The sequence below is a fragment of the Littorina saxatilis genome, linkage group LG4, assembly GCF_037325665.1.
Source record: "Littorina saxatilis isolate snail1 linkage group LG4, US_GU_Lsax_2.0, whole genome shotgun sequence".
Taxonomy (NCBI): Eukaryota; Metazoa; Mollusca; class Gastropoda; order Littorinimorpha; family Littorinidae; genus Littorina; species Littorina saxatilis.
Window position 1 is genome coordinate 53653477 of NC_090248.1, and position 474915 is coordinate 54128391.

The 474915-nt window shown below is 41.8% G+C and overlaps 20 protein-coding genes and 1 non-coding gene across 44 annotated transcripts in view; 16 read left to right on the forward strand and 5 right to left on the reverse strand.

The window, feature by feature from the left end:
• The window catches only part of LOC138965630 (E3 ubiquitin-protein ligase PDZRN3-like), a gene marked incomplete in the record, with an annotated part of 190687 nt that extends 168205 nt beyond the window's left edge, over positions 1–22482 (forward strand). The window contains 2 exon segments of the mRNA XM_070337805.1: positions 6974–7102; positions 19195–22482. Of these exon segments, the coding sequence (XP_070193906.1) occupies positions 6974–7102; positions 19195–20922 (1857 nt within the window).
• Positions 22483–41145: 18663 nt separating this feature from the next.
• Positions 41146–48777, forward strand: LOC138963597 (gastrula zinc finger protein XlCGF57.1-like). Its single transcript, XM_070335448.1, has 2 exons — positions 41146–41567; positions 46126–48777. The coding sequence occupies exons 1-2, from the start codon at positions 41456–41458 to the stop codon at positions 47382–47384; spliced, it is 1371 nt and encodes a 456-aa protein (XP_070191549.1). The 5' UTR covers positions 41146–41455; the 3' UTR covers positions 47385–48777.
• A 14285-nt stretch (positions 48778–63062) lies between these two features.
• LOC138965088 (gastrula zinc finger protein XlCGF57.1-like) lies at positions 63063–77038 on the forward strand. The gene is made up of 3 exons (XM_070337221.1): positions 63063–63316; positions 67541–67745; positions 70756–77038. The coding sequence occupies exons 2-3, from the start codon at positions 67634–67636 to the stop codon at positions 71850–71852; spliced, it is 1209 nt and encodes a 402-aa protein (XP_070193322.1). The 5' UTR covers positions 63063–63316; positions 67541–67633; the 3' UTR covers positions 71853–77038.
• An 8137-nt stretch (positions 77039–85175) lies between these two features.
• LOC138965080 (piggyBac transposable element-derived protein 4-like) lies at positions 85176–110410 on the forward strand. 2 transcript variants are annotated; one of them, XM_070337203.1, is made up of 6 exons: positions 85176–85705; positions 96984–97103; positions 98284–98608; positions 106520–107123; positions 107816–108874; positions 108917–110410. In XM_070337203.1, exons 2-6 carry the CDS (start codon positions 96992–96994, stop codon positions 109256–109258), a joined length of 2442 nt encoding a protein of 813 aa, XP_070193304.1. In that variant the 5' UTR covers positions 85176–85705; positions 96984–96991; the 3' UTR covers positions 109259–110410. The 2 variants fall into 2 exon arrangements, with proteins under 2 accessions (XP_070193304.1, XP_070193303.1); XM_070337202.1 differs by having other exon boundaries at positions 107816–110410.
• Positions 110411–110733: 323 nt separating this feature from the next.
• LOC138965631 (gastrula zinc finger protein XlCGF57.1-like) lies at positions 110734–111306 on the forward strand. The gene has a single exon (XM_070337806.1). It carries the CDS (start codon positions 110734–110736, stop codon positions 111304–111306), a length of 573 nt encoding a protein of 190 aa, XP_070193907.1.
• Positions 111307–133646: 22340 nt separating this feature from the next.
• LOC138965079 (uncharacterized) lies at positions 133647–137865 on the forward strand. The gene is made up of 4 exons (XM_070337201.1): positions 133647–136402; positions 136721–137054; positions 137393–137474; positions 137670–137865. The coding sequence occupies exons 1-4, from the start codon at positions 134269–134271 to the stop codon at positions 137835–137837; spliced, it is 2718 nt and encodes a 905-aa protein (XP_070193302.1). The 5' UTR covers positions 133647–134268; the 3' UTR covers positions 137838–137865.
• Positions 137866–151757: 13892 nt separating this feature from the next.
• LOC138965089 (zinc finger protein 501-like) lies at positions 151758–161472 on the forward strand. 2 transcript variants are annotated; one of them, XM_070337223.1, is made up of 3 exons: positions 151758–152042; positions 158539–158655; positions 160448–161472. In XM_070337223.1, the coding sequence occupies exons 2-3, from the start codon at positions 158544–158546 to the stop codon at positions 161470–161472; spliced, it is 1137 nt and encodes a 378-aa protein (XP_070193324.1). In that variant the 5' UTR covers positions 151758–152042; positions 158539–158543. The 2 variants fall into 2 exon arrangements, with proteins under 2 accessions (XP_070193324.1, XP_070193323.1); XM_070337222.1 differs by having other exon boundaries at positions 151763–152042; positions 158536–158655.
• Positions 153734–269223, forward strand: LOC138965086 (gastrula zinc finger protein XlCGF57.1-like). 8 transcript variants are annotated; one of them, XM_070337218.1, is made up of 5 exons: positions 193549–193674; positions 208366–208616; positions 226823–232583; positions 237899–238127; positions 243202–245288. In XM_070337218.1, exons 4-5 carry the CDS (start codon positions 238016–238018, stop codon positions 244236–244238), a joined length of 1149 nt encoding a protein of 382 aa, XP_070193319.1. In that variant the 5' UTR covers positions 193549–193674; positions 208366–208616; positions 226823–232583; positions 237899–238015; the 3' UTR covers positions 244239–245288. The 8 variants fall into 8 exon arrangements, 3 of the variants coding, with proteins under 3 accessions (XP_070193320.1, XP_070193319.1, XP_070193317.1); XM_070337219.1 differs by lacking the exons at positions 193549–193674; positions 208366–208616 and adding an exon at positions 153734–154471 and having other exon boundaries at positions 223611–232583; XR_011455294.1 differs by lacking the exons at positions 226823–232583; positions 237899–238127; positions 243202–245288 and adding exons at positions 221047–223569; positions 268919–269223 and having other exon boundaries at positions 193471–193674.
• Positions 160635–169080, forward strand: LOC138965082 (piggyBac transposable element-derived protein 4-like). 2 transcript variants are annotated; one of them, XM_070337210.1, is made up of 2 exons: positions 160635–160772; positions 164861–169080. In XM_070337210.1, exon 2 carries the CDS (start codon positions 164864–164866, stop codon positions 166259–166261), a length of 1398 nt encoding a protein of 465 aa, XP_070193311.1. In that variant the 5' UTR covers positions 160635–160772; positions 164861–164863; the 3' UTR covers positions 166262–169080. The 2 variants fall into 2 exon arrangements, with proteins under 2 accessions (XP_070193311.1, XP_070193310.1); XM_070337209.1 differs by lacking the exon at positions 160635–160772 and adding an exon at positions 162415–163050.
• LOC138965083 (gastrula zinc finger protein XlCGF57.1-like) lies at positions 174885–185796 on the forward strand. The gene is made up of 3 exons (XM_070337211.1): positions 174885–175529; positions 177673–177877; positions 182996–185796. The coding sequence occupies exons 2-3, from the start codon at positions 177766–177768 to the stop codon at positions 184687–184689; spliced, it is 1806 nt and encodes a 601-aa protein (XP_070193312.1). The 5' UTR covers positions 174885–175529; positions 177673–177765; the 3' UTR covers positions 184690–185796.
• Positions 250886–260161, forward strand: LOC138965084 (gastrula zinc finger protein XlCGF57.1-like). Of its 4 annotated transcripts, none has more exons than XM_070337213.1 (3): positions 250886–251801; positions 254952–255202; positions 257772–260161. In XM_070337213.1, the coding sequence occupies exons 2-3, from the start codon at positions 255091–255093 to the stop codon at positions 259061–259063; spliced, it is 1404 nt and encodes a 467-aa protein (XP_070193314.1). In that variant the 5' UTR covers positions 250886–251801; positions 254952–255090; the 3' UTR covers positions 259064–260161. The 4 variants fall into 4 exon arrangements, with proteins under 4 accessions (XP_070193314.1, XP_070193315.1, XP_070193316.1 ...); XM_070337214.1 differs by having other exon boundaries at positions 250886–251324; XM_070337215.1 differs by having other exon boundaries at positions 250886–251303.
• A 4860-nt stretch (positions 269224–274083) lies between the features above and the next one.
• On the forward strand, positions 274084–290362 carry LOC138965632 (uncharacterized). Its single transcript, XM_070337808.1, has 4 exons — positions 274084–274621; positions 278429–278596; positions 279633–279701; positions 290319–290362. Exons 1-4 carry the CDS (start codon positions 274510–274512, stop codon positions 290360–290362), a joined length of 393 nt encoding a protein of 130 aa, XP_070193909.1. The 5' UTR covers positions 274084–274509.
• A 1296-nt stretch (positions 290363–291658) lies between these two features.
• On the forward strand, positions 291659–389618 carry LOC138965081 (uncharacterized). 4 transcript variants are annotated; one of them, XM_070337206.1, is made up of 2 exons: positions 291659–299075; positions 389205–389618. In XM_070337206.1, the coding sequence occupies exon 1, from the start codon at positions 291797–291799 to the stop codon at positions 294008–294010; it is 2214 nt and encodes a 737-aa protein (XP_070193307.1). In that variant the 5' UTR covers positions 291659–291796; the 3' UTR covers positions 294011–299075; positions 389205–389618. The 4 variants fall into 4 exon arrangements, with proteins under 4 accessions (XP_070193307.1, XP_070193308.1, XP_070193306.1 ...); XM_070337207.1 differs by having other exon boundaries at positions 389361–389618; XM_070337205.1 differs by lacking the exon at positions 389205–389618 and adding an exon at positions 299076–299322 and having other exon boundaries at positions 291659–298589.
• Positions 304782–414761, reverse strand: LOC138965076 (uncharacterized). Of its 5 annotated transcripts, XM_070337195.1 has the most exons (22): positions 414634–414761; positions 412187–412273; positions 398971–399165; positions 398465–398494; positions 395381–395710; positions 394330–394921; positions 334963–335145; positions 333212–333723; positions 331950–331994; positions 330671–330814; positions 329118–329210; positions 328673–328813; positions 325921–325981; positions 323320–323468; positions 320636–320650; positions 315986–316066; positions 315386–315578; positions 314648–314790; positions 313526–313641; positions 311939–312085; positions 311538–311637; positions 304782–310966 (listed from the first exon to the last, which is right to left on the reverse strand). In XM_070337195.1, the coding sequence occupies exons 2-22, from the start codon at positions 412271–412273 to the stop codon at positions 310814–310816; spliced, it is 3510 nt and encodes a 1169-aa protein (XP_070193296.1). In that variant the 5' UTR covers positions 414634–414761; the 3' UTR covers positions 304782–310813. The 5 variants fall into 5 exon arrangements, with proteins under 5 accessions (XP_070193296.1, XP_070193293.1, XP_070193297.1 ...); XM_070337192.1 differs by having other exon boundaries at positions 394330–395710; XM_070337196.1 differs by lacking the exons at positions 395381–395710; positions 398465–398494.
• Positions 339080–339155, reverse strand: Trnat-cgu (transfer RNA threonine (anticodon CGU)). Its single transcript has one exon. It is a non-coding gene; the product is annotated as a tRNA-Thr (tRNA).
• LOC138965074 (serine-rich adhesin for platelets-like) lies at positions 340643–371271 on the reverse strand. The gene is made up of 2 exons (XM_070337191.1): positions 370641–371271; positions 340643–355701 (listed from the first exon to the last, which is right to left on the reverse strand). The coding sequence occupies exon 2, from the start codon at positions 352748–352750 to the stop codon at positions 346901–346903; it is 5850 nt and encodes a 1949-aa protein (XP_070193292.1). The 5' UTR covers positions 352751–355701; positions 370641–371271; the 3' UTR covers positions 340643–346900.
• LOC138965087 (tubulin alpha-2/alpha-4 chain-like) lies at positions 379343–381998 on the forward strand. Its single transcript, XM_070337220.1, has one exon. It carries the CDS (start codon positions 379992–379994, stop codon positions 381348–381350), a length of 1359 nt encoding a protein of 452 aa, XP_070193321.1. The 5' UTR covers positions 379343–379991; the 3' UTR covers positions 381351–381998.
• Positions 414762–414982: 221 nt separating the features above from the next.
• Positions 414983–429927, forward strand: LOC138965100 (serine/threonine-protein phosphatase 4 regulatory subunit 2-B-like). Its single transcript, XM_070337228.1, has 7 exons — positions 414983–415118; positions 415204–415285; positions 416293–416463; positions 421353–421446; positions 422568–422605; positions 423886–424643; positions 427879–429927. Exons 1-7 carry the CDS (start codon positions 415016–415018, stop codon positions 428634–428636), a joined length of 2004 nt encoding a protein of 667 aa, XP_070193329.1. The 5' UTR covers positions 414983–415015; the 3' UTR covers positions 428637–429927.
• A 2982-nt stretch (positions 429928–432909) lies between these two features.
• Positions 432910–453121, reverse strand: LOC138965101 (cysteine-rich with EGF-like domain protein 2). Of its 4 annotated transcripts, none has more exons than XM_070337231.1 (11): positions 452494–453119; positions 448430–448512; positions 446738–446792; positions 446236–446362; positions 444476–444564; positions 443580–443706; positions 443140–443241; positions 442255–442332; positions 441251–441346; positions 440843–440986; positions 432910–433388 (listed from the first exon to the last, which is right to left on the reverse strand). In XM_070337231.1, exons 1-11 carry the CDS (start codon positions 452623–452625, stop codon positions 433228–433230), a joined length of 1194 nt encoding a protein of 397 aa, XP_070193332.1. In that variant the 5' UTR covers positions 452626–453119; the 3' UTR covers positions 432910–433227. The 4 variants fall into 4 exon arrangements, with proteins under 4 accessions (XP_070193332.1, XP_070193331.1, XP_070193330.1 ...); XM_070337230.1 differs by lacking the exon at positions 432910–433388 and adding an exon at positions 437662–438196 and having other exon boundaries at positions 446236–446350; positions 452494–453121; XM_070337229.1 differs by lacking the exon at positions 432910–433388 and adding an exon at positions 437662–438196 and having other exon boundaries at positions 452494–453121.
• A 230-nt stretch (positions 453122–453351) lies between these two features.
• On the forward strand, positions 453352–463486 carry LOC138965103 (RPII140-upstream gene protein-like). The gene is made up of 7 exons (XM_070337233.1): positions 453352–453827; positions 455943–456108; positions 459567–459655; positions 460587–460654; positions 461610–461688; positions 462212–462313; positions 463098–463486. Exons 1-7 carry the CDS (start codon positions 453448–453450, stop codon positions 463141–463143), a joined length of 930 nt encoding a protein of 309 aa, XP_070193334.1. The 5' UTR covers positions 453352–453447; the 3' UTR covers positions 463144–463486.
• A 3819-nt stretch (positions 463487–467305) lies between these two features.
• LOC138965105 (leucine-rich repeats and immunoglobulin-like domains protein 2) overlaps positions 467306–474915 on the reverse strand; it is a gene marked incomplete at its 5' end in the record, with an annotated part of 44096 nt that continues 36486 nt past the window's right edge. Inside the window, 7 exon segments of the mRNA XM_070337235.1 lie at positions 467306–468292; positions 468812–468904; positions 469832–470662; positions 471659–471766; positions 472240–472402; positions 473116–473405; positions 473815–474096. Of these exon segments, the coding sequence (XP_070193336.1) occupies positions 468051–468292; positions 468812–468904; positions 469832–470662; positions 471659–471766; positions 472240–472402; positions 473116–473405; positions 473815–474096 (2009 nt within the window).

Consider the following 474915-nt stretch of genomic DNA (forward strand, 5'->3'; position numbering starts at 1 on the left):
ACCTTTTCATATTTAAAACAAACGACACATTTTCACGCCCGGATCAATGGAGTTATTGTGGGAAAGAGAGAAATTCTGGCCGGGTGGGATGCCCGTTAGTGCGGTTAGCTTCTGCTTTGAAGCCGTGTTTGATCTGCTGATAAGCAAAGGCAGGATACCCAGGCACACTTTCTCGGTGAGTCAGAGAAAAACGGCTGACACAGAGTTTCAATTAGAACAGCAAAGAGATCGACGGACAGACAGAAGCATGCATTATATGCATTCATACTTCTTCTTCTTGTTCGGCGTTCCAGGATTTTTGGCCTCAGGTCAGACTTCAAAAACAAGATATGTTCCATACGAGAAATTAGTGTTAACAGATATTGATCGACGTAATACATAAGTGCTCTATGCAATGACAGATATGGTCCACAAAAGGCGTAGGAGAAAATGAGTGCGAAACGATGCTTCGTTCGGGCTTCGAGAGAGAGAGGGAGGGAGAAGAAATGACAAAATCTTTGTTCTACGAGGGAAGTAACTTGAGCACTGATACGGTGTGTTTTATTTCCACCCAGTCCTCGCCCAACGAGGGACCACTCTAAGTAAGAGAGAGAGAGAGAGAGAGAGAGAGAGAGAGAGGAGGGAGGGAGAGAGAGAGAGAGAGTGCGAGAGAGAGATAGATAGAGAGACAGTTACACTGAGACAGAGACACACAGAGCTTCTGGTTTCAAATGTACGAATCTCATTATTTTGTTCCGGGTCACATTTCCAGCTTCGATTTCTGATAGATGTGCACTAGGTTGACTCAGGATGTCCTGTGTCACGACCTTACCGGCAACAGGCCGCTGATGATCTATCGCCATACGACACGAAACACAAAGACAGGATTATGGGGGGTGGGGGAGGGGGTGGATTAGAGGAGCGATCGTCTCCTCTTTTTCCAAACGCTTGAGCTTCGTGCGCGAGCCGAAAGCCGCTTGTTTGCGGCGAGAAGGCGAGGACTTAGCGTACCTTGAAAAATCTTGTGGATTATCCACCGATTGCTCTCTTGATGTCCACCACTCGTAGTTTAAAATCTCGTTTAATTAATACAAAATCGTTGTGAAATTGACCTTGTCACATGCCCTCTTGATGTCAACCAGTCATATTTAACTCTCGCCCAGCCAGCACAAAAGCGTTGAATGAAGACACTGTTGTATGCTGTCCTCCCGTCTCAGCAAGCAGCCTCACTGTGCTAGCCTGTAAGAAACGTGTGACTGGTCTCGGTGTGCAGTGTCGTCCCCAACACCTGTGACGGAGGGATTAGGGTTTGGTGCTACCAGGACACAGCTGATACTCTAACAAAAAGAGAGAGAGATAAATAGAGAGAGAGAGGGAGAGAGAGCGAGAGAGTGCAGGGGGGGAGGGGGAGGGGAGGACGGGGTGTGGAGGGTGCATCCATCACAGGACAGACTCGTGCCGGGGATGGCTATCACAGGATTCTCCCCCAAACAACTCTCAAGCCATGTCAACCTCCCATTTTTCATCTCTCTCTAAGCCCCTGAGGGCTCGCGAGGCCAAAACACCGGTTTTCAATACGCTCCATTGAGGCCCTCACAATCGCCAGATTCGCAAAGTGAGAGCTGTAAAAAGGTCTGCCTTCGTTCACCGATGGGCAGCGCTTTTTCACCGGGTTCTTTGATCTTCTGTTATCAATATCACTTTTAGCCGACACGAGGGTTTTTAGCCATGCCTGGGAGGGTCCATGGGAGGTGTAAGGAGGGGGAGATTAGAGGTCTCTCCCTCCCAGGTCTTTGCTCTGCCGATTCGAGCCCTTGGTCTTCCTGAAGGAACGGCAAAGGGATGTAATTGACATGGCTTTTCGTCCCTCTTTGCCCCCACGGAACTCTTTTGGAAAGAAGGAAGCTGAGGTCTTTTCCATGACCTATTTTGTTCCTTTTTGTCTTTAAAATCTTTTGATGATGAGGAAGCTGAGCTCTGTTCTTTGACCTACTTTGTCCTTTTCATCGCCTCGATTTTGACCCCAAAGCCGGTGATTTTCTGTCCTGTGACTGAGACCCCTTTTCATATTTACAGTATTTCGGGGCAACACTTGGTGGAGGGTTTGACAACGTTCTTGTACCACACAGGTTCAATGATGAAGTAGTCTGTTTTACAAAGTGTTACAATGCTGTGTAGCCAACCGTATCCCACAGGGTTGTATCTCTTCATGTCTTTTGTTTTTTGCCCTCGTGGAAAATGCGATTACATGTCGGTAAAATAATACAAAAGATAACCTTCGTACATCGATCTTGAAATAAAGGCGCCAGAAAAAATATAAATGAGTGTCTTAGTTTACCCTCAAGTTTGCCAATCGTGAAAGCTCTTCAGTACCCCCCCCCCCCCCCCCCCCCCCCCCCCTACGGAGAGCTCCAAATAACCTAGAACTCACTGCGACAATTCTACATTTACATGCTTTTCGCCATTTGACCCAGTTGTATGCCTTACGCGACATGGCGGTCCGTGTGATGTGCATTGGACAAGTAGCTGTGGACTAGTCACCTACATATTAAACACATACACTGAGAGCTAAACGAAACATCCCGTCCTCTTGACCCAGAACACGCTGAAAGACCATTTTGTGCTCAACTCAAAGAGCGGCACCCACCCTTTCGCTTTTAATCCCTGGTCCGGGCAGACTGCCTTCTGCGGTGTTGACACAAGGGGTGAAGGGGAGGGGGTAGAGGGTCTCGACGGGGATGTTTGAGGATGATAGCACAAGGCATTATTCTCACCTGTTGAGACATGGGGATTGTATTGGGTTGGAGGGAATGAGAGGTAAGGGGGTGGGGGGGGGGAGGGGGACATGGTGAGAGCTTTCGGCTTTCTCCCCACCTGTCGGAAAAACTAGGGCTGCTGTTCGAGGTGTGAACCCCACCCGGTTAAAACGGGGTGGATGTTGATCGCTGCCACAGTTGTTGCTCGGGACAGAGACGGGTGAGGGTCTGTGTCGAATACTGACATATTGTGCGCTGTGAAATAAGATGGTTCATCTCTTGGATTATCTGCTCCTTCCTCGGGATAGCGTGAGGACTGCTCTGTGCAATGGAATACTTCATCCCCATGTATGGACAGTGAGTTTTATGCTTGAGTGAAATACTTTGAATACCAATGCGGAACCCTTCTTTTCTCTATCTGCACCGTATCTAAAACTCCGTGTCTGTTTCTGTTGCAAATTTGTTCACACGATCATGAGATTTTATTCAAAGCAGTGTGCTAAAACACAAGGAATATGACAAGCATACAACCGATGTATTTCAAACTTTTCCGACAATCTTTCTTTAAGCAGCCAGTTAATTTAAGGCTAACCTGAATCGAAGGGGAAATCAGATATTTTCCAGACAGTTTCTGTCAAACACACAATTTAACTACACACTCACGCACAAACATACACACACGCACAGACATACACGCACGCACGCACACACTAACACACACACACATGCACACACGCACGCACACACTAACAGACAAGCACACACACACACACACACACACACGCGCGCGCGCACGCACGCACGCACACACACACTCACACATTCACACACAAACACATACACACATACACACAGCAAGACTCTCTGCCTGGAGTAGAAAGGAGCCAGATAAAAAGCCGATTTGAATTTCCGGTACTCTTTGAAGTCGCGCCCCGGTTTGGGGCGACACGGGTGGGAGAATAACAGTGGCTTGGACATGAAAGGGTGAAAGGGTAGCTGGCAGCAAAACAGTCCCCTGGACATGAAACAGTTAGAGGACTCTGTTAGGGTGCAAGTTGAAAGAAGTGAAGGCTAATGTAGCCGTGATGTCCCTGGTGATTTAGGCTGAAAGTAGGTATCGCTTGTGGACCAAGTAGAAAGAGGGGAATACAGTAGACTCCCCTTTCAAGCCCCCCCCCCCTCCCATTTAACGTATAAGAACGAACACACACACACACACATACACACATATATACACACACACACACACACACACACACACACGACTGCTTTTTCAGATGTTCTGTTCATTAAGCTTCTGCAAATTTGCGTCCCTCATTTTAAGGCCTGTTTGTCTCCAATAGTTTTTATGTCTTGAAAGGGGTGATTCCCTGAATAGTAGACACATTACCTCCGGTTTCAGACTTCCTTCTGTTTAAGGCCAGCTTTTTTCAGTGTTTTTGTATGTCTTAAAAGAGGTGTTTCGCTGTAAAGTTGGCCGACGACTGAATGTGTGTAAGCAGATCATTTTGCCTGCATTGACGATAAGTAATGTTTAACGCCCTCACGGTAAACCCATTCGGGGCATGTTCCCGGGTTTGACCCCGACTTTAGATGGGAGAAAAAAAATGGACAGAAAAAAAGAAAGAAAACAAAATAAAAAGGGCCACCGCAAGGGAGAGATGGTTGTCGCGCTCTAGCTCCCGGTCAACGAGGCACCCGAGCCCGAGGTGGTTTCAAGTAGCGTCATGGAGTTAGTTTGGAGATCCAGCTGGATCATTCTGTGTCAATGCTGGCAGTCAACGCTGCCGTTGTGGGTCTCTTTTCACTTTGAGTGGAGATGTGGTGTAACAGTGCCAGGGGGCAAGTGCCTTGCCGTCTGGTGGTTTGTCTGGAGGCGGTTTGGTTGAAAAGAGTCTTAGATGCCACAGCCTCGGCAGTCTAAGGTCCAATGTACGAGGGACGACTGAGGCACCTGTGGCACAATGGACAGCTCGAAGTAAAGACAGGGAAACGCACACGGCGTGTATTTGCAATGAAGCTATTTTGATAACAATTCCAATCAGACACTGCAAGTACACTTTTATTTAAATGCTAAAATGCAAATTACTATTAACGAAGATAATTCACTGTCTTCACGACTGGAGGCTCTGTTTGCCTGTCTGTAAGTCCTTCCGTCCATGTGTCAATCTGTCCGAATGCGGTATTAGTTTGGAATTCTGTGCTATTTTGTCAGTTACGAATGTAACAAGAATCGTTGAACTGATTACAGAACAGTTTTAGCTCACACACCCCTCCCTTTTCCCTCTGTACACAAGAAACTTTGAACTGATTACAGAACAGTTTTAGCTCACACACCCCTCCCTTTTCCCTCTGTACACAAGAAACTTTGAACTGATTACTGAACAGTTTAGCTCATATTTTCCCTCTTTTCTGCTCTGCAGTTCGGTGCAGTTCACTTACCATCAACTTTCTCTAACGTTATGGCCTAGGTTTCTTTCTTCTGCTTTCTCGCTGCACAAGTATGTTTAATGGAGGGGGCAGGTAGGTAGCAGATGGTATCAAGACTGATAAGTCACAGGTGCTGCCGAGACCCCCCCCCCCCCAATCCCCCTCCAACATTACTTCACCATCATTAGCAGAAAGGGATGATGCTCCTCTTAGTTTCAAATATATGCCTGCAAGAAAGGCGTATGTTGTGCATGAAGAAAATAAGGAGATTCAGCCTTCTGGCATGATATGTCCGGTCCTGAACATTTCTTGGTATATCTGCTGAAAGATTGTATCTGAGGCATAAGTTGTGAAGTAAGATAATGCCTTCTGCCAGGAGGGGTCTCTGTTCTGCACATATCTAGTAAACGTGCGCTGAAAGGTCGTATCTGAGGTATGAATTGTGAAGGGAGATACCCCCCTCTGGCCCTCAATTCGCTGCTAACTCCACTCCCACCGCTAACAACCCCCATTACTTACCTGTCCCTGCAGTCTGTGATCGTATCTCTTATCTTATTTCCTGATAAAAGCTTTATCTCTTCGTCCGCGCAGTGCACAAGTGCATGCAGTGCTCTCTTATTTTCAGACGAAGGCTTCACGTCTTTGTCTGTGTAGCCTACAGTAAAGCTCATATTATTTACATGTAAACGCTCCATGCAGTCGTGTCTGTCGGGCTTATCCAATTTTCAGAAAAACAGTCTGTCTAATGTGCGGCTTATTCTATCTGTCGAAAAAGGGTTTAGCTCTTTGTTAATATTCTGTAAGCATTCAGATTATTCTATCTATATTATCTATCGCTGATCATGATTAGCTTGAGATGTATGTGCTTCTAGGTAAAGACAATATTCTTCTGAGAAAACGCAGTCCCTGGGTTTAGTGGACCGATTATCGAACGTCAGGTAGATTCCCCTTCTTTTGATGTTATTTGCTTTGCGCCTCAAACTTGTTGCTACGAGTCCTGAGGCGCTGAGCGGCGGCGACTGACCCTCAGGTCAGTGCAATCAAGCACCCAGGTGATCGTACATCATTCCGCTGGGAAACGCTTCATCAGTGTGTATTGCAAGAATTGCACAGGTAGCAAAGTGCATGCGGAAGTGCACTGATGCGCTTTCCTAAAACATGTGATTAGATTATTCTTTTGATGTCAGTAGCGGGCTGACAAGGTTTCAGATTCATTGCCTGACTTGCAGGCCCTCGTGGTTGTGGTTTGTGTTTACAGTCTGATGTTGTCGTCTCAGACTGGATTTTAAAAATAAACATCTCTCCCCCAAGATTGTGCTGACTAGTGTGACGAAGAAAGAAAATACTGTTGTTGGTGTTCGTGATGGTTGTGATGTTGCTGCTGCAGATGTTGCTACTACTGATGCTGCTAGTACTCACAAAAAACTTGAATAGTTCCGAGACGGGAGGGGGTTTCAGATTTGTCAACTATTTAAATAGCTCATATCTATCATGCATATTATTCCACTCAGTCTTTCTTTATATAAGTGTATCGTGCATTACTTCCAAAATAAAACATTCAATGCTCCCAGTACTGCTGCACAATGAATTTACTTGGAGATGTTTTGTACATCGTACCTATAGCTTTTTTTCAGACAGTCTTTGTTTAACAACTTTTTTGGTCCTTCCTCCATGCCTCCAGCCTTGTGCTATCCATGATGTTTCGTGTGTATAATTGTGCTGCACTCGACAATGTTTTGTATTGCGCTCCAGTGGATGATATTTTGTGTTGCGCTCTACATGACGATGTTTTGTATTGTCTGTTACAGACGCAGCTAGACGAGGAGGGAGGCACGACGGACACTGCCACCACAGAGAACTCCTCCCACAAACACGAGAAGGACAGCGGGGTGGGCAGGACTGACGAAAGCACCCGTAATGACGAAAGTTCAGAACAGGTAAGAACGATGTTTGTAAAGACACATGCGCACGCACACACACGTGCGCACGTACGCATAAACGCACAGACACACACACGCACGCACACACACACACACACACAAACACACACACACACACACACACACACACACACACACACAGACACACACACACACACACACACAGACACACACACGCACACACACACAGACACACACATTCACACACACACAGACACACACATATCCATACACTCACGTACACACACACAAACACACTCACATACACATTCACACACACACACACACACACACACACACACACACACTGAAATTAAACACCAAACAAACAAAAAACAAAAACAGAAAGTCGGCCCCAATCCATTCCCTCCTACTCCTCCAAAATGATGAATCACAGAAGAAAACTAAATGAACGAGATTACCCAAGCTGCAATCATTATTGTGTAGGATGAACGGAGATACGAACCACCCACCCACACCACCACCACCATCACCACACACCCCTCCCCGACCCCCGTTTATTTTACTTCTTAATCCAAATCAATGGCGGAGCTTGTATATGTCTATGTCCTAGCTGTGTGAGCTGTTGGATGAAGGCAGATCACGGTGGCGTGCGGATGCATTGTAAAAGCAAGACCTGGATACATGTGGTTTCGTGTGAAAGGCCCATTAAATAACATATTCTTACTCCGAATCACATTAGCATTGAGTCACCTGAGATGCTTATCACTGAAAAACGCTTACCCGGCTAAAATTTTTAAAGGGAAGCAACCCATCACCAAAACGAAAGTGAAAGTAGCTTTGGTAATGGGCCAGCACACTGGGAGTTACCTCCCATACGGGAGTGTGCCACGTCACTTCCTCTAGGAACACGTGCCTATCTCATACGTTCTTTTCACCTCGGAGAGGACGGTTCACTTTTTGACGCTCTGTGGCCGACCTTGTGTGTTTGAGTGACACCCGCCGGCCACGTTACCCAGCTTTTCTGCTCGCCTTGCCTACAGTTTGGTGAGCTCGTTCCCGTTTGTTGTTGGTTGTTTGCGCTGTTTTCGTTACTGTACGTTGTCCGTTTTTTGCGGACTTGTGTGTCAGTGACTTGCGTGTTTAGCCATTTTGTTGTGTGAGTTAGTTAGCTAGCTCGTATGACTTTGCTCGTAGCTCTGCGTGCCCCTTTCTGTGTTGGGCAAGTGTAGCTATAGTATTTTGTTGACGCGAAAGAGTGTGTGTTTACTGTGTTCAGTCGTTTAGACTTACGTGTCAGTAAATTTTTTCGCGTTGTCACGCGTCGTTGACTTGTGTCAGTTACTTGCGTGTTTCGCCATTTTGTGGTGTGAGTTAGTTTTCTAGCTCGTGTGACTTTGTTTGTAGCTTTACGTGCCTCTGTTTTTGTTGGGCAAGTGTAGCTATCGTATTTTGTTGACGCGAAAGTGTGTGTTTTTTACTGAGTTTTCAGTCGTTTAGACTTACGTTCAGTAAAATGTTTTCGTGTTGTTTACATGGATTTGACAGCATGTCTGATTCAGACAACCGCTGTGGCAAGTCAGACCCCATGGGGAAATTTTAAGCCTTAGGCTTCTTCTTTAGCAGTTTTACTTGTACAGACCAAGAACGTAACTATTTGTTGTCTGTACCTTTTTCGGCGCCTAGCGCTGTTACTACTTCTGCTATCTTTTGTGGCGCCTAGCGCTATGGTTACGTCTGCTCCGGTTCTCTACTACGGAGACTTCGTCCTCGTTGTTAGCACCTGTGCAGGGTGCGTTGGTTCCTTTCTGTTTTAGACACTGGTTCCGGGAATCCGCAGCTTGGTGCAAGCAGAGTTCCAGCGTTCCGTCGCCAGTTGTTTGGCGTTTCCGGCATCTGGCAGTGACGTCCGGGAGTTGGCTTCCGTGTCTTTGCCGTCCATTTCCGGTTTGGAGCAGCGTCCTCCCTCTTCAGCTGCGGCTGGTAAGCAGAGCTGGTCCGATAGCCCTCGTGAGGCGCCTGGACGTTCTCTCTCGGGAGACAGCTCTTTCGCATCGGGTCACGACCGATACCATGCTGATCTTTCATTTCCGGCGATAACCTACGAGGCCCCGGATTTGATCGAACAGCTGCGGCAGTCGGTTTCGGCTGCCGCATTTCCGGCACTTGCCGGAAGTGATGATCCGTCCGCTCCGGCACGCTAAGGCGGTCGCGGCAGGATGGAGTATTCACTGACTTCCGGTCCTTCCGGATCGCGAAGTCAACCAGTGCAGCCTTCGCTTCCGCATTGCGCGGTTTCGTCGGCTACACTACCGGCACTTGCCGGAAGTGATGATCCGTCCGCTCCGGCACGCTAAGGCGGTCGCGGCAGGATGGAGTATTCACTGACTTCCGGTCCTTCCGGATCACGAAGTCAACCAGTGCAGCCTTCACTTCCGCATTGCGCGGTTTCGACGGCTACACTTCCGGTTTCGGCCGGACACGCTGCTTCCTCTTCTGGTGCTTCCTTCCGGATACCAGTGGGTGGATTCCAGCGTACGCCTTCCGGCCAGTTAGTGCCTAGGCTTGAGCAGGCATCACTCCACTCTGATGGGGGAGTGACGTCAGCTCATCCAGCTCCGGTTTTTGCGGATGGTCGTCCTGCCTACCCTTTACCTTCACAAGGTTCTGGGCTGCAGGATGATGTTCGTGTACAGGCGTTTCCGGTTTGCCAGGGCATGCTTCTGCTTCCGGAACTGGTGTTTTTGGTTTCAGTGCAGCCTTCGCTTCCGCATTGCGCGGTTCTGTCGGCTACACTACCGGCACTCGCCAGAAGTGATGATCCGTCCACGCAGGCACGCTACGGCGGCTGCGTCAGTATGGAGTATTCACTGATTTTCCGGTCCTTCCGGATCTCGAAGTCAACCAGGGCAGTCTTCAATTCCGCATTCCGCGGTTTCGTCGGCTACACTTCCGGTTTCGGCCGGACATGCTGCTTCCTCTTCTGGTGCTTCCTTCCGGATACCAGAGGGTGGATTCCAGCGTACGCCTTCCGGCCTTTTAGTGCCTAGGCTTGAGCAGGCATCACTCCACTCGGATGAGGGAGTGACGTCAGCTCATCCAGCTCCGGGTTTTTTACGGATGGTCGTCCTGCCTACCCTTACCTTCACAAGGTTCTGGGTTGCAGGATGATGTTCGTGCACAGGCATTTCCGGTTTCCGGTTTGCCAGGGCATGCTTCTGCTTCCGGAACTGTGGTTTTGGTCATGGCTCCATGTGTGACTATTCTGATGCTCCATCAGGGGTCAACGAGGAGTCTCGGGGCGTGTTTCCGTCGAAGCTCAAGTCTGTTCTTGACATCGCGGTGGAAGTAGCGTCTCGTTTTTTCCCCGAAGGGGTGGTGGCTGCGGACTCTTCCGCTCCGTTCGTTCCTTCGGCCATGGCGGACTTCCGGCCGGCACAGGAGGATGTTTCTTCCTTCCGGTTCGCCGAGTCTCCGTCAGTGGCTTACCAACTTTTGCATTCGCTGGTTCGTCCAGCACATGCGGGGAGTGGTATTCGGCCAGTGCCTGTTCCGTTACTGCTTCCTTTTGGTCCAGTTCCGGTATCAGCTCAGCAGTGGGTGGCGTCGGCTTCTCAAGCCTCTTCCTTTGTGCCTACGGGCAATAGGAAGCTTAGCTTGTCCACTCAGAGCCAGAGCTGGCTGGTGTCTTTTGCACTCCCTAGGGCTACCCTTCCGGTTCTCCGGGAATTGCTGCCTCTTCTGGCTAAACCGATCAAGTATGATCCGGTTCTGCCGGTTTCTGAGGCTTCCTCCTCTCTGCTGAGGAGGTTGGACGTCGGCAGATCGAACTGTCCTCCGTTGCAGAGACTCTTGTTCGAACTCTGTCTCGGTCATCGATCGATTCGCTGGTTCCTTTCACTCTCAGTGAAGAACAATATGCGGACGATGTCTCTGCCCTTTGACCACCTTGGCCAAGGTCAAGGAGGAGCAATTGCGTCTTTCCTCCCTACAGTTCTCCCAAGCGGTCCTCTGTAGGAGGGATCTCTTCCTCTCGCAGTCCCAGTTCACGGAGCTGGCTACTAGGGAGACCTGGAGAGTCTCCCCTGTCTCAGAGGAATCTCGCTTCTGTTCTCTGGCAATGGTTGCCAGACAGAAGGAGATTCAGTCGAACAAGGACAGTCAGTTCCTCGACTTCACTCTGCAGGGGGTGAAACAGTCTAAGCCTTCTAAACAAAAGCAGGCTCAGACATTGTCGAATCTCAAGCCAGCTCAGAAGCGGCAGGCTCTGCCGGTCGCTCGTGGCGGGAAGAAGAGGACGGCATCGGGGAGGGGGTGTGGCAGCTCTGGGAGTAAGCCACACCCCCAATGATGCGCTCACGATCTCACCCACCTCCCGCCTTCCACCTTGGTGATGGCGGGAGGCCCCTCCCGTGCGCTTTCTCGTTGGATGTCGGTAGTTGACAGCCAATGGATTGTGGGAGTGGTGAGATCGGGCTTCCGCCTGCTCTGGCGGGAGGAAAAGGCGCCTCTTACCCGAGTGCCGCCGCGGTTCAAGCCCCTCTTCTTGCAGGAAGCACGTTCCGCCTTGCAGTCGGAAATTGCCTCTCTGCAGCAGAAGGGCGCGGTGGAGAGAGTTCGGGTCCATAGCTCCCTGGGATTTAAGGGCGTCTTTTCGCCGTTCCCTAAGCGTCAGGAGGATGGCGTCCCGTTTTGGATTTATCTCTCCTCAACACTTTCTTGAGTGAGATAAAAGTCAAGATGGAGACGCCAGCCTCGGTCCGAGACTCTCTCTGCCCAGGAGACTGGGTGACCTTGATCGATCTCAAGGACGCATACTTTCATTCTTATGCATCCGGCCGACCGGAATTGGCTTTGTTTCCGGTGGGGAGATCAGATCTACCAGTTTTGCGCACTCCCTTTCGGGCTGTCCCTCGCACCATGGATTTTCACCATGGTGGTGAGACAGTTCTGTGCACTGGTGAGGTCCTAGGGTATCCGCCTGCGGGCTTATCTGGACGACTGATTCATCATGATCCAGTCCCAGAGCGGCTGTTCGCAGGATACCCTAATGGTTCTTTGAGAATCCAACTTGTTGGGGTTCTCGATCAACCGGGCAAATCCGGAGCTGACCCCGTCACAGACATTCACTTATCTGGGGATGTCTTTCGACACGGTCGCGTGGACTGTCCAGCCTTCTCAGAGAAGGGTGGACAAGCTCCAAGCTCAGATTCGCTCCACTTTGCCTCTCCTGATGGTTTCCATCCGTCTGGACTTGGTGGCTCGCTCGCATAGAGCGTCCACCTCGTCATTAAAGGGGCTGCTCTTAGGGAAGCTAAAGCTCGTTTGCCCGCTCCCAAGTGGGACTTGTTTTTAATCCTGGAATTCCTATGTTCTGCGGATTTTGAGCCTTTGAGCGAGGCCATTCTGTTCAATGTCACTCGCTAAGCGCTGGTTCTTCTTTTGTTGGCAACGGCCCAACGGGGTGGCGAGGTTCACGCCCTGTTGGGTCAGCCTGGAGATATCTCCTTTGAGTCGGACGGTTTCGCATCTTTGCGTTTCCGGCCCGATTTCCTGGCCAAGATTCAGTCTCCGGGGCAGGCCTCTCCGCTGGTTAGAGTCAAGGCTCTGATCAGCGCGTTTGGCCCCGGATGACCTTGATTTGGTCAATTGCCCTGTGAGGGCTCTTTGTCTGTACTTAGCCCGGACTCAGCTGTTTCGGTCTAGTTCTCAGAAGTTGCTGTTTATCTCGCCCTTTTCTAGGCGCGAGTAAGGTTTGTCGAAGGTATCGTTGGCCTGGTGGGTGTCCTCGCTCATTAAGCAAGCTTATGAGTGGAGTCGCACAAAGAGGGGGGGGGTCATGCCCTCCTTGCCACTTGACTCGGCCCGAGCCCATGATATGAGGGCGTGGGCATCCTCTCTGGCAGTACTGCGCTCCAGATGTCTAGAGGAGGTGCTGACAACTACGTTTTGGGCGTTCTGAAGATGTTTTCTTAAACTTTTATCTTCGGGACGTCTCGGCTCTTCGACAGGTTGGCTTCAGAGGCCTTCCAGTGCTCATAGCAGCAGGCCAGTTCCTGTCCAGAACTTGATGGTGAGTTTTGATTCATTTCTAGCCCACCGCCTTGTTGATGTTATCTGCTAATGTGATTCGGAGTAAGAATATGTTATTTAATGGAAAATTTCCTAGATAAATTTTCATTTAATTAATATACTTACCCGAATCACATACTGTATTCCCTCCCACCTGCCCCGCGTATGGTTTTAAGTTTTTCTAAGACCGTATGAGATAGGCACGTGTTCCTAGAGGAAGTGACGTGGCACACTCCCGTATGGGAGGTAACTCCCAGTGTGCTGGCCCATTACCAAAGCTACTTTCACTTTCGTTTTGGTGATGGGTTGCTTCCCTTTAAAAATTTTAGCCGGGTAAGCGTTTTTCAGTGATAAGCATCTCAGGTGACTCAATGCTAATGTGATTCGGGTAAGTATATTAATTAAATGAAAATTTATCTAGGAAATTTTCCATAAAACCCCAAGACAGCGGTACACCGCGGAATGCCGTGATTTCCCTGGACAGGGCTTCTCTCCCACTCCCAGCTTGTGCAGCAGCAATTACTTCTCTCATTAATACCTGCTTGCGGAAGAAAGGGGGCGGTGTTTCAAGGGGTGGGGGGGGGGGGGGGGGGGGCAAGAGATGAGAATTGACAGATTGAGATTGAGAGCTGTGCGGGTTTAGCTGATTTTTGCGAAGTTTGGTTTAAACAAGTTTATTCAATAAATTCCATTGGTACTATTACCGCATACATGAAATAAGGAACATGGAGCACAACAAGCTAGGCTTATGAGCGTACTCTTAAAAGCAAATGAAATTTGGCGGACGATTTTAATATATAACAAATTTGAAATAATGTCAAAATGATAATGGTAAATTATGGTAGACAAGCATGTAACAATAAAAAGAAAAAAAAACCAAAGGAAAAAAAAAAAAGAAAAAAAAACCCAATGATAAACTAGCAACAGTACTCACACGCGCTCGCACACTCACTCGCACACACACGCATACAATGACTTCCACATGGTTGAAAATAGAATACTACCAGAACAAGTAAATGTAAACAGTACTGCACATGGTCGTTTCGAACATGGATGAGGTAAATGCATTCATTATTCAAAACGTTTGCTTAATAAGATAAACCTGACTAACTGGTCAAATATCAATGCATTTTCGCTGTCTGACTTGTCTCTATTGCCATACAGAAAATCATCAGCGGTTAGCAAATCATAGTTGGGCAGTGTTGACAAGGTGACTTCACGTATTTGAAGAGATAAGGGGCAATGAAAAATATAGTGCTCCGCATTTTCAACAGGATAACCACAAGTGCATGACGGGTCGGGAATTAAATGTCTGTCAAATAGATCACTATTTAGATTGCTGATCCTCAATCTCAATCTGCAATGGATAATTTCTGATTTTCGATCAGATGTGTATCTATACGAGGGAACAACAGAATCATCAGAACTAATACCTTTTTTAAATAACCCAATAGAATTTGCGAAGTTTGAAGAATGCCAGTCCTTTAGAGCAATACTTGTTAACGTATCCAGCTGGTCTTACAAGGGTGGCATACAAAGTTTGATTAAAAGGTAATTATGATTCAGGACACTTCCAGATAGATGCCTGTCAATAAACCCCACCCCAAACCGCCTTCCCCCTGCCTTGACACACACCCAACCTCTTCCACCCCAATCGCTATATACCCACCCACATTTATGTTTGTTCGTTTAAGGTTCTTTTCTTTTTACATTTAGTCAAGTTTTGACTAAATGTTTTAACGTAGAGGGGGGAATCGAGACGAGGGTGTGGTGTATGTGTGTGTGTGTGTGTGTGTGTGTGTCTGTCTGTCTGTCTGTCTGTCTGTCTGTCTGTCTGTCTGTCTGTGCGTGTGTGTGTGTGTGTAGAGCGATTCAGACTAAACTACTGGACCAATCTTTATGAAATTTTACATGAGAGTTCCTGGGTATGATATCCCCGGACGTTTTTTTCATTTTTTCGATAACTGTCTTTGTAAAAGTTGAGGCGGTACTGTCACACCCTCATTTTTCAATCAAATTGATTGAAATTTTGGCCAAGCAATCTTCAACAAAGGCCGGACTTCGGTATTGCATTTCAGCTTGGTGGCTTAAAAATTAATTAATGACTTTGGTCATTAAAAATCTGAAAACTGTAAAAAAAAAATTAAAAAAGTTTATAAAACGATCCAAATTTACGTTCATCTTATTCTTTATCATGTTCTGATTCCAAAAACATATAAATATGTTATATTTGGATTAAAAACAAGCTCTGAAAATTAAAAATATAAAAATTATGATCAAAATTAAATTTCCTAAATCGATTTAAAAACAATTTCATCTTATTCCTTGTCGGTTCCTGATTCCAAAAACCTATAGATATGTTTGGATTAAAAACACGCTCATAAAGTTAAAACGAAGTAAAGCGTGCTATGAAGCACAGCGCAACCGCTACCGCGCCAAACAGGCTCGTCACTTTCACTGCCTTTTGCACTAGCGGCGGACTACGTTCAGTTTCATTCTGTGAGTTCCACAGCTTGACTAAATGTAGTAATTTCGCCTTACGCGACGTGTTAATTGTTAAAGCAGGTTTTGGCCTAGTTTAGAGGGAACTGTTCACAAACTGCGCAGAAATTCTACTGAGAGCATAGAATCAATTTCTATTTGCTTTTTACGCATGTTGCTATTTAGTTTGCCCTTGGGAATTGTCAGCTTTCCTTGCCATCTTACAACGCAGAAGACAGAAATAAACTATCTGACGCAATGCAGTCTATTACCGGAATAGCCGAGAAGACATTTTTACCACGCGTTGAATTGGAATGGAAAATAAAAAATTAAGTGTAGGGTTACCGTTACAGTCGTCGGTCATTGCCAGAGTTACTGCCCCTTCTGAGGTACCGGAAGAGTCCGCCAGGTGGCGCCATGCTATTTATGTCGTCTGCTCTCTTCTAATTCAACACTCTATCAATGGACAGTAAAACCAGGGGAATTTAAAGAAAACCTATTGATTTAACAGAAGTGGGAATGTAGAACGTTGACGATGGCAACATTAAAATTCCAAGAGAGTACTCTCAAAGTCTTATATATATGTACACGGACCACGCTTAGTCGTCTACTGGCTCTTAAAATGTTCCTGCTTTTTTAAGTTCGTCTGGGAATTATTAGACGACGAGACCACCTGCTAATGTTAAACATCATTCCAGATTAAGACAGTGAGCAGCCGAATAAACCAGAGATAAACTGCTACCAAAACGGTGCAAACTTTGGCAAGAATATCGTAGGATTTTGTCAAGCCCTTGGCCCTGTTTTCAACTGTCAAGAGGATATCTAAATAACACAGTCAGATTGTTGGGCAAAATGTAGTGCACTCACCATTGAAAGTGCACTTTAGCTTGTGCCGAATCTGCAGAAAATTTGAAGTTTTAACTATACTCTTGACTTTATCTCCTACATTCAAGAGGGATTTATTAACCAAAAAAATTGACAAATAAGATAAAGCGTAATGCACTTCAAACCTATCTGCTTGTTATATCGTTTGCGGAGTTTGTTTAGGTAAATCATCGGGAAAACCTACAGTAGTTTTATTTTAGGATAACAGCCAGAGAGAATTTAAAGTCACTCAATTACCAACGCAGCAAGCGTACACCGACTTCAGACCTTATGCACTCAGGTAACATCGGCGATACGCTGCGAATGCGAACTTCTCGTGATAGGTGGGATCTGATAAGCAAGCAATATTTCTTCTTTTTCTGCGTTCAACAACTCCCACTCGCACTCGTTTAATTTTTTTCTCGCACGAGTGGACTTTTACGTGTACAGACATTTTTTTTACCCTTCTAGGCAATCATGCTCAGTTTTCAGGAGGATGCATGCTGGGTATTTTCTTTTTTCTAAAACCCTAACCCATCGATCTCAGACGTGGATTGGAGAATTTTTTTCGTGCGTATTAGGTCTTGTGCTTTGAGTCCACAAGAAAAGGGATAAGACACAAGCGGGTCTATAGGTCTTGTGGCATAGTATGTACACACGAAGGAGGATCAGGCCTGCACATAATTTGACCAGGGAGGTCGGACAAAACCCCCTCTTAACCCACCAGGCGGGAATCGAACCACGAACCTTGAATTAAGGCCGACGTCTTGGTCACTAAGCAATTGCGTCCGTCAAACGAGACTCGATCTGATAAGCAAGGGCAATACTCAACCTGCTGAAGCAGCAAGACACGAAACAGGCACGGGAATAAGACGCATCCTTGGCGCGCTCCCCCCAGGCTGGAACCTTGAGGTGTTGATAGAGCTTCCCCGCCTACCTGACAGCGACTAAAGACCCGCTTCATGCAAGCTGGCACCACTTCCGCCACAGGTTCGCAATTACCTGTGCACCAATTACGCATCATTGCGGCACCCCCCTCGCGCGCCGGTAAATGCCAGGTGATAGGCCTGAGCCATTAGCTCTGACAGGCCAAGGGGGAGCAGGTAGGCAACACACACAGTATGGGGCCGGCCATCACACCTTGCTTAGCTTTGACGCAGCCAGCTGTCCAGGGGTGGGGGTGATAGGAGGGCGGGCCGGGGAGAGTTGAGGGGAGGGGGGAGTGCGAACTATGATCGTGGTTAAAATCTTGATTTGACGTATCGGTGGTCCTCAATTGAGCCCGAAGTCGACTTCTCAAAGACTTGGCGAAGTCTTTTTACAAAAAAAACTCATTGCTAAAGCTCCGTGCGGGCCATCTTCGCGAAGTATACTTCGCGTAGTCGACTTCGCCCAGTTAAAGGTCAGGCTTTAACACGAGGACAGACCAAGGGGGGGGGGGGGGTGTCTCATAGACAATACACAAAGCATGGGGCCGATCACACATCACACACAAAGGGATATTTTGTTTTGTCTCTGGGCAGGCTATCACACCTTGCTTAGCTTTGAAGAAGGGTGCAGAGGGATACGGGGGAGGCTCAGGTGGGAGAGGGTTACGGTTGGTTGGTTTTGCATGTCCCTTCAACCTAGTTGGCTATTCGGGACCGTTTCAATTTTTGTTTCTCTTCTTCATTTATCCGGTGTTTGAAACCATTTACATAAATGTAGGTCTATTTCAGTCAAGTGAAAGAGAGTCTAAAGAAAAATAATCATATCTTTTCAGACTTGTTACTTCAAGTCATGTTAACAAAATCTTGATTTCTTTTGAAAGGTAATGTTAAAGAGTGTAAAATGTCCAATGGAAGCTCTGGCCGGGTATATGAGAGGGTGGTACAAACAGAGTCTCAACTGGTCAAGCATCAGACTATCTTTTTGCAACCCAACACGCACCGCAGTGACACAATTCTATATGGGAAGGGGCGGTAGTTATACGACTCAGTCCACTTGCCTGTCTGTTGTGTTTTCCTCCGAAAACGGCGTATGGCTACCTAAATGGCGGGGGTAAAAAACGGTCGTACACGTAAAATTCTACTCGTGCAAAAAACACGAGTGTACATGGGAGTTTCAGCCCACGAACGCAGAAGAAGAAGAAGAAGAAGTCTGTTGTGTTTGCGAACTTTTAATTAAAACCCTTGCAACTTTTGTTGCTTCTCTCTTAGTCGTGCTTTACAATTTGTTTCTACCCACACATGCTTTTAGTACTAATTCTTCCCATCCTGCAGATCTTATTCTCCATCCTTGTTTTCAAGGCTGATTTATGATTTCCTGGGTTTTCAACTCCATCTTTTCCTAATGGGGTGGGTTTCCTGGGCGGATTCATTATTTCCTCATTCGAATCTTGGTCTACCTGACACTTTCTGTCTGGTCGTTATCTGGATAAGTTCGCATTTTCAGGGGATGCAGCAGTTTATTACCCCGATATACTTAGCTACGAGATTTAGAATTCTTCCGGTTTGACAAGAAACTGTGCGACGTATATCAGCATTTGTCAAACCAACACGGACGTTGTTTTGCAAACATTTTCTCCTCTCATCTCTGTACTCAGTTTCAAAACTTCCCGTCTCTATTTCCGTCGCTCTCAAAATTCTATACCTTGAACTCTCTGCGTTGCCAGAAGATAGTTATGCCTTCTACTCAGTTCTAAAGCGTCCCTTCTTTCTCTCTGTTTGCAGGAGATGTTTGATGCCGACAGCCTGCCAGCTCCAAGCTCCAAGCTGCGCACCAACATGGGTCTCATCCGTGGCGTGAACAACCGCAGCCCTCATCACTATAGCAACGAGTCTGTGACCTCCAACGACCCTGACCTTGGTCCCCGGCACGTGCCGCACGACATGCCGACCACCGAGGAGTGTGACAAGTTCCGCCACCTGTTGGAGGACCGCTGCAGCGTAACGGCCAGGCTGCAGCAACGGCAACTGCAACAGGAGGGACTTGGGGGCCCGCTTGCCCGCAAGGACTCTGAGGGCAGCCTGGAGAGAGAGCTTGCGCAGCTCAACAAGGAGATGGAGGACATCCAGGTGGAGTGCCAGGAGATCGTAGAGGCTCACCTCCTCAAAGAACAGCACCGGCTCATACAGGGCCTGCAGCCACAACCCTTCTCGCCTCAACAGCTACACAACGACAACGCCGGTGCTAGTAACGGCCATGCCGGTCTGAAACCTGGTGGCGGTGGTGACACTCAGCGCAGTCCGCGCATCGTGCCGCGTATGGGGACACGCCTGGACTGCATCAAGCACATGCAGGCCCTGGATCAGTTCGACTTCTGGTCACAGCAGCGCCGTATGGCTCTGGCCGCTGCTGCTGCCGCAAGCGGCAGTCACGCCACACCCAGCATGTCGTCCGGCACTGGGACGTCGAGCAGCCGGTCCGAGCGTGACAAGGACCAGAGCACCACCAGTGCCTACAACACGGGGGGCGAGAGTTGTCGCTCCACCCCCCTCACCCTGGAGCTGAACGTGGCCAGCGACGAGAGCGAGAAGGGATTCAAGAACTCCATGCTGTGTCTCGCGCCCTCCGCCGTCCCGCCCCATTCCTCCTCCGACACGGAGAAACAGACTCAGACCCCGACGGGCAAGACCCGGGGCAGCTCCAGCGAGGACTCCGGTCAGGGGGTGAGGGTGGCGGTGCCTGGCATGACCGGTCAAACCGTGGCGGACAACCTGAGGGCCGGACTGTCCAACCAGGCCGAGTCCCTGCAGGACCTGTACATGCGCTCCGCGGACGTCATGTACACCAACCACGCTAACCTGCAGCACACCATCGCCGTGCAGCAGAAGATCTTCCAGCAACAGATGGACAGCCAGAAGCCGCGACATCGCCACAGCAAGAACGCCAACGCTCCCTCTTCGCCGAACTCTGGCGGCAGTGGTAGCCCCAGCTTGCCCTACAGCGCCACAACGCTGTCCATGGAGGAAGCAGCCAAGCAGCAGAACCCCAACGTCACGACGCCTTCGGACAGCGGTCAGATGGAGTGGGTGGTCAAGCGACGACCGGACGGGACCCGCTACATCACCAGGAGACCCGTACGCAGCAAGATCCTGAAAGAACGCGCCAAGAAGATCACAGAGGAGAGGAGCGGCATGACGACAGATGACGACGCCATGAGCGAGCTGAAGACGGGGCGCTACTGGTCCAAGGAGGAACGCAAGCGCCACCTGGAGAAGGCCAAGGACTACAAGCGCCGCAAGGAAATCGTCATGAAGCAGCGCATGGAGACGCTGAAGGAGGGCGAGGAGAAGAAGGAGGTGAACATTGTGGAACTCAGCCACCGCAAGATGAACAAACACAAAAACAAGAAAGTGTTGGACAACTTTGTGACGGTGCAGGAGATGCTGGCTCACGGCAGCCGCATTCCTGAAGGAAAGACCTACAACCCGTTGCTGTCAGTCACCACTGTATGACCACGCCCCTAGCTCCTGGCCCCGCCCACTTCCTGCCCAATCCCCGCCTCTTTTTGTCAAGCCACTGTGTTCTGTTTGGAAGTGGAATGTGTACAAAGATTTGGAGACGGTATCCACCAGGATGAGGTGACGTTTTCGGTGATGTGTGCGTACTATTCACGATCACAAAGAGACGGAGATGTTCCCAAACTGAAAGCTTTCAGATTCAGTGAATATTTGCAACAGTGTTGCTTCAGCCACTCGGTGGTTTGCTTTTTTGGTGTTTGAGAGAAGTGTGTAATGTGTCACAAACACTGTGTAGACTGTCCTGCCAAAACAAACCAGGCTCACGTTCGTCTCTCACCCTGTGCTTTAAAAAAAACTAAAACATCATTCGCTTCACGTGCCTACTGCACGTGATCCTGTGCCCTGTATGTTCCCAATGACCTGTGTTTTATGTGTGCGCATAAAATGACTCGCGCTTTGACCTGCTTTGCCTTTAAAGCTGACAGTGGATATTTCGTAGCAGGCTGAGTGTAGAAAGTGACGTCAGTGTACCGCCAGTGTACTGTGACAGGTTTGATGACTTCACATCGCTGCCCATCGCATACTTCTGTGCACAGGATTTTGTTCAACCCGTTGACTTGAACAGCTTGCTGTGGATTGTTATGCTGAAGAACGACTGCTGTGAACAGTGTTTCAGAAAAGACAGACCGATTTCGAAGTGTGTTCTTGCAGTCTTACTCTTTTTAAGAGACGCACAGATTTTGTGGAGAATTCTTTGATTAAGATGCCGCTTTTGTTAAAAGATGGAAAACAAAAGTCTGGATTATGATTTCTGTCGGCGAGCAAGTCCCTGGAATATGTTCAGTCCCACACACTACCTCTGAAGAAAGGGGTGTGATGTCGGCGAGCAAGTCCCTGGAATATGTTCAGTCCCACACACTACCTCTGAAGAAAGGGGTGTGATTTCTACCCGTGTTGAACACACTATGATACAAACACAGACACAGTCGTGTATTGGTATGGCGTGTTGGGTTACCCCATTCTGCCAGGAACTGAGTTTCTTCGTTTGCTGATATGGACATACTCCGTTGCATCTGGTCACTGAAGTATTTAATCCAATCTTTGGTGTTACATGTATTTTCCATCCATATACGTATGTTATGCTGGTGGGTGTTCATTGGCTACGAATAACTATGTTTGTAAACGGATGTTAGCGTGTGCGTGGACAATGAACAATTATCCAAGTTGCAAGATATATGACGTATACTCAGTGCGTAATGACGAAAACGGTGACAACATTTCTTAATGGAGAGGCGTCTTTTGATTGAATATATTTGTTTATGAATGCCGTGTAGGAATAAGAGTTTCGAGGAATGAGCCAGATCAAGACTTTAATGGTTTGGAACTAAGTTATAAACTCTTCGCTTGTTTTTGGTTGTATTAAACTGTATTTTAAAGATCAGGTGGGTGTCTTTATTGTAAGCATACGTTTGATCTTACGTGGTGGTCCCTTAATACTCGGGATATGTAACAAGTACATTCTGGTCCGTCAGTTTTGAACAGAAAATGAAACGTAAGAAACATCGAAGGGGCCACAGATACGTGCTTCAGTGGAAAGACACATGTATACAAGCCATCTATCATGGTGTTTTGGTCCCTCAGCTATCCCTCAAGCAAAGGAATAATGTCATTTTTGGCAGACTCTCAGTTTCGAATTTCTTAGAGTATAGAGCAAAAGGCCAAATACCCGGATTTGTGTCCAATAGGAAGACATTGCCAACTGTGGCTGTTAAAGTCTAAGCAGTCATACAGTGCCCACTCCAGATTGCGTACTTTTCATATCGCTAGCTCCTTCTTGCCTTCGATTTCAATGTTTTAGACTGATACTGAAGAATACTGCGAAGAGTTTATTTGTATTCCCTTTTGAATTTGAACCTATTTCGACGCGCAGGGGGTCGTGATTTCCTTTCGCTGCAATTCACGAATCAGCAGAATGACTCATGTCTTTAATGGTACCTGTCGTATGTTCAGTAGTGTAACAAATGTTTGTTTTGTTTGTGGAAACGGACGAGCACATCAAGTTTTGTCGACAATTAAATTCGCAGGAGTACACAAAATTCGTGTGTAGTTGTACGAATGAAACACGAAAACAGCAACGCGGCAAATTTTTCGTCGATCTATAGTTATTTCGTTTGCACAAAGTCTGCGACGCAGGAAGAATTTCTCAGATCTCTGCAGTATGATAAAGACTATTTGAGATAGTTCGTTTTGCGGTATTGAAAAGTGTTTTTAGTTTGAACATACTTTTTGTTGAACAGTAGACAGGCATACCCAAGAGGTAGTGTACATGGTTTTCTTTGACCTCTGTACAGACAGGTACCCTGTCTTGTGTCCCCAATCCAAATTGTATAGGTGTACATATTATTACTCATCGCTACCTTTTATGCCTGTTTGTACATGTAGTGAACGAGCAGAGTGAGTGACTGAGCCCTACTTACCATAATATATGTGCAATATGTGTGCGTGAGAAAAGTAGGTATTGCTGTGATTGAGAAAGAAAGTTTCACGGACGAAGGAAGGACAGCGTTTGTAAACGTGGTGAATTTTGGTTTCCTTTGTTTTGCTTTTCGAAGAATGTTTTTTTTTGCCAGGAGTAGAACTAAATCATGATTTTGCCCGGATTTGGTAAAAGATACGATAGCCATAATGGGGGCGCGCTTGACATACTATTCAGTTTCGTACAGATGTGGACGTCGCTGTATATATATACGAAGGGTAACATAGATTATTTATTTGTACACAGTCTGTATGTAAAGCTACATGAATGTACATGATTTGTCCAAAAGGTGTGTCATTTGTATTGTCGATTATCCATACTTGTAAGTATGCAAGATATTTTGCGAGTGTGTACATTGTCGTTTTCTTTGAGGTCTTGCGTTAATTTGCAGCGGTGAAAGCTGCTAACAAGTTTTGTTGAAATGACCGGTAGATTACGTTCAGTAATGCAGTACTCGTTTTCGCTTAGAAAGCCACGCATACTAGGTCAGAATAAATGTGGCTTTTCAAAGTGACCCACGCTTACTAAGGAACAATACGTGATGCGTCATGAATGACTTATTCTTCTTTTTCAAAACAAGACGAGTTGAGTTAGTATTCGCACGTATTTTCTTTTGTGATTGATTTCAGAAATGGTTCTGGTTTGAGTTTCTGACCCTTTTTTGTTTAGGTGAGTTGTTTGCAGAAATATTTTTTTTTAAATTACCAGATCAGTTACCAGAGAAATCCAATTCAAAACGGTCGAAATTCATCGGTTCAGGAAATACAAGTTGAAATATTAGCAAAGGTTTTGGTGTCCACTAATTTTTGAAAGATAAATCATTTGCCATCGTTGAGTACATCAGTGAATAATGTTTGAGAACTAAGGGCTTTTTGTGTTGACGACCTTGACAGAACACAAGATATTTGAGTGTTTAATGACAAGACTGCATGTGTGTGTACAAAACATCGTTTTGATCAAAATGGCGGATTGTTTCTTTAGAAACTTGAACACTCAACTGTCCGGCCTACATGCAGGAAACGGACAAAGAAGCATACATGAAATATTTGCTGGGTGAGGTTTCACACAGGTTTCGCGAGTGTCATGACTGATGTATGCTATGGTTTTCGTTTCATAGCGCAAAGACCTCAGAGAGGTTTCTGTTTTCATTTCAAAGAAAACTTTATTTTGACCCTGAAGCTCTGGGTTCCCCCGAGTACAGGGGCTTCGTGAAAAATGACCACCACTGACCTTTTAACCTCTGCAAAGCTCTCCAAGAACTGACCCTATCCGTATTTGCTCTTCAAATCTCCCTTCAAATAGTTGCTCCACGCAACGTTTTCTCTGCTCCAAAGTAAAACCAGCTTTCCACATTCGGCTCTTGAGGCGGTTTCTTCGGCTTTGTGACTTTAACACGTTGTTGGAACGATCAAGCAGATATAGTGTGTGTTTGTCAGACTACTTTGAACCCGGAAGGTGTAACGATTCAAACCTGAAGATTGTTCGAGGAGAACTCACATCGCGGAGTCTTTCATTTATAAACACTAAGAAATGAGAGGCGCGAAAATTAAATAAACACATGCCACAAATTGCACGTTTTTCGTTTCAACACTGAGGAAAGAAACTTAAGGCGCAAAATTTAAACACACGCCTAAATTGCATGGTTTCCTACACGATACAGTAACCATTATTTTAACCATCAGAGCGAGATGGCACTAAAGTTCTCACAAACAAAAACACGCCTGTTACTATGGTGGGCAGTGTAACTTAGAGATGCTCTATTTTTACCTAAAGTGTGGAGGCAGAAATTTCCGTGGTGGTTGTTGTGTAAAAGAGTGGAGTATGCTTGTTGTGCTGTCACCAGTCTGCTTGTCCGTCTGTCCGGCGGACGGTTTGTGAGGTGATATGAAGAGATTTCAATAAATTATTGTTTTGTAATTGAATCATTGCTTTGTTCAGCTTGAAGTTTTCTGTGGGGGGAGGGGTAAGTGTGTGTGTGTGTGTGTGTGTGTGTGTGTGTGTGTGTGTGTGTGTGTGTGTGTGTGTGTGTGTGTGTGTGTGTGCACGGAGATTGCATACCTACAACGTACATAGACAAGCACACATTATAAATTTGAAAATGAACCTGCAACACACACACACACACACACACACACACACTCACATACGCACACACACACGTACACACACACGTACACACAAACACACACACACACAAACACACACACAAACACACACATACACACGTACACACATACACACACACACACAAATAACGTGCCTGCAGTGTCACTAACGCAGACCATCAAGTTCAGTTTCAGCTCAAGTAGAATGGGCTAAAAATGCACCTTCCTGTGAAGGTCTGCCTTGTCCCTGTCGGCTCTCGTTCATATCAGTAGCACCTCTAGCTGGAAAAATACCACTCCTCGCAAAAAGCTTGTACAAAACAAAGACAACAAAGACAAAAATACTAAGTCACTGCTTGAATCTAAGTGATCATTCATTCCCGTATCATATTCTTTAATCTTCTCAGTTATGCCCACAAATGCACTTAACTTGCCTATCTGGAACATTTCGGATTGAAGATGCACGTGACAGTCGCTAAAATGGGGGTCCTGGTACCCGCCAAAAATCGACCCGACACAAACGTTACATTCCAATAAAAACAAAAGCGAAATTGTCAAACATTCAGCAACGTTCACGTTCGGAAAAAAGTCCAAACAGTTTATTGTGTTTGGCTATTTAGTGGACTTCTTATTATGTTATACTATTCCAACTTTCTTTTTTTTTTTGGTGGGGGGAGGGGGGGTCAATGTATGCGGAAATACACGACAATAAGCGCTTTTTTTTAACAATGTCACGGGGTTTTGCTGTCAAACTTTCAGGACGATATTCTAACAAATAAGATGCAGAATGTCCAACTGTTACAAGCATTTTTTCAGATGTCATTCAACTTTCCGGGAAAAAAATGTGTGCTTGTTTCGTGACTTGCATCTTCAAGATTTACAACAGCAGTCGAAGTGTCTGCTTCAGAGAGAGAGAAGTGCAGTGGTATGCAAAAGTTCCTCCTTGGCCCCCCAAAATCTCACAGAAATCACAATCTTCATCCGCTCAGCCCAAACACTAAGCAGATTCCACAGTAAATCCTGATGAATGGCTGCGCCAGGTGAATTACAGGTAAATAGCGAGGAAATTGCAGGTGCTCCCTGTCTGACCTGACCACACTGGGGATAAAGAGATCAGGCGCGAGACAGAGACAGATCGGGCGAGACAGAGACAGATGCCGGGAGGGGATGTGACAGAGAAAAGGTGACAAAGTTGAGGTGAGTGACGCAGGTAAAGGGAGAGAGGTCAGGTAAGGGAATAATGACGAAATAGTGGAGTTGTTGTCCTTGGTGTAATTTTCTTGTCAGTGGTTTTACCAAGGGCTTTGGGGATACTACATGATCGGAACATAATGCTGTCAGTATTCAGAGTGGTGACTTGCGGTTGGACACACGCACACATACATGCACTCACGCACTCACTCACGTACGCACGCACGCACGCACGCACGCACGCACGCACGCACACACACACACACACACACACACACACACTTACCTCTGTCTGTCAGTCTCTGGGTTTTTTTTCTGTCTCTGTATATCTCTGTTGCTGTCTAGGTCTTCTACTCCTCTCTCTCTCTCTCTCTCTCTCTCTCTCTCTCTCTCTCTCTCTCCGGCTTTCTCCACGCGCACACCTCGTTTACCTTGCTCGACCCCGCCCTCCCTCGTTGCTTGCATGTCATTGGCTTAATTGTGGTGTAACTCTCTTTGTTTTGTTTCCTTCCGTCAGTCAAAGGTCAGGCGCATTTCCTGCATGTTTCCACTAATGCCGGTGCCAGCCTAACATTTTCAATGTCTTGAATGCGTTAGCAAATCCATTGTTTTGCGACTGGGGAAATGTCAAAGTTTCGAAAAACTGCAAGATTTAAAAGGTTTGAAATGCCAACTGTTTTAGAGCGTGGCAGTATTCTGCAGCCGCGCTGTGTATTTTGAATCAGCATAGGCTTGCCCTTTTCCACTTCGCAAAAAGCGAAAGGTTTTTGATGCATCAGTTTAGAACTTGTTGTTCTTGTTTTCTTATTCTGAATGTACGAAATATCAGAGGGCAGTTTCATAACGGCTCTAAAGTAAACAAAATAGCTTTGTTTTGCAACTTGACATCTTTAAAATCACTACTACATTGAAGCGTATGACGATGAATAATTCTGTTTTCCGCGCGCGCGTGTGTGTCTGTTTCTCTGTGTGTCTGTCTGTGTGTATGTCTGCGTGTCTGTGTTTGTCTGTTTGTTTGCACGTCTGTCTGCCTGGAGATTGCTGACGCACCTGCCACTAAGACATCTCCGTGTCTGTATAAACACAGCACACACTTTTTTGCCACCCTTCAGGCCCATGTGTTCAGCGCCAGACCAGGACGGTGTAGGCTAATGTTAGAGCGCGGAGCTGTAATATCTCAACACTGACCCTGCCTTACCTGTGTCTGTGAGCCTGTATGTCTGCCTAGCTGCGCCGCGCGCACGATTGTGTGTGTGTGTGTGTGTGTGTGTGTGTGCGTTCGTGTGAGTGTGTGTGAGAGTATGCGCGCGCGCGCACGAGTGTGTGTGTGTGTGTGTGTGCGTGTGTGTATGCGCGCGCGTGTTAATTGTAAAAGTTTGTGTGTGCGCGTGCGTGTTTGTAAAAGTTTTATAGTACGTATGCCTTTGTCTGTGTTTGTCTGTTTGCCTGTATGTATGTCTGTGTTCACGACACGGAATGCTCACGCAACACCCATTATAAAAAGCAACTCTGCAGACTTTCCTCAGGCCCATACGCTGCACGCCAAAGCAGGTGTGGGATAATATTTGGGCGGAGCAGCGATATCTCAACACCTACCCTTACTGGCCTGTCTTCGGGATATTACCTGATCTTGCTTTCGCCAAAGGTAAAGCCCCCTTCCCCCCAACTCCCTGTTACTGCTCCTCTGGTGTGCGCATACGTCTGTGCCGGGTTTTTATCTTGTTCTTTCTTTCTTTCTTTCTTTCCTTTTCCTTGCGCTATTCCAACTTCTTCTTCTTCTTCTTCTGCGTTCGTGGGCTGAAACTCCCTCGTACACTCGTGTTTTTTGCACGAGTGGAATTTTACGTGTATGACCGTTTTTACCCCGCCATTAAGGCAGCCATACGCCGTTTTCGGAGGAAGCATGCTGGGTATTTTCGTGTTTCTATAACCCACCGAACTCTGACATGGATTACAGGATCTTTTCCGTGCGCACTTGGTCTTGTGCTTGCGTGAACACACGAAGGGGGATAAGCCACTAGCAGGTCTGCACATAAGTTGACCTGGGAGATCGGAAAAATCTCCACACTTAACCCACCAGGCGGCCGCGGCCGGGATTCGAACCCTCGACCTTCCGATTAAGAGGCCGACGTCTTACCACCCCGCCACAGCGCCCGTCGCTATTCCAACTGATGATCTTCTTCTTCCTTGTCGTCGATCTCTGGATACATAGAACGTTTTCCTGCGTTTCAGGGGTCCCCAAGCAGCGTCTGCTTTGGTGTTGTGGGTTCCCACCACGTGATTTGCCTGATGGCAGCGTGGACTGGGCAATCTCTTCTTCTCCTTCTCCTTCTTCTTCTTCTTCTTCTTCTTCTTCTTCTTCTTCTTCTTCTTCTTCTTCTTCTTCTTCTTCTTCTTCTTCTTCTTCTTTTTATATTTAGTCAAGTTTTGACTAAATATTTTAACATCGAGGGGGAATCGAAACGAGGGTCGTGGTGTATGTGCGTGTGTGCGTGTGTGTGTGTGTCTGTGTGTGTGTGTGTGTAGAGCGATTCAGACTAAACTACTGGACCGATCTTTATGAAATTTGACATGAGAGTTCCTGGGTATGAAATCCCCGAACGTTTTTTTCATTTTTTTGATAAATGTCTTTGATGACGTCATATCCGGCTTTTCGTGAAAGTTGAGGCGGCACTGTCACGCCCTCATTTTTCAACCAAATTGGTTGAAATTTTGGTCAAGTACTCTTCGACGAAGCCCGGGGTTTGGTATTGCATTTCAGCTTGGTGGCTTAAAAATTAATTAATGACTTTGGTCATTAAAAATCTGAAAATTGTAAAAAAAATTAAAAATTTATAAAACGATCCAAATTTACGTTTATCTTATTCTCCATCATTTGCTGATTCCAAAAACATATCAATATGTTATATTTGGATTAAAAACAAGCTCTGAAAATTAAATATATAAAAATTATTATCAAATTTTTTTTTCGAAATCAATTTAAAAACACTTTCATCGTATTCCTTGTCGGTTCCTGATTCCAAAAATATATAGATATGATATGTTTGGATTAAAAACACGCTCAGAAAGTTAAAACGAAGAGAGGTACAGAAAAGCGTGCTATCCTTCTTAGCGCAACGAATACCCCGCTCTTCTTGTCAATTCCACGGGCACTGCCTTTGCCACGGGCGGTGAAGTGACGATGCTACGAGTATACGGTCTTGCTGCGTTCAGTTTCATTCTGTGAGTTCGACAGCTACTTGACTAAATATTGTATTTTCGCCTTACGCGACTTGTTCTTCTTCTTCTTCTTCGTTCACTCATGTTTTGAGCACGAGTGGAATTTTACGTGCATGGCCGTTTTTACCCCGCCATTCAGGCAGCATACGCCGATTTCGGGGGAGGCATGCTGGGTATTTTCGTGTTTCTATAACCCACCGAACTCTGACATGGATTACAGGATCTTTTCCGTGCGCACTTGGTCTTGTGCTTGCGTGTACACACGAAGGGGGTTAAGTCACTAGCAGGTCTGCACATAAGTTGACCTGGGAGATCGGAAAAATCTCCACTCTTAACCCACCAGGCGGCAGCGACCGGGATTCGAACTCACGACCTCTCGATTAGGAGGCCGACGTCTTACCACCACGCCACTGTGCGCGTCTGAACTGGGCAGTCAGACTTAGAGAAGGTCATTGGCTAAAAAAAATAAAATAAAAAATAAAAAGGTCAATGCATCAAAATCTGTCCACTGTACACAGAGCTCCCATGCGGTTGATGTTGGTATGTGACCAAGTGGAGGGATGGTCATATCTCATGTCAAAGCCTGACCAGATCTGAGAGGATGAGGCCAACTGATCTAGGCCAGAGACTATAGAGTATGGAGACTGTATACTCTATAGTCTCTGTCTAGGCTCCCCACAGTGCGCGTCCCTGCGTCCTATACACACTAGAAGCCGAAAACACGTACTAAAAATGTATGGAGGGGGTCCCGGGACGCACTAAACTTTAAAAGAGCGGGTCCTGGGACGCTGTAAATTTCTGATATCGTGCGTACCGTAATTACAGGGACCCTCTATGAGGGCTGTCCGTGGGGAGCCCTGCTGATCAGTTTACGAGGAATGTGCCTTAAATTATAATTATAGTACTGGGCACGTTTCATGTAGTCTTCTTCGTGACAAATTTGCCCACAAACATTTCCTAAAGGATGTCGCAGGAATAAAAGCTTGAAAGTTGTATCATCAGCCTGTACAAGAAATGATCATAAGGCCAAAAAAAAAATAGGTGTGGTTAAGGTAACATAGCCAAAAAAAATAGGGTAGGAAGGTAGGCAATCACTTCTTTTTTTTTAAACTTTTTTTTCTAATGTGTACAAATTAAACCTACTTGACAGGAAAATAAGTGTGCGACTCGAGCGCTTTCGCTTTCATTGCGTTTTCTGCACTCGTTTTTTGTGTGTGTTTTTTGACAAATGTAATAAAAAGTTATAGGGTCGGCCCCTAAAAATAGGGTAGGTCGGGTTACCGTAACCACACCTAATTTTTTTTTTAGGCCTAATGATTGTGCAGGTTTGGTCATAGCGGCCCCGCAGAACATTAGCGAGACGGTGTTGTCAGTTCTGCATTGTTCTTGCTTTGACCTTGCCTCTGATCGCACTGGATAGTCTATGACTCTTGGACCCATCAAAGGAATTCCCACGGGGATGGGAAGAGAAGGAGAAGTTTCGGTGAAGCGAGAATTAGCCGTTTAGGGTCACATCTCTTGCAACTTGACCTTCCCGTGTCCGTTATTGTCAACAGGTGTACTTGGTTTGAACACGGCAATGGAAATACACATTCTTTCTCGCGTAAACGATTATACAAACCCCTACATATCTGTTAATGCTTTTGCGAAGATTACGAGGATCTACCACAACAACAAAATTCAACAGCCACGCTGATTCCCAGGCTTCGCGGCATGGGATCGATTACTGCACCTCATATTGTCAGCTTTTGATTCTGTGTCTTGAGTTCTTCGTTGTTACAGCTATGGCCTTGGATCTGATTGTTCTTGCTAGTCTATGACCTTTCAGCAGATCAAACAAATTCCCACGGGGATGGGAGGAGAGGTTTGGGGGAAGAAGAATAAGCCGTTAGGATCTTATCCTACTCGCAACTGGACCCTTTGTGTCCGTTATCATGAGCAGGTGCACTTGGTCAGAAAACAGCGGTAGAAAGGTACTATCTTTCAACAGTTCCACGGCCTCTTAGTTTTTGCCCACTTCTCAGGACTATGTCGCGCTTTTCTTCTTTTTACTACTTTGTTCAGTGTATACATTTCATCTCGTGTAAACGATCATGTGAACTGTTACAGATCTGTCCAAGCTTCTACGTTGGTAATGACCATGCTTTTCAACATGTGACATTGTTACATTCCGGCCAAACATCAATGGGATAGCCTCCCTGATTTCTGTACAGAGTGGGTCATTTTTGCTGTACTAATTTATGGGATTGACAATGTTATCAGCTTTGAAATAACCGCATTTCCATTCTGCACCGCGTTTGTGGTATTTGTCCAAGAATATCATTGCTCTTCCGCATCTCATGTAAAATCCTGAACAGCATTTCTGTGGTGATAATATTATACATAATCCCGTTCTGCACAGAAAGCAGCCAGGTTGTTAAGTTTTGGTAGGTCTCTAAGTGGAATGGTGAGCCAGTTCATGCCATGGGAAAGTCTGGAAACGATCCGTGTAGAATCTGTAGTGATGCACATGATAATTTACCCGCGAAGCCGAAAGAACTTCAGTCTGTCTCTTACAGCTCACTGTGGTTGTAATACTGTCCCGAAACACTGAAAGAATAGCTCAGAGCTACTCAAAACAAAGACTCAACCTCGTCAGTGTACTGCCAGTACTTATATTCTCCGTACAGGTAAATCCGGGGGGTGAGGAGCCGAAGACAAATAGCGGCCGACAACTGCTGCAGCCGATCACACAGGCCGTGGGAACACCGCTACGGAGTGCACGTGCTGGCTTCAATGAAGGTCAGGTGCCTTCTGGAGGCAGCGCCGGTTGTGCACCTTGCGAGGTGGTGAAACAATTAATCATGGGACCAATTAAGGATAGAAGGGGCGAAATAGGCCTTGAATGGAGCTGATGGATAGTTATGAGAGAAATAACACACACACACACACACACACACACCGGCACACACACACACACACACACACACACCGGCACACACACACACACACACACACACACACACACACACCGAGCAGGCACACACACACGAACACACACACACACACACACACACACACACACACACACACACACACACACACACACACACACACACACAAACTCACACGCTTGTTGTAACACACTTTTTTGGCAATCGGTGTTAACCTCTAAAACTTAAACTGTGTTGAATTCAAACTACTCGTATTTTATCAAGTCTTTTTGAGGACCTGAAGTGATGACTGTATATCGTTACGTTTGTGATGTGGGAGTGTGTTTAAATGTATTGCATGTTAATTGTGTTGAATTGTTTTTCATGTAATCAGCCACATGTTGCACAAATTCGTTATTGAGATTATTAAATATAATGTCTCTGTTCTTGTCTTGTATTGTAGTGTATTGTATTGTATCATATTGGATTCTATTGTATTGTATCATATTGTATCGGAACAGTAGAGATGAAAGACTGAGTATGGGAGAAATAGTAGCAAATGGTGTATGCTTATCTTCGTCTTCTTTTTAATCTCTTGTCATTCGAGGGGTCAGTTCGTTAGTCAGAGTGACCGTTGCGTCAAAGATAGTACCCGTTCCGATTTGTGCAGTGTACCAGACTCAGGGGAAATAGGTACTTTAGAACACAGTTGACTGCAAATATGTATAGGCTGTCTTCGTGTCCTGGCGGCCACAAAAACATCATGAGTTATTCTGTCAGCCGGTGTAACACGAGAAAATTACTCCCACGAGATTTTTACTCCGGAGTAAACATTTCGTACGAAAAAGTTACTCCCTTTACGAAAAAAGAACTCCCCCATTGCACGAGAAAATTACTCCCCAAGACAGGTGAGTTCCGAGTAAACATTTCGTACAAAAATGTTACTCCCCTGACGAATAAATAACGAATAAATTACTTCACCCCAACTGTGACACGAGCAATTTAACTTCCCATGCCAGGTGTACGACATTTTTACTCCCTTGTCCCCTGTTAGTCTTGGTGGTGGAAGGGGTGGAGGGAGGGTAGCGCGACATTCGTTTGCCCGATATCACTTATTGGCATTATCCCTTCGCCCGCATCCCATTTTTGCGTACGAGATTTTGACTGGAAGTAAAAAATAAATGGGGAGTAAAAATTTCGTGGAGGGAGTAATTTTTTCGTGCCTTGGGGAGTTCTTTTCTCGTACGAAAAGTGTACTCGGAGTAAGAATTTCGTAAGAAATATTTACTCCGGAGTAAATTTTTCGTGGAGTAAAAATGTCGTATTACACCGGAACCTCCGACATCATGCCAAAAGCCGGCCAGTGACTCTGGGACGGTCGACAAGCCAGGGGTCAGATGCAAATGCGTCAGATCAGAAACTTGAAGTATGTGTAGGTGACCGGGGGCCCGGGGAGCTCAGGTGGTTAGTAGAACCTAAACACGCATGTATACACTTCATCTCATCTGTATCTCATCTTTGTCGGGCTAAAACCCGGGAATATGCCCCTAATGGGCGTCAGATTTGAATAATCTTATCCTCCTCGTCGGTGACCGAAAACCGAGGCATGAGAACAACACCGTTTGCGTTTTATGATTAATTATCTAGTTTGTTATAATCCGCTGGTTTTATTTCGACGATGTAGACAAAGCCGCCGGAGCTCAGCCCAGCTGAATCATAATCGTGTACGCTGTCGGGGATCGGCGGTATAATTATGAGGATACGCCCTTGAGTTCGGTAACAAAGGTAACTGCCGGCTTTGGATTGCGTATTTTGGCGTTCTGCCTTTAAAAAAAGGATTACACAATTACGATCGGTTGTCTGCTTGGCGCCAGATCAGTGAGTGTAGACGTCGTAAGGGAAACTACTCTCGTCGTAAAATAAACTACTCTGGGCGTGCAGCCGCCATGTTTTTCAAGAGCACTGTCGCCTGAAAAACGATACAACTGGCTGACCACGAGCAAGTGGAAGCAGAGCAAGTGAATCATATGTGCAGTTACAGTGGGCGCATTACAGTGTGATCAATAAGCAAGGTAACTTGAAATGTGTGCAGGAATCAAATCGACAGTTTTGTCTGACTGTTCGTTGGCTTTGAAGTTACTGTTTCGGTGTTTGTTGAGGGGCGGGGGTGTAGCTCAGTCGGTAGCGCGCTGGATTTGTATCCAGTTGGCCGCTGTCAGCGTGAGTTCGTCCCCACGTTCGGCGAGAAATATATTTCAAGGAGTCAACTTTGTGTGCAGACTCTCCTCGGTGTCCGAACACCCCCCGTGTGTACACGCAAGCACAAGATGCTGAAGGAATTTTATTTTTTTAGGTCAATCGGAGGCCTCTCGTGGAAGATAACAAGGTAAAAAAACAAACAGATGGGGGGTGGGGGGGGGGTTCCTGGCACCCAGGAACCCCCCCCCCCCCCTAGGTCCGCCCCTGGTAATCCATGTCAGAGTTCGGTGGGTTATAGAAACACGAAAATACCCAGCATGCTTCCTCCGAAAACGGCGTATGGCTGCCCAAATGGCGGGGTAAAAAACGGTCATACACGTGCAAAAAACACGAGTGTACGTGAGAGTTTCAGCCCACGAACGCAGAAGAAGAAGAAGAAGAAGGTGTTTGTTGCCACGTGGGCTCGGCACTGATAAAAATGACTTACGAAATGTAAAAGGAGTCTCACTCAGAAGGATATTGCTGCTGCTGTTGCTATGCTGTTTATGGTTGTTGTTTTTTTTATCACTGCTACAAATTTCGTAGCTGTCGGAAGTATCGCTTCATTCACATTTTTAAACAACTCAACTGGTTGTGATAATGCCGCAGACTGATCTCTTGACGCCTAGTTTTAAAATGTACCAAAGAAAACAAAACTAGAATGCTCATTCCATAAAAATGCTTCTTTCTTTAAAAGACTGTCTCATATTTTGTCTTTGTCTGTTAAATCTAGCAATTGCAAGGTTGTATAATTATATTAAGGCGAACGACTTCAAACGTGTACTGATTGCCTCAAGACAGACACAGTACAATGTTTCAACGGTCTCTACAATATTCACATAAATTTTAAAAAATGTCTTCACTTCTTTCTCAGCTCGTGAGCTGTTTCAAAAATCTTAGATCTGCAACTAAATTAACAAGCACGCTGTCTAGATCTAAAGAAAAAGAAGTAAACAAGCAGCCATTTGGCCTGCAGATTGAGAAGTCAACTTATGCTGCGGATTTGCATGGTTAGTCAGGATCAAACATCATTTTATTTAAAGAATGATTATACTAAACAATGCATTTATAGGGCTAATATGGATACTTTCTGGATGTACCAGAAACGGTCTACGACATGGTGACAAAAGTATTACATGGTTTCGAGCAACAGTTAGTCTGACTCGCAGTAACTCAGATCTTGCACTGTTACCTTTGAATATAATTATGTTTCACTCACTTAGACTATCAACAAGTCGCGTAAGGCGAAATGACAACATTTATTCAAGCTGTCGAACTCACAGAATGAAACTGAACGCACTGCTTTTTTCACCAAGACCACATACTCGTAGTTTCGTCAGTCCACCGCTCGTGGCAAAGGGCAGTGAAATCGACAAGCCATGCAAAATAGTGCGGTTGTGGTCGCGCTAAGCAGGATAACACGCTTTTTTGTATGTCTATTCTTTTTAGTTGAGTTTGTTTTTAATCCAAACATATCATAGCTATATGTTTTATGAATCAGGGACCGACAAGGAACAAGATGAAATTGTTTTTAAATCGAGTTCGGACAATTAATTTTTATCATGATTTTTATATTTTTAATTTTCAGAGCTTGTTTGTAATTCAAATATAACATATGTATATATGCTTTTGGAATCAGAAAATGACGAAGAATAAGATGAAATTGTTTTTGGATCGTTTAATAAAAATTAGTTTTTAAGGGACCAAGCTGAAATGCAATACCAAAGTCCGGCCTTCGTCGAAGATTGCTTTGCCAAAATGTCAATCAATTTGATTGAAAAATGAGAGTGTGACAGTGCCGCCTCAAATTTTACAAAAAGCCGGATATGACGTCATCAAAGGTATTTATCGAAAAAATGAAACAAATGTACGGGGATATCATTCCCAGGAACTCTCATGTCAAATTTCATAAAGATCGGTCCAGTAGTTTAGTCTGAATCGCTCTACACACGCACAGACACACACACACACACACACACACACACACACACACACACACACACACACACACACACACACCACGACACTCGTCTCGATTCCCCCTTAAGTTAAAACATTTAGTCAAAACTTGACTAAATGTAAAAAGGATCTAACATAGATCAACATGCGACTCGTTTTGCTTTTAATAAAAATTATTACCAATTCAGTGCCCCATATGGATTTTTGACCAATCAGGACGGATTCTAGGTGACCCTCTAAATGTTATAACGTTCAGGCAAGGACCCTTTTTGTTTATCAAGCTAAAAATGAACAAGACAAAGTAAAAATTTTAATCAGCAATATCAGTGTGATTTATTCTAAAGAATGACACTTCAAATGCTGTCAGATAATACTCTCTTTATCTAAAGAATACCGAAAAGCGAGTTTTGTCGGTGGGTGCTTTACGGAACAGCGAGGCACCGCCCATCCTCTGAGTGTGCAATGCCGACTCGCTCACTTGAAATCTAAATTATCAAAGTTCGGAAAATCAAGTGAAATTGGGTCACTCGCTTTACGTCAAATCATAGACCAAATAGCCTGGACCGCCAACTTGTCACGTGACCCTTCGAGGTTACGACGCTCGACTTTCAGGGGCGCTTAGCGTCCGGTTTGAAAGGCCAGCGATTCGAAGACAGTGAAAAGAAAGCACGCTCCAGTTATTTGTGACAATGGGAGGTGACAATGAACTGGATTTTCCAAAACTCCAAACTAAACTTAACAAAACTCATCGAAAAACATGTTCCATATGCACTTTAGCTGAGTTTATTTTAGCATTTTCAGAACTTACCTCGGCAACTTCGTCCATGTTTACAATCGACACCGGATATGACATCCCCCTGATTTCTGAAAGGCCATGTAAGCGTAGGTTTCTAAATGCGAGAGGCCGCTACCTCGTAATAGAGAGAAAGAGCGGAGAGAGAGTTAGTTGGCGGTCCAGGATAAATGGTCTATGGTCATAGCGTTCTCTACTGTTGTTAAGATCGCCATGTCTATGGTCAAATGTATCTTTACGTCATTTCCCATCCGTCTGGAGTCGGTTCTAAATCTGTCGCTCTCTGTTCAACAAGAAAAAGCGAAGCAACCGAAACGCATGTTCAACATGGATTGTTGTGTGTCAAACGCATTTGACCTGTGAATATTCATCACGTAAGGTGTGTTACTCTGATAGGCTTACCCAGGTCACGAGAATTCTTTGACTGACAGGCATAATCAGGTAGGAGCGCTCCAGTTCCCATTGCGGCTGTTCTGTCCAATTCGCGGGGTTGCTTCGAAATTTCGTTTGGTCGAATTAAACGGTAATAAAACCGTTATTTCTAATATGCTGACTGTTAGCAAATGATAACAGACATGTCTCACAAACGATATCAGCATTCGCCTAAAAGGCTCATGCTTGATATCTTTTTTTATCGACATGTCTGTTATCATTCGCTAACAGTCAGCATATTAGATGGAAATAACTCATAATAACGTGAGCCATTACTCAGTTTTTGATGGTACGGCTATTATTTACAATGACGCTATTATTCCCGGTCGAAGTTAATTTACCCAAGAAAGCGGGGTTGCCTTCAAAGTCCATGAAAATATTAACCATGGAGATCATAGACTAAATTTGGTAGCAATGAAATCCACCAGGGCAGCCCTACAACTTTGGATGTACTGATTTGTTCCTGACATACGGTAACGTAGACTTCATCCCAAAAGTTTGTTTTTTATCACAAAATAAGAATTCAAGGAAAACAAATTAAACTTTGCAGAAAGAACAGTTGTCGGGGGAAAAATGTTATAAAAGTAGTAACTCGTTTTGAAAATAGAAGTTTTTCAAGAATGTCCGTGATTTCTCAACTGACAACGATATGTCTGAAGCGGCCGAACAATTATTAAAAATAATCGGACCCATGGTAACGTAAAGGGGTGTAAAGGAAGCTCCGTACCGTTTGCGGTATGAGCCGTTGGGTACACCTGTCTGCGCATGGTCAGTATCAGAGTAGTAAAAGGAAAGGAATCTGGAAACACAATCAACTTCTGTCCTTCACAGAACCTATTAACATCATGGCAACATATCATAAACGAACACTGGCAATATAAAGTCGAGCGTTATGTTATTCTCTTTTTCCTTTTTGACTCACATGCGAAGCAAAAGTGAGTCTATGTACTCACCCGAGTCGTCCGTCCGTCCGTCCGTCCCGGCGTCCGTCCGTCCGGAAAACTTTAACGTTGGATATTTCTTGGACACTATTCAGTCTATCAGTACCAAATTTTGCAAGATGGTGTATGATGACAAGGCCCCCAAAAACATACATAGCATCTTGACCTTGCTTCAAGGTCAAGGTCGCAGGGGCCATAAATGTTGTCTAAAACCCAGCTATTTTTGACTCACATGCGAAGCAAAAGTGAGTCTATGTACTCACCCGAGTCGTCCGTCCGTCCGTCCGTCCGTCCGGAAAACTTTAACGTTGGATATTTCTTGGACACTATTCAGTCTATCAGTACCAAATTTGGCAAGATGGTGTATGATGACAAGGCCCTAAAAAACATACATAGCATCTTGACCTTGCTTCAAGGTCAAGGTCGCAGGGGCCATAAATGTTGCGTAAAAAACAGCTATTTTTCACATTTTTCCCATTTTCTCTGAAGTTTTTGAGATTCAATACCTCACCTATATATGATATATAGGGCAAAGTAAGCCCCATCTTTTGATACCAGTTTGGTTTACCTTGCTTCAAGGTCAAGGTCACAGGAGCTCTTCAAAGTTGGATTGTATACATATTTTGAAGTGACCTTGACCCTGAACTATGGAAGATAACTGTTTCAAACTTAAAAATTATGTGGGGCACATGTTATGCTTTCATCATGAGACACATTTGGTCACATATGATCAAGGTCAAGGTCACTTTGACCCTTATGAAATGTGACCAAAATAAGGTAGTGAACCACTAAAAGTGACCATATCTCATGGTAGAAAGAGCCAATAAGCACCATTGTACTTCCTATGTCTTGAATTAACAGCTTTGTGTTGCATGACCTTGGATGACCTTGACCTTGGGTCAAGGTCACATGTATTTTTGTAGGAAAAATGTGTAAAGCATGTGAGTCGTATGGGCTTTGCCCTTCTTGTTCCCATTTTTCCCATTTTCTCTGAGGTTTTTGAGATTTAATACCTCACCTATATATGATATATAGGGCAAAGTAAGCCCCATCTTTTGATACCAGTTTGGTTTACCTTGCTTCAAGGTCAAGGTCACAGGAGCTCTTCAAAGTTGGATTGTATACATATTTTGAAGTGACCTTGACCCTGAACTATGGAAGATAACTGTTTCAAACTTAAAAATTATGTGGGGCACATGTTATGCTTTCATCATGAGACACATTTGGTCACATATGATCAAGGTCAAGGTCACTTTGACCCTTATGAAATGTGACCAAAATAAGGTAGTGAACCACTAAAAGTGACCATATCTCATGGTAGAAAGAGCCAATAAGCACCATTGTACTTCCTATGTCTTGAATTAACAGCTTTGTGTTGCATGACCTTGGATGACCTTGACCTTGGGTCAAGGTCACATGTATTTTGGTAGGAAAAATGTGTAAAGCAGTTCTTAGTGTATGATGTCATTGCTAGGTTTAGCTGAAGGTCAAGGTCATGTCAAGGTCAAGCATGTGAGTCGTATGGGCTTTGCCCTTCTTGTTTGCTCATAAAAGTGAGCCAAACGGTCAAATTCACCCGCCCAAAATTTCCTTCTGTAACGTGACTATTGTGTTGCGTCCCTTATCCGTTCAGTATCAAGGCCAGTTTAGGCCACACACAAAAAATTGTCTGTTTACGGTATCCCGACCGACCCTATTTTTTCGCGCGACCCTAGACTTTTTTTGGCATTAACAAAACAAACAAAAAAAGTCTTTGTTTTTTGGCAAAATAACTTAAAAATGTGTTTTTTGGGAGGAAATTTTGTTAAATAAAAATCGCGACCTACCGACCCTATTTTTTTTGCCTATGTTACCGTAAACAGACCTTTTTTTTTTTTGGGGGGGGGGGGGGGGCCTTACATGGCTTTGATGTATGAGATGACTTGCGTTATTACATATACAGGAACACATACATAGTATAGAGTAACTGGAACAACCAGAGCTTTGTCGTAAGATGTTTCTATTTCGCAGTGGAATCATAACAACCACTGAAAGCCCTTTTGTTTGCTTCTATATAATTGCTGAATCTCTTTTTTCTTTTTTCCCCACAGCATTACCTTGAAGAGTGAGAAGTCATAGGCCGACAGTTCTAGTACCTCAACACCTTGAACAGTGAACAAACAGTCCGGAACTCTCAGCCTCTTGAAGAGTGAACAGGGACCATGGCTTTTCACAACAGCATGGAGGAAGGAGACTCAGCTGTTTTGTCCGATGTCAAAATAGAGATTGATGTGGCTGAAGACTGTTGGCATATGACTGAACCACATCCATATGGTAAGGTTAATGAAATACCTTAGATAAACAATAAAAAATGTAAATTTTTCAAAACTCTTCTGAGTAAACTCACTAGCCTTTCTTGCTGCCTGGGTAACTATGGTTGAACAGAAAATTGGAGGAGGGGTGGACATTTCTGTGTCTCTGTTATTCTAGTGAGTAAATTTAGCCCGATATTGCCTAGTAGGCAATATCCATTGACCTAATAAACAAGCCTACAGAGCAATAAGTAATGTGCATTCGCAGTGACAAGGAAAAGAAAAGAATGAATGAAAACAAAAACAAAGAATTGAAACTTGAATGAAATTAAAAAATATGACACAGTTTCGAATGGTAGCCAGACAAAAATTGACCCAGTGATTCAGAGGTATGTGCGACCATAACCCCTGTCTGTTCACAATCTGGCAGTGATCGAGTGTCGCGCCGATTCATAGGTTCGCCCTGTTAATTGCCACTTAATCTGTGTTCTGATCGTTAAATAATGCATGACAGCTTTTATTTTAAAAGATTATGGTTCGTTTTTGACATACGTTACACTGACGAAATGTCACAAGAATCACTCTGATATCAATTTTTGGTTAGTGAAAGAGTATCATCATAGCATTGAGACACATGTCCAATCTTTTATTACGTTTTAGTAATACTGAAAAAACACTAATACTGTACTGTTTAAACCCTATTTCAATGTCACGCTTGATATGTCACAAGAAACAAGTTTTTAGGCATTTCTATAAGAAAAACAAATACTGGACATGTTGTCAGTTTACAACGGGAGTCCTGTTTATGAATAAGTTAAGAAAATAAAGTAATCTATATTTAAGAAAGTATTGTTATTTTAATAATGAATCAGTTTCACTTTCAGTCGCTAAAATAATATTTCTTGTGACGTGTCATAAGAATCAATGGTGTCTTTTTAGTGTCTAATAGGTGGGATCACATTCCTGTTAGTAATACATGTTCCAACCTATGCTTTACTCTGAGAGTTAGTAGGAAGTATTTAGTCGCGGTTGTGTTTCATGTCACACAAAAAAACAATAAAAGCAATTAACAAACACTTACATTTCTCAGAATGTTGACAGGTTACGTTTTAGGTTGTCTAAATTGTGAATAGCTTATGTTTCTCATCTGCTAAAAACACCTAACAAGCCTGTTTTCTCAAAAAATATATATATTTTCTATTAATAACCTCTGTAAACGTAACCCCATTTTAAGACTGTCTCCCTTTTTGACTCACCTGAGTAATTGGTGAGTATTAGGATTTATATGTCTCCGTCTGTATGGACGTACGGCCGTACGTGGACAACAATCTTAACGTTGAGGTTATCTCGAATGTTTTTCAAGCTAAACCTCTGAAACTCTGCACACTCTTAGGGTTTGATGATCTAAAAATTGGTCGATAGGAAGGTTCTATGGTGTTTGATGAATACATGAAGTCTCAATCAAAAACTCCCACTAGTTTGAGAGATACCGACACTTGTGTGAGGCTTCTTGACATTTTGCAGATGTACATGTCACACCCCTAGTGGGGTACGTTACTTTTGTATGTCTCCAATGACTCAAGAGGATGTACCAGTCCACCAACAGTCTTTCTTATAATAATTACGGTATTAACATCCAGCCTTTCGTTTGAATAATGGTATGACCTTATAGAAAACTTCTAGGAAATGTCTATACAAACTTATTTCCATAAAAGGGTATAAAATCATACCCCCCCCCCTCCACCCCTCAAACACTCACATCCTTTTAATACCTTCACAAAGCTGAGAAAATCAGTCCTTAGAATGGAGGGTATATAAATCTAAGAAAATGCATACGGTCTTGAAATGGCTGGAGCGGAGATCTTAAAGGTACTGAACTTGTCAAATCCAGGTGCACGTAGCCCCTGGGGCTTTTAGTCATACCTCAGGCAGCTATCCGTTAGAAGAACTACCAAGTTTCATTGATTTGCACCCAAAGAGTCAAGAACTGCGATTTTTTACGAATTAATTTCGTACTCGGACCCGGCTGGTCTTGACCTATTTTTGGATCTAAATTTAGATCAGGTAGATCACCACATCATGCACAAAAAGACACGTCACTAGCAAACTATGTCAGACGTCATCATGAGTTTGTGTAAAACAAAATGGAGGCCGGAATCACTCAGTTGAATCGAACTCCGACCAAACACCACGTAATAACTAGGTTAATTTATGCACTCGCGTGAACAAGAAACTGTCGAGCTTCACAGATGTCGTCGTTGGGTAGTTTTGGGTTTGTTTTACTACCATAGGAGTATTTTTGAACTGTAAATGCACTCAGCTGCAACAAAAACGCAAAACGAAGGCTGTGAGCTGCACTGTGCCTTTAAAAGGAGGGTTTCACAATACATAGAGAATACTACATGACTTGCTGTGTCGTACCAGATTTACACGAGTTGTTTTTTTAAATACTGAACTGCGAGCGAAAGCGAGCTGTTCACTATTTGAAAAAGCAACGAGTGTAAACCTGGTACGAACCGGCCCCCGTAGCGCAGTGCTTAGCGCATCGGGCTGTGGGCCGGGAGGTCGTGGGTTCGAATCCCATCAGGGTCATGTGGGTTTTTCGGGCTACGGTCGGCTCCTACCCAGAGTGGAAGTGCTATGGTTCCTATGAGAAGGCTGGGATCACACAGCCGAGTGTCATTCACTTAACGAATGCGACTTTGAGGGTGCTCAGGTTCTGTATACTAACACCGCAGGTGCGGCAGTTCTCGGGCCTGGTTGATGCCAGGATATATTATGACAGTAAGCGTAGAGTGCTGCCCTGTCACGTAGTCTCAAACCAAATTGGAAATCCAAAGCATCATCATTATAATCATCCTCATCTCATTAATCATCCAAAATATAAATTGTCCTTGCTCTTGTGGCCCTTCATGCCCGGAGCTCTCATGGTGACCTTGGTCTCAGTGTTCCTGTTCCTTCCTTCCCTGAATAGTAGTTCTGCTGTCAGTCTTCAACGTGTGACGTTCTGGGGGGTCGACGGAGGGACGTGGTGGCGGTCTGCTCGCTGGAGGGGACGCTCACTCTGTCTGGCTCCGCGACTTAAAAGTCAATGTCGTTAGTAGGGGGTATAGTAGGTAGTGGGCTGCGTCCGTTAGCTCGGGACAGACCCACTACTGAACACCGTCGAAGTGACTCAGCAGAAGTGCAGTGTCATCTTCCGAGGGTAGCCTACCGCAGCGACCCGACATCCCCCCCTGGAGCGTCTGTAAAATCGACAAGTCTGGCAGCGGAACGAAATTCAGAGGTGGTTGGAGCAGTGAGTGCAGGGACGGGGCGGTGTGAGAGCACAACGGGACAAGGAACAGGTGTAAAGACAAACAAAAAAACAACAAAAAAAAAACCCTGGTACGACACAGCAAGCCATGTAGTATTCTGTTTATCCTACATACTGTACTTACGTGTATTTTACTGAAAATATCCTGCATTCGAGGCAGCTGAATTGAAGACGCTTGTTTTGGAACCTCGATCTCTTCTAAAGCCTCGTGCAATCTATTACGTCAAAGCAAAGAAACGTCACTCTGAAAGTGTGGCGAGACGTGTTAGTTCTAAAGATTCATCGAGGGTAATTAGCGAGCGCAATTTGTGTTTCTATAATGACGTTTGTCTCGGTGACTTTGGCATCATAAGCAGTGGAAAAACAGGTTCCTGCCAGACTTGCTTGACATGACCTCATTTACATGATATACACACGTGTGATTTGAACGATTATTATCTCACGGGTGTCTCTCTCACGTATGCAGGATAAAGTAGAATCTCCCATAACGACCCCTCTTAATGATCACCACTCCCCTGTTTACCGACACAAAAATTTGGCATGGATGCTTTTAACACTTTAATCAACCACAGAATTGCCATGCGCCCCCTTTTTTTTCGACGACCGACGTATATCAACAACTGTCTAACTGTAACTGCACTAAAAACATAAAATGCAGTGTAAAATTATCAAATTCAGTCGGTTCAGACTTTTCTGAGTGTTGCCTTCCAAATGGTCTGCTTCAGCTTTTAAAAATGTTTAATCAGCAAGCAAAATATTACTAACCAAAACAGGAAACAGGCGGAGAGAGAATTGATACAGTGAAAGTCTTTGATTAACTGAGACCTCCGAAAATATGAGCAAATCAGGTATTAATTATTAAAACGGAGGGAATCTTAAATTAGGGATAGATTTACAGAGGTTGTGCAGAGCAAATCTGAGAAAACTGAGTCTCAAAATTAGGGGTAGATTTACAGAGGTTGTGCAGAGCAAATCTGAGAAAACTGAGTCTCAAAATTAGGGGTAGATTTACAGAGGTTGTGCAGAGCAAATCTGAGAAAACTGAGTCTCAAAATTAGGGGTAGATTTACAGAGGTTGTGCAGAGCAAATCTGAGAAAACTTGAGTCTCAAAATTAGGGGTAGATTTACAGAGGTTGTGCAGAGCAAATCTGAGAAAACTGAGTCTCAAAATTAGGGGGTCTTAGGATGGGGTTTCCTTTGTACTTATAATGAATTGAATTATATTTAGCATTCAAACATGAATTTCTTGCTTTCGTTTCCCAGTGCCAGGTAGATGGGTTGTGACCACAGAGACCACACCTACCATGCCTACAGTGCCGACATTGGAAGGACAAGCTGCAGAAAGCACTCACAGTGATACCTGGCTGAAACAAGAACAATTTTCAAGTACTGACTGTGATGTGTGGCTGAAACGTGAGAAATATTTGAACACCGAGTTTGATGCGGGACTTACAAAGACTAGCAATCTTAAACAACCCGTGTTAACAACACAACCAGGAGACAAGCAACATTCATGGTTAGAGTGCAATGCTACGTTCAAACAGTCTGGCGTTTTTAAGCAACACATGTTAACACATACAGAAGTAAAAAAGTGTTCATGCACAGAGTGTGATGCTAGGTTCACACGGTCTGGCAATTTGAAGCAACACGTGTTAACACATACAGGAGTGAAACAGTATTCATGCACAGAGTGTGATGCTCGGTTCACATGGTCTGGCAATTTGAAGCAACACTTGTTGACACATACGGGAGTGAAAAAGTATTCATGCATAGAGTGTGGTGCTAGGTTCACATTGTTTGGCAATCTGAAGCAACACATGTTAACACATATGGCAGGGAAAAAGTACTCATGCACAGAGTGTGATGCTAGGTTCACACTGTCTTATACTTTGAAGCAACACATGTTAACACATACAGGGAAGAAAGAACATACATGTACAGAGTGTGATGCTAGGTTCGCACAGGCTGGTAATTTAAAGCGACACATGTACACACATTCAGGGGTAAAAAGGTATGCATGTACAGAATGTGATTCTAGATTCACACAGTCTAGGAGTTTGAAGCAACACGTGTTAATACATTCTGGGGTGAAGAAATATGCATGCACAGAGTGTAATGCAAGATTTACACAGTCTCGTTCTTTGAAGAAACACATTTTAACACATACAGGAGTGAAAAAGTATTCATGCACAGAGTGTGATGCTAGGTTCACACGGTCTGACAATTTGAAGCAACACAAGTTAAGACATACAGGAGTAAAACATTACACATGTACAGAGTGCGTTGCTAGGTTCAAACTGTCCAAGACTTTGAAGCAACACATGTTAACGCATACAGGGAGGAAAGAGCACAAATGCACCGAGTGTGATGCTAGGTTCGCACGGTCTGGTACTTTAAACCGACACATGTCCACACATTCTACAGGAGTGAAAAAGTATGCATGTACAGAATGTGATACTAGATTCACACAGTCTTGGAATTTGAAGAAACACATGCTAACCCATACAGGAGTGAAACAATGATGCATGTACAGAGTGTGATATGCTAGGTTCCAAGAGTCTGGCAGTTTGACGCAACATGTGTTAACACATACAGGAGTGAAAACAAATGCATGCACAGAGTGTTATGCAAGATTCTTACAGTCTCGTACTTTGAAGCAACACATACAGGAGTAAACAAGTGTTTATACAAAACAGGGGTTCCCAGGTCTGTTTTTTTTTAAGTAGGCGGGCTTTTACCCACTTTTCCATCTAAATAATTTCGTGAAGGCATATGTATTAGGTCTTCATAAAGACTACTACATTTCATAGCAAAGCCTTTCCTTTATCAAGCCTCATTCATTACTAGGCCACCATGTAACCACATGAAGTTTTGACACTTTCTTAACCTTCACCAAACTTCCTGGGTCGTGGATTACCCAGAGCCTCACAAAACCGTCTGTATATCTAAAACTAATGGGATTTTTTGAGTGAGACTTCATGTAATCCTCAAACACCATAAAACCTTCCTATCGTCCCATTTTTTAAAGGATTATCTGTGTAATCAAACAAATAAACAATGACGTCATTTGACCTACACAGTCCGGATGGAATCAAAGAAGACATTTGACGGTGTTTATCCCTATTCGGATGGCGTGGGTTGTGTAATAATAATATGGGAGATTTATAGAGCGCTTGACGTTCTCTAAGCGCTTTACAATGAATTGGTGAGAGGTCAAGGCAGGTGAGGTAGCCCGCACGTTGAACATCTCTCATGCTGGGTATTTTCGTGTTTCTATAACCCACCGACCTCTGACATGGATTACAGGATCTGTTTACGTTGAATCCTCCTTTAGAAAGTTTGGGTCGGGTCGTATACTTCTTCTTCTTCTTCGGCGTTCCAGGATTTTTTGGCCTCAGGTCAGACTTCAAGTTTTGTAGCTTGAATAAAGCTAGTGGTCAGGATCAGGGAGTCTTTGGTGCCCCAGAGTTGCTCCTGCAGTGTGGCACCTTGGGGCCAGTGATCTGTTCTGGCTTCCTGGTGGAGCGGGCAGGTCTGCAGGATGTGCTCCGGGGTCTGTGGGCCTGTTTCGCACGGGCAGTTCGGTGTCTGCGACAGACCAAGGCGGTGCATGTGGGCACGCAGTCGACAGTGTCCAGTCCGTAGGCGGAAGAGGATGGTCTGCTGATGGCGCTGTAGGTTGGGCATCTGATCATCAGATGGCAGGCTGTATTGGGCATTCCAGGTGGTTTGGTAGTGTCTTTTCACCAGGGTTTTGGCTTCACTGTGAGAGACTGGCGGGCCGTATACGACCCACATCGTCCGGACTGTGTTGTCCAAAGAGTTCAAGGCCTGCATTGCCAACTTACTAGGTTAACAGTAATTAACTGTGCATGTTTTGTCAGTTTTCTCTTTACAAAGCACTGATGACAAGATTCGCATTGCCGGGGGGGGGGGGGGGGGGGGGTGATTTCTTTTTCCTAAAGTTCGCAGCAAAACAATAAAGGAGAAAGGTTTTAAAAACAAACTTGCGGATTTTCGACAAAGGGATTTTGCTGAGTCAAAAATGAAACAATTCTATTGATTACTAAAGTTCTCTTGTAATTACAGAATGTCTTGGTGATATACTGTTTTGTTTACTTCATTAATAAGAGCCGCTTTTGAAATGTTCACATGATACTTTCTGAAATAGTGTAATGTGTAGTATTTTAGATTTGTTCAAATCTAACAGGGTTCGTACAGGTCATGGAAAACCTGGAAAGTCATGGAATTTGATTTTTAATTTTCCAGGCCTGGAATGTCATGGAATTTCAATTCAAGTCATGGAAAGTCATGGAATTTAACAAAAATAAGAAAAAAAAATGTAACCTTTAGCACACCAGCGGCGATTTTCGTTGCCCAGCCATCCCCCCTTTGCCAGCCAGCAGCGATTTGCGTCGCCAGCACAAGGCTTGTTCGTATGACCAACTTCTCGTTCGTATAATTTGCATACGAGAATAACGGTATTTTTAACGGCACTTGAGCCAAAGCGAGGCTCACTTCCTTCCGTTATCTTGTCGTGTCGTCTGCGCTGCGTTTGAGTCGGTTTCGTCGAAGTTTTCTGGTTTTGTTTTTGCATCGATTACTTTAGCGCTTCGACAAGCAAGATGGAGGATGATGAGTTTTAAACTTTCTTTCGAGTTGTTTCTTGATTTGTTTTGACAACAAAAAGTAGGCGGAATTGAAACGAATTACCGAGGAAGATCTTCGCAATGAACTGTGTATCGCGGTGAAAAAAATGACAGTTCGTCAAGTCACAGCACAGGCGGAAGGTATCGTCCACTGGACTACTACTATCACAGAAAGAGTAGTCTTTCTGTGATAGTAGTAGTCCAGTGGACGATACCTTCCGCCTGTGGTCACAGTAAGTGCAGATGGATACAAACAGTGGCTGGTCCAGTTTAGTGAAATGACAGGACCAGCAAACATTATCAATCAATCAATCAATATGAGGCTTATATCGCGCGTATTCCGTGGGTACAGTTCTAAGCGCAGGAATTTATTTTTTTATTATTTATTCTTATTTTATGCAATTTATATCGCGCACATATTCAAGGCGCAGGGATGTATTTATGCCGTGTGAGATGGATGTTTTTTACACAATACATCACGCATTCACATCGGCCAGCAGATCGCAGCCATTTCGGCGCATATCCTACTTTTCACAGCCTATTATTCCAAGTCACACGGGTATTTTGGTGGACATTTTTATCTATGCCTATACAATTTTGCCAGGAAAGACCCTTTTGTCAATCGTGGGATCTTAAACGTGCACACCCCAATGTAGTGTACACGAAGGGACCTCGGTTTTTCGTCTCATCCGAAAGACTAGCACTTGAACCCACCACCTAGGTTAGGAAAGGGGGGAGAAAATTGCTAACGCCCTGACCCAGGGTCGAACTCGCAACCTCTCGCTTCCAAGCGCAAGTGCGTTACCACTCGGCCACCCAGTCCTCTTGCCGATAATCTGACTGCGTAGCAAATGCTTGACTTGCTTGTCGAAGAGACACTGCGTAGAAACTGACTCAAATTCAGTGCAAAGGAAGCCAGTGTCAAAACTGGCAGTGACAAGACGTAAAAAGTTTGCGTGTTCGGAAATGGCGACCTGTGGATTTAGTCATGGAAAATGTTATTGAGGCTCATGGAAAGTCATGGAAAAGTCATGGAATTTTGTTTCTAAAAACCAGTGGGGACCCTGTCTAATTTCATTATGTTTGTTTAGGTTGTCATTGTATGATTTAATTGTTACCATTGTTCCCGCACGGGGGAGGGCTGATTGTAAAAAAAATCAGCAATTGCTAATGATTTGCTTCGTGAATAAAACATTGTCTTATCTTATCTTATTTTATCTTTTCCTATCTTACCTTTACCTATATTATCTTATCGTATCGTATCGTATCATCTCTCTCTCTCTCTCTCTCTCTCTCTCTCTCTCTCTCTCTCTCTCTCTCTCTCTCTCTCTCTCTCTCTCTCTCTCTCTCTCTCTCTCTCTCTCTCTCTCTCTCTCTCTCTCTCTCGTGTGTGGGTGGGGTGGGTGAGGGAGGAGGTTTGAATGCGCCTGTGGATGCGGCACAGGCGCTGCCACGGTGTGTTACAATTCAATAATCTCATGAGCACCGTTTGAAAGTGGGTCACATGGGTAGATGATAATGTAGATGTAACTGCCCGTCCAGCAAAAGTCTTTCTTGTAATAATCACAGTACTAACACCCAGCCTTTGATTTAAATAACGAAACTGCATGTGCCGCATTCCTCCCTTCTCACACACATACACACCCACACCCTTTCAAATCTGAGGAAAAATCAGGTCTAACAAAGAGAGTATGTATGAATAAAGAAAATTGTGGCCTTAAAAGGGCTGGAGTCTTAAAGCGGCGGTCTTGAAAGTGGGGGTTACACAATACAGTAGCATACTCCCACGACTGAATTGCCACCCCCCACCCTTTTTTTTCTCGACGAACGACCTATGAAGACAACTGTCTACCCGGAGCACTTAAAACATAACCTACAGGCTAAAACTTTCAAATTCAGTCGGTTAACTCTTTACTGAGTGTTGTCTTGAAATGTCCTTCTTCTGCTCTGAAATATGATTAATCAGTAAGCAGAATATCACTACCCAAAACAGGAAACAGGAGAAAACTTTCATGCATTGAAACTCTTTTGAGACCTCCCAAACTGAGAAAATCAGGTCTTATTCAAACAAAAAGGAGTGAGTCTTAAATATGGGTTAAATAACAGAGGGTATGAAGGGCAAATCTGACAAAACAGGGTCAAATGGAAGGGGGTATTAGAATTCATGTTCCTCTGTGCCCGCAATGAATTATAGTTAGCAGTCAAAACGGATATCTTGGTTCTTTTTTCCAGTGCAAGTCAGCCGGGTTGTGGCTATAGAGACCACAGCTACCATGCCCACATGGCCGACATTGGAAGGACAAGCTGCAGACAGCACTCACAGTGATACCTGGCTGAAACAAGAACGACTTTCAAGTACTGACTGTGATGTGTCGCAGAAACGTGAGAACCATTCAAGCACTGAGTGTTACGCTGGTCTCACAAAGACTGGTAATCTGAAACAACCCATGTTATCACATACAGGCGATAAACGACCTTCATGTACAGAGTCTAATGCTAGGTTCACACAGTCTGGCAATTTTAGGAAACACGTGATAACACATACAGGGAAGAAAGAGAATAAATGTGCAGACTTTGATGCGAGGTTTGCACAGTCTGGTACTTTAAAGCGACAAATGTTAACACACACAGTAGACAATAAACAACATTCATGCACAGATTGTGATGCTAGGTTCGCATGGTCTGGCAATTTGAAGCAACACATGTTCACACATACAGGAGTGGAAAAGTATGCATGTACAGAATGTGATGCTAGATTCACACAGGCTTTTACTTTAAACCGACACATGTACACACATACAGACCTGAAAAGGTATGCATGTACAGAATGTGATGCTAGATTCACACAGGCTGGCGGTTTGAAGCAACACATGTTCACACATACGGGAGTGAAAAATTATGCATGTACAGAATGTGATGCTAGATTCACAACGTCTTGTACTTTAAACCGACACATGTTCACACATACAGGCGTGAAAAAGTATGCATGTACAGAATGTGATGCTAGATTCACACAGTCTTGTACTTTAAACCGACACATGTTCACACATACAGGCGTGAAAAAGTATGCATGTACAGAATGTGATGCTAGATTCACACAGTCTTGGAATCTAAAGCAACACATGTTAACGCATACAGGTGTGAAAAAGTGTTCATGCACAGAGTGTGATGCTAAGTTCACAAGGTCTTACAGTTTGAAGCAACACATGTTAACACATACGGGCGTGAACAAGTATTCATGCACAGAGTGTGATGCTAGGTTCACAAGGTCTGGCAATTTGAAGCAACACGTGTTATCACATACAGGAGTGAAAAAATTTTCATGCACAGAGTGTGATGCTAAGTTCACAAGGTCTTACAGTTTGAAGCAACACATGTTAAAACATACGGGAGTGAACAAGTATTCATGCATAGAGTGTGGTACTAGGTTCACACTGTCTAGTACTTTAAAGCAACACATGTTAACACATACAGGGAAGAAAAAACATACATGTAAACTGACAATGTGATGCTAGGTTCACAAGGTCTGGCAGTTTGAAGCAACACGAGTTATCACATACAGGAGTGAAAAAGTTTTCATGCACAGAGTGTGATGCTAAGTTCACATAAACCGGCACGGTTGGCCTAGTGGTAAGGCGTCCGCCCCGAGATTGGAGAGGTCGTGGGTTCGAACACCGGCCGGGTCATACCTAAGACTTTAAAATTGGCAATCTAGTGGCTGCTCCGCCTGGCGTCTGGCATTATGGGGTTAGTGCTAGGACTGGTTGGTCCGGTGTCAGAATAATGTGACTGTGTGAGACATGAAGCCTCTGCTGCAACTTCTGTCTTGTGTGTGGCGCACATTATATGTCAAAGCAGCTCCGCCCTGATATGGCCCTTCGTGGTCGGCTGGGCGTTACGCAAACAAACAAACAAACAAACAAAGTTCACATGTCTTACTGTTTGAAGCAACACATGTTAACACATACGGGAGTGAACAAGTATTCATGCACAGAGTGTGATGCTAGGTTCACAAGGTCTGGCAATTTGAAGCAACACGTGTTATCACATACAGGAGTGAAAAAATGTTCATGCACAGAGTGTGATGCTAAGTTCACAAAGTCTTACAGTTTGAAGCAACACATGTTAAAACATACGGGAGTGAACACGTATTCATGCATAGAGTGTGGTACTAGGTTCACACTGTCTAGTAGCACTGTACTTTAAAGCAACACATGTTAACACATACAGGGAAGAAAGAACATACATGTAAACAAAAATAAAACGAACAATTATGTGTAAATTAAAAGATAACGGTGGAATAAATATGATAAATGTTGTGGATATGCACAACTCATTTATGATGTCGTGGGCTATTGGTCTGCAGAACTCTACAGACAATTACTGGTCTGTCATTCCTAAAAAAAAAATTTCAAGTTTGGGTAATGGTTTGTCCTGTTCTGACTCTAATGCATCCTCCAAGAAGCTGGTTGGCGTTGGTAACTGCAGATCGGTCTTTTGGAGACAATATTAGATGTTTGGTGGCTTGTTGACAGACCAGCTTTTTTGTTGGTCCAAGGGGACCATATCGTCTTTTGTTTTATCTTTATCGACCAAGGCCGAAGGCCGCGGTTGATAAATATGAGACAAAAGGCGATATGCTCCCCGAGGACCAACAACAAAATGCTGGTCTGACAACAAGCCACCAAACATCGTTTTTGTCATCATTTTGGTTGTGCAACAAAATGCACAATAACCCACAGGAAGACGAATTTTTAGAATCCAACTCCGGGCCACAAAGCATCGTCACAGTAGCACGAAATAACAAGTCAAACTTGTATGTGACGTCAAACGTAGCTTGTTGACGCTTTTCTTCCAGTCTGAAAATGTACAGAGCTGCGATCATACCTGTGAGTTTTTTAATTTATTTATTATGGGGAGCTTATATAGCGCGAACCACAACTGTGCTCTCCGCGCTTTACATATTAATTTCTGCCGTTTGAAATGGAATTTTTTACAGACAGACAGACAAACAGACATTTTTTACACACAATATATAACGCATTCACATCGACCAGCAAACTTCAAGCCTGTTTATATTAGGCGAACATTCACCTTTCACGGCCTATTATTCCAAGTCAAACGGGTATTTGGTGGACATTTTTATCTATGCCTATACAATTTTGCCAGGAAAGACCCTTTTGTCAATCGTGGGATCTTTAACGTGCACACCCCAATGTAGTGTACACGAAGGGACCTCGGTTTTTCGTCTCATCCGAAAGACTAGCACTTGAACCCACCACCTAGGTTAGGAAAGGGGGGAGAAAATTGCGGCCTGACCCAGGGTCGAACACGCAGCCTCTCGCTTCCGAGCGCACGTGCGTTACCACTCGGCCACCCAGTTCAGTAAGTGTTGAGCATATTTCTTTTCTTTTAAGTGTTTATGACTTTTCGTTGTGGATTTTGCGATTACAGAGATAAGTTGCAAATTGACCATGAGTCGCCGCGGTAATTATCAACATTGATTAGGTCTTTGAGAGTGAATGCTTACAATCGTTGTCCTCGGAAACACAAATCCAAAGCCGCGATGGTTCCACACATCAAACAATCAGCCTGATTGGCTTTTACTTTGACAATCCACGTTTCACCTGAAAGCTCAAACCCATTCACCACCTCGAGTTATTGCATGGGGAACATGAGATTTATTTACCAGGTGTTTGTGAATGAAAACTCGTGAAAATGATGACAAGTATTGTTATTCTGGCTAGACAATAAACACATTTTGTGTGAAAAGAATGATGCCACACCTGTTCCATTGATGAATCAATGTATATGGAACAACATGAATATACAATATAAACATAAATGCCTCTTTTTCGAAGATTTTATTATATGTCATATTCATTATGTAAAGGATGTCATGAATGAAATCGGTGACATGATTTCATTAAAGGTTGGTTATAAACCAGCCAGTCTATTTGAGTATAATGCATTATGTACAGCATTTAAAACAAAACTGATTAACGCATTGCCATACCCATATGTTTTGTTGCAGGGTTTGACTCGTAATATTGGTAATATTACACCAAAGAAAATAAGAACTGTTTTGGTTAATTTCGATGTACAAACTCCGAGCGCCTGTCCTTTTTGGCAAATAAAGCATAATGTTGTGGAATCAAGACACTGGCTGTTAGCTGTTAATTGTACAAAAGAAGAACGATTGCGTCTGCTTCAATGGAAAATTTTACACAGAATTTACCCAACCAATAATTTGTTAAACAAGATGGGTTTATGTAATACGAATAATTGTGAAGTTTGTAATGAACTGGATACACTTGAGCACTACTTTTTTCATTGTCAAGAGGTGAGGAATGTTTGGAAACTATGTAAAGATTTTGTTTATAAGCAAATTTATTTTGATATAATTTTGAGGGAAACGGATATATTGTTTGGTTATTGGAATGAAAATTTAAAAAATGATCAAATTTATTTAATTAATTATTGCACTTTGATAACAAAAATGACCATTGGAAAATTTAAGTATGGAAAGAAGTTAGATTTGGGTATTTTATTGGAATTAGAGTTAAATATTAGAAAGAAGTTTATGTTTTGTATAATATAAAGTTGATTATGTTATAAAGAAAAAGACCAAGGAAGAAGGATGCTCCCCGCCTAAATTAAAAAACAAACAAAACAAAAAAACAATTCAGGCAAAAAATATGGGTTAAAGCATCCTGCATGCTACTGAGGTCCAAAAAAACAAAAACAAAAACAAACATACATGTAAACAATGTGATGCTAGGTTCACACGGTCTGACATTTGAAGCAACACATGTTAACACATACGTACAAGAGTGAAAAAGTATTCATGCACAGCGTGTGATACTAGGTTCAAACGGTCTGGCAATTTGAATCAACACATGTTAACACATGGGAGTGAAAAAATATGCATGCTTGTATTGTTCGGTACATCGTTTTAAAATAGGTGAACAATTTTTCGTGAAGGCATATTAATTCGGTTTTCATAAATGCTACTAGATTTCATAGAAAAGCCTTTCCTCTAACAATCCTCATTCACTACTGCGCCACCAGGTAATCACATGCAGTTCTGACATTTTCTGAAGGTTATGCGACTGTGTTCGCGGCCTTCATTGTCTCATTACTGGGCGACAGTAATGAACTTGTGCATGGTTTGTCAGTGTTGTTTTTACAGCGCGCGGATGACGCGATGGACATTGCGGGGAGATTGATTGGAATCCTTCCAAGAATTCCCCAAAATAAACAGAGAAATTTGAATGTTGTTTCATTCTTTAAAGCTTTCCATTTGTGGACTCTCTCTCTCTCTCTCTCTCTCTCTCTCTCTCTCTCTCTCTCTCTCTCTCTCTCTCTCTCTCTCTCTCTCTCTCTCTCTCTCTCTCTCTCTCTCTCTCTCTATCTATCTCTCTCTCTCTCTCTCTCTCTCTCTCTCTCTCTCTCTCTCTCTCTCTCTCTCTCTCTCTCTCTCTCTCTCTCTAATAATTATTAGACAACCTGTATGTGAACTGCTCCACAATTGACAGTTCTTGTCTATTGACTGTGATTTTCACGCTGTACGTCTTACCATTGTCGTCACTGATCTGCGTTGACCTTGTGACACTGATTGTACCTAAGTTAGTTATTGTGTCCTTTTCATGTATCTAACCCTTATTCAATACAGTCAGTAAAGAATCTTACAACATGAGTTGACCCTTTTCATTGCGACATAGCATAGGACTCGCAATATAGCGATGTTTGTTATGTATAAGACATTGGTCTTCAATATCAGTATAGCCGAGAAATGGTATGGCAATATCATTACCACATCTCATATAGACATTTTTAACAAGCCTCTGCGAATATCAAATGCAACCCAAGAGGCGAACATTGCACGTAACTTTAAGCAGATGACCGATGAATGGAAGACACAGCTGAAAGTAGTTACGTTTTTTTGTCGAGCTTCACCGAGGGGAGAAGATAGGGAGGTGTTGGGTACACACTGCATGAGATGTGCATGCATGCCCCTTGCTGTCAGTGGCATCCTTATGATTCATTATCTCGCTGAAAAGTGCAGCTTGCAGCTTTTTGTTTTCTTTTCTGTTACTTTTTCTTCCGGTTTTTGTTTTTGTGTGTGATCTTTTGTCTAGTTGTTTTGACTTCTTTGGTTTCTTCTGCTTGAATTGTTTGCACCCCTATCTCTTTCTCATACAATCTCCTTACGCGCTTTAAGTGCTGTTCACATGGCCGATTTACAACAAACTTTCAACCAACTTTCTCGAGCGAGTTTCAGTGTCAGAACTAAGTTGGTGGAAAATCGCTGCCCGCCCAAGTAAACAGCGCAACGATCATTCTAATTTTAAGCCAGCAGTTGAAGATTTGTTCGTATTGGGCCTGACATGCATGACAAAGCTAACCAAAGATGAGCATTCACTCAAACAGCTAAATATAACCTCCAACCGTTGAGCGCGTCGGGATAAACTTCTTGTGAGCCACGCCCGAGTCGCTGCTAAATAAGGACTACATATATTTGGGGCCGGTGACATGGCATACTTTTTGCCGATTCGCGGGTCTCAGCGACTTCAAACCAAAAGTTGGTGCAAAGTTGGTTGTAAGTTGGCCCGGTAGTAAGTTGTAAACATCACTTTAGTCGCCCTTCAGCATTGACGCTGTCTTCTTACTGTTGCAGGTACATGTTCGCTCTTTTTTGCTCCCTCTCGTAGGGGCTGTTCACATAGCAGACTTCCAATTTTCAAGCGTTTTTGGTCGGAACGAAGTCAGTTGAAAATCGCTGCCCATAGTGCATGTGAACTGCACAAACGATCAGACTAGTTTTAAGCAACGATTCTCAGCAGTCTTGACCTAAGCGCAAGTAGGAAGAGTCTGCGCCAAGTCGCTTACAAGTCGAGCAGCGCTCAACCGAGTCGCTGCTAAATCAATCAATCAATCAATCAATGAGTCTTATATCGCGCATATTCCGTGGGTACAGTTCTAGGCGCTCTGCAGTGATGCCGTGTGAGATGAAATTTTATACGGCCAGTAGATTGCAGCCATTTCGGCGCATATTTACCTTTCACGGCCTATTATTCCAAGTCACACGGGTATAGGTAGACAATTATTAACTGTGCCTCAGCAATTTTGCCAGGAAAGACCCTTTTGTCAATCGTGGGATCTTTAACGTGCACACCCAATGTAGTGTACACGGGGGGAGGTTCGGACACCGAAGAGAGTCTGCACACAAAGTTGACTCTGTGAAATAAATTTCCGCCGAACCTGGGATCGAACTCACGCTGACAGCGGCCAACTGAATACAAATCCAGCGCGCTACCAACCGAGCTATATCCCCATCCTCTGCATGCAAATGTGAACTTAATCGGAACTAAATCGTCGGGACCGTTCACAGGGCAGACTTTTGGCCGACTTGGCATCAGGGACTCGGTGGTGATTTCAAAGAAACTAAAGTTGGGGGGAAAGTTGTTTGAAAGCTTAAAGTCTACCATGTGAACAGCACTTTACCTGCTCATTTGTGCGCGTCAGTCAACATGGCGGCAACAACCTGGAATCTGCACCTTGCCGTGTTACCTCCCTTGTATTTTTTCTGCTTCCTCCGCAACGTCTTCGCCACACGTCGTCTTTTCAGCTACTCCGGCCTTCCCCCTCGCCACCACGATAGAGCCGAGAAATGCCAAACACACACCCGCACTCTTTTGTTCTGGCGTAACAATCGTAGGGGGTGCTCGTTGAAATAATAAGCAGCGTATCGTTTTTTGACGCGATGGAGACACTGATGTATTTGTGAACAGGTACCTATTCGTCATCTGCGACTTGAGGATTATTTGTGTGGTGTATTATGTTTGTTGTTACCTTTTGGCTCTAACAAATAGCTTTGTGGCGGCTTATTTGTCTGCAGGTGTGTTGAGCGATACCTGTCTGTAGAGTTGTCGGGTGAAAAGGTTATAGTTGTTAGGCTGGAACACGGCTTCTGTCTTCAGAAGAAGTTCATTTCGAAAGATCATAATGTGTTTTTTGAGTCTTGCTACACAACACAATGCAATACAATACAATACAATACAATACAATACAATACGTACAATACAATAAATGCAATACAATAAATAACATACAATGCAATACAATACAATACAATATAATACAATTTTATTCTTGATTTGACACGTTCATTCCATTTAGAAATGGCATGCGTTTATGTATCTCAATCATTTTAGAAGCTTTTTATCTTGGGATGTAATTTTGGCGTCGGCAGTCGTAGAAACCCTGACACTTATTTCAACAGAATCGCCGAAATCTTCGCCGTCACAGAATTGTAAACCTTTTTCACACGTGAGATGGACGTCAAGACAGGAATGCCAACACAATTAGAGAATTGCCGAAACTTTTCTAGGGACCCGTGCATGGACCTGGTCTCTTTCGATCAAGTAGGCTATAAAATTTAAAAGGCTTTTGTGTGATTTGGGATGCATCTCCACAGAAAACAAGACAAATACGCATCACCATACACTAGCCTGATTCTGTGTCAAAAAAATCAGTTCCCATCGCGCAGTTCGTCTGAGACATGAAATGACAGTCTGCAGTGATTTACACTTGGCCACGCGATGGGAACCCCGCTAGCTCAGCGGTAAATCTTCATACTGCCCAGGTCACGCGGAAGGGGAGGAATTGCAGGCCATCAGTGCCATAATTAGGCCATAAACTGCGCGTGCGCCAATTATGTTGATGAAATTGTTCTTGTCCCTTGGTGCCATCTTGACAAACAAGTGTTGAGATTATACCCACTCTGTGTGAGGGGATTCAGCGGCGGGCGTGGGTCAGTTGAACAAATTGCTTGTTTCGTCTGCAAGACCGTGGCGTTCACTTTCTACATTTTAGAATAATGCATTATATTGAATGATGTAAACTTTTATGAAATACATGGAATGTTGTGGCCTTTGGGTACTTGTTGGTGTAACGATAACTATGGCTTTTGTTACCTGCGCAAATGCCAGTGGATCGATAACTCAACAGCAACCGGAGTGACTAGGTTTAACTTCCGATTACACGAGTTGTTGCACATACATGTACAAGACATGTGATAGAATGGGTTTGTAAGTTGTTGAAATTGGAGGTAATGACGATTCTAATCTGGCCCTCGTTGATGACAGCTCTCTTACTGATTTCTACATTAGTATTTATTCAACCGATCTTCGAGCAAAGTTGTACAAGTTTGTTCAGGTCGGGGGAAAAAAACTCTTGTTGGGGCAGGTAGTTAAACTAAACGTGGCTTTTTCTTCGACTTCGAATTTGAAAAAAAAAGGTCCTTTAATTCTCCCTTCTGAACGTTTTGTCTTCTTTACATTGTCACGTAGACACTTCTTCTTCTTCTTCTTCTTCGTACGACGGTTGTGTCAGGCTCGGAATCCGGAGGATGCCATGAACATGGACGTTCTTTCCAGGTCCTCCAGTGCTCCCCACATTTTGGTCCTCAGATCTGTTTGGTCAGGCCATGTCTGGATCCGCAGTAGACACTGACTAAGACAGTTTCTACTTTCTCACATTACTTCAGTCTCCGCTTCTTTCACCGCTACCATGTTTGTGTTGGCGTAAGGATTAAAATCTCAAGAAAACAGCAAAGGTCGAAAAATTCACACGCGAAAGGGCCACGCTCAGGGCGGACAGCTGTCTAAACCTGAATGCAACCTAGCTGCATGTAGTACGGGATTTGTATCACTAAAACTCTTCCAATATTTCCTACAACTTGACACTTGAAGGGGTGTCACGACTGACCAGATTTATTCGAGATCCTTATTTGCAAATCTCAAGTTATCTGCGAACAAGGTGTGGACAACTTGAATTATTGCTCTGTAGTTGTTTGGGAAGGCCGAGGGAGTTTATCGTATCGCTGCGCGCCAGTAGTAGACCGCATCATCACCCTCCTATGCTGATTTACGATTGCGTCCTTGCACCGCAGGGACTTAGGCTGAGTCCCTACGAGAGGACAATGAACTCGTGTGTGTGTGTGTGTGTGTGTGTGTGTGTGTGTGTTGCGTGCGCGCAGATGGGCATACATTATATAACTGAGCGCATCGACTCCGCGGAAAACAGATCTGTGATGACGATACAGACGTAGGCATGCTTTGAGAGTCAGCGATGGCCTATTTTGCCATGTTTGTATGAATTGACATCGCCAATCGATGGTTCATTTTCCCTTACATCTTGTTTATGTCATAGACAGCGATGTTCGATTTTGCCATGTTTGTGGCACAGCCAACAGTGCTCAATTTTGCCATGATTGTACTCTATGAGTCATAGCCAAGAATGTTCGATTTTTTCAAATGTTTGAACAATGGCACAGCCAGCAGTGCCGCATTATAATTCTGCCGTGTTTGTATACAATGGCATAGAAAGCTGTGGGCAACTTTACCATGAGTTGGCAGATAGTGTTTTTGTGTTTCACCGTGCCATGTGTGCGCATATTCTGTCAGCAATGGTCAATAGTAGCCATGTTGGTAAAAATGGAAGTACTCAGGAGTGTTCTATTTTGCCATGTTTGTAAAAAGTGTAATGGCCAGTAATGATCTTGTTTGCTGAAGCCAGCATCGTCTATTTTGACGTGTTTGTGTTTTAATAAGGCTGGTATGGGAAGTAGTGGCGAAAGCAAAGAGGATGCTGGGGAAAGGCCAGACAAATCCGATGGGGATCGAGAGCAGCTCTGGTGACACTCGAGTCGCCAGGAATGCACTTGGAAGAACGCTTAGAAGAAGTCTGGAACTTCCCCCGGGAATCCCAGGCAACACTGCCTGGGGATTCCCATTCCATTTGGGAGTACCCACCTTCATATTGGTAAAAAAAAATAATAATAAAAAAATAAAAATCCTGCACAAACGCATTGACGAAAGACGGTCTCCCCAACACTGAAAGAGGCATGGAAATTGGTTACGCCGAAAGCAAATAAGACAGCTGAAACACAGAGGGTGGGGGGAGGCCTAGGTGTTTCAGTGTTCCGTGTATGATTATTTGATTGCTTGTTGTCTAGTATGAAAATCAAATTTCTTGTGCATTTACTAATTTGGTGATTGTTTTTAGCCTGTGAAAATGCTTTCTTTCTTACAATACCGTTCCGTGAGGAAAGCTGTGTTTGTCACTTCAAGTCCACAAAATGGGACAAGGGAAGGTACTCCTGCAAAATCATTCTCAATCTGCTAGTTCTCGATTGCAGCCCTTGTTTTCGTTAATGCGTGTGTGTCCGTGATCCCGTGTGCGCGTGTGAAGGTGTGTGTGTGGGGAGGGGGGGTGAAGGGGGTTGTGTGTGTGTCTCTGTTGTGTGTGTTCAATGTGTTTGTGTGTGTGTGTGTGTGTGTGTGCGCGCGCGCCGTTCCAGATTACTTGCCTTGAGTTACATTGACATCTACTGCTTTATTGGAATGTCAACATTGGTTCCTTCACTGAGTCACTTCGTCCTGGACTTGTCTATCTCATCAAAGGTAACCATAAAGAGCTAATGTATACCACGCGAAGAAGGGTTTATTTGTACTTTTTGGGCGCCTATTCTTTCTTTCCGGCAGTTTAGGCAAAAAGACGTCGTATAAGGGAAACAACCCTGACTTGGGTGTGCAGCTGCCAAGATTTTCTGCCATGATTTTTCAAGAGCACTGTCAACTGACTGACAAGTCCTACTTGCTGACCACGAGCAAGCAAAGGCAGAGCAAGTGACTTACATGCGCCGTTACAAAGAAATCAAGGTTACTTCAAACGCTTGCCGGAATGAAATCAAAAGTTTGTCTGACTCGATGACAGGACGGTGTCTGCAAGTGTAAACGGTAATGTATCTCACTATCTGTATCTGTGACAATACGTTGAAAACCCACTTCTGGCATTGATCAACGGAAGGGAGGAGCGCATATATATAAGTCCTAGACTGGGTGGAGATCTCCACAGATCCTGCCAGAACTTGATCGTCCTGTAAATGGTTCCAGTCTACGATCGTCCTGGGAAAATAAGACTAATAGTTCCTCAGCTTCCTGTGAATAGTTTAAAAGCAGCGGCTATTGGTCGTAACACTGTTTTCAACAATATTTGTTGACACAAAATCTTTGAAACGCCTTGCTGTCACTTTGTGTTTGTTTCTCGTAGCTTTGAGGTAACAATGAGATGGTATGGCGTAGTTCAAGTTCGCTGGTTGTGAAACCAGTTTGGCAGTTTGTTGCATGCCGGGGCTGTAGGCCTATGTGGATGTCACTGTCAGCCTGGCTTAATTCTCCCCAAATAAACTCCAGACTGAATGCTGCCCCATCAATTTCAAGAGGTGAAATTATTCAGGAGGAAAAAAGCATGTCATGATGTTACAATTGAAGCAGATTTGTGATGGAATTCGATCGATTTTACCAAAAAATTCGATTTATCAATATCAGAAGGCAAAAGCTATATGCACTCCGAGTGTATACAGGATTGATGAGTCTGTATACACTCCGACAATGAAAAGATCTGTTACAAATCTGTAGCCTATGAAATGCCCCCTAACAAGTCGTTAGCAAGTAGCCAATAAAATTCAGTCTGACATTACCTGCTATTCAGACTTGGTCGTGTGACAGACGTTTTCTTCCACACGAGATTACGTTGATTGTCTAACGAAGCCGTCAGGCTGAGTTAGACATCAGCTAATCGAGTGTGGAAGAAAACTCTGTCACACGACCAAGTCGGAATAGCATTTATGTCACTCTCACAGCTTCAACAGAGGAGAGAACAAACATGTTTTGCATACTCAAGCTTGACAAACCTAAACACAGGAGCAGCCATTGTCGAGAGATCTACTTTTTGACGGAAATGACCGAACAACTATGAATGACGTCTCGGTATATGTGAATGACGTCACAGTCATCGTCACAGTCTGTATCTTTTGAAGCATCGCATTCTTCATGACGTCTTTCTGTGTCTGCATCCGCGAAATGTTTGTTCTTTCCGGGATCTTTGTCATCTATGTTCAGAACTCTGTCCTTCCAGTTTCAGACTAACAGGCCTCCTGAGCGAGCCACTTTCCAAGGGCAGCTAAATTCGCGTATGGAAACAGTACTGTCGTCTGGGATGCCGTTTTCAGTATTCTCAGCGTTGAAGAATTTGTAAAGAGAAGAAACGATAACAGCAGGAGAAATAAAAGTCGTGTGTGCATTTTGGAGGGACGATTTCGAGTTTAAATCCGTTCTTGCACATGCTCCAATGCGGCGTGTAACATACAATCTTGCACACGTTTGCTTTAGTAGTGGCAAAGAAGGAAAGCGTGTGACATATATATATTATATGTACTTCGGCTATCTCTTTTTCGGAGTGTCGAGGGTTGGCAAATAATGTACATCCACATAGTATACAACCGTTTCTACAGGTCGATACACGCTCCAAGTGTGTTTCAAACTCTGACAATGAACTGTCGTGAAGCGTCAGTTTTGTGTGTGTGTTTGTTTTTTCTCTGTCACGTTTGTTACTAGCGTACTTTGATACCATGAATCGAAAGTGAAGCGTACCTTCGCAAAATGGCTTTGAATGACGCTCCGAGTGTTGATGCGGTTTAGTGTCTGGTCTTTGAACGCGAAAATGGATGATCTAGGTTACAGCAAAGGCCGTGCAGCCTAAGCTTGTTTTTGTTTCTTTGAACTCATATAATCAACTGCTCTGCGTTCGCCGTTCCTAGACCAGAAGTTAATACACTCCGAGTGCGTATAGCCAGTGCGTTATCAGAAAATGCAACGAGTGGTTACGTCCCTTGCATGAGAAAAGAGAATTTGCCTTGAAGCAAATTTCCAAGTAAAATAAAACTACATCATGTCTTGAAGAATTAGATGACATGTGTGGACTATGAGTCCAAAATACGATCAGCAACATTTTGAAGGGGAGGGGGGATAGTCAGTATATATGGAGTTTATGTGAGATAAATACTAAATAGGCAGCACTGACGTAGGTACTTCCTACAGCCGGATGTCAATTTGTTGCTATGTGGGCTTGAAAGTATATTTATTATTTTTTATTTATTTTGTGCAGACTAACAAAGTTTACAACAATCAAAAGTCACAGATGAGGTTTCGAGGACGTGAATACAAAGCACGTAGATTTAATTGCTTTCTCTAGCAATAGAGCACTCACGAGTCACAATGTTCATGGGGATAACCACACAAGGATATATAGATTGAACAAGATTTAAGTTTGTTGAACTTCGTACTTGAATCATTTATTCATTCAGATGGTCAATTTGTCATTCACTTCATTTATTTGAAATCAAGCTGAGGATAGATTTCAACTGAGTTTGCTGAGTTGTTGAATGTTTATCAGAAGTGCATGAGGCAAGTGCAACTGGTAGTAGTACTCCACTTGACAATAAATATACGTGATCTGACATTCTTTGCACCCTATTTGGGTGCTGACGCAAGCTTTACGTGTGTAGCTCTTATAAGCCCTTCTTGTGGACGCAGCTTTTCCTAATGAAATATCATCAGCTCTTATGAGTTCAGCCAATATCATGTGCCGACATTTAGGGCTGTACCGTATGCATCTATACACATGAGAGTTGAATGTACTCATACAGATTTTGTCGTTGAGTTCTTTGACGTGAAGTATGTGCATGTGTGTGTGTGTGAGAGAGAGACACACACAGACAGTATCACATAAGAAGGAAATGCCACATATACACAACACAAATACTTGTCAATACAAAACTGAACTCGATGTCCATTTGGTGAGTGGTGTGTATGAAAGTTAGCCGAAAATGAACTTTAAGTTAAGATCGTAGACTACAGTAGATGGGGAGATCACAAAAAACAGTGAGCTTGAGCAGTCTACATTCAATTTTCCCCCCTACAAATTTCCTTCTACAGAGTACTTTTCGGTTACATCTGTGACAGGCCGCTTATTGTCACGCTCGTAAGAACAATACCTAACTCAGTGTTAGGCATTTCTAAAGTGAGACTACAGGGAAAGCTACTGGAAGGGTACCTGTCATGTGTTAGAGAGTACAAACTTTTAGACCATCGGAAATCATTGTCACGGTTACGTAAGCAAAACTGCCGTTCTCGTTTCTGAGTTAGGAACTTTTCAGAAGAGGCTGCTGTTTTCATACAGGAAGTCTTGTTTGGTGTGCAAAAGCTTATTTGGGTTGTTATGCAGTTGTGCTGATTGAAAACGTTGCTGCCAGCTCTTTAACTCTTGCTTATCCTGCTGTCAACTGCTCGAGATAGGCCGCGAGTTTGTAACTTATTACTAAAATAAGATAGCTAGATTGTTCAGAAACCAAAAACGTTTTTCTCGAAACACACACAAAATTACATCTGAAATGGCTGGGGCCGGCCCAATTTTGCAGAATTTGCAAGTTGTTTTTGTAAAACCACAAAGGAAACACTGCACACTGCTGTGTGGCATACCTTTTAGCATACAATAACTACATAACTATCCCATCAATTTTGGTGACATCAGTCGAACTAAAGGTTTATCAAAACACCCACACACAACCGATAACAAATGATAACCTGAATGGTGGTTTGCAGTCACACTCTAATGACTCGAGGAATGTTGTGAATTCTGCAATCTTCAGACCACCATTTCCGCAGTCTGTAAGTTCCATTGTTGCAACCAATAATTGAGCAAGTGAATGCCATAAATTATGGCAGTTGCTTGCCTAAAACGTTGATGAAAATGAATCTTCGCGTGAACTCGTTTCATTCCTCGCTGAGCAGACGACACAGAGGTTACTCGACGAAATGTCTCCACCAACCAGAATCGCTTTAGGTATCACGTGAGTTTCCTTCTTCGTTCCATGTAAGCGCCGAATCTGTTAACTGGTGTGTATAGTGTTAAACCGGAAGTCACCATTCTTTTCACGGAAAATTACTCGCTTTTAACACTATATGCCAGATAACTGTTTGAGCTTACATGGAAAAAAAAATTTTTTTAAATTGTGTTATAAGATTAATTGGGTCTTAGGGTTTGAAATCAAAATAATCACTGAATTCCCCTTTTGTCAGCTTCCATACTTTGGTGAATCTTGACTCTTGTTTTTCCAACAGCAACTTCTTGAAGAGTGAGCAGTCATAGACCGTCAACACCTTAAACAGTGAACAGTCAGGAACTCTCTGCGCCTTGAACAGTGAACAGGGACCATGGCTTCTCACAACAGCATGGTTGAGGGAGACACAGCAGTTTTGTCCGATGTCAAGATAGAGATTGATGTGGCTGAAGAGTGTTGGCACATGACTGAACCACATCCTTATGGTAAGGCTAAGGAAACACTTCATATGCAAGGATGGCCAAATATCAAAATGTTAACTCGCCAGCCGGGCGAGTAACTTCAAGAAAGTCGCAAGTTCGCCAGAAATGTTGCTGGCCCTGTGCATACCACAGTTTATTAATGTCTGCGGTGTTTATATGGCTTTAAAACTCGATATGACAGCGGAAAGGTTCGCATTTGACGTGATGTTTCGAAGGGCGTGGTGGTGAGATGCCGGTCGCTGCCGCCAGGTGGGTTAAGAGTGGAGATTTTTCCGATCTCCTAGGTCAACTTATGTGCAAACCTCCTAGTGACTTAACCCCCTTCGTGTGTACACGCAAGCACAAGATCAAGTGTGCACGGAGAAGATCCTGTAATCCATGTCAGAGTTTGGTGGGTTATAGAAACACAAAAATACCCAGCATGCCGATCCCCCAAAATCGGCGTATGCTGCCTGAATGGCGGAGTAAAAACGGTCATACACGTAAAAATCCACTCGTGCTAAAATCATGAGTGAACATGGGAGTCTAAGCCCATGAACGAAGAAACTCCCATGTACACTCATGTTTTTGCACGAGTGGAATTTTACTGGATATTTTCTTGTTTCTATAACCCATCGAACTCTGACATGGATTATAGGATCTTTTCCGTGCGCACTTGGTCTTGTGCTTGCGTGAACACACGGAGGGGGATAAGCCACTAGCAGGTCTGCACATAAGTTGACCTGGGAGATCGAAAAATCTCCACACTTAACCCACCAGGCGGCCGCGGCTGGGATTCGAACCCTCAACCTTCCGATCGGGCAGACGATTTGGCCTTCCCTGCTCATATGAGAAAAATAACAAATTCTGCAACTGAAATCGCATGGCTTTCTTGCTGGCTCTGCTACTGGATTTAAAAATTGGGGGAGGGGGACATTTTCTGAGTTTATTGAGGGGTCGAGGACGACCCCTCTTCTTCAATGGGGTGAGAGTGGTGAACATGATTGTGTCGTTGTTTGCCGTTCTCATGAGATCAGTTACTTTTGTTTTGTTTCGTTTTTCCCTCCTAATTTGTGCATTTTCACAACAGGCTTTTCTGTTTCATCTGTCATACATGGTGTCAATTGGGGAAAAAACGGAACAAAACGGAAGTAACTTATCTCGTGAGAATGGTAGTGCACTAGGTTTGGACCGGCACGGTTGGCCTAGTGGTAAGGCGTCCGCCCCGTGATCGGGAGGTCGTGGGTTCGAACCCCGGCCGGGTCATACCTAAGACTTTAAAATTGGCAATCTAGTGGCTGCTCCGCCTGGCGTCTGGCATTATGGGGTTGGTGCTAGGACTAGTTGGTCCGGTGTCAGAATAATGTGACTGGGTGAGACATGAAGCCTGTGCTGCGACTTCTGTCTTGTGTGTGGCGCACGTTATATGTCAAAGCAGCACTGCCCTGATATGGCCCTACGTGGTCGGCTGGGCGTTAAGCAAACAAACAAAAAATCCTCACAATAGATTTGTTTATTTGTCTCACAAATCCGTCATCAACATCAGTTACATGATAGTGGAAGCAAAGACTTGCCACACAACTAAGACAAAACAGTGATTATGTGTCACAGCTTGAAGGCCATTAAGAACAAAGAAAGTTTTGTGTACTAGACACACTTTTCACAAATCTGCATGCCCACATTTACACTGAAGATCTGCTTATATTTTACCGAAGTGACCAAACAAAATTGACTGGCGCCAAAGTCTCCATCCTTTGCATGTACATACATGTCTTGTTATGTGCGTATGCTGGTAAAATGTTTTCTTTTCCACTTTCTTTGTTCACAACTCTGTCATCATTTTAGACTCATAGACCTACTGGTGACGTTCCCATTCGCCCCGGCCTAACTCGCCGCTTCCGAACTCACCGCTTCCCATCTCGCCCCCAATTATCTTGAGTTTTTGCAAGAGAGGCGATTTGCCCCCTCCCATCTCGCCCCCATTGGTCTTTAGTTTTGCAATAGAGGCGATTCGTCTGTCTTAGGCACGAGAAATCACACCCAGACACACACAAACACGCACACACATACACACTGACACACACATGTACACACACAAAACAGTACATAACGCAGACAGTTTATGACGTCGCCACACACATATACACAGACATAAACTCAGGTAAACGTGTCAGTTTTTTTTTAACCTGTTTTGCACGAGAAACGTCAACTTCATCGCATGGAATACACGGGGGCAAGTTGGAACTGCTTGCGGGGGCAAGATGGCACCCTTGACAGTTTGAAAGCAAGTAGACCGTGAGGTCGGCGACTACAAAGCGGTGGCAGGATGGGCGGGGGCAAGCCGCAGTTAAACCCCTGTCTGAAAACAGCTTAAACAGTCTTCTGGGTTTTCCCATGCAATGTTGACAAATGAGTAAAAAGAAGAAACAAGGAACAATGCCACAATGACGGAGGATTTTGCATTTTTGCTGGTCAATAAAGGGACACACTCTGTTCGTGTCCAGCTTCAGAGCCAGATCCTTTACAGATGGCAAACAAAATCCAGTACCAGTCTTGTGATTACAATTTTGTCCTGATAATTTATGTGTACCTTGTGATGACAATTGTCAAATCAAAAATCCCCTTTTGTGGGTTTCACCTCTGATCATTCATCCAAGGTGAATGAATATATATGATGACGACACTCTCTGCCAAGCCTAGAGTAATGTCATCATATTGATTAACCCTGCTCGACAAGATACCATGGTTGAACAGCTTCCATGTAGTATTTTTACATTCATTTTGAAACTAAAAAATGTCTAAATGTTCAATGTTTGTCACCCTCTTGTTTTGGGTGTATCATTAAGCCTATAACAATGTATAATAAGAGATGGTTTTCTGTTGTCTTTAAAATTGGCTGCTTCTGCTTTGGGTGTGTTGAATCAGAAAGAAGAATGACATTGTCCAAAACAGGAAGCAGCTAGGAGAAACATTTGATACAAATGATAAATTAAATTCTTAAATGGATGTCTTTGGGTGTTGTTGTTTTTTTCAGTGCCATTCAGCGAGGTTGTGGCCACAGAGAACACATCTACCATGCCTACAGTGCTGACATTAGAAGGACAAGCTGCAGACAGCGCTCACAGTGATGCCTGGGTGAAACAAGTGGAGCCTTCAAGTGCTGAGTGTGATACCTTGCTGAAACAAGAGGAACCTTCAAGTGCTGAGTGTGATACCTGGCTGAAACAAGAGGAACCTTCAAGTGCTGAGTGTGATACCTGGGTAAATCCCCCAAAAAATTCAAGTATTGAGTGTGCTGGGTTAACAAAAACTGGTGATGTGAAGCAAGACCTATTAACGCATACAGGCCAGAAAAAGTATGCATGCACAGAGTGTGCTGCTACGTTCACACGGTCTGGTGCTTTGAAGCGACACATGTTAACACATACAGGACAGAAAAAGTATGCATGCACAGAGTGTGCTGCCAGGTTTGCACGGTCTGGTGCTTTGAAGCAACACATGTTAACACATACAGGACAGAAAAAGTATGCATGCACAGAGTGTGCTGCTAGGTTTGCACGGTCTGGTGCTTTGAAGGAACACATGTTAACACATACAGGACAGAAAAAGTATGCATGTACAGAGTGTGCTGCTAGGTTCACACAGTCTTGTACTTTGAAGCAACACATGTTAACACATACAGGACAGAAAAAGTATGCATGCACAGAGTGTGATGTCAGGTTCACACTGTCTGGAACTTTCAAGCGACACATGTTAACACATACAGGTCAGAAAAAGTATGCATGCACAGAGTGTGCTGCCAGATTTGCACGGTCTGGTGGTTTGAAGCAACACATGTTAACACATACAGGACAGAAAAAGTATGCATGCACAGAGTGTGCTGCTAGGTTTGCACGGTCTGGTTCTTTGAAGCGACACATGTTAACGCATACAGGAGTGAAAAAGTATGCATGTACAGAATGTGGTGTTAGATTCAAACAGTCTGGTAGTTTAAACCGACACATGTTCACACATACAGGAGTGAAAAAGTATGCATGTACACAATGTGATACTACGTTCACACAGTCTTGTAATTTGAAGCAACACATGTTAAAGGGCAGCTGTTGGGTTGTGGCTCTCAAAACCTGTTGATTAGAATGAGTTCTCATGTAACTGAAATTATACTTAAAAGTTACTTGGTGATTTTGACAGCTTGATAACACAAGTCCGAAGATTTTAGACATGCTACAATGTCTTTAATCGAAGCATTACTCCCCTTGGACGCGTGACGTCAGCCGCGGAATCGGCCGGTGTAGCGGCCTATTTTGAAGCAGCCCAGTTTGACCGGGAGGTCATTCTGGGCTAGTCAGTTTTGACCCCCCCCCCCCCCTAGTCAATTTTGACCCCCCCCTGCAAACATCAAGAATGAGTACATTAAGGGGGGAGGGGGGGCTAGCCCAGAATGACCTCCCGTCAAAATCAGCTAGCCCAGAATGACCCCCCCGTCAAAACTGACTAGGCCAGTCAATTTTGACCTCCACTTCAAACTTCAAGAATAAGTACTTTAGGACCTTTTAAAACAAAATACATGTATATGTGCAAACTATTTGTTGGATAAATGGGGTTTTTTTAAATGGAAAAAAAATCAAAAATAAACTTACTTTAAAAAAATAAAAAATAAAAAGTTTCGACGCTCCCCTTCAAACTTCAAAAATAAGTACACTAGGTCCTTTTAAAACGAAATGTACGCATATATATGTATGCATCCCCACAAGTTTGGGGGAGGGGCAGTCATTAGTTTGGGGGAGGGGCTAGCCCAGAATGACCCAGTCAGTCAGTTTTGACCTCCCCTTCAAACTTCAAGAATAAGTACTTTAGGACCTTTTAAAACAAAATATATGTATCTGTACACACTATTTGTTGGATAAATGATTTTTTTTTTAATAAAAAATAAAATTAAAATAAACTTTAAAAAAAATAAAAAATAAAGTTTCGACGCTTCCCTTCAAACTTCAAGAATAAGTACACTAGGTCCTTTTAAAACAAAATTTACGCATATATGTATGCATCTATGCATCCCCACAAGTTTGGGGGGGGGGGGGGAGGGGGCAGTCACTCTGGGCTAGCGCAGAAAGACCTCCCGTCAAAATCAGCTAGCCCAGAATGACCCCCCGGTCAAAACTGACTAGGCTAGTCCAGAATGACCTCCGGTCAAAACTTATGGGGATGCATACAATTATGCGTACATTTCGTTTTAAAAGGAGATATTGTACTTACCGTATTTGTATCAGGATCTCGCGCGCGCGAGATTTCGGTTTTTTGTGTCTCGCGATAGTTGGAGGAGCAAGAGCCGCCATGTGTTTTCGTCTGCTCGAAATGTGCGCAAAAGTCGTAAATCATTACAAAAAAGTTTATTCTGGGCGGGACTACATGTGTTTGTTGGTTACAAATTGTGTGTGTGTGTGATATTTTTCTTCAAACTTTTTCACTTTTCTTCTTTGTTTTACTTGTTTATTCTCGGAGCCGATTTCGCCAAATTGAGGTCTAACGAATGACGTATCACAACGTGCGCGGTCGTCCTTGGCGGTCAAGAAAGCCGCGGGCGCCGCCGCGATCATTGCATAGACGACACTTCTAGACAGCCAATATTTTTGTGCGCATCACGTGCTCCACATAAATCGGCCGGAAACGAAGCAATTGGGAAACCTGGATACCGTACTTTTGTTTGCCTGGTTGTTTTGATTGATTGACACGATCTGATTATATTTTTTTCGACGGCGGCTAATATAGTGACGCGGCCTATACGTGGCTCGTCCCAATTTTTTTGTACAAAGTCGGGGGTGCGGCTTATAAATTGGTGCGTCTTGTAATCCGTCAAATACGGTATTCTTGAAGTTTAAAGGGAAGTGTCAAAAAAATGTTTTTTAAATTTAAGTTGTTTTTTGATTTTGTTTTTTAAATAATTTATTAAACAAATAGTGTGCACAAATACATATATTTTGTTTTCAAAGGTCCTAAAGTACTTATTCTTGAAGTTTGAAGTGGAGGTCAAAATTGACGGGGGTCATTCTGGGCTAGCTGATTTTGACAGGAGGTCATTCTGGGCTAGCCCTGTACTTATTCTTGACTTTTAAAGGGAAGCGTCAACACTTTTTAAATCCCGCAGTGGGGCACTGCGGTTATGAAATTAAAGGCCCCTCCTGTTTTTGGAACCGCAGGAGCTTTCTAGTTTGCTGTTAGGTAGATTTTTGGTTCCTCTTTCCTGTCATGCTCTCTTTTTCTTCATGAATTCTTTTCTTTTTTCTGCCTTCTTGCTCATTCACCTGTATTTTTTCCAAAAATCTCTTCTCTTGCCGCTTGTCTCGCGATTCATGTATAGTTTAATCTGTTAGTGTTCTGATGTAAGTCCAGCAGTAGATAGGTTAAGCCTATTTTAACATACTGGAAACTGGTAATCTTCCAGTAGGTACAGTCGACTCTGGATATTACGTCACCCCTCGGGGGATGTTTTTGAGCGACGTTATACGCGGTGACGCTGTATCCGGTTCATCGGTTATAACGTCACTTTTACGCGCGGGTGATGTTATATCCGGAGTCCAAGAGTTATGTCCCTTTCTAAAGTACTGACTGTTTTAATAAAACTGTGCAGAAATGGAAAGTGCATGCATTAGTGTTGTTTAAAAATTACAACAACATATTGTTGTAAGTTTTAAACTAACGTATTACAATAATCTTTAATTCACTTTCTCATATATAGAATTGTGGACTATTCTCTTCTTTGCGTATTTCCAAAACCTGGCTATACCATGAATATAAAATTGTATACACAACATTTTCCCCAAAATTTGGTAACAGTATCAACGTACAGTGTTGTTGGCTGCATGCTAATTCTGAGACAGGATGCTAGTGTTGGAGTGTCAAGCTCCGTCTGGTTCCATCGACAATCTCAGTCTTTAATTATAGAGTCCGACGTTATTAGCTTTAAGGACACACACACACACACACACACATGGCTGTCGTTTATTCATATTCTGCTAGATCTGGACCTGCCCGAAGAAATAACAAGTCGCGTAAGGCGAAAATACAACATTTAGTCGAGTAGCTGTCGAACTCACAGAATGAAACTGAACGCAATGCAATTTTTCAGCAAGACTCGTAGCATCGTCAGTCCACCGCTCATGGCAAAGGCAGTGAAATTGACAAGAAGAGCGGGGTAGTAGTTGCGCTGAGAAGGATAGCACGCTTTTCTGTACCTCTCTTCGTTTTAACTTTCTGAGCGTGTTTTTAATCCAAACATATCATATCTATGTTTTTGGAATCAGGAACCGACAAAGAATAAGATGAAAGTGTTTTTAAATTGATTTCGAAAATTTAATTTTGATAATAATTTTTATATTTTTAATTTTTAGAGCTTGTTTTTAATCCAAATATAACATATTTATATGTTTTTTGAATCAGAAAATGATGGAGAATAAGATGAATGTAAATTTGGATCGTTTTATAATTTGTTTTTTTTAATTTTTTTACAATTTTCAGATTTTTAATGACCAAGGTCATTAATTAATTTTTAAGCCACCAAGCGGAAATGCAATACCGAAGTCTGGGCTTTGTCGAAGATTATTTGACCAAAATTTCAACCAATTTGGTTGAAAAATGAGAGCGTGACAGTGCTGCCTCAACTTTCACGAAAAACCGGATGACGTCATCAAAGACATTTATCAAAAAAATCGAAAAAAAACGTCTGGGGATATCATACCCAGAAACTCTCATGTCAAATTTCATAAAGATCAGTCCAGTAGTTTAGTCTGAATCGCTCTACTCACACACACACACACACACACACACAGACACACACACACACACACACACACACACAGACACACATACACCACGACCCTCGTCTCGATTCCCCCCTCTACGTTAAAACATTTAGTCAAAACTTGACTAAATGTAAAAATGACGAGAACTTCATGGGTCCTTATACGTAATCAATGTCTATTTGACTTATATTATTATTATTAACGAAGAAGTTTCTCGTCAACAGCAAAGTGGCTGCCCACCTTTACGCACAATCATCGTTCTGGTAGTAACAACTTTGGGTTCATAGTTACCCCCTTTCCCCATCCACCGTCTCCACCACATCTAGTGAGCGGGACGTTATACTCGTTAGACTACTACTGTATTATTATTATCATTATAACGTCACTTGATATAACGTCCATGGCTTTCCAAGTTGAGTCAAAATAGTGCTTTAAGAGTGCAGTATCACTTTTCTAAATTTGTCGGTTCACTGCACTTAAATGTTTACCTTTACAATTTAGCCTGAGCGACCTACTCAGCCTGTCGATAACGCCCAATTGAAAGTGACGCTCAGCCTCCTCGTCGAGGGCAGTTGTAGTCTGTATTCTACGGACCAAAAAAACAAACAAACGTCGTAGTCTGTTCTCATCCTCTCGACCTTCTCCTACCGTCATTTCAATAATCGAGTTTTTTGTATATGCGTGATTGAAGGACAGAAGTAGACAGATCCATTCGCACGCGCTCGCGCAGGAGTAACCATGTATGCTCGATATGAAACTTTTTAAAACAATTTTTTTTTAGTTAAAAACAAAGACAGGAACTCACAACACGAATGAAATGGAACATTTTTCTTTTAATTAAAAACCTAGAACACTGAGGAACCTAAGTAAGGAACTCACAAAGCGAAATGAAATGAAACATTTTTCATTACTGACTAAAAACATAGAACAGGAACTCACACAACGAAATGAAATAAAACATGTTTCTTTTCATTAGAAACCTCGAACAGGAACTCACAAAACGCATGCAGCAAAAATGATTATGCCTTAAACCTAGTTTTCCTTGGGTCTCTAACAACGGGAAAACGGAAAAACTTGAATACCGTTAACACACAAAACTTGTGACACGTGTAGCGTAAATGAACATGCCTTGACAGTCGTTCACCATGCAAACTGCTGCATATGGGGATTGATATGACGTTATAACCGACATGGATGAGTGACGTTATAACTGGGTGACGTTATATCCGGTGACGTTATATCCGAGGTTAAAATAGTCTTGGAAAGAAGGAATTGAGCCGGGACCGGTGTTTGGGTGACGATATAACGGGGTGACGTTATATCCGGCGACGTTATAAACGAAGTAGACTGTATTAATTTAGTTTTACTAAATCCTGCTGGGACACAAGTAATGGGTTAGTGCATTTGTAAACAGGAATCGCTTGACAAGTGGCCCCCTTCATCCCCCCTTCCTCGTCCTGATATGGCTCTGCGTAGTCGGCTGGACGTTAAGCAACAAATAAACAAACAAACAAACACTTTTTTTAAAAAAAATTTAAGTAAGTTTATTTTCGTGGGTTTTTTTTCGATTTTATCTAACAAATAGTGTGCACATATACATATATTTCGTTTTTAAAGGTCCTAAAGTACTTATTCTTGAAGTTTGAAGCAGAGGTCAAAACTGACTGGCCTAGTCAGTTTTCACCGGGGGATCATTCTGGGCTAGCTGATTTTGAGGGTAGGTCATTCTAGGCTTGCCCAGAATGACTGCCCCGCCAAAAAAAAAAAACTTGTGGAGATGCATAGATGCATACATATTATATGCGTAAATTTCGTTTTAAAAGGTCCTAGTGTATCTATTCTTGAAGTTTGAAGGGGAGGTCAAAACTGACTGGATTAGTCAGTTTTGACGGGGGATCATTCTGGGCTAGCTGATTTTGACGGTAGGTCATTCTAGGCTTGCCCAGAATGACTGCCCCGCCAAAAAAACAAAACTTGTGGAGATGCATAGATGCATACATATTATATGCGTAAATTTTGTTTTAAAAGGTCCTAGTGTATCTATTACAATACAATACAATACAATACAATACAATAACTTTATTAATCTCTAAAAGAGAAATTGCATTGCTGAGCTTTTGTGTCCGTAATAAAACATACAGTACATAAAACATTCAAAAATAAACATTTGTTCTTTGTCATTCATACATTCTTGTGTTCTTATACATTTCTTCAATTCATACATCAAAATACATATGTTCTGCGCGAACTTAGAATCCGGTTTCATTCTAGAATGGACCGGGTCCAGGTTGGAATTCTAACCCTGCGCAAGTACAGGGGTGCCATTCTAGAATGAAACCCTTGTTGCTGGTCCATTCTAGAATCGGCCGTGCGCAAGGTTGGAATTTGGGTCCAAGTTGGAATAGTCATTTCAGTTAGACTATCACACAGCCAAAGCCACAAATGTGGATTTTCTGTTTGTTTTTGTTTTTTGTGTGTTTGGTTGGGTTTTTTTTCTCGGGTTTTTTACACTTTACTCAAAGACATCGTGAATTGGGATTGTGATGTTCTGAAAGTGATTACGATTTTAAGAGACACTCAGCACTGATCGCTACGAACGGAAATTTCCGGACTGACAGTGTTTTGCCGATCTCGCTTGTAACTTTTAATCTTATTCATATACATGAAGTTGGTCTTCTGAATTGTGAAGATAAAATGTCAACTTTTTTTTAAACCTGTGACAACAGCTCTATAACTCACTCTGTCCTTCTGTTGGTCTGTCTGTCGGTTAGTCGGTCTGACCGTCTGTCTGTCTGTCTGTCAAAAATATTGTCAAAAAACCGGACATTTCCGAGAGGGAGACAGCGCTGACATTGCAAGCGGCCGCAACCGGCTCTCATCACAAAAACAACTGCCCTGCAAACAATACCGCCCTGGTAGTCCCCCTTGCTATGGTCTGCCTTTGTTTATTGCGTACTCAGGAGTGTCAACTTTCTTGACATGACATGACATCGCAAGATCGCCAAAGGATTTTTTCAGGGGTAGACAAATCAGCCCCATTTTATCAAAGGGAAGGTGCAGGTGGAGATAATTCAAGGGAAGAAAACTCTGTCTTACCTACAAACATTACGGCCCCCTTTATTCAAGGGTTTCATTCTAGAATGGCACCCCTGTACTTGCGCAGGGTTAGAATTCCAACCTGGACCCGGTCCATTCTAGAATGAAACCGGATTCTAAGTTCGCGCAGAACACATACATTTATTCTCTTTTAACAGTCTGTCTTCAAACGCATCTCAGAGAGGGAGGCTAGAGATTTGTGTTGTGCCATAGGTAAAATCATGTGCTTAGCTATGAAGTAATGTTATCACGTGTTATTTAAGGAAAATGAGTAAATATATGTACCAAGCGTATAACATCAGCAAAACTGAGAAAATACAGCACATTGGTTATCACATAAGAAAGTATATTAAAAATAAATCAACAATGCACAAACGAAAGTCAGCACCTTGCCGGTTATCACATATTGTCTAAGAGAGTAGAATAAGAGTATATAATCATGCAAAACAAAATCAACAATACTGAAACAATACAGAACACTGACCCCGTGCATCAGAGCGACAACACCAGCATCTACTGCCCCACCTGAGAATTGAAGATGTGAATTGCAGATGGAATGAACGAATTTCTGTAGCGTGTGGATCTTGCGGTTGGTTGTCTGAATCTGTTACGTTGCTCCTGTCTGTCCGTCTACTGTCAAATTCCGGTCTGAGTGGGTGCGAGTCGTCAGCCAAAATCTTCTGTACCTTGTCAGTCAGTCGTCGTTCATGTGTTGATGTGAAATTGTCCTGCTTCCTCCCAACCACCCCACTTGCTTTCCTGATGAATTTATCTAATCTATCCCTGTCTTGCTTGTTGATGTTGCCACCCCAACACACGGAGCCAAAGTACAACACACTATTGCACGTTGAAGTGTAAAACATCTGAAGGATTTCTTGTCTGATGTTAAAAGACCTGAGTTTTCTCAAAAAGTACAGGCGAGAGTGGAGTTTCTTCACAAGGGCATCAGAGTTTGGTTTCCATGTCAACTTATTGTCTATAATCACCCCCAAATACTTATATGAAGTTTGAAGGGGAGGTCAAAACTGACTGGCCTAGTCAGTTTTGACGGGGGATCATTCTGGGCTAGCTGATTATGACGGGAGGTCATTCTAGGCTACCCCAGAATAACCGCCCCCCCCCCCCCCCCCCCCCCAAAAAAAAAAAAAAACTTGTGGGGATGCATATACCGGGTATGCGTAAATTTTGTTTTAAAAGGTTCTGGTGTTCTTTCTTTCTTTCTTTTCTTTATTTGGTGTTTAACCTCGTTTTCAACCGTTCAAGGTTATATCGTGACGGAGGTCCTAGGTCCTAGTGTATTTATTCTTGAAGTTTGAAGGGGAGGTCAAAACTGACTGGCCTAGTCAGTTTTGACGGGAGGTCCCCCCCCCCCCCCCCCCAAACTTGTGGAAATGCATAGATGCATTTATTCATTTGTACATTTCGTTTTAAAAGGTCCTAGTGTACTTATTCTTGAAGTTTCAAAGGAGGTGTCAACATTTTATTTTTTTGATTTAAAAAAAAAATTTTTTACTTTTTAATTTTTTTTTAGATCATTTTTCCAACAAATATTGTGCACATATAAAAATATTTCGTTTTAAAAGGTCCTAGCGTACTTATTCTTGAAGTTTGAAGGTGAGGTCAAAACTGACTGGGGAGGGGTCAAAATTGGCTAGCCCAGAATGACCTCCCAGTCAAAATCAGCTAGTCCAGAATGACCTCCCGGTCAAAACTGACTATGTGTCAAAATGGCCTGTTACAACGGGTTGAACGGTGCTCTCTTTATGCCGTGTAGTGGGCGCAATTGGGTTGTCCAGTCAAGCTCTCAAGCATACTTCACGGGTAGGTGAAGAGAAACTTAGGATGGGGTGACTTCTCCCAGGCCAAAATTTCGCAGTAAAAAACGGAGTTCATAACATGTCTTCCGTCCCCCTCCTGCTTTTGTTCCACTTGAACCCTGTTTTTGTTCAACTTATTGGCAGATATTGTCACGCGTCGAGGAACACACACACAAACACACAAACACACTCACACACAGTCACGCACCCACAAACACACACACACACACACACGCGTGTACTGTAATCACACATATACACACACACATACGTGTTATCACACACACGATAACCATCACAAACACAGTTTGACAAATTCATATTTGATTTTTTGCGGCCGAACCCCCCTCCCCCATTTTCCATACTAGATCCACTGTTTCATCTGTGTCTCCGTCTCTCTTCCCTTTATCTTATCTCGTCTTATCTATTTGAGTGAGTAACTGAAGATGTATTATCATCATCTCTTTCCTACATTTTCCCACCGACAGAGTTGGCTTTTGTCTTAAATTCAGTACGTCCTCACACGTACACGGTAATTGGCCTGACACCTCAAGCGGACCTTCTTCATAAGTGTAATGTGTCTGCTGACCAGGGACACGAGGGTCTGTGGTTGAGCAACTTTATGGTTTAACCGGGTGGACTGGAGGAGTAGCAACAGCATTTGAACCACTTTCGAAATGACTTGTGAAGGTTGCAGTCGGTCAGATCAAAGAAGAGAAAATGGGAACGTGGGTCTTGAGAAGATACAGTCTACTTCGTTTATAACGTCGCCGGATATAACGTCACCCCGTTATATCGTCACCCAAACACCGGTCCCGGCTCAATTCCTTCTTTCCAAGACTATTTTAACCTCGGATATAACGTCACCGGATATAACGTCACCCAGTTATAACGTCACTCATCCATGTCGGTTATAACGTCACATCAATCCCCATATGCAGCAGTTTGCATGGTGAACGACTGTCAAGGCATGTTCATTTACCCTACACGTGTCACAAGTTTTGTGTGTTAACGGTATTCAAGTTTTTCCGTTTTCCCGTTGTTAGAGACCCAAGGAAAACTAGGTTCAAGGCATAATCATTTTTGCTGCATGCGTTTTGTGAGTTCCTGTTCGAGGTTTTTAATCAAAAGAAAAATGTTTTATTTCATTTCGTTTTTTGAGTTCCTGTTCTATGTTTATAGTCAGTAATGAAAAATGTTTCATTTCATTTCGCTTTGTGAGTTCCTTACTTAGGTTCCTCAGTGTTCTAGGTTTTTAATTAAAAGAAAAATGTTCCATTTCATTCGTGTTGTGAGTTCCTGTCTTTGTTTTTAACTAAAAAAAATTGTTTTAAAAAGTTTCATATCGAGCATACATGGTTACTCCTGCGCGAGCGCGTGCGAATGGATCTGTCTACTTCTGTCCTTCAATCACGCATATAAAAAAAAACTCGATTATTGAAATGACGGTAGGAGAAGGTCGAGAGGATGAGAACAGACTACGACGTTTGTTTGTTTTTTGGTCCGTAGAATACAGACTACAACTGCCCTCGACGAGGAGGCTGAGCGTCACTTTCAATTGGGCGTTGTCGACAGGCTGAGTAGGTCGCTCAGGCTAAATTGTAAAGGTAAACATTAAAGGCAGAGTAAGCCTCCCGTAAACCATCACAGATACGGTCAGGCTTTTACACACAGTACAAACACCCTTTCATTTAAACACTCACCAACTGAGAACATCCTAGGTGCCCTCCGTAAAGAGCGAACAATTTTCAAAGAATTTATTTTTGCGTGGTTTATCTTACCCCTGAGCCATCGTGAACCCGTGTGATCCAGTTTTCCCTTTTCACAATGCAGTCGTCATAGTTAGTCATTTGAATGCGACTCGACGTGAGCTTATCTACAATAGCACGTTTTTTTATGCACGAAACAACGGCTGTGGTTCACAAGAACTCTAGCGATGGCTTGTGACTGTTGAGAGGAACGGCGATTTGCACTGATAAACCGGCCGTCGTCTGCTACGACCCTTGCGTGACCCTGCTTCCGGGCTTTTCTTTTTTTAAACTTTCACAACTTCGAATTGTTCTGATCTTGTCTTGACGAAAAACGAATTCTTTTATGATTAAAGAATGTTTGTCTAACAAGCTGTCAATTTATTATTTAGATTTTAAAAGTTAGGTCTAGCGCAAAAACGAGGCGCCGTTGTTGTTAACGGAACAAGTCTACGAAAATAAATTCTTGGAAAATGTCTCACGCTCGACAGAAAGCAGCCAGGATGTTCCCGTTCGGTGAGCGTTCAAATGGAAGTATGCTTGTACTGTATTTAGACGCTCGGGGAGCTCTGTGATGGTTTACGGGAGGCTTACTGTGCCTTTAAGTGCAGTGATCCGACAAATTGAGAAAAGTGATACTGCACTCTTAAAGCACTATTTTGACTCAACTTGGAAAGCCATGGACGTTATATCAAGTGACGTTATAATGATAATAATAATACAGTAGTAGTCTAACGAGTATAACGTCCCGCTCACTAGATGTGGTGGAGACGGTGGATGTTACTACCAGAACGATTGTGCGTAAAGGTAGGCAGCCACTTTGCTGTTGACGAGAAACTTCTTCGTTAATAATAATAATATAAGTCAAATAGACATTAATTGCGTATAAGGACCCATGAAGTTCTCGTCATTTTTACATTTAGTCAAGTTTTGACTAAATGTTTTAACGTAGAGGGGGGAATCGAGACGAGGGTCGTGGTGTATGTGTGTCTGTGTGTGTGTGTGTGTGTGTGTGAGTAGAGCGATTCAGACTAAACTACTGGACTGATCTTTATGAAATTTGACATGAGAGTTTCTGGGTATGATATCCCCAGACGGTTTTTTTCATTTTTTTGATAAATGTCTTTGATGACGTCATCCGGTTTTTCGTGAAAGTTGAGGCGTCACTGTCACGCTCTCATTTTTCAACCAAATTGGTTGAAATTTTGGTCAAATAATCTTCGACAAAGCCCGGACTTCGGTATTGCATTTCAGCTTGGTGGCTTAAAAATTAATTAATGACCTTGGTCATTAAAAATCTGAAAATTGTAAAAACAAAATAAACAAGAAGAGCAAACGCTCGATCGAGTCACTTTCGCAGTTCTGAATATTATGACCTTGAAAAAGGTCAAAGGTCACCAAAGCAGACGTCAAAGTGTAGAGGTCACTGGGAGTCACGTTCACATAAAATTTGAGCCCGGTCACTTTTATAGTTTCCGAGAAAAGCCCAACGTTAAGTTGTGTGTTGCCGAACAGAAAAGGCTAGTTATCTCCCTTGTTTTTCTGATAACGTTCGTAAAAGGCTACAGATGTAAATACTTTGATGTAAAGAATAATCCTACAAAGTTTCAATCACATCCGATGAACTTTGTCAAAGATATAAAATGTCTAATTTTTCCTTTGACGCTGACCTGTGACCTTGAAAAAGGTCAAAGGTCAACGAAACCATCGTTAAAGTGTAGAGGTCATTGGAGGTCACGACTAAACAAAATATGAGCCCGATCGCTTTGATAGTTTCCGAGAAAAGTCCAACGTTAAGGTGGTGTCTACGGACGGCCGGCCGGACGGCCGGCCAGACGGCCGGCCGGACAGACTAACACTGACCGATTACATAGAGTCACATTTTCTCAAGTGACTCAAAAATTTATAAAACGATCCAAATTTACGTTCATCTTATTCTCCATCATTTTCTGATTCAAAACACATATAAATATGTTATATTTGGATTAAAAACAAGCTCTGAAAATTAAAAATATAAAAATTAATATCAAAATTAAATTTTCGAAATCAATTTAAAAACACTTTTGTCTTATTCTTTGTCGGTTCCTGATTCCAAAAACATAGATCTGTTTGGATTAAAAACACGCTCAGAAAGTTAAAACGAAGAGAGGTACAGAAAAGCGTGCTATCCTTCTCAGCGCAACTACTACCCCGCTCTTCTTGTCAATTTCACTGCCTTTGCCATGAGCGGTGGACTGACGATGCTACGAGTCTTGCTGAAACTGAGATTGCATTGCGTTCAGTTTCATTCTGTGAGTTCGACAGCTACTCGACTAAATGTTGTATTTTCGCCTTACGCGACTTGTTATTTCTTCGGACATCAAGGACATGTCAAGATCTAGCATTTTATGAACAAACGACAGCCATGTGTGTGTGTGTGTGTGTGTGTGTCCTTAGCTAATAACGTCGGACACTATTATTAAAGACTGAGATTGTCGATGGAACCAGACGGAGCTTGACACTCCAACACTAGCAACCTGTCTCAGAATCAGCATGCAGCCTACAACACTGTACGTTGATACAGTTGCCGAGTTTCGGGGAAAATGTTGTGTATACAATTTTGTATTCATGGTATAGCCAGGTTTTGGAAATATGCAAAGAAGAGAATAGTCCACAATTCTATATATGAGGAAGTGAATTAAAGATTATTGTAATAAGTTAGTTTAAAACTTAAAACAATATGTTGTTGTAATTTTTAAACAACACTAATGCATGCACTTTCCATTTCTGCACAGTTTTATTAAAACAGTCAGTACTTTAGAAAGGGACATAACTCTTGGACTCCGGATATAACATCACCCGCGCGTAAAAGTGACGTTATAACCGATGAACCGGATACAGCGTCACCGCGTATAACGTCGCTCAAAAACATCCCCCGAGGGGTGACGTAATATCCGGAGTCGACTGTACCACCATTCTAATACTTTACTTTGTGCAAGAATCAATCACGCGTACAGCATTACAGATGTCCAGCTGTAGTCTACATTTACTCCGGTCATATTTAGTTTTAACCTCAACATAATACCTTTTTAATGTTTAATGTAATAATTTAACAGATTATTATATGTTGTTTACACATATCAGGAATATAGAGTTATATAATGGGGGAAACAAGAACTTCTTCGTATTCAAGAAAGTGACTTCTTACTGATTTGCCAGAAAACAACATTTCAGTATAGTAACGAGGGGGACCACGGGGGAAATATGTAATCGTTACACCGGCGTTACCCATGCAGATGCAGATGCAGTAAAAGCCGGTAACCATTCAACGCTAATTTGTTAAAGCATAACACGCGAAGAAGGTTTTGTTGTTCTTCGGGCGCCTATCCGTTTTTTTCCGGCAGTTTAGGCGAAAAGACGTCGTAAGGGAAACTACTCTGTTTGGGTGTACAGCACAGAGATGCAGCTGCCATGATGCCTTTTTCAAGTGCACTGTCAACTGACTGACAAGTCCTACTAGCTGACCACGAGCAAGTGGAAGCAGAGTAAGTGACTAACATGCGCCGTTACAATTTAATGAAGGTTGGCATTAAGGTTATAGTTACTTCAAACGCTTGCGGGAATGAAATAAAAAGTGTGTCTGACTCGATGACAGGACGGTACTGTGACACTGTCGGTAGTTTAACCAGTTCGCTGGCTGGGCTGTGAAACCAGTTACAGTTTGTTACATGTGGATGGCAGCCGGGCTTCTGCCCAAACCAACTCCAGACTGATTGCTGCCCCGTCAATTTCAAGAGGTGAAATTATCCAGGAGGAGAAAAGCATGTCAAGATCTTGCAGATTTGTGATGGAATTTGACAGAGATCACCTAAAATTCGATTTATCAGAAAATGCAACGAGTGGTTTCGTTCCTTGCATGAGAAAAGAAATAATTTGCGTGCAAGCAAATTTGTATGTGAAAAAGAACAACTTGAAGAGTGAGACGACACGAGTGGAATAGGACTGGGTGGCCGAGTGGTAACGCACTTGCTCTCGGAAGCGAGAGGTTGCGTGTTCAGGCCTGGGTCAGGCTGCAATTTTCTCCCCCCTTTCCTAACCTAGGTGGTGGGTTCAAGTGCTAGTCTTTCGGATGAGACGAAAAACCGAGGTCCCTTCGTGTACACTACATTGGGGTGTGCACGTTAAAGATCCCACGATTGACAAAAGGGTCTTTCCAGTTTCCTGGCAAAATTGTATAGGCATAGATAAAAATGTCCATCAAATACCCGTGGGACTTGGAATAAAGTAAAAAAAAAAATTCCATCTCACACGGCATTTAAGTCTCAATGCGCCACTAATAGTCAGAATGTTGACCCTGGGCGTTAAATGGAAGAAGAAGAAGAAGAAGAATACAGGCCCAAACTTTGATCAACAACATTAATTTTTGGATGGGAAGGGGGATAGTCAGTATATGGAGTTTATCATTATGATTATGTGAGATCAGTAAGGCTGGCAGACGTATAGGTACTTCCTACAGCCACCTGTCAGTTTGTTGTTAGGTAGGGGCTACTGTTACGCCTTTTTCAAGTCGTAATTCGACTCAGAAATTCTATAGTTACGGCATGACGTCATTTTACTGTCGTAACCCGCTCACTGCAGGCTTGGGTTACACCTTTTCCACGAGTCGTAGAGTCACTCGGCCAGACTTTGATTACGGCGCGGCGTGATCCTACCCCGGACATTCTCTAGTTACGACATGACGCCTTTTTACTGTCGTAACACGCTCACTATTATTCATGTCCCTTGTTTGGACATACTTGTAAGTACTGGTGGTTGATTTTCCAGATATCCTCTCAGTGATTGAGGCTCAGTGATTATAGATTTCACTGTTCCTTTAACGGGTTTATTCCGTATTTTTGGAATTATCTGTACTAATGGTACAGGTGAATGTGGGGAGTGAAGTAGTTGTTTGTTCAACCCATCCCGTTATTTTGTTTCTCCAAACAAGGATTGAATCATTTGTGTATGATTTGTGGTGGAATTTCCTCCATGGTGTGTAGGCCTACTAGGATGTACTGTACTGAATGTTGGGTTATATTTTCCCCGTATGTGTACTATGCATACAGGTTTATTGGAGGGAAAATGTAGTGGTTGTTTTTTTGCATCAGATGGTTTCGTCCTCCATTGATGCAGGCATATGTCAAACTCGCCAAACTGCAATGCTTCGTTGAAAGTCTTTCTGGGGGCTCGTTTCCGCTGCACCTGCAGGGTTCGCGACGACCGAACGTAGGCTAGAGCTGGACGAACGCGTTCGTTTTAAAGTCCGACATAACTTTTTGCAACCTGTTGAAGTACTCGAACGTACTTCCTACTGTCAAAACTGCTTCGCTGTGAAGTCCGCTATCCATGACTAAAGTAAACCGGCCTGCATACGGGTAGAAACGCACAACCACTACTAATGAACTGTTAACACGTCTGTCCTCACTCGACCCACGCTTTAAAATGGCCGCCCAAACCGGATCAAACCGGAAGTAGAGCGCGGCCCTGGCGGGGAAATGCTTTGTGGCGTAATCAAAGCAAAGAAGGGAAAAGTTACGGGCATCGTAAGTGTAGCCACTGCGTTGTTGCTATGTGGGGCTTGAACCCCCGTTTCGTGAGGTATTTATTTGTTGTCATTTATTTTGTGCAGACTAACATTAACAAAGTTTACATCAATGAAAAGTTGCACGTAAGGCTTCAAGGACATGAGTATACAAAGCACGTAGATTTATTATCTTCAACTGTGTAGCACCATAGTGCACAGTACCTTGCTTTCTCTAGCGATAGACATAGAGCATTGACGAGTCACACTTAGGTTCATAATTATATATAACAAGATTTAACTCTTACCAGTTTGCTCCCTTACCCTTGCTTACGATGCCCCCCCCCCCCCCCTCCCTGACCAATGATCTAATTATCGGGAAAAAATTGGTTATTTTACATTGGATGGGTCGGACAGTGGATAAACTCATATGTTAGACACACTTTATGACAGAAACAAGCTGGGTTTTTGTTATAAGTTAGTTATAGGAATGCATTATTAGGCCCCCAAAAATAAATAGTCTGTTAACGGTAATTAAATCATAGGCCCATAAAATAGGGTCGGTAGGTCGGCACTTTTTTTTTTTTTTTTTTTTTTTTCTCAAAAAACTATATTTTTAAGTTATTTTGTCAAAAAACAAAGACCTTTCTTTTTTTTCTTCTTTTTTTCCTCCAAAAAACTATATTTATAAGTTATTTTGCCAAAAAACAGACTTTTTTTTTTCTTCCCCAAATGCCCAAAAAAAGTCTAGGGTCGCGCGAAAAAAATAGGATCGGTCGGGATACCATAAACAGACTATTTTTTATTTTTTGCCTTAGGCATGCGTATGTCATGAAACCTTCAACTTTGAAATTTGGGTGGGGGTATTCAGGTGAAAATAACTTTTTTGTTTATCAGCAAAACTCAATAAAACTTTGCTATGGTATTTTGAAAAGCATGGGTGTGACTGCTAGTGATGAGTGTAATTTTTGTAAACAAAAGAGAGACACAATATTTCATTATCTCGGGGAATGCGAGTGCGTGCAGACTTTTTGGAATGCATTTATCAATTGCCTAAGGGAGAAATGTGCAAATTGTACCCGACTTGCTTTGAACCCTACTCTTGTACTGTTTGGCAATGACAATAAGACAAACGTCGATGAAGGTTTTTCACACATATTATTAATTACCAAGTTTTTTGTTTATAAGTGTAGACTTGCTAAAGTCCAACCAACTCTCAACATGTACCTCAGAGAACTTGCATATGTTACTTATGTACACAAAATAGACAAACAAGTACATCAGATTACAATGAGTTATGACAAATACATTCATAAGTGGGCTGCGTACACAGAGCTCATACAAGAATAACTGCACACACTTTCGTGCTTTTATATTCAAAAAAACATTTTATTTTCTGCCATTGTATACATAAGGTGTTTTTGTCAATGTCATAATATTCTGAATTGCCTTTCCCATACTGTCAACCTGAATGCATGCATGTAACCTTTTCTGAATAAAAAAATTGTGAAGAAAAAAAAACTTTGCTATGTTATGTAAAATTAATGCCAAAACAGACTAGTTAGCAGCATATCTAAAATAAACTGAACACAAAAAAAATTTCTTCTTTGTGTTTGTCACGTGTTCCAAAAAATGGGCGTACAAATTTCAACAAAAATCATGTCACCCCCATAACCTTTTTGACTCACATGCGAAGCAAAAGTGAGTCTATGTACTCACCCGAGTCGTCCGTCCGTCCGGACGTCCGGACGTCCGGACGTCCGTCCGGAAAACTTTAACGTTGGATATTTCTTGGACACTATTCAGTCTATCAGTATCAAATTTGGCAAGATGGTGTATGATGACAAGGCCCCAAAAAACATACATAGCATCTTGACCTTGCTTCAAGGTCAAGGTCGCAGGGGCCATAAATGTTGCCTAAAAAACAGCTATTTTTCACATTTTTCCCATTTTCTCTGAAGTTTTTGAGATTGAATACCTCACCTATATATGATATATAGGGCAAAGTAAACCCCATCTTTTGATACCAGTTTGGTTTACCTTGCTTCAAGGTCAAGGTCACAGGAGCTCTTCAAAGTTGGATTGTATACATATTTTGAAGTGACCTTGACCCTGAACTATGGAAGATAACTGTTTCAAACTTAAACATTATGTGGGGCACATGTTATGCTTTCATCATGAGACACATTTGGTCACATATGATCAAGGTCAAGGTCACTTTGACCCTTATGAAATGTGACCAAAATAAGGTAGTGAACCACTAAAAGTGACCATATCTCATGGTAGAAAGAGCCAATAAACACCATTGTACTTCCTATGTCTTGAATTAACAGCTTTGTGTTCCATGCTAGGTTTAGTTATTTGACCTTGACCCTGAAGGTCAAGGTCATGTAAAGGTCAAGGTCAAGCATGTGAGTCGTATGGGCTTTGCCCTTCTTGTTTACCTTTAAAGATAGCACAATTATTTTTGCAAATATGAAAAGCTTATTCATTTTCCTTTCATTTGATATATAACTTTCTATATTTCATTTGGAATATGACCCCAGATAGCCACTCGGCAAGTAGGCACCAACAGCACTGTAAAATATGCCCTGAAACCCCCGAACTGGTAAGAGTTAAGTTTGTTGAACTTCGTACTTGATCGAATCATTTATTCATTCAGATTGTCGACTGTCACCCTTATGTTTTTGTCATTCACGTAATTTATATATAATCAAGCTGAGGATAGATTTCAACAGAGTCAGCTGAGTTGTTTCCCGCAGTGGGGCACTGCGGTTATGAAATTAAAGGCCCCTCCTGTTTTTGGAACCGCAGGAGCTTTCTAGTTTGCTGTTAGGTAGATTTTTGGTTCCTCTTTCCTGTCATGCTCTCTTTTTCTTCATGAATTCTTTTCTTTTTTCTGCCTTCTTGCTCATTCACCTGTATTTTTTCCAAAAATCTCTTCTCTTGCCGCTTGTCTCGCGATTCATGTATAGTTTAATCTGTTAGTGTTCTGATGTAAGTCCAGCAGTAGATAGGTTAAGCCTATTTTAACATACTGGAAACTGGTAATCTTCCAGTAGGTATTAATTTAGTTTTACTAAAGCCTGCTGGGACACAAGTAATGGGTTAGTGCATTTGTAAACAGGAATCGCTTGACAAGTGGCCCCCTTCATCCCCCCCTTCCTCGTCCTGATATGGCTCTGCGTAGTCGGCTGGACGTTAAGCAACAAATAAACAAACAAACAAGCTGAGTTGTTGAATGTTTATCAGAAGTGAGGCAAGTGCAAGTGGTAGTAGTACTCCACTTGACGATAAATGTACGTGCTCGAACATTCTTTGCACCCTAATTGGTAGCTGACGCAAGCTTTAAATGTGTACGTAGCTCCCTCATGAGCCCTAGCTTGTAGTGGATGCAGCTTTTTCTAATGAAATATCATCAGCTCTTAATCTTATGAGTTCAGCCAATTCCAATTATCATGTGCCGACCTTTAGTCCTGTAACAATTCTAACATATGCATCTATGCACATTAGAGTCGAATGTACTCGTACAGATTTCGTCGTTGAGTTATTTGATGAAAGTATGTATGTGTGTGTGTCACTGTCAATGTGTGTGTGTGCGAGAGATCGAGACACACAGACAGTACGTATCACATGAGAAGAAAATGTCACATATATACACAACACACATACTTGTCAATAGAAAACTTGACGGGCGCAGTGGCCTAGTGGTAAGACGCCGGCCTCCTAAGCGGGAGGTCGTGGGTTCGAATCCCAGCCGCCTGGTGGGTTAAGGGTAGAGATTTGTTCGATCTCCCAGGTCAACTTATGTGCAGACTTGCCTGTGCCTTATCCCCTTCCCGCACGCACAACACCAAATGCACACAGAAAAGACCCTGTAATCCATGGCAGAGTTCGGTGGGTTATAGAAACACGAAAATACCCAGCATGCTTCCCCCGAAAGCAGCGTATGGCTGCCTAAATGGCGGGGAAAAAAGGGTCATACACGTAAAAATCCACTCGTGCAAAAAACACGAGTGAACGTATGAGTATAAGCCCATGAACGCAGAAGAAGAATAAAAAACTTGACTTGATCTTCAGTTGGTGCATGAGGGGACTAAGAGTTAACCGAAAATGAACTTTTAAGTTCAGATGGTGGACTAGGTGGGGAGAGCACAAAAACCGGTGTGCTTGAGCAGTCTACGCTCAATTTCACCCGCTCCAAAACCTCTTTTCTATTGGGTCACGTCCCTGAACACATCTATGACGGGCCACTTATACAGTTGTTTCAGCCGAGCATCACACACTGCTGGGCTACGCCTGCAGTCGTTTAGCATCTATAGTGGTCTACGGTAGAATACTCGTGTTTAATTCAAATGTACATATATTAGGAGCTACTTCCCATGTTTTGTAATGTATGGTTGATGGTGTATGCTTTTAATTAAGCGTTGTTGACTATGAATGTAAAGGTAAATGCTTGTATAACTGTGTTTTAATTTTAAATGTGTCAAGCGCAAAGAGCATAATTGTAAAGTTATGATGTTGCGCTATATAAATGCTCATTTATTATTATTATTATTATGTTTAGTACTTCCATTTCCCAGAGTCGGATCTGAAATCAAAGCAGTTTTGCGCAATTTTCTAGAAAAATAATGTATCGAAAGCAACCTTTTCCGTATGCTTAACCTTTGCCGTGCTTCCTGGGTTCACCTGTACCCAGAGACACACTAAAATCATTGTAACTCTGGAACCATTAAAGGTATCGTTTTGAAATTTTAAGTATCTCTCACACACCTAATTTGCTCTCTGTCTGCAAATTTTTAGTGTGTACATGACAAAACATTAAAATTAATTGATTATGATAATTTACATAAACACTACCGATGGCGCGGGTTCACACAAACCCATACTTTTAAAGTAGTAGTGATTGTAACTATCCCTCTGCCGACGGCGCGGGTTCTGCTACACCCATAATTACCAAAGCGGCGGAACAGTGTCTGTCTGCCTGTTTGTCTCCAAGAGACTGTCTGTACTGTCTCTCTGTCTGTCTGTCCGTATCTCTCTGTCTGTATGTCTGTTGTCAGTTGCTCTGTCTGTCTGTCTGTCTATCCGTCTATCTGTCTATCCGTCTATCTGACTGTCTGTCTATCTGACTGTCTGTCTCTGTCTCTCTCTCTCTCTGTCTGTCTCTCTCTGTCTCTCTCTCTGTCTCTCTCTCTCTCTCTCTCTCTGTCTCTCTCTCTGTCTCTCTCTCAGTCTCTCTCTCTTAGTCTCTCTCTCTCTTTCTTAGTCTCTCTCTCTCTTTCTTAGTCTCTCTCTCTTTCTTAGTCTCTCTCTCTCTTTCTTAGTCTCTCTCTCTCTTTCTTAGTCTCTCTCTCTCTTTCTTAGTGTCTCTCTCTCTCTCTCTTTCTTAGTCTCTCTCTCTCTCTCTTTCTTAGTCTCTCTCTCTCTCTTTCTCTCTCTCTTTCTTAGTCTCTCTCTCTCTTTCTTAGTCTCTCTCTCTCTCTTTCTTAGTCTCTCTCTCTCTCTTTCTTAGTCTCTCTGTCTCTATTTCTTAGTCTCTCTCTTTCTTAGTCTCTCTCTCTCTCTCTTTCTTAGTCTCTCTCTCTCTCTTTCTTAGTCTCTCTCTCTCTCTTTCTTAGTCTCTCTCTCTCTCTTTCTTAGTCTCTCTCTCTCTTTCTTAGTCTCTCTCTCTCTCTTTCTTAGTCTCTCTCTTTCTCTCTCTCTCTTTCTTAGTTTCTCTCTCTCTCTCTTTCTTAGTCTCTCTCTCTCTCTCTTTCTTAGTCTCTCTCTTTCTTAGTCTCTCTCTTTCTTTGTCTCTCTCTTTCTTAGTCTCTCTCTCTCCTTAGTCTCTCTCTCTCTTTCTTAGTCTCTCTCTCTCTCTTTCTTAGTCTCTCTCTCTCTCTTTCTTAGTTTCTCTCTCTCTCTTTCTTAGTCTCTCTCTCTCTCTCTTTCTCTCTCTTTCTTAGTCTCTCTCTTTCTTAGTCTCTCTCTCTTTCTTAGTCTCTCTCTCTCTCTTTCTTAGTCTCTCTCTCTCTCTTTCTTAGTCTCTCTCTCTCTCTTTCTCTCTCTCAGTTTCTTAGTCTCTCTCTCTCTCTCTTTCTTAGTCTCTCTCTCTCTCTCTTTCTTAGTCTCTCTCTCTCTCTCTTTCTTAGTCTCTCTCTCTCTCTTTCTTAGTCTCTCTCTCTCTCTTTCTTAGTCTCTCTCTCTTTCTTAGTCTCTCTCTTTCTCTCTCTCTCTCTTTCTTAGTTTCTCTCTCTCTCTTTCTTAGTCTCTCTCTCTCTTTCTTAGTCTCTCTCTCTCTCTTTCTTAGTCTCTCTCTCTCTCTTTCTTAGTCTCTCTCTCTCTCTTTCTTAGTCTCTCAGTCTCTCTCAGTCTCTCCCTCCCCCTCTCCCTCCCCTCTCCCTCCTCTGCAAGAAGTCGGTGAAGGGAGAAACTCGATGCACCCACTGAAGTAGCGCTGTGGGTTTCCCTGAACCCACCCCGTCGTTAGAGAAATAAACGGTAAAAACCCTCTTTCAAATGTATGGGTTCAGACAAACCCGCATCGTCGTTAGAGAAATAAACGGTAAAAACCCTCTTTCAAATGTATGGGTTCAGACAAACCCGCATCGTCGGGCGTGTGTAGTCAAAAGCGGCATCCGGCAAAGGTTAAACTTGACGATCCTTCAGATGAGGATTATTTTTTGGCCAGCTTAAAGGAATAGCACTTAGCAGCAATAGTAACAAAGAAAGTGGTGTAAGAACTGTGTGTGGTAGTGGTACCTGGATATAATTTGGTCAGTTTCACTTACTCCTGTGTTTTGTTATGTTTGACAGTTTGTGTTTCGGGATGCTCTAGGTATTCGCATTTTCTGTCTGTGCTCTGTGTTTTGGTTTTTTTTGCAGAATAAAGTTATAAATATAGTTATACACAACATCCTTTGTTCATTAAGTATGGCACATTTGGTGATGATTGAGCTTCATTTAGGTCTGCTAGACAGGGTTGTTAACAACTACTGGCTTCATTTAGGTCTGCTAGACAGGGTTGTTAACAACTACTGGCTTCATTTAACATTGATGACGGCAGGCTCAGGCTGGCAGGAAAATAAGGGAGAGGCTGAGCTAGTCACAATACACCAGTTTACATTTTCGCGGAATTCTGTCATGCATAGAAAGTGTTTTTTTTTAATTCCATCTTCTTCTTCCAGTTCTGGCGCTACATGATCAAGTACATGGAAGAAAGAAGATAAACTCGATACCTAATGCGATTCTGATTAATCGAGCATCTCTGCATCGTCTGCACAGCAAACCATGGCGCTAAAGACGATTGAATGCGACGTTGTATTTTCATGAGTTCTTGCATAAACTTTAAGTTCATTACATTTTGGTGACATATACACTTGCTCAATTGTTGGTTGTAGTTATGCAGGTTATCAAATTCGGTAATGGGGGTCCAAATTGTGCAGAATAAGCAATATCTTTTTGAAAAAACACGTTTCGGGCAACTCGCAAATGCTGTGTACTTCACCGCACACTACTGTGTGGCATACCTTTTTGCATCCATATAACTATCCCATCAATCCCATCCCAATCAGTCGAACTAAAGGTTTATCAAAACTCCCACACACAACCAATAATAAATGCCAACCTGAATGGTGGTTCGCAGTCACATTCTAACGACTCTCGAGGAATGTTGTGAATTCTGCAATCTTCAGACCACCATTTCCGGAGTCTGTAAGTTCCATTGCTGCAACCAATAATTGAGCAAGTGAATGCCATAATATTATGGCTGTTACTTGCATTTTTTGTTTAGCTGTTTATGAAAATGAATCGTCGTGTTAACTTGTTTTCATCCTCGCTGAGCCGACAACGCAGCGCGCGGTTATTCGACAAATCGTCCCGCTTTAGGTATCACATGAGTTTCCTTCTTTGTTCCATAGAAGCACCGGAACTGTTCACTGGCGTGTAGTGTAAAACACAAGTTATTTTCCCAGAAAAGAATGATGACTTCCGGTTTAAAATGGTAGAAAAAACACATGAAATTTGCATTATTTGCGGTACATGAATTTGGTCTTCGGTCCATTAAATTGAGCCAAACGGTCAATTTGCCCGCTACAAATTTCCTTCTGCAATGTACTATTTAGTTGCATACCTTTTATCGTTCAGTATCAAGACCAGTTTACGTGAGTTGACTTGCACTCTTACAGTTACAGGAACACATGCAGATTACCGAATTACTGGAACAACCACAGCCCCCCGCGGGTTAGGGGGAGTCCCATATTGGTTGGGACGAGAAAGAATTTACCCGATGCTCCCCAGCATGTCGTAGGCGACTAACGGATTCTGTTTCTCCTTTTACCCTTGTTAAATGTTTGTAAAGATTTTAGTCAAGCAGTATGTAAGAAATGTTACAGACCTGTTTACCCTTACGATTTTGGCGTAATTTATTACGATTTTCTGCAAAAAATACGCCATTCCGCTATCTGTGTCAAGACTACGATTTTCATAAATAAAAAAAATAAAAAAATAAAATAATTTTTTTTTTTTTTATAATTAATTCACATGTTTGGCATTGTTTTTTTCAATGGCAAAATGGGGTGAAAAAGCACAGGACTGACCAGAGATCATGTCTGTCTGATGAGACGCTGGAGAGCCTTCTAGTGGTGAAGTCTCGCCCTCACTCATTCGGCAAGCGCAAGTACAGTAGAAAAGCGCTTGACACACTGAAAAAGGCCTACTACGATCAAAAGAAAAAGAATCAGTGATGCATGTGCTTTTGATGTGATCTTCTTTGAAATTATGATGACTATAACAACTGACTGATGTGTTTGGTTTGTGAATGATGGATATATGTGCATCATTGCGTTTCGCAGACACAGTTGTCATGTGCGTTGTAATTGGCGACGAATGCTGGATGATTACTATTTTTGTGCCAGGATTACTATTTTTGGGGCTGAGCATTACTCCAAAACACTAATGGGGGTAAACAGGTCTGATGTTAAGTCTTTTGTACTGGAAACTTGCATTCTCCCAGTAAGGTAATATATTGTAGTACGTTGCAAGCCCCTGGAGCAAATGTTTTATTAGTGTTTTTGTGAACAAGAAACAATTGACAAATGGCTCTATCCCATCCTTCCCTCCGTCGCGATATAACCTTGAACGGTTGAAAACGACGTTAAACACCAAATAAAGAAAAGGAACAACCACAGCTCTGCAATAAAATACTTTTATTGGAATCAATATAATCACTGAAAGCCATTTTGTCAGCTTCTATGAATTGCTGAATCTTGTTTTGCTCACAGCAGGGACCATGGCTTCTCACAACAGCATGGAGGAAGGAGACACAGCAGTTTTGTCCGATGTCAAGATAGAGATTGATGTGCCTGAAGAGTGTTGGCACATGACTGAACCACATCCTTATGGTAAGGCTAATGAATCACCTCAGATGTGAAAAATGACAAATTCTGAAAATGTCTTTCTTGCTGGCTGAGCTGGTGATGCAACTGGAGTTGTAAATTGGGGGATGTGGACATTTTCTGAGTTAATTGTGTTTAGAGGGAGTACAAACATGTACATATATGTATAGCTAGTTACAACACGAGTGTTTTTTTTATATGGCTTGTATTTCAGTCAAGACCCAGCGGATGAATATCATAGGGATCCACGAGCCTGTGGGATCACGAGTGTTGTAACCTGTACACCAAAGACAACGTGGAACACAACATAGCAGAGCTATACTCATAGAACTACTGAGCAAGCCACTGAAAAGTGGCAGTTAAACTCGTGCATTAAAACAGCTAGAACAGTCTTCTGAGCTTCCCCTTGCAGTCCCAGAAAACTGTTCTAGCTGTTTTATTGTTGACAAATGAGTAAAAAAACAAAAAAAAACAAGGAACAGTGGCTCAAACACAGTGGATTTTGCATATTTGTTGGTTAATGATGTGGCGATTACAGTCTGTTAGTGTCAAGCTCCAAAGCAGACCACAAACAAAATACAGTCTAATCTTGTAATGACAATTTTGTCCTGATGATTTATCTTAACCTTGTGATGAGATTTCAATACCAAAATCCCCTTTGATAGGTCGTGGGATAAAGATGAAATGTCCTATACAGGGTGACGGAATACAGTTATATATATATATATATATATATGGTGATGTCACTCTCTACAAATCGTCACGATATAACCTTCGTGGTTGAAAACGACGTTAAACACCAAATAAAGAAAGAAAGAACTCTCTACAAAACCTCCAATGATTTCATCATATCAATTGACCCTGTCTTCACAAGATACCATGGATGAGTGAAGGAATAGCTTCCATGTAGTATATTTGGATTCATTTACAAACTTAAAAAAATCTAATTGTTCAAATACTTCAATGTTTGTTATTCTTTTGTTTTGGGTGTAATCATCAAGCCTAACAATGTGTAATAAGAGATGGTTTTCTGTTGTCTTTGAAATTGCCTGCTTCTGCTTTGGGTGTGTTGAATCAGAAAGAAGAATGACATTGTCCAAAACAGGAAGCAGCTAGAAGAAACATTTGATACTAATGATAAATCATATTCTTAAATGGATGTCTTTGGGTTGGGGTTTTTTTCTAGTGCCATTCAGCGAGGTTGTGGCCACAGAGAACACATCTGCCATGCCAACAGTGTCGACATTGGAAGGACAAGCTGTAGACAGCACCCACAGCGATACCTGGGTGAAACAAGAGGAACATTCAAGTACTGAGTGTGATACCTCGGTGAAAGTTCAAGAAGAACCTTCAAGTGCTGAGTGTGATACCTGGGTGAAACTAGAGGAACCTTCAAGTGCAAAGTGTAATACCTGGCTGAAACAAGAGGAACCTTCAAGTATTGAGTGTGCTGGGTTAAAAAAGACTGATGATGTGAAGCAACACCTGTTAACACATACAGGAGTAAAAAAGTATGCATGTACAGAATGTGATGCTAATTTCACACAGTCTGGTAATTTGAAGCAACACATGTTAACACTGTGGGAAGGCGGGTGGAAGGACAAGGATATATAGCACGGGCAGAGGAGCATACAATTAAGACACCGAAGACAGAGGTTGCTTTAACTTATCTTAACTTATCTTTTATTGAAGGAAAATGTAACTAAGAATAACCACTCAGGTAGCTTATCTAAATCATAATTATTCCAAAACAGTTTAGCTAAATTTGGTAGCAACTAGAAACAATGCTATAAGTTATAAATTAGAAACAATAACAGAACTCTAATATAGGAAATAGCAATGCTTACATATTACCAGAAATACCAATTATGAATTCTGACATCTACCAGTACCAGAATCAGCTAGAAACAATAACAGAACCAGAAAACATGTATTTAGTGTAAAACCAGAAACAATATGTATTTCTGGTGCAAACCAGAAATATAAACTATGAATATGAAACCAGAAATAGTGTTATAAGGTAATTATTCTAGTAGCAAAAAATATAACTATGAGTTCTGGTATCAACCAGAAAGCAGTGTAAAGAAGAAGGCACTAGAAAGAAAAGAAAATACAATTATAAACAACATGCCTTCTAAGTCACACATGACATAATACAAAGCATAAATCAATGAATGTAACATTGTACAAAATAATCATGACAAATATAGACAAGTAACAATACAGCCAAAATCCTGCAGACACAGCATTCTCTGAAAGAGAATCCACAGTGAGTTAAACAACTCCACAACAGCTAATGTCAAGGGAAGTAACCAACATCTCCCTTAGGCCTAAACCTTGCAAAGGAAAATGCTTTACATAAATTAACCAACTGCATGAACCGCAACTGCAAAATAATTGTTATTATTAAGCGTGTTCATCGCCATGAAGACACATCTTCATCGAGTTGAATAATAACGACAAGAATAAGAAAGATAACTCAGGCATGGGGTAAGCGCAAGCTCCCATGCTTCAAAATGAAGCGTTAGACAACAGTCTATTACTTTACAGGGAAGCGCGACTAAATCATATCGCTTTAGATTAAAAGTCTGTTATGCACCTATGCGACTGCACAAAATGTTAGGTTTTACCAGTCGCAAAGTTCTTCTGTAGGCAACCGCCTTTAAAGTGCAACATGGAAATTGATAGTTAAAAATATGCATCAGCCTGTAGACAATATCTTCCTATTGTCCGAGATCTTAACTCAGAAGATCACTATCATTATCATGCCTGAATTAGTCAAAGGAATGTTAATCAAAACTCACATGATTATGTACAGGTAAAAAGGTAATACAAATGAAGACTAGCAAAAGTATCAGAGTATGAAAATGCATGTGACAAACAGAGTAGAACCAGTAGAGTGACACAGGAGAGAATACATAACATGACTGGCTCACACAAAGCCAGACAAAAGGCAGGGAGAGAGAATGAGAATCAGACTAACACATCCAGTCTGAATACCAACCAACACACAGGTTGCTTAAGGTCTGAACAAGTAGTAGCCTAAACTAGCCTCAGATGTTATCCGGCAATGGCTGTTGATTGAATACATTCTTAACTTGGAAAATGAGCAGGGATGGTAAGCCATGTACATGTGTACAACTACAAGATGTGTATATGTGTTTTCCCCAAAACAAAGCCCATTGAACTGGCGGGGAAAAGGGACACACCAAACGGAGGGAAAATAGGGGAAGGGGGGACGCTCTTACATTACACGGGGGACGCCGGTCAAAATGGCGGACACTACAATCTTACATCAGCCAGTTAACCGTCAACGACATACGGCTTGAGATGCAGCAACATGATAAAACACATAAAAAGTAATGCATCATGAAACTTCATAAAGCATGTCATGTTGCTGTACACTTCGCCTATACACAGTTACGGTTACAGTGCTGGAAACAAAGAACGATCCTCATTGGAGCGAAAACTGAGCTGAATCTCTTTGTTCCTCAACAAACTGGCTACGAAGCAGAATAATAACTAATAAACAAATTTAAATGTAAACCCAATGTGACTAGCACACACACACAGGGAATAGCTATAGACAGGGGAGGCAACTGGGTCGGGCAGGAGATAACACACACAAAGAGACGGGGTACGCCACTTGGCTACAACACATACAAGAGCGAAAAAGTATGCATGTACAGAATGTGATGCTAGATTCACACAATATGGTAATTTGAAGCAACACATGTTAACACATACAGGAGTGAAAAAGTATGCATGTACAGAATGTGATGCTAGATTCAAACAGTCTGGTAGTTTAAACCGACACATGTTAACACATACAGGTGTGAAAAAGTATGCATGTACAGAATGTGATGCTAGATTCAAACAGTCTGGTAATTTGAAGCAACACATGTTCACACATACAGGAGTGAAAAAGTATGCATGCACAGAGTGTGCTGCCAGGGCCCGTATGCTTATGGGGGAAGTTCGCGACAACTCCCGAAGTTTTGAGTGACATCGGAAGTACTTGCCTCACTTTCGTATGCATGGGCCGGAAAAAGGGTTTACCTCGAAGCAAAGCGAGGAAGTAACTCAGGGTATTTTGCGACTACTTCTAAAGTTTTGAGTGACATCGGAAGTACATCCTCACTTTCGCATGCATGGGTCGAAAAAAGAGTTTACTTTGAAAGCTAACGAGGAAGTAAATGAGGGTAAATGTACTACAGCCAGACCCAGTAGTAAACACGCTACTTCCACAGTTTCTCAGTGCAAAAAGGCAGGGCTTTTCTTCAGTTTTTCATGTCAAACCGAGCTGACGCTCCCAAAGAGAGAAAATAGAGGGAAAAGTCGTATCTTCTGCATGCATTTCGTGCAAATTTCCCTGAATACAAACCCGAGTTGCCAGCTTTGACTTTTGTTTGTTCTGGGTCATTGGCCACCACTCTTTCATTCCCGCTTATACGAGGGGGTTACTGTGTTTCTATGAAAATGGGCGTCGTTGTGTGCATGTGTGAGTGTGTGTGTATGTGTGTGTGTGTGTTTGTGTGCGTGCGTGCGTGTGTTTGTGTGCGTGTGCGTGTGTGTGTGTGTGTGTGCGTGTGTGTTCGAGTGTTGAAGTGTAAGTTTCTGCTATTTTTTTTGTCATTGCTTTATCTGTGTGTGTGTGTGTGTGTGTGTGTGTGTGTGTGTGTGTGTGTGTGTGTGTGTGCGTGTGTATGTATTTGTGCGAGTGCCTGTCTGCCTGTGTGTGCGTGCGTGCGGGTATGGAATTGTGCGTCTGTTCCTTCATACGTTTGTTTGCGTGTTCGCGCGTGCCGTGTGTGTGTGATTGTGTGTGTGTGTGTGTGTGTGTGTGTGTGTGTGTGTTTGTGTGTGTGTTTGTGTGTGTGTGTTTGAGTGTGTGTGTGTGTGTGTTTGTGTGTGTGTGTGTGTGTGTGTGTTTTCGATGTTATGTGTGTGTTCGACGGTGTGTGTGTGTTCGACGGTGTGTGTGTGTGTGTGTGTGTGTGTGTGTGTGTGTGTTCGACGTTATGTGTGTGTTCGACGGTGTGTGTGTGTGTGTGTGTGTGTGTGTGTGTGTGTGTGTACCCACTCCCCACACTATGATGAGCTGACTATATTTGCGCCTTGATATTTTATTCATGTTCTTACGTTTTATGCTGTTTATTGTGATTCACCACACCCGAGTTTATCGTAATTGAGATAATAAAGTGTTCTATGTCTATGTATTATGTCTAATACACATGCACACACGCACGTAGGCTACAAAAATCCAATCTTGACTTTGAACTTTATATAAACATACATTCTCTTCACAATTAACGAGGACAAACGTAATTTACAAATACCTAAGTACAACAATTTTTCTGTTTTAAAAATTCGGACACACATTTTCTCAAATAATATAAAATTCGCTGAACTTATCTTCTTTTCACTACACCTTATATCTTGATTCCCAAAAAATGGAGTTCTGCCTTTTTAAATTTACCAGTAACACAAACATTCGCTCTGACCAAACTATTTTTGTCCAGCAGTTTTACCGATACACAATCATTAAAAAAAACACTACAAAAAGAGTTTTAAGTTAACCGACTTCGCTACCACATAAACAACCTTTTTATATTTAGTCAAGTTTTGACTAAATATTTTAACATCGAGGGGGAATCGAAACGAGGGTCGTGGTGTATGTGTGTGCGTGTGTGCGTGCGTGCGTGCGTGCGTGTAGAGCGATTCAGACCAAACTACTGGACCGATCTTTATGAAATTTGACATGAGAGTTCCTGGGTATGATATCCCCGAACGTTTTTTTCATTTTTTTGATAAATGTCTTTGATGACGTCATATCCGGCTTTTCGTGAAAGTTGAGGCGGCACTGTCACGCCCTCATTTTTCAACCAAATTGGTTGAAATTTTGGTCAAGTAATCTTCGACGAAGCCCGGACTTCGGTATTGCATTTCAGCTTGGTGGCTTAAAAATTAATATGTTATATTCGGATTAAAAACAAGCTCTGAAAATTAAATATATAAAAATTATTATCAAAATTAAATTGTCCAAATCAATTTAAAAACACTTTCATCTTATTCCTTGTCGGTTCCTGATTCCAAAAACATATAGATATGATATGTTTGGATTAAAAACACGCTCAGAAAGTTAAAACAAAGAGAGGTACAGAAAAGCGTGCTATCCTTCTTAGCGCAACTACTACCCCGCTCTTCTTGTCAATTTCACTGCCTTTGCCATGAGCGGTGGATTGACGATGCTACGAGTATACGGTCTTGCTGAAAAATGGTATTGCGTTCAGTTTCATTCTGTGAGTTCGACAGCTACTTGACTAAATATTGTATTTTCGCCTTACGCGACTTGTTTTTATTGTCCCCAACATTCTGGTCAACGAAATCATTATTATAGACAGTCATTCTATTTAAGGACAATTATCACAGCTTTCGTTCAACCAGTTAAAAACAACAATTATAGTAAAAGCTACAGCGCGATCATCGTTTGCCCATTTACGAACTCGCGATGAGATTTGTTTCTTCTGGTCACCAAGCCTACCGTTTACAAACGCATGCGCACTAATTGGGATTCCCCCAATTTTCTCGACCTTGACCTCAGAACTCTCGAAGCCACAACTTCGGCGTTCAATTTAGCTCGTGCATACCGAGTAGCTGGCAACTTTGCTTTCGAAGTTCCCACTTCCAATGTCAAGGGCCTCTCGCTTGACATAATTATACGACGATATCGCATCTCAAGGGTCCTTACCCATCCAAAAGAAACCTCCAGCGCATACTACAATTGCAGGACATTCCGTTTTTAAAGGCAGCTCATTGGGAAATTATCTCAGACACAATATCGAAGACGTGAAATGCGTCAATCGAGCAACTGTCGTAACTTGGCTACAATGAGACGGTCTCCTACCTTGCACCATAGACACGGACTGTGACATTCTTGTTTAATTTAGGTGAAATGCTTAAAACAGAGTGACTCAAAAGCGACAGTTCGATCAGTTACTGACCGAAAAAAACGTGCTCGAGTCATTCGGCGAAGGTGGCGAGCTTTCAAACCAGCACGACTGAATAACTCAGAATGCCTTTTTTCATCATGCCTCTATTCTACACGAGTAACATAGTGCAGTGGTAACGGTTCCGGACTCTCGTTCATTTGCTCCGGGTTCAAGTTCCGCCGGGAGCTATATATTTTTTATTAATCTTTTCCGGCTTTTTAAGCCTCCGCAATTGCATTCCGGCTGCAAAAACCGGGTTTTGCCTCTGTGTTAATTTTATTCATTTGCAAAAGAAACCTTCCTATGCTTTGAAAAAATCATATCATGTCTTGACTTTCAACTGTACGCGCGTGTGTATATGTGTGTCACTACGGTGAGTGTGTGTGTGTGTGTGTGTGTGTGTGTGTGTGTGTGTGTGTGTGTGTGTGGGTGTGTGTGACGTGTCACTTGTGTCATCATATTTTCAGTGTGTGTATGAGTGTAGATTGAGAGAGAATGAGAGAAAGTGAGAGAGAGTGAGTGTGTGGTTATTTGTTTGTGACTGTGTGCGTGCGTGTATGGGTGCGTGTGTGTGTGTATATGTATGCGCGCGAGCGCGCGCGTGTGTGTGGTGTGTGTGTGTTTATGTGTGCCGTCAGTGTCACTTGTGTCATAGTGTCAGTATGTGCATGAGTGTACGTTTGTCTGTGTGTGCGTGTGTCGTAAGAGAGAGAGAGAGAGAGCGACACTTCTTTGGCAATTTTGGACCAGACAGCGTCTTTATGTTTAACAGTTAGACTGTTCTGAAATTTGGACAGAATAACCGTTCTTTCGTAAAACACTTCTGTCAAGAGTACAGCAATTTCACCATCTGAAAAAGGCGCAGAACGCCCCTCTGTGTCTACTTTCTTTTTGAGCGGCACACGTGCCTTGCCATTTTCGTTGACTGCCATGTTGATAGAAACGTGCGCATGCGTATTAGTAGGGATTCCCCCAATTTCCCCGACCTTGACCTTAATACTCTCGCTGTCACTACTTTGGCGTTCAAGTCAGTTCATGCATTGTGAACCGTTAGAAAGTTGACTTCGGGAGTTCCCACTTCGAAAAGAGGCCTCTACTTCCAGTGTTTCTTACTTCTAGTTCATGCATACGGGCCCTGGTTTGCACAGTCTGGTACTCTCAAGCAACACATGTTAACACATACAGGTCAGAGAAAGTATGCATGCACAGAGTGTGCTGCTAGGTTTGCACGGTTTGGTTCTTTGAAGCGACACATGTTAACACATACTGGAGTGAAAAAGTATGCATGTACAGAATGTGATGCCAGGTTTGCACTGTCTAGTACTTTCAAGCAACACATGTTAACACATACAGGAGTGAAAAAGTATGCATGTACAGAATGTGATGCTATATTCAAACGGTCTGGTAGTTTAAACCGACACATGTTCACACATGTATACAGGAGTGAAAAAGTATGCATGTGGGTCATTCCATAAAGCTGTGTACCAAAAGTGTGACATGCATCATGGAAATTTGAAAGTGTCTGAATAGGTTGTTATTACGGTTTATGTGAAAGATATAGACATATGTCACGTTGCCATGCTAAACAAAAGATAAGTTTAATCCTTTTGGATACGAGGGGTGGTCGGAATGTTGTGTAACATCACACAAGTTTAACGTAACATGGGATCTAAACACACAAGACAAATAACAAAAAGCCATAGTATATAGTAACAAGTTTTTTTTGCTTCACATTTAGAGCGTATTCCGAACAAAATGCAGTCAGGGGAAACAAACTGAACAAGTTGTAGGTAACAAAAACGTATTTTTTGGTTGTGTCAAACAACAAACAAACATCGTCTGTGTGAAGTAACAAACAAATCCACTCGTGTGAGTCAATAAATAACATTGAGTCAACATGTAGCAACAAGATGTACACTGAATGCCCAGAATCAGGTTATCATAGAGACAAGTAAGGCTAGGTTAGCTGAAACCCGAAGGTTGAGACGGTGAGCGCATCTCCGCGAATACAGTTTTGCCTAATATTTGTGCAAATTGTTAAAGCAAACATGACATATCTATATCTATTTTATTCGGGAACTGATCAAAAATACAAAAAAATCATGTTTGAATTTGTCATTACAATTTTCTTAGTTGGGAAGAAATTCAGCCTCGATCAAAAATTATTTGCCCAAAATTCATACAAATTTAGTGTTAACACTTTCGCGACGGGAGGTGACTAAATTAGTAACAGCGCTGACACGCCCATGGACGGAAAGTGACTATTTGAGTAACAGACATACAAGGTACACGACTCGTGATTGCTTCCCGGTTTTTGAAGCTTGCAATAAATTGAGTTGTTTCCCTTGATACATGTGACTTGCTCTTCTGCCATGTGCAAATTGTAGAAGATTAGCGTGTTTTTTTCTAACAAAAAAAAATGAATCGAAGGCGAGCCTTGTCACGGGAGCAGATTCTCCGGATGTTGGATCTTGAGGATCCTGTCAATCATGATTCGGACAGCGATATTAGCAGTGAAAGTGAGGAAGAAACAGTGCCAGTGCCTCACCCTGTTGTTGCTAGTAGATCTAGATCTACGAGTCGGCAAATTACACGTGGCAGGGGTGGTACACGCACATCTCGGAATCGTGGAGGTGCTAGGGGGCGTGGCAGCACTGACGACAACAATGGCTGGCTAGAGCCTCCTAATCCTTTTGGGCTCATCAGCGAAGAGGACATACCAACATACACTGGTGTCTCTGGCATGACAGTTCCACTTCCCACTGACAGGACCCCACTGGGATATTTCACATTGTTTGTCGACAATGTTGTCATCGATCGTTTTGTCTTGGAGACAAACAAGTTTGCAAAGCAGGTAAAGGAGCACTTGCCCGACTTCTATTACCTGAAACGATGGGACTGTGATACTGGCACTGATTCAACTGAGATGAGAAAGCTCATAGGAATATTGATGGCCATGGGTGTGGTCAGCAAGCCCACAGAAAGATCATACTGGTCGACGAATTCAATCATGGAGACGCCGTTCTTCAACAAGGTATGTCACCATAATGTTATAATTGTTTTCTTCCTTTTTTTGTGTGTGTGTACTGCTCTTCATATTATATTTATTATTTTTAAATTTATATCACTATTGCAATTATATATTGTCATTTATGAATTATTTATTCCATAGTGCACATTTTATTATTACCTCACATACAAAATCTATATACATACGACTAGTGTCTGTCTGTCTGTCTGTTCGCGATGCACGGCCAAAGTTCTCGGTGGATCTTTTTCAAATTTGGACACCGTATTCAGCTATACCCCGGACACAACCTCATCGATGAGATATTTCAACACGTGCTCTCAGCGCGCAGCGCTGTGCGCGCTGAACCAATTTTTTGTTGTTGTTGTTGTTGGGATCCACTACCAGTAACTCTTCCTTATCTTCTCCAGTGTTTTCAGCCGCGATTATCTCCCTTCCTCCGTGTGGCGTCAATCCATATTCCCGTTACTACGTTACTATTTTTAGAAGGTCACTGCACGTTACTATTTTTAGAAGGTCTCCAGTGTTTTGCACGTTTATCCCCTTTCCTTCGTGCGCCTGCAAAGCCTGCGTACACCCTACACCCGGCAAAGCCGGGTCCCAGGCGCAGCCTGGTATTCGGCTCTACTTCTTCCCTGCGAAGCCGGTACCCAGCGAAGCGGGTAATCATCTAGTATATATATATTGCTGTATTGCAGGTCATGCCACGTGACAGATTCCTCGCCCTCTTCACTTTCTGGCATCTCAATGACAATGAGGAAGCACCCCTGCCAGGCAGTCCAGACTATGACAAGCTCTACAAGATTCAACCGTTCTTCAGTCACCTGCAGGAAAGGTTTTCTTCTGTGTATTACCCGGAAGAAAACATGGCTGTGGATGAGTCCGTTATGCCATGGCGAGGACGTGTGGCCTGGAGACAGTTTATTGCCAACAAACCATGCCGCTACGGAATGAAGCTGTACTGCCTCTGGGAAAGCTCAAGTGGCTACATCGTGAAAATGAAAATGTACACAGGAAAAGATGGCAACAAAAGAGAAGTTGATCATGGCCCAAATGTGGTCAAAGCTCTAACAGAAGATTACCGCAACAAAGGTCACACTATCTTCACCGACTCATTCTTCACCTCATCCGACCTTGTGACTTACATGCAGGAGAACGGCACTTCTTACGTTGGCACTGTCCTAAAACATCGAAGAGGAAATCCTACCGACATTTCAAGCAAGGATATGAAAGTGGCTAAGGGAAAGACCGTTGTTCGGCAAAAAAACAATGTCGTTGCTGTTCGATACAATGATCGAAAAGATTTCATGTTGCTGAGCTCAAAGTTCACGGCGGAGCCTGTGGACACTGGCAAGACAGTACGACTGACAAGGGAGCAGCGCCAGAGAGGAGAAGAAGCCAGGAATGCGGTGAAGCCGATGCTTGTACACGAGTACAACAAAAGCATGAATGGCGTTGATCACTTCGACCAGCACCTCAGCTACTATTCTTTCAACAGAAAGACTGTGAAGTGGTGGAAGAGAGCGGCCACTCACTTACTCCACATGGCCTTGGTCCAAGCCATGATTCTGTTCAACAAATATGAGGATAAACCCAAACCCCAGGCAGATTTTGTCCTTGACCTAGTCATGCAGCTGACAAACTGTGGAGTAGCGGAGCGACAAGATCCCGCTAACCCACACGCGGAGCGACAGGATGGAGAGATTTTGGCTGGTGACGATGAAGGACAAGGTAATGATGAAGCAGCAGCAGGAGAGGTTGAAGCAGCAGCAGGAGATGATGAAGCAGCAGCAGGAGAGGTTGAAGCAGCAGCAGGAGGGGTTGAAGCTGAAGAACCACCAAAGAAAAGGATGCGGGTCAAGCCAATGGACTTCGAGCGACTCAGCCATGCTGACAACCCTCACAGACTAGTCCCTACCCCACCCACCGCAAAGAGCATGCGGGCGTCCAGAAACTGCGAATGCTGCACCATTGCTTCTGGGAAAAGACGAACCTACCTCAGGAGAGTGCAAACCACCTACATGTGCAAGGCCTGCAAAGTCCCTCTGTGTCCAGACCCATGCTTCAGCATCTACCACTCAACGAAGGACTATAAGCGCGAAATGAGACGCTATTATAGCATCAATGGCGAAGGAGAGTAACCATTGTCCTGTGAAACTGAAATGTGCATAGGTGTACAGTTGGTACTTTGTTGTGAACATGTGACATATTCAATGTATGGGGGGTCCTGATTTGGCCTATTATGGTCCGCTGGACCCGAAAAGCAACAGCTAACTAACTAACTTCAATGTATGGATTACCTGGACATCATTTGGTGAGTGTCACAGGTTTGTTTCATTTGAGTCAGGATGCTGTGAGTGAATGCGTGATTTGCTTGTTTTTCTCTTTGTACTGTCTCCTTATTTCTGTGTACAATGTTAACAATATTTCAGCTAATTCATAGGTTTTACACCTTGTTTGGTTATAACATTATTTATAATACTTTCTGTTAAAAAATAACTTTTAAAAAAGCAGTGGAAAAACAAAAAAAACGTTAAAAAACACAAATTATCCCCCTTTGCTAAAACAAATCGCGTGACAAACTTATAAATAGCACAACTGAACTGGGCATCCATTTTTGACTCACATGCGAAGCAAAAGTGAGTCTATGTACTCACCCGAGTCGTCCGTCCATCCGGCCGGCCGGCCGGCCGGAAAACTTTAACGTTGGATATTTCTTGGACACTATTCAGTCTATCAGTGCCAAATTTGGCAAGATGGTGTATGATGACAAGGCCCCCAAAAACATACATAGCATCTTGACCTTGCTTCAAGGTCAAGGTCGCAGGGGCCATAAATGTTGTCTAAAAAACAGGTATTTTTCCCATTTTTCCCATTTTCTCTGAAGTTTTTGAGATTGAATACCTCACCTATATATGATATATAGGGCAAAGTAAGCCCCATCTTTTGATACCAGTTTGGTTTACCTTGCTTCAAGGTCAAGGTCACAGGAGCTCTTCAAAGTTGGATTGTATACATATTTTGAAGTGACCTTGACCCTGAACTATGGAAGATAACTGTTTCAAACTTAAAAATTATGTGGGGCACATGTTATGCTTTCATCATGAGACACATTTGGTCACATATGATCAAGGTCAAGGTCACTTTGACCCTTATGAAATGTGACCAAAATAAGGTAGTGAACCACTAAAAGTGACCATATCTCATGGTAGAAAGGGCCAATAAGCACCATTGTACTTCCTATGTCTTGAATTAACAGCTTTGTGTTGCATGACCTTGGATGACCTTGACCTTGGGTCAAGGTCACATGTATTTTGGTAGGAAAAATGTGTAAAGCAGTTCTTAGTGTATGATGTCATTGCTAGGTTTAGTTATTTGACCTTGACCCTCAAGGTCAAGGTCATGTAAAGGTCAAGGTCAAGCATGTGAGTCGTATGGGCTTTGCCCTTCTTGTTTAATTAGTACACAAAATTTGGTGGTGATTGGACTTAATTCAAGCTTGCTAGACAGATTTCTTTACAGTTACTGTTTTTTGGGAAGTTTCTTGGTGGCAAGCTTGGGCAGGCATGACGTTAACGCTGTGGCAGTGCTAGTCACAATAGTGTTAAAGGGACACATGTTCACACATACAGGAGTGAAAAAGTATGCATGCACAGAGTGTGCTGCCAGGTTTGCACAGTCAGATACTCTCAAGCAACACCTGTTAACACATACAGGTCAGAAAAAGTATGCATGTACAGAGTGTGCTGCCAAGTTTGCACGGCCTGGTACTTTGAAGCAACACTTGTTAACACATACAGGAGAGAAAAAGTATGCATGTACAGAGTGTGATGCTAGGTTCACACTGTCTGTTACTTTGAAGCAACACATGTTAACCCATACAGGTCAGAAAAAGTATGCATGTACAGAGTGTGCTGCCAAGTTTGCACGGTCTGGTACTTTGAAGCAACACATGTCAACACACACAGGACAGAAAAAGTATGCATGCACAGAATGTGATGCCAAGTTTGCACAGTCTGGTCCTTTGAAGCGACACATGTTGACACATACAGGTCTGAAAAAGCATGCATGCACAGAGTGTGATACTATGTTCACACAGTCTGGAACTTTTAAGCGACACATGTTAACACATACAGGACAGAAAAAGTATAAATGTACAGAGTGTGATACAAAGTTCACAGCCTTGTAGTTTGAAGCAACACATGTTTGCACATACAATAGAGAAAAAGGATAGCTGGTTCCTACGGTCTGGTCATTTAAAGCGACATGTTAACCCTTAGGCTGGTTGTCGCGATTACGTATATATGTCGCGCTAGAGAAAGGGAGAATGTACGTTCTGGCTCACCGATTCCGACAGACCCTAAATATTAACGCAAAATAGGCTTCTGGACTAAACTTTTACTAAAATGAAACATGCGACAAAATCAGAAAAATACTGCATAAATCCATACAAAAAAAAATATAGTAAAGTAAGGTTGTTTTGAACCAATGCCGGGTCTGTCGGAATCAGTAACCCAGAACGTACATTCTCCCTTTCTCTCTGTGCAACGCTAAATTTAGTTTCCATTGAAATATTAACTAGTTGCAGCCAGCGTGCGTATTGATCCAATCTGCCCGTTCGTCGGTAAGCCATAACTACCGTATTGATCTGGTAAAAACAAACAGCAAGCCTGTCTTCTATATTCCTCCAATGGCAAGACAAGATTAAATCATGTGTTGGCAACAGTTACGTCACTTCCGCCCACCACTGTCTGTTGATAACAACCCGATCTAGTTTGTGTTGTTAGCAACCAGGCAGACCTGTCTCGCCATTTCGTATTGCGGTGCTGTTCTGTGAGGACGTGTATGTGTTTCAGTGAAAAAAGTGCTTAATTTAACAAGGTGAATGTCGCAGAATTAGAGAAAGAGCTTCTTGAATCGCAAAATGTTCATCAAGAATTGTTAGATTATTCTAGGCGGTCAACAACTTTAATTCTACCTGACATGGAACAAGCTTGTAATGTCCCACTACCAGCGCCAACACCATCAGAATTTTGGACAGAAGAAGAACAGCATGTACTAGAAGAGAATAGAAAATATTTTGAGCAGATGGCCTTAATAGCAGTTAAGGCTAAAACAGAAGGATTAATGAGACTGCCCAAAAAACCAAAAAGGAAGATAGAAGATTTGTTCAAAGAAAAAGACGGAAAGAAAAAGAGAGTAGAACCAACAACGCCAAATGATTTACATCACTATCTCGTTTCAAACCAAGCAGATGTTAGCCATGCTATATCCACAGAAGCTTTCACAAATGCTTATTTTGCTCAAGCAGAAAATGAAAAAGATATTGTGGAAAGACTGCAAAAAGGGATGAGAAATCTCAAAAGACAGGACGCACAACAAATCTTAATTTACATTCAGTTTGGACAGTTTTTGATTATGTGCAAACAATGGCAGGAGAAGCAAAGAAAAGAAGGGAGAATGAAAGAAACGTGGGCTGACTGGTTGAAAGCAAAAACTGGCTATTCCGATGTTCATGCGCGTAGACTACGCGCCGTTGCTAGATCGCTTTATGCATTTCCGCGATTTACCACTGTTGGTTTGCCAATCAGTTTTATCATGGGCAAACTTAAACAAATCGAAGAGATGCTCCAGATCGAAGAGTACAGAGAGTACTGGTCAGAAACGCCGCATATTCCTGTCACATCAGAGCTCCAACAGTCCCAGTCTTAGACTTACAGTGCTTGTTTGTGCGCAACAACAGAAGTATCACACTGCGCCTGCACTGTTAGACAAGTGTTTAAATATAGTAACGATCATGCATGTACGGTTTCAAAAATAGTAATGACGTGATTCTAAATATAGTAACGATCATGCATGTACGGTTTCAAAAATAGTAATGACGTGATTCTAAATATAGTAACGATCATGCATGTACGGTTTCAAAAATAGTAATGACGTGATTCTAAATATAGTAACGATCATGCATGTACGGTTTGCTGCGCCTGCCCTGCTTTGGCTGTCTTCTTAATCATCCTGCTTCAACACCCTGCTTCAGCTGTGTTATTGGTTTTGCTTCACTCTGTTTCAACGCTTCGCTTCACTACGCTTCACTACGCTTCACTACGCTTCAATATTTAGGCTGCCTTCGGGCGGCCGCCGAGTGTTAACTTATTCAATTGACTTGTTTATTTTATTCAAGCTTTTGATAAGTGTACTTGGTGGCTGCTTTGAAACTCAACAAAGCCTACTAACTCCCCTTTCACAAACACTTCCCAAACGCAAGCAACGTCCTCTCCCCCGCTGCAGTCAAAACAAAGCTGTCATAGCGGGTTTTCCCGATTGACAAAAATTCTTATTACACACTCAGACTATTTGAAGCCGCGTTTGTTCTCCAGTGGCCAATTGCATAAGAATATTCTGGTGATGAATAAACGCGCTTTGTGTCATTAGCATCTAAAGATTTCTTGTTTACAATAGTTGTGTTGATCTGATGAAGCGCGGAACTGATCTTAGGGTTGTCATGGTGAAACACTCGCTTCTGAAACAGTGCTTCCTTGTAGTTATCATGCGATATGCTCGACTTTACAACCTGTTTGCTTACACCCTTTGCTTTTTTAACCACCCCTTTCTCACTTGCAACACTGTACATCTTTGCACGCAATCCAACATACTCCTTAATTATCTTCCCATTCATTTCATCTTTCATCTTTCCAATAACCTTCTTGTTAACATTTGAGTGCAATGGTGATTCTTTAGGGTAGTCGCAAGTGTCATAAAAAGAATCTTTTCCTTTTACTGCAGGACTTTCAGCTTCTAGATCTTTGTAAATGTCATCCGCTGGAATGTCAAGTAAGAATGAATCTGTGTCTGTGTAAAGTACTCTCGATTTGGGATATCTTGGTTTCAAATAATCATACAAAAACTCAAGCATCAACAGTTTTGACAACTCTAGCACAGTAAAGCCTATGAATACTGGTTTGTCAAGCTTGACTACAAGTTTTTTCATTAAGATACCATACAGCTGTTCATGAAAGTATTTAAAGTCTTGATACTGTGGTTTGGATGTCAGCTTGATGGCCTCATTTTCTCTTGTAACAAGTCTAACATCCTTTCTCTTGTGTGGGTTTTCCATTGTCTTACCAAAGCAACTGTTGTTCATCAGTTTAAAAAAGTCTTTCTCTGATGCATCAGCGGCTTTGGTTCTCAGTTCTGTGTTTTTCATAATGTAAGGTTTCATAAACTGTTCTTGATCAAATAAAATTATACGATGAACAGCCTTCAAAATTAATCCATGTCTAATGTAAAACTGTAACAGTCTGTAGTGACACACATACTTCTTTTTGTGAAACAGATTGGGCACCAGCTTTGGAGGTTCTCTTGGGTTTACTTTTAACCTCTCAGCCGCTAAAGGATAATCATTATGTAGATCATGAAGTGATAGTGGATAGTCTAAGTCAACTTCCAGTATCCATCCCTTTCGACTGTCTGGGCCTGCTTTTAATATTGTCATCACAACACATTGTGAAAATGGTCCTGAATAGATCTTAAAGTTCCGAAGTGGAAGCGTCTGACACATTGCCCAACCATACAAATTGTTTGCATCTAGATACATGATGTAATTAGAAGGTTTCATAGGATCAAAGTCGTCCAAGTATTTGTTGTTGGCTTTGCAGTAATTGTGTGAAGCCATACTGATTCCTCCACGTAGTCCATTTTCAATCATCTGAAGTGTAGGAAGATCTGATAGCAAGTCAATCTTTACTCCTGTAAATCTAAGAAATGCATCCCAGCTCATGCCTGGTGCAGATATGTAATGTGAAGGATCTAGATTGTAGTGCTTCATACATGTTCTTCTGTAATTCTCAAATATATCTGCAAGTAAACAAACATCAGCCAACAAATATTGATCATGATAATCACCCATTGTATTACATCCTAATTTATTCCATGCAGTCTTAGCGTGTTCATAGTCTTCGTCACTTATACCTTTACCCTTCAGCCGTGAGAAGTAAGCATCCTTTGGTGGTAACTCATCTTCATCAAACCTCTCCCACGAATCCATGTATTCATATATGGATAGACTCCCTTTCTAACTAAGTCACTGTCAAAGTACTTACATGTGATTGGGAAAGCAGTTAGTGATGAAGATAAAGACTCAAGTGTTCCCATCAGATGTTGAGCAGAATCGTAGAAGTGTAAACTATTCAGAGTAAAGGCCATGTACTTTTCTGAAGACTGCGCAATGCATCTTGCTTTGTATTCATCAGTTACTGCCTGCATGATCAGATGTGAATCATAACCGCGCAAGTTATGGAAGAAGATTGGAAGCTTCCAAGTCTTAGGATCAAACTTTAATTGTAGATTACATTTGCTGTGTGCTGCTCCTCGGAACTGCCCACTTACATGATCATGATCTCTTACTATTGGATTGTCTATGTTTGGTGTTAGACTTTGTTCGCATATCCAACACTGTGTGGTAGAGTTAAACTGTTCTTGGTCTTCAGGTTTCATAACAATGTCTGAAAGATTCAGTTGTTTGGAGCAGTCATTTCGCACTTGGTTCATTTGCTGTAAGAAGTTCTTTGCTGCATTAGGTCCTCTGTACAATTGCGGTTTAGAATGTTTACCATCTGAACTAACAACAATAAATGCATATGAACAGACTTGATGATTACTTAGAGTTACTGTTTTAGGTAGGTCTTTTGGTAAAGGTCCTTCATATGGCACAATGATAGATTCAAAGTCAGCATAAACAACATAAGGACTTTTCTGTAGTTTGCATACATTCTTAAAATACACTTTGCTGTCTGGCGGTGGTGTTGTTAACTTCACAACCGCATCATCAACGCTCTTACAATGTTGCTTGTGTATAAGTGCTGCATGAATTGATGGAATACGCAAGAGACATCGCCTACAAAAGTCTTGTTTACTATTGTGATTGCTTGTGCTCGCCATCAGTCTACTCATTGTACGAATCAAAGTGTAATGATATTTTACACCATCAGTCATTAGTAACATGTCAACATGGTTAGTATCACAATCACCAATCGTTGGTGAGTTCTTTGATATTCTGACTGGTTTCAGTTCATCTTCCTCATCCCACGTGTAAACATTTACGGTGATGGGTTTGTTTTGCTGTTCAAATTTGTCAATGCTTGTAATGCTGACAGGAAATTCAATACCAGTAAAGTTTAGTTTATTTCTGTATGCATGATAGTTAGACACTCTTTCTGCATTTTTCTTTACACTGTACAGTCTTGCCAGAACACACCACATAAAACATTTGTCATCATCATTCTTTATGTTCAGCACAGCACGTTTTTTGACAAGAGCAGGAGGTAAAGGTATGTAACTTCTACCTCTGATGGGGGCAAATTTACTTAGCTTCAATTCTATTTTTAGAATTTCACCTTCTGACCATCCGGATCCTTTCATCTTTGCATCCTCTGCAGCTTGCTCAAACCGTTTCATCATTTCATCTGCCCAGTTTCCATTCAATTCTGCCATAGAATTAAGTGCTAGTTGTCTGGTTGAAACATGAACTTCTAGCACCTCATCACTGACTGTTTTGTATTTTATTAAACTGACTATCTGCACTTTTACTGGAGGTTCAATCAACAAATTGTTTGGAATTTGTTCAATGGCGTCTTGCACACTGGACTGCACATTTTGAGGATCCGTTACTTGTAATTCAACGGTGTCAAATACTGTCGATAAAGATTCTAATACAGAGTCTTCCATCGCTGTGAGTTTGATTTTATAACTCAAAATAAAAATATAAATTAAAAAAATGAAGTTGCAATTCTTTCTCAGAGCTTCCATTTTTGTTAACACTATAAAATCTGAAATAAAAAATCATTTAACATTTGTACCACGTGGAACTAATTGTAATTCCTCTTTTACAAAGGCTCTTTGCGGTGCTGGTTCTCTCAAGTAATATATAGGTGGATTTGTCTCTACTACTCTCTTGATTTCATGAATGTCAATACTCCAGATTGGATCCGTTGCACGCTTCCTGCTGTCACCCTCAGCTTCACCGGGTGCATATAAATATCTGACTTTCTGATTGAAAGGTAGTAATGCCACTGGTGTTGTTGACTTTGGAGCAACAGGTATTGTTTTCTGTTTGATTGCATCAACTGGTCTTAACCCTGTAGCTTTAAATACCTCCAGATTCATTGCTCTAAGTACTGATGGTAATCTTTTGACCCATTCAGTGTTACGCAATTTACTTTCTGTGTCCAAAAATTCCTGATGGTACTGATATGAAAACAGTTTTTCTGCCAACTGTTTGTTAAAGCTCTCAACAATAGCCTGTGACCTGTGGTTTCCTGGAATACCTCTCTTCACTGTAACATGATGTTTTAACAGAAGCTGGTTGACAGCTCCTTTAAACTCCTTACCATCATCGCACTGAATCATTCTGGGATACTTTAGTGGTCCACGTCTGTAAATTTCTTGCAGGGCAACAGCTGTAGCTATAGCACTTTTCTCTGTCAACGGTTCAGCATCTTTGTATCTTGTTGCAACATCAACTACAGTCAGTGCATACTTATATTTCTTCCTTCTGACTGTGTCATGCGGTAAATACAGCAGGTCTATTTGATGAGTGTCATTCGGTTTAATGTTAACAAAGTGTGGTCGTGTAATTTTTCTTGGTGCAGGTAAATAGATCTGCCAAACTGCCTGCTTTGACAACCATTTCTTTGCTATATCTTGAGAAACACCTGCTGCGTCACTGAGCTTGTCAATAGCAGTTCTTCCTTTCCAGTATCCTTTTGGGGAATAATATATTTTAGATAACAAAGCATCACTCATGGTTTTTTAAATGACAGAATATTAAGATTTGACAGCACGCGCAATAAAGTAAACAACAGCCATACCAATAACAATGAAAACAATCTCGCCCACCTTCTGCTCTTCTGAAGGCTGATAAAAGTCACCCAGTTTTGGAGGAGCACTTGTCTTCATTTTCTTTCCAGTTACAAGATAGTATTCTTGAATGGCTGCATCAACATTGGCAAAGGTTTTGTTTGCATGTCCTTGCTGCCTGAGTTTATCATTCATAAAGTCTAACTGCGCAATTCGTTTCTTCTCGTATTCATCCTGTGCTTTCGCCAGTTGTTCCATGGCTTTGTTGTGCCTTTCCCTCTCTTCACCATTTTGCAGTTTAGAAAACAAATAGTTGCTGCCAGAAAATGCAAGCGCATTTACAATCGCACCTCCCACCATCATAACCAAGCTAGCCATTTTATTGTCTTACATGTTTATATTTTCTGGAATAATTCCTTGCTTCACCAGGAAGTCTTTTGTTGCAAAGGAAGCTGTCACAACACCAATTAGTTTAGCACCGTCTTCGAAGTCTAACTTTCCCAAGTCGGCTGGTTTCATTCTGAGGAGACTTTTACCCAGCATTGTGTAACCTACACTCAAGCCTCCAATCACTGCAGCGTGATAAACTAGATTAACTATTGTCTTTTCAGAACTCATTTTTATGTTATCAAAATTAAAATATTAAAATTATTCCATATGAAATGAATCCACTGCAGGTACTACTGTGGGCTTTTTTATTGTTTGTACTGCTTTGTTTGTTGGTTTTGGTGTTTCTGATTTTGGTGTTTCTGACACTTTATATTTGCCTTGCCAAAGTTTGTAAAGCAAGTATCCACCTCCTCCAACAACAGCTGCTACAGCTACTTTTCTGTATGATAGAAATGAAGATTTTAATTCTTGATCAGTTTGTGTGACCTTAGTCACTTCAGGAATGTTTGGTGTCTGCTCAACCTCAGACATAATGTTCTGCTTTGCCTTTTGATTTAACTTTTTTTGTCTGTTCCATTCGGCTAGTTTTTTTCCTGCTTCTACTCTACCAGGTTTCTTTGTCACTGTGTTCACTTCTGGTATTTTCGTCTGCTCCACTGTCTGCTTCAACTGATCTGTCATCTTTTTTATTCTGAAAATTAATGTGTTTGAAAGTAATTAATCCAGCAACAAATGGTACTAATAAAGCACCAAATCGATAATACAGGCCACAGGCAAGAGATTCGAGGGACTTGGAAACAACAGGGTCATGAGTTAGATCATGTGTTAAGTCTTCCTCCGAGTCGAGAGGTGTAAAATGTCCAAAAATCTTTGTGTACAAACCTATAACAGTCTGTCCAATACTTCTAACCATCTTAGAACCAAGCACTGATTCATACCGTCCATGATACTTTTCTATATCTTCTGAGGAAAGATGTTGTACTTCTTCCACAGTTAACTGCCGCCCAAGGTAGTGTTTTGTTTTTCCACAAACAGCAAGTGAATACAATCTTTCTTTTTTATCAGGTATAGTCCTACTGTCACAGATTTCAATATCTGTAGAAGTCTGCATCAGCAATTCATCACAGTTCATTTTATTTTGATGCAGAATAAAATAAAAATCTAGTAATTAAACTTGAGTAAGAACTTGGGTAGGAACTTAACAAGAACTTAGGTAGGAACTTGAGTAAGAACTTAGGTAGGAACTTAACAAGAACTTGAGTAAAAACTTAACAAGAACTTAGTAAGAACTTGACAAGAACTTAGGTAGGAACTTGAGTAAGAACTTAGGTAGGAACTTAACAAGAACTTAACAAGAACTTGAGTAAGAACTTAGTAAGAACTTGAGTAAGAACTTGACAAGAACTTGAGTAAGAAATTGACAAGAACTTGGTAAGAACTTGAGTAAGAACTTGACAAGAACTTAGCAAGGATTTCTACAAACATACATACTGAACTGGTTGATCAGTTTTTAAAACCAGTTTCGAGTGCTTAGAAGATTTCAGATTATTCTTTATTCTTTCTCTCTCCTGTTTGTTTTCAATGACATCATTTTCTCGAAGGCACTCTTCAAAACTGTCACGGTCCTTTGAATAGAACAATGTTATTGTTTTGAGTTGCTCTCTAAAGTCTTTCAGAACTGCATTGTATTTTTGTGTTAATATCCAAACTGATATTAATGCATGTCGTCCACTGAATGCAAGCTTTGCTAGTGCACTTTTCTTTCTAACAATGTCACGTTCTGCTGCACAGTCATCAATAATAAACAGTGTTGGCGTGTTCTGAAAAAGATCGAAATAATGCTCCAAGCAAACATTTAGACGATCAGAAGGATTTACAATAAATATATTTTGATCAGACCATATGAATTTTCTCTCCTTGTATGTTCTGTTATGCTTTATGGTTGGACAGAATATGACTATGTGTTCAAAGTGATTTATGTAAACAGTCTGTAATAAATCCAAAACATATCTTGTTTTGCCGCAACCTGTTGCCCCACAAATCAAAGAACAGTGTGGATCTTTTGGAAGAAAATCTAGATACTTCATTTTAACACGTTCAATAAACAATATCCTGTAATCTGCTTTCAGAGATGTTTAACTGCGCATCTGACACAACAAACACGTAGATCTTAACTGATTTACTACTACTCCCTACTTCCTTTTCAATTTGTATTGTGATTCCTTCTGATCCGTTTTCAATTCGCCTTCCACTTCCATGCAGTTTGTTGTCGTCAGTTGTTCTGAGATCCAGCCATAACGCATATTTATTTGTCAAGAAATCTTCTACGCCAACACCGTGTAAATGCAGATCTTTAGCCACAAGATCAGATGTTGGGTCTTTCAATCTTCCTCCAGTAAAGTACTTTCTTGCTTCATCATAGTGTTGGTATGGCAGCATGCCAGATGCAAATATTTGGTTTGGCTGCCCTTCAATTGTGCAATATACTCTATTGATTAGTGGATTGTAAAACTTTTCTATTTGCCTTTCATATGAATCTTTTGGTTCCTCAAACAACATAAGTATTCCCTTCATTGACCTAGCTGGTGTATTCAAGTTAATGTTCCAGATTGGATCAGCCTGGCTTTTTGAAAGTGTACTGTGATTCAACACTCTTTCATAATAGATAGGCAGCTTAGAACTGTACTGATTTTCTATAAGTCTAGCCAGTTCAGGATGGTTTACAACATCAAACTCTAAAGAAATTCCAGACACCTTATACTTTGCTTCCGGGTCTTGTGAAAGCATAACACGATCATAACTATTGAAAGTCAGGTCGTATGACAGCCTGTCACGCAATGCTCCTTGATAGAAGGGAGGATGTGAATTTATGAGTTCAAAGTCAAGTGGAATACAAAATTTGTTTCCAAAAGCAACATTGACAGCGTTATCTTTTTTGTTGTCAGCTTTATCTCCGGCTCCTATTCTAACTTTTATCCCATTGTCTGACTGAATCCCTTGAAACACTCTGTTTTTCTTTTCATTGTCAGTTAACCAATTATCTGCATAAACTAAAAATACATCTGCATTATTCAATGACATCACTTCCCGCCCTTCCAGTTTGACAGTAATCTTCCTCACAATTGCTCTTCCTACATTATAAGCCAAAGTCCTATTTTCATCTGAGCCAGATTCTAATTCTAATTTGAATGATAGTCTTACAGTGCCTGGTACAATAACATCGTTCTTACCTAGATTAGGAAACCTAACAGTAAGTATTTCATTCTGATCAATAGTAGAAGGATTATTTGTGACTATAACTGTTTGCCTTATTCCTTTTACCCCGAGAGGTTCTTTCAGCCTTCTGTAAGGATCAAGAACAGAACCGAACGATTGTGCCATCTTTTTTTATTTTCAAAATAAAAAATAAGTTACAAATGGCAGAAGGTGGATTTGAAGATTTATTTGAGCCAGCGGACGACATGAGCGAAGCAATCCCTTTGGTTCCCTACCATCATTCACTGCATTATGAGGTGGCACGACATGAACTTCTGGAAGGTAAAGTTAGAGATTTCTACAAAAGTTTAGGAGAAGAACCTGATGTTTTAGATCCAAACCAGTTCAAAATGGAAGCAAATCATTTATATACAACTAGCGATAAAGGAGAAAAAGTCCAACTTACATATAAATCTAATCCTGCTAAGTTTCTATCAAAAGTTTCACTAAAACAAAAACTTACTGCTAATCGACTTAGGCAATTAGATATTGTGCCTAGCACACGGTCATCATCTTCCCATGTTGTTTCCTTACTTCAACAAGCAGAACTAGGACTACCAACTGCTACTCAAATAGAATCTGTTCCATTGCAAGATCTTAATAAACTTGCAGAAGAGGCTGATCAACTTATACAAGAGATAGAGACTTCTTTTTCTGAGGAAACTTCACTGAAGACTCCACATGAACTATTACCTATGAGAGAAATAGAAGCCCTTAATCAATCACTACAAACCATCAGAGGTGAAATAGCAAATAATCTGTCAAAACTAGGTCAGCTGGATGAAGATATAAACAAAGAGAAACAAAAACTTGCTGATGCTGATGATTTGAACCTAGAACAAGAAGTAAAAAACAGAATTTCTAAGCGTTTAAAAGATTTGCAGGAGGAGAAAGCCATAAGGTTAGAAGTTCTAAGTAACAATAGAGAACAACTGAGAACACAGGTCAGCAGAATAAAAAATACAATTCAAAGAATCCTTTACGAAGACACAACTCTTGCTGAAAGAATTAGAACGCTTTTCAGAGAGCAGGGAATCACAATAGCTAGTATACTAACTGCGTTAGGATTTGCAATAAGCACATTAGTGTTAACACTCACAGGTGGCACTGTCACACCTCCACCTCCACCTTCACCTTCATCTCCATCTGATCCGGGATGGGTAAAGAAACAACTCAAACACATTGCAGAACTATTAAAGAAACTAGCAGCAAAAGCTTTGGATGCACTTCCAGGAATCATTGGTTCAATTGTTAGCTGGCTGTTATCTTTTGCAGGTAAAGTTGTTGGTTTCATGGCTGAACATCTCTGGACTCTAATAGTTTTAATTGCAGGTGTTCTGCTAACGAGAATAAAGCAAAAGTAAGCCTACACCCACTCCACCAATTACTAGAGCAGTCTTCTGCGATTCATGATCATCACTAATACTAACAGCTTGATCATCACTAGTGACAGAATGATCTTCACCTGCAGCGTGATCTTCACTTGTCACGCTTTGTTTCTGTTCATTGTGATATGGCTGTAACATCGTTCTGATTTCTGAATTCAGTTCTTCACCCTTTCCAAGCGGCTGGGTGTCACTAGCAATAATGATTTCATTGTTATAATTTGTTATTGTTCCAATCTGCAGCTGGAGATCAGAAGGTAACATGTAAAGGCCGTTACCAACAGCAAAGTCAACTTTTGATCTTGCATAACGGAGAGAGTCTTGATACCTTTTGATGCTGGAAGGCAGATCAACTGCAGAGTTTATGACATCTTCTAAATTTGATAACAACTGTTTCTGTGCACCAAACCCTGTGCTTGTTCTCATTATGTTTGATCGTGTCTGTGCCTGCGAGCCTAGCAAGCACCACGCATATGTTCGGATAGATTCATTGATCCTTTCAACACCTGATCCAGTGAAACCTTTGCCGGTGTCTAATATAAAAGTAGTCCATGCATTGTGGTGCTGTTGTTCTATTGATCCTAACTGTACCTGCACATTTGAAGAAAAAGATGTATGACCTGGCCAGTAATCAAAATTATACCTCCTGTGGACACCCCATAAATATAGTGTTCCCATGCCATGGTTTTTGTCTTGCTTTTGCCTAAAGTCGGTCTTAAAATCTATATTGAATTCATTGCAGAGACGCTCATACACTTTCATGTTTATCCTATTGTTGAATGGGTTCCAGCTCTTTTCATGCGGCATTGGTGCCTGAAGTTCAGACAAGATTCTCCTGCACTGATAGTAAACGTGAAATGTGTACACACACTTTGTCAGTAAGTTTGAATTATTCATGTGGTCTGCATAGGACACTCCACATCCCGTGGTTGCACAGAATATTGCAAAGTTTAACTGATTCTGATAGAACTGAATTGGGTGAGAGTTCCACATCTTTGGAACACTATCATTTTTGATTGGGGGATTTAGGTAAGAATGGAATGGGTCAGGCACTTTAACGCGAATGGATTCTGTTTCTGTTACAGCAAAGTCCAACTCATGGAAAGAAATAGTCTTTGGATTGTAATATGGTCCAGTTTTGTATTTAACGTCTTTGTTGAATTTATACTGAATCATTTTTGTTGTTGAATAAAAAATGTTTATCACACTAACAAATGTGAAGACTGGTGTGCCAGTTAAACTTGCAAACCCTATCAACAATCAAAATGGAGGAATGAAAGTTGCACTGCATGAAATTATGTACAAGGTTACTTGGTATAATATCAGTAAAAAAAAGAATAACAACTGGGTAAGAATTAATGGTAAAACACATTCTGTAGAAGATGGTTACTATGACTTCTGCACTTTAGAGAAAGAATTGTTTGCTCCAGTAGGTATTACAGCGAGTTTAAATCATGCAAGTCTCATTGCTACTCTTACTATGCCCAAAACTAGAGAAGTAAACGTTGAGTTTCCAACCAAACTCCTTGATATGCTTGGAATTACAAATTTATACAAGGGAACACGTCCCATTGACATGGATGTTAACAGTGTACTGTTTGTTCACATGAGAGAGCTTAACACATCCTATAATCTGTTTAATGATCAGCGTTCTGATCTGCTTAGGATTCTTCCACCGAGTGATGCCTCTTTTTGTAAAATGCACGTGCCAACATTTAAGACACTTCAGTTCAAGGACTTGGAGGAAGGGTGTCATGAATTCCTACACATTGATCTGAAAAATCAAAGTGGACAACCAGTTGATTGTTTGTTTAACATTACATTGGAAATAGTTCCATAAAATATTGAGTATTAAAATGTCGAGTGGACCTACAATAATTTATCCTGTTGCATGTTCAACTATAGAGTTGAAAGATTTAGCAGACGCTATCGACTTTGAGAGCAATGCTGAAGTTGGTGCAGTGTATGCATTCGAGTTTACAGACACCGGTCATTACAAGAGAAAGGAAATCGACGATGAAAAGAAACCAAGATTTCTCAAACTAGGTCAAATCCGTGATGTTAATGTACCTGATCCAATTGTCGATGACACATTCTACATGTGGAAACATCAGAATAAAAAATGGGTACTTAGTCCTGTTATCAAAAAGATTGACTGGGAAATGAAGTTTGAATTTGTGAGTCCATACACTCTTGTTGGAAAAGACGACACATTCCGTAAGTCAATCAATGCTAAACCACTAATTGTTAGCCTTGTTCCTGCGTTTAACAGCAGGGGAGAAGTTGCAGTTAAACCTTTCCATAAGAACAACTATCTCATTCACAGAAAACAAAGTGTTGAAAAGGACGCTGACACCATTGTCGATTTTATACCCAAGCTTCCAATAGGGCAGAATGCAACTATGATATTTGATATAGTTGTCAGGAAAAGGGAAGAAACCACAAACACTGTTCTAATGAGAGGAATAAATCTCAACTGGAGACCATTAAATGTTGAAGAAGTCAGAGTATTTATTGCTGTTCAAAAGGATTCTAACACAATAAAAAAACAGACGTCAAACCAAAATGTTGTTGTTAACGCAGATATAAATAATTTAACAGAAATAAGAAGTATTAATCTTACTTATCTTGATTTGATTGCTTTCTACTATACAGATAAGGTGTTAAGCAATGAACAGCTTCAAAGCTTAGCAGAAACACTGGCCAGTGAGAATTAAGATAAATATTTTATATTTTGCATTAAAAAGATGACTAGCAGTGTGAAGCTTTATCCTAATATTGATGAAAGTGCAGCAGAAAGTCAACAATTCAGACTGGCACACATTAGTAATATACAAAAACAACTAGAAGATGAATTAGAAAAATATTCTCGCGCTAGACGTAAGTACTCAACAACTTACAACAGCCTTTCTAATGCCAGCACTGGTTCTACTATCCTTGCATCAGCTGCAGGTGTAACGGGAACAATTCTGTTAGCTACCGGAGTAGGGACTCCAGTTTCTCTAATCCTAGGTGGTGTCGCAGCAGCAGTTGGTGGTTTATCATTTATAGCATCAGCTATAATGAAAAAAATTGTGAAAAAGCTTGAAAAACACGAATCCATTTCCACTCTTGCATCATCAAAATTGTCTAGCCTAAAACTGTCTATCAGTAAAGCACTTGAAGATTCAAAAGTTTCTGACGAAGAATTCAAACAGATACAAACAGACTTTGATGACTACAAAAGTAAGAAAGCAAGTATTCAAACAAAAACACGAGCTGAATATAACAAGCCACTCGATATAGAAGATCTGAAAAAGCAGTTTTTAAAAAAGGGGATTCAAATAGGACGGGAAGAAAAAGTAAAAATAGAATCACTTGTAAAGAGTTAACTATTCGTTTAGACAGTCACATTGCATGTATCAGATATAATTCTAACAGTGAAAGAACATATGAAGTAAAGTTTGTAAATGAGAGAGCGTATTGAGCTTAAGAATGTTGTATAAGAGAAAGGGGGAATGTACGTTCTGGGTTACTGATTCCGACAGACCCGGCATTGGTTCAAAACAACCTTACTTTACTGTATTTTTTTTTTGTATGGATTTATGCAGTATTTTTCTGATTTTGTCGCATGTTTCATTTTAGTAAAAGTTTAGTCCAGAAGCCTATTTTGCGTTAATATTTAGGGTCTGTCGGAATCGGTGAGCCAGAACGTACATTCTCCCTTTCTCTCGCGCTACTGGCTCAGTCTGTTTGGTCGGTTCGGATTACCTATACCGGTAATGACCGTTTTTCTTTATTTTTCTCTCTGTTAATTCACCAGTGGCTATGTAACATGTGTTACAGAATTGCACCAGTGTAAGGGTTAAAACACACAGAAGAAAAAGCAAGGTGTCGCACACTCTGGACATTTAAAGCGACATATGTTGAAACACACAGGAGCGGAAAAGTGTTCATGTACAGAGTTTGATGCGACACATTTTCACGCAGAAGGAAGATAAAAGTTCGCATGTACATGTGATAAAATCATCCTTCTGTTTGGAAGTATATGTGAGCCTGCATGGAAAACCCCGGCTAAAGACGCAGCGAGCAATTTTCGGCTACAATGGAAATAAGTCAGAAGGGATAAAATTATCAATCTTCAGATTTACTGCTAAATCGCTTTATTGATCATCCAACTTCATCATCCCAAAAGGATTTCACCTGTGTATTTGAAAACAGCACTGTACAAAAACTATTACAGTTAGATCAATTCTTTTTATTTTTTTATTTTTTTAATATTTGGTCAAGGCTCTGGAGGTGGCTCGAGTGCAGAAATCACCAGCTGACAATTTTTGACTGCCATTCTAAGGTTGAAGATAAAGAATTAATGAAATCAAACTGTTGTCACTTGTTCTTATATAATCAAAGCTTCGTGTGATGACATAAATGAGTTAAACTTGCTTTCTGTCATTAAAAAACAATTTTTTTTTAATGAAAAATCGACGATCGTGGTGGAAGAAAAACGTGACAGACATACCTGTGTGTCACTTCAGACGGCATTTTTCACCATAAAAAGATCGAATCAAGAGTCAATTTATTGATTTCCAATTCTTAAAACGTTATCAGTTCATATTGACGTTACGTGCGTGTCAAATATTTGTTCGTTTCTTGTTTATATAGAGCGTCATCAATCGTGCTCGCATGGTGTCAGGTTTAGGTGATAGCGATCGATGTTAACTTGAAAGAAATATCCGCATCCAACACACGTGATTAACCTCTAATCTGAAAGATTTTATGTTTTAGTTCTTGGATTAATCAGCAAGCGAACATTTTAAACTCTGATGCAGCAAGAAATTTACATTGATTTTGCGGAAGCGATATGGTGTCAACAAACCGTTGCGTTTGGACACGAAAAAAGAACAATTAATGTGTATTTTTCACTCCATTTTTTTTTAGATTAATCCGGCATGGAAGTGAAAACCACTCCAATTTAGAATATTGCGCCATTTGAAGACAAAGCGTGCGATGGACGCCGAAGATAGGCCGAAAACTAAGGTTTTTATTTTGGCGTCATTTAATTGTTGCGTTTTTGCAAATCCAGCGAAATTATAGATAGAATATGAAGTAATGACCACATTAGGCTTTTGAGTGCTGAGTTCTGTTTCTTTGATAAAACTAGAGATCCTGTCTGAATAGTTGTGCTTTCATCAACACTTTCCTACGTTCCTACATTTGTCAATTTTTGCTTTGTCATGTACATTCATGCCGATCATGTGGTGTCACTGTTGCGTTTTTGGTTTGATAGAGCTAAGTACGTTTTCAACCATCAATGATGCATCCCTTCATGATATCACTTCGTGAAGTACCCCTAAAAGTCATTTACTGCGATTTACAAGATACGTGGTTGATATTATGGGATGCGGGAGATCAAACGCAACTTTACACCAAGTCCGAGGTCGTCAGCGTTATGTTTAAACTCGTTCAACAAAATGTCTTCTAACACTGAAACACTAATTTGTGTGGCAGATTGAATAATAGGAATTAACATCATCATTGGGTCTAAATATTGATATTATCTGTTTCAATGCAGCCCAGCACAACAAAAATATAATCTGTAGGAAAAATGCATTATACAATTTCACCATAATCTGTTTGAACATAACTTGACGCATTATACAATTTCACCATAATCTGTTTGAACATAACTTGACGCCGGTTCTGAGACACCCCTCAGTGTAATGTTAAGTTTGGATAGGTTATTTTTGTTATTCTAGATCATCAAAATCTTTTTGCATGTCCGGACCAAGCATGCATAGTTTTTTTGTTTTTTGGCTCACGTAAGTGTAGCCTATGCGATGCTAAACTTTGTCTGTCTGTGCGTGTGTGTGTGTGTGTGTGTGTGTGTGATAGAAACTTTAACATTTCCGAGTCTATGTGTGTGTGGTTATCCAAGACTAAAGCTCGCATAAGAAGATTACGTCACGGTCAAAAGTGTTTGACGTCAATTAATGCGTCATGACGTCATGCCTCCCTGTAGTCTTTCTCTCTCGCGCGGTGTGTGTGTGTGTGTGTGTTCATTTTGTGCACATGTGTTATTGTTACTGTTTGTGTATGTGTACTCGTGTGTGTGTGTGTGTATGTGTGTGTGTGTGTGTGTGTGCGTGTGCGTGTGTGTGTGTGTGTGTGTGTGTGTAAGAAAGAGAGACTGAGAGAGTGTGTGTGTGTGTGTGTGTGTGTGCATGAGTTTGTGTGTATGTTTGTGTGTGTATGTGTGTTTGTAAAGGTGTGTGTGTCCGTCTGTCTATGTGTGTATGAGTTTTGTATATGAGATCTGTGTGAGTCACTGTGTGTGTGTGTGTGTGTGTGTGTGTGTGTGTGTGTGTGTGTGTGTGTGTGTGTGTGTGTGTAAGAAAGAGAGACTGAGAGAGAGACTCAGAGAGTATGTGTGTGTGTGTGTGTGCATGAGTTTGTGTGTTTGTTTGTAAAGGTGTGTGTGTCCGTCTGTCTATGTGTGTATGAGTTTTGTATGAATGAGATCTGTGTGAGTCACTGTGTGTGTGTGTGTGTGTGTGTGTGCGTGTGTGTGTGTGTGTGTGTGTAAGAAAGAGAGACTGAGAGAGAGAATGTGTGTGTGTGTGTGTGTGTGTGTGCATGAGTTTGTGTGTTTGTTTGTAAAGGTGTTTGTGTGTCCGTCTGTCTATGTGTGTATGAGTTTTGTATGTATGAGATATGTGTGAGTCACTGTGTGTGTGTGTGTGTGTGAGCCTGTGTGTGTGTGCGTGCATGCATGCGTGTGTGGGTGTGTGTATGTGTGTGTCTGTTTGTAAGAAAGACTGGCTGAACACCGAAATACTAATTTTACCGGGTTATTATCCAAGCAACAGCTTCAAAGTATTGAAGCAATGATCAACATTTCGTCGGCACGTATGTAGATAAAGTGTGTATCCAAATAAAACGGGTGGTGGTGGGTTTTGGGGGGGTAAAAACAGGTGACTGGTTTGTGTTGTGTGTGGTATGTAGACCAGGTCAGGGGTCAAGGTTGGGTCAGATCGCGTGAAGCATTGTGGTATAGATTCACTTCTCAGTTCTAACCGAGCTGCATTCGCCGATTCGGGGAAGACGATTTCACATTGTTCGGTTTCGTAGCGGCTCCAGAAAAAATAGATAAAGAAGATACCAAAGGAGATTTCCTACAGGTTGATCTGCACAGCGTGTTTTCAGTGTCTGCGCGAGGAAGCGCTGTCGAAAGGGCAGTCGCCGCAGTGTCGATCTCAGTGGCAGTCGTGTCCCCGTCAGTAGGCTAGACAGACAGATCTAGATCTAGCGTCTCCCACTCTTGCACTGTCTGTGTCTATGCTTATTGTGTGCGTGTATGTGTGACGGAGTGATTGAGTTTGTGTTACTGTTTGTCGATTTCTTACGGGAGCCTTGAAGGCTTCGCCTCTTGTTTGTACTTGTGGTTGGGAATTCATGTCCAACATAACATGACACCAACGCATGAATGTCAGGGTATGTCATGTTATGTTTGGGCAACATTTTGTGAATTTTTCCGTTTTTATAGTTTCTTAGTCTATTTTCATCGAGCTTTCCTTTTTATCTAGCATTTTGTACAGGTAAATGTAGACTATACATTTTTTTCCTTTTAATTGGTTTGAACATGGTCTTAAGTTATGTTTGGGCATTTTTTCATGGTACAAACCCTTTTTCTAAGGTTGCCCCTTACCTATTCAGTGAACTTAGCTCTGTAGCAGCCTTATATGTGCACACAATGGCATCTGAATTGGATGGCTTACTTGCACCCAGTTCCAGAAGATGTAATTATATCTTTTGTCATGTTCATGGCGTCATGTTATGCTCAAACAGCAAATTTTCTGTGCAAACATAAAAGATTAAGTTTACACATCAGATTATTTGGTGGCTAATAATTACCTACCATCACTGCATGTAGATAGCTGTCCTCCTGTTCTTTTATTATGTTTGGTTTTGCCACTTTAGCCTGATAAAGACTGTGTCACAGCGTCATGTTATGTTTCATGGCGTCAAGTTATGTTTAAGTGTTTTAATTTCAGAATAACTTTTTCTAAGGTTGTGACTTGGCTATGCAGTTAACTGTGCAATGTAGCTACCAACGCTATGCACACAATGGCTTCTGAATTTGATATTTTATTTGCATCTATAGCTCCAGACGATGTAAGTTTATCTTCTGTCACGGCGTCATGTTATGTTCAAGCATGGCTACTTTTTCTTTTTTCCCTCTCATTTAAAGACAAAGTAACACATCCACTTTTGTTTTGTTTTGCCAAAGGTAATAATGTATGTAACAATGTTTTATTATTATTTAATGCCAAAATTATTGATTTGGGCGTGTTCTTGGTTTAATTTTTGGCATTTTGGGGTATTACGCAGCATCCAGTGAAGGATGGCTCTATTATTGATTTAATTTGATGACTATAATTAGTATTTTCATTATGATATTTTGGAGACACACAAACATTATCTATGTTTTCTGTTTTGGACTTAGTATTGATGGTATTTTGTCTTTGAACTCCATGCTGCATTTTGACTTAGTGTTTTGGTGTCATGTTATGTTTAAGCAATTTCAAGCTCAGGTATTTGACCCAATTAGAGATTATTACCTGCTTATCTTGTTTGTATTGATGGATGTGTGGCCTAGCAATAAAAAAACACCACCAACATTTCTTTTTGTTTGTTCTTGGATCATTAAATTGCCTGAATTTGAAATTGTGATGGCGTCATGTTATGTTTGAACATTGATATTATTTTTGTAAATACATCTAAACGATGGCTCAAGTGTGGAAAACATTTTTCGTACAAGTTTAGCATGACCATGCCTAGTAAATTGTCAAGAAATTGTCAGCTTGTAATAACATTGAAATTTGTTCTTGCATGTCACACTCATTGGAGTCACCTCCAGTCCCGTCGCGATATAACCTTGAATGGTTGAAAACGACGTTAAACACCAAATAAAGAAAGAAAGAAAGAATAAAGAAAGAAAGTCACCTCCAGAGCCTTGACCATTTGTCAAAGTTTGAAGTTGCATATCATTTCAAAAAGTAAAAATGTTCCCATTTAGCCTGGTTTTCTCATACAGGCTCACATATATATATACAGCAAACTCAACCTGAGTCTGTGAAACCAACAAGATGCAAATGAACATATCCTGGAAACGCTGAAGAAGAAATAAAGAAATAGTACAATTAATTTTCATGTTTTACAAGAAGCAGAGAAATCACTTAAGAAATTATACCAGAAATAGTAGTAAACCAAACCAAATAACATACCGTCCAGATTCATTTTCAGTCCTGTGTCATCTGCTCAGTCAGCAACTCAGGGTGGGGGGAGGCAAACAACTGGTTCTATGTTCAAGAACAGAAGAAAAACCACATAAATCCCCTTTAATTATTTGTTTTTTAATAAAATTCAAAGATAAACTAATCACTGATCCTGATTTTTTTAAACTTTGAATTTGCATTTTCTATGTTATTAGAAAAACACCACAGGTACAAATTACAGAAATAAATCAAAGCATTAAAACGCATCTTCACCAGGAAAATTTAAGATAATATTTTGTCAAATTATATTCACTCTGCAACCAGTGCCACCTAAACTTCGCAGAACTATTATCTGTGGTCACCTGCGTACGAATGAAACCATTCGAGAATGGCCGGTCGCTGCATAGCTCCCGATAATTTTGAAGTCCTGTGCTCTAAAATAACTATACTATCAACTTTAACATCAATAATTTTACGAAGTAAGCATTAAGGAAACTTGTGCAACTTACCTGAACTTTCAGTTTTCGCAAAATCAATGCGATACGGTTGATTTTCAGGACGAAACCGGTGGCACAGAGACATTTCGCGCGAAAGTAACCTGCGAACGGAGTTACCTCGCTTCTGTGACACGTCATCAATTTTGCCGTACACAAACTTTTCTATGTAGTACACAAAACTCGGGACATCATCACTATTTCTGTGTTTACCCTGCCGTCTTCCGGACTGAGGCCGCACGAGAACAATCCATGCTCAACTGCGCGAGCGAAGAAATGAAAATCGGGGTAACCTGGCGAACGTTTGTGACGGCAGATACGAAAGTCACCGTTGCGAGGTACACGGATGTATATTCACTCGACCAAATATCTTCATCTATCGATAATGATGCCATGATTTGAAAATAAAAATGTGTGTTTGCCTTCCTGGCGCTCAGGCCGGCAAATTGTCTTTCTTCAGTGGATCGGATTTGTGACGACGCGCGTTCGAAGGTTACCAGTTTTTTATCGGACGCAGCACGCGAGCAGGAGAGGGTCAGTTGTCCAAATAAGATTTTGTGCAGTTTAATCCAAGTATAAGTTATCGTTGAATGATAACAGTTATCCTTTCTAGAGCAGCTGTCGGTTTGAAATGTGTTGTGAACATGGCAGGGGCCGGTCTGTCATTCCCCGTTTTGGCCGCCATTTTGTGAACAAAAAACGAAAACAAGCAGGAATAAGTGCTACTTCTGTCATATTATTTTCCTTCATGGTGATTTTGTTGATACTGCTACATCAGTAGAATGCAGTAATTATCTTATTTTGTCACCATCATTCCCCGTAATTTAAAAAATTGATTTTACTTGATGTCACCCACCGCAGTCACCATTAGCAAAGAACAACTCGTATGTAAATCATTTGCGTAGATGCCAAAAAGCGTTATACTGCTGCACTTGATGATGATTAGCAATACTTAGTTTTATAACCTGCTAAGTTCCAGCGTACAATGTGACTACTGCTTGCGCAGCGCATTATTACTGTACTATTCCTCACCCCTGCAGTTCATGACTTAGTTTTTTTTCCGTCTCATTATAATTTTCTCAGTTGTGTTTATCTTATGTTTGCCTCATTTTGTCCACAGATTCTGCCTCAACTTTGCGAGTCTCTGCAAGATTGTTCAGGAAACACAGTGTTCAACCCTCTTCTGCTCCTCCTGAAGAAATTCTCCCACCACTTCCACTTCCTTCAGAAAATCAGCCAAGCAAAGCTGCCCTGAAGATGCAAAGATATCGTCAGCGTTTGAAGGAAAAGGGACTTTGGTCAGAGTACCGCAAGAAAGAAAACGCAACAATCAAGAAGTGCAAAGCGAACATGGCCGAGGAGAAAAAGGAGCTAGTAAAAGAAAAGAACCGCATTCGGGCTCAGAAAAATAGAGACAAAAGAAAGGCTGAAGGTCTCCCCCTAAATCCACCTGCTAAGAAAATGACTCGTAAAGCTAAGGCATAACGATCGTCAAAGACAGCAACAGTATCGTGCAAGTATGACTCCGCAGAAGCGAACATGGATTAATCGGAGACGGCGTGAGCAACGAGCGGCAAAGAAGGCGTCACAATCTGCTCAGATTGAAGCTTCCTCAACAACCACGTCACAATCTGCTCAGACTGAAGCTTCCTCAACAACCACCATCCCAGTGTCTGATCCCACAACACCCATGTCCAGTTCTCTGGCTACACCCTCCATGTCATGTCCGTCTGGGTATCAAAACAGGAACACCAAATACAAGGCTGTTTCTAAAGTGAGGAACTCCATGCCAGAATCTCCTGCAAAGTATGCTGCAGTTGTTGACAGTTTGGCCAGAATCAAGTCGCCAAGGAAACGGGCTGCACTTACAGATCTTGGTTTTCTTGCTACAAAGAGTAAAAAGCAGTTGCAATTTTCTAACAACATTGAAGAGGAACTTAAGGACATCTGTCAGAACCTGAAGTCAAGCCGCACAAAGAAGAACAGACAAAGAAGAGCTGTCGCTTGCAAGGTTTTGATGAAATCGAGGACAGGGTCTTTGTCCCATTTGAGGAAGAAGTTTGGAGTCAGTTGGCAGTTTCTTGTCAAAAATGTCAGCAAGAATGATGATGATGATGATGATGATGACAGGAAGAAGAGGAAAGATGCTCTCCCACAGGAAACCTGCGAAGCTGTTCAGAAGTTTTTCAGCAGGGGAGACATTTCCAGGGAGGATCCCTCATCATCTTCTGTCAATGCAAAAACACAGGAGCCGTCTCGCTTCATGGAAAAGACTCTGAAAGAAGCTCATGTGCAGTTTCAACAGGAAACGAACAGAAGATTTTCCTTTTCAAAATTTGCCTCTCTTAGGCCCAAGAGAACAAAAACAGTCAAATACAACAGGCTGAAGACTTGTCTATGCGAGTACTGTGCCAATGTCGAAATGAAGAAGGAAGCAGTCAACAAACTCCTGACAAAGCATGGCCACCACGACAAACTGCTGGGCACAAAATATGATGTTGCGGACATGACACTTTGTGATAAGAATCAGTGTCAACACTTCCACAAGAAGAAGTGTATTGATCGATCCTGCACTGAATGTGGAGTGGCTAAACTGAGGCGCCATCTGCAGGACGTTCTTGATAGTCATGCTGATGCACCAGTTTCCTGGACAGCGTGGCAGCTTGAGAACCAAGTGTATCACAACCGTGATGGACAGGAGGCCACCACCAGCAAAAGAGCTCTGGTCAACAGGGAAGGTCCCCTGGATCAGCTAGTTACAGAGCTGGAAGAAAACTTGGCATCTTTCGCTGCGCACTTGGCCAACGCACAATGGCAGCATCAGCAGTTTTCCCACCTCGCCGACAATTTGCCGGAAGGATGGGTGCTGCTATGCATGGATTTTGGTGAAAACTTTTCTTGTTTTTACCAAGATGAAGCACAAGGAGCACACTGGTCAAAACAGCAAGTGACGGTCCACCCAGTCGTCGCCATTTTTCACTGCCCGGAGGATGGTGAGATCATGCGAGAGACATTTTGTTTTGTCTCGCCTGATCTGAAGCATGATAGTCATGCAGTACAGCATTTTAGTGTGGGCGTCATCCACAGTCTACAGGGCTCTGGAGTAGTCTGCAACAAAGTCATCCACTTCTCCGATGGCTGTGCAGGACAGTATAAGGGGAAGACAAACTTTGTTGATGCATCCTTCTCCCTGCAAGACACAGGATGTGAGCTGGAGAAACATTTCTTTGGCAGCCGTCACGGAAAAGGACCATGTGACGCAGAGATTGGCGTCCTGAAGAGGATTGCTGGTCTCGCCGTGCGCAGACGCAAGGCCGTGATTGCTTCAGCCCAGGATCTGTTTGTCTATGCCAGAGACAACTTGACGAAGCCTCAAAACAGACTCCTCCACAGCCATCGGAGACGTTCTTTTGTCTTTGTGCCCTTGGGCACAATAAATAGGGAGCGGGAGGACAGAACATCAGGGGTGAAGACCTTGCCAGGCACCAGGAGTTTACATGGCATCAGGGGACAGCATCCCTACCTAGTCAGCTTCAGAGAGAGGAGCTGTTTCTGCCTTCCCTGTGTGCAAAAGGAAGGAAGATGCCAAAACCTGGACTTCTGTGGAGCATGGAAGGAATTCTCAATGAAGGTCAACAGGCGAAGAGGCAACGGTTAGTCATGTCTTTTTGAACTTCTTAATCTTATACATCACCCAGGGGGGGGGGGGGGGAAGGTACTGAAAGTGGGATGGGGCATGATGGTTATAAATGTTAGTGAATAATAAATCTGTTGGAGATAAAGCGCATAAAACTTATTATCATTTTAAATTGTATTCAGTTTTGGATTTATCAGAGGTTATTTTCTTTATTTATTTTTAAATACCAGTTTCACTCATCCATCCATAGACGTCTCTTTTTAACTACACTTCTTTTTTTCTTTCCTTCTTTCATTTTCCTGTAACAGCGTTTATTCAATATTCTTGTCAACAGGAAACAATCCACCTTGTGCGCAAGTTGCCGCAGATGACCAGCCTGCCCCAGCTCACGCAATGGACCAGCCTGCACCAGCTGACCACCCTGCCCCGGACCAGCCTGCACCAGCTGACCACCCTGCCCCACTTGACCTTCCCGCCCCAGCTGACCTGCCCGCCCTGAACCAGCCTGCTCCAACTGATGCAATGGACCAACATGCCCCAGTTGTCCAGCCCACCCCAGTTGACCAGCCCACCTCAGATGACCAGCCCACCCCAGCTGACCAGCCCACCTCAGATGACCAGCCCACCCCAGCTGATGCAGTGGACCAACCTGCTGGCTCTGCACAAAAGTGAGTACCTCTGATGGTTTTTTTTCAGTTATTGTTGTTATGTTGTGATTTCTGTTGCCATGACTATAAATTATGTTATCAATTCATTTGATCTTCCTTTATTTGCTTGTTTTTCTTAGGTTTCAATTTGAGTTTTCATTTCTGGTAATCGTACAAACGTAACAAAGTTTTGATAGCTGTTTTTTGTTGGGTTTTTTTTTGGGGGGGGGGGGGTTGGGGAGGGGTCGATAAGTTATAATTTTTTAGTCCACAACAATTGTGCTTGTGTAACTGCTTCCATGTGTGCACTTCAAGTATTTCTGCAGCAGATAAACTAAAATGTTGACTGTCTTTTTCAGGCTTCCCGTCAAAGTTGGTGATTTTGTGCTTGTAACGGTATACAACACGTCTGGGGCCCAGAGCAAAGACTTCGTGGCATTTGTAAGTAAACATTTTCAGAGAGAAAACAACAACAACAACAAAACAAAAACAACAACAAAAAAAGACTGAAAGCTATCTGTGCATGAATGTTTGATTTTTGATTTTCTGTGCGAAACTGTAAATATTTGGCATTTGATATGTTCAGACGCGCAGATTTTGTTGTTCAGTACAAACAAAATTGTATCAATTTTTCAGGTCAAGAGTTTGGAGGCCAGCAGGGCTTTTGTCAGCTTCCTCAGAAAGCAGGGGGGGAGCTTCTGCTACCCTGACAACCCAGATGAGTCTTTCGTCTTGCTGAAAGACTTCAAGGAAATCCTGCCCGAGCCCCACTTCGACAGAAGAGGGCACTTTTTTTTTCAGTGAAGTTTGACAATAAAGTTGCAGAACTGTTTGTGTTGGTATTGTCTCCTTTATAACATTCATTTGTAGCATAATTTGATTGATTGCACCAGTACAGCGTAATACATGCACAAGTATTGGCAATTTGGTGTCGCGTGATTTGCAGGTTACCTCTTTCTGTTTTGATACATTTGAGCAGTAGTTTGCATTTGATTCTAATAATCTGTAGGTATTCCAAGTTACACCCTTTTAAACAATAACTGACCAAAATATCCCTGCCCTGCTGTAAGCAGTTGTGTTGCCACAAAAAGATCAAACTACAAGGTAACCTGCAAACGGTGTCACAAAATTACTGAACCTAACAACACTAAACTGTACATCAAAAATTCTTCAATACATGACAAACAAACAGCAAACACTCTGTTTTCATGGAGTTTACTCAAATTGTTTCACAGAATTAGTTTATAGATATGCTGTGTAAATTTGGTGTCACAAAGTACTGCAGGTTACTCCATTGTGACCCCCACCAGTCAGTCTGCTTTTTTGTCCGAACCATAAAAGTTCCTGACATTTTCTTTTTAGACTCAAATAATCCAAGGGCTCCACTTGACAGGAATAGTATTTTCCAGGTTGTAGCTGCATTTTGAAAATTTCAGTAAGTTTCCACTGTTTTGTCACCAATAGCAAAGAACAACTCGTATATATATTAAAAAGAAACAGCCTTCCTTCTTTCTTGCTGTGCAGATTTGGAATTTGTGAATATATGTGCATTACTTTGCCAAGTTAGTGTCATTTACAAAATAAATTTAGCAAGGAATCTCCATTCCACACTAGATGCGGAGTTTTTGCATGCGTGCATGTAAGTCATCTCATTTGTAGTGGTGTAGTTGATGGGAAACAAAAGGAATGTATCTTCAAGAGGCATTGAATTTCAAACCTATTAAATAAAATTTCATACTTGGGGAAATGTCTTATCCTCCTTAGAACTCCTGAAAATAAACTGAAATTTGAATGTTTCTTTCTTTGAAGGTTTCCATTTTGTCAAACTATTCTCTCTCTCTCTCTCTCTCTCTCTCTCTCTCTCTCTCTCTCTCTCTCTCTCTCTCTCTCTCTCTCTCTCTCTCTCTCTCTCTCTCTCTCTCTCTGTGCATGGGACAGCTGACTGTTACTCCTTTGGTCCTCTTGATCAAAAATGGCAGAACAGTGGAACCTCCCTTTTAAGACCTCCACAAATGTGAGAAAATTATGTCTTAACAAGTCGCATAAGGCGAAATTACAACATTTAGTCAATCTGTCGAACCCACAGAATAAAACTGCACGCACTACAGTGTTTTCACGAGGACAAAACAGCTTCGTCAATCAACGCAGCAAGGAAGTCGCTCAATTTTTGCGTGCAACACGAAGTCAGTAAACAGACATGCAAGAATAGCGTACTGCGGTAAGCAGGAAAGCGCGCTTTTCTGTATTCTTTTTAACTTTTTGAGCATGTTTCGAATACAACATAATATATTTATATGTTTTTGGAATCGGGAAATGATAAGGAATAAGATGAAATTATTTTTGGATCGATTTCTTAAATAATAATCGAAGTACTAATTAACCTATTTTCGCTAATTGTGATCACATTTTAAGAGTAAATATGATGAAGAATATGATGCACTCAATTTTAAATCTGTTTGCGAAAAATCGATTTTAATGACAACTTGAATGAGCCAATTTAACTCATTAATTAATTTTTAAGCCTCCACTGAAGCTGAAATGCAATACCAATGTCCGGGGCTTCGTCGAAGATTGCTTGGCCAATATTTCAATCAATTTGATCGAAAAATGAGGGTGTGACAGTGCCGCCTTAACTTTTACAAAAAGCCGGATATGACGTCATCAAAGATATTTATTGAAAAAATGAAAAAAACCTCCGGGGATATCATACCCAGGAACTCTCATGTCAAATTTCATAAAGATCGGTCCAGTAGTTTACTCTTAATCGCTCTACACACTCACACACACACATACACCACGACCCTCGTCTCGATTCCCCGTCTCGATGTAACAAGTCGCGTAAGGCGAAATTACTACATTTAGTCAAGATGTCGAACTCACAGAATGAAACTGAACGTAGTCCGCCGCTAGTGCAAAAGGCAGTGAAAGTGACGAGCCTGTTTGGCGCGGTAGCGGTTGCGCTGTGGCCGTTCATAGCACGCTTTACTGAGGGCCCCAAAGGGGGGGTATCATCACGATCACGGGAAGGGAAATTTTAGCTTTCACGATCACAGTTACCTTGATTTTAGTTTTCACGATCACGAACACCAGTGGCAAATCACGGTCACGGTAAAAGTTGCATGTACATTAAGCACGTGTCAAAGTAGACACAAGCACACAGTAATTCGCTCCTCTGGATCTATTGTTTATTCAACACAAAGTGAGAACTGTTGCACTTCAAGTTTTTATTATTATTTTTTTTAATTCTCTTTCATACACACATAGAAATACATATCATGATTTGTAATCAGTAACAAGAATGTTGTTTTCATTGTTCTCTCTCTCTCTCTCTCTCTCTCTCTCTCTCTCTCTCTCTCTCTCTCTCTCTCTCTCTCTCTCTCTCTCTCTCTCTCTCTCTTTCTTTCTTTCTTTCTTTCTCTCTCTCTCTCTCTCTCTCTCTCTCTCTCTCTCTCGGGGGGTGAGCTGTTTTCAGATTTCTGGTAAGACGTGCTTCTTGATCGTCCGGTGAAATGAGCTTGTTTAACTATTTCTAAACCACTAATTGCTGCAATTTTTGCAATACAAGATGCCTACGTGTCCTGCATTGCACCGTGCAAAAATTGGACAATTTCAACCAACATTGACTCAACTATTGATGAAAAAAGTTCGTCGTCGAAAACAGGGAAAATATTCTCCATTTTGCAAGTGGGACTACTACACGGACTTATCATACAGGCTCGTGCTGACCACGTTCTGTATTCTCGTGTTTTTGACCATCGCTCAGTGCACTGTGCTGTGTTTCAAACACTCGGACTCTATCACGACCACTGTCCACTTCTACGCTGGAGGGTGCGTCAGTCAGAGCTTGTTTTGTGACAGTTTTTCTTCCATCGGCGCGGTGTTAACAAGTGACAGGTATTCTGCTATGGACATGCTACAGTGGAAACACCCGTCTGCTAGACAAGCTGGCAATGCGTGTCACTCACGGTATGTAAACATTTCGACTGCCATGTTTCTAATGTTGTGCGGCGACATCGAACTCAACCCAGGGCCACTGCCAGAAATGGAGGAGCTTATCAACGGGCTGGAAAATAGACTGGAAATGAATCTGGGCAACAAAATTGATTACTTCAGTGCAAAGGTAGATCGGATGTCATGCCAATTAAATAACATATCACAGAAACTGAAAGAGGGTGAACAAGCCATGGATGATATGAAAAAACGCACTGCTGCACTGGAAAACAAGATGTATCAACTTGACGAAGAAATAGAGAAACAACGTATCCATTCTAGGCGTAACCATGTTATTTTTTACGGTGTCACTGAGACGTCTGGTGAAACAGGACAGGATTGTGCCAGAGCAGTGCTATACACCATTAACCTACACGATGACACGGGCAAGGAGTGGCAGCTAGACGACCTTGACCGAGCTTACCGCCTCGGACAGCATAGCGAACAGCGCTCTCGCCCTATCCTGGTGAAGCTGCACAACGCTAACGACAAGCGTGCACTGATCGCCAACCGCAGCACTAGACAGAGCCTGAGGTCAGCTGACGTCTCCATGAACGACGATCTGACACCGAGACAGCGAACCACGCTCAAGGAGCTCCGAGACCAGGGCTTCACGGCCTACTACAGGGGAACGAGGCTGCACAAGAGACCCAGGGAGCACCGAGGTGAGCAGCAGGAACGACAAGCCAGAGACAGCAGTCCAAACACGGAGGCTACCACCTCGTCCCATGACTTCCCATCGCTGCCCTGTCGGCCGCCCCAGTCCCCTGCTGCCCCCACCACCACATCCAGCGTAGACGCCCTTACCTCCCCCCAGCGAGGCGTAGACAACAGGGTCAACCGACAGACCCCGATATACGCGGGCAGGGGGCGGGGTAGAGGCTCACCGACCACCGACATCTCCAGTGACGACAGTAGCGGGTGCGGTGGGGGTCGGGGCGGCGGACGGAGGGCTCAGCTGGACGGCGGAGCAAGCAGTCAACCCGGCGGTGCTGGGTACACGGCCACAGCCGATCACCCGGGCGTGAAGACACGCAGCAGGCTCCAGACGGGTTCCACCGCTGGCACTGCCCGGGGGGCAGGCCATGGCGCCACAGGCCAACGCCAAGGACGTATCGACACGATGCTTGGTGGCAGTAAAATCAGTGACTGACGGTACGGGCACGTCACATCGGCAGTAGAAGGTGGTAAGGGCACGTTAGAATTTCTCACTTGGAACGTCGATGGCTTGGCTTCTAAGCTACCTGATCCTGATTTTCTGGGCTATATCCTGAAGTTCGATATTGTCTGTCTTGTAGAGACATTTTTGGATAAAGCATTCGACCTATCACGGCACTTTAGTGATTTTCAAATCTTCCAGAAATCGGCTAGGAAGCTAACGAGTCATGGTAGGAGGTCAGGGGGCGTCGTTGTTCTCGTAAAGAAAGATATAAGTAAGTTAGTCTATCATGTTGAGACTGAATATGATCATATCTTATGCTTAAAACTTTCCAAAACATTGCTTAATACAGAGGGAGACATTATTTTCATGGCAGCCTATGTCCCTCCAACCACGTCGCCATATTATAACACGAAACAGACTAAATGCCATATCGATGAGTTAGAGTGTTGTCTCCTTGACATGTTTGAAAAACATGGAGATTTGCAGGTCATTCTTTGTGGAGACTTAAACGCAAGAACAGGCCAGTACCAATCTAACGTGTGCCCTGTCGATGAAATGGATAGCGCCGATAAGCGATGTGATCCCTACGCTTGCACCAGGTCATCAGAGGACAAGGTGGCTAACCAATTTGGTTGGGAGCTACTTTCCCTTTGTACATCTTTTAGTATGCATATTTTAAACGGTAACTGCACTCCTGATTTATCAGAACACTTTACATATGTTTCTGTACATGGAAATAGCGTCATTGATTACTTTGTTGTCTCTGATGAATTATCGTCACGTTCTAAACGTCTAGCCGTAGATGAGAGAGTTGAGTCATCGCATATGCCCCTCTGGTTTACGTTTAGCGTCGATTGTGCCCATGTCCGTCCTCCCATCAGTGAAGCAACACAGCCACCTACAAAAAGACTCATATGGGACAGAGAAAAAGAGCAAGAGGTCAAAACTTTGATCCAGTCTGAAAGCTTTGTAAACAAACTGGCCGCTGCTACAGCTATGATCAAAGAGGACGCAGAGGGGTCAGTGGAGTTGTTTACGTGTGCTTTGAAAGACGCTGCTAAACCAATGGAAAGGGTGTTTAAAAATGACTCACCTTTAATCTCCGAAAACAAGTGGTTCGATTCTGAATGCCGAAAATTAAAAAGACAAACACGCAAGGCATTTCGGATGTACAAAAAGGAAAAGACAGGACAAGAGAAAGACAGGTTAAAGATGTTATACCTAACGGAGAGAAAGTCATACTCCAAAGTGCTCAAACAGAAAAAAGACAGTCATAAACAAAATAGAGTGAATAGCCTGCTGTTGAATATTTCTGACTCTCATGCATTTTGGAAGGAGATAAAGAAATTCAGGAGGAAACGTAAACCCGCAGGAACTATTGACAATCAGGCATGGTATGATCATTTTAAGAAAGTACTTAACGAGGATGATGACAGAAGGCATGTTCAAGAACATGACCATACTGACACTGAAGAAGAAAACGAACTTGACTGCGACATTCTCAACAGTGATATTACCGAAGAAGAAGTGAGGACTGCTTTAAGTGGCTTAAAAAAAGGGAAAGCAGCGGGACCAGATGGCGTTTTAAATGATCTCTTAAAAACCACAGGTGACACAATCGTCCCCTATCTTTTGACGTTGTTTAACGACCTTTTTAGGACTGGTGACTACCCTTCAGATTGGGCAAAGGCTATCATTCAACCAATATTTAAGAAAGGTGATGATGAGAACCCTGACAATTATAGAGGCGTCTCTTTGTTAAGTTGTGTGAGCAAGTTGTATACCAGTATTATGAATGCCCGTTTGACAGCGTGGGCTGAGGAAAACAACATTCTCTCTGAGTCACAGGCGGGTTTTAGAAAAAATTACTCCACAATTGACCACATGTTCACTCTTTATGCAGCAGTTACCAAGCAGCTTCAACTAAAAAAGAAGTTATATGTTGCTTTTGTGGACTTTCAAAAGGCGTTTGACACCGTTAAAAGGGATGTTTTGTGGAATGTTTTATTAAAGATTGGTGTAAAAGGAAGAATGTTTAACATGCTTAGGTCAATGTACTCATCTGTTCTCTCTTGCGTCCGATGTAACTCTGGCAATACTGATTATTTTGAATGCCTACAAGGCCTGAAGCAAGGCTGTCTAGCGAGCCCAACGCTTTTTTCGTTTCTTATAAACGAACTTGCCTCGGAAATAATATGTAAGGGCAGACACGGAATTCAAATGCTTCCCGGCGAGATCGAACTGTTTCTTTTGATGTTCGCTGACGACATTGCACTGCTATCATCGTCCATAGTGGGTTTGCAAAACCAACTGAACATCTTACATAACGTTTCAAAGCGTCTTGGGTTAAGGCTAAACATGAATAAAACCAATGTCGTTGTTTTTCGAAACGGTGGTCATTTAGCCAAAAGTGAGAAATGGTTCTACGGAAACGCGCAAGTATCAAGTGCTAGCTCCTACAAGTATCTCGGTCTGACATTCACAACCCAAGCCCGTTTGAATCTCTCTTTCAATGACGCAATCACCAGAGCCAAACAAGGTGTCATTGAGATTTTTAAAGTCTTATGGAATATAGGATGCCACGACATGGACATATTTTTCAAATTATTTGATGCGCAAATTGCTCCCATCTTGCTCTATGGCTCAGAACTATGGGGATGTTTTGACTGTTCACAGATTGAAAAGGTTCACATGTATGCCTGTAAAAGATTACTCGGGATCTCGTCAAACAGTCCAAACCAGATGGTGTATGGGGAACTTGGAAGATGCACTTTGTCAATCCTAGCAAATATCCGAAGCGTAAAGTACTGGTTGAGACTTAACTGTATGCCGGATTCGAGATATGCAAAGATGTCATACATCATGTTAAAAAACGCAGTTGAAAGGGGAAAACAGAATTGGGTCTCACAAGTTAAATGCCTCCTTTGCATGAATGGATTTGGAGATGTGTGGTTGAACGGGTCTGTAGGTAGGGAATGTGCGTTTATTAGAACATTACAGCAACGTCTGCAAGACTGCTTTGAGCAAAACTGGCACTGTAAACTTGATACAAGTGTGAGATTTGATGTATACAGGATGTTTAAAGGAGAACTTGAAAAAGAAAAGTATCTGGGTGTCATTGAAAACCAGTACATACGCAAAATGTACACAAAGTTCAGACTGGGCATTACACCATTGAAGGTAAATAAACTGCGCTATAATCCCGAGTGCGCTGAATCCAGAAATTGTACATTTTGTAAATCAACTGAAGAAAATGAAAACCACTTCCTGTTTAAATGCCCAGCTTACAATGCAATCCGTCAAAAGTACATTGGTGCTTGTTTTGACCTTGACCAGTTCTCCAACTCATCGTTGTGTATTTTACAGACTGACAACAAATTACGACTGATTGCATTGTCAAATTATGTGTTCTACGCGTTTAGACAAAGAGAAAATCAATTGTGAAATAGACCGGTATGATCGTACAACCCAAAATCCTTGTCTTCATCTTACTGTATTTTTTTTTCTTCTCTGTTTTTACTTCTTGTGCTAGGTGTTGATTTTAAGTTGCCTTGCTTCCGGACGGTCAAGTCCACTTTGTTCACATGCTAACTATTTCTCCCCCTTGTACATACACATTGTGTTTGATGCAATAAAAATTCGCCTTCGCCTTCGCCTTCGCCTTCTCTCTCTCTCTCTCTCTCTCTCTCTCTCTCTCCAGGGCCGGACTAGGCTAAGAGGAGGGGGGGTTGCCAGTGGTGGTCCAGGGGGATGTTCTCCCTAGCGGAGGTCTCCCTAGTGGGGGTCAGGGGGCGAAGCCCCCTGAAGCTGATGGGTAGGTCATATTCTGAGATAGGAAAACGGTCGCTCCTTGCCTGAAACGGCATAAAATAAACAATAATAAAACATGTTTTAAATAAGTGAGGTACATGTTTAGGCTGGGGAGGGGTGGTTGCGCAACCCCCATAACCCCCCCGGTAGTCCGGCCCAGCTCTCTCTCTCTATATATATCTCTCTCTCTCTCTCTCTCTCTTTCTCTCTCTCCACTCATACACATTTAACTCCCACACCCTCACTCACACACATGAATATATACTTGCACAATTTCACATTTCCAGAGCTAAATCTTGTAAACCCATTTTCTCAAAAACGATTGGGTGGATTGAAATAAAAGTACATGTATTCTTTATTTTCAACTATGCCATACAATTTGAGGTACACCATCGCCTGGTTTCATGGCCTTGAAAAACAAACAGGAATGCTACAGTCCCAAAACTGGTTTTACCTGAAAGAAGCGCTCAGTGCTAGTGGCGAAGCCACAAGCCTGAGCCTGCGAAGCAGGCGAGCCAATTAGGGGGGTCCGGGGGCATGCCCCCCTCCCCGGAATTTTTTTCAAAAAAAGGTAAAAATCTGTGCAATCTGGTGCATTCTGGGCATCATTTTCAGGGCTGTGATAGTGTTGTGATCTTGTTAAAAATAGAGGATCATAGAGGGGAAAATGTACGTTGAAAATAAAATGCTTTGCAATAATGCCCATCACGATCACGAAAACAAATGACGATCACGATCACGAGACTTGATTTTTTTTGTCATCACGGATCACGGGCAAAGTCCCATCACGATCACAGAAATGGAAATTTCGGCAATCACGGTCACAGAAAGGTCAAAAAACGCCAATCACGATCACGATTTTAAACCCTTTGGGGCCCTCTTTACTGTACCTCTCTTCGTTTTAACTTTCTGAGCGTGTTTTTATTCCAAACATATCATATCTATATCATATATGTTTTTGGAATCAGGAACCCACAAGGAATAAGATGAAATAGTTTTTAAAACGATTTCCGAAATTTAATCATAATTTTTATATTTTTAATTTTCAGAGCTTGTTTTTAATCCGAATATAACATATTTTGATGTTTTTGGAATCAGAACATGATGAAAAATAAAATAAAAGTAATTTTGGATCGTTTTATAAAAAAATTATTTTAATTACAATTTTCAGATTTTTAAAGCCATATGTACTCGATGACTATACACGCTAATTGCTTTACCAACAGCTGGAGACATGCTAAATTAAGTTCCCTGCAAAATATTGTGGTCTAGGACCCCTTCAATGTTGAGATATGTTAATTTTCATTTTGATCTGGATCGTCCTATTTATAGATTTGGCAACACATGCGCTGTTGACGCAAGGGAGAGAACTCCGTGTCGTTGTTGACATCCTCACTTTTTCAGAGGCTAGAACAAGCTGAAATGCACGTATATGGTCCGCGCATGACGACATATCGTCATTATATGGTCTTATGGTGCGTTTGACATCGATTGTGGGCAAACTATACTTTGTAAACACGGGAGTAAGTTAGTAAGCCTTTAATGTCAGATCAAAGTCATTAATTAATTTGTAAGCCTCCATGCTGAAATGCAATACCGAAGTCCGGCCTTCGTCGAAGATTGCTTGGCCAACATTTCAATCAATTTGATTGAAAATTGAGGGTGTGACAGTGCCGCCTCAACTTTTACAAAAAGCCGGATATGACGTCATAAAAGACATTTATCGAAAAAATGAAAAAAACGTCTGGGGATATCATACCCAGGAACTGTCATGTAAAATTTCATAAAGATCGGTCCTGTAGTTTACTCTGAATCGCTCTACACACACACACACACACACACACACACACACACACACACACACACACACACACACACACATACACCACGACCCTCGTCTCGATTCCCCCTCTATGTTAAAACATTTAGTCAAAACTTGACTAAATGTAAAAAGGAGGGAGTCTAAAAATGGAGGTAGATTTTCAAAGGTTATGAACAAACAATTTGAAAAATGAAAGTCTTAAATTGGGGGGTCTTAAAAGGGGGGTTCCACTGTACGAGCTTCATAGAGAATGTATTGCTCTCTCTCTCTCTCTCTCTCTCTCTCTCTCTCTCTCTCTCTCTCTCTCTCTCTCTCTCTCTCTTTCTCTCTCTCTTTCTCTGTTGTGAATATGTATATACGCGTGTGTGTGCCGTTTGCGTGTGCGTGTCACGGTGTGTGTGTGTGTGTATTTACTGCCGGGCTTGCCATTTAATTGAAGTATGTGTCCATTTCCTCGCCCCTACCCCCTCCAAAATACAAAATAAATTATGTTAAAACATGTTTTAGAAATCATACCTCTGGTCTCTAAGCGGTTTTACCCCACAACTGACAAATCCATAAGAGCCACGTACGGGGGCGAAATCAACCTGATTTTCTGCTTCAAAGGATAATCGCTACTGCAGCAAGAGGGCATCCATTATATACTAACCTTAAATGTACCCCAACCCTTCTCCCTATCCTCGCTGTCAACAGTGGTCAGTCAATCCCAGAGACGTGAAGGTGGATGCCCTCTGACAATCTCAGGACTCAAGACCACACAGAAATCAAGCCGGCTGAACAAGGGGATTACCACATTCAGCGCAGAGCTTTTCGACATCCACACTGTGATGGCCTGCAGCAGTGATCAATGACTTGCCCAGTCCCCCTTTTCTGTACGATCTTTCTCACTGATTCAAAGACCTCTATACAAGGCAGGGGTGGGACGTTTCCGCGAATCCGTGGATTTCCGCGGACACAACTTCGTGTTCCGCCGGAGTAATCTATTTTTCCGCGTCCCATTTCATCACAGTATCTATAACTAGTTGACTGAATGATATGGAGAAAAGTGAAGATGGAACAGAACACTGGAAGCTTGAGAGTTAAATTGTGATGACTGAAAACTCCTGATAATACTAATAGTCATTTTGAGCTTCAATGCATTGGGGCGTCACTTGGATCATACTTATTGCCAGTAATGGAGTAAGAATGTACCATTACAATGTTACCATCGTTGTGTGAAAGTGGTTTTTTTGTTTGGGTGGGTGGGTTTTTTTGTGGTTGTTTTTGGTGGGTTTTTTTTTTTTTTTTTTTTTGGGGGGGGGGGGGGTGAGGAGAATGTCTTTTTTACCTGATCCAGACGAGTTGAATTTTAGTCTCAGAATGCACCAGATTGCACAGATTTTAATGTACCATTTAAAAACGTTTCGGGGGAGCATGCCCCCGAGCCCCCCTAGAAAAAGCCTGGGATTTCCTCTTTTTCATCACAAGAGTCCCACCCCTGACAATTATGTTTAAACAGACATCTTTATTTCCAACTCCTGACATACCTGTCTTTCTCCCAGTACATGTATAAGCTGTGTATAAAACTAACCAAGAATCCAGCTCAGTGGCTATGATATGCCGCAGGTCATGGTCAGATTGACTGTAAGTCATGACATATTGTTGCCATGTGGTAGCCATAAGACTGTTGACATATGGTACAACTTGTGGCAACTGGCATCTGCCCCTCAGATAATTTCCAGATCTGTTGCTGCCTGGGAAGCCACCCATTGTCAGTCAGCGTTAAGGTGCAGTTGCTGTCTGCTTGGGCGGGTTTTATTTGAAGACACGAAAACTATTCAGTCACTGTAAACTGAAATTATATTCTCTTGTGGGTGGCGACTTAGTAAAACTTAAATAACCAGCAGTATTCTATTTTGCCATATTTGCAGAAAGTAGTGCAATAGCAAGCAATGTCAATCATAGCTTGTACATTGTTTTCAAACAGTTTAATAGGCAGCAAATATCTATTTCGTTTCAGCCATTAATAATCTACTTTGACATGTTCGTGCTTTGGTAATATATACAGCACTAGAAAGTTCGTTCTGCCGTGTTTGTACACGGTGCTCAAACAGTTCTCATATTTATATATAATAGCGGCCCGGCCTTGCTTTCGTTAATGCATGTTTGTGTCCGTAACCCAGCTGGCACTGGGACGGTGTGTGTGTGTGTGTGTGTGTGTTTGTTTGTTTGTTTGTAAGTGTGTGTGTCAGTGTATGTGTGTGTGCCAGAGTCAGTGTGTCATTGTGAGTGCACATGTGTGTGTGTGTGTGTGTGTGTGTGTGTGTGTGTGTGTGTGTGTGTGTGCAGTGTGTGTGTGTGTGCGCTGTTCCCGCAGATAGCTTTCCTCGATACATAAACATCTGCAGCTTTAGTGGAATGTCAGCATTGGTTATTCCACAGAGTCACTTCATGGCCGACTAGTCTATCCCATCCGCCGGTACAGCCTAAGCCAAAATTTTGGATTCTGCCGGTGTGACGATGACAGTCTTTCCCCGTGGTCATATTTCGATGATTCTCGGGCTCGTTGATCTTGTATAAACTCCACACTGAACAAAAAAAACACTGACCCTTCGATAGTTCTGATGAGCGACCTTAGGTACCTTACATTCATGGGGCCAAATTTGTCAGTCCAACCAATTTTTTGTATTTAACTAAGAAATTTGATTCATCCTAAAATGTTTTTCCCTTCTTATTCAAGGGACGTAACCACTCGGTACACGTTTTCGAAGAAATCGAGTTTTGGGATGAAATCTATTAAAATTGACCACACATTTTCTTCACATTCAAGAAACTGACACGCTTTTCATCCTTAAATAATGTCACTTCTTACTGATTGGCCAGAAAACAACATTTCAGTATAGTAACGAGGGGGACCACGGGGGAAATATGTAATCGTTACACCGGCGTTACCCATGCAGATGCAGATTAAAAGCCGGTAACCATTCAACGCTAATTTGTTAAAGCATCACACGCGAAGAAGGTTTTGTTGTTCTTCGGGCACCTATCCGGTTTTTTCCGGCAGTTTAGGCGAAAAGACGTCGTAAGGGAAACTACTCTGTTTGGGTGTGTTGGGCGCAAAGTAAGAAGGCGGGGCAGAGTTGGAATAATCGGGATTTCCCGAAACCTCATTTGATTTCCAACAAAGCGCCGCATTTCCGGAAACGAGCTGCCTCGTTCTAGAAATGGCAACCCTTCGACTGGCACAAAAGAGTATACCCTTTTCACAGGTCATGAATAAGGTATATGAAAAAGCTAGGTCTTATACAGGGGAAGTCTTGAATTGGGGGTGTGGGGGTACACTGTGTAACAATTCTCTCAGTGAAACTCAGCGCATGCAGCTAGCTATAGTTGCTGCTGTCTCGATCTATTTTGAACACAATTTTTTTTTTTCTCAGAGTATCTAGAGTGTTAGTTTGTTACAACAGGCTGAAATCATCTTTAATTTGAATCAACATTTTGCAACAATCAATCACATCAATATAGCGCACAGACTTGCACATTACGTTTCAAGAGCCTAGATTACCATGCAGTGACAAGAGCCTACTCAGTAAAGGGACGTAATGCTGTCTCTACAGCCCAGAGAGACTGTGTGAGTTTAATATATAATCAGTTAATACAGAGTAAAAAATTATTACAATCGATAGTTACCAGTGAAAAGTTATATCGGAACACTCTTATTGTGTTTTTGTTGTTGTAAAATGTAAGATCTGAAACGTTAAAAAATACGCAAAATTGGTGCGTTTTGGTCGAGTGGGATGGGTCGTTGAACTGTGTTGTTACAGCCCGCCGAAGTTATCAAAAGTGTTTTGGCTTTTTTGTAATTCGCCGTTGGTATAAGATTTGGTGCGTTATACAATGCGGCATCTGCTTTTTCAAGACTAAGCATTGGTCACTTTAAAACACAAGGATCATCATTGACAATCATGACTTGTATCCTTTTACATCGCATTCTAAGAAAGAGCAGATTTCTCACTATGCGCGCGGTACATTTCTAGAATCGCGTAGCGCTAAGTTGGAATTCCTACAATGGCGGCCATTGTTGGAATTCCAACAAAGCGCAGGTCATTTCCGGAAAAGCGCCGATGACGAGATGGGTCGCAACAGGTGTACAGCACAGAGATGCAGCTGCCATGATGCCTTTTTCAAGTGCACTGTCAACTGACTGACAAGTCCTACTAGCTGACCACGAGCAAGTGGAAACAGAGTAAGTGACTAACATGCGCCGTTACAATTTAATGAAGGTTGGCATTAAGGTTATAGTTACTTCAAACGCTTGCGGGAATGAAATAAAAAGTTTGTCTGACTCGATGACAGGGCGGTACTGTGACACTGTCGGTAGTTTAACCAGTTCGCTGGCTGGGCTGTGAAACCAGTTACAGTTTGTTACATGTGGATGGCAGCCGGGCTTCTGCCCAAACCAACTCCAGACTGATTGCTGCCCCGTCAATTTCAAGAGGTGAAATTATCCAGGAGGAGAAAAGCATGTCAAGATCTTGCAGATTTGTGATGGAATTTGACACTGACAGATATCACCTAAAATTCGATTTATCAGAAAATGCAACGATTGGTTTTGTTCCTTGCATGAGAAAAGAAATAATTTGCGTGCAAGCAAATTTGTATGTGAAAGGGGCGGGGATGTAGCTCAGTCGGTAGCGCGCTGGATTTGTATCCAGTTGGCCGCTGTCAGCGTGAGTTCGTCCCCACATTCGGCGAGAGATTTATTTCTCAGAGTCAACTTTGTGTGCAGACTCTCCTCGGTGTCCGAACACCCCCGTGTGTACACGCAAGCACAAGACCAAGTGCGCACGAAAAATCCTGTAATCCATGTCAGAGTTCGGTGGGTTATAGAAACACGAAAATACCCAGCATGCTTTCTCCGAAAACGGCGTATGGCTGCCTAAATGGCGGGGGAAAAACCGGTCATACACGTAAAAATTCCACTCGTGCAAAAAACACGAGTGTACATGGGAGTTTCAGCCCACGAACGCAGAAGAAGAAGAAGAATGTATGTGAAAAAAACCAACTTGAAGAGTGAGACGACACGAGTGGAATACAGGCCCAAACTTTGATCAACAACATTAATTTTTTGATGGGAAGGGAGATAGTCAGTATATATGGAGTTTATCATTATGATTATGTGAGATCAGTAAGGCTGGCAGACGTATAGGTACTTCCTACAGCCACCTGTCAGTTTGTTGCTTCTTCTTCTTCTTCTCGATCGCTCAGGTCAGTTTGTTGAGCACTTTGTGGGCTTGAACCCCCGTTTCGTGAGGTATTTATTTGTTGTCATTTATTTTGTGCAGACTAACATTAACAAAGTTTACATCAATCAGTTTTGCGCAATTTTCTATCTAGAAAAATAATGTATCGAAAGCAACCTTTTCCGTATGCTTAAACTTGACGATCCTTCAGATGAGGAATAGTTTTTGGCCAGCTTGAAGGAATAGCAATTAGCATCAAAAGTAAAAAAGAAAGTGGTGTAAGAACTGTGTGTGGTGGTGGTACCTGGATATAATTTGGTCAGTTTCACTTACTCCTGTGTTTTGTTATGTTTGACAGTTTGTGTTTCGGGATGCTCTAGGTATTCGCATTTTCTGTCTGTGCTCTGTGTTGTTGTTTTTTGCAGAATAAGGTTATAAATATAATAGTTATACACAACATCCTTTGTTCATTAAGTATGGCACATTTGGGGATGATTGAGCTTCATTTAGGTCTGCTAGACAGGGTTGTTGACAACTACTGCCTTCATTAAACATTGATGGCGGCAGGCTCAGGCTGGCAGGAAAATAAGGGAGAGGCTGAGCTAGTCACAATACACCAGTTTACATTTTCGCGGAATTCTGTCATGCGTAGAAAGTGGGTTTTTTTTACTCACATGCGAAGCAAAAGTGAGTCTATGTACTCACCCGAGTCGTCCGTCCGGAAAACTTTAACGTTGGATATTTCTTGAACACTATTCAGTCTATTAGTACCAAATTTGGCAAGATGGTGTATGATGACAAGGCCCCAAAAAACATACATAGCATCTTGACCTTGCTTCAAGGTCAAGGTCGCAGGGGCCATAAATGTTGCCTAAAAAACAGCTATTTTTCCCATTTTCTCTGAAGTTTTTGAGATTGAATACCTCACCTATATATGATATATAGGGCAAAGTAAGCCCCATCTTTTGATACCAGTTTGGTTTACCTTGCTTCAAGGTCAAGGTCACAGGAGCTCTTCAAAGTTGGATTGTATACATATTTTGAAGTGACCTTGACCCTGAACTATGGAAGATAACTGTTTCAAACTTAAAAATTATGTGGGGCACATGTTATGCTTTCATCATGAGACACATTTGGTCACATATGATCAAGGTCAAGGTCACTTTGACCCTTATGAAATGTGACCAAAATAAGGTAGTGAACCACTAAAAGTGACCATATCTCATGGTAGAAAGAGCCAATAAGCACCATTGTACTTCCTATGTCTTGAATTAACAGCTTTGTGTTGCATGACCTTGGATGACCTTGACCTTGGGTCAAGGTCACATGTATTTTGGTAGGAAAAATGTGTAAAGCAGTTCTTAGTGTATGATGTTGCTAGGTTTAGTTATTTGACCTTGACCCTGAAGGTCAAGGTCATGTAAAGGTCAAGGTCAAGCATGTGAGTCGTATGGGCTTTGCCCTTCTTGTTAATTCCTTCTTCTTCTTCCAGTTCTGGCGCTACATGATCAAGTACATGGAAGAAAGAAGATAAACTCGATACCTAATGCGATTCTGATTAGTCGAGCATCTCTGCATCGTCTGCACAGCAAACCATGGCGCTAAAGACGATTGAACGCGACGTTGTATTTTCATAAGAGTTCTTGCATAAACTTTAAGTTCATTACATTTTGGTGACATATACACTTGCTCAATTGTTGGTTGTAGTAATGCAGGTTATCAAATAGGGCCTTTTACAGCTGACCGCGCGCTGAGTAATTTTGAGTTACTCCCCTTGGGTACGGGCAAACTCGCTGTCGATACTGTTACTGGATACAGACGAGATGGTCTGCTGCAACTTGTGAAAACTGCACAGCAGTTGGAACTACCGATTAGTTAGATCGATCCGGATTTTACAAGACAGGACGTGCAAGAAAAACTTTCCGAAAAACTTCGACAGATCGGATTTCCACCACGCGATCCTTTTACATCCGAAGAAAAAAGTGACCTATCAAACGCACCCAGGATCGGTGTTGTTGACATCCTGAACTATCTCAGTATCTGATTGAGAAAAAGAACGATTTCGACCAGAAGAAGGCGAAAGCTTACAAATCCTTTGAAGATATAACGCCTTTTTTATGGCCATGACTTTGTGCTCAACTTGAGATACATGTGCAGAAGTGGAAAAGTTTTTCGTCTACACCGCGGAGGTAAAACCGACACAGAGGCAGACAACCTACCTGCACACTTCCTCATATAAACTGTGCATAATCGTCAGCGAAGATGGGGACATTCTGCTGGGATTTTGCCAGTGGGGGGGGGGGGGGGGGGGGGGGGGGCAAGTACTCTTACATTTCACAACATAGGCATGTTAATATTGTTATTGTTAGTATTGTTACTCCTCACTGAAACCAAGTTAAGCAGGCTGTTCACCCTCAATAATGCTTTTACTGTATTAGTACAGACAGTATGTTTGCATGCATACATGCAAATATTAGTTAGCTTCCATGAAATATTGAATATATCCCCATTTCACAGCACTAGGATGGGATGTATGGCACTTTGAATTACTAACAGTAGCACTGCCTCTTCCATACCCATCTCCTTTTTGAAAAGAGTATACCTATGGACCAGTGGCAGTGAATGGTTAATGATCATATGGGTTGCTCTGATTTCATTCATGATCAGGTACATTTGTTTTTTTAACCACACAAACACTTAGACAACAATTATTAGAGTATGAGTTTTTCCGCGTTATGATTTTCATTTAAATCCAAGTCACAGCTTCTGTTTTATGATGAGTGATGTAGTTTGAAACACTTGGACAACAATTATCAGAGTATGAGTTTTTCCGCGTTTTGATTTTCATTTAAATCCAAGTCACAGCTTCTGTTTTATGATGAGTGATGTAGTTTGAAACACTTGGACAACAATTATCAGAGTATGAGTTTTTCCGCGTTTTGATTTTCATTTAAATCCAAGTCATAGCTTCTGTTTTATGATGAGTGATGTAGTTTGAAACACTTGGAGTATGAGTTTTTCCACTTTTTGATTTTCATTTAAATCCACTCTGGAGTCACAGTTTCTGTTTTATGATGAGTGATATAGTTTGAAGTGTTGGTATTAATTTTTCACTGACAATCATTCTGTGCTGGTATTCCCATTTTCACCTGCAGGGTTATGAAATATATGGGGAGAAACTTGGTCAGTAAAATCATCTTCACGCGTGAACTGAAAATTGTCTCTGTTTAAATTACAATGTATTTCGTGAACACACCTGGAGAATGCCCTTGCGTGATTTAAAACTGCCTGCTGTGAATACTGTTGTGATACTATGAATTTTCTTTTGAGAAAAACAAAAGAATGAAAAGCTTGTAACTAGCTTGTGAATGAGCCTCTTACTTCTATGTGGGGCTAGCTGCTTTGAACTATTTTTAATGCCTGAAAAGGATAGTGATGGAAATTACTAGTTTAATGTCAGGTGTGACATACTATTGATTGAACTATTTTGTTTATTAATCTGCAATTTTGTTACAACCTACTTTGTTTATTTGGTGACAAGCTAGTGGAAGGCACTTTTTAGTGCTTGAATAGTACTGTGATGCACATTATTTATCATTTCAGTCTAGTTGTACTCATGATTACAACCAATAGTTCTTGTGATCTTGTACAGTTATGTGATGTCTCTCAGTCTTTTTCCTTGAGGTAAACCATTTTTCCTTTGAACGACACATACTTCAGTTTGACCATTTGTTTTCATTTTTGTGTTCTTGTTGTATGCAACTGCAAGCACCGAGCTGTCATGCTTTTTGTCTGATTTCAGACCATATTCTTTGGGCCATTTGTATGCTGAAGTAGTTTTGTTTTTCTGCCACTTCTGTCAGATTGTGTTTTTGCAGTGAGATTCATGTTCAAAATTTTAGACAAGATTAAAAGAATGATCCTGTTTCTTAAATGCCTTCGTGTTCATTGGTTTGTAGACTATGTGTCACTTGCTGTCTAGTTTTTCAGTGAAATTGTTTTGCTAACTAGCTGCAGTATCACACTTTGGTTTATGGGGATATGAAAAAGCTACATTAAAACATTTCTTCCTCTCTCAGCACATCCCGCAGTGGGGCACTGCGGTTATGAAATTAAAGGCCCCTCCTGTTTTTGGAACCGCAGGAGCTTTCTAGTTTGCTGTTAGGTAGATTTTTGGTTCCTCTTTCCTGTCATGCTCTCTTTTTCTTCGTGAATTCTTTTCTTTTTTCTGCCTTCTTGCTCATTCACCTGTATTTTTTCCAAAAATCTCTTCTCTTGCCGCTTGTCTCGCGATTCATGTATAGTTTAATCTGTTAGTGTTCTGATGTAAGTCCAGCAGTAGATAGGTTAAGCCTATTTTAACATACTGGAAACTGGTAATCTTCCAGTAGGTATTAATTTAGTTTTACTAAAGCCTGCTGGGACACAAGTAATGGGTTAGTGCATTTGTAAACAGGAATCGCTTGACAAGTGGCCCCCTTCATCCCCCCCTTCCTCGTCCTGATATGGCTCTGCGTAGTCGGCTGGACGTTAAGCAACAAATAAACAAACAAACAAAATCTCTCAGCACATAAAGTCAAAGCATGGTACAATCTTTTTTGTTCCATTTATACTTATGAAGAAAAGCAGCATGTCATTTTCAAGTGCCCCCCGACGAAGTGTTTTGTGCAAATGTAGGTGTCTTTGTTGACTTTTTCGATGTTGAACCTGTCGATCGTTCTTCCACATAGTTTAATCCATTTTCGGCACTTTTCTAAATTTCTAGAGGGTTTGGAAAACGGTACCCATCCAACACCGGCCATGTGTGATCTCTCACGGTCTCTTAAATCACTTCCACACACGCCATAACAGCAATGTTTGTGCACCATCGTACAGCTCCACCATTCAAACAACGCGCAAAAGTGGCTGACTTTGCCCGAGGCACAGCGGGCCAAGGTCAAGGTCGCCTAGAATAGCCTTGGTGTAAAAGGCCCTATTCGGTAATGGGAGTCCAAATTGTGCAGAATTCGCAAGATCTTTTTGAAAAAACACGTTTCGGGCAACTCGCAAATGCTGTGTACTTCACCGCACACTACTGTGTGGCATACCTTTTTGCATCCATATAACTATCCCATCAATCCCATCACAATCAGTCGAACTAAAGGTTTATCAAAACTCACACACACAACCAATAACAAACTACCGGCACGGTTGGCCTAGTGGTAAGGCGTCCGCCCCGTGATCGGGAGGTCGTGGGTTCGAACCCCGGCCGGGTCCTGGAGCAAATTTTTGATAAGTGCTTTTGTGAACAAGAAACAATTGACAAATGGCTCTATCCCATCACCCCCCTTCCCTCCGTCGCGATATAACCTTGAACGGTTGAAAACGACGTTAAACACCAAATAAAGAAAGGAACAACCACAGCTCTGCAATAAAATACTTTTATTGGAATTAATATAATCACTGAAAGCCATTTTGTCAGCTTCTATGAATTGCTGAATCTTGTTTTGCTCACAGCAGGGACCATGGCTTCTCACAACAGCATGGAGGAAGGAGACACAGCAGTTTTGTCCGATGTCAAGATAGAGATTGATGTGGCTGAAGAGTGTTGGCACATGACTGAACCACATCCTTATGGTAAGGCTAGAATCACCTCAGATGTGAAAAATGACAAATTCTGAAAATGTCTTTCTTGCTGGCTGAGCTGGTGATGCAACTGGAGTTGAAAATTGGGGGATGTGGACATTTTCTGAGTTAATTGTGTTTAGAGGGAGTACAAACATGTACATATATGTATAGCTAGTTACAACACGAGTGTTTTTTTATATGTCTTGTATTTCAGTCAAGACCCAGCGGATGAATATCATAGGGATCCACGAGCCTGTGGGATCACGAGTGTTGTAACCTGTACACCAAAGACAACGTGGAACACAACATAGCAGAGCTATACTCATAGAACTACTGAGCAAGCCACTGAAAAGTGGCAGTTAAACTCGTGCATTAAAACAGCTAGAACAGTCTTCTGAGCTTCCCCTTGCAGTCCCAGAAAACTGTTCTAGCTGTTTTATTGTTCACAAATGAGTAAAAAAACAAGGAACAGTGGCTCAAACACAGTGGATTTTGCATATTTGTTGGTTAATGAAGTGGCAATTACAGTCTGTTAGTGTCAAGCTCCAAAGCAGACCACAAACAAAATACAGTCTAATCTTGTAATGACAATTTTGTCCTGATGATTTATTGAGTCACTTGAGAAAAAGTGACTCTATGTAATCGGTCAGTGTTAGTCTGTCCGGCCGGCCGTCCGTAGACACCACCTTAACGTTGGACTTTTCTCGGAAACTATCAAAGCGATCCGGCTCATATTTTGTTTAGTCGTGACCTCCAATGACCTCTACACTTTAACGATGGTTTCGTTGACCTTTGACCTTTTTCAAGGTCACAGGTCAGCGTCAAAGGAAAAATTAGACATTTTATATCTTTGACAAAGTTCATCGGATGTGATTGAAACTTTGTAGGATTATTCTTTACATCAAAGTATTTACATCTGTAGCCTTTTACGAACGTTATCAGAAAAACAAGGGAGATAACTAGCCTTTTCTGTTCGGCAACACACAACTTAACGTTGGGCTTTTCTCGGAAACTATAAAAGTGACCGGGCTCAAATTTTATGTGAACGTGACTCCCAGTGACCTCTACACTTTGACGTCTGCTTTGGTGACCTTTGACCTTTTTCAAGGTCACAGGTATGTCTTGAAGGAAAAAAATTGAAATATCATATCTCTGAAACTATTCATCGGATTTGATTCAAACTTTATAGGATTATTCTTTACATCAAATTATTTACATCTGTATTGTGTTGTGAATAGCAATTTCTTCCTGTCCATCTGATGCCTCATATAATATTCAGAACTGCGAAAGTGACTCGATCGAGCGTTTGCTCTTCTTGTCTTAACCTTGTGATGACATTTCAATACCAAAATCCCCTTTGATAGGTCGTGGGATAAAGATGAAATGTCCTATACAGGGTGACGGAATATAGTTATATATATATGGTGATGTCACTCTCTACAAAACCTCCAATGATTTCATCATATCAATTGACCCTGTCTTCACAAGATACCATGGATGAGTGAAGGAATTGCTTCCATGTTGTATATTTGGATTCATTTAGAAACTTAAAAAAAATCTAATTGTTCAAATACTTCAATGTTTGTTAATCTTTTGTTTTGGGTGTAATCATCAAGCCTAACAATGTGTAATAAGAGATGGTTTTCTGTTGCCTTTGAAATTGGCTGCTTCTGCTTTGGGTGTGTTGAATCAGAAAGAAGAATGACATTGTCCAAAACAGGAAGCAGCTAGGAGAAACATTTGATACTAATGATAAATCATATTCTTAAATGGATGTCTTTGGGTGGGTTTTTTTTTCCAGTGCCATTCAGCGAGGTTGTGGCCACAGAGAACACATCTGCCATGCCAACAGTGTCGACATTGGAAGGACAAGCTGTAGACAGCACCCACAGCGATACCTGGGTGAAAGTTCAAGAGGAACATTCAAGTGCTGAGTGTGATACCTGGGTGAAACTAGAGGAACCTTCAAGTGCAAAGTGTGATACCAGGGTGAAACAAGAGGAACCTGCAAGTGCAAAGTGTGATACCTGGCTGAAACAAGAGGAACCTTCAAGTATTGAGTGTGCTGGGTTAACAAAGACTGATGATGTGAAGCAACACCTGTTAACACATACAGGAGTGAAAAAGTATGCATGTACAGAATGTGATGCTAATTTCACACAGTCTGGTAGTTTAAACCGACACATGTTAACACATACAGGTGTGAAAAAGTATGCATGTACAGAATGTGATGCTAGATTCACACGATATGGTAATTTGAAGCAACACATGTTAACACATACAGGAGTGAAAAAGTATGCATGTACAGAATGTGATGCTAGATTCAAACAGTCTGGTAGTTTAAACCGACACATGTTAACACATACAGGTGTGAAAAAGTATGCATGTACAGAATGTGATGCTAGATTCAAACAGTCTGGTAATTTGAAGCAACACATGTTCACACATACAGGAGTGAAAAAGTATGCATGCACAGAGTGTGCTGCCAGGTTTGCACAGTCTGGTACTCTCAAGCAACACATGTTAACACATACAGGTCAGAGAAAGTATGCATGCACAGAGTGTGCTGCTAGGTTTGCACGGTTTGGTTGTTTGAACCGACACATGTTAACACATACAGGAGTGAAAAAGTATGCATGCACAGAGTGTGCTGCCAGGTTTGCACGATCTAGTACTTTCAAGCAACACATGTTAACACATACAGGAGTGAAAAAGTATGCATGTACAGAATGTGATGCTATATTCAAACGGTCTGGTAGTTTAAACCGACACACGTTCACACATGTATACAGGAGTGAAAAAGTATGCATGTGGGTCATTCCATAAAGCTGTGTACCTAAAGTGTGACATGCATCATGGAAATTGAAAGTGTCTGAATAGGTTGTTATTACGGTTTATGTGAAAGATATAGACATATGTCACGTTGCCATGCTAAACAAAAGATAAGTTTAATCTTTTTGGATACGAGGGGTGGTCGGAATGTTGTGTAACATCACACAAGTTTAACGTAACATGGGATCTAAACACACAAGACAGATAACAAAAAGCCATAGTATATAGTAACAAGTTTTTTTTGCTTCACATTTAGAGCGTATTCCGAACAAAATGCAGTCAGGGGAAACAAACTGAACAAGTTATAGGTAACAAAAACGTATTTTTTGGTTGTGTCAAACAACAAACAAACATCGTCTGTGTGAAGTAACAAACAAATCCACTCGTGTGAGTCAATAAATAACATTGAGTCAACATGTAGCTACAAGATGTACACTGAATGCCCAGAATCAGGTTATCATAGAGACAAGTAAGGCTAGGTTAGCCGAAACCCGAAGGTTGAGACGGTGAGCGCGTCTCCGCGAATACAGTTTTGCCTAATATTTGTGCAAATTGTTAAAGCAAACATGACATATCTATATCTATTTTATTCGGGAACTGATCAAAAATACAAAAAAATCATGTTTGAATTTGTCATTACAATTTTCTTAGTTGGGAAGAAATTCAGCCTCGATCAAAAATTATTTGCCCAAAATTCATACAAATTTAGTGTTAACACTTTCGCGACGGGAGGTGACTAAATTAGTAACAGCGCTGACACGCCCATGGACGGAAAGTGACTATTTGAGTAACAGACATACAAGGTACACGACTCGTGATTGCTTCCCGGTTTTTGAAGCTTGCAATAAATTGAGTTGTTTCCCTTGATACATGTGACTTGCTCTTCTGCCATGTGCAAATTGTAGAAGATTAGCGTGTTTTTTTCTAACAAAAAAAATGAATCGAAGGCGAGCCTTGTCACGGGAGCAGATTCTCCGGATGTTGGATCTTGAGGATCCTGTCAATCATGATTCGGACGTGTCGTTTTCGCCTCAAGAAAGCGATATTAGCAGTGAAAGTGAGGAAGAAACAGTGCCAGTGCCTCACCCTGTTGTTGCTAGTAGATCTAGATCTACGAGTCAGCAAATTACACGTGGCAGGGGTGGTACACGCACATCTCGGAATCGTGGAGGTGCTAGGGGGTGTGGCAGCACTGACGACAACAATGGCTGGCTAGAGCCTCCTAATCCTTTTGGGCTCATCAGCGAAGAGGACATACCAACATACACTGGTGTCTCTGGCATGACAGTTCCACTTCCCACTGACAGGACCCCACTGGGATATTTCACATTGTTTGTCGACAATGTTGTCATCGATCGTTTTGTCTTGGAGACAAACAAGTTTGCAAAGCAGGTAAAGGAGCACTTGCCCGACTTCTATTACCTGAAACGATGGGACTGTGATACTGGCACTGATTCAACTGAGATGAGAAAGCTCATAGGAATATTGATGGCCATGGGTGTTGTCAGCAAGCCCACAGAAAGATCATACTGGTCGACAAATTCAATCATGGAGACGCCGTTCTTCAACAAGGTATGTCACCATAATTGTATAATTACCGGCACGGTTGGCCTAGTGGTAAGGCGTCCGCCCCGTGATCGGGAGGTCGTGGGTTCGAACCCCGGCCGGGTCTTACCTAAGACTTTAAAATTGGCAATCTAGTGGCTGCTCCGCCTGGCGTCTGGCATTATGGGGTTAGTGCTAGGACTGGTTGGTCCGGTGTCAGAATAATGTGACTGGGTGAGGCATGAAGCCTGTGCTGCGACTTCTGTCTTGTGTGTGGCACACGTTAAATGTCAAAGCAGCACCGCCCTGATATGGCTCTTCGTGGTCGGCTGGGCGGCAAACAAAAAAACCACAAAAAAATGTTATAATTGTTTTCTTCCTTTTTTTGTGTGTGTACTGCTCTTCATATTATATTTATTATTTTAAAATTTATATCACTATTGCAATTATATATTGTCATTTATGAATTATTTATTCCATATCCCATGACCTCCCTTCTTTGTCTCTGTTACTTCAGTATGGGTATATATGTTGTATTTTTATAGCTCAATAAATACATCATGGACTCCAAAAAATATATGATAGTGAAGATTCCGATTTGGGCAAAGGACTACTTTCCTCCCGACCTTTGACCTCGCGCCGAACAATGTGACACATTTGTATGAAGTTCTAAAATCGTATTGCACGGCTCAGAAAACCAAATCAGTTGCACGCAAAAATGAATCTCAGAACTGATCTGATGTATGAGATGCAATAAGCAAAAGTTTCTTTCATTATGAAAGCAATGCAGGTCGAAAAAAACGAACATTCAACTTACAAGATAACCAGATGCTAGCGAACCAAAACAAAAACACGAGTACCCTCCCCTTGCATCGTTAGCAGACGACTTTTGAGAATCTGTCGGTAGTGTGTTTTGGTGTGCGCCTTCAGCTATCAAACATCGGCTGTTTTACGTGTTTTGCGAGCAAGTCTACTCTTTTGCCTGGCTCTGCAGTAAGTCCACATATTTTTCCGTAATCCAGTCATATTCCTTCAAAATGCAATCAATCGGCGGTGACAGACGTGTCGGTCGCGTTTTCCTCACACCCATACCAGTTTAAGTTCATCCATGCAAACACACTCCCAAAACAGTTTATCACGTAGATACATTTCAAATAGGGAGCAAATGGTTAAATCTAAACCTACATATTTGTTCCCTAAAATTTGCTTCTCTGTCAATAAGCCTAATCAGTACACACGTTCGAGAAAAACAACGTGGAATCGATTCTGAATCGAGTAAGCCAAATGGGTCCCAAACCCGTTTCGCCCGTTCTGCCGACCTGAAACGCAAAACAAAAGAATTGTGCGCTTCAACTAAATTAATTTCTATTCGACTTCATTACTTTCTTGCAACTTATGAACCTTTACTTAAAGCTTTTAAATGGTCTGAAAGTAGTGTTACCGCGTACTTATCGATGCACTCATTCGTTTTATTTTTTCAGCGACGGTCACTTAGTTTAAGGTTGCAAAAGGGCTAAGTCTCGCTGGCAACAGTTTTACCCTGCACAGATCGCAACAGTGCCGCTAGTAGTCTACACTTTGTGTTTGATGGTAGAATGGGATATACAGATTACAACACTCGTGGTTTTTTATATGGCTTGTATTTCAGTCAAGACCCAGCGGGAATATCAATCGAGAGCCACTCGCCAGAGGCTCGTGTCTCCCGATGATATTCATCCGCTGGGTCTTGACTGAAATACAAGCCATATAAAAAACCACTCGTGTTGTAACCTATACATAGTGCACATTTTATTATTACCTCACATACTATATATTTATATATATTGCTGTATTGCAGGTCATGCCACGTGACAGATTCCTCGCCCTCTTCACTTTCTGGCATCTCAATGACAATGAGGAAGCACCCCTGCCAGGCAGTCCTGACTATGACAAGCTCTACAAGATTCAACCGTTCTTCAGTCACCTGCAGGAAAGGTTTTCTTCTGTGTATTACCCGGAAGAAAACATGGCTGTGGATGAGTCCGTTATGCCATGGCGTGGACGTGTGGCCTGGAGACAGTTTATTGCCAACAAACCATGCCGCTACGGAATGAAGCTGTACTGCCTCTATGAAAGCTCAAGCGGCTACATCGTGAAAATGAAAATGTACACAGGAAAAGATGGCAACAAAAGAGAAGTTGATCATGGCACAAATGTGGTCAAAGCTCTAACAGAAGATTACCGCAACAAAGGTCACACTATCTTCACCGACTCATTCTTCACCTCATCCGACCTTGTGACTTACATGCAGGAGAACGGCACTTCTTACGTTGGCACTGTCCCAAAACATCGAAGAGGAAATCCTACCGACATTTCAAGCAAGGATATGAAATTGGCGAAGGGAAAGACCGTTGTTCGGCAAAAAAACAATGTCATTGCTGTTCGATACAATGATCGAAAAGATTTCATGTTGCTGAGCTCAAAGTTCACGGCGGAGCCTGTGGACACTGGCAAGACAGTACGACTGACAAGGGAGCAGCGCCAGAGAGGAGAAAAAGCCAGGAATGCGGTGAAGCCGATGCTTGTACACGAGTACAACAAAAGCATGAATGGCGTTGATCACTTCGACCAGCACCTCAGCTACTATTCTTTCAACAGAAAGACTGTGAAGTGGTGGAAGAGAGCGGCCACTCACTTACTCCACATGGCCTTGGTCCAAGCCATGATTCTGTTCAACAAATATGAGGATAAACCCAAACCCCAGGCAGATTTTGTCCTTGACCTCGTCATGCAGCTGACAAACTGTGGAGTAGCGGAGCGACAAGATCCCGCTGACCCACACGCGGAGCGACAGGATGGAGAGATTTTGGCTGGTGACGATGAAGGACAAGGTAATGATGAAGCAGCAGCAGGAGAGGTTGAAGCAGCAGCAGGAGGGGTTGAAGCTGAAGAACCACCAAAGAAAAGGATGCGGGTCAAGCCAATGGACTTCGAGCGACTCAGCCATGCTGACAACCCTCACAGACTAGTCCCTAACCCACCCACCGCAAAGCGCATGCGGGCGGTCAGAAACTGCGAGTGCTGTACCATTGCTTCTGGGAAAAGACTGACCTACCTCAGGAGAGTGCAGACCTCCTACATGTGCAATGCCTGCAAAGTCCCTCTGTGTCCAGACCCATGCTTCAGCATCTACCACTCAACGAAGGACTATAAGCGCGAAATGAGACGCTATTATAGCATCAATGGCGAAGGAGAGTAACCATTGTCCTGTGAAACTGAAATGTGCATAGGTGTACAGTTCTTGTATAGAATATAGTCAATGTTTGTAAAGATTTTAGTCAAGCAGTATGTAAGAAATGTTTAGTCCTTTGTACTGGAAACTTGCATTCTCCCAGTAAGGTCATATATTGTACTACGTTGCAAGCCCCTGGAGCAATTTTTTGATTAGTGCTTTTGTGAACAAGAAACACTTAACAAGTGGCTCTATCCCATCTCCCCCCTTTCCCCTATCCCATCTCCCCCCTTTCCCTCGTCGCGATATAACCTTCGTGGTTGAAAGCTACGTTAAACACCAAATAAAGAAAGAAAGAATAGGTGTACAGTTGGTACTTTGTTGTGAACATGTGACATATTCCAGGGGTCGACACTAACTTATTTGGCATGGGGCCACACTGGAAATTGCTGGGGCGGAAAACAAAAATCTGGGGCCCACTCTCAGTATTCAAGTGCGGCAATGCATTGTCTGTTTTTCTTCATCATACTGAAGCCAGGGAAATTCTTTCAACCATTTGACATTGAAATTACGACAGCGTTTCGCGCTTTTGGCTGCATCAGTCTCCTTTTTTCGTTTCTCTCCACCCTGTTCTTCATCTTCATTTCCATGTCTTTTTACACCAGGGATGTGTCGCCACATTTTGCGTTTGGCATTTGAAGGCGATACTTATCTCTCACGCTAAAGAGCGCAATCTAGGAGTTATTTCCCTTGCGGCATTGTCCTTCAACGATTTCAATGTGGTTTTTTTCCTTGACTGCGGCATTGATCGTAACGCAAATTTCAGTGACGACTTTGACTGGCAATTTTTAGTGATTGGCTCTGGCATTAGAATTTTCGGTTTGTCATTGTTGGAATTTATCCTGGGGCGGAGTGGGCCCCAAGCTTCGGCAATGTTTGGGGCGGAACACAAAACTCTGGGGCGTTCTGCCCCCCGCCCCCGTTAGTGTCGATCCCTGTATTCAATGTATGGATTACCTGGACATCATTTGGTGAGTGTCACAGATTTGAGTCAGGATGCTGTGAGTGAATGCGTGATTTGCTTGTTTTTCTCTTTGTACTGTCTCCTTATTTCTGTGTACAATGTTAACAATATTTCAGCTAATTCATAGGTTTTACACCTTGTTTGGTTATTACATTATATATAATACTTTCTGTTAAAAAATAACTTTTAAAAAAGCAGTGGAAAAACAAAAACAAACAAAAAACGTTAAAAAACACAAATTATCCCCCTTTCTTACCCCCTTTGCTAAAACAAATCGCGTGACAAACTTATAAATAGCACGACTGAACTGGAAATCCATTTTTTAATTAGTACACAAAATTTGGTGGTGATTGGACTTAATTCAAGCTTGCTAGACAGATTTCTTTAGTTACTGTTTTTTGGGAAGTTTCTTGGTGGCAAGCTTGGGCAGGCATGACGTTAACGCCGTGGCAGTGCTAGTCACAATAGTGTTAGTCACAATAGTGGTAATGCTTCCGTGCATGATGAAGTGTACAATGATATAATTTTCAGGTAACAAAAAGAGATAATAAAAAAAAAAAGGAAATTCCTTCAGTGACTTTCTTTTACATGGTGTGGAATTGCAATGTACAATCTGCTTGTCCTGGCAAGAGCAAAAAAGTAAAAATTCCACCATTAAATTTATATAACGCGTGAATGCTTTTAGGTGAGTACTTCGTTGTTGAATGTTTTCTTAATTTTTCGGGTGAGGGTTCTTAAAGGTTCTTAAAAAGTCCTTACATTTCAAAGTGAAAATGCCGTGCGAACCAATTTAATGTGATTCTAGGTTCACACAGTCTGGTAATTTGAAGCGACACAGTTCAACACACAGGCGTATAAAAGTTTGCATGTACAGTGCGTGATACAAAGTTCAGTCTTGTAGTTTGAAGCAACACATGTTTACACATACAGGAGAGAAAAAGGATGGCTGGTTCCTAAGGTGGTCATTTGAAGCGACATGTTAAAACATACAGAAGAAAAAGCAAGGTGTCACACACTCCGGACATTTAAAGCGACATATGTTGAAACACACAGGAGCAGAAAAGTGTTCATGTACAGAGTTTGATGCTACGATAACATGATCTGATACATGTACTTTGATGCGACACATTTTCACACAGAAGGTAGATAAAAGTTTGCATGTACATGTGATAAAATCATCCTTCTGTTTGGAAGTATGTGAGCCTGCATGGGAAAACCCGGCTAAAGACGCAGCGAGCAATTTTCGGCTACATGTACAATGGAAATAAGACAGAAGGGATAAAATTATCAATCTTCAGATGTACTGCTAAATCGCTTTATTGATCATCCCACTTCATCATCCCAAAAGGATTTCACTTGTGTATTTGAAAACAGCACTGTACAAAAAATTTACAGTTAGATCAATTCTTTTTTTCTTTTTTTTAAAATATTTGTCAAAGTTTAAAGTTTCATATCATTTCAAAAAGTAAAAATGTTCCCATTTAGCCTGGTTTTCCCATGCAGGCTCAAATATATTAAAAAGAAACAGCCTTGTTTCTTTCTTGCTGTGCAGATTTGGAATTTGTGAATGTATGTGCATTAATTTGCCAAGTTAGTGTCATTTACAAAATAAATTTAGCAAGGAATCTCCATTCCACACTAGATGCAGAGTTTTTGCATGCGTGCATGTAAGTCATCTCATTTGTAGAGGTGTAGTTGATCGGGAACAAAAGGAATGTATCTTCAAGAGGCATTGAATTTCAAACCCATTAAATAAAATTTCATACTTGGTAAAATGTCTTATCCTCCTTAGAACTCCTGAAAATAAACAGTGAAATTTGAATGTTTCTTTCTTTGAAGGTTTCCATTTTGTCAAACCACTCTCTCTCTCTCTCTCTCTCTCTCTCTCTCTCTCTCTCTCTCTCTCTCTCTCTCTCTCTCTCTCTCTCTCTCTCTCTCTCTCTCTCTCTCTCTCTCTCTCTCTCTCTCTCTCTCTCTCTCTGCATGGGACAGCTGACTGTTACTCCTTTGGTCCTCTTGATCATAAATGGCAGAACAGTGGAACCCCCCTTTTAAGACCTTCACAAATGTGAGAAAACTATTTCTTAACAAGTCGCGTAAGACGAAATTACAACATTTAGTCAATCTGTCGAACCCACAGAATAAAACTGCACGCACTGCAGTGTTTTCACGAGGACAAAACAGCTTCGTCAATCAACGCGGCAATTAAGGAAGTCGCTCAATTTTTGCATGCAACACGAAGTAAACAGACATGCAAGAATAGCGTACTGCAGTAAGCAGGAAAGCGCGCTTTTCTGTATTCTTTTTAACTTTTTTAACTTGTTTCGAATAAAACATAATATATTTATATGTTTTTGGAATCAGGAAATGATAAGGAATAAGATGAAATTATTTTTGGATCGATTTCTTAAATAATAATCGAGGTACTAATTAACCTATTTTCGCTAATTGTGATCACATTTTAAGAGTAAACATGATGAAGAATATGATGCACTCAATTTTAAATCTGTTTGCGAAAAATCGATTTTAATGACAACTTTAATGACAACTTTAATGAGCCAACTCATTAATTAATTTTTAAGCCTCCAAGCTGAAATGCAATACCGAAGTCCGGCCTTCGTCGAAGATTGCTTGGCCAAAATTTCAATCAATTTGATAGAAAAATGAGGGTGTGACAGTGCCGCCTCAACTTTTACAAAAAGCCGGATATGACGTCATCAAAGATATTTATCGAAAAAATGAAAAAAGAATCTGGGGATATCATACCCAGGAACTCTCATGTCAAATTTTATAAAGATCGGTCCAGTAGTTTACTCTGAATCGCTCTACACACACACACACACACACACTTTAACGTTGGATATTTCTTGGACACTATTAAGTCTATCAACACCTGATGTGGCCTGATGGTGTATGGTTACAAGATCTCAAAAAACATGTGCGGCAACTTGACCTCACTTCAAGTTCAAGGTCACAGGGGCCGTAATTGTTGTCTTAAAAACGACCATTTTTCACATTTTCGCATTTTTTTCTGAAGTTATCGAGAATGGCAACCTTAGCTATGTATGCTATACAGGGCAATGTAAGCCCTATCTTTGGACACCAGTTTGGTTGACCTTGCTTCAAGGTCAAGGTCGCAAGGGTCCTTTAAAGTTGGATTGTATACATAGTTAGTGACCTTGACCTTGAACTATGGAAGGTAACTCTTCCAAATCTACATATGTGTGAGGGAAATACATTATACTTACAAAAGTGAGTCTATATACGCACCGACATCGTCCGCCTGTCCTTCCGGGCGTCCGGGCGTCCGTCCCCCCCCCCCCCCCCCCCCCCCCCCCCCATCCGTCTGTGAAACCTTTAACATTGTATATTTCTTGGACACTATTAAGTCTATCAACACCAATTGTGGCCTGATGGTGTATGGTTACAAGATCTTCAGAAACATGTTTGGCAACTTGACCTCACTTCAAGGTCAAGGTCACAGGGTCCTTCAAAGTTGAAATGTATATATTTTGAAGTGACCTTGACCTTGAACTATTGAAAATAACTCTTCCAAAACTACATATGTGTGAGGGAAATACATTAGATCTTCAGAAACATGTTTGGCAACTTGACCTCACTTCAAGGTCAAGGTCACAGGGTCCTTCAAAGTTGAAATGTATATATTTTGAAGTGACCTTGACCTTGAACTATTGAAAATAACTCTTCCAAAACTACATATGTGTGAGGGAAATACATTATATTTTCATAATAACTCACATTAGGTTACATATCTTCAAGTTCCAGTTCAGTTTGAGTTAAACTGATATTTGTCAAAAAAGAGAAAACAGGCGCCAGACTAGAGAGAAGTCGGAGAACTGACGTTCCTTGTTCGACTCGATCCCCTAATGACCAGCGATTAGCATTTTAGGATGGAGAACCTTTTGACACAGTATGCACCATAACTTGGATGCAATTACTGAATGTGCAACTCACAATGGCATTAGTTTTCTGTAATTATTTTCTTTACTGAATAAATATTGTTTTTCTCAGTTTTATTGTAAAATTATTCTGAAAGAAAGATCAAGGTCTGTTCAGCATGTGAGTCGTGTGGGCTTTGCCCTTCTTGTTTCACAATGACCGTAGTCCGCCGCTAGTGCAAGCAGCAAAAACAAGTCGCGTAAGGCGAAAATACATGTACAACATTTAGTCAAGTAGCTGTCGAACTCACAGAATGAAACTGAACGCAATGCAATTTTTCAGCAAGACTCGTAGCATCGTCAGTCCACCGCTCATGGCAAACTGCAAAGGCAGTGAAATTGACAAGAAGAGCGGTGTAGTAGATGCGCTGAGAAGGATAGCACGCTTTTCTGTACCTCTCTTCGTTTTAACTTTCTGAGCGTGTTTTTAATCGAAACATATATCTATATGTTTTTGGAATCTGGAACCGACAAGGAATAAGATGAAAGTGTTTTTAAATTGATTTGGAAAATTTAATTTTGATAATAATTTTTGATTTTCAGAGCTTGTTTTTAATCCAAATATAACATATTTATATGTTTTTGGAATCAGAAAACGATGGAGAATAAGATGAACGTAAATTTGGATCGTTTTATAAAAATAAATGTATTTTTACAATTTTCAGATTTTTAATGACCAAAGTCATTAATTATTTTTTAAGCCACCAAGCTGAAATGCAATACAGTCGAGACCGGATGTAAGAAAGTCGTCGGGACCCACTTTTTGTCTTTCATACATCCGGTCTTTACTAAATCCGGTTAACCGGATGTATGAAAATATTGTGGATTGCCTTTCATACATCCGGCCACGCGTCTGTTACTTGATAAAAGTAGAGGTTTTTTCATATCATTTTTGTATTTATTTGTTTTTTTATGTTTAAATGTTTTGATACATATCCTTGTTAGAAGAAAAGGTTTGTGAATAACAAGTGGAAAAGTACATGTACTTACATACACTGACACAGTCAGGACAACCGATAGAAAGAGCAACTGTTTGTGAAAGGAACTGTACGTCTGCTTTGCATAAGGCCGTGCACTCTCCGCCCCCCACCCCCACCCCCCCCCCCCCACCCCCCACCCCCCCCCCCCCCCCGTGTGTGTGTGTGTGCGCGCGTGTGTGCGCGCGTACGTGCGTGCGCTCGCGCGCACGTGTGTGTGTGTGTGTACGTGTGTATTTGTGTGTGTGTTTGTGTGTGGCTCAACTGTATTGTGTGTGTTCCCTCCACAACACTTTTGCGCTTTTGCCAATGTTTTTGGTCGTGGAAGCTTTGTAATGACCGTTGGCGTAGCAAATAACATTTTCTGAGTTCTCTCTCTCTCTCTCTCTCTCTCTCTCTCTCTCTCTCTCTCTCTCTCTCTCTCTCTCTCTCTCTCTCTCTCTCTCTCTCTCTCTCCAAAACGCACACATTTATAACACACACACACACGCGCGCGCACTGAATACAAAAAGATGAGTTAAACTTAAAACCAGTTTAACGGATTAAAACAACAACAACAACATAAAAAAAAACTGAGTCACACCCACGACCAATGCCTCTGGTTTTAATTGTACAAAAAAATGCCTTCCTGGGCTATTATGGCTCTTCAGTCATGACAAATTTATAACAGGCTAAAATGACTGAATAGACAAACAAAACAGATTATTAATGGAGTTAAACATAAAATCAACAACAACAACAACAAGAACATAACAAGTCGCATAAGGCGAAATTACTACATTTAGTCAAGCTGTGGAACTCACAGAATGAAACTGAACGTGGTCCGCCGCTAGTGCAAAAGGCAGTGAAAGTGACGAGCCTGTTTGGCGTGGCAGCGGTTGCGCTGTGCTTCATAGCACGCTTTACTGTACCTCTCTTCGTTTTAACTTTCTGAGCGTGTTTTTAATCCAAACATATCATATCTATATGTTTTTGGAATCAGGAACCGACAAGGAATAAGATGAAATAGTTTTTAAAACGATTTCGGAAATTGAATTTTAATGATAAGTTTTATATTTTTAATTTTCAGAGCTTGTTTTTAATCCAAATATAACATATTTATATGTTTTTGGAATCAGCAAAATGATGAAGAATAAGATGAACGTAAATTTGGATCGTTTTATAAAAAAATGTTTTTTTTACAATTTTCAGATTTTTAATGACCAAAGTCATCAATTAATTTTTAAGCCACCAAGCTGAAATGCAATACCGAACACCGGCCTTCGTCGAAAATTGCTGGGCCAAAATTTCAATCAATCTGATTGAAAAATGAGGGTGTGACAGTGCCGCCTCAACTTTTACAAAAAGCCGGATATGACGTCATCAAAAGTATTTATCGAAAAAAAGAAAAAAAAACGTCCGGGGATATCATTCCCAGAAACTCTCATATCAAATTTCATTAAGATCGGTCCAGTAGTTTGGTCTGAATCGCTCTACACACACACACAGACACACACAGACACACACAGACACACACACCACAACCCTCGTCTCGATTCCCTCCTCTACGTTAAAACATTTAGTCAAAACTTGACTAAATGTAAAAACAACAACAAGAACATAAAAACAACAACATCAAATACAACAAAATAAAATACAACAACATAAAATACAACAACATAAACAGATAACAACTGATTCACATCCATGACCAATGTCTCTGGTTATAAATGTAACACAAATGCCTTCTGGGATTTTATGGGTCTTCGTGACGAATTTGTAACAGGTTAAAAAAATGATTGAATGGAGAAACAAATTAAACAGAACAACTCGTTGACAGCTATAGAATCTGGATAAAAATCAGTTGGTGGGGAAGTTTTCAGGGCATCCTCATTTGGTGACTTGGGTCTACTTTCGTTTTCTTACAACCGGTCTTGCAACAACGCATTTGTGCTGCTCGGGACCAGAGATTTGCTTTTATACAACCGGACTTTTATACATCCGATTTTCATACAACCGGAAAATTCTAAGTAATAACAAAGAGTAGCTTCTGCCGGGACCCTGCCTACCCCTTTCATACATCCAGACTTTCATACATCCGGTGTTTTATACATCCGGTCTATACTGTACCGAAGTCCGGACTTCGTCGAAGATTACTTGACCAAAATTTCAACCAATTTGGTTGAAAAATGAGAGCGTGACAGTGCCGCCTCAACTATCACGAAAAGCTGGATATGACGTCACCAAAGACATTTATCAAAACAATGAAAAAAACGTCTGGGGATATCATACCCAGGAACTCTCATGTCAAATTTCATAAAGATCGGTCCAGTAGTTTAGTCTGAATCGCTCTACACACACACACAGACAGACACACACACGTACATACACCACGACCCTCGTCTCGATTCCCCCCTCTACGTTAAAACATTTAGTCAAAACTTGACTAAATGTAATGACGAGCCTGTTTGGCGCGGTAGCGGTCGCGCTGTGCTGCATAGCACACTTTACTGTGTACCTCTCTTCGTTTTAACTTTTTGAGCGTGTTTTTAATCCAAACATATCATATCTATATGTTTTTGGAATCAGGAACCGACACTGGAATAAGATGAAATTGTTTTTAAAACGATTTCAGACATTTTATTTTAATCATACATTTTATTGTTTTAATTTTCAGAGCTTGTTTTTAATCCGAATATGACATATTTATATGTTTTTGGAATCAGAACATGATGAAGAATAAAATAAAAGTAATTTTGGATCGTTTTATAAAAAAATAATTTTAATTACAATTTTCAGATTTTTTTGAAATTTGATTCATCCTAAAATGGTTCCCTTCTTATTCAAGGGACGTAACCACTCGGTACACGTTTTCAAAGAATTCGAGTTTTGGGATGAAATCTATTAAATTTGACCACCAATGTTCTTCACATTCAAGAAACTGACACGCTTTTCATCCTTAAATAATGTCACTTCTTCATTTCACCAGGAAACAACATTTCAGTATATATAACGAGGGGGACCACGGGGGAAATATGTAATCGTTACATCGGCGTTACCCATGCAGATGCAGATGCAGATTAAAAGCCGGTAACCATTCAACGCTAATTTGTTAAAGCATAACACGCGTAGAAGGTTTTGTTGTTCTTCGGGCGCCTATCCGGTTTTTTTCGGCAGTTTATGCGAAAAGACGTCGTAAGGGAAACTACTCTGTTTGGGTTGTACAGCACAGAGATGCAGCTGCCATGATGCCTTTTTCAAGTGCACTGTCAACTGACTGACAAGTCCTACTTGCTGACCACGAGCAAGTGGAAGCAGAGCAAGTGACTAACATGCGCCGTTACAATTTAATCAAGGTTAGTATTAAAGTTATAGTTACTTCAAACCGGTCCGACTAAACTACGCGCTAGCACGCGCCAGCACGCGCTACCTTGAACCATAGCACTTATATACTTTATTTTTATATGTCTAGTTAGTTCATCGTCCATTCTCACATAATACAAAATTTCAAACTTCAATGATGAAAAATACGGAAGTTATGACGAGTTTAAGGAGAGCTAATGCACTACTCTCAAATCCGACGATTTCTCTATGATTGACTAAACAGCGTGCTACCACTTTGAAGTTGACGCTACCCAGTGATCCATAACACTTACATAATTTATTTTTATAGTCTATATAGTACATTGTCCATTCTTACATAATACAAAATTTCAAGCTTGAGTGTTGAACATTTCAGTAGTTATGACGGGTTTTAGGCAAGCTAATGCGCTACTCTCAAATCCGACAAAATCCGGCAGTGACTAAAACTGCGCGCTACCAATTTTAAGTGGACGCTACTGAGATTCATAGCTGTTATATAATTTATCTGTATGTTTCTAGTCATTCCATCGTCAGTTCTTACATTATACAAAATTTCAAACTTCAGTGATAAAATTTACGATAGCTAAGACGCGTTATAGGAGAGCTATCCTGAGGCCGTGGCTCCATGTCCGACAATCGTCGGATTTGAGAGTAGTGCATTAGCTCTCCTTAAACTCGTCATAACTTCCGTATGTTTCATCATTGAAGTTTGAAATTTTGTATTATGTGGGAATGGACGATGAACTAACTAAAAATATAAAAATAAAATATATAAGTGCTATGGTTCAAGGTAGCGCGTGCTGGCGCGTAGTTTAGGCGGACCCCTTCAAACACTTGCGGGAATGATATTTCGTTGCGATATAACCTTCGTGGTTGAAAACGACGTTAAACACCAAATAAAGAAAGAAAAGGGAATGATATCAAAAGTTTGTCTGACCACAGGCGGAGGTATCGTCCACTGGACTACTACTATCACAGAATTACATGTACAGTCTTTCTGTGATAGTAGCAGTCCAGTGGACGATACCTCCGCCTGTGGTCTGACTCGATGACAGGACGGTACTCGGTCGGTGTCTGTAGTCCATTTGCAGCCAACAAGTTCGCTGGCTGGGCTGTGAAACCAGTTACAGTTTGTTACATGTGGATGGCAGCCGGGCTTCTGCCCAAACCAACTCCAGACTGATTGCTGCCCCGTCAATTTCAAGAGGTGAAATTATCCAGGAGGAGAAAAGCATGTCAAGATCGTGCAATTGAGTGAAGCAGATTTGTGATGGAATTTGACAATATAATAATTTGCGTGGAACGCAAATTTCTATTTATGTGAAAAAGAACAACTTGAAGAGTGAGACAACATGAGTGGAATACGGGTCCAAACTTTGATCAACAACATTAATTTTTGGATGGGAGGGGGGATAGTCAGTATATGGAGTTTATCATTATGATTATGTGAGATCAGTAAGGCTGGCAGACGTGTAGGTACTTCCTACAGCCACATGTCAGTTTGTTGCTATCCCATCAATCCCATTCCAATCAGTCGAACTAAAGGTTTATCATAACTCCCACACAACCAATAACATTTTGTCAACCTGAATGGTGGTTCGCAGTCACATTCTAACAATTCTCGAGGAATGTTGTGAATTCTGCAATCTTTAGACCACCTTTTCTGGAGTCTATAAGTTCCATTGTTGCAACCAATAAATTATTGAGCAAGTGAATGCCATATGGCAGTTGCTTGCAGTTTTTGCTAAAACGTTGATGAAAATGAATCGTCGCGTGAACTTGTTTCATTCCTCGCTGAGCAGACGACACAGAGGTTACTTGACGAAATGTCTCCACCAACCAGAATCGCTTTAGGTATCACGTGAGTTTCCTTCTTCGTTCCATGTAAGCGTCGAATCTGTTAACTGGTGTGTACAGTGTTAAACCGAAAGTCACCATTCTTTTCACGGAAAATTACTCGGTTTTAACACTATATGCCAGATAACTGTTTAAGCTTACATTGAAAAAATTATTTTTTTAAATTGTGTTATAAGATGAATTGGGTCTTAGGGTTTGAAATCAAAATAATCACTGAGTTCCCCTTTTGTCAGCTTCCATACTTTGTTTGGTGAATCTTGACTCTTGTTTTTCCCACAGCAACTTCTTGAAGAGTGAGCAGTCATAGACCGTCAACACCTTAAACAGTGAACAGTCAGGAACTCTCTGCGCCTTGAACAGTGAACAGTGACCATGGCTTCTCACAACAGCATGGTCGAGGGAGACACAGCAGTTTTTTCCGATGTCAAGATAGAGATTGATGTGGCTGAAGAGTGTTGGCACATGACTGAACCACATCCTTATGGTAAGGCTAAGGAAACACTTTATATGCAGGGATGGCTAAATATCAAAATGTTAACTCGCCAGCCGGGCGAGTAACTTCAAGAAAGTCGCAAGTTCGCCAGAAATGTTGCTGGCCCTGTGCATACCACAGTTTATTAATGTCTGCGGTGTTTATATGGCTTTAAAACTTGATATGACAGCGGGAAGGTTCGCATTTGACGTGATGTTTCGAATGGCGTGGTGGTAAGATGCCGGTCGCTGCCGCCTGGTGGGTTAAGAGTGGAGATTTTTCTGATCTCCCAGGTCAACTTATGTGCAAACCTCTACACGCAAGCACAAGATCAAGTGTGCACGGAAAAGATCCTGTAATCCATGTCAGAGTTCGGTGGGTTATAGAAACACAAAAATGCCCAGCATGCCTCCCCAAAAATCGGCGTATGCTGCCTGAATGGCGGAGTAAAAACGGTCATACACGTAAAAATCCACTCGTGCTAAAATCATGAGTGAACGTGGGAGTCTAAGCCCATGAACGAAGAAGAAGAAGACAGGATGTTTCACTGGCCAGCGAGCGAGTTGCCAGGCGGTTTCTAGCTAGCCCGGCGGATTTTTTACTCGCTTGTGGCGATCAGGCAGACGATTTGGCCTTCCCTGCTCATATCTTCTTCTTCTGCGTTCGTGGGCTGAAACTCCCACGTACACTCGTGTTTTTGCACGAGTGGAATTTTACGTGTATGACCATTTTTACCCCGCCATTAAGGCAGCCATACGCCACTTTCGGAGGAAGCATGCTGGGTATTTTCGTATTTCTATAACCCACCGAACTCTGACATGGATTACAGGATCTTTTCCGTGCGCACTTGGTCTTGTGCTTGCAGGTCTGCACATAAGTTGACCTGGGAGATAAAAAAATCTCCACACTTAACCCACCAGGCGGCCGCGGCTGGGATTCGAACCCTCGACCTTCCGATTAAGAGGTCGACGTCTTACCACCCCGCCACAGCGCCCGTCTCCCCGCTTCTGGCGTTCGGTCAGACGATTTGGCCTTCCCTGCTCATATGAGAAAAATAACAAATTCTGCAACTGAAATCGCATGGCTTTCTTGCTGGCTCTGCTACTGGATTTAAAAATTGAGGGAGGGGGACATTTTCTGAGTTTATGGAGGGGTCGAGGACGACCCCTCTTCTTCAATAGGGTGAGAGTTGTGAACATGTGTCGTTGTTTGCCGTTCTCATGAGATCAGTTACTTTTTTTTTGTTTCGTTTTTCCATCCTACAACAGGCTTTTCTGTTTCATCTGTCATACATGGTGTCAATTTGGAAAAAAAACGGAACAAAACAGAAGTAACTTATCTCGTGAGAATGGTAGTGCACTAGGTTTGGATCGGCACGGTTGGCCTAGTGGTATGGCGTCCGCCCCGTGATCGGGAGGTCGTGGGTTCGAACCCCGGCCGGGTCATACCTAAGACTTTAAAATTGGCAATCTAGTGGCTGCTCCGCCTGGCGTCTGGCATTATGGGGTTAGTGCTAGGACTGGTTGGTCCGGTGTCAGAATAATGTGACTGGGTAAGACATGAAGCCTGTGCTGCGACTTCTGTCTTGTGTGTGGCGCACGTTATATGTCAAAGCGGCACCGCCCTGATATGGCCCTTCGTGGTCGGCTGGGTGTTAAGCAAACAAACAAAAAAAACTAGGTTTGGAAAAAACACGACAGTAGCTTATCTCTTTCAACCCGTACAGGGCCCTTCAACATGTGACAGACTGACAAATCCACCGAACCCATTCGTTCTTCGAGAAAAGTTTTCCAGGAAAACCTTTTCAGTGCCTCGGGGTCAGCTCAGGGTCAGTGTCATACATGTATGTATACTGTTTCTGCACCAGTGCCGCATCAACTTTTTAAAAATCTTATTAAGTATCTTTTCCCTTCTCTGTTGTTCGTGTTGTGTTTTTTTCCCTTCTAAATTTGGGTGACATCTTGTGTTAAACTGACTGACTGTTTTTGCACATTGTGTAAGTACTTGACTGTCTGCCATGTTCCTACCTATGATTGTAAGTTTGTGTTGAAGACACTGCCACAAGCTGTGGGCTTGTTGTTGTTTTCACTTCATGTCAATGTAAACTTTAAGAACATATGTAATACATGAATAAAGCATTGCTTTAAACCAACTGCATACGAAGCACATTCTTCGATCATCTATCAAATTCTACCTGCGCTGAGTCAGTCACAGTTCTTCTTACATCTGCCAAACATCTCAAATCGTACCGTACCAAACAGCACATAATAACGTCAATACAACCAATCACAATGTCCAGAATAGAATTGTATCTCATTGGTCAAACGCATCACAATCGCACAGCCAATGGCTGATCCAAATCGTATCCGTTAACCACAGGTACCACTGTATACCGCCGTTTCAAATATTCTGCAACACATGTAAGTTTTGTAACCCCAATACAATATGATGTTTCTTTTATTGTTACACAGCTTCGACCCCTGTTGATTTTAATCAACCAATTTTCTTGTTTGTTTTTACAGGGAGTATGTATTACATGATCTCCTTTAGTTGTCTAAGTTATTCTAGTGGGTAAATCTAGCCCAAAATATCTGTTGCAGTCGCAGTGACAAGGTAACCAAAAATTGACTGAAAACTAAAAAAAATAGATTAAAAAAAGGTTATTTAAAATGATGAAGTATGACCCAGTTTCAAATGGGAGCCAGGTGAAATAGACCCCGTAATTAAGAGGTATTTAGGTATTTGCATGACCCAGTTTCAAATGGGAGCCAGGTGAAATAGACCCCGTAATTAAGGGGTATTTAGGTATTTGCGACCGTAATCCCCCTCTGCTCACAGTCACAATCTGGCAGCTTTTAAAGGTCACACCGGTTCATGGATTCATGCGTTCAGATCATACTGAAAGCTTTTATTTTTAAAGTCCTATGGTTCATTTTGACAAACGTTTAATGGTTAAAATTAATCATGGATAGTTCATTTCTTTAGTGAAGTGCAAACCCATCATTGCATATACCTACTTTTTTTAGTTTTCCAGCTTCCACATAATAGAATTATTGATTTGTCTCACAAAGCCGTCGACAACATCAGCAAAATGAGAGTGGAAGCAAAGTCTAGCCACACAACTAACAGCTTGAATGCCATAGAGAACAAAGAAAGTTTTATGTACTCACACGTTTACAAGCCTGACCACTGTCAATCCACATTTTCACTGAAGATCTGTTGATTATACTAAAGTGACCGAACAAAAATGAATGGCGCCAAAGTCTCCATCCTTTGCGTGTACATTCTTCATGATTTTAAAGGTCACACCGATTTATAGTTTCAACCACCAAACTGCCACTTAAAATCTGTTCCGATCACTGAGAAATGCATGAAAGCTTTTGTTTTAATGCCCAATAGTTTATTTCGACATACTGTTGAAATTAACCATAGATTGTTCATTTCTTTAGTTAACTGTAAACGGGTGCATCATTACCTGATTTTTGATCAGAGTTATCCACACAATAGATTTGTTGATTTGTCTCACAAATCCGTCATCAACATCAGTAACATGATAGTGGAAGCAAAGACTTGCCACACAACTAAGACAAAACAGTGATTATGTTTCACAGCTTGAAGGCCATAAAGAACAAAGAAAGTTTTGTGTACTCACACTTTTCACAAGTCTGCATGCCCACATTTACCCTGAAGATCTGCTTATATTTTACTGCAGTGACCAAACAAAATTGACTGGCGCCAAAGTCTCCATCCTTTGCATGTACATCCTTCATGATGTCTTGTTATGTGTGTATGCTGGTAAAATGTTTTTCTTTTCCACTTTCTTTGTTCACAACTCTGTCATCATTTTAGACTCATAGACCGAGTGGTGACGTCCCCATTCGCCCTCGCCGCTTCCCATCTCGCCCCCAATTATCTTGAGTTTTTGCAAGAGAGGCGACTCGCCCCCTTCCATCTCGCCCCCATTTGTCTTGAGTTTTGCAATAGAGGCGATTTGTCTGTCTTAGGCATGAGAAACCACACACAGACACACACAAACACACACGCACGCACACACTTACACACTGACACACACATGTACGCACACAAAACAGTACATAACGCAGACAGTTTATGGCTTTGCCTGTTTATGACGTCGCCACACACATATACACAGACATAAACTCAGGTAAACGTGTCAGTTTTTTTTAACCTGTTTTGCACGAGTAACGTCAAAAGTAAACTTCATCGCAAAGGGTACGTCAGTAAACTCAGGTAAAACTCAGGTAAACATGTTATTTTTTTATAACCTGTTTTGCACGAGAAACGTCAACTTCATCGCATGGAATACACGGGGGCAAGTTGGAACTGCTTGCGGGGGCGAGATGGCATCCTTGACAGTTTAAAAGCAAGTAGACCGTGAGGTCGGCGACTACAAAGCGGCGGCGGGATGGGCGGGGGCAAGCCGCAGTTAAACCCCTGTCTGAAAACAGCTTAAACAGTCTTCTGGGTTTTCCCATGCAATGTTGACAAATGAGTAAAAAGAAGAAACTAGGAACAATGACGGAGGATTTTGCATTTTTGCTGGTCAATAAAGGGACTAATACACTCTGTTCGTGTCCAGCTTCAGAGCCAGATCCTTTGCAGACGGCAAACAAAATCCAGTACCAGTCTTGTGATTACAATTTTGTCCTGATAATTTATGTGTACCTTGTGATGACAATTGTCAAAGCAAAAATCCCCTTTAATGGGTTTCACCTCTGATTCATCCAAGGTGAATGAATCTATGACGACACTCTCTGCGAAGCCTCGAGTAATGTCATCATATTAATTGACCCTGCTCGACAAGATACCATGGTTGTACAGAGGAACAGCTTCCATGTAGTATTTTTACATTCATTTTGAAACTAAAAAATGTCTAAATGTTCAATGTTTGTCACTCTCTTGTTTTGGGTGTATCATTAAGCCTATAACAATGTATAATAAGAGATGGTTTTCTGTTGCCTTTGAAATTGCCTGCTTCTGCTTTAGGTGTGTTGAATCAGAAAGAAGAATGACATTGTCAAAAACAGGAAGCAGCTAGGAGAAACATTTGATACAAATGATAAATTAAATTCTTAAATGGATGTCTTTGGGTGTTGTTGTTTTTTTCAGTGCCATTCAGCGAGGTTGTGGCCACAGAGAACACATCTACCATGCCTACAGTGCTGACATTAGAAGGACAAGCTGCAGACAGCGCTCACAGTGATACCTGGGTAAAACAAGAGGAACCTTCAAGTGCTGAGTGTGATACCTGGCTGAAACAAGAGGAACCTTCAAGTGCTGAGTGTGATACCTGGCTGAAACAAGAGGAACCTTCAAGTGCTGAGTGTGATACCTGGCTGAAACAAGAGGAACCTTCAAGTGCTGAGTGTGATACCTGGCTGAAACAAGAGGAACCTTTAAGTGCTGAGTGTGATACCTGGGTGAAACAAGTGGAACCTTTAAGTGCTGAGTGTGATACCTGGGTGAAACAAGAGGAACCTTCAAGTGCTGGGTGTGATACCTGGGTGAAACAAGAGGAACATTTAAGTACTGAGTGTGATACCTGGCTGAAACAAGAGGAACCTTCAAGTATTGAGTGTGCTGGGTTAACAAAGACTGGTGATGTGAAGCAAGACCTGTTAACACATACAGGCCAGAAAAAGTATGCATGCACAGAGTGTGCTGCTAGGTTCACACGGCCTGGTGCTTTGAACCAACACATGTTAACACATACAGGACAGAAAAAGTATGCATGCACAGAGTGTGCTGCTAGGTTCACACAGTCTCGTTATTTGAAGCAACACATGTTAACACATACAGGACAGAAAAAGTATGCATGTACAGAATGTGATGCTAGATTCACACAGTCTTGTAATTTGAAGCATCACATGTTAACACATACAGGTCAGAAAAAGTATGCATGCACAGAGTGTGCTGCCAGGTTTGCACGGTCTGGTGCTTTGAAGCAACACATGTTAACACGTACAGGACAGAAAAAGTATGCATGTACAGAATGGGATGCTAGGTGCACACAGTCTGGTAATTTGGAGCAACACTTGTTAACACATACAGGAGAGAAAAAGTATGCAACACATACAGGTCAGAAAAAGTATGCATGTACAGAGTGTGCTGCCAAGTTTGCACGGTCTGGTGCTTTGAAGCAACACATGTTAACACACACAGGACAGAAAAAGTATGCATGCACAGAATGTGATGCCAAGTTTGCACAGTCTGGTAGTTTGAAGCGACACATGTTGACACATACAGGACAGAAAAAGTATGCATGTACAGAATGTGATGCAAGGTTTACACAGTCAGGTACTTTGAAGGGGCACATGTTAACACATACAGGAGAGAAAAAGTATGCATGTACAGAGTGTGATGCTAGGTTCGCACTGTCTGGTACTTTGAAGAAACACATGTTAACACACACAGGACAGAAAAAGTATGCATGCACAGAATGTGATGCCAAGTTTGCACAGTCTGGTAATTTGAAGCGACACATGTTGACACATACAGGACAGAAAAAGTATGCATGTACAGAGTGTGCTGCCAAGTTTGCACGGTCTGGTACTTTGAAGCAACACATGTTAACACACACAGGACAGAAAAAGTATGCATGCACAGAATGTGATGCCAAGTTTGCACAGTCTGGTCATTTGAAGCAACACATGTTGACACATACAGGTCTGAAAAAGCATGCATGCACAGAGTGTGATACTATGTTCACACAGTCTGGAACTTTCAAGCGACACATGTTAACACATACAGGACAGAAAAAGTATACACGTACAGAGTGTGATGCAAAGTTCACAGCCTTGTAGTTTGAAGCAACACATGTTTACACATACAGGAGAGAAAAAGGATAGCTGGTTCCTCCGGTCTGGTCATTTGAAGCGACATGTTAACCCTTAGGCTGGTTGTCGCGATTACGTATACTGTCACCTGGTTGTCACGACATATGTCGCGCTACTGGCTCAGTCTGTTAGGTCGGTTCGGATTACCTCCCATGGATGCGAAAACCTATATGACCGTTGTTCTTTATTTTTCCATCTGTTAATTCACCAGTGGCTATGTAACATGTGTTACAGAATTGCACCAGTGTAAGGGTTAAAACATACAGAAGAAAAAGCAAGGTGTCGCACACTCTGGACATTTAAAGCGACATATGTTGAAACACACAGGAGCGGCAAAGTGTTCATGTACAGAGTTTGATGCGACACATTTTCACACAGAAGGGAGATAAAAGTTTGCATGTACATGTGATAAAATCATCCTTCTGTTTGGAAGTATATGTGAGCCTGCATGGAAAACCCCGGCTAAAGACGCAGCGAGCAATTTTCGGCTACAATGGAAATAAGTCAGAAGGGATAAAATTATCAATCTTCAGATTTACTGCTAAATCGCTTTATTGGTCATCCAACTTCATCATCCCAAAAGGATTTCACCTGTGTATTTGAAAACAGCACTGTACAAAAACTATTACAGTTAGATCAATTCTTTTCTCTTTTTTTGTAAAATATTTGTCAAAGTTTGAAGTTGCATACGGTATCATATCAAAAAGTAAAAAGTAAAAATGTTCCCATTTAGACTGGTTTTCCCATACAGGCTCACATTTATTAAAAAGAAACAGCGTTGCTTCTTTCTTGCTGTGCAGATTTGGAATTTGTGAATATATGTGCATTAATTTGCCAAGTTAGTGTCATTTACAAAATAAATTTAGCAAGGAATCTCCATTCCACACTAGATGCAGAGTTTTTGCATGCGTGCATGTAAGTCATCTCATTTGTAGAGGTGTAGTTGATCGGGAACAAAAGGAATGTATCTTCAAGAGGCATTGAATTTCAAACCTATTAAATAAAATTTCATACTTGGGGAAATGTCTTATCCTCCTTAGAAAGAACTCATGAAAATAAACAGTGAAATTTGAATGTTTCTTTCTTTGAAGGTTTCCATTTTGTCAAACTACTTTCTTTCTCTCTCTTTCTCTTTCTCTCTCTCTCTCTCTCTCTCTCTCTCTCTCTCTCTCTCTCTCTCTCTCTCTCTCTCTCTCTCTCTCTCTCTGCATGGGACAGCTGACTGTTACTCCTTTGGTCCTCTTGATCATAAATGGCAGAACAGTGGAACCCCCCTTTTAAGACCTTCACAAATGTGAGAAAACTATTTCTTAACAAGTCGCGTAAGGCGAAATTACAACATTTAGTCAATCTGTCGAACCCACAGAATAAAACTGCACGCACTGCAGTGTTTTCACGAGGACAAAACAGCTTCGTCAATCAACGCGGCAAGGAAGTCGCTCATTTTTTCAGTGCAACACGAAGTAAACAGACATGCAAGAATAGCGTACTGCGGTAAGCAGGAAAGCGCGCTTTTCTGTATTCTTTTTAACTTTTTGAGCTTGTTTCGAATACAACATAATATATTTATATGTTTTTGGAATCAGGAAATGATAAGGAATAAGATGAAATTATTTTTGGATCGATTCCTTAAATAATAATCGAAGTACTAATTAACCTATTTTCGCTAATTGTGATCACATTTTAAGACTTAAACATGATGTAGAATATGATGCACTCAATTTTAAATCTGTTTGCGAAAAATCGATTTTAATGACAACTTTAATGAGCCAACTCATTAATTAATTTTTAAGCCTCCAAGCTGAAATGCAATACCAAAGTCCGGCCTTCGTCGAAGATTGCTTGGCCAAAATTTCAATCAATTTGATTGAAAAATGAGGGTGTGACAGTGCCGCCTCAACTTTTACAAAAAGCCGGATATGACGTCATCAAAGATATTTATCCAAAAAATGAAAAAAACGTCTGGGGATATCATACCCAGGAACTCTCATGTCAAATTTCATAAAGATCAGTCCAGTAGTTTACTCTGAATTGCTCTACACACACACACACACACATACACCACGACCCTCGTCTCGATTCCCCGTCTCGATGTTAAAACATTTAGTCATTACTTGACTAAATGTAACAAGTCGCGTAAGGCGAAAATACAACATTTAGTCAAGTAGCTGTCGAACTCACAGAATGAAACTGAACGCAGCAAGACCGTATACTCGTAGCATCGTCAGTCCACCGCTCACGGCCCGGCATAGGCAGTGAAATTGACAAGAAGAGCGGGGTAGTAGTTGCGCTGGGAAGGATAGCACGCTTTTCTGTACCTCTCTTCGTTTTAACTTTCTGAGCGTGTTTTTAATCCAAACATATCATATCTATATGTTTTTGGAATCAGGAACCGACAAGGAATAAGATGAAAGTGTTTTTAAATTGATTTGGAAAATTTAATTTTGATAATAATTTTTATATTTAATTTTCAGAGCTTGTTTTTAATCCGAATATAACATATTTATATGTTTTTGGAATCAGCAAATGATGGAGAATAAGATGAACGTAAATTTGGATCGTTTTATAAAAAACATATTTTTTTTTACAATTTTCAGATTTTTAATGACCAAAGTCATTAATTAATTTTTAAGCCACCACGCTGAAATGCAATACCGAAGTCCGGGCTTCGTCGAACATTACCCGACCAAAATTTCAACCAATTTGGTTGAAAAATGAGGGCGTGACAGTGCCGCCTCAACTTTCACGAAAAGCCGGATATGACGTCATCAAAGACATTTATCAAAAAAATGAAAAAAACGTCCGGGGATTTCATCCACAGGAACTCTCATGTCAAATTTCATAAAGATCGGTCCAGTAGTTTAGTCTGAATCGCTCTACACACACACAGACACACACACACGCACATACACCACGACCCTCGTCTCGATTCCCCCCTCTACGTTAAAACATTTAGTCAAAACTTGACTAAATGTAAAAAGGAGGGAGTCTAAAAATGGAGGTAGATTTACAGAGGTTATGAACAAACAATTTGAAAAATGAAAGTCTTAAATTGGGGGGTCTTAAAAGGGGGGTTCCACTGTACGAGCTTCATAGAGAATGTATTGCTCTCTCTCTCTCTCTCTCTCTCTCTCTCTCTCTCTCTCTCTCTCTCTCTCTCTCTCTCTCTCTCTCTCTCTCTCTCTCTCTGTATATGTTAGAGAGAAAGAGATAAAACCGGGTGATTGTCCATAAATACAAACACACGGCATGTATTACTGACCGCCCCCCCCCCCCCCTCCCCGTTGAAACGAACCTTGTCAGTGCCTGTTTAATCAATAAAATGTCTTACGTCTCTCTCTCTCTCTCTCTCTCTCTCTCTCTCTCTCTCTCTCTCTCTCTCTCTCTCTCTCTGTTGTGAATATGTATCATATACGTGTGTGTGTGTTTTGGTGTGTTTACGTGTGCGTGTCACGGTGTGTGTGTGTGTGTGTATTTACCGCCGGGCTTGCCATTTAATTGAAATATGTCACAGTGTCCATTTCCTCGCCCCTACCCCCTCCAAAATACAAAATAAAATATGTAGGACTCAAGACCACACAGAAATCAAGCTGAACAAGGGGATTACCATATTCAGCGCAGAGCTTTTCGACATCCACACTGTGATGGCCTGCAGCAGTGATCAATGACTTGCCCAGTCCCCCTTTTCTGTGCGATCTTTCTCACTGATTCGAAGACCTCTCTACAAGGCAGGGGTGGGACGTTTCCGCGAATCCGTGGATTTCCGCGGACACAACTTACGTATTCCGCTGGAGTAATCCATTTTTCCGCGTCCCATTTCATCACAGTATCTATAACTTGTTGACTGAATGATATGGAGAAAAGTGAAGAACAGAACACTGGAGGCTTGAGAGTTAAATTGTGCTGACTGAAAACTCCTGATAACTGATAGTCATTTTGAGCTTCAATGCATTGGCCGGGCGTCACTTGGATCATACTATATTGCCAGTAATGGAGTAAGTATGCACCATTACAATGTTACCTTCGTTGTGTGAAAGTGGTCTTAAATTAGGGGGTCTTAAAAGGGGAGTTCCACTGTACGAGCTTCATAGAGAATGTATTGCTTGCTCTCTCTCTCTCTCTCTCTCTCTCTCTCTCTCTCTCTCTCTCTCTCTCTCTCTCTCTCTCTCTCTCCTCTCTCTCTCTCTCTCTCTCTCTCTCTCTCTCTCTCTCTCTCTCTCTCTCTCTCTCTCTCTCTCTGTTGTGAATATGTATCTATATATATACGCGTGTGTGTGTATTGGTGTGTGTGCGCGTCACGGTGTGTGTGTGTGTGTGTATTTACCGCCGGGCTTGCCATTTAATTGAAATATGTCACAGTGTCCATTTCCTCGCCCCTACCCCCTCCAAAATAAAAATGTTAAAACATGTTTTAGAAATCATACCTCTGGTCCCTAAGTTTTACCCCACACCTGACAAATCCATGAGAGCCACGGGGGCGAAATCAACCTGATTTTCTGCTTCAAGGATAATCGCTACTGCAGCAAGAGGGCATCGATCACTAACCTTAAATGTACCCCAACCCTTCTCCCTATCCTCGCTGTCAACAGTGGTCAGTCAATCCCAGAGATGTGAAGGTGGATGCCCTCTGACAATCTCAGGACTCAAGACCACACAGAAATCAAGCTGAACGTGACAAGGGGATTACCATATTCAGCGCAGTGCTTAAGTTTCGACATCCAGACCGTGTGATGGCCTGAAGCAGTGATCAATGACTTGCCCAGTCCCCCTTTTCTGTACGATCTTTCTCACTGATTCGAAGACCTCTCTACAAGGCAGGGGTGGGACTTTTCCGAGAATCCGTGGATTTCCGCGGACACAACTTACGTATTCCGCTGGAGTAATCAATTTTTCCGCGTCCCATTACATCACAGTATCTATAACTTGTTGACTGATTGATAATTATGGAGAAAAGTGAAGATGGAACAGAACACTGGAGGCTTGAGAGTTAAATTGTGCTGACTGAAAACTCCTGATAACTAATAGTCATTTTGAGCTTCAATGCATAGTGGGGCGTCACTTGGATCCTACTATTGCCAGTAATGGAGTAAGCATGCACCATTACAATGTTACCATCCGGTTGTGTGAAAGTGGGGTTTTTTTGTGGGCTGGGTGTTTGTTTTTTTGGGGTTTTTTTTTGTTTGGGGGGGGGGGGGGGGAGTGAGGAGAATGTCTTATTTACCTGATCCAAACGAGTTGAATTTTAGTCTCAGAATGCACCAGATTGCACAGATTTTAATGTACCATTTAAAAATATTTCGGGGGAGCATGCCCCCGACTGAGTCCCCCTAGAGAAAAGGGATTTCCTCTTTTTCATCACAAGAGTCCCACCCCTGACAATTACGTTTAAACAGACATCTTTATTTCCAACTCCTGACATACCTGTCTTTCTCCCAGTACATGTATAAGCTGTGTATATAACTAACCAAGAATCCAGCTGGCTATGATATGCCGCAGGTCATGGTCAGATCGTGTAAGTCATGACATATTGTTGCCATGTGGTAGCCATAAGACTGTTGACATATGGTACAACTTGTGGCAACTGGCATCTGCCCCTCAGATAATTTCCAGATCTGTTGCTGCCTGGGAAGCCACCCATTGTCAGTCAGCGTTTAAGGTGCAGTTGCTGTCTGCTTGGGCGGGTTTCACTCTAAACTGAAAATATTTTCTCTGGTGGGTGGCGACTTAGTAAAACTTGAATAACCAGCAGTATTCTATTTTGCCATATTTGCAGAAAGTGCAATAGCAAGCAATGTCATAATGTACATTGTTTTCAAACAGTTTAATAGGCAGCAAATATCTATTTCGTTTCAGCCATTAATACTGAATCTACTTTGACATGTTCGTGCTTTGGTAATATACAGCACTAGTCCGTTCTGCCGTGTTTGTACAAGGTGCTCAAACAGTTCTCATATTTATCCCCGAGTACGCAGTACTAGGGTCCAGCAGACTTTAATTGTGTGTGTGTCTGTCTGTCTGTCTCGACTTAACAGCTTATTGCTGGGAAACTACTGGGCGCAGTTCGTTCAAAAGTTGATACACTAACTTGATAATAGGTCCGATTGATCGTATTAAAACTTCATAATGTTACCTGGGACCTAAATGCCCCAAAAAACACAAAAGCCACTCTTAACGGTGGGAGTTTTTGCGGTGGGAGGCTGGTCGCTTTGCGAACAGCCTGAACTAAAGGGGAGACTTGAGCGGCGAACACGTCACGCAGTGACGAGAAAAGCATGATTTCAGTGCAAGCCAGACAACGGGTGGGGAAATGGTCTCGGCAAAGAAATTACAATGCAGGGTTTGGTCTCGGTGAAAGAGAGACAGAGAGCACGAGAGAGTCTATGGCCAAAGTGATCGGGGATCGATTCCCGGCATGGGCGGTCTATATTTATTTTATTTTTTTTTTAAATTCTCGTTTACTATTGTTTATTATGAACGTTTTAATGTTTTATTTCACTCTGATAATTTTTTTAATTGTGTAAAATAAATAAAAATAAAAAAAATTATTTTTTTTTTTTTTTTTTTAAATCCAAGTGACCCGGGTTCGATTCCCGGCACGGGCGGTCTATTTTTAAAAAAAATAATTTTTTTTTTAATTCTTGTTTACTATTGTTTGTTATGAACGTTTTAATGTTTTATTTTACTCTAATAATTTTTTTAATTGTGAATAAATAAATTTTTTTTTTTTTTTTTTTTTTTAATCCACGTGCACAAGACAAAAACTTTCATATTGGGGGAGCGAGCCAGTCTGAAGAGTACTCGGGTCCAGCGCCAGCGTTTTTTTTTTATATATAATAGCGGCCCGGCCTTGCTTTCGTTAATACATGTTTGTGTCCGTAACCCAGCTGGCACTGGGACGGTGTGTGTGTGTGTGTGTGTGTGTGTGTGTGTGTGTGTGTGTGTGTGCGTGTGTGTGTGTGCGTGTGTGTGTTTGTTTGTTTCTTTGTTTGTAAGTGTGTGTGTCAGTGTATGTGTGTGTGCCAGAGTCAGTGTGTCATTGTGAGTGCACATGTGTGTGTGTGTGTGTGTGTGTGTGCGGTGTCAGTGTGTGCGCTGTTCCCGTATAAACATTTGCAGCTTTAGTGGAATGTCAACATTGGTTATTCCACAGAGTCACTTCATGGACTAGTCTATCCCATCCGCCGGTACAGCCGGCTAAGCCAAAGTTTTGGAGTGCCGGTGTGACGATGACATCTTTCCCCGTGGTCATATTTCGATGATTCTCGGGCTCGTTGATCTTGTATAAACTCCACACTGAATAAAAAAACACTGACCCTTCGATAGATCTGATGAGCGACCTCAGGTACCTTACATTCATGGGGCCAAATTTGTCAGTCCAACCAATTTTTTGTATTTAAATAAGAAATTTGATTCATCCTAAAATGTTTCCCTTCTTATTCAAGGGACGTAACCACTCGGTACACGTTTTCGAAGAAATCGAGTTTTGGGATGAAATCTATTAAAATTGACCACACATTTTCTTCACATTCAAGAAACTGACACGCTTTTCATCCTTAAATAATGTCACTTCTTACTGATTTGCCAGAAAACAACATTTCAGTATAGTAACGAGGGGGACCACGGGGGAAATATGTAATCGTTACACCGGCGTTACCCATGCAGATGCAGATGCAGATTAAAAGCCGGTAACCATTCAACGCTAATTTGTTAAAGCATAACACGCGAAGAAGGTTTTGTTGTTCTTCGGGCACCTATCCGGTTTTTTCCAGCAGTTTAGGCGAAAAGACGTCGTAAGGGAAACTACTCTGTTTGGGTGTGTTGGGCGCAAAGTAAGAATCCGGGGCAGAGTTGGAATAATCGGGATTTCCCGAAACCTCATTTGATTTCCAACAAAGCGCCGCATTTCCGGAAACGAGCTGCCTCGTTCTAGAAATGGAAACCCTTCGATTGGCACAAAAAAAGTATACCCTTTTCACAGGTCATGAATAAGGTATATGAAAAAGCAAGATCTTATACAGGGGAAGTCTTGAATTGGGGGTGTGGGGGTACACTGTGTAACAATTCTCTCAGTGACACTCAGCCGGCGCCGCATGCAGCTAGCTAGTTGCTGCTGTCTCGATCTATTTTGAACACAATTATTTTTTTCTCATAGTAGAGTGTTAGTTTGTTACAACAGGCTTAAATCATCTTTAATTTGAATCAACATTTTGCAACAATCAATCACATCAATATAGCGCACAGCCTACTTGCACATTACGTTTCAAGAGCCTAGATTACCCTGCAGTGACAAGAGCCTACTCAGTAAAGGGACGTAATGCTGTCTCTACAGCCCAGAGAGACTGTGTGAGTTTAATATATAATCAGTTAATACAGAGTAAAAAGTTATTACAATCGATAGTTACCAGTGAAAAGTTATATCGGAACACTCTTATTGTGTTTTTGTTGTTGTAAAATGTAAGATCTGAAACGTTAAAAATTACGTAAAATTGGTGCGTTTTGGTCGAGTGGGATGGGTCGTTGAACTGTGTTGTTACAGTCCGCCGAAGTTATCAAAAGTGTTTTGGCTTTTTGTAATTCGGTTGGTTTGGTGCGTTATACAATGCATCTGCTTTTTCAAGACTAAGCATTGATCCCTTTAAAACAGGCAAGGATCATCATTGGCAATCATGACTTGTATCATTTTACATCGCATTCTAAGAAAGAGCAGATTTCTCACAAGGCGCGCGGTACATTTCTAGAATCGCGTAGCGCAAAGTTGGAATTCCTACAATGGCGGCCATTGTTGGAATTCCAACAAAGCGCAGGTCATTTCCGGAAAAGCGCCGATGACGAGATGGGTCGCAACAGGTGTAGACCACAGCACAGAGATGCAGCTGCCATGATGCCTTTTTCAAGTGCACTGTCAACTGACTGACAAGTCCTACTAGCTGACCACGAGCAAGTGGAAGCAGAGTAAGTGACTAACATGCGCCGTTACAATTTAATCAAGGTTGGCATTAAGGTTATAGTTACTTCAAACGCTTGCGGGAATGAAATAAAAAGTTTGTCTGACTCGATGACAGGACGGTACTGTGACACTGTCGGTAGTTTAACCAGTTCGCTGGCTGGGCTGTGAAACCAGTTACAGTTTGTTACATGTGGATGGCAGCCGGGTTCTGCCTAAACCAACTCCAGACTGATTGCTGCCCCGTCAATTTCAAGAGGTGAAATTATCCAGGAGGAGAAAAGCATGTCAAGATCTTGCAGATTTGTGATGGAATTTGACACTGACAGAATATCACCTAAAATTCGATTTATCAGAAAATGCAACGATTGGTTTTGTTCCTTGCATGAGAAAAGAAATAATTTGCGTGCAAGAAAATTTGTATGTGAAAAAAACCAACTTGAAGAGTGAGACGACACGAGTGGAATACAGGCCCAAACTTTGATCAACAACATTAATTTTTGGATGGGAAGGGAGATAGTCAGTATATGGAGTTTATCATTATGATTATGTGAGATCAGTAAGGCTGGCAGACGTATAGGTACTTCCTACAGCCACCTGTCAGTTTGTTGCTTTGTGGGCTTGAACCCCCGTTTCGTGAGGTATTTATTTGTTGTCATTTATTTTGTGCAGACTAACATTAACAAAGTTTACATCAATCAGTTTTGCGCAATTTTCTATCCAGAAAAATAATGTATCGAAAGCAACCTTTTCCGTATGCTTAAACTTGACGATCCTTCAGATGAGGATTATTTTTTGGCCAGCTTGAAGGAATAGCACTTAGCATCAAAAGTAACAAAGAAAGTGGTGTAATAGTGGTACCTGGATATAATTTGGTCAGTTTCATTTACTCCTGTGTTTTTTTATGTTTGACAGTTTGTGTTTCGGGATGCTCTAGGTATTCGCATTTTCTGTCTGTGCTCTGTGTTGTTGTTTTTTTGCAGAATAAGGTTATAAATATAATAGTTATACACAACATCCTTTGTTCATTAAGTATGGCACATTTGGTGATGATTGAGCTTCATTTAGGTCTGCTAGACAGGGTTGTTAACAACTACTGGCTTCATTTAACATTGATGGCGGCAGGCTCAGGCTGGCAGGAAGATAAGGGAGAGGCTGAGCTAATCACAATACACCAGTTTACATTTTTGTGGATTTCTGTCATGTGCAGAACGTTTTTTTTTTTATTGATATCTGTCTTCTTCTTCCGGTGCTACATGGAAGAAAAAAGGAAAACCTGATACCAAATTCGGATGAGGATTATTTTTTTTGCCAGAATAGAGTCACAATAGCAGCAACTGTAACAAAGAAAGTGGTGTGGGAACTGTGTGTGGTACCTGGACATCATTTGGTCAGTTTCGCTTACTCCTGTGTTGTGTTACGTTTGACAGTTTGTGATTCGGGATGCTCTGAGTATTCGCATTTTCTGCATGTGCTCTGTGTTGTATTTATTTGCAGAATAAAGTTATAAATATAATAGTTATACACAACATCCTTTGTTCATTAAGTATGGCACATTTGGTGATGATTGAGCTTCATTTAGGTCTGCTAGACAGGGTTGTTAACAGCTACTGGCTTCATTTAACATTGATGGCGGCAGGCTCAGGCTGGCAGGAAAATAAGGGAGAGGCTGAGCTAGTCACAATACACCAGTTTACATTTTCGCAGAATTCTGTCACGCGTAGAAAGTGTTTTTTGTTAATTCCATCTTCTTCTTCCAGTTCTGGCGCTACATGATCAAGTACATGGAAGAAAGAAGATAAACTCGATACCTAATGTGATTCTGATTAGTCGAGTATCTCTGCATCGTCTGCACAGCAAACCATGGCGCTAAAGACGATTGAACGCGACGTTGTATTTTCATAAGAGTTCTTGCATAAACTTTAATTAAATTACATATTCTTACTCCGAGTCACATATTTAGCATTGACGCAGTCGAGATGCTAGGTAGACTGAAAAAACGCTATCCCGTCTATAGTATAAGGGAAGCAACCCAAGCAAAAAAGTAGCAAGCTTGCTACCCTGGGTTGCCTCCCGTAGCGTGCATCACGCCACAGCTCTCGTACCCAATACGAGACACCCTCATTCGACATCTTTCAGCCAGAGAGACAGGTCGTGCTTGATTTCGCTCCTAGGCTGTTGTTTGCTGTCTGCTTGACACCCACCAGCCTCGGCTCCCCGTCTGCTCATAGCTGTTTCTAGCGGTGAGATTGTTCCATTTTGTTGTTGTTTGCTTTGCCATTCTGCTGAGAATTTTCTCGTCCGCGGACTTGTGAATTTTGCTCGGTAGTTTGTTGCTGTGGCCGCCATTTTGGTCGCCATTTTTCGCTTACACGTGGTGTATTTTGCTGGTTAGTTTGGGTCCGTGCTCGGACTTTTAGCGTTGACCAGTAGCACTTTTACCTGCTTGTAACTTGTACTTTGTGCTAGTTTATTCTGCTGAAGTTTTAACGTCCTAGAGACTTGTGTATTTTCAGTAGTTTGTTTTCTCGCGTGACAGCATGTCTGATAGTGAGAAAAAAGCGAGCAGCTAAGGCCGAGAGTAAGGGCTAAGGCCCTGGCAAACCTAAGCCCTCGGCTTCTACTTCTTCGGCTAGGAACCCCACGGTTCACGTTTCTGACCCGAAGACTAACTTCGTTTTTTCGGTGCCCATTTCGACGCCGGAGGAAACTTCGTCTGGTTCGCGGGCGGCGGGCATTACCGCTACCACGTCTGTGGCTAGCCTTTTGTCCTCTTTGCTTCCAGAAATTGAGATGGCGTGGACGGACCTTGTTTCCAGCTCTGCCTCCCTCCCGGGGGTGTGCGACTCTCGGTCGTTGGCTTCCTGTGTTCCTGTTGTTTCCGGATCACCTGTCCAGCCTGCTGGCTTCGGCGTTGGTGCTGGAGGCGGTGAACAGGGAGGCGTTTCTCTTCTCGGCCGGCGCTCGGTGGCTACCGCTTGCGGGAGTGCACCTGAGCAGGTCCCTTTTGGGATACGGTCGTCACAAGGTATGTGCTCGCAGCAGCCGTCCGCGGCAGCTGCACTTCCGGCTCCGGCCGGAAGTAGTGGTTCACTGGACAGCGGACAGACCATGGTCCCTGCCGGTTTGAGCTACGAATTACGTAAGCAGCCGTCCGCGGCAGCTTCCCTTCCGGCTCCGGCCGGAAGTAGTGGTTCACTGGACAGCGGACAGACCATGGTCCCTGCCGGTTTGAGCTACGAATTACGTAAGCAGCCGTCCGCGGCAGCTTCCCTTCCGGCTCCGGCCGGAAGTAGTGGTTCACTGGACAGCGGACAGACCATGGTCCCTGCCGGTTTGAGCTACGAATTACGTAAGCAGCCGTCCGCGGCAGCTTCGCTTCCGGCTCCGGCCGGAAGTGTTGGTTCACTGGTTCGCGGACAGCCCATGGTCCCTTCCGGTTCGAGCCTTGCCCTGCTACAGCAGCCGTTTCCGGCAGCTGCTCTTCCTGCCTGGGCAGGAAATGTAGGTCAAACGGGTCGTGCACAGTCATCTGTCACTTCCGGTTCTGGCCTAGGGCTTCCGGGTTGTGGCTTGCAGACTCCTCAGCACCAGCTATGGCATAGTTCTGCTGTTGCGTCTGCACTCCCTGCTCCTCCCGGCTTTTCCGGTTCGGTTCCCGCTGCTTCCGTTGTGTCGCCGGTGAATTTCGAATACGGTGGTTCTCCTGGGCATACAGGCTTTTTGCCTCTGTTGGGACAGCAGCAGCCACCCACTTCGGTGGTGGCCGCTAGCTCCTCTCTTCAGCTGCCTTCGGTCGTTGGTGACTCTCATCTTCCTCTTAGTCAGGGGTGAGAGTTTCATCGATGGCCAGCAGGATGGGCGTTCGGCTTACGGCCTTTCCTCGCAGCGTCATTTGTCGGGTTCTTTTGGCTATGAGCCGTCCCCTTCAGGTGGCGTTTCGGACTTCGGGTCCGGGTACGAGGAGCAGCTGCCTTCGGCGGCTCTGGCCAGCTTCCGAATTTACGTCAGCAGTCGTTCGCGGCAGCCGCTTCCAGCTCCGGCCGGAAGTAGAGGTTCACTTGCTAGTGCACAGACTACTGTCACGTCTGGTTCGAGCCTTGTCCTATGACAGCGGTCGCCCGCGACAGCTGTTCTTCCGGTTCCGACCGGAAGTGTAGGGTCACTGGCTAGTGCACAGGCTACTGTCACGTCCGGTTTGAGCCTTGCCTTACGTCGGCAGTCGTACGCGACAGCCGCACTTCCGATTCACGGAAGTAGTGCCTCGTTGGAACGTGGACAAATAATGATTAGTGGGGCTCGTATGTTGCAGACGCACTCATAAATCATTCACATCTTGCAACAAACATCATACTTTGTGGTATTGTTCCTTATAATTATTTAAGGGATTTCAGATACAGAGCCACTTCAGAAATCGTTTTTTTTGTCTTTGATAGGGAATAAAAGGCTGCATTTACAGCAGACGAAATTCGTACCAAAAGCGCTCAGCAGTAAATATTCCCAACTCAGCAAATGTAAAATTCAATGGTTTACCATGCACCAGAAGTTGTCTGCTGATAACACATGCATGACATAAATACTCTTATGGGTATTTTTGTGTTCTGGTATTTAATTTGATCGTTTTTAGAATTTTATATATCCGCAGCATGAAAATTCAAGATGGCGGCCTCCGCAACATTGCGTGTTTTGATTTGAGCGAAAACAACGTTTCTGAAGGTAAGTTTTCAAGAATACGCATCCATTCACCAATGTCACATCATTTTACTGTTTAATTCTCCCCTGGGGTCTGTTATTCATCGGGTGAAGCGCTGAAATGCAGAGTAATCTTGCAATAGCTCATCAAGCTGGATTGATGCTGATAGATCTAGATCTATCTGTTGATTACAAGTAAGGAAATCATGATCGCCACGCTGGTGATTTTAAACAGATTAAACGAACTTTGAATAAAAGGCGAGGAGAAAGAGATTGTTCATGGTATGATAAATGATTAGTCCTGCCTACGTTAAGGACTTCCATAAGGTGGGGAGGGGTAGAGTCAAAAACGGTGAGGGTAGGCCAGATAGTAGGATGACCAGCTGGAGATAAAAACACTCCACTCCCCAGGCCCATGTCTTTACAGTGTTGTGATCAAACTTTCAAAGACAGTAGGTAACAGACAAAAGCATACAGTGTATGCTAATCAAATGAGATAAGTGGTTTTGAAAAATGAAGAGGTACCGCTCTTTGAGTTTTACAATTTTGGTTTGTTGCTTGTTTCTCATCCTTTTGCTTATTTTAAGTTGACCGTGCATTGGTGTGAATTTTATTTTTACAGGATATATACAAGAGTTACACCACATGCCGGTTCCTGGGAACAAGCGTTCTGCATTTATTCCGGTGCCACAGAAGGGAGCCGATTTCACTAGTACTACTGTATCAAGGTTTGTTACCTAATACATCTTAACAGTAAGATTTTTTTATTTGTATTAATTGGAACATGTTTGCACATCATTTGTAAGCGACCTCTGTGAATTTGATGGGTTTGACGTACGAACCCTCACTATGGTCAACATTCTGTTAGCGACTGTTTGAAGCGAATAAATGTAGCGGTCAGAAAGATTCCAGAATCAGTTGGGTCACTGGAAACTGTGTTTGTTTGTTTTTTAACCTGAAACAGTAAGAATTATACGAATTCATGAAATACAATTTTCTTTCATTTTGGTCTGTTGTGTGAAGACTTGCTAACCCGGCTTTGACCGACTCTCTGAGATAGTAAACATTATTCAAATACATTCAAATAAAAATGTCACTTTTCATCTTTTGTGTGAAGGGTACCACAGGCTGATTTCCTGCACCATGGATGTAGAGGAGGCCAGACAGTCTGCTTCTCATTCCAGCTGTGTTGCGTTTTTTTCTGCTCGTGAAGTGTATCGCCACATTGCCAAAGCCATTGGCCAAGAGAAGTCACCCTGTCTGCCCATTTTGCATAGCCTTACAGGCTGTGACACTATGTCGTTCTTCAATGGTATTGGGGAATCAGAAGGCTTGGGAAGTATGGCAAGCATTTGAAGACGTCACTCAAACTTTCTTCAGGTTGTCTGCTCCTCTTTGTAAGCTGAGTACCACTGACAGGGCAGCACAAGAGCTTTTTGGTGTACATTTGTAGGACAAAACCAGCAACGTACTGGGTGTAAACAGTGCTAGACGGTACCTCTTCAGTAAAAAGAGCTGCCAAATTGACCATAATCCCCTTACAAGTGAGGTGCTGCTGCAGGACATGAGATTGAGAAGAGCCATCTACCTATTAGACTTCCAAACTCTGTGGGCTGGCAGTTCAAGGCTGGAAAGTGGGAGTCATTCTGGACGAGCTTTCAAGAGGTATCCAGCGTGTGCCGAGAACTCATGAGGTGTGCCTGCAAGAAGAGCTGTACAACAAAACGCTGCAAATGCTGCTAAGAAGGACTGCAGAGCACAGCTCTCTGCAAATGTGCTTGCATGCCTGTGAAAACTGTCAGCATCTAAACTGTGCAAAAATATTATTGCACCCATTTTCATACCCCAACTCAAACTTTTATTCCTGTGTCATTTTATTCAAACTGTCTATGCCATTAAAGGCTCGCATCTTCGCTATCTGGCACATTTTTTTTTAACATCATCATTTACGCCGTCAAAATAAGGATACCCTTGACGTGACAAAGAGATGTGACAAAAACTTCGGGTACCTTTTAAAAAGCCGACGACAATTCCTGAGGCACAACTGGGTCACTGTTGTATACGAAGAGAAAGTCAACTTGATTATCCATCCAGAACAGGTTGTTTTATTTCGCCATCTTGCATATTTCTAGTGTTGTGCCATTGTACCTACTGATGTATGTGTCGATCTCACGGATGAGATGTTTATGTGTCAAATTTGAGGGATACCCAAGTCAACTAAAATCCATGTATTTTAGCAATGACCAAGTGGGTTGCGTTGAAACTTTCAGGAATGTGTGTCTACGCACGAGGCGTAGTTCAACCGTTTGAGTACACTTTCAAATCTTCACGAAATAATATTTTAAAAACTGCCACAGGTTTGTTGACTTACATCCCACATATTTTTGACTTCGCATGTATGACAGATGGTTGTTTCAAGTACTGCCAAAGTTTCTTTTGAGTATAGACACTTGCCGGAATGTGCTAGTTGTGTAAACACATGAGAACAAACAACGTTTTCGAAATACAGCGATTATGAATTTTAGTCGACTTTTGAGTTGATACATTACATTTTTATCAGTTTTATTTTGGGGGTACCCTTATTTGGGCGGCGGTCAAATAACCCATGTAAAGGCCACCTTTTATCTTAAAAGTGTTCCAGTTAGCCAAGTTGAGTGCCCTCAATAGCATACATTGAATATAACAGCACAGGAATGAATGTTTTCGTTTTGGTATGAAAATTGGTGCAATATATTTATTTTTGCACAGTTTAGGTAATCCACAAATTCTTCAACCCTGCCACCCACACCGTCCAATCATTCTCTGCACCAACAATACATGTATTGTTTTGTTTAAAAATGTGTTTGTGTTAGTTTCTATTGCAAGAGAATGTCTTGTAGCATCAAAAATGCCTAAATACCCTTTTATTGGCGGCCATTTTGAAAATTGTAAAAAAACTACTGATTTCTTAATTTTTTCACGGTGGCTCTGTATCAGGTTTTGTTAAGCAAAAGCAAATGTCCATTTACGCCAAATTTGCTGTTAATCACATGAAGTGAAATATGCCTAACATACCCAACCGTTTACACTGGCGGCCATTTTGAAAAATTGTTTAAAAACTACCCATTTTTTATTTTTCGCGATGGCTCTGTATCAGGTTTTGTTAAGCACATAAAACTCTTCATATTTGCTTAATTTGGTGTTTGTTGCATGATTTGAATGATTTTGCAACATAGGAGCCCCACTAGATCCCATCCGGCTTAAGCTGCGCTATACGTAAGCAGTCGTCCGCGACAGCTTCTCTTCCGGCTCCGGCCGGAAATGTTAGTTCATCGGTGTGTGGGCAGCCCATGGCCCTTTCCGGTTTGAGCTTTGCCCTTTGCACGGCAGCCATTTCCGGCAGCTTCGCTTCCGGCCTTGGCAGGAGGGTAGGTCAAGCGGGTAGTGCACAGGTTACTGTCACTTCCGGTTCTGGCCTACGGCCTACCTTTGGGTTCCGAGCTTCAGCTCGTAGGTGGCTCAGCACCAGCTCTGGCATAGCGCTGCTGTTGCTGCCGCACTTCCGGCTCCTCCCGGATTTTCCGGTTCAGTTCCCGCTGCTTCCGTTTGGTCGCCGGTGAATTTCGAACAAGGCTTGCCCTATGGGCATACAGGCTTCTTGCCTCTGTTGGGACAGCAGCATCCACACACTCAGGTGGTGGCCGCTAGCTCCTCTCTCCCACTTTCCTTGGTTTTTGGTCCCTCTCATCCTCCTCTCAGTTAGGGAATGAGCACAATCGATTGCCAACAGGAAGGACTTCGGTTGGCAAAGAGGAAGCAGCTACTTCTGGTTTGAAGAATCGCCCTTAGTAGCTTTTCGCCTTTTTGCCTTTTCGCCGAGCCCCCCTCTTCGACAGGGGGTGGCCTCCGGCGTCGGTTTCGTTGCTGGTTCCTCAGGGTTCTGCTTCGGAGCTGGCATCGGAATACCTTGCCGCTCCTGCGCAGGCTTCCTCCTTCGTGCCCTTAGCGGACCAGAGGAAGTTGCCTTGGCCAAGGTCGTCTCGTCGCCGCCTGTTGGCCTTTCCCCGTCCGCGTGCACCGTTTCCGGTCACGCCGGAACTTCTTTCGCTTCTTACGAAGCCGTTGAGGAAGGATTCGGTTCTGCCGTTCTATGGGCAGAATCTCCTATTCTCCGAGGAAGGGGGCTGACAACTTTCGGAACTCAGTTCCATTTCCGAGGCTCTCCTGCGGGCGCTTCCTTGCGCTCTGGCAGATTCCTTGGTGCCCTTTCCCCTTAGTAAAGGGCAGGACGCGGAGGAAGTGTCTCACTCCTCTCCACACTTACAAGGGTGAACGAGGCACAGATGAGGCTGTCCTCTCTGCACTATTCCCATGCGGTCTCGTGCGGAAGGGACTTGTTTCTTGCCCACTCCCGGTTTTCTGAGGAGTCGACAAGGAACAGTCTCAGTTCGTCATCCTTGGTGGACGGTCTCTCTCCGGCAGCCTGGCCTCTCATGCCAGAAGCAGGGGATTGAGACCAACAGAGAACAGCGGTTCCCTTCTTTTGAGCTTCAATTTGAAAGCAGCAAAAGCAGGCCGCTCCTAAGCAGGCTATACCTAAGCGGACTCAGCCTAAGCGGCCTACGTCCTCAGCTCAGGTGAGATTGTTTCTTTCACAGCCGTCATAGGTACGCTGGGTTTTTGAAACAACAGCCGGCCTTAGGGCTTCGGGGTGTTAGCCTCGGCGGGAGCAACAGCCATTTCATCCGTTGGAGGTGGTGATTGTTGCTTTCCTTGTGCTTGTGGCTTCGGGCTTCGACATTCTTTCTCTTTCCCAGCGTATGGGTGCTGAGAGGTCGATTTCCGTTTAAAAGGGGGTTTCTGCCTTTGGGCTTCCCCGTTTTCTCTTGCCATGAGCTTCTGGACTCGGTCCAGGTTTGTCTTTCGCCGAGTCTGACTTTGTCTTTCTCTAGCGATCAGACGCGTTCTGGTGTTTCGTCCAAACTTAAGGTTCACTTGAGTTGGCCTCGGAAGTAACATTCAGATTTTCCTGAGGGTGCATTATCTGGGCATTGCATGTTTGAGAAGTCATTCTTGGCTTGTCACTTTTTCTCAGGTTTTTTGGCTACTCCTCCCCTTTTTGGGCAGAGGTCTAGCTAATGTTCCAGTTTTCTCGGTGCTGGCCTCTAGGCCAGCATCTTTTTCGGCGGCCGAAACTTTTGGTTTCTTACTGTGCCTGTGTACTTTGAGTACTTTGGTGCAATGGCCGGCCTACGGGCAGCAAGGCTCTCGGCCTTAGCCTGTGTTATAGTCTCCTGCCTGTCGTGTTGCGACTTTGGCAATTGGTTCCTGTGACTGCGGATTTCGTCTCTTCCTCTTCTCCATCATGCTTGCATGATGTGAGTTGGGACGATTTCTGCTGGGTTGGGCTTCCGGCCTGGTCACCCCTTTTTCACTTGCAACTATGACTATTACTGAGAACTCTGGTCTCGGGAGGCTGACGGCTGGTTCGCTCTGCGGGTCCGCATTTGCGGTGCTTATGCACTACCTTAGGTCGCTTCGTCCCCTTTTTTACCCCTCTCTCTGCTTTCGCAGGGATGGGCAGGGGACGACCGGTGACCGTCTCCCTTGAGTTTTGCTCATTGAGTTGGACCCTGGTACTTGATACTCAGGCGTCTCTCTCTTTCCGGTTTGGAGTTTGGTCACTCTTCCGGAGCTGACTGTTCTCTCAACGGCCTTTTGGGCCTCACTCCATCCCAAAGTTTTCTTACTTTGGCATGGTTGCCTTATGGTCTCCGTGAGGGTCGGTCCTTTTCAGGGCTTAGCCGGCAACCTTACGCACGGATCTTTTCCAGGCCATTAGCATTTCCTTCCATTTAAGGGGGGGGGGGGGGCAGCTTGTCCTTCCCTCTACTTGGTCGGGTTTATCCAAGACTGGGGTCCTTTTCCGGACTGTTTTACGGTTCAGAAGATTGGAAGAAGTGCTGGGCACAGCTTACTGGCTCTCTGAGGTCGTCTTTCGCATTTCTTGCCTGAGAGACATCTCGGCTGTCAATCAGGGTGGTTCTCGGTCCGTTTCTGTCCTTTGGCAGTGGGCCAGTTCCTGGCAAGGGTTTAGAGTGAGTCAGTGGTTGCTTTCTCACGGGATCCTTTCCTGACTTTTGGCAGTGGGCCAGTTTCTTGGCAAGGGATTTTCTTGCCCTCCGCCTTGTCATAGCTTATGCTATCTTTCCCTCGGCTCGGCCCGAGCCCATTTCCAGGGCCTGGGCCTCCTCCTTGGCCTGTTTGGCCTATGGGGTTTGGATGATGTCCTGCGCACAGCTTCTGGCGCTAGGATTTTGTCTTATCAGGTTCTGCAGACATTGCTGCCCTCTGTCAGGATGGGTCTCGGCCTATTCCTTCCTTGGCGGCAGCTGGCTTTTGTCTCTCCAGAACTTTAGAGTGAGTTTGAACTTTTTGATCTTACCCACCACCTTGTTGGAGTTATCTGCTAAATATGTGACTCGGAGTAAGAATATGTAATTTAATCGAAAATTTTTAATTAAATTTTCATTTGATTAATATACTTACCCGAGTCACATAGGTAATTCCCTCCCACCTTCCCCGCTTTTAGTTTCTTTGTATTCTAGAAGTCGAATGAGGGTGTCTCGTATTGGGTACGAGAGCTGTGGCGTGATGCACGCTACGGGAGGCAACCCAGGGTAGCAAGCTTGCTACTTTTTTGCTTGGGTTGCTTCCCTTATACTATAGACGGGATAGCGTTTTTTCAGTCTACCTAGCATCTCGACTGCGTCAATGCTAAATATGTGACTCGGGTAAGTATATTAATCAAATGAAAATTTAATTAAAAATTTTCGAGTTCATTACATTTTGGTGACATAATTATACACTTGCTCAATTGTTGGTTGTAGTAATGCAGGTTATCAAATTCGGTAATGGGGGTCCAAATTGTGCAGAATTCGCAAGATCTTTTTGAAAAAACACGTTTCGGGCAACAATGCTGTGTACTTCACCGCACACTACTGTGTGGCATACCTTTTTGCATCCATAGAACTATCCCATCAATCCCATCCCAATCAGTCGAACTAAAGGTTTATCAAAACTCCCACACACAACCACTAACAAATGCCAACCTGAATGGTGGTTCGCAGTCACATTCTAACGATTCTCGAGGAATGTTGTGAATTCTGCAATCTTCAGACCACCATTTCCGGAGTCTGTAAGTTCCATTGCTGCAACCAATAATTGAGCAAGTGAATGCCATATGGCAGTTACTTGCATTTTTTGTTTAGCTGTTGATGAAAATGAATCGTCGTGTTAACTTGTTTTCATCCTCGTGAGCCGACAACGCAGCGCGCGGTTATTCGACAAATCGTCCCGCTTTAGGTATCACGTGAGTTTCCTTCTTTGTTCCATAGAAGCGCCGGAACTGTTCACTGGCATGTAGTGTAAAACAAGTTATTTTCCCAGAAAAGAATGATGACTTCCGGTTTAAAATGGTAGAAAAAACATATGAAATTTGCATTATTTGCGGTACATGAATTTGGTCTTCGGTCCATTATATTGAGCCAAACAGTCAATTTGCCCGCTCCAAATTTCATTCTGCAATGTACTATTTAGTTACATACCTTTTATCGTTCAGTATCAAGACCAGTTTACGTGAATTGACTTGCACTCTTACAGTTACAGGAACACATGCAGATTACCGAATGACTGGAACAACCACAGCCCCCCGCGGGTTAGGGGGGAGTCCCATATTGGTTGGGACGAGAAAGAATTTACCCGATGCTCCCCAGCATGTCGTAAGAGGCGACTAACGGATTCTGTTTCTTCTTTTACCCCTGTTAAGTGTTTCTTGTATAGAATATAGTCAATGTTTGTAAAGATTTTAGTCAAGCAGTATGTAAAAAATGTTAAGTCCTTTGTACTGGAAACTTGCATTCTCCCAGTAAGGTAATATATTGTACTTTTTTTAATTTTTAATTTTTTTTATCATATGTCATCATATATTGATCTTTTTGAAAACAATATTCGCATCATAATGTATGGCTGTCTTTACCTTATATCAAAGAAAATAAACAGTAATTTGTTTTTAATTAATAAAACTTCAGACTAACGAAATCTCAAAACAACATGATTTCCACAAATAATTTCCAGTGTTAATAGTGAATCGTTTTTTTTTTTACTTACGTACATCTTTGCGATTACAATAATGTGATTAATTTTCTTCATATTTTTGCTGTTACTTTTTATACCAAAAAGCACATCTGTAACATTCAACCTAATTCTTTCGCCAATGTTTACTAAAATGTACATTTCAATATATTTCCAAAACCTGAGCACTGTTGGGTATTCAAAGAAAAAATGCTCCAATACATCAAGTTCATCCTTACAATATGTACAGTTTTTATCAGCCTTCACTTTCATTTTACACAATGAAATATTTATTATTAGTTGGATAAATGTTTTGCAATATTTTCCAATGCAGTACACGTAATCGAACTTCACTAGTGACAGTGTCTGCTAAGTTCCAATTCTTTTCGTCAATTTCAAATCCTAATTTTCTTCTCCAAAATCCTTCTGAACAGGGTGGGCTGTATTGTTTTCCAACCAGAATCTTTCGAATTTCTTTTACTGATTTAACTTTTTTTCCACAAAAGGTCGGAATGTCGTTTACATCGTTTATATCGACATATCTTAAAAGGAAATGTACAGCTGTTCGAACAACATTGTACTCAAGCAATCTATTTGCAGTGTAGCCAGTTCTTTCACACACTTCTTCATAGGAAGCAAAACGTCCATTCTCACACACATCGCTCACATACATTATACCACTTTTTATCCAATCCGCAAAAAAGAGTGGGTTTCCTTGACGATTTATATCTATCTTTGTTGTTCTACAACAAACCCGAAACAGAATTACCATTATTATCGACTTGATTGTTAGGCCAAAAAAAAAAAATAGGTGTGGTTACGGTAACATAGCCAAAAAAAATAGGGTAGGTAGGTAGGCAATCACTTTTTTTTTTTTTTTAACTTTTTTTTCTAATGTGTACAAATTAAACCTACTTGACAGGGAAATAAGTGTGCGACTCGGGCGCTTTCGCTTTCATTGCGATTTTTGCACTCGTTTTTTTTTTGTTGACAAATGTAATAAAAAGTTATAGGATCGGCCCCTGAAAATAGGGTAGGTCGGGTTACCGTAACCACACCTATTTTTTTTTTAGGCCTTATCAACTCAGCGGACCAAAATTCCGATTTAATACTGTCCAATCCTTTAAATGGTTTGCTATTAATGTTCGCAAAAAAACACTCAAAGCGACTCCTAAAATGGAAAAACAGTGCTTTTGGGAGGAATGACCATTTCTGGTCTTCATTAGACAGAGTTAGGTTCACAACCCAGCTTAACAAAAAGGAACACTGCATCTGACGCAAATCAATCATATTTAATCCACCTTGCTTTACTTTGTTACATAAAACAATTCTTTTCACCTGTTCAAATGCTTTTCTGTTGCAGTCTTTTTTGCGCCACACGAAGCGAAACATTAACCTATTAGAACGTCGTCTGGTACAATCAGCACCTGGATTATATAGACAAAATGTGGCAGAATAAACGTTTTGAATACACAGACTTTACCAATAATGCTCAAATTCCTTTTCTCCCACACGCAGATGAGCCTTTTTGCAACATTCACTCTCTCTTCCCAATTCTCTTTCCCTTTTGACGCACGCATATAATTACAGAAATATACACCAAGAATTTTAATTTTGTCTGTACATGCAATATATTGTACTACGTTGCAAGCCCCTGGAGCAAATTTTTGATTAGTGCTTTTGTGAACAAGAAACAATTGACAAGTGGCTCTATCCCATCACCCCCCTTCCCTTCGTCGCGATATAACCTTGAACGGTTGAAAACAACGTTAAACACCAAATAAAGAAAGGAACAACCACAGCTCTGCAATACAATACTTTTATTGGAATCAATATAATCACTGAAAGCCATTTTGTCAGCTTCTATGAATTGCTGAATCTTGTTTTGCCCACAGCAACGTCTTGAAGAGTGAGCAGTCAGAGACTGTCAGCACCTTGGAAGAGTGAACAGTACGGTCCCTCCCCAATGAACAGTCAGCTCATTATTAATGAACAGTCAGGAAGTGTCAGCTCCTTGAACAGTGAACAGGGACCATGGTTTCTCACAACAGCATGGAGGAAGGAGACACAGCAGTTTTGTCCGATGTCAAGATAGAGATTGATGTGGCTGAAGAGTGTTGGCACATGACTGAACCACATCCTTATGGTAAGGCTTATGAATCACCTCAGATGTGAAAAATGACAAATTCTGAAAATGTCTTTCTTGCTGGCTGAGCTGGTGATGCAACTGGAGTTGAAATTGGGGGATGTGGACATTTTCTGAGTTAATTGTGTTTAGAGGGAGTACAAACATGTACGTATATGATTAGGTTACAACACGAGTGGTTTTTTATATGGCTTGTATTTCAGTCAAGACCCAGCGGATGAATATCATAGGGATCCACGAGCCTGTGGGATCACGAGTGTTGTAACCTGTATATCCCATGCGTACACCAAAGACAACGTGGAACACAACATAGCAGATCTATACTCATAGAACTACTGAGCAAGCCACTGAAAAGTGGCAGTTAAAGATATAGTGTCCACGCTGCCATTTTGGAGAGTTTTTTGTTGAATTCGGCTGATTTGAAGAATTTGGGGAATCTAGTGTACCTTAATTAAGACGCACCTGGCCCGGTTTGCTCAATAAAGCACCACAAGTATGCTAAATAATTAATTCAAAATGAGTAAACTGGCGACTGCTCTCCACCATTTGAAGATTAAAATTGGCCGTCATAGACTGGTTTTCGTCGCGAGCGTGCCGTTTTCATGACGACTCAAAGCAATGGCGGATGGGATGGCCGCTTAGTGAGAACAAGCCCACACGTTTCTGTAAGAAATCGACACAAGGTGGTTCAGAAAGCAGCAGAGTGACTGGGAACGACACAGAATCACGAGAAAGCCATGCTCGACTCACAAAATGCAAAGTTATCAACAGCAAGCAGTCGGAAAGTTGGATTCAACTGCATGAGTGTTACCGTCGTGTGCACTGACTACCCACGACGCGGCTCTCTCCTGCTGCCCGGATTTGTAAGTAAAGCAAGTATTGTCGTGTAGAGTTTGGACAGACCTAGACAAATGTTGCTGCCGTTTTGTCTGTGTGTCTGCTGGTGTGTTGTGCGAATGAAGCATCCATCAAGCGAGCGCACGAACGTGTATTGTGCAGGGCCGATTGTGTCCAGTTTTGGTTTGAACACGGACACGCCACGGTGTGTGTGTGTCTGTGCACTGCACAGGATCTTGTATCAAAGTGCCGGTCGATCATTATTTACTCCTTCATCCCAACAGTCTCCTTACAACTACATACAACGCATTCGCTAGTGAATAGTAGTAGCCTAGTAAGGGTGTACATGCAGGAGTAAATAATGATCAACTGGCGGTTGGGTACAAGCTCCTGTGCTGCACTGTATAGGAGACAGAGACTGACAGACAGACAGAGTAGGTAATCCCCCCAAAATTGTTTTGAGATGGAAAAAGTAGGGTCAGTCAGCACAGTCTTTGGATGTAGTGGCCAGTGCAACAGAAAATGTTATTTATAACTGACATTTTATATTGTCAGCGGTATGAGTTTTTCTGTGCCTAAAGTTTTTAATGTTGTGATTTTGTAGGAAGAACTATGATTGAAGCTTTTTGAAAAGCTTTGTGAAATGGTAACTTTTTAACGAAGAACACCCCAGTAAGGTAATATATTGTACTACGTTGCAAGCCCCTGGAGCAATTTTTTGAGTCACTTGAGAAAAAGTGACTCTATGTAATCGGTCAGTGTTAGTCTGTCCGGCCGGTCATCCGGCCGGCCGGCCGTAGACACCACCTTAACGTTGGACTTTTCTCGGAAACTATCAAAGCGATCGGGCTCATATTTTGTTTAGTCGTGACCTCCAATGACCTCTACACTTTAACGATGGTTTCGTTGACCTTTGACCTTTTTCAAGGTCACAGGTCAGCGTCAAAGGAAAAATTAGACATTTTATATCTTTGACAAAGTTCATCGGATGTGATTGAAACTTTGTAGGATTATTCTTTACATCAAAGTATTTACATCTGTAGCCTTTTACGAACGTTATCAGAAAAACAAGGGAGATAACTAGCCTTTTCTGTTCGGCAACACACAACTTAACGTTGGGCTTTTCTCGGAAACTATAAAAGTGACCGGGCTCAAATTTTATGTGAACGTGACTCATTGTGTTGTGAATAGCAATTTCTTCCTGTCCATCTGATGCCTCATATAATATTCAGAACTGCGAAAGTGACTCGATCGAGCGTTTGCTCTTCTTGTTTATTAGTGCTTTTGTGAACAAGAAACAATTAACAAGTGGCTCTATCCCATCTCCCCCCTTTCCCCGTCGCGATATAACCTTCGTGGTTGAAAACGACGTTAAACACCAAATAAAGAAAGAAAGAAAGAACGAAGAACACATTCTTCCTCGGAAGAATGTGTTCATTGAAGCAAACACTAAATGCGTCAGAATCTCATTCATCCTTTCTTTTTTAACTGCCATTTTTAAGTGTCGCTGTGCATGTTGAAAGCTTCATGTTCAGAACTGATGTTGCAGTAGAACTGTATGTAGGCTAATTGGCCAGCCTTTGGTTTACACTTAGTGGTTTATATGTTGCTATAATTACTAAAACAATGTTTTTTAATTTTCAGGGAAAAAGCACCCGGACATCAAACATTCTTGCAATGTGTGGCAATAATGGTTTAAAATATTTCGGACAAAAAGATCATCAAGGTGAGTTTAAATGTTCATAATTCTGATGTAAGTCAAGCTTATCTTTTATCTTGAGTAACTATCTCTGTCATGTCTGAAGGCTGCGCGACCGACAGAAAAGTTGCCAGGAACCGATTCCTTGAGTGTGGCCAATTGTTCCCCATTTCTGGTTCACTTGAACTGCAGGCAATTTTGTTGAGTGATTAAAAGTTATGGATTCTTTAAAAAAAGGTTTGAGGATAAGACCTTGTCAAAGTTTTCAAACAGTATTTTTCTTCTTCATGGTTATAAAAAAACTGCAGCACCTGTGTTCAATTTCTGAAGATGCATTATTACTACCCTTTTACGACCTCAAACAATCTGAGAAAATCGAGTCTAAAAAAGGAACGAGTCTTAAAATGGGGGTAATTTTACAGACGTTATGAACAGAAAATGTGAGAAAACAAGGTCTTAAAAAGAAGGGAGTTTTAAATTGGGGGGTCATAGAAGGGAGGTTCCACTGCATTAATCATGCCATGGAAATCGTGATGATTTTACAGATAAATACAATGACAATTAAAAGCAATTTGCAGCCCAGTGTCTTATCTGATTATATTCTGTCTATTTTTATCATTGCGTCTTTGCTACAGAAATTCATGGTTACATCTTGACCAAAAGTCAATTATTATCAATAAACCAAACAACATGCGCACACAAAAACATACTCAATTGTCAAGAACAGTGTCTATTTTATTCCATGTAGATCTCAAATCCACAGGCACACATCCTCTCTGCACAGTTCAAATGTGCTACACATGAAACTATTCTTGGAATTCGAGCACTTTTCAACACCTGTATATTTGTTCTGCACAAGTTTTACTAGACCTGTGAATTCAACGCATTAATCAATATACTTTCAGGACTCTTCCCCAGACTTTATTGCTCATGTCAGCTGTTCCATGCACAAATAGTCACCCTGTATGTATCTTTCGCTTGATATGCAAGTGTCTAAACAGAAAGAAACAAGTCGCGTAAGGCGAAAATACAACATTTAGTCAAGTAGCTGTCGAACTCACAGAATGAAACTGAACGCAATGCCATTTTTCAGCAAGACCGTATACTCGTAGCATCGTCAGTCCACCGCTCATGGCAAAGGCAGTGAAATTGACAAGAAGAGCGGGGTAGTAGTTGCGCTAAGAAAGATAGCACGCTTTTCTGTACCTCTCTTTGTTTTAACTTTCTGAGCGTGTTTTTAATCAAAACATATCATATCTATATGTTTTTGGAATCAGGAACCGACAAGGAATAAGATGAAAGTGTTTTTAAATTGATTTCGACAATTTAATTTTGATAATAATTTTTATATATTTAATTTTCAGAGCTTGTTTTTAATCCAAATATAACATATTTATATGTTTTTGGAATCAGCAAATGATGGAGAATAAGATGAACGTAAATTTGGATCGTTTTAGAAAAAAATAAAAAATTTACAATTTTCAGATTTTTAATGACCAAAGTCATTAATTAATTTTTAAGCCACCAAGCTGAAATGCAATACCGAAGTCCGGGCTTTGTCGAAGATTACTTGACCAAAATTTCAACCAATTTGGTTGAAAAATGAGGGCGTGACAGTGCCGCCTCAACTTTCACGAAAAGCCGGATATGACGTCATCAAAGACATTTATCAAAAAAATGAAAAAAACGTTCGGGGATTTCATAGCCAGGAACTCTCATGTCAAATTGCATAAAGATCGGTCCAGTAGTTTAGTCTGAATCGCTCTACACACACACACACACACACGCACATACACCACGACCCTCGTCTCGATTCCCCCCTCTACGTTAAAACATTTAGTCAAAACTTGACTAAATGTAAAAACACTAAAAACCAAACACAAAAATTCATTCAGTAAGAGTGAATGTACACACATCCTAAAAAACACGAAATAAATAGTCATTCTGTCAGTCATTGATACTAATCCAAGCCATTGATGTGACGAAGAAAGGAGTACATTTTTTTTAGAAAGCTAAAATCTTTCAGAGGGAAATGGTGTTATCAAACACTGGTCGTTTCACATGCTCCCTGTAAATCACTGAAAGCAGACCTCTTCAACTTCAGAAGACCCTCCCTCGTCTTCTTTTTGAGGGGCTATCCAGAGATACTCCAGTGCCGAGAGTATAAAATAAATAAATATAGCTGTCTGTCAGCGTTCTCTAGAATGAAAATGTCTCTACAAGGTGCAGAACTGTGCACATAATAAAAAACACACACACACACACACACAACATATTATATATGTTCAAACACTGATCCAAATGTTGGGGGTGGGCGTTTACTAGGTACTAACGGCGCTTACAAGGTAGATTACAGTACATTAAAAAAGCAAAAAACTATATACATTATTTGTATTTTTGACCAAATTATCACATTTTACACAGATTGAGACAGTCAGTGTTCCTCAAGGTGAACAAGGACTGTCAAGGTGTGTGTAAAATGTCATATTTTGGTCAAAAATACAAATAACTTTTATGTATCGATTGGTTCTGGTTAGAATTCCTTTTAATTGTTTTTTTAATGTACAAATATGCACTATTTTGTAGTCTCAGCTGGCCACCTAAAATGGAATGTAACAGAGCATGTGTAAACCAACCCACACAGAAACGCACTTTGTTTAACACCACAATGTACTCTAATACAGGCAACAAGGAAGAAAGTCAGTGTACTGGCCAGTTGGATCTATACTCACGGAATAAAATAACTTAACATGTTTTAAAATTTAATATCTCAAAATCGGAAAAAGTTGCAGGAGAGCGGGGTGGTACGATCATAGAACCATCAATTCCTGAGAAGAGGAAAAAAAACGGAATGTTCTCGGTTGCTTAGTTTTTTCACAATTGGTCCTCAAAGACGCATGGTGTCATTTTGGAGTTTACTAGACTGACGCCTAAGCTTGCCGACGCTGCCGACAGCCAGTGCACGCTGTGTGTGCTGTAAACAGGTAGGCCTGCACTCTTTGACTCTCGGGGCACGTCTACCCGTAGGCCTACTTGAAACCTGCAAAAGGTCTGCTGCTGATCCACGAATATTGCATGAAAGTACTGCCTTTGGTTTGTCCGTTTGTTTGTGAGTGAGAACAACTCACTAAAATGTTTCTTTCTCTTTGCCCAAAACTGTCCACTCTGTCTTTCTCTTTCACCATGCCACGAACGTGTGTGAACGATAGACTCGTCGCAATAGGGATGTTGAGAGGAGGGATGACTTATACTGATGTTGCTAGGAGATTCGGAGTGACCAGGCAATCAGTGCACAGCGCTGTCAAACACACAGTGCTAAGTTTGTAAACTCCAAAATGACACCATGCGTCTTTGAGCACAAATTGCAAAAAAACGGAACAAGCCAGACTATTCCAGTTTTTTGCCCATAATGAGCAATTGAACAAGCTTTACGTTGGTACAAAAATCACTCCTGTAACTTTTTCCGATTTTGAAATATTAAATTTTTAACAATGTTAAGTTATTTTATTCCGTGAGTATATAATGTCATTCCTATGACCCATACACAGCAACTGCACATGGCAACTCTTACACCTTCACCCGAATAGCCAATATCTTTCTTCAATATAACTCTAGTCTGAATGATGCGTATGATATCGTTTGGCTTTATTGATCTTTCCCTCTTCTTCTTCCAGGACCAGGGCATCTTCAATCTCTTCTTTGTGTGTGGGCCAGTAGGAGCCTGCTGTCATCAAGCACCAGTGCCTTGAAGTCCTGGAGCATAAACAGAAAATCACCCATCAGTGAAGACACTTAATTCAAACTTCGAAAAGGGTTGAAAAAATGAACCAAATGCAAGAAAAAGTGCGAAAATAAAGAGTTACAGAAGAGTGTTTGTAATCTATTCATCTATGTAATGGAGTGCAAGTGTGAGTAAAAGGTGGGGGTGGGTGGGAGAGGGGATATGGGATATACCTGTGGGCATTGGCTTTCCAGATTTTTAGCATTCTGACAAGTGTGAAAATGTGTTCTAGTGCTCCTGACGAGCAAAAGTGTCAGTTACACAGCTTTAGCTACTTGGAATGAATGCCCAGTTTACCATTGCATTATACAGTGAAACCCTAACTTTGCCCAGTTTACCATTGCATTATACAGTGAAACCCTAACTTTATACCCCCCCCCCCCCTTTTAAAAAAAAACACAACATTTGTCTTAAAAGACACTACTTTCTCAGATTCCTGTTTATAACCTCTATTCTAAGACATTCTGCTTTTCTTTGATTGAGTTTGCTGTATATACATGTATATCTTAAAAGAAGGGCTCCACTGTATCTCTAATTTTGTTCTCTACAAGAGGTATTGCAGCAGCATCTGTCAAGTGCTAAACCGCAAAAAGGTCAATTTGATATAATTATTCAATACTGATGTTTCAAGTTAAGCAGAACGGCTGTTTGACATGTGGTTGGAAAATGTGCTTCGGGGATTGTTTTGTTTAAAAAAAAATTTGAACAGGAAGGCACACATCTATTTGAACTGCAAAGCAGACACAATTCAAAAACCTACACATCATTATTATGACTTCCTACATAACAGCATGATCATGGAATCTGTTAGCCAATGTGTCAGATCATAAAGATCATTATGGAGGCAGAAATGATCCACTCAATCTGTAAAATATCCTTCTTTACAAACAGCATACAGGTGTAGCTAAAACAGAATTCATATTACAGTGGAACCCCCTTTTACAATCTCCCAAAATCTGATAAAATCAGGTATTAAAAAGCAGGAAGTCTTAAAATGAAGGTGAATTTGCATAGGTTATGACCAGAAAATCTGAAAAGCAAGGTCTAAATATAGGGGAGATCTTGAACTGTAAAGGTTTTTAAAAGGGGGGTTTCACGGTACAGCACCCCAATTGTGAGGACTGTTCATTTATTTCCCTTTATGAGACACTAAAAGGTTGTGGGTACTGAAATTTAACTGCACAAAATATCTTGACAAAATCAGGATGCTGAAGCTTAATTTTCATTCTTTTAACATATTTTTGGAAACCAGGAAATACACACATTCCCTAGAATGAAAAAAAAAATGCACCGGTAATGTAATTTGTGACTGAGACCTGAAAATCTCACCGTTAGTCATTATTTAGTATACCCTGTAACAAAGTCTTTCACCTCACAAATCGAAGGATTGAGTTTGGAGGAGGGGGGGGGGGGGGGGGGTGGGGGAGCAGTGAGAGAAAGTACATGTACTTATAAGTATAGTCCTGATTCACCTTCAAATTGTTTTTTGGGCCACAAAGACAGGCATAAAAATTCTCCGTATTTTCCGTATTTTTGAAAAAAAATAATCTTTTTTTTATTTTCCGTATTTTTCCAATCGAGCGCAACAAAAAAAAAAAAAAATGGTTTTAGAAGTTTTCGGTAATAAAAACATATGGTCTTTTTGCCGAAACAACTTCCGTTGTTCAAATCAAAATGGCGGCTAACGCGGAAAGTAACACCGGTTCTGTGTCATCAAAGAAAAAAAAGAAAAAGGGAAATGACGAAGACTTGCGTAACAAATTCCGTTGGGCATGGCTTGAAGAAATCGTCAATGATGTGCGTTTGGGCGCTGAGATCAAGACAACGACAAAGGAAGGCGTCGTGCTGTGTACCGTTTGCACGAAGGAACTCAGCTTCAGTCAAGGTGGAGTCGCGGCGTTACGAAAACACGTCAGTACTGCAAAGCACAAGGAGAGAAGAAAAGCAATTGATGGAGGGACGACGATTGCAGGTTTGTTCTACTTTTGAGAACTTTAGTTTGTTTGTTTCATTCAATCATTGGGTACCTGTTTCATTATTCCATTGGCAACTCCCTCACCATTCTGAACCAATTGCTTTATTTTGCACCCACTGACATTTTTTTTCCCGGGGCAGCATGCCCCTGGACCACCAACCCCCCCCCCCCCCCCCTAGTAGTCTGAAAGTGATATAAAATTCTATGGGTCATTCTCAGAAATGGTGGTCCAGTGAGAGTGAGTAGGGGTGACACATTTGAAATCATGAAAAAGTAAATTAAAATTATTTCTACCACGACTTTTTTCATCTGAATCTATTCCTGAGACATTAAAGCATTGTTGTATGTCAATAAAAATGGTTTCTATACGTTGGTGTTGTTTTTGTGTGCTTTTCAATTGCGAAGTTCGGCCGTTTCCGGATCGCCGAAGCGTTACAACTTACACAACTTTCGTGATCAACAATATATGTTCACAGTTCAGTCTCATGGCTAAATGCAAACACCAACAAATTACTGCAATCGACAGTCAGGAGTTCAGTCTTGGACGTAGCAACACATCTTTGCAAAAACTCACGCTGAATTTGAAGTTACGGGCTTCGAACAAAAAATTATGAATGTCGTAATGCATCGTATCCAAACTCGACGCGCGAACATCGGACAGCAATGTGCTCCATGACTTTGCCACATCACGGCTATTTTTAGCTCTTTGGCGCACAGGAAGTTCGAACAAGAAAATAGTCCTTTGAATCACAGCCAAATATTCACAGAAAACACCAGAATCATATCATTTGCTGAAACTCATGGCGTCGTTTCCCGACCTACGTTACGACTGCAAAGACCACTAGTTTACCCCCCCCCCCCCCCACACTTACACACAATTGTACTTTTTTCCTGCACATATTATATTCCTAAAACACACACACACCCACACATAACAAATACACAACACGCACTGATTTTCTTGACATTGTTCAGTTGGATGAATGTAATTTCTTCATTTTCTGTGATAGCACTCTATTGGAATTCACAAAATTACCCTTGGCTCTGACATCAGAAGTCTTTCTCTTTTAAGTTATTTAACTCCTGCACACAGAGAAAGTATCTATTAATATTATAAGTATAACTAGTCCTCAATTACCTTGAAATTATTATTTGGATCAGCCTTCTTGCCCAGCAAACCAATTTCAGTTTGAGAAGACTTGGACCAGTCCTTGCCTCTGCATCAGCTCACACCTCTGCTAATTCCTCTCCCTATCCTGCATCGATGTGCACTTTTCTCTTGCACGAGCAGCCTGGCCACTTGTTGTTTTGAACGTAAAACTTCCATAGCCTGAAAATAGACAAATGCTTAAAAAGGGTACACTATATATTAATCAATCTCCCTTACAGTTACAGTTAATGAGTTATTTGTAGCAAACTTCAATCATAATCAGGAAAAGCTCACTTGAGTTTTGACAGCTGGCACACAATGTTCACACACACAACAATTGTACCCTTTTTTTTTTACATGTATAATACAAAAATACAAATATATATATCACAAGCATAATACACACACACACACACACATAATCACACTCATGCACACAGTGACACACACACACACAGTCACATGCATGCACACATTGACACGCACACACACAGCCACACAGTGATACAAGTCGTTCTCTCACACACACACACACGTGTACACACACACAACAAATGCACAAGACACTGATTTCCTCAACATTGTTCAGAGGGATAAGTATAATTTCTTCTCTTTTGGGTATGCGCTTCAGTTGCTTCGAACTCTCGCACGTTTACTGTTCCCTGTGTTTGATCAGTGACATGAATGTAATTTGAAACAAATGCATAAGCGTATAGGTAAAAGCGCAACTTTAGAGACATATAATTATTTGAAATGATCACCAACAGGCAACACGTATGTCCAAGATAATCTAACTGAGTACTGCTTCTAAAGTACGAGCACTGATGATCTTCGTCAAGACGAATCTTTTTGAGTGCTACAGGGCTTTTTGACTCGCATCGATCGATTCATTTGCAGTCCTGCTGAGAGCAACTTGTACACTGATACTGACTGTCCTATTGAAAGCTTTATTTCCTGTCAGACAACGTTAACTAAAGCTGGAACATGTAACACTTACCTTGTCAGATTAAAATGATCGCAGGAAGACGCCATTGTTGACACTTTTGACAAGGGAAATCACCCAACCATTACAAGAGTGCTCTTTTCTTGGATTCTGTTAGCTACCAAAACTGTTGAATTTGCAAAGTTAAGTTATTCCTCATGGATGGTAGCATTTTTTGTAACCTAGAATCTTACGGTGATGCTTTGAAAGCGATCTGACGACCTTTTTCGGTGGATACTATCCCTTTAAACCCGTGCATTAAAACAGCTAGAACAGTCTTCTGAGCTTCCCCTTGCAGTCCCAGAAAACTGTTCTAGCTGTTTTATTGTTGACAAATGAGTAAAAAAACAAAAAAAAACAAGGACCAGTGGCTCAAACACAGTGGATTTTGCATATTAGTTGGTTAATGAAGTGGTAATTACAGTCTGTTAGGCTCCCCCACGGGTTAGGGGGAAGAATTTACCGGATGCTCCCCAGCATGTCGTAAGAGGCGACTAACGGATTCTGTTTCTCCTTTTACCCTTGTTAAAGGTCCTTGTCTACATTTTTATACCGAAATCGCCATTTGACCATTAAAATGCAGAGTCTATTATCTACAAATATCAACAATACACCCCCTTTCGATCAGGAAAGACGAAGCCAGTGTAGCCGTTTGAAAATTCATTGCAGTATTCCAGCGTAGTACTCATAGTAGGATATCCTTATTTGGAAAATGCCAAGCGCAAAACTCCTCTCAAATCCCGTGCATTTCGTGCGTTTAAAAAAAAAGCGTGGACAGCGCTCCAGTGTCAAACTGTTGCTGCACTTGGTTTGGGCGTGGCTATAAGCATAGTGACATGAATTTGATTGGTCACTATTTTTAGGCAAAGCACATGTTCTCAGCAAACAGAAAACAAAATATTGGAAGCGTGAGTCACGCTACCCAAAAATAAAATCTTTTTTACATATATATATTTTTTTTTCCATAACTTTTTTCCCCATGGTTCATTCATCATCTGACATAACTTTTTAGCGAAATCTAACCATAAGATTATTGAAAAAAGGCAAAAATGTAGACGACCACCTTTAAGTGTTTCTTGTACATGTATAGAATATAGTCAATTTTTGTAAAGATTTTAGTCAAGCAGTATGTAAGAAATGTTAAGTCCTTTGTACTGGAAACTTGCATTCTCCCAGTAAGGTAATATATTGTACTACGTTGCATGCCCCTGGAGCAAATTTTTGATTAGTGCTTTTGTGAACAAGAAACAATTGACAAGTGGCTCTATCACATCTCCCCCTTTCCCCGTCGCGATATAACCTTCGTGGTTGAAAACGACGTTCAACACCAAATAAAGAAATAAAGAAATTGACCCTGTCTTCACATGATACCATGGATGAGTGAAGGAATAGCTTCCATGTAGTATTTTTGGGTTCATTTAGAAACTTAAAAAAATCTAATTGTTCAAATACTTCAATGTTTGTTATTCTTTTGTTTTGGGTGTAATCATCAAGCCTAACAATGTGTATTAAGAGATGATTTTCTGTTGTCTTTGAAATTGCCTGCTTCTGCTTTGGGTGTGTTGAATCAGAAAGAAGAATGACATTGTCCAAAACGACCGGCACGGTTGGCCTAGTGGTAAGGCGTCCGCCCCGTGATCGGGAGGTCGTGGGTTCGAACCCCGGCCGGGTCATACCTAAGACTTTTAAATTGGCAATCTAGTGGCTGCTCCGCCTGGCGTCTGGCATTATGGGGTTAGTGCTAGGACTGGCTGGTCCGGTGTCAGAATAATGTGACTGGGTGAGACATGAAGCCTGTGCTGCGACTTCTGTCTTGTGTGTGGCGCACGTTATATGTCAAAGCAGCACCTCCCTGATATGGCCCTTCGTGGTCGGCTGGGCGTTAAGCAAACAAACAAACAAAAAAATTGTCAAAAACAGGAAGCAGCTAGGAGAAACATTTGATACTAATGATAAATCATATTCTTAAATGGATGTCTTTGGGTGTTTTTTTTTTCTTTCTCCAGTGCCATTCAGCGAGGTTGTGGCCACAGAGAACACATCTACCATGCCAACAGTATCGACATTGGAAGGACAAGCTGTAGACAGCACCCACAGCGATACCTGGGTGAAACAAGAGGAACCTTCAAGTGCTGAGTGTGATACCTGGGTGAAACAAGAGGAACGTTTAAGTACTGAGTGTGATACCTGGCTGAAACAAGAGGAACCTTCAAGTATTGAGTGTGCTGGGTTAACAAAGACTGATGATGTGAAGCAACACCTGTTAACCCATACAGGAGTGAAAAAGTATGCATGCACAGAGTGTGCTGACATGTTTGCACGGTCTGGTGCTTTGAAGCAACACATGTTAACACATACAGGACAGAAAAAGTATGCATGTACAGAATGTGATGCTAGGTTCACACAGTCTGGTAATTTAAAGCAACACATGCTCACACATACAGGAGTGAAAAAGTATGCATGCACAGAGTGTGCTGCCAGATTTGCACGGTCTCATGCTCTCAAGCAACACATGTTAACACATACAGGACAGAAAAAGTATGCATGTACAGAATGTGATGCTAGGTTCACACAGTGTGGTACTTTCAAGAAACATTTGTTAACACATACAGGAGAGAAAAAGCATGCATGTACAGAGTGTGATGCTAGGTTCACACTGTCTCGTACTTTGAAGCAACACATGTTAACACATACAGGTCAGAAAAAGTATGCATGTACAGAGTGTGCTGCCAAGTTTGCACGGTCTGGTAGTTTAAACCGACACATGTTCACACATACAGGAGTGAAAAGGTTTGCATGCACAGAGTGTGCTGCCAGGTTTGCACGGTCTTGTACTCTCAAGCAACACATGTTAACACATACAGGACAGAAAAAGTATACATGCACAGAATGTGATGCCAAGTTTGCACAGTCCGGTCATTTGAAGCGACACATGTTGACACATACAGGTCTGAAAAAGCATGCATGCACAGAGTGTGATACTATGTTCACACATGCTTCTACTTTCAAGCGACACATGTTATCACATACAGGACAGAAAAAGTATACATTTACAGAGTGTGATACAAAGTTCACAGCCTTGTAGTCTGAAGCAACACATTTATACACATACAGGAGAGAAAAAGGATAGCTGGTTCCTACGGTCTGGTCATTTGAAGCGACATGTTTACCCTTTGGCTGGTTGTCGCGATTACGTATACTGTCACCTGGTTGTCACGACATATGTCGCGCTACTGGGTCAGTCTGTTTGGTCGGTTCGGATTACCTCCCATGGATGCGAAAACCTATATGACCGTTTTTGACTCGCATGCGAAGCAAAAGTGAGTCTATGTACTCACCCGGTCCGTCCGGAAAACTTTTAACGTTGGATATTTCTTGGACACTATTCAATCTATCAGTACCAAATTTGGCAAGATGGTGTATGATGACAAGGCCCCAAAAAACATACATAGCATCTTGACCTTGCTTCAAGGTCAAGGTCGCAGGGGCCATAAATGTTGTCTTAAAAACAGCTATTTTTGAGTCACTTGAGAAAAAGGACTCTATGTAATCGGTCAGTGTTAGTCTGGCCGGCCGGCCGGGCCGGACTTTTCTCGGAAACTATCAAAGCGATCGGGCTCATATTTTGTTTAGTCGTGACCTCCAATGACCTCTACACTTTAACGATGGTTTCGTTGACCTTTGACCTTTTTCAAGGTCACAGGTCAGCGTCAAAGGAAAAATTAGACATTTTATATCTTTGACAAAGTTCATCGGATGTGATTGAAACTTTGTAGGATTATTCTTTACATCAAAGTATTTACATCTGTAGCCTTTTACGAACGTTATCAGAAAAACAAGGGAGATAACTAGCCTTTTCTGTTCGGCAACACACAACTTAACGTTGGGCTTTTCTCGGAAACTATAAAAGTGACCGGGCTCAAATTTTATGTGAACGTGACTCATTGTGTTGTGAATAGCAATTTCTTCCTGTCCATCTGATGCCTCATATAATATTCAGAACTGCGAAAGTGACTCGATCGAGCGTTTGCTCTTCTTGTTCACATTTTTCCCATTTTCTCTGAAGTTTTTGAGATTGAATACCTCACCTATATATAATATATAGGGCAAAGTAAGCCCCATCTTTTGATACCAGTTTGGTTTACCTTGCTTCAAGGTCAAGGTCACAGCTCTTCAAAGTTGGATTGTATACATATTTTGAAGTGACCTTGACCCTGAACTATGGAAGATGACTGTTTCAAACTTAAAAATTATGTGGGGCGCATGTTATGCTTTCATCATGAGACACATTTGGTCACATATGATCAAGGTCACTTTGACCCTTATGAAATGTGACCAAAATAAGGTAGTGAACCACTAAAAGTGACCATATCTCATGGCAGAAAGAGCCAATAAGCACCATTGTACTTCCTATGTCTTGAATTAACAGCTTTGTGTTGCATGACCTTGGTTGACCTTGGGTCAAGGTCACATGTATTTTGGTAGAAAAAATGTGTAAAGCAGTTCTTAGTGTATGATGTCATTGCTAGGTTTAGTTATTTGACCTTGACCAGGTCAGGGTCATGTGAAGGTCAAGCATGTGAGTCGTATGGGCTTTGCCCTTCTTGTTCTTTATTTTTCTCTCTGTTAATTTACCAGTGGCTATGTAACATGTGTTACAGAATTGCACCAGTGTAAGGGTTAAAACATACAGAAGAAAAAGCAAGGTGTCGCACACTCTGGACATTTAAAGCGACATATGTTGAAACACACAGGAGCGGAAAAGTGTTCATGTACAGAGTTTGATGCGACACATTTTCACACAGAAGGAAGATAAAAGTTTGCATGTACATGTGATAAAATCATCCTTCTGTTTGGAAGTAAATGGTCACGGCTCAGAAATGGCGTCGAACTCCACCCTTACCCCATTCAAACGCCCCACACGATCAGTTGTAGTTTATTCTACCTTTGAAAGTACTGACACGGGGTGCAGATATGAATAAAGTTACTATTCTGGTAGAAACCGAAAGGTTTGGTGACTTTGTTTTCGAGCAAGGCGCAATAGTAGAGTGAATTTACGTCGATTTTCGGGCCGGAAGTTGGGACACTTTTTTACTTGGTGTCGAAATGTCGTATTTGCGCGTCCTACACACACTGCTTGGATAAGAACTTGATGAAGATGGAAAGAGAAGGTGTTAGTTATTGTTTACATACTGTACGATAACCAGTACCTCACCCCAACAGTCGGCTGAGATCAAGTTTAGATCCAACGGCGAGTGTGTTACTTTTCGTGTTAGGAGTCACGTAGGCAGTTTTGGCTTTTGCCGCGCTTTTAGTAATGATGACAGACGTTGAACTAAGCGATAAACTTGGACAAGAAAGAACAATCTACTACCAAAAAAATTTTTTATGCACAAACACAGAAGACAAAGCAATGAAAATAAGTCTTAAGTTCGTTGTTGTGTACTATCGTGTTACCGCAAAAAGTAACAACGTAAATCAAAGTTATTTATCGACATGTTCCTGACTTCCAACGGTGGAAACAACTGTTCTATCGTCTGCTACAAAGTTGCATTCACTGTCTAGAACTGAGAACTCAGTGTGGCATGGAGGACATGGACGATAACGGCCAAGGGAAGAACCACTGGTTTTTCGTTGTCTGTAACACACTCACTTGCAGTTTGAAACACTGTTATTTTCACTAAATAACAACTTACTTCCTTTTTTTTTCATCTGAAAGTTAGAAGTGTTATTGTGATTTGTTTTTATAAAATTTGCATTTTTTAGGACAAAGATTTTTCTTTATTTTGATTTTTAAAGACATCTGTTTGAGATGATTCAACCAATTTCCCAAGTTATTCAGCTTTCATGTCATTGCATGTGTTTTTTCTGGCCTTTTCTATAGTCTTTCCATACAGTTCACCTTGTGCTTTGTTTTCATGCCATTTTAATGAAATAAATGACAAGAAAAAGAAATATATGTTTTTTTACGTTGTGTGTGTTACTCACACCACTCGCACATCGTGAGAGGTAACACACTCCAATAGTTTGTACAGTTATCTTGAAAATTATTTAAATCTTGCTGGAACAAAGTAAGGAATGAATCAAGTAAACAGAAAATGATGTCTGTGTTTATTGTTTTGAATTAGAGTTTTCTTTTTTCAGGAACAGTGTTGAGTGTGTTACTCACACCACTCGCACATCGTGAGAGGTAACACACTCCAATAGTTTGTACAGTTATCTTGAAAATTATTTAAATCTTGCTGGAACAAAGTAAGGAATGAATCAAGTAAACAGAAAATGATGTCTGCGTTTATTGTTTTGAATTAGAGGTTGTTTTTTTTAGGAACAGTGTTGAGTGTTACTCACACCACTCGCACATCGTGAGAGGTAACACACTCCAATAGTTTGTACAGTTATCTTGTTCTGATTTGATTTTTTTTTTGCAGACTGTCCGTATGAAGTGTGTGGAACTAAGAATAGATTGACTGCTGAAACAGTAATCTTTTCAGTTCTTTGAGAACTTGTTTGATCGTTGTTTTGTTTATTGGTGTTCATGTAACACACACACTTTCCTAGGGTACCTAGATATGCACATTATTGCTGTCGGGGAATGTGTCAACAATAGTTTCAATAGTTGTGTAGCAACCATGGACTGTCATTCTTACAATTAATTTCACAATTAACTGAATGCAGTGAATAGGAACAACGTTTTGTTCATGTTATGACAGTGTTTTGTAACACACTCATTGGCGAATAAACAAAATTTTTCTTGATAACTTCAAAATCCGCCTTCAACCTAAGATTTTTTTGTTGGGTTTATCAAGTTTTTTTGTACAGTGTATTCAGACCTGGGAACGCATACGATTTCGCCGTATTTTGTACGCATGAATGTCGAGAATACGATCAGTACGGTCAGTGGACAAAAAATACGACGAGAAAAATTCCTAAACAACTTTTCTTCACACGCCCATCCCGAAGCCGATCCAATATTTTGTCACATGATAACAGTTTTTGTCAGTAAACATTGAAAAAAACATTTGTTTTAAATGTATAGGTAAACTTAATAAACGGTGTGACGGACGCGCATGAGGCATGTTTTAATCATGGATGTTCAAACGCTGTGTGGAGTACGCAAATTTTTCTGAAAATACACCAAGTTTGTTTGAGAATACTCGAAGTGCAAAACAGGGGTTCCCAGGTCTGTGTATTGTTTTCATTACCAAGTGGTTGGATATATGCTTTATACCTTACAAAATAATGTGAAGTAAGACTTTTTTGGTGAAATGTAACACACTCAGTGTTAAAAATGAGAAAATCTTCTCTGTATTGTGAATTAGAGCATGGTAGAAGTCATAAGACATCATTGATAGGTTGTTATGGTTTTGCTCTTTCATTTTTCATTCTTTTGCATGCATTTTTCATGTGAATATCTTGACAGTGTCCTAAAGTTTGATTTTTTTTGGTGAAATGTAACACACTCATTGGAAACTTTTAGGAATGACTTGACAGATAACTGATAATGGGAATAACGGGTCCAGTATCATTGATGCATTTCAACTCTTTACTATTATGTACTTGTTTCTCTTCCCATTGGGGTCCTGATTTGGCCTATTATGGTCCGCTGGACCCGAAAAGCAACAGCTAACTAACTAACTCTTCCCATTACATGTATTTCTAAGGTTTTGTGTGTAAAATAAATAGGAATTTCGCAGTTTTGAATGTCTGTGTTGTGAGACACAGAAAGTTGATTTTTGTTTGAATACATTTTGACATCTTGTTCTGATTTGATTTTTTTTGCAGACTGTCCGCATGAAGTGTGTGGAACTAAGAATAGATTGACTGCTGAAACAGTAATCTTTTCAGTTCTTTGAGTACTTGTTTGATTGTTGTTTTGTTTATTGGTGTTCATGTAACACACACACTTTCCTAGGGTACCTAGATATGCAGATTATTGCTGTCGGAATGTGTCAACAATAGTTTCAATAGTTGTGTAGCAACCATGGTGTCATTCTTCCAATTAATTTCACAATTAACTGAATGCACTGAATATGAACAACGTTTTGTTCATGTTATGACAGTGTTTTGTAACACACTCATTGGTGAATAAACAGTATTTTTCTTGATAACTTCAAAATCCACCTTCAACCTGAAGATTTTTTGTTGGGTTTATCAAGTTTTTTTGTACAGTGTATTGTTTTCATTACCAAGTGGATGGATATGTTCTGCGCGAAGTTAGAATCCGGTTTCATTCTAGAATGGACCGGGTCCAGGTTGGAATTCTAACCCTGCGCAAGTACAGGGGTGCCATTCTAGAATGAAACCACGTCATGTGAGGAAAGTTGACATGCGTGAAGCATCGCGAGAGTGAATAAAGGGGGCCGTAATGTTTGTAGATAAGACAGAGTTGTCTTCCCTTGAATTATCTCCACCTGCACCTTCCCTTTGATAAAATGGGGCTGATTTGTCTACCCCTGAAAAAAATCCTTTGGCGATCTTGCGATGTCATGTCATGTCAAGAAAGTTGACACTCCTGAGTACGCAATAAACAAAGGCAGACCATAGCAAGGGGGACTACCAGGGCGGTAATGTTTGCAGGGCAGTTGTTTTTGTGATGAGAGCCGGTTGCGGCCGCTTGCAATGTCAGCGCTGTCTCCCTCTCGGAAATGTCCGGTTTTTGAGTCACTTGAGAAAAAGTGACTCTATGTAATCGGTCAGTGTTAGTCTGTCCGGCCGGCCAGCCGGCCGTCCGTAGACACCACCTTAACGTTGGACTTTTCTCGGAAACTATCAAAGCGATCGGGCTCATATTTTGTTTAGTCGTGACCTCCAATGACCTCTACACTTTAATGATGGTTTCGTTGACCTTTGACCTTTTTCAAGGTGACAGGTCAGCGTCAAAGGAAAAATTAGACATTTTATATCTTTGACAAAGTTCATCGGATGTGATTGAAACTTTGTAGGATTATTCTTTACATCAAAGTATTTACATCTGTAGCCTTTTACGAACGTTATCAGAAAAACAAGGGAGATAACTAGCCTTTTCTGTTCGGCAACACACAACTTAACGTTGGGCTTTTCTCGGAAACTATAAAAGTGACCGGGCTCAAATTTTATGTGAATGTGACTCATTGTGTTGTGAATAGCAATTTCTTCCTGTCCATCTGATGCCTCATATAATATTCAGAACTGCGAAAGTGACTCGATCGAGCGTTTGCTCTTCTTGTTTGACAATTTTTTTGACAGACAGGCAGACAGACAGACAGACGGTCAGACCGACTAACCGACAGACAGACCAACAGAAGGACAGAATGAGTTATAGAGCTGTTGTCACAGGTTTAAAAAAAAGTTGACATTAACAAAAACAGAAATCAACAACAACTTTTGTCTGGTTTTATAATATTATGGAAAAACATTGAAAGCAATTCATTGTAGTAGTACTACCACAACAAATACTCTCAAAGGGGAATTCCATGCCTAAAAGTTTGACAGTTTTTATTTAATCTATCAGAATCCCTACCTTCCAAACTGTGATATGCCCACGTTTCAAACTCTTCATGTATATGAATAAGATTAAAAGTTACAAGCGAGATCGGCAAAACACTGTCAGTCCGGAAATTTCCGTTCGTAGCGATCAGTGCTGAGTGTCTCTCAAAATCGTAATCACTTTCAGAACATCACAATCCCAATTCACGATGTCTTTGAGTAAAGTGTAAAAAACCCGGGGGAAAAACCCAACCAAACACACAAAAAACAAAAACAAACAGAAAATCCAGTTACAAGCGAGATCGGCAAAACACTGTCAGTCCGGAAATTTCCGTTCGTAGCGATCAGTGCTGAGTGTCTCTCAAAATCGTAATCACTTTCAGAACATCACAATCCCAATTCACGATGTCTTTGAGTAAAGTGTAAAAAAAACCGGGAAAAAAACCCAACCAAACACACAAAAAACAAAAACAAACAAAAAATCCACATTTGTGGCTTTGGCTGTGTGATAGTCTAACTGAAATGACTATTCCAACTTGGACCCAAATTCCAACCTTGCGCACGGCCGATTCTAGAATGGACCAGCAACAAGGGTTTCATTCTAGAATGGCACTCCTGTACTTGCGCAGGGTTAGAATTCCAACCTGGACCCGGTCCATTCTAGAATGAAACCGGATTCTAAGAACGCGCAGAACATATATATGCTTTATACCTTACAAAATAATGTGAAGTAAGACTTTTTGGTGAAATGTAACACACAGTGTCAAAAGTGAGAAAATCTTCTCTGTATTGTGAATTGGAGCATGGTAGAAGTCATAAGACAGCATTGTTAGGTTGTTATGGTTTTGCTCTTTCATTTTTCATTCTTTTGCATGCCTTTTTCATGTGAATATCTTGACAGTGTCCTAAAGTTTGATTTTTTTGGTGAAATGTAACACACTCATTGGAAACTTTTAGGAATGACTTGACAGATAACTGATAATGGGAATAACTGGTCCGGTATCATTGCTGCATTTCAACTCTTTACTATTATGTACTTGTTTCTCTTCCCATTACATGTATTTCTAAGGTTTTGTGTGTAAAATAAATAGGAATTTCGCAGTTTTGAATGTCTGTGTTGTAAGACACAGAAAGTTGATTTTTGTTTGAATACATTTTGACATCTTGTTCTGATTTGATTTTTTTTTTGCAGACTGTCCGTATATGAAGTGTGTGGAACTAAGAATAGATTGACTGCTGAAACAGTAATCTTTTCAGTTCTTTGAGTACTTGTTTGATCGTTGTTTTGTTTATTGGTGTTCATGTAACACACACACATTCCTGGGGTACCTAGATATGCAGATTATTGCTGTCGGGGAATGCCTTTTTTCACAAATGGAGATCAAGGTAGATACTAAATAATGCAGTTAACTTTTATTGTGTAATAGGTTTACTGTTAACTGTATCTTAGAAAACAATGTGTGACACGGTGTTATGTAACACACTCCAGTTAAAATTTAAAATGCAATTCATTCCGCAGTAATTGATGAAAATACATTGTTACTGCCCAGACACAACTAAACACATAAACAGTTTTGCTGGACCCCAAAATGGAAAGTAATCCAAGAGTTTGTATTTGTGACTCAAGTGTCCCACAAATTCGACACCTTTTCTGAGCCATGACCATATGCGAGCCTGCATGGAAAACCCCGGCTAAAGACGCAGCGAGCAATTTTCGGCTACAATGAAAATAAGTCAGAAGGGATAAAATTATCAATCTTCAGATTTACTGCTAAATCGCTTTATTGATCATCCAACTTCATCATCCCAAAAGGATTTCACCTGTGTATTTGAAAACAGCACTGTACAAAAACTATTACAGTTAGATCAATTCTTTCTTTTTTTGTGTAAAATATTTGTCAAAGTTTGAAGTTGCATATCATTTCAAAAAGTAAAAAGTAAAAATGTTCCCATTTAGCCTGGTTTTCCCATACAGGCTCAACTATATTAAAAAGAAACAGCCTTGCTTCTTTTTTGCTGTGCAGATTTGGAATTTGTGATAATATGTGCATTAATTTGCCAAGTTAGTGTCATTTACAAAATAAATTTAGCAAGGAATCTCCATTCCACACTAGATGCAGAGTTTTTGCATGCGTGCATGTAAGTCATCTCATTTGTAGAGGTGTAGTTAATCGGGAACAAAAGGAATGTATCTTCAAGAGGCATTGAATTTCAAACCTATTAAATAACATGTCATACTTGGGGAAATGTCTTATGCTCCTTAGAACTCCTGAAAATAAACAGTGAAATTTGAATGTTTCTTTCTTTGAAGGTTTCCATTTTGTCAAACTACTCTCTCTCTCTCTCTCTCTCTCTCTCTCTCTCTCTCTCTCTCTCTCTCTCTCTCTCTCTCTCTCTCTCTCTCTAAAATCTAAACTTCCATCTTTAACGATTGATAATCACATTGTTGAAGAAGTTAATAAACACAAAGTTCTAGGTGTTCTTCTTGATAACGATTTATCGTGGACTGATCACATTACAGGAGTTTGTAAAATACTCTCCAAGAGGCTTTACTTAATTGTTGTCCAGAATAAAACACTTCTTGAACAGGCATGGCAGGCAACTTTTCTTTATTAACAAGTGGCTCTATCCCATCTCCCCCCCTTTCCCCGTCGCGATATAACCTTTGTGGTTGAAAACGACGTTAAACACCAAATAAAGAAAGAAAGAACTTTTGTTTAACGCTCACATTCAATCGATCATTGATTATGCGTCAACACTTTGGGATTGTGCGAGTGCAAAAACTCTGAAACCTTTATTTAGTATACATAAAAGAGCAATCAAAGTTATTTTATTACAAGTCTCGGTTTCCAACGAAGACTATAAACTTTTAAACATTCTTCCTCCTAAATCAAGACTCATGTACAATAAAGGCGTTTTCAGTGATGCATAAACTCATAATTTGGGTTCAAGTGCTAGTCTTTCGGATGAGACGAAAAACCGAGGTCCCTTCATGTACACTACGTTGGGGTGTGCACGTTAAAGATCCCACAATTGACAAAATTTCCTGGCAAAATTGTATGGGCATAGATAAAAAAAAATGTCCACCAAAATACCCGTGTAACTTGGAATAATAGGCCGTGAAAAGTAGGATATGCGCCGAAATGGCTGCGATCTGCTGGTCGATGTGAATGCGTGATGTATTGTGTAAAAAATTCCATCTCACACGACATAAATAGATCCCTGCGCTTTGAGTCCGAGTCTGGAGATACGCGCGCGATATAAGACTTCATATAATAATAATAATTGGAAGAGCGCCTGCACCTCTTTCTTCTCAATTCACTTCCCACAATTTAAGAGACCCGACAAAAATTTATGCTCCCCGGCCTCGTATAGATCTTTTTAAGTCCAGCCCGTACTCTTTTCGGGGACTAATCTTTGGAATTCACTTCCAAGCGGTCTCAAACATTCTGTCAATGCCAAGACTTTTAAAGACAGATGTTTCTCATTCCTTATACATGGCACATTTCGTTCTCACTTAGCCCGAACATGTTTATATTGTTGTTGCCTTATTTGTACATTTTACACGTTTCAGTAGATGAATGTACCTAACTAATTTCATAACATGACTTATGTAACGATGCTACATTGCTATTACTTGCAACGTAGTTGCTTCATTGACTCCTCAGTTTCACGGATTTTTTCTTCCCTCGAAGTTTCACCCGTTTTTTGTTGCTTGAAACAGTTTTCATTATACCTTTGACAATAATATGTTTTTCATTTCTCTTTTTTTTTCATTTTTCATTACTTTATTGTCCCATCGCTGGGAAATTCGGGTCGCTTCCTCCCAGTGGAAAGCTAGCAGCAACGGAGTCGCGCTACCCAGGTGTTTGCGTGTTTAGGTGTATTCAGCCACCTGCACTTATGGCAGAATGACCAAGGTCTTTTACGTGCCATTGTGATGACACGGGGGTGGGAGATGGCTTCCGTCTCTGGGTCTGCACATAAAGTTGACCCGTGTCCGTCCCGGCCCGAATTCGAACCTGCGACCTCTCGATCACAAGTCCAGTGCTCTACCAACTGAGCTACCGGGCCGTTTGTATGTATATTTTTGTTTGTTTGTTTAGTCTGTTAATCGTTTGCTTGTTTGTCGTTTGTTTTTATTACTTCTTTAATTGATATTCCAACATTTTAAAAACGTATTATCATTAGATTAAACCCTCCCATGGGCGAGGGCTGGATGTAAAAAAGCACCTGTTTGCTTATGTATTGTCATTGTCATTGTCTCTCTCTCTCTCTCTGTATGGGACAAAAGTTATATATTGACCATCTTCCAGGTTTCATACATGACATAGAAGGCTGGCTGGTAGACTAGTAGTAGTACTCCACTTAACGATAAATGTACGTGTTCGAACATTCTTTGCACCCTAAATTGGTAGCTGATGCAAGCTTTAAATGTGTACGTAGCTCCCTCATGAGCCCTAGTTTGTAGTGGACGCAGCTTTTTCTAATGAAATATCATCAGCTCTTGGTCTTAACAGGGACCTATATTATCTAATATAGGTCTATGGTCTTAAGAATACTCTTATGAGTTCAGCCAATTCCAATTATCATGTGCCGACCTTTAGTCCTGTAACAATACTAACATATGCATCTATGCACATTAGAGTTGAATGTACTCGTACAGATTTCGTCGTTGAGTTATTTGATGAAAGTATGTGTGTGTGTGTGTCACTCTCAATGTGTGTGTGTGAGAGAGATCGAGCCACACACAGACTGTACGTATCACATGAGAAGAAAATGTCACATCTATCTATCTATACATATAATAAAAGAGAGTGTCTGTCTGTGTGTCTGTCTGTCTGTCTGTCTGTGGTCGCCATACCTCTGAGATGGCAAGAGGCAGGAACAAGATAGTGTGCATGTACACTCCCTAGGTGCCGCAGATGTGCACCTGGGTTTTAGTTTCTTGATTCACTGTTTCCTTTCTCAGAATATGGACCTCCCATTTATTGAATACAGCCTATATGGTGCAAGACCAGTTCAGTGCCTACTGTTCACCTGTAGCAAGCACATCATGCCAGTGATATTAGAGACTCGCTGTTGCTCCTATGAGGGGAAGAAATGAAGAATGAAAAATTAACTGGACAGTTCCGGAAATTTCTAGAAGGTAAGGGAGATAACTGTTCACCTGTAGCAAGCACATCATGCCAGTGATATTAGAGACTTGCTATTGCTCCTATGAGGGGAAGAAATGAAGAATGAAAAATTAACTGGACAGTTCCGGAAATTTCTAGAAGGTAAGGGAGATAACTCTTTTTGTCTGTGGTCGCCATACCTCTGAGATGGCAAGAGGCAGGAACAAGATAGTGTGCACGTACACTCCCTAGGTGCCGCAGATGTGCACCTGGGTTTTAGTTTCTTGATTCATTGTTTCCTTTCTCAGATTATGGACCTCCCATTTATTGAATACAGCCTATATGGTGCAAGACCAGTTCAGTGCCTACTGTTCACCTGTAGCAAGCACATCATGCCAGTGATATTAGAGACTCGCTGTTGCTCCTATGAGGGGAAGAAATGAAGAATGAAAAATTAACTGGACAGTTCCGGAAATTTCTAGAAGGTAAGGGAGATAACTCTTTTTTGTCTGTGGTCGCCATACCTCTGAGATGGCAAGAGGCAGGAACAAGATAGTGTGCACGTACACTCCCTAGGTGCCGCAGATGTGCACCTGGGTTTTAGTTTCTTGATTCATTGTTTCCTTTCTCAGATTATGGACCTCCCATTTATTGAATACAGCCTATATGGTGCAAGACCAGTTCAGTGCCTACTGTTCACCTGTAGCAAGCACATTATGCCAGTGATATTAGAGACTCGCTATTGCTCCTATGAGGGGAAGAAATGAAGAAAGAAAAATTAACTGGACAGTTCCGGAAATTTCTAGAAGGTAAGGGAGATAACTCTTTTTTTGTATCCAAACAAAGGAGGTAAAGCTAATGATAATGGGATAGCGAGCGTCTTAAATTGCTACAGGGCTCCGCTTACTCCCGGGCGAAGCCGGGCTTAACTGCTAGTATATATATATACACAACACACATACTTGTCAATAGAAAACTTGACGTGCGCAGTGGCCTAGTGGTAAGACGCCGGCCTCACAAGCGGGAGGTCGTGGGTTCGAATCCCGGCCGCCTGGTGGGTTAAGGGTAGAGATTTGTTCGATCTCCCAGGTCAACTTATGTGCAGACTTGCCAGTGCCTTATCCCCCTTCGTGTGTACACGCAAGCACAACACCAAATGCACACAGAAAAGATCCTGAAATCCATGTCGGAGTTCGGTGGGTTATATAAACACGAAAATACCCAGCATGCTTCCCCCGAAAGCAGCGTATGGCTGCCTAAATGGCGGGGAAAAAAGGGTCATACACGTAAAAATCCACTCGTGCAAAAAACACGAGTGAACGTGTGAGTATAAGCCCATGAACGCAAAAGAAGAATAAAAAAACTTGACTTGATCTTCAGTTGGTGCATGAGGGGACTAAGAGTTAGCCGAAAATGAACTTTAAGTTCAGATGGTGGACTAGGTGGGGAGAGCACAAAAACCGGTGTGCTTGAGCAGTCTACAGTTGGAGAGATTCAATTACTGTTCTAGTCATTTTCTTGTATGTTGTAAATAGAGATATCGCAGCTATTTGCATGGCGCGAATGTCGTGTAGCATGACGGTGTAAACATGTACTGCGATTCCGTGAAACATGTTTGCAAATAAAGGCAAATTATAATGTCAATGTTTACGTTTTTGCAACGCATGAATGGTAGTTCAAGCGTAGAATGATATAAAATTATCAATTTTTTTTATCTTTGATAATACTGTTGAAGTGGCCTAGCGGTTAAGACATCGGCCCTGACATTTCGAGGCCCCAAGGCCTTGAGTTCGAATCCCTTCCAAATCGTTTATTTTTTTCTGCTCGATCCTTCTTGACAATTATGCTCAGCTCTGCGAGAGCAAACCAGATATTACCACTGCAAAATTCAAGCGTTGACTGAAGCTCTCAAGGTCATACACGCCGTATAGGTGGGGTTTCGGGTAGTGTTTGCTGTACAGAAATCTGTACATGATTTTGTCACTATTTTTCAACCTCGTAGCCCCGGAAAGTCATGAATAGACCACAGCTTTAATTCAAATGTACATATATTAGGAGCAGCGTACTTCCCATTTTTAGTACTTCCATTTCCCAAAGTCGGATCTGAAATCAAAGCAGTTTTGCGCAATTTTCTAGAAAAATAATGTATCGAAAGCAACCTTTTCCGTATGCTTAAACTTGATGATCCTTCAGATGAGGATTATTTTTTGGCCAGCTTAAAGGAATAGCACTTAGCAGCAATAGTAACAAAGAAAGTGGTGTAAAAACTGTGTGTGGTAGTGGTACCTGGATATGATTTGGTCAGTTTCACTTACTCCTGTATTTTGTTATGTTTAACAGTTTGTGTTTCGGGATGCTCTAGGTATTCGCATTTTCTGCATGTGCTCTGTGGGGTGGGTTTTTTTTGCAGAATAAAGTTATAAATATAATTGTTATACACAACATCCTTTGTTCATTAAGTATGGCACATTTGGTGATGATTGAGCTTCATTTAGGTCTGCTAGACAGGGTTGTTAACAACTACTGGCTTCATTTAACTTTGATGATGGCAGGCTCAGGCTGGCAGGAAAATAAGGGAGAGGCTGAGCTAGTCACAATACACCAGTTTACATTTTCGCGGAATTCTGTCATGCGTAGAAAGTGGGTTTTTTGTTAATTCCATCTTCTTCTTCCAGTTCCGGCGCTACATGATCAAGTACATGGAAGAAAGAAGATAAACTCGATACCTAATGCGATTCTGATTGGTCGAGCATCTCTGCATCGTCTGCACAGAAAACCATGGCGCTAAAGACGATTGAACGCGATGTTGTATTTTCATAAGAGTTCTAGCATAAACTTTAAGTTCATTACATTTTGGTGACATATACACTTGCTCAATTGTTGGTTGTAGTAATGCAGGTTATCAAATTCGGTAATGGGGGTCCAAATTGTGCAGAATTCGCAAGATCTTTTTGAAAAAACTCGCAAATGCTGTGTACATTACCGCACACTACTGTGTGGCATACCTTTTTGCATCGATAGAACTATCCCATCAATCCCATCCCAATCAGTCGAACTAAAGGTTTATCAAAACTCCCACACACAACCACTAACAAATGCCAACCTGAATCAGAATGGTGGTTTGCAGTCACATTCTAACGATTCTCGAGGAATGTTGTGAATTCTGCAATCTTCATACTACCATTTCGGGAGTCTGTAAGTTCCATTGCTGCAACCAATAATTGATCAAGTGAATGCCATATGGCAGTTACTTGCATTTTTTTGTTTAGCTGTTGATGAAAATGAATCGTCGTGTTAACTTGTTTTCATCCTCGCTGAGCCGACAAGGCAGCGTGCGGATATTCGACAAATCGTCCCGCTTTAGGTATCACGTGAGTTTCCTTCTTTGTTCCATAGAAGCGCCGGAACTGTTCACTAGCGTGTAGTGTAAAACACAAGTTATTTTCCCAGAAAAGAATGATGACTTCCGGTTTAAAATGGTAGAAAAAACACATGAAATTTGCATTATTTGCGGTACATGAATTTGGTCTTCGGTCCATTATATTGAGCCAAACAGTCAATTTGCCCGCTCCAAATTTCCTTCTGCAATGTACTATTTAGTTACATACCTATTATCGTTCAGTATCAAGACCACTTTACGTGAGTTGACTTGCACTCTTACAGTTACAGGAACACATGCAGATTACCGAATGACTGGAACAACCACAGCCCCCCGCTGGTTAGGGGGAGTCCCATATTGGTTGGGACGAGAAAGAATTTACCCGATGCTCCACAGCATGTCGTAAAAGGCGACTAACGAATTCTGTTTCTCCTTTTACCCTTAAGTTTTTTCTTGTATAGAAATTAATATGTAAAGCGCGGAGGGCACAGTTAATTGTGGTTCGCGCTATATAAGCTCTCATAATAATAATAATAATAATATAGTCAATGTTTGTAAAGATTTTAGTCAAGCAGTATGAAAGAAATGTTAAGTCCTTTGTACTGGAAACTTGCATTCTCCCAGTAAGGTAATATATTGTACTACGTTGCAAGCCCCTGGAGCAAATTTTTGATTAGTGCTTTTGTGAACAAGAAACAATTGACAAGTGGCTCTATCCCATCACCCCCCTTCCCTCCATCGCGATATAACCTTGAACGGTTGAAAACGACGTTAAACACCAAATAAAGAAAGGAACAACCACAGCTCTGCAATACAATACTTTTATTGGAATCAATATAATCACTGAAAGCCATTTTGTCAGCTTCTATGAATTGCTGAATCTTGTTTTGCCCACAGCAACGTCTTGAAGAGTGAGCAGTCAAAGACTGTCGGCACCTTGGAAGAGTGAACAGTACGGTCCCTCCCCAATGAACAGTCAGGAAGTGTCAACTCCTTGAACAGTGAACAGGGACCATGGCTTCTCACAACAGCATGGAGGAAGGAGACACAGCAGTTTTGTCCGATGTCAAGATAGAGATTGATGTGGCTGAAGAGTGTTGGCACATGACTGAACCACATCCTTATGGTAAGGCTAATGAATCACCTCCGATGTGAAAAATGACAAATTCTGAAAATGTCTTTCTTGCTGGCTGAGCTGGTGATGCAACTGGAGTTGAAAATTGGGGGATGTGGACATTTTCTGTGTTAATCGTGTTTAGAGGGAGTACAAACATGTACATGTATGTTTAGGTTACAACACAGTGGTTTTTTATATGGCTTGTATTTCAGTCAAGACCCAGCGGATGAATATCATAGGGATCCACGAACCTGTGGGATCACGAGTGTTGTAACATGTATATGGCCAAGAATCTGTCAAGGAGTCTAAAAAGTGTTACAATTTTTAGACTTTTTTAAACCTCCTTAAATTTACATGAATAAACATCTCGGTATTCCTGTCCTTCAATTGCAGCATTTTATTTTCCAGTCAAGTGTTCGGTTTATCAAATATTTGCAGATAAAGCACAAATGACTGTATGTTACATTTACACCATAGCATAATTTTAAGGTGCTGTCATTTTCTTAGGTTCAGCTTGATTGCTGATGTAGAGTTGATCTGTACTAAAGCAACATTTAAAAAAAGTTTCTCCTGTCTCAATATAAGCAAAATCATTTATCCATTAGTTACTTTACACCAAAGCCCAGAATCAAAGATACAATTCAACATTTACCTATTTACACTGTTTTTAAAACAATGAAATTCTCCATGGAAGTGCAGAAAAGGTTCCAGTAAATTTTCATGTCATTTGTTTTGGAAACCTTAACCTCAATCATCAGGTTATTACGTAATTTGAAAAAAGCACGGTCAGCGGTGTAGAAATTATTATCAAATCACCCTCTTTAAATATTTTTACACTATTTTGGTCTGCAGTTTTTTTTAGTTACAGTGGTCGCCGGTTAATATGACCACTTTGGGACCGGGATAAAATGGTCACAATAAGCGGCTGGTCATATTAACCGATGTCAGAGAAAACGACTTTAAAAAAATCGCAAAACGAAACTTTTTTTTTGTAATTAATAATTGTAAGAAAATGTAACTTGTTGGCAACAAACACAAAATTAAATATGTGTACTGTACATTGTAGCCATTATAGATGACGTCCGTTGAAAAGAAATTGAAATGGAATGAAAAGTAAATGGAAGAAACGGCATATACACTTTCCATGTCTTAGCAGCATCAAAATCGGCGTCTTGGGCTTCACCGTGAATTTTATGAAATGTCAAGCCGTTGCAAACTTTCCAACGAGAAAACCATCCATCGGTTGGTTTGAATTCAGTGTGTCCGAGAGCCGTTGCCAATTCTTCTGCTTTTGTACACAACAATGGTCCATGAATTGGCGCGTTCTTTGCTCTCATCTTCTGGAACCACTGAAAAAGACCATCTTCCACATCTTTGTCTTTTCCATGTCGTAGGCGCTTTCGTTGCGGTGAATCCTGCGTTGCGCACTCCTTCCTCACGCTGTCTTCATTCTTGAGAATGTTTGTCAAAAATTCTCTGTTGACGCCCAACTGTGCAGCACTCTCACGCATACTACAGGATGGTAGAGCTTTAAATTTGTCAATAAGTTCTAGCTTTTCCTCGGCTGTCCGATCTTGGCGTTTTCGTTTCGACATTGTTTCCTCTTGAATCAGACTGAAAGATTGGTTGGCTCGTGCTCTGTTTGCCAAAAAGAGAGAGAATAATGTTCGTGATCACTTTAGATTTATTCACGGGAAATAATGAAAAGATCGCATGCCTTTTTTATGACGCTCAGTCTCGGGGAAAAAAAGAGAGAATAATGATCGCGACATTAGAGATCACTGAGCACTGATCACTGATCACTTTAGTTTCATTCACGAAAAAGAAAGAAAATATCGCACGCCTTTTTGCCCTTTTCAAAAAATCGTATGTATTTTTTCCCCCCGAGTGATTTCAAACTGAAAAAGATGTGAACTTGTTGCCATTTTCTCGAAACAATGTGGCCATATTAAGCGGCGTTGTGGTCATATTAAGCGGCTTTTTCTAATACATAACAAAGAAGGACAATTCCGGACCGGGTAAAATTGGTCATAACCGCGGTCATATTAACCGGCGACCACTGTACAAACAAGAAATCATAACAAATCCTTTTCACGATAGAATAGTCAGGTTGGTACTCCACTACGGTACCAAATGTTAATTTTACACCAAACAGCAAGTACAAGGTACTGAATTTACATTTAATGGGCTATGCTCACATCAGTTCAACAGTATTTCTAACTTGTTTGTTCTAAGCTACCTATCTCAAGTCAAAATAAAGGGTTGTGCATTTTTGGTTGTGTGTACATCTTTACACAAAAGGATGGTGTACAGAAGGCTCCGAAGATCTGCAGGTCCATTTGAAGGGTAATTTCTCTTTTATTTAGCTCATAAACCTTCAACAGACTGATATGTGCTGTTTTTAGCATTATTATGTGCTGCATATGGTCTCAGTAAAAAAAAACAAGGTGATGTATGTTACTTTACACCAAAATGTGGTCCTTCTGAGGAAAATTTTGTCATTCAGTGTGCTTGTTTTTATGTTGAAACAAAGGTTTGGTCTTGCTGGTTGTTCTTAAGCACTGATAAGTTATCTTCTGTCTCAAAAACAAATTCATTGTCATTTTCAAGTATTCTCAGTATGTACATTACATTTACACTCTTGTCAGAAGGCCTCACTTAAGTCTCTCTACAAGCCAACAGGTGCAAGCACTAGGAATCCTGTGACCATAGTTTAACTACCAGGTGTGTGAGGTATAAGAAAACACACACTTTTGTGTATTATGGCATTATTTAAAGACTGTGACAAAACTTGTTTGGTCAAGTAGGTAACATTTCATTGACACCAAAATCATATTTTCAACTTAGGACAATTAAATTACATCAAACGCAACTTTTTCGCTCAATATCTTTAAAATTACAATCATCCTACCTAATGACCTTCCTCTGCAATGATTTTTAAGTAAGTTTAACCAGGAACATTTTTTTAAGATAGTTTCCCTTTTTTCATGATTATTTACACCAAATGTAACATACCTAGACCAGCTAAAAAAGAACGCTCAAAATCCAAAACCTGTTTTCAGATCAAACTTTTAATAATCTAACATATGTTTTTCCATCCATTTCTGGACCTATTAAAAAAAGGATTGAGATGATACCCTTATCAGTAACTTCGTTATTCAATGCACAATGTACATACATGTACCATGCATTTCGCGTAACGCCTTGTGTGCCCAAAAAGGTGCTTTTTTTCTTGAACAAAGTCAATTTTCTCAGCATCCAGACGACTGACAGACATAAATTTGGTATGGATAGAATCTGCATGAGGAATACTTCATAACTGTATTGTTTATATTGTAGTCATTTAAAAAAAAAATTTTTTTTATTAACGCCCAGCCGACCACGAAGCGCCATATCAGGGCGGTGCTGCTTTGACATATAACGTGTGCCACACAAAAGACAGAAGTCGCAGCACAGGCTTCATGTCTCACCCAGTCACATTATTCTGACACCGGACCAACCAGTCCTAGCACTAACCCCATAATGCCAGACGCCAGGCGAAGCAGCCACTAGATTCCCAATTTTAAAGTCTTAGGTATGACCCCGCCGGGGTTCGAACCCACGACCTCCCGATCACGGGGCGGATGCCTTACCACTATGCCAACCGTGCCGGTTATTGTAGTCATTTAAAAACAGAATAAAATACAAAGTAATAAAAGTATCCAGAACAGGATTTTTGCATTTGGACACAGATTCCTGACCATATCCCATGCGTACACCAAAGACAACGTGGAACACAACATAGCAGATCTATACTCATAGAACTACTGAGCAAGCCACTGAAAAGTAGCAGTTAAACCCGTGCATTAAAACAGCTAGAACAGTCTTCTGAGCTTCCCCTTGCAGTCCCAGAAAACTGTTCTAGCTGCTTTATTGTTGACAAATGAGTAAAAAAATTTTTTTTTACAAAACAAGGAACAGTGGCTCAAACACAGTGGATTTTGCATATTTGTTGGTTAATGAAGTGGCGATTACAGTCTGTTAGCCCCCCCACGGGTTAGGGGGAAGAATTTACCCGATGCTCCCCAGCATAGGGTAAGAGTCGACTAACAGATTTTGTTTCTCCTTTTACCCTTGTTAAAGGCATAGAAAGCTGATGAATATACACGCTAATTGCTTTACCCAGAGCTGGAGACAGACTAAATTAAGTTCCCTGCAAAATATTGTGGTCTAGGAGCCCTTAAATGTTGAGATATTTGAATTTTTATTTTGATCTAGATGGTCCTATTTATAGATTTGGCAACACATGTAACGTTGATGCAAGGGAGCTAACACCGCGGCTTTGTTGACATCCTCACTTTTTCAGAGGCTAGAACAAGCTGTAATGCATGTATTATGGTCCGCGCATGGTGACATATCGTCATTATATGGTCTTATGGTGCGTTTGACATCGATTGTGGGCAAACTACACTTTGTAAACACGGGAGTGCGTTAGTATGCCTTTAAGTGTTTCTTGTATAGAATATAGTCAATTTTTGTAAAGATTTTAGTCAAGCAGTATGTAAGAAATGTTAAGTCCTTTGTACTGGAAACTTGCATTCTCCCAGTAAGGTAATATATTGTACTACGTTGCATGCCCCTGGAGCAAATTTTTGATTAGTGCTTTTGTGAACAAGAAACAATTGACAAGTGGCTCTATCACATCTCCCCCTTTCCCCGTCGCGATATAACCTTCGTGGTTGAAAACGACGTTAAACACCAAATAAAGAAATTGACCCTGTCTTCACAAGATACCATGGATGAGTGAAGGAATAGCTTCCATGTAGTATTTTTGGATTCATTTAGAAACTTTAAAAAATCTAATTGTTCAAATACTTCAATGTTTGTTATTCTTTTGTTTTGGGTGTAATCATCAAGCCTAACAATGTGTAATAAGAGATGGTTTTCTGTTGTCTTTGAAATTGCCTGCTTCTGCTTTGGGTGTGTTGAATCAGAAAGAAGAATGACATTGTCCAAAACAGGAAGCAGCTAGGAGAAACATTTGATACTAATGATAAATCATATTCTTAAATGGATGTCTTTGGGTGGGTTTTTTTTTCTCCAGTGCCATTCATCGAGGTTGTGGCCACAGAGAACACATCTACCATGCCAACAGTGCCGACATTGGAAGGACAAGCTGTAGACAGCACCCACAGCGATACCTGGGTGAAACAAGAGGAACCTTCAAGTGCAAAGTGTGATACCTGGGTGAAACAAGAGGAACCTTCAAGTATTGAGTGTGATACCTGGGTGAAACAAGAGGAACATTTAAGTACTGAGTGTGATACCTGGCTGAAACAAGAGGAACCTTCAAGTATTGAGTGTGCTGGGTTAACAAAGACTGATGATGTGAAGCAACACCTGTTAACACATACAGGAGTGAAAAAGTATGCATGTACAGAATGTGATGCTAGTTTCACACAGTCTGGTAATTTGAAGCAACACATGTTCACACATACAGGAGTAAAAAAGTATGCATGCACAGAGTGTGCTGCCAGGTTTGCACGGTCTGATGCTCTCAAGCAACACATGTTAACACATACAGGACAGAAAAAGTATGCATGTACAGAATGTGATGCTAGGTTCACACAGTCTGGTACTTTGAAGAAACACTTGTTAACACATACAGGAGAGAAAAAGCATGCATGTACAGAGTGTGATGCTAGGTTCACACAGTGTGGTACTTTGAAGCAACACATGTTAACACATACAGGTCAGAAAAAGTATGCATGTACAGAGTGTGCTGCCAAGTTTGCACGGTCTGGTAGTTTAAACCGACACATGTTCACACATACAGGAGTGAAAAGGTTTGCATGCACAGAGTGTGCTGCCAGGTTTGCACGGCCTTGTACTCTCAAGCAACACATGTTAACACATACAGGACAGAAAAAGTATACATGCACAGAATGTGATGCCAAGTTTGCACAGTCTGGTCATTTGAAGCGACACATGTTGACATATACAGGTCTGAAAAAGCATGCACGCACAGATTGTGATACTATGTTCACACAGTCTGGAACTTTCAAGCGACACATGTTAACACATACAGGACAGAAAAAGTATACATGTACAGAGTGTGATGCAAAGTTCACAGCCTTGTAGTTTGAAGCAACACATGTTTTCACATACAGGAGAGAAAAAGGATAGCTGGTTCCTACGGTCTGGTCATTTGAAGCGACATGTTAGCCCTTAGGCTGGTTGTTGCGATTACGTATACTGTCACCTGGTTGTCACGACATATGTCGCGCTACTGGCTCAGTCTGTTTGGTCGGTTCGGATTACCTCCCATGGATGCGAAAACCTACATGACTGTTTTTCTTTATTTTTCTCTCTGTTAATTCACCAGTGGCTATGTAACATGTGTTACAGAATTGCACCAGTGTAAGGGTTAAAACATACAAAAGAAAAAGCAAGGTGTCGCACACTCTGGACATTTAAAGCGACATGTTGAAACACACAGGAGCGGAAAAGTGTTCATGTACAGAGTTTGATGCGACACATTTTCACACAGAAGGGAGATAAAAGTTTGCATGTACATGTGATAAAATCATCCTTCTGTTTGGAAGTATATGTGAGCCTGCATGGAAAACCCCGTCAAAAGACGCAGCGAGCAATTTTCGGCTACAATGGAAATAAGTCAGAAGGGATAAAATTATCAATCTTCAGATTTACTGCTAAATCGCTTTATTGATCATCCAACTTCATCATCCCAAAAGGATTTCACATGTGTCTTTTTTTTGTGTAAAATATTTGTCAAAGTTTAAAGTTGCATATCATTTCAAAAAGTAAAAAGTAAAAATGTTCCCATTTAGCCTGGTTTTCCCATACATGCTCACATTTATTAAAAAGAAACAGCCTTGCTTCTTTCTTGCTGTGCAGATTTGGAATTTGTGAATATATGTGCATTAATTTGCCAAGTTAGTGTCATTTAGAAAATAAATTTAGCAAGGAATCTCCATTCCACACTAGATGCAGAGTTTTTGCATGCGTGCATGTAAGTCATCTCATTTGTAGAGGTGTAGTTGATCGGGAACAAAAGGAATGTATCTTCAAGAGGCATTGAATTTCAAACCTATTAAATAACATATCATACTTGGGGAAATGTCTTATGCTCCTTAGAACTCCTGAAAATAAACTGAAATTTGAATGTTTCTTTCTTTGAAGGTTTTTATTTTGTCAAACTACTCTCTCTCTCTCTCTCTGTGTGCATGGGACAGCTGACTGTTACTCCTTTGGTCCTCTCAGTGATCATAAATGGCAGAACAGTGGAACCCCCCTTTTAAGACCAGCCGGGTGAGTGGCGCACCGTACGCCGGCTTCGCCGGGTGAGTGGCGCACCGTACGCGATTGACGCCACACTGACAAAGGAAAACTTCTAAAAATAGTAACGGGAATATGGATTGAGCGTTGTGGACAGTGACCTTCTAAAATTAGTAACGGGAATATGGATTGACGCCACACGAAGGAAGGGAGATAAACGCAAAACACTGGAGAAGATAAGGAAGAGTTACTGGGAATGGATCTGGGAAGATGAACAGAAAAACCAAAATCGGTTCAGCGCTGCGCGCTGACATCTTGAACACACGGCCAGTACAACTGGCCTTGACACGGAACGATCCAAGGGGGGCAATCTCAGTCATCTGAAAGAGGGAAATCCAAACGCAATCCGCCTTGTTCGATTTTATGGGCTTGGACGATTGAGAAAAATAAGAAAAGCAAAAGCTGGAGTCCAGTCTGGACAAAACTGCTATCAAGAACGCAGAATTGATTTTTTCTGAGTTTTTTTTAGCCGTAAGCGCCATGTTTATCGGAGCAGGAAACTCTTCCAGAGTGAGGCCCCTTTGTTGGTTTCACTGCGGCCGCATTGTGAACAGCAGTTATGAGAAATTTGAAATGAGAAATGGCGCTTACGGCTTAAAAAAAACTCAGAAAAAATCAATTCTGCGTTCTTGATAGCAGTTTCGTCCAGACTGGACTTCAGCTTTTGCTTTTCTTATTTTTCTCTATCGTCCAAGCCCATAAAATCGAACAAGGCGGATTGCGTTTGGATTTCCCTTCAGATGACTGAGATTGCCCCCCTTGGATCGTTCCGTGTCAAGGCCAGTTGTACTGGCCGTGTGTTCAAGATGTGCGCGCTGAGAGCACGTGTTGAAAATTCTCATCCGGGGTCCACCTGAAATTTTGAAGCAGATCCATCGAGAACTTTGGCCGTGCATCGCGAACACACACACACACACACACAGACAGACACAAGTCGTATATATACATATATATAGATACAAAAAAGAGCAATCAAAGTTATTTTATTACAAGTCTTGGTTTCCAACAAAGACTAAACTTTTAAACATTCTTCCTCCTAAATCAAGACTCATGTACAATAAAGGCGTTTTCAGTGACTGATGCATGAACTCATAATTGGAAGAGCGCCTGCACCTCTTTCTTCTCAATTCACTTCCCACAATTTTAAGAGACACGACAAAAATTTATGCTCCTCGGCCTCGTATAGATCTTTTTAAGTCCAGCCCGTACTCTTCTCGGGGACTAATCTTTGGAATTTACTTCCAAGCGGTCTCAAACAATCTGCCAATGCCAAGACTTTTAAAGACAGATGTTTCTCATTACTTATACATGGCACATTTCGTTCTCACTTAGCTTGAACATGTTTATATTGTTGATGCCTTATTTGTACCTTTTACACGTTTCAGTAGATAAATGTACCTAACTAATTTCATAACATGACTTATGTAACGATGCTACATTGCTACATTGGACTGGGTGGCCGAGTGGTAACGCACTTGCGCTCGGAAGCGAGAGGTTGCGAGTTCGACCCTGGGTCAGGGCGTTAGCAATTTTCTCCCCCCTTTACTAACCTAGGTGGTGGGTTCAAGTGCTAGTCTTTCGGATGAGACGAAAAACCGAGGTCCCTTCGTGTACACTACATTGGGGTGTGCACGTTAAAGATCCCACGATTGACAAAAGGGTATTTCCTGGCAAAATTGTATCGGCATAGATAAAAATGTCTACCAATATACCCGTGTGACTTGGAATAATAGGCCGTGAAAAGTGGGATATGCGCCGAAATGGCTGCGATCTGCTGGCCGATGTGAATGCGTGATGTATTGTGTAAAAAAAATTCCATCTCACACGGCATAAATAAATCCCTGCGCCTTGAATATGTGCGCGATATAAATTGCATAAAAAAAAAAAAATAAATCCCTGCGCCTTAGAACTGTACCCACGGAATACGCACGATATAAGCCTCTGATTGATTGATTGATTGATTGCTATTACTTGCAACGTAGTTGCTTCATTGACTCCTCAGTTTCACGGATTTTTTCTTCCCTCGAAGTTTCACCCGTTTTGTGTTGCTTGAAACAGTTTTCATTATACCTTTGACAATAATATGTCATGTTCGTTTGTATGTATATTTTTGTGTGTTTGTTTAGTCTGTTAATAGTTTGCTTGTTTGTCGTTTGTTTTTATTACTTCTTTAATTGATATTCCAACATTTTTAAAACGTATTATCATTAGATTAAACCCTCCCATGGGCGAGGGCTGGATGTAAAAAAGCACCTGTTTGCTTATGCCATTACCCTCGTTAATAAAGAAATTGTCATTGTCTCTCTCTCTCTCTCTGTGCATGGGACAGCTGACTGTTACTCCTTTGGTCCTCTTGATCAAAAATGGCAGAACAGTGGAACCCTCCTTAGTAAGACCTCCACAAATGAGAACATTATGTCTTAACCGTGAAGTCGCGCTAAGGCGAAATTACAACATTTAGTCAATTTGTCGAACCCACAGAATAAAACTGCACGCACTGCACTGTTTTCACGAGGACAAAACAGCTTCGTCAATCAACGCAGCAAGGAAGTCGCTCAATTTTTGCGTGCAACACGAAGTAAACAGACATGCAAGAATAGCGTGCTGCGGTAAGGCCTAAAAAAAAAATAGTTGTGGTTACGGTAACCCGACCTACCCTATTTTTTGGGGGCCGATCCTATAACTTTTTATTACATTTGTCAAAAAAAACCACAAAAAAAACCGAGTGCACAAAACGCAATGAAAGCGAAAGCACCCGTGTCGCACACTTATTTCCCTGTCAAGTAGGTTTAATTTGTACACATTAGAAAAAAAAGTCAAAAAAAAAAAGTGATTGCCTACCTTCCTACCCTATTTTTTTTGGCTATGTTACCGTAACCACACCTATTATTTTTTTTTGCCTAAGCAGGAAAGCGCGCTTTTCTGTATTCTTTTTAACTTTTTGAGCTTGTTTTGAATACATCATAATATATTTATATGTACGAAAATACCCAGCATGCTTCCCCCGAAAGCAGCGTATGGCTGCCTAAATGGTGGGAAAAAAGGGTATTCGAGTATTCTACCGTAGACCACTATAGATGCTAAACGACTGCAAAAAACACGAGTGAACGTGTGAGTATAAGCCCATGAACGCAGAAGAATAAAAAAAACTTGACTTCATCTTCAGTTGGTGCATGAGGGGACTAAGAGTTAGCCGAAAATGAACTTTAAGTTCAGATGGTGGACTAGGTGGGGAGAGCACAAAAACCGGTGTGCTTCAGCAGTCTGCACTTAATTAACCATATCCACATATCGAGGCTCTGGGAGTTACTTCCCTTGTTTTAGGAAGCAAACACACACAAATGCCGCCTAACAAGCGCTGTGCTTGGGGACAATGTAAAACGGATGATAGGTATCCTGAACGCTGTGTTGGCGTGAAATTCATCCCATTTGTGAAACCGGGAAAGCATCTGTACCATCTAGATCGCTGCCTTCGCTGGATAAAAGCCTGCATCGCCCAGCTTACCAGTTGAACGTCAACACAATCAAGTCGTACACGTACATTTGCAGCAAGGTCAGATCTCGCACGACTTTGATTCAAGGCCTATTGCTAATTTTTTTATGGTTTGGTCTCAGTGTCACAAAAATATGACGATCTAATCAATCACTGATTTAAAAAATAAGTATGTTGCCCTATATCCATTGACATTCTTAGTGAAATAGATCTATTTGAAATAGTATTTCACTGCCCCGACCGGCGAACTTGTTGCCGGCTGTATTGAGCTTGTGTGTTCGTGTAGGCTTACCCAAAAAGTCAAAATCACAGTCGTCTCCGAAACAAGCAATAATCAGAGTTGGGGGAAAAACATTTCGTTTGTTCAGTTTTGTTTTGTTCTTGATAGTTTGTTTATCTCACACACACACACACACACACACACACACACACACACACACATACATACACAAACACACGCGCGCACGCACACACATTGCACGTACGCGCACATACACACACCTACTGAGATATGCCTAACATACACGCACGCTTGCAAACACACACATAATACGCAAACGCAGTTTAATTTCCTCAATACAAGGCGAAAGGCACACACACACCACACACAAATAAACACACACACGCAGTCCCACACACACACACAACCCTCACACACACAAATAAACCCACACACGCGGTCAACCCCCCCACACACACACACAACCCTCACACACACAAATAAACACACACACGCAGTCCACCCCCCCCCCCCCCCACACACACACACACACACAACCCTCTCTGACACTGACACACACCCGCCCAACCCCAGCGTCCAACTCAACTTTCACCAACAACCATACCCTAGGCTACTCTCACTATCGCTCTCTCTCTCTCTCTCTCTCTCTCTCTCTCTCTCTCTCACACACACACACACACACACACAAGCTCACGCAAGCACAGCCACACACACACACAGCACGCGCATACACACACACTGACACACATCACACACAGCATGCGCATATACACACACACTGACACACATCACACACACACACCTTTCGCAGTTCGCTCACAGTTCTCTTTTCCATCGTCGCCATCTTCTTCTTCTTCTTCTTCTGCGTTCGTGGGCTGAAACTCCCACGTACACTCGTGTTTTTGCACGAGTGGAATTTTACGTGTATGACCGTTTTTACCCCGCCATTTAGGCAGCCATACGCCGCTTTCGGAGGAAGCATGCTGGGTATTTTCGTGTTTCTATAACCCACCGAACTCTGACATGGATTACAGGATCTTTTTCGTGCGCACTTGGTCTTGTGCTTGCGTGTACACACGAAGGGGGATAAGCCACTAGCAGGTCTGCACATAAGTTGACCTGGGAGATCGGAAAAATCTCCACACTTAACCCACCAGGCGGCCGCGGCCGGGATTCGAACCCTCGACCTTCCGCTTTGGAGGCCGACGTCTTACCACCACGCCACAGCGCCCGTCGTCGCCATCTTCGAAGCTTGCTTCGCTTTTCAGGGGAGATAACCCGTTTATCACATTCGCTGCTGACTCAGTGTGGGTCACAAGGCTATTTTCACCCGCTCCAAAACCTCAGTCTTTCTATTGGGTCACGTCCCTGAACACTCTATGACGGGCCACTTATACAGTTGTTTCAGCCGAGCATCACACACTGCTGGGCTACGCCTGCAGTCGTTTAGCATCTATGGTAGTGGTCTACGGTAGAATACTCGTGTTTAATTCAAATCAGTTGTCGCGGAGAATACGCTCAGTACGGTCAGTGGGAAAAAAATACGACGAGAAAAATTCCTAGACTACTTTTCTTCACAAGCCCATCCTGAAGCCGATCCAGTATTTTGGCACATGATTACGTCACTATATTTGCCGCCGTCGAAAAAAATATAATAAAAAATATAATCGGATCGTGTCAATCAACCAGGCAAACGAAAGTACGGTATTTGGCGAAATCGGCTCCGAGAATAAACAAGTGAAACAGAGAAGAAAAGTGAAAAAGTTTGAAGAAAAATAGCACACACACACAATTTGTAACCAACACACACATGTAGTCCCGCCCGGAATAAGCTTTTTTGGGATGATTTACGACTTTTGCGCACATTTCGAGCAGACGAAAACACAACATGGCGGCTCTCGCTCCTCCAACTATCGCGAGACACAAAAAAACTAAATCTCTCGCGCGCGAGATCCTGATACATCCGGTTTCTCTATACGCTTGTCACGACGACTTGTTGACAAACGAAGATTCGCGAAAGAAAGAGAAAAGCGCCGAGCCTTGAGTAGAGAGCTAATAAAGTACCGGTAATCGCTAATCGAGCGAAATGAAAATCCGCGGCGACTTCCATTAGGTGAATGCTATTCAAGTTTAGGTAACGTTTTAGCCGCATCTTTTTATAAGCCGCAATGCGATTTTTTTTTTCAAGTCGCGGCTTGTAGTCCGTCAAATACGGTACAGTTTTTTGTCAGTAAAAATTGAAAAAAGCATTTGTCTTAAATGTATAGGTAAACTTTAATTAACGGTGTGACGGACGCGCATGAGGCATGTTTTAATCATGGATGTGCAAACGCTGTGTGGAGTACGCTCATTTTTTGAAAATACACCAAGTTTGTTTGAGAATACTCAAAGTGCAAAACAGGGGTTCCCAGGTCTGGAAATCAAAGCAGTTTTGCGCAATTTTCTAGAAAAATAATGTATCGAAAGCAACCTTTTCCGTATGCTTAAACTTGACGATCCTTCAGATGAGGATTATTTTTTGGCCAGCTTAAAGGAATAGCACTTAGCAGCAATAGTAACAAAGAAAGTGGTGTAAGAACTGTGTGTGGTAGTGGTACCTGGATATAATTTGGTCAGTTTCATTTACTCCTGTGTTTTGTTATGTTTGACAGTTTGTGTTTCGGGATGCTCTAGGTATTCGCATTTTCTGTCTGTGCTCTGTGTTTTTGGTTTTTTTGCAGAATAAAGTTATAAATATAATAGTTATACACAACATCCTTTGTTCATTAAGTATGGCACATTTGGTGATGATTGAGCTTCATTTAGGTCTGCTAGACAGGGTTGTTAACAACTACTGGCTTCATTTAACTTTGATGATGGCAGGCTCAGGCTGGCAGGAAAATAAGGGAGAGGCTGAGCTAGTCACAATTACACCAGTTTACATTTTCGCGGAATTCTGTCATGCATAGAAAGTGTTTTTTTTTAATTCCATCTTCTTCTTCCAGTTCTGGCGCTACATGATCAAGTACATGGAAGAAAGAAGATAAACTCGATACCTAATGCGATTCTGATTAATCGAGCATCTCTGCATCGTCTGCACAGCAAACCATGGCGCTAAAGACGATTGAACGCGACGTTGTATTTTCATAAGAGTTCTTGCATAAACTTTAAGTTCATTACATTTTGGTGACATATACACTTGCTCAATTGTTGGTTGTAGTTATGCAGGTTATCAAATTCGGTAATGGGGGTCCAAATTGTGCAGAATTCGCAAGATCTTTTTGAAAAAACATGTTTCGGGCAACAATGCTGTGTACTTCACTGTAATACCTTTTTGCATCCATATAACTATCCCATCAATCCCATCCCAATCAGTCAAACTAAAGATTCATCAAAACTCCCACACACAACCAATAACAAATGCCAACCTGAATGGTGGTTCGCAGTCAGATTCTAAGGACTCTCGAGGAATGTTGTGAATTCTGCAATCTTCAGACCACCGATTTCCGGAGTCTGTAAGTTCCATTGCTGCAACCAATAATTGATCAAGTGAATGCCATATGGCAGTTACTTGCATTTTTTGTTTAGCTGTTGATGAAAATGAATCGTCGTGTTAACTTGTTTTCATCCTCGCTGAGCCGACAACGCAGCGCGCGGTTATTCGACAAATCGTCCCGCTTTAGGTATCACGTGAGTTTCCTTCTTTGTTCCATAGAAGCGCTGGAACTGTTCACTGGCGTGTAGTGTAAAACACAAGTTATTTTCCCAGAAAAGAATGATAACTTCCAGTTTGAAATGGTAGAAAAAACACATGAAATTTGCGGTTCATGAATTTGGTCTTTGGTCCATTATATTGAGCCAAACAGTCATTTGCCCGCTCCAAATTTCCTTCTGCAATGTACTAGTATTTAGTTACACGTATACCTTTTATCGTTCAGTATCAACACAAGTTTACGTGAGTTGACTTGCACACTTACAGTTACAGGAACACATGCAGATTACCGAATGACTGGAACAACCACAGCCCCCCGCGGGTTAGGGGGAGTCCCATATTGGTTGGGACGAGAAAGAATTTACCCGATGCTCCCCAGCATGTCGTAAGAGGCGACTAACGGATTCTGTTTCTTCTTTTACCCTTGTTAAGTGTTTCTTGTATAGAATATAGTCAATGTTTGTAAAGATTTTAGTCAAGCAGTATGTAAGAAATGTTAAGTCCTTTGTACTGGAAACTTGCATTCTCCCAGTAAGGTGCTGTAATATATTGTACTTTTTTTATTTTTAATTTTTTTTATCATATGTCATCATATATTGATCTTTTTAAAAACAATATTCGCATCATAATGTATGGCTGTCTTTACCTTATATCAAAGAAAATAAACAATAATTTGTTTTTAATTAATAAAACTTCAGACTAACGAAATCTCAAAACAACATGATTTCCAAAAATAATTTCCAGTGTTAATCGTGAATCTTTTTTTTAAAAATGCTTACGTACATCTTTGCGATTAAAATAATGTGATTAATCTTCTTCATATTTTTGCTGTTACTTTTTATACCAAAAAGCACATCTGTAACATTCAACCTAATTCTTTCGCCATTGTTTACTAAAATGTACATTTCAATATATTTCCAAAACCTGAGCACTGTTGGGCATTCAAAGAAAAAATGCTCCAATACATCAAGTTCATCCTTACAATATGTACAGTTTTTATCAGCCTTCACTTTCATTTTACACAATAAAATATTTATTATTAGTTGGATAAATGTTTTGCAATATTTTCCAATGCAGTACACGTAATCGAACTTCACTAGTAACTTCTGCTAAGTTCCAATTCTTTTCGTCAATTTCAAATCCTAATTTTCTTCTCCAAAATCCTTCTGAACAGGATGGGCTGTATTGTTTTCCTACCAGAATCTTTCGAATTTCTTTTACTGATTTAACTTTTTTTCCACAAAAGGTCGGAATGTCATAGACTGAACAATTTACATCGACATTTCTTAAAAGAAAATGTACAGCTGTTCGAACAACATTGTACTCAAGCAATTTATTTGCAGTGTAGCCAGTTCTTTCACACACTTCTTCATAGGAAGCAAAACGTCCATTCTCACACACATCGCTCACATACATTATACCACTTTTAATCCAATCCGCAAAAAAGAGTGGGTTTCCTGGACAAATTATATCTTTGTTGTTCCACAACAAACCCGAAACAGAATTACCATTATTATCGACTTGATTGTTATCAAGCCATGCCTTCAACACAGCGAACCAAAATTCCGATTTAACACTGTCCAATCCTTTAAATGGTTTGCTATTAATGTTCGCAAAAAAACACTCAAAGCGACTCCCAAAACGGAAAAACAGTGTTTTGGGAGCCATGATCATTTCTGGTCTTCATTAGACGGAGTTAGGTTCACAACCCAGCTTAACAAAAAGGAACACTGCATCCGATGCTAATCAATCATATTTAATCCACCTTGCTTTACTTCGTTACATAAAACAGTTCTTTTCACCTGTTCAAATGCTTTTCTGTTGCAGTCTTTTTTGCGCAAATTTTTGATTAGTGCTTTTGTGAACAAGAAATTGACAAGTGGCTCTATCCCATCTCCCCCCTTCCCTGCGTCGCGATATAACCTTGAACGGTTGAAAACGACGTTAAACACCAAATAAAGAAAGGAACAACCACAGCTCTGCAATAAAATACTTTTATTGGAATCAATATAATCACTGAAAGCCATTTTGTCAGCTTCTATGAATTGCTGAATCTTGTTTTGCCCACAGCAACTTCTTGAAGAGTGAGCAGTCAAAGACTGTCGGCACCTTGGAAGAGTGAACAGTACGGTCTCTCCCCAATGAACAGTCAGCTCATTATTAATGAACAGTCAGGAAGTGTCAGCTCCTTGAACAGTGAACAGGGACCATGGCTTCTCCCAACAGCATGGAGGAAGGAGACACAGCAGTTTTGTCCGATGTCAAGATAGAGATTGATGTGGCTGAAGAGTGTTGGCACATGACTGAACCACATCCTTATGGTAAGGCTAATGAAACCCTCAGATGTGAAAAATGACAAATTCTGAAAATGTCTTTCTTGCTGGCTGAGCTGGTGATGCAACTGGAGTTGAAAATTGGGGGGTGTGGACATTTTCTGAGTTAATTGTGTTTAGAGGGAGTACCAACATGTACATGTATGTATAGGTTACAATACACGTGGTTTTTTATATGGCTTGTATTTCAGTCAAGACCCAGCGGATTAATATCATTGGGATCCACAAGCCTGTGGGATCACGAGTGTTGTAACCTGTATATCTCATGCGTACACCAAAGACAACGTGGAACACAACATAGCAGAGCTTTACTCCTAGAACTACTGAGCAAGCCACTGAAAAGTGGCAGTAAAACCCGTGCATTAAAACAGCTAGAACAGTCTTCCGAGCTTCCCCTTGCAGTCCCAGAAAACTGTTGTAGCTGTTTTATTGTTGAAAAATGAGTAAAAAAAAACCAAGGAACAGTGGCTCAAACACAGTGGATTTTGCATATTTGTTGGTTAATGAAGTGGCGATTACAGTCGGTTATTGTCAAGCTGCAAAGCAGACCACAAACAAAATACAGTCTAATCTTGTGATGACAATTTTGTCCTGATAATTTATCTTAACCTTGTGATGACATTTCAATGCCAAAATCCCCTTTGATAGGTCGTGGAATAAAGATGAAATGTCCTATACAGGGTGACAGAATATATCTATATATATATACGACTAGTGTCTGTGTGTCTGTCTGTGCGCGATGCACGGCCAAAGTTCTCGATGGATCTGCTTCAAATTTGGTGGGCTTATTCAGAGAGACCCCGGACACAAACTCATCGATGAGATATTTCAACACGTGCTCTCAGCGCGCAGCGCTGAACCGATTTTGGTTCCACCTCAGCTATTTTGGTTCCACCTCAGCTACCCGGGCCCCCATACCGACACACCATAGCCGCTACACCACATCACAACGCCAAAGTTCTCGGTGGATCTTTTTCAAATTTGGACACCGTATTCAGCTACACCCCGGACACAATATCATCGATGAGATATTTCAACACGTGCTCTCAGCGCGCAGCGCTGAACTGATTTGGGTTTTTGTGTTCATTTCACCATTATAAGTAACTCTTCCTTATCTTCTCCAGTGTTTGGCGTTTATCTCCCTTCCTTCGTGTGGCTTTCCCGTTCAGTTGTAAGTTACTACTATTTTTAGAATGTCACTGCGCTGTCCACTGCGCTGAGCGTCTTCGGATATTCCCGGCGTTCTGTTACTGTTACTATTCAGTTTAGAAGGTCAACGCAGTGTACAGAACGTAAATTGGACCCGTAAATTATCCTCACTGTAAAAGTGCAAAGGTCGAATCCATTTATAGCCACGCGAAAAATACACTGTCATCTATCTCTCTATAGATACGGCTTCTCTGTGTTTTTGTGTGTGTGTCTCTATGTGAGCAACACCTGTGCATTGTTCAGTTCTGTTTGTGATGTGGTCTGGCGGCTTTTATGTAATTTTATGTACTGGCCTTCCTTTGAGCTTCCTTTGAGAAGCCATAACTTGCTCAGTCCTGTTTGTGTGGAGTTCGCCTCCAAAGGTGATTAACACGGTTACATTCGTCGACAAGGATGTTACTCGATATGGTCAGGAATGGCATTATGGCCACTGAATCATTTTCGTGCTGTTCCCATTCCACGAATCTGGGAGGGACCTAAGCTTGGCGGGTCCATTGTTCGGACCCGGCGAAGCCGGCGTACGGCTCTAAGTACTTCTTCCCGGCGAAGCTGGCTACCCGGCGAAGCGGGTATTCATTCTAGTATATATATATATTCAGAGAATGGTTTGCTTCTTAGTTGGATACCATGGGTTGACAACTCTCGCCATCAGTACCACCTGACCACTGATGAGACACAATAGTGTCGAAACACGTGTCTGGTCCAGGTACAAATACAATGGTCCTCCTCAGGACTAGATTACCTTGCGATACGTCCCCCACAAAGGGACTTTGCTCTGTAAATCTCGGTCCCCCTTGAGGAGGGTCTGATGCTCCCAATAGGCTGTCTGTGAAGGAATACTTGTTTCTCTCTCTATCTCTGCTAAGAGATTTTAACAAATCTCGGAAGAAAGTCTCTGCTGACTTTCAATTGTTTCTTTCACAATTTCTGATGTTTTATATATATATATATATATATTTATATGGTGATGTCACTCTCTGCAAAACCTCCAATAATTTCATCATATCAATTGACTCTGTCTTCACAAGATACCATGGATGAGTGAAGGAATAGCTTCCATGTAGTATTTTTGGATTCATTTAGAAAGTTTTAAAAATCTAATTGTTCAAATACTTCAATGTTTGTTATTCTTTTGTTTTGGGTGTAATCATCAAGCCTAACAATGTGTAATAAGAGATGGTTTTCTGTTGTCTTTGAAATTGGCTGCTTCTGCTTTAAGTGTGTTGAATCAGAAAGAAGAATGACATTGTCCAAAACAGGAAGCAGCTAGGAGAAACATTTGTTACTAAATCTAATGATAAATCATATTCTTAAATGGATGTCTTTGGGTGTTGTTTTTTTCTTCCAGTGCCATTCAGCGAGGTTGTGGCCACAGAGAACACATCTACCATGCCAACAGTGTCAACATTGGAAGGACAAGCTGTAGACAACACCCACAGCGATACCTGGGTGAAACAAGAGGAACCTTCAAGTGCAAAGTGTGATACCTGGGTGAAACAACAGGAACGTTTAAGTGCAAAGTGTGATACCAGGGTGAAACAAGAGGAACATTTAAGTACTGAGGGTGAGACCTGGCTTAAACAAGAGGAACCTTCAAGTATTGAGTGTGCTGGGTTAACACAGACTGATGATGTGAAGCAACACCTGTTAACACATACAGGAGTGAAAAAGTATGCATGTACAGAATGTGATGCTAATTTCACAAAGTCTTGTAATTTGAAGCAACACATGTTCACACATACAGGAGTGAAAAAGTATGCATGCAAAGAGTGTGCTGCCAGGTTTGCACTGTCTGGTAGTTTAAAGCGACACATGTTGACACATACAGGAGTGAAAAAGTTTGCATGCACAGAGTGTGCTGCCATGTTTGCACGGTCTTGTACTCTCAAGCAACACATGTTAACACATACAGGACAGAAAAAGTATGCATGTACAGAATGTGATGCTAATTTCACACAGTCTGGTAATTTGAACCAACACATGTTAATACATACAGGAGAGAAAAAGTATGCATGTACAGAGTGTGATGCTAGGTTCACACAGTTTGTTACTTTGAAGCAACACATGTTCACACATTATACAGATCAGAAAAAGTATGCATGTACAGAGTGTGCTGCCAAGTTTGCACGGTCTGGTACTTTGAAGCAACACATGTTAACACACACAGGACAGAAAAAGTATGCATGCACAGAATGTGATGCCAAGTTTTCACAGTCTGGTAATTTGAAGCAACACATGTTAACACACACAGGACAGAAAAAGTATGCATGCAGGGAATGTGATGCCAAGTTTGCACTGTCTGGTAATTTGAAGCAACACATGTTAACACACACAGGACAGAAAAAGTATGCATGCACAGAATGTGATGCCAAGTTTGCACAGTCTAGTAATTTGAAGCGACACATGTTGACACATACAGGACAGAAAAAGTATGCATGTACAGAATGTGATGCAAGGTTCACACAGTCTGGTACTTCGAAGCAACACTTGTTAACACATACAGGAGAGAAAAAGTATGCATGTACAGAGTGTGATACTATGTTCACACAGTCTGGAACTTGCAAGCGACACATGTTAACACATACAGCACAGAAAAAATATACATGTACAGAGTGTGATGCAAAGTTCACAGCCTTGTAGTTTGAAGCAACACATGTTTACACATACAGGAGAGAAAAAGGATAGCTGGTTCCTACGGTCTGGTCATTTGAAGCGACATGTTAACCCTTAGGCTGCTTGTCGCGATTACGTATACTGTCACCTGGTTGTCACGACATATGTCGCGCTACTGGCTCAGTCTGTTTGGTCGGTTCGGATTACCTCCCATGGATGCGAAAACCTATATGACCGTTTTTCTTTATTTTTCTCTCTGTTAATTCACCAGTGGCTATGTAACATGTGTTACAGAATTGCACCAGTGTAAGGGTTAAAACATACAGAAGAAATAGCAAGGTGTCGCACACTCTGGACATTTAAAGCGACATGTTGAAACACACAGGAGCGAAAAAGTGTTCATGTACAGAGTTTGATGCGACACATTTTCACACAGAAGGGAGATAAAAGTTTGCATGTACATGTGATAAAATCATCCTTCTGTTTGGAAGTATATGTGAGCCTGCATGGAAAACCCCGGCTAAAGACGCAGCGAACAATTTTCGGCTACAATGAAAATAAGTCAGAAGGGATAAAATTATCAATCTTCAGATTTACTGCTAAATCGCTTTATTGATCATCCAACTTCATCATCCCAAAAGGATTTCACCTGTGTATTTGAAAACAGCACTGTACAAAAACTATTACAGTTAGATCAATTCTTTCTTTTTTTGTGTAAAATATTTGTCAAAGTTTAAAGTTGCATATCATTTCAAAAAGTAAAAAGTAAAAATGTTCCCATTTAGCCTGGTTTTCCCATACAGGCTCAAATATATTAAAAAGAAACAGCCTAATGCTTCTTTCTTGCTGTGCAGATTTGGAATTTGTGAATATATGTTCATTAATTTGCCAAGTTAGTGTCATTTACAAAATAAATTTAGCGAAGAATCTCCATTCTACACTAGATGCAGAGTTTTTTATGCGTGCATGTAAGTCATCTCATTTGTAGAGGTGTAGTTGATCGCGGGAACAAAAGGAATGTATCTTCAAGAGGCATTGAATTTCAAACCTTTTAAATAATATGTCATACTTGGGGAAATGTCTTATGCTCCTTAGAACTCCTGAAAATAAACAGTGAAATTTGAATGTTTCTTTCTTTGAAGGTTTCCATTTTGTCAAACTACTCTCTCTCTCTCTCTCTCTCTCTCTCTCTCTCTCTCTCTCTCTCTCTCTCTCTCTCTCTCTCTCTCTCTCTCTCTCTCTCTAAAATCTAAACTTCCACTTTTAATGATTGATAATCACATTGTTGAAGAAGTTAATAAACACGAAGTTCTAGGTGTTCTTCTTGATAACGATTTGTCGTGGACTGATCACGTTACAGGAGTTTGTAAAATACCCTCCAAGAGGCTTTACTTGTTGTCCAGAATAAAACACTTCTTGAACAGGCATGGCAGGCAACTTTTCTTTAACGCTCACATTCAATCGATCATTGATTATGCGTCAACACTATGGGATTGTGCGAGTGCAAAAACTCTGAAACCTTTATTTAGTATACATAAAAGAGCAATCAAAGTTATTTTATTACAAGTCTCGGTTTCCAACGAAGACTAATGTATAAACTTTTAAACATTCTTCCTACTAAATCAAGACTCATGTACAATAAAGGCGTTTTCAGTAATGCATAAACTCATAATTGGAAGAGCGCCTGCACCTCTTTCTTCTCAATTCACTTCCCACAATTTAAGAGACCCGACAAAAATGTATGCTCCTCGGCCTGGTATAGATCTTTTTAAGTCCAGCCCGTACTCTTTTCGGGGACTAATCTTTGGAATTCATTTCCAAGCGGTCTCAAACATTCTGTCAATATCAAGACTTTTTCAGTAAAGACAGATGTTTCTCATTCCTTATACATGGCACATTACGTTCTCACTTAGCCTGAACATGTTTATATTGTTGATGCCTTATTTGTACCTTTTACACGTTTCAGTAGATAAATGTACCTGACTAATTTCATAACATGACTAATGTGACGATGCTACATTGCAATTACTTGCAACGTAGTTGCTTCATTGACTCCTCAGTTTCACGGATTTTTTCTTCCCTCGAAGTTTCACCCGTTTTGTGTTGCTTGAAACAGTTTTCACACCTTTGACAATAATATGTCATGTTCGTTTGTATGTATATTTTTGTTTGTTTGTTTAGTCTGTTAATCGTTTGCTTGTTTGTCGTTTGGTTTTATTACTTCTGTAATTGATATTCCAACATTTTTAAAACATATTATCATTAGATTAAACCCTCCCATGGGCGAGGGCTGGATGTAAAAAAGCACCGGTTTGCTTATGCCATTACCCTCGTTAATAAAGAATTTGTCATTGTCTCTCTCTCTCTCTCTGTGCATGGGACAGCTGACTGTTACTCCTTAGGTCCTCTTGATCAAAAATGGCAGAACAGTGGAACCCCCCTTTTAAGACCTTCACAAATGTGAGAAAATTATGTCTTAACAAGTCGCGTAAGGCGAAATTACAACATTTAGTCAATTTGTCGAACCCACAGAATAAAACTGCACGCACTGCAGTGTTTTCACGAGGACAAAACAGCTTCGTCAATCAACGCAGCAAGGAAGTCGCTCGATTTTTGCGTGCAACACGAAGTAACCGACAGACATGCAAGAATAGCGTACTGCGGTAAGCAGGAAAGCGCGCTTTTCTGTATTCTTTTTAACTTTTTGAGCTTGTTTTGAATACATCATAATATATTTATATGTTTTTGGAATCAGGAAATGATAAGGAATAAGATGAAATTATTTTTGGATCGATTTCTTAAATAATAAAAAGTACTAATTAACCTATTTTCGCTAAGTGTGATCACATTTTAAGAGTAAACATGATCAGTGAAGAATATGATGCACTCAATTTTAAATCTGTGCGAAAAATCGATTTTAATGACAACTTTAATGAGCCAACTCATTAATTAATTGTTAAGCCTCCAAGCTGAAATGCAATACATGTACCAAAGTCCGGCCTTCGTCGAAGATTGCTTGGCCTAAATGTCAATCAATTTGATCGAAAAATGAGGGTGTGACAGTGCCGCCTCAACTTTTACAAAAAGCCGGATATGACGTCATCAAAGATATTTATCCAAAAAATGAAAAAAACGTCTGGGGATATCATACCCAGGAACTCTCATGTCAAATTTCATAAAGATCGGTCCAGTAGTTTAATCTGAATCGCTCTACACAGATACACCACGACCCTGGTCTCGATTCCCCGTCTCGATGTTAAAACATTTACGGTCATTACTTGACTAAATGTAACAAGTCGCGAAAGGCGAAAATACAATATTTAGTCAAGTAGCTGTCGAACTCACAGAATGAAACTGAACGCAATGCCATTTTTCAGTAAGACCGTATACTCGTAGCATCGTCAGTCCACCGCTCATGGCAAAGGCAGTGAAATTGACAAGAAGAGCGGGGTAGTAGTTGCGCTAAGAAGGATAGCACGCTTTTCTGTACCTCTCTTTGTTTTAACTTTCTGAGCGTGTTTTTAATCCAAACATATCATATCTATATGTTTTTGGAATCAGGAACCGACAAGGAATAAGATGAAAGTGTTTTTAAATTGATTTCGACAATTTAATTTTGATAATAATATTTATATATTTAATTTTCAGAGCTTGTTTTTAATCCGAATATAACATATTTATATGTTTTTGGAATCAGCAAATGATGGAGAATAAGATAAACGTAAATTTGGATCGTTTTATAAATTTTTATTTTTTTTTACAATTTTCAGATTTTTAATGACCAAAGTCATTGATTAATTTTTAAGCCACCAAGCTGAAATGCAATACTGAAGTCCGGGCTTCGTCGAAGATTACTTGACCAAAATTTCAACCAATTTGGTTGAAAAATGAGGGCGTGACAGTGCCGCCTCAACTTTCACGAAAAGCCGGATATGACGTCATCAAAGACATTTATCAAAAAAATGAAAAAAATTTCGGGGATTTCATACCCAGGAACTCTCATGTCAAATTTCATAAAGATCGGTCCAGTAGTTTAGTCTGAATCGCTCTACACACACACACAGACACACACTGACACACACACGCACATACACCACGATCGACCCTCGTTTCGATTCAGTCCCCCTCGATGTTAAAATATTTAGTCAAAACTTGACTAAATATAAAAAGGAGGGAGTCTATAAATGGAGGTAGATTTACAGAGGTTATGAACAAACAATTTGAAAAATGAAAGTCTTAAATTGGGGGGTCTTAAAAGGGGGGTTCCACTGTACGACGGAGCTTCATAGACGGAATGTATTGCTCTCTCTCTCTCTCTCTCTCTCTCTCTCTCTCTCTCTCTCTCTCTCTCTCTCTCTCTCTCTCTCTCTCTTTTGTGAATATGTACATGTATCTATATATACGCATGTGTGTGTGTGTGTCAGTTGGTGTGTTTGCGTGAGCGTGTCACGGTGTGTGTGTGTATTTACCGGGCTTGCCATTTCATTGATATGTGTCCATTTCCTCGCCCCTACCCCCTCCAAAATAAAAAATAAAATATGTTAAAACATGTTTTAGAAAACATACCTCTGGTCCCTAAGTTTTACACCACAACTGACAAATCCATGAGAGCCACGGGGGCGAAATCAACCTGATTTTCTGCTTCTAGGATAATCGCTACTGCAGCAAGAGGGCATCGATTATACTAACCTTAAATGTACCCCAACCCTTCTCCCTATCCTCGCTGTCAACAGTGGTCAGTCAATCCCAGAGACGTGAAGGTGGATGCCCTGAGCCTCTGACAATCTCAGGACTCAAGACCACACAGAAATCAAGCTGAACAAGGGGCCCGGATTACCATATTCAGCGCAGTGCTTTTCGACATCGACTGTGATGGCCTGTAGCAGTGATCAATGACTTGCCGCCAGTCCCCCTTTTCTGTACGATCTTTCTCACTGATTCGAAGACCTCTCAACAAGGCAGGGGTGGGACTTTTCCGCGAATCCGTGGATTTCCGCGGACACACTGACTTACGTATTCCGCTGGAGTAATCTATTTTTCCGCGTCCCATTTCATCAGAGTATCTATAACTTGTTGACTGAATGATATGGAGAAAAGTGAAGATGGAACAGAACACGTGGCTTGAGAGTTAAATTATGCTGACTGAAAACTCCTGATAACTAATAGTCATTTTGAGCTTCAATGCATTGGGGCGTCACTTGGATCATCATTCTATTGCCAGTAATGGAGTAAGTATGCACCATTACAATGTTACCATCGTTGTTTGAAAGTGTTGGTTTTTTTGTTTTTTTTTTGGTTGGTTGTTTGTTTTTTTGGTGGTTTTTTTTTTTGGGGGGGACTGAATGTCTTATTAACCTGATCCAAACGAATTGAATCAGTTTTAGTCTCAGAATGCACCAGATTGCACAGATTTTAATGTACCATTTAAAAACATTTCGGGGGAGCATGCCCCCGAGCTGACCCCCCTAGAGAAAGGGGATTTCCTCTTTTTCATCACAAGAGAGTCCCACCCCTCATCTTTATTTCCAACTCCTGACATACCTGTCTTTCTCCCAGTACATGTATAAGCTGTGTATGAAACTAACCAAGAATCCAGCTGGCTATGATATGCTGCAGGTCATGGTCAGATTGACTGTAAGTCATGACATATTGTTGCCATGTGGTAGCCATAAGACTGTTGACATATGTACAACTTGTGGCAACTGGCATCTGCCCCTCAGATAATTTCCAGATCTGTTGCTGCCTGGGAAGCCACCCATTGTCATTCAGCGTTAAGGTGCAGTTGCTGTCTGCTTGGGCGGGTTTTATTTGAAGACACGAAAACTATTCAGTCACTGTAAACTGAAATCAGTATATTCTCTGGTGGGTGGCGACTTAGTGAAACTTAAATAACCAGCAGTATTCTATTTTGCCATATTTGCAGAAAGTGCAATAAAAATAAGCAAGGTCATAATGTACATTGTTTTCAAACAGTTTAATAGGCAGCAAATATCTATTTCGTTTCAGCCATTAATAATCTACATTGACATGTTCGTGCTTTGGTAATATACAGCACTAGTCCGTTCTGCCGTGTTTGTACACGGTGCTCAAACAGTTCTCATTCGTGTTTATATATAACTAGATGAATACCCGCTTCGCCGGGTAGCCGGCTTCGCCGGGAAGAAGTACTTAGAGCCGTACGCCGGCTTCGCCGGGTCCGAACAATGGACCCGCCAAGCTTGGAATGGGAACAGAACGAAAATGATTCAGTGGCCATAATGCCATTCCTGACCATATCGAGTCCCATCCTTGTCGACGAATGTAACCGTGTTAATCACCTTTGGAGGCGAACTGACTCCACTCAAACAGGATTGAGCAAGTTAGAGCTTATCTGTAAGCCTTTTTGAACTGTTATGGCTTCAAGTTTTCAAAGGAAGGCCGCCAGTACATACAAATACACAAAAGCCGCCAGACCACATCACAAACAGAACTGAACAATCCCCAGGTGTTGCTCACATAGAGAGAGACACACACACACACACACACACACACACACACACAAACACAGAGAAGCCGTATCTATAGAGAGATAGATGACAGTGTATTTTTCGCGTGCCCTATAAATTGATTCGACCTTTGCACTTTTACAGTGAGGATAATTTACGGGTCCAATTTACGTTCTGGACACTGCGGTGACCTTCTAAAAATAGTAACAGAACGCCGGGAATATCCGAAGATGCCCCCTCATACTATAGTGCACCATACGAAGGAAGGGAGGTAAACGCTGAAAACATGGAGAAGATAAGGAAGACGGTTACTGGGAATGGTGAAATGAACACAAAAACCAAAATCGGTTCAGCGCTGCGCGCTGAGAGCACGTGTTGAAATATCTCATCGATGATATTGTGTCCGGGGTGTAGCTGAATACGGTGTCCAAATTTGAAAAAGATCCACCGAGAACTTTGGCTTTGGTGTGTCGGTATGGGGGCCCGGGTAGCTGTATGGGGGCCCGGGTAGCTGAGGTGGAACCAAAATCTGTTCAGCGCTGCGCGCTGAGAGCACGTGTTGAAATATCTCATCGATCAGGTTGTGTCCGGGGTCTCTGTGAATAAGCCCACCAAATTTGAAGCAGATCCATCGAGAACTTTGGCCGTGCATCGCGAAGACACAGACACACGTACACACACAGACACAAGTCGTATATATATATATATTAACAGCTATTGTGTTTTCAGCGTAGCAATAGGGCCCGATATTTAGACGAGACAAGTATAATGCCGACGAGTCGAAGACGAGTCGCATTATACTTGTTCGAGTCTAAATATCGGACCCTATTGCTACGATGAAAACACAATAGCGTTTATATAGCTATTCTGACATTAAATTCTGTGTTAAAATCATGTTTTTGTCAGCAACAAGGACCAGAATGGTCCATGTCGTTGATTGCAGACGACGGTTCCCTTTCTGCATGAAGCCACGGAAATAACCGAACATTGAAAAACCCACGGACATGTATTACGGAGAAAACTCAAGATAACCGGATGCTTAGCATTACGTCAATATCTTAGGAATCATATGACGTTATGACGTATCATGCTTGCCTACGTAGATTGTATGTTCGAAAGTCTGACTTCTGTTGGGAATTCGCGTGGTGAAGACTGCGGTAAATCTGTAGATGATAAGAGAACAAGGATTGTCTAAGAAGAAACGACGAAATGTTTCAGACCGGTAACTTCATTTCAACATTGCACTACACAATGGACGTTCTATGTGACAGGAGAGTTTGCTGATTTTGTGTTAAACATTGGTGATTGGAGAGATCGTCTGCAAAAATCAGAGATAGGTCGCTTCAGATTGCAGCTTCTGGAAATTTGCAAGGTTTGCTGCCAGTTAAAGAACTGGATTTTACACGTAATGTATGTCATGTACAGTAAGCAACAACAAAAAAACACACAAAGCAAATTGCATCGTCTGTCGACTAGCCACAGACACAAGCCTGACGAGGTATGCGTGTACTTTATACACGTGGAAGAAACCGGAACCATGCGTCTTTGTTATTGCCGATATCGTTTGGATATCGGCAAAAATGGCCAACTTTCGTAGCGTTATGCTTTGATGATCGGAAAAGGGATGTGTGAGACCATCCAATCACAGCCCCCGAATCCCCCCACGTGTCCATCAGAATAGCTATATAGATAGATAGCGGCCCTTGCTTTCGTTAATGCATGTTTGTGTCCGTAACCCAGCTGGCACTGTGTGTGTGTGTGTGCAGTGTGTGTGTGTGTGTGTGTGTGTGTGTGTGTGTGTGTGTGTGTGTTTGTTTGTTTGTTTGTTTGTAAGCCGTGTGTGTGTGTGTCAGTGTATGTGTGTGTGCCAGTGTGTGTGTCATCATTCGTGAGTGCACCTGTGTGTGTGTGTGTGTGTGTGTGTGTGTGTGTGTGTATGTGCGCTGTTCCCGCAGATAGCTTTCCTCGATACATAAACATCTGCAGCTTTAGTGGAATGTCAACATTGGTTACTCCACAGAGTCACTTCATGGACTAGTCTATCCCATCCGCCGCGCCGGTACCAAGCCAAAGTTTTGGATTCTGCCGGTGTGACGATGACATCTTTCCCCGTGGTCATACTTCGATTCTCGGGCTCGTTGATCTTGTATAAACTCCACACTGAACAAAAAAACACTGACCCTTCGATAGTACTGATGAGCGACCTTGGGTAACAATTTTTTTTGTATTTAACTTAGAAATTTGATTCATCCTAAAATGTTTCCCTTCTTATTCAAGAAATCGAGTTTTGGGATGAAATCTATTAAATTTGACCACCAATTTTCTTCACATTCAAGAAACTGACACGCTTTTCATCCTTTTAAATAATGTCACTTCTTAATTTCACCAGGAAACAACATTTCAGTAGGGGAGACCGGGGCTAGTCCGCCCCCGGGGCACATCCGTCTTTGTCTGTTTATTCTTACGTTTCGGCCACCTTGTAGTCATTCACACCATGTGAGAGTGGTGTCCCTTCTTCCCGCCATATCCTGCAGAAGTTCAGAGGTTGCGCGCCCACATATCGTGAGTACAGATCATCACAAAAAGTGTTTTTCTTCATTTTTGACTCACATGCGAAGCAAAAGTGAGTCTATGTACTCACCCGAGTCGTCCGTCCGTCCGTCCCCCCCCCCCCTTCCCGTCCGTCCGGACGTCCGCCCCCCCCCCCCCCCCCCCCCCCGTCCGTCCGGAAAACTTTAACGTTGGATATTTCTTGGACACTATTCAGTCTATCAGTACCAAATTTGGCAAGATGGTGTATGATGACAAGGCCCCAAAAAACACACATAGCATCTTGACCTTGCTTCAAGGTCAAGGTCGCAGGGGCCATAAATGTTGTCTAAAAAACAGCTATTTTTCACATTTTTCACATTTTCTCTGAAGTTTTTGAGATTCAATACCTCACCTATATATGATATATAGGGCAAAGTAAGCCCCATCTTTTGATACCAGTTTGGTTTACCTTGCTTCAAGGTCAAGGTCACAGGAGCTCTTCAAAGTTGGATTGTATACATATTTTGAAGTGACCTTCACCCTGAACTATTGAAGATAACTGTTTCAAACTTAAAAATTATGTGGGGCACATGTTATGCTTTCATCATGAGACACATTTGGTCACATATGATCAAGATCAAGGTCACTTTGACCTTTATGAAATTTGACCAAAATAAGGTAGTGAACCACTAAAAGTGACCATATCTCATGGTAGAAAGAGCCAATAAGCACCATTGTACTTCCTATGTCTTGAATTAACAGCTTTGTGTTGCATGACCTTGGATGACCTTGACCTTGGGTCAAGGTCACATGTATTTTGGTAGGAAAAATGTGTAAAGCAGTTCTTAGTGTATGTCATTGCTAGGTTTAGTTATTTGACCTTGACCCTGAAGGTCAAGGTCATGTAAAGGTCAAGGTCAAGCATGTGAGTCGTATGGGCTTTGCCCTTCTTGTTGTAACATGAATGCATAGGAGTTGACTTAGGTTTTGATGCATCACCTCTGAGAACAAATACTTAGTCTTGGTGTCGAGTGAAAGTGCGTTAATTAAGGTCGAGTTCTGACGAAAGTTTTGCTTCTTCCTTCCCATGTTGTGCTCGCTATCTGGCACTAAAGTTGCCTGCCCGTGCGGGGGGAAGTCCGCCTATTTGTCATGGGGCATGTTCGCCGTGAGCAGTATGTACAACAATGTTCATGCGCACATAAAAACTCAGTGTCTGCAGATTGATATCAGCTACACATTTGTCTTGGTGTAAAATAAAACATCAGTCTTCTAGTTCATCAAACTCGCCAGTTATGCGACCAAAAGCACAAAAGTAGGCGGACTAGCCCCGGTCTCCTCGCCAGTTATGCTACCAAAAGCATAAAAGTAGGCGGACTAGCCCCGGTCTCCCCGAACGTAATTTTGTGTTACATTCTTTCGTATTTTGTCATTGGCATTTTTGAACCTAAATATTGAAGGGAATTAAAAAAGCTTTCCCACTAAAGCTTGCCCACTACTAGTCTTGCACCTACTATGGGATGAGAGCGGCCGCCGGACTTGCCCCACCCTGTAGGTGGACTTACCCCGACTTGGGCCGGGCAAGTTTGCCTACGTTAGGGTAGGTCTACTTAAAGCAGTATGACGTACAACAAATGTTCATGCGCACATAAAAACTGTCTGCACATTGATATCAGCAGGGACCTAATATAGGTCTATGATATCAGCTACACATTTGTCTTGATGTAAAATAAAAAATCAGTCTTTTAGTTCATAAAACTCGCCAGTTATGCTACCAAAAGCATAAAAGTAGGCGGACTAGCCCCGGTCTCCCCTATATAACGAGGGGGACCACGGGGGAAATATGTAATCGTTACATCGGCGTTACCCATGCAGATGCAGATGCAGATTAAAAGCCGGTAACCATTCAACGCTAATTTGTTAAAGCATAACACGCGAAGAAGGTTTTGTTGTTCTTCGGGCGCCTATCCGTTTTTTCCCGGCAGTTTAGGAGAAAAGACGTCGTAAGGGAAACTACTCTGTTTGGGTTGTACAGCACAGAGATGCAGCTGCCATGATGCCTTTTTCAAGTGCACTGTCAACAATAAAACAATAAGAACAGGGACCATGGCTTCTCACAACAGCATGGTTGAGGGAGACACAGCAGTTTTGTCCGATGTCAAGATAGAGATTGATGTGGCTGAAGAGTGTTGGCACATGACTGAACCACATCCTAATGATCCTTATGGTAAGGAAACATTTCATATGCAGGGAAGGCCAAATATCAAAATGTTAACTCGCCAGCCGGGCGAGTAACTTAAAGAAAGTCGCAAGTTCGCCAGAAATGTTGCTGGCCCTTTGCATACCACAGTTTATTGATATCTGCGGTGTTTATATGGCTTTAAAACTCGATATGACAGCGGAAAGGTTCGCATTTGACGTGATGTTTCGAAGGGCACGTGGTAAGATGCCGGTCGCTGCCGCCTGGTGGGTTAAGAGTTGAGATTTTTCCGATCTCCCAGGTCAACTTATGTGCAAACCTCCTAGTGACTTAACCCCCTTCGTGTGTACACGCAAGCACAAGATCAAGTGTGCACAGAAAAGATCCTGTAATCCATGTCAGAGTTCGGTGGGTTATAGAAAAACGAAAATACCCAGCATGCCTCCCCCAAAATTGGCGTATGCTGCCTGAATGGCGGAGTAAAAACGGTCATACAGGCAAATCCGGATAAGACGAAATTGAAGGGACCGAATTGTTATTGTGTCCTATCCGAAATTTCGACTTGGTCATAGTACTAAACTTACGTCACATTACTGACGCATGGGTGACGACATGAACAAAAAAGAGCAAAACAAAAGAACAAACGAACAAGAAGCAAGACCGCGTTTCTCAAACCATCAGACACGAGAACGAGAGGGAATAGGATCCATCAAGAACAGGACTACCACCCTTCACTGTCCCACTCCTTTTTTCCGCGGACAACATCAGAGTGGAACAAGCTCCCGATCTCCACCACATCCGCCCCCTCCCTTGAGTCGTTCATGTCACGACTCGGTGGCAGCAGAGCCCTGCAGCCATCCACCTCCCTCCCATAGCCGTTGATGGATTGTACAAAGTTTTAATGACCCCAAAACCTAGCCAAGCTCCTCTCCACTGCCCTCCTCCTCCCATACCCCCCCCCCTCCTCCCCCAGCTTTGGCTTTTTAACCTCCTTACACGACTGGCACAGACCGCAATGGGGGTCAACAGCGTATGGACATCACCGCGGGACCTTCAACATCCAAGAAATTGGATCCGGTCCCCCACGGGAAGAAGAAGAAGAAGGACTGAAACGTCACTCGTGAATTACGTCACTCACCTAAAATTAATGTCAGGCAGAGTGTTTTCTGTCCACTCTTTCACAGTTTCATCACAAACACTAGCAGCTTCTCCACACACCCTGCGAAAGGTGATGCCTTTCCGTTCCTTGAATCTTGACAGCCATCCTGAGTTTGGCACAAATTCGATTCCTAATTCCTCGGCAAGACTGACACCAGGCGGCCGCGGTCGGGATTCGAATCCTCGACCTTCCGATTAAGAGGCCGACGTCTTACCATCCCGCCACAGCGCCCGTCTTCCCGCTTCTGGCAATCGGGCAGACGATTTGGCCTTTCCTGCTCATATGAGAAAAATAACAAATTCTGCAACTGAAATGGCATGGCTTTCTTGCTGGCTCTGCTTCTGGATTTGAAAATTGGGGGAGGGGGACATTTTCTGAGTGTATTGAGGGGTCGAGAACGACCCCTCTTCTTCAATGGGGTGAGAGTGGTGAACATGTGTCGTTAGCCGTTCTTATGAGATCAGTTACTTTTGTTTTGTTTCCTTTTTCCCTCCTAATTTGTGCATTTTCAGAACAGGTTTTTCTGTTTCATCTGTCATACATTGTGTCAATTGGGGAAAAAACGGAACAAAACAGAAGTAACTTATCCCGCAGGTTAGGGGGAGTCCCATATTGGTTGGGACGAGAAAGAATTTACCCGATGCTCCCCAGCATGTTGTAAGAGGCGACTAACGGATTCTGTTTCTTCTTTTACCCTTGTTAGTGTTTCTTGTATAGAATATAGTCAATGTTTGTGAAGATTTTAGTCAAGCAGTATGTAAGAAATGTTAAGTCCTTTGTACTGGAAACTTGCATTCTCCCAGTAAGGTCATATATTGTACTTTAAAAATTTTTTTTTTCATATGTCATCATATATTGATCTTTTTAAAAACAATATTCGCATCATAATGTATGGCTGTCTTTACCTTATATCAAAGAAAATAAACAATAATTTGTTTTTAATTAATAAAACTTCAGACTAACGAAATCTCAAAACAACATGATTTCCAAAAATAATTTCCAGTGTTAATCGTGAATCTTTTTTTTTAAAATGCTTACGTACATCTTTGCGATTAAAATAATGTGATTAATCTTCTTCATATTTTTGCTGTTACTTTTCATACCAAAAAGCACATCTGTAACATTCAACCTAATTCTTTCGCCATTGTTTACTAAAATGTACATTTCAATATATTTCCAAAACCTGAGCACTGTTGGGCATTCAAAGAAAAAATGCTCCAATACATCAAGTTCATCCTTACAATATGTACAGTTTTTATCAACCTTCACTTTCATTTTACACAATAAAATATTTATCCCCGAGTACGCTAGTACTAGGGTCCAGCAGACTTTAATTGTGTGTCTGTCTGTGTGTCTCGACTTAACAGCTTATTGCTGGGAAACTACTGGGCGCAGTTCGTTCAAAAGTTGATACACTAACTTGATAATAGGTCCGATTGATCGTATTAAAACTTCATAATGTTACCTGGGACCTAAATGCGAAATAAATCACAAAAACGACTTAACGGCGGGCAGAATTCGCGGTGGGATAGAACTCAACTGCGGTTCGGCTCATAGAACGGTGCAAGGTCTCGGCCAACCAAGACTATGGCATACTCGTAGCAAAGCCGCCGAATGGTACCGTAAACCAAGAATAGTGACGTAATTACGTCACGGTCGAAAGTCTTTGACGTCAATGCCTCCCTGTAGTCTTTTTCTCTCGCGCGGTGTGTGTGTTCATTTTGTGCACATGTGTTAGTGTTACTGTTTGTGTGTGTGTGTGTGTGTGTGTGTGCGTGCATGAGTCTGTACTCGTGTGTGTGTGTGTAAGAAAGAAAGAGAGAGAGAGAGGGAGGGAGTGAGGGAGAGAGAGTGTGTGTGTGAATGTCTGAAGAGTACTCGGGTCCAGCGCGAGCGTTTTTTATTATTAGTTGGATAAATGTTTTGCAATATTTTCCAATGCAGTACACGTAATCGAACTTCACTAGTAACTTCTGCTAAGTTCCAATTCTTTTCGTCAATTTCAGATCCTAATTTTCTTCTCCAAAATCCTTCTGAACAGGGTGGGCTGTATTGTTTTCCTACCAGAATCTTTCGAATTTCTTTTACTGATTTAACTTTTTTTTCACAAAAGGTCGGAATGTCACAGACTGAACAATTTACATCGTTTATATCGACATATCTTAAAAGGAAATGTACAGCTGTTCGAACAACATTGTACTCAAGCAATCTATTTGCAGTGTAGCCAGTTCTTTCACACACTTCTTCATAGGTAGCAAAACGTCCATTCTCACACACATCGCTCGCATACATTATACCACTTTTAATCCAATCCGCAAAAAAGAGTGGGTTTCCTTGACAAATTATATCTTTGTTGTTCCACAACAAACCCGAAACAGAATTACCATTATTATCGACTTGATTGTTATCAAGCCATGCCTTCAACACAGCGGACCAAAATTCCGATTTAATACTGTCCAATCCTTTAAATGGTTTGCAATTAATGTTCGCAAAAAAACACTCAAAGCGACTGTCACTCCCAAAACGGAAAAACAGTGCTTTTGGGAGCCATGACCATTTCTGGTCTTCATTGGACAGAGTTAGGTTCACAACCCAGCTTAACAAAAAGGAACACTGCATCTGACCATAGACCATTTTGGTCTATGATCTGACGCAAATCAATCATATTTAATCCACCTTGCTTTACTTCGTTACATAAAACAGTTCTTTTCACCTGTTCAAATGCTTTTCTGTTGCAGTCTTTTTTTGCGCAAATTGGAGCAAATTTTTGATTAGTGCTTTTGTGAACAAGAAATTGACAAGTGGCTCTATCCCATCACCCCCCTTCCCTTCGTCGCGATATAACCTTGAACGGTTGAAAACGACGTTAAACACCAAATAAAGAAAGGAACAACCACAGCTCTGCAATAAAATACTTTTATTGGAATCAATATAATCACTGAAAGCCATTTTGTCAGCTTCTATGAATTGCTGAATCTTGTTTTGCCCACAGCAACTTCTTGAAGAGTGAGCAGTACAGTCCCTCCCCAATGAACAGTCAGCTCATTATTAATGAACAGTCAGGAAGTGTCAGCTCCTTGAACAGTGAACAGGGACCATGGCTTCTCACAACAGCATGGAGGAAGGAGACACAGCAGTTTTGTCCGATGTCAAGATAGAGATTGATGTGGCTGAAGAGTGTTGGCACATGACTGAACCACATCCTTATGGTAAGGCTAATGAATCACCTCAGATGTGAAAAATGACAAATTCTGAAAATGTCTTTCTTGCTGGCTGAGCTGGTGATGCAACTGGAGTTGAAAATTGGGGGATGTGGACATTAATTTTCTGACAAACATGTACATGTATGTATAGGTTACAATACACATGTTTTTTTTATAATTTATGGCTTGTATTTCAGTCAAGACCCAGCGGATGAATATCATAGGGATCCATGAGCCTGTGGGATCACGAGTGTTGTAACCTGTATATCCCATGCGTACACCAAAGACAACGTGGAACACAACATAGCAGAGCTATACTCATAGAACTACTGAGCAAGCCACTGAAAAGTGGCAGTTAAACTCGTGCATTAAAACAGCTAGAACAGTCTTCTGAGCTTCCCCTTGCAGTCCCAGAAAACTGTTCTAGCTGCTTTATTGTTGACAAATGAGTAAAAAAAATAGGAACAGTGGCTCAAACACAGTGGATTTTGAATATTTGTTGGTTAATGAAGTGGCGATTACAGTCTGTTAGTGTCAAGCTCCAAAGCAGACCACAAACACAATTGCCCTTTTACACATACCCTACACACGCATGCGCGCAGAAAATAGATTCAATGCGTTTCGTGTCTTTTCTGGTTGAATGCATTCAACAAAGTATCAACCAACGTTTCTGAATCTTTCAATGAAAAAAGATTAACTTATTTTGAACCAAACAGCACATACCAACGAAAGCTAAACACACAAACACACACGCGCACTAACACAGATTGAATGCAAAGCGCAAACGAACACGGAGGATTTTTGTAGGTCAGGTCGTGGGAAAGTCCACCCAAAATGTTCCACAGGGGAACTGGTTGTGTTTGTATTGTTTATTTTCTCACAGTGATGTTGATGGTTTTTACAGTGCCGTTTTGAAAGAATATTTTCCGAATTTGGGGCACACTTTTGACTTTTGGTTTGTTTATCTCGTCGAAGTAACATTCGAGTGTTTCTAAATCAAAACCTTCCAACACCGCTGGTGCAGATTAGACCTGCCTGACTGTCTGCGTGCGTGTTAGAGCTGAAGACGAAGCCTCAATCGCCAAAGCGCCACCTATCTGTAGGTCCTGAGCATCGGATGTACGTTGATACGTGGTGAGATCCGCACGGAACTGTCTATGCAACTTTTCCTAGTCACAGGTGTAAGGTTCGATCTTTTCTTTGAAATTTTGTCCTCTGTGTACGTAGCAAAGCGTTTTGCCATTTTCGGTTTTCGTTGCAGACGATGATAGTGAAAGTAGTACCTATGGTTTTGTTTTGACCTTTCGTATTCAGGGTTCTTAATTGAAGCTTGGTAAAGGGAGCTTGTCGTGTAAGTGGAAAGTTGAAGAAGCTTTTGAAAACAGAAATTGAATGAAGAAGAAAATGTGGCTTTCAGTTATATACAGGAGAACGGGTTTGGTGTTATTCTTTTTCCGTCAAACACGAAGTACACACAGATAAAACGTGGTTGACTGACCAAGGCCTGTTGGCACACTATTCAGAATGCACAACAAAATGTAACAACACTTTGATACCCATTTTTCTACGTTCGTGATCACTTGAAATGAATACTGAAAACATGGGGCGGGGATCTAGCTCAGTCGGTAGCGCGCTGGATTTGTATCCAGTTGGCCGCTGTCAGCGTGAGTTCGTCCCCACGTTCGGCGAGAGATTTATTTCTCAGAGTCAACTTTGTGTGCAGACTCTCCTCGGTGTCCGAACACCCCCGTGTGTACACGCAAGCACAAGACCAAGCGCGCACGAAAAAGATCCTGTAATCCATGTCAGAGTTCGGTGGGTTATAGAAACACGAAAATACCCAGCATGCTTCCTCCGAAAATGGCGTATGGCTGCCTAAATGGCGGGGTAAAAAAACGGTCATACACGTAAAATTCCACTCGTGCAATAAACACGAGTGTACGTGGGAGTTTCAGCCCACGAACGCAGAAGAAGAAGAATACTGAAAACATAAGTGTTTAAGGTAGTGACTGAATGTATGTGAAGGTAAACATTTTCAGAAATAAATGCATGATCAAAATAATTGATTTCGGCATCAAAGCGTGTAACATACAATCTTGCACACGTTTGCTTTAGTAGTGGCAAAGAAGGAATGCGTGTAACATATATATATACTAGAATGAATACCCGCTTCGCCGGGTAGCCGGCTTCGCCGGGAAGAAGTACTTAGAGCCGTACGCCGGCTTTGCCGGGTCCGAACAATGGACCCGCCAAGCTTAGGTCCCTCCCAGATTCGTGGAATGGGAACAGCACGAAAATGATTCAGTGGCCATAATGCCATTCCTGACCATATCGATCAATCAATCAATGAGTCTTATATCGCGCATATTCCGTGGGTACAGTTCTAGGCGCTCTGCAGTGATGCCGTGTGAGATGAAATTTTATACGGCCAGTAGATTGCAGCCATTTCGGCGCATATTTACCTTTCACGGCCTATTATTCCAAGTCACACGGGTATAGGTAGACAATTATTAACTGTGCCTAAGCAATTTTGCCAGGAAAGACCCTTCGAGTCCCATCCTTGTCGACGAATGTAATCACCTTTGGAGGCGAACCCCACTCAAACAGGACTGAGCAAGTTATGGCTTCTCAAAGGAAGGCCAGTACATAAAATGACACAAAAGCCGCCAGACCACATCACAAACAGAACTGAACAATGCACAGGTGTTGCTCACATAGAGACACACACACACACACACACACACACAAAAACACAGAGAAGCCGTATCTATAGAGAGATAGATGACAGTGTATTTTTCGCGTGGCTATAAATTGATTCGACCTTTGCACTTTTACAGTGAGGATAATTTACGGGTCCAATTTACGTTCTGGACACTGCGTTGACCTTCTAAAAATAGTAACAGTAACAGAACGCCGGGAATATCCGAAGACGCTCCACTCACACTATAGTGCACCATACGAAGGAAGGGAGGTAAACGCTGAAAACCTGGAGAATATGAGAAGATAAGGAAGAGTTACTTATAATGGTGAAATGAACACAAAAACCAAAATCGGTTCAGCGCTGCGCGCTGAGAGCACGTGTTGAAATATCTCATCGATGATATTGTGTCCGGGGTGTAGCTGAATACGGTGTCCAAATTTGAAAAAGATCCACCGAGAACTTTGGCTTTGGTGTGTCGGTATGGGGGCCCGGGTAGCTGAGGTGGAACCAAAATAGCTGAGGTGGAACCAAAATCGGTTCAGCGCTGCGCGCTGAGAGCACGTGTTGAAATATCTCATCGATGAGGTTGTGTCCGGGGTCTCTCTGAATAAGCCCACCAAATTTGAAGCAGATCCATCGAGAACTTTGGCCGTGTATGGTGAATACACAGATATACAGATACACAGACACACAGACACACAGACACAAGTCGTATATATATATAGATATATATGGCGATGTCACTCTCTGCAAAACCTCCAATGATTTCATCATATCAATTGACCCTGTCTTCACAAGATACCATGGATGAGTGAAGGAATAGCTTCCATGTAGTATTTTTGGATTCATTTAGAAACTTTAAAAAATCTAATTGTTCAAATACTTCAATGTTTGTTATTCTTTTGTTTTGGGTGTAATCATCAAGCCTAACAATGTGTAATAAGAGATGGTTTTCTGTTGTCTTTGAAATTGCCTGCTTCTGCTTTTGGTGTGTTGAATCAGAAAGAAGAATGACATTGTCCAAACCAGGAAGCAGCTAGGAGAAACATTTGATACTAATGATAAATCATATTCTTAAATGGATGTCTTTGTTTTTCTTGTTTTTTTCCCAGTGCCATTCAGCGAGGTTGTGGCCACAGAGAACACATCTGCCATGCCAACAGTGTCGACATTGGAAGGACAAGCTGTAGACAGCACCCACAGCGATACCTGGGTGAAACGAGAGGAACCTTCAAGTGCAAAGTGTGATACCAGGGTGAAACAAGAGGAACATTTAAGTAGTGAGTGTGAAACCTGGCTAAAACAAGAGGAACCTTGAGTGTGCTGGGTTAACACAGACTGATGATGTGAAGCAAAACCTGTTAACACATACAGGAGTGAAAAAGTATGCATGTACAGAATGTGATGCTAATTTCACACAGTCTGGTAATTTGAAGCAACACATGTTAACACAAACAAGAGCGAAAAAGTATGCATGTACAGAATGTGATGCTAGATTCACACAGTCTGGTAATTTGAAGCAACACATGTTAACACATACAGGCCAGAAAAAGTATGCATGCACAGAGTGTGCTGCTAGGTTCACATGGTCTAGTACTTTGAAGCAACACATGTTAACACATCCAGATCAGAAAAAGTATGCATGTACAGAGTGTGCTGCCAAGTTTGCACGGTCTGGTACTTTGAAGCAACACATGTTAACACACACGGGACAGAAAAAGTATGCATGTACAGAGTGTGATGCTAGGTTCACACTGTCTGGTATTTTGAAGAAACCTCGCGCCCCCTAATTGGCGTAGAGGCGCGTCCCCCGGGTGGTGGATGGGGGAGCCTTCTCTACTAACTTCTGAGAGAAGGTCGCATCACTCTCGATGCCGTGAACCTAATTAGGATCTTTTTCTTGTTTCTTCTCTATTTTTGCCTTCCCAAAGTCCTTTTACTTTCCTTTTCTCACCCATAAAATTCTTCACTTATTACCCTTGTTAAGTGGTTCTTGTATAGAATTTAGTCAATGTTTCTAAAGATTTTAGTCAAGCAGTATGTAAGAAATGTTTAGTCCTTTGTACTGGAAACTTACATTCTCCCAGTAAGGTCATATATTGTACTACGTTGCAAGCCCCTGGAGCAATTTTTTGATTAGTGCTTTTGTGAACAAGAAACACTTAACAAGTGGCTCTATCCCATCTCCCCCTTTCCCCTATCCCATCTCCCCCCTTTCCCTCGTCGCGATATAACCTTCGTGGTTGAAAACGACGTTAAACACCAAATAAAGAAAGATGTTTACTTTTCCATAATCAATTTTCTTTATTTCAATAGGTGATGGTGATTTGGACAGTGAATGTGATGGCGCCTCCATCCAGTCAGGCACACATGCAGAACCGCTTGGTAAGTTTGCACATACTGTAAAACCTGCGACCACCCCTTGTCAGTTGTGCCATATCAAAAGTGATCTTACATTGCAGGTGGTCTTAGGAGGGGGCCGCTAGAAGTTGAACAGTTCGAATAGACACATACATAAGCCAAAGGAAACATTGTCATACCACATGGCCGAGTCCCAATCTGCAAATTTGTTATGTGTGTCACTTGGCCGAGTGTCACTCTGCCGATATGTCCACTTAGTTGAGAGCCAGTCTGCCGACGGGCTTTAAGTCCCAGTTTGCCGAAAGAACACGGATAGTATTGTACATGTTATTATTATAGCAGGTCATTTCGAGTAATATTGTGCATAAGAGACGAAGTTAGGAGACGAAGTTTCGCTCGTAATATTGTGGAGTAATTCTGTAATAGGGTACTAATAATAGGTAGTCACCGTAGTGTATGTCTGTTATTTATGTATATTTATTTTCTAAATGACTTTTTCTCATTGTTTTTGTACTGTTTTTTTAATCTGGATTCGAAAAATAGAGGAAATAACCTCGACGTTTTCAGCGTCTCCTAATTTATAATTTTGTAAACATGGGTTATCCTAGAAGGAATAGCAATCCATGTGTAATGTCTTGTCCATAGTTTAAGATTAAATAGCCATGAGATGGCTCTTCGCAGTCGGCTTGGCTCTAAACAACATGAAATAAAATAAAGTGGCACACATAAAAAGTGGGCACAGTGGGAGTCGGCCAAGAGGACCGTACTTAAAGGTTTCTACCACGCTCGGAAATACATGTTTTCCATGCAAAAAAAGGTTCAAATTGCCTAAGTAGACACGCACGGTCATTGTAAGTGTCACAATTTGTCAAACTACTATTTGATAATGTTGCTTACCACTAGTTGTTAAGTTTTGAATCTCCAACAGCCGATATTGAACCCATTTCTTACCCAAAACGAAGCTATTTCTGTTTGGATCTTGCCGGAAGTTGTCGTCTGCTAGGCGGAAATCGTGACGTAGCTGTAACCACACTCTCTGTCAACCATAGTCTAGTTTCATATGGTAATCACGTCACACGTGAATCACCTTTGGTTATAGGCCTCATATTCTTAGTTACCAAAAAGCACACTTTACTTGGCTTGTTTTTCTGAAAACGGTTTTAGAATTGGTATTGTTTTAGTGTTTACATTATCGATTGAAGGCAACTAACCCGCGTAATACCGTCATCTCTACTGCAGGGGTGGGATTTCTTCCGTCCCTGACGGATTTCCGTCCCAGGAAAAATTTTGGATTTTTTATTTTTATTTATTTATTTTTTTTCTCTACCTTAGAGGGGCACGGGTAGCTCAGGTGGTAGAGCACTGGACTTGTGATCGAAAGGTCGCTGGTTCGAATCCGGGCCGGGATGGACACAGGTCAACCTCATGTGCAGACCCAGAGACGGTATCTATCTCCCGCCCCCTTGTCACCACAGTGGCAGGTCATTCTGCCATAAGTGCAGATGACTGATAACACCTAAACACGCATACACCTGTGTATCTCATCTAAAGTCGGGTTAAAACCCGGGAACATGCCCCTAATGGCTTTGCTGTGAGGGCGTAAAACTTGAATTTCTCTTTTTACCTTTTTTTTTGTTAATCCCTGGCAGCTGTTGTTTACACTCTGTTCTGTGTACAGAAGGTCAACTACCTTTCACCATTACCAAATTGACCAAATTGAGTGACATGTAGGGAGCAGCTATGTCATGTCATCCTGGCAAATGTTATGAGGGCTTACTAGCGCCAAAACTAAAAATTAGTAATTAACCCGTGAAAGTTACTAATTTTCACAAGAAAATTACAATTATGACGTGAAAATTACTAATTTTCACATGTTAATAACTAATTTTCAAGTGTTTATGTCTAATCTTCAGTTTTGGCTCGCTTCCTGACGGCTTACTTGTGCCAAAACTAAAAATTAGTAATTTTCACGCATTAATTACTCATTTTCATGTGCCTTGTGACTGTGGGGGCTCGATGCGCATGTGCGACTGTTACGCCGGCCAGAGCGAAACATCCTTTGATTCGAAACTTTTCTGGTCCATAGTTCTTTAATCCGATGCAAATTAACAATGAGAACTGAGCGCATGTGTAGATAACCGTGACATACAACTGTCTGTCCGACAACTTGTTGAATAACGAATTCTATCGAAAGATATTTGTGAAAGTGTGTGAGTCTCGACCGAAGAGATCCGTCTGCTAGTGGTCGGACCTTTAGCACATGTCCGGCCGGCCGCCATTTTTCCTCTCTCGGTTCGAACATTTTCGGATCGATTTTCCTTCACTAATACACCACAAAGCAAATTTATGAGTGTGGTAATGTAAACAAATATGAGGTACGGCTCTCTGCCCGACAACTTGTCGAATAAGGAATTTTATTGAAAGATATCTGAAAGTGTGAGACCACAGCCGATCAAAAGTCCGTCTGCTACGAACAGCTTCGATTTGAAAGTTTTCGGGGTCGATTATTGTTTTCTAAGATACCCAAAAGAACGTTTAAGAAAAGCGCTATTGCAGAAAACTGTGATATGCATCTTCCCGTCGGATAACTTGCTCGATATAAGGCCTTCTATTAAAAGATATTTCAGAAATTGTGTGAGAGTGATGTTTGCCGCACGTTGACGCCTCTCAGTGCAGACTTTTAAAATCTGACTACAGTAAAACCTGAGTCTAGCGGACCCTTGTTGTAACGGCCACCTGCTACATACGGACAGTTTATCATGGCACGAACACGATTTCAACAATAACTAACCTTTAACGGGCGGACACCTGCCACTTACGGACGCGGACACGATTTTTCGGACTGTAGGAAGTGTAAACACTGTCACAAACGGACACAACGTACATAAAAACGCAACTTCAAAAACTCGACTGTTATGCAGTCAGTGCTCGGCAGCCGTAGCCGTAGCACAAATGGTTGTTGATTGGTTGTCCTGTCCCTTTTCTGACCAATCAGTGGCTTGTTTAGATGGAGACCCACTTTCGCTCACTCACTTTCGCTTTTCCGCATTGTGGATACAGTCACAACCAAAAGCAACAGTAGACTACTGTGTTTGAAAATGGAATCTCCAGCAGGAAAAAGAAAAGCGTTGACTTTAGAGCAGCGTGTCGCTGCCTTGAAAAAACTAGATAGCGGCCAATCATGCCGAGATGTGGCGAAGGAGATGGGATGTGGTAAAACACAGATCGCGAGGATCAAATCGGAAAAAGAAGACGTGATGATCTCTCTCTCTTTGTAAGCAATCGTTCGAAGGAAACAATAGTTAACACAGCTAAATTTTTGTTCCATGCATTTATGCTGAGACTAGAAAAACTGAATGAAACGAGAGCTGACCCAATTTGGTCGAGACACACTGCGGAATTTCCCGTTGAATGACTGATGAAGAGTCAGCTATTTTTAGCTTTGTGACGTCCGACTTGCGTAAGTTTGAATGCACAGTGTGTGTAGGGAACGGGGTAGGTGGGGGGATGGGGGGATGTTGTTGTTGTTGTTGTTGTTGTTGTTGTTGTTGTTTGCTACATGTATCATTTGTTTACTCACATTTTCAGTGAGTCTCATGTTCAATCCAATACATGTAAATACATACTACAGGACTGACAAAAAGTGTCTTGTTCATTTTACGTGCTCTTTGTAAAATATTGCCCCGGCCCCTCCACCTGTGAAGAAGGGACACCTGTCTAATAGGGACACTTACCATTCCCCAAGGGTGTCCGTTAGAGACAGGTTTTACTGTACTGTGACCGAAAATAAGGCAAAAATGAAAATGAGTAATTAACACTGTTAACCCTAGGTTTTGGCACTAGTAAGCCGTCATAGAATGTGGCATCAAGTTTTACGCCCTCACGGCAAAGCCATTAGGGGCATGTTACACGGGAAAACCCGGCTTTGTATGCAAAATCAAAATGCAGGGGGGGGGGGGGGGGGGGGGGGGGGGGGGGGGGGGGGGGAGGGGGGGATGTAGACAGCTGGCTGCCGGCTGCTAGAGGAGAACTGAAATGGGCTAGGGACCGGGTTGGGTCATCTTGGGTCAGTGCTGAAATGGTTACTTTATTGGCTGTTGGCCGAACGGACACCCGGGCTTCATATTTTTGCATGCATGTATTCGTGTTTCCAAGGCCTGAGGCTTTTGCTGTGACCCTGGGATCTTTATCGTGGGCATTAGGGGCATGTTCCCGGGTTTTAACCCGACTTTAGATGAGATACACAAGTGTATGCGTATTGAGGTGGTATCAGCCATCTGCACTTATGGCAGAATGACCGAGGTCTTTTACGTGCCACTGTGGTGACACGGGGGTGGAAGATGGATACCGTCTCTGGGTCTGCACATAAGGTTGACCTGTGCCCGGATTCGAACCAGCGACCTTTCGATCACAAGTCCAGTGCTCTACCACCTGAGCTACCCGGGCCCCCGGGGGGTGTTCTGGGAAAATGTCAGTTTTACGCCCTCACGGCAAAGCCATTAGGGGCATGTTACATGGGAAAACCCGGCTTTGTATGAAAATAAAAAATAAAGGGGGGTGGGGGGGGGATGTAGACAGCTGGCTGCCGGCTGCTAGAGGAGACCTGGAATGGGCTAGGGACCGGGTTGGGTCGTCTTGGGTCAGTGCTGAAATGGTTACTCAGGCATGGGAATTGTCCGCCGATTTTTTTTGTTCCGCCGAAAATGCAAAAGTGTCCGCCGAAAAAATAAAGGGGGGAGGCACACAAAAAAAGCACCGGTTACTTTGGCCTTTGCGCAAAAGCCCGCGAAAACTTTCCGTACTTTGTTCACGCTCTGCTACCGCCCGCCTCAGTTATTGAACCAATATGTTTGAAAGTAAACCAGATTGCACAGATTGTGTTACAAGTTACATTTTCCTGTTTGTCTCAACAGATAAAATTTTTTTACAAATTTAAACCATATATAATACATGTAAGCAAAATTTGGTACATTTTTGTACTAAAAACTCTGATTCTAAAAACAGAATTTAATGGCAAACTTGGAGCTCAGATGACACCAGATTGCACCATCTGGGTTCTTTGGAGAAAAAAAATTTCCGGGGGGGCATGCCCCCGGACCCCCCTAGTAAGGCTAGGCGCTTCGCGCCGTCGACTTGACGCTTCGCGTCTTCAGTTACAAATTTTCCGCCTTTTTTACAATTTTCAATTCCCATGCCTGTTACTTTATTGGCTGTTGGCCGAACGGACACCCGGACTTCATATTTTTGCATGCATGTATTTGTGTTTCCAAGGCCTGAGGCTTTCGCTGTGACCCTGGGATCTTTATCGTGAGCACGGGGGTGTTCGGACACCGAGGAGAGTCTGCACAAAGGTGACTCTGGGACACACATCCCGCGCTGAACTTGGGGGTTGAACCCACGCTGATAGTAACAACCGGTTTTAAAGCCAGCACCTCTACCGACTGGGCAACCCCGCCCCCCCCCCCCCCCCCAATTTGTTGGGGTCAAGAAGTTCCATGGAGGGCGGGGGGTATGGAGTAACACATAGTGTTTTTCTCAGAACATTCCCACCCATGCAGAGCCGCGCTAGGGGTACGCATTACCGTGAAGCTGGCAGTCAGTGCTACCAAATGTCGCCTGTGTCTACCACTCGGTGGTGACTTAATGTGGGTCTATGTAAGCAGATACCAGCGCAAGCAATCTGATGCAGAGTCAGGAGGCGATTTGGTACAAGAGAACCTTAGAGGCCACAGCCTCGGCCGTCTAAGGGATCTGTATGTCTGGAGGCACATTTGGTTTCTGAGGTTCAAGCGGAGCTGTTGCCTCTGCTCCCAAGTTCCCGTGTCTGGAGGCGTTTTTGGTATGGAAGCAAACCTGTAGGTTGGGGCCTCTGCCTTTCAGGATGCCAGGACTACAAAATGTGTGTCTTGGGACACATTTAGCTCAAGATTCCAGAAGTGGATCTGTGCTATGCTGGGTCTGCTGCAAGCACACTAGAACCAGCTCGCAACAGTTGAGGTGAACAGATTGGTGACCAAGACCATCATCGGTTTCTCTCCGAGTGATGGGTGTGGGCGGAGAAAGTCTCCCAGACTGAGAGCATTCTCCCTTCTGTAGCGGATGAGACTAGACATCTCTTCCTTGAGAGTGTCACAACCTTCAAACACGTGTGTGAGGTGTCCAGCAGGGTTCGACACTAGCGGGGGCGGGGGGCGGAACGCCCCAGAGTTTTGTGTTCCGCCCCAAACATTGCCGAAGCCTGGGGCCCACTCCGCCCCAGGATAAATTCCAACAATGACAAACCGAAAATTCCAATGCCGGAGCCAATCACGAAAAATCGCCAGTCAAAGTCGTCACTGAAATTTGCGTTACGATTAATGCCACAGTCAAGAAAAAACAACATTGAAATCGTCGAAGGACAATGCCGCAAGGGAAATAACTCCCAGATTGTGCTCTTTAGCGTGAGAGATAAGTATCGCCTTCAAATGCCAAACGCAAAATGTGGCGACACATCCCTGGTGTAAAAAGACATGGAAATGAAGATGAAGAACAGGGTGGAGAGAAACAAAAAAAGGAGACCGATGCAGCCAAAAGCGCGAAGCGCTGTCGTAATTTCAATGTCAAATGGTGGAAAGAAAAACAGACAATGCATTGCCGCCCGTGTAGATCTTATGGCGGTGAACCACTTGAAAAAAGTGGGGATTCTGAAGGTAATGTTTATATACCTTTTTCATCAATATGATACGTTGATGCCGATCATGGGGTACAGTACTCTACACTCTTTTTCACTTTTCTTGTGTTTTTTATTATTAATTTTTTTTTAATAAGAGTGGGCCCCAGATTTTTGTTTTCCGCCCCAGCAATTTCCATCTCTGGGGCCAGTGTGGCCCCAGGCCACATGAGTTAGTGTCGACCCCTGTCCAGTCTTGCCACACTGACAGACTACCTTGTCCCTGTAGATGCGGCTGCTGACCGTGCGCAAGCGATGCAACAGGGGGGGGGGGGGGGGGGTGTTCTGCTCACCCACAACTTTATATACCCCACTTGCAGGGATTCAGAGACCTTAAGTGGTGTGGTAGAAAAAAAATGGTATTCCTAATCTGTGAACTAGTGGTATTTACATTCTAATACATTCTGAGTCCTTTAGAAAGTTTGCAAGTGAAACACGTTTAATTTAAACATATTTCTCTTTTAATTCAAGCTATGATTCAACGCTAATTTTAGAATATAACTCCTGAAATAATGAATTGAAAAGCACAGGGCCTAGCATTGAAAAAAGTGAGTTCATCTTACAAAGGCGGGGGTCTGGGGGCCGCAGGAGGCCCCCAGTGGGGTCCAGGGGCAAAACCCCCCGAATTTGAAGATTTTTTGGAGATTATTTTACCTAAAATGACCCCCCCAAAGAAGATTGAGCAACTAAATTATGCCTTCACCAACAAGCAAAACACAGACAGAAAACAAGAAAACTGACAATCTTGTGTTATTTGGCCTAAAAGTGCTTACCTTCTTCAAACAAACACAATGTCACTCAATGTCAGCAATGTCACTCTTTGTCTTAAAGTTGTTGAAAACTATACACAGTCTCAGGCATAAATCATGTCCCTCCTTTGCTTAAGTTGAAAATGTTGGAAAACTATACACAGAGAACAAACTGAAGTTGTTAAAAAGTATGCTTTGCCAGAAATAGCAACCTTTCGGAGCCATAGTCCGTATCGGCACATTACTTCTTCTGACTTGCCTTCCGCCTTCGGAACGAAATCCAGCCATTCCCACTTCCAGGAATACCTGGATTCTTTGTCACTGAATGGCTGACCACGTTCAACAATGTCGCTTCGACATTATTTCAAGTCTAAAGCCACAAAACACCGGCACAAAGCATGCTCGCGCGATGCCAGAGGAACAAAAGCTGGGACTGTCTGGGTTTACCGCTTGGGAATAACAGGTTTTTGCATTTCGGCGTACACCAAATCGAGTTCCGCGTTCTGGAGATGTTATTTCGGCGTAAAGTACGCAGAACGACTTACAATGCTAGGCCCTGAAAGCAGCATCAGAAGACTGTGTATAGCATTAGCAAGGGATATAACTCTGGTGGTTTCTATTTTTGTCTAAACCTTCTTCTTTTATAACCTGAGCAGTTAGCCCTTTTGAAGGTGTTGAATTGAAACAAACTGACTTGAAACTTGTTTCTCATTTGGTTCAAGCTATGGTTCAACAATTATTTGAGAATATACCACCTGCAATGATAAAATCATAATAAGCTACAAGTAAAGATGTGTAGTACAAGGGAGGTGACTGTTATTTTCTGTGTTTGCTTTGTTTGCATGGCGATTTTCCTTTAATGCAGTAAACATGTGTTTTAAACAAAGACAAAAGTAGGTGATGAAATCAAATACCTTCAAGTTTACAAGATTTTTTAATTATGTGCATCTCCAATTTTAAGTTTTTGTTTAAGCCGCTTCTAAAGCCCTTCTTGAAATTTGTTTACCACTTGTTTGTGTAGACCCCCTAGCAAGAGTGATGCAACCAAACACCTTCAAGTATAGAGGTTTTTGATTTTGTGCATTCACCCCCCCCCCCCCCCCCCCCAAAAAAAAAGAAAATAAAGTGTGTACTGTTTTCAGTTTTAAAGCCAGGAGAGGCTTAAATAGCAACTCTTGAATTGATAAAAATTCACTTTCAGCTGGTTAGTTACAAAAACCTTCAAGTTTGCAAGATCTTTTACTTTTGTGCATCTCCAATTTTAAGATTTTGTTTAAGCTTATAGAAGCTTCTAAAGGCCCTTCGTAAAATGTGTTTACCACTTGTTTTTGTAGTCCTCCTAGCAAGAGTGATACAACCTGCAAACATCTTCAAGTATAGAGGTTTTTGATTTTGTGCATTCTCTCCTCCCCCATTTGTTTTTTTGTTTTGTTTTGTTGCTGTTATCAGTTTTAAAGCCAGCAGAGGCTCAAATAGCCCCCTCATGAAATGCTAAAATTAATTTTCAGCTGGTCAGTTACAAAAACCTTCAAGTTTACAAGATGTATATATATATTATTGTAGAGGTTCGGAAAAGGATGTGTCCTATTTGTTTCTCTTCTCTGATGTGTTACGGACTCACTGGACTTTCACTCACGTGGACACACACACGTACAAAGACATACACGTCTTTCTCTCCATTTCATCCACAACAGATGACATTGTGACAACGTAGTACTATTGGCATGGCACACTTTATTCCTGTGTCTAGCATCTTCCAAATACATCTTCGCCTACCCGACCGAAGCCGGGTGGCACAACACAATGCGCAATACACTACATCTTCTCAGTTAGTGGAGCACACAACAAAATACGTCCGCTCTCTCCCGTGTCTCGCAGTGTTCTCTTTCATACTCTAGCATGTACACACAAAGTTCAACTTTAGCTAGAGTCACAACATCCAATCAACAGTTAGCTAACAAAACTGACATCGCATGGTATTGGTCAAAGGAAACAAAGGAGGGCGGGGGGGTAAGGGCCCAAAACCTTCCTAGCCACATGGCATCTCCTATGATCTACCCGATCAAAAGGAATGACACCCACTTGACAAAACCCGGCTGGCCCGAGATACCCAGTCTGGCTGGCGGCACATTACATAACGACCGTCTACGGCGAGTATCTGACACGTGCACCGCCCACTTCAAAAAGAGATAAGGAATTTCCTTCACCCAGCAGGAGATTTAATTGTCTGCAGCTGGCTGGACACTGCTGGTGCACACCAGTACTTTTTGTTAACAATGAATAGACACCTAACACAAACTGATGGACAACAAAGACTAAACTGGACAATGACAACAGCTTACTCTACAGTTGGTGACTGGTCACCCTGTCACATTATGCATCTCCAAAAAGCTAAGGTTTGTTCTAAAATTTACAAGTCGGGAGAGGCCACCTAAACCCTCCCTAAAATGCTAAAAATCATTTTCGGCTGCCCCCCTAGACCCCCCAGCAAGGGCGCTGCCCCTGCACCCCGCCAGAGCCTTAGCGGCCCCTGGACCCCGGCCGCCCAAAATGTTCAGTCCTGCGGTAACGACTATGTGTCAAAATTCACTCGCTCGGCACGGGCACACGAAAGCGCGAGTATCTCCACACAAGAATAAACAATGTCACACTTTGAAATATTCTGTTTTAAAAACATTTATGATATTTGACTGTGCTTATCTTTACCCTGATATCTTCTTCTTCTTCTTCTTCTTCTGCGTTCGATGTACCCTGATATCAAATCAGAGTGCATCTGATCGATTAGAAAACATGGTGTAGTGAACCTTTAAGGAACCACGCTTTTTTCTTTTCTTTATCATTGTGAAATCTCATTCTCTATTGATTGACAGCCTATCGACAAACCTGTAACATGATTGACCACCTCTAGTAATACATGTATATTAATACCCCTCTGTTCAAAGTTGGTGTAAGTATTGTTAAAGTAAAGGAAAGGGTAACCCATAATCACTTAAAGATATGTTTACTTTTCCATAATCAATTTTCTTTATTTCAATAGGTGATGGTGATTTGGACAGTGAATGTGATGGCGCCTCCATCCAGTCAGGCACACATGCAGAACCGCTTGGTAAGTTTGCACATACTGTAAAACCTGCGACCACCCCTTGTCAGTTGTGCCATATCAAAAGTGATCTTACATTGCAGGTGGTCTTAGGAGGGGGCCGCTAGAAGTGGAACAGTTCGAATAGACACATACACATTGTTTATTTAAGAAAAAGATTTTTAAACATTAAAATTAAACATCTATCAATTGTCGTTGATTTACCCGAAAATTCAACACGGTTAGACATTTTGATTGACCAGAAAACTCAACACGGATAAGATTTATTGCGATTTATTTGCACTGGGAAGTTTGTTGTGTTTGTTTGTACCAGAAATTGCTTGCACCCGAAGCGATAAAGGAAGCGTTCCATTTACTATTTTCGGTCTTGCACAGAGGAGTGAAATGGTTTGTATCGGTGAAGGCGGCATCATCGGTCAGATGGGGGTTCCATTTTGTTCACGGCCATATATACCAAAGTAATTGGAATAATTGCAATCCAGTTAGCGTGCATATGTCAAAAAGGGTATAGTTTTGTAAACAATCATTAAAAACATGATTCTGTCAATAATTTGTTTTCTTTTTTCTTCTGTTTGCATATTTTCTGAAAAAACGATGTCGCGTAAAAGGAAATCAGGATGTTAGTCGGCACTCTCTACATTCAATACTATGCCATGTACATGGCTCATATTGTGGAAAGATTAAGAAAACAAGTCTATCTATGGCATGAAGCAAGGATTTTTATGTCATCTTAACTGATTTTAAATTTTTGATATTTTTTTAAAATATAATTTTGTTATTAAAAAAAGATCAGGTGACAAAATTTACCACAACAAAACTGAGTCGGTAAGTGTCTTACAGACAATTCTGATGTACATGTCAGAGCTGATGGCATTCAAAACAAGCATGCAAAATTTCTAAGTTGTAGCTTGAATATTTCTCCACGTATTTTTTTCCGAGCGTACAAAAATGGCGAAAATGTCAACATTCCGCAAACTTTTCTACCGTCAAAATGTGTACAAAACTACACATTATCTCTTTGACAGGGTCTAATAAGTAAAAGCCAGATAATATTTGGGTCTTAAAATCTCAATCCGTTTTTGGTGGCAAGAAAATAGCTCTAGTTAAAGGTATGTCTACTGCGGGGGTATCAACTACTTGTTCACCCTTGTAATCAACCCCACTTAAATAAATGTTCTGCTATTTGTCTTTTTCAGTAACAAAGGCTGTATCGAAGAATGGAGCGATTGTCCTAAACAAGCATCAGTTCTGCTACTATTGTCAGAAACCACAACTCAAGCAGGCAAGGCATCTAAAGACACAACACAGTACCGAACTGTTTGTGGCTCGAATTCTGGCTGTGGAAGACACTAATCCAAGCGAGTACCAAAAGGGTTTGAAAAGATTGAAGTGTTTAGGCAACTTTGTTCACAATGTCAAATCTTTGAATGAAAACAAGAATGACATTGTAGTTGTAAAGAGACCCTCCAAGGCACGGAAAGTATCAGAATACCTTCCCTGTATTCACTGCTATGGATTTTATGTTGTGGATGAATTGTGGAAACACACAAAGAATTGTGAAATGACTACTGCAGAAGAAAATTTGGATGTTGACATTGTTGACAAGTCCAAAAGGCTTCTTAATCAAGTTAATGATTCAAATGTTGTCCAGCAATCAAAATTTTTTCTTTCGTCTGCATGTCTTCCTGATTGTTGTGGCCTGTCCATGTCAGATGAGATGCACACCTTGATCAATGCAATGCATAATGATGAACTACCTGGAGTTGTGAGAAAAGATGACCTTCTGGTGCTCTTTGGGGAAACCTTGTTGAGGAAATATGGACCGATAAGAAAAAATGACATAGCACAGAGACTGAGACAACTTTCTCGTCTCTTGGTGAAATGTAGAGAGAGTCTTTCCAACTCTTCTCTCAGCTACAATGATGTGCTATGTGGCAAAAAGTTTGACGCTTGTGTTGAGGCGACCGATGGCGTCTGTGGCTTGAACATCACAGATGATGGAAGAAGAGAGTTCAAACTACCATCACTAGCTTTGAGGCTGGGCCATCTCTTGAGAAAATTGGTTGGAGTAAAACAGGGATTTTGTCTTCGAAATGACGACCTTGATGGATTGAAAGATGCAGAAACATTTGGAAAGTTGCTAGAAGCTGAGTGGACAGATAGCGTTGCTACAATTGCTAACATCACACTGAAGCGAAGGAAAGACCAATCCATCCAACTCCTCCAAGTGACTGAAGATCTACGTACACTGAGAGAGCATCAAATGAAGGAGATGAGACTTGCTATTGATAGTCTTCAAGTCACACCCTCGTTTTCCACTTGGCGGAAACTTGCACAACTGACGATGACCAGAATGACTGTCTTCAACAAAAGGAGAGGCGGGGCAGTTTCCAAATTGCTACTGAAAACGTACGAAACAAGGCCAGACTGGAAAAATCAGACAAATCAAGAAGTTCTGGAAACCCTGCAGCCCATGGAAAAAATGTTGCTGAAAAGAGTCGATCTTGTTCAAATTCCTGGGGAAAAAAGCCGGAAAGTCCCAATGCTGATCACAGATGACGTCAAAAAAGGGATTGAGGTTTTGAATGCACATAGAGAAACGGTGGGCATCCCTTCGACCAATCCGTTTTGCTTTGCAAGTAGATCTGCCTCTGGTCATCTGGACAGCTGGCAAGCTATGAATTTGATTTCACAAGAGGCATCCTTGACCCACCCAGAGCTTATGACTTCAACAAAACTGAGGAAGTACAATGCAACTGTGTCCCAGTTGTTTGACCTGAACCCTGGAGAATTGGAGTGGCTTTCAAACCACATGGGGCATGATCTGAACATTCACAAAGATTTCTATCGTTTACACAATTCCACTATAGAAATAGCTAAAGTGTCACGTCTGTTGATGGCAATAGACTCGGGCAATGCAGCAAAGTTTGTGGGCAAACGGCTTGAGGATATCACTTTGGATGAGTTTCCGAGAGACAAAGAGGATGAAATGGGTGGAAATGATGAAGATAAAGAAGCTGTATCCGTTGTGTTTGCAAGAACATGCACTGCTTCTTCTGATTCTAAGAAAAAAGGCCAAAAGTCATCTCACGAGGGGAACAAAACAGGTACTCGTATAAAAAGGAAGCTTGCCAGCCGTGTCTTACTCTCAGACTCTGAATCTGAGGAAACAAGCCAAAGCAAAACAGGTCCTAGAAAAAGGAAGCTTGCCAGCCGTGTCTTACTCTCAGACTCTGAATCTGAGGAAACAAGCCAAAGCAAAACAGGTCCTAGAAAAAGGAAGCTTGCCAGCCGTGTCTTACTCTCAGACTCTGAATCTGAGGAAACAAGCCAAAGCAAAACAGGTCCTAGAAAAAGGAAGCTTGCCAGCCGTGTCTTACTCTCAGACTCTGAATCTGAGGAAACAAGCCAAAAGCTTTCTCATGAGGAGAGCAAAACACGTCCTAGAAAAAGGAAGCTTGCCAACCATGACTCTGATTCTGAGTACAGTGAGACAAAGCTAAACAGAGAAGAGATGAAAACATGTCGTCCTAAAAAAAGAAAGATTGGCCGCCATTTATCTGATTCTAAGGACAAAGGGACAAAGCTAACAAAGACTGGCTGGTCTAGTGCCGAAATACAAGTTTTGAAAGCTTGTTTTGGACATCTCTTACAAAAAGGCACCTACCCATCTGGAAAACAAATTCAAATTTCAATCAATCAAAATGACCATCTTAAAAATAAAACAACTTTGAATGTGCGATCAAAGCTACAGCACTTGATGAGACAACGGTAATAAGGGCAACCAGTTTGTCATTGCAGTTTTGCACTGTCCGACAGTGACAAACATAGGCAAAAACATTGTCTCCTGACATCTTGTCTCACAACTCCAGGTAGTTCATCATTATGATCGACAGTGACAAACATAGGCGAAAATCTGCTGACTGCAGATGTGTACAATGCGTATAATGTATAATGCGTGTACATATTCCTAATTCCAGTTCCGTTTCCTGAAATAATGATTGAAACTCTAAAAACACCCTCCAGCACTCCAGTATTGTCAGGAAAAGCGAGAAACTAACCACTTTCTGCTACTTTCTGTCTCCATTATTCTGAACATTTCTGGAATAACGGAAATCAAAATATCGAAAATGAAATAACAGAAAACGATGTTCGATGCGCAGTGACTGTCGTCTGCTTCGATCAACTCGACAATGCTTCTACAGTGTACCATCAACACGAACACTGTCCACATTCGCAGTGTTGCTGTTATTTTGTCCTGAATCACCTACCTTGGCGAAGGGTACCAAACGCTGGACATTTATCAATTTAGTTATTTTTCTATTTTGGTTACGACATTATTGATGTTGAAATCCAAACCGAAAACAACTCTGGCAGATATAATTTTTGTCAGTGACTTCCCTTCAAAACATTGATGTTACGTTGTTAGTTTTCGCGAAGAAAATAATCCCTCGTCAGTTGACAAAGTAGACTGTATCGGCAGCAGTTTTAGCAATCAAAGCTTGGCCAATATAAAAACGGACAAACCCTGGCCGATTCAGACGAATACTCTTCGGACATTTGGTCGATAAGGACATCAAAGTTTCGGCCCCAGTAAAAAATAATTGCCAAAGGGCCGATCGAAACGACACCCCTGGGGTGTTGTGTAGTCTCCCCTCTGTTTTAACCTTCACATTACCAACCGGGTCAAAATTACCCCATGCTTGTATTCAAACCGTGGTCACTGTCACACATATGTGTTTATACATTTGGGATTTCTCGACTGTGTTTATATTGCTTCAGCGCAACTTTTCCCAAAACGAATATTGTATACATTGAAAATTTTATTAATTATCGAATTATGAAATTGCACAATCCCACGCATTACCAACCGGGTCGAAATTACCCCATGCTTTCAATGAAGCAAATGTGAAAACATCCCGTGCGGACCCAGTTATGTATTTAAACCGTGGTCACTGCCACACATATTTGTTTACATATTTGGGATTTCTGGACTTTGTTTATTATCAATTATGCTTCAGACAAACTGTTCCCAAAACAAATTTTGTATACATTCAAAAATGAATTAATTATCGAATTATGAAATCGCACAATCCGGGATGTTTTCACATTTGCTTCATTAAAACCATGGGGTAATTTTCACCCGGTTGGTAATGCGAGGGATTATGCGACTTCATAATTTGATAATTCATTCATTTATCAATGTATACAGAAATCATTTTGGGAAAAGTGGAGCCGAAGCATTATAAACAATGTTCATAAATCCCCAAAGTATAAACAAATATGTGTGGCAGTGACCATGGTTTAAATACATCACCAGGTCCCCAGGGGTGTAAGTGAAGGTTACTTAAAAAACATGGGGTAATTTTGACCCAGTTGGTAATGCAAAGTATAAATTTCTGCCTGGTAATTCGAAGGTTAACCTGCAGAGCACCAACAGGTTATCATTTTGTTTATTACTCTTACTCTTTCTGGTCCATTCACCTGTCTTGTTTTCTATGTTTCTTAAATTTCAGATAATAGACGCCATCGTGATGATCCATGTACTTGTAATTAGGAAACAATTTGATCTGCTAATATGTTAGAGTAATTATATAATAGGGTACTTATACCAGGTAATGTATGCCTGTTACATGTTATTTTGTGTTTTTTGTCTAAGATTTTATCTTAATGTTCTTGCACTGATTTTTTTAAATTAGAAAAATAGAGGCCATTACCTCAACGTTTTTAGAGCCTCCTAATTTATGGTTTTGTAAATGTGGGTATTGTATCGTTTTGTTTAGTTTTGTCTTGTCGCGTCCTGTCCTGTCTTTTATTGTCCATAGTTAAGGATAGGTTAGATAGCCATGAGATGGCTCTTCAGTCGACTTGGCTTTAAACAACGTAGACATTTAAAATAATTTTCATGTCATATTTGTTATTTGTGACGTTTTCTGTGGGGGGTGGTTGGTGGGACCCGAAAGAGACTTTGGGTGTCGTTCAGCAGTCTCCCCTTTGTCTAAACCTGCAGAGCACCAACAGGTTTTCTATTTGTTTCTGTGTTCACTTCTGTCTAATAGTCCATTCACCTGCCTGTTTTCTACAAAATTTCTTCAATTTCAGATGATAGGCTTAATAGTATGATCCATGTATTTGCAATTGGGAGACGAAGTTTCGCTGGTAATATTTTGGAGTAATAGGGTACTAATATTAGGTGGTGTACGCCTGTTATTTATGTGTTTTTTTTAAATGACTTTTTCTCATTGTTTTTGAACTGTTTTTTAAATCTGGATTCGAAAAATAGAGGACATTGCCTCAACGTTTTCAGCACCTCCTAATGCATGGCTTTGTAAACATGGGTTATCCAAGAAGGACTATCAATCTGCGTGTAATGTCTTGTCCATTGTTTAAGGTTTACTTTAATATCCATGAGACAATTAATAAGTACGAGAGAGAAAAATAACTAAACAGAGTTTGTTTCTATCTGTGTTTTTCTTCTTGTCTTTGATCAATCAATCAATATGAGGCTTATATCGCGCGTATTCCGTGGGTACAGTTCTAAGCGCAGGGATTTTTTAAAAATTTTTTTATGCAATTTATATTGCGCACATATTCAAGGCGCAGGGATTTATTTATGCCGTGTGAGATGGAATTTCTTTACACAATACATCACGCATTCACATCGGCCAGCAGATCGCAGCCATTTCGGCGCATATCCTACTTTTCACGGCCTATTATTCCAAGTCACACGGGTATTTTGGTGGACATTTTTATCTATGCCTTTACAATTTTGCCAGGAAAGACCCTTTTGTCAATCGTGGGATCTTTAACGTGCACACCCCAATGTAGTGTACACGAAGGGACCTCGGTTTTTCGTCTCATCCGAGAGACTAGCACTTGAACCCACCACCTAGGTTAGGAAAGGGGGGAGAAAATTGCTAACGCCCTGACCCAGGGTCGAACTCGCAACCTCTCGCTTCCGAGCGCAAGTGCGTTACCACTCAGCCGAACAATCGATGTGAAACAGTTGTATTCGTCACTCTCAAAAGGAAGTCATGTCATGGCATGAAAATATCTTGTGTATTACTTTAATCATTTCACGGCAGATACATAACATGTGAAGGACAGGTCTGCAAATGAGCTTTTTATCTTTTCTCAACAACGTAACAGAGTGAAAGAATATATATGTTGAATCTCGTCTTGAGTACAATAAGTCTTCTTGAGCTTAAGACATATATGGTGTTTTATGACCAAGGTTTTGCCATTGTATAATATTTTGTTTGTTTTCGTGGATTTATTTGGGCATGACGTATGTTTATTTGTTTATTTTTTGTGCAATTAGTTAAGTCAATTTAGTACACAGCTCTGAAACGTTTACCGCAAAAGGGACATTGAGTCGCTAGCACTTATTGTTTCATTTGTGGTGAACCGTCACTGTAAAAGGGACAATACGTCATAGACACTTCATGTCTCTTTTGTAGCAGAGGGTCTTATATGTGCCGTTTTCTGATATTTCGGTCAATATAGTTAGCCATCCTTTTGTTTTACAGTACTCAGCGCTTGAAAGTGCTTTCTTTCTTCGGTTTTTTTCCGTGGCTGCTCGCCATTAGTAATGCCAGAATCTGCAACTTGATGAAGCAGGACAGTTACGAAAGAAACCGAAGAAAGAAAGCGCCCTCAACAAAAGACTGGCTACATTTACCAAAATCTCAGAAAATGTCACATTTGACTGTGAAAGTCTCCAAAAAGCTGAGCTGCTTGTTGTGCGTGTTTTTTGCTGTTGCTTTCATCATTCATTGGTAAGTTAAAGAGGGGATCACGAAACATAAACGTTGATTGCCTATGTGAAGAAGACATGGGGTTTGGTCATTCTTCGAGAGGACAAATGTGACCCTCCACGACCAAAAGTGCAGTTAAAGCCACTGCCAATTATTGTGCCTTTTTTAGTGATGGTTCAGTATAAAAGGGACAGTAAGTCACAGCGGCTTATTGTACCTTTTGATTTGGACGGCCATAAGTGATTCCCTCATGTTTTAGTTTTGGCTCAATTGATCACTGTCAGGGCGATTGCGTGGAATGGCCCATGTCTTTGCAACAGACAATGTACATGTATTAACTTTGCGGCTGAAAATGTGGAAACACTGAAACCTTGTTTGATTTATTTTCTTCTGAAAGTTTTTATTGTATTAACGGGACTATTAATATGTCATCGCCGATGTAACATTTTGCGTGGAATTGCCCATGTCTTTGCAACATGTATGTGTATGAACTGGACTGTTAATATGTCATTGCCGAGGTAACATTTTGCGGGGAATTGCCCATGTCTTTGCAACATGTATGTGTATGAACTGGACTGTTAATATGTCATTGCCGAGGTAACATTTTTCCCGCAGTGGGGCACTGCGGTTATGAAATTAAAGGCCCCTCCTGTTTTTGGAACCGCAGGAGCTTTCTAGTTTGCTGTTAGGTAGATTTTTGGTTCCTCTTTCCTGTCATGCTCTCTTTTTCTTCATGAATTCTTTTCTTTTTTCTGCCTTCTTGCTCATTCACCTGTATTTTTTCCAAAAATCTCTTCTCTTGCCGCTTGTCTCGCGATTCATGTATAGTTTAATCTGTTAGTGTTCTGATGTAAGTCCAGCAGTAGATAGGTTAAGCCTATTTTAACATACTGGAAACTGGTAATCTTCCAGTAGGTATTAATTTAGTTTTACTAAAGCCTGCTGGGACACAAGTAATGGGTTAGTGCATTTGTAAACAGGAATCGCTTGACAAGTGGCCCCCTTCATCCCCCCCTTCCTCGTCCTGATATGGCTCTGCGTAGTCGGCTGGACGTTAAGCAACAAATAAACAAACAAACAAAGGTAACATTTTGCGTGGAATTGCCCATGTCTTTTTTGCAACATGTATTTGTATGAACTGGACTGTTAATATGTCATTGCCGAGGTAACATTTTGCATGGAATTTCCCATGTCTTTTTTGCAACATGTATTTGTATGAACTGGACTGTATGTTAATATGTCATCGCCAAGGTAACATTTTGTGTGGAATTGCCCATGTCTTTGCAAAATGTGGAAAAATATCAGATTTGAAATGTTTTATTGTCAGTGTTTGTCATAAAAACGTTAAAAGTGTACTTCCTTGATTTTGGTGTTTCCATCTCTCTTTTATTTCTCCATCCTTTCCATTTTCTTTCTCTAATGTTCATGATGTTCTTGTTCTTTGTTCCTCTGGACCTCCCCATTCTCTTTCCTTTTGTTCTGTCATCATTCTCTGTCTCCCTGTCATTGTTAATCCTCTCTCTCTCTCTCTCTTTGCACCTCCCCCTCTCTCTCTCTCTCTCTTTATTGACTCCCTTTGCATCTCCCTCCCTCTCTGTCTCTTCTCTTCTCTCTCTCTTCTCTCTCTCTCTGTCTCTCTCTCTCTTCTCTCTCTCTCTCAGTCTCTCTCTCTCTCTTCTCTCTCTCTCTCTCTCTGTCTCTCTCCCTCTCTCTACTCCCTTTGCACCTCCCCCCCTCTCTCTCTTTCTCTTTATTGACTCCCTTTGCATCTCCCTCCCTCTTCTCTTCTCTTCTCTCTCTCTTCTCTTCTCTCTCTTCTCTCTCTAAGAAAATTATAGGAAATAGCCAATACGTAGAGGTTACATGCCGAGTCTCAGTGATTATTAAAAATAATGGTCGAAGTTAGTGGATCATGAAAAATGCGATCTTTAGCGAGCTTTTTCATGACCGCGAACTGAGACGGCATTATTTTTTATAATCACTGAGACGAGGTGTGTAACCTCTTTATTCCTCCTTTCTTCAGTTATTCAAAGAAAAGAGGAGTTTTTTGCGAAAGTTTGATCGAATCCTATTCACTCAACCAGTCAACCTGCGCAGGCGATCGATTAATGCGCGGTTGTATAGTTCCGTGCAAATCATTCCATTCTGTTAACACTTCTTGTCAGTTTTCCTATTTTGGACTAAAATCAAGTACACAGATATGCTGTTATTCTGCTGTGGCGGCAAAGGCAGATATTGTGTGTTCTGTATATGTTTTGGTATCGCTTAGGATAATGTTCTTTCGTCAAATGGGACTAGCAGACGAACTTTTGCACCCGTGTTCCAACGTTAAAAACTGTATGAAGTTCAGTTTTCTGGGGAAAATAGTGTATGAAACCGCTTTATGTTGTTTAAATTGATGAGATGTGTGCATTTGGTTGCGTGTGATCTGTTTATTAAATGAAATATTGTTGAAAACTGACCGTCGGATTGCAGTCTGTTGTCGAAGAAACTGAGTGAAAAGAAATTTGAAAGGGGAACTACTCTTGTCGCTAGACAAAGTATGAGAGTTACTTGCCTTGGGAATTTGCTTGTGATGAACGTTTGTGCACAGCAGATCTAGATTCAGAAAACAACCAAACTCATGGATTTTATATGGAGATTCATGTGTTCAAGCCTGTAGTTGTTAATTTAAATGCGGTATGTTTGTATTGTTTGCTCCAGAGATGTATACTTCGTTCATTAGAGCGTTCGGAACTTTTCAGTCGCAAAAGTAGTACCGACGCAGAACAGCTTCTCAACCCATTGCACTATCGAGGATTCAGGCTGTTGCTGGGTCGTTATTTGTTTGGTTGCTGGGTGTTTATCAAAAAATAACTAGCTCTACAAGTTTACAGAGGTAAAGAAGCAGAGGGGGGAATAAAGTTCTAGTTACCAGCATCTAGTTATCCAGACCCAAATTATTCAAATATGAGTCACGCAACACGCTCTTTGTCGTCACTGCTTCGGCTGGCGTTGTTGAGTGGGCTGACGAAACTATGAGTATGTGGTCTTAGTGAAAAAAGCAGTGCGTTCAGTTTCATTCTGTGAGTTCGACAGCTTGACTAAATGTTGTTATTTCACCTTACGCGACTTGTTTTTCACTGGCTTTGATCTCCGCTGAGAGGGAGGGAGTCAGAAAGAGCGACAGAGACAGAGAGACAGACCGAGACAACAAAGGAGAGGTTAAGGACACCCCCTTACCCTTGAGTGACTGACGGACAGACAAAAGAATATACAGACAGACAGACCGTAATTAACACAAACACACACACTCAGCAGATCAAAGCGGTATAACACACAAACTCAGCAGAGCAAGGCAGTATTACACACACACACTCTGCAGAGCAACTAAGTCGGTAAAAAAACTGGGAAATAACGTATTTTAACGGTTTTATTTCAACTGCACAACTCTGAAAATGGAATACAATCAATGGGACCTGAATGCTGGCGATTGTGCAAAATTTCATCTTAATCTACCCAGTGGTTGTCGAGAACAAAGCCGATAAGCGTGGACGGACAGGGCAGATAGATAAAGTCTGTAGGACCTCTCATGTTCTAAACATGGAGGGATAAATTAGTTTACCATCCTTTAAAACATAGAAACCACAATTTTGTTCCCAGAAAATTCATATATATATATTTAGAAAAGTTTTTTGGGATGTGGATATGGGGACCTCATTATGTTTTTTTTTAATATATTTCAAGAACAAAGCCGATAAGCGTGGACGGACAGGGCAGATAGATAAAGTCTGTAGGACCTCTCATGTTCTAAATATGGAGGGATAAGTTAGTATACCATCCTTTAAAACATAGAAACCACAATATTGTTCCCAGAAACGTTTATATATTTAGAGAAGTTTTTGGAGACATAGATATGGGGACCTTATTATGTTTTTTTAAAATATATTTCAAATCTGACATTAATAACTTAAAACATGTCTTTATATATCAGGGCCGGACTAGGCTAAGAGGAGGGGGGGGTTGCCAGTGGTGGTCCAGGGGGATGTTCCCCCTTGTGGGGGTCCGGGGGCGAAGCCCCCTGAAGCTGATGGGTAGGTCATATTCTGAGATAGCAAAATGGTCGCTCCTTAATTGCATGAAACGGCATAAAATAAACAATATTAAAAAATGTTTTAAATAAGTGAGGTACATGTTTAGGCTGGGGGGGGGGGGGGGGGGTTGCGCAACCCCCATAACCCCCCCGGTAGTCCATATATACGCGTGTGTGTGTTTGCGTGTGCGTGTCACGGTGTGTGTGTGTGTGTGTATTTACCGCCGGGCTTGCCATTTAATTGAAATATGTGTCCATTTCCTCGCCCCTACCCCCTCCAAAATAAAAAATAAAATATGTTAAAACATGTTTTAGAAATCATACCTCTGAGTCTGGTCCCTAAGTTTTACTCCACAACTGACAAATCCATGAGAGCCACGGGGGCGAAATCAACCTGATTTTCTGCTTCAAAGGATAATCGCTACTGCAGCAAGAGGGCATCGATTACTAACCTTAAATGTACCCCAACCCTTCTCCCTATCCTCGCTGTCAACAGTGGTCAGTCAATCCCAGAGACGTGAAGGTGGATGCCCTGAGCCTCTGACAATCTCAGGACTCAAGACCACACAGAAATCAAGCTGAACAAGGGGATTACCATATTCAGCGCAGAGCTTTTCGACATCCAGACTGTGATGGCCTGTTGGCTGTAGCAGTGATCAATGACTTGCCCAGTCCCCCTTTTCTGTACGATCTTTCTTACTGATTCGATGACCTCTCTCGGCCATCGTCGAACGGTGAAGATGACCTCTCTAGGCAGGGGTGGGACTTTTCCGCGAATCCGTGGATTTCCGCGGACACAACTTACGAATTCCGCTGGAGTAATCTATTTTTCCGCGTCCCATTTCATCACAGTATCTATAACTTGTTGACTGAATGATATGGAGAAAAGTGAAGATGGAACAGAACACTACCCCCCGCGGGTTAGGGGGAGTCCCATATTGGTTGGGACGAGAAAGAATTTACCCGATGCTCCCCAGCATGTCGTAAGAGGCGACTAACGGATTCTGTTTCTCCTTTTACCCTTGTTAAGTGTTTCTTGTATAGAATATAGTCAATTTTTGTAAAGATTTTAGTCAAACAGTATGTAAGAAATGTTAAGTCTTTTGTACTGGAAACTTGCATTCTCCCAGTAAGGTAATATATTGTACTACGTTGCAAGCCCCTGGAGCAAATTTTTGATTTGTGTTTTTGTGAACAAGAAACAATTAACAAGTGGCTCTATCCCATCTCCCCCCTTCCCCCGTCGCGATATAACCTTCGTGGTTGAAAACTACGTAAAACACCAAATAAAGAAAGAAAGAAAGAACAGAACACTGGAGGCTTGAGAGTTAAATTGTGCTGACTGAAAAACTCCTGATAACTAATAGTCATTTTGAGCTTCAATACATTGGGGCGTCACTTGGATCATACTATTGCCAGTAATGGAGTAAGTATGCACCATTACAATGTTACCATCGTTGTATGAAAGTTTTTTGGTTTTTTTGGTTGGGTAGGGGTTTTTTTTTGGGGGGGGAGGGGGGAGTGAGGAGAATGTCTTATTTACCTGATCCAAACGAGTTGAATTTTAGTCTCAAAATGCACCAGATTGCACAGATTTTAATGTACCATTTAAAAACATTTCCGGGGAGCATGCCCCCGAGCCCCCCTGGAGAAAAGGGATTTTTCATCACAAGAGAGTCCCACCCCTGACAATTACGTTTAAACAGACATCTTTATTTCCAACTCCTGACATACCTGTCTTTCTCCCAGTACATGTATAAGCTGTGTATAAAACTAACCAAGAATCCAGCTGGCTATGATATGCCGCAGGTCATGGTCAGATCGTGTAAGTCATGACATATTGTTGCCATGTGGTAGCCATAAGACTGTTGACATATGTACAACTTGTGGCAACTGGCATCTGCCCCTCAGATAATTTCCAGATCTGTTGCTGCCTGGGAAGCCACCCATTGTCAGTCAGCGTTAAGGTGCAGTTGCTGTCTGCTTGGGCGGGTTTTATTTGAAGACACGAAAACTATTCAGTCACTGTAAACTGAAATTATATTCTCTGGTGGGTGGCGACTTAGTAAAACTTAAATAACCAGCAGTATTCTATTTTGCCATATTTGCAGAAAGTGCAATAAAAATAAGCTATGTCATAATGTACATTGTTTTCAAACAGTTTAATAGGCAGCAAATATCTATTTCGTTTCAGCCATTAATAATCTACTTTGACATGTTCGTGCTTTGGTAATATACAGCACTAGTCCGTTATGCTGTGTTTGTACACGGTGCTCAAACAGTTCTCATTCGTGTTTATATATAATAGCGGCCCTTGCTTTCGTTAATGCATGTTTGTGTCCGTAACCCAGCTGGCACTGTGTGTGTGTGTGTGTGTGTGTGTGTGTTTGTTTGTTTGTTTGTAAGTGTGTGTGTCAGTGTGTTTGTCAGTGTATGTGCCAGTGTGTGTGTGTCATTGTGAGTGCACATGTGTGTGTGTGTGCGCTGTTCCTGCAGATAGCTTTCCTCGATTCATAGACATCTGCAGCTTTAGTGGAATGTCAACACTGGTTACTCCACAGAGTAGTCTGAAGTTTTATTAATTAAAAACAAATTATTGTTTATTTTCTTTGATATAAGGTAAAGACAGCCAAACATTATGATGCGAATATTGTTTTTAAAAAGATCAATATATGATGACATATGATATGAATTTTTTTTTTTTAAAGTACAATAAATTACCTTACTGGGAGAATGCAAGTTTCCAGTACAAAGGACTTAACATTTCTTACATACTGCTTGACTAAAATCTTTACAAACATTGACTATATTCTATACAAGAAACACTTAACAAGGGTAAAAGAAGAAACAGAATCCGTTAGTCGCCTCTTACGACATGCTGGGGAGCATCGGGTAAATTCTTTCTCGTCCCAACCAATATGGGACTCCCCCTAACCCGCGGGATAAGTTACTTCTGTTTTGTTCCGTTTTTTTCCCAATTGACACCATGCATGACAGATGAAACAGAAAAACCTGTTCTGAAAATGCACAAATTAGGAGGGAAAAAGGAAACAAAACAAAAGTAACTGATCTCATGAGAACGGCAAACAACGACACATGTTCACCACTCTCACCCCATTGAAGAAGAGGGGTCGAGGACCTCGACCCCTCAATACACTCAGAAAATGTCCCCCTCCCCCAATTTTCAAATCCAGAAGCAGAGCCAGCAAGAAAGCCATGCCTGGCAGAAAAATAAAGGAGAGGCTGAGCTAGTCACAATACAGTAAAACCTGCATCCAGCGGACCCTTATTTCGGCGGACACCTTTGCATAACGGACAATTCAAGTGAGGACGGATGTATTTTACTCTCAAAAACACCTTAAAAGAGCGAACACCTTAAAGGCGCGGACGCGGACACCCTTTTTTGATCCCGATTGGGTTCGTTACTTGTCAACAACGGACAAACCCTTGAAGCAGACAGCTTTTAGCAGACGCTGGTCCGCCATCTTGGTTCTGCAATTACAATCTCGCTGGCAAGAAGTTGATTGTTGTATGGTGCACGCTCATTGGTCGATGCCGTGAACTCACAAACATTTCGGTTTCTACTTTCTGTACTGTGATGCATCTTCGTCTCATCCTTCGTCTTCGTTTCATCATGCCAAAACGAAAACTTTTGACTTTAGAAGAGAGAGTCGATGTCATAAAGACCGTTCGAAAAGTTGCTGATGAACTGAATTGCGGAAAAACTCAAATTTCCAACATAAAAGCTGATCGAACACAAATTCTCAGTCAGTGGGACTCCGGTGCCAGATCGACGGCAAAATGTGTTAAGAGAAGAAAAACAACCTATGATGAGTTGAACGAAGAACTCTTCGAGTGGTTTTCAACAAGCTCGATCAAAGAATCTTCCAGTGAATGGCCCATTGCTTCAGATAAGAAACCGATTCCCTCTCTCTCCCTCTCTCTCTCCCTCTCCCTCTCTCTCTGAACAAAACCTTGAGGGCTTCAAAACTTTGTTTCAATAATCACTGTGGCAAAAAAGAATCAGTGACTGTTGGATTTTTTTCTCAAAAAAAAATGTTGGCGCATTCATATTCATAAGAAAGGACACCTTGCTACAAAGGACAGTGGCAAGGCTCCCCAAGAGCGTCCTTTGCTCGCAGGTTTTACTGTACACCAGTTTACATTTTCACGGAATTCTGTCATGCGTAGAAAGTTTTATTTCCATCTTCTACTTCCAGTTCCGGCGCTACATGTAGCAATGACACATGAAATTTTGAAATTAAATTGTTGAATGACAAGAAACACCCCATTTTAAAGAGATCAAAATTCTGAGCACATAGCAATTTGTTTTATTTAAATCGGTGCAGTAGTTCTCGAGATATGGTCATTTTAGTTGAGAAATTTTGGGCGTCATTTGAGGACTTCTTCTTCTTCTGCGTTCCCGTGACTATATTCTATACAAAAAACACTGAACAAGGGTAAAAGGAGAAACAGAATCCGTTAGTCGCCTCTTACGACATGCTGGGGAGCATCGGGTAAATTCTTCCCCCTAACCCGCGGGGGGTATAATAACGATTGGCTGTAGCTTTCGAACACAGAAAAAATTATTTCAGTATTGCAAAGTGGTGTTGATAGTGTTGAATGTAAACAGAACAGTCTCAAAGTGAAAGTGGATGTTTTCCGGAAATTGCGAAGTTAACAAGAATACAGAAAAGCGCGCTTTCCTGCTTAGCACAATACGCTACCGCGCTAATCTGGCGTGTCAATATTACTATGTTTTGCACGTGGAAGGTGAGCGATTTCCTTCACGCAGGGATTGACGAAGCTGTACCGTCTGTGTTGACGGTCTAAAAATAGCCCAAGTCCTGGAGAACTGTTGCTAAACATAGCAATAAACTTTATAAAGAATTAATTATTTCTCGTAATTGGTAAGGACTTCAAACCTAAAACTTTGCAGGAAGCTTAATTTATACATGCCCGCAACGATGGGAAGTAATTAAACTAATTAAATAGGACTATGGCAGCCTTTAAAAAGTTTCAATCACAGGAGGAGGTAACAAAAAGTGTAGTATAATAAAACACAAGCTTACAAATACAGTTAATTAATAATATATGTTGATATGTTGATTCTTGAAAGCTCTTTGTTCATCGCAGCAACATCAGAGACAGCAAACAAATGCAAACACTGCGTCCAGTATCCTTCACTAGATATCTACACAGTGCGTAATCGTTAAGATAACTTCTGTACAGCGTAAATCATCCTACTTCAACACTATAAAAAAGGGAAACAACCACATTAATTGCATAAAAAAACAAGCAGCTTTCTCTCAAAAACATAAGATCTTAAGAGTTATGCAACCCAACTCTAACAAATACACATCAAACGCCACAGATATAATGATAAGTGTATCTCAGTTTGTTAGATTCAGCATCACTTGCCAAAACTAAACCCAAGAAAACTCAACTACTCCATGAAGGAAATATGCACCTCCATACAAAACCATTTGGGAGGAGGGGTAGAGAGGCACAAAACATAAGAGTTAAAACAAACAGATATCTGCTACCAAGACTTGAAACAGAGGAGATAAGAAAAACTGCAATGAATGACACTTCTTGACACTTTGACTTGCCAAAAAAAAGTGTGCACGTACTGTATCGTATCCATGGGCAAGAGTTGTCTTCCTTTACCAAGATGCCATAACCAAGTATGACAGCCAAATTGCAGAGAACAGAAGCATTTCCTTCTGACTCTTCATTTTTTATGCTGTGGCATAAACACATTCTAAGCGGTTTACTCAAGCATTGACCTTTTTATAATAATGGCTACACGACACATGTTATCTACACTTATAAACACTGCAAGCCAATTGTAACTTCCTGTACACCGATTTTATACAAACGGTAAATAATAAAGCACACATGTATACTAGCACTGCCACACTAACGTCAGTCTGGTTACCATTATAATACACGTATCACTCATGTGAATATTGCAAGGATAGATCCACTGAGACAGAACCAACAGGGGTTACCAACCAACAGAATGCACGGTAGATGCACCCTCGTGTCCACACAATAAGTTAGTCTAGCCCATCCTCATTTGGTTAATTTTGGCTAAATAAAACTGATTATTGCTATTAATCTGTTTGATACATATCGTCATATGTACACAAAAACCACTGCGTCGCCATAATAAAACAGACATACACATGTCCAGTATCAGGGATGTCGCTCGTCATCAAAAGGCCAGATCTTCTTTCAAATTGCTGAAAACGTTGCCATTATTTCAGAAGATCTGCCAAACTTTTGTCACTGTCGGGGAAAGGATACACTGAGGACTGCCTTAAACTATGAAAAACTGCTGAAAATCTTATCGCAATTTTGGCAAGATTTTAATCTTTGCAATATCCCTGCAAGAATTATATCTAGGACATGCACAAACAAGTTTATGGCCCAGTCGGAAAATGGATGACAGTCGTTCTATAAGCTCCTAAAAACAATTTCCCTTTACATTTTGCATGAATAGTACATGTAGCTGGAATGTACACCAAAACTTAACTTAGTCAAGTTCCACAGATGTATATAAATCGAGAATGTTTGGAAAAAAATTCAAACCCTTTATATGACATGTAGAAAAACAACAATAAGAATGTGCATTTCAAAATGCCGGACCACTTTAACAGCTATATTAAACCGTATTATGTATTATAAAAATAATATATGATGCCGAACAAATGAACAGACGCATAAAAAAATTCTACGTAAATGAAATCGCTCAAACTTGTAGATATCAACACTTAAAGCCTAGTTGCAAAATATTTTTGTCCAAACAGTAAAATGGAATGTTATGAAGATTAATATTGAGATTGATATGTCAAATATCACACGCAGTGTATAAAATGATATGTCTCATCAACAACCTTAATAAAAGAACATTCGATAAAAAAAATAGTAACATTTGCCACTGTACAGGTCAAATTGTGAGTCTAAATTATAATACAGGGATAAATTGAATCGTCAATCAATAAAACATCCAAAGCAGAATTATTACAAACTTTATATGAAACAAAACATTTCTTTTTAACACTTTCTATATCAAGTAAAACAGGTTCAAGCTGGAAAATGTATCTTGAAGGCGCAAGTCATATGTACATCAAAATTAAAGACATATCTGAACCGTTTCTATTTTGATCAAAGACCAACCACTAGTTTCCAGTGAGTAAGAGTGAATGCCCGAAGACAGTCATCATGAGCTCGCATGCAATAAAGCGAAGGATTGCATTATGTGCCCGTTAAAATCTTTTTACTGTAGGTCAATCAAACTGTCTTTTTTCTCGAACTTGTAACCTTCAAAACAGCATAATAACAACAGCAATTTGAAGCTAAGTTCCAAGTTTTTAGTCTACAATATTGCAAAAACAGTGTGTGTATTTATCAACACACAAAGCCCTCTCCAACTCTTTCTACAGTCCAATCAGTGAACACAACAATACACAGAGTGTACAAAAGCTACCACTGTACAATTTACAACTTTCTTTCTTTCTTTCTTTATTTGGTGTTTAACGTTGTTTTCAACCACGAAGGTTATATCGCGACGGGGAAAGGGGGAGATGGGATAGAGCCACTTGTCAATTGTTTCTTGTTCACAAAAGCACTCATCAAAAAATTTGCTCCAGGGGCTTGCAACGTAGTACAATGTATTGTACATTCATACATTGCATCCATGAAGATGTACACTTTACAACAACAACCAAAGATGTACAGTGAAACCCCTCTTTCAAGACTCCCCTGATTTTCAACGGTTGGTTCCACTGTACGCATGAACACTTTACAAAAAAAGATGAAAACCAGATGACACACACAGAGAACTGTTGTCAGATCTGGTCTCATCAAATGCTTCAAAATGAGGTACGTTTGGGACTGCTCAGTCCTGAGCCTTCACACAACATGACAAGGTCTGATCATGTAAGAATGTTTCATGCTACAGAAGCATTACACAGGTAATGTCATCTACTTAAGACTCTGCACTATCATAACAAAATTGTCATCTATTACACAAATTGCACAGTTTATCAATTTTCTAGCACTAAATTAACAAGACAGAAGACAGTCTTTTTCAAATGCAATAAATGTTTATATTGCAAAGAAAAAGTTTTTATTGTTGTTTTTATTCCAACCCGAAAGTCTAGAAAACAAATAAATGAACAGACAGAAATGCTTAGAATGCAATACAAACACAACAAGAGCAAGAACTCTTCTGTGCAAACAGTCTCCGCATGCTAGCTATACCGAAAGACGTACAGCTTTAGTATAATGCATTCTCAAAATCTGACAACATATTCCGTCTTGGGACTCACGTTTCCAACAATTTATGTTAGGAACCTTTCCAGCTTCATTTCTAGAAAGTTAGAAAATGATCCCTTCCACTGTTTAAACATACAGTGGTAGCTGCAATGAAAGAACACCCTTGGGAACGTCCCTACATTGCCGGTGGCCTTTCATTCTATTTTAGTCAAAATGATAGACAAAGGGACTACGGAAGGTGCCCTTTAAAGGAAGGTGTCCTCGCATCGGAGGGGCCTTGTACAGCAGGTAGCACTTGACCTCTCAAATGCATCAACCAAATCTTGAGGTCATCCGGTTTGTGTCGTAAATGCCTACTTGAAGGACTTTTCTCACATTTTCTTTTTCTCACAATCAAAAAGATGAAAGTCTTGAAGTTCTTGTGACAGAAGTTAATGCTCCAATGCTGTTGTTGTTGTCATGATCATGAGGCGACCGTCTGCCATTTTTTGAATGCCCTCGCCCCCTCCCTACGCCACTCGTCACTTGAGATGGCCATGTCCTTAAACTGGGGCATACCAGCCACGGAGCATGCGCCCAGGTACGCAGCATGGTATCGGTTAGACGCTGCATGCACCTGAAACACATCACAGTTAATGTCAATTCTTGTTCAATGCGTTTTAACGCATTAGCATGCTTCCCTGTCTTTCAAGGTGCAGATTTTCCTGGTGCAAATGATTCAGCTAACCCTGTCTTACTTCTGTCCTTCATGGAGCCCAAAGTTAACTTTGCGAAATATTTTCACTAAAAATTCAGTGCCAAAGCTTCGTGGATGGAGTAGACTTGGTCCCATTAACATCAGGCTTTAAGATCAGTCTGGCCAGATCTGACAATATAAGCAAGCCCAACAGTTTTGAGAAGAAGGAGTGTGAGTTTACAGCAACATGTCTAAATTCCTCTATATGCAAGAAGAACTCTTAATAGTTAATTCAGCAAAATTGCATACTATATTCAGAAAGACAGAATTAGAAGGAAAAGTGCATAAATCAAAGACTTATAAATAGAACATTATTTTTTTAATACATTTATTTTGATTATCGATAAATAAATGCAAATTTTGCGAATAGACAAAGATGACTGAACAAGCGACTTCGTTCAGAAACTATTACGGTCGACAAGTAAAAACAATGACTTGTTTTTCAACCTACCTCCACAGTAACAGCAGGTGGGGCGAGTTTCTTCAGCTCATTGAGAAGTCTGTCCTGAAAGCCAGGTAACATCGTCACCCCTCCACTCAGGTACACAGACCTGCAAACAAAATCATGCGTCCACGATAAAGATAATTGGACTACTTGGACAACTCACAGTGCACTAACTGATCTCAGGTCCTCTCTCCCTCCCTCTCTCTCACACACACACACTGAAAAACACACGTACACACATTCACACATACACTGGTGTGGGACTCACCTCGATCTCTCTCTCCCTCCCTCTCTCTGACACACACACATTTGACTCCTCTCCTGTCATCCACCTCTCTCCATCCCTCTCTCTAACACACACACACACACACACACACACACACACACACACACACACACATCCTTACCTGTACATATGTCTGCGGTTGTCCATGGGACACGACTGGATGGCGTGGAAGATCAGTTTATGCAGTGTGGGGTAGTCCATCTCCCATAGGTCAACATTGAAGAATCCCTCAGGGCTGGAGAATCGGCCTTCTTCCACTTCCACAGTTCTGTGACAAACCAAAGTGAAAGTGTACTTCTGTCTTTGGTTGTCAGTAAAGCAGAATTGCATTTCCTTTCATTTCATTTCATTTCATTTCATTTCATTACTTTATTGTCCCATCGCTGCGAAATTCGGGTCGCTTCCTCCCAGTGGAAAGCTAGCAGCAACGGAGTCGCGCTACCCAGGTGTCTGCGTGTTTAGGTGTATTCAGCCACCTGCACTTATGGCAGAATGACCAAGGTCTTTTACGTGCCATTGTGATGACACGGGGGTGGGACATGGCTTCCGTCTCTGGGTCTGCACATAAAGTTGACCCGTGTCCGTCCCGGCCCGAATTGCTACTGAACTAACTGCACTGCTACTGAACTAACTGCACTGCTACTGAACCAAATGCACTGCTACTGAACTAACTGCACTGCTACTGAAATGAGCAGCCTGTGAAATGTGTCCAGGTCCATTGTCCACTGGTCATCGTTACAAAAGACATTTAACTGCAGAACTTCCTGTCCTCTATTTCTGATCTTTTCTGAACATACACACAGACAATGCAAGGCTTTAGGCCAAAACAAATACCGCACCCCCGACTTTAAAAAAAAAAATTGGGACGAGCCACGTATAGGCCGCGTCACTATATTAGCCGCTGTCGAAAAAAATATAATCAGATCGTGTCAATCAATCAAAACAACCAGGCAAACGAAAGTACGGTATTTGGCGAAATCGGCTCCGAGAATAAACAAGTGAAATAAAGAAGAAAAGTTAAAAAGTTTGAAGATAAATATCACACACACAATTTGTAACCAACACACACATGTAGTCCCGCCCGGAATAAGCTTTTTTGAGATGATTTACGACTTTTGCGCACATTTTGAGCAGACGAAAACACAACATGGCGGCTCTCGCTCCTCCCACTATCGCGAGACACAAAGAAACGAAATCTCGCACGCACGTGATCCTGATACATCCGGTGTTTCTCTGTACGCTATCTTGTCACGACGACTTGTTGACAAACGAAGATTCGGGAAAGAAAGAGAAAAGCGCCGAGTCTTGAGTAGAGAGCTAATAAAGTACCGGTAATCGCTAATCGAGCGAAATGAAAATCCGCGGCGACTTCCATTAGGTGAATACTATTCAAGTTTAGGTAACGTTTTAGCCGCATCTTTTTATAAGCCGCAATGGGATTATTTGTGAAAAAAAGTCGCGACTTGTAGTCAGTCAAATACGGTAATAATTTTATTTCCGATGGTTACGGCCACAAAACTTGTCGGTATCTTTTTTTTCTTGAAGAGTAAAAATATATTCCAGCATTCAGGAGGAAAAAATAGGGTCAGTCTGGGAACCGGAAGCACTGGAATTTTGTTTGGCCTTATATTCTAAAGAAATCGCTTCTTCTGTTCGTTACACACATTGAAAGAATGCTTTAATCTTTCAAGCCAGTGGAACAACTTACTTGTACGCCCCTTCAGGCATGCCAAATTTGCTCAGGTTGACGTCTCTCTTCAGTTTCCCTTTCTGTGTTTCGCACATGATGTCTTCATCTCTGTAGTCATGTGCCACGTAACAACTCTGCAAGCCAAATAGATTCAAACATATCATCTCTGTAGTCATGTGCCACGTAACAACTCTGCAAGCCAAATAGATTCAAACATATCATCTCTGTAGTCATGTGCCACGTAACAACTCTGCAAGCCAAATAGATTCAAACATATTCTCACTTCAAACAATCAAACAGGTGGTAAGTGGCCCAAGCAAAGTTTGTTGTAAAAATAACTTTAAAGATAATCTCATTGTACTGTGTCTGTCTGAGGTAAGTAAATAGAATGTCGCTCCTATACTTTTAAAACAACCAACAAAATTTGGGTGGTAGATTTCAATTGTCTATCTACATTTTCAAGCTTTTTTACCTTCAGACAATCAACTACGATTAAAACCTGGGCTTTTTTTTTATGACAAGACTGTTCAACAATCACAGCAGATTATTTGCCCTTGAAGTGAAAATTATTGTGCACCTGTACCCCCCCTCCCCCCCCCCCCCCAACCACTTTAAGAACAACCAAACATCTTGTACAATCAATGGAGAGGGGGTGGTGTTTCCTTGAAATGGAATTCAAGTTACTGATGATAATATTTTTACACACAGAAAATATACACTTGAAAAAGTAGGGTCTTACAAGCACATGACGTCATCTTGAACCTGAGACCCTTAAAGGAGAGCTCCACGGTAAATATATGTTATTTGTATTTTTGACCAAAATATGACATTTTATAAAAGATCGAGACAGCCAGTGTTCCGCTGAGAGCACGCCAGCGGTCGAGGTGAACAATGATTGTCAAGACCTGTGTAAAATGGCATACTTTGATCAAAAATACAAATAACATTTATGTATTGATTGATTTCAGATATAATTCCTTCTCTATTGAACGCACACATACATGCACTTTTTTGTAGTCTCGGATAGCAGCCTGAATAATATACATTTTTGTTGGACTCTGACGTCACATGGCTCAAAGATGGGAAATCCAATGTTCAATGGATACATAAGGAGCTGAACCGCACTAGTCTTCAACTGACCTGCTCCATGATGTAGCGAACCAGTAGATGCTCGACCTCTGAGGCAAACTTGAAGTTAGTTTCCAGGAGCGCTTTCTTCAGCGAGTCGATCACTTTCTGCGAGCCGTAGGGACAGCGTGCCACTCCACCCTCAATCACAAACCCTGCAGCATATACAAAAAACAACAACATGAGAAATGCAGTTTTTTCCTAAAAATATATCTTCACTGGTAAGCCTCTGTATGCCCAATAGTGTTTTTTGTGTGTTCTTCCTTGTGAGATTCATGTTTGCAATAATGGCATATGCAAGTGAATTTCATAAAATGTTTCACTGGTATTTTTGTCCTTGTAAAAAGATCATAATAAGTATGTTTATATCAAATATTCCATGTGTGAATACTTGTGAAGAATTGTGCAATGCAGGACTGAAAATTGTTAGCCAATCTGTGTGCAAACATGTGTGAGTTCATGCATGCTTGCTTGCGCATGAATGCTTTTGTTCACAATAAAAATTAAAAAAAAAAAAGGTATGTCAATTGGAACGATTACAACAAAACAAAATGTAACAGTCACTGATCTTTGACCCAGGGATCTTTTAAGTGAACAGACAGAAGAACACTAATAATACAGAATAATTATTAACTTATCTGACAAATTGTCTAGAAGCTTGCTCGGAAGACATAAGCGAGACAATTTACTGCTTTTGTGCACACATGCTTCCGCAACGTCAGGGCTAAAATGACAAACATACACACTGACCGTCATAGATGGGCAAGATCTCAATGCGATGACCGATGTCCACAATGATGCCGGTAGAAGTGCGATAGGAGTAGAGAGCTAGCAAGGACTGCTGCACCATACACACACCCTGTACGCCCAGGTTCCCAATCAGAGCGTTCATCAGGCCCGCCCTCAACGAGTCGCTCAGCGTCTGGGGAGTACTCAGCATCACCTGCAGCACAAGAAAAGAAAATTAATGCTTATATGACTTGCCTTCACCATGTCCCAAGACCCCCCTCCCCCCTCCCCCCCAGTACTAAGCAAGAAAACAGCAATTCAAATTCCCTCAGAAGAGTGAACCTTCTCAATACATCAATGCATGTGTAGTACGTATCATCTAAACATTTGATCACACATTCAAATTAAGACAAAATGCATACAATGTACATATATCAATCAAATCAGAGCTAGTTACTGTACAAAGCAAGGTAAATCAGAATTATACAGTTTATTTCTATTTGATTTTAGATTTAGTACAAAGAGAGAAGGAGTCTGAAAAGAAGAAGAAGAGAGGCCAAGAGAGTTTGTGATAGAGGAAAGAAGAGTGAGACAAACTAAAAAGAACAAAACATCTCTGACCATGTACTTTGAAGGATCCACTTTGAGTTCGTCGAAGACTTTGCCGAATATTGCTGACATCATGTCCACATCGATGTTGAACTGAAACAACCAGCAACAACACATTATTATTATTTGTTCCTTCTTTCTGCGAAAAAAACCAGCAACAACACATTACATGTATCAATGTTTCATTCTTCCCGTCAAAACCCCCCCAGCAACAACACATTATCAATGTTTCATTCTTCCCGTGAAAAAAAACCCAGCAACAACACATTATTAATGTTTCATTCTTTCCGTGAAAAAACCCAGCAACAACACATTATCAATGTTTCATTCTTTCCGTGAAAAAAACCCAGCAACAACACATTATCAATGTTTCATTCTTTCCGTGAAAAAACCCAGCAACAACACATTATCAATGTTTCATTCTTTCCGTGAAAAACCCCCAGCAACAACACATTATCAATGTTTCATTCTTTCCGTGAAAAAAACCCAGCAACAACACATTATTAATGTTTCATTCTTTCCGTGAAAAACCCAGCAACAACACATTATCAATGTTTCATTCTTTCCGTGAAAAACCCAGCAACAACACATTATCAATGTTTCATTCTTCCCGTGAAAAAAAACCCAGCAACAACACATTATCAATGTTTCATTCTTTCCGTGAAAAACCCCCAGCAACAACACATTATCAATGTTTCATTCTTTCCGTGAAAAAAACCAGCAACAACACATTATCAATGTTTCATTCTTCCCGTGAAAAAACCCCAGCAACAACACATTATCAATGTTTCATTCTTCCCGTGAAAAAACCCCAGCAACAACACATTATCAATGTTTCATTCTTTCCGTGAAAAACCCCCAGCAACAACACATTATCAATGTTTCATTCTTCCCGTGAAAAACCCCCAGCAACAACACATTATCAATGTTTCATTCTTTCCGTGAAAAACCCAGCAACAACACATTATCAATGTTTCATTCTTTCCGTGAAAAAACCCAGCAACAACACAATATCAATGTTTCATTCTTTCCGTGAAAAAACCCAGCAACAACACATTATCAATGTTTCATTCTTTCCGTGAAAAAACCCAGCAACAACACATTATCAATGTTTCATTCTTTCCGTGAAAAACCCCCAGCAACAACACATTATCAATGTTTCATTCTTTCCGTGAAAAAACCCAGCAACAACACAATATTGTTTAACCAAATGAATAAACCAACCATGTTTATTTTGCATCAAAAAGAATTTCCTTCATAAAGCCATTTATTGCTGATACAGAGGAACCCCCCCTTTTAAGACCCCCCGATTTAAGACTGAGTTCTTTTTAAGACCTTGTTTTCTCAGATTTTTAGAGGTCTCAAAAGGGAGGTTAATCCACTGAAAAGAAGTGTCATCAAGAATCAATGCATATCTTTGTGGAAAACAAAGTTATCTAGATAGCTGTGAAGCAGCCGTTACTGATTCAAACCACCTGTGACCAAATCCATAATGTGACTGACTGACTATTAGGGTTTAACATCCTCTTAGACCAACTGGTCTATATTGGGACAGGTATTGGTAATACGTTGAAGATATGGTGTGATACTTTGATTCGAACAAGCCCGCTGTGGCTGTCTTCTTCGACACACCAGCATTGGGTTTGTCTCGTCAAAGTATCGAAATACGATCATGATAATCGGAGACGAGAGATGATGCATGCGTGTCTTCGTGTTTTCCAAGCCCTGAGACTTTCGCTGTGAACGTGGGATCTTTTTCGTGCACATGTGTGCACACGGGGGTGTTCGGACACCGAAGAGAGTCTGCACAAAGTTTTTTTTTCTTTTCTTTTTTTTGTTTTTTTTTGTGCCTCAGTTGCATGCAGTCCGCTTCAAGCTGAAAAATAAATGAAAAGAATGAAACCCTACGGTGGTTTTTTTTCCTTTTTCCTTCTTTCTTTCTTTCTCTCTACAGCTGAGCGTCCTTCTTCATTGGCGTTTTATAAATTTATCAATTGTGTGTGGTTTTCTACAATGGACAAAATCTTGCATCTTTAATGTTGGTTATTGTCTTACATATGTCTGTGCACAAAGTTGACTCCGAGAAATAAATCTCTCGCCGAACGTGGGGATCGAACCCACGCTGATAGCGACCAACTGGCTACAAAGCTTCGGGGCGGGGACGTAGCTCAGTTGGTAGTCCATAATGTCTCACCAAAAACTCAATGCACGACAACTGTACACAAAACTACTGCCTGGAAAAACAGTGAACCTGTCAAGATTCTGACAAGTTATTGTAAGATGGAAACAGCTGATGCATCTCACAAAATGTGTTTCATTGTCTTTTATCACATTCAATTTATTCAAGTAAATTTAATATTAAAACTCAGCTATGTAAGTTTGCTTTAAAAAAAAAAGCAAAAAGAGAAAAAAAGAAGAATTAAAGTCATGAAGAATATGCACTTCGAATCCAACATAATCACAGCTATCTCGGCCACCTTCAGATTTAAACAAAACACATATACAGTATACACAAATTCATATACATGTACTGTACATAAACAAAGAGAACACATAGACGACCTCTGCACAATATTTCGTTGCTTATTATAACATGCAGGATGCCAGTTTTAAATCTGCAGTCCTTCTGCAGCACATGCACATGTTACTGGAACAAGCCCAGATGCCTTTCAGATGAACGATTAATTATTTTGTCATTTGTGTAATAATTGGAGTGCATGAACTGAATATCACCAATGCTTGATTCAGAAGATTAAGTGCACATAGGTAATTAACAGACATTAATGAGTGCATGGATGTGTAAACTATAATGATCAAATTCATGAAGATCCTGCAGAGCTATATAGATATAATGGTTCACAGTACATTGTACTTGAGGAATAATATACCAACATAAACTTAGCATCTCCCACAGTTTCCATCCTTCCCTCAAAAGACAGTGTCTGACATAACGCGCTAGTTCGTGAAGTACAACATCAAAAGCCACACAGGCCTGAAAGTGGCGAGTATTTTACTCGCCATGGCGAGTAGAAACATGTAAATGGCGAGTAGAAATGTAAATCTACTCGCCAAACGTGAGTAAAGTTGCTGAAACAAATTATTGGTTTGGCGAGTAAAAATTAAAAAAATTGCTCTCTGGCTAGTAAATTATGAGAAGTACCAGCCAAAGGCCAGTGCCCCATTTCATGGACTTTCAGTTTCAGCGCTGCCACACAACACACTCATACACAGACAGCCATCCCTCCCCACCTCCCCATATAAAAGAAACTAAAGACAAAATTGACACTGGTTCACATCAAATAACAACTTTCCATGCATATATACATGCAACTTATATATATATATATATGCACTTCTCATGTAACAAAACCACATGCAAATTCTCCCCCATCTGGGCAAATCACATCCCTAGAAGCGCCAAGGAAAATAAAAAGTAAATCCTACTATAGCTCTTGCTTACACAAACTCAAAAGAAATAAAGAAGAAAAACAAATGAAAGGAACATGCCCATTTTAAAACATGTCTGCGTGATTTGAAAAAGTCGAGTTAGATTAATTGGGTAAGATTAAAACCAAACAATTAATGCATCAAAAAAAGAAAAAAACATCATAAAGTTCACCAGCCAATTGAAAAAAAAAAAAAAAAATTTGAATCAAAAACAAAACAAAAAGGGAGAGAATAAAATTCTCATTTGTACCAAAGCTCTATTGGTAAAGAACTGAAAAATTAAGTTTAAAAACAAAAAGCCACCAAATTATAAAGCTTGAAAAAATCTTCTCTTTTCACAAAAACCAAACCACAGCAACAAAATGCACACAAATGGATGCAACATACACAGGCACACAGAAAGAACACATATGCACTGACAATACACATGCAAACGCACAGCCATCAATTTCAGGCATGGGAATTGTTTGTTTTTTTAAATCTCTGAAAACGACGGATATCCGGGGTCCCCCAGATGTTTTTTTAAAAATCTAGATTAGGATCTGTGCAATCTGGAGCATGCTGGGAATATGTTTCATGAATTCTACACAGCAAACAAACTGACCAAATTTAATACATGTTTTGTATTGCCAGTAACCAACGATCATTTTAATCCTTTACCTGAATTAATATTATTTGAACACAATTTCTCTTTCACACACATGTAAACAGCAACATCTGTTCTAATAAATGGACCACGCGCGGAAGGCACTACCCTACTGAACTGCGTTCAACATTACGACCGCCCGCTTGCCCGCTTTGCGTTGGCTGTTTCTAACTAATTTACAAAAGTGACTCACGTGGGCGGAATCTCACTGAATGAAAGGACGGTTTTAACGAGGACATTGGTGATACTGTACTAGGCAGATTGTCTTTTTCGATTCTTTTTTCTCGGAAGAGGAATTTTTTTCTCTCTGAAATGTGTAGCTTTTCTCGGAAATCCTCGGATCCGAGGAGAATTCCCATGCCTGCATCATAGTGATACACACACAGCAACACACATATACACAAACATAGGTGCAACACAAACACAGTAACACACCAAGATAAGTCAGAACTGCTCAGTGGTACACCACTCCCAGCCAGTGACGTACATGTACAAGCAGTTAAACCACGTTCACAAATAAAAACCTGAATTTACAAAACAATTATCTCATGCTCAAGCTTTTCACTTACTTTCTTCATCACACCCTGTTGCGACAATTAAAAAAAAGCAAAAATTGTCCATATGAAAAGATGGTATTCGATCAACTTTCAAGTACCTTTTCATATCCCACTCATTTCTTTGAAGAAATTCAGAATTTTTTTTTCTTCTTCTCTGGCATCCATGGCATCATGGAAAAATGTAATGGAGTAACCCCTGTACTGTACACAAAAACTGTGTTCTTCCACCTGTAGCATTCCTAGTTTAAAGTTTTTCTTCCGAGTTAGAAGAAATAAAAACACATGACTGCAATCAATCTATACTAAAACTATAAAATAACAACAGTCAACTACCCATACAAAAATTAAAATAAACAGAAACACAACTATCAAATACTTTCCTATCCAGCTACAAAAAAAACCCAATGTAACAACAAACAAAATAACTCTGTTGTGGTTTAAATTTTCTGTGGAAGAGCTACATGTAAGCTGACCCTGACAGTGAGACAAACATTGACAAGCGGCTGACCAGCCAAGAGAAGCAATCAAGGCGATTGCAGCGAATAGTTAGCTCTGATATGTGTGTGGTTTAATGTCTGCTAGATATGATGCCTTCTTCTTTTAAAAATATGCACATCGGAACTCACGATTTGCTGCCGATGGCCCACAGTGATCACTGAGCATATTTGTTTTCACAAACTTACATGACCACAAACAAAATACATGGTCAGCGATCACTTATGCAGACCAGCGATACCGGCACGGTTGGCCTAGTGGTAAGGCGTCCGCCCCGTGATCGGGAGGTCGTGGGTTCGAACCCCGGCCGGGTCATACCTAAGACTTTAAAATTGGCATTCTAGTGGCTGCTCCGCCTGGCGTCTGGCATTATGGGGTTAGTGCTAGGACTGGTTGGTCCGGTGTCAGAATAATGTGACTGGGTGAGACATGAAGCCTGTGCTGCGACTTCTGTCTTGTGTGTGGCGCACGTTAAATGTCAAAGCAGCACCGCCCTGATATGGCCCTTCGTGGTCGGCTGGGCGTTAAGCAAACAAACAAACAAAAAGACCAGCGATCATAACCACAACGAATCATAAGCTCTGATGTGCATACTATTTTCAACAACAACAACAACAAGAAGAGCAAACGCTCGATCGAGTCACTTTCGCAGTTCTGAATATTATATGAGGCATCAGATGGACAGGAAGAAATTGCTATTCACAACACAATGAGTCACGTTCACATAAAATTTGAGCCCGGTCACTTTTATAGTTTCCGAGAAAAGCCCAACGTTAAGTTGTGTGTTGCCGAACAGAAAAGGCTAGTTATCTCCCTTGTTTTTCTGATAACGTTCGTAAAAGGCTACAGATGTAAATACTTTGATGTAAAGAATAATCCTACAAAGTTTCAATCACATCCGATGAACTTTGTCAAAGATATAAAATGTCTAATTTTTCCTTTGACGCTGACCTGTGACCTTGAAAAAGGTCAAAGGTCAACGAAACCATCGTTAAAGTGTAGAGGTCATTGGAGGTCACGACTAAACAAAATATGAGCCCGATCGCTTTGATAGTTTCCGAGAAAAGTCCAACGTTAAGGTGGTGTCTACGGACGGCCGGTCGGACGGCCGGCCGGACAGACTAACACTGACCGATTACATAGAGTCACTTTTTCTCAAGTGACTCAAAAATGCATTACTGTGGACCCCCCCCCCCCCCCTTTTAAAATCTCAAAAAATCTTAGTAAATCAGGTCTTAAAAAGGAGGGAGTCTAAACCCCTTCACTGCCAGTGGATAATGAACATACATATCAGAGCTAAGTATTCACTGTGATTGCCCTGATCGCTCCTCTTCTCTGGCAGGGGGTGGAAAAATGTTTGCCTCACTATCGGGGGCAAAAACTCTTACACAGAGCATTCACATCCTGACAGAGTTACTTCCCGGAAACATCTATTAAAATGAAATAATAACAAACAACTGAATGATTTCTGACAACTATATTTTTTGACAACACTTTACATAATGTTGCAATCAAAGCATCTAAACTATCCACGTTACCTGTCTGAAATTTTCCTGAAACATGTTTTTTTCCCATAGATATTTAGCGATCTGTACAATATTCAATATTTTAGAAAGAACAAAATATCTGTTTTATCTGCCAAGGTGCTAGTGTTCGGTATGACTTGTGAAACTGACTAAATAGTGTTTTCTTATCTTTTAATATAAAATGCTTGTAGTTTGCAAGTTATTTAGAAAAGGGCATATTTATAAAGGAACAGTCCTTTTCATGAGAACTCACTATTTTAGATCAGGCAAGAGATAAGAAGATCCCTTTGCATAGACACATACCAGAAATCAACATTCTAGCTGCTTCCTCTGCACAGTGAGAACTATTGACGAAATAGTTTTACAGATTGCGGCCACTACAGTGTCAAAAAACAAATGAATTCAACAAAATATTCCCACTCTGCACGAACAGCACCAAGGCTGTTGTCTTTTGCTATATCTCCAAGGAGAGGGATGGTCTTTAACTCTTACCTCATACAAAAAAACTGGTGAGATCTAAATCGTTATAAAGGAAACAACTGCATGTGTAAATGGCCTAAAACTGAATGATTTCTGACTTGAATAAAAAATAAAAAACGCCCAAGAATGGTAGGTTTTGGGAACATTTAATTATGGACAAAAACGTTGGCAGTCAAATGTTTTTGGATTTCTGACCTGGTCAACTCTGTTGGACGGGCGAATTGGATGCAGAAGCGTAGATCTTTTGCGTACGTCAGGATGGTAGGCCTCGGTTCCCACCACTTTCTTCCCCGTCTCCTTGTCCACTGCCACCACACTGGGGAAAAACACTTGAGGCAGGGTCACTGTAGCGGACAAGAAATATGAGAATATGTGTAAGCAAGGACTACATTCTCCATGAAGTTGCAGAGTGCTCCCCCCTTTTCAGACCACCCAATTTAAGACTTTCTCCTTCTAAGACTTTCATTTTTCAAATTGTTTGTTCATAACCTCTGTAAATCTACCTCCATTTTTAGACTCCCTCCTTGTTAAGACATAATTTTCTCACATTTGTGAAGGTCTTAAAAGGGGGGTTCCACTGTTCTGCCATTTTTGATCAAGAGGACCAAAGGAGTAACAGTCAGCTGTCCCATGCACAGAGAGAGAGAGAGAGAGAGAGAGAGAGAGAGAGAGAGAGAGAGAGAGAGAGAGAGAGAGAGAGAGAGAGAGAGAGAGAGAGAGAGAGAGAGAGAGAGAGAGAGAGAGAGAGAGAGAGAGTCAGAGAGAGAGAGAGAGCGAGAAAGAGACAGAGAGACAAAGACTGACTATTAGGGTTTAACGTCCTCTTAGACCAACTGGTCTATATTGGGACAGGTATTAAAAAAATAAGGCCTTATTTAAAAATAAGGCCTTACGAGAAATTAGGCCTTATTTCTAAAAGGCCTTAATAAAAATAAGGGCATACAAAAATAAGGGCATAAAAAAAATAAGGGCATAAAAAAAATAAGGGCTTAAAAAAATAAGGCCTTATTTTTTTGACCAATCATGAAGCTGAATAGAAGTCGGCTGCGCCGCACATGCGCAGAGATCTCATAACATACATGGCGAATGGGTTCAGTGATCTCATAACAAACATGGCGAATGGGTTCAGTGATCTCATAACAAACATGGCGAATGGGTTCAGTGATCTCATAACAAACATGGCGAATGGGTTCAGTGATCTCATAACAAACATGGCGAATGGGTTCAGTGATCTCATAACAAACATGGCGAATGGGTTCAGTGATCTCATAACATACATGGCGAATGGGTTCAGTGATCTCATAACAAACATGGCGATTGGGTTCAGTGATCTCATAACATACATGGCGAATGGGTTCAGTGATCTCATAACAAACATGGCGATTGGGTTCAGTGATCTCATAACATACATGGCGAATGGGTTCAGTGATCTCATAACATACATGGCGAATGGGTTCAGTGATCTCATAACATACATGGCGATTGGGTTCAGTGATCTCATAACATACATGGCGAATGGGTTCAGTGATCTCATAACATACATGGCGAATGGGTTCAGTGATCTCATAACATACATGGCGAATGGGTTCAGTGATCGTGATGAACTTTTGAGAAGAATTTGTGCTGAATTTGGAAATTGCGAGAGAATTGGGGTTTTCGATGAAGTGTATGCGCGCTCAAGGTAAGCATTGTTTACATGAAATGACCTTTTCATTTATATCAGTGTAACATCTTGATCGCTTTCGAATGTCCGGATGCGCAGTAGCAATGCGCAGAAAAATAAGGGCATATTTTTTAAGGGCTTATTTTTTTATGCCCTTATTTTTTTAAGGTCATAACAGAAATAAGGCCTTATTTCAGAAAGGCTTTACAGAAATAAGGCCTTATTTCATTATGCCCTTATTTCCTTATGGCTGTAAATATTTAAGGGCTTATTTTAGAAAATAAGGCCTTATTTTAGAAATAAGGGCTTATTTTCAAAAATATGGGCATATTTTCAAAAATATGGGCATATTTTCAAAAATAAGGCCTCATTTTTTTAAGGGCTTATTTTTTTGATTTTTGACCCTTTGTGCCAAGGATATGTTGAACCATTACATTTTAAACAAAATAATGCTTCCTTCAACATTAAATGAAAAAAACTGTAATCATTGATCAAATGCAGAGTTACACAGTTATCTCCAATCATTAAAGTGCCCCAGTAAATATACAGCAATGACAATCTATGTGTGACATACCATTGGAGCTGAAAACGGGTGTGTCAAAGTACTGGATCGGCTTGGGGATGAACTTGAGAAAAAAGTAGCCTAGGAATTTTTGTACAGTGGAACCCCCCTTTTAAGACCCCCCAATTTAAGACTCCCTCCTTTTTAAGACCTTGTTGTCTCAGACTTTCTGTTCATAACCTCTGTAAAATTACCCCCATTTTAAGACTCCCTCCTTTTTAAGACCTTGTTGTCTCAGACTTTCTGTTTATAACCTCTGTAAAATTACCCCCATTTTAAGACTCCCTCCTTTTTAAGGCTCTTTTTTCCACAGATTTTGTGTTCATAACCTCAGTAAATGTACCACCATTTTAAGACTCCCTCCTTTTTAAGACCTGATTTTCTCAGATTTTTGGAGGTCTTAAAAGGGGGGTTCCACTGTAGTCGTATGTTTTTCCCACTGACCTTACTGATCGTCTTTTAGTCAATCAAGTGTACACAATACGGCGAAATTATGGGTTCCCAGGTCTGCCTGAGTGTTTTGATTATCTTTCAAACCAGTTGAGAATCATAACGATATAATATACTGTACCTTTTTCTCCCAGCACACCTGCCCGTATTGCACTGCTGCCCATGTCAATTACAACCACATTCTGCAAACAAAAAGAAAAGGATTCCATGAATACTTTGTAACTTCTTAAAATTGTCACATGTAAAATCAAGAGTGTTAGAAGTTAGACTCCCTCTGAGGGACACCATCTGGCCAGAGGAGACAGTGCTACAAAAGAAGCTATACGGCCCCAGAGAGGACTTGGAGAGGACAGCACGTTTCGCCCTGCAGTCCGGACTGACGATCTAACAGCGAACAAGAAGAAGAAGAACAGTCCAACACTGTAATAATTTCAGCCTGCCTGCTTGCCATCTGCAATTCCTCCATGAAAAAAGATGAAAACGCTACAGTGGGACCCCCTTTTAAGACCTTGACAAATCAGGTCTATTGTGACAGGGGAGGCTACCGCTCCCTTCACAGCAGACTCTGCACCCGAGTTGTTGGCCTTTAAGTCAACACCGGTGGATTGTGGAATTCTGTTTGTGATGGGGTCTGGTGGTTTCCGATTGTCTGTACGTTCATGGAAACCTTCGGGTTTGCATAACAGTTTTTATAGGGCTAAGAAATTGGCCCTAACATTTTCAATCCTGTTTGATTGCACTTCGCCTCCCGAGGTGATCGTAGTGTTTCGGCACTCGGTTACATCTGGCGCTTGCGAGCAGGGATGGGACTTGGCATGATATGTTCAGGTAATGGCATAATATGACCACTGAACATTTTCGTGCTGTTCCCATTCTGCGAACTTGGGATGGACAGTGGTCCCCCGGTTCGGAACTTCGGGACGAAGTTAATTCAAACGGGGGCGATTGTGACAGGGGAGGCTACCGCTCCTTTCACAGCAGACTCTGCACCCGAGTTGTTGGCCTTTAAGTCAACACCGGTGGATTGTGCAATTCTGTTTGTGATGGGGTCTGGTGGTTTCCGATTGTCTGTATGTTCATGGAAACCTTCGGGTTTGCATAACAGTTTTTATAGGGCTAAGAAATTGGCCCTAACATTTTCAATCCTGTTTGATTGCACTTCGCCTCCCGAGGTGATCGTTGTGTTTCGGCACTCGGTTACACTATAAAAGGAGGAAGTCTTGAAATGGGGGTACATGTACATTGACAGAGGTTAAGAACAGAACATCTGAGGAAACAGGGTTTGTAAGGGAAGAAGTCTTAAAATAGGGGGTGGGGGGTCTTAACCCTTACACTGGTGCAATTCTGTAACACATGTTACATAGCCACTGGTGAATCAACAGAGAGACAAATACAGTAAAACCTGTCAAATAAGGACACCCTTGGGATCAGACAAAAGTGTCCTTATTCTGCAGGTGTCCTTATTAGACAGGTGCAAGTAAACTCGACAAAGTCAAGTTGAGAGAGAGAGAGAGAGAGTACTGCACATGTACATGTACATTTATAAGAAAAACAGAAGCTGTTTAGATTAAATAGAGAAACATTTAATATTGACTGTTGTAAAACAAGTTTCAGGCATGGTACTCTCAAAAACGAAAATCCGAAAAAAAAAATGAAAAAAAATCTGCTGATTGACTTGAGATTATTATTTTTTCTTACTCAAGCCTTGTTATCTTTCACTTATATCCCTCTCAGCTTCAAGGAGAGGGCACTAAACACATTTGAATTAGTAAAAAGTCGCCTGAGCGGCCCCCTGGACCCCCGGCTTTATTTCAGCTGAAACTGCCATTCCTTCAGTACCATGCCTGAGTTTAAAAACTTGTGATAATGCATGTTTCAGCTACTAGGTACTGCCCTGCCTTTGATCTGGCCGCACACACAGATTTCCACTCTGTTAAACTCGGTCACTGACCGGTCACTGACCCCCATGCAGGAAGTGTTTCCTCTCTCAGATATGACAGGGGAACCACCTCTCATGGCAAAAACTGGGCCATTGACCCCTGGGAAGAAGGTCGTGTCTTTTAACAAGGCCACCCAGCTATCACAATGCCTTTGATCTGGCCGCACACACTTATTATGGACCCAAAATACGTGTCCGCGTCCGTAATGCCGAGGTGGCCGTAACGTACAGGTGTTTTACAGTGTAAAGCAGTCCGTGCCGAGACTGACTGTCCGTATTCTGCGAGTGTCCGCTAAGTCCAGTGACCGTATTTGACAGTTTTCACTGTAAAGAAAAACAGTCATATAGGTTTTCGCATCCATGGGAGGTAATCGGAACCGACCAAACAGACTGAGCCAGTAGCGCGACATATGTCGTGACAACCAGGTGACAGTATACGTAAAGTAGCGCGACATATGTCGCGACAACCAGGTGACAGTATGCGTAAAGTAGCGCGACATATGTCGTGACAACCAGGTGACAGTATACGTAAAGTAGCGCGACATATGTCGTGACAACCAGGTGACAGTATACGTATACGACGTATGTCGCGACAACCAGCCTAAGGGTTAAAAGGGAGGTTCCACTGTATAATCAAGAATGTTAGAACAGTCCCACACTGAGATGATTTGAGATGCTCCCCATTTGCAAAGATTAAAATGCTATCACTCTTATATTTAGTCATGAAGCCCAAGCATGAGCACTTTCTGCATAGTTTGAACAATGTTCAGGTGGATTCAAACAACAGCTACCTTTCAAAAAATCTTTAATACCCATCCCTCCCACCCCCAAATAAAAAGAGGTGTAAAGTTTTATTTTAAAATCTCAGAAACTCCATGAATCTACCTGCCTTATTAAAACATATTTTTACTGACTACATCATCAATGAACTTACCTTCGTTGGATGCGGAGCTGACTTCTGAACGGGTTGAACATAGGTGGCCGTGGCGTTATCTTCCGTTTGTGACTCCAGAGCGATTTTCCACTGGCCGTGTTCTTTGTCTGTTGGAGCTCTCACCATCAAGTAGTGACCTCGCTAGAGACAAACAATGTCACACAATATATAACAACAACCAGTAAAACTCACCTCATATCTGAAGTAAACAACTATTGCTTCAGCTGAATTTTCTGAAGAAGAGACAACAACCAGCAGGAAGAACATTTTGAAGAGAAAAAAAATCGTGATCAATAATCTAATCATCTTCTTTTTGTGGACAATTCCCATGCCTGAAAATGTCTGAAAGACTCTTTTTGTGTGTATGTTTTTTTTAAGTCCTCATAAAACATTACTGGAGCAACAGTAAAGACAAAGAGTGGGAATAGATGAGTCTGAGACTGACCCCATCATCAATGCCCAGGATGCGGTTGCCCATGTCATCAATACGCCCTCCCATCAGCTGTATTGTCTCACTCGGCTTGTCACGATTGCTAGTCTGCACACAACAAACACAAATAATTTAAATAAAATACAACCAAAACCTGGCATAGAAATCTGTCCTGCTGAAACACCAGTGAGGGACAATCTCTTCGGCTCTGTGGAGAACTAGAGTGACTGTCTGAGCGAACAAAAGAAAAAAACAAGAAGGGCAAAGCCCATACGACTCACATGCTTTACACATTTTTCCTACCAAAATACATGTGACCTTGACCCAAGGTCAAGGTCATCCAAGGTCATGCAACACAAAGCTGTTAATTCAAGACATAGGAAGTACAATGGTGCTTATTGGCTCTTTCTACCATGAGATATGGTCACTTTTAGTGGTTCACTACCTTATTTTGGTCACATTTCATAAGGGTCAAAGTGACCTTGACCTTGATCATATGTGACCGAATGTGTCTCATGATGAAAGCATAACATGTGCCCCACATAATTTTTAAGTTTGAAACAGTTATCTTCCATAGTTCAGGGTCAAGGTCACTTCAAAATATGTAAACAATCCAACTTTGAAGAGCTCCTGTGACCTTGACCTTGAAGCAAGGTAAACCAAACTGGTATCAAAAGATGGGGCTTACTTTGCCCTATATATCATAATTATATAGGTGAGGTATTAAATCTCAAAAACTTCAGAGAAAATGGGAAAAATATGAAAAATAGCTGTTTTTTAGGCAACATTTATGGCCCCTGCGACCTTGACCTTGAAGCAAGGTCAAGATGCTATGTATGTTTTTGGGGGCCTTGTCATCATACACCATCTTGCCAAATTTGGTACTGATAGACTGAATAGTGTCCAAGAAATATCCAACGTTAAAGTTTTCCGGATGGACGGACGGACGGACGGACGGACGACTCGGGTGAGTACATAGACTCACTTTTGCTTCGCATGTGAGTCAAAAAGGAAATATCTCCAACATCAAAACAAATAATAGGACAGAGTTCTTCTGCTTCTGCAAAGTAATACTCATTTAATGATAAACTATAACGATACATGCACAGCCTAACATCTTGAGAGTAATAATATGCTGATATGACAAAGTCACAGAGACAAACTTCATTCTCAAAGTTGTTTGTCGGTTTCTGAGAGTCATGAAGGAGAAGCAACAGAAAGTTTACTAGACGCCATTATTCGCATCATCAGGTCTTCTTGAAATTGTTTCGCTTTGGACATTAGAGGTTTCCCTTTGAAAGAGGGAGTCAAGAGACATCTTGGTTTATTTAATCTGTGAGGTTTGTCTTTCAAGGGTAAAGAAAAAGATTAACAATCCAGCCTGCTCCACAAACAAAGCCACACAGGTAGCTATACTTACCTCCCTTTCTCCAAGACTCAATTTTATGTCAAGCATGTAATAGGTCATCAACAATCAAGCTCAGACTTGACCCTCTCTCTCTTATACTCAAATACTGTGTTTAAGCTTGACAAGTGGAAGCTGGTCCACCAAACATTTCATTCATTACCTCATAATATTGAATCCAGCCATCGTGTGCTTTGAAGAATCGGCGTTTCCACGTTTTGAGCAGCGTGGACTTTTTCTTGTTCATGGGCAGCTTCTCCATCAGACCTTCCATGGAGATGAAGTTGTGGGAGATGTCTTCTGCCGTCTGCAACAAAACCATTACCATTCAAAGCACGAAGCTAACCCGTCTAACTGTTCTTTGCGCCAAGATTTTTAAAATTTTTGGCTCACGTAAGTGTAGCCTATGCGATGCTAACTTTTGTCTGTCTGTCTGTGCGTGCGTGCGTGCGTACGTACGTATGTATGTAGGTAGGTAGGTATGTATGTATGTATGTATGTATGTATGTATGTATGTATGTATGTATGTATGTATGTATGTATGTATGTATGTATGTATGTATGTATGTATGTATGTATGTATGTATGTATGTATGTATGTATGTATGTATGTATGTATGTATGTATGTATGTATGTCTGTGGTAGAAACTTTAACATTTGACTGAACACCGAAATACTAATTTTACCTGGTAATTATTTAAGCAACAGCTTCAAAGTATTGAAGCAATGATCAACATTTCGTCGGCACGTATGTAGTTAAAGTGTGTATCCAAAGAAAACGGGTGGTGGGGGGTTTTGGGGGGGGGGGGGGGGGGGGGTAAAAACAGGTGACTGGTTTGTGTCGTGTTTGGTATGTAGACCAGGTCAGGGGTCAAGGTTAGGTCAGATCGCGTGAAGGATTGTGGTATAGATACCGTTATCACCGAGCTGCAGTTCGCCGATTCGGAGAAGACGATTTTACATTGTTCAGTTTCGTAGCTCCAGAAAAATAGATAAAGAAGATACCAAAGGAGATTTCCTACAGGTTAATCTGCACAGCGTGTTTCCAGTGTCTGCCAGAGGAAGCGCAGCGCTGTCGAAAGCGCAGTGTCGATCTGGCCATCTCAGGCAGTCGGCACGGTGTCCCGGTAAGTAGGCTACAGACAGACAGATCTAGATCTAGTGTCTCGCACTCTTGCACCGTGTCACCTATGCTTACTGTGTGTGTGTATGTGTGACGGAGTGATTGAGTTTGTGTTACTGTTTGTTGATTTCTTATGTGAGCCTTGAAGGCTTCGCCTCTTGTTTAACTTGGGTTACTCGGAAAACAGGGGTGTTGTTATTTGGGGGTGTCGTTATGGGAGGATCAAAAGTTCAGTGCTTTACCAACGGAGTTACCGGGCCCCCATTCTGACTACACATATTACATTACATACTCAGATATATTGAGTTCATTACTCACCTCTTCCAGAAAATTCACTTTATACAACTCATCCAGCACTGGTTTCTGCAAAAGAGAAGAGGTTTGTAAAAAAAAATTAGTCGCACTAAAAGAGCCAAATCCCATGCACATTATTATAGAACTCATAGCCAGTAGGGTCCATATGAATATCTAGAAAGATACGTTATGAGAATTGTGTAAAGGAGGATTGAAAAACAGGTGAGCTGTAAGGAAAGAAAATCTACTAGGTTCTAAAACAAGTTACAAACATCAATGGGAGAATTTTTTTTAGTTTTTCAAATAACCCACTTAAAAATAATCACTGTTTATTCATCTTAAACCCAGATTGAAGAATCAACGAGAATAGCAAAAAGCTTAAGTGCCCTCCCTTTTTCTTGTCTTTTCATTAGATAGCACTGGCAAGTGAAGCTCAAGAGTCAAGTTCACTTCTTTCCCTCTAACCATTGTCTTTTCACAAGATAACACAAGAAAGTAAAGCTAAACCAGCTGGCTTATACAATGGAGACACAATGATTGCTATCACACAGAACTCTCCTCAATATCCAGACGAGTTAAAAAGTACTACACTGTAATCTTCTTTGTTCATGGGGTGAAACTCCCACGTTCACTCATGTTTTTGCATGAGTGGATTTTTACGTGTATGACCGCTTTTACCCCGCCATTTTGGCAGCCATACGCCGCTTTTGGGGGAAGCATGCTGGGTGTTTTCGTGTTTCTATAACCCACCGACCTCTGACATGGATTACAAGATCTTTTCCGTGCGCACTTGGTCTTGTGCTTACGTGTACACACGAAGAGGGTTAAGGCACTAACAGGTCTGCACATAAGTTGACCTAAGAGATTGAAAAAATCTCCACCCTTAACCAGGGATGTCGTTAGGCGTCAGACATCGGACATAGACCGATAACAAGGCTCAAATGTCCGGTTCACATAGCCGCATTGCGGTCAGATGTCCTATCGTTTTCAACTGAGCGCGGTCATGGTCCGATAAGAACTCCATTCCTTCGGACAGCGCGATATTTGATATTCTTTTCGTGATAGTGCTGAAGTTTTTGGTTGTAGACGCTGAAGGATTTGTATAATTAACAACAACAAAACCATCACCTCAGACATTACGAATCCGGATTTCCGGCATATACCGGAAGAATCCAACCCATGGATTTGAACTGACGACCTTCCGATTCGGAGGCCCATGTCTTATCCAGTAGGCCACTGCGCCCGTCTCACACTGTAATCTGAAACTACAAAGATGAAATACTCACAGGATCCCAGTTGATGAGGTTCATACGAGGCGTGTTCATATCGTCTAAATCTGTAAACTCCTCTTCTTCATTTCCCGTCGGTCTTGGTGTGACGTTGTTCTGTGTTGAGTCGGCCTGAGATGGTGCTACTGTTTTCACTGCTGCTGATGTTGTCCTAGTTTCTGCTGGTGTGGTCTTTGTTGCTGGTGTTGTCTTTGTCATTGCTGGCATTGTCTTTGCTACTGCTGGCGTTGTCTTTGTCATTGCTGACGTTATCTTTGTTGCTGCTGTTGATGTTTTTGTTGTTGCTGGTGCTACTGGGGCAATTCTTTTTGGTACTGGGGCAGATGTTGTTGCTGTTGTTTCTATTGTTGTTGTTGCTGCTACCTTGTTGCTTGTTTGTTGCTTGTTGCTTGTTTGTTGTGGAGCTGATGATTGGGCTTGTGATGATGGGAATTTGGATGCTGATGCGACAGATGATGATGCTGATGATGTTGCAGATTTGCCTCCCCTGGCTGGCACAGCTGATTGTTCTGAAAGAAAGTCACGCAGAGCTTGTCAATGTATGCATCATGTTCGTTGCTTGAGCTTTTCTGTTTAATACTCAAAACTGTGGGATGGGACGAACATAGAGAATCTGCGGGTTGATTGAAGCGCCAGCAATTATTCTTTATTTGATCACAGAATCAGCAGCATAAATCAGGCTGACTTTTTGCAAGAATACTTTTAGTTTCCAAGGCCAACTACGCTTTTTTTAGCTGCAAACTAACACTAACCGTAAAGTAAGCAGCCAGCGTTTTGACATGAATACGTTTCCTTTGACTGAACCAACCATAAAAAAACACATAAAAAAACCCAACAAACTAGCTTCTCTCAACATGACATGGACAACTTCACTTAGCACCTGCGGTAGGTGAATCTGGTCCTGCTATTAACCTTAGCGTCCTCCAAGACAAATTTAAATTCCAGAAGGTGCAAGCAGATAAAAAAAAAGCATCTACAAACAGTTTGCACGCTAAATTAAATTTATTGTATCCTTTTTTTCACCGCTTCGATAAGCTCAAGTTAGTATTTTAGCAAGACTTTCACTGGAATTAGAAAGAAAAACAAAACTGAGGTACATGTGAAAATGTTTGAAGCCGTTTCAGACAACCTTTAGAATTTTGTTTAAAAGAACACCACTTTGTTCACCAATAACCTAAGGGGAAGAGAGAGAGAGAGAGAGAGAGAGAGAGAGAGAGAGAGAGAGAGAGAGAGAGAGAGAGAGAGAGAGAGAGAGAGAGAGAGAGAGAGAGAGACACACACAAATACACACACAGACAGGAATCAATCAATCAATCAATAGGACGCTTATATTGCGCATATTCCGTGGGTACAGTTCTAGGCGCTCTGCAATGATGCCGTGTGAGATGAAATTTTATACGGCCAGTAGATTGCAGCCATTTCGGCGCATATTTACCTTTCACGGCCTATTATTCCAAGTCACACGGGTATAGGTAGACAATTATTAACTGTGCCTAAGCAATTTTGCCAGGAAAGACCCTTTTGTCAATCGTGGGATCTTTAACGTGCACACCCCAATGTAGTGTACACGGGGGGTGTTCGAACACCGAAGAGAGTCTGCACACAAAGTTGACTCTGAGAAATAAATTTCCGCCGAACGTGGGTTTGAACTCACGCTGACAGCGGCCAACTGAATACAAATCCAGCGCGCTACCAACTGAGCTAAAACCGTATCTTAACCTCTAAAAGAAGAAGAATCAAAGATTTACTTTTCGTCACAGGGGGGTCTGGTTCAGTAAGGTTCTCCCTGGAGGTTGATCGTATGCTGAAGGAGAGACCACCACCTCCACCACCACCCCACCCAACGTTGCCATTGGTGATGGTGGTCTTAGGAGCAGCATTCTTTGTGCTGGCTGTTGATGTTGTGGTCTGTTCTCCAAGCAGTTGTTCATCTGCACACACAAAAAAGTGGAAAGGTGTTGGATGGTGATGGACAGTACTCCTGTGAAGTGTGAAAGGGGTGGATGGGGAGGGGGATGGTGGTGGTAGTGATGTGGTAAAATGGTGAAGGATAGGGGGAAGGTGTGTATGCGTGGGGGGGGGGGGGAGAGAGAGAGAGAGAGAGAGAGAGAGAGAGAGAGAGAGAGCGAGAGAGAGAGAGAGAGAGGGAGGGGGGGGGGGGGGGGGGGGGGGGGGGGGGGAGTATTTTTGAGTTTTATTTTTGGAATATTCATAACAACATTAGTGGCTCGTTATACTATTAGGCTGGTTGGTCTTCTGCTGTGATATGATTTACCATGCTACCTACGTCTCAAGAACTGCTGTTTTAACCTTTTCTGACACACACACTCTGTCTGGCTCCCGTACCCCACACTGATTTTTCAAACAAGTACCCTATAAAAAGTCTGTGGCACCAATCCACCACGCACCCCCCCCCTCCCCCCGCTCCTTTGCCTTATTATTATTATTATTATTATTATTATTATTTAAGTTATTGAGACATCCCAGTGCACTAAGGGATTTATAGAGCAAATCGAGAAAATTCATTATTGAACGAAGCGCATAGCGCTGAGTTCAATAATTATTTTCGAGATTTGCTCTATAAATCCCTTAGTGCACTGGGATTGTTTCAATAACGATATTGTCAGTACCGCCATAGAAAAAAGAAGATTCCAAGCGCACATTTTGCAACGCGCATTTGAATAGGCATAACTGTGTGGTCAGGTCACTGTCGTGTACAGTAAAGATCTACTTTTGTGTGGGGTGTCTCAAGTGTGTCGTGCTTTCGTCACACGCATTTTAATTTCTGTTGGTAAATTCCAGTGTAGCGTTAATCTGAACAGTGATGATCTTTCAGAGAGACCTCATTTGAACTCGGAGAAAGGGCTGTGCTCTTCATTATTTGCGATTCGAAACCTCCAGTCGAGCTTCGACGGATTGACTGTGCGGAGTGACTCCCCTTGAATTGACTCGAAGCCGCGGGACTCGACGGTTCGCACATTTTCAAAACAAATGTGGCATATTTTCGTGTTGTATCTTCATTCATCGGGGAGTCTGATACTAAATATGAACGGTAAGAATGCTCTGAACCCTACACGTATTATATCCCCATCGTTTTTTCGTTCACATTTGCCCAACATGTTAATTTGCTGAGCGGGGTTTATGTCGTCTGCTAGGGCAATCAAACCACTGCATGCAGTCTGCACTGACTGAGTCTGCACGCACGAGGCACGCTGGCAATAAGTCTTATAATGGTAAGAACGTTCTGAACCCTACACGTTTTCGATTACGATTGTTCTTGCCTTGAAATAATAATTCGGAAACCATTCATTTACTGAACTGATGCAGTCGTATTTCAGTGTAGTCAGTGCGGCTACGTATGACAGAGTCGATCGAGTCAGTCTTCCAAACTGGTCACTAGCTGGTACGTTATCGGAATAACACTTGTGTTTTCTGCTAGCGGGTGGGAATTTTATATTAACTCATCATTTGGTAATGTGGATGATAAGCTACATGCCACTAACACGATGAGAAGAATCTATGCAAGTCGGCGAGAATTAGATGAAACCCAGCGGCTTCTATTTTTAGATCAGTGGCAGCCGCACTGTGGCACAGGCACATGCAATCTGTCAGAAAAAAAACCACTTCTGCTTTAATTGAGAAGTAGGGAATTTATGGTCATTTGGTATTGTGGAGAATATAAGCTACATGTCAGTAATTAATTCTGAGGATGAGAGCACAGTCTTGCTTAGGTAAAGGGCGTAAGAATACGCTCTGTGGAAAAGTTAGCGCACTCCAAGAGTGCGCTAACAGTTTTAGCGCATCGCCATTAGCCAATCAACTGGTTCACATCAGTCATGTGACACCAGTACTTACTGACAATTATTATTATTATTATTATTATTATTTATTATTATTATTGTTGAATTGTTTCTTGTATTGTTTTTGCTCTCCCTCACCCCTCAACTCCCTTTTCTGTACATAGTCTGATTTCTTTTTGTTTTAGTTCCTTTTAATTGGTGTTGAATGAAATGTGTTTTTATTGTGTTTTTTAATTTTCCATGTACCCTCACGGGGTTTTATCGGAATAAAACTTGACTTGACTTGACTTGACTTGACTTGTCCTGCTAAGCTGATTAATTGGCTACCATTCAACCGTGACGCTGATGGGGTTGTCCGAGTGTGTTTTGATTTGACGTCAGGCTGTACTATGATTTTGTGGTCGGCAACACTGAGGACATGTGTTTTGATTTTGAGCTACAAGAGATAAGGTTGGGGAGGGGGTCCATTGAACCGTAACACCGACACAGTTGTGATGAGTATTAATGATTTCAATTGAGGCTGTTGTCTTTCGATTTTGTGACAGGAAATCAGGACATGACAGGACATGTGTTAGTTAGTTAGTTAGCTGTTGCTTTTCGGGTCCAGCGGACCATAATAGGCCAAATCAGGACCCCGACAGGACATGTGTGCGTCCGTCCGTCCGTGTGTTTTCGTCCGTGTAAGTCCGTCCGTGTGTGTGTTGGGGGAACGTGCATGACTGAGTGCGTCTGTCTGTCTATCCGTGTTCTTTCTTTCTTTATTTGGTGTTTAAACGTCGTTTTTAACCACGAAGGTTATATCGCGACGGGGAAAGGGGGGGAGATGGGATAGAGCCACTTGTCAATTGTTTCTTGTTCACAAAAGCACTAATCAAAAATTTGCTCCAGGGGCTTGCAACGTAGTACAATATATTACCTTACTGGGAGAATGCAAGTTTCCAGTACAAAGGACTTAAACATTTCTTACATACTGCTTGACTAAAATCTTTACAAAAATGGACTATACTCTATACAAGAAACACTTAACAAGGGTAAAAGGAGAAACAGAATCCGTTAGTCGCCTCTTACGACATGCTGGGGAGCATCGGGTAAATTCTTCCCCCTAACCCGTGGGGGGTTCTATCCGTGTGCGATATGCACACGCGCTTGTGTTGGTTTCTGCAGAAATAGAGGAAGTCTGTCAAGGCAACGTAAACTGATCGGATATAAATGCATGGAATGCGGTCGACAGTTCCACATGATTAGACACTAGAGATCAGTTGTGTGTGACGTTCTCATGGCAGTGTCAAAACTTGACTCAACAAACAACAGGAGTTTGTATCATAGCGCCGGTTGATCGATGTATCCTGCTCCCTTTTCCTTACTGTAGTTTTACTACTGATTCCATTAGAATAGTAACATTTCTACAGTAAGAATTAGGAAAGGGATACTTCGATTGACTTTGATACAAGCTCCTGTGCAACAAACCTTCAAATACTGCCGTGTTGAAACAGAGATTTCATGTTGCGACCTGTGTCTTGTGATTTTTTCCCAGCGTCTTTTTAACCTACAAGTATGACGAATGCGAATGTGATATAGAAGCATTTTGGTGTACACCAAAAGGTACCTTCCTTCTAGTGTAAACGGTCATCAATTTAGATCTGTTCAAGGCTGTAAACATGGGACAAGAGCATTCCTTCACTTGGACACATACCAAGCATCGTCACTGAGCCTCCTATAGCTGCTTCATATGCAGAGTGGGATTTTTTTCCTTTATGAATTCTTTCTGCAGATTGACTTTGGTGTCACTCAAGAAATTAAATCAGAAACAAATCCTTCTTCACACAGACAACTTTTTTGTTTGTTTGTTTGCTTAACGCCCAGCCGACCACGAAGGGCCATATCAGGGCGGCGCTGCTTTGACATATAACGTGCGCCACACACAAGACAGAAGTCGCAGCACAGGCTTCATGTCTCACCCAGTCACATTATTCTGACACCGGACCAACCAGTCCTAGCACTAACCCCATAATGCCAGACGCCAGGCGGAGCAGCCACTAGATTGCCAATTTTAAAGTCTTAGATATGACCCGGCCGGGGTTCGAACCCACGACCTCCCGCTCACGGGGCGGACGCCTTACCACTAGGCCACCGTGTCGGTCACAAACAACTGTCAGGCTGCTGAGTTTAGGCATGTGTCAAAGTGAAAGGATGATCTCATACCATGTGGAAGTCTGGACTAAGACCTGTGGTGGTGAACGTGATTGTGTACGCAGGAAGGACTGCACCTTTTATGTAATTTGCGTCACACACGTACACTCCCCCCCCCCCCCCCCAAACAAAAACAAAAACACAAAAAACTTGACCCAATTTTGAGTTACAGTAGTATCAAAAACTTGATGATCTGTCACTAACTTTCTTCGCATGCACCTGTTTGCTCTTCTTGCTGCCTTTGTTTGTTTTGTGTTTTAGTGTGTACTGTTGTTGTTGTTGTTTTGTATTGTTCTTTTATGCAACTTCAGATACTGAAGGTGCAAATAAACTACTTTACAGAAAACACACACACACACACACACACACACACACACACACACACACACACACACATTTGCTGGTGAAAAAAGAACTTAAAAAACCCCAAAAAACACAATTTTTCGTTTTTAAAGAAAAGCTTTCTTCTGGTGTACACGATCATGGACAAAAGCACAGATCTGTCATAACACGGGACAAAAGCACAGATCTGTCATAACACGGGACAAAAGCACAGATCTGTCATAACACGGGACAAAAGCACAGATCTGTCATAACACGGGACAAAAGCACAGATCTGTCATAACACGGGACAAAAGCACAGATCTGTCATAACACGGGACAAAAGCACAGATCTGTCATAACACGGGACAAAACCACAGATCTGTCATAACACGGGACAAAACCACAGATCTGTCATAACACGGGACAAAAGCACCCTTTCACTTCATCACATACCAAGGCTCAACAGCCGGGCTGTTTCCTTTGCAAAGTATAAGGGTTATCTGCTGAATTGATTTCGCAATCGTCGGTCACGAAATTAGTTCAGCAAGCAATTCTCAGTCTCCACAAGAACCAGGGAGGCTGTTGGAAGAAAAGTGTCTTTTAGCTTTACTACCCATGTTTTGAACTTACGACGGACATCGAGCAGCCTTCATCAGGGCCTCCGGAGTTGCTGTCTGAGCGAACGACGAAGAAGAAGAAGTGCCTTCATACCAGTGCGTAGGTGTGACATCTTGATAAGTGTGATCAAGTTTCCTAGAGAAGACGAGGGTTTGATAAGGAGTTCACATTGCTGGAAGATTTGTGTTGTTATCGCATGAGCTGACACTAAGCTGAACATATCTCCCACTGTTTTTTTCGGCGTCTACTGGTCTTATCTTGAATGTGTGTGTGTGTGTGTGTGTGCGTGCATGTGTGAACGCCTTGTTAGAGCAGTCATTTACAGACGAATGACGTTTGATTTGATTTATAGAGAGCTCTATGAAATCTTATCAATCAAACGTGTGCTTTCACACAAACACGCTCGCGCACGCACCCATCCACACACACAAACACACACAAACAAACACACACAAACAAACACACAAACACACACACACAGCCAACGACATTGGAATGGTCGTCGCAAAGTTTTTATATTATGCTCTATGTTTGATAACATACAAAAGCACAGCAAATACATAAAATGATACAGAAAACAAATCAGTCAATTTTCTTCACGGTTAGTACTGTCATTAATATTATGCTCTTCTTTTTGTTCCACTCAATGTCAGCAGACAAATTAAAATGTTAAAAATTACCCCCACACTATAGAATATTCCAAGAAGACAACAACAAAATAAAAAACAAAAAACAAAAAACAAGTGAGAAATCTGACACATTTTCAAGGCGAGAGGAACAGGGTGGGGAAGACGAACAGACGCAATCAAGGCGAGCGGTGTGTGGGGGTGGGAGGGTGTCACTGTGTGTGTGTGTATGGTGGTGGGGGGGGGGGGGGGGGGTGGTATGATCAAGAAAAAAACTGCTGCACAAGACGGCTGTTCAGGGCTCATACAAGCGTTTCATTCGGGCAACAACAAAACTCTAACAGAGATTTTGATAAGAGCGTAAAAGAAAGTTGCACACGAAATCTGGTAATTCCCATAGGGATGGCGGCAAGAAAAGAGCTTCACTCTACCGTAACTCGAACCAGCTTCAAGAAAGTGACATCAAACCCGAGTGCAGAGTAATTCAGCCCTGGCAATAATCGCACGCAAGCCTAGTCGGCGTCAGTTTACGAACAATCAATGGCGTTGGACAGGATAATTACAGACCACAGTCCCGCTCATTATCGGTAATTAATGAAGTGCCACGGCTATCAAGCCACAATACACTCCGACGCTTCTGTGACGTAAAACGAGCACGAGAGAAACTCCCTCTACCACAGGCGCAAGAACCAGGTCACTATTGGACTATTATAGCTTTGTTCTAGAATGTCTACTCAAGTTTGTTTTCTCCGAAAACTTTTGATAAATATAAAACGGACCAGAGAGACACTTTTTTACCATTGGGGCAAGAACATTATTTAAACTTTTTCTCTCTAAAGATTTCTAAGGCTGTTTCTTTTTATGCGCCAAGCAATGAGTCGACGCAGTGAACAGATCATTCAATCAAAATCCAAAAACAAGAAAGGTGTGTGTTATTGGAACGTTTAATTGTGAAAAAAAACCAAAACGTTACGGTCACTCATCTTCGACCAATCAGTCGCAATAATAGAGGCATAACTGTTACTTATAACAATGCTTGTGCCAAACAAAAGTCTATTCATACAGAATAGTAGAGAAACATATCTCTCCAGCTCTTTTCGTCTTCCAACAAACTGATTGTCCTTGCCCTTGGGAAGTATTTCTCTTCAGTTCTGGCTCAAGCCAAATTGGATGGATCTGTTTAAATTCCTCTCTTTCAACACATCTCAGTCCCCCCCCCCCCCCCCCCCCTTCTCGAAATAATCTGCGCACTGGAACATTTTAATGGGAAACGACTGCAAATTTTTTTCCACAAAACCAGCAGGGAGTGAAAAAGCTAGGCCTGGGAAAGCACTTGGCTTTACAATCCCCGGGATGACTGTTAAACCGACCAGATGATCATTTTCTCTTCACTTTCCCCCTTCTCAGCTGCGTTGCGTTGCCCTAGTTTTTTGGGAGACGCCCTGCTGTGACGTATGCATTACGTCACATCTTCGCTTCTTCCAAGGGAAAGATGGGAAAGGGTATGTTTGTAACCATTCCTGTAAACCGTGGTGGAAATCGGGTAGCGACAAATAATCACTATAAACACAGTCGAGAAGGAATCACCCTGTGCTATTACGGTTGTAAACGTTCGTTAAATAGCTGAGCTGTAGAAATTGGGCAGGTCTTTATCCCTTTCTTTCTATTTCAACTCTGTCTTCGCATACACACCATAACACATTAAACTTTAACCTTTCATGAATATTTGGTTTGTTGTTGCCAGCAAAATTCGCTACCAGAAATACATACATTTGTGCACACAACAAGGTCTTCCCAATTCCTTCCCGCCGCCGTTTATGTCAAACAGAAACTTTTTCTTTTTCTTTTCAATTACTAAAACGAACAAAAATGAAAAAAAGACTACGCCCTCTGATTAGTGCAATACAAAGATGGCCAGCTTGAACCAGCTACCCCGGCTCTCATCCCTCATCTTGACTACAGATGCGTCCAAGTGACAATGTGTGTTGTCAGTGTCAATCTTGACATTACCGGCATGCCAGTCATTCACAACAAGGGCAAGAAGTACACCCAGATGGCGAGGTCAGTCTGGCAGGAAAAAACACCCACACACACACACCACCATACACACGAACTGACGAACAGCGCGTTCGCCTGCCACTGTCGATCAGAATGTGCATGCGTCTTCATCAGTGCTGTACTGGTACCTAGTGCTACCCAGATTGATTTGGGCGCGTGGGGGTAAGGGAGGGTGTGGGGTGGGGCAAGGGAGAGTGGGTAATTTGGGGGGGGGGGGGGGGGGGGACGGGTTCTAGTGGCCAATATTGCCAGAACCGCTCACGCGCTAAAAAGGCATAATGGTTCTTCAGTGCAGTGACGGGTATTTCCATTACTTTGTGTTACCCATCTGGACGTCTGTTTTTTCCCCCCTGAGTATCCTAATTGCACGCATTGTGGCTGAAGCGAACTATAGGCACTTTAGAGGCTAATCAAAATACCACCCTGATACTACCTGACACAAGCTTTCAAGAGGTAAAAACAACACCAGACGTTTTCTGTAATCTTCCTTTGCCCTCTAGATAATACAGTACAGACTGCCCTATTGGTATTTGAAGCGCCGTTATAGTAGCATTTCATTCAACCATCAGACGAGTATCATCGCCACAAACAAACACTGACCCTGAAATCGATCACTTTGTCTGATCATGTGTATCCTTGGTAAAAGCTTTCACTGACCTTCTGTCTTCCCTAATTCTTCGAAAGAAAGGATAGAAAAAGTCTTTACCTCCATCTGTCGAACTCATACTGGCTGTTGAAGAAGTACTCCAAAGAATATAAGCAGTACTTAGTCTACACAAAAACAACTTTGACCCAGGATGTAACGAAACGGGCAGTATTGTCCTTCCAGATACACACACAATTAAGCTCACTGAAATTAAAAGTTCAGTAACTGCAGAGAGCTTGAATCCCTGCACAAGACTGATGGAACCACTTAGACGGAACGTTCGGATAAACAGCTACGCCCAGAAAAAAAGCCACCTCACCGGTTTATAAACATTTCTGTGGGGCAGACGAAGTTGTTTTCGATCGCCAAAGCCGGACGAGTTACACTACAGCTATGCAATTAAGGTCCCAGCTTTAACGGGAAAATAAATAGACCTGAACTACTATTTACAAGTGAGAGCCCGCGGGGAAAAGAGGGGACAATATGAATTTGTGATTCAAATTTTATTGATCGCTCAAGCCAGTGACAGGTGAATTGAGACTGTGCGTGTGGGATACAAGAGTCTGCATCAATTGATGTGTGTGTCTATCGGGTAAAGAGCGTGCTCGTAGAAGGACTGACACAAAAAACAAACAAAATACTGAATCCAGTCTGCTTTGCTGTAATTTTGTTTGATAAAAAGCGTGCGTGCAAAGGACTGACTACCTTCCCCCCCCAAAAAAAAAACCCCACAAAACACACACACACACCCACAAAAAAACAAAAAACAAAAAACAACATAAAAGAAACACCCAACAGCATACAACAAACAGAAACACAAATATAAACACAGCGAACAGTACAAATGACATCTCCCACCCCCTACCACCCGTTTCCTCCGTTGGTTTTTTTCTACACAAAATGCCCTCCAAAGAGAAAACAGCTTGACAGAAGTTCAAAGAACGACAAGAGGCATTAAAATTGTCCGGTGCAGTAAACATTTCCCGTGAAACTGATTTTCTTAGCATACATGTGTGTTCGGCCAACACCACCCTCCCCCATTTTCCTCCCCCTCATTCCATTCTGGTCCATAACTGGCCCCTCATATGGCTATCATTTCCCTCCGGGGGGAAAATGAGAAGTATGCAGGCCAGTGACCGTGATGCATGGGAGCACGAGCACTTCAAACGCTACAAGCACGTGAAACTCGCCTAAGGTTACTGTCATTGACAATACAGGAAAATGTGAAAATGCTAGTGCGCATCTGCGCAGACCCGTGTGGTCAATTTTGTCTTGCCAACTAATAGGAAACGTATGTCACTATTTTTAAAGTATTCATTGATTTTAGATAGCAACAAAATACCCCATTCATTTTGTCTTGATAATGAGAAACTTATTCCATTGTCTTAACAGTATTCCCTTGATGTAGATCGTAATGAAAAGCTACACTAATATACTGTACATAACACCCACACAAATACAATCAGCTTTACGTTATGGATTCGCTTGAGCACAGTAGTACTACGTACAGGTGTTAGGAATGCAGTGATATGGCTTAAAACAAGACTTAACACTTAACCTAAACTGTAAAACACTGCAGTACAAATGATCTTTTCAACACCAACGTCATCTCTAAAAAGAACGCGGGTAAATAACAGAATTATAAATACCAGAAGTAAACAACCTTTCAGCAGGTATAGTCAAAGCTGTTTTCGCTCAAACTAGGGCGTTCACCTCAGCGGTTGTACCTGGTTGGTACCCTGTGTGTCTGTTGCCATCATTTTCACTAAACTGTTGTTCGAATGAGAAGCTGACAGATGTAGGTCTGTTTGTTATGCCCAGAACATTCTGGGGTCGTTGAAAAAGTCCTGGGTTTGTTTGTTTTTTACGCAAAAGGGTTTAGCATGTTCAAAGTAAACTCTGTTTGCATGTTTTCTCACACAAGGTATAAGGTTAAAGATACTATGTCGAAGAGCAATGCTTGCTCAAATTAAAACAAGCAAACAAAGGTAAGAGGGGAATAACAACCAGAAAAAGAACACACACAAAATGAAATGAAAAAAAGTATAGTCTTTCCACAGCTAAAACTGTTGACATGAAAACCGAAGTATATAAATCTTTTCTCAGATAACATTTTGTTTTGTTTTACAGATCTTTGTTCAGAGAACCCCACCGTGTCTTTGTCTGAATGGCACAAAGAACACTGCACACCACACCAAATAAAACAAGAACAACAGACAATCGTCGAACCGTAATACAATATGCTACATGGTAAATTACACACCACGCATTGTCAGTCTCTGCTGTGTCAGGTCAAGATTCCTCAAATCCACTTCTGGTCCACCCCGTCCTATCCTCCAGTTCATTTATGACACAGCCTGTACAACATAAGGCCTAAAAAAATAGGTGTGGTTACGGTAACCCGACCTACCCTATTTTTAGGGGCCGACCCTATAACTTTTTATTATGTACATTTGTCAAAAAACAAAAAAACAAAACAAAAAACGAGTGCAGAAAACACAATGAAAGCGACAGCGCTCGAGTCGCACACTTATTTCCCTGTCAAGTAGGTTTAATTTGTACACATTAGAAAAAAAAGTTAAAAAAAAAAGTGATTGCCTACCTTCCTACCCTATTTTTTGGGGCTATGTTACCTTAACCACACCTTTTTTTTGGCCTAACCTCACGGTCCCTCATTGATTCCATTAACACAAACACGACCTTCAGATCGATTGCACATACAAACACTGAGAGAAAAATCTCGTAATTGGACCGACCAACAGTACTGGTAATTTTTCTGCAAGCACGAATTCCTGACAATCCAATCAACTCCGAACAGGAAGAGTTGGGTTTTGGTCCCAAAGTGGTTCGCTTTTTTTGTCTTAAGTGGTTGTAAAACAGTTGGTGTGAACTCCCATTGCATGTTACAGTGCGTCTTAAGACATTGTGCAGCTCGCGAAATCTTGTTCCCTTTTGTCTTCTTCTTTATTAAATAAAACGCTATGGTGACTGGAAAAAAATATCTGGTCACAATTATATTTTTGTACTGAAAATAACGGCGGAAGGGAACATGTATTTCATAAACTGCACAATGCAAGACGTACTGCAAAACATACAATAGCAACGTTTACAACCAGTTTATATTCAGTTTCGGTTTGGAATCAAACCTGACACACTTCACATCAGCATGTAGTTAATCTCCATCTGGCACACACACTGTCATTATGTGACGTCACTAACCTCTGAAATCATGTCAGGTGTGTATGTAAACTGTAACTTCACTGGGGTACACGTACATTTCACGAATTCACTCTCTTACTCATCTCTGCTTTTCAAACACAACCCGTAATAACGTCGATCAGCACAAAACAAGCCATACTCCAAGACTATTTCAGATCAAGCGTGCATCACGTGTGACGTCATTGAAAAACATCGTGACGTCATTTCACAAAGTGTCAGCCTTGTAGTGACCAACTTGCAGCCTGTCCAGCAAGGCCGAGTCGATCTTGTCCTCACACACGTCAAGCTGCTCAAACACGTCACTCAGCGACCTCAGCTTGTCGTTCTCGTCCATGCTGACGTCAGTGGCTATACTGCTGACGTCACCGCGACTGTCACACACGCTTCTATACGTGGAGTCCAGGTCGCTGATGTGACGTGACGTAGCGCTGGACAGCGTGGAGTAAGCGCTGTCGGAAGAGAACGACTTCTTGACGTCAGTGTCGTCGGTAAATACGTCAGACCCAAATCTGTCTCGAAGCGCGGACGGAGATAGAAGTTTGGACTGGTAGGAACTATACGGCGTTGACCTGAGTCGGGACAAGTCCATCTCGCTCACAGACTTCCCTCCGCCACTCTGACTCACAGCCTCCGCCAGCCTGTCGAGGCGGTGACGGATCCTGAACGTTCTGTTATCCTTCAGCTTGGAGTTGTGCTTCTTCCTCAAGAAACGCTTGAAACGAATGGCAGGCATGTGGTCCTCGATGACAGGGCACACGTGGTTCTGACGTAGCTCCTGGTTCTCGCGCGTAAAGGCGCGGTACAGGTCATCACAGATCTCACCGTTTTTCTGTGTCACATCTTCTTGGGCGTTATCACCGCGTGTTTCGAAGGAGATCATATCGTCCAAAAGCCTCTGCTCCGAGGTCTTGCTCTGCCACTCGAAGTCGTTGAGAAGTTTCTGGAAAAGCACAATCTTCTCCTCCACCCACTGAGACTTCTTGGACTTGGACGGCGTCTTGGCGCTGAAGGCTGAGCTGAGGTTCCTGCGAGCGACTCTGTGGGTGGGGGCGAGTTCTGCAGACTTGAAGGACGTTCCGAGTTCCGCCTGCTTCCTGACCTCAGCCGTGGCAGACGTGGAGTACACCGACCCCTCGCTGACGTCAGAAGGGGTGGGGCTGCTGCACGCGGAGTGACGCGAGTAGGACAGGTCAAGGTCGAGGCGAGAGTCATCATGCATGGTGCAAGAGAGGTCGTAGGACAGGTCAGCGCTGATGTTGGACAGCCTGTCACTCAAGTCCTGCAGGGGGTGTATCGGAGACGGGGTTGAAAACTCTCTCCTGTCCTCAGAGGCTGTCAGCTCACTGACGTTCTGGTCCGTGCTCCACAGCTTAATCTGAGGCATGGGCGACACGTAGTTCATCTTGGGCGTGGACTGCGGGACACTGAAATGCACGCTGCTTTTGAAGCTGCTCAGCGTGGTGTCCCCGGTCGTGTTGGCCTCGTCGTCAGCCGTCTCGCTCTCGTCGTCTGCCTCCAGGATGGTTTCCTGGATGACGGACGCACGGAGAAATCCGGAGCCTCTGAGATCGTGAGCCACCATGTCCATGGAGTGATGCAGCGACGGCTGGTCAGAAGTAGACTGACCCTTCAGACCGGACACGAAGTCGTTGAAGGAGTGGATGTTGTCGTAGTCCTCAGGCCCGTCGCTAGGGGGGAAGTCGCTCTCGCTGTGCGGGCCGTGGTGGTGGCGGCTGCTGTCCGTGGTGCTGATTGAGGAGTAGTTGCCGTCGCTGTCGTCCAGCTCCGACGACGACGACGACGTTGGGCGTCGCCATAGCGAGGTGTTGCTACGCTGAGAGAAAAATGAAGGAGGAAGTGTCCGGTTTTCGTTTCCACTTCCCTCTCCTCCCCTCCCTCCATCTTCGGTGGAAAGGGCTTCTTCGCCCCACGAGGTCGAAAGTCTCTGACTCGCTCGAGCGTGACGAAGGTCACTGTCCCCCCTGTCGGCCTCAAAAGTCGACGAGCCGTGACTGGGGAGGTAATCCGTCTTCGAATCTGTCACACTCTGTCCGTCAACAGAAGTAGAGGTCGACTCGGGAATTTGAGCCCTTTGCTGTTTCCCACTATTTCTATCAGCGTAGCTTCTATTCAGTGTGAAAGAGACGCTACTTGTGCCCTCAACTCGGTCGCTTTTGTCCTCTGCATCGCTGTAAGCCCTGTCGCTGTTTCGCTGTGTTGTGGGTAGGGTGGCTTCGGCGTGGTCCCTGTACTCCCACACCTGGCTGGAATTTCTCGGAGAACCGTAGCCAGAGGTGAAGGAAACGTCTTCCGAAGACAGCAGAGACAGCTGTTCTTGTAAACTGTCCAGTATGTTGTTGTAGCTGGTGTTGACCGGTCCGCTACCCGCCATTTCAGGGGTACTTTCCTTTCCCTCTCTGTACCCGGTTTGTTGTCGTTGCTGCTGTGTCGCGGGCTGCAGGTACAGGTGTGTGGAGGTGCTCGATGAAGTCGCAGGTGTGACTGTCTCTCCCTTTGTCGTGGCAGTAGCAGTCACTTCCACTGAGGCGATGTTACTGCTGTGGGGGCGGGGTTGGTGGTACCCGGCTTCCTCGCTGCTCCGTCCACCCGGAATAAGCGGCTGTTGTAGGGTGGAGGGCGAAGTGGTACGGGTGGTAGTTTCCTCCCTCTCACTATCCTCCTCTCTCACTGTCGTTGACACAGTTCTGTCCGTGGTAGTAGTGAGAAAGTCACAGCTCGCAGGCGGCAAACCCACACCAGTGTTGTTGACACTACCCCCTTCCCCCAGCGCTGACGGGGATGACGAAGTGTCGTTGTGGTCACGGTGGCGCACAGTGTGCTCAGTGGTCACTGTCTTCTCTACCGTTGTGAGGCGACGGACGTGCCGTCTGTGACGGTGGCTGACCTCACGGGTGGAGGTGGTGGGGGGCAAATGTTGCTCGCTTCGATCCACAAACCTCCTCTCCGCTGCGGGGCATCGTTCCATCTCCCCCTCTGTTGCCGCAACCGTTGGGTTTTGATTCAAAAAGTCCTGCTGGCTCCGTTCTGTGGAAATGTGTGTGTTTACGCCTTCGCTAAAACACTCAACCTGTTGCTCGCAGCTTGCGTGTGGAAGGGTGGAAGAGGTGGCGGTGGAGGAGTAACCCGAGTCGGTGGTGGGGGTGGTTTCAGAGTAATCTAAGTCGGTGGGGGTGGCAGTAGAGAAATGTGTGTCAGTAGTGAGAGTGGGGGTAGGAACAGAGTCAACGGAGCTGGATGTGACGGTGGTGGGGGTGGTAGTAGAATAAACTGAGTCAGTGGTGGGGGTGGGGGAAGAATGAAAAGCCTGGGTGGTGGTGGTGGTGGTGGAAGAGGGGGTAGGTGAAGCGCCGTCGCGTGTGTTTTTGTCCTGACGCAGGGACGTAGACGGATGGGTTGTCACTTGAGAGACAAGTGCGAGTTGCGTGGCATGCTGATTAGATCGTTTTCCTGCTCCGCCCAACTCTTCTCCTCCCTCACTCTCTCCTATCTCTCCCTCCTCTCTCCCTTTCTGCAGCCAACTGTCGTTCACGCCCCGTGAATCGGAATGTAGGTCGCTGGTACGATAACCTTCCCTGTCATCAACGCCCGTTGAAGTGGTGTAATTATCAAGGGCTGTTGTACTGTTGTTATAATTATCACTGCTCGTTTGAGGGCCAACTGCACCGGCAACTCTCGTTTTCCCCTCAGCAGTGTTTTTGTCACTTTCATAAACTGTGGTGTTTTCGGTGTCAGTTCCGGGTGATGTTTGTTCAATACTATCACTTTCACGAGAGTTGTTTACACTGTCAGCAACGCCAGTTACACCGCTAAAGTTTTCGCCGCTGTCTGTAATTGTCGTGATGTTGTGAGTTTCTCCTGTGTTGGTCGCAGCAGTATTACTCGTTTTCCAATCAGATGCTCCTCCGGCGTTGGATAAACCAGCAGAGCTTATTTCACCATCAGTTACAGTAGCAGTTTCATTGTCACTTGTTCCAACGATGTTTATTTCAGAGTCAGTCACACCAGCCCTGTTTGTTTTCCAGTCACTTTCAGGTGAAATGTTTGTTGTTTCGTGACAAGCAACGCTGACATCACCATCCGTAACAACAGCGGTAGAGAGAGGGTGTGTGTTGTCGTTCACGCCCCCGTCGATTGAACCATCAACATCACTGACCGCACTACAATAACCGGACGAAGCGAACAGCTTGGACGAGGAGGGAGATGACGTAGGAACAGTTCCATCAGTACTCACAGTACTCAGTAACACCGTTTCATCATTACTCGGAGTAGTCAGTAACTTTAGTCGATTTTCCGCCTCATTCACCCTGTCTTTTCTTCCCTCGTTATTGATGTTTTCTCCTTTTTTGCCCGTCACGCCTTCACTCAAGCCGTCAGAGTAATGAGTGGAAGATCTGGGAAGTTGGGTGTTTTTCTGGAAATCAGAAAGTTGCTCTCCTCCACCCCCGCTTTCTGTACTCTCGCGCGATGACGCAGTTTCTGGGGCTGCTTGGTACAGCTGGCGGGAGGAAAGCAGGCCGGCCCCACCCCCCTCTGACGCCGCGGCTACGGTTGGTGCCAGAGTTTTGGTACCGTTCTCCCTAATGCGGCGTTCTGTCTGCAGTCGCGGTGATCCCTCGCTCGCCTGTTTGTTGGTATCATCGCTTTCCACGCCCTCGTTATAATCGCTCGGTTTCTTATTCACACCCTCACTATCCCTCGATCGTTTTTCTCTCTCTTCCAACACCTTCTGATGACCGTCCTTATCCGCTGGGATTTTCAGGCTCGGCCCTTGCTCTATCGCGGCCACGCGCTCGCTTACGCTGGTCCGTGCAGCGGACCCTGAAGATCTGAGCACCTCCTGTTGTCTGGGTGAATCCTCGTTAGAGATCAAAGACTTGGGGTCTGTGAACGCGCTCCTGCGCTGCGTGTGACCGGTGGTTATCCAGGACTGCACGGACTCACCGGGAGACTGTTCTTCCAGCTTAGAGCAGTCTTGCAAAGAGGAGAAAAAGTCTCGCCGTTTTCTATCGAGCGCACGGCGCGTAGTGTCAACAGAGACAGGAATTGATTCCGCAGACCTGTAGTTGTTGCTGTCGTCCTGTCTGCCTGTCTTCGTCCCCGCTTTTTCTTTTCGCTGGGAAGCAGAGGGAGAGGAGGGTGAGCGAGGCGACATTGGAGAAGGGAGGGAGTCGCGGGACAGGTAAGAGGAATCAGGGTGGAGGGAGTCGTTGGAGACATGGGAAGGGAAGTGGAGGTCTTCCTCTTCCCCGGGGAATATAGACAGAACCGGGGATCCCCGTTTAGTCGGAGTGCTGTGGTAAAACTCTCTCCTATCGTCAGGACTGCTTCGCCCACTCCCGCTGTCGTGCCGAGTCTTTCTGTGCGCCGTACGGTCCGCCCCAAAACATGAATAGGGACCATCCCCCTCGTGCACAACATCCAGAGCCCTGTCGTGACCGCACAGACTACCCTGGACACTGAAACTGTCACTGTCAGGTCGGTCCAGCTCGCTGTCGTTGGTGACCTCGTGGAAGGCGCTGGAGCTTCCGAAGGAGCACTGTGAGACGCCATCAACGTCCTCAGTGCCCACGAGAGACCCCAAGGTCGTGCGGCTGTCGTTGAGGGAGACTCCGCTCTCCGAGAACCTGGAGTCCCAGCCTGGGGTGCCTGGGATGCTGGTAGTGCGATATACATCCTCACAGCTGGCAGCTCTTCTGCTGACTCGGCCGTGGTCTCTGAGGTCCTCCGTGGAACAGTACACCCCTGCGCGAGACAGTTCCGCCGTTGAGGAGCTTCTGGTGATCTTGCCCGCATGCGGCCCAGAGGCTCCGCACAGGATGAGGCGCTTCGGGGACCGGGTGGGGTTGGAGTACGAGTCTGCTCCGATGAGTTTGGTTCGAACCCCGTTGATGTAGTAGTGTCGTGGAGTGTACATGCGCCGCTCGGGCCATCGGGGGGAGATAACTCTGTAGATGAGTGGGAAGGAGCAACCAGGGGGTTGTAATAAAGGCATGCTGCGACTTAGTCTCGGATCCATCCTGACGAATCTTTTCATTTACTGACCAAACAGGTACTGAGAGAAAGTTCGTGCTGAAACTGCTGCTGAAGTTAATAACGTTTTCGGTTTTTAAAAACTAACAGTTCTTGTGTTTTCGAGTTAAACAGTTTCCATATTTTTCAGAATGAATAGTTCTTAATATGTCTTCAGCGTGAATACTTGTGTCTCTGTGTGTGTGTTTTTTTTCTTTTCAAAATGAACAGTTCTTGTGTTTTCAAATTTCCACAGTTCTTGCGTTGTCACTGAAAAATGCAACTGACTGGCTGACGATGTACACAGTCACAAGATCGTCGCAAAACCAGTCTAGTCACAACAGCAGCAGCAGGGATAATAATCCATCACCAAATCGCAGTTTATGGGGGGAAAAGTCCGGGAAATCCCGTTGGCACGAACACAATTTTAGTGCACAAGCGTAAAAAAAAAGTTCTTGCCCTCCGATAACACGCCAAAGTTGTTGTAGTTATATCCTTGAATCACAAAAAAGAGAAATGTTCTGCTCTATCATAGAATGCCAAGTAAGGCCGTGGTACTTATATATCCGTGATAACGACGATGGCGCCAGCACAGGCCGAAACTATCAGTCCATCAACCAGATAATTGACCCTGTATCCTCTTTGACACTGGCACCGGTTCAGTGAGAGGCGAAAAGTCACTGAAGCTGACCAAAACTTGGCCACTGTCTGAACACACCGTCTTTGTCAGTTAATCACCCGTGACAGCTGCAAAAACGATGAGCAGTTGTGAGCCAGAAAGTCAATGAACCTGACCAAAGAATACACTGAGTCAGTCTGTACGCAGTCTCGTGGCAAGCTGAATCGAGTCAGTCCGAGGTGTAAAAATGACTATGTGTGTTGATGTAAATCACAGATGACTGGGCTTGTCTCACTGAAGTCTTTTCTGATGAAGTTTCTTCTGGGTAAGCCAAAGTTCAAGCAGAAAACCAGAACGGGCGAACAATGTCCGAACACGGGTCGCAGAGCCGAGTTGTAGCCACGTGGTACACTAAGCTGGTTGTGTCACACATTGACTTCTGAAACACACTGTCAAAAGCCCTACAGGTCAACTTCAGTCACTGGTTATCACTGGAAACAAGCATGTCACAGTGCTCCAGATAAGCCGAGATAGTAATGTAATCCGTAGAGGCACTAAAACTGTCACAACACAAACGTCGCCGGAAGAAAGAGAAGAATGGTTCGCTGACCACTAACTCCCTTCGCTTGTGTCAACGACAGAACTGCTACTGGTTCGCCGGGTGTACAGAGAGCAGAGCTGTTCTTCGCCGATGAAAAAAAAAGAGTAACACTGGCGGAAATAGAATAGGTATTCACTGGCACAAACTGACCCCGACTTGTCTCGCTGGGTCACGGGAGGTTATGTCACTGATAGCCGCGGCTTCCGCACAGCGCGTGGCGGCTACTTCAGTCAACACGTGTGCGATTGTTTACGCTCCCAACACACAGGTATGGCCGGCCAACACAGGTAGTTTAGTTGCCAGAATATCCATGCACGCCAACTTTGCCGAAGGAGACTGGATTCAACAATGATGACTTTTTGAAGAATTGTAGGCTTAGCATAATACAGATCTATGTAATAGCGGCGAAGCAGACCGTGAGACAACACGGCCGAGTCGTTGAAGATTCGTTAGCTCAGCAAAAGCAGATTGAAATTAAAGCTGGCTGGTTGTACAGTTTTGTAGTTTCAGGTGTCTGACCGAGTAATTATCAACAGTGTGTCGATGTCGGTGCGACGTACACAAGTGACAGATGGTGCGATTCACTCAGTGTCAGGTCGTCTGCTCTGCTGCGATGGTGGTTACACAATTCCTGTAGATACCGCTTTAATACTGTTCAGTTTTGACGGCTTTATTCACCGTACATAGCTCTTGTCGAAATGAATTTCAGCTGGTAGAAGCAATGGATTTGACTGCTATAGTGATATCGCATTCCACACTGATTCTACGACAGTTTCTGAGCAGTGTGTCACTGTTTCTTTGATCTTTCTGCTGCACTGACGAGCCTTGTGTTAACGCTTCGTCGTAGTTGTGTTTTGTTTTAACGTCGAGTCAATTCCGCCAGTCACGGACATGGACGATTTCTCAGAACAGAAAGGAATGTTTCTATCTGAACATGCACTGCCAAACTAAACGTGTCTTGCCGCGGCTTGTTTCTGAAGCTACTGAATGTCACACTTAAACCTGTGGAAGTCTTATCATTCTCAATCAATTTCTAATACCGAAACCGATTTCAGGCTATTAATGTAAACTTGTGTAACACTTGTTCATGAGGCTCAGTATGAACGCTACGCTTGAATCGTTGAAATCAGTCGCAACCAGTCCATGTAACTCGACTATCTAACACTGATAATTATGAGCAAAGTCTTCGTAATCCCTCGTATAGTCTTCACCTTTGACCTAACCCATGCTGGCAGGTATGCAACACTAAACACTGTTTATTGGTGATTTGTAGTGCTGCAGTTGTTTATTTATGGCATTCCGATGGACTGTCCGTAAGTATAGACAGAGGGTCTTACGGGCGTTTTATTGCCACTATCTTTCCACGTTTAGGCGGGGAGGGCGTTTACGTTATGATTCTCAGTCCTGCCACTTGAGTCTGGACGAAAAGCAAGATAAACTCGCAGTAGGCAGTATAACCTGGAACTCACAAACACACACAGAGTTCCTTTTTCTTCGTTTTGAAGAAATGTCCGTAAGTCACACGCTGGTTCCGGATCGTGGAAGGAAAAGTATAAACACAAGTCCTCATGTGTCTGCTCTCTCTTTTAAAAGCGAAAGTTTCTTGGTGGCAGACGAGCGGCAAACTAGCAAGTCACGTAATACGGTGAAAACATGCACAACTCTCTGGCATCTTTGTCCCTTTTTCTTTTAAAGGCGAAAGTTTCTTATCTGCAGCCAATCAGCATGTCACGGTAGCCATCCAAGCAATTAAGATCTGAAAAAGGTCGTGATATCGTTTTTACGCTACACGGTTCACGTAGAACAACAGCCAGAGCCGTGGTTTGGTTTTCTGCCACTTTTGAATGGCCCAAAACCAAAACACAACTGCCTTTGGTCTGTTTTACAGTTGCACGGATTCGTGTCGCGCTGATTGGTGAAGCAAAACACATACGAGTCACGACTTCTCTATATGTTGAAACACGACTCAAAGGAGCTCACACGACGCTTGTTGTTGTTCGAACAAAAAAAAACCCACCATTCCGTCCATTAAGACAAGCTCTGTCGGAGTGTTTAACGGAAGGTGGTCTATAATAGCATTACGAAAAGCTCTCCCAGAATGTTTACGGGAAAGCGGTTTATAACGTCTTACAGGAGATTAACTTCAGCGATAATCTGGCGCCGTCTATAAGCTGCAAATTACGAATAAAGACCGTAAGAACAATCCAACTTTATCTGCCCTCACGTACAAATTACCTGCCTTAACATAAAAGAGGCTTGTTGATGATCGAGCGCGGGTTTTGTTTTCCTTTACCTGTAGGTTATCAATTATTACTTTTCCAAGCGTCTTGGATTAGCGAGCTAGAGAGGAGTACTCGACTTTCTCTGTGGGGGAAAAAAGCTAAAGAACGTCTCGCAGAATCACAGTTTGTGCTAAGTTAGGTTTCTCTGTGGTCCAGAAACAGCGAGACATAACAAAACAAAACAAAACAAAACAAAACAGAACCAAAACAAAAACAAACAAAACGAAAAATGAAACACACTTGTCTAACACTGATAATTATAAGCAATCTATAAAAAAATATATACCGGTATATACAAAAAATAAAAAGAAGAAAAAGACTACAGATTTACTGACTTCCCGCGTGTACATATTTCATACAATTCTGAACCTACCTATACAATATCTTGATAGTACATTACTCAAAACGGTTATCAAAACCTGTCTTCCATCTGTGTAAGGCTAGTGATGGTACTTCGTCCTTCAAAAATGCCAGAGCCTTTCAGCTAAAACTGTGCAGATGGGGCCATCTTTACAGATCAAAGGCAAACTACTGTTTACACGGTAAGCTAACGTGCTTTTTTTCACCTGGACAGCAGAACACGGAGGCTACCTGCTACCCGGTGTCTTCCTTTCAACCCCCCCTTGAAGCTACGGTCATGACAGCTGGGCTCTGTATTTTTTGTTTTGAGTTTTGTTTTTTAAGGTAAAACGCTTTCTCTGGTGTTTTAAGGATAAGCACAGAGGGAGGAACAGTTTAAAAGAAACTAGCTTATTGCAATTCCTATATAATGACCCTCATGAGGCCAAAGCATTGCATACAAGAAGAAAAGACGAAGAAAGGTATTATGCGTCAGAAGACAGCAGTAGATGAGAGCCATGGCGAAGTCTTCTTCTTCTTCTTCTGCGTTCGTGGGCTGAAACTCCCACGTACACTCGTGTTTTTTGCACGAGTGGAATTTTACGTGCATGACCATTTTTACCCCGCCATTTAGGCAGCCATACGCCGCTTTCGGAGGAAGCATGCTGGGTATTTTCGTGTTTCTATAACCCACCGAACTCTGACATGGATTACAGGATCTTTTTCGTGCGCACTTGGTCTTGTGCTTGCGTGTACACACGGGGGTGTTCGGACACCGAGGAGAGTCTGCACACAAAGTTGACTCTGAGAAATAAATCTCTCGCCGAACGTGGGGACGAACTCACGCTGACAGCGGCCAACTGGATACAAATCCAGCGCGCTACCGAATGAGCTACATCCCCGCCCGGCGAAGTCAAAATGTGTGGCATCTTGGAAACTAAGAAGCGCTGAATGAGCAAGTGACTTTTATCCGAAGAAATCCACTTTTTTCACATTGGATAGTTCTTTCCCTTGATAAATATAAACAAGTTTAACGATGCACAGAGAAACAGAATTATTCCTATTGTCTTCATTCGGCAACAACAATCAAATCATAGGTAGATGCAACAATGCCATTTTTTCTTCAACAACGACAACTAGGACTTGAAATAATTTAACATGTTGGTTTACAGGATACAGAGTATCAGGGGGAACATATTTGTTAGACTGGAACTGTTTGCTACAAGCAGCAGTAGTGTGCCTCTAACTTGAAAAAAGAAAGGGCGCAGAGAAAATTACACGGATTGTCTGAGAAATTTCCCTTCTGCCTCCCAGGACTTCAGGTGTAAAAAATGCCCCGCTAAACGCACCTGGCGAACTAAAAACACTTGCATCCAGCTGTGAGAATGTTTACACGTCACAGCGTTCGTAAAAAATTCTAAGCCGTTTTACAAAAATACTCAAAAAACGTTGTAAGGCCTGGTTAATTCCTTCCTCTAAATCCCTACCACATCGTTAACACAAGCGCCTGTAATCATGTATATGCTAATGCTCTCTTTTTCTACAGTGGTTTGGACTTGTAGGATCCGGATGGTTTCTTCCTCCATTCACTGTGTAAATTAAAAAGTTCGGGTTCACACTGGTCATAAAAACCTACTATATTCCCATTGCTCGCATAAAACAATGTTGCTCTATAGACTTTACACAGCACAATTTTCACACGATTCTGTTTAGGCCAAAAAAAAAAATTGTCTGTTTCTGGTCACCCGACCGACCCTACCCTAAACTTTTTTTTTCCAAACTCAACATTTTTTTTTTTTTTTTTGTGGTGGTAAAGGACAGGGTGAGAAAATGAACAACAAAAACGTATGAAAACGAAAGTCCGCTGACGATTTGTAAATGTGTTGAGTGTCTTGTCTCTATGTATAGTGAATCCAGTCTCTTTGCGCGATTTTTAAAGTTAGTTTTATTGGTCTACATTTGGGGTAAAAAAAAATAAAAATTAAAAAAAAAAAAATCCCTACCTACCGACCCTATTATTTTTAGCCATGTTACCAGAAACAGACAAATTTTTTTTTGGCCTTACATAGCACAGTTTTACTCTCCCCACTGTTAAAATATCAAACACAGTACTCAGTGTAGATTCGTAGTACCAATGACTCGGCGTGTGGTGAGTACTGAATAACAGGATTACTCGACACACCTATGTATTGTATTCGTTTTACCATTATCTATGTGTACAAAATATTGATTAGCGGCGACAACAGCTGTTGATCCCCTTCAAAAACACAACCATACTGCAATAGTAGGCTACTTCTACACTACAGCTACAGTTTACTGGGTTCAATTACCTTCTACGAGTGCTACTGGTAGAAGGGTGATTGGTGTAATTAAATACGAGTAGCTTTGCGATCGTTAAATATTCTAGTCGTAATGAAAAGTAATGGCCAACACAGCAGCTTTGGTTCCTTTGAATAAGCGTTTTATTGCGCGCACGCGCGCACACACACACACACACACACACCCTCATTCATTCATTCATTCATTCATTCAGTCAGTCCCTTTTACACATTCATTCATTTAATCATTGATCGCTTGCTTGATTTATTGGCAGCTTGACTGATTGATTTATTATACATATTTATTTATCCATTCATGTATCTATTTATCGATTTTTTTCATATGCAAGGCTACTTGTTCTTTCTTATTTCAATAACGAGTGCAGAACATGCAAGTTCCCTGGCGTCAAATTTACGGGCAAAGTCTGGTTCATGTAGGCAACATGTGCAGCAAATTATCCGCCATGTTGAAGCGTTCGTTACAGATCAGTCTGAAGAATTTTCCGTCGCTTTTGAAAGATAGGTGGAGCAAATTTAACAAGGTTCTGGCATCGAGACAACAACTAATACCCTCCCTCATAACGATGGCAGCCAAATAACTACCACCAGGCGTGCTCCCCATCCATTCTGCCACATCAAGCAGTCCGCTCGCTTGGCCAAGGGAGCTAACTGCTTTGATCGTCTGCTTCCCGGCTGTGAGTTTTCATTGGGTAAACTGACTTCCCCGCTTGGGTTTTTCCTTTGCTGCTTTTCTGGAAATATCCTTGATACTTTATGTTCTTGTCTTTTTTCCGTTCCTTTTCTTCTTTGTTTCAACCCCAACGAGAACCGTTTAGAAACTTTTCTTGATGCCAGCAAGCCCTTTTTCTAGGAATAGTTGGATCCTTAGAAAACACTGATGACTTATTGGGAGTCAATATTGGGAGTCAAGACGCGTCCTGCTTGTGTCAAATGGCAGACTTCTGTGGTGTTCAAGGACTTTACCATTTTCTTCTCTGTATAATAGTCTTTGACATAATCTCTGCATTTTTGGACCCCGAAAACGTAAGCCCTAATCTAAGTCAAAATTATTCAGCTATCAGTAAAAGACGAGGTGAAATGGAAGCGCAAAAAATGAATGTTTCAAACAAAAAGACAGACAAACAAGAAAATAAACAAAAAAACAAACATAGTCAGTTTGAAGATCCCCGGCATGTATGTTACAACAGAATAAGAAATGCATTGTCGTTGACATTACATTCAGTTTCAAGTTTCAAGTTTTTTTATTAGTCCATAACCCCTGGGGGCATTTTGAACAATAAATACAATCAATACAATCATGATATATGCTAATATAATAAATAAATAAAAATTAAAAAGATTATGAAAAACTGTTACAGATTCTATTAATAAAGTCCAAAATATTCTTTAGCAATTTCTTTTTGTTAATAGCAAACAACTTTTTAAATTTAAGTGCATTAGGTTTTTTCCAATAGTAAGATGGTAACAACTCAGCTCTTTCTTCTTTGAAAAAATCACAGACAAATAAATAATGGAATTCATCACCTATGTCTTGTGATACACATTTGGTGCAAGTTCTTTCTGACCTCGGGATGTTAAGGTAACGTTCTTTCTGTACAGGCAAATTGTTGTTTAATGTTCTGAACTTCATCATTGCAACACATTGCTGATATGGCAGGTGTGTGACATAGTCTTCACATGCAAAAATATCTTTAAACATTCGATAATTCCAAAACATATTTTTTGTTCCAATTTCTGTAAACCATTTATGGATATACTGGTCATACAAGCTTCTTTTTACTTTCTGTTTAAACCATGCGCTTGAATATTGAACATTTTCTTGAGAAGTCCAAAGGCCAGGGAGACCAATTTCATTTAAGGTTTTTTCAATAAAACATAAATAATCAGATTCAATCATCTTGTTGATATACAATTTATAAGTAAAGCAGTACACAATACTAGAAAATTTATTTTTATGAATAGGACTAATCAGTTTATACCAATAGCAAAGCATTCTACATTTCATATTAACATCTAGTGGATATCTTCCAAGTTCACCAAATATCATAGCATTTGGAGTTGATTTTTTTAGTTTGAAAACAATTTTATAAAAACGTAATTGAAGTTTAGTAGCAAGTTCGCAGGAACCAAAACCCCAAACCTCACATCCATATAGTAAGATTGGAGCAATCATTTTATCGAACAGGTCAACTTGTATGTCCACAGGCAGTGACAATTGTCTACACGTACGCAAAAGAACAAACATTGCCCTTGAGGCACGATCATATAGATTCTTCTGTGCGACTGAAAATTTATTATTATAATTAATTTTAAGGCCCAAGTACATTACATCAAACACTACTTCGATTGAATTGCCATTATACGTAAACAATGGTTTATTTCTAATTTTACCTCTGGAAAAAACTATAACTTTCGTTTTGTTTACATTAATATTTAGACGCCATTTTAAACAGTATTCGTGCATTTTGTTTAGACATTCTTGCAGGTTTTTTTCAGACTCTGAGCAGATCACAGTATCATCCGCATACAATAATAAAAACATTTGAAACAAAGCATTTACATCAGTATCTTCCATTCCAACCACAATAGCCTCCCTTGACATAGTTTGTAAACCATTACTGTTTTCCAACAAAAAAGGCTTTAGATCATTTAGAAATAGAGCAAAAAACAGCGGTGACAAGTTTTCCCCTTGTCTAACTCCACACAAACTGGGAAAATATCCAGAGCACTCACTATTAACTTTAACGCAAGACTTGGCATTTTCGTACATATTTCTTACAGTTTTTAAAAACTTCCCATTAACATCAGAACTAACTAATTTCTCCCATAAAAATGCACGGTGAACTTTATCAAACGCTTTTTCATAGTCTACAAATGCACAAAACAGTCGCTTCTTTTTGTTGAGAAAAAAATTTAATATACAATGCAAAGTAAAAACATGGTCTAGTGTTGAAAAACCTGTGCGGAAACCTGTTTGTTCTTGACCTAATTTATTATTACTCTCCAAAAAGTTTGATAACCTAGCATTTAAAATTGCACTGAAAAGTTTTCCGAAACAACTGAGTATAGTAATTCCTCTATAATTTGTGGGGTCAGCTTGGGAGCCTTTATTTTTGTACAATGGAATAATTTCGCCTACAGCCCATTGTGTTGGAACCTTTCCTGACTGCAAAACAACATTAAACAACAATACATAAATATCAATCATTCTATCATGCGACGCTTTTAAATACTCATTAATTATTTTATCTTGACCGCATGCCTTATTGTTTTTCAGCTTGTCTATACATTTGATAACTTCCTCCTTTGTAAAAGGCGCATTAAGAAATTCATTACTTGCTTCATTTAAAGGTTCATTACTATCATCCATTTCATTTTCATCACACTCTTGTAGTTTATTGAAATGTTCGAAAAACTCCGAACAAGTTGGATAGTTAGTTTTGGAATTATTTTTTTTATTTTTATTTTTATTTAGAAGATTCCAGTATGCTTTCGGGTCATTACTTCTTAACTTTCTCAAAGTTTTAACGAACTCATTATGATACAACTTGCATTCCTTTTTTATTGTCTTTTTGTATTCATTAAAAGCACTCTTTTTTTCAAGTTCATTGAACGCATTTTTAAAGCGTCTTGCTTTATTTTTCGCATGTAAAAATATTTTTCTTTTCTCTTTGCATATTGCACTAAACCATGGTTGTTGGAGTTTGAATTTCTTTGAACGTGGCTTTTTCGTAACTTTTTGTTCTTTAATTACACCGATTTTCTCAGCAGAACAATTTAGAATATCACAAATCTTATTAGTAACACTATCAACGTCATCTGTTGTCGTACTCTCACTTGTAGCTAGCATGTCTTGTAATTTAGTTTCAACAGTATAAATATCATCCTCATTCAGATTAACTACAAAAGCTAACTTGGTCTCATTGTTATTATCCCATTTTGGTTTTGTGTACTTGTTACCCTTATCTCTACTTTTAGACAGCAAATCTTCATTTTTGGGGTTTTTCACATCGTCTGCTAGGCAGTCATTAGCGCGTACTTCATTCTGTTTTAATAAATGCAAAACAACAGGACAGTGTACGTCAGAATAAATTTCACAAAATTCCATCACAGAAAAATATTTAACTTTCGAGAACAGGTCTTTTGACAAGATGCAATAATCAACAACGCTCTTATCCTTACATGTGCATTTACCAACCCCTGTATCATCGCCAACTCTACCATTAGCAATAACTAAGCCAGTCATTTTACAAAAATCAATCAATTTAAAACCAAGGTTATTAGTATTATTATCCTGTGATGCCCGCTCACCTATTAGAGTACCAACCTCATCAGAGTCAAACAAGTCATTATCAACAAAACCTTCTGAATGCTGATCATCTTCATACAACATTTCACTCAGATGACCAGTGCGGGAATTTAAGTCTCCTAAGAGACAGACATAATCATTATCTACCCCAAACTGCATGTACACCTCTTCTAATTCAGCATAAACATCTTTATTATGGTAAGGTGATCCTTCTGGGGGAATATATAAAGCACAGAAAAGGGTGTCACGGCCAAGTATTTTCTTATCTAACTTAAATGTCTGCAAGAAGATGTCCAAATTCCAAAACTCAATCATGAGCAAATAAATCAGACCAGGCTAAATCGATGACGCAAACGTGCCAACCCAACTTCACTACAATGATAAAACACCAGTTTGTTCTCTTTGAAGAATGCAGTCCATGTGATAATCGATATGACGCCTACCGCCCACACTGTCTTCTTCTCGGCCAGTCAGGCTCAACGGAATTCCCGCATAACTTTCATGTTGAAACGGGAAAAGGGAGAGGAGGAGGGAAGCAGGGGGGGGGGGGGGTAGGGGGGAGGGGGAGAGAGAGAGAGAGAGAGAGAGAGAGAGAGAGAGAGAGAGAGAGAGAGAGAGAGAGAGAGAGAGAGAGAGAGAGAGAAGAATGTATGAGTGAAAGGGAGTCCGGGAAGAAAAGAAAGCCATACTCAACAATCAACCAAGCAACGGAATACAAAAACCAAAAAAAACAAGAAATTCCTCCGAGGTAGGAAAAACACCCCCGTCCTTACCATTCTCACTGCCACCAACTGAGAAGGTTATTTCCCTTTGACCATTAATATGTCCCTCTATAAGTCCTTGTAGAATCTTAATCCACCAATAACTCCCTAACCGTGTGTTTGACTGGTCCCAATTTTTGTAAGGACCGTCTCAGGAATGTATAGAACCTGTTCACCAAGTTTGGTGACGATCGGTCCGTTCATTCTTGAGATCTATATGCGAACACAAACAAACAAACAAACACATCGACCGAATCCTATACACACCCCTATACCGGGGGTGTAAAAACCCCGTAAAGCAAGAAACAGGAGGAGGGGGAGAAAATGCCGTACCCGGAACTATCAACTACGCAACATAACACAAGAAATCCCATAAAGCAAGAAACAGGAACGGTGGCATCTTTAAGAGCCATTCCTTAGCAGACCTATACCACCTATCACCTGATTCTTGTCGCAATCACCTGCTCTGTTTGACTCGTTGCCAAGAAAAGGCTGGCCCAAACAAAGTTTTTTACCATGCTGGCGTTCTGTGATCAACACCATGCATGATACCCCGGGTGGGTTTACCCTGTCTCAGCTGGTTTATTCAGAGCCTACACACTGACAGCACACCCCACCCTAGTATACCCAGTTTTAGAAGAAAGAAAAAAGAGTGCATCGATCACGTATTGATTGCTGTAAAACGAGTTTTCGTGAAAGGCATACATGTATATGCTTGGGCTGGTTGGTCGGGTAAAATGTATTGTTTACTGTGACGTAAACCTGGCATGTCTATAGGGTCTATCTACCAGGCTTCATATCAAGCTTTCTGATTGAATTTACAGCCACTGCTGATCTGCCAGTGTTTTCTTTTCCTTGAAGAAAATTGGTGACAGAAATTTAGAAAAATGCTTTTGTTTTACGCATCCGCACCACCACCCCCTTCCTTGTTCCAGTAAAATAGTCCGTTTGGGAGGCAAGGTAAAGAAAAACGGAGGAGTGTGTGTGTGGGAGGGGGGGATAAGGATATCACTAGGACATGAGTTTTATTTCTGTTTACATGTTCCTGAAATTTACATTAGTAAGAATGAAAACAACAACAAGCCTACCGGTTATTGATAAACAAAAGGCAATCTGACCAAAATATTTCATTTTCTACGTTTCGTACGGAAAAGATCTTCAACATTATCCCGTCCCAACCGCAGTCTCTATAGAAAGAAGGCATTCCCAGTTTATGCTCACACAAACATAACAGTAAGGTCATTTTTGCCAAAAAGGGCCGTAAACGTATTGTGCTCGCGAACTCAACCGTCGTGAAAGAATCCGGAATAAAACCTGCGAACAAGGGAGTCAAAGAGGACTTATTGGCCGTATTTTTTTCTGTCACCTCCAGCAAAGCTACAGACGCTGGACTGATCAGAGACATTCAAGTGTCCCCCCCTGCAAACGTTTACTCACTTAACCGCTACCGATTCTTAAATGGTGTACGATTTCTCCACTAATGTCGAACTCATGTTTTGCGGCAGCGACTGAGTTTCTCTGTCCTGAAACTAAGACAGATTGCGTTGGGATACTAACACTGCAAGGGTTTGAGGTCACAAAAAAACAGGTCTATACCTTGAAACGTTACTCGCAGATTTGATATGATATTTAACGAAACAATGTTTTTTATCAAACAAGCAATACTACCCCAGGGATCGGCCTGAAAGAAACCCTGCTGTGGGATACACAATCTGCTAAGTCAGGACGTAACAACAGCAGGCTATACCTTGAAACTTAAATCGCAGCCTATGATATTAACCAAACAATGCAATTAATCCATGAACTAATAATCGGGAATCAGTTTGAATGAAACCATGGTGGCAGCAATCTGAGTAGTCTTAAAGTCTTAAAGGCACCGTCTTTCTTTATTTGGTGTTTAACGTCGTTTTCAACCACGAAGGTTATATCGCGACGGGGAAAGGGGGGGAAATGGGATAGAGCCACTTGTTAATTGTTTCTTGTTCACAAAAGCACTAATCAAAAAATTGCTCCAGGGGCTTGCAACGTAGTACAATATATTACCTTACTGGGAGAATGCAAGTTTCCAGTACAAAGGACTTAACATTTCTTACATACTGCTTGACTAAAATCTTTACAAACATTGACTATATTCTATACAAGAAACACTTAACAAGGGTAAAAGGAGAAACAGAATCCGTTAGTCGCCTCTTACGACATGCTGGGGAGCATCGGGTAAATTCTTCGCCCTAACCCGCGGGGGGGAGGCACCGTCTTTCTCGCGTACACCATCATGTAAGCAACCACAATAGTCATATCTATCGAGTCTTTTACATGGGGTAAGTCCATCTTTCCACTTGGACATTTACAAAAAATCTACAGTGCAAAGTGAAAACGTGTTGCTTAATAAATATCCTAAATGACATCTATACATTTTTAAAAAATTCTAAAAAAATTAATTCAGAAAAAAGCCAGACTTTATGTTTTTCGCATATATGTCTCAGTGGAAGGATGGACTTATCCCACGTAATAGCCTTAACAGAACTGTGGTGGTAAACATGATCCTGTACGTCTGGAGAGGAGCGGTACCTTTAACATCGCTTCAAGCAGACGAGTACTATAAGGGATACACGTCGGTTATGTGGAAATCGAAGGGCAGACTGTCCCCTGAAACCTGACTTGCGGATTTAAACGAAGATTAGCTAACAATGGGTTTAATGACGCAAACAATATCATATGCCAGGGATCAGCCCGTATGAAACCAAGGTAGCAGTAATTTGAGATGTCTTCACTGCATTTCTGTCAGATGAAAACCCTGGTACACACGTCCGTTGACGTGGGGAAATCGGAGGCTAGACTTCACTCGTAGGTTTGAAGGTAGCGAACGAAGTGTTCAATATCACAAACACCATTCTCGGGAATCAGCTTGTCTGAAACCACTGTGGCAGTAATCGGATATGCCTTCAATGCATTAGGGTTTACCATCAAACCCCTAGCACAGATTTGAATGAAGGTTAGCTAACAAACTGCTTGGCTGTTCAAACAATAAGGAGGAGATCAGCTAGTCTGGTACCAAAGTGGCAAGTTGTCTTGGATGGCTTCTTTAAATTGGCGACGCGGGAGAGAAAATCCGGAAGCATTCATACATGAACAAAAATCGAGGTAAAAGATTGTCTTCCAATGTTACCAAGACCATCTATGTCTCTGCCAAGACGTCTCATATTTCTGCCATTGGGTGTCAGACCGAATGATCCCGTAACAGCGTTTTGTGCTCAACCACGTTGTTGCCCAATCTTTGTAAAAATCAAAAGACTTGCAAACACTGCAAACGTCTTTGGTAAATTTGGTCATATTTTCTGCGTTTGGCTTCTGCGCCGAATGTTGCCTTGGTTTCCTCACAAAGTAAATAATTATGAATACAATTTTAAAAAAATGGAATTTAATTTTCCTCCCTCGCATGCAATTGCTTCATTCATAATTCAATATAGGCACACTCAATTAGCCGTTTCTACTTCCTTTTCTTATGTTCTAAAACTACCCAAGACTATAATAAAGCTAACGTGAACATGGGAGAGGGAAACACTTTCTTTTATACCAAAATGCAATCAATGTTTCAGCCTTTGTTCCAGGATAAAAGGCATAGCAAACCAAAGCAAATATGTTTTAACGTAACCAAAGACAACAGCTCTAGCAAAACTACCTCACACACGAAGGACCCACCCAACCCCAGCACTCTCAAAAGACAAAAGGGGAAACGTTTGCACAAAGTCTGTCGCCTTATTTACCTACTCGAATTGTCTAAGCCCACTTAGAATCCAGCCACCGAGTCGAAGCTTTGCGAGTTTCTTCGATACAAAGACGTAAGGGTACCGCATTAACTTCACAACACTGACTTCAGTGAAATGGATACGCCATCCCTACACGATAAGAGAAAGAGAGAGAGAGAGAGAGAGAGAGAGAGAGAGAGAGAGAGAGAGAGAGAGAGAGAGACAGAGAGACAGAGAGACAGAGAGAGACAGACCGACAGAGAGGCAGTGACAGAGAGAGACTGAGAGGAACAGATTGACAGACAGACAAACAGAAAGAGACACAGAGAGAACTGAACTAAACTGACCTTTATTTTACAAGGATGACGATCCAAGGCTGGGCTTTTAATGAGACAGATGGGGGGGGGGGGGGGGGGGGGGGGGGGGGGGGACAGACAGAGACAGCGGACAGACAGAGAGAAGGAGTAGAAAAAGCAGAAAAAATGACTTTACTACAAAGATACTAGTCCCAAAATACTTAACCCCAGCAGATATTTCTTGATTCAGACTCACCTGTGCTTTACTTTTTCTAATCATAAATAACTCTAGGTTGAAAGGTACCGATTCGGATAACAACAACTTGCAATGAAGCCAAACAGGTGTAGCAAATCACGCTATAAAAATAGGCACTGCCAAAGTGTGACGTATTGGAACAAAACGGTTCTTAGTTTACCTGAAAGGTATCAAAGAAGACCGGTGTTTTTTTGCACAGGTGTGCGCAGAATTTACGACCTTCATTAACCGATAATTACCTTAGTTATGACCCAAAGGTGAAGGGAACTGTAAGCGTATACAACAATACAAACCTGACTTATTGACCCCTTGCTTTTGCATTACCAGTACTCTAGTTTGCGTTAATTTTAATTCTTTCTGTACTTATATACCTTGTCCCATGCGGAGAAGGCGTGTTTGATGATTAAATTAGCTCTCTCTCTCTCTCTCTCTCTCTCTCTCTCTCTCTCTCTCTCTTTCTCTCTCTCTCTTTAAAAATACTGCTTCATATAACATCAACTTAGCCAACGGCTTTGACATCCGTCAGACAAGAATTTCTTCTTTCAAAACATCATCAAATCTTGTCAAGCAATGTTCCATCAAAGTCAAAGCTACATGAATTATTTCCACTTACAATGCAGGAAACAAGACATGATGATCATACTCCACACAAACTGATAACAGCCACACACAGCAGACCACAGATCCCAACCAGCACAACCCATGGGGCAGAACTACAGAAGACCACTACCACTGGTCAAGATGGACATCTGTCTTTGTCCGAACACAGACGTTGCTGACCCTAACCGGACAACTTGCCTTCCTTGACAAGGGTGTCCAGACCTCTAAAGTTACACTACAAGTCGCCTGTAAAGAATATCTGCGAGAAAGAAAAGTAGGAAACAGTCGCTTTGTGTTCGTGAGGTCAGATTTTTTCTTTATCGAAAATTAAATGACATAATAATGATATGTTATTTTGAATTCAAACAACCTGACCGTAATCTCCCTATTTCAGTCAAAATAAATGAACATAATTTGCATTCACTTCAAAAACTTTTCATTGTATTCTGATTCATATTGAGAGGTTAAAAAAAGACCTCTGACTTGTACTTAGTAAATAGAAAATCGGTAACAGAGAAAACGATACAACAAAATATCCCCCCCCCCAACACACACTTTACGCCCCCCCCCTTCTCTCTCATTACAGTGCGGAACAAACCTGACAAAAATGATATGTTCACTGATATTATACTTGTCCGTTTCAACTGCTTTCTCTTTGATATTTGATCGAAGATAGGTAAATCCGGAGCTTCAACAGTCGTAACAGATCATACTCTATCATTTTAAATACAAGAAACACGTAAAGGGTTATCATATTTTCTTGTTAATTTCACGCCAAGAAGAAAAGCATGGCGATTCATGAATAACACATTGTTTAAACAAAATAAAAAGGACACAAAACACACAAACCAGAATACACAATAAAATATTGGACCACAGAGAAAAATAGCGTTGCACGGTTCGTTGCGTAAACAATAAACGCCTACCACTACAATAGTTATTTCTACGCACAAGGCAAACCGAAAGCACGCAAATACAAAGAAACCCCAACGGAAGAAAATGTTTTTTCAGTCGATCATGTCGTAGAATTATCTCTTTTCAACAACGGTGTACGCTTCTTCGGGTGGAACTACTGTCAGCTCGGGAAATCTAGGAAGGATCATTACTTATTCACACTAAGCAGCAACCCTGTAGTCCAGAGGACGGAATGGGCGTGTTTCGAACCGATACTTACCACGATTTCTCATCCATGAAAAGGTTAACGCGACTTTCATGCAAATTATCCTCACGACCGAAATACGATCGGCACAGGTAACTGCCCTGTACTACTTCAGAGCCTATAATAGTCTAGGGACATTAACAACTCGTTTCTTTACAGTCAAAATGTTTCTATTGCGCCGGTAAAAATACTGAACCATATTTTTGCATCACAAACACAGCAAGTGCTATTACGTAATATGCTTCAGAGTCACGAAAATCGCAATGACGACAAAAATGCATTTATTTGTTTTCCAACAGCAAACGAAAACTGTTAAAATCTTATCAAAAGTGTCATCAAAATTCTTGTGCAGATGTTTTTGTGATGAAAAATATAGAACCAACCCTATTCATAACACGAACACTGCTAAGTAGTTAAATATTACTTTGACGACCCAAGAAAGGGCTCTGTCCATAAACGTGAGTTGTTTTTGTTTACAAAGATAAAATCCGTGTAATATTAAGACCTTTATGCGCTTGTCTTCGAAAACACACAGTCAACACTAACATAACAACATCGTATCTTCCTACAACGCGAACGCGCACTTTGCATATATATATACGCATTACCTTGACGACCGAAAAAGTGTGCTGAACACCATCGAAGAGTTTTAAAACTTATCAGCGAAAAGATACCCGTGTCGTCATTCCATGTGCATGCTCGTACAGACGAAAACACACAGTCGACACTTTTCACTCAACATCGCAATATCGAATCCTCTTCCCCCAATGTATAGGCCTACGCCCTGCCTTGACGACCGAAAAAAGTGCATTCACGACCGAAAGAGACTGTTCTGTCCAACTTGTTTCACAGTCCGCACACACCACTGGTCAAGGAAGACGGTCAAAGAGGAAGAAGGACTAATGACCGCACCGCTAATGAGCGGCCGAAGGCTGTGACTGCCCCATGATCTCACATCCTCTCAGGTAGAGAGAGAGAGAGAGAGAGGAGGAGAGGCATTGGCGACTGCTGCCACTAAAACGTCCGCCCAGCGACTTACTGTGACTGCGACGATCACGGATCTGTGATCAGAAAAAGCTGTGTGTCTGTCGCGCTGGGCCGATCCGAGCGACTGAGGGCCTCAGAGCTTATAATGTAGTCCTCGATCCTCCCGCCCTCTTTTCCCCCTGCCATCATAACAGAGACATACACAAAACACACGTAGATAGGTAAGGGGAGCCAGTGGAGGGCTTGAAGAAAGGTGTCTTCAGTGCATGATACATGTGTCGCAATAAAAGCGCCTCGCACAAGACAGAAGGAAGGGGGAAGGGGGGGCATATCAGCGGGGTAGGTTTGGGGGTGTGGAATAGCATGGGAGCAGGTGGCAGAGGAGTAGTTTTGAAGAGCGAGGGGGTATACTACGAGAGAGAGAGAGAGAGAGAGAGAGAGAGAGGGGAGTGTCGTGAGGATTGAAAATCACAGTGTGTGTGTGTGTGTGTATGTGTTTCTGTCTGTCTGTCTGCCTGCCTGCCTGTCTGCCTAAACACACTTATAGTATCATCCCCCACAGTGTCCAACTGTGAGGGGGCGGAGACAGAAGACAAGTTCAAAGAGAAGTAGTAAGAGATCATTCTTTTCATGCAGTCCGATTGATTTTTTTGCATCTTTACGAGGTAGCACTAGCACGCCTGGAATGTCTGTCAAGACAACACCAGTGGGCAATCAGGACAATTGCGTAGGTTCGGGGGGGGGGGGGGGGGGGGTAAGAGGTCGGGGCATACGGGACAGGGGGAGGGAAGGGTAGCGGAAGACGTAGGAATAAAACAAATAGGCAAAGGGTTCACGTCTCAACCTACTTATTCCACCTGAAAAATAATATCTTTTATCTTGGGAGGGGGGGGGGGGGGGGGAAGAGAAGGCATGGTAGACGAGCTTGGAATATGCAAGAGGAGTAGGAATTAAACATGCGAAGTGTTCAGGATTCTGCATCGTTATTCCTTGAAATCGGGGTTGGGAAAAGGGGGGTGGGGGTGGGGTGAGGAAGTAGGACTAAATCAATCAATAATACCAAGTGTGTCGTCTCCACCTAGCTTTCCCACTTGATATCCCTTTTGTTCCAACTACCTTCGATCTCCTACACTCCTGTTTCGAACACTACAGCTCTTATTGTACAGTTACCTTTTTTCAACCCACGGCCGATAAGAAGAGCAAACACACTTAACAGAGTAAACCAGAGAACAATCTGTTCGCATTTTTTCTTGGCAGTCTTTGAGCTTGTTAATGTTGGTAACGCCCTCATGAAATAAGCTGTTCACCTCACAAAAATGAACACCCACTCAAAATCCCACATAAAAAGGCATTATTATCAAACAACTAAGATAACGAGGTGATATCAAACATATAAAAAACGCTGGCGCTGGACCCGAGTACTCTTCAGACTGGCTCGCTCCCCCAGTATGAAAGTTTTTGTCTTGTGCACGTGGATTTAAAAAAAAAGTATTTATTTTACACAATTAAAAAAATTATTAGAGTAAAATAAAACATTAAAACGTTCATAATAAACAATAGTAAACAAGAATTAAAAAAAAAATTGACCGCCCATGCCGGGAATCGAACCCGGATCCCTTTGGCCATAGTCGGAAACCCTTTCCTCCAAGCCAACAAATCTGACATTGGCCAGTGAAATCAAATGCCTATACTCCTCGCGCAGTGGTACACGCACGCAAGTAAACAAGAATTAAAAAAAAAAATTAAAAAAAATAGACCGCCCGTGCCGGGAATCGAACCCGGGTCACTTGGATTTATACAAAAAAATAAAATAAAAAAATAAAAATATTTATCTATTTTACACAATTAAAAAAACTATTAGAGTAAAATAAAACATTAAAACGTTCATAATAAACAATAGTAAACAAGAATTAAAAAAAATAAAAAAATAGACCGCCCATGCCGGGAATCGAACCCGGATCACTTTGGCCATAGACTCTCTCGTGCTCTCTGTCTCTCTTTCACCGAGACCAAACCCTGCATTGTAGTTTCTTTGCCGAGACCATAAATTATCCCCACCCGTTGGCTGGCTTGCAAATCATGCTTTTCTCGTCACTCCGTGACGTGTTCGGCTGAGGCCGCCCAAGTCTCCCCTTTAGTTCAGTGACTGGCTGTTCGCAAAACGACCAGCCTCCCACCGCAAAAACTCCCCCCGTTAAGAGTCGTTTTGGTGGATTATTTGGCATTTAGGTCCCAGGTAACATTATGAAGTTTTAATACGATCAATCGGACCTATTATCAAGTTAGTGTATCAACTTTTGAACGAACTGCGCCCAGTAGTTTCCCAGCAATAAGCTGTTAAGTCGAGACGAACAGACAGACAGACACACAATTAAAGTCTGCAGGACCCTAGTACTGCGTACTCGGGGAAAATGCGGTCTTCCGATTAATTTGTTAATTTCTTTTTGCAAATCACAGAACAAGTAAACCGTGAGCAGTCAAAACAAGGCTGATTATGTACGTGTATGTTATACAACTGTACAAGCAACTGCACGGTCACTTATTAAACTGTACTTCGTTGTGTTGCCAACAGCCCAAGAAAAACCGCGTTGCCAAGACCCAACAACTACACTAGTGTTTGCCACGTGTGCTACTTTGATCAATAGAACTTGTTCACACTGTGTTCAAAACGGGTAACAACAAGTGTGTTAAAAAGTGTAGCAATTTAACTGAGTGTGTACACAATGTTTTATCAATAAATGTAATAAATAAATGTTAATTAATCAATTAATCGACAAATCAATTAATGATTATGTGTACACTTCTGTGCGTGTTTGCTTCCACACAATAAGGTCACAAACTTCCTTTGCAAAAATAAAATCCGCTTTCATACATTTCAACCGTCATAACTGAAGCATAGTCAAATAAGACGGTTAAACAAGGAACATGCAGAGCTCTTTATCCAGCAAGATTGAATTACAGGGGCTATGATGACGAAACAGAGACATTTTCAGCGACCAGCGATTGGTTGCTACGCATTCATTTCATAACACTATTATCTACACTCGCTTCTCCACTCAAAAATCTGTTTCCATGGCAATGAATATATCTGATCGCTAGAAGGAAAACAATTTAACTGGCAGTAAAATAACAACTACCTGGTTGTCTGCCATCAAATCCGGTGGCAAAAAGAAATCAATAAAATAAAAGGAAATGGAAAAATATTAAGAGAAGTATTTTCAGGTCACGTGATATGTGGCAATGGAAATGTAAATAACTTATAACAAACAAGCACAACAAAAACTTGAACTGGCCTTTTAATAACCCATTTATGAAACTTTTATCCCGGAAAATGTTAAAAGGGATGTACATGGCTCTGGCAAAAGCACTGGATATCCCATCCACACACACACACAAACACACACACACACACACACACACACACACACACACACACACACACAGTGCAATACTACTACGCTTCAAACCACAACGTGAAAGATATATATAAAGACCCCATAGTCAAACCGACACAACGATAGTAAATCCTTATTTCAATGGTCTTTTATATAACGACTTTTTAACGCGGTATCAAAATCATTTGATGGAAATGCAGACGACCGGTGGAAGAGGAGGGGGTGGGGGTGGAGAAATATATACAATGGGGGAATGAAGAAGGAGGTGGAGGGAGGGAGGGAGGGAGGGAGAGGCTGTGTGTACTGTACAAAGCGCGGCTAGTGCTGCTTATGACAAACTAATAGTGTGTTGTGGCGACGGCTTTTTCTGTTACCTCAACAGCCTTACAGCTTAATTTTTTTGAATAATGGATCTCTATTCAATGGGGATAAGGTGTTTGATGGGTGGGTGAGACGTGGAGGAATGGGGCGGGAGTTACTTGAGGTAAAATACGTTTTCAATACTTACATTGACAGCTGTTTACATGCACCCCACTGGGGTAATTTGGCGTCAATATTTCTGTCGCATGATTGAATACCTGTCCAGATTCAGTGTTACGAATGTTGACCTAGTTACATATTAAGTAGAAGATGCATTTTCAGTCAAGGTTATCACCCTAGCTTTTCATATTTTCATTGACTTCATTGGACTGAAGCCATAACACCTTACACACAAGCACAGAAGTGAAGACGTTTTACCAATACATCTAAAAGACATGACACCAATGTCCTTTTCAGTTCAGGAATAATGGTTGAAAAGTTCGCAAATAAGAGTATCGTTCTGTGAACTGTTGGTAAGAGCTCTCTAAAGGTCAATATAATCTTTCACACAAGTCTATCTAACATCCCTACCACCCACCTCCATACACCAGCACACCCAACCCTAACCTATCAATCTTTTTTACGGAAATTAAAAAAACAAACCTGCAAAATATTCGCAATTAGGTCACAGCAATTGAATGTAATAAGTATGTTGACAATATTCGCTGATTTCCCATTTAAACCGCAACATCACTCAAACGTAAATTACATTTACAAAGTGCACGTTGAACTTCTGTGTTAATTACCATTCTGATGTGACCAAAAAAACATCTTGTTACGGTTGACTGATCACCGTTAAGCTTCAACGAGCATCGTGTCGGGGGAGCAGGCAACCACGACGACGACAATCGATCGGAAACACCACCAGCGCCGGCACCGACATTTGCATAGTTTCATCCTCTGCTAACAGCTCTTGTAGCAGCTAAGTAATCATCTGTTCATGTGACCGAGATATGCAGGGTATTGTACGGGGGTAGGAGTGGGGGTGCGGGGGAGGAGCAAGAGGGGAATAAAGAAAGAGTGCGTGTGTGTGCACGCGATGATTGTGTGTGTGTGTGTGTGTGTGTGTGTGTGTGTGTGTGTGTGTGTGAGAGTGAGAGAGAGTGAGAGAGAGTGAGAGAGAGAGAAAGAGAGAGAGAGAGAGAGAGAGCGGGAGGGGAAAAGACTGACGGTGAGTATGCACATGCGTGGGTATGTGCGTGCATGTGTATATGCCTGTTTGTTCGCCTTTCTGTGCGTGTGTCTGTCGGTCTGTCCATATATATGTCCGTGCGTGCATACATTTACGCATGCTTGTGTGGTTGCAATATATGGATGCTAGTGGCGGACTATTGATCCTATTCTCATTCTGTGGAGAGCAAAACGAATCGGAGCTTCTATCCAAATATGAGCACAATCTGATTAAATTGACAGTATGGTTCTGCGCAGGCAAATATGAATTATCCTGTTCCCAATTTATTTTTTCTGGCTTTGTCAGTATAATTCCTCCCCCTATTCCAATTATAAAATAAATTGCAGCGTTCACTATTCCTCTGATCAATACATCATTATGTGTACTGAAGACGTTGTTGGCTGCAGGCAAATAACTAGTCGTTTTGTTTCATTATTTTTACGTTGGCATTCATCTGTTCCTGTCATCATTCACACGAAAGAATTTCCCCAGAAGTCCCGCAGCAATTCTTCAACTGGCGTACGGTTCTGAACGTTAGGTGCCCCACTGTGAAGTGTTTTCCACGTTAAAAAAACAAGTCGCGTAAGGCGAAATAACAACATTTAGTCATGCAAGCTGTCGAACTCACAGAATGAAACTGAACGCACTGCTTTTTCACCAAGACCACATACTCGTAGTTTCGTCAGTCCACCGCTCGTGGCAAAGGCAGTGAAATCGACAAGCCATGCAGAATAGTGCGGTAGTGGTCGCGCTGAGCAGGATAACACGCTTTTCTGTATGTCTATTCTTTTTACATTTAGTCAAGTTTTGACTAAATGTTTTAACGTAGAGAGGGGAATCGAGACGAGGGTCGTGGTGTATATGTGTCTGTGTGTCTGTGTGTGTGTGTAGAGCGATTCAGACTAAACTACTGGACCGATCTTTATGAAATTTGACATGAGAGTTCCTGGGTATGAAATCCCCAGACGTTTTTTTCATTTTTTTGATGACGTCATATCCGGCTTTTCGTGAAAGTTGAGGCGGCACTGTCACGCCCTCATTTTTCAACCAAATTGGTTGAAATTTTGGTCAAGTAATCTTCGACGAAGCCCGGACTTCGGTATTGCATTTCAGCTTGGTGGCTTAAAAATTAATTAATGACTTTGGTCATTAAAAATCTGAAAATTGTAAAAAAAAAAATAAATTATAAAACGATCCAAATTTACGTTCATCTTATCATCCATCATTTTGTGATTCCAAAAACATATAAATATGTTATATTTGGATTAAAAACAAGCTCTGAAAATTAAATATATAAAAATTATTATCAAAATTAAATTGTCGAAATCAATTTAAAAACACTTTCATCTTATTCCTTGTCGGTTCCTGATTCCAAAAACATATAGATATGATATGTTTGGATTAAAAACACGCTCAGAAAGTTAAAACAAAGAGAGGTACAGAAAAGCGTGGTATCCTTCTTAGCGCAACTACTACTCCGCTCTTCTTGTCAATTTCACTGCCTTTGCCATGAGCGGTGGACTGACGATGCTACGAGTATACGGTCTTGCTGAAAAATGGCATTGCGTTCAGTTTCATTCTGTAAGTTCGACAGCTACTTGACTAAATGTTGTAGATCTATTTTCGCCAGAATAGCGCGGTAACGGTTGCGCTGAGCAGGATAGCACGCTTTTCTGTGTCTCTATTCTTTTCAACTTTCTGAGCTTGATACACGATCGGTTTCGCACATACGTTTGAGGCAGACGGGTCAAACCTGGCCGTCTCAGAGGAACGGAACGCTTGCCACACCAGCTGTATTTCGAACGGACGGGCCGAGGCGGATGCTATCAAGCGTGTGAGACGTACGGTTCGGATGCCACACGGTCGGTTTGTGGTCAGTTTGAGGCGGTCCGGTCCGGCTCAAACGTACGGGCGAAACCGATCGTGTAGGCCCTATCTTGGCCTTATAAGTTAATACGAAAACCATTCTTCTAAGATCAGATCCTTGAACCCCCAACCTGCCTCTCTCTTTGTCTCCCTGCCCCCCCCCCCCCCCCACCCCCCTCTCGATCGTTCTTCCGAGGAATGACTAACACCTTCTCCTTTCCTTTATCCGATGTGCCTACTAGATCTAAATGCCGTCTTCATTTACTTTGGTTTTATGTTCGTAATGTATTGCTTGTAGATTTCACACACATACCGACACACACACATGTATAGACACAGTGAAGTCCGGCTGTAGTGATACTGTATACATACAAACACACACACACGTATACAGATACACACACGCACACACACACGTCAGGTTTAGACAGGCGCTTGCTGTGCAAAGGTGATGACGGGGGAGATAGTTAGAGGGTCTACTTTCTCATTTATCTGTCCGTGGGATTCATTACCTAAAGTCGTTTTTGGCTCACGTAAGTGTAGCCTATGCAATGCTAACTTTTGTCTGTCTACAGTGCGTATGTATGTATGTGGTAGAAACTCTAACATTTGAAGACGTCACATTACATTGACGTCACATTATGACGTAAGAGGGTTTGACGTCACGCGAAGGAATTACTGAAAGTCTCGGTCATTGTTTTTTTGAGCGGGCCGAGACTAGTTGGCAGTCGTGTCCCTGTAAGTAGGCTACATGCAGACAGACAGATCTAGATCTAGTGTCTCGCTTTCTTGCACAGTTTCACCTATGCTCTTTCTGTGTGTGTGTGTGTGTGTGTGTGTGTGTGTGTGTGTGTGTGTGTGTGTGTGTGTGTGTGTGTGTGTGTGTGTGTGTGTGTGTGTGTTACTGTTTGTCGATTTCTTACGTGAGCATTGAAGGCTTCGCCTCTTGTTGTCTATACATACTGACGAAGGACACGAAAAAGTATAACGTGGCACAACGAATTTCAAACAACAAACGGTGGATTGCAAGTTTAGATTCAGTCAAATAGATCTGCACACACATACGACTGAACGTGAGACATCGAGGATCCATTCAACATTCAGCGGCAATAGCGAAAAAGACGTCACAGTGGAACCGCAAATCTGCTTGGTTCAGTATTTACGTCACAACAGATAAGCGAAGGAATTGATCTTGCTACAGTATGATCTCTGGTTAAAGTCTGCACATACACAAAACGTAAATGCGCTGGATTTGCTAGAAATGTTTATCTGAGGTTTCAAATCTGCGGCAAAGCTGAGCTATGCTGCTTGGAAGTGGTGACACAGGTTGGACATTTTGTGCTTTTCGGCGCTTTTTTACGTCAAAAAGACGTCTTATTTTTAGGGTGCCGTTGTCTATCTCTGTCTACGGGGTCTGCGCAGAAAAAGTGACTGAGACACAAGATATACCAAATACAAGAGCGGGCATTCTACTTTTACGAGGTATGTGTCAGGATTGTATAAACAAATGACAAAGTAACATCATTTCGATTTAAAAAAAAAAATCAGTTTTTTACTTTAATTTACGAATGCGAACAACCAAGTAATAAAAACCTGATTGTTACAACGTGCTTCTACGTTTAATCAACTTTCGTTTGAGCAATGACACATTAAGATCAGTTAACAGGTGCAAACGCCGTGAGGAGTTGAACGAGGCATATAAAATCAAGGTGTGCGACACACGTTTTGCAAATCTCACCACGGCAAGCAACACGCGCTCTGCTTGCATTAAACAAAGCTCTCCGACTACCACCATCAAAGCCTCTCACAAAGAATAACAACTCGGTTTGTAAGTAGAAAGATAGCTTCTTTTTTTTCACATAAGAATTATTCACATTGATGCTGTCATTTCCTCACCGCAGTCGATGCAAAGTGGCCCTTTTTAGCCCCGACCTGACGATGTCACGTACTTTTAAAGAAGGGTTGGTCCTTTATTGGTTGAACGCTTATTTCGGGAATCATGGAAACACCAGGACAAAACACTTATCTCATCCAATCAACATGCTGTTTAAAGAAAGGATACGTCACAACTTGTGGTAACATTTTAAAATCGGCAAACTGCGACAGTCATTCGTGTCTTGAATCTGGAACCGCGTTACACGTTCCAATTCAACTGAACGACTGTTAATCCGTTTGCAAAAATGCGTGAGTGTATCTCTGTACATGTGGGGCAAGCCGGGGTGCAGATCGGCAACGCCTGCTGGGAACTGTACTGCCTGGAGCATGGCATCCAGCCTGACGGCCAGATGCCCTCAGACAAGACCATCGGGGGTGGTGACGACTCCTTCAACACCTTCTTCAGCGAGACTGGAGCCGGCAAGCACGTTCCCCGCGCTGTCTTTGTCGACTTGGAGCCCACAGTCATTGACGAGGTGAGGACGGGCACCTACCGCCAGCTGTTCCACCCCGAGCAACTCATCACGGGCAAGGAGGACGCCGCGAACAACTATGCCCGTGGTCACTATACAATCGGCAAGGAGATCGTCGACCTCGTGCTCGATCGCATCAGGAAACTTGCCGACCAGTGCACAGGTCTCCAGGGCTTCCTCATCTTCCACGCGTTCGGTGGGGGCACGGGCTCTGGCTTCGCCTCCCTCCTCATGGAGCGCCTCTCTGTAGACTACGGCAAGAAGTCCAAGCTCGAGTTCGCCATCTACCCGTCACCACAGATCTCAACGGCAGTGGTGGAGCCGTACAACTCCATCCTGACCACGCACACCACCCTTGAACACTCAGACTGCGCCTTCATGGTGGACAACGAGGCCATCTACGACATCTGTCGCCGTAACCTGGACATCGAGCGGCCCACATACACCAACGTCAACCGTCTCATCGCCCAGATTGTGTCCTCCATCACGGCCTCCCTGCGTTTCGATGGCGCCCTAAACGTGGATCTGACCGAGTTCCAGACCAACCTGGTCCCCTATCCACGTATCCACTTCCCCCTCGCCACCTACGCTCCCGTCATCTCGGCCGAGAAGGCGTACCACGAGCAGCTCTCTGTGGCTGAGATCACCAACGCGTGTTTCGAGCCAGCCAACCAGATGGTGAAGTGCGACCCGCGTCACGGCAAGTACATGGCCTGCTGCATGCTGTACCGTGGTGACGTCGTGCCCAAAGACGTCAACGCTGCCATCGCCACCATCAAGACCAAGCGCACCATCCAGTTCGTCGACTGGTGTCCTACTGGTTTCAAGGTGGGCATCAACTACCAGCCCCCCACCGTGGTGCCTGGCGGTGACCTGGCCAAGGTACAGCGTGCCGTGTGCATGTTGAGCAACACCACCGCCATCGCCGAGGCCTGGGCCCGTCTCGACCACAAGTTTGACCTCATGTACGCCAAGCGCGCCTTCGTCCACTGGTACGTGGGTGAGGGCATGGAGGAGGGCGAGTTCTCCGAGGCGCGTGAGGATCTTGCGGCCCTGGAGAAGGACTACGAGGAGGTGGGCATCGACTCTGTGGAGGGCGAGGGAGAGGAGGAGGGTGGCGAGGAGTACTAGGCGGCTTCGGTTGTCTCCCTTCCAGCAAGGCACAGCCTGTTTTGACCATCTTCATGTTTGAGTTTTGTTACCAGCACAAAGTTGAAAGGACACAAACTCAATCTCCTTCGTTCCAGTGTGAGTTGCAGCATGTTCATAGTTTTAACGCGAAAGGCTAAGGCCAAAAAGAAAAATATGTCTGTTTCCGGTAACCCGACCGACCCTATTTTTAAGCGCCGACCCTAAAGGTTTTTTTCGCTTTTCGTACCAACAAAAATAAACAAGAAGAGCAAACGCTCGATCGAGTCACTTTCGCAGTTCTGAATATTATATGAGGCATCAGATGGACAGGAAGAAATTGCTATTCACAACACAATGAGTCACGTTCACATAAAATTTGAGCCCGGTCACTTTTATAGTTTCCGAGAAAAGCCCAACGTTAAGTTGTGTGTTGCCGAACAGAAAAGGCTAGTTATCTCCCTTGTTTTTCTGATAACGTTCGTAAAAGGCTACAGATGTAATATACTTTGATGTAAAGAATAATCCTACAAAGTTTCAATCACATCCGATGAACTTTGTCAAAGATATAAAATGTCTAATTTTTCCTTTGACGCTGACCTGTGACCTTGAAAAAGGTCAAAGGTCAACGAAACCATCGTTAAAGTGTAGAGGTCATTGGAGGTCACGACTAAACAAAATATGAGCCCGATCGCTTTGATAGTTTCCGAGAAAAGTCCAACGTTAAGGTGGTGTCTACGGACGGCCGGCCAGACGGCCGGCCGGACGGCCGGCCGGACAGACTAACACTGACCGATTACATAGAGTCACTTTTTCTCAAGTGACTCAAAAATGAAGTCAAGTATACTTTATTTAGTTTCAATATATCTAGGTCAAAAACATGTGCTAAATAATTGTAAGTAAACTAAGGAAGCGTTTAAAAAAAAATAAACACGTAAAAAGACGTAACAAAACGTAAGAAAAAGGTTTAAAAAAAAAACACCGACCAACCCTATTTTTTTCGGCGATGTTACCGGAAACAGACATATTTTTCTTTTTGGCCTAACAGTTGAAAGATAGTTGATACTTCATAGTTTGACACTCGTTTGTTCACCCACTGACCTTCTTCGGGTGACATCATCGTGACATGCATGATGACTCCAACTAGCAAGTGTTATCAGAGAAATTAAAACACTGAAAGAAGTTTATTATTGTAACATTTTCAGGAAATTAAATGCAATCATTTTTGAAAAAGAAAAAAGAAACAAAGAAATCAATCATGTGTCCAAGCAAGTGCGCTTGCTAAAACTCGCTTGCCAAGCAGAATAAAGCCAGCTTTTGCTTCTTTTTTTCTGTTCTTTTTTCAAGTTCTAAAGTTTGAACAACATTCGTTTATATTTAAAATTATTTTTGTCCTGTCTTCTTTTTTTTTCATCATCAGCGTAACAGTGACACGTAGCTGCTGAAGCATATACGAGTAAACAGAAGTCACTAATTTGTTCAAGCTAGTGCAATGGCTGAGAGAAGCTCGTTTGCCATAAAGCCCTCTGTTGTCTTTTTGCCCCAAAGTGTGAAGAACGTTTGTTATAAATATTCAAAAGTTGTTTGCTTGTCGCAACGCGTTGTCCAAATACAGACGCACACATGTATACAACACGAGTGGGAAGAGGCATCCAGAGTTCGCCTACAAAATTAATGCTTTTAAACCTGAGACTTGTGTTGTAAACATAATTATTTCAAACTGCGCAATTACTGATTTATCGCAGTCAGAGAGGTTCAGTAAACTGTAAGCATCCTATCTGAACTAGAGGTTTGCTTGTTGATTAGTTCTTAATTTCGACCATTTATTTATCCTGCTGTTATAACATCACAGCAAAACAAAAACAAGGAATGGACTCTCACACACTGTTTAGAAAAAAAGCAAAAACGCAATGCGTAGATGTCACCGTAACCGCAAAATAATGTGCATTCGTGTTTGCATTTTACCACATTGCGCAAGCAAATTCAGCCCTCGAGGATGTAAAATCGTAACATACTTCGCACAGAAACACATATCCTGACATGTACATCATAAAAATGTCACTGTTCCCTCATCCGTCACGCTACAGCAGAGAACACTTCACAAAACACCACGCGAAAGGAAGTTTCCCGAGACAGTTATTTTAAATAAAACAATTTCTCCCTGAGTGTCCCTTTCTTCCGTCGGTAACAGAAGTGCACTCCATCTATCCAGAGTATTTCGGAGCTCAGAACAAGAAGATGGACGACTTTGCAGAGGGGGGGGGGGGGGGGGGGGGGGGATGTGCACCGTTTATGATCACAAAGGACCTGATAATATTGACATTTGCAAGTGAAAGATACAGAACGGACGGAGGCCGGGCATTAACAGAGACAAGCACCGTCTGTACCCCAATTCCAACCTACACACCAAATTTCAGCTCAATCGATCCATAAGTACCAGAGTTCTAATCTAAGTCTGGACAAACAGACAGACAGACAAAGTGAAACCTATACATCCCCCCCCCCCCCCCAATATACGGGGGTGTAACAATACGCCTGCTGTCATTGGCTGGGGGGCTTGAAACTGATCTGACATTCTCAGAAGGGGAATGGAAGGGGGGGGGGGGGGGTGGTGTCGAGGGCAATGGCAGTGTTCTGGTGAACGTCCAAGCTGACGAAAAAGCTCCATGAATCACTCTATCGGTTCTGGGTTCTGTTTTCTTTTCGCTGAGTCACGACACCCAAAACAATGCAACGTGAACTGTTACCAATTTAAAGGGCGCATATTTATGCATGAATTCTATTGGATGTCAGCGCCATGCGCAAGTGTCTGCCAGGCTTGCTCGCATGGGACACTTTGACAAAACAAAGAGAAAGAAAAGAAAAGGAAGAAAAAGAGTACGAAACAGCGACAGAAAAAAAAAGAAAAAAAGAAAGACACCACATTCATTATTCATACGCCAGTAAAACGTCAAAGTAAAACAAGAGGCAGCAATAGCAGATACGTTCCTATCAAAACCCGTGGCTTTTAACGACCAGCAGTTTTCATTCTCTCACATGAACTTTCCCTTTCTCTCAAATTCTTTTAAATCAGAAAAAATCTGATCTATCTAGGAAACAATCGGCCAGCATAACAATTTCAACAATGCAAAACACACTTCTTCAATTACGATTTGCGTGCGCTTTTGACGGCAATGTTCCCTAAATGCATGGTTCTTTTGTTGTTTGACAGGGTCGAGACGGAATTCGATCAAAATTATTGATACAACATTAGCTTTTACCCTTACAGCAAAGGCTGCTTTCTATCAGAGCTGCAGAGGCGGCAAGTCTTTATAACATTTGGGATTGAAGGCACAAAGCCCTTCTGACGTAAGAAGGCGCACTTTCTCACAATGAGTTTTTGAACAAGAAAGCTGGCTGAATATGGATACACATATATATATCCTAAATGCATCACGAATCGATCCTAACAACGGCAGCAATGTCGACACAAAAGGGGGAATAGAAGCAATGCTGGAAGCCGACGGAATAACATTCTCGTATCTTTAACTTTGCGCACTGACAATTAATTATACTCAACTCTATAGCATAGAGAACCCAACGGGGCTAAAATACTAAGAGAAGCATAACCAACAAATACAGCAATAACCCAAAAATGTCGGTCAATAAGGCATCAGAAACAACAGCGCAATTCATCCGTATCAGATCCCAAAATCTTCAACCTTGCAACAACCCCTGCCTGGCAGTGGCACATGTTGCGCAATAGATACAGACCAAAACAGTCCTGCGTTGAAAGCCCCTGGACAGAGTGACAGGAGGAAGACAAAGCTGAATTGGCGGTCCTGAGAGAGAGAGAGAGGGAAGCAAAACAACGGTCTAATCGCAATCGTCATGGCAAAGATCATGCAGCCATCATTCAGAACGTCCATCAGCACCCCGTTAAATCGGCCGCGAACGTTTTTAGCTGCAGGTACGTTATGCTAGATGCTTCGACGTCAGTCATGACTGTTTCCAAAAATATGTTTTGTTGATTCGTTTGGCATTTGAAATGCTGCTAATATGTATGGTCAAAGTCTTCACGCTTTGTATCCACAAACATAAAAGACGTTTATCGAAAAAATGAAAAAAACGTCTGGGGATATCATACCCAGGAACTCTCATGTAAAATTTCATAAAGATCGGTCCAGTAGTTTACTCTGAATCGCTCTACACACACACACGCACAGACACACACACACAGACACACATACACCACGACCCTCGTCTCGATTCCCCCTCAATGTTAAAACATTTAGTCAAAACTTGACTAAATGTAAAAAGAAATTCCTGCGCAGTGTGTTAAGTTTTGATAAAAACACACAAGTCTGCCATCTCCCATATTCTCAAACATGCCAAAAACGAAAGCGGTTCACATTCTAATTTATATGATGGTAAACGTTTACAGAAAAATTGTGTCCGGCTGCTGCCCGCTACTCAGTTCGCCACCAATCCACGGGACTTGTGGTAGAGACACTCACGTCGGAAGCGTCTTGAAGTGAGCTAAAACCTCCCGCAGCCGAGTCAACGATCAAGGCACCACAAACAACATCCTATTTTCCCAGACTTTGTAACGTCGCAGTTTTATTCCAGTTCTGCGATGCTGTATTTGTGAGGCAATCATCCGATCTTGGGTTCTGCCGATATGATGCCCGGAGGGACACGGTAAAAGCATTTGGCAAAAAACTAACCGTTCATAGAATTACCAGAACAGATGCCATCAACTGATTATATTCCGTGTTCTGGTAGGACGCTAATTTGTTCCTGAACCATCCTGCTGTCAGGACGAGTAGAAAAGAGAGACAGAAACAGTAGAGTGTGTTTGGGAGAAATACAGAAACGGCATCAAGACTACAAGGGTTAACTTTTTACACACACACACACACACACACACACACACACACACACACACACACACACACTCAGCCATACTTTTTTAATCTGAAGCATTGGTCTTACCTCTGGACTGTCGACCGTTTTGATTTCTCTGAGGTGTTTCGACAAACCATGTTTTTGTACTAAGGACATTTGCCTGTACATATTTCCAATCTATGTCCAACTGACATACTGTCCTCTGATTCTGGGAACAACACTGCACTTGGCATGATCCGAACAAGCCTACGGTCAGCCTACGGTCAAGGTACCGATCCCCCCCCCCCCCCCTTACCCCCCCTAATCCGCCATGATACAGCAAATTGCAGCATCAACATGTGTCCACTCTGCCACTTGCACCCGTTGGCGCCCCAGTCAAGCATCAGCAATCGATACCGATCAGGACCAGTGCCCTCATTACTGCCGATGGCTAGTTTTGTGTTCACGCAAAACTTTTGGTCGGACAACATCCTGTGGAATATTAAACCCCCAGAGAGAAGTCACAAATCGCTTCTACGGCAGAAAAAAGAATAATCTCTGTTTTCTTCTTTTTCTTTTCTGGAGGCTAATTCCAGTGCAATAATCGGATAGTGTGTGCACTAATCACTTCGGAAAGTAATCAGAAATGATTCAAAGTCTTTGATTTCAAGCTAATTGGAAACTGTACAAAGACAAAACTAATTTGAAAGCCAAAAAAACAACTGAAACGTTCCTCTGAACAACATCAATAAATACACATACCGACAATCTGCCATATATACATGTGCGAAAATGGAGAGAAAAAAACAGAAATTTCGCGGCGAGCACTAAAATAAAATGAACTCAGTTCACCTTTGCTAGTTGGTCCTAATTTTTAATATAACAAAATTTAATGTTCTGAACATTTTATTTGATTGACCAGCAAACAAAATCAGAAACTTGGCTAACGGAAAGGGCAATAAATAGAGTTTTCAAGATCTTTTCAATTGCAAACTTTGTGTCAATTTACCAAATATATATATACCCTAATACACAGAATTTACAACTGACTACATGCATGAGAGCAACTAAACCAGCTACACACAGAAGGACCATGGCTTTGACAATCCAACCCAGCAACCTTTCGACGTTAATTTTAAAACAACAAACAAATTTTAAAAAAATAAAAATAAAATAAAAACAGGAGAGCTTTACCGCGCGCGCACACACACACACACACACACACACACACACACACACACACACACACCGCCATCTGTACACAGACAATAGACGACCACCACGAAGCCTGGACCCCCAAAGTACACTTCATACCATTATTGTACAGTGCCAGTGACCGAGATCAGCCCTTCGCGTGATGGCCCAGCTGACGAAAGAACTTGTCCGCAGCAGAGGGAGGTCGAGCCATTTGCAAGCCCGCCTTGATGAGGTCAGGGCAGATCGGTACATTTCCCTGCTGATTGATAAATTATGCAGGGAGAGTGAATACTTTTTTCGGTAATGAAAAAGTGATCGGTTTGTACCTTGAGTGGTTTGGGAAATGCCTGGATGTGTGGGTATTTGGGTGGTGGGAGGGGGGGGGGCATGCGTGCGTGCGCGCGCGCGTATGTGTGTGCGCGTGTGTATGTGTGTGTGTCTGCTTGTGCGCGTATGCCTGTGATTCTTCAAAAGCAGGCAGAAGCCCAACAAATGACAATGTAAATGATCGTGTTTGAACGCAGATATAGTAAAAAGTGTATAAAAAAAGTAACCTTGCCATTATCTCTTTGCTAGCCACAACGTCCATCGGTTCCATGCAGTATCGCTGGTAACGTTACAGGTCTACTCCGAGTTCTACTACCCCGTTCTCTAGCCTTCCCTCTGTAGAGTCAACGCAGGCCAACAGGTGATAGTAAAAATGGAGCAACACACTGCCATAATTGGCAATCTACACCACAGATACCGCAAAATGCAAAGACCTGCAAATCCAATTCTAGCTCGCAGCCACAACGAAAGTTTTCAGTCATAATGGGTGTCAATGTGTCAGTAAAAAGGGAAAATAAAAACATAAAGATGTAGACTTCATTGCACTCATTCGTGTTTCAATGAATAGCCGTTGTGCACCGAGTCGAAGACCTTATAATCACATACACGTACTACCCCTCCCTCCCCCCCCCCCCCCCAAAAAAAAAAAAAAAAAAAATGATTGTGGTCGGAATAATGCGCAGTTGAACCACAACACCAATTTCCATAATCCACAAAAAACAACTATTGATAAAGTTCCGATTAAGAGATCGATGCGTGTCACCTCCTTTGAAATGGCATTGACGAATGCACGAGTGAGTCATATTTTAAGGTGGTGTCACAAAATGCCTGCACAGAGATTAGTTACTTACAGTAATTGCAATCTCTTATTTTATTTGGCTTTGTTTATGTGATAGCGTAAAAATAATATGGTCAAAAGAAGAGCAGCAGGAGACATGATGTAAAATTATTCAGTTGTGCATCCTCGTCCTTTTCTTTTCTTTCTGAAAGTTTTTGTTCAGAAAGTTCTCAGAAAACCCGTCTTTACTGTCTTTCTGCCTTCCGCCTTATGTTCTTTCATTAATTCTTTCAAAAAACAAGAAAGGTAAGTTATTTTTGACTCACATGCGTAGCAAAAGTGAGTCTATGTACTCACCCGAGTCGTCCGTCCGTCCGTCCGGACGTCCGTCCGTCCGTCCGTCCGGAAAACTTTAACGTTGGATATTTCTTGGACACTATTCAGTCTATCAGTACCAAATTTGGCAAGATGGTGTATGATGACAAGGCCCCAAAAAACATACATAGCATCTTGACCTTGCTTCAAGGTCAAGGTCGCAGGGGCCATAAATGTTGCCTAAAAAACAGCTATTTTTCACATTTTTCCCAATTTCTCTGAAGTTTTTGAGATTGAATACCTCACCTATATATGATATATAGGGCAAAGTAAGCCCCATCTTTTGATACCAGTTTGGTTTACCTTGCTTCAAGGTCAAGGTCACAGGAGCTCTTCAAAGTTGGATTGTATACATATTTTGAAGTGACCTTGACCCTGAACTATGGAAGATAACTGTTTCAAACTTAAAAATTATGTGGGGCACATGTTATGCTTTCATCATGAGACACATTTGGTCACATATGATCAAGGTCAAGGTCACTTTGACCCTTATGAAATGTGACCAAAATAAGGTAGTGAACCACTAAAAGTGACCATATCTCATGGTAGAAAGAGCCAATAAGCACCATTGTACTTCCTATGTCTTGAATTAACAGCTTTGTGTTGCATGACCTTGGATGACCTTGACCTTGGGTCAAGGTCACATGTATTTTGGTAGGAAAAATGTGTAAAGCATGTGAGTCGTATGGGCTTTGCCCTTCTTGTTACACCTTTGATCTGTGACTCAACTGAAACTGGAAGTGCATGAGAAGTACATCTAATGTCAACTAACTCTACGGTACAACGGTTCTGAAAGAACGATACAATCTGGCCCACATAACAGTTTCGTTTGAAACTTTGTCATTTAACATGTATTCAAGTGTATGGAGACCTCAGAAAAAGGAAATTCCGAATTGTGGCAGCTAAACATATTTTAGGTCGAACAGAAAGTTTTAATCGCACTTAAAAAAGTTATCATATGGATGACCGTGTAGGAGTTTGTCTCCACTTTCAGTTGCAGTAACAGTGATTTTTTAAGGCCAAAGAGTCAAAGCTGTAGTGTTTACGATTTGGTTTGAAAATAGTAGTCAGTGGGTCTTATTTGATTGCGTTTTTAAAGTCATGGCATTAAAACAAAAAGTCTGTGCAAGGGTGACCCTCTTCTGCAAAATTAGACGGACAAACTTTGACGTAAACAGCACAAAAGTAAGGGCTTGGATTTTGATATTGTCAACCACCGATAGGTCATTTATCTTGAAAGAAGATAATCGTAGCTTCTTCGGGCGGGGAGAGGGGGGGGGGGGGCTGAAGGGAGGAAGAGGGTAAGGGAGAAAGAGAGAGAGAGAGAGAGAGAGAGAGAGAGAGAGAAAGGGGGGGGGGATATCGACAGCTAGCTGCAAATTACATTCAAAAGCTAAATTCAAGCTACTAACTGCAGCGTTGTACAACAACAACAACAACAACAACAACATAAATACTAACAAGTAACTTCTAGTCAGCGTTTCTGAAAAATCTGCAAAACGTAAATAGTCTAGGTAGACTGTAAATGGGCGGACTTGCAAAGAACTTCTGCTGACTACCCCACTACCTTTTTTGACGCCAGCTAACCGAACCATACACCACAAAAGCCCTTTCAAAACCCCAGCACACTTCCTTTCAATACAGTTCCGCCAACAAAGCACACATGTGGAGACAGTCAAAGTAAACACGAAAAGGCCCACGACACTAACACTCGAAAAGAATAGGTAAACTGAAATCAAAAGTCCACAGTATACAGAGAATACTCTTGTGCCATAAATCAGCACGGAGTGCACTAAACAAACTTCATTTCTACTTTGAAAGGGGCACGAATTCTCCAGAAAAGGGTCCCCCCTCTGCAAATTCACGGCACGGACTTCGCATTTTAATTCCATGATTTTGAAAACGCAAACAGAAAAGACCTACTGAATACGCATTTCTAATAAAACAAAAAAGGGGGGTCACTTTTCGCTCAGCTCACTGCACAGACTTTGAATACTCGTCCATATAGTGTAATGCCGTGAGTTTTAAAACACAAACAGAAACGATGAAATGAATACATACAGCTCATGAAAAGACCCGACTATTTCAATCTCCGAATCGAAATTCGATGTCAACGCAAATATTGACCGATGCATAACACTCGGCGAGTTCGGGATAAGTGCAGTGTCAACATTCACATTCTTCACCATTGACAGGGCCGGATCTGGGGGGGGGGGGGGGGGGGGGGGGCCTGGCCATCCAATGTACCTCTCAGAGAAAAAAAATGTGGACTTTGGACCCCTGCCTTCAGTTGGAAACCCCCCCCTCCCCCTCAAACGAACTTGGTCCGGCCCTGATTGAAAACCAAATGTAAGCAAGGAATACAATTATTGATCTACAAAATAAATACGATAGAGTACATGTTTCAGAATAAGCTAATTATGTGGTAGCCTACGCTGAACTGCACATAGTGGTTTCTGCACTGACTTCAGGTAACCATACCTCACACCTTGTTCATGATATTGTTTCTATTTTTATCTATACATGTATATGTGTATACTTTGGTTCAGATATCCAGATTATAGCAGAGTACATAGAATTTGATAATATTCAATTCAATTCAATTCAATATATTCAATGTAACAAACAGAAATTGTTCTTATAACATCACATAAAAACTGACACACTCTCAGAACACATCGGCACATCGTGGTGTGCGTTTCTGATTGTAAATGTTTATCTGTGAATGTGAATGTGTAGTGTGTGTGGGTGTGTGTGTGGGGGGGGGGGAGGGGGAGAGGGAGTACTCCAGAGTCGGCTACGAATTACTGTCTAACCTAACGACTGAGTAGGCCTACTATATTATTTCATAATGTCCTAACACGTACGCATGCACGAACGCACGCACACACACACTCCGTAGCACACACACAAAATACCCCCACCCAACCAACACACACACATCTCAATCCCATCATTACACAATCCGCCATTCCTACAGTATTGATTCAACCCTTCTACGTAAGTTCTCCTCCGCTAAATACGGTTTCAGAAATGCCCACGTTCAGGTTGACTGATCACTGCTATCAGAGCGTGTCGGGTCTCTAAAAAAGAGAGGCCACATAGCAGTGTTATTGATCAGTTTCGCGCAAAGATTGCCGCATCACGTGCAGGCTTCTGTGGTAATAATTTACACAGTAAACCAGCCTGCATGGAAAGAGTAATTTCTTGCTGAAGTGTCCCACATATGCAACGGCCCGATTCAAGTGCTGAGTGGCTGATGGTTACGCTGGGGGTAGTAAAACTAATTCAACCGCAGCGAAAGGTTATCTCAGGGAGATTATCATTCATGGAAATCAACAAGGATGTTGATCTGATCAGTTCTTAGTACATGTAGAAGAAATAGATTTCTGGTCAGATGATTTTCATGCACACGCACAGATTATAAATCTGTCGACACAGTTCTCTCTCTCTCGTAACCACTGGCACTGCATGCTTTGATGTGTTCACTGACGAATGCGTCGGGTGTTACTATTGTAGTGTGTGTGTGTCAGTGTGTGTGTGTGCAGGGCCGGACCAAATGAGTTGTAAGGGGGGGTTCCTCCTTTTTTTGGGGGGCAAATCAGCGAAGTGGCGAAGCCACAAGAGGGGTCCGGGGGCATGCTCCCCCGTAAATTTTTGAAAAACGGTTAAAATCTGTGCATTCTGGGCCTTGTTTTGAGGGTTAAGGCCTATCAGTGTGACGGTTGGTGGGGGGGGGGGGGGGGGGGGGGGTACCTTTTTCTCATCGGATTTCACATTGAATAAAATTTGTTAGAGACACACACAAAATTTATTTAAAAAAACAAAACAAAAAAACCCCACTCAAAGCAAGGTACAAGCTTTTTCCAGGGGTGGGGTTCCGGAACCCCTGGAACCCCCCCCCCCCCCCTGGGTCCGGCCCTGTGTGTGTGTGTGTGTGTGTGTGCGCGTGTGCATGTGTGTGTGTGCAATGTGTGTGTGCGTGTGCGCATGTGCATGTACCGCTCGCGCACGTGCGTGTGAGTGTGCGCAGCGTGTGTGTTCAGTGTGTGCGTGAAGGTGCGTATCAAACACATCAAGGGAAGTAACTAATCCAGTGTACAACAAGAACGTATGACTTCTCTCCCTTGGTTTCCCACAACCTGACAAATCTGACCTCCCTCGCGCAATGTGTACTCCTTAACAGGCTGTGCTTTCATTCCCAGTGTCATTCACTTGACAATGAAGTCATTGCTTATCTTACATTGGTAAACCACAGAAGACCAACCAGCATTTGATAAAGATGTTGAGTTAGTCATGGATCAAGGATAAGTATGAAAACACACACCCACACACACGTGTACATGCACACACGGCGGGTACACACACACACACACACACACACACACACACACACACACACACACACACACACACACACACACACACACACACACACACACAGAAGGAATGTGTTGCATGCATATATTTAACATAGTATTATTTCCTTCTATAAAGAGTACAATCGATCAGCAGCTGCCACAAGCAGCAACTTCAGTTCAGGACCCCATTTCAATTTCAATAGAGACAAATCTTTTTCACCTTTTAAACACATGAAAAACAAGTGTGTTATAAATCCAATTGAAAAATCCCTAAACAGATATATATAATATTACACCTGAGCAAAAGTCAATACCCAATACTGTCCAAACCAGTTTATTACGACCACTCAAGGGAAGGAAACAAAGCGGTCATTAGTGATAAATTATGTGGTCGCCATGGAAAGTTGAATATATATACAAGGAAAAATTTGGTTGTGGATTTTTGGGATGGTCGTTATGGGCATGTGTTATCGAGAGGTGGGCAGGTTCGACTCTACCAGGAAGAGTAAAACGTTTTTTTTCAATATCAAAAAACAAGAAAGGTAAGTTATTGACACAAATACGTTTGTTTGTTTGTTTGCTTAACGCCCAGCCGACCACGAAGGGCCATATCAGGGCGGTGCTGCTTTGACATTTAACGTGCGCCACACACAAGACAGAAGTCGCAGCACAGGCTTCATGTCTCACCCAGTCACATTATTCTGACACCGGACCAACCAGTCCTAGCACTAACCCCATAATGCCAGACGCCAGGCGGAGCAGCCACTAGATTGCCAATTTTAAAGTCTTAGGTATGACCCGGCCGGGGTTCGAACCCACGACCTCCCGCTCACTGGGCGGACGCCTTACGACTAGGCCACTGTGTTGCGGTCACAAATACGTTACAATCACGTTACAATCACAAATATATCGACCCAACGGTCTTTTAAGGTCTTTTAATTTTGGAACGATGGCAGTCTCTTTGTTTTTGGATTTGTTTCTAATATACACATCATCTAAAAAAAAAAAGTCACACGCTCAGGTCACAAACTAAAGAAGCTGCCTATGACAGATGCCATAAATGGAAGAAACATCTTACCTTTTTGTAGTCTCTGTGCCAGGAGGCTGACTCCCTTCAGTCCCCACTGACCGCTGACCGGCATTGCGTTGTAAGCATCCTCCTCCGCAGAATCTGTCTTTTTGCCGCCGATCTCTTTCAGCAGAGCGCCTTTCTGCACACGCGCTCTGCTCTCAATGGCGTACAACTCTTCCCGCGACTGTGCTTTGCGTAACGGGCTGAGTTGCATCCCCTGAGAGGGAGAGGAGGGGCGTCCGAAAGCGGACGAGGCACTGTCAACGTCATCGTCAAAGTCCGATTTCTGGCCCAGCACAATGCTGCTGCTGGATTTCTTCCTGTCCAGGTTGGTGGTGAAATAGCTCACTTCTCTGTCACCGTTATGGACCCTGGGAGAACTTAACGTGGTTGAAGCAGGGGTTGAGGGTTTGTCCGGTAAGAGGTTGATGTCCCTCGGTGTCCGAAGCCTAGAGTGTGCCTTCTCCAACTCCGTCTGGCCGTTGGTGGCGGATGTCGCTGGTGTGGTAGTGATCCCAGGTGCTTTCGTTGCTGCGTTTCGCTTGACGTACTGACCTTGAACTCTGCCCCCGGCGGTTAAGGAGGGAACCCCGTTCACCTTGGGAGAAGCAGAAGACTGAGCCATGAGGTTGGGTCTACGTGAAGCGTCCGAGGTCGCCATGCTCTGCGCCCGGATTACAGGGCGGTAGTTAGAAGCGGGTTTGCTATGGTCGGTACCGACCTTGGCCCCAAACGTCTGCGCTAGCTGCCGGACGCTGGGCAAGCCTGGGGGTGAGTCAGCTGACCCTTGACCGTGCGAGGACGAAGCGTCTAGCATGGGTTGTGAGGAAGCGTGTGTGAGTGGGGGGGAGGAGGAAGCATTGGGGGGAGGCGTTGGTGAACTACTTTGTACAGGTTGTGAGGAAGCGGGGGAAGGCGTGATTAGAATCTGGGAACGACTACGAAGTTTCTGCTGCTCGTTTAGGCCTGCGCCGCCCATCACCCGAGGTTGGGGCTGGATGTTAAGGGATGAGAGGGAGGGGGACAAAGCGACACCTGGGACGAAGCCCAAACTCACCCTATTACCGGCTGCCGGGGTGGTTCTACTGTTAGACAGCACACCGTTGACGCTGCCGACCGAAGCGGGACGTACCTCCACCCTGTTGCTTAGCGAGCGGTTGACACCACCGCGGTAGACCACCGCGGCTGCTGGGGTAGGGGTGGTGGAAGAGGGTTGGAAGGTGGGTGCGGGGGTGGATTTGTCACCGTCTGGTTGACAGGTAGAGTGCATTGAACGGCTGCGTTGCACATTGGAAGATTTGGAGGGGGAGGAATTTGGCGAGGTGGCAGTTTTGGACGAGTTACGCCTCTGAAGCTGAGAGCCTTGGCTGTTCTGCTGAAGGTTTTGCTATAAGCGGACAAACAAAAATTACAAACACTTGTTTTAGTGTTTATTTACTTATGCTAATGTCAACTGAGTAATGGAGTGGTTATCATAATGAGCTTCGCCCTTTTTTCGGTTTTTTCACCTGTTTCAAGTTCTTTCTTTACTTTCACATACGATTAAAACTATTTTATTTCATATTAGTTCTACACTGTTTTATTTTGTTAGGGAACGGGATTATTTAGCATTCTTGTCAGATTTTTCAAGTCAAAATAAAAGATCTAATGTTCATCAGCTGGTTTTGTGACAAATTACATGTATTCCTGTGAAAGTTATTCCTGACCGTCTTCATAGCAAATTCTGTCCTCTTTCAATAGCATATTTATTTAATTTGGTTTTTTTATCTTAAAGAAAGTCAATGGAAACCCATAGAAAATTTTGAGATTTCTGAAAATAGTTCTGCCATTACGACCACAAAGCAGCACTGAACACAGACCTTAGCAGCAGCGCATATTTTGAGGACATGCTTAATAAGCTTCCTTGTTTGGTCAGATGCGAGCAGCTTGAACCTTGTACATCATGCACTTGTTGACACAAAATACAATTGCCATGCACATTCCTGAGAGCTAAGCTACTTTGCCATGCAGGTACTATGACACACGGGAGTACAAATTGCTATTTTCAGAAAAAGCATCACCACAAGGCACAAACTTCTGATTTTAACAGCTTTCTTTTCTGCTTTGAATACACACTTCATATTTTCACAGCAAACTCATGTTCTCCATCTAACCCAAGCATACACTGAAGTATGAACATGAACCACAATGCGATTATCACGCTAATGTTAAAGCATACATAAATGGAAATTCCATGACCACAAACACTGACTCTATTAAAGATTTATAAACAAAAAAGTATTGAAAGCCTTCATTGAGTTAATCAAGACAATAATTGTTTACACCAGAAACCAGTAACCATACCAATAAATAGAAACAAAGCTACCAATCAACACATAAACGTATATACACAAAGATTTCATAAAATAACGTTCACTTCTAACCCCATAATAATGCAGAGGCTGCCACTAAAGTGCTGCCCAAAGGAGTGAAATTTCTTTTTTAAAGCTAAGGAATTTCCTTGTTAAAAAATGTTTTTACTATTCTGTCACAACTAGTGCTGTTCAAACACAAATAACACCCTATATATGGCTAAAGGTTAAAAGCCATAAAACAAAAGGTTTACAGTTTCACTGTGCACTTCCATGACATCAAACTTTTGAACACAGAAGCCCAGCTTCAGTGGGTTTTGGGATTTGCAGATACCTGACTACCTGCCATAAGTTGCACTCATTAAAATTTAATTACCCATAAACAAAAAATGCTTAGAAACTGAAAGGCAAAACCAAAGTGACAATCACTGCAGAAACGTATGTCATGCACAACATCTAAAGAACAATCCCCAGCAAGGCCATTGGAGGCAAACCAACACCAACCCATAACCACCAAAGTAAAATACAACCAGGATGCAATGGGAATGGGGAGGAGAGGGAGGAGGGTCGACCAGTATACAAGAAAGCCGAGGAGCATACCAAGTCATTTGTCAAGAACAATCCAGCGCATAAATCAACATGTTAAAGATACCTTCCTTCCTATGAAAACCATCATGTAAACCACCACAGATCGATCCAGTCTTTTACATGGGAACAGACAATCAGTGCCTTCTGACACCCACTGAAACTCTACAGCCTGGCTGTTGTCTGTCCAGAGTGAAATTATTTTTTATGAATTCTTTTTATAACTGACACCTATGTCAATCAGAAACTTAAATCAGCACGCACACATGCACACACACACACACACACACACGTACCCTTGAGCGCAAGCATGCACGCACACACACACACACACACACACACACACACACACACACACACACACACACACACACACACACACACACACACACACACAAATCCCACATGTACAGGTAGCAGCAGCCAGGGTGATGTTTGGTATGTGTCTGAGTGCAAGGATGCTCCCATCGCACGTAAAAGCCAGGACATATTTGTGGTGGTTTAAAAGATGGTTCACACAGCAGAAAGGTATCTTCACGCAAAGAAAAAGGTAGAGATCTTGACCTGCAAAACAAAGCAAACTCAAATAAGCTGAGGAACCGCATTCTGCATGCCATATAGGTGAAAGCCTTCAAGAGAGAAGAATATAATGGTTAAATTTGAAATAAATGACAGGACTTTGACTAAAGACTGAGTCAAATCAAAAGTAACTTGACACAAAAAGGGTTGCTTAACAAAACAAAATCACTCAGGTAAAGATATTTTTTCCAAGAAGTGAAACAAGACCAATGTGAAACACAAATGGGTGATGGAAGGAACGAAGCACACACAAAAACAAAACAAAAATTAAAAACATAGAAAATGCATGTGTTACACATGCTCAGCATAATACACTACTCCCAAAATAGTTGATGGTTTTGCAAAACAACTTAAAGTTGATAGAAATTTCAATACAAATCAATAACACCTAAGCTGTGATTCAAAACCTTATATGCTGGATCCTCTTTCAATCAAACCATAAAACTTTGCCACATCTGAGCTTTTGCAAACTGCCCCAACATGCTAACTCAACAAAATCCAGAAGCTCTGGGTTTACCAGAGTAATTAGAAATCAAACGAGGCAAATGAAAAGGTTGATGGCCAAACTGAAACGGAAAGTTCATAATGGAGCCACAAGATGCAGAACAATGCAAAGAGATGTAAACCTTTGATGGCAGAAAGTCTTCGTCTTTTAGCTGGAAAGAAATTCAGTTCGATACTGATGAAAATATGAGGGATCGAACACCAAAATGTCTAAAAATGTGAATCATTGTTGCAAAACTCTGCAACACCAAAAGTCAAAGGAAAAACACTGTGACATGTTAAAGAAACTTATACATTAATATTTCAAAGGCTTCTTGTGGGTTTGTTGTGGGTTTGGAGTACAAAAACAACATGGACTCAGAATATTAAAATCCACACCAGAGAGATGATTTTACACACAAATTAAACAAAACTAATCAAGAGGGGAATATTATCGAAATGAAATTTAAAGAAAAGTATCAAAGAGCTTTGAAATCAAACAATAATTTGTATAAGGTTGAAGTTGGGATGAGTAAAATTACACATCATGGCTGAGACAAAAGAAGATCAAAGAAAAGAAAGAGAGAAACAAACTTGACACACACACACACTAAAGTCTTGAATCCAGTTCACATCATGATCAACTCACCTGTGAGAAACATTTCATACTGCGGTTCATCAAGGTAGTGAGTTTGCTCTGTGAGGCCACCATGTCGCGCGAGATGGTCTTGTACTGGCGAGAGTTCCGGTCCTTCAAGCCCTGCAGCGCACCACTCAGGCTGTCGAAGTTCCCCTGTTCCTTGGCCATCTCCTTCTGCAGGCTTGAGATGAGCCCCATGAGGTCCTGAAACAGTACAAATTACAACTTAAAAACTCTTTGTCATATTGGTTATTTTGCAATCACCTGGTTTGATTGAGATGAGCCCCATGAGGTCCTGGAACAGTACAATTTACAACTTAAAAACTCTTTGTCATATTGAAGTTATTTTGCTATCACCTGGTTTGAGATGAGCCCCATAAGGTCCTCAAACAGTACAATTTAAAAACTCTTTGTAATATTGAAATTATCTGGATATCACCTGATTTGAGATGAGCCCCATAAGGTCGACTCCTGAAACAGTACAATTTGAAAACTCTTTGTGATATTGAAGTTATTTGGCTATCACCTGGTTTGAGATGAGTCTTGAATAAGGTAGTGAAGTTGAAATATTATAATTAGAGAGAAAAAAATCTTCAGAAAAGTGCTACAACACTGAATGTCTCCGGCTGCTGCAAGTTGAAAACAAGTTTACTAGGATCCTGAAGCAAACCATTCAAATAAACTACCTATATAAGAACGCCTGTTGAAGATGGGAGACTCTTGTTCCTTATCCATCTCCTCCTTTAACTCATTGTCTCCCAGGTACGGAAGATTGCCTGTGCGCCTAACATATTTTCTATGCATTTCTATTTGTAATTGTGTATCACCCTATTTATGGGCTATGGCCTGAAATAAAACATTCCTGAGTCCTGAGTCCAGGTACGGATATATCCGTACCCACTCATATTGCTCTATCTGACCAGGTACGGATATATCCGCTCAGAAAGTTAGCTTCAGTCGCTTCCTGTAACGTCCATCTAACGCCTGCATCCCAGCGTGTTGATACACAGTTTCTACAGTTACTACAATTCTGCAGCACAGCTGGTCTCGGCTATAAAAAAAACTTGGTCAACATAGGTGGGTGTAGAAAGTGAAGATAATTTCATAAGGACCTGAAACAATTTGAAAAGCTCAGAAAGAGTCTGCCACACACTGAACATGTCAAAGATAAGTAAGTAGGAAATGAGTGCATACACTGCTGAAACCAAAATCCTTTCCTTGAAGTTATCAGATGACACCCACATCCTTTGGTAGCAAATGCCATCTATTACCCTTACACCAAACTCTGTAAAAGCAAGACTGCAAAAATAGGTCAGGCCCTTACAAAATACATTTTTTACGTACAGTATAACACCAAAACAAAGCAAACACAAAGGCACACAACTTCACCGACCTCTTCATGTTCAGCCATCTTCTGCTTTTTTTCTCTGCTGTACTTAGATTCTCCAGAGAGAGGCAGTGCACACATAACTTAACCGGCACGGTTGGCCTAGTGGTAAGGCGTCCGCCCCGTGATCGGGAGGTCGTGGGTTCGAACCCCGGCCGGGTCATACCTAAGACTTTAAAATTGGCAATCTAGTGGCTGCTCCGCCTGGCGTCTGGCATTATGGGGTTAGTGCTAGGACTGGTTGGTCCGGTGTCAGAATAATGTGAAAGGTTACATGAAGCCTGTGCTGCGACTTCTGTCTTGTGTGTGGCGCACGTTATATGTCAAAGCAGCACCGCCCTGATATGGCCCTTCGTGGTCGGCTGGGCGTTAAGCAAACAAACAAACAAACACATAACTTACATGAATTTCACCTCAATGACATCTTCAAACAGTTCACCACAAGACACATAAGCCTTCTGGCGGTCAATACATCTTCACTTTTGTTTCAATACACACATAAAAGAGAGGAAAACTCTTTCTCCAAAACAGCATGCCTGCTTTCCCTTGAGAAGGCCCAAGAGTCTGTAAAACAAAGTGTGAGTTTAGCTAAGACACCCTATGTTAAATTGTTCTTCGTCACAGTTGAGACACTCACAATATAAAATTGCTTTCCCTTGAGAAATCCCACAAGTCTATAAAATGAATTAAATGAAGAAGATGAGACAGAACGGTAAGAGTTTAGTTAAGTCACTCAACACATTTGGTAGGCTCTCCACATAAAACTGCAGTAAGCATTAAACATGTGGTTCAGAAACATGTGAGTTCTATCCTCCATCACAGCAGGAATCCCTCTCCCTATAGAACTGCCAAAAATATTCAATGTCAGGATTGCTACAGAAAAAGAAATGAAAAAAAGTACCAGTGTCACTGCGAGACATGCTTCAATGTCATATCAAATTTTTTTTTTTTTTAACACGTTTTTATTTCTTTTGGGTACACGACATCAACATCAGACAGCAACATAAAATAACATCAACCATACAAAACTATGCATCTTCAACAACAACAAAAATAAAAAATAAATAAATAAGTAAAAAAAAAAAAATTAAAAAAATTAAAAAATTAAAAAACCGGGAAAACACACTAAAGCATACTATCACACAGCCCATATTCAATACATTTCTAAATTATGTAAACAAGCTCTTCGTCTCCTTTTTTATGTTTCTATTTGATTATTTTGTAAAACTACTCATACCACCATTAGTCCTGTTGCTGCAAAATATACAGACAATGTTTATGTTCAAGTCTAAAATGAAAAACATCTTTAACCTCATATTAACTCATATCAAATTATACTCTGCCGCTGCTGCATCACTCTCTATAATCATAATACAACTGCCAGAAACTTTCAAAATTATAGCATTCACAGAAAAGAATGGGAGAGGAAAATCGAGAAAAATGGAATACACAGACAACATGGCAACAGCCCTGTCTAATCACCCACAGCTGTTCACACAGAAGTATGGAAGGAAAGGCTAACGAACAACTAATCAGCGGAACTGGGGGTGGGGAGATCAATAACCAAAAAGCTCCATCAAATATTGAGAGAGATATTCTGAACATGGGGGAAAGCCTGAGGCTCTCCTTTGCTCTTGTTGATTTTCATCACGGCTGGACCATAGGCACCTGAGAAAAACTTTCTCAGCTACAGTCAACCCTGTCTTAAAGGTCCACCCAATGGACCGACCAAGAGTGGTCCTTACAGACAGGTGGTCGCTTGAAAGGTGAATAAGGCCAACAACAAAAAATAGGTGTGGTTACGGTAACATAGCAAAAAAAAATAGGGTAGGAAGGAAGGCAATCACTTTTTTTTTTAACTTTTTTTTCTAATGTGTACAAATTAAACCTACTTGACAGGGAAATAAGTGTGCGACTCGGGCGCTTTCGCTTTCATTGCGTTTTCTGCACTCGTTTTCTTTTTTTTTTCTTCTTTTTTTGACAAATGTAATAAAAAGTTATAGGGTCGGCCCCTAAAAATAGGGTAGGTCCGGTTACCGTAACCACACCTATTTTTTGTTTAGGCCTAATCTAGAAAAAGAAAAACCTCGCGGGGGATCATTTAGCGTAAATGTGGATCATTTGGGGATGTCGGTCATTTGGGGATGTCGTAATGGACAGGTTGTTTGACATCAAGGAAGGTGGTGGCCAGGGCAGCTTTGACAGTAATATGGTGAATCAGTATCTATCTACATTCTTTCTGTGAGGGCTGATCTCATATTGGTTTTTATCAGGTCATAATCACAGGCACAGGAGAAAAACCTTTTTCGTAATTAAATAAATAGAACCAGCATGTAAATTCTGAAATTAGTCAAAATTGTGCTCACAATTTGTTGTTCTGGGTTTTTTTTGTTTTTGTTTTTTTAACGATTTCATTGCCACAACAAAGTTAACTTGCACACATACAACTTCCATCACTACTGAAATGTTTCCGATCCAAGTGCCTGTGGTTCCGATCAGCCTTGGATACCCATATATATAGCACAGTGGATCCCACAAGATCGGGGCAGTTGAGTCCAGGGACGAACGATGTTTGGAAACAATTGATTCTACCTGCTGGAAAACAAACCCGCGCTGGGAGAGATGACACACAGTGTCCAGCAAAAAACACAGAAGACTGGACAGGGATGGACAGTCGCAGAGAGAGCAAGAGATATGTGGGGGTGTGGGGGGTGGGGGTGGGTGAGAGGACAACAGAGAGAGAGAGAGAACTCCAACAATTTATTACTCAAGAATATTAGCGTTCAGTCCATAATGTCCGGTCTTACAGCTTATCCTTGCTACAAAACACACACACACCGAGAGAGAGAGAGAGGGAGAGGTACGGAGGGCAGGGTGTGATGCTCTCTCTCCCTCTCTCTCTCCTTCCCTCTCTCTCTCACACACACACTCTCTCACACACTCTCTCTCACACACACAGCAAGGGATGGGCAAAAGGAGAGGTGCGATGAAACACTCCCCTTTTAAATCAAGATTTGTCTTGCATCGCAAACAAAGAGCATTGCTAATTACTTTAAAAGGACAGTCTGACATATTGAAAATTGGTTAAAAGACGACCGCTGAAGGCAAACGCAGCAGCATAATTATATCAGAGCTCGTATCCCTAATTACTGGCTCAGTTACCGAACACCAGTCGTCTCTTGTGTCGCAGAGATGATGATTGATCTTATCCTGACACTTGAACAAATGAATTACACAAAGTCCATGTTTGTCAGAAACACGAGTACAGCTAAAAACGGTTTAGAATGTACATCCAACATGACACTGTCAAACGGACCTTAACTGTTGACTGTACAGTAGTTTTCCTTGGAGAATGTCTCCCCCCCCCCCAATAAAAAATACACACACACAACAACAACAGACACACACACAAACAAACAAACAAAACACACACCCATGCACGCACGCCGGGCAAACACACACGCACACACACACACTGACAACAAAAAGCACCTGACATCGTAAATGAACCAGTTCAGATGACCATAAGGGTATAAACACAGCCCAACACCTGTATACAGTCCATAATTATTGACTCTACAACCGAACACCAATCATCCCAGGTAGAGATGATTATCTTATCCCGACACATGATTAATAAATAAACAAAAGACAGAGACTACGTTTTCGGGAACACGAACTGTACGTCTTCGTGGGAAGGATTGGTTTGCCGCTTAAAGCAGGTGAGAATTACCACCTGGGCTTTTAATGGCCTTGTTTGTTTGTTTGTTTCTCTCTCTCCGTCTCTCTTCAGACAACTTGACCGCGTAGCAGATAAGAATTTCCACATCACAGATCATCATGGGCGTTTAATTGCCTTCAGTATAATCTCAACACACACACACACACACACACACACACACACACACACACCCACACCCAATCAAGCTGAGATTGATATGAGTACACATTCCTAATTACTGACATAACACTAATAATCTCAGCAAAGGAGATATTCTCGTGACATGATAAATAAATAAACCAAGGCGCACCCTACATGTATCTTCCAGAACATCATAACGTACAGTGTCTTCACCGAATATCATGGATTTGACGGCTAAGCAGCTAGGTCAGAATTATCTACATCACAAACCGTCCTGGGGCTTTTATGACTCATTTTGGTTAAATGGGCAGCGATTGTTGCTAGGACATCCGTGTTTACGACTGACAATATGACCGTCCAATTAAGATCGCCATCTGCTCGGCTAGTTGTCAATAAAACTTGATGTACACAGAATCGATTTGAAGTACAATGACTATTTTTTAAAGACTCAGTCTGTGTTCTGAGGTTGAAATTCGAAATGGATGGTTAGAGTGTGTGTGTGTTGTGTGTGTGTGTGTGTGTGTGTGTGTGTGTGTGCGCGTGCGTGTGCGCATGTGTGTGCGTGTGCGTGTGTGCATGTCCGTGCGCTTGCAGTATAACTCTCTCTGTCTCTCTTAAAACAAGATACAAGATACAAGATACAAGAAATTTTATTGTCCTCATCAATACAAGGAAATTTGGCATGTGTGTGGCAAGACATAATACACTGAGACATTTACAAAGCAACAACTGAAGTTCAATATCAACACACCCTTACGCACACATACCCACTACTTCAGACACACAGGCTACATGTGCCCCTCGGACGTACGCAACCCACAATTCACCCAGCCATACAACTCCACATGCACTTACTCATTCATGCAGCACTCTAGCGCCCGGCCATGCACAACTCACACACTGGAACCCTCGTACGGCTACATATGACACCCGCACAAACATTACAGCCTCAAACATCGTACTAGATCTACAACTAACAAGCATACATCCACTATCAAACACCGAATACATCATCACACATTACATCATAACATATTGCATTATAACACACGCACAAACATTACAACATCAAACATCGTACTATAATCTACAACTAACAAACAATCATACACTATCAAACACCAAATATATCATCGTACATTAAATTACATCATACCCCCCCACCCCACCATACATTCACAATCGACACAGAATACATCATCATACATATACATTACATCATAACCCCCATACATACGCAATCAACACATAGTACATCATCATACATTACATTACATCATAACCCCCCCCCCCCCCCATCATACAAAGTAAACAGACGTCAACATTTCACTCTTACCCCCCCCCCCCCCCCCCCCGCCAATCACACGTCCTCTACTCTACCATCGCTCACACCTACTACACATCACCCATAGTCCTCCAAGTCACAGTTCACAGCACTCATTGTCCTTCCGCAGTCACAGTTCACATCACCCATAGTCCTCACATCACAGTTCACATCACCCATAGTCCTCACAGTCAAATTTTACAGCACTCAAGTCTATCTAGCATACTGTCACATTCACAGGGACTGGTTGTAGAGTCGTACAACCATCGGGAGGAACGAGTCCCTCATCCGGTTCGTCCTGGCCCGCCAGCACCTCAAACGGCGTGATGACTCACGCGTGGGCTCGCACGATGCGAGCGCCTGGTGCAGAGGGTGGCGGTCGTCAGAGCGGATCATGCTCAGCTTCTTCAGCGCCACACTCGGGAATCGAGTGCTGAGAGGCTGAAGCTCAGAGCCAATGATGGAGCCTGCTCTCTTCACAATCTTCTCCAACCTTTCCATGTCGCCTTTCTTTGCACTGCTGTGGTAGCAGAGCTGGTTGAAGGAGACGACACTCTGAATAGTCGCCTGGTAAAAACAAACTTCAAATTCTCTCTCTCTCTTTCTTTCCCAGCGCATATTTTGCTCTTTTGTTTATATCCTTTCTGTCCGTCTACTTCTTTCCTTCACGAAGTTGTGTACTAGATTTGCTTTTTACTGGGTCGAGGTTCTCTTCAGGGCGGGGGACTCAAAAATGTGTTAAGGGCTGCCCCCTTTCAACTGTTAGTGCAAAACAACGACGTTTCCCAACAATGCAAAACAGCGGCATCACCCAACAACAGTACTGCTCGCGAAAAGCATCCATAAATCTCCAGTCCTCACGTCCCTTCGCTCATAATAGCAACTAGCCTTCCTTCCACGAGGTTTTGTCGTCGGAGAACAAATTCCCGGCAACCACGAACAAGAAAATGCAAACTATCAACAAAAACACACACATGCACGGACACCCACAAACTGACACACGGACATCCACAAACTGACACATGGACACACACTCACACACACACAGGGACACACACACACACACACAGGGACTCACACACACACACACACAAACAAGGGCACACACACACACAGGGACACACACACACAAACACAGGGATATACAGACACAAAACAAACAACACACACACGCAAACACACATGAAAATGTTCACCCAAGGCTAGCCGTTAAAGGTAACTTCCTTCATGTATAAACGGTCATGTAAACCGCCACTGATCTGTGCTGTTTCTACTAAGGGGGAAGATCGTTCCTTTATCCGGCAGCGTACCAACAATCTACAGCTTGGCTGCTTCCGATGTGTGTGTGTGTGTGTGTGTGTGTGTGTGGGTGTGTGTGTGTGTGTGAGTGTGTGTGTGTGTGTGTGTGTGCGTGAGTGTGTGTGTGTGGTGTGTGTGTGTATGTGTGAGTGTGTGTATGTGTGAGTGTGTGTGTGCGGAGTGTGTGTGTGTGGTGTGTGTGTGTGTGTGTGTGTGTGTGTGCGGAGTGTGTGTGTGTGTGTGCGTGCGGTGTGTGTGTGTGTGTGTGTGTGCAAGAAGCAATCATTCAGGCTGTTGTTTTGGGGTAACTTCTGATATATATATGTATATATGTCCTAGTGGAAGGATGCTCTTAGTCTTAATCCATGTAAAAGTCTGGACAGATCAACGGCGATTTACAAGGAGGTTAACACGGGAAGAATGGTCCTTTAAAAACTACATCTCTGAGAAAAACTGCTGCAGCGGATTGTGTCAACACTCACACTTGTTTCCTCGCAAATCAGGCTGAATAACAGGAGGCCCGAGTGTCGAGACCTATTTAGTATGCTCCAGTGGACCCAGACTGGTCTACGGTGACGTACCTATCACACTGCTCCAGTGGACCCAGACTGGTCTACGGTGACGTACCTATCACACTGCTTCAGTGGACCCAGACTGGTCTACGGTGACATACCTATCACACTGCTTCAGTGGACCCAGACTGGTCTACGGTGACATACCTATCACACTGCTTCAGTGGACCCAGACTGGTCTACGGTGACATACCTATCACACTGCTTCAGTGGACCCAGACTGGTCTACGGTGACATACCTATCACACTCTCTTACTTGCATTAGTCTACACCTGCACTGTGCGAAGAAGAAGAAAATTCTTATTTGTCAACTGAACTGCTGACGTTGATGTTTTCACTAAAGACTAGAATTACGGACCTGAAAGAGGTTATTGTGCTGGAGACTTCAATAGAAGAGGCTCAGGTGTCACAACTGACGAACACAGCAAACTGACCGACTTTGTGAACTTATGTTCATCGTGTGCTACATATTTCTTGTAACGGTGACTTGTCTGTGGATTGTTTTAACTTGAGCGTACTGTATCTCAATCAATGCATCCAAAATAGGCTTATGAGGAAATAACATCCAATTCGTATGATTTTGATACTTTCCCGGTTATTGCTATTGTGCTTGTTGGTGTCTATGAATTTTGTGTATGTGTGTCTATCTGTTAAATTATCTGTCTTGCCAGTCTCATCCCCCCCCCCCCCCCCGGCCACCTTCTCCAGTTGCTCAAATAGAAAGTATCTGGTCAGAATGAAAGAAGTACGTATAAACACACACATCAGGATTGATGGTTACATAATTATTGGCTGTTGCGATGGCTTTGTTTCTAAATAATTGTCAGCCATCGGTATTTCATTACTTAAAACGTTGGGAACTTAACAGATTACATCCAGTGCGATGCACGCAAGTCTGACCTCCGGTCATCCCACTGTTTGCAGTCCTTCAGTTCAAACTCTTTCCCCACCTCACAAAAATCAAGTCACGTTCAAAATGAAAAAAAGAAGACGGTTTGGGAAAAAAAGGTGGGGGGGGGGGGGGGGGAGGTCTAAAAACTGTCAACACAAAGGTGTTACGGACCCTTTTCTTGTCAATGGTTTTGTGACTTACGCGGCCCCAGGCTCAAGAGTTAGGGCCCAGATGCTTGGGAGGGAGGTGACATAATCTTCTCCAAACTGCGGAAAGTCCCCCAAATACACGCAACATGCAACCTTTGACGGCAAAGGGCCGGGGCAAATTTGCACATAGCTGCTGCTTGCGGCCACAATACAGGCACATGAAGACAAATAACCAACTTATTATTAGAAAGTTCTCTTCTGTAACAAATCTGATTCAAGTTCTGAACTACAGAAAGTTCTTCTGTTCCATCTGATGTTCACTACACCTGGTAAAAAAAAATTTAAAAAAAAATTAAAATAAATTAAAATAAAATAAGAATCTTTACAAAAAAACAAAAAACAAAATAACATTAAAAAAAAATTAACAGTGAATCATTATACAAACAAGGATTTCCAGCATTTCAGATTTAACCACAAATAAAGAAAATATCACACCATCCCATGTCCGGCACATAACCAAGTAAACAGATGTTACTATTCTGAAAGAGGATGACTCTTGTAGTATTGCAACTTTAACAAGCAGAAAGTGCTTCCAACGAATTTAGCAAACAAAATCAGATATTTCTTTTTTTTCTTAACAGGAGGCTGACAGACAAATAGACAAGCAGAAAGACACACAACAAACAAAAATGTCCATATACTTTCTGTATCAAATTTACTGACAGACTGATAGCTACCCAGTGGTCACGCTGGGCAAAGATCCAAAACCTTGGTGCAAAACAGCTTTCTACTTCATGTGCCTGTGGTGTTGAGACATGAGGTTTCACCTGATGCAACATTCACATTCCCCCAAAAGGTGGTCCTTTGAGTTCAGAGACAGCAACAAATCTGAAGTGTTTGCACACACTGCATAATATTATCAGCTCTATGTGCTAACGATGTGGCTCACCTCTCATTTGCACAATTCAGTGGAACCCCCCTTTTAAGACCCCCCCACCCCCAATTTAAGACCCCCCCTTTTAAGACCCCCCAATTTAAGATCCCCAAATGTAAGACCTTTCTTTCTTAGAGTTCCTGTTCATAACCTTTGTAAAATTACCCCCATTTTAAAACTCGCTCCTTTCTCAGATTTTTGGAGGTCTTAAAAGGGGGGTTCCACTGTAAGTCTAAACGCTAGGTCTATATTTGTTGGCATGATTTAAAATTAGAAGTCGCAAAGTATTGATTCTGAGAAAATTCAAAACCAATTCTAATAAGGCAAGAAGCTGCAGACTTGAAGTAAACATCACAGTCCACTTTGCACAAGATCATTCATTTAATGCAATTTTCACACAAACTTGATGGAACAATAGTCCATAAACTGGTGCTTGTTAGTAATATTTCCTCCACACTTTCCATTGTAATCACAAATTCACCTTCATGTGTGTGAACATACACTTGCAACAGCAAAGTCCTTAGTAACTTGATATCATGTTATGTTGTCTGCTAAAACTGTACATGGCAAAATATTTAGCACACATACAATTAAATGTTCCGGTCATTTTTCTGTGGTCCTAACATTACAGCCGCACAGAAGACAAAAACTGATATAAAGGAAGCCTTTTCACACGCAAATGAAAGTTTGAAGGAAGAGTTCCTCAAACACTTCACACACTTACGCTTTGCAACCATTTTCGTATTTTCAGACTCAAGTACCTTCTGCTCAGATAAAACGTTTCTTCAGTTGCATATGACTATCCTAAGTTAAGGAGCAATGTCCTTTGGCATAATGACTTAGGTAGCAACTTGAACCTAAAAGATAATTTCATATTTTCTGCTTGGTAAACCTAGCTTCACAAATAACATGATAGCCAAAGCGTCAACATTTTTTGCTATATTTTCAGTCACTTGCCTCATGTGCCTATTAGCTTCATTCCGAGAAAAGATTGCAATTTTCACATACCTATAACAAATGCTAAAGAGCGAGTTGGCAATACACTTCATGTCTGATTTCATACACAAACACACATTCAACATCATGCACCTGACTAATCTGACATCAAATGTCACGTGCCTGTGGTTATCAGAGCTTCTTCAGATATTAGCAGAAGCTATGTTTTACACGTCTATGGAAGATGTCAAAGAGCAAGTTGACCTAACACTTTGCATGTTGACACCAGTTTTCCCTCATCCTGCACCTGATTTTTCTTTTTTAAATCAAAGTTAATGTGCCTGGGATTATCACATCTTTGCCAGAAAGCTTTGTTTCATATGCCTATGAAAGATGTTAATGATCAAGTTGGCAGGTGACTAAGCATGTTGACAATCCCAAAGTTTTCTGTCATCTTGTGCTTGATTTCATACACCCAACTTCATGTGCCTGTGGTTATCACAGTTTGGCCAGACAGGTATGCATTTCCCTTTGACTTTGTCAGATGGAGGAAGTAAGTTGTCCAGATAATTAGCATATTGACATAAGACAACTTTCCACATGATAGATACCACTCAATCAAGATCAGTGACATTTAAATTCTGCACTTTACTAAAGTTACAATCGGACCCCCTTATAAGGCCCCCCCAATTTAAGACTTCCTCCTTTTTAAGACCTTGATTTTTCAGATTTTATGTTCATGGGCTCTGTAAATGTACCTACATTTTAAGACTCCCTCCTTTTTGAGACCTGATTATTTTTCTAGGATCTTTGGAGGTCTTAAAACAGGGGTTCCACAGTATATTTTAACTACATGTGCCTCTGGTTATCCCTGCTGAAGTTACACAAGTTCACACCCCAATGCCATTACCATTTCTACATCTCCCACCTGATTTCATAAACCCAAACTCATGTGCCTGTGGTAACCACAGCTTGTTAGGAACTCATCAGAAGCTATGTTTCACTGGCCTATGACAGATGCTAAAGAGCAAATTGGTGAAACACTTAACATGTCAGAACACTTAACCTGTGGACACTCCCCAAGTTTTGCCTCATCCATCAGGTCTTCATGTTTACCTGCATGCCAAGTGCTGCTATTACACAGTCCAACAACTTCCTAGTACACTAGCTGACACTTTGTCCATCAGGTTGAAATTGAAAAGATCAGATGAGAAACATCAAAGAAGTGTGGTACATGTATATATCACATACAAATTGGTTGTTTAATGCTTGACTCAATTAGTGTGTAACAATCAGTCAATCCCTAATTTAGGTCGTTATAGGCCCCATAACTTCCACTACGAACCCCACAGGAAAAAGTCTGGTATGTTATACTGGTTCTTATAATACACCTACAAAGCTAAGGAAGAGAAACGGACAACCACTCAGTCCCACTGGTTTCGCACTGCAGTCCGGACTGACGATCTAACAGCGAACGACAAGAAGAAGTCCCACTGGTTTTGATTGCAGTTGACTTTTCCGTTTTTGTTTTGTTTTTTTCCCGTATCAAACTAAAGCTACTGTTATGTTATTATATCTTAGTTGAAGACTCCCTCCCTTTTCCTTTGAAGACCCTATTTTCTCAGATATTGTGTTCATAATCTCTGTACCCCCATTTTAAGACCTACTCCTGAATTTCTCCGATAATTGGAGGTCTTAAAATGGGGGTTCCACTGCACTGTTATTGCATCTTAGTTTGATGGAGTGCAGTGACCAAATGACCATTTCGGGTTGGGGTACATCCTGTAGGTAACCTGCACTGGTTTATAATTTGCAGCAAAATACCCATCGTGGTCACTGTTTTCCACATGACACAGTTTTGTTTGCTCACCTTGACGGCCATGCTGTGGATGTTGTTGTCAAAGTCTGCATCACTGCAGCTCATCAGCTGGGCTGGGGACAGACCCTTGCTGGACATCTGACCACACAAAAAGGAGACAAACATCAACACAAGTTATGGCCAACATGCATCACAAATGATTTGGCAATACAGTGGTACCTGCCATGAATGGACACCTTTGAAACCAGCTAAAAGTGCTCCAACATTGCAGGTGGATTTTTATGACATGCACATTTTGGTCATGATAAACCAACTACAGACTAGAGGGTGTCCTTTACTTACTGGGGGTCTCCTCATCGCAGGTACCAGTGTACTCAAAATAATAGCATTTTTCACTTGATGCATGTCAATAAGTAACCATTTATCAGGGACACAACTGCTGTGTTCAGTGAAGGATTAGGTCTACCGATGACAACATGTACTACCATATTTTTTAAACAGACCTTGATCGCAGATGAGCACTTGTAATACAAACCTACAGCCCAATATAAATCATCAAGCTGTCAACCGCAGTATGTTACCATGCTTGAGTTTCTTATGACCCTGAATCAATGCAGATTCACGTTCAACGCATGTGTCACACTTGTCGATCACTAAAAAACAGGGTCTTAAAAGGGAGGTTCCACTGTATACTTGATGTGCCCCAATGGATTTTGTTGTCTTAACCCATACCTGCAAGCCTGGACAGATCTTTCATTGTGTGTTTTTGGTTTTTGTACCTGATGGTTTATATGGGCAGGAAGGTATCTTTAACCAAGCTGTCCACTGCCAGTAAATATTTGCATACAAAGCATTACCTGCATTTACCAGAAGGGACAATTTACACCCCTTTAACCATTGCGTCACTGCTGCCTGCGAAGAATCAGCACTGACTGTCCAACAAAGCTTTAGGCTTTGAAATTGATACCTCATAATCTAAATCATGAAGTGGTTTCTTCCCTCTCTCTTGTTTTACTATTGTTGTTTTGTGTGGGGTTGTTTGTATGTTTTTGTGAATAGTTATCACACCGGTGTCACGAACTGAAAACTCTGCTGAACAATCCCTCTCAATGCGGTCAATACGCATACATGTGCCAATCTTGGACTTAAAAAATGCGACCCTTTGACCGAACGAACCATTGGTTAGGGTTAGGGTAAAGGTTTGGGTTAGGGTTTGGGTTAGGGTGTTCACGACCTGATTAATCTCCCCATGTTAGGGCATGGGCATTGACCGCATTGAGAAGGATTGTTCAGGCAGTTTTCAGTTTGTGACACCGGCATACCACCCAAAGATTGATTTCATACAGAATTTCTCACAAATGACCTTGTACACCTCTCTAGCTCTCTCTCCCTCTTGTAACCTATCCGCTGCTACATGGACTGAATGACTATGGCCAAAATCAACAAGGGAAAGGAACTGGAGACCTGATGAACTTTAAAATGTCAACAAAAGAGTAGTTACCTGAATGCCTTTGACCTGATGGTCTATTGACACAAACACTGCACAGTAAACATGCAGGCAGTAGTTTGCTACTTTTTGTATGTCATTGCTTACCTGTCTGGTGACTGCAAATGATGTGTTATGTTTCAACATACAATTTGTTGTTGAATGCACAGGCTTTGTTTAGTTTGAAAAGTTTACCTTTTCTATTGACAATGTTCTGCTTAATTCACTGTACACTTTGCTGCCTAACAATTTGAATCAAGTATCTGTTGCAGAATACAAATATCTGAAAAACAACACTTACACTACAGCTCATTTGTACTGAAGTGAATTTCAGTCAAACTTTTTGACAGTCCTCGATCTGTATCTTTTTTTGTAGAATAAATGGAAGGTTTCAGAAGTATGAGCTGAAGCAGTACACAACAAAAGTGGAGGGGGGGGGGGGGGGGGAGGATAGTGGCTTTCCAAGAGTCAGTAGTTGGTGTACAATTCTTAAAGCTAACAGAGTAATAGTACACGTTTTTTTGGTGGTTTTTTTTAACAAGCGTAACTTTATGATCCTGCACAACCGTGGTGTTGACACATCTATTTTTTCATGCAGTCTGGCTACCAGCTATATATGTCGACAGACACGGTATTGGCTGCTGTGACACATCCCATCCAGATTTAAATACAAAACATTTCTGGGACCTGTGGTCTGAGGTTGAGTCACTTCCAAAACGACTCAGACATCACATACTTCAAGCGCCTACGTATTTCATTTCGACCACAGCTAATGAAAACTTAAACAACCGTTGTCTCGTGACATAGGTGTTGTCGGTTAACACGTCGGAGAAGTTTACAAGCAAAGTCTAGGATGAGTGGGAACACCGAGGGACTGTCAAGTGACACCATACGGCATACCTGTCCTAATGCAGGTGACCGAGAAGTCGCGGCCCCCCACCTGCAAATTACACCGTTACCTAGTAACTGTATGCTGCTAAAAATCAGGAATGGACCGCAAAGAACCACTCACCTTTGCGACAATGTCTCCTCTGCACCCTAATCAAGGACAAGTGTCTTCTTCTCTCCCCTTTTTCACACTTCTCTGTCGAGGAATTCACTGTCTCCACCGTACTGCCGCGCCATATTTACAAACTCAATCTAATTTTAGGTTTGGAAGAGCCGTCAATGGCAGGGTCGAAATGATTGCTTGAGGGAAGCAAGTAATCGTAAAGCAGATTTCATTTGTCAAAATCTTAAAATGAAAGCCTTTTTAATATTTCAAACTATAACAAACAACATTCTCAAGTTTAAAAGCATAGAAATTTGATCAAATAACGATCAACATTGACAATAGTCAATACTGTTCAAAGATATAACCACAGTACACCCCCCCAAAGGACGGTCCATTTTACATGTCGTCACTTCCTGTACGCCATTTTTCGACCTTCATGGTGCGATTTGCTGGTCAAACTCCAACAATGGACAATCGGGAGGAGTTATTAGACGCCCTGAATGGTTGGTATACATTATTTTGCCGGACAACTTGTTTATTATTACCCATTGTCAACGAACAGTTCACTTTTGATGTATTTTGTTTCAGATTTTTCACGGAAACAACCAAAAGAAATTCCACCACTGTTGGAGCAGTTTTTGAAGCAAGTGGCGAAAACAGGAGAGACGCTGTGAGTTCGATAATTTCCTCCCATCGGCATGATTTGATGGGCGTAGTTTGCATTATTTTCTATTTGTATTGGGTTATTGTGACTGTTTCTATCAACTAGTTTCCAAATAAAGGTGAAACAATATTGTAACGTAACTTGATAAGCACATAGATCTATAGCTTTGGTTACATAAACAACACGAAAAGCACATGTTTTTCACTCGAGCTAGTAGAGGAATTACAAGTACTCGGCTATTTTGCATGGTAGCCTGTACTTCTGGATTTTTCTAATGGACACATTTCAGATTTACTCTCTGTAGTGGATTTGTGAACTTCCTATGCAAGGGCAATCACAATGGGAGAAAGATAGGTATCCATTCCCTTGCCCATCCCCTGTGTCCAAAACTGTCATATTCTAGTATCATAGTAGTCATACTCATAGTCTCATACCACTGCTGGTACTGGTAGCACAACACCCTACTAGCGTAATATTTGACTTTTTTCACTGACCAACCAGTTGTCATGAGAACGTATACATGTATACATGAATGTGTATCACTGTGTGTGAGCATTTAGTTGTCATCTGTGTCTGTCTTTCTCGGTGTCATACAGTCACCCTCAGAGTCAGACACTCACAAACTCACAGACAGACAGACAGGTAGAGGAAGATCTTTGGGAAGAGAGCTGTCTGAAGTTTAAATTAAGCAAACTGTTGGCAGAACATAAGCTATTAGAAATGATTTTTATTAAGGTTAACTAACTTAAGTGATTGATTGTTGGTGCTGTGAAGTTACAAAGAAATCAAAAAAAGTTGACTGAAGATAATGAACTTTGCTAGTCAAGTCAATTAGTCTGCCCTTCATTCATGCAGCACATGTATTTGTTTTGGCAACTCTATTAAATCACAGATCTGTCTTTTCTCATTAGCCACTGTACCAACCATATTCTGAGAATATAATTCATACTCACACTAGTCACAGCACATTTATTTATACTTACCAATACCAAGGGCATTTTTGTCGTGATCAGGTTTCCCTGGACGTTGCTGAAGCCGTTGTTTGTTGCCAAGCTGGAGGAAGTGATGGCAGAGTTTGGGCAAGAGTTTGCAAGGGAACAGCTGCCCCCTTGCCCGAACGTGGAGAATGCTCGCTTCGATGTGTACAAGTCACGTATTATGGAGGCGGTTCACAGGTTTAATGGGTAAGTGTGGATTTGCTTTGGTCGTGAGCTTCGTTCTAGTAGTTGATTTTCTTGATATGAGGTCAAGGATTTGTTAGCTTTCCTGTTCTACCTACCTGATTTTTTATCAGCAGGGGTGGGATTTCCGTCCCAAGAAGAATTTGGCAACTTCTTTTTTTATATATATATGTAACCTTTATTTGTTAAACTTAAAGGCACAGTAAGCCTCCCGTAAACCATCACAGATACTGTCAGGCTTTTACACACAGTACAAACACCCTTTCAAGTTTCATTTAAACACTCACCGCTTGAGAACATCCTAGGTGCCCTCCGTAAAGAGCGAGCAATTTTCAAAGAATTTATTTTTGCGTGGTTTATCTTACCCCTGAGCCATTGTGAACCCGTGTGATCCAGTTTCCCTTTTTCACAATGTAGTCGTCAGTAATTTGAATGCGACTCGATGTGAGCTTATCTGCAATAGCACGTTATTATGTACCTCTGACTATGCACGAAACAAACGGCTGTAGTTCACAAGCACTCTAGCGATGGCTTTTGACTGTTCAGATGAACTGGCGATAGGCATAAACCGTCGTCTGCTACGAGAACCACGACCTTGCGTGACCCTGCTTCCGGGCTTTTCTTTTTTCAAACTTTCAAAACTTCGAATTGTACTGATCTTGTCTTGATGAAAAAAGAATTCTTTTATGATTTAAGAATGTTCGTGTAACAAGCTGTCAATTTATTATTTAGATTTTTAAAGTTAGGTGTAGCGCCAAAACGCACCACGGTCCGATTGTCTGAGAGACAATCCGCAAAATTAATTCTTTAAAAATTGCTCGCTCTTTACGTTGGGCACCTAGGATGTTCCCGTTCGGTGAGTGTTTAAAATAAATGAAAGGGTGTTTGTACTGTGTGTAAAAGCCTGACAGTATCTGTGATGGTTTATGGGAGGCTTACTGTGCCTTTAATCTCTGGCAGCTGTTGTTTACACTGGGTTTGTGTGACGATGTGGTTGTGCCAGGTCAGTCACCTTTCACCATGTCCCAGACCGATTTAATTAATGTCATGTCATTTTGGGGAATGTGGCATCTTAGTTGCCATCTATTTGAAAACTCGTTCACCCACATCTTTATATATACAGACCTGTGCACATCTACGGTTTCTCCGTAATTTCTCCTATTTTTATGCAGAATACGGTGCTACGGATTTGTAATTAAAATTCCGAAATTCCAAGTTTTGTTTTTGTTTTTTTTCCTGTTTTAAGATGTTTTGACCAATTAGTTGGCCGTTGCGCTGAAAAGACGTTTTCCGATTTACCGGAAGCGCGCGTGTTCTCAGCATTGAGTCTTTGTTCTTAGACTTAGTTCGTCCAGCGTCTGCGTGGCAACTTGTGATTAAAGTGAAACATGAAAAAGAAAAAAAGAGTGCGAGATTCAGATAGTGAAGAGACCGCAACACGGTGGCCTAGTGGTAAGGCGTCCGCCCAGTGAGCGAGAGGTCGTGGGTTCGAACCCCTGCCGGGTCATACCTAAGACTTTAAAATTGGCAATCTAGTGGCTGCTCCGCCTGGCGTCTGGCATTATGGGTTTAGTGCTAGGACTGGTTGGTCCGGTGTCAGAATAATGTGACTGGGTGAGACATGAAGCCTGTGCTGCGACTTCTGTCTTGTGTGTGGCGCACGTTAAATGTCAAAGCAGCACCGCCCTGATATAACCCTTCGTGGTGGACTGGGCGTTAAAGGCTGACATAGTCCTATTTAATTAGTTTAATTACTTCCAGGGCTTTTCCCATCGTTGCAGGGATGTATAAATTAAGCTTCCTGCAAAGTTTTAGGTTTGAAGTCCTTACCAATTACGAGAAATAATTAATTCTTTATTGCATTGTTTAGCAACAGTTCTCCAGGACTTGGGCTATTTTTAGACCGTTGACGTCACTTTGTGACGTTTCGTAAACCAAAGATGGCGTTTGAGACTGTTCTGTTTACATTCGACACTATCAACACCACTTTGCAATACTGAAATAATTTTTTCTGTGTTCGAAAGCTACAGCCAATCGTTATTATATCCCCTTAGGTACAGTTTTATAACATTATTGGCACATGTAAACAATATGAATTAATTAATGAACGCTACGAGTATGGCAGCCTTTAAGCAAACAAACAAAAGATAGTGAAGAGGAGACACCAGCTCTGTCACCAAAGAAGAAGAAAACGGCACAACAGTGCTGGAAGTCCAGTTATTCTCAAGACAACCTGGAGATCGTAAAATCCAGTTTGTGTGCTTTGTGAGCAGAATTATGTCTTGAACTGTCGTTACAGCTTACTACTGAAACATTTTAAAAACTACTGAAATTTGGTTTGTTTACTACTGATGAGCGTTTTGAGTGTGCACAGGTCTGTATTTACCCTTCTTGCAGGTATTCAGAGACCTTCAGTGGTGTGGGGTAGAGAAAACTTGCATTCCTGATCTATGAACCAGTGGTATTTAGCTTCTGATATATTGAGACCTTAAGAAAGTTAGCAAGTGAGACAAACTTAATTGAAACATATTTCTCTTTTAATTCAAGCTATGATTCAACAGCCCCCCGCGGGTTAGGGGGAGTCCCATATTGGTTGGGACGAGAAAGAATTTACCCGATGCTCCCCAGCATGTCGTAAGAGGCGACTAACAGATTCTGTTTCTCCTTTTACCCTTGTTAAGTGTTTCTTGTATAGAATATAGTCAATGTTTGTAAAGATTTTAGTCAAGCAGTATGTAAGAAATGTTAAGTCCTTTGTACTGGAAACTTGCATTCTCCCAGTAAGGTAATATATTGTACTACGTTGCAAGCCCCTGGAGCAAATTTTTGATTAGTGCTTTTGTGAACAAGAAACAATTGACAAGTGGCTCTATCCCATCACCCCCCTTCCCTCCGTCGCGATATAACCTTGAACGGTTGAAAACGACGTTAAACACCAAATAAAGAAATGATTCAACAATCTTTTTAGAATATAACTCCTGAAATGATGAATTGAAAAGCAGCATCTGTGTATAGCATTAGCAAGGGATATAACTCCGGGTGTTTCTGTTTTTGTCTAAACCTTCTTTTTTAACCTGAGCAGTTTAGCCCTTTTGAAGGTGTTCAGTTGAAACAAACTGACTTGAAACTTGTTTCTCATTTGGTTCAAGCTATGGTTCAACAATTATTTGAGAATATACCACCTGCAATGATAAAATCATAAGATACAAGTAAAAATGTGTAATACAAGGGAGGTGACTGATATTTCCTGTGTTTGCCAAACTTTTTGTTAGCATGGCAATTTTCCTTTAATGCGGTAAACATTTTTTAAATCAAAGACAAAACTAGGTGATGAAATACCTTCAAGTTTCACAAGATTTTTTTTATTTTGTGCAGCAAGGAGAGGCTTCTAAAACCCTTCTTGAAATTTGTTTACCACTTGTTTTTGAAGACCCCTAGTGATGCAACCAAACACCTTTAAGTATAAAGGTTTTTGATTTTGTGCATTCACACACACCCCCCCCCCCCCCCCCCCCCTGTGTGCTGTTTTCAGGAGAGGCTCAAATAGCTCCTCTTGAATTGCTAAAATTCATTTTCAGCTGGTTAGTTACAAATACCTTCAAGCTTACAAGATTTTTTTATTTTGTGCAGCTCAATTTTAAGTTTTTGTTTAAGTGAGGAGAGGCTTCTAAAACCCTTCTTGAAATTTGTTTACCACTTGTTTTTGTAGACCCCCTAGCTTCTTCTTCTGCGTTCGTGGGCTGAAACTCCCACGTACACTCGTGTTTTTGCACGAGTGGAATTTTACGTGTATGACCGTTTTTACCCCGCCATTTAGGCAGCCATGCGCCGCTTTCGGAGGAAGCATGCTGGGTATTTCCGTGTTTCTATAACCCACCGAACTCTTACATGGATTACAGGATCTTTTCCGTGCGCACTTGGCCTTGTGCTTGCGTGTACACACGAAGGGGGATAAGCCACTAGCAGGTGTGCACATAAGTTGACCTGGGAGATCGGAAAAATCTCCACACTTGACCCACCAGGCGGCCGTGGCCGGGATTCGAACCCTCGACCTTCCGATTAAGAGGCCGACGTCTTGCCACCCTGCCACAGCGCCTGTCGACCCCCTAGCAAGAGTGATACAACCAAACATCTATAGAGGTTTTTGATTTTGACAAACACCTTCAAGTATAGAGGTTTTTGATTTTGTGCATGCCCCCCCTCCCCCCCCCCCCCCCCCCCCCAAAAAAAAGTTTAAAAAATGTGTGTGTGCTGTTTTTAGTTTTAAGGTCAGGAGAGGCTCAAATAGCACCTTGAATTGCTCAAATTCATTTTCAGCTGGTTAGTTACAAGTACACCTTCAAGTTTACAAGATTTTTTAATTTTGTGCAGCTCTTATTTTAAGTTTTTGTTTAAGCGAGGAGAAGCTTCTAAAACCCTTCTTGAAATTTGTTTACCACTTGTTTTTGTAGACCCCCTAGCAAGAGTGATACAACCAAACATCTTCAAGAGGATTTTGATCTTGTGCATTCATCCCCCCCCTCTCCATTTTTTGATTTTTGTTTGTTTGCTGTTTTCAGTTTTAAAGCTGGGAGAGGCTCAAATAGCCCCTCTTGAATTGCTAAAATTCATTTTCAGCTGGTCAGTTACAAATACCTTCAAGTTTACAAGATTTATATATTATGCATCTCTAAAAAGCTTGTTTGTTCTAAGATTTAGTCAGGAGAGGCCACCTAAACCCTCCCTATAGTGCTAAAATTCATTTTCGGCTGGGGGGGCACTGCCCGCCTAGACCCCGCCGGAGCCTTAGCGGCCCCTGGACCCCAGCCTTTCAAAATGTTCAGTCCTGGCAACATTTTGGGCTCCCACCCATGATGATACCAATGTTAACTTTAATCATGCCTTTGCTTCAGGGCCCCCTTCACCATCCAGCGACTGTGTGAGCTGCTGACAGACCCCAGGCGACACTATAAGCGTTGTGACAAGTTCATGAGAGGCCTCGAAAAGGTATGTTTTTTGATGTTCACAATCCTTAGAATGAGAATTTGGGTCAAAGTGCTGTCATTATATTGATTATAAGATTTGTTTAAAGGCAGAGTAAGCCTCCCGTAAACCATCACAGATACGGTCAGGCTTTTACACACAGTACAAACACCATTTCATTTAAACACTCACCAATTGAGAACATCCTAGGTGCCCTCCGTAAAGAGCGAACAATTTTCAAAGAATTTATTTTTGCGTGGTTTATCTTACCCCTGAGCCATCGTGAACCCGTGTGATCCAGTTTTCCCTTTTGACAATGCAGTCGTCATAGTTAGTCATTTGAATGCGACTCGACGTGAGCTTATCTACAATAGCACGTTTTTTGTATGCACGAAACAACGGCTGTGGTTCACAAGAACTCTAGCGATGGCTTTTGACTGTTGAGAGGAACGGCGATTTGCACTGATAAACCGGCCGTCGTCTGCTACGACCCTTGCGTGACCCTGCTTCCGGGCTTTTCTTTTTTTAAACTTTCACAACTTCGAATTGTTCTGATCTTGTCTTGATGAAAAACGAATTCTTTTATGATTAAAGAATGTTTGTGTAACAAGCTGTCAATTTATTATTTAGATTTTAAAAGTTAGGTCTAGCGCAAAAACGAGGCGCCGTTGTTGTTAACGGAACAAGTCTACGAAAATAAATTCTTTGAAAATGTCTCACGCTCGACAGAAAGCAGCCAGGATGTTCCCGTTCGGTGAGCGTTCAAATGGAAGTATGCTTGTACTGTATTTAGACGCTCGGGGAGCTCTGTGATGGTTTACGGGAGGCTTACTGTGCCTTTAACTTTACTTTAAAGTGTCACTGTCAGTGAATTCTTGTAATCGAGAGCTGTGTCACACTGAAACTAAAGGGAATGGTGATACTGATTAGAGAAAAAATAATAAGTTTACACAATGAAGGGTGTTACATGTGAGCTGGTCATCAGCTTTGATAAACTTTATCAACCCAGATGGAACAATGTGTGGATTGTATATATGCGGACTGGATTTTTAGTTCTGTTAAAACTATTCAGTTTGTTAGTGGTTGTATCAGATAGGTCACTCAGAGCTTTTATTAACTTTAAAATGGTGACTTTCTCTGTGCAGAATATACTGGTTGTGAGCACTGTTGATCCATTTGGAAGGTAATGTCTGTTTATATGTATTATTTATTCAACTTCTCTCAGTATTTCATTTTTCCTTGTCTGCAGAATTATGTGCAAGCTTGAATTTTTCCAACTTTTTTAGGTTAAGATGTTAAAGGCTAATGTGGATTAACCCTTAGGCTGGTTGTCGCGACATATGTCGCGCTACTTTACGTATACTGTCACCTGGTTGTCACGACATAATTATGTCGCGCTACTGGCTCAGTCTGTTTGGTCGGTTCCAATTACCTCCCATGGATGCGAAACCCTATATGACCGTTTTTCTTTATTTTTCTCTCTGTTAATTCACCAGTGGCTAGGCCAAAAAAAAAAAATGCTTTGGTTACGGTTTCATGGCCAAAAAAAATAGGGTAGGTAGGTCGATTAAACTTTTTTTTTTTTTTTTGGTTGGTCCCTCTTGAAATGATAAAAATAGTTTTCGAGACTATTTCGAGAGTCATGCCAAAGTCCAGTTCGAAAGAGTCTTCGGGCTCGGCACTTATTTTCGTCGACCCAACACATTTTATCCCGAACAGTTTGCCGTCCAAAGTTGGATGAAAATCATGAAAAATGTCCACCAAGGTTGCACTCTTCGAGTACCGACTTATCAGTCGTGTTTGTTCGATATGAACGCACTTTCCGAATACGATTGCAAATGCAGACGACATCTTTTTACGTTCGCGCAACGAACGAACGCACGAGACTGACTTCCCTTGGATATGGGAGTTGTACAAAGCGGAGTGGTGTCCCTTGTCGGGCTTGTTGTTGTCTGCTCGCCGGCGATCGATGTTTTCTCTGTGCCGTGGTGTTGTCGTTTTCGGTGGGTTTTTGTGTGTGTGTGTGTTTTTTTTGTGTGTGTATGTATGTGTTTGGTTCATTTTATTTTTAGCTTTAGGACCCAAAAAAAAGTTTAGGGTCGGCCCAAAAAGTTAGGGTCGGTCGGGAAACCGTAACCAAAGCTTTTTTTTTTTTTGGCCCTATGTAACATGGGTTACAGAATTGCACCAGTGTAAGGGTTAACATAAGCACAAAAGGAATCGGTGACTGACTGGGTGAACACATCTCTTTTTCACCAAAGGTGTTGTTGAAGTCTCTGTAGACAACTCGGATTACAGTTCAAGTTGTCCGATTTCTTTTTGATTTTTCCTTTTAATACAGTATTTCTCTCAATCTTCATGGCTCAATCCACAGTTTGAACACAGGAGAATTGAAAGAAATTGTTTTGCATGAAAGTGGCCATTCTTTGAACACATGATAATGTAGAGTCATGTGTTGTGCAGGAAAGTGGTGTCGGAGAGCAAGAACTTGATGAACGGCATGGACAGCAGCAACAGCGTGGAGGACGCTCCCCCCTCAGATGACACCACCACCAGCTCGGCCACACCCCCTGTGCCATCGTGGACCTCCTCCAGCCCCAACACCGTTTGGCCCACCAACGCTGACGCCATCATCACCTCAACCTCCCCCCTGCTGGAAGCCTCTGACCTCCCTGACCCCAAAGACGCAGTTGCCGCCAGTATCACCTCCACTCCTACCTCCGAGGAATCATCTGCATCATCATCTGCACAGGTCAACGGTCACCACAGTGTCTCGAGCAGCGTGGAGGTCCGAACAGAGAGTGATTCTGGCGCCGTGGCCAGTGCAGACTCTGCTGTTAAATCAGAGCCAACCACATCTTCAGTGGTCACTCCAGTGACCAGCGTGGCCGAAACGGTTGACAGTTCTGAGCAGCAGGTGGCAGCAGAGGAAATGGTGGGGGTAGAGGAGGAAGGGGAGACAGCAGCAACTACATCAACAGCAATAACGCAGGAGGCAGCACCGGAGATGGTGGAGGAGACGGTTGTAGACACACCGCCGGTGGCAGCAGAGGTGTCCAAGGAAGACGCAGAGGTGACGGAGAGCAGCGGAGAGGCCACTTCTGCCGGGAGCGGAGAGCCCACTTCTGCCGGGAGCGGAGAGCCCACTTCTGCCGGGAGCGGAGAGCCCACTTCTGTCGGGAGCGGAGAGCCAACTTCTGCCGGCAGCGTAGATGGGAATTGTAAGTGATCTGCTTTTCTTTATCAGCTGTATTGTAAATGTATACAATAGTGACTATGCTGTGAGCTTTACATCTGTCAGTAAAGTACAATTTCTGTCATTCATGAGTCAATTGATTTGACAAAAGTATACCTCCTATCCCAAACCTCATCACAGGTAGAGGTAGTTAGGTAGAGTCTATAACAACCACGCAAGGGACTGACCAAAAGTGTTCCTCATGGACCGATAGTCATTGTGGAAAGGTGAATATTTGCACGTCCATGATACTGGGTAACAGTTAAGGGACATGAGCACATTGAAAAAAAGTGTCAATAATCAAACTTACACAGGCTTGTCCACATGGCAGGTTTCACGGTTTTCATCACACCACCTCACATTTTCACAACAGTAGCAAACATTTAATACAAAAAAAAATGTATTTATTTGCAAGTTTAATCATTAATGAATGCAAAAAAATCCCTATCAGGGATAGCGGACACCTGTCAGCTGACATATAAGCACCGATATGACCCCCCCACCCCCCCCCCCCCCCCCCCCTAAATTTGACCAAATTATAAACAGTTTCTGAAGACACACAGCCATTGGCAAAAGCAATTATGGTCTACATACACTTTAAGTTGTTTAACAGTATTGCTATTGAGCTTAATAAATGAAATCTGATCAATATTTACATTATAAAAAGGCTTAAAACGATAGCGCTGAACCAAACTTGACTGTCAAGGCAAAATTCCAACGATAGCGCAATTTCGCCACCTCCAGCATTTTTCTTACCCTACGATCAAATTTGAGAAGAGAGTGGAACCATCACGAGCGTAAGTTCAAACCCAGTACAATCCTTCATGCTATCTATCAAAGCGAATGCAAATTAACAACCTTTTCAGCTCAAAACAAGCGCTAAACTGCCTAAAATGAGTGCATCGCGATCGTTGGAAAACGCTATCGTTGGTGACAGACACACTTTCATTCAGTTTTTAAAGAGAACAAAGCAAACTTAGCAGCAAAATGCCTCATCAGTCGAACGAGTTCAAAATGGCGCGTGCGTAGGAATACGTGTCAAGGTCATAACTGTGAAAACGAGACAATAACCTCAACTAAAAAAAAAATTGCTATCAGGTTTTTTTTCACCCGACACCCCCCGGATAACGATAGCAATATTCGTTTTCAGTTCCAAAACAAGAATTTGACATTTCCATTGCCGTAATTCTGTTCTGTATGTTTATTTACACACAAAAACATATCGATATGTTTGTGGAAGAAAATAGTGCGTATGCAAAAACTAGGAGGTAAATTGGTTTCCCGTCGTGGCGTATTTCTCCCGACCGACGCTTTCGAGCAGGAGCGGTGATTTTCGACGTCACGATAAAGTCATACAAAATTGTTTTTTTACAAATGTTTATATGATTATGACTCGAATTTCATTCCTTTCAAACAATTATCAGGTCTTGATTTTAAAACCTGTGTGGGTTGATACTTTTTGTGTCTCATGATTACGTGATGGTAAAAATCGGGAAATCACGTCTGTCGCAAATTGAACGATAGCAATGTTATTTTAGATCGTAACAAAGCACAAACAACACAAAATGCGCTGACATTGTCTTTTCTATGTCTTTATTCCACCACAAGCAAAAATATACCAAGCATGTTACACAATGCAATCTAAAACAGAAATGATAAGCATACAAACTTTCGATCCAGTGACCAAAGCAATACTGTGAAACCTGCCACATTCCAGGGGTGGGACTTTACATACATACATAGCATCTTGACCTTGCTTCAAGGTCAAGGTCGCAGGGGCCATAAATGTTGCCTAAAAAACAGCTATTTTTCACATTTTTCACATTTTCTCTGAAGTTTTTGAGATTGAATACCTCACCTATATATGATATATAGGGCAAAGTAAGCCCCATCTGTTGATACCAGTTTGGTTTACCTTGCTTCAAGGTCAAGGTCACAGGAGCTCTTCAAAGTTGGATTGTATACATAATTTGAAGTGACCTTGACCCTGAACTATGGAAGATAACTGTTTCAAACTTAAAAATTATGTGGGGCACATGTTATGCTTTCATCATGAGACACATACGACTCGCATGCTTGACCTTGACCTTTACATGACCTTGACCTTCAGGGTCAAGGTCAAATAACTAAACCTAGCAATGACATACACTAAGAACTGCTTTACACATTTTTCCTACCAAAATACATGTGACCTTGACCCAAGGTCAAGGTCATCCAAGGTCATGCAACACAAAGCTGTTAATTCAAGACATAGGAAGTACAATGGTGCTTATTGGCTCTTTCTACCATGAGATATGGTCACTTTTAGTGGTTCACTACCTTATTTTGGTCACATTTCATAAGGGTCAAAGTGACCTTGACCTTGATCATATGTGACCAAATGTGTCTCATGATGAAAGCATAACATGTGCCCCACATAATTTTTAAGTTTGAAACAGTTATCTTCCATAGTTCAGGGTCAAGGTCACTTCAAAATATGTATACAATCCAACTTTGAAGAGCTCCTGTGACCTTGACCTTGAAGCAAGGTAAACCAAACTGGTATCAAAAGATGGGGCTTACTTTGCCCTATATATCATATATAGGTGAGGTATTCAATCTCAAAAACTTCAGAGAAAATGGGAAAAATGTGAAAAATAGCTGTTTTTTAGACAACATTTATGGCCCCTGCGACCTTGACCTTGAAGCAAGGTCAAGATACTATGTATGTTTATTTGGGCCTTGTCATCATACACCATCTTGCCAAATTTGGTACTGATAGACTGAATAGTGTCCAAGAAATATCCAACGTTAAAGTTTACCGGCCGGACGGACGACTCGGGTGAGTACATAGACTCACTTTTGCTTCGCATGTGAGTCAAAAATTCACACACAGCTTTTTTTGCAAACACGTTTTATTTCATCAGAAAAAGTTGTCAATGTCATACACCACATGAAACCATCAACTGAGTCCAAGGCTTTGTGAGAGCAAGTTTATAGACCAGCAAAGTTAGTCACTAACTGATTTTGTAACTGTTACCCAGAATCGTGGGCGTGCACATATATAGGAAAAAAGCATGTTGGGGTGATCACAATGGTCAGGTGGTTGTTATCAAGGAGTGGTTGACCGGGCAGATCAACAGTACATGTACCACCATGTATTCCAATTGATTAAACAAATAATTTGACTATTCTGGATATATCCTTGTCTTTACTAAAAGTATGTCCTCTATTTTTTTCAGCCGACATCACAGACGAGAAAGAACCAGCAGCAGCCTCAACCCCAGCAGAGCCTCAAAGTCCTGACAAAGGCAGTGCTGACATGGCGACGCCTGACACGTCTTCTGCTGTGCAGACCCCCATTGTCAGTGATGCTGACGACAGCAAGCAGGACACAGACAGCACAGAGGCTGAGGCAGTCGGCAAGAGTGGGAAGGAGGGTGGGAGTGAGGGGGAGGGGGAGGTGGGGGGTAACAACAGTGTGGAGGGAGAAAGTGCGAGTGCCAGTGCGGAAGATGCCACAACCAGTAGTGCAGGGAAAACAGACCCAGTGTCTTCAGCGTCTGCAGGTGAAAGTGTGTCGGATTCTTCCTCCTCGCATCCTGAAGCTGCAGAATCAGAATCTGTGCCCGAATCTTCGGAAGCTTCCTCACCATCAAAAATCTCTACAGCAGATACCACCACCACCGACACCCAGTCATCATCATCAGTAGCTGACACTACCACCACCGCCACTACAGCAGCCACCACCCCTACCTCCACTCCAGTCACAGAGGCAACTTCCAAAGATGACCAACCTGAAGCAAGCACAACAGCAGAAGCCCAGCCCGCAGAAGCCATGGAGACAGACAGTGCTGACTCCAGCAGCAATGCTCCGCAGGCGGCAGAGAGTTCAGAGCCTTCTTCTGCAGCCAGCGACAGTGACGCAAAAGACACACCGCAGGGAGAATCAGACGTCTCAGAATCTACAGCAACAGCAGAACCTATGGAGCATGACTGACCAACGCCACGGTGTAGACAGGCGTCTCTCCATTGCCATACTCTGATGCCAGAGACTGGGGATGAAATGGCTATACTTTGTGCCAGCCCGAGCTCTTACAGGAAGACTGAAAGCAAAGACTGGATAAGTATGGTGCAGTTAAAGCGCAGACTGCTCTGGTCACAGTGACTGCTTTGCGTTACCGATTACAGGAATAGCATGATCTTGCCGACTCCAGACACTTTCACCTTGTTCACAACTTTTGTACGGCTTACAGCAAAACTTGAGACGTGCGGTGCAGCGAAAGCACGGACAGCTGAGGTGACATTGATGATTGACTGCTTTTAACTCAACATTTGTCTGCTGTGTATGGATGCTACAAAGACTTATTCTACCACAGGTCAAGTGCAGTGGAACTCCCATGTAAAGCTACCATAAAATGTGAAAAAGTCTGGTCTTCTAAGACCACCACAAATCTTTAAAGGGGAGGGGGTCATAGTGAGTGATCTGTAATGATTGTAACGTCTAAAATTGAGGGTTTTAAAACTATATAAGGGGATTCTATCACGATGCTGAGCTGTGACTTTGTGATGCTGTCATGGGTGAGACTCTCAATTTGTCGTTGCAAGCCCCTGGAGCAATTTTTTTATTAGTGCTTTTGTGAACAAGAAACAAATAACAAGTGGCTCTATCCCATCTCCCCCCCTTTCCCAGTCGGGATATAACCTTGGTGGTTGAAAACGACGTTAAACACCAAATAAAGAAAGAACTCTCAATTTGTACATTCATATTTCAAGTCATATTTTTAAATTGTTTGAAAGTTGAGAGAATTGATTTTATTGCATCCGGAGCAAATGAAGACTGCAGTCAAGCGTGAATGTGAGTGTGCGGATGTTTAGAAAATTGTCCCCAAAAAATGACAAGTGCTGGGGCTTTCAGTAAACGAGACATACACCTCAATTTGTCAAAAGTGAAACTGTTCCTCTAAAGCATCAGTTTTGTCCATCTGTATTTAATGTACGACCATGTGTGCGAGTGAGCAGGTAATTGTACATGTATTACAATTTACATTACATCAGCGTGATTGGTGCAGGGGCATTAGATCTGACTAGTGAATCCGTGTACTTTGTTTATGGAACAGTTCTTTTTGTGGTAAATAACTAAAAGTATAAATTATATTTAACTGATTGTATTTTTGACTGTTTTGCAACATGTGGAACATGCAAGTGTTAGCAGTTGTGCAAGAGTCGCCAATGGGCAGTGTTGTGTAATGTTCATTCAAGATCATTGATGAATAAAAGAACTAAATTTTCTTCTGGCATTTTATTTGTTTGCAAAATTTCATGAGACTGAGAATAATATATCAGGTTTTTTTTATCACCAGTGATTGCAAGGTTCATTTCTGTGGGGTATTTCTAATCAAGGCTGAAGCTTGAGCATCATGAATATTGTAAAATGGATTTACAAATGCCAGTGGTAGATTTTGCTGGAGGTTACCCCCCTTTGCAGATAAGTTTGATACTTGCTCAAATACTACCTCCAATAAACTCTCAATTGCTGTGTGTTCTATTCTATGACATGTTCAGTGTTCAAACAAAATCAGTGTTCATGATAGGTAGGATGAAAATCATTGCAGTGACAATCTGCATAGGCTATTTTTAAAACAATCTCACCACTGAAAGAGACGGGCTATGCATGATTTGCGTCTGTTTCGTTCATAAATGCTGAACTTATCCAAATGAGTGTTTTTTTGTACGGTAAAATGCGACATAAGGATGATAAAGCTATTCTTTTCTGTTGTGAAACTCTTACAAGTAGTCTTTGTTTGGAGTTCTGATTTCAAAGCCTGCATGTTTTTAGCAGAGGATCTTGTTAACGGAAATGTACAAGGAGTAGACCTGAAGCCAGAAAAGTGCTTATTTGTGAAGGGGGGTAACTGTAGCAAAACACCCATCTCGTAACAAATGTTATTGAAAATAAAGAGACGGGCGCTGCGACGTGGTGGCAAGACGTCGGCCTCCTAATCGGGAGGTCGCGAGTTCGAATCCCCAGTCACTGCCGCCTGGTGGGTTTAGAGTGGAGATTTTTCCGATCTCCCAGGTCAACTTATGTGCAGACCTGCTCGTGACTTAAAGGCCGAGGTCCAACAGGCCAGAATACCCATGGGTATAGGCGGAGCCTATTTTCAGTGACCGACAGGTCTCAAGTTACCGAGTCCGGTGGATGCAGTAGCCAAGGCATTCCGCTTGATTAAACAAGCCAACAGCAGACTGCATACCTCGCCTTGGTGTGTGTGCCTTTCTTGTGAACCTCAGTCTGTAACGTCCCGTTATGTGTGTGTGTGTGTGTGTGTGTTGTGTTGTGTTGTGTGTGTGTGTGTGTGTGCGTGTGGTATGCACCTTTTTTTCTGACGGTTATTTGGAAGCATTATTAGTTGCAATAATTTATTCACACAAGCAATAAATCCTCTGAATGCAGATTACACGCACACACATACACACACGCACACGCCGTCGCATGCGCGCGCGCATTTGTACACTTGTGCAATACAACTGAGCACATGGTGAAAGTTATGCAGTGCCATGCACTAACGCAACCGGTCAACCTGACTTCGTGTTGTAGACTGGAGAGTAGAAATACCCTCTCTCTTGGTGCAGAACCTGAGTGGAAACTCGCACCAACAATCGGATGCCAAGAACTTGAGGGACCATTCACAGAGTTAAATGTGTCACTGCTTTCTGTACATGTATGCATGTTTGAATGTTTCACCCAAGACATTGGCGCCACTATGTAGCTCTGTGTCTTGGTTTTACAGTTCCCAAGGTATCAAAGTCGATACCGTTTTCAAGACGAGTAGGTCAGTCTAGCCGGCTTTTGGAACAGCGGAACCCTTGTTACACAAACCGACTGCATTCTCTAAAGAAAATATATTGACCATTGTCTTTGCCATAATAAGCCAAATGTAAAGCCTGTGAATCTAACAAGTTGAAACTGACTTGTTAGACACCTTAATTTGAACAAAAGATATAGTTTGCGGTTGTTAATTACGCATGTGACCGTTGGCTTCAGGTTGACCTATCAAATAACCAAAGGGAAGTAATCGCTCTTAATGCATACGACATGTGTAATAGAGTAAGCGAGAGTTGTACGGAACCTTTTCTCCTGGCACCTGAGAGAATAACAAGCATTGAAATGAACAAGCGACTTTCATCCAAATCGCTTGTTCATTTCAATGCTTGTTATTCTCTCAGGTGCCAGGAGAAAAGGTTCCGTACAACTCTCGCTTACTCTATTACACATGTCGTATGCATTAAGAGCGATTACTTCCCTTTGGTTATTTGATATCTTAACATCGCTCTGCCTCATTCTGTTTGAAATTCAGGTTGACCAGTAAATCCAGATACATAACGGCACTGTGAGCGTGCATTTCGCTCCCCGAGCCCACGTTTGGTTTTGTCTAAGACTAACTAGGTTACCAAAATTTGCGGGAAGAGGAGAAATTTGGTGGGAAAACTTGCATTTAGTAAGTCAAGGCATGGTCTCGCGTCGTGTCCGGAGGAGAACAGCTTTGTGACTAATAAATGTTTAATTAGATAGCAGAGCATCACTATTGCTGGATGTTGATGAATATGATATCTGTGACAGACAGGGATTACGACATTTGCTGCAGAGTCGCCTGAAGAATGGTGTTTTAGTGTGTGAAAAAGTGAAGAAAGTGTCTTTCATGAGTCATGAGTGCCTGGTTCCAACGTGCATGACTGTGATACGCGGTGTTCTACCGGAAACATCAAGCAACGCGTATACAATTATTTTCTCTGGAAAAGTCTGCCATAAATTCAAGACATTGGTACCTAACTCACGATCGTATTCATCCACCAAATAACTTCAGCTTCCCTGAAGTGCCACGCGCCGCTCTGCTTTTATACCCGACCCTCGGCCTTTAGCCCCCTTCATGAAGACCAAGTGCGCATGAAAAAGATCCTGTGTTATCCATGTCAGTTCGGTGGGTTATGGAAACACAAAAATACCCAGCATGCTTACTCAATGAAAGCGGAGTGAAGCTGACTATGCTCTCAGAGTATAGTGTGGGGAACCCAAATGGGCAAACGAGCTCACACGTCACCAGAATTTCTGGAACGCTGAAGATGAAGAAAATGAAGACTTCAAGTTAGTTATGATGTATGTACACCCCTATCCCCTTTTCAGACACGCCACACACTGGTTCACACAAACAACCACACACACACACACAGTGTTACCACTGATGCAAATAAAATAACTCGAAGATTGGAACTACAAAAGGCACAATGGTTTACTCAGAGAGAACTGACAACACACATAACCAGACATTCAATCACTGAATTATGACAGGCCACACATTTTTACGGAATTATACAGGAATGAAAATTAGATCTGTTTTCTTAATCTAACAAACAACTCTGCCAAATACTCCCATTTCCCACAGCTGGCCTGCAACCCAAACCCTTATGTTAAGCAAACATCATTGCAACAAGAACAAAACAATTTTAATGAACAATGAACATCAGAACAATTAAATTGTGGTCTTAATCAATTAAGTCTAAATGCAGTGTAAGTTTAAATGAAACGTTTATCACAATTCTTCTTTTGGTGTATCTTCAGTAGTTTTGCTGGCGTTTTCTTGTTCTGAAGTGCCTTGGTCTGGTTTTGATGTGTTGTCAGAATCTTCTTCTCTCTCTGTTGCTTCTTTCTCTTCTGGTTTCAACTCCGCCTCCTCCTCCTCTTCTTCCTCTTCTGAAATGATATTGTGTGCTTGTACAGAACAGGCTGAAAACCTACTTTATGCTCTAGCCATTCTCAGAAGAAAAAAATCCAGAAACTAATCATTTAATATGGACATCAGGACGCCAGGATCTAAACGTATGTGATGTTAGGAAGGATGATTCATTGCATATAACGTATGCTATTGCTTAGGCCACAAACACAAACATAAAAGATTGAGCATCCATGAACAGTAAGTTTCTAACATCAAATATTACAGAACAGTTTCCATTGCTTTGCAACTGAATTGTTAAGAAGTTGTAATGCCATACATGATATTGCACTTTTTTCCATCACTGTGATAAACTTTAGCATATTTATGACAAGTGGCTCTATCCCATCTCCCCCCTTCCCCGTCGCGATATAACCTTCGTGGTTGAAAACGACGTTAAACACCAAATAAAGAAAGAAATGCATACATGGTTTATTTCTCGCTTAAAATGTAACGTGTAATTTCCTCATGTAACTGACATACATCTGTCTTGGCTTTTACATGAAAAAAGAGCATCCTTTCATTTCCACAGCATAGCTTTAATATGTACAGGGTACAAATGCTGAATTAATTTCGCAGATAAAGATTTTCTTATCTCATGTAAAATCCTGAGCAGATCTTTGGAGTGATGTGATCGTTTACATCAGAAGGAATGTACCAGAAAATGAACACTTTCTTGAGCATGACAAACCCATTGCCTCCCAGAGCGCCCAAGAAATGCCCTCTTGACTTGAGAACCCATATTATGAAGATCCCGGACCGCCCATCATATACTATGATGCATATGATTATCTGCCTCTGTTACTTCTGGCTCCCTGCGAGCTTTAATTTTGGAAAACTCATTGTGATTACTTTGCTACAATATTTTAGTTTGAAATTGATACAGTTACTTCCCATGTTACTAGAGGCAAAGGATTAAATCATGTAAATGATTTCTGTCCATGTGTACTTGAAAAATAACACCTTACTGCAATGTAATTCTCGTAACACTTTCACACTTAACGAGTTGCCAAAGATCTTCAATACACCATGAGACAGGATCAGAAAACTACAACACCGACACACCCACAAGTAAAAGACAGCCCATAACAACATCTGTGCATAGCAGTTAGCATGGCAGTGTCAAATTGCAACATCACAAAGCCAGATAAAGCAATAAATTCATTTAAATCAATTTACGAAAAACATTGAGTAGATCAATTTCAATCACGAACAGGAAATCCAAAACACTGAAATTGAAACAAGTTGGCAAAGAAAGAGGACGAGGTAATACTATTCTTTCAAGTAACAGCTTGCCTTATCTCAAGAACTAAATTTGTTTTGAGAAGAAATAAACCTTGGTTCAATTTTTCTCTGAAACTATTAATAAAGTTTTATGTGCAAAGTAATTTACTTGCCTGCAAAATTTGACATACATGTATCTGAATTGAACTCTTATTAAAGTTGAGCGTTTGTGAGCACAAACATAGTTTAAAATAATGTATTCATCCATAAAAAAATTTAAAAAAAATTTAAAACACACATGCTTCCAGTAAAAAAACAAACAAACAAAAACACTTTTTTGTATTATCGGTTGATCAATCATATTTTGAGCAAAACGTTTTTAATGAGGTTGCATAATTATTTTGTAACTTCTCAACTAAAGTGAATTTCTAAAGTTCCACTATCGATTTCAAGAATATAACCATGAAAAAAAAAACCCACAAACATCTAAGCCCCATTCAAAGCACAACCGCTGAATGAAGTACACAGCATGTAAGAAACGACGTATCACAGAAGAATCAGTCCACTTGAGTACCACAGGAATAGTACATATATTACATTGTCAAGCCTCCATCAATGAAAGTGGTGTCAATCCTGTGCATTGCTGACAGCTGTGTCAAGTAAACTCAACCAAAAATGAGGTGTCTCCTTCCTTTACCCCAATAAGATCAAAGGATAGGTAATTTATTGAAGCAGGGGAACTCAACAATTAGACTGCCTTCCAGACTGCTGTGTAACGGACTGTGTTACAGTTGTAGTCCTGTTTATAGTCTCCTAATTTATGACTTCTCTTCTGTAAGACCCAGCTTCCTCACATTTTCTTTTCTTCTTCTAGTTCTTTTGCATTCATCGGCTGAAAGTCCCACGTACACATATTTTTTTGCACAAGAAGGTTTTTACGAATATATGTACTTGTCAATCCCTTCCCCCCCACCCATGCCATTTAGGTAGCCATCCTACGATACGGGGGAAGGCTTTTTGTTCAGAATCCATGTAAAGTTATCTCCCTTTCTAAATGTCACTTCTCGGACTTTTAGAACTCTTAAGGGGAGGTGGGCCAGTGCACTACCTTTTTTTTTATTTTGAATGTTCTATTGTGTCTAAATGTTATTTTATGAAAGAAATGAACAAATGATGACAAACAATAGTCATGTTTTGTATTTGCGGTTGCTGGTTTTTGTTTTACGCGACAAAAACAGTCAAAATACAGACAAAAGTGGAGTACAGGAGATACACGGATTTTCATCAGATGTGATTGTCACACTTCTAATTATTGTTTTATTTTATCCTTCTGGGTATGCTCTAGGGGATTACGAAGCAGATCTTGTTTATTATATTTATATTTGGAGTTAGGAACACTTCTTTGTTACAACTGTCAAACTTTAGGGTAACGCTTGCGAAATTATTTTTTGAAATAATCTGGATATGACTATAATAAAATTTCAGCAAAATCCCTTCGTAATCCCCTAGAATGTTATATTCTGCACAAACTACAAAAGAAAATATTGCTCTAGCTAAATTACAGCCAGAGAAATCGCGTAACTCAAGACGTAACCGTAGGCAAAATGGCTGAACTGAGAAAAACGACATTGAAGATTGAACACCACAGAAACACTATTGAAACAGACATACAAGGACAAAACTGTGTTATGAATGAACAGCTTAGTTTATTTGAATTGCAAACTACTTAGCCTTTAGCACGCCAGCAGAGAATTTATGCGTCCATCCCTTCTTTCCCTCTGTCAACCAGCATGGGGATACTGCCCCAGCGCTAAACGTGTATCAATGACCCGATTCTCGTTTGTATTTGCATGCGAATAACGGTATTTTTAACGGTAACTTACTTGAGCCAGAACGAGGCTTCTTTCCTTCCGTTATCTCGTCGTGTCTTATGCGCTGAATTTGTTGGTCGAAGTTTTCTGCTTTTGTTTTTACATCGATACAGTACTTTAGTGCTTCGACAAGCAAGATGGAGGATGATGAGTTTGAAACTTTTGTTTGAGTTGTTTTTTGACAACAAATCGTACGTGGAATCTGAACGATTTACTGAGGAAGCTCTTCGCAATGAACTGTGTATCGCGGTGAAGAAAATGACACAGTGACAGTGACGGAATTTACGAAAGTGCAGATTGATACAAACAGTTGCTGATCCAGTTTCGTTCGTGAAATGGCAGACCCAGCAAACATTACCGATAATCTGACTGATGTTGGATACTTTCTCCTGTTTTTGTTTTTTTGCGTAGCAAATGCTCGACTTGCTTGTCGAGGAGATACTGCTCAGAAACTGACTCAAATTCAGCGCAAAGCAAGCCAGTTGCAAGACGTAAAAAGTCTGCGCCATGCATGGCGTGTTCGGAAATGGCGACCTGTGGATCTGCGTGGAGATCAAAGCTTTCCTCTGTATCGGAAACACCGGCAGAATCCAAACTTTGGCCTAGTACCAGCGGAAATACTTGTTGTTGCTAACCGAACTAATAAAGACATTGTCCTCTCTCTTATTTCGAACCATTGTTATCGTATCAAAGGTTGTTTCTCAAAGAAAAATTCGCTTTCGGTTGTCACCGATCGTTTGATGTGTAACCAGGATGTTGTAAAACCGAGTGAACTTCGGGTGTTCCCGTCATGGCCGAGAGTCTCTTCGGTAGTTTCCGTATGCAAAATTTGTAAGCTGAGCATGCGCACTCACAAAGTAAACTGGTTCCCGATTTCGGTTTATGAAACGAACCAATGGATGTCGAGTACCTTCCAAATAAGGACATTTCCGTTCGATTCCGTTCGATTACGATTGCTGCTTTTGCAACGGACTAGTGGCTGAGTGAATGGAACATTCATCAAAACACTGATGTCATGTTATAGGTCAAGAGCTGCTGCGCAGTTTCGTATGTCGTGAATGCACTGTTTTGCTGAGGACAAAGCCGTAACTAGCCTTTGAAATGAGACATTTTTTGGCGGGGGAATATCGACTACAGAAGACAATCAATGCCACACATGTTCACATTTTGTCTTTATTGACAGATAAATAGGACACTTTTGACAAAAACACTGACACACATGGATGATAGGTATGTTATGGAAACATAATCTGCTAAAATACCCAAAACAGTGTTTTGAACGATTTGGTCAATTTTGCACTGGCCCACCTGCCCTTAAGGGGATACCACTATAGTCAATATCAAAATCAAACAGTCCAAAGTAACCTGTTAAAACTGGCCTAGCAATTTGTCTAATACTGTACTCAACAAGCTCAGGGGTCTGTGAAATATTAACTGTTCCACAGTGCACAAGATTTAAAGCTGACAGATCAGCGACAACTACTCATACTGGTTGATCAAGTAATACACAAGAGCAGAGTAGCCAGCAACAGGAACACTGAGCAGAAAGGGGTTGATGAGATAACAGAGCTTAGAGATGACGAGAAAGATAACAGTAATGCCAGTGAAGGCCATCATCGAAATCAAAAGGTCTGTTTCCCGTCGACTTAATTGCCACTCATCCTTTCCTTTCTTTCCTTCACTTTTTGACTTGTCTGAAAGAGAGGGAAACGGAAACCTAGCGTCAGAATGGTGCTGCTTATAATTGTCATTTTTGTGCAAGTTTCAAAGCAAAACGAAAAGAATCAGTCCAAGCGTAAGCAAACTGAACCTGCGGCTCATGCACTGACCAAGTGTGAACAAAAGGAATTAGTCTAGGCCTCAAAAAACTCAACCCGTGTTTCACCAACTGTACAAACAGCCTGAATGTGTTAAGAAAAGAGTTTGTTATACAATATTGCATGTCATGACTCAATCCAGAAGGCAAGAGAGCATAATTGTCAGTCAGAGCGATTTTGATAAGTACATGTCACCAACAAAATTACCATATTTTTGGCCTACAAGGCGCATCTGTTATTCCATTTTGAGCCCTCAGTCTATGCCGCATCTAGCACCTTTTTTGTGACTGAATTACTTTTTGTAGAGAACTTTATATCCACTCTAATTCCCTCAATCAACGGATTATATGAAAGGAGAAAGAAACAAACCATTTAATGGCATTTTGCGTTTAAAATGAAATCTGTTCTCATCCTTTTCTCCTCAGATGGAGTGATAGTTTATGTTTTCTACGAGCATCGCACAATCACATTCACTCTAACAAAGTGTGTAACGTTCCACAAACTTCTATGGTAAAGAAAATCAAGGGCTGAATAAAAGCATGACTTTTTCTAATTTAAGTTATTGAGACATCCCAGTGCACTAAGGGATTTATAGAGCAAATCGAGAAAATTCATTATTGAACGAAGCGCATAGCGCTGAGTTCAATAATTATTTTCGAGATTTGCTCTATAAATCCCTTAGTGCACTGGGATTGTTTCAATTACGATATTGTCAGTACCGCCATAGAAAAAAGAAGATTCCAAACGCACATTTTGCTACGCACATTTGAATAGGCATAACTGTGTGGTCAGGTCATGTACAGTAAGATCTACTTTTGTGTGGGGTGTCTCAAGTGTGGCGTGCTTTCGTCACACGCATTTTAATTTCTGTTGGTAAATTCCAGTGTAGCGTTAAGCTGAACAGTGATGATCTTTCAGAGAGACCTCATTTGAACTCGGAGAAAGGACTGTGCTCTTCGTTATTTGCGATTCGAAACCTCCGGTCGAGCTTCGACGGATTGACTGTGCGGAGTGAGTCCCCTTGAATTGACTACCCCTCGGGCGGGGATGTAGCTCAGTCGGTAGCGCGCTGGATTTGTATCCAGTTGGCCGCTGTCAGCGTGAGTTCGTCCCCACGTTCGGCGAGAGATTTATTTCTCAGAATCAACTTTGTGTGCAGACTCTCCTCGGTGTCCGAACACCCCCGTGTGTACCCGCAAGCACAAGACCAAGTGCGCACGAAAAAGATCCTGTAATCCATGTCAGAGTTCGGTGGGTTATATAAACACGAAAATACCCAGCATGCTTCCTCCGAAAACGGCGTATGGCTGCCTAAATGGCAGGGTAAAAAACGGTCATACACGTAAAATTCCACTCGTGCAAAAAACACAAGTGTACGTGGGAGTTTCAGCCCACGAACGCAGAAGAAGAAGAAGAAGAAGACTACCCCCCGAAGGACTCGACGGTTAGAACATTTTCAAAATAAATGTGGCATATTTCTCGTGTTGTATCTTCACTCATTGGGGAGTCTGATACTAAATATGAACGGTAAGAATGCTCTGAACCCTACACGTATTATATCCCCATCGTTTTTTCGTTCACATTTGCCCAATATGTTAATTTGCTGAGCGGGGTTTATGTCGTCTGCTAGGCTAGGGCAATCGAACCACTGCAGTCTGCACTGAGTCTGCACGCATGAGGCAGGCTGGTAATAAGTCTTATATATGGTAAGAACGTTCTGAACCCTACACGTTTTCGATTACGATTGTTCTTGCCTTGAAATAATAATTCGGAAACCATTCATTTACTGAACTGATGCAGTCGTATTTCAGTATAGTCTGCTACGTATGACAGAGTCGATTGAGTCAGTCTTCCAAACTGGTCTAGCTGGTACGTTATCGGAATAACACTTGTTAGCCGCTGGGAATTGTATACTAACTCATCATTTGGTAATGTGGATGATAAGCTACATGCCACTAACACGGCATATGAGAAGAATCTATGCAAGTCGGCGAAAATGAGATGAAACACAGCAGCTTCTATTTTTAGATCAGTGGCACTGTGGCACAGGCACATGCAATCTGTCAGAAAAAAAACCCACATCTGCTTTAATTGAGAAGCAGGGAATTTATGGTCATTTGGTATTGTGGAGAATATAAGCTACATGTCATTAATTAATTCTGAGGATGAGAGCACAGTCTCGCTTAGGCAAAGGGCGGAAGAATACGCTCTGTGGAAAAGTTAGTGCACTCCAAGAAAAACTCGCCATTAGCCAATCAACTGGTTCACATCAGTCATGTGACACCAGTACTTACTGACAATAATCTTTATCAGTTTATGCAGCCTACTACCTGTGCAATAAGTATGCATCTGAACTTCCAAGACTGTGTCTAAAATGAGAGATGCCACTTATGCACTGTCTCGCCTTGTAGACCATGAAATACGGTAAAAGGACAAACCATCAATGCAGCCAAGAAGCACTAGCAGCTAGTCATGAAAAACAGGAACAGTGAATTTTGTCCATAACTAAAAGGATCTACACACCTTTGGGTTTGAGCTTGCATCCATCTCCATCCTTGACGAAGCCTGCCTGGCAGATACACTTGAAAGACCCTGCAGTGTTGATGCACTTCTGTCCTTCCAATGTGCAGCGCCCTTCGTGCCCGTCGCTTGTGCATTCATCAATGTCTGTAAGTAGCCCAAGAAATTAATTATGACACTTCATTATAAATCAGATTAAGCATCACTGAAGTGAAGTTAAATCCACTGATCACAATGATGGTATGGTTTTCTCCACACACACACAGAGCAAAGAAGCACTTTAGAAAATACGACAGAAGAATATAACTGCTTCCCTCAAAATATCATACATTTCACATCATGGGTACACAAAAGCACTGTCAACCAGAATCCCTGCTAAAAGTGTACTATTCTGGGTTGCTGTGTACTCGCCTAAACATTCCATGTCCTTCTGCAAGTACCCATCATTGCATTCAGCGCACTTGTCAGCCCCTGGCCCTGCGCAGCCATTGCAAGCAACATTGCAACCTGAAAACAAATCATCAAACATCACAATTAACACACTTCAATTTTCTCCACTTTTGTAACATAAGAATTGCGAAACAACATGAAAGCTCCATTCACCTTTTAAAATTAACAATACTCATTAGCAGATGCGTTTCAACTGTATATCTTCTTCAGCAATACACAATAACACACTTCAAGACCCCGAATGTAAGACCTTGTTTTCTCAGATTTTCTGTTTATAACCTCTATAAATCTACCTCCATTTTCGAGGCTTCCTCTTTTTAATGGCCTGATTTTGTCAGATTTTGTTATGTCTTAAAAGGGAGGTTTTACTGTATTACAAAGAAATCTACTGATAGGATATCATGTCCTGTTGAAGAAAAAGTACAGTTGAAAGTCTCTATCAAAGTGTAGTGTTGGTTATCGACCAAGATGAGTCCAGTTTCCTCTGTTTATGTTTTAAATTTTTGGAGTAAATAGCTTATAACCTCACAGAAATGAAGTTATAAGGAGTAAATTTGCACATCATTTGTCAACTTTATTTAAAAATGTCCAGCTTCAGACATGATAGATTACACATGAACAAAATTGAGTGCTGATATGTTGTTTGATGGAAAGTTGTTTCTTCTTCTTCTTTGTAAATGTGTTTTGTTTCAAATACATGTAGATGTACAGTGGTATCTGCGATGAGAGACCCCTTTGATGAGAGGACACCTTCTGTAGTCCCTTTGACTATTATCCTGACCAAATGTATGGATAACTGCAATGTAGGGACACTCTTGGTTTCTTTTCAAGGCAGGTACCACTGTACACAGTTCAATTTATACCAAGGTTCCAAAACAGATCAACCCCAAAGAGGTGAAGCTGCCAATCCAAAAGATTATAACGGCACGCTGATTCTATGTACTCTACTGTTAACAAAGACATACGGAGGCAGGAATAGGATCCTTGTGTGTTGCTGCAATACTCATTCTCCTTGCAGGGGTCGTCTGAGCATTCATTGATATCTGAAACGACACCAGATATGGTACATGCATTCAATGTGTTGAACTCATTGACTGTCTCCCAGGTACGGATATATCTGTACCCACTCATATGGCTCTATATGACCAGGTATGGATATATCCGCTCAGACTGTTAGCTTCAGTCGCTTCCTGTAATGTCCATCTAACGTCTGCATTCCAGCGTGTTGATACACAGTTACTACACAGTTACTACAATTCTGAGTGACCTGCTGCAGCACAGCTGGTCTAGGCTAAAAACAACTTGGTCAACATAGGTGGGGTAGAAAGTGTTAATACAATACAATGACACCTAAGCAGATTCAGCTCAGTGAAGCCTATCTGGAACAACATAACCACAAATAGAAGTTTCAGCTTTGAGCCTTTGTGAAACCTGTCTGGAATAATACAACTTCACAATATTCAAAGTGTGTCATATAACATACAACCACACAAAGAAGCTTCAGCTAAATATTTCACACACTTAAAGAATGAAATTTGTTTCCAGCTCCTGACATGTCTCACTCATTTTTAAATTTCTTTCCTTCAACATTCTTGTTTATCATTTTAATTTATAAGAGCTGCTCATCCAATGAAAGCACAAGCATACACACACACGCACACACATGCATATACACACACACATTTTTGTTCAGCTTCTGACATGTTATTCTTCTTAACCCGATCCAGACAATGTCTCATTTATTTTTAAGTCTTTCTTTCGACAATCTTGTTAATCATTTCTAAGAGCTGCTCATCCAATGAAAACACAAGCATACACACACACACACAGAATAAAGTCTCCATAATTACCTTGGCAACCAGTGTTCTCGTCGTTTTTCCAGCCCTCCTTGCATTCATCACAGGTGTTGGGGCCATCTCCTGAGCAGGACGTCTTGCATGATATATGGCAAACTGAAACACACACACACCAAATAATTAGAGTTTTAATCAAAGCTGATTTCTCAATCTCAGTTTTATTTTTTTTCAGTGTGCATGCTAACAAACAAGAAATGTCCCAATGTTAATTTCTGAAGCACATGGCCATTGTTATTGATGTGGTTTTTCTCTCCTTCAAATTTATCCCAAAAATGTATATCAGCTCTGTGCGACAGTGATTCAAAGAATCTGATAAAGTCAAAGGCTTTGTAATGGGTTATCACTTGTTCTGTGTGGGGGTGGGGGTACAAAGGGGGGAGGGACAGCAGATTTGAGTAAACTGGTACATCATCAACTTCAGATGAACTGCTTACCTTTGCAAACGGTGTGGGTATCATTTTTGTGGTCTTCGTAATATCCATCATTGCAGCTATCACACTCTTTCCCTGAGTAGCCAAGCTTGCACTTGCATTTTCCTGACCCTTCCCTTGTGCCTTGACCCTGCAAAACATGATGAAAATGCTCATGAGTCATGTTACCTGTTTTTTGCATGCATAAGCATGTGTGTAACATGCACAAATGTTTTCTTTTATTTCTTTATTTGGTGTTTAACGTCGTTTTCAACCACGAAGGTTATATCGCGACGGGGAAAGGGAGGGAGATGGGATAGAGCCACTTGTTAATTGTTTCTTGTTCAAAAAAGCACTAATCAAAAAATTGCTCCAGGGGCTTGCAACGTAGTACAATATATGACCTTACTGGGAGAATGCAAGTTTCCAGTACAAAGGACTTAACATTTCTTACATACTGCTTGACTAAAATCTTTACAAACATTGACTATATTCTATACAAGAAACACTTAACAAGGGTAAAAGGAGAAACACATGTTTTAATAAACAAGTAATGCTGACTGGAACAAGATGTGTACAGTTGTTCATGTTGAGTTGTAAATGGTCACTGTGCCCACAAAGGTGGAGAAACAGGCATTCAAACGTATGGGTTTAAGACAGAGGGACAAATCAAGATGCCAGATCACCCTCACACACACACACACACACACACACACACAAACACACATTCAAACACACACTCCCACCTACCAATAAGAATAGCTAACAGCTAGCTCATCACAAAATTATTTCAGAACGGGGGAAGGTCAAAGAAAGTTCAAAGTATATACTGGGTGAGGGAGAGAGGGAAAGGAGAAAACAGAAAATAGGGAGATACAGCAACACAGAAAACAGGCTTAAAATGAACTAAATATACATACATCACACTCTCCATTCTCCTTGCAAGGTCTTTCTGCGCCACCTGTGCAGGCCTTACATGATGGGCCAAAAGTGTTGTTCGGACAGCATGCTGAAATACAGATTTAATTCAACATCATCTTTCACCTACATCATTTCACTATTATAGTTCTACAAGATCCATATTTACCTCACAGAGCTGTTGCACCCAAAATAATATCTATGTTTGATTGCAAGTCACAGGGAAAACATAACACACCAGTACTTATGGTAAAGTGATAAAACTAATGCACAGCCTTTTCTGTTACAGTGGAACCCGTTTTTTATGACTCCCCAAATAAAATGTCCCTCTTTTTAAGACCATTGTTCAGATTTGTTGTTCATAACCTGTGTAAATTCACCCCCACTTTAAGACTCCCTCCTTTTTAAGGCCTGATTTTCTCAGATTGTTGGAGGTCTTAAAAGGGGGGTTCCACTGTACATCACTTCTCTATTATAGTCCTAGGAGATCAATATTTACTGCACAAAGCTGTTGCACCTAACATAATATTTCAATGGAATTTCCACTGTACTATTTGATTTCAAGGAAAAACATAACACACTAGTACTTATGGCAAAGGGATAAAACTAATGCATAGCTATTCTGTTAGTAATTCCAACAGACTGTATTCACTGGCTGTCAAAACAATAGGTTGCCTCCTGTCAAACAACTCTCACCCCCCCCCCCCCCTCTCCCCTCAGCTATGTGACTGTAGCTACCTGCCATAAAAGGACACCCTTTAAACCAACTGAAGGTGTCCTCCCTGCACCGTAGGTGGCCTGTCACACAGGTATATGACGATCATGGTAATGGATAAAGGGACTACAGAAGATGCCCTCGATTGTGAGATATATCCACACATGAGAGGGGCCTCACATTGAAGGTATAGTGGGACCCTCGATTGTGAGATATATTGTGAGATATTGTGAGATATATCCACACATCAGAGGGGCCTCACACTGAGGGTATAGTGGGACCCTCGATTGTGCGATATATTGTGAGATATATCCACACATCAGAGGGGCCTCACACTGAAGGTATAGTGGGACCCTCGATTGTGAGAGATTGTGAGATATATCCACACATCAGAGGGGCCTCACATTGAAGGTATAGTGGGACCCTCGATTGTGAGATATATTGTGAGATATATCCACACATCAGAGGGGCCTCACATTGAAGGTATAGTGGGACCCTCGATTGTGAGATATATTGTGAGATATTGTGAGATATATCCACACATGAGAGGGGCCTCACATTGAAGGTACAGTGGGACCCTCGATTGTGAGATATATTGTGAGATATTGTGAGATATATCCACACATCAGAGGGGCCTCACATTGAAGGTATAGTGGGACCCTCGATTGTGAGATATATTGTGAGATATTGTGAGATATATCCACACATCAGAGGGGCCTCACACTGAAGGTATAGTGGGACCCTCCTCCTAAGACCCCCCACTGTACAACTCCCTCCCTTTTAAGGCCCTTTTTTCCACAGATTTTGTGTCCATAACCTCAGTAAATGTACCCCCATTTTAAGACTCCCTCCTTTTTAAGACCTGATATTCTTAGTTTTATGTAGGTCTAAAACGTGGGGTTCCACTGACTATACCACCATTTTTTTGTCTGCCTTTGCGAACAGCTTGCCCTAAAATTAGCTGCTCACAAAACAGCAGTTATGGAAAAAATTGTTTCTGTACACAAGCATCTCTTCTAATGTTTTCTATTATTTCAGATATCTCACCTTTAACATTTTCTATGCAGAAGTAGCGGTGGAACTCAACCTCCACTTTTGCCAGGCCGGAGTTAAACCAAAACTCCTCTACAAGTTCTTCATGTGCTTCTAGCATTTGAGGACACTGAAATTCAGACTAGAAACTATTATGAGAAATCATTGTGAGAACAACAACAAAATGTAACTTTGTAATGACACAGGACAAGCAAACAAAAAAGGAAACATACAAATAATCTGTAGTGCAATCGACAACCAAACGGTCAGAAAAAAACAGACGAAATCAAGTAAGCAAAAAAGTTGAAGAAGTTTTAAGTTTATCACTTTATGGTAATCTTCTTGCTTATCCTGTACAATAAAATTTGAAGGTCAAAGTTTGAACATACCCAAGAAGTTATGATTAATGTTAGTAAACTTACTCTTAACATTATTCATCCAATTTACACTGGAAACAGACACACATTTTTGTCACTTCTGGCTTATTCTACCCCACAGAATGAAAGATAATAAATACCTCTTTTCCTGCATCTGAGCACAGGTCATCCATTATCTCCGTCAGACGCACTTCGCTGAAATTACTAGCTGTGGTTAGTTTACATCCTACATTTGCTTATAATATCACTTTACATGATGGTAATCGTAATATCTCTCATAAAATGAAAATACAAAAAGTTTAAATTCTCTCATACATTTTCTAACCCTTCAATGTGTCTAATGAGTCCATCAGACCATTCATTTTGAGAAACAAACAACTGCAAGCCTGTTAAAAAGAACAAAGGTCCTCATCTTCATTACATTTCAGTCTTTTTAGTTAATTGATTTACAAATATCTCTGGCCATAATTTAAAACCAAATTTTTGTCCTTGACAGAAAAAGCAGAAATTCTTTTTTTTAAATCTTCATGTAGCACACACCGATGTCATTCTACTTAGTCTAAGGTTCAGCAAAATCATCAATAAATAAATTCAAACAATTTAAAAAAAAAAATTCAAATTCAATGATGAAGCAATCACACATAAGATAATACAAGCCGAGAAACAACAAAGCCATGAGATTGAAGTTTTGCAAGAGTTTGCAGTCTACCACATAATGTACCAGAAAACAACACTTAGTCTGATCCAATCCATATAACTCACCTTTCTCTGTATGTTTGTAATTCAGCGTAAACAACGTCAACATTTGTTAGACAATCATTTTCACACAATAAGACTTGCACACATGAATGCCATTACACATCTCTCTACTCCTCCACAAAAAAAACATCTCCGATCACCCCCCCCCCCCCCCCTTTTCAAAACAAGAAGTTACTTCAGTGAAACCCCCCTTTATAAAAACCTGATTTAAGCCACCCCCCACCCCCTTTTTTTAAGACCTTTCTATCTAAGATTTTGCGTTCCTAACCTCTGTAAATATAACCTCATCTTAAGGCCCTGTCCATTTTCAGCCCAGATTTTATTTAAATTTGTTGAGGTCTGAAAATGTATTTACACATTTGCTTTATGAGCTTCCTGGTTCTAAAAACATTTCTCTATCTTCTTCGCAACAAGATATTATTAAAGCTAACCAAGAGCCATTAGTTGTATTTCTCATTTTGATCTCTTTTGAATCTGTGGTATATGTCTCATTCATAGCGCAGGCCTCTAAATATCTGCATGAAAAACAGCACCTAGTTGACTATGTCACCGGATACATTTACCTCAGAGTAAAATCAATCTATCAAGCCTTCAGAGAGTGCAATCTCCATAAACGCTGCTGTAGTTTTTAACAAACTATCATGCTGGAAAGCTCTCAGAACCTTACTAATGGAGACATCATGAGAACATCCAACAACCAGCCACAATCAAAAATCAATAACTGTGGAGATTGAGCTGTACAGCTCAAGCCTACAATGGTACTGCGCAGAATAAAATCAGTGAGGCAATTTCACTTGACATGTTTTTTCTCTCTCCCAGACACATGTACACATACCCTGCACATATTATGTTTACTGCTGCTTACCGACATTCCCAGTAAATTAATATGACCAAAGGCCGGAACCTGGAAACAAACGCAGCATAACCTTTGTAAAAACGATTAAAAAAAGTATCTCTTTTGGAGGAACATGAAAATTGAACATGACTTAAAATTAAACTTACGAATTATTTGAATTTAGCCATTACATTATAGAAAAGAAATTCAAGAAACATTTTCTGTTTCAAATTTTAACCTGTTGGCATATTGACCGAGTCGACTCTCTTCCCAGTCCGTGTTGCCTCCTCCATAATTGGACTTTTTGGTGCGCTCCAGACCCTGAAATAGTCAAGATAAGGATTCAATGTGCATGGAAAAAAAATATATTATCCTTCATCCTTGAATAAAACTTGCACACCATGAGTAACATGAAGTGAAAATTTGCTTTTTTGCTTCAGAGGTAAGCTTATTAAATTTTCTTAAGAAGTATGCTAGTAGCTTTACCACCCACACGTAAGAAACTAGTACACAGTCTAATCACATGCGAAATGACTGCAAAAAAATAGAGTTCAGAAGTGCATGTGGGGTATGAAAAGTCCGAGAAAAAAGTCAGAACCAAGAACACAATCCCAATGGGACAGTTGTGCGGAAGAGGTTTAACTCCAACATTTTCTGTGGGTGCACTTCATGTTGGTGTTTTTTCAGGGAATGCACCTGGGTGTAGTTCCTGGTGTTTTTTCTCCGATCTTGTTGGAGTTGGTGTGACATTTTGCTACACCCTCAAAATAACATTTCTTGCCAACAGTTTGTTGATCTCAAAACGCTCCAACATTTAACATATAATCCAAAGTGCAAAAAGATGGTTATAATGACTGTACCATAAACAACGATATTCGGCAAATCATCGTACAGCGTAACACCATAATTTTATTACCACTGGACCAACACCCAGCGATATCGCTGTGCTGTCAGCTGTTTAATTCACACAGGTTCTACCTCCTGTTGGGTTATAAGTCAAATCATACGTGCCATGGATCATGACTGCATAGCAGTACCCTTTAGTCATATATATATATATCAAAGTGAAAGACTGAAACTGAACGCAGCAGTTCATGGCAGTCTAGCGTAGAACACGAGATTGAGCGTGATCTGTTTTTCACCAACAAGAATTTGAGGTTACAACATCCACCCCACCCCACCCCCTCCCAGGCTATATGACAACATTTTGAGGACCACATACACGTACGAAACAGCAAAAAAAGCTAACAGAGTCTCTGACTCTGGTATGACATAACATTGAGTACAAGTCAAAAGACGTCACGGTCCCTCTTTTCAAATCGCTTGTTCGCCCTATACTTGAGTATGGGAATGTGGTAATGTGGTATGGTCACCCTCATTAAAGAAACATATAATACTAATTGAAAGTGTTCAGCAGCGTTTCTCGAAAAAAAATTGCTGGCACTAAGCTATGAACAGAGATTGAAATTCCTTAATAATAATATGCCAAGCCTAGAGTACAGGAGGTTGCGAGGCGATGTGATGGAGACCTATAAAATATTACATAGTCTTCATCATAAAGTTTATGATATATACGCGCTACTAATTCACTACTCCTGTTACATGAGGGTTCAAGCACAAGAGGTCATGATTTTGAATTAAAAAAAAACCTGTTAAAACTAACCTGTATGCAAACTTCTTTACTAATCGTGTTGTAAATAACTGGAACAATTTGCCACCCAACATTGTGTCAGCAGGAACACTAAACACGTTCAAAAACTTACTTGACAAGCACTGGAGACAATTTATGTTCTCTACAATTACAAATTTAACTCAATTGAGATCGTCCTAGGACGTGCGCAGCGCAAAAATATAAACAACAATATTTCAAATCACTAGTTGAAATACATAGAAGGCAAAAGGCTGAAAAGCCTATCAGGCCGCTTATGTTACGTTATGTTATAAATCAAATATAGTAGTTTGTCATCATTTTCACTAGTTTTCATTCACAAACACCTGGGAAATAAATCTCATGTTCTCCATGCAATAAATCGAGGTGGTGAATGGGTTTGAGCTTTCAGGTGAAACGTGGATTGTCAAAGTAAAAGCCAATCAGGCTGATTGTTTGATGTGTGGAACCATCGCGGCTTTGGATTTGTGTTTCCGAGGACAACGATTGTAAGCATTCACTCTCAAAGACCCAATCAATGTTGATAATTACCGCGGCGACTCATGGTCAATTTGCAACTTATCTCTGTAATCGCAAAATCCACAACGAAAAGTCATAAACACTTAAAAAGAAAAGAAATATGCTCAACACTTACTGAACTCACACGTATGATCGCAGCTCTACAGCATTTTCAGACTGGAAGAAAAGCGTCAACAAGCTACGTTTGACGTCACATACAAGGTTGACATGTTATCTCGAGCTACTGTGACGATGCTTTGTGGCCCGGAGTTGGATTCTAAAAATTCGTCTCCCTGTGGGTTATTGTGCATTTTGTTGCACAACCAAAATGATGACAAAAACGATGTTTGGTGGCTTGTCGTCAGACCAGCATTTTGTTGTTGGTCCTCGGGGAGCATATCGCCTTTTGTCTCATATTTATCAACCGCGGCCTTCGGCCTTGGTCGATAAAGATGAAACAAAAGACGATATGGTCCCCTTGGACCAACAAACAAGTCGCGTAAGGCGAAAATACAATATTTAGTCAAGTAGCTGCCATTTTTCAGCAAGACCGTATGCTCGTAGCATCGTCAGTCCACCGCTCATGGCAAAGGCAGTGAAATTGACAAGAAGAGCGGGGTAGTAGTTGCGCTAAGAAGGATAGCACGCTTTTCTGTACCTCTCTTTGTTTTAACTTTCTGAGCGTGTTTTTAATCCAAACATATCATATCTATATGTTTTTTGAATCAGGAACCGACAAGGAATAAGATGAAAGTGTTTTTAAATTGATTTGGACAATTTAATTTTGATAATAATTTTTATATATTTAATTTTCAGAGCTTGTTTTTAATCCGAATATAACATATTTATATGTTTTTGGAATCAGCAAATGATGGAAAATACGATAAACGTAAATTTGGATCGTTTTATAAATTTTTATTTTGTTTTACAATTTTCCGATTTTTAATGACCAAAGTCATTAATTAATTTTTAAGCCACCAAGCTGAAATGCAATACCGAACCCCGGGCTTCGTCGAAGAGTACTTGACCAAAATTTCAACCAATTTGGTTGAAAAATGAGGGCGTGACAGTGCCGCCTCAACTTTCACGAAAAGCCGGATATGACGTCATCAAAGACATTTATCAAAAAAATGAAAAAAACGTTCGGGGATTTCATACCCAGGAACTCTCATGTCAAATTTCATAAAGATCGGTCCAGTAGTTTAGTCTGAATCGCTCTACACACACACACACACACACACACACACGCACACACACACACACACACGCACGCACATACACCACGACCCTCGTTTCGATTCCCCCTCGATGTTAAAATATTTAGTCAAAACTTGACTAAATATAACAAGAAGAGCAAACGCTCGATCGAGTCACTTTCGCAGTTCTGAATATTATATGAGGCATCAGATGGACAGGAAGAAATTGCTATTCACAACACAATACAGATGTAAATAATTTGATGTAAAGAATAATCCTATAAAGTTTGAATCAAATCCGATGAATAGTTTCAGAGATATGATATTTCAATTTTTTTCCTTCAAGACATACCTGTGACCTTGAAAAAGGTCAAAGGTCACCAAAGCAGACGTCAAAGTGTAGAGGTCACTGGGAGTCACGTTCACATAAAATTTGAGCCCGGTCACTTTTATAGTTTCCGAGAAAAGCCCAACGTTAAGTTGTGTGTTGCCGAACAGAAAAGGCTAGTTATCTCCCTTGTTTTTCTGATAACGTTCGTAAAAGGCTACAGATGTAAATACTTTGATGTAAAGAATAATCCTACAAAGTTTCAATCACATCCGATGAACTTTGTCAAAGATATAAAATGTCTAATTTTTCCTTTGACGCTGACCTGTGACCTTGAAAAAGGTCAAAGGTCAACGAAACCATCATTAAAGTGTAGAGGTCATTGGAGGTCACGACTAAACAAAATATGAGCCCGATCGCTTTGATAGTTTCCGAGAAAAGTCCAACGTTAAGGTGGTGTCTACGGACGGCCGGCCGGACGGCCGGCCGGACAGACTAACACTGACCGATTACATAGAGTCACATTTTCTCAAGTGACTCAAAAAGCTGGTCTGTCAACAAGCCACCAAACATCTTATAATAGTGCCTGTAACTTCATAGTGCATACTTGCCTTTGCAAAATTTCTGACAATCTCTTTACAAGTCGAGCACTGAGGTCCTTTCTCCTTCTTCTTCTTTGCGTGGATGACGGAGACGATCAATAAAAATGTAACAAATGTTAATGCCAATGATATGAGTTTCATTTTGGAACCCTGTGTGGAAATTGTTGACTGGAATTGGTTTCAAGGAGTAAATATGCCAGTTAATATAGTTTATACCAACTACAACTGATCACTGTGCAAGGAAGTTTGAGACTATACTTCAGCTAATCTTCCTGGAATCTTCATGCATCATGACACTAGCAAAATGTCACAGACATCGTCGTGTCTTCAGCCTATGCCGCCACCTCCATTTCGTTTGCCACTGCAATTATTGCAGACGACACAAACGTGAGTCCTGTGCAATGTTTACTGTCCTGTCGTCTGCCCCGTCTGCAGAAGGGATTCCCACAAACACAGCTCGTAACACCGGCAGTTTTGGCCTGAAGTGTATTAGATCAGGTTTAAAAGAAACTAAGAAACCTTTCTTGCACTCCAATCAGACTGAACCCTGTTTAAGGTGTATAGAAACTCAGAGATTTCTGGAAAAAATACCGGCTCCCAAACGGGACATTTGAAGTCTTTTAGTACATGTGGCTATTTACAACCAATCAGCGTTAGCCACGATCTCATTCTCGGGCCTAAGATTTCCGTCAATCAGAGTTATCAAGATTTTAGGCTTTGAAATATTGCATTTAAATATTTCCAGAAGTTGTAGAAAAACCCAGCAATGAGGTCTTTTTAATATTTTGAGCCCCAGTGTCTACTTTGAGTTTCATAATTTTTTTATTCGAAAATATCTTTAGATCAGCTTTTCTTTGCCATGGGAATTCCCTCTCGAACTTCCGGTGTCCTCTGATTTGGAACAAAATGCTTGGAAGGAGGTGACAGACAGTTTGGATAAGCTTGCAAAAAGGCTTTACAAACATGCTGGGCAATTCGAAAATGGACGTGGACCAACTGAACAGATGTGTCAAACACTACCACTTTCTCTCACCGCGCCTACAAACGTCGGGCTTCTCAAATTATACACAGAGGACTGGGTGCAACTTTGCACAACCACACACATCTCAAACACACAGTCCACCAGATATCACAACAAAATGGTATTCGCCGTTTTCAAGATTGTTCGCCTCTAGGAGAGCTTCATGTGAGGAAACCAGTGCCACAGAAATGATTGAGCAGGCACAGGAGAGTTTGAAGCAGAAAGGAGTGGGGAACACAAGCATTGTCAGTGAACTTGAAATTCAGAACTACCTTGCTCAAGAAACTGGAAAAGACAGATTATTCAAAATGTTCACAAGAGAGTAAGTTGAAAACATAAGCACGTGGCTGACTCTGTGTGTATGTGTGTGTGTGTGTTACTGTTAATGGCTGGTTTAGGGAATGATTGTTGAAATGTCGCTCATGTAATTGACTCATGTTCACTACAGATCTATACAGTTTCAAAATTGACTGCAAGGACTGATGAATTTTAATATGGATTAGCATATTTAAGTGGCATTCGACAAGGGAACATACTGGGTCTGATCCGTTTGGGTACATCATGAAGCGTCCCGGTACCGAAGCGTCCCGGTACCAAAGCGTCCCGGTGCCAAAGCGTCTCGGTACCGAAGCGTCCCACTATAACGCGTCACAGGGGTACCGGGATGCTTCGGGACGCTCCCGCGCAGTAGGGCACGAAGCGTCCCGGTACCGAAGCGTCCCGGTGCCAGTCACCACGCACATCCTCGGCTTGCATGCCAATGTATTATATAGCAAAGGGAATGCCTGTAATTCACACAGAGCAATCACTTGGTCTTAAACGTGCACAAGACAAAAACTTTCATACTGGGGGAGCGAGCCAGTCTGAAGAGTACTCGGGTCCAGCGCGAGCGTTCTTTATTACCCAAATGAACCCAAGCAAACCCAAATTAACCCAAATGATACAATTTAAAAGTCGGAGGCAGAACTGAAAAGATTTTTTCCGACGCTCACGCTTAGTGAAGCCAGAAAGCGTGTGTGATAACAGACATATATCCCTCTTGTGAACGGAAGCCTACGGACTTTTCCCCCGAACTTGTCCACACGGGTACAGTATTTTGTGAGTACAGATCTAAGGCCTAAAAAAAAAATAGGTGTGGTTACGGTAACCCGACCTACCCTATTTTTAGGGGCCGATCCTATAACTTTTTATTACATTTGTCAAAAAAAAAAAAAAAAAAAAAAAACCAGTGCAAAAAACGCAATGAAAGCAAAAGCGCCCGTGTCGCACACTTATTTCCCTGTCAATTAGGTTTAATTTGTACACATTAGAAAAAAAAGTTTAAAAAAAAAAAAAGTGATTGCCTACCTACCTACCCTATTTTGTTTGGCTATGTTACCGTAACCACACCTATTTTTTTTTGGGGCCTAAAGTAAAGTTGGGGAAAAGTTGGACAAAAGTGATTTTTTTTTACCGAATCAAGGTCTGTGCAAAATTAAAAAAATCAGTGAAGTCAAGGTCAAATCAAGGTCAAGATTAAATTTTAAAAAAATAAATATGGTTAGTCAAGTCAAGGTCAAATCAAGGTCAACAAGGGCGGATCTGGGGGGGGGTTACACGGGTTACGTAACCCCCCCACCCCCCAAAAAAAGAGGTAATTTATTGGCTCAGGATGCACCAGATAGCTCTATTTTGCTTCTTTGGATAAAAACAATTTCCGGGGGGGCATGCCCCCGGACCCCCCTAGAGGCTTAGGCGCCTTCGGCGCCGTCAACTTGTATCTTCGCAGTCATTGTGTAACCCCCCCCTCCAAAGTGAATTGATCCGCCCTTGGTCAAGGTTTAAAAAAAGAAAAAAGTCTAAGTCCTGTGACGCGTTATAGTGGGACGCTTCGGTACCGGGACGCTTTGGTACCGGGACGCTTTGGTACCGGGACGCTTCGGTACCGGGACGCTTTGGTACCGGGACGCTTCGGTACCGGGACGCTTTGGTACCGGGACGCTTCGGGGTGTCCCCATCCGTTTCACTAATGTAAACGATTTATCTGACTGAGTGTGTAAATAGTTGTTTAAAGTATTTGCTGATGATGCCAAAATATATTTAAAAAAATTACAAAAGTGTTACCAAATACAGCAGGGCATTAATTCCTTGCAGAAATGGTCTGAGGAATTGTGCCTTTATTTTCATGTGTCCAAGTGCAATGTTAACCCCCGAAGCAGGGTCATGTCAAATTAGTGACATAAGTTTTGTTTGATGCACGACGGTATCTGCACTAAAAGGACATCCTTCAGGCCAGCCAAAAAGTCCTTTCATCGCAGGTGGCCTTTCCTGACAGGGCAATCTGGTAAAGATAGTAGACAAAGGGACAACAGAAGCTGACCTTTCCAGGGAGTCCTATCATCGGAGGGGCCTGTCATCACAGGTAACACTGCAGAGACTTTCTGTTCATATGTTGCAGCCACATCGGTAAATCCAGTTCAGAGTTTGCCTTCACGTACCAGGTGACACTGCAGGCAGCAGGCCTGACGTTTCTCATGATGTCCTTTCTGGCCGGACGTCAGGCCAAACAGGAGTTCATTGACCGCAACAGGGCCACTGTCTTCAAGACACGCTTCCAGGCCTTTGTGAGTGGAGCTTGTCTGGTGATTCATACAGAGCATGTACACACAACCACGCATACTGTGTCAATCTATATGCACATAGTCACACATCTACTCTCTCTCTCTCTCTCTCTCTCTCTCTCTCTCTCTCTCTCTCTCTCTCTCTCTCTCTCTCTCTCTCTCTCTCTCTCTCTCTCTCTCTCTCTCTCTCTCTCTCGTATGTGTGTGTGTCTGTGAATGTGTGTGTGTGTGTGCCGTTTAGTAGAAATCCTCACCTTGCAATCAGTTTCTCTCCATGTCTTTGGTTGGTTGGTTGATCTTGGTGCCTTTCTTTCTTTTATCAAGAATTTGAAACACATAAGTTGTTAAAATTTAGACACTGACATTTGCATGATCTGTAAGCCTGTTAGTAAATTTCGAGATTCATTCACTCAGACTACATCTGTATCGTATTACATCTGAAAGTTCCAGAACTTGCCCATCTGATGCAGAGTAGCTCAGTTCGTAGAGCACTGGACTTGTAATCCTTGGGTCACAGGTTCGAATCAAGACCAACTTTATGTGCAGACTCAAAGACGGTATCCATGTCCAACCCTCGTGTCACCGCAGTGGCACGTAACAGTACCTTGGTCATTCTGCCATAAGTGCAGGTGGCTGATTACGCCTATTTTTATATATATATATATATATATGTCGTGCCGAATTCACGTAATTGTCGACTTCGCGGAATCGGCAACACTTTTGCCCATTTCGCGTAATCGGCAAAACGCTGCCCAATACGCGAAATCGGCAGCGTTTTGCCGAAAACGCGGAAAGGCCTCTAAAATTTGCCCATTTCACAAAAGCAACAGCCAGTCTGTTACTTTTTTGTGTCACCAGAACATTGCATTAACATTGCTTTACCTCCCTACTATGTTTTGTATGGTCTATGTTGGTCTGTGTCGAGCATAACTTCGGAAATGCACGAAAACTACACTTTCTGCAATAACTTGCCATAACTTATCGATTATTGCGATATATATCCATTGGAGTATCTAGTTGTCTAAGTGTGATGATATCCCAGGCATTTGAGAACTTTAAAACCAAAAAGTGGCTGCCGATTTCGCAAAATGGGCAAATTTTAGAAGCCTTTACGCGATTTCGGCAAAACGCTGCCGATTTCACGTATTGGGCAGCGTTTTGCCGATTACGCGAAATGGGCAAAACTGTTGCCCATTACGCGGAATCGGCAATTACGTGAATTCGGCACGACATATATATGATATGTATAAGTTACAGCTCCGTCCATCCATGGTATCGCCTGATATTTTGTCGAGACTGGGTCGAGCCTCGAGTGACGTCATTATATTCTTTCACCCCGTCGAGACAAAATATCACGCGATACCAGGGATGGACGGAGCTGTAACGTATATATATGGCATGACCAAAGTAAAGAGAATTTGTCATGGGATGTGGAAACAAATCATTGGAAATTCACCATGGGCAATCAACCCAAGTCTAGAAGTTGTAGAACTATATTTTGTTTCAGTCTTGGCAAGGCCAGTTTTGTCCAGTTCCGGAAAAGACATCATGAATTCATTCACCCTGCCGAGACGAAAAAAACAATTCCATGGATGAAAACGTATAAGCTTATATCCCGTGACGCATCAAAGCTAAATTTTGTTTTGAAATGTCTTCACAACGTACAGATAACTTATAACGACATAATCGCCTTCACAAGACAGGAAAAACGCACACTTTGTTTTTCGTCTGCTACAAATCTAGTCTTGTTGGTTGACGGGTTGTAGGCTTATACTAGTGATTACTGTGTGTGATACATGAAATGTGATATGAATGCTGTTTTTATATGTTATACTCTTACTTTCTCCCAAGCGCAAGACAAATTCTTCCATGAAAATTGAAGCCAATAAAATTTGAGTTGAGAGTTGAGTAAAGCTTCAATCGTACCTTCATCAACAGCAATAAATGCTCAATCCGCTGTCAGTTCGCAACTGAACCTTGGTTTTTTTCTTTAACTTTTTGGTTAACATTGAAACGGCAATCCAAAAGAGTGTTTCAGCTGTACAGGTTTAGCTCCTTCTTTTGAGTTGCTTTTCAGTTTAAAATGACACCGGAAGCGAATAAATTGTCGCGTATTCTGTCGTCACAAAAAGACGTCATGACATAGTTACACGCAAAGCGAAAGAGACTTTGACGTCATTTACTTTTGTTCGGAATTTTCCGTCTGTTCCTAGCTTGTCAGTGAAGACCTGACATGAGTAAGCTTACCCAAAACGTCTTTGTTCTCTATTCACATTGCAGCTGTGAAATAATCAGTCTTGTGTCTCGGTCGTGTAGGTACAGAGTTTGCTTCTGCAATCATTGTGTTCGTGTTGATGACGGCTTCATAAGACAAATCAGCAAATCTATCGTTAGGAAGACGTTTATGTACAAATCACCGAACCCAACCCATTTTTTGTGTGCATTTTTCTGAAGAATAAACTGCATGTGGTTAATTTCATCCGTTTAATGCTTGTCGAAACAAGACATAAGGCTTTAGAATAAAAGATTTCACGCATTGCTTGGCCATCTGATCACAGATGAGGTCACAGTTTGTAGGTTGAATCTATGAATCGGCCAGAGATAGATCTGCATTTCTGGTACGACCTTCCAGATTATCAACAGCGGGTTCATGGTCGGAATCAAGAGGTCAAATTTGCGTGGCTCTCAATCATTTCATAAACGATTTCCATTTTCTTGTTTCTGCGGCTGCGCAAGTTATTTTGCCTAGGTCATGGCCGAACTTTAGGCCTACAGAGAAATATCGCTGGATATTTTCTCCCTAGATTAACAGAGACAAAGAAGGGAAGTCATGCTGTATATATATATACTAGAATGAATACCCGCTTCGCCGGGAAGAAGTACAGCCGAATGATACCCGGCTTCGCCGGGAAAAAGTAGAGGAAAGCGTTAATGTGGACAGTGACCTAAAAATAGTAACGGGAATATCCGGCTTCGCTGGGATGAAAGCGTTGTGGACAGTGACCTAAAAATAGTAACGGGAATATGGATTGACGCCACACGAAGGAAGGGAGATAAACGCAAAACACTGAAGAAGATAATGAAGAGTTTCTGGGAATGTATCTGGGAAGATGAACAGAAAAACCAAAATCGATTCAGCGCTGCGCGCTGAGAGCACATGTTGAAAATTCTCATCGACCAGGTTGTGTCCGGGGTCTTCCTGAATATGCCCAGCAAATTTGAAGCAGATCCATCAAGAACTTTGGCCGTGCATCGCGGACACACACACAGACAGACACAAGCCGTATATATATATAGATAGAAGATACGCACACACCTCGGTAGCGCGACTCTTGTTGCTGCCAGCTTTTCATTGGGAGGAAGCAACAGAATTGCCCAGCACTGGGATAACTAAAGAATGGAAATGTTTCAACACTTTCCTCAAGTGTTGATGAGTTATTCTTTGCCTTCTTCTTCAACAGCGACGACTGAATGACCAGATTTTCCTGTTCAGTATGAAGGAAGGAATGAAGTGGGCCATGAGGGTCTCCCTCTTCTCCCTTTCTTTCATGTGAGTTTTAACTGTTCGAGAGAGTGTGTGTGTGTGTTGTGTGTGTGTGTGTGTGTGTGTGTGTGTGTGTGTGTGTCCTTCCGTGTGTGTGTGTGTGTGTGTGTGTGTGTGTGCGTGCGTGCGTGCGTGCGTGTGTGTGTAAAAATCCAAAAACAGATAGACTGCCAACGTTCCAAAATTCAGAATAAAAAAACAAGCAAGGTATGTTATAGGACTGTGTGACTGTATTGTATTGTTTTGTCACAAATAAACGTTCCTATATCATACCTTGCTTGGTTTTTTTATTCTTCCATGTGTGTGTTTGCGTGTCCCTGCATGCTTGTGTTTGTGTGTGTGTCACTGTCAGGGTTTAGAATAAACTTTCTAGGATTGTTGACCCCTGGGCCGCAATGAAAGCACGTAGAGAAAGTCATGTGTCAGAGATTGTGCTCTGTCGTAAAACTTGTTGGCTTCCAAGAGAAAGAATTATGTAAGTTCTGCTTTTCATTCAATTCTAATTTCAGCATTGGTTTTAAGATGTTCCTTATTTTAAGCCAATGAATTTGAGTCCGTTGTGGAGAGAAAGAAAATTTAAGCGCACAGAAAATGATAAAAGTTGCAAGAAAATGGCTGTCATCAACATAGACTCCAGATATTTTGATTGGGTTGGTGTGGCTTCAGCTTAGGGTGAACAGATGATTTGTGGGGCTTATCGTACCATTGTATGAGTTCTTCTTTTATTTTTTAATTTCGACACATTTGTTGATATCCATTTTCTCAACATATTTGTTATCCTTTGCGAACAGTCAGTGTGCTATAAAAAAAACCTCTGATATGTTGAATAAGCTGTGCATTTGCACATATTTAATCATTCACAGCATGACTGTGCTATTTTAATAAAAATAAATTTTAAGACTTTGCCATTTAATAACTGGTGTTTCTGAATGTGCAGGGGCATCTCACAGTCGATCGCTGTATATCGCAACAAGAGCTCTCCTTGGGAGTATGCTATTGCATCAGGTGAGTTTGTTTAAAATTTTATTCAAATTTGATGTCATTAAACAATAATAATCAAACCATTCAGGCACAGACTTGAGCAAGAGCTTATCTTAAATGGTGCAAACAAATACAGGTGTGTGCATGTGTAGGTGTTCAGCCACTACAGGTGTGTGCATGTGTAGGTGTTCAGCCACTACAGGTGTGTGCATGTGTAGGTGTTCAGCCACTACAGGTGTATGCATGTGTAGGTGTTCAGGGAAAGCTAAACAAAACAAAAATAAGTGTAAAAGCAAAAACAGAAAAACGATTTTGGAGGAAAATGTATCGGGGGAAAATTTAAAACCTCTCAGCTCGTACGTGCTTCTGCCAGAAGTGCAGCGCTGTTTGGGGATAAATACAAGGGAGATCATCGTATTTGGTGGTCCATAATTCAGCGTCCTCTGTTAGGTTATTCCCCTTGGATCGTGTCTGAGAAAACAGTATCAATGCGGGCAGAATGTTTTTTGCTGTAATTTTTTCTCATGAAACGGTTTTGCATTTTTGTGTGCTCTGGGTTGACATGTATCTGCTTTAGTAGCGTCTGTCTTTAACAAGTGTGTGTGTGTTTGTCTGTCAGTGTGTGTGTGTGTGTGTGTGTGCACACATACTTGAAATATATTGCCATCTAATAATAGACCTTTTCGGTATCTGAGCAGCTCTCGCGAGACACGCTCTTTGTTATGCTTTGAATGTCGCGTGAGCTGAAAAAGCCAAGGTTCGAAGTTCTCGCGACATTCAAAGCATAACAAAGAGCGTGTCTTGCGAGAGCTGCTGTACCACATGCTTTGCTATGCTCTGAAGTTTGCGAGAGATTACGAGAGCTTGGAATACCGATTCTATTAATAAATGATGATGATAATAACGATAAGGATAACAATTGCTGTATATTTCAAGTAGGCTATTGATGTGAACATTTCCAGTGTTGTGTATGTTGCAGGGACTACGATTGGAGCTCTCAAAGCTAACATGGGACTGAGAGGATTCGTGGTAGCTACTGGCTTTGGACTTGTCATAGGGTAACTACTAGCATGCTGTGTTTCATTTTGCAATTTCTGGTGATCTTGTGAAGTTTTTTAAGTAAAGAATTGGTTGTTCTGTGTTTCTGATTATTATTTCATTAGATTTTAGTTCTGAATTTAGTACTGAATGTAACTTCAATAATAGTTGCTGTAATATAAGCATGCATGAACATCTATTGGTTGATTATACAAGACAAAGCCAGTGCAGTGGTCTGTGGACTAAACACCTTCAAAGATCTGGCAAGTTAGGAAAGAAGAGAGAGGTATGTCTTTGTGTGTAGTAAACAATCTTTCTGAGGAAGAGAACTTGAAACAAATTAATGTTTACCAACAGAGGATTTTGAAGCTACATGTTCACAGTATTTTGATTCATCAGGTGGAACTGATTCATTATGTTATGCTTGCTAAGAACAGCAAGCAAGCATCATCACTGACGGTCTAAAGAAACCCTGTCTGAACAGTGTAGTAATGTAGTGTAGTGGTAGTGTGAATGATGTGACATCTTTATTTTTATCCACAGAACGTTTATGGGCGTTGTGGTACTAGGAGCAATGAAGGCACTGAATGAGACACAGGAACAGCGGCACTACTGGGAAATACAAAAAGAGCTGGAGAAAGAAAAGTAAGTTTTCATGCTGTTGATGCAATGGCGTGTGTGTGAGGGGGGGGGGGGGGGGGGGGGGCAATGAAGGAACTTATTGAGACACAGGAACAGCAACATTACTGGGAAATACAGAAAGAAAAGGAGAAAGAAAAAATGCGTGATATATTGTGTAAAAAATTCCATCTCACACGGCATTAATAGGTAACATGCGCCTTGAGTCGCCTTGTGTGGTGAGATACGTGCGCGATATAAATCCTCGTAAATAAAAATAAATAAATATTGATGCAATGGCAGGGGTGTGTGTGTGTTGGGGGGGGGGGGGTATTTAAGGCACTAAACAAAACACAGGAACCATGGGACCACTGGGAAATACAAAAAGAACTGGAGATCTCACCCTGAGGGTAGAAAGTTCAGGAACCCAGAAGAAGAAGAACAGGACTGCAGCAATAGTGGCTTCCACGTCAGTGTGTGCAATTTTCAACTCATGAAACTCTGTATTTTCTCAGATTCACCGACAATTGTTTGACAAAGTCAGGATTGGGGTAGGGGTTGCAGGCTACTATAATCAGTGTCTTTTCATATGCATTTTTAACTCTCTTTTTTATACCCTCCAGTGCTCCCACACCCCAAGGAAACTAACAGGCATCCCTGCAATTCCTGTTAATAGAAAAGTTATTTTGCCTAATTTGCCTCGAAGTGTTATTGCTGCTGGTCTTAGTTCTGCGTTTCCTTTCAAGCAGGTAGTTTGGCTTGTGCATTGCTTGCCATAAATGTATTTAATCTTGGTTTGTTTGTTTTTCAGGTACTATGAAAGCAGAGGCAAACTTGAAGCTGTGACTGGCTTGTAGGAGAAACGTCATTCTATGGCTGCCTGCATCATCTAGATGTACATTTCTTAATTTGATAGTAACACACAGGCACAAAGGCTCACACACACAGACACAGACAGACGCACGCACACACAGACACAAACAGACAAACACACACACACACAGGAACTCTTCTGACTATGTTGCTTCTGTGTATGTGATCACGTTTATTGATTTACAGAATGTCTTGTCATACCTGCTTACCCTTAAAGGCAGGAAGGAAACTCCAAAGTAAACAGTGATGCAGTGGAACCCCCATTTTAAGACCTTGCTTTGTCTGATTTCTGTTCATAACTTCTGTAAATATACCCCCATTTTAAGACCTTGCTTTGTCAGATGTTCTGTTCATAGCATCTGTGAATTAACCCCCATTTTAAGACCTTGCTTTGTCTGATTTCTGTTCATAACTTCTGTAAATATACCCCCATTTTAAGACTACCTCCTTTTTAAGACCTGAATTTTTTCAGATTTGTAGGGGTCTTAAAAGGGGAGGTTCTGCTGTAGAAAGTTATATTGCCTGTGTGTGTGTGGCTGCATTTGAAAAATTCAATCCTTTTCTGTCTAAAAAGTGTTAGTGTGCGTGGTTTGTAGTACATAATGTAGAACAGGTACGTCTCATCAGCGTACATTGGGGTATTTGCTATAATTATGTCCGTCTGATTGTGGCTGCAAGTTGTCAGAATCAGAGTGAAAATTTGTAAGAATATGAAACGTGTTGTGTAAATGTGAAAAGGTTTATGATTGATTTGTGATAAAATAAAAGACATGAAGACTAGAAACATCCAGGCCTTTTTGTTTTTCTGTGAAGTGAACGATCGGAACTTTGTATTCTGTCCACAGTCATGCAGTAAGACAAACAAACACACTGACACACACACACTGACACACGCACACACACTGACACATACCATTACACATCTGTGTATCCCCATTGCAATTCAAACACACACGCACACCCACACGCACACACACAGAAATCCTCATCATACCAGCACTTCATTTGTATGCATTCATTTTATTCTTTGTTTCAATAAACTGTACAATAAACATTTCACACAAACTTACACAAAGTTTGTACAATAAATTAAAGACCTACTTTCAACGTAGAAACACAGATGCAGTTTGTTATGCACCCTGTTTCAAAACATAAAACACGCTGTCAGCACATTTTGCTGTCTTGTGCTAATAGTAGAACACTACTTTAACAAAAATCTTTAAAACGTCACACTTCTTCCCTGACCTATTTGGTGGGATGGCATTTACAATCACTCCTTCCGTTCATTCCAGACATATGCACAACCATCCAAGTCATCTTCAAAACAAAAACTGCGCATACCCTGCACATTATGTTCATCATAAACCAGGCTACATTTCATGTACATAAAACCCGTAATAATGCTTTTTAAGTAAAAATCCACTGCCTTCCATTTCCAACAACAAAATGTTGAAAATAAAATTCTCTTTAAAAACAATTAAGTACTCATCCGTTTCAACACAGTATCAGAAGACAGCAGTTTGTTCAATTCATTTTGTTCTGTTTTTTCAATAAAAGGAAGACTATGACTTAAAAAATGTAATTGCTTGTTCTTCTGTGACTTGGTAACTCTCTTCATAATTGGTGTACAATTTGCATCAGAACACAAAACTCCCAAGTCACTTGAAAAGGCATACAATGTATAATAAACTTAAAAATGTAATTCAGCAGCATTAAGATTCTTTCATTAAGATTCTTTCATATCAGTACATGTGTCCACCATCTCTTGGCTTAAAAAATATGAAAGAAGGAAATTGAACCGGTAGCAACAGAAACCCTGCAGATATTTCCCTAGCCGAAACACTTGTATTTTATAACTTCAACTGTGTGATACTGTGGGAAGACTTTCTTCCAATGCAACAGATAAATCTTTATGTTGAAGCAAAATAATATTCTACCCTGCCAAAGGCACCTTCCAAGCCCACACAAGGTGCATAAACCTCATTCAAAATTGTGCTCTGCCATCGCAGTCAACAGCTGTAAATTTCATCAGAAGCAGGGTTTTCAAAATCAGACATGTCTGAATTTAACATTCAATGTGTTATTTGGGTCCAAAAAAGCCATTATAACACAATCAGCAGTTTTTCCTTCAGCATAATAAATCACGACGCTGCCAAGAAAACGATCTAACAGCAAATGATGTGCAAGTCCTACTTGCACATTTGCAGAAACTATTCAAGATTTTTTGGTCTCAGCATTTACAAGAAAGTGCAGTTACTGTTACAAAATACATGCCAGCTTCAGGATTTTCTTGACAAACGCTGACAGCAAAATTGTGATTTATGCATCGCTCTTTTGCGCCTTGGATTGCAGACAAACGTGGATTTCTTGTCCACATTGAGGACAGAGATGATGATCAAAATGGCTTGGATTTCTACGATCGTCAGTATTAATTATGCATCAAGGGCAATTTGATGAGTGATCACAGTTTTTCAAAGCACCAGCTTCCAGACTTTTTGCTTTGCTACTTATCTCACAGAAGGGAGAAACAAAGACGGATAATACGAATCACTTGAAACAAATTGCTTGCTAGAAGTAGAAGTATTTTTCCTTTAGGTAAGAGTTAACACAAGGAGAATTCATCATAACCTACAAGGCAAGATCAACAGCAACAGAAAATGCATGCACATTTTTTTCAGCAGTGGTTCCAAAACAAACTGTAACTCGACCGGTGGTTTGGAAGAACTTGTAAATCAAAATGTCTGTATCAGACAAATATAAAGCACATAATGTTTTCAAATGCAGTATCTTTTTAAAATTGCATCTTATCTCACTCTTTCTCTCACCTTTTCCCTATTCTGTCTTCACAACTCCCAACCCCTCCACTCCCCCCCCCCCCCCCCCCCCTTTAATTCAGATGGTGGGTTTAAAGAACTTTAATAAATCAGAATATCTTCGTTGGACAAACATAAAGAAGTGACCAGAACAAAGTGTTTTCAAATGCCCAATCCTTGTGAAAGGACTTCCTGCCTCAATCTTACTTTCTCTCTTTCCCTGCTCCCTCCCCCATCCCCCTTTCTCTCTCACTTTCTCCATCTCAAACTGAAAATTTCTTACCCAATAACAAGCTGCCCCCTTCTCTCCCCCCCCCCCCCCCCCCCCCCTCCCCTTCTCAATCTTTGACTGCAGTTTTCCCTGTCCGGACACAACCTCTGACAAATCATCACACAACCCTATTTAACACACACATACACACACACACACACACACACACCTTGTTTCCATGGTGGTAAAAAATCATGGTTTCACTACTTGCACGACTGCCTACAACGGCAGAAAGAGCACAACACAACAAATCAAAATTACGTATGAGGTAGTAAGGAGGGATGAGAAAAAAACACCTTTGAACTGTTGGGGTAAGAAAGTACATGTAAAACAGAGAGGAGCTTAAACCCTCTCTAGTTTGTTCTCCGCCTTATGAGAACAAAGCAGTTCCTTAAGAATAAAATCCAAATGAATGTGCTGACAACATGAAAATTGTACTCATTCTAAACAGCTATAGCTCCTCTTCAAGGTACTTGTGAATGTTTTGTTCATTAAACTATCCATTCTTGTTCTTTTAATGACTCCCCAGACGACAAAGAGAAAATGTGTTTTCATTCAGATATCATGCACTCAGTAAAAGTACATGTATGCATTAAAACAATGATGAAAGTTCAGTCAAAATTTGCTAAAACACCATTTTGTGAAGTTTTCTATTTTTCCCCACTCACCGTAATTTAGATTTTTCTGACAATCAATATATTTCTCCTGCAGTCCAAATTTGTACATCATTCTGTATTTAGCAGTTGAAAACCAAACAAAGTATCTTCTAAGTTCTACAGTTAGCTGCTCAAAACAAAACTGCTCTGTTCCCATCAGGCAGGCAACAGTTATTCAAAAATAATAAAGAGAAGAGAAACAAATCAGCAGTATGCCATTCTGTGTAGGTTTGGATACCCGTTGAACTGTCCCTGTGTCAGACCGTTCTCTCAGCAGTCTTTATGACTGAAAAGATTGCGTCACTTGCATCAAAGCTTCATCTTGAGTATTCGAGTCACACATTCTGTTTCTGGTATTTACACTCCGACAGACAGACACACAGACACACACACACACAGGCACTCACTCACTCTCTCTCTCTCTCCCCCACACACTTACACATTTATTTTCTTCTCTCTCTCCCCCCACACTTACACACATTTTCTGTCACACACACACTGACTCTCTCTCTTAGTCCCTCACTCTTTCTCTCTCTTATACACACACACACATACACACACACACAAAGGAAGATTGTTTAGAGGCAAGATATAGGGTAGGTGGGTAGTGAAGAGACGAATGAAGACATCGTGGGATTTTCTTTGACAGTAAATCAACACCCTCGCTAACACAATATCCCTTGCACGAGGTGCGCACTGTCTCTTGGTGGGATACGAGGTTTTCAGATCACAGGCAATGCTACTTGTACACAACAAAATTTCACCGAAAAAAAAAATCGTCAAAAAACGTCCAATCAGTGTGGCAAACAAATACACTTTTGTCTCCAGCACAAAATCTTCACACATCACTGTTGTGGTAAAAAAAACAAAAAAATCTTTGTCATAGTACCATGTTCTTTGTAGCTTCCCTGTAGTAAACAAGGAACAGGCCCTCCTTTTTCACACAAGACACATGACCTTTTCTTGGCGTAAAACTGTTTCAACTAATGCCCGACCGATACCATTGGATTTTTTTCTCCTTAGCGTCATGTGATTCTCCGAGGCAACTGGTGAGGTATCTTCGTTATTTTGCTCGTTATTTTGGTCTAGAGCTGAGAAGGGTACGATCACCCCCTCACAGTTTAACAAGGCAGCATGGCAAGGTTCACAGTTCACACATTCACGGGACCCTCTTTGTGCCGGTGAGGGGGGTGGTGTGTGTGTGAGCTGCCCCCGCCCCCTCCCCCAGCTCCTCCCATGTGGGCGTGGCTGTGGTTGTGGTTGGTTCGCTGGATGAACTGGGGGGAGGGGTCGCGGTGGGAGGGGGGAGGGTAGTGGACAGAGTCTGTACCGCACTGTGTACAACAACAGCGAACATCCCTGCCCGGGACCACGCCATTCCACTGCTGGCACTCTGTAACACGTAAGAGAAAGAAATTAGTTTAGACAAACAGGTGTGCAAAATTACTGAAATAGAATTTTGACAAGTCAACACAGAGGACAAGAACATGACAATGCGACAGGAATATTTTTTTAATTTTTTTATCCAAAGCATGATGTGCACACAAAGCAAACAGCAAAAGGGACTTAAAAATGTAAAGGTAACACCATAATCATGTTTGGTCGTAGGGGAGCAAGATCTTAACTTCTCTAGGGCCAGCTTTTCGTATGAGAACGGTGCCCATCTCCTCTCCCTCGCTGCCTTCGGGACTAAATCAAATGCATCACAAAACCACATCCAATCAGCAAATATGTTACCACCTAGCTTCAAAGGGGCTCCGCCTCAAAGAGGCAGCTAGCTGGCCAAGACTACAAAAGAGTGTGTTTAATCATAGAAAATGAGAAGACTTTTTACTAAAATAGATTTATACATTAATGTTATTTGCAATTTTGAGATCTGTTGCAAATGTCATAATAAATAATGTGTACTGACCTGTGACGGGTTGCAGACAGGCCTCGTGACTGCAGCCAGGACACACAGCGGTCGGCACTCTATCACAGCTACTGCACTCGCCCATACACACTTCTGAAACACGCCAAATATAACCATCACATCATTGCAACAACTGCAGCAACACGCCAATCATAACCATCACATCATTGCAACAACTGCAGCAACACACCAATCATAACCATCACATCATTGCAACAACTGCAGCAACACGCCAATCATAACCATCACATCATTGCAACAACTGCAGCAACATGCCAAATATAACCATCACATCATTGCAACAACAGCAGCAATTTTCAAAGCTGGTTACTGGCAAATCAACAACCTCTGTCAGTTTCAAATCTGGTTACCAGTAAATGTGTTTGTTTGTTTGTTTGCTTAACGCCCAGCCGACCAAGAAGGGCCATATCAGGGCGTTGCTGCTTTGACATATAACGTGCGCCACACACAAGACAGAAGTCGCAGCACAGGCTTCATGTCGCACCCAGTCACATTATTCTGACACCGGACCAACCAGTCCCAGCACTAACCCCATAATGACAGACGCCAGGCGGAGCAGCCACTAGATTGCCAATTTTAAAGTCTTAGGTATGACCCGGCCGGGGTTCGAACCCACGACCTCCCGATCACGGGGCGGACGCCTTACCACTAGGCCAACCGTGCCGGTACCAGTAAATGTGAAAAATCAGCAAAATTGTATAAATCCCAAAACAGATGGGTTAGTACAGTGGTACCTGCGATGTGTGGCCCCTCCAATGAGAGGACATCTCACCCGCCGTCCCTTTATCTATTATCTCAACTAAAATCTACCTGTCATGACAGGCCACCTGCAATGTAGGGACACTTTTAGGACTCAGTATTAGGAGGTCCCACGGGTGTCCTTTCATTGCAGGTATCACAGTAAATGAAATGTTTGATTTTTGACAAATGTTTGATTTTTGACAAATGTTTGATTTTTGACAAAACAAACTATCCACATTGCAGAATTTCACAACTCACCATTATGCCGGTGCTGCGGCTGCTGCTGCATCTGCCTCGGCATCACCATGCCGTTCTTGTGCTTGCCGGCGCACGGCCCCGCTTGGCAACAGCATGCCCCTCCCCCGCCCTGCACCGGCCTCAGGCCTCGCGACCCCCCTGTGGGGAGGGATGAGTAACTGGAGGCCCGGGGAGGGACCACGGGTGGCATCGGTCGCTGGTGTGTGTTGGAGTCAGAGCTGCTGCCACCGTTGTCTCCGGAGAAATGTCTGTGTTGGTGCAACACGCACCCCTCACACCTGTCTCTGGGACACACTCCCACCCCCACCCCCACGTCCCTCTCCCCAGCACGGTCGTCACATCGCTCACAGTTGGGGCAGGGAGTCTGTGTGGTGGCTGCCGCTGTACTGGGACCACAGTTCTCACCGCACACTGACGGCAAAGCGATGGGCCGCGACGGGCACCTGTCGTGATTGGTCGGGCCGGGGTGGAAGGTACTGAGGGTGCTTCCTCCCCGTGACAGACCAGCCCCGGGGGGTAAGGTAGACGACATCCCCCCACCCCCTCCCCCTCCATGAGAGTGCCAGCTGTGAGCGCTGTGAGTGCTGGCCATGGTGTCGGACTCCTCGCCAGACTGCTGCAGGCTGCTGACGCTGGTGGTGCGGTGGTTGCAGCGCAGCGCTTGCTGGCTGAGGGACAGGTGCTGGTGCTGGTGCGCTGCGTGTCCCCCATCGTCCTCCTCCACGTCGCTGGGGAAGATGGCAGCCGCTGTGCGCATCCCTGTCCAGCCGTTGGCGGCGGCCCGGTACTGGCCCGATGATGACTCGTAGCCTGACTCCTTCAGCTGGTAATCTGACGGAGAGAAAGGAAGAGTGAGGAACAGCTGCAGTAAAAATAATTCTAAACTTTTGCACATGCAGGTCATTTTTGCCTAAAGCCTGTCCCTAACTGGGCAAAATCGAGTACGCGAAGTATATATCGCAAAGCTGGCCGCACTAAACTTTAACATTGAGTTTTTGGTGAAAAGATTTTTCGAAGTCGACTTCAATATCAATCAATATAATTATCAATATATGAGGCTTATATCGCGCGTATTCCGTGGGTACAGTTCTAAGCGCAGGTATTTTTTAATTTTTTTAATTTTTTTTATTTTATGCAATTTGTATCGCGCACATATTCAAGGCGCAGGGATTTTTATTTATGCCGTGTGAGATGGAATTTTTTTACACAATACATCACGCATTCACATCGGCCAGCAGATCGCAGCCATTTCGGCGCATATCCTACTTTTCACGGCCTATTATTCCAAGTCACACGGGTATTTTGGTGGACATTTTTATCTATGCCTATACAATTTTGCCAGGAAAGACCCTTTTGTCAATCGTGGGATCTTTAACGTGCACACCCCAATGAAGTGTACACGAAGGGACCTCGGTTTTTCGTCTCATCCGAAAGACTAGCACTTGAACCCACCACCTAGGTTAGGAAAGGGGGGAGAAAATTGCTAACGCCCTGACCCAGGGTCGAACTCGCAACCTCTCGCTTCCGAGCGCAAGTGCGTTACCACTCGGCCACCCAGTCCACTTCAATTAAGGACAGGCTTATTGCTTAGTTCATTTTGGAAAATATTTTATTTCCAATGACAAAATATCCCCAAATATTAACTGTGATCAAAAGCATATAATTGATGCATGAAACAGAACAAGAGGGAACAACAGAAGCTGATCTCTTTTTACTGTGACTGTTAATCAGAACTTTACGGTCAAGTCTTCAGGAAGGGACACACGCCCAGACCTGGCTGTCTACAGACTTATCTCCTTGTCTATGCAACTTCAACCAAGGTCTCACCTTGATAGTGATAGGTGGTGATGCCCATGGGTGTCTGGGTGAAGCTGCCCTCTTTATCAGAAGAGGAATACCCTGTGCTGGGTACTTCTCCTGGCAGGGTGGTCTCATCTACAACAATCAACAACCATGTTTAATTTTTGCCATGTCAGGTAACTACAGAAAAAGACTAGTTTTACTGCTCTCCTATAATCCCCATACCTTAAAAAAATAAAACATACACTCTGTTAGAATTGTAAACTAGACTTTTAGGGTGAAAGTGAAGCAATCACACTGTATAAACCAATCCATAACCATATATTCATGACTTATTTTGTACATTTTCTGATTCTTATCACACTTTCACAGGCTGTAACACTTAAAAATGTATGGTTTTACAGTGACATCTTTACAAAAAGAAAGAAACAAGAAAGAGAGTGGGAGATAGGAGTCACTGAATCTTAGTTTTGTTTCTGGCATTATAATTTAAATAGAGCACTTGGAATTGTTACTGGAACTTGTGCAATAGAAAAGTGATTTACTATTAAATTTTGATTCTGAATTTTGGAATGTTGTTTTGATAGCACTAGCAAAAGATAACGTACCTGTGGGGGTGGCGCTGTACATCTCGTGACGTTTGCGTGTCTGGTAGATGATGATGACCCAGACCAGGGAGGTGCCCACCACGCAGCACACCACGGCGATGATGATGATACCCGTCGTCGTCGACTCGTCGCTCAGCCCTGACCCACCACCGTCACCTCTTGGCTGCACACACAATGACAAATACATCATGAATATCATTATTTTCCTAATAATTCTTATTTTATGTTCAAGTTATAATCGTTTACAGGCAGGCTGGGTGTGTCAAAGAAAATCTTCCACTTAAATGGACAATTAAGTTATTGTTATTGTTATTATTATGTCACTTACTTGAAACGAAAACTTTGCACGAAGTCAAAAAACTCACACAGGCAACACAGCATAGCTTTCTTTCTCAGATTACCCTTTCAAGAACTATGAAACTCTCTACTCAAAATAAGTTACTCTTCTGTAGCCAGAATTTTCTTACCGTCTTTCACATCTCCTCTTGTTTTTCCATTTAGATACTGCTTATCAAACATCAACAGTAATTCTAACATTTTAGGTAACAACACACACCTAGATTTCCTTTTTCCTTTTCATTAGAATTCGGGTCGCTTCCTCCCAGTGGAAAGCTAGCAACAACAGAGTGGCGCTACCCAGGTGTGTGCGTGTGTAGGTGTACTCAGCCACCTGCACTTATGATGGTAGAATGACGGAGGTCTTTTACGTGCCACTGTGCTGACACATGGATACCATCTCCGAGTCTGCACATAAAGATGACCCGTGTCCGGCCCGGCCCGGATTCGAACCTGTGACCCCACAGATCACAAGCCTATTGCTCTACCAACTGAGCTACCAGGCCACCTCTGATTCAACCAACTGACAGCCATTCTCACCTGTCCGTTAGCGGAGAGCACCTTGAGCTTGGTGGTGCCCCTCATGATGCCCAGGGTGTTGGTCATCTCACAGGTGTAGGTGCCCGCATCCTCCCACTTGGTCTCCACGATGATCAGCAGCTGGTTGTCGGCCGTCAAGAAATGGCGTGGCGTCTCGTCCAATGGCATTGCGTCTTTGAACCACTGCAGCTTGGGACGAGGACTGCCTGACGCCATGCACTCTAGGACCGAGGTTTCACCCAGCTGGGTCGTCTTGGCGTCGTCCATGTCACGGATGAAGTCCGGCGTTTCTGTTTGCGCGAGACAGATTGATGTGTTATAAGTTTTTGAAAGAAAGGACCAGAAGTACAGAACATTTTCTGTTCTTTTGCAACTCATGAAGCCAATTAATGAATTATACAAACAGGCCTCTTTTTTTTTTTCTCTCCATGTTTTTATTTGTTTTATCTTTCTTTTTATCTGTAATACTATCCTGTTTTTCCTTCCAAATCTTGAATCCTCTTGCCATATTCCTAAAGCTTGGATGCCTTGTGCATTTTTCGATTATTGAACGATTTGTATATTGGTGACACCCACCCCCACACCCTCGCCCATCTCAAATCGTCCTAAAACATGAGTCAAAATGGGATGGGCACACAGCCTCTGCATTCATATATAACAGAAGTTCCCAACAGAAAATATTCCTTCATCCACACTCACCCAGAATGGTGACGGTAGCGTTCGCGGTGATGACACCGGCAGCATTCTCGGCCTTGCACGTGTAGACACCCTCGTCACTGCTCCTGGTGCTGGCGATAAAGAACTGGTCGTCCTTGGGCAGGACGTACATGCGCCGCTCGCGGGCCGCAGGAAAATCGTCCCCGTCCTTGTGCCACGAGATCTCCACGGGTTGAGGCTGACCGGTGGCCGAGCACTGCAGTTTGGCCGGTTGACCAGCCTTCACAGTGATGTCCACTGGCTTCTTGATGAACACTGGGAACACTGCAAGAAGAAATGGAGAAATGGTGTTATATTGTGTTTGCTGGTGTGAGCTGATTAACATTCAGGCATGAGAATGGCTGAGAGGAAAAACCTCGGAATAAAAGACGTTTTCTTCTTCTTCTGCGTTCGTGGGCTGAAACTCCCACGTACACTCGTGTTTTTTGCACGAGTGGAATTTTACGTGTATGACCGTTTTTTACCCCGCCATTTAGGCAGCCATACGCCGTTTTCGGAGGAAGCATGCTGGGTATTTTCGTGTTTCTATAACCCACCGAACTCTGACATGGATTACAGGATCTTTTTCATGCGCATTTGGTCTTGTGCTTGCGTGTACACACAGGGGTGTTCGGACACCGAGGAGAGTCTGCACACAAAGTTGACTCTGAGAAATAAATCTCTCGCCGAACGTGGGGACGAACTCACGCTGACAGCGGCCAACTGGATACAAATCCAGCGCGCTACCGACTGAGCTACATCCCCGCGTTTAAAGACGCTTGAGCCATTTGAGAATATAAAATGCTCCTGCGAATTTTTGAGTTTGGACTTTTTTCCCTCTGAAATATCATTTCTAAACCTCTGAAATTAGCGGATCCGAGGATCATTCCCAAGCCTAAACAATCTTTTTAAAAACACTTGAGATCTCCTCTCCTAAGTGTCAAGCTGATATTCTGCTTTACCAATTAATCTCAATTTATAGTACATCTCTATTCTGCTCTCATCAGAAACCATAGTCTCAAATGTAGAATGCTAACATTCTGTTTGTATGTATGAAGGACAGAGATTAAAATATATCCACAATGATAAGATATGATAATTTAT

Coding starts and splice junctions, on each gene's coding strand:
- LOC138963597 (XM_070335448.1), top strand. CDS start 41,456: ATGGCTTTTCACAACAGCATGGAGGAAGGAGACTCAGCTGTTTTGTCC. Junction 41,568..46,125: donor GACTGAACCACATCCATATG/GTAAGGTTAATG, acceptor TTCGTTTCCCAG/TGCCAGGTAGATGGGTTGTG.
- LOC138965088 (XM_070337221.1), top strand. CDS start 67,634: ATGGCTTCTCACAACAGCATGGTTGAGGGAGACACAGCAGTTTTGTCC. Junction 67,746..70,755: donor GACTGAACCACATCCTTATG/GTAAGGCTAAGG, acceptor TGTTTTTTTCAG/TGCCATTCAGCGAGGTTGTG.
- LOC138965080 (XM_070337202.1), top strand. CDS start 96,992: ATGGCTTCTCACAACAGCATGGAGGAAGGAGACACAGCAGTTTTGTCC. Junction 97,104..98,283: donor GACTGAACCACATCCTTATG/GTAAGGCTAATG, acceptor GTTTTTTTCTAG/TGCCATTCAGCGAGGTTGTG. Junction 107,124..107,815: donor AGACGCCGTTCTTCAACAAG/GTATGTCACCAT, acceptor GCTGTATTGCAG/GTCATGCCACGTGACAGATT.
- LOC138965631 (XM_070337806.1), top strand. CDS start 110,734: ATGTTCACACATACAGGAGTGAAAAAGTATGCATGCACAGAGTGTGCT.
- LOC138965079 (XM_070337201.1), top strand. CDS start 134,269: ATGACTCCGCAGAAGCGAACATGGATTAATCGGAGACGGCGTGAGCAA. Junction 136,403..136,720: donor CAACAGGCGAAGAGGCAACG/GTTAGTCATGTC, acceptor TCTTGTCAACAG/GAAACAATCCACCTTGTGCG. Junction 137,055..137,392: donor CCTGCTGGCTCTGCACAAAA/GTGAGTACCTCT, acceptor TGTCTTTTTCAG/GCTTCCCGTCAAAGTTGGTG.
- LOC138965089 (XM_070337223.1), top strand. CDS start 158,544: ATGGCTTCTCACAACAGCATGGAGGAAGGAGACACAGCAGTTTTGTCC. Junction 158,656..160,447: donor GACTGAACCACATCCTTATG/GTAAGGCTAGAA, acceptor TTTTTTTTCCAG/TGCCATTCAGCGAGGTTGTG.
- LOC138965082 (XM_070337209.1), top strand. CDS start 162,415: ATGAATCGAAGGCGAGCCTTGTCACGGGAGCAGATTCTCCGGATGTTG. Junction 163,051..164,860: donor AGACGCCGTTCTTCAACAAG/GTATGTCACCAT, acceptor GCTGTATTGCAG/GTCATGCCACGTGACAGATT.
- LOC138965083 (XM_070337211.1), top strand. CDS start 177,766: ATGGCTTCTCACAACAGCATGGTCGAGGGAGACACAGCAGTTTTTTCC. Junction 177,878..182,995: donor GACTGAACCACATCCTTATG/GTAAGGCTAAGG, acceptor TGTTTTTTTCAG/TGCCATTCAGCGAGGTTGTG.
- LOC138965086 (XM_070337219.1), top strand. CDS start 238,016: ATGGCTTCTCACAACAGCATGGAGGAAGGAGACACAGCAGTTTTGTCC. Junction 238,128..243,201: donor GACTGAACCACATCCTTATG/GTAAGGCTAATG, acceptor TTTTTTCTCCAG/TGCCATTCATCGAGGTTGTG.
- LOC138965084 (XM_070337212.1), top strand. CDS start 255,091: ATGGCTTCTCCCAACAGCATGGAGGAAGGAGACACAGCAGTTTTGTCC. Junction 255,203..257,771: donor GACTGAACCACATCCTTATG/GTAAGGCTAATG, acceptor TTTTTCTTCCAG/TGCCATTCAGCGAGGTTGTG.
- LOC138965632 (XM_070337808.1), top strand. CDS start 274,510: ATGGCTTCTCACAACAGCATGGAGGAAGGAGACACAGCAGTTTTGTCC. Junction 274,622..278,428: donor GACTGAACCACATCCTTATG/GTAAGGCTAATG, acceptor TTTTTTTCCCAG/TGCCATTCAGCGAGGTTGTG. Junction 278,597..279,632: donor ACAAGAGGAACATTTAAGTA/GTGAGTGTGAAA, acceptor TTATTTCAATAG/GTGATGGTGATTTGGACAGT.
- LOC138965081 (XM_070337206.1), top strand. CDS start 291,797: ATGACTACTGCAGAAGAAAATTTGGATGTTGACATTGTTGACAAGTCC.
- LOC138965074 (XM_070337191.1), bottom strand. CDS start 352,750: ATGAAAAGATTCGTCAGGATGGATCCGAGACTAAGTCGCAGCATGCCT.
- LOC138965087 (XM_070337220.1), top strand. CDS start 379,992: ATGCGTGAGTGTATCTCTGTACATGTGGGGCAAGCCGGGGTGCAGATC.
- LOC138965076 (XM_070337192.1), bottom strand. CDS start 412,273: ATGTCCAGCAAGGGTCTGTCCCCAGCCCAGCTGATGAGCTGCAGTGAT. Junction 335,146..394,329: donor GGCACAGAGACTACAAAAAG/GTAAGATGTTTC, acceptor TTGTGTGTGCAG/ATGAACAACTGCTTGGAGAA. Junction 312,086..313,525: donor ATGCCTGAAGGGGCGTACAA/GTAAGTTGTTCC, acceptor GGTTTGTCACAG/AACTGTGGAAGTGGAAGAAG.
- LOC138965100 (XM_070337228.1), top strand. CDS start 415,016: ATGTCGTCACTTCCTGTACGCCATTTTTCGACCTTCATGGTGCGATTT. Junction 415,119..415,203: donor GTTATTAGACGCCCTGAATG/GTTGGTATACAT, acceptor ATTTTGTTTCAG/ATTTTTCACGGAAACAACCA. Junction 422,606..423,885: donor ACTGTTGATCCATTTGGAAG/GTAATGTCTGTT, acceptor TGTGTTGTGCAG/GAAAGTGGTGTCGGAGAGCA.
- LOC138965101 (XM_070337229.1), bottom strand. CDS start 452,625: ATGAAACTCATATCATTGGCATTAACATTTGTTACATTTTTATTGATC. Junction 446,363..446,737: donor GCTCAGATGCAGGAAAAGAG/GTATTTATTATC, acceptor AATAGTTTCTAG/TCTGAATTTCAGTGTCCTCA. Junction 443,242..443,579: donor TACCCACACCGTTTGCAAAG/GTAAGCAGTTCA, acceptor TGTGTGTTTCAG/TTTGCCATATATCATGCAAG.
- LOC138965103 (XM_070337233.1), top strand. CDS start 453,448: ATGCTGGGCAATTCGAAAATGGACGTGGACCAACTGAACAGATGTGTC. Junction 461,689..462,211: donor GGCTTTGGACTTGTCATAGG/GTAACTACTAGC, acceptor TTTTATCCACAG/AACGTTTATGGGCGTTGTGG. Junction 462,314..463,097: donor AAAGAGCTGGAGAAAGAAAA/GTAAGTTTTCAT, acceptor TTTGTTTTTCAG/GTACTATGAAAGCAGAGGCA.